This window comes from Phaenicophaeus curvirostris, chromosome 1 (assembly GCF_032191515.1).
Source record: "Phaenicophaeus curvirostris isolate KB17595 chromosome 1, BPBGC_Pcur_1.0, whole genome shotgun sequence".
In the NCBI taxonomy this organism is placed as follows: Eukaryota; Metazoa; Chordata; class Aves; order Cuculiformes; family Cuculidae; genus Phaenicophaeus; species Phaenicophaeus curvirostris.
Window position 1 is genome coordinate 62,702,481 of NC_091392.1, and position 576,716 is coordinate 63,279,196.

At 41.2% G+C, this 576,716-nt stretch overlaps 9 protein-coding genes across 12 annotated transcripts; 4 read left to right on the forward strand and 5 right to left on the reverse strand.

The window, feature by feature from the left end:
- The first annotated feature begins 15,011 nt into the window (after positions 1-15,011).
- PWP1 (PWP1 homolog, endonuclein) lies at positions 15,012-34,040 on the forward strand. The gene is made up of 15 exons (XM_069859931.1): positions 15,012-15,143; positions 15,276-15,334; positions 16,532-16,686; positions 17,128-17,213; positions 19,534-19,630; positions 20,163-20,273; positions 20,989-21,119; positions 23,171-23,244; positions 25,576-25,672; positions 26,575-26,636; positions 27,793-27,904; positions 28,914-29,004; positions 30,095-30,216; positions 30,825-30,930; positions 31,634-34,040. The coding sequence occupies exons 1-15, from the start codon at positions 15,078-15,080 to the stop codon at positions 31,747-31,749; spliced, it is 1,485 nt and encodes a 494-aa protein (XP_069716032.1). The 5' UTR covers positions 15,012-15,077; the 3' UTR covers positions 31,750-34,040.
- A 121-nt stretch (positions 34,041-34,161) lies between these two features.
- PRDM4 (PR/SET domain 4) lies at positions 34,162-53,145 on the reverse strand. 4 transcript variants are annotated; one of them, XM_069859898.1, is made up of 12 exons: positions 53,057-53,143; positions 52,393-52,443; positions 50,688-50,821; positions 49,850-50,035; positions 47,113-47,907; positions 43,553-43,702; positions 42,227-42,366; positions 41,403-41,488; positions 40,204-40,331; positions 39,332-39,646; positions 36,701-36,869; positions 34,162-35,332 (listed from the first exon to the last, which is right to left on the reverse strand). In XM_069859898.1, the coding sequence occupies exons 3-12, from the start codon at positions 50,818-50,820 to the stop codon at positions 35,023-35,025; spliced, it is 2,412 nt and encodes an 803-aa protein (XP_069715999.1). In that variant the 5' UTR covers position 50,821; positions 52,393-52,443; positions 53,057-53,143; the 3' UTR covers positions 34,162-35,022. The 4 variants fall into 4 exon arrangements, 3 of the variants coding, with proteins under 3 accessions (XP_069715999.1, XP_069716011.1, XP_069715990.1); XM_069859910.1 differs by lacking the exon at positions 52,393-52,443 and having other exon boundaries at positions 42,227-42,345; positions 53,057-53,145; XM_069859889.1 differs by lacking the exon at positions 52,393-52,443 and having other exon boundaries at positions 53,057-53,145.
- A 6,379-nt stretch (positions 53,146-59,524) lies between these two features.
- Positions 59,525-61,730, forward strand: ASCL4 (achaete-scute family bHLH transcription factor 4). Its single transcript, XM_069849838.1, has one exon. The coding sequence runs from the start codon at positions 60,081-60,083 to the stop codon at positions 60,645-60,647; it is 567 nt and encodes a 188-aa protein (XP_069705939.1). The 5' UTR covers positions 59,525-60,080; the 3' UTR covers positions 60,648-61,730.
- Positions 61,731-82,767: 21,037 nt separating this feature from the next.
- RTCB (RNA 2',3'-cyclic phosphate and 5'-OH ligase) lies at positions 82,768-94,361 on the reverse strand. The gene is made up of 12 exons (XM_069859946.1): positions 94,233-94,361; positions 93,674-93,752; positions 92,561-92,628; positions 90,685-90,784; positions 89,472-89,628; positions 88,706-88,862; positions 87,463-87,622; positions 86,973-87,148; positions 86,195-86,383; positions 85,609-85,719; positions 84,866-84,985; positions 82,768-83,855 (listed from the first exon to the last, which is right to left on the reverse strand). The coding sequence occupies exons 1-12, from the start codon at positions 94,323-94,325 to the stop codon at positions 83,748-83,750; spliced, it is 1,518 nt and encodes a 505-aa protein (XP_069716047.1). The 5' UTR covers positions 94,326-94,361; the 3' UTR covers positions 82,768-83,747.
- Positions 94,362-97,340: 2,979 nt separating this feature from the next.
- Positions 97,341-113,509, reverse strand: BPIFC (BPI fold containing family C). The gene is made up of 16 exons (XM_069860293.1): positions 113,422-113,509; positions 110,785-110,911; positions 110,307-110,418; positions 110,052-110,180; positions 109,315-109,470; positions 108,465-108,528; positions 107,618-107,678; positions 106,649-106,740; positions 104,587-104,760; positions 103,841-103,894; positions 102,344-102,514; positions 101,747-101,814; positions 100,776-100,818; positions 99,897-99,960; positions 99,045-99,121; positions 97,341-97,525 (listed from the first exon to the last, which is right to left on the reverse strand). Exons 2-16 carry the CDS (start codon positions 110,888-110,890, stop codon positions 97,484-97,486), a joined length of 1,413 nt encoding a protein of 470 aa, XP_069716394.1. The 5' UTR covers positions 110,891-110,911; positions 113,422-113,509; the 3' UTR covers positions 97,341-97,483.
- A 3,794-nt stretch (positions 113,510-117,303) lies between these two features.
- Positions 117,304-138,155, reverse strand: LOC138735355 (bactericidal permeability-increasing protein-like). Its single transcript, XM_069883350.1, has 17 exons — positions 138,137-138,155; positions 135,667-135,792; positions 133,238-133,349; positions 131,015-131,143; positions 129,672-129,674; positions 127,346-127,501; positions 126,567-126,630; positions 126,422-126,482; positions 125,311-125,402; positions 123,606-123,779; positions 122,654-122,707; positions 121,598-121,768; positions 120,894-120,961; positions 119,560-119,602; positions 118,497-118,563; positions 117,920-117,996; positions 117,304-117,381 (listed from the first exon to the last, which is right to left on the reverse strand). The coding sequence occupies exons 1-17, from the start codon at positions 138,153-138,155 to the stop codon at positions 117,304-117,306; spliced, it is 1,494 nt and encodes a 497-aa protein (XP_069739451.1).
- Positions 138,156-141,871: 3,716 nt separating this feature from the next.
- FBXO7 (F-box protein 7) lies at positions 141,872-153,261 on the forward strand. The gene is made up of 9 exons (XM_069859959.1): positions 141,872-142,095; positions 143,683-143,977; positions 145,887-146,114; positions 147,529-147,670; positions 148,840-148,923; positions 150,152-150,244; positions 151,239-151,415; positions 152,100-152,137; positions 152,516-153,261. The coding sequence occupies exons 1-9, from the start codon at positions 141,974-141,976 to the stop codon at positions 152,918-152,920; spliced, it is 1,584 nt and encodes a 527-aa protein (XP_069716060.1). The 5' UTR covers positions 141,872-141,973; the 3' UTR covers positions 152,921-153,261.
- Positions 153,262-158,643: 5,382 nt separating this feature from the next.
- SYN3 (synapsin III) lies at positions 158,644-361,218 on the reverse strand. The gene is made up of 14 exons (XM_069860280.1): positions 361,100-361,218; positions 338,877-339,377; positions 324,666-324,723; positions 310,664-310,755; positions 297,686-297,842; positions 292,525-292,614; positions 190,635-190,697; positions 181,046-181,188; positions 176,162-176,236; positions 172,781-172,883; positions 167,099-167,233; positions 162,214-162,298; positions 160,482-160,779; positions 158,644-159,076 (listed from the first exon to the last, which is right to left on the reverse strand). The coding sequence occupies exons 2-14, from the start codon at positions 339,191-339,193 to the stop codon at positions 158,944-158,946; spliced, it is 1,749 nt and encodes a 582-aa protein (XP_069716381.1). The 5' UTR covers positions 339,194-339,377; positions 361,100-361,218; the 3' UTR covers positions 158,644-158,943.
- On the forward strand, positions 251,378-284,810 carry TIMP3 (TIMP metallopeptidase inhibitor 3). Its single transcript, XM_069859971.1, has 5 exons — positions 251,378-251,707; positions 276,635-276,717; positions 282,896-283,007; positions 283,694-283,815; positions 284,439-284,810. Exons 1-5 carry the CDS (start codon positions 251,584-251,586, stop codon positions 284,634-284,636), a joined length of 639 nt encoding a protein of 212 aa, XP_069716072.1. The 5' UTR covers positions 251,378-251,583; the 3' UTR covers positions 284,637-284,810.
- Positions 361,219-576,716: the final 215,498 nt, after the last annotated feature.

A 576,716-nucleotide genomic window follows, 5' to 3' on the forward strand; every position in this document is an offset into this window, starting at 1 on the left:
GTGTCTGCTTTCCTTTGGAGAGGCATTTTAGATTCTTCTTTGGGCTTGCAGTTCTCTTCTTTCATCCTGCAGAAGTGATGACACTGTGTAAACAAGCATGCTTAGATTAGGCACAGGTTTCTGCCCGTGTTGGACAGCACACTGTTGAAGAGGTATCAGTAAGGGAAGAGCATGAAGTACAAGAACTTGAATGTCTAACCCCAGATCTTTGCCTTGGATTCTAGAGGTAGCATGTTTCCTATTTCCTGCTTCATTTGTTCTCCAGCTTGGAGTTTCCATGAAATCAAAGGCGGGGGCAGAGCAGAAAACAGGGCAGGAGGAGAGGAGGAAGTAGCCCCGTCTCCCATGCTTTGCTCAGCATCCCCAACCAGCCTCACACAGTCCCATTGCTCAGATATGGCCGTGGACCTCTAGCATTTGGTGGCTTTTCTTTGTCCTTATAAATATCTCCACTGCTGCAGCTGCAAGAGCAGATTTGTCTCAACCCCTTTGTGTGTGGTTAACTTTGGTCTTTCCACTTTTCCTCACCTCTGCTGCTGTGTTTTCATTAAATCTTCCATTACTTGGCTTTGCCCAGCACAGTGAGAGGCAATCTTGTTTCTTATTACCTTTCTAAAGCAAACAAAGACAGGGAAAAAAACCTCTCTGAAATATCCAATCAGAAATCATTCATGGTCTAAAATAAGCCACATTAGAAAATGGAGATGCTCAGACACACAAAAAAGAGTCACTTTAGAGAAAGCCATTGTGTTAGGAGGTCATTTTAATTAATTGAGGTCAGAGCCTTAACACCTCATATGTTCTGGCAGGAACGGATTAACATGGTTCAAAACATCTGGACTTGTTCAAGCCACAGGTTCAAGAGAGTCCAGCCTTACCCTTTCCCCTTCCCAGCAGTGGATAAATTGACTATCCTATAACTTACTGCATGAGAGGCTTTCAAATAAGCCTTTCCCAAGTCTGGTTCTTTCTGTTCTATGCAGCTTTGCAATAGCTTATGGCACATCTGCACTGGGACGAAGGAGAAAGGAGCACAGAAAGAGCCCCGAGTCTCATCAAATGTAAAAGCTGCTTCCCCAGCATCAAAGCATGGACTTGATGAAATACTTGGCTTAACCTGGTCAAGCCCAGGTAGACCACTGACAGGTAAATTTGGGACAGTTTGTTCATTAGCTTGGGAACTGATTTTTACCGTGCAGTTATCAAGCCAGTAACTAATTGTGCCATTTGGGGAAACGGTAAAATGTGCAGTCTTCCTTGAGCTGTGAATTTATGTTTATCCATTGAAGAATACAAGGACTAAAGGAAAGTATCAGAGAGCTTTTTGGCTTTTTATTCCTGGCTAAATTCCAATGAATACTAGAAAAAGTCGATGTATTTAAGCCCCATCAGGACAGTATGTTGCTTCCTGTCAGCGTTTCTGTGAGTGTTGAGGCTGCTGTACAGCCGTATGTGCTGTACCAATGGGGAAAACAGAGGTGCCTGAGGATTATGCATACAATAAGTAAGTAAACACCATTCTCTGCAGTGCAGGACATTCCTTCTACTGATCTCTTTGGCGTTATGTGGAAGGTTAGATAATGCATCTCTGCTGTTTACAACCCCAAGATAAGGTCAGCACTCTTTTTTTCCCCACTTTCTCTTCACTCTGCCAACTACCACACAGGAGAGGGATCTGGATCCTGTGGGTTTTTTTGAATCGTAATGTAATGAAGAGCAGCAGAAAAAAAAATACAGGAAAGAGAACATTCTCCCCCACAGTGACAGGTGGGTTGCTACAGTGTCCTTCAGTCCCACTTATCTGAAAGCTGGTTGTGATGCCATTTGTGCATTAGTTATCCTCAGAACAAGCTGTTGATTAGATTGAAGTCTGCAAAGCATCTTAAGTCACTCTGATTTTTTGTTTTCTATTGGATTTTTATTGAGAAGACAAGGTTAAGCATATGAAATGCATTGGATTTTCTCTCCATAGTTATCTTTGTGTGTTTGTATGTTTAAGAGAGAGATGGACAGTAAATAGATCTACAGGATATGTTATGAGGCGTGAAATCATGTTGGTAATGAGATTTCTTGTTAATGGCAGCCAGCCTTCCTTGATGCTAAGCATTAATGCAATATCCATTAGTGCAGCTGAACCTCCCTCCGCTCCACTTTCCCAAATGGGTTTCACTTTGTACCTAGCTTAGTATTTATAAATATTTGATACAAGGTTCAAGAATTTATTTACATGTGAAATGAAGGATAGATGAACATTCTAGGCAAAATACAAGTTAAGATTGTGTTATAACATCATTCACAAACCAAACATAAAAGCATGGTGAAATTTGCCCCATTAAATTGTTGGAAGCCCTTTAATTGATTCTTCTTCTCTGTGGATTAGGTCTGTTTTCCATCTCTCTTTCATTTTACGTCACCTTTGAAGTCTTTGCTCATCTCACTTTCCAAGCTAAATGCGTATCTATAATTAGAAAGCACAATCTTGATCCTTAAACCGGGAAGAGATCCTTTCTCTGTCATCCACTTCTGAAGGGCTGGGCTTGTATCTTTATGGTTACCCTTGAGAACAACAGCTGAATGGGGAAATCCCAGTGCAAGCATCCTGAAAAGACAGAAGAGCTAGCACTCTGTTGGACAACCAATTTCCTTCTTTCCTCTTCACATTTGCTCCCACTTGTCTCTGAGGTGTCTTTGAAATTAAAGCTAGAAGAGAAAAATGAAAACAAGAAAGGATGTGCTAGAAATAAGATGGTTACTAGAATGGTGCAGAGCTACTCTTGATATTTTGCAGCTTTTAGGCAGTTTCCTAATTTGTAATATAAGTGCTGGAATGGTTATGATTAGTTTGCATTTGTTGCAATTGTTATGAGTTTGTTGGGTTTTTTTCTAGCAGAATAGTTTTGTTTGCTGCTGTTCATTGTTGGGGTTTTAGGCGAAGGTTTCACTTCATTTCTTATTGAGAAACAAATGAAAGATCACACAACCCAACAGTAATCGTCAGCAAACACAGAGATATTGTCCTCCATCCCACAGATGTAGCTTAAGTGCTGGTTTGTGGCTTCACAGGCATGTTTGAGGTCATGTACAATTGACAACACAGGTGAAACATTCTTTTGTTTTGTTTATCCATTTATAATTGTTCAGCCTTTAAAATAGCAAAAAATCAGAGTATGACCAATAGGATGGCAGATGTTTTTCAATAAAGAGCATAGCTGAGAAACCAAATGTTTCTAGAGCCAAGTATTTATCCTTAAATAGATAGACATCTGTAGCTCATTTGAAGATGTCAGTCTCTCAGGACTGTCAGGCGCTCTTGAAAATTGCCTGTTTGGAGCTGTTAGTGTTCCAGAGCAAACCGTTCCACTGAAAACACTAACTCAGGGCGCTCTGAAACAAGGCAGAAGGGAATGTATTAAAAATAGAGGCGCTGAGCTATAATTTGAAGCAGCAGGTTTTGTCCATTGTGTCAACAACTAAAACATTATCTTAAAATATATGGGTTTATTTAATTTTTTTAAATTATTGTTTTTAAAATGAATGTAATTTTCCCTTTCATACAATTCAGTATTCAGTCAGGAAGATTAGAAAGCTTTACATGTTCTATCGTGTAATTGGGTCTTTAGCGTAAACATTTGGGAAAACTCTGAAAGCATCTTCTCTTAGTGCACCTTAGGTTATCTTAAACTCTGTTCTGTCTGATGCTGATCCTTTTAAAGTCTCCAGTGAGCTTATGATTCATTTGATGTTGCTGTATGTCATTTTGTTAACACTGTGCAAAAGCAGGGCAGAATGTGGAACCAGCAAGTTGTTTTTTAATTATTGTATTACTCTGAAAAAGAGAAAAACTAACCAGATCATTGTTTCTACTGTGAAATACTCCCCTTAGCCTGAGAGGACATGTGCAAGTCTCTGCTCAAATGCCTCCTTAGAATCAAGTTGCAGAATGGAGGAAAATGGTATTTGAGAAAGATTTTTGAGAAACTTACCTCCAGTGGTGCAGAACATGCACTGTTAAAATCTCCTGTCTCTCTCTCATTAAGTCAGTGGGAATCTTTAATGGGAGTTAACTGCAAGGCCGTATGTTTTTTTTAATGCACTAGCACATGTAATTTCCCATTCAGTCATCGCGCAGTTGTGGTTGCTACACCATAAAGGCTGAAGGCCAAATCCTGCTGTCATTGCACACACCAGCCCAGCTTCAGCAGGGTTCATAAACATGTGCTTATGTTGCACGAGTTAGTTGCACAATTTTGAGGGTTTTTTTGCTGAAGAGAAATAGGAGAGGATGGGCTTTCTTTCTGCTCGTTGATCACAGCTGTTGCATTTCCAATGACTTTATTAGAAGCATCATATATTTACATGCTGTAGAATGAGGCCTATGTGGGGTGGGAAAGGTTTTTATGAATTTAAGTCTGCTTAAGAAAACATCAACTATTCTAATTTTAGAGAAGTTGAATATCATATCCATCTGTTTAGTGGATCAGTCTGATGTTTACTGTTTAGTAAATTACATTTGGTCTTTTCTTTAAGTTTCTTTGAGGGCATTGCCTGCCGTCATCTAGTGTAAAATAGTGCCAAGGACTTCCAGACTTACCCTTAGGGCCAGACTGTGCTAGCTCCATATACGATAGTCCCATCAAAAGCAAGGAAAGCTGGACTGGGCACATGAACTACAAACTTCTTGATGTCCGGTTTCATGTCCTGCCTCAGTTCATGGAGATTGATGACTTCCTGGAAAAAAAAACCAAACACATGGTGCCAAGTCACCGCAGTTAAGAATGTATTGAAGTCAAGGAAATTATGTTAGACATGACTGTGGTCTACAGAATCCAGTCCTGTGCATTGACAGAACTCCAAGGGAAAGTAGCAGGAGTTTCTGTTACGGAGTTTGCAGAACGAAGCCTGCGTAATGAACTATGACAAAATGTTAACTTTATGTAAACTCTCTTGGTAGGTCTGTATGCAGGTTTTTCAGAAATCTTCATTGGAACACACTAGCAAATAGTAAACTTGCACCTTGATAGAATAGCTTTATTTGTATATACGCTATGTATATTTTAAACCAGAGGATACGTGTCATTCTTTGTACATATCTGACTAGAATGGTGGCAGTGCTGTGCACTGTTGAGGAGATCCAGGTTCTCCAGTCTTGCATTTGCAAGTGTAAAGGCTGCTGATGACTGCTTGGGATCTGCCAGAACAGGATGGATAGCTGCTTACCACCCACTGCTTCAAAATGAAGGAGCAGGAACGGATTTTGGCTATGGAGAAGGTCGCTTGCCTCTGCTCCTGGCTAAAGGACAAGTGCCTCCTTTGCCATCATCTCCAACAGAAGTGATTTATGGTCAAAGAACGTGGAGAACATTCAGAACCCTATTTGGATCAGTCTGTCATAGGGGTCTGAGCTTATAAAGAACCCACATTTTGGGTGTAACATGGGAAGGTCCACGAAAAAGCAGTGTGTATATACACCTACCTATCTGTCTGTCTGTTATCTAATATCCCAGTGTTTCTGTATTGAATGGTTTCAATAACCTGTAAACAAGTGATTGCTCCTGTTGTGTTACTGCTTTGAAATTCTTTGCATGCACTCTGGCACATAATTCTTTAAGAAAAGAAATTATACATATTATATATATATATTGTAGCTTGCAAAATATTCATGTTGAAGAGCCATGTTTTGTGCAAATTGTACATTTATGTTGTGAGCAATATTGCGATATGAACTTTTATTAGTTGTTGGCATTAAAACATCTTTTTATTGATAGTAAATTTGTCACATTATTTTCGAGCATATGTATGTATCCCAGCTTTCAAACTCAGGCATTAGATCAACTACTGAAGGAGGCTTTTTCTGTGCAGAAGAAATAGCACAGGCTTTCAGTAAATAGGCAGGTATGCAAGTTCCATTCTGTTTAAAGCAAGTTGCAAGGCTGATTCTTAAGTCAGTTTGCCAGGTCAATACTTCTCTTTTTGTCAGTGCTGGAATTCTTGTTTGGAATGAGGATGCCGTTGCCCTCATCTATAACAGTACTAAGCCCCCAGCCTTGCAAAACAAAGTGCTTAACTCCTACTGCCCTCTGTCTCTGCAGGTGCTTAAGTATAAATGCAATGAGGACTTAAGAAACTTCCAGTTTCCTGCCGGATAGCCAATAGTTATATTTTCAATTGTTCATGCTACATAGTTTTCAATTTAGGGGCTAGATAAAAGTGTAATACCTATGGCTTTAGGAAAGCTACAGTGTTTGGAGCTTGACCTTGAAACTTTTACCCAATTTCTGAACATCATTGGTGGCTTTGTTTGCTCAATGTTTACCTCCGAGAAATGTATGCTATTGATTTAAATGTTTAATATATTGACAGCCTTTTTTTGTATATTTGTTATCATAAAGGTTTGATTTAAATGCTAACAATTGTGGTCTATTTTCAGACTTTAAATAACATACGGTTCTGTATTTGAAAGGCAAAGTTATTAATTAATATAGCAATTTGGTATTTTATTCCTATTTTATACAGCTACTCCTATAGGTTATTATCAGATGGCAATGAATATTGCTGAACAGCAGGTGGAACTCCTTTGAGCGTGTTTATGAGCCATCTCTGTTCAATAAAAATTTAATTGTTTTCTAGTCTAGGAAATGGCTGTTGTGAGTGGTTTTGTTGTTTCTTCTCTTCAGGTGTTTCTCAATGTATTTCAAACAGCAGCAGGATTGGGGTTCACCCAAAAACCATCTTCCAGAAACCACGCGCATTCGGGATATTACACCTGGAAGTCCCGGTGCTGTTTTCCCCCATACACTGCTGTCTGTATGGTTGCAGTGCATGTGAAGAAGTGACTTGGAGGCTGTTCCCTAAAACTTTTCTCTGGCCCCTGGCAAGAAATGGGAATGTGAGACCTGGGAATGGAGTTCTGTGGTGAATTAAGCATCTACAAATGCATCATAGCCAGTTTGGATGCACAAAGACCCCAAAGGCTGGAAGCTTGCTTCATTATACAACTTTGCTGCAAGTGCATACATGTAAGGTGCAAATGGATATCTCGAGGAGGGGTCAGAAGTAAATAGAAGGCACTGATTAACTTTGGCATGAGCATAAAAATCAGGCTTTGGGAAATATTTTTTATTTTAGCATATTTTTTACTTTTAAATTTTTTTAATTAATTTATGATATTTTCTGTCTTGTATGTTTTAGTAGATTTAGAGTCAAGTCCTTTTTTCATAACATACCAGATTATTAAGAAACGGGTTGGTCCAGGAGGCAAAAGGTAGTAATATCCTTTCAAGTATGGCCAAGTGAGTTGTGGGAGTGAGACACTGCTCAGACCAGACTGAGTGACTGGCCAGACCAGGATCGTGGCTCTGTCAGGTGCCGCTGGGCTTTGCAGGCTTGCCTGTCCAGAAACACAGGTTGAAAAGCAGCTCATAGGGAACCCTACAGGTCTCAAAACTTTGTAAGAGACACAGGCCCCCCTTGCTTGCCTCCTGTTATATGGAAAAACACAGAGAAATGTTCACAGGTAGCAAACTGCTATGATCTGTCTCCTTTCCCAACCAGTGATACCAGAACAATTTAAAAACATTACTTCTGGGCATCAGAGTTAACTCTTCACTGAGAAAAACAGGGAAGTTCAGATACAATTGTTAGCACCATTCCTCTGGGCTCTGTGAACCCATTTACACTTTTGCTACACTCAGTTCACATTTTTTGAGGTTTTTCTGGACAACCTTAACATGTAGAGACTGAGGGCCATGGCACACGTTTACTGAGCTAATTAAGCTTTAGGCCAGTCTTGCCCACTGCTGTGTTTTCTCCTCTACAGGACAGAAATGGGCAGCAATGTCTAAACCATCACTGCTACATACTGGGGCTCACCCAGGGGAGCATAAGGTTTTGGCCTCAAGCAAAAGCACTCTCAGAAGTGCTTGATGTAGGTCTACTGATGCCATCAGTAGCAGAGGCATCTGTGTAACATAAAAAAGAACATTGTATGTCTCCTTCTGACCACTTTGAAAGTAGTAGTATCATTTAGACCACTCATAAATGGTATTTTTTAAAAAATCTGCGTAGTGGCTTATACGGGCATATTTCTAGGTCTTTAGCAGTATTGGCTAAATTTTTCCATGTCAGCAGAGCCTTATATTTTAGTAAACATTTCTGCAGCAGCTTTCATTTTGTCTAATGACTGTTTCAAGGAAAATGTTGTTCTGGATAAGGCATGTAGGCTGGCGGTCTCTAATTTTTGCTATGAAGAGGTAAGACTACAAGGTCAATGATGTCTGAGAACCTGCGCACAAATCTTTGCAGGCTGGAAGGCTGTCAGAGCCAGCACAACCCTACTGCCTGGCTGCTTTCATAGAGTGTGTCAGCCCCTCTGCTCTGCAAGCCCAGGGGCTTGTGTAAAAAGTTGGAATTTCCTTCTGGAATAATGAATATTTGACGCAGCAAGTACTTTAGACATGGAGGAAATAAAGATGTGCCAGCATTGAGACATATACTGCCCCTAAATAGGGGCACATATAGTGCCCCTATATGTCTCACGTTGCTCCCGTGGTGCCAGAGGGTCCTCAAGTGTTCTGATGTGTCCATCTGCCCCTAGGTGCATGATTCAGCCCTGCCACACGTGCATGCGCTGCTCCTGCTGGTGCTCACCTGAGTATGTGCTGACACTGTAGACCTCTGGTTGGCAAAGCCTGGAGCTGGAGTCCAGAGTGGTGGCTGAGAAACACACACAGATCCCACTTCCTACCTGCTATGAGAACAAGCGTGATGGGGCAAAACTCACTTAACTTGGCTGAGTCCCAGCACATGGAGCACTGCCAGTTGTTCGGGGTTTTTTTCCCCTATATCCATATGTTTTCTGATTTTCCTCCACTAGTAAATCCTTAGCATGTTGTATTGCTCTATGCTTCTTTCCAACTTCCTTCATTTTGTCTGTGTCACCTGGCCACAAACAGCTTGGTGGCTCTTTGTCTGTGTCCTGCCTTCATGTGCATCTTTATTCTTCTTCTCCCACATGCGTTTTTTTCCTCTCAACTCTCTACTCCTGGATTTCTACTGATGTATTTAAAGTTAGTTTTCTGGATTTGCTGTATGTGGTGAACATGACTATTCTCCATATCCAGCCATCCTTTCTCCATCATGCTGGGAGGGCACTGACAATAGTTCTTTTCCATCCCTTGTGCTGGTTCCAGCAGTCATCACAGTGATGGTGGGATTTTCATTCCCAAGCTCTCAGCACACATTTTGGGGAAGTAGATGTTCAATAAGCATGCCTCTGCCCTGATAGTACGTTCACTGTACCCCAATAAAGATTTAATACCTTTAGTACGCTTCTGGTTCACATTGATATCACAATTATTACTAGACATAGTTAAAAGATAAGTGACAGACCTAGTATATTCCATAAAGTTAAGCAAAGAGCACCAAAAGCAATACATAGGACCTGGGAGAATAAGCCTTAGCGCAAGGGTGTTTTAACTTCTCAAGTGAGGAGGCTGGTGCTCTCCCACGGAACTCCTTAAGGAGGTCATGGATGAAAGAATACCAAAGCAGCCTTGTTTCAACTAAATGAAAACTTAACTTTATGCCTAGCTATCAGTTCGAGTTCTTCCCCTTAGGCTATGCTGCGGTGTGCAAATAGGGTATATAGTCTCCCTCGACAAGATACTGCCCTACTGAGATCTGATCTTCCTTTGGTATCCTTCCACTATTCATGCTCTCTGTTTTACAGAAACACACAGCGAATACAAACAGAGAATCAAAAGGTAACCTTCAGGACTTCTGTGGATGCCCTTCATGGTTCAAAGCCACTCTTAAGTACTCCTTTCTTTCCGAAGTTAGAGGATTTCTTGATGTTGTGACTTCACTTTTAGCTATTTTGCATCTCTGGACTGCAACAGTAATATCTGGCCGCTCATTTGAGAAAATAGAATTATTTTTTTCGAGTGAGGTGCCAAACTGATGCCTTTTCCCCTCTTCTCATCTGGAGAGGTCAGCTGAACAATAGAATAACTTCTCTCAAAACAGATAAAATTCCCTTCATTTTCTTGCTACAGCCTGTATGATTTACAGTATGAACCTTTACATGGCCTTGTAGCACCTTCCAGCTGTCATATTAGAAATGTTTACAATGTCTCTGACAGTTTCAGGATTCAAGGTATACCAAGGTCCCTGCAGAGCCCTGGACCTTGGAAATAGTTATGGGAGAGCCTTCTGGTACCAGCTGCTTCAACGCCACCTCTTCATCAGCCATCTCTCTCCTCACTTCCATCTTTTCTTAGTATCAAGAGGAATTCTGTAGCTCTCCAGGCATCTTGACACATTCTCTAAGAAAGAAGCTGGACTTTCAGTTTCGAGGAGCCATTGACTTTTCCTACTGACCTTGCTTCTGTTGACCTGGTAAATCCACATCAGAACAAAAGTTTGCTCTGCTTAGCTAGGAAACTTAATCCAGCTGAACCTGTTTGAATGTTTATGACCTTGAAGAAAAGACAGGCATACAATTCCTGCTGATGAGAACTATCTGGCACTTGCATCTTCAGGTGAAAAGCAGTAGTTTGGGATAGGTCAAATGTAGATCCAGAAACAGGGGCAGTGTTTTCTGACATTAATTGGTGATTAAACTGAAACAATGAAAATCACTACCATCAAGTCTTACCCAACTTTGTGAAGGTCTGTCAGGATAAAAAGAAACTCAGCTCTGCTCATCAGAGGATAAGAAATAGGTATAAGAGAGATTCCAGGCACAAATCAGCTCTGGGTAAGAAATACTGCTGTGTCTGATAGATCTCTGAGGATGCGACTTGGGGCAGGGAGGGCGGAAGCCTTTAAGTTCTAGAAGCTCTTTTTCAGAAAAGGCTCAAGGCCAGTCCAGAACAGGCTGTGGCATTGAGAATGTTTGATGACAATCTTCTGGTCAGAGACCTTTTATTTCCACAGGATCTGAACATGGTCCTTGAACCCATGCTGGAACAGCCCTTTAAGTTCTTATCTCCTGTCGCACATAGCTTTCATCTTGGCCATTTCTTACACCTATCAGTGATTCATGGAATCATAGAATAGTTTGGGTTGGAAGGGACCTTAAAGATCATATAGTTTCAAACCCCCTGCGATGGGCAGGGAATTCAGAGTTTTCTGTCAGCTCTCTGGCCTTATTCCTGATTAGGATAGGTCTTTGAGTTCATCCAAAAACTCCTCCAATGGTTCTGTCACGATTCCATCCAAACTAAGAAATGAACATCTGCTTTATTTCCCAGCCCTCACACTTCTGTGGCTGACTCATCTTTGGACACTAAATACAAAGAAGACGATTTTTTCACTGATGTGTTACGACCTGTGAGTCGCCCTGGCTGGTTCCTTGGGGTGAGTGGGCAGGACTGCACTAGAACTCAGTTACTGTCAGTTACCCTCAGGTGTCTGCTAGAAGTGTTCTGCCTGGGGCACCACTCTTTCGATCCCATATCTCTGTGATTGCCAAGGCACTGTGGAACAATAATATATTTAATAGAATGGTCTTTATTTTCTCAAGAAGACCTTAAAGCCCAGCTCTACATCCCCGGCAAGTGTAGGATGGAAAGAAGTAGTGGAACCATCCAGCATTTATGGACTAAGTCTCAAAAGAGAAGAAAAAATTATTACAACTAACTTGAGTTCTGTAAGCTGTAATATCCATATGCACAGTTTCTATCGATTTTTCTTCCTTTCTCCTTTTCCAAGTCTGCTATTGAACCTCACCACAGTACAGTGCTATTTTGTGATTATTGGAGGGAAAGTAGAGCATGTGTGCCCCCTTTGGGTACTGCTTTGCTAAAATCAACTCTGGCTCAAGAGTTTGTTGTGCAAACCTCCACACAGTAAATCCATATATCTTCAAAAAACATATCCAGGAACCACAGCCACTGGTAAGTAACCGTGCTTTCCTCCTCTTGGCTACATAATATTTCCCTCTGCTTCTCCTTGGGAATAGCATCTGCTCACACAAAACTTCCCTCAGTGTCTGGAGGAAGACTGACAGCCAAACTGTAGCCAGCTCTTGTGTGAGTAAAAAAGAAGGATTGCTTGAACACTGTAAGAGAAGGTGACCAGAGCTGTTAATAAACAGCTCAGCAAAAAGGCAATTATACCAAAATGCAAGACTGATAATTATCTAGATCCCCAGGTAGGACTAGGATGCCCATGCTACAGGATCCTACAGGGAATAGCTAGAATGATGCAGCTTTTGCCTTGGTATGTTTGTTTCTACAACAAAATACATCAAACTGGTGAAATGAAGCCGGGGGGCGGGGGAGGGGAGAATAAGAGAAATTTATTTCTTTCTTATGCCAGAACCACTGAAGAATCAGGATAAAATAATTAACATACTACAGTGATGCTGTCTAGTGACATGTGGATGAAATAATGTACACATTCCATTTGCCAAACTGTAGTTTGGTTGCCAAGTCCTTGAGCTTTACCATGAGTAATGCTCCTTCCCCTAACCTCAGCTTCCCATCCACGTAATTTGCAGTTATCCCCTGAATTAAGATTTCAGTGATGGAAACAGCAGCAATTGTTGTGTGTCAGTAAGAGACTACCTTCCCATATATTGCAGATGACATTTTATCCATTTTCTCTAATTTAATGAGTCAGTTGGTTTAGAATGCTGACATTTGGGAAGGCAAAAAGTAGTACTTTCTGTGAAGATGCCCTCACCGCTTCCTGCAGCTCCCTCTCACCATTGACTCTGTGCACTGGTTTCTTCCACTTGGGTAAATTTTAGAGATGGATAACAAAAAGGTTTTTCCCAAATCTTTAATTTTGGCAGCTCACTGCTGGGACACTTCAGAGCCAAAGCAGAAGCAAACATTGGCAGGACGGGTCATAGAATCATAGATAGAATAGTTTGGGTTTGAAGGCAACTTTAGAGATCGTCTAGTTCCAAGTCCCTGCAATGGGCAGGGAAATCCCAGTAGATCAGGCTGCCCAAAGCCCCATCCAACCAGGCCTTGAACACCTCCAGGGATGGGGTATTCACAGCTTCCCTGGGCAACCTGTGTCAGTGTCTCACTGCTTTCATGGTGAAGAAATGTCTAGTCTAAATCTGGCCCTCTCCAGTTTATACCCATTGCCCCTCGTCCTATCACTACAAGCCTTTATGAACAGTCCCTCCCCAGCTTTCTTGTAGCCCGTTCAGGTACTAGAAGGTCACTATAAGATCTCCTTGGAGCCCTCTCTTCACCAGATGGAACAACCCCGACTCTCTCAGCCTGTCCTTGTGTGGAAGGTGCTCCAGCCCTCTGATCATCCTTGTAGCCCACCTCTGGACCCGTTCCAACAGCTCCATATCCTTCTTATGTTTAGGATTCCAGAACTGGACACAATACTCCAGATTAGGTCTCATAAGAGAGGAATAGAGGGGCAGAATTGCAAGTCCCCCCACCAGCCAAGGTCCAGTGTGGGAAACAAAGGACTTGAAGACCTCAGAGATGTGGCAGCACTTTGCTTCAGCTGAGTACCCAGAGCAGCAGTTGTACCAGCACTTATTACATGGCAAAGCCTTAATTTCTGTTACTAAACGAACCTTGGGGCTCTAACTGGTCCCAACCCCAGGTAAAGATGGCAGGGGTGCTAAATGGGACAGCCTAGGCTAATTAAGTGAAGAAACTAAGCTCCCTTCTGTAATTAATTTTATGAAAACGGGAGCAACCACTGCTGAAGGTAACTGGGTCTCCCAGCAGGTCCAGTAAAAAGCCAAGCATTTGCCATCCCTTGGCCCAGGAGCAAGGGGGCAGCAAGAAGAGTTATAATAAATGGAGTTAACTCCAGCTGGAGGCCAGTCACAAGTGGGGTTCCCCAGGGCTCAGTGCTGAGTCCAGTCCTGTTCAATGTCTTTATCAATGATCTGGATGAAGGCATTGAGTGCAAGTTTGCAGATGACACTAAGTTGAGAGGAAGCGTTGATCTGCTGGAGGGCAGGGAGTCTCTGCAAAGGGATCTGAACAGGCTGGACCGCTGGGCTGAGTCCAATGGCATGAGGTTTAACAAGGCCAAATGCCGGGTCCTGCACTTGGGGCACAACAACCCTGTGCAGTGCTACAGACTAGGAGAAGTCTGTCTAGAAAGCTGCCTGGAGGAGAGGGACCTGGGGGTGTTGGTTGACAACCGACTGAACATGAGCCAGCAGTGTGCCCAGGTGGCCAAGGTCAATGGTATTTTGGCTTGGACCAGCGTGACCAGCAGGTCCAGGGAGGTTATCCTCCCTCTGTACTCGGCACTGGTGAGACTGCTCCTCGAATCCTGTGTTCAGTTCTGGGCCCCTCACCACAAGAAGAATGTTGAGGCTCTGGAGAGAGTCCAGAGAAGAGCAACAAAGCTGGTGAAGGGGCTGGAGAACAGGCCTTATGAGGAACGGCTGAGAGAGCTGGGGTTGTTTAGCTTTGAGAAGAGGAGGCTGAGGGGAGACCTCATTGCTCTCTACAACTACCTGAAAGGAGGTTGTTGAGAGGAGGGTGCTGGCCTCTTCTCCCAAGTATCAAGCTCCACCAGGGGAGGTTCAGACTGGACATCAGGAAAAAAATTTTCACGGAAAGGGTCATTGGGCACTGGTAGAGGCTGCCCAGGGAGGTGGTTGAGTCACCACCCATTGAGGTGTTTAAGAGATGAGTAGAGGAGGTGCTCAGGGGCATGGATTAGTAACAGACAGGAAGGGTTGGACTTGATGATCCAAGAGGTCTTTTCCAACCAGGCAATTCTACAACTTTATGAAGACAGTGCCTTGAGTAAATACGTTCCCCGCCCCCCCGCCCTTTTATAGCCCCTCAGGCCCCGCCCTCACACAAGCCGCGCCCCTCAAACACAGGCCCTGCCCCCCTCTGTGACGTAGGCAAACACGCCCCTGGCCTCGCCCCATAACCACGCCCCCTCGCCCCGGGCTTCCTCGGCGCTCAGAGATGACGTCACGCCGCCCTGTCTCCTCCCCCTCCCGTTCGTCTCCGCCGTTGCAGTCGGCGTGTCTCCTCCCCTCCCCGCCCTCCCCCTTCCCCGCCGCCGTTACGTCACTCGGAGCGCGCTGCAGCCGCTCGCACGTGCCTCCCCGCGCCGCCATGAGCTGCCCCGTGACGTGCGCCGCCTGGGTGCGCTGCGGCGTCGCCAAGGAAACGCCGGATAAGGTGGGAGTGGAGAGGGGGCGGGATGGGGTTGCGGACACCCCCTCATCCCCCTCCTCCCGGGGGCCGCGGCTGCGGAACCCCCACCCCAACCCCCCGCCCTCCCCTCCACCCCTGTCTGTGTCGGTCCCGCAGGTGCAGCTCAGCGAGGAGGAGCTGAACCGTCTCATCGAGGAGGCCCAGGCGAGGAGGGGGTGAGACGGGACGGGACGGGCGGGTCGGCTGGGTTCTGCTGGAGAAGGGGTTGGAGCCCCCCGGGCCTCCCCGCTGACAGCGCTGGGGAGGGAATTTGCTTTAAAACGTGTCTTTGAGAATTGTCTTGGCTCGTCATTGCCTGGGAATTTTGCGCTCAGAAGGGCAGAAATACAACGTATTCAACAGGGATGAGTCTCTACGGAGCAAACTCCATTGAGACATCTGACATGCCCCCTCTCCTTTGCATCTTGGGGCCTACGAGGAGGCTGGAGCGGGACTGTTCACAGAGGCTCGTTGTGATAGGACTAGGGGCAATGGGTATAAGCTGGAAAGGGGCAGATTTAGACTAGACATAAGGAAGAATTTCTTCACCATGAGGGCGGTGAGGCACTGGCACAGGTTGCCCAGGGAAGCTGTGACTGCCCCATCCCTGGAGGTGTTCAAGGCCAGGTTGGATGGGGCCTTGGGCAGCCTCATCTAGTGGGAGGTGTCCCTGCCCATGGCAGGGGGATTGGAACTGGGTGATCTTTAAGCCCTTCCAACCCGAACTATTCTATGATTCTGCGATTCTATTTCTGTTAGGTTTTCAGCCAGTGTTTAACGTATGATTCCTTCTCCTGAATTCCTTGCATATTGTTGCCATGAAAGTTTTGAGTTTCCTAGATGTAGCATTGTTTGTTTGGCCTGTAAGAAGTAATCTGCAGTAAGTCCCAACCTAATGGATTTCATATTGTTTTTTCTTCTAACGCAAGCGTGGGAAGAAAATAAGGTTTTAAAAATTTTGAAGAAATGCAAGGGTCCTCACACATCAGAGGTGGGGAAAAAAAAGAAAGGAATATATTGGATACCTGCGGACATGCAGAAGTGAAGTTGAGAGTATTGTAGCAACAACAAAATGGGTAAGAGAATGGGATCTAGACACTGAATTTAACCCTGCTAAGTAAAATTTGTGCCACATTTTGTCATGAAAACTTTCCAGGAAGAACTTTCTCTGAAAGTCTGAGAAAACCAGTGCCTTGTATTTTGAGAAAAGATAGGAAAGAAGCAAGGGGATTTCCAGATCATTGGCATAAAGGCTTGAAACCCATGTGAACAGCCAGGATTGTGTGCTGAAATCATGTTAGCAGCCCCCTAAGCAGTTACCTGGAAGCACTGTAAATGTCACAGTTTCTCAGGGTTGTTGTGTCTTCAAACAGGGATGACGCTGATGATAGCGATGAAGGCCCGATGGCAAATGATACAAATGAACCCGTTCCTAGCAGAGGTGAATCTTCTCATAAAAATGAAGACCTGTCTGATGATGAACTGGGTGAATATGATTTGGAAAATTATGATGAAGAAGAATGCACAGGTAAGAAAAATTTAAAGGTCAGATATGCAAGTGAAAGTGAAGAACCTTTTCACTTCTTGTTTAAGGATACTAATTTCATAAGTACTGCTACACCATGCTATGTTTCAAATGCTGGAAATTCACATTTTTAATTATTTTCTTGTCCCAGTTTTCTAAGTTGTTTATTGTGTGAAATAGTTCAGCAACCCCCTCCCTGGCACTAGAACTGAGAGCAGGGCTGGAAAGACTGTCACTCCCCCTGCTGTAGTGCTGGAGCAGAGCAGCAGGGACCCTGAAGCACTAAGCCATTTTGCTTGCTGAGGTTCTTAAGTTTGGAATTTGGAAGTTCATTTAGCCTGCCCTTGATAATTTGTAATACAGGTAGTACAGGGATTGGTACAGGGGTTTCTAACTTCATCTGTCATTGACATGTATAAAAAATGTTCTGAAATTCCCATTTAGGTGACCTAGAGCTTGGAGACTCTTTGGCTACTCTGACAGTACATGGAAGTAATGAGCATGATCCTTACATCACTCTAAAAACCACTGTGAGTACTATAAAAATGTTAAACATCATAAACAGCATAAACTTAAAAACCAGTTAAATTTTCCTCACTGCCTTAGTGTCTGTAAGTGCTTGCAGTCTTTTTCGAAAGTTCTGACAGACTTTTGATCAGGTGGCACTCTTTTCTTTAGAAGTTCCTTTGTGCAGACCCCTCCATGTGTGCTTTTATATTTAAGTCAGATATTAAGGCGAACTGGCTCAGTATTTATTTAGGCCATGTGCTTCTGTATGTGGAGATGGTTTGTCACCTTTCTGGTGGGACCCAGAAAATGCTTGAAGAAATAACAAATCTCAGTATCCCAGGCCACTAATGAGCTTAATTAGAAAGGTTCTCAGATTGCAATACTCTTACATCTTCCACCAGTTTGTGGAAGAAACCAAGGTGACGTGGACTTAAGCTACATGTCAAATTACAGGTATGGCATGAAGAAATATGTCCCTGTTTATTAAGTGTATTTGGACAGCATACTGTGTAGTTGACTGTTTCTGCCTGTATTACTTTCCATGAAGTATCAGATGGGGAACATCTTTGCAGGAGCTGGCTTTGTAGGAGCTCTGCAGGGGGTTAAGAAGTCTCTGGTTGCAGTCTGACACAAGCTAACTGTGTCAGCAGTGCTGTGCTGTTATATACATTGTCTTTTTCTGGTGAACAGGGATGCAGCATGCATGATGTGAAGTAATCTTTCTACTCTACTTAATACTAGTATTGCCTTGGCTAGAACATTGGGTGCCTCTTCAGAAAGATATGGAGAATATCCTACAGTTTAGTTCAGGGAAGATTGAAACTTGTGAGCAGCTTAATTTCTGTGGAGAGATCAGTTACAAGGTGAGGTTGTATGAGAAGAGACAATGTAATCTAGGGAGTAACCAGAAGAGACTGTGATCACCTGGGGCAAGATGATGGAGTCAGTGAATTTTTGAGACCTCATCTAAGCATAAAGATTGTGAGATTTTTCTGGGTGCTGTCCTTTCAATAGTATTTTGGATTCTTCACAAAGCTAGTGAGATTGAGGGAAAAGATAAGCTGTAGACTCCTACCATGTCTAGTTTTTGTGACAGGGAATTTTGTCAAAGGTGTTCTCAGACAAGGAGTTGTTATGGTGACTTCACATATTGTAACAAAGTTCAAGGAGGAAGGCATATGTCTTTAAAAACATTTGCTTGCTGAATGCACTTCGGGGCACTATGTGTTTTCTCTGTGTTTCACCAACTGGTTGATGATTTTTCTCACTCCTGTGTACCAGCAGTGGGAAGAAATGCTTTAGAAGTGATTTTTATGGTCAAAGAGGTAGTCACACAATGAGCTGCGTTTATTCTGTGTCAGAAAAGCTAACTTTCTTCCAGGTAGATACAAAAAGTGAACACCTTTTCCTCAGGCCTTTCTTCCTATAATAAAGTCCTTTCCTCAAATTCTGAAACAAAGTACTGTTTAGTGCTTCAACATGCATTTTATGTTGTCTTTTGGTATTTACTACTAGTACTATTGAAGACTGTGTAACATTAAGTTGATTAATTCAAAGAATTGTTGTGCTTGATGGAGCTGAAATACTGAAAAGATGCTTGAAGTGAATAAAAGGAAATTAAAAGCTTGCAACAAGTCATCCAGAAAGTCATGTCTATGTTGTATATTTGAAGGATGGTACTCTGTTTGTGTAAGACTGTTGACTTTTATGTACAGTTCTTAGTTTTCTACTAACAAAAATTGTTTGAATGCCTTCCATACCGCAGTAACAATGAAAATTAGATAAAAGGTTACATCTGTTCTGGTACAGCTGAATGCCCAATATAGCTGTAGGCAGTACAATATTTTCCAGAAAGTAGACAATGGTTTAATACTCTTGAAATTGCTTCCTGGATGTGAGGAGCAGTTACAATATGCTTATTGTGTAAAAAGTTGTTACACTACATAAATGCCCAAAGGAAGAGAGCACAAGGGAAATAATCTCTGTATGTGGGTTCCTGATGGCGGTTCTCTTTTCAGCAACTAGCCGCATTATAATAGCCTCGAAAGGTGTTTTCATACTTGGTAATTAAACATCTTTCTTAATCCACCAAGGTACACATAAACAGTCCTTCAGTCTATATGATAACTACTTAGTCTCCCATGAATGAGTTTGGTTCCTGTCTTTCTTTGTTTGCCACCATAAGATGGTTTTAATTGAGTGGGCAGTGAGGTTGCTGAGTTTTGAGTATTTTCAGTTATGATTAAAAGTTACTACTGATTCAGCCTTCTGAACCTGTGTGGGTTTGTGCTTTTATGTGCTTTGCATGACATCTGTTGTCCTCTCATTTTTGCTGTTCAGGAACAATATGAACAGGAGGACTTTATGATTAAGCCCACTGACAATCTCGTCCTTTGTGGCAGAGTTGATAAGGACTACTGTAGTTTGGAGGTCCATGGTAAGTAGCATAGGATTTGTTCCTTACTGTTGCTTTACCAAAACTCTTCCTGCATCTCAATTACAGCCTGCTAAAGGTAACTTCATCTGACTTCTTCAACTTCCTCTGATTTGAAAACTTGGTCTTTTATTTCCTGTTTGGTTTCTTCTGGAATAATTGTAAAATGAATATCTAAACCTTCCTTAACAAATCCTGATGTACAAAGTGGTGGTTATGCTTCAAAAGCATCCCTTTTGAAGTTATGTGAAGAAAGTAGCATATTATGCTAGGAATAGAGTATCTAAGCTTTGCTGAACTGTCACTTCTTTATCTAAACAACACGCGAGAATGTTTTGTGTGATTCTGTGCTGCATAACGTTGGTACTTGGAGGCTCTGGCTTCTACACTAAAACTCTGAACACTGCGAATTTACGTTCTAGACCTCCTTGACAATTTAGTGTTTTCCACATCTAACTTTTGTGGAAGTGAACTGTTTATAGTTGCTTGTTTTTCTTCTTCACCGATGTCTTCTATATCTGTGATTCTTTTTCAGTTTATAACCATGAAGAGGACTCATTTTATGTACATCATGATATTATCTTGCCTGCTTACCCTCTAAGTCTTGAGTGGTTGAATTTTGATCCTAATCCTGATGAATCACCAGGTAAATTACAAAGGATACTGTAAATGTTCAGTTAAATAATTTTTACTTGGAAAATGTATAAATGTAATTTTGTCACTAAATAATTTCCTCTAGTGTTGCAAATAGAAACAAACCCACAATATTAATATGGAAAAACTGAATATCAGGTTTTTTGTTTGGTGATACAGTCATCTTAGTGGTACTGCCATAACAAGTGATTTGATAAAAACATTGGTTTTATTACAAATAATTAAGTCAATTAGCAGACCAGAACAAGCTCTTCTCTAGTCTGCTTTATTTTCCATTTGCAAATGAACACAGTGGCCAATGCAGTTGTTGAATGGTAAAACACAGCGAAGTTTATATATATGTATTTAGTAAACTTTTTCTTGTGTTTTATAGATTATTTCTTTCCGTAGCACAAGGAGTGTGTTTTTGTTGTTTTTTTTCCCTTAAAAAAACCCCGCAAATATCTGGAACTTTATACAGCTTCTTTAATCAGTTATTTGTAGTGAAGGGGAAATATCTTAGAGAGCAAGTAAATTTCTTTCTGGCAACATCTGCTGTCAGTTGATATTTTTAAATTGCCTCTTGTCAGTTATAATCATCAAAGATGTTCAAATAGAAGGTTCTGGCACATAAGTTTTACTTAAAGAAATAAGCAACAGCTGGATTGCCAAATGTGCTGTTTTGTAACTCTGAATATATGTGGTTGCATTTGGGTTTCTGCTTGTAGGAAATTATGTTGCAGTGGGTAACATGACCCCAGTTATTGACATTTGGGACCTTGATGTAGTAGAATCCTTAGAACCAGTCTTTTCCCTTGGAGGCAAGAAAGACAAAAAGAAGAAAAATAAAGGAAAGCGAGTAAGTATTGCAAAATGGTTTATCTGGTTGGATGGAGGAAACTTAGGACAATGTCATTATTAACTTTTCCTACAATGGGAAAATAATAGATAATCTGGTTTAAGTCCTTCTGTCATGTTGAAAGATGGTGTTTAGACAGGTTACAGAATGGTTTTGTGTGATAGGTTAAAATTTGTACTTTCCTGTGACTCAAGCTGAAAAGGCATTGAGCAATAAAGGACAAAGCTCACACGATAAAATGCATTTACTTAGGATTCACCTTTGCTAGCTTTATCTAGCTAAAATTTAAGCATATTTTAAGCTAGTCTATGTGAACTGTCTGAAGTGAATGCATAGAATCATAGAATCACCAGGTTGGAAGAGACCCACCAGATTATCGAGTCCAACCATTCCTATCAAACACTAAACCATGCCCCTTAGCAGTTCATCCACCCGTGCCTTAAACACCTCCAGGGAAGGTGACTCAACCACCTCCCTGGGCAGCCTGTGCCAGTGCCCAATGACCTTTTCTGTGAAGAATTTTTTCCTAATGTTCAGCCTAAATCTCCCCTGGCAGAGCTTGAGGCCATTCCCTCTTGTCCTGTCCCCTGTCACTTGGGAGAAGAGGCCAGCACCCTCCTCTCTACAACCTCCTTTCAGGTAGTTGTAGAGAGCAATGAGGTCTCCCCTCAGCCTCCTCTTCTCAAGGCTAAACAACCCCAGCTCTCTCAGCTGTTCCTCATAAGGCCTGTTCTCCAGCCCCTTCACAGCTTTGTCGCTCTTCTCTGGACTCGCTCCAGAGCCTCAACATCCTTCTTGTGGTGAGGGGCCCAGAACTGAACACAGTATTCGAGGAGCGGTCTCACCAGTGCCGAGTACAGAGGGAGGATAACCTCCCTGGACCTGCTGGTCACACCGTTTCTGATACAAGCCAAGATGCCATTGGCCTTCTTGGCCACCTGGGCACACTGCTGGCTCATGTTCAGTCGCTGTCAACCAACACCCCCAGGTCCCTCTCCTCCAGGCAGCTTTCTAGACAGACTTCTCCTAGTCTGTAGCTCTGCACAGGGTTGTTGTGCCCCAAGTGCAGGACCCAGCACTTGGCCTTGTTAAACCTCATGCCATTGGACTCTGCCCAGTGGTCCAGCCTGCTCAGATCCCTTTGCAGAGCCTCCCTACCCTCCAGAGAATGGCTGACTGTCTTTTAGTGGACTGTAGAGAAAACTGTAACTACCAAAGAGGAAGACAGAGGTTTAGACTGGATGATAAGTTACGTCAGATGAATCTGACTCTGTGTGCCTGAACGCGTTGTTATGATTTGTTCAAATTCTTTGGTATGTTAAAAAAAAAAAAAAAGTGTGGAAGATAACATAACTTAAATCTTCTAGATTTTGTTTATAGTAGGTGCTTTGTGAAGGGGTTTTACTTTCTGAGCTCTCAGACCTTCTGCTTTCAAAAACAATAGAAAAAATATCCTTGGAAGTGGAATTTGTTCTTTGAAACTTGCTTCCAAATGTCACTGAGTTATCAGAATTGCTGTTGAAGGTACCATTCATAAAGGTTACCTTAATTTAAGATGCTATTTGTTCTCTGTATGGATAATTAAAGCTTGGAGTTCAGAGCAGGAGAGGAGTGGGGTGGCTTGTAGGTGGTATCCAATTACTATCCCAGTAAACTTTAAAGCTTAACCATTTTAAATTAGAATTTGTAGGAGCTGGCAGATACAAGGACCTAAAGCTCAGTTAATTGGGAAGAAAGAGAGGGATCTGTCAGGAGATTTTAGAAAGAAGCTGAAGAAACTGCAGTGTGGCTGGAGACAGTGAAATTCTACTAGCCTGAAGGGAGTAACTAGTTCTGTAAGCCCACCAGCTGTGAATCTGAGATCTGGGGTAGGAGACAAGGTACAGGTACTGCAGAGGCTGTGCTATTAAAATCCTTGTTGCAGCAAGTGGAAATCATTTAAAACATGACGTTGTTTGTGAAGGCATTAAGGAGGTTGTGCTAATGTGTTGCAATGCTCAATTTCTGTTAAAGATGTTATTTTCAAAAGTATGTTGTATCTTCATATACAGAGTTTATCTTCAGAAGGGACATTGAAAGGACACGCGGATGCTGTGCTTGATCTTTCATGGAATAAACAAAGCAGGTAAAAGAATACTGGAATAACAATGAGTGATTACAAATTTGTATGCTTAATTAGGTGTACTTTTTTTCACACACATCCAAAGTCATATCTAATATAACATTGAACTTGAAAGCAGTGCTGAAAGGAATCAGTTTTCAAAAAGACACACACCTTTTTTTTTCCTTAAACTAGAGGTCTTATTTTATTTAAAAATAAAAAACCCTGTGTATTGCTGCAGATCACTTCTTACTTGCAAGTTTTCCAGGTGAGGGCAAAGCCATATGGTAAATTGGCTGCCTTTAAGTCAGATGCACAAACTGGAGAAGCACAAGGGCTACCATTGTCTGTGCCAGTCTGCCAATGACCTAAAACACCATTTCAACAGAGAGGAGTAGACTTCCAGAAGAAAGTCTTTGCTGTGGTAGTTATTTTCTGGCTTTTGCCACAGAGCTGTGAACAGAAAAGAGAGTGTAGAAGCCCTAGTGACAGTTACAGAAACACCTCTGACCTTTGGATTGTCCTCGGCAGAGGGAATTCCCTGTTGGCTGGGTGAACTGGTAATGAAGTGCTGCTATCGTAGCAGCACAGAGCTGGTCCATCTTGCGGGAGAGGTCAAGGACAGTGTGCTGACTGAAATAAAGATGTTGCTGGGTTTTATTGCTTAGGTGGTTTTTAACAGCTTACCTGTCAGAGGATCCTCAGCACGGGCATTGAAATTGTTCCAGTCAGATACTGATTGTGGTTTTGTATGTGTTTTTTTTTCCTGCTGTCATAAATGCCTCTAAAGCTGCACAATCAACCCCACATACGCCTGATGAGCTGGTGTAAGCCTTCACTTATAATGCTTGGTTATCTAGATACTGAAGAAGGAAACACCCACATAGACATGCAGTAAATGTATACAAATTGCACTCTTAATTTACAATGCATTGTCTGTTCTTAAATTGTACCTGTGCACAGGCTGGTAGTGATCATTCCACCAGTCTTACAAAAGAGTAGTTTTCCTGTACCTAGAAATCGTTGTCTGGTGATAATATAAAGCTGCGTCACAAAAATTAGAGCTACAATAGTTAAGTGTCTGAAATGTGTAATTCTGTAATGTGCCAAGTTAGGAATTCATTGTTACTGGTTATTCTTTCGCTATCAAGTGATAGGACAAGAGGAGATGGCTTCAAGTTGTTCCAGGGGAGGTTTAAACTAGATACTGGGAGATACAACTTCACTGAAAGGGTTATCAAGCACTGAAGCTGGCTGCCCAGGGAAGTGGTTGAGTCAACATCCCTGGGGGTGTTTAGAACGTGTCTAGAGATGGTGCTTAGGGACATGGTTTAGGGGGATGGACTTGGCACTGTTAGGTTTATGGTTGCACTAGATGACCTTAAGGGTCTTTTCCTACCTAAATGATTCTTTGGGAAGCTTATGGGTAAAACAAGTAGCTGCTTGGAGCGGCTTATATTTAAATGCCTATATTTTAGTTTGTTTTAAGGAAGACATGCCGTGACAGCATTCTATAAATAACTTTCTGACTGTAGGTCATTGTTGTTACTGTAAAATGTTCTCATAGCCTTCACTATGTGTTTTCCTAACTTTCCCTTGTAACATTGTTTGGAAGAACATTGCAGGAGAATGTTGGCTCTTTAAGTCAGAAACACTGGCTTGGTATTAAAAAAAAAAAAAGGAAAAATTTGTAGAGTGAACAGTTTTAATCAGAAACAGCATGTTGAAGAAGTAGATCTGTTTTTAAGAGCAATAGTAGGAATTGTACTGTGTATTGGACAGACCTTTGAGAATGTTCTATTTTTTCTGATTAAACTCCTAAATTGTGTTTATTGCTCCTAAAACATTTGGTGAAATTTAAGTTGAAATATGGGGTCTGTAAATTAAAATGTTAGTTCAGAAGTTATATAAACAATCTGATATCTGAGAGCAGAACAGGTTTGTCTGCTCTTAACTTTATTCGCATATGGATACAGCCAGGTTGCATAAATAATGTTTAAAAATGCTGTCTTAATGTCAAAAGAACGGAAGTGCTTAAAAGCCTTTCTGGCTCTATTTTATTCAATAAGTCTTCCAGTAAATTATATTTTAAGTTGTTAGGGGTGGGAAATACAAGCAAAACTGTCAATGTTATTATTAATATAAGTGTTGACATGGTGTGCTATGGTATGATATGGCCTGTTTGTGGTCTTTACTTGTACCTTCGGGGAGTTATCCCCCAGGCTTGAGATATACGGTCTATAGACCACAGTGTGCTTGATCTCAGAGTCAGGCTCTGTATGTATTTTGGATTTTTGACTATTATTTGTATCTTTATAAAGATTTTTAAAATTTATTTTTTGGATGCATTATCAGGAATGTTTTAGCAAGTGCGTCTGCTGACAATGCTGTGATTTTGTGGGATATGGCTGTGGGTAAGCCAGCAGCCAGCCTGATGCAACATACAGACAAGGTATGTAATAATCGCTATGTTTCCTCCACTGGAAAATACAGAGGAAAAAATAACTACAGGTTTTCATTAGCTGCTTGTTAAGTGAACCCATAGAACAATGGTTCTGTGATTTTTCTAATAACTATGCAGAATCGTTTAAATATCTGAATTAGTTGCTTTTGTGAACAACACTTTTTGCTTTTTAACGTGTTATTTAACTTGTGCTTTAGAAAGTTTGCGGAGATTTACAGCAGCCTTTATAATGCCCTTTGTGAGAAAGCCCTTTTGGCTGGGAATCTAATAGTACTGGTATAAGCTACAAAAAATGGATCTCAGAGCATAGGTCAAACTGTAACCCTCTCTTAAGGCAACGGTGAGTGTCGGTTACAGTTTTTTCTAGGTAAGAAAGGTTTTAAATAAATGGTACTAAAATACCATAGTGATGGGTACTTCAGAAATGAATTAGAAATGAATCTCATAGTAATTAAAATGTGAAGGTTAGTTATTAATAGCTATAACCTTTTTTTGGTGTTAATAAAGTCACTGCCCTTGGCAAACTCCTGATGTTCATTTTTGCTAACATCTGCGTTTTTCCTCAGACTGGAAGTAACTATTCTTTTACTTCCAGCTTATTTTTTTTAATATCTAGAGCAGAAAGGAGTCATGTGGTTCTGTTCAGTTAAATTATATTGGCGAATATCTTGTTTCCATTGGATGGGGGTGTTTGAAATAAAAATCATGTGCATCTCTTGCACTGTTTTATGAGAAATCTGAGTATCAACAAACTTAATCAGAGGGTTTGGGGATGGAAATGTGCTGGTTTTGAGGAGGAGGGGGTTGTGCTCTGCTTGTTCAAAGAAAGTTCCTCTGTGTGTTACCATCTCAGTGTTTATTTTTTTAAAATAAAATCTTCTCTTATCTAGGTCCAGACGTTGCAATTTCATCCATTTGAAACTCAGACCCTTGTTTCTGGATCTTATGATAAGTATGTCAGGGTAATTTTTTTCAAATGTTACGTGTAGAGAGGGTTAGTATTGAATTAAGTCAGTTAAGTTACCTCAAAGACTTCATTTTTCATTTGCTTATAACTGTGCCAAATTTGAGTAATGATATTATTTCTTTTCCAGTAAGATAGCCAGATCAGCCTGAGCCCAAAATGTGGCTTTCCTTAGCTCTTTCTAAGGACTAGACAAATTCTTCAACCATCTGGACTGATGTTTTATGTGCCAGGTGTCTGTTCCAAACTGAATTTATTTCTTAATTTGGCTTTGTGGCGTTTTCTGCATTGAGAACGTGTTGCTGCTCGTTCCTGTGAAAATTTGCCCAGGTTTTTCCAAACTGTAAGGCCAGGGTGGGGGCATGAGGGACTTCACAATCCCCGTCCACTCCCTGCAGCCTCTCTTGATAGGCACACTGCAGCTGGACTTTAATGGGCTATCTCCTGTGATTGCGGCTTGGAGATGCTGTGAAGTAGTTTGTATCTGCGTGGCTGGACTAGTTCTGTAACTGCTAGTTTTTATAAGCCCTGCCAGCCAAAAAACTTCCCCTCTGTTCTCCCATCTCCTAGGGATAGCATCTTAACTTTGTTCTATAATCATGGTTTTCTTATATATGTGTATGTATATATATATATTATTGTGCTTTTAAGACTTGTCAGTCTTTAGCCAAGGCTTTATGTTCTCTGGCTTCGATTATGCTCTTGCTACATCTGCTTACTTAGAAGTATTGAAGAAAAACCTTTTATTATTGTTAGGAACCTGCTTCTGTCCATTTTCCTCCTCCTTGACTTCTTTCGGCAAAAAGAAGAATGAAGTCCAAACCGTGAGAGCAGCTTCTCGATCCCTTTTAGCCAGCCCTTTGATATCATTGGCACCCAGAAACCATTCTACTGTCTATAAACTAGTGGACTGCCTTGTGGATTTTTCCCTTAAAGCTTCCCAGAACCATAGGCTGTTCAATGAAATTTGGCAGATACCTTTGTGACCTGAACATCAGACTGTTAAAAATGGCATACGTACTAGAACTGTTGTTGTAAAATGCCTGGCAGCTGTAGATGCCAGTGGTAAAACAAACTTCATAAAATATCCTGCCATGATTTGGGTTGGGTTTTTTTATTAATTTCTTGTTCCCTTTTCCTATAGATCAGCTGTGCTGTACGATTGCAGAAACCCACAAGGTAACCATCGAATATGGCGGTTTAGCGGTCAGGTTGAAAGAGTAACCTGGAATCATTTTTCACCTTGTAATTTCTTAGTGAGTATGACATGCTCTTCTGTTCTTGGTCTCTTGCCATTTCATTTAACCTGTATTTTTGTGTTCAAAATGTATCGGAATCTCATAATGGGCCTGATAGTTGAACTGTTGGCTTTGCTTATTTAAAAAACACTGCGTGTGGGAAGAGGTTTTGGGTGCTTTTTTCCAACAAGTGTATGGAGACCAGCTACTTATTTGGTGTCTACATTGTGACAGTAGAAAAGCGATTGATGCTGATGAGTTTTCAGTTCAATGGTGGCTTCTTTGCTGTGTTGTCATAGCGTTCAGTGACTGGGATATATTTTCCTTTGTATAGTTGCTCTTGTGTTTAATGTAATGAGGCAATTGCAACTGAGAAGAAGCTAATTAGAAGGAAGCTCCTGAATATTAATTCAGTGTTTCAAATCAGCACCAGAGGGCACTGTCTTCCTATCTGCTTTAGAGTAAAACTACTTTGGTTTTGTTGAGATTTTTATAATAAAACTCTTAAACGGAATTTAAAAACAAGGGTTTTTTTTTTAATATCTCAGTGGCTGTCTAGTTCTCTGTGGCTTTGTGTAACCAGCTAACAAAAGCAGTTGCTCTGTTCTGTTGGGTTTATGATGTAGGTCTCTCAGTATGATCATATTTAGCTTTGCACAGGGCTATTGTGAAGCCTTAGTTGAGAGACTAAAGCCTATTCATTAGGTATTTCATTACCTAATATGAAAACAGAGCCTAGTAGTGCAACCATCTTCAAAATACAATTTAAGGAATTTGTATGTGATTAAGACTTTTACAGAAGCCCTGGCAGCGTAGTTTAGATACATAGAATAGCTCGGGCACCAGCTGGACGGTGTCTGGCTTTGGGGATGCAGAATGGTGTTTGTTGAGTAATATGCCCTGCCAAGAAGTAGTGCAAGTCTGTCTCAAATCACTAGGATTTAATAGAGGCTGTGTGCTATTTCATTGGAGCTTTTGTCCAAATGAATGACTGTGGCTGTTTGTTTTTAAAATGTGGTTTCCTTAGGCAAGCACAGAAGATGGCTTTGTGTACTGTCTGGATGCTCGTGCTGATAAGCCACTGTTTACCCTGAAAGCTCATGATGAGGAGGTGTCAGGTAAGTCGTGCACGTGTTGTGTTTGTCCGCAGTGGCAAGGCACATCTGGAAGATGTCTTTAACCAGGATGACTGAGGTGGTAGTGATTCCTTGCTTAACAATCAAGAGTCATGCATACTAATCATGGGTACCTGGCACATGAAACAGATCTTGGCTGAGAAGCCATTGTCAGTGAACTATTTTAACAACTGCAAACTTTTCTCGGTGTATATCATGAATAAGCATGTCAAAAATGGAGAGGGGCAGATTTAGACTAGACACAAGGAAGAAATTCTTCACCATGAGGGTGGTGAGACACTGGCACAGGTTGCCCAGGGAAGCTGTGGATACTCTATCCCTGGAGGTGTTCAAGGCCAGTTTGGATGGGGCCTTGGGTAGCCTGGTCTGGTGGGGGGTGTCCCTGACCATGGTGGGGGGTTCTAATTAGATAATCTTTAAGGTCCCTTCCAACTCAAACCATTGTATGATTCTATAAAAGCAGATCTGTTCACTTGGGAGACACTCCCTGTGGTTTTTGGGTGAGGAAGAACAGAAAATTATGCAATCTGTTCAGGAATATGAACTATAATGTTGATCTCTTCTAGCTGTAATTATTTTATTCTTGCATTCGCTCTGGAAATGATTTAGGTATGGCACATGGGAAGGTTTTTCACATTGCCTCCTTTGGGCTACTTTATTTGCTTCTAAGTAGCAACGGGAAGCACCTGATTAAGTGTCTAAAATGACATCATATAAATATGCCCCATAATCTTGTATAGCAAAAGAGGTGATCTTTGGTGAATGAATGAAGACGATCACCTGGGGAAGTCAGAGTTTTTGAAGCAAGAAGCAGAACAATAGCTTCTTTGCGATGTTGCTGTTGTTGAATTGAGAGACAGAATAGGCTTACCTGAAGTCAGTTTTCTCTTACTACGGGGAGCAGTCGCAGCATGGAACTTCCATTAACTTTTTGCTCCCCTATGCTGGAGTTAATTTCAGCGTAAGGAGAATATTAAGTTTGTTCTCATGATTTTGCTTCAACAATTTTGCTTATCTCTCTGAAATTGTGGTTACCTGGTGCTTTCACACTGCTGCATTCTTAATGTTCTAGGTCTACAACTTAGCAGTCAGATCAAAGGTTGCCTTGTAACATCATCTGCTGACAAATTTGTGAAAATTTGGGATATCCTGGGAGACAAACCAAGTTTAATCCATTCCAGGAACATGAAAATGGTAGAGTAATATTAATTTCTTAATTCCAAGAAGTTTTATATATAAATTATGCCTGCTTATTCTGTTTTGTCTAACTTGAATCTTGTTTTACATAACATCTCTTAGGGAAAAAAATATAACCACATCTGTGTATTTTGGGTAAATCATACTCGTTACATCCCTGGAGGTGTTCAAGGGCAGGTTGGATGGGGCCTTGGGCAGCCTGATCTTGTGGGAGGTGTCCCTGCCCAGGGCAGGGGGTTGGAACTAGACGATTTTTAATGTCCCTTCCAACCCAGACTACTCTGTGATTACAGTGCAGTATTTAGTTCAACATGCGATTGGCAGATTGCTTCAAAGGCTCAGACCCGTATCCCTGATGCAATATTCCAATTAGAACTGTAGGTACTGCAGCTCGTATTTATCTGCTAGGTACAGAGAAGACAAAGATGTGATTTGTTGTTTGTAATTAGCAGCTCTTGACTTTATCTTTGTGTCTTTACAAAAGAAGTTCCAGGAAACTTAGAGAGCTTAAATTTGTTAAAACTTGCTTGGTGGAAGTATTTTCAGATGACTAATTCATTTTAGGATGTTTTAAAAAAGAATCCTCTTTCTTCCCACCCTTGCAGGGGGTTCTCTTCTGCACGGCTTGCTGCCCCGACCTCCCATTTGTTTTTGCATTTGGAGGAGAGCGACAAGGGCTGCGTGTTTGGGATATAAGCAAGATTTCTGCAGGTAACATTCTCATTTCTCTGAATCTTGTGGCTCTCTCCTTGCCTCCAGGGTGTATTTGTATATTCAGTAATTTATTGTGTCTCTGAGAGAAAGTGTAGGTTAATATTTATAAATACCCCAAGACTTGTGTACACTTTTTCAGCTTCAGAAATCTGGGTTTTTTTCTAACTTGGAGAACTGTGTTTGCCACATGATTTATTTTCTTGTAGCCAAAGTCTAATATCTGATTTCTTTTAATACCTATGTTTTTGCATTTTCTTGTAGGAATACTTGTAGGAATGAAAGCGAGGACTGGTTTTGAATAGTTGTCATAGCTATGTGTAACTAAATAGCATGATTTTTTTTGCTTTTAAGAGCATAGTGGGTACCAGAGAGACTAAAACTAGAAATAAATAATTTAAACCTAATGTTTGGCTCTACAAAACTCATCCATTTCACAGTACTTAGGTATAAAGATTATGCACAGGGAAACCTCTAGAGATGTTCTGGGGGAGAAATGACAGGACTTGTAATTGAAGTAGCGTATGCAGGAGATCGTTGTGGCATGTGGGCTTCATCTCCCTGCTCAGGGTAAAGGGGAAGGCTTTACAACTGTACCAGGTGAGGATTTCCAGTCTGTGATGTTCACTGTGCCGTGTCTGCTCTAGTGCTTTTTGTCTCAGCACAGCAGCAGCGTGTCATCAACCCCTTCTCTGTGTTGCAGTGAATGAAGTTTTTGGAAACAGAGAGAGACTTGTTCTGGCTCATGCCGATGCTGCGGCTTGCAGCTCCACAGCTGGCAGTAGCAGCAACGATTCGGAGACAGCAATGGAGTCATGATGGATCAAACATCACAAAATTGAATTGATTAATGGGACTACCACTAATGTGCATTCTTCAAATGCCCTGTTTGGTGAGAGTTCATACAAGTTACTCAAATGTCTTGCGATCTGCAAGCTTCTTCATCTCAGACAAAGAAACATTGTGATGCAGTTAAGCTCTAATTCAGCGGTCCTAAATGCCTGTCTCTATTACCAGCTTTGAAAGATTTGATCAGTTCCTTTTGCCGGAGATTATGATCCGTGAAACAGGGGCTACTGTATGTAAAATCTGTACAATGAAATGGACACTAGAAAAGCCTTCTGCTGCTCCCAGTAGTTTGTTGAATACTACAGAGAGGGTAAATATTTTCTGAGGGCTCAAGGAACAATACTTAAGACGGCAGTTGTGTAATAAATAATGAAATGACAAGTGTAAATAGATAATTTATCCTTAGTTTGAGGCTGGATTTACAGATTTCTTAGTACAGATTTTAAAAGTTCTTCTATGTAATTTTTAAGTCTTAAGAGTATTTCTTGGGCAATAAATTGGGGTTTTCAAGTAGAATCTTAAAATGTATTTTTAATGCCTCTGAGTGCTGTATCAAACCAGAAATATCTCAGCTGTTTCCCATCAAGATCAAGGGTTTCTCTTCCCTGGTTCCACAGCACCTGGAGCTTATTCATGTTGCCTGTGTATTGGGTTTTCCTTCAAGCTCCAAATGTAATTATCTGTGAAGAGGATTTGAACTGAAATACGGAGCTACAACACAGAAGAGGATGAGGCTGTCAGGACACAAAGCGAGGATCTCATGGTCACTGTCACTGGCGAAAACTGTCTATTTTACATATTCATGTTCTTTAACTCCTCCCAGGCATTTCTGCCTGAAACCTTTAAGGCGCAAAGGAACATACTGAGCATCAGAGTAATCCCCGATTTAAAACACTTTGTTTATAGCTTTAGGAAAGTAGTCAAGGAACATGACTCAAACAATTCCCTCACATTTAAAAGGAACAGGCCAGAAGTTAAATGATACTCATGCAATCCTGTGAAATGCTTTCCCCTCTTCTTACTGGGAGGTGTCAAAGTGCTGCCACAGCAAAGATGCAGGTAGTTAACAAGGTCTCAGTCCTGCTTCCCACCCTAGCTCACTGTACCTCCTTCTGGTGAAGTAAAGCAGGTAAACGGTATCAGTACAAACTGCACAGGACTGTAGGTTTCTTTCCTGTGCCTTGAAGTAAGTAGCTGCTTCCAAATCCAATTTGGCATCTGTTTCTAGTCTGGTGATGGGCGTTTACAATGGCACTGCAGGAACCAAGAACAGTTTGGATGTGTTGGGATTCCTGCTTAAATCCTTTCTCTGCCAAACTACAGAATCACTAAGTTGGAAAAGACCCACTGGATCGAGTCCAACCATTCCTATCAATCACTAAACCATGTCCATTAGCACCTCGTCCACCTGTGCCTTAAACACCTCCAGGGAAGGTGAATCAACCACATCCCTAGGCAGCCTGTTCCAGTGCCCAATGACCTTTTCTGTGAAAAACTTTTTCCTAATGTCCAGCCTGAACCTCCCCTGGCGGGTCTTGAGGCCATTCCCTCTTGTCCTGTCCCCTGTCACTTGGGAGAAGAGGCCAGCACCCTCCTACCTTTCAGGTAGTTATAGAGAGCAATGAGGTCTCCCCTCAGCCTCCTCTTCTCCAGGATAAACAACCCCAGCTCTCTCAGCCATAGTAGTAGTAGTAGTAGTCCACTACAGTGAACACTGTGTGTATGGAACAAATAAGCAACTGCTTTTGTCAAGCTTAGGAAGGTGAAAGGACCAGAATCACCTCTTGTTGACTGAAAAGCTGCAAGGTTTTTCAAAACTTTCATATAAAATAAACATGTTAAGCTCTTTTAGAGTATTTTCTGTTATCTCTGTCTCTGGTATCAATTGGCAATGTAGCATTAGAAGTTGGTTTTTTTGTTTAAGGAAGAAATTGTGTTACTGCAAGCAACACATCTCTCCCTTGACAGAACAAAATCCCTCAACCTGTTTTTCTGGAGTTTTTTATTCACCTCCTGGGCATGCAAGTGTTGTGCCTTTTCAGATCTGAAGAACGCAAGGTGCCCTCTAGGAAATACAGCGTACAGGGAGAGGTACAGCTGAACTTAGGACATGAACTTTATCATCTTTCACCAGGCAACCTCCAACTACCTTGTCAGAGCAGAGAGCTCACCTCGGTGTTCTTTCACAGTGCAGCCAGAGGAGTGACACAGCAAATCTGCAAGGTTTAAAGACCGGTTCTTAGCTCTGCTTGTTCACACCTTGTCCTAGGAGAGCTTTGGAGAGGCAGGTGATGAAAAAGCATTCTGTTTCTCAGCGTCATTATCAGAAATAGGAACTTTTTTCTTTTTCAGAATGTAATTATTAAAAAAAAGAACATTAGAAAAGAGCCACATTTTAATTTTTTCAAAAGAAAACAGCCGAGTGATTAATTCCATAAATATTGGCTGCAAATCCTCCTATCACTTTATGTGTTAAAAGGTTTACAGCACAAGAAATACTCTATGCTGTGAACACTGATCATGTGTAAGCCTCTTCCTTACTGAGTCTGACAGTCTTTTCACATGCTTGCACATTCTAGTGAAGAAGAGGCAATAACTGTTCTCCAAAAGCCAACGTTTGATTTTTCTGTAGTGGGGTAATTGCTTTGTCTGCAAATGCTGATTTTTTTAAAACCAATGTGTTTTATTTTGTTTGTTTGTCTTTTTTAAGAAGGAAACGTGAGCATTGACAAGTCCTCGTTTGCACCAAACCACATCCTTCAGTTAAAAAGTATTAAAAAGTAAGATACATCAACTGCCACCACCATGTCTTTTGTTTGTTTTACTTACTGTCACAGCTTTAGCAGTTAAGGACAGTTGGCTTACAGGTCACTGCAGTCACTCATCTACATTTCTGGTTTGTGGCTTTTTACTGAAAGGGCTGTGCAAGGTGTGTTGTGTACTGGCACTGGATGGATTAAGCTAAGTGATCTGGAAAAGAAGTATGCACAGTGTGTGTGGAAAGACGTCTCCTTGCCACACGTTTCCTTCTTAGCAACTCTTCACTTGTACATGCATGATCCGTTCTCAATCAGTGTTTTGGCTACAGAGTTTATTAAGCAGTGGTAGTGCGGAGACCAAAACAGGAGGGGAACTCCTCATCTGACATACGGTGTTTACGTGGGAAACAAGGAAGAGGTTGTTGGTGGTTTTTTTTTCCTTCCCCAGTTTTAACATCCAAGAAAATTTCCCTCTTTCCATTGTTCATTTATGTCCAGAGAGGGCATCACCTGTTGAATAGACTCCATTGTTAATCCTACAGTCTTCAGTCCTCATAGAGTCTATTAATTCCTGCTCTGAATCCTCCTCCTCTTCCTCCTCTGGGGCTGACAGGCTGGATGTGGGACCTTTACATATTTTTAAGTGGCGAGTGAGGTGATATTTGGTTAGGTAAGCCTTAGAGCATTTCTCACAGACATAGTCCCTCTTTCCTTCATGTGAATTGAGATGCTTCTTCAGGTCATTTGTCCTCAAGAACAGCTTGTCACACTTGGGACACTTGATGTGCCGTTCTCTGCAAGACATGAAAAGGTTCCAGTTTGCTCCTGCCACAAGGCTGCTGATAATACATCAAATAAGATAATATATTAAATAGGGGGGTGGTGCGGGAAAGGTGAAAGGGTCAGTCTTGCTCCTAGATCTTAGCTTCCAATATACTTGAAGAAGCAGCAGACCAGAAATAACGGGACTACTGCAGTGTAAACACTGCCCAGTTTTTCTCTCATACAGTATGTACACAAAGCCCCTCTTCTCTGCTTTCCCACCCAACATCACTGGCAAAAGTCAGGCTGGTTTTCTTTCCTGATAATAAATTAAAGAAGAAAGAATTCTATGAGGGCTTTGTTTGTTTGTTTTATTTTCTGAGTAAGACCGTACTCTGGTTAAGCCCCATCTTCTGAAAAAGGCAGAGATGCTGCAATGATGTCAGTCTCCCTCCTTCCCACCCTGCACAAATGGGGAAAAAAAGAACAACAACGAAACAAAGCTGTCGCCTGTACGTAAGTGCTAAGCAGAGGCTACCAGAGTGCAACGGTCAAATTCTGTAGATGACTATGCAAAACGTGCTCCTGGCTCTGGCCGTAAGAACAAGCAGCAAATCAAGTCTGTCTGTCTGCCTCTCTCTCGCTCATGCTAGCTGCACTATCTCCTAGGCAGCATGACTGAAGTGGAAATCAATTCCAAAGGAATACAAGAACCAGATGCTGAAAACAAAATGACCAGAGGGACTAGCTTTGGGCAAGCAGCCTTTAAGGGAGGACCTTGGATTGGGAGTAATTAAACAGGATGGAGAGATTCTCACAGCAATATGAAAGGTCTGGCAGAGAGCTGAGGTGCTGTGAGAGACCTGAAGCTAACCTGAATGAGGATCTACGAGTGGGGATCTACCATGACTGTGGGCAGAGAGAGCAAGTTCACAATGCGACCTGAAGGGGAGGCAACAGCCAGGAATGGCTGCACCTCACCACTGGTGCAAACAGAGAGGGAGACTTCACTAACAAACAAGCTACTCCAAGAGAATAGCATTGAGGAGTTTATCATTTTTCATGGTCATGTCGGGACACAGAAACAGTTCTCAGGAAAGAACTAAATGTAAATCAACTCACCCACCCTCTCTTCAAAACGGTCAACATTCCAGAATGCCATTTCACAAGACAAGGTACACATCTGGAATTTACTGTGCCTTAAAATATTGCAAATACTGGAATAGGACAACTTCAGCCAGCAACAAGAAATTTGTCCAGATTGACTTCTCTGTCATCTTAGAGTATGAACCTATACTCCCTAAGCCAAACTATTTGCCAACTGGAGGCTTGCTCTTTGGCTGTTCAACTTTGTTATTTACTGTACAGGGCTGTCCAATGCATCCTGTGTCATTACTTACTGCGTGTGAGTGAGTACATGGTGCTTGAGGTCCTGCCTCCGCATGAACAGCTTTTCACAGTAATCACACTTCAGATTCTTCTCCCCGGTGTGGATGACCATGTGCGATTCCAGATGAGCCTTCTGGGTGAACGATTTGTCGCAGAGGGTACAGCGATAATTCTTCTGACCTACAATCACATACGTATGTACGCCCACAAATTGACAGTCAGTGTCTCAAGGAATACAGTAAGAAAACAAGCCTGCACACTTCCCAAAAATAAAATTTTACCCCAAGGAAAGATAGATGCTTTGTGAACAGGACCCGATTCCTCCTTCAGCTCCATCGGACTCAGAATAAAGGCCTACCTACTTGCAGTCTAGATTTAGCTAGGCAAAAAAAAAAGGCATCTGACTTCATTTCATCATTTCCAATGCTTTTCAATCCCCACACTATGATCTGACGCCAAAAAAACCCACTTCAGTTTACTGTTTCGAAGCACTGAGTCTTTCATGTGATGCATGGTTCTGGGCTCTGTCTTGAACACCACTGATTCCGCTTCCTCCAGTGCTTGTGGTCAGTTGGCCTTTCCTGCAAGAAGAGTGCTTGCTTTTCGTCTACATCAACTGTGCCTCCCCGTTCCACGCATCAAAACAGTACCAGTAGACTTGTACATTTTCCAGCAGAGATTCAGACACTTAAAACTATGGTTATCCAAGATGAATTCTTGAGTAAAAATAACAAGAGCCTCCTTTTTTAATAGTAACCATGGTAACCATCTTGTTACTGTACATTACTGCATCCCATTCTCTGCTAATTTCCCACAGGAACCATACTTGATCCCTTACTGGAGCCCAACCACATCTGATATACTACATTGCCTTTGTCTAGAAAAACAAGTTCCCTTATCTAACAAACACACAGGTACAAAGCTCACTGGCTCTTTGTTAACTTCTATGTTTTATCCCATTTTCCCCCTTATCTGCAGTTCTTCCATTATTTTTTCCCAGAAATAGTTCAAAACCCCTGCCCATCACTCAATTCAGACTGCTTGAATACACCCTACCCCACTGAGTATTCTGTGGTTGTACATACCACATTTGTACTTAAGCAGTTTATTAAAATGCCTCGCTACTAAGCCCACACGTTTCCATGCTTGACTCAAGCGCACTGTATTCCCAGTTCTACTCCCTCTTCAGCTTTGTGCTTTGCATTCTGTGATTCCCAAGTTATTTCAACCTTACTGAAAAACAAAAGGCAAAACCAGCCAGTCTATTGCTGGCCTGTACTTGACCTTCCCCTCTCCCCCATCCTTACTGTGTCAAATCCATGCTTTTGCATATTTCCTCTCTTACACAGCTGAAAAATCTTCCACTGTTTTGTTTTCCTCTTTTGGCCCTTCATTCACTGATCTGCTGACAATTCTCCCTTTATTCCCAGAGCCTCTAGTGATATCCAAATGCCCACAGCGGTCAACAGCATGTTCAGACTTAAGTTGTGATGAGTGATAGAGCTGAGCCGTATCCACATCACTCTGACCCCACGGTCACCAATTTCAGTCTTATGCCGTTTCCTTAATTTAAGTAGAAATGAGGGGAAAGATCTCATCCCTGCATTTAAGTGGACGACCACATTACAAGCTCTCAAATCCAGTTGGTTTTTCCTCATGAGCAGAAAGGAACCGTTGTTTTATTATAGCTGGCAGTACTGGATCTGCTGCGTGGGAATGAACGTTTCTGTCTCCCAGATGACAACCACTTACTCCCAACTGTAGTCAACTTAAGACTCATCCACGGCACAACCAGCCAGAACACAGCTCCTACATCCTGTTCTGTAAGCACCTACACCACTGAACCCAGTGCAGTCCTACCCCATGCTGACCTGTGCTACCTCAGGCGGTCTCCTCGCATTAACTGGGGTCAGCATGGACTGGATATCATTCCCATAGAGAGTCAGAATGCTGCCATACTTAGAAAGGTAGGTTGAGGGAGGCGATTCTCCCCCTCTACTCTGCTCTTGTACCCCACCCAGAGTAGCACATCCAGTTCTAGGGCCCCTAGCACAGGAAGGACGTGGACATGTTTGAACGGGTCCAGAGGAGGGCTATGAAAATGATAAGAGGGATGGAACACCTTTCCTATGAAGACAGGCTGAGACAGTTGGGGTCTTTCAGCCTGGAGAAGAGAAGGCTCCAGGAAGACCTTATTGTGGCCTTTAAATATATAAAGGAGGCCTACAAGGAAAATCGAGACAGACTTTTTACCAGGGCCTGTAGTGACAGGAAGAGAAGCAATGATTTCAAGCTGAAAGAGGATAGATTTAGGTTGGACGTAAGAAATTTATTACTGTGAGGTTGGTAAGACACTGAACAGGCTGCCAGGAGGAGCTGTGAATGCCCCACATTGCAAGTGTTTATGGTCAGGTTGGAGACAGAGCTTTGAGTGACCTGATCTAGTGGAAGATGTGCCTGCCCAATTCACGGGGGTTGGACTACGTGATTTTTAAAAGGCGCCCCTTCCAACCCAAAACATTCTACAATTCTATCAAGATGTTAGACTTATGGACACAAGCTATGCCCAGCTAACTGGCCAAGGGCTCGGAGAGAACAGGTCCTGCCCCAATGTTTTACTGGCACAGGCAACTCGCCCTTACCTGTGTGTATCTTGAGGTGTGTCCGTAAGTTGCTAGGATCACTGAAAGCTTTGCTACAGAAATCACACTTGTGCGGCTTCATGCCCATGTGCCCCATGAAGTGGACGTGGAGCTTGGAAGGGGAGATGAAAGCCTGGGGGCACATGGAGCACTTCCACTTCCTTTCCTTGCCATGGCCTGCCCCATGGCTGCTGCTGTGCCCCTGACTGGGGAGGTGGCTGTGAATATGGCTGCTCAAACGGGCCTTGAAGTCTGCATAGGAAGTGCATTCCTTTCCGCAGGGGCAGATGTGCACGTCTGGATGGTCAGGAACACCTTTGGACACAAAAGCATCACTTTTAATGAGGCAGAGCAAGGCCTAACACTGTGAGTATGATCCACGTTAACACTTCGTCTGTGGTAGCAAAGCCAACTGCAGAGATTTTCACCCCCATTCCTTTCAGCTCAAGTGCTTGCTTTTCAGCTTTTCTAGGGAGGCCATTTCAAATGACTGGAGAGGGGGCAAACTGGAATGGTTCTGTGCACAGCTCCACCAAACCTAAATTATCACAATCAAAGGTGGGAGAGGATGGGTACATCTTTGGGTACCAAAATTCCTTTAGCACTAGATGTATGAACAGAAGAAAACCAACTCCTTTTCTTTGAAAATGCCACCTTTAACTCTTGATCAGTGGAATTAGATAGTGAAAAGTTCCTTTTAAAGGATGGTAATCCTTTAGCCATGGAATGTAAAAGGAAACTGTGACATGCACTGCCAGGAACTGAAGAAGGAACATAATGCACTCCCAAGTCACAGGGCCCAGAGATAGCACTAAAAGAGAATTCAAGCCGAGTACTCCCTGCAAAGCCAACAAAGATGAGCACTTACTCACCCAGCTGTCGTGCATAGTCCCGACTGTAATAAAAGAGAAGCTCGTGTTCAGGTGGGATGTCCCGAGAGGTGCAAAAGTAAATTTTTCCATCGTGAGGATAAGCTACCAGATTCTGCTCTTCCCGGTTCCTACAGCAATAACAAGAGTTATGAAAAAAAGCCCTCCAGAAATAATGTCTTCTTGAGAGAAAAAAAAGAAACAGGAAAATTTATAGGAAATTCCTATAAATAGGTAATAAGGGAACACATTATAAAATTGTCAGCACATTATAAAAACTTTCCTGTCTGTCACTTCTGTCCTCCTTTATTACAGAGAGCCAATCTGCTCCACCAAATGATATGTTTTTCACACCGCTGTGATATCTTGCTGAGAAAATTATTAATAGACATTGTAGTGGGCTGAAAGAAGAGTTTATGATCTCTTAAGAAACTATAAAAATGTATATATTTTTCATATTAACCCCTTTAAGAAACAGAGAATACACAAGGAAGAAAAAAATATCAGTAAAGACTTAAAGCAATATAAAAAATAACCCTTGAAAAGCATTTGCAAGGTGTGATAGTTCATCTTCTGAAGCTGTATCTTGAACACATTTGTTCCCAGCATCTGAAACTAGCAAAAGCTCTACCCCTTGACTCCTACATGTGGGAGCAATGAAATGAATTGCAGGGGAAACCTAATTTGTGTCACAGAGCAATACTGAAGCAAATCTGGATAGTTTTCATCACTGGCTCCAGAGAAGACTGACAAGGACAGCTTTTGCGTGCTGCAATAGCTTGGAACTTGGCCAAAAGAACCCAGGGACACTTTGCTAGTAAAATTTTAAATCAAAAAGAAAATCAATGTCATCTTCACAGACATATCCAAAAACAGTGGGAGAAGGGAGGCAATAACAAGCTAATACATAGTAAGCAAATATAAAAAGAACCCAGTTTAAAGCTTTAGAACAAGGGAAACAAAGTACATAGGCAGCTCTGGGGCTGTTTTACTACATAGCATGCATACTGGTTCCACCATAACGTTCTCCACTGGGTCACCCTCATCAGTCCAAGACGCCTAGATAGTTCTTGAAGGTCCTTTGATCCCAAGCTCATGACCCATCAGTGCAGCCAGTGCAGCAAGTGCATTCTCCAGCACAGCCTCCTATGAGCCTGCAGCTCAGACTCCAAGCTACTTAGCACAGTAAAGGTGGTTCTCACCTGGCTTTGCGTACAAACATCATCCAGTTACATTCATTTTCATCAGCTGTAATGATGCAGAACTCCAGGACACCATTGTGATAGATCTACCAGGAAAAATTAATGCAATCTTAGGACAAACCACAACAATGAATGCAGCGAAAAAAGCCAGTTTCTTTCTTTAAGAGAGGATGCGTTTACCTAGAACCAGCCAGGAGGTCTCTGCTGCCATTGCCAAGACCACAGCCCTGTTCTTACTCCTTACTTTGCCCTTCACACAGGAATCTTGACCTCTCTGCTACCCATGACGCTAGAAAAACTGTTTATCAGCACTGCTCCCACACACCACTTTTAGCTCCCAGCAGAAATGCATTTGGCTGCTTTCCTAACAAGCCAAGTCTTGTGAATAATATCTGGGCAAAGAGTACATGTTTTATTTATATAGATCAATGAAAGTGAAATGATGTGAAAAAGAAAGCTTTAAAGCAGTTTTACTAAAATAAATCATTCCTCACCCGGCAGAACTTTCAATAAACAATGATACAAAACAAATAAACAGGTGCTACCTAGTAATTCATATACAATCTCTGCTGCAACTCCACACAAATACTGGCAACCACACACAGCCCTTTAAAAGAAAAGGCATTAAGTAAGTTCATTGTACTTCAGTATTGATTACCAGCATATTACATGGAATACAGCTCTTCTATGCTGATATCAAATATTAAACAATCAAGCTGAATTACTTTTGATTTTTGGCAAGGATGACAATGTTAAAGCTGCTGTCTCGCGTGGTGGCTTTCACCAGATGCCTGCAGACTCTGTGAGCCATAACATCCACTGACCTTCCAGATGTGACCAGCCACTTTGTCTGTCCAGTCAGCCACCTCCAGAGAATGGCTCTGCTGCCCAATCAAAGGTCCAAAACAAGTCCTTACAGGAATGGCTTCTCGTGTCCACACACCTATCAGTAGAAGACCAAAATCTGCAGAAATCAATTATTTAAACAACTAATCATGCATAACAAAGAGGTGGGAGGTTTATGAGGTAATGCTCCAGGGGTAATATCTAGGCAAAAGATCATCAAAGCTTCTACTTCACATGTAAAACACATCTAAGGCAGAGACAAGAACCACCACCACCACATGACACTATTGGGAGCCACTTTGTTTTAATTACAAATATTTATTTTGTTTGTCAAAAGGAAGTAACTTACTTCTTAGTAAGCTATAAAACTAAGATCCTAGCCAATTGTACCAATTAAAGTTTTCATGGCACTTTCTGCAGAAGCAGAAAATACTAGTTTCAGTAACTACATTTTGCCTACCTAATCCCCAGGAATTTCCAGAATTGTTGCTGGGCATTGTTAAGCAGCTTCTGAATTTCTCCCCAGAGGCAGCTGTATTTCTGTCATGGGCAGAGGGATTCCTGCATGTATATTATTTGTTATTAAACATATATATATAAAAATCTACATGAATACACTGAATAGCTTTTAGGAATAAACTGGGAACTAGTGCAGCTTGAAAAGAACAGATGTACTCTACTCTCAACAAGCAGCATTGCTAAGCAAGCCAATAATCACATTCTTCTCTAGCCTTCAGATCCTCAGGATATTGTACTGTACTCTTCGACTTCCAGGTGATAATGACGTGAAATACAGAAACAAGATCCATATCCAGTGACAAGGTCACAGTCTACATGCCAAATGTAAACGGGAAGGGAGGGGGAAAAAAGAGGCACTCATGATCAGTTCTCCAGTGACAGCATCCAGAAGACCCACAGGTAGCAAACCAAGCAAACAAGCAGACAGAAGTATCCTCCATCATTTCTAATTGTTATCTTCTCCTGAACTCCAGCTTCTATAAAGTATGAAAGCTCTGCCTGGGCTTTTAGCACACAATAAACACCATAACTTGCTTGTGCTTGACCTTATCAAGTGTTTCAGTAACGCTCTGTGGCAGCACCCCTGGAGTCTAGCTTAAGTCTAAGCAGTAAGCAGAGGACAAGAAGCTCTTGCACAATGCAAGTCAGAGTGATAGCCGAAAAGGGAACCATCTGCCTATTGCAGTGCTTTTTTGCCCACATTAAATTCCCTACACTTTTTTTATTTCAGGCAATGAGTGTATTTTAAACTGCTGTATAGAAATAGATAGCAATCTGATTCTTACCCGCTTCAGCTCCCATGATAGACTGCCGGAGGACAAGCTGTTTAGGGAGAGAAAGCCTGGCTCGACTCTCTATTGGGGTGTCAGGAACAAAGGTGACAGGCCCGTGATCTGGGCAGTCCGATGGATACGCCTTGTCACACAGTGTGCACCCTGCAGAGAGGGGAACGGACAACAGAGATTAAAAACATGCAACAGCCCCAATAGTGCCAGCAGCTCCCTACCAGTATGTTTCACCTCAGCTTCTGGCAAAGGCTGCTTCTATCAGATTTAACTCATCTGCTTTACTAGCTTTTACTTATGAGAATATGAACCATACAGTCAGACTGGCACCAACGTGAGTGTCATTGTGCCCGTCCAATTCAAATCAAATATGAGGATCTCCACCTACCTTTCTAATGGTAAATTAAAAGCTTGGACTCTCAGCTATTCCTACAGGGGCAATCCAGCAATGGGACAGAGCCTGCACTTCTTCAAAACTACTGCAAAACTGACAGTAGACTCCCCAGAGCTGGCAGTAATGCGGATGATGGAAGAGTCATTTTCTGTTCGATCACAAGACCTTTACTGACAGAAAAATCAAAGTGTACTAAACAAAACCAAACACTTTCTAACTGGTTATGGGATTTACTAGGAATACAGGAGTAGTCTTGCATGTAGAACATCAAGGACGTTCATGCAAAGGGACAGCAAGGCCCCTTCTTTCTAAATTTTTTCTAACTTGAACACACAAATCACCTTATTTCCATTTAAATTCAGACAATGTTCAAATCTGCATGGCAGCAAAAACCTGACCTCACTGCTGCTTTTGAAGGACCTACTGCAATAAACTCATACAGTACACCTCTGCGGAATGCCACTTAATAGAAGAAAACCAGAAGTCCAGGAAGGATGAGTAGCATCCCTTTCCCAATCTGTCATCAGTGTAAATACTGCTGAAAAATAAACCACTCCAAGTCCTCAGTCTAATAAATTCAGTAAAAAGTACAGCATAAAATGCTCTCACGTAGAAAAAATATATTATTTTAGTTCTGTGTGAATGGAGCAATCAACACTTACTCAGCAACCACACTCCTCAGATATCATTCTTCTTCTGAAGAAAGATGCTCAGCTAATTAAGCAGAATCTCCACAAGGACCTTCTTCAGCCTCTTGATGGCCAAACTCTGGTATAAAAGACCTATCGCAGAAGCAGTCCTCAGCAGGCATAAACAGCAGCTCCAGTACTGTTTGTTTGAAGAGATTTTTGGGACACTCCTTTCATATGTCAGGGCACCAGAATCTGACCCCGTACAAAATACAGTTCAAGCAACTACACAATTACAGGTAGGAAGGTATTCAGAAAATTATTAGGTAGAGCCTATATAAGAATTGTTTCATGTACAGAGATGACATGTAGGAGCACAGTGATGACAACAACCAGACCAGAGTAATGAGAAACACTATGTAGAACAGTTGGTTTTAACCATTATCTGGGACACACCACTACGGTGAACCCAAGGAGAAGCAAAGAGGAAGAAAGCAAGTTCTAGGCATGTGATGCTGCTGCTTGGAAAGGTGTAGGGATTCGTACTTTTTAAGAAGTTGAAAAGAAAAATTCTGCTTTCTACAGGAAGCAAAATATACCGTTTCCTTTCTATTTCTGTCCTTATCAAATAATGCAAAAAAAAAAAATTAAAAAATCACAGTGATTACTTTCCTGATTTGGGTACCCAGAATTGTAAGAAAAGAGGATCGAAAAAAGCGCTACTTAAAAGTTTCACGGACATCTAGGACTATAGCAAAGGCACACTTTTTTCTTCCCGCTTAGGAACAGTCTAGAAGGTTTTTTGAAGAAGGCCCTTACTCCTGCCTTCTCAATGAGTGAAAGCCACCAGCAGGCTCTAAACTAGTTCCTCTTCCTTGCTGTCACCTATCTGGGCACAAATTCATGTTTTATTCAGGAGAAGTTTTAAAACAACAAAAAGTTAAAATCTAAACCTTCCCAAGTCAAAGATCTCTTCTGCCAATCACATGAAAACACTGGGCATGCAACAGAATCATAGAATTGTTTGGTTGGAAAAGACCTTTGAGTTCATCGAGTCCAACCGTACCTGTCCACTAAACCATAACCCTGAGCATCTCATCTACCTGTCTTTTAAATACCTCCAGGGATGGGGACTCAACCACTTCCCTGGGAAGCCTGTGCCAGTGCCTGATAACTCTTTCAGTGAAGAAATTTTTCCTTATGTCTAATCCAAACCACCCCTGGTGCAATTTGAGGCCATTTCCTCTCGTCCTATCACTTGTTACTTAGGAGAAGAGATCAACACCTACCTCACTATGCGTTATAACATCCTACCAATGGGAAACACCACCTGGGAAACACCTTAGAACTCTTGTTAAGTATAGTGGCAATAAGGTGACATATCAAATCTCACTTAGGTGAACAAGAGAAGCTAATTCATCATGAACATATTTGATATCATACTATTTTGATCGTTACTTGTTCAACACACAACAGACGCTTTTAAGAACTTCTGAGTACATCAGCTGTAAAGCTCTTCCTCTAGGATGTTGCTAATTCATCATGGTTCTACAACCACCTGATTTTAAGTTATATTTTATCCCACAGAATAAAAGTTTCATTCCAAGTGTCTGACTGGACACTCCATTCTGAACTGCACCTCTCCCATCGCTAACCAAGGCACTATTTATTTCCACTTCTTAAAAAATGTTTTGCAGGCAAAGCTTATTATAAGGCTCTGGCAGCTGCACGGCCAGACTGTGTGCAAGAGCGGCACTCAGCAATGCTACTAATAAAACTGAATACAAAAAGCTGGCCTTACGCTTTAGTGGCAAGAAGCCAGACATTCTGTGGGTGGAAGTTCAAATCTCTGTCCCAGCAAAGGAGAACTTCACAGTTCTCAAACACCACTTATTGAACGACATCAGGATTGACAGGATGCAATACCCAGTGCTCCTCTCTTTGTAGGAGATCAACTAACATCTGGAGTAAAGTTCTTTGATGAGAATAATTAGAAATATTGAAAACTACCCTCCCTCTCTGCTCTTTTTTTCCTGCAGATGCTGTTGAGAATAACATTTTCATGACAATTGTTCATGGTTTTAAAAAAATTTTGCAAAATCACATAACATCAGGCTCAACAACTACACCCACACCACAAAATGTACAGCTTGCGGTAGTGGCTTTTTTTTTATGCAGCAGGAAGAGTCATTTGTGATGTGACTTTAAAAAACAAAAGTCTCATTACAAAGGATAATATAAGCATATCCATAAAAGGCAAGAAGTTCACAACAAACTTGGCTGCCAGCCTCAAGGCAACATGGGAGATAGATACAAAGAGAATGATGCTAAAATATCGTATTATGTCCACTTCCAACCAGCACCATTTGGCCAAGGCTAATCTGCTACTGCAGATGTCCCAGATTCCACGGACTTGTTAACAACTAAGTTTCTTTCACCAGAAATCTGTCAGACCAGCAACAAGAGTCCTGTCATCCCACCAGACAAGAGCTACATAACAAACCCCACACCAAGAAAAGCAAGAAATGCCCACTCACATATGGTAAACAAGGTTGCCATGTTCTCCTTGTTTGAGTTGGAGTCTTCCATTTGCAGAGAGGATGGTACAAAGGCAAGATTGTCTGCAGACACATCCACGTGACTCGGCCCCATGCCTACTTCCTGATTTATGGAAGACACTGCCACTGGCTCGAGGCTGAGGCCCACTTCGTGCAAGGCTACCGAGTCCAGGGAAGCTAGGTTGTGTGAGGTAGAGAGCGCCACGCTCACAGAGTTGGTGCTCATGGCCACAGTATGAATGGAGTCATTTAGTGTGCTGTCTGATATTCCTGTCACCCGCCCGGCAATGTGGTCAGGCTCCATGACGACAGGGAGTTCCAAAGTGCTACCATGAATGGGAATGACACCGCCATGTCCCACAGCATCCGGCGTCAAGTTACCCCCCACCGTGTCTACGGCTAAAGGTTCATGGCTCTGGGAGCCATTCGGGATCTGCGAATGATCCCCGGCTACGTCATCCATCGTCAGCTCCTCTGTCATCCCATCTGTGGAGATGGGGCTGGTCACTCTTGAAACGCTCTCCATAGTGATTGTAGTATCCAGTGCTACATCGTGGCTGTCACTAGGGTGCAGGTTTTGAGCACCATGTGTGTTCACTGCGCGGGAGTCCATGGAGACAATCCCTGGTTCCAGACCCACGGTTCCACTGGGCTGGTAGGGATCTAGGGCCGAGGGATTGCTGGAAACTGACAATGCCGGATTGCTATCAACATTTATAGTGTTGGGATGGATGTACTGAGGCGGAGGTCTGTCAGCCAAGTAGGATAAGATACCTGATAGAATGAGAGGAGAGAGTGAGATATCAGTTTTCAAATCTCGAACAAAAATACCCTATCATCGCAGCACAGTGCATTAAGACCTAGATCCCTGAAAACATGCTCTCTACATTATATCCAATTAAAACCCACTAATTCTAAAACACAGCGCTCAAACATATGCCAACCTAACACTCTGGTCAAAGTATCATTTGGCAACAAATAAAGAACTTCCATCCAACAGAGCAAGTTTCCAGTTATTCGTCAAACTCTGAACAGCCAGGTTTCCAGCAGTATCTAATCTAGGCTCCTCAGTATAGAGACTGAATCAGAAAGAGGTTCTTCACATTTTAGGCACAATTGTTCACTCTCAAGAAATAGCTCACAAAGGATGAAGGACTGCTAGTGGAATCTAGCATTTGATAATCCCTTGTTCATCTTTGCTAGGAGAAGCAGAAACAGTTCTCCAGGATACACTGGTTTTGCTTAGGTATTTAACAATGACTACTCGTTTCTCTAAGACTAAGTGACACAACTGTCCATCTCAGAGATCATCAACTACAATTCTGAAGGACCATGATAACATCTCCCAAAGGCATCATGGGTTGTCTGCTCTCCTTAGATGAAAAGTATGTTGTTTCTCCTAAAACAATAGCCTAGCTAAATTTAATCAGAAACCCCAACAGCTTTTCTGGAAAGATCTGCAATGTCAAACACCCTTGAGTGGAGACAGATTTTGTAGATTCTGCAAGATGTGAGTCAGCACGTTTCTTTTTGGCCTTGAACCTTATAAGCCACTTGTTCTGTAAAAGTTTTCCATTCAAACATGCCTGTTATTATACAAGCATGCAAGCATGGATACTCTTTCTGCAGCACAACCCCATTAAAAACAGATAAACCAACAAATGGGTAGTTTAATTCAATCAGCTGCGCCAAATATTTCTGCATGCTATGCTGCCCTGTAGCTTGAACAAGGAAGACCCTTGAAGGCAGCAAGATGACTGACCGAAGCGTCTTATGGGCCATCAGGCTAAACACCAAGCAGACTAGAAAATGAAAAATAAACTTCTGCGTGAATTATTCCAGCTCAGAACAGCAAATACCTTCAGTCCCTAAATGCACTGCCTTCTCATGTACTCTTTGCCCACAAAATGAACAGGCATGTAATGCAGTAGGAAAGGTTACTCCTAAGCAGTTGGCAAGTTTAAACACTAGTCATCAGGAAGCTAATGAGATCTGGGCTGCTTTATTTCTTTTCCTAACCTAGGCTGAACCAACAACACTCATGGGGTAACCCTGAAAAAATTTATGTACCCCCTTCCACCCTGTCAATCTCAGCTACAAAACAAAACAAGGACTACATTTAAAGCTTGAATTTCTGTGTCTTCATATACTAACATGTAATATTCTACATTTATACTTTACAACACTTGTGAGACAGGAATGAAGATAGAAATCAGCACATTAGGCCTCTGGAAACCAACTCTGAACAAAAGTGAAGAAAATCTATGCATGGGCTAAAGGGGTGGGAAAGAGCCCAAACTCTTCAGCTGATGGCTTGGTCTTTCCGAGTTTTGAATTATTATAACCTACCATCACGCACATACCAAGTACTGCTTCAGACTACAGGAAGAAAAATAAACCAGTTTTCAAACTGAAATTATTTGAGATGGAAATCAGGTATGACTTCTTTTTGTTAATCTTAAAAACAAAGTAGGAGGTGGAGTGACTACTGGTTCAGTTTAAGTAGAAAACGCCCTGCAATTCTCTTCACGTACATATGTAGAAACAGGGACCTGAAAATAAATATGTGTAAGTGTGTAAATAACAGATTCCAGATAGACTTCAGGAATTTACAGCTCTGCAGAACAGTCAGTCTTGCCTGCTTCAAGACAGAAACAGGTGGCTCCTTGAAATAATTTCTGCCTCTGTTCCCACCCATCAGCACCAGACCACTTACCAGGTAGAATGTGTCTGAAATAGCTGCTTTCCAGGTGAGGGTATGGTGGCAGAGGTAGGGTGTAGTTTCTCTCTGGTATACCACACATCACTCCTCGATCCCCAACACCCATTGCGAGCATCAGAGACAAAGCAGAGGGCAAGGAACTCAGGGAGGGGCCCAGGTTTGGAATTGCAACAGGCAAGCCTGAAAAAGGAAATACCCATTTAAGTTCAATGGGACTACTTGAGCTTATGAACACACAAACTAACAAAGAGGTTACTAATTCCTCAGGAGCTTCCTATGGAAGTACAGTATGGTACTGCCAAAGTAAAGTGGCAAGCTTCAAAGAATTACAGTTATCACAGCCCTGTGTGGAATGCCTGAATATAGCTAGATCTTCTCTGGGTACACTATGTACGGCCTGCTTCTGCTGTGTAGCTCCCTGGGAGAAAACAAACAAACAAACAAGAAACACTAGGAAAACAGCTTTGCTTTAGAGGTGAAAAATCACCGTTTTCACCTGAATGAAGACAGACATGGACGGAGACAGATTTGCAGCTACAGTTCATATTTCAAAGGATTCTGCTACCACCCACCAATCCACAGTGCAAACCATCCCATTAGAACAAAATGAGACTGCCATTAAGGCATAAGCCTGGTAAGCACACATCCCTCTTACTTTGACTGCATAAGCAATGGTTTATGGTCTACCCTTTCCCAATTCTACATCACCTCATTACCTGCTAAAGACATCACTGGCCATAAGAGCAAGCACTGCTACCCAGTGACAAATATTCCCATAACAGTAAAACATAGTGCATGAGCTGTGATACTCTGAGGGAGCTTTCCCCAATACCTGGCGCCGGTATGGCATTGTGAGTGGGTGATGCTGCCAATCCCAAGTGACTCCCGGAGACAGGCAAGGCATTGCTCACAGAGGATGAGGTCAGCTGGTCCATCCCTACAGGACTCAAGTTCATTTCATTCATCCTGGGGAGCAGGGAACAGAAAAGGAGGAAAAAAAAAAAAGAGAAACGACAGCATTCCTGATTACCGACTGTACTGTGGTGAGGAAGGGCTGAGCAAACAAACTCAAACTCAAAATCAGATACTGACACGTAGAAACTCTGCCTTAGAAAGCTAAGCTTAAAGCACATCAACCACTCACCCTGGGATCACATCATGATCAATATATAGTCATCATGACAGATATCAACAACCCTGTTCAAAAAGACAAATCAGACCGTAGCTTTTTCCTTGCCATCTGGAAAATAAAGTCTCCCTCCTTGTAGTTAAATGCACAGTGATTTAAATATTGTGAACACAGATCAATCTGCAAGCTGGATGTCACAATTACTCAGACGACAGTATCCGATTTACATTTCACGACTTCTGGACATCACATTCACGTTCAGTAACCAAAGTCAGGGGAGAGAAGGAAGGAAGATAACTTAAAATTAGCAACAGACACAAAATGTCTAATTCACCATCAGTCTGAACCAGGCCAACCGTGACAAGAGTCACCTCTGCAGAACTGCCATTTTACCCAGGTTGGATGGGGCTTTGAGCAACCTGGTCTAGTGGAAGGAATCACTGCCCATGGCAAGAAAGCTGGAATAAGATGATCTTTGAGGTCCCTTCCAAACCAAATCATTCTTTGATTCTATAGTGTCAACAGGCTGCCTCAGTCTGGTTCTGCAGACATGGCACATACTCCTATCACATTAAAAACTAGCACTTGGATGACATGTTATTTCAGAGCAAACAACCAGTGCCCTTTGAGTGCCTGCACCTCTCAAGCTACTCAAGTGGGCGCACATCACATGAGTGGCTGTAAAGCTGCAGAAACTCCCAGACTGCCCAACAACTCAAATCCCCTGCCTTGGGAGAAACCAAACCATCTCAGGGCCCATCCATCCTCTGGGGTCTCTAGCTGCCAGAACCAGTCCAGAGCCATAGGGACACCAAGGAGACACGGTTACCTCCCACTTGACAACAGCTTCGCAAGCTCTGCCTGGCCTTAGGTCTGCTCATCCTGGCACTCCTACCCACACACCAGCTCTGTCTATAACTATCTGAAAGGAGGCTGGGTGTTGGTCTCTTCTCCCTAGTTACAGGTGACAGGATGAGAGGGAATGGCCTCAAATTGTGCCATGGAAGATTCAGATTGGACATAAGGAAAAAAATCCTTCACCGAAAGGGTTACCAGGCACTGGCACAGGCTGCCCAGGGAGGTGGTTGAGTCCACATCCCTCACACCTGGAAGTGTTTAAAAGACAGGTAGTGCTTAGGGATATGATTAGTGGACAGGTATAGTTGGGCTTGATGACCTCAAAGTTCTTTTTCAACTGAGTGATTCTATGATTCTAAGCAACGCTTTGTAGGGCCAGAAAGACCAGCTGCCCCCACAGTGGTCACAGTCCTGGCAACAGGACCAAATGGCCTCCATGCTGACCTGAGCCTCTCACACACCCTCTGCAAGCCAAAGGCCCGAGCTCTGCAGTACTGATGGGAGACCTGGAGCTTGGATTGCCATTCCAGCAAGGAAAGGTACCACCAACCTTGAAAAAATTGGCCAAATACACCAAAACAACCCAAGTGAACCCTAAGATCTGAGCAGCAAAAATGGAATAGCTGACTTTCACCTCATTTCTGATCAGTTTTTGCATCCTACACTCTCCTACCCCTGCCAACCACCCTGTATGCCTCCAGGAATGGCTCTGCAGGAGCAGGGTGAGGGCTCTGGCTGTCTAGGGACAGGGATTCCCCCATCTCCCCTGCTCCCAGGACATGGATCCCTCCCTACTCCCCTGCCCCTGGTACAGGGATCTCCCTCTACTCCTGGGACAGGGATCTCCCCACTCCCTTGCCCCTGGGACAGAGATGCTTCCCTGCTCCCCTGCCTCCAGGACTGGGATCACCCCCACTCCCAGGGATCCCACAACTCCCCTGCCCCCGGGACAGGGATCCCTTCCTGCTCCAGGGATCCCCGCGCTCCTCTGCCCCCGGGACTGGGATCCCCCCACTCCCGGGGCAGGGATACCCCCCGCCCAAAGATCCCCCGGCCCCAGCGCCTGCAGAGGCGGGCGATACCCAGCGCACCCCCCCCTCCCCTCCCTTTCGCGGCACCGAAGCGGCGCGGCCGACGGCGGTGTCCGTCGCCGAACCCCTGGGGGCCCCCCTTCCCCTTCCCCGCCGGGGCCCGAGCCGCGGGGCCGCGCTCACCTGGGGTGCATGGGGCCCGGCGGAGCCGCACGGGAGCCCCTCGGCCCGGCCCCGGCCCGGCCGCACCCGCCGCCGCCTCAGGGGCGGGGCCGCGCGCGCGGAGCGGGGACGGGGGGGGCGGGGGGCGATGGCGGCGGCGGCGGCGGCGACTCGGGGCGGGGGGAAGAGGGGGAGGCGCTTCCGCCGCCGCGCGCGCCGCACGTCCAGGAAGCGGTGCCGCCCTCCGCCGCTCCACCCGCCTCCGCCCGGCCCCTTCCCGGCTGCGGGAAGACAGCGGGGGTGGGAATCATGGAGTCATGGAGTGGTGAAGGACCGTCCTGTTCCAACCCCCCTGCCATGGGCAGGGACATCTCCCACCAGACCAGGCTGCCCAAGGCCCCATCCAACCTGGCCCTGAACACCTCCAGGGATGGGTCAGCCACAGCTTCCCTGGGCAACCTGTGCCAGTGCCTCACCGCCCTCACAGGAAGACATTTCTAAGTAATATCTAACCTAGGTCTCCCCTCTTTAAGCTTAAAATCGTTACCCCTCGTCATATCCTCAACATAAGAAGGATATGGAGCTGTTGGAATGGGTCCAGAGGACGGCTACGAGGATGATCAGGGGGCTGGAGCACCTCCCACACGAGGACAGGCCGAGAGAGTTGGGGTTTTTCAGCCTGGAGAGGAATAGGCTCCGAGGAGACCTTATAGCGACCTTCCAGTATCTGTAGGGGCAACAAGAAAGCTGGGGATGGGCTGTTCTTAAAGGCTTGTAGTGATAGGATGAGGGGCAATGGGTATAAACTGGAGAGGGGCAGATTTAGACTAGATGTAAGGAAGAATTTCTTCACAATGAGGGCAGTGAGGCACTGGCACAGGTTGCCCAGGGGAGCTGTGGCTGCCCCATCCCTGGAGGTGTTCAAGGCCAGGTTGGATGGGGCCTTGGGCAGCCTCATCTAGTGGGAGGTGTCCTTGCCCATGGCAGGGGGAGTGGAACTAGGTGATCTTTAAGGTCCCTTCCAACCCAAACTATTCTATGATTCCATGATTCATAGAATCATACAATCACCAGGTTGGAAGAGACCCACCGGATCATTGAGTCCAACCATTCCTATCAAACACTAAACCATGCCCCTCAGCGCCTCATCCACCCGTCCCATAAACACCTCCAGGAAGGCGGCTCAACCACCTCCCTGGGCAGCCTGTTCCAGTGCCCAGTGATCCTTTCTGTGAAAAATCTTTTCCTGATGTCCAGCCTGAACCTCCCCTGGTGGAGCTTGAGGCCATTCTCTCTTGTCCTGTCCCCTGGTCACTTGGGAGAAGAGGCCAGCTCCCTCCTCTCCACAACCTCCACAACCTTCTATGACTGCAATCCCTGATAAAGAGCCCCTCCCCAGCTCTCCTGCACCACTTCCCCCTCCTTCCCCTGCTCCCCCCTGCTTTAAGTATGGAAAGCTGCTGTAAGGTCTCTTGAGACTCTTCTCCAGGTTGAACAAGCCCAGCTTTCTCAGCATGTCCTTCTATGGGCTGTACTCCAACTGTTGGATCATTTTTGTGGCCCTCCTCTGCATATGCTCCAACAGATGCATGTCCTTCTGGTGCTGAGGGCTCCGGAACTGACTGCAGTACTCCAGCTGTGGTCTCACAAGAGCAGAATCACGTGCCTTGACCTGCTGGCCACACTTCTTTTGATAGCCCAGGAAACCATTGCGTTTCTGGGCTGCAAGCGCACCTTATTGGCTCATGTTGAGCTTCTTATCTGCCAGCCTAGGCAGTGTTTCAACCCCTTTCACTGTCACCTCCCCACCTTATTTCCAGATGATTTTCAGATTATTTCTAGCCCGGGGCTGGGGGCCACTGGGGCAGGAGAGCAGACCTGGGAGCTGCCCAGGTATACGACGGCTCTCCCCTTTTGGAGAAGGAGCATCTCCACTGGCACTCTCTAGCTGTAAGGTGTAATCCCTGGCTTGGTTGGCTGAGTGAAAGCCCTTGCCGTTCAGCCTGTGGTTTAACATGGTTCTTGTCTCCGAAGGGCACAACAGTCTCTTCTGTTTTTCCACACAGTAGTCCCAGCTATCTCACGGCTTTCTCACCACATCCTGTCATTAGAGGGTTGCATTTCATGGCCTCCAGTACCACAACCACGTATTTCCCCAGCTACCTTCTGGACATAAGCTGCTGTTCAATTACCTGTGATTTTATGTCTCGTATGTACAATTGCAGCTAAAAGTACACTGCAAAGGAATCTCGGGATGTGCACAAGTAGTTTTGTTGCTCACTTTTGCCTGTGACATGGATATTCATCACATATACATTCAAATCAATCTACACGTTCCTTAAATGCTGGGTTGAACAGCTATTTCCTGAAACACCGTAATGTGCTTCTGTAATTTGATCATGCCTGGCACTTTAATGTTGCTGCATTAAACAAGGCATCCCTTGACAGGGTGTCCTCACAGGAGGAAACTTAAGGTAATTTTCTGCCTGCTACCTTTTGATCTAGGTAGGATCTAGAAGGGTCGTTCCAGTTCAGTACAAAGCCATCAGTTCTTCCAGGGGTGGAAACAAGCTTTCCTTAATTTGGTTTAGCTGTCAGAAAGTTAGACACCTTGTGTGTGCAAGTTCTTCAAGCTTTCTCTGAAGGCTGAAGGAGAGAAATAGGCTGCCACAGGAAGCTTTATCCTGTCCTGAGGTAGGTGTTGGAGATGTGTGAGCAGAATTCCCTTTGGAGCTCCCTCTCCGTGTCTATGGCCTGTAACTGGGACCTGAATAGTTAGTTTCATGTAAATACATAACTTCTAAAGGATTGCATTTAGGCAAAATAAGAGCAGGTTTCTGTCATTGTTGACCAAAAAACTGACCTTATTTAGTTTACGACATATCGTGCAACCTCTCCTATTCTCCACTAATCCTTACTCTAACCATGACTGAGTGTATCTGAATCTGTTCACAAACATTATTTCATTGAGTTAAGAAATAACTCATCAAGTCCTCAGGTTGTGGGGGACTGATAAGCCTGTGATGCGGAGGAGGGGGGTCATCTGTGCTTTATTTGTATGAACGTAGTACCACGTGTTCCCATGGCTGTTTGCATCTTTCCTAGAAACACCAGCAAATGACTACAAGCCCCAAGGTGTCTCGCTTCGCATTGCTTTTCCTAGTACGTAGTAGACAACTGGAGACCTTACAGTCATTTACAGTCATCCTTACAACTTCACAGTTATATTCGATGCATCTCAGTTCTACCCTGAAATGCTATGTTATCCCAAGCCCTTATCTTGTCTTAATGCCAATTGTGATAATGTAATTCTACCACAGAACTGCCCTGGTGCTGAAATTCTTGTTCTATTTCAGCTCTCTGAGCCAGATTGGATATAGCCATACACAGGTAAGAGTGTTTTTTCCTACTGTCAAGCATGAGCTATGTTTCAAGTTGTCTTCAGATCCTGGATATGTACTGAAAAGATAAGGGAGACTTGTGGAACCATGAGGAAGCAGAGTTACATTGAATAAAGATTACATAAAAACTAATTATTGAAACCAGCCATTTTAACATAAAAAAAATTAATTTTCTCTCCACATTTTATTGGCTCATCATATACCACTTCTGTTTTGCTGATAGTCCCAGAATGAAATGGCCACACTTCTTTTGATGCAGCCCAGAATGCAGTTGGCCTTCTGGGCTGTGAGCATGCATTGCTGGCTCATGTCAAGCTTCTTATCAATAAGCACCCCCAAGTCCTTCTTCACAGGGCTTCTCTCAATCAAAGAATCCCCCATCCCATACTGAAACCACGGATTGCTCCACCCCAGGAGTAGGTCGTTGCACTTGGCCTTGTTGAACCTCATGAGGTTCACACAGACCATGTCTTTCCGGCTCTACGGCTAGAAGCGAGAGCTGCACCTAAACTTCTGCCATTGTAGAGCAGTGAATAATGCCTGATTTGTACCACCTGCAAAGTAAAACACGCCATCTGCTTTGTATCAACATGGAGGATTTTGCAGTCTGGAGTCAAAGCATCATCCAGGCAAAGGTGTGAAGAAGAGTTAATTGGAGAAACAGTGTAAGAAAGAAGATCAAAGGCTTGTCTTAGAAGAGTAACATTATCTACATCGTGTTTACCTACTCTTAAAATTAAAAAGAATGCGTATTAGCCTTTCCCTTGGGTGGGCCAGTCCTGCTACTTTCACCGAGTCTGCACATGTAGGCGTGTTGAGAAGGCCCTGCTTTGTGTAGATGTTGGTATGAGGATGATACATGGCTTTGATCCTGCTTGCACTCTCAACAAGGATGTTCTATGGGACGTAAGGTGTGTTGGCCTTGTGCTGGCTCCCTGCCCAGGGGCAAATCCCTTTTGGAGCAAGTAACGTTTGATTGTCAACAAGATACGATGTTCAACAAAAGCCTGTGGCTTATTTTCTTATTTCTTTTGCACACAAACAAAATTAGACTGCAGAGTCTGTTTGGCAGACATTAACAAATAACGTTTACCTGTGATTTTTCTTCACGTATTTCTGTACAGCATGGATTTTTCTGTAGGAAGAGTGGATGTCTGTTTAGCACAGGCGCAATTCTGACACTCTGGGGAGTGTTGGTGACCTGCACTTACAGTAAACATGGAAAAGGAGTCTGGCAGCAGGGAATACTGCATTTGCAAGACAGAACTGAAACATAACCCTTTTGAATGTAGCTAGATTTCTGGCAAGGTCATGGAGAGCTGTGAAACATTCTGGCACTTGAGAAACCCCAAGAGGCATGTGTCCATTTGCTTACAGGAATACCACCAGAGAACAGCACTTTAAATCTAATGATGACACAAATCAAATGTCCATTTCCTACTTCAGATATTTGCATAGAGACCAACATCCTTTTTATTTTAAGGGAACTTTAAGTCCTGGCCTACCTCAGTGCTACAGGGAATGAGCTATTTTCATTTAAGCATTCATTTCTGAAAACATTTCTACTTGGAGACCTTTCTGATAGCAAAGTTTATAGTGCCAGCAGTATTCAAAAGCCCATATTGTTCAACTGTTTCCAAAGACACTTTAAAAGAAAGAATTGTTTGATCAGAAATTAGTTGCATATACTGGCTGTTCCCCTGTAATTCCTGCCTGACACCAATTGCTTCAATCTCAGCTATGGCACATATTTTAGAAAGACATTTAGTTCTGACTGGAAAAGATCTCAGCCCCTCAGGAAATGCATCAGCTAATTCTTAGGTAATGCTACAAAAGTTTCAGCCTCAAACACCAGCTCTTGCTAGGCTATGTTGGTGACAGAGGAGAAAGTAGGTGGATAGTTGCCATGGCTTTTGAGCCATTTTGGTGCTGATGCTGCCGCTGGCATAAACCAGAGTCCAGGGTTGTTTTCGCTTATGTCTATCTGGAACAATCTGCCTGCATCTTCATCATACTTTGAAGATTACCATTGTTTTTTGAATCCACAGAATAGGTCAGCAAAGATACAAAGACTGACTTAAAAGTGCACACTGACATCATTGCTGCTGGTTTCTGACTCAGCAGAGACATGTTCCTCAGAGTGGAGGATGTTGTTTCAGTTACTTATGCTTCTGAGGCAGTTTGGCATGAAAGACTGAACAGGGTGGAAACTTTCACTTTGAGTAAAAGAATAGTTTTAATAGAGCCTACATGCCTGTACTTTTTCATATCCGTTCCTTCCCACAGCTGTCCCAGACCAAACATTCAAATCCCTAAGCTGTTGGTGGCAAAAGAAAAAGAAATTCAGTTAACTGTGAAGATATGTTTTCAAAAAAACATATTTTTTTTCAAAAAAAAAGAAAAAAACTCTGGAGCTTTTGAACAACAATGTGAAAAAAGTCCAAGACCCTCCAGTAGCCACAGAAGAAGATCCCGACAGGCTGTTTTAGAGGACAGGCATGGATGAGGACATTATGCCCTTATACTGCTGAAAAGTTCTTATCTTTTGTCCACCTGTTCTCCTTGGCAAGCTGCTGGCAAACCAGAAAATGAAGAACAGGATCTGGCACAGTCAGGAGGGATTGTCAATTCCCCAAATAAAACAATGTGTAAGGTCCATCAAGTAAGCCAATATTTGTGTAGACATCTAGTAATAGCCACACAGGGACCAACCAGGGCATCATCTTTGTATTTGTTTATCTGAGGCAGGTGCTTTTCATGTTGACCAGAATATTCCTGCAATGAGCAGAAACACGCAACATGATCAAAATAGTTTTGAAAATGCTCGTGTTCAGTTTGGGAAACTCACACTTCTCTTTGGGCGAAGAAAGCAGTTATCTTATGCTTGCACCTATGCGTTCTTGATCTGACAAGACTTGCAACCACAAGAGAGCACTCTTTCCTTTGAAGATTCTCAGCTTCCCCAGAAAGCTAGAGACATGCTATATAAGTTTTGCAAACTGCTTGTGAGCTGTTTCAGTTAGACCAGAACAGCCGAAACAACAAAGCTTGCAGTTGTCTTTTGGATTTCATTGTGAAAAGCCTTTGGGTAGTTTTCAGATGACAGAAGAGCCTTGGTTCCTGAAAGGGAGGAGTTCTGCCAGAACTTTGAAGATCCCTGTAAACTTTGCAAATTACCCATCTTTTGGAGACAATTATATCAAACGATATTGTGGATTGCAATACATGAGAAGTGTTTAGAGCCTGGAAGATTATTTATGTTTGGCATTAACTCTTACGGTCATAATTTCAAGAGGAGAGAAAAGAAGTACACAGGAACCTTCTTATTATCTTTTGAAATATGAAGATCAGAGGAAAAGAAGGGTTTAAATTGTGGAGTGATGGTCTTCAAAACCTGTCTTTAAATTAGCTGGCACTCTACATCTATAAAAACAACAAGACTTAGAGCTGATTTCCAGGCACAGAGTGGACCTCATGAGTTGTCAGCAGTGCTTTCAGATCTGAGCTTTTACATACCGGGGGAGGAAATTGCAGCCTGCAGGGCAGAGTACCTATACAAATGTTTCCTCCTTGCTTGGACTGATACAAGATTTGGAAGCCAAATTGAAGATCAGACATTCCACAGTTGAGAAAAAAAAAGAAGCATGGGCAGCAAGAAAGATGGTGATGGACTGTTGAACAGGATTGCATTTCCAGGAGCTGTGTCCCTGGCTAACGGCCATGTGCATCCCCATGGAGTCCCCCTGAGAGAGCCCTTTGGGGTTCCCTTCCATCTGGACCCGTCTTACTGGGAGCAAGCCTATGGCAGCCACACAGGTCGCATCTCTTACATCCCCTTCCCTGGCTACATGGGTGTCTATGACTATTCCTTTGAGCCTGCCTTCATTCGAAAGAGGAACGAGAGGGAAAGGCAGCGGGTGCGCTGCGTGAACGAAGGCTACACACGCTTGAGAGAGCACCTGCCAAAGGAATTTGCTGACAAGCGCCTCAGCAAAGTGGAGACCCTGAGAGCTGCAATAAGCTACATCAAACACCTGCAGAGCTTGCTGAACTGCCATCCCTTAGGGTCTAACAGTAAGGAAACGGTCTCTGCCAAGGAGCTACCAGAAGCTCCCAGTCCTGGTCCCTCACCGGAGTGCTACAGTGATGGAGAGTCTAAAACCTCTTCAGCTTCATCCCCCTACAGTGAATTTGAGGAGACGGGCAGCTAGGTAACAGCCTCTGAGAAAGATCGAAGTTCAGCTGAAAACCAAATCTAAAGCCCTGGGGATTTTTCTACAGATGAAAATTAATACCAGGAAAAGGAAAAACATCTAAGGAAAAAAAAAGGTATTTTCAATCTGTCAAAGGACTTTAAATGTTGTTTGTACCAAACCAAAAGATCATTTGTAAGAAAACAGATATCTCTCAGGTTGCTTCAGCTGTGTTACTAAACTGCCCTTGGATTATTAAAACTGATGCAACCTTTGCATTCTAGTTTTTATTCAACTTTTATTCTGTTTGTCTATTTTCTTTTGCCTTTCACTCACTGAGACAACAAAACCAGATAAAACTATTTCAGGAAATTACCCTCCCCTTTCTCCTGCTTCCTTCTGTAAATTTTATTGTCTGTTTTTTCCTGGCTGCTAACCTGAGATGCCCTGGGTTGTAAATACTCGGACTGAGAAAGGTAAGATTTAGATAAAATGTCTTTCCCAAAAACCCTCACAGAAATACTTCTATTTCTGAAAAGACAATTTTACAAGTTTAAATAAAGCTATATTTGTGAATTAATTTCTTTTAAGGCATCTTCTGAAGTGAAAGAAGCAACTCATACTTTGGACACCAGCTATTTGGTGATTATTCGCAGGATAATTTTCAGGAAAAGAAAATCTGACACGTCCAGTCTAATCAGTGCTAGGAAGAGGGAAACAGAGTTGTGTAAAACTGCACCTTCAAAAGCAAAGCTCCACTCATGACACTGGCAAATTGTTGCCAGCCTTTTTTCTTCTTTTCTGAACACTGAGTTTGTGGACAAAACAGTCTTGATTGCAACTTTTTGGCAAGTCAGACGTTATATGCTTAGAAATATGTTCCTGTAGTGGTTAGATACTGGTGTGTACGAAAAGGCTAACATTGAGTGTATCAGTTTACATTGGCATGAAAATGTAGGCATTTCTCCTTTTGTTTAGAATATTGCGTTACTTCTTCAAAAAATACACCTTTTAAAATTAGTATCTCAAAACCTATGGAATACCTTTAATTTGGACCATGTGTATTTAGAATGAGAATTTTTCTCCAATTTGCTCTAAAATCTTCCTTTCTCCAAGGCTGGATTTAAATATAATTTAGCTGTGTGCTTAATTCCCATTCTGAATATATAGGGTAAAAGCCTTTGGAATTTCTGGGTTTTTTAGCCTCATGTTGGTGAAATGGTTTTGTATTTTCATGTCTTTCCTTTATGTCATGCTAACTGAACACTTGAAAACTACGTGTGTTTAAATGAGAACAAATACTGGTCAAATACCTCAAAATGTGTCCATAAATTTCATTTAAATAAAGAAATGAATTAGACCTGACTTTTTTTTTTCCTCACTTTCAATTGATGACAAATGCACTACTTGCAGGAGTAATGAGTTTTCAGGAAAGAGTAAAGAAAATAGGTAGGAAGTAAATTCAAGCTGCTACCTATGAAACTAAATTTTTAATCTGGATTTTAAAATCTAGATAAGGAGCAAATTTGTGCTGTGGGCATCTAATCAATATTATCTGGTATCAAAGTACTCTGATGATTTCTAGACTACTCTGAACTTTTTTATGCTTTTAAATATTATGTCCATGGCAGTCACAGGCTTCATTCTTTATTCTTTCCATGGTAGCCAGCTTCCTTTTCTGATGACTACTTTGTTTTTTCTATTGGCTGTTCCTTCTGCAGGGTCTGTTTCCCAGACCCAAAGAGTAGCCGTTCTCATGGGAGGTGTCCCTGCCCATTGCAGAGGGGTTGGAACGGGATGATCTTTAAGGTCCATTCCAACTCAAACTATTCTATGATTCACCTGGACAGTTCAGATACAGAGCCAAAGCACCTATTTCTGGGTGCCTAAGTGTTTGTATTTCTTATCTGAGAAAGGGAAAAAGGGCAAGATAGGGGTCTGAATGCTTGGGATCCATTATTTTTTGGCTTTTTTTCTTTCCTTTGTGGTTTCTGAAGAAAGAAAAAAACCATATACTTCCTCAGAGTACCTAAGATAAATTCTGCGAAACATGTTGTTTGTGAAGCACTCTGAAGATGAAAAGGCAGTTAATATATATAATGACAATAAATAGCCAAATCAAATTGAGCTACTAAAAATGAAAGTTACCAGAATGACCGTTGCTTCCTGGGCGGGATACATCAGATAACACTCCAAACAAATTTTTAGGTCAGATGCAAATCACAAAGGTTTGAGCCCTCCAGGAGACATAATCGTCTAACTTCCAAATGCTAGAGAGATGGTGCAGCATTCCACCTTCTCTGTGATCAGAAGTGGACTAGGTTGTGGCTCTGTCCCCATTCAGTTTCACCTCACTTTGGGACGTTCCTTAAGGGGAATCTAACTGAATGGAAAGCATCACACTGTGGGCCTGTGTTTGGCCGTCACCGCTGTAGGGTAACTCTTTGCATATGAGACACGGGCTGATCTGCTGCACATCTAGATGGGACTGGTTTATTTGTTGTATATCCTTAATACTTTACTGTCAAAACCAAACCTGGATTTTGTGAAATAATATCCTGGAAGAGGCCTGCGGACTTCTAGTCAAGGAGACTGATTGAAAGTCTACTTTTCCATTAAACTGTAGCTTTTTTTTTGATTATGCAACTTTATCAGCTCTGGAGATGTCCTTAAAATATATCCCAATCGAGCCTCTGTGGTGAAGATGCACAAGCTAGAATATCACATGTAGCTTAATTTAATTTTAAAGGAAAATGAGTTTCTGGATGAAAGGGAAATTCTTTCTGTGAGAAAAATCTGTCACAGGTTGAAACACTCTCCTTAGGAAAATTGTACATTTTTATTTCTCACAGCTCCTGTTGTCCTACAAACCTATTGCACACTTTTAACACAAGGAAAGAGGAAACAGGTCAAGATTTCCCAAATATGTGTCAGTGCTTCCTACAGGCATCAACAAAGGCTTAAAGTGAAGACTATGTTTCAAAAGCTTTATTAAGCTGTTTCTGTCTAGACAAAGGTTTTCTTCAAAGCTTCTAAAGTGTATCATTATCAGGCTTTGAAAGCAGACAATGATCCAACTTGTCACCATAAGAATTGAAGTTTTAATAAAAATGTTGACCAGAAGAATTCTCTCCATGTGGCGCAGTAACTGTTTACAAGAAAGGTGAACACTAATATCCCTAGGCAACCATGCTACGGCTTTATCAGACTCCTGCACACTAAATGCAGACACTTTAATCTTTCTATCAAATGTGAAAAAACCCACACATCTGAAGTCTTCCCTCTTCTGACATTAAATTAGAAATCCATTTGCTCCTTGATATTATCAGCATTTTAAAGATGTGTAATCCTGGCTATGGGATTGCTTTTAATCCTCTAATAGCTATTTAGCTGATTTCTTTGTAAAAGCCCATCCACAGTCCTTTCATGTTGTATTACCCGTTGTCAATAACATGGCCAAAGAAAACCAGAAGGCACAGTTCTGTTCAGACAGTAAAACAGTCAAGGCCAAGTTATCTCACTGGAACAAACCAACAGGGAACGTCCACACAAAAATAAAGAATCTTTGAAAACATTTGCCACTGACATACTTGGGAAGGAGGCAAAACAAGATCCAAAACATTTTGAAGAGGTACTCTCAAGTAATGCCAACAGGAGAGCCCTGCTAGAGTTAGCTAAGCTCAATCACTATGGCTGAGCAAGGTCTTAGTGAGTGTCTCCAAAATAGAGTCCAAACAAACATAACTTCAGCTGGTGGTCATCACTAGTAACCCTTAGGCATACAGGCAGTTTACAGAGGAAGAAGTAAATTTGTTCTAGAAAAATTGGGAGCAGCAAAATGGTAAGATTTCAGCTGTACCTAGCTCTTCTGCAAAGCTGTCCAGCTGTAGATCTGGAAGATCTGTAAACATAAGATAAGCAAAATTCTCCATCAAACTGAAGGCGTGCTTGTAGATTAAAATCTGCTATAAATGCTCTCTTGTGTATTTCCCACATGATTTTAATATATTTTACTAGCTCACTGTGAACATGTCCACTGACAGAGCAATGGAAAAGTTCTCCAAGTTGCCTTTGCTGGGAGAACAGACTAGAGGAGTGAAGATATTTCTAAAGGCAGACATCTCTCTTCATACCTCAATGGATCTCCATACAGTCAATGATGGGTCAAATACAGAGAAGAGTCAGGCTAGGATACTGGTGAAATGAGCACACACTGACAAGAATATTTGTTTGGAATTAAAAGCAGTCTGACAAGGTGGCACTGCTCAGAAGATGCCCCAGCACTGGCTGAAATGTTATGACTCAGTTACCCTGAGCCAAGACCCTGGAAACTCAATAGGAAGCAGCATGCTCATTTAGTGTGCTGTGCAAGAGGCTGGTAGTGTTTTTCAGGAGTGAAAGGGCCACCTTTTCTTGTCATCAGAATGTCCTTTCCCCTACCCACTCATATTCATATTGTGAAATTATTCCTTTGACCTTGAGGTCCGATTTGCACACCCCACAGCCAGCTGGTGGGTCAGGGACCAAGGACCCAAATGTGCTTGGGTGGCTGCGGCATTCTGGAGACGCAGATGATGGCAGGGTCGGAAAAGAGCTGTTGCTTCACTCTGAGAAACAGATGGACGGTGAGATGGGAGCTACCATTCTCTGAGAGTGGGGATTCAACAGGTCATGTTTTAGCATCCACACTTCAGTAGCCTTGACCTCTTATATCTCTCAAAAAATTCTCATTTAAAAAGCAGAGCCAAAAAGCAGGCCTAGGAAAAGATGAGGGAGCTTATTTGAAAGGCTTTAAAGGAACAAGTCTGTCACTAAAGTCAAATGAGCTTTTGTCATTGGATAAAGCCCCATATCCTGGTGTCGCAACTGTGCTTGGTTATCACCCTTGTTAGAACTTGTCCTTCCATGGTTTGAGCATGCAGCATGCATGCAGGGTACAACCAGCACTGTGAAAGCCACTTGAGTATATGCAGTGATAGTTGCCCCTACCAGACCTGGGCTGAGGGCGAGAATAAAGGTTCAGAGTCCTAGCCTAGCAGTGAAGTACCACCTCAGAAGAAAAAGCCTTTGCCCAGTAGCAAATTGAATTAAAACATGAAGTGAACAATGACTAAAACCCAACTCAGGAGTAGATAGGATGAGTATGTGCAGAAGATGGGTTTATTTGGTATGCTTCAGAGGAAAAGCACAAGAAAAATTTCATTTAGGTGGTTTCCCTTTATTTGTCAAAGCTTATGCAAGAGCCATTTTTCCCTAAGAAACATGATAGCTACATGCGTACAAGCTGGAAAGGCCAGGGTATCCATGAACTGGCCCTGGAGCAGAGCTCTGCTGCTGTGCTTTTCCTGGGAAGGCAAGGAGCTTCATGCAGTCTTACACCTTGCAAGTCCAAGACAAAGCCCATTAGCATTTTTTTGCCTGCTTTCTAGTGGAAACAAAGCTTAGACTATGCTCTGCGTGTGAGACGTCCTGTCTCCAAAAGCTTCTGAACCTCTGACTGATTTTCAGCCAACACCCATGGGAAGAGAGCCTCAAAATGCAAATAAAATTTCTCAAAGTTTTTATTTTTTTTTTCAAAACAGTAGTTGGATGAGGGTGGGGAGCCCAGTTTAGGGCTTATGGCTCTGGGTGATGAGCTGTGGTGTTTCATGCTGAGTCAGATTCCTGAGCCACTCAACTGCTGGAGGCCACAACCCCCAAGGCAGACACCGAAAACAGGCAGGACACCTGCTTTTTAGCTCCCTCCAGTGATAGCTTGGTGAATTCATGTAAACTGAGGGCATTTGTCAAGGTTAAAACACCCATCTGTGGAGCTGGGTGGCTGAAGAGTCTGACTCATTGCCACCAATGTCTTTAGATATGTCTGGAGAGGCCAATACTCCCAAAACTCTGGGTTACAGGTGTGAGGAGCAGCCAGTAAACCCATCTTTCTCTCTGAGTTCCCTCACTCTTTTTCGAAACCTTTGAAGCCACTTTTGTGGAACTCAGTGCCATCTGGGAATGGCCCTGCATTTGCTGTAGCACCAAGAGGTCCGACACATAGCACTCTATGAGGTCCGACACAAAAAAACTACCCCAGTCTGTGCCTGTAACTGTTTTTATTTAACAAATTAAGAAAATCGACTGTGATCACCTTCAGCACCTTCAGCATAGTTCCCTTCTGAGCTGGCACACAGCTGCATATGGTGCTGCCAACAGTTCTGCAGATCATTTTCTGAAAGGCTGTTGAGGTTCTCTGTTGTTTTTGCTTTCACATCTTCTAGCGACAAAAAAATGGGTTCCCTTGAGCACTGACTTGATCTTTGGGAAGTGGGAGCCAGGTCTGGCAAACAGGATGGGTGCTCAAGCACAGTGATTTTATTGTTAGCTAAAAACTGCTTCACAAACAATACGTTGTGGGCTGGTGCATATTGACATTTTCCAACTGTGGATAAGAAAATGTCTATCTTTGAATAAGTGTCCACTCATACTGAGTGAAGCGATCGAGTTGAGCCTTGTCTAGCTGTGACGTATTTGAACATATTCTATGCCCATTTCTTTGTCTCTCACCTCTCACACTTGATTCCCAAGCTATAGGATGAGTCTCAGATATTAGGAAAAAATTCTTCACAGAAAGGGTCATTGGGAACTGGAACAGGCTGCCCAGGGAGGTGGTTGAGTCACCTTCCCTGGAGGTGTTTAAGGCACGGGTGGATGAGGTGCTAAGGGGCATGGTTTAGTGTTTGATAGGAATGGTTGGACTCGATGATCTGGTGGGTCTCTTCCAACCTGGTGATTCTATGATTCTATGATTCTATGACCTCATATGTTACTGTGAATCTCAGGTTTTATCAATTATGTTTTAGCAGGGGCAGAAAATGAAAAGATATATTGGTATGGCTCATGGGTTTTTAGCCAGGCTAAAAGAAGCCCTAAAAGAGAGTCCACATATTTCTCTAACAGTTTCCGCCTTCACAACCTTGGAGACCTCCCCATCTCACTTCATATATGACTGGAGATAGAGGTCTCAAAGATATGAAATTCCTACGGGGCATGTGAACACCAGAATCATTGGAGTAGAAAAACATGCTTATTTAGAGTCCTTACAGAGGAAAAAATTAACCCTGGACTGTCTTTTCCGTTTGACCTGCTTGATGGTCAGCCAGCTCATGGACACCAGCTAGCCATCAGCAAGCACATGTGCTTTGCACTAGTATAACATGTTGCCTCTTGCCTGTTCTGCTTGGGCCAGGGGATGAAACCAGGAGTATTTTGTGGGTATTTTGGATTTGGGAGGGGGAAGATGAATATATGGACTGTGAAGGTGAAGGGCTGAAAATACGGGCAAGGTAGTGGGCAGTGAAGCCTGGGAGCGTATAACAAAAATCCAAGCCAGGCTGTATTTGCTATGCTATTCACAAAGCACCTTGCTTGTCCCCATGATATTATTTTGATGCACTGTGGTTCTGGGCATATATAGCATATTTTTTGTTCCAAGCTGTCAGCTGTCAGCACTGAATCCTAACCAATCTCTTCCATCTGCACTGAGATCACAAAGAGAACAAGTAGTTAGAAACAAAGGGGATTTTAAAGTCTTTTTATGTATTTGCTTTGCTGCCAGCATTATGCTATATTAGGCTACTCTCTTGATGTAGCTTTTTTAAATTTAAGAAACACTGAAGACGTCCCAGACTCAGCTGCAGAGGGTTTATCCCAAGGGAACACTCATGCGGAGGTGATGTGTGCAACCCCACACCCAGAGGCATTAAAGCTCACTGGTGCTTAATGAATGAAATTGATAACAAACTGTGTAATGTATAAATCAAATAAGCCAGATTTACAAACACTGTGCTGTGTGTTGTGGTGTTTGTGCATGGGAAAAAGAGCAGGGGTGGCAGAGGGAAGGGGAAAAAGAAAGTGGTTTTGAAGTGTGGCATGCTGCTCTACATCAAATCAGCTGCATGGCTGTAACAAGGGAAATAATAGAAATAAATGAGATGCAACACCTTTGAGGAGGATTAATTCCTGGGGAAAAAAAAAGACTTAATATTTGCAGGCAAACCCTGTGGAGATAAAAAAGGCTGTGAGATTTTTTATAGCACAGAATCACAGAATCACAGAATAACCAGGTTGGAAGAGACCTACCGGATCATCGAGTCCAACCGTTCCTATCAAAAGTCCAACCATTCCTATCAACAGGAAAAGCAATGACTCTCATGGACCAGGACTTAGAGGGAGCAATAGGCAGGGCTTCAGGCATGACTCCCTCCCTTGTCCCACCACCAGTCAGTGAGGACGTTTCCACCATTTAAAGTGCTTTCTTCATTTTCCCAGCATACTTCTCCTCCTCCACTTGGATGAAGGTGTGCTCCTGCATTTGCATTTTTAGCTCAGGGGTGCCATGAGTTTAAGGAGGACTCAGCTTTGCTTCTTGAGGCTTTGCTTACTTCAGGCATCCCTTAAAAGCTTGGCCACAATCCCCTCTGCTCTCTCCACGAGGGAGGAATGAGAGGCAGGACAGGCTGGGGCTGAGCTGCAGGGTAGGCTTAATCCTGAAGGAGCAAAATGGAATAGTGGGAAGGGTAAGAGGAGGCCAGCATCATGATGAGAGCTGTGACAAGGAACATGGAACACAGATGGAGGCCCAGTACAGGAGATGGCTCTCTTAAATGAGTAGTAGTACCACTCTTCCTCCTTCCTCTCCTCTCTCCCCATGCTGGGAACAAGAGAACTGCTGGAAACCATGGGTACATCACACAGGGCATCACAAGGGAAAGTGAGAGCACTGACTCTGTCAGTGAGGATGATGGGACAGGAGCAAAGTCTGTAGTGTGAATGTCCAACCCAATGCAGTAACACATCTGTTAGAAAGAGTAATAAGGGAGCTGCAGACTGGGCATGCTCTGCTGGTCATGATGGAAAGCTTCAAGCTCAGGACTGAAGGAAGGGCTGTTCCATGCTGCTAGTGTTTTTCAGAGGGGTGGATATAAGTTTACGTCATAATGATAATGCCTGCTTTCTTTACATTTTGCTATTCTCCATCCATCTCTATGGTTTCCTTCTCCTCCTTTCTGTCTGCCCCTATGCCTCTGGCTGTTGCTATAGGGGCAAGGGGACAGGGGCATGTCCTGGCTGTGCATTTTGTGTCCTTGGCATACAGTGGCCTACTTGTAGCACCCCTTCTTGCTAACACCTTTCTGCTGATCACACTACACGTGGCTCTTGATGAAGATGGACATACCTCGCAGCAGCTAGACAAGAGGTGGGCAAGGAGCTGCTTAATGAGTAAAATTTAAATTAAAAAAGAAAGCCTAACCCCTCTCAGAAGAGAAGAAATAATATGAGTTTACCACTAGCTATTGTGCAAAAATGGCTGAGACCACAGCATTTACATGATGATGGGTCTGTCTGCCTGCACTTCAGGCGTACCACGTTTATCTGCCTCCCATCACTTCTCATTCATCTTTGCTTGTTCATCATTGCAAAATACCTCCAAGCATATTTCTTATCAAAGTGCTGAGCAGTTGTGAGCAGACTGTTCAAGCTGGGGAGTGGAGGGGATGATTACAGAGCTCAGCCCACCTGCTGCCAAGAGCCAAAAAATAAACCCGGATTACTTCAGCCCCAGGTTTTCCCTCTGTCTCAACAGCCCTCCTCTCTCCTCTGTACTGGGAAGACCAAGAGATCCTGCCCCATCTCACTGGAAAATATCATCAGGCTGCACCTTTACCACTTTACCAGGAACTGGTGACAGACATGGTGCTGCCATGACCTTGCTCTTCTGCTGTGTGAATGGAAGCGCCTCAGTCTCCTGTGCCTCCCCTTCCTTCCCCTCTCCTCCCCTCTCCTCTCCCAGTTATAGTGAGGGTGGTTGGGACAAAGAAATCTCTCTGCCAGTCTGTTGTGCCAATGATACTAGTGGCATCCTCCTTGCCATCAGCACCTTCCTGCTAACTAATGCAAACCATTGCTGAAGCCAGGGAAAAAGCTATGAAAAGGCCTGCCAAGTTCCATTATCATCTCCCTCAGCACCCTAGCCCTGGTAATGTGCTCCTCACACAGCTGGGTAATGCTGCACCCCCAGTTTGCAGGGGTGATGTCCCACGCAAGCAGTGGTGACACATCCCAAGGAGGCTGTTAGGACAGACCAAAGTTGAGCACCTGCAGCATGTTAGCATGACAAACTGTACAAATGTAAGGCATTTGCCTCTGTTTATGTGCAGCGTGCTCTGTAGCTTTGCATTTTGCAGCACTATGAAAGCTTCAAAAATTCCATTTAAGTTAACAAGCCCATAAAGCGTAATGTTATTAAATGGTGTTTATAGTACGCTGTCTGAGAAGATCATTCAGTTACCATCTGGTTCGATTTTTACTAAAAGTGAGTTTCACGAAGACACCAAGTTGTAGCTGCATGTATTGGGAGAGCTTGTGTTGAAAGGACAATGGCAATGCCATCACCATGCTGAATGACTCTGTAGCATAAGTGGTCAGTGTTTTCAGAGATGAACAAAATATGTTGGCTTTGTGATTGAAAAAAGTTGCATTTAAATGCTTTTAAATTTATCTTTGGTAAAGCTTTTTAGCATTGGTTATTTTCTGCAAACTTTACCGGAATTTTAGAGGTCATTGTTTTACAGAGCACATTTCACATCTGCATCTTTGGTGAAAAAGTCACAGTTTAGGTCACTTCATATCTTAGTCATCACCACAAAGCCTAAAGTTATTGTGCATATGGAGTGATGGGTATTAGAAGCCGTGTCTGGGTAGATGGCCATGCGGAGTGAGGATCAGGTGACAGCAACACAGCCAGTGTGGCTTTGTGCAGAGCAGGCATCTGCAGAGGAACAGTTGGAAAAAAGAGTTTGGACCGATTTAAAGGAGATGCCTGTTGATGTGTTGTGAATAGGTTTCATCCACGTGGGCCTACTGGGAAGGTGGCACTAAGAGCACATTCAGAGTCTCATTTATTTTTCTCCAAGAAGGAAGTCTAAAGTGGGGTCTCTGGTCAGATTTTCCATGGCTGAAGCACAGGGTAAGAACAACATCTCTAGGAAAGTCACAAGTGAGTTTTCTTCACTGTTCTCTTAATTGGAAGAGACAAAGTAAGAGTTTAATAATCAAGTCTGGCACACAAGTGTGGGCACAGACATGTGTGGGACAAATGCCACAGAGCACCTACTACAGCAGGCACCAAGGTCTGGGGACAAGAGACTTGGAGCGTGGGGCAGGGCAGAAGGACATCTAATATCAATGTCTGTATAAAATGTCACTCCTCAGGTGTGACAAAGGCAGCAGTGACTGGGAATCATCAGGATGATATGAGGTCTGGCAAAAAAATTAAAACTTAGACTGTGCCTGTAGCTGTTTTTATTTAACAGATTAAGAAAATCAGCTATGACCACCTTCAAAATAGTTCCCTTCTGAGTTGACACACAGCTGCATACAGTGCTTGTCAACGTTCAAAGCAACTCCACAGTTCACTTTATGAAAGTCTGTTGAGGATCTATGTTGTTTTTACTTTCACATCTTCTGTCAACAAAAAACAGGTTCCTTTGAGCACCGACTTGATCTTTGGGATCTGTTCACTGTAAAACGCAGTCAGTAACTGAAAGATTTCCATCATGGATTTCCTTCAGTTTCACAAGAAACACGTTAACTCGCAGTTCACTCCTACACATTGACATTTTCCAACCAAGGGTGCACATCTCCATATTTGAGCACTTGTACTGAGCATTTCCACTTGTACTGAGTGAAGCGATTGGGTTAAGTCTATTCTCACTGTGACAGGTTTGAACATGTTCTATAACCATCTCTTTGTCTCTCCCCTCCCACTCTTGGTTCCTGAGCTACAAGGTTAGTCTCAGGTTTTACTGTGTTGGATCTCATATTTTATTTTATAACTGAAATAAGTTTTACAGATAAGAAAATGTTTATTCTGTAAATCATTCTGAAGGCCATTTTCAGTTCAAAAGAATACAGTTGAAAATCCTGTAAAAACGTATTTCTATTGAACCACGCCTGCAAAATGGTGACAGCTTTGAGTTTATTTTTATTTTTTCTGAAAGCATTTCCCTCTTTTTCAGCTAGCCCTAACTTTTAATACTGAGAACAAAGTCCAAAAGTGTATGCTCAGATATTGACAGTGACTTGGTTGCTATGATTAGGAAAGTGACTTGGCACGTCTAAAGGTTTAAGGCACTTACACCATGAATAGTGTGGATGGAAATCCATTTGACTCAGAACTTACTTGGAAAAGTTTAAGGAAAGGCAGTTTGTAGGGTAGAGTAAAAAAGCTAAGAAGCTTTGGAGAGTCAGTGAGATCCCTGGAAGATCAGATACTGATCTTTCCCGAGTTTCCTTGGGACAAAGCTCTTCAGAGAATATCTCTTCATTTCAGCCAGGTTACATATATAAAAATAGTACAACACAGATGCTCTGAAGGGAAAGCGTGTATAAACCAGGCTATTGGACAGCACTAGCAGTGTATTCTAGCTGGCACACTATGGATGTGAGACAACACCTACATAGTTAAATTATATCCCTCCTTTCTTTCTTGTTGGTTTTTTATTTTTTTTTTTATTCCTAGATTCAGTGGGACAAACTCATGAAAGATCTGGCAGCTCTCTCTGAGTCCTGAACCCTATCCAAGTAATAATTATACCTTTTTGAAATCTGGGAGCAGAGAAGTAGCCTCCAGCCATTCAACAAAGGCTCCACCACTGCTCTGAGGAAGCTGTGCCGACTTCCCTTCTCCTTGTCTGCCTGCTGCCAAAACACATTTGCAGAGTTTCCTGAAGCCTCTAAGGCTTTTCCAGAGATCTGGTGAAACCAGACCTGGTATCTCATGAAGTATCATCACATGCAAAGACAAAGAAACACCCCCCTGGGCATAGTTAATGCAGATGAACCTTAATGGATTTTTTTTTTTTTTTTTTTTTCCCCTCCAGTTGCAAATGTATAATTAATCTTGGTTCAAATTTACATGTTTGATCTGCTTCTTTTAGGCTTCAGATGTCTTTGAAGGAAGGGGAAGACCTGTGATTTGATCTGAAGGATACACTTGGTGTTTATGAGGACAGAAATCCTGTGCCCAGTGCTGATCACATGTGGAGGGTTCCTGGCTTGCAGGTGTAGAGCGGGAGGGCATGGGCTGAGGTGCTTCCCAAGCCCCTTCACTCCAAACCACCATTTCTCCAGGGCTCTTGTGGGCAGTGAGGGCACCTATGGTCTGCTTGTGGAAAACTTCTGCAGACAAGAGCCACAGCAGGAGCTAATCCTCCTGCAAACAAACGCACTGAGTCCCCACTCCTGCAGTGTTAAAGAAATGAAAGGTGTACAAATGAAAAATGCATCCACTTCAAACAGGGAAATTTCCATTTGAAGTGTCGTCTTGAGTCAAATCCTCCCCAGCAGCAGCACTTTTTTCCTCTCAGTAGTGTATATCAATTTCTTCTGACAACAGTCTCGTGGCTTCAGGATAAACTAGCCCAACTCCATTGGTATTATATTTTACAACCACAGACAGACCACAGAGATTAAAATTCTTTGGCTGAGTCACCAAGCATGGAGAGGGGGGAGTTGGGTCCACGGGGTATTGTGAAAGGTGGGCTGAACACAAAACAGACTAAATCCTGCCTTTCATCCTCGGTGGTGCCACAGAAGTTGGACCTTCCCCTACAACAGGAGGAAGGTGGACAAAGGTGGTGAAGACTGAGTTAAGGGGACACCGGTGCGAGAGGTCTTGCATGCTGCCTAGATGGTGGAGTGGGCTTCTTGCTCTTGCCCGACAGCTGACTCAAGGCTGGGGAGGCCTCGGGGCTCTACTCACTGCTTACAGCACAATATTTCTCATTTCCCTGGCAAACACGACTAGCTGAAAGAGAAAATAATTTCCGGTTGATCCATGAGAGTTTTGTTTTTGTTTTCCTCTCCTGCTGGAACCAAAGGCCTCCCTTAAATGTTTTCTTCCCCAAAGTGCAGTGTTTTGGCTTGATCTCTGGATTTTTTGAAGTCCTTCATGAAGTAAAGTGAAACGAAACCCCACATGCTGACATGCATTGCTGAAATGTTTCCTGCTTACAATGTCAGTCAAATGCTGTCCCTCCTTTCCCACTTTCCCGACTAAACCCCCTGGTGAGTTTGATGTGAAATCTAGATGAGTCAAATATGTGTTATCAGCAAAAAAAAAAAAAAAATCTGCTGGAGGAAAACCACATTGTGGCACCACAGCTTGCCCTGGGAAAATGACTTCACTGGGAGGGTAGACAGGGGCAGATGCTTTCAGCCACTGGTGGGAACTTCTCTGCTTAAGACTGCCTTGTGCACAGCTTTAATCTCTCTGTGCAGAGGGAGCTGGAGCCAACCACCAGCTCTTACAGTGTATGTTTTTTTATTGCATCATATTATGGTTTGAAACCTCAGCATCCAGCCCAGCCACCACTCCTCCACACTAAAGTTCAGGGAGACAGGCTTGTAGAAGTATAGTGGGAAAATCTCTAGATTTCTCTGCCTCTTCAGATGGCATTAATATTAGAACTGACTCAGTTACAAGCTCCCATTTCTCCTTCACTGATCTGCTTGCCTCATAGATAGCTCTTTTTTTGGGGGCAGCAGCAGAGCCTGGATGCTCAGCAAGATATTTTCTTCAGCGACAGTGACTTTCCCCAGCAGCCTGGTCAGGTCCTGGGCATTGCACGGGGCGTGCTGCAGGTTACAGAGGACAATTCTTGTCTCAGGCTGCCCCCTGCCTCCAGCACTTCTTGTCCACGTTTCACCCCTCTGCTAGCTTCAGCCTGCTCTCATGATGTCACCTCCTCTTGCAAAGAGACATCAAGGCTGCACCGATGCAGAGCCACTCAGTGTTATTTTGTATGCTGGGAATGAGAGGTTGTGTCTTCGTCCTCCTCATGATGGAGACAGAGGGATTAAGACATCCCCATGAGCATCATGATGCTCTCTCAGCTTCTGTCCCTCAGCACATGAACGCATGCAGGTGGCAAAAGCGAGGTGGCACATTTAGCATTTCACATAAGTCTAGGTCTTATGCCTCCAAGCACAGAGAAATTTAAGCACCTCACTGGCACTGAACTCAAGGTGAGGATCTAGCTCAGAGGCTCAGCTTTGTAGCCAGGGAACTATGAAAAACTCTTCTAAGTTTTGCAGTGGCTCATTGAACCTCTGAACACCTTACAAGCTCACAGTTGCAGAAGGAGATGGTCCCTGAATCAGGACTTGATATTTAAATAGGAAAGAGTGATAAAAGATGAGAGGAAAGGAAGTGATTTTTATCCCCATCTGCAGATAGGTCCCCAAGACATGGGAAGATGAAATAACTTGGTATAGGCTGGACCATTCCATCGTGTATCAGAGTGCGGAAAGCTGCTCTCTGCAGAGGTACCCAAATGCCTCAGCCTTATGCTGAAATTTTCACTCCAGGAACTGGTCTGTGACAGAGCATTCACTTTCTGCCAGAGGAGCAGGGAGGAAAGGAGACAGCAATGGTGCTTTTGGCTGCCATTGATAATCATCAAATAGTTTGAATTCCTGCCCGAGAGACAAGAAAACTAATATTTGTCTCACAAACAAGTCTTCATGTTTCTCAATCAAGATAAACCTTCTGCCTCATCCACTGACCATTAATAGAAGAGCTTGTGGGGTCTGGCGAGAAGAGCAGCTAGAAGCCTGCGTGCCTCCTGAACTAACAAGAATTTTGGAGGCCTTGACTGGGTCATCTGCAGCCCTGGGACTGAGGCAAGGAGGGATGGGGGAAACCCGAAGGACAAACCCTCTTCTGAGCAGCATGCAGCTCCTGCCACGCCACATCCCAGTAAGCAAGGATCTCTCTCCCTCCTGGTTCACCCCTCTGTGTGCTGGCTGGCTGCCTTGTGGGTACTGCAGCCCCCGACTCCGAGACCCTTTCCCCTGTGGAGTTTCTGTGCTATGGAAATGCCCACTAGCTTTGCAGGCTTCTGTGGGAGGAGAGCATCCAGTGCTGCTTGGACAGCCCTGCCTGCATGCAAAGGCTCCCTGCTGCCAGCACAGCCCCATGTCTCGGGCTGGGCAAAGAGGTTTCCAGGGGTGGAGAAGTTTCTCCTCCAGCTCAGGGCTCAGTCCTTCCACCACAGAGGGGCTTTGTCCCTGCAGATACTCAAAATACTAAAAAAAAAGAAATCAAAATCGAGAAGGAAGTGTTTATCACTGTCCTTTCTGTATCTGTCTGATGAAAAAACCTCCTAGAAGAGGGATTTTCTCCATCCCTTTAGCAACAGCTACAGTAAAAATACCCTCCTGGGAAAAAATAATTTACAGTGATACTTTTTTCTTCCTTATCCAAGAAGCGGTTAAGGATTTGGCAGGAAAACAGTGGAGGAACCTATTACCTATGACTGTAAAGCTTGATAACTTGTCTGTGAATGCCACAAAATTATAGCCCAACAATAATGTTAGTCAAAACTAAAAATAAAACAACCAGCTTGGTTATTGTTTTTTTTTTTAAGATTAAAAGTGCAAACAGATTACAATTCTTAAAAGCCACAAACTGGGTAACCGGGCGGTTTGTCGGCAAGGCATTCCTCCAGCTAGGAAACACACCTTTTCCTTCTGCCTGTAACAGCAAAAAGGCGTAACAAGAAGTTATGGAATTGTATTAGGCAGTACAGGCTGGAGCCTGCTCCCTGAGGAGTGAAACAGAAATGAAGGAGAGCACTGATACCCCAGGACCTGACTGTAATGCAAAAGTCTCACGGTTACTTGCCATACGGAGATGCTGCTCCCACAGAGCCTGGAGAGGGTTTTTGTGGCTGGTCTATGTCCTTCCCTCTGCCCTGGAGGGCAAAGAGCAACAATTTGAGGCAGAAGCACGTTTGGGTGCTCATGGTGACATAGAAGAGCTAAGGGCAAGCTACATGCAATCTCTCATACAATGCAGGTTAGGGCAGGGTTTGGAGAACCAGATCCTCCTCCATTGTTTCAAATATTGCATTTGCTTGCTTTTCCTCCTTTTCCCCTTAAATTTTGTCATAAAATCCTAATGCCTTGCCCTCAAATGTGTATATTCACAACTGCTGGCAGCCTGCTGTTCTCCCTGGACGGCTCTTCTCTATAAGCATGCTCAGGTTTGGTATCTCCTACCACTTAATTGACTCAGGCAATAAGATGCTGCTTTAAATCATCAGGGCTTGTACCTTATTGCATACACACCCATCACCACATCTTCCCCTGCGGAGCTGCACCCTTCCCTCCCCTTGGGTGTCCACAGAGGCCCCTTCCCCATCTACTTCTTCTTCCTCTCCCCTGACATGTGGCAGGGGAAAAGGTTCCCTGGGTTTGCATTTCACAAGGAAGAGCTACCCGACTTCCTACCCCGTGCCAGCTCGCTGGGGCTGAGAAGAGAGATGGCAAGAACCTGGGCTTCCATCTCACCTCCCTGATGCAAGGCACAGCTTGTGCAGGGGGAAAGAAGGAGGTCAGTGCCTCTGTTTCCTCAAGTACCAAGGGAGAAGAAAAAGGAGGAAAATGCTTCCCCCACTTTCCAGTGGTGTACTTGGCAAAGCCCAGCCTAAGCAGAAGGCAGGGTGCTGGCTGTGGCTCATCTGGGAGGGGGAGGGGGCATATAGGGCAAAGAGCAATCCAGGCTGCCCCTGGCACCTCTTTTTAGGAACAGGCTCCACCAAAAGGCTGACTCAAACACCTCAGTATGTGAGAGCAGCCCAGCCCCTGTGTGTCTTTTTCTAAACTAGTAAATTAGGTGCTGGCAGATGATTCCATTTCCCTTTCCTGGTCTTAATCTCTGCAATTAAGACAAGTGATTATTTTGGTTTCTGAACTTTATATACAATGCGAACAAAAGCAGCCTCCTGGGCTTTGGAATCAAGGGCACGGTAAGATGGGTATGTGCTCAACACCTTGAAAGCTGGCAGCAGCAGCAGCTCAGGCTGGGAATTGCTGGGTCAATGCCTGAGGAGGTGGCGCAGCAGATCTGTCCTGGGAGTTCAGGGGCTTCGCTGTGTCCTCTGCTCCCCGCCTCCCTTGACTAACACACTGCTCAGCGCTCCCTCTGCTGCAGGAATGACCCCCATCCTCCTGTTACGTATTGCAATTAAAAACAAAAACTCCACCAAAAACTGCATAGTAATTGGCGTTTTGCGGGTGCCAGGCAGCTACCATCTTCCTCTCCCTCCCACAGTGCAAGGGACAAAGCACCTGCTCCTGGTATCACCCTGGCTGGGGAGCTGCACTGCTCACACTTTTCCACCGTATGCCTCCCCCTGCTACCCTTCCAGGCCAGAAACCAGAGGCGCTGGCAATCAAATCCCCTCACACTGGGACAGGGCTCAAGAGAGCAAAGCAAGTGCCAGGTACAGGCAGGGTCGGATGCTTAATGGGAACCTTCCTTCTGCGAGCAGGGAAGCGTGTTGGCACATGCTGCAGGAGGGATATTGCTTTGTCTGATCTCTTTGAAGACTAGGGGGGGATGGAGGGAGAAAAGAAGAGGCCAGTTAAGTGTGTTTATGTTTGAGAGGAACAAAGGAGAGCGGAGGAGAGGCTGGGGGTGCCTGCGCCAGAGATGTGTCAGAGATCACTTGTTCCTCCTGGGCCAGAACACCATCCCAGGACCACCAGCGGAGGAGGAAGCGGTGTGTGTGGAGCTGTGTTTAAAGCAGGGAAAAGAAAGTTAAAGCAGAGGGAAAAAAACCCTCCCAAGAGACTTAGGATGGTGATAAACATGACACAGGTTAGATGCTGGGCTCCCAGCCAGCGGGGTGTGAGATACAGAGCAGATAAAGCTCAGCATACAGCACTGCAAGGGCGCGCTGTGTCCCGGTTTCCCTTCAGGGAGGCTGAGTTATGTGAGTTATGGAGACCTGGAGTCCACAAAGTTTAACCAAGTGAAAGAGAAGGCAATCACCAGCTGCACCCCAGCTCTGCTATCCATTATGGCAAGGGATACATGGGTCTCCCCACCATTTGCAATGCTGCCGGGAGGAGCTGCCTTCCCAAGGGCTTTCACACAGCATCCCAGCAGGCGGCACCCTTCAGCCTGGGGAGGGAATGCATTTAGAGGGCTCTGCAAGAGTCACCCACCAATGCTTTTCTTTTTGCTATTTAATGCTGTGCTGACAGTGACAGGAACCGCACCTGCACAAGCCCCTGAGCGCACAGCGAAGAGCCAGTTCCCAGCAAGAGAGGAAGCGCTCACCCATGCTCGCTGTTGGTGCACAACACTGGTCGCTGCAGTGAGCCCAGTGAGCACAGAGAGAAGGAAGATGCCACTGAAACCACCACCTGAGATGATACCTTTGGCTTCCCAGAGGCAGCAGCTCACAATCTGTGAGTTAAACTGTCTTGTTCTCCAGCAGAGAGTAAGATAAGTGTAGTAGGCTATTTGTTCTCGCTGAAAAGAAGCCTGTGTCCAAGGACTGGGTTTATTGCATTGGCTGAAGGCAAACTCAATGCAGACACCCTGTGCAAGACATTAATGGTTGGACTCGATGATCCGATGAGTCTTTTCCAACCTGGTGATTCTATGACCTAGGGCCAGCAAATCTCTGCTGCAGGTCATTATACAGATCATTGAATTGACTGCAATTAGGCAGGGAACAGGTAGGTGCCTAGTGTTGGACAGAGGTGCAACAGCTCCAGGAGTGCGTGTAGACCTGGATCTCCCACCTATGGTTTCCCACCAAAAAGAAACCAAACCACTCTAACAATCATTCGCCAAAGCTTTTTCTGTCTTTATGAAAGGGAGGGAAGCACATCACAGAATCACAGAATCACTAGGTTGGAAAAGACCCACAGGATCATCGAGTCCAACCATTCTTATAAATCACTAAACCATGCCCCTCAGCACCTCATCCACCTGTCTTTTAAACATCATACAATAGCAGACAATTCTGAGTCCTCAGTAACCTTCCATGGAAGCAGCAGTGGTTTAATAACAACATTGGCTCTTTGGTGTTATAAAAATGCTTCTGCAGACCTACCTGTATTTCAGCATATGAATTTTAATACCATGGCTGAGAGAGCTGGGGTTGTTTAGCCTTGAGAAGAGGAGGCTGAGGGGAGACCTCATTGCTCTCTATAACTACCTGAAAGGAGGTTGTAGAGAGGAGGGTGCTGGCCTCTTCTTCCAAGTGACAGGGGACAGAACAAGAGGGAATGGCCTCAAGCTCTACCAGGGGAGGTTCAGGCTGGACATCAGGAAAAGATTTTTCACAGAAAGGGTCACTGGGCACTGGAACAAGCTGCCCAGGGAGGTGGTTGATTCACCTTCCCTGGAGGTGTTTAAGGCACGGGTGGACGAGGTGCTGAGGGGAATGGTTTAGTGTTTGATAGGAATGGTTGGACTCGATGATCCGGTGAGTCTCTTCCAACCTGGTTATTCTATGATTCTATGATTCTGTGCCTTCCCTGCCTACCTGTTTTTTAAGTTTATATTTTAAAATGCAGATTACAAAAAAGCTAGTGGACAGCTCTAGCGGGAGAAAAAAAAAAGCAGACTTGAATTAGAAGAACATCCAGGTTTAAAGAAAGAACTAGGAGACATCTTACGTTTTTACTTTGATGTTTTTAGGTGGTTAGGAAACCAGCGCTATCCCCCATACAGCATAACATATAATCAAATCTAGTACTGGTTTTGCAACAGGAAAACAAAAATTGACGGCACTTCTTACATTTTTGAATGCTAATGCAAAAATGCTGCTGATCTGATCAGAAGAGACTTAAGACATACGTATGAGAGCACCTTTGTGGTACATGGGATTTCTGCTTACTGTAAAATAACTAAATTTGTCTTTTGGGATCAATGGCAGCAAAAGTTGAAAGAACTGTGTTTGAGAAATGCTTAAGGGTTCCTTGGCATTCCACAGCAGAGAATCTGAAATGTTTATAGACAGAAACTTCTGCACGAAACATGCACTTCTGCAGAGGATTTGAGACCAACAATTTGTCTTTCAGTCACTGGAGGCTAATTCACATTTCTAAGACAAATAGTTTTTGTTTGAAATTTAGCAATCACGTCTGAGACTTCAGAGGTGGCAATCTGGAACGATTCCACTGGAGAAAGCAGAGGAAAACAAGAAACTGTCTGTAAAGTCAGATCCATAAGAGCTCACAGCAGTGACTATTACTGTACATGCTGCTTCTGAACCTACATCACATACAGTATTTGAACTTAAGAAACCAATAAGCACAAAGCGATTGTTAAATGCCATGATCATAGAATCATAGAATGGTTTGGGTTGGAAGGGACCTTAAAGATCATCTAGTTATAATCCTTGTGCCATGAGCAGGGACACCTCCCACTTGATGAGGCTGCCCAAGGCCCCATCCAACCTGTCCTTGAACACCTCCAGGGACGGGGCAGCCACAGCTTCCCTGGGCAGCCTGTGCCAGTGCCTTATCAATCTCATTGTGAAGAATTTCTTCCTTATGTCTAGTCTAAATCTGCCCCTCTCTGGTTTATAGCCATCCCCCCTCATCCTATCACTACATGCCTTTCTAAAAAGTCCCTCCCCAGCTTCCCTGTAGCCCCATTTAGGTACTGGAAGGTCGCTATAAGGTCCTCTTTCTCGGTCTGTCCCTTCTAAACAGCCTGTAGCCATCAATAGCTACACTCCAGGCATGGGATTTGTCCCACCAAGTTTCAGTGATGGCAACCAAATCATAGCTTTCTAGTAGCATGGTAGCTTCCAGCTCTTCCTGGTTGTTGCCCAAGCTGCACGTATTTGTATAGAGGCACTTCAGCTGAGCTGACACGAGATCAACGAGTTTCAGCTAAGGTCCTAAACTCAGAGGTATGTTTCATCAAAAGGCGCTCGAGCCCATCAATCAATCACAACCTGCTCCTTTCACAGGAGCCCCTGGCAGGACTCCACTCGTGCTCCGATGTTTTAGTTTCCTCCAGCCGCCCTCTTGTGGCTGCACACAGGCTTACAGGCAAGCTCCATTCCCTATCCAGGGAGGTGGACCCAGCAGGCTGAGAAAGACAAATGCATTTCCCTTCTCTTGTATCCTGCAAGAAGTTCTGCCATCTGCAGATTCCTTTGCAAGATGCATCAGCTGAAGTTACAAAATGGGATGCATTTCAAGCTCGTATTATGTGCCTTAAAGTGGACAACAGACATTCTAGCTACAGAATAAACATGACACACACACACTGCCATGTCCATCTTCCCATTTTATTTGTAAACCCCCAAATGATCCATTGGGGATGGTCAGCTTCCCCTCCAGTCTTGGAATATGAATGTAAAAGACACATTGGAAGTCGCATTACACTGGGCTTGACCCTGCAATCAGACTCAACTTAAATCAGAGCTGCAAGATACACAGCAGTATTATCCAATCCAACTTTTAATTTGCTTAGGACTTTGCAAAATGTTGCATTAACACATCTATAGGTTGTTAAGTCACAGCTTTTACTGGACAAAAGAAACCTCTCTAGGAAACAAACTCAGTCCTACTAGCATTTCCAGAAGATTCTGGAACACCACCTCCGGGTACTGAGCCAAGTACACCAGGTGCTTTGTATGCTGAGTGGAGTGAGAGGGAAGGACTGTGCTTCAAGCTTAGCTAGTCCCTCCCAACCTAAGCTGGATACCTCTCCCAACTCCAGATTTCTTACCCAATTGCCACAAAACATGCACAATACAGACTATGCATAAAGGTATCTGCAAACAGAGCAGCCTCTCCCTGCCCAGAAGGGCCATACCCCAATATTGGAGTACTTCTATATGCAGAAAGAGCTCCAGGCACTCGGGTGTGGAGACAGCAGGTCTGGCTCGTGCCATCTTCATTGATCATGGTTGTCTTGCAGCACAGCAATTGGTGATAACTCAGGAAAGACTGAAGTCCTCCCTGTGGAATCATTAGGTAGTTGGGGGAGGGACTGCACAAAACCCCAAGACTTATTTCTTTGCCCTTTACTCACAAGAGAAGAATACCATATAACAAATGGAGAGTGGCATTAACTATGCCTAGGAGTGATTAAAAATAGAAGTATCCTCAACTGTTGTGTATCCAAAACAGGGATGTGGTATCTGAGCATCTTACAGAGACCAAGATGTGTGGGAAGATGATGATTCTAGTCAGTTTTGTTTAAGGCCTGGAGATGTCAGTGTGTTTCTGCTGCCTTGTCCGTTCCTAGCCTTTTATAACAGCAATAGGTCTCAGTTTAATGGCTTTCTTGCTGATGCCAGCTGCATGGCAGGTGTTAACCACGTCTGTCACATTCTTGTAAGACTCTGGTGCCTGGAGGAGGAAGAGAGAAAAAAGGAAAACGTATAAACAACCCAGTCACAGGAAGTTAGATGTAGACTTTTGATATCCCCTCTTCTCTTCGCAAAAATAGAATCATATGAATTGAGGGTGTAGAAATAGGTGAACACGTTAAGAATTTGGCCACCTTACATATAGAAGAAATCTGAGACACTTAGCTTTCAAAAAAAACCTTTCACCATATTTCAGATAAAATACTAGCTGTTTTGATTCAGTTTCCCCTCAGATAAACCAGTCCACCAGCATGTGAGAATGTCAAGCAACATTATCGTGTAGGAAGTCACTCCAACTTCCTCCTGACAGGCACCCTTTAAGACTTATCTTCGTTGCCCATTAGTGACAGGAATCAGGGCTTAACTCTAGAGCTTCCCCCCTCCAGCATTCTGACAAGGAAGCTGCTCTTTAATAGAGATTTCAATGTGATCAAAATGTTTGTACAACACCAACACCCATAACAGTATAGTTCCAAATGATTAACATGCTTCTGTGAGCAAGGCTGTGAACAGAAAAGACATTCCATTGTGTTGATGCAGAAGAAGTGGAAGCCATTATACTCAAAGTTTTCCAGCCATTCAGAGTTCTCTTCTTCTTGAGCAAATATAGAAATTCATCTCAAAAGAAGCACATCTCTCATACGCTGCTAATCATCTATATTACAGCTGCAGTGTAAAGTAAGTTTAAAGCTGGGAGAACACAACTCTAGAAGAGAATCCATAAAACTACTTCTGTGATGCTCACACAATTACTTCTCAGGGTCAACAGTAACTATCCCAATCGCCAGGCAAGAGGGTAAAAAAAACATGCACTCCAAAACCTGACAGGGAATACTTAGCATTATTTTCAAAAAAATTGGACAGCTCTATTGGAAATTGCATAAGTTGTATATTTAGAGCATTTAGCACTGAAAATCAAATCAGGGAGGGTCATTCAGCCAAGGAGCAAGACTCCCTTCTCCCTCTCAGAAAATGAAGTATTAAACTCACTTCTTCCATGACCAGTTTGGGAGAAGCCACACGGATGGCAATGCCCATGTCAGCCAGCTTGTCCAACACATCCTGGAAGTCCAAGTTACGTCGTGATTTGGCTCGAGACAGTGCACGACCCTAGAGAGAAACATTATTACATTGTAAGTAAATACAGAATGGCCGAGAGCACAAACCATAGTAAGCCACAGAATGGGAAATTAATTTAGACTTTACGTAACGGGCTCTTGCAAAGTCACACATCTGGTATGACAGCTAAGAAATTTCTGTGTGTATAGCATACTAGTCTGCAAGTGGTTTTTTACTCAAACCACTTGTCACCTGACAACACAACCACCACAACACCTGAGCGTTCAGGAAGCTATTTATCTTCCTTAAACATTCTGTCTCACGCGGTAAATAATAGTGGAGGAAATACCTTCTTCTAACTACTGAAGAGTTTTATACAGACAGCCTTCAGCACAGTTAATCCCTCTTGTTACCTTAGAGATATCAGAATTTGTTTAAATGAACTCATTCTCCACATCTCCATCCTAACATTTGCCTTATATAAAGCAGCACCCCCTGAATTTTGTGCAGGAGCAGTTAAAACTACTCAGTAAGAGACAAAGAAGACCTTTAGTCTGCAGTCCTCCTGAGCTGAGCTTAACGTGGCATGGTTTCTCTCTGCTTGTATGATGATGAATCACACACTGGATGACAGTCCCATTCCAACACCTTCAGGAAATAACTTTTCAACTTACAGCTCCATGGCAGGTAGTTCCAAAGGTCTCAGTCATGCCTTGCTCTGTGCCAGTAAGAACATAGCTACAGGTGCCCATAGTCCCGCCGATCAAAACAGGCTGTCCAGTGAGCTGTGGATGCAAGGTATTAATTCACAAGAAAAACCTTAAAAACCTCATTCATAGTAAAAGCCTGAGAGGAATCATATCTCTGGAAAGGGAGGCGAGGTTCTCATTCCCTCAGAGCATCCCTGCTTGCCTCGAGTGCCTGGTATCAAGGATTCTGGAGAACTAACTGCACTGAAATATACAGACCAGCAGATTTGTGTCCAACAGACAGACAAGGGACATCACTGAAGCCTGCCCTAGGTATGCCACACTCCTTTCCTTTCATGATCTTACAGCCACAGTGGGTGTGGAGCAGAAAAGGGATCTCAGTGTCCCAAAGATTAAAAGAGACAAGCAGACTATTGCCATCACACTGGGGTTCCAGTGCTGTTAGCTCAAAAGAGGAACTCACAGCATTTAGATCTCTGTTGGAGACCCTAAAATGGTGCGATTCATGCAGAATTCTCTTCTGATTTCCTTCTCCCACATCTAAACTTACTTGATAGTCAACAGCAATAAGAGGATGGTGAGGAGGAAAGGCCCTGGTTGATCCCTTTCGGTGCACCAGCAGAGTCCGCTCTTTTCCATCCACTACATGTTGCTCCACTTTGGCAATGTTGTGAGATACATCATAGATAACGTGCATATCAAGGTCATCTGGGGTTGTGTTGAAGACTTTGGCAAAGGCCTAAGGAGACAGCAAATCAGGATGTGAAATACAAGAGGATAATTGCTGTGTACACGTGGAAGACTTACAGTCTTTTGTGGAATTAAGAGGAACAAATTTGCTTACTGATGAGTCGGTGACCTAAACACTTGTATGGCTTGTAAGAAACTTCGATCAAATTCAGCCACAATAGAACTGAATACAACAGTGGTGGGTGCAACCAAATTGGACTGTCTAGATTATTTATCTGCCCACTGGGAGCTTTAATGCTGGAATTCTCTCAGATTATTACCTAGACCAATTCTTGCAACTCTGAAAAGATGGCTTCAGCAGTGTCAAAACAATTTTCTTGTATCCTCTTCTTCCACTTCAAGACACTTTCAAAGATGTTGCTTAAGTGGCTTCTGCAAATGCAATCCAGTGATGTTCAGAGGTTTTACATGGATTGCCATGACTAAAGCTTTAAGCAAGTCTCTCCAGAAAACTCAGATTAAGCAGCACAAAAATGGAAATCATATTAAATACTGCAGGTACTCTGTGTTACATATGTCTGGGATAAAGCAGGAGATTTGTACCAAAATAGTTGCAAGAGACACTACTCTGCTCCTACCTGTCTTGTTAGAAAAGTCATAGAAGAGCGGTTGACCCATGCATAGTTTCCAGCAGCCGCCATTCCCTTCAAGTAATCCTGTCCCTCTGCAGAGGCAATCCTGGCACATGCCAGCTGGCGATCATTCACTATGATTTTGTCTCGTTTCATAGCTTTTTCCATAGCCACCAATGCATCTGGGAAATAAAAACAGTAAGTCTGAACTACTTCTTACCTTTGTTTAAAATCTGTAAGATTATTACGGGTGTCTCTAATTTATATTCTAAACCTGAATGCATCCGTCTGATGGTCAAACCTACAGCTTTGTCTCAAATACAAAAGCAAAATCTGTGGCAGAACATTATCAACTGTTTGCACACAGACAAACCCTGTCAAGGTAACCCAGAATTACACTGTAAGAAATGCTCTTTGGTGCTGGAGTTTACTGTTAACGATGAGACCATGCTGAAGAGGTACCTCACTCCAGGGATTTATGCCAGTCAGATCTTACCTGTTGCAACCTGGTGGCCCAGGCCTCTGCTGCCACTGTGGATCATCACGCACACCTGCCCTTTGTGGTCGATGCCCATCTTCCTGGCAGCATACTCGTTGTAAATCTCATCCACAACCTGGATCTCAGCATAGTGATTTCCAGCTCCCAGGGTTCCCAGCTGCCAATCACAACACACTAATCAGACAGTGCTAACAAACTAGGCCCTGGGAGGACAGGGGAGAGCTATGGGAACACAGGCAAGAGGACAAATCGCCATAGCAAGGTTTTTGGGGAAAAAAAAAAATCCCCATATAAACTGAAAGGAAGTAGAATACAGCATCATCTTCGTTGTCTTCTTGGTTAAGATTTGTAACTATTTTTACTCTTGGAAGAAGACTGCAATTAAACAAAAGGACCAGGACCTCCTGACTGTGCTGCCACCTTTTTCCTACTTACTTAGGCCTAGTTGAAAGATGGGGATAGTACAGATTATTGAGAATTCATCTTTAATTTGTATTAGCAAGGCAGACAGAGTCTTATACTTGGTTATAACTCCACAAAGAAGTTAGAACATCTTGTTAATCAGGTTCTTACAACTTTTTGGTAGATTAAACCAAGATATTCCATTTCCAAGCCCAATTTTTTTCACTTCCATAATAGCTGACCACTGATTTTCAAGATGAGTGTGAAATCTGAGGACATAAGATTATTTTGAGGTTAAAATGCCATAATTTTGCAGCACCACAATTCACAACTCAAGAAGTTGTATAAAAGAAACATTTACAAATGGTAGCGTTAGCATAGCCATCTCAAGTGTTCCACCCACAGTAATAATATACTATGTATAGAAAGAAAATCCAACCTTTGAACTGCAATTCAAAGTTATGAGCTGGTTCTACTTATTATGATATCCTTAGTCTGCTATGAATTTGCTGAGCAAATAAGGAGAAAAGTTGCAAAGTAACTTGCCTATCTCTTAAAAACAGAACTATATCTGCATGGGGAAATGCCAACAAATGTGAATTCTAGTACCGAGTGTTAACTGATGAAAACCTCAGGGACCTTGGATATGCCCAGTATCATTTCCCTCCGTTACAGTTCCGTCCAGAATTATTTAGAAACAGTCCCACCATCTCACATTTCCTTTTGCCAGAAATGCTAGGCTGAGTTTCAAGAAAAAACACATAATTAGAGAACTACCTGCTCGCCTTTACATTTGAACCCTGGGAGCACTCCCACCCCTCCTGAAACATAACATTACCTGAGGCAGGCCCCTCTTCTTTGCTCTAGAGGAGACCTTGTTGGGGTCAGCCTGCAGCATTCTTCCATATTCCTCACAGTGCTCCTTGTCCTCAGCCCAGGCATAGCCTTCCCGGAGAGACCAATCCACACCCATCTCTAGTGCCTCTTCCAAATCCCTGCAATTATCAAACACCTACATAAGTGTTATCCTAAGAAACCCTCAAAACGCCACTGGATATGACCCTGAACAACCTCACATAACTTAGCCATTAGACCTTCCTTCAGAGTTAGCTCTACTTTGTGCAGGGAGTTGGACAAGGTGACCTCAAGAAATCCCATCCAACTTGAATTATTTTATGATCAGTCCCCAACTCCCCTAACAAGAAGTCCAACTTCTTAATAGTACAAGAAAATCAAGCTCTACAAATACATATTAGCTTTAGCTAGGTCAATACTTTTTCCTCCTTCTTGTGTAGGGAATATCCTATTTTCTCTCTCATCCCTTTCCAAAAACACCTTTATGTTCATGGAGATTTTCTGTTCGAAGAAATGAGAACCTTTCAAGAACTTTTAATTGTTTCGAGGTTTTAAATGGGGGAAGAAACAACTGACTTTGTGCAATGATGATTATGCCAGCTCTCCTGGCAATGCAGATATGCAGAAGGAATGAAAGAGGTTTAGAATTACTTCTTCTTTCTTAAAAGTCTCCTACTGATGAATCTTTCATCAAAATAAACACCAGATATGCCCCCTATAGTGATGCGTGCACAAAGTCATTCTCTTACTTAGCATTCATGGGGATGACACCTTTGGAGCCAACACCAACAGGAATGTGGTCAAACATAGCCTGGGCGAGCTGCTCCTTCACAGGCTGTACATCACTTTCATCCAAATTTGTACGCAGTAAGCGGACACCACAGTTGATGTCAAATCCGACACCACCTAGAAGTGTAGAAAAAGCAGGGGAGTTAATAAAGAAAATGGATTTTGGCAGAGGAAAACTTGACAACTCTTAAACAAATCAACAGTTTTCTGGTCTCGAGCATATGCTCTACAGACATAGCTGTACAACTGCCTACAGAGCTCTGTGTTTCAAAGTTGGTCCATCAGGCAGAGATAGAAGAGTACATACAACTATAAAATATTGTCTTCAAGAAGCAGAGAAGATGTTCCTGTTCTTCTGCCTAAGAAAAGTGACAGATCATAGCATGGCTTTCAGAGGTAAGACAGTCTCGAAAGCAAGTCCCTGAAGGCAAGTCTTTTCTGAATCTTCACTGGAATAAATAATAGCTAATTATAATAAATGATAAATACTTAAAAGGAATATTTAACTTCAGTGCTTAGTGTTTGCTTAACTCTTAGTGTTTAATCAAAATAAATAGTGCAGGGCAAGGCCTAATGTGAAAGGCTAATCACGCCACCTTTAACAGGAAGGTTCTGGTATTAACTAGCATCAGAGAGAGGGTAGCAGATTAAGAGTTCTTGGCTTTGAGTCAATCGGGAACACTCGAACTGCCTGAAGCAGACCTGAAACATGAATACCATGTTTCATGACAACTACTAAAGCATCTCCAGACCATCAATAATTAAAGACCCAGGTGTTTATTAAAAAGAGAGACATATTTTAAGGTCACATTTTTAATAACATGTAGAAATAGTCTCAAAAGAGGTTTTCAAAGACTACTCAAAGAAAATAGTCAATTCTTTATCAACTTGGTGAAACCCAAGTTCCAAGTGTTGCACTCTCCCTTCAAAACCGAGGGATATTATGAGCCTAAGCCAAAACCACAAGGGCAATTCTCTCTGTACTGTTGGGGTGTTTCCAGAGTAATGACCTGCTCCATAAAGAATAAAGATTCTGAGCACAAGAATTAGGCAACTTTTAACTCTATATAATTCATGTATTTTTTGCTCTGTATGTAAAGACCTGCCATTTCAAGAAGGATTTTTATGCCATCCCAGATATTTCTCAGTGCAGGTTAAGCCAGTCATCCCTACCTGGTGAAACCACTGCTTCGGGATCATTCATATCAAACGCAGCCATATTGCCAATGGCAAACCCGTAGCCAGAATGGACATCGGGAAGCCCTATTGATCTCTGAAAGAGAATGAAGGAAATGTTAAACTTGTATGAAACTCTGTGCTGCACAGAGTCACTGTGGTTATGTTTTGCCTTGGGGCAGTGGTTGCCACATTTGCAAATATATGTACCAAAAGGAGAATGGATGTTCAGATGTAGATGGAGGAAACACATCAGTTTAGGTAAGTACTTAAATTCCTGCAGTTACAGGACAGACAAACAAAGCAGAGAGCAAATCTCACTCTGAAGTAAACTCATGGTCAGCTGAGAAGCCCTCTTGGCTCTAGTGACCAGATCTCAAGAAGACTTAAAAGGAACATAAGCACCTAAATGTGGGAATTGTGATCTCCAGCTGAATTCTAACCTAGTTTTTTACTGGACTCAAAAGTCCTTGCATTCAAAACTTAAGCAGGGAATAGCTTATGAGTAGCTTAAAGCAGAAACGTTACAGTGAAGATGAGTTCATTTTTACCAAGTTCCATTCAGAGATACCTGCAATATTTACACACTGTAAATGTAACAAGGACAGAGTTCAATGCTACAGAATGGAAACCTAAAACAGTCAGCATTTTCTCTTCTTCGCTGTGTCATTGAAAACTGACCAAATTGTAGACAGGAAAAAGTCATCCTTTTAGGATGATACATGATAGACAAGATAAAAGCTGTGTCATTTCAATTTATAAAAGAATGCTTTTTATCGATCCTTTTCATATTATGACTAATTAAAGAAAGTGAGAACTTGCTTCTACCCAGCTCTCCAAGTTCAAAATACATCAAGACTGTAAAGTTTAGACGAGGTCACCACAAACAGCACTCCACCAGCTAACTAAACAAACAGGAAAAAAAAATCCCAGACAACCAGAAAGCTGCCAGAAATTGGAACTTTCCAATGTGTGTTAAACTGTTATCGCATATTAAAAATAAAAGTACTTTTCAGTGTGATGATGTGCTTCTAGGTCCCCTTGCATCACCAAGAAATCTCTTGGTTTGGAAATAAAGATCTGAATAGACAGATGATTGTAACACCTCTCCTACAAACTACTAGCCAAAATCCCCATTTTAACAGGTTGTTACTATTCCACCTTACTCCCTTTTTGGTTGATCACTAGGGCATTTTAACAGAATGATGAGCTGCCTTTTACTACAGCCAGAAATTCACAACTTTTGCCAATTCACCAAGAAAAACAATTTAAAAAAGAAAATTCTGTTATTTGTTACTTATTAACAAATGCAATATTGAAAGCGGAAAAGATCCTTTCCACATTGGACTTAGTGCTTCTTGAAAAGTGCCACAGCCTAGTATTTTCCTCCTGCATCATCATCATATCTAATGCTTTGCTTCCAAAAATGTATGGAGAGAAAAAAGTGTTGACTGCATGGGAAGGCTCACTACCAACATGAAGGCAGCAACTATAATACAGATAACAACATAGCCTCCTGCTCTCTCCTCACTTTTCCATGAATTCCGTATCAGCAGAAGCAGCTCAAAATCAACAGACAATATGAGCAGTGGGGGAAATGTGGCTGAAACTGAAATAGCATAAAGAAATGCTAAAAAAGGTTCACTTCAAAAGGCAGTCAATGAAGTAAGTGGATGCTTCCCTTTCTGACAACTTGGTTTCACAGTCTGTCCTTGCAAACACTCCTTACTCAGAGACAGGTTCATAACACACAGATTGTCCTGAAAAGAGGTTTGGTCCTTACCCCTTCTCAGAACAGACTCCTCACTTGGAAGACAATAATCCCTGGCAATAAGCAAAAGAAAAAGAACTAATTTTCAGAGCAATTACTCACGTGAACAATGCCAGGTAATGCAGCCACATTCCCAATCTGTTTCATAGCAGGCAAAAAGCCACCCGCACCTCAAAAGAAGAAAAAAAAACAAACAGAAAGGTGAGTAAACTGATAATTTACCAGGTTAATCACAATGAAGCACTTTCTAATAAGGTTGCTCAAAACCCTGGCAAACCAGGTATCAGCCACCGACCCGCTATAAAGCACCTAGCATTATACACAGTCTACAGTTTGATTAAATAAGATATTTTGCCAGAGTCCTTCCTCTGCTGTGCTATACCAATGCAGACTGAGCTGTGCTAACAGCAACAGAAGTCTGTCACCAGCAGTGCAACTGTCAGATCTCGATGCATTCTTGTGCTCCAGCCCCACAAGTAACAGACAAGACTGGCCTACAGCCTCTACCAAAGCAAACTTCTGAGAGCAGGCACTCAGGGAAGTGGTGGAGTCTGTCCTTGGAGGCGTTCAAAAAATGTACAGATGTGGCACACTGGCACATTGTTTACTTTAGATTGGATAATACGAAAAAATCCTTTACTGAAAGGGGTATCAGGCACTGGGACAGGCTGCCCAAGGAAGTGGTTGAGTCCCCATCCCAAGGGTTATTTCAAATATGAGTAAATAAGGCATTCAGATATGTGGTTTAGTAGTGGACAAGTACAGCTGGACTCAATTACCTCAACTGTCTTTTCCAACCAACCAATTTTATGATTCTATGATTAGTAGGCATGGCGGTGTTTGACTGACAGTTAGACTAGATGATCCTAAGAGGTCTTTTCCAACCTTAACAATTCAATGATTCTACAGAAGGCACCCAGCAAGTCAGCGCCACGCAGCTGGCCTGGTCAGAGGACACGCTGCAACTGCAGGCGACAGCCCTGTACTGCTCACCAGGCTGCAGCGGCTGGCAAGGAGACAAAACTGACTCCTGTTTTCTCCCTCTCCAGCCCCACCAGATGACGTATGCACCGAGCCTGCATCCACTGCTCCTGCTACACCCTCGTCCCTTCAGTGCCCGTGGTGTGAACCCAGGTGCTCAGCGAGGGTTCTGGGGCCACAGCAAGAAATGTTCAAGCAAGACCTTTCACAGGTCTGAGGCCTACGGGGACCAACCTCCGCCACGGCAGGCGTTGCGCAGCTCCTCGAACATCAGCTTCTCCAGCGGGTCGTTCACGTAGAAAACACCCTCCACCTGCGGAGAGAACTGTCAAGGCGCCAGAGCAGGGTCTGTGGGGGGGGCACATCGGGAGCGGGGCTGGGAGGAACACGACACCGGGAGCTGGGAGATGCCCAGGGTGGAGGAACACCGGGAGTAGGGGATGCCCGGGGGTGGGAAGCGAGGGATACCGGGAGCAGGGGATGCCAGAGCGGGGGGGGGGGGGGGGGGCGAGGGTCACCAGGAGCAGGGGATGCCGGGGGGGCGTGGGGAGCGAGGGACACCGGGAGGAGGGGATGCCCGGGGGGGGGGGGGGGGGGGAGGGGGAGGTGGGACGACGACGACACCGGGAGCCGAGGCTGCGAGGAGCACAGAGACCGGGGGACGCGAGGGGGCACCGGGTCGGGTCAGGCCGGGCCAGGCCAGGCCGGGCCGGGCCGCCCTTCACCCCTCGGAGGCCCCAAGCGCTCCCGGTTGCTCCTAGCCACCCCCCACCGCTTCGGGCTTCCCACGCACGTGCATGTTGGGCACGAAGCCCTTCTTGATCCGCCAGCAGTTCTTGTCGATCTTGTCCAGGTACTGCAGCTCATCGTTGTAGCTGCGGCTCATGGCGGCGGCTCCGCGGTAGCACCGAGCACCGGCGGACGGGGGCCGCCGAGGGACAAACTTCCTCCGGGAGGGGGCGGGGCGCTGGCGGCGGCCGCCGGGGCTTGCAGCGCCCCCTCCTGGCCGGGACGCGCATCGGCGCGGTTTCAGCGCCCCGCGTTAGGGGCGGCCGCTCGCTTCCTTCCCCGCCGCGGCTCGACGCCTCTGGGCAGCCCGGCTCGCTCTGGCCTGTCGCTCCCTCGCTCCTGCCGTAGAACCATAGAATCGTTTGGTCGGAAAAGACCTTTGAGATCGCCGAGTCCAGCCGTACCTGCCCACCGAACTGCACCCCCGAGCAGCTCCTCTGCCCGCCTTTCAAGCGCCCCCCAGGGACCGGGGCTCTGCCAGACCCTGGGCCGGCTCTGCCAAGGCCTGAGAACCCTTGTGGGAAGAAATTTTTCCTAATATCCACTCTAAACCTACTCTGAGATCATTTCCACTCCTCACAGAATCACTATGTTGGAAAAGATCTCCCGGATCATCGAGTCCAACCATTCCTATCAATTACTAAACCATACCTCTGAGCACCTCATCCGTCATCTTTTAAACACCTCCAGGGAAGGTGACTCAACCACCTCCCTGGGCAGCCTCTGCCAGTGCCCAGTGACCCTTTCTGTGAACATTTTTTTTTTGATGTCCAGCCTAAACTTCCCCTAGCGGAGCTTGAGGCCATTCCCTCTTGTCCTGTCCCCTGTCACCTGGGAGAAGAGGCCGGCACCTTCCTCCCTACAACCACGGAAAAGGGTCATTGGGCACTGGAAGAGGCTGGCCAGGGAGGTGGCCAAGTCACCTTCCCTGGAAGTGTTTAAGAGATGGGTGGACGAGGTGCTGAGGGGCATGGTTTAGTGATTTATAGGAATGGTTGGACTTGATGATCCGGTGGGTCTTTTTCAACCTGGTGATTCTATGATTCTATCATCCTCCTATCATTTGCTACTTGGAAGAAGAGACCAGCACCCACCTCTCTGCAAACTCCTTTTGGGCAGCTGTAGACAGTGATAAGGTCTCCCCTCAGCCTCCTCTTCTCCAGACTGAACAACCCCAGTTCCTGAGCCGCCCCCCATAAGACTTGTTCTTCAGCCCCCCTACCAGCTGCATTACCCTCCTCTGCACATGCTCCAGCACCTCAATGTCCTTCTTGTGCTGAGGGACCCAAACCTGCACATGGTATCTGCAGTGCAGCCTCACCAGCACTGAGTGCAGGGGAAGGGTGGCTTCCCTGGTCCTTCTGGCCATGCTGCTTCTTGTACAAGCCAGGATGCTTCAGGCTGGGCAGAACATGGTGCCATAATTCTTGGAGGAGCCCCCCAGCTGGCCCCAGTTAAGCAATCTGCCAGGGCCATCTCCCACAGCAGTGGGGATGCTGGGGCAGCCACCAGCCCTGGGCAAGGATGGGGAGTACAGGTCCAGGCCGTGCCAGGGTGAAGGAACTGGAGTTTAGCGGAGTTGGTGAAGGGTCTGGAGAACAAGTCTCATGAGGAGTGGCTGAGGGAACTTGGGGTCATTTTGCCTGGAGAAGGGGAGGCTGAGGGGAGACCTTATTGCTCTCTACAACTACCCAAAAGGAGGTTCTAGCAAGGTGGGTGTTGGTCTCTTCTCCCAAACAGCAATTGTTAGGGTGAGAGAGAGGAAATAGCTTCAAGCTGAACCAGGGGAGGTTTAGATTGGATATTAGAAAAAATTTCTTTACAAATAAGCTGCCCAGGGAAGTGCTGGAGCCTCCTTCCCTGGAGGCATATAAAAAGCATGTAGACATGGCACTTTGGGACATGATTTGGTTGGCACAGTGGCATTGCAAAGACAGTTGGACTGGATGAACTTAGAGGTTTGTGCATGGCTGCCTCCTCACTTACACCGTGTATGGCTTTCAGGCTGGCTTTGTGGAAGGAATGAGTGGTTTTTCATGTGCTGTTCCCCCAGGGACCAGGCAGTCTTGGCCTGGGTATATTCAAATACCGCTGTACTGCGGGTGGAGGGGAAGAGTTGGGTCAGCTACAGTCGGGCAAAAGCTGCCTGCACCTCATCATCACCTGCATTTCTCAGTGTGAGGGGAACACCCTTTTGCTCTACAGTCTTGGCTTGAAAAGGGCTCCTATTGAGGAGTAAGAGGTGTGGGGATGGTTAGGGTTTTGACATCACGCCAGGAGGGTGGGGCTTTGCATAGGGGTGGTTTGGGGCTCACAAAAGCAGCAAAACAATGGGATGTGGCATCACAGCCTCTGTTTCTCTGCTGTTGGTGCTAGTTTGGGAGTCCCAAGCCTGCTTTCTGGACAGGCTTTGCCAAAATACAAGCCCTCTGCAGAAGTGCATTCAGATTTGCATGCTAATGAAGTAATGAAGAAAGAAGACAAAACAGTGTACCAAAATGAAGTAAAAAGTAAAGTATCTGTAACCAGTTCAATCTAGAGAAATATTGACAAAGATGTTGGAAGATGAGACTCGTAAGACTTAGAAACATTCAAGGAGTCAGATATATCTAACCTGGCTAAGCAATGAAAAACAGAGGGGACATGACCAACAAAAGGATTTGTGAAGAGCCCTAGGGAGAGAGGGGCTGTCAAAGGCAGTGGCAGAGCCCCTTTGTCTACCTTCTTGGGTTGCTCCTGCATCTTTGTTAAGATTTATATTAAGAGTTTAGTTAAGACACTGCTAAGGTTTTAGTTCCCATTGCAATTGGTACAGTTCCCAGTCCAACATGGTTCTGGAGAGTGTTCGTTTCATACTGAGTGCATCGTGTTCAGAAGAAAGTTATTTAAGAACATTACAGTAGAAGCAGATTAGCAGGCATGCCTGCCCTTCCAGCATCTTTACAACATGCTTCTCCTCCTTTTGAGAGACTGCAGCACCCTTCTGAAAGTGTATGGGCAAGAGTGTATTTCAAAAGAAGCATCAATCTTAAAAACATTTTTGCATTGGTTAAACACCAGAATAAATAACGTCAACATGTCCTATGTTCTCCTCCATTGTACATTTTCTTTGCATCCCCCCTTGCCCCCAGTCAGGGTGACATTGCCCTTGTCAGAGCTCAAGTTACACGTTTCAGCAGAACTGAACAGTTTTTAGCCTTCAGAGTCACAGTATTGATTTGAAGTTCATGTTTAGCAAAAGGTCTCTCTTCTCCTTTAGGGTTTGTAGTGGACATCAGTAGAAATCAACATGTATCCCTGCGGGGAGAAAAACAGGCACTGAAGTTCTATGAATTACAGAATGAAGGAGGGTTTTGGTTGGTTGCTCTTATTGTGGTTTGTTTTGTTGTTTTTGGTTTTTTTTTTAATTTAAACTCAATTTTGGTGTTAAAAGTCAGAAAATCTATTGGAAAAAAAAGTTGAGCCTTGGAAGGAATAAGTTTTATTAAACTCTGTCCTTTGAACTTTGCAAAAGAGCCCCATCTTTCTCTGGGTGTTATCTGTTTGCACCATGTTAGCAACCGAAGGGACATCTAAAGATCATCTAGGCAATCATCACCAGGTGGGATTATTTTCTTACCTACTTTGAGCTGCTTAAGAATTAGCCATCTAATATAAACTTTATCCCTAAGGCTTCCTGCATTGTCAGTGCATACAGAGCAAAGAACCTGCTGAGAGCAGCCCATCAGTCTAATATGATTATCTAACAAAAGTGGGAAGAATTGTTTTTCTTCCTATTGACCATAACCAGTAAACTGGGACTGCAAGTGGAGACAATAAAACTAGCTTTTAAACAGGAATTCCATTCATGTTGATAGGCTATAGCAATTCTCCTATGTCCTCTCTCACTTCTATTTACTAATGAGGAGACCAATTAGAAAATGTGAAGGCCTCACAGAACCACTAAAATCCCTCATTATAATTAGCCTATAAGGATGTTGGCAACTAGTGCCACTGAAAGCAACTCCAAGGAATTATATTTTGTAGGGACTGCACAGCTGATTGTAGCTGGCTATGTGGAATGCAAAGCAAGATTAAAAAAACATTGTGGTTTTTTTCCTGAGTTGTCCTTTGTGCTTAACTGTAAACAAGGCTTTTAGACTGTCTGTGCAGAGCTGAAAATCACTGAGAAGTTGGTAAACAAGTGGAGAAATGTAACTGGCTTACACATTTTCTGGGAGTTAATCTGTCAGCAATGCCCTTGTACTGATTGGTTGTCAAGCAACATTCTGAATATTCAAATGAAGTGTGTGAATGTTTTGTTAGAGGCACAGAATATGACATGGTTTGGAGAATAACCAAAAGGCAAAGAATATTTTTGAGAGCTCACTAACTACTTTTGACTAATGGCTGCTGTCGCCAATTATTAACAGAATCCAGTCATACTAGGTGCACAAAATTAAATTCACCTCCCTCTCATAGTTCAACTATTCCTGTTAAATCCAGCAGGACTGCATGGATAGCAATAACCCTAATGTTATTGGCCAAACTCAAATGAAATGTTGAAGGTAAACCTGTTTTTACACTCAATTGCAACTTGAAAGGCTGAGCAAGCTGTGCATTTGATCACTCTGTGGTAATGTATTTAATGCAGTTCTAGTTTTTCTTCTCAAAGAAGGATAAATTTGTTTCTGATAGGATATTACTTCTATTAGAGATCATTTTGAACTCAGAGCTTTTTACTGCTCAGCTACTTCAAATCTAGCATGTTTCTTGTAAAGACAGAAGGTGAATGAATGCCTAGCCAAAAGCACACATGAAAGTGTAAAAATCTCACCTGTACAATTGTAATGTGAGGTCTTGTCAAGGTAACATTGGCCAGATTGGGAAGAGGGAATCCTTTTGACAGTTTAGCTTAAAAAAAAAAAAAGACAAACACAATGATTTAGGTATGCATTGGGAAGATAATAAACACCTGTCCTTCAACAGCCCTGTTTGTCCAGAGATCTCTAGGTCATTTACAACATTTAACCTCTTAGTTTCCACAAACAGCTCTGGGAGGTAGAGAAGCTCAGTTACCAATGGGGAAAAAGAATTACAAATGCTTTACACTTGACAGAGAGTTGCAGCCAAACCAAGGCTTTTCACGTTCAACACATGACATACTCAGTGAATTGTCCCTAGTGACACGGGGGATTGTTAATACAGCTTTAGCATCATTAGAACCTGATCTCATTTGTCTCCATTAATTAAGGAAGGCAAAGTTCATGCTGGTATAGTGGGCTGGCATAAAGCTCTGTCTCCCTCCAGGGCCTTAAATAAGATGTATGGGAGGCAAAAGCCCATAGCTGGTTTATAAAGAGGAATACATTTCACACACAGTGGCCTCAGGCAGCTCTGCAGGCTAGAGTGACATGATTGTCACTAATGCATCAAGGCCACCTTGAGTGGGGCAAAGGCAGAGGAACTGTGAGTTTCCAAGTCTTTTTCCCCCCCGTTTTTGTAGAACAGTGCCAGTGAGAACTGATACTTACACCCCTACAAACCAGTCTCTCCCTTCCACTGCTACCTGACTGATGGCCATTTTCCACTCAGCTTAATAGGAACTAGAAACCTAGCAGAAAGTCAGTAGAAGTTCCTAGAATCACCCACTCTGCTTACAGCTTTTATCTTTGAAACACAGCCTTACCATTAGCTGATGGAATGACTTCAGTCTGTAAAATGTAAGACAGGATGTTTTCCAGAAGAGAGATCTGCCACAGACAAGAAAACTGAGTTAGTCATCAGTTGATGGCAGTGGAACTGTCATGCCCTAATCCTAGATGGAGTTAGTTGTCTTACGTTCAGCTTTCAGCTCTTATTTGGCCCAAAAGAGGCAGAAGATCCAAACTTCAACCGAGCTTAAGTCTTTGGAATGATGCAAAGGAAGTGAGATGCAAAATGCAATTGTTTTCACTACACTTGAACAACATTTTCAGTTAAAACATTCCATTTCCTTTATTTGTGAGATGGTTTATCACCAACAGCAAAACAGGACCAGAATGGTTTTAATCCTTTTTCCTCAGCTACTCAGAACTGATTGATTGTACTCAGAATTAAATGACTCTCTGTGGAGATGGGGTTTTCCCTTGCAAACCACATAATTTCGGGCATCTTGAGATGAGTATTTTGGCTCCTGTTCCCTGCTGTAATTCTGACCACCTGTGATGAGCACCATTGCATCACATGGAGCGCTTCTACCTCAGTCGGGCCTGAGACCGCTTAGACAGCACACTGCTCCATCTGCTGCTACAGTTCAGATTACTGCTGTGCATTTCACCATTATGATTTGAGAGATCTCTCTGCTTACATGCCGAGGTATGATACACCAGTCAGAGAATCTATAGGAGATCCCATTTTCAGAGTGCTAACTTTCCCCAAAGAATATACTTTTTAAGTCCACAGCAGAGAGGTGGCTGCCAGAGGACAGGAAAAGAGCCACCCAGGAATGAAACCAAATGATTTAGAAATACCAATATTTCAATAAGTAGGTGCTTACTCTTCAGCTTTTTTAACACTATCCACTTACCTCGAAAAAGCCAACATTGGAGTGGGCTAGGGAGAACTGGAGCCTGAGGGAAAGAAGTGAAACAAGATGAATCACTAGAAAGGATAAACACATTATTCTAATCATGTGCAGTCACTGCTGTAGAGCCCCAGGCCTTAAGAAACATCTGTAAAGAGACTTTGGAACTGATATATTTTAAACAATGCATACTGCCTTATGGAGAAAGAAGTGGTTTTCTTAAGGCATTGCTGAGCATGCATGCAGAAGAGTATGCCAGAAGGTTTGTAACCAGCAATGTGAGCGCACTTCTCCTGTGCTGCATTTTGGAAATCCTACTAATGATTCATTTTCCTGGGTCTGGCATCAAGGACCTGAAGGCTCTCAGGTATTTTGCAAGGATTTTGGTACATCTACATAATGCTTTCATGTAAGCCTTATTAGGGTGGGAAGAAAAATTCTGTTTGTCATATTGTACTGCTGCTGATGGCTGTGTTGCTAATATTTCTGTTTCAATTCAAATAGTTATTCAGTATGTATTCAAAGTATCCAAATGTGTATTCAAAACGTGATTTCCAAGTTTCCACAGAACTGGCATCTCAGCTCTCAGCACACTCTAGATTTTTCCCTCTGAATGTTGCTGAAAAAAATGATTCATGGTCATCATAACTGCCTTGCACACTTCATTTAGCCAGCTCAGCGAGAGAGCAGATGTCAGGAGCAGACAAATCCAGTGAAACCACTGCCCTGCAGCAATCCACAGCTGGCGGGCAGTCCCTTGGGGGCTGTGGCAGTTGTCACAGAGAAGCTTCCTGACTCCTCTAAACTGTACAAGTACAACCACATAGAGAATTAGAGAAACTACTGCAGATGAACTCACCAGGGAAGCACATTAATTAAATTATGGTTATCTGATCATGTAACTGAACTGCTAATGCTGGCACTGTTAACACTTCCAAATGCTTCCAAATCCTTTCCATCCCAGGTTGAATTACCTGTTCAAACATAGTGAGCCCATCAGTTTCTGGTCAAATATATTCAGAGCAATGCTGGCATTGGCTGCCTGCAGAAGAGAGAAACTGTGGGTTAACAGACTCAAAAAATGAGGAACCTTGCTGTGAATTAGTCACAAAGCACCACCTCCCCAGTTATTTATGGAAGCTGTTTCATGTAGATGCAACCTTCTCCTTAGCCCATGGCTCATGCAGGGCTGCACACAGTAAATGTCTGCTTATCTGAATGGCACTGACACGAGCTGAAATGTGGGTAATGAGATTTCACTCATCAAAGACATTTTCAGTTAAATGAACAAGTTGCCAAGAGGCATGACTCATGCCTGCAGAACTGTCATTACAGAGAACAAAACTTTGGTTAATCAGAGTCGCTATATGTTTGGATTTTTGTCCATCTATAAGAAAATGTTCTTTGCCATAGAAATGCCCTATAGGTCGAGTCACTACTTGTGACTAGGGGGAATTTGCATGTTTAAGTACTAGAAATCTGGTGCTTTGTTTCTTGTACAGAGTTTTAAGAGAAGGAAGGAATAAACTGTTTAAGCCTGAGGTAAATGTCACCTTGTTTGTTGTACTTACAATGTTTGTTGTGAACAATGACTGGCTGGTTGAGTCTGGCAGAACAGCAAACACCTCCATGGAGCCTTGAATCTCTACTGTGAAGGAATCCTGCTCTAAGCTGATGATTGGTATTTCAGTAGCCATTAGCTTCAACATCACTGGGTAGGGTGTAACTGAATACTTGGCTACCTGCAAAGTTCCATGACAAAAAAAAAAAGTCAGAAAAATGGTTTTCTTGTAGAACAGATCAGAATACTGCATGTTTTCATTCTTGAAGCAATCATTTTGAAGTCGTTTCTTAAGATGAGGTTAAGGACAGATGCTAACATAAGATTCTTTCAAATAAGCAGGAAGAAGTTTTTTGTGGTGATAAACTAACAGTTTTGGCCACATCAGGAATGTAGTGGAAAGTTCCTCCCACTCTAGGAATATGATTTCTTCTGTATCACTTTGAAAGAAATTAAATACTTGTTTTTGAACATAGGAAAGGAATGGAACATGAATGTGATGTTTCAGTCACTCAATAAAAAACCTCACGAGTCATTCACTTTAAGATTCACCCATCTCATGAGACTGGTCCCTGCCCAGAGGAGCCTCACTCTGTTCATTGCCTGAAGAGTGAGTAGGCTCACCAAGTTTGTTACTTAGAACAGAGGAGGTGGAATATTAGTGTCAGTCCTCATGGCATTTTAAGGAGAAGACTAGATAATGATTGCCCTTTGATCACTCTTAGATTTCTGAGGGAGGAATTTGATATAATCTGTGAAGAAAATAAGGATGTGAAGTTCTTTGAACCATGAGTTTGACTTCTTCTGACCTTGGCTTTCCTGGTCTAGGGTCTCTTATGTTCATTTTTGGTTTCTCATTTTTTCTGAGAAGGCTGGTGGAAGCCATGCATGCTTATATTCTCTGTCCTGTTACAGCTTATAGTCTCTGCCTGTTATATTAATCTCCTCCACCTAAAACAAATGGAAATCCTGTGCATTTGCCTTGTGTGTTCCACAAGTTGCATGTTTCTTGTCCATCTGTTAGCTTAGTTTCCTGCACATGGCCACTATAGACCCTTCCCAGGTCTTTACTGGATTCCTTTCTGCTAGTAAGTCACAGGCTAGCAGTGCAGCAAAACCAATTATGCAGGTTTGGGCAGGAGAGAGGTATTATTTCAGAGCTAAGGCCCTCTCAGAAGTGTCTCAAAGCGGGACTTATGATAGAAACCTTTTCTTGCCTAGAGCTGGGTTTAGGTGGGAACAGCTGTGACTTGGGCACAGTGCCCAGGTAAAGATTGATGTGCACGATTATGGGCCATGTTTGGTAACTGTGCAGGTTATTCAACTCATTGTGGAGGTAGGAGGTGACAAGGTTCATCTACTCTGCTGTTATGTTCCTGCTGCATTTCCAGAGCAGGAACACTGCTGGCCCCACAAGCCTCTGGGATACATCAGTAGTGAGATGTTTGACACCCACACACCCACACTGAGTGGTTTCTTAAGAGTTTGTGGAAGTAATGATACTCACCTCAGGGATGATACTGCCAAATATCTCTGTGCTTATATTAAAATAACTGCAAGTCTGGAGAAAAAAAAGGACAAAAGCATTTACCAAATTTGACCTTCATGGTTGGCTTTTGTTTAAATGCCTTATCACTGTCATTTCAATGAATTTTTGATTCTGTACCTCTTGTTCTCAGAAATATTCTTAAGGGACTAAGTATAGTTAAAGCTGATTCCCAATAATACATGCCGAAATACTTCCTAGGAAAGCAAGTCCTTAATATCATTATAGTTTGAGCTGCAATCTAGAGGTTTTGGGACTTACTGAACCTCCTGGAAATGCACTAGTCAAGTTTGCCAGCCTCCAAGCCACAGCTACTGTGCATATACTTTGCTTCCAAGGCTCCTGTAGTACTTTCAGTCTGCAGAGACACCTCAGATAACAGCCACTGAGGCTGCCAAACTCCCCAGAGCAGATCCTTTGTATCAGAAAAGTCTTTGCCCTGGGGTTACAAAAACCTTCCTTTTTGTAGTAGAGTTGTCAGTACTTGGTACCTTGCTGAATGGAAGTTGGCACCCCAGACTGTGGCCTGAGACACCTTTATAGAGAATAAATAAAACAATGCCCTAGTATTTATGACTAAATGTTTCAGGACTTTGCAGGCCAGTTATCAGCTTTATATGGTCACATATTGAAACAACTGGTGGGTCAAAACCCCATCTTGGATGACCTGAGCCACTCTGATTCCATTCCCTGTGTGTCCTACTCACCTCCTCTGTAATGGTGATGTTGAAGGCTCCTGCAGTGTAGTAAGCAAATGAATAGGTCTGAAAGAAATACTCGGAGAAAGCAAGGTAGAGCATGGAGTCGCTTTGGTCTGGGATAGTGAAAGGAGCTGCCACGTAGGGAAGGCCAGTATAGTTTCCAGCTGGATAGACTGTCCCCTGAAAGATATTGGAAGAGATAAAAAAACTCAGAGTCCAAATATGGCTTGAACATGACTGCAGACAATTAATGCTACTTTCCTTTCCCTTGCTTAGGCTATTAATTTGGTGCATGAATGAGTACATAGGCTTCACAATACACACTGAAGTCTTGGTGCTTTCAATCATGTGGTAAAGCCAAGTCCAGAGACTCGACACCTTCATAAGCGACATCTGAGATCCATCAACTGGAATGCTGATCATCTGCTGAAGACAGTCTACCACCTCAGAAAACAAAGCCTCTAAATTAAGAGTCTACATATTGCACGAAGAGTATAACTAAGGATCCTATTGAAAAGCCTTAGTTTCTCCTTTCCCCATCTCCAGGAATTTAAATCTGAAAACTGTCGTCTACAGCTATTCAATGGTCTCAATTACAAAATGGATCTCTAAACCCAGAGGTCTTCTAGGGCAAAATCAGCCTGTTATTCTACCCACAAATAGGCTGGTAACACATGCAGACAAAAGAAAGTTTATGAGAGAAAGGAAAGTTATGTCTGACAATCCTCCAAAAACCTATGCTGTCTTTTGTACTATTGATGATATTAGTCAAGGCTTGCAGATCTAGTATTTTCAAATGCATCCAGATCAAAATAAAAAGTGAACCTGATTTTAAGTGAGGAAGGTGCTCATAGGTTAAGATTTTTTCTCTTTTATTAGCTTTCCCTTTATGTTTCACCTCAAATGCACTCTGTGTGTCTTTCTTTTCCCAGTTCTTCCCCATCTACCTCTAAATAGACAAGCGCTGAGTCACTTTGTCAATGATCTTCCCATTCAATCCTCACTTGCTGAATTTAACAGCCACTCCCTTTGTATTTTCCCCCCATGTTGTACCTTATGTGGGAGTCTTGTAAACAGCCATGACATTACCTGTTCAGTCCGCCTTAAGTCTTGTCTTTTAACCTAGTTGCTCCAATACTCACAAGAGCCTGACAGCAGCTGTAGAGCTGGTGTGCCAAGACCAGTGTCTACCATACTGACTGATATGTACTGGCTTCTTGTTCCTTTGTGTTCCTGCCTCTCTTATATCCTTGTTGTCTCTAGTTTATAATTAATTTACAACATCTTTGTGACGGGACTATCTTTGCATTCTCTCTTTGTAGAGCACTTAGCACAAGGCACCTTAAACTTAATTAAGGATCTTAGATGCTGTGATGATGATAACTACCCTCAACCAAATGACCTTAGACAGAATGACAATCAAGTCCTTTTAGAATTAGGAACTAGCCTGTTTTCAGTTTCAGTATGTAAGGAGATATTTTCCTTTATTTGAAAGAAACTTTCAGGCCTTCAAACTCAGCAGCACTCCTTGGGCTCCCATGGTTTTTCAAGGGTCATCTCTCTTCCCTTTAGGGTACCAGAGACTTAATTCTTGCTCCTATAGTCTCGCTTCTTATTTTCCACTGTCATCTGACAGCAGATGCATCCAGTTACTGCATGCAGTGTGTAGAAATCTTTCTCTGACTGACTGAACGAAGAAGTCATAGATACTAATCAACAGCAAAGAGAAGGATGAAGTTGAATACCTACACATTTCTCTCCTTCCCCTTTTTCTCCTTTCCCTTTCTCTTTTTCTCTTCTAACTTGCTTAGTTAACTTTTACTGTTCTCTATTTGCCATAACCAACCAACACAAACCTAAAAAAACCCCGTGGCTTTTAAATAACTCATTTTACCACAGGATCATTAAAAAATGATTGCAATAACAAATGCAATAATGCTTTGAAATGGCTGTCTTCTCAGATACTATGTCCTAATGTTCAGAACGGTGATCATATTCATCTTAGAAAGTGGATCATACAATAATGAAACCCAGAGCAATCTTAACAAATAGCAGTACAGGCAATTACCTTTAAGTCCAGGTCAATAAAGGGTTGGAATACTGCTGGCAAGCTATTTAAGGAGTAGTCTACTTCAGCCAAATCATCAATGGGCATTAGGACTGTAAGGGTAGTAGATAAAGCAAAATACCCAAGGTTACAAAAAGCACAGAAAGAACTTTATGCACACTTATAACTAGGTCAGTTCCTGAAGGAGAATGGCACAAGTTGTTCCAAAGGGTGGGGAAAAACACAATTGGGGACCTTCTAATGCACCTTCTGATCTAAGGCTTGATGTTTATACTGGTACCGTCTTTAAAGCATGTTCTTTAGTTTATCTAATATTTTATTATTGTGGAAATGTAAACTTTGTCTAACCAAAATAAGAAATGGCCATGCCAGTGCTTCAGGGAATAAGGAGATGTTGGGATTTCTTGTCAAGTGGTTCTGAGAGCAACCAGAGTGCCTGTAACTTGTAAATACCTCCCCAGAAAAGGTGGGTTCCTGATCTGCTTAGGTGTTTTGTTTTGCACATGGTATCTGCTCAACATTTTATGTGCCTTAAATTCTTGCAAATCTAACCCAAAATGGTTAAAGTGAGATTTGTTTTACAAAGGTGCTTCTTCATTTTGCCTTTGGCCAGTCTGAAAACTTGGCAAGCAAGACTTCAATTTCCAGGCAGGCGAGAAGAGCAGGCTTCAGCTTGTGAAGTGCTACATGTGCAGGAGGACTTAGCACAGGAGGGAAGGGAAAACTGCTTTCACATCAGTGCTGTGTGGCCTCTGAGCACCATTTCTGGCAGATTCACCAGTTAAGAATTGTGCCCAAGTCCTTGGCTTCTTAGAAATAACCTTTGCTTGTCCAAGTACCCTTTATTGAACTGTGGTCCTGTAAGCAAGGGACCAGACAGAATGTGGATAAGTCTGATGCTTCTCCTGGAGGCTTTGCTGACTGCAGAATTTTACTGAACAGGAGAGAGAAAGCAAAACGAAAACTCACCATTCAGTGATCGAAGGTCTTCATCTATCAACTGGATTCCAGATCTGATGTTGGGACAAGACTGCAGAAAAGCACGCTCAAGTTATGGCTTGATGAGCATGGACCTCTTACCTGTGCACTAGCAAATCTGTCTGCTCATGTGACACACATGGCAACATTTGTTTGTCAAAACATCTAAACTAGACTTCCTCAGCCATCTGATTTCCCAAGGCTGTGCAATATCCCATGTCAGACCTGCCTTTAGGCAACAAAATGAGAAGTTGCCAAAGGCAGCCTGATGGTGGTGACAAACCCACAGGCTTGATAGAACGAGAGGAATATGGAGATTTCACGTCGGTCTCAGAAGAGAGATCCTTGTCCCAGGGCGTAATCACAGACATCTCAATCTCTGTCTCCTTTCAGAGACCCTGGGCAGGTTGTCAGCAGTATTTCTCACCTCTTTGATATGATGAAGTTTGAATATATCATAGTATCTGGTGGTGTACGACCACATCTCTGTGCATCACCCAATAAGTGTTTTGTCTGCTGAGTGTAAAAATTACCCCACACCCAGCATGCCTGTAGGTACATAGGCAGAGGCTTACTCTGCATTGTAATGGGAAAAGAACTACATTTTCCAGCCCTACAGCTGCTATGATTGAACCTAGCTGTATAGTAGCCTATATCTTGACCAAGAACTTGGCACTTTATCTGGAAGCATTTCTGACTGGCCAAGTGGTGACTTTACTGATCAGACCAGAATAAGACTATATTATTTTTATAGTTCTTCCTTTGTCAAGTTCATGGCACTGACTTGTGAAAGTCATATTCCTTAAACCCCTCCCCATGTATGATTTGAAAGTCTTACGTTTGTGACCAAGCTCCTGTGAATGGGTTTCTTCAGATACTTGATAAAGAAGTTATGCAGGAAGCTAGAGGAAACGAAGAAAGCAATTCATGGCTCAAGTACTACAGCCATTAACAGGAAATCAGGTATGTCTGCAGAACATGAATTTAATGGACTCTGAGTGTGGTATCGTAGTACACAAGGGAACTTCCTGAAACATAATAACTGTCAGAGAGATATCACTTAAAAGGAGATAATTTCGCCACTAGGCATCTTGGCAACTAGCCTGGGTAGATTCATATCTATGAATAAGTAATTCCTTATGTTACCATCATCACATCTGTATAAACACAGAATAAATCAGTAGTCTCTGCGCTAGAAACTTCCAATAAAAGTAAAAACAAGCAAAGAAACAAAGAATTGAAAGTGACAAGAGTATTTGGACAGTACAAGAAAACAATGAAATAATATTGCACAGGGTTGTAACCAGAAGTGCAATGGATGGCAGTCTGGTTCTGTTCAGTTTTGATAGCACTGAGACTGTGATTACTTAAAGCACTGCACAAGCGTGTAACATCTACTTAGAGTTGAAGAGTAGAGCAGTATTTGGAAACAAATGGGTGCTCAAGAAGCACAAGGGATCATTTCATCTGATCAGAACTGATGTATCTATCCTCTACCGAAGGGTCAGTATGCACAAATACAAGAACAGTGGTCAAATGTATTCATTTTAACACTGGATTAGGGGCCTGATCCTCACTTGTGGTTTCCATGGATGCCAAAATAGTTCCCATACTTTGTGATTTTGTCCTTGTGCCATTCATTCACAGTTATTTTTCTACTGGAGTACATACAGATCTCTTCCACTTACCCATTATTTCCATTCAACTTGATGTCTATGTCACCAGAAGTTGTTCGGCAGCTGGTAAGTGATATTGATGTGTGACCGGTATTATCCAAGGGTGTTGAAAAGATTGCAGTAACAGACACCTTTGAAATGTAGACTGTGCTTCTCCCACTGCCCTTGCTGTATAAAGTAAAAATAAAGAAATAACTGAAAAACCTGTTTTTAATGAGGATTCAAACCTCAATCAATCAAAGAGGTGGAGGGATTTCTTTTCCCTGTGAAACAGCCTGAGACTAGGAAGGTGTGGATACTGCTCCAAGAATATTGTCATTTGCTTGTCTGTTTTCCACCAGCTTTTGAACAGTGTCTCTTAGAGGCATAGCACAGGGTTTCTGACAGTGTACCTACATTGGGAGGGTTTATTATAGTGGACTGTGATCCACCATACTACAGTTTTTCTAAACATGCCATTTGCTGGCGGGCTGGACAATGATGTCTTTCATCTGGAACATCATCCTTGCTTATTTGCAGAGGTGCTTCACAGCCATGGCCTCTTTATCAGTGCTCATGGCTGTGAGGGCAAGGGCTGTCTTCCACTAGCAGACCTGTTGAGAAAATCAAGTTGGTACTCCTTGGTTACTGCTACGAGCTGTTAAAGAGCACTTTTGCCACAAAGAGGTCACAAAGACAACTAAACTTTTCATTTTTAACTTTCTGTTATCCATCAAGAAACATCCCAGGACATGTGAAGCTCTACGTACAACATCCAGGTCCTTATGTTCCAGTTCATATCGATGGTTAGAGAAGCATTTCCAATCACCAGTTTTATCCCAGTCCCAGGTATGACAGAGATGGAAGCACTGGGGAATTCAACAGCAGTGACGTGTATTCTAGAGAGTGAGAGAAATGAGGGGGAGGAAAGAACAGGAAAAGTTTGTAATTCCCAAGTCAGGGTAAACAAAAAACAAGATTCAAATTTCACTTAAATACAAACTGTCTCCAGAGAGCATATTTACCTCGAGATGTTGTATTTCACATTACCAAGCCCAAATTTCTCATAGCCACTCAAATCAGGGAAACGCTCCTTCTCCATATTCTGCTTCAGGATTTCCAGCCCAACCTCCTTGACTACAGGAAAAACAGTGATAAGTTCAATTTTCTTTGCTGTTGCCTGGGAATTTATGTGCTTTAGTTCTGAGCTTCTGGCTTAGGAGATGGGATGGACATGGAGTCAGAAAGAAGAGGGTATTTTATTCGAAATCCAGCAGTGCTATTTCAGATCTGATTCCTAGTCATGGCAAGAGTCACATGAGCCTTGATATGAGGTACAATGCTGTCAAGCAGCTTACTCTGCTATATTGTGCTCTAAAGCTTTCTTTTTCTTTGTAGCCTGTGATCAGGTAATTTCCTTCCACTGCAGTTGCTTCCCAAGATGTCTGTCATACCAGGATTCAATGCAATACCACCACCAGATCCTCAAAACATTACACATACCGTATTCCATCCCCTTCTGGGTGATCCTCACTTTGAGTCCAGGGTTAGCATTGAGTTGCCCACTGAGCAAACTTAAGAGGAGGAGAGAACAGCAAATCTTCACCATCTTCCTTGTTTTTTACAAGACCTGTTAATAAATATTTATAATGGTAGTAGAAGTTCGTGCTATGTCACGTGGTTGCTGTACTCCCTTTTCCCTTCCTGGAGCAAGCTGTTCTGACACCAGCTTTCCCACTAGAATGGAAGAAGTGGAAAGCCTAGAAATCATGGAAAAGAAGACCTGTTCTGCACAAACTGTTAGAGAAATAGAGTACCCTGGGGCAGAGGAGGAAAGTCAGCCCACTCACTGGCATGGGAAGTAGAGAAAGCCCTTGAGATACATCCTCCTGGACAAGCCGTGTTGAAAGGGAAGTGGCACCGAATATTTAAGCTGTACTTCTTTTTCCTTTATTTACTGAAATAAGAAGCTTATCTGTCCCGAAATGTATGGATCTCTCAGTGCATGGTGATTCAACAGTCGTCACTGTGTCTTAGCACATCGAAAAACCTAATAATTGAGTCATAAACATAGATTTCCTCCGTTTGGGAACTACTAATTAAAATCTTAGCCACAACTTTGAAAAGCTCTTTATGTTCCCTCCTGACAGTCAACAAGAGAAAACAATATCATGCCAGCAGACAATGCTTTCATATCCTCTAGTCTGCGTATTAACAAATGCATTAGGTTTTATCCAAAAACTCTTCTGGCAAACTTCATGGTAAATGGATGTTTATTTTTGCTTTTTTCATTCCCATTAAACCACCTTTTTTTTTTTTGCCCTTGGAGAACCATAGCCTGGTTCTCCATTCACAGACAGGGACTTCAATGTTCAAAGTATTTTATAAGATCAAATTAATAAAGGCAGCCTAAGTGCCTTTACAGATAAAATAGATATAATTGCTAGTCTTTTGGTCCCCTTTACTTGTTTGCGTTTATCAGCAATGGATTCAGCTCCTTTATCATCTCTCTTCAAAATTTTAAGGGGATACTCATAGCCTAGGGGATACTTGTAGCTTAGGGCAGTGTCTTAAGAACAGGACAACCCCCCCCATTTTTCATTCACAGGTTACCCTTCCCCAATACAGTTGGGTGGAACTGTTTCTATTTAGGCTGCTCATCTAAAACAGTCATCTTTATAGTGTAGAGGGATACATCTTGCCTCTCTTAAAACAAACGGCCCTGTGAGGAATGCTCATCTTCCTCCTGTAACTACAGGATTCAGTGTATACCTCTAAGTTGGGTCAAGGAAGTTCCGCTGAACTTACACCACTTATATATATATATAGTGTGTGCCAGTGGTGACCAATCACTATATGGTCGTGGGATGATCCTTCAATTAATGAGAAGCCCCCACACCACCTCATTCTTCACATAAAGAGCCTGCTCCTAAAGACACAGATGCCTTCTAAAGGACACCCAACTTCTGGATAATGCAGGCCAACGAGTAAGCTGTCAAGAACCAGTAAGTTCTGCTTATGGCAGCTTTTCTACGATACTGTAAGCAAGACCTGTCACTCCCTTTGATGGGATGAAAAAAACCCAATAGTCTGCCTGCCCACCCTTACCTCCTCCCTCAAAACCAAGCAGAAACCCACAATAAATAGAAGGTACAGGTGGTACCACTGACCATCTGTGCAGTGGATAATCACTTGGCTCTCCCTACCTTCTCTTGCATGTCACACAACTGTTCTTGGTGGCTCTACAGGATTTACCATAGGAGTACTGAATGAGTGAAGAAAATTCCCATCCCAGGGGCTTCTGCCACTGATTTAAATTGTGGTGTAGCTATGCTGTATGAACGACAGGTTGCATGTAGTGTGAAAGTCAGTAGCTATTGCTGTCAGCAAGGTCTCCCAGGAAGACTGGGAGAAGCAAACTTGATAGACAATTTTAAAACCAAACTGGACAAAGTTGGAGAATGGTTCTGCTTTTTTAACCCCAAAGCTGAAAATTCTGTGGAGTTATCTGTTGTTTCAGGTCACCAGTGCGATTGGCAAAAGGTCACACTATTATGGTTTTCCTTATTCCCAGGTACTACACTGCATTATGGACAGATGAAAATATATCAGAGTGTCTTTTCTAGTAATACGTTTATGTAAAGAATTTTTTTAGTAACAACAGGGCTGTTGGAGAGCTGGAATGAAACCATATGGAAACAGACAAATACCTTTCCCCTAATATCTGAAAAGTGGTTTTGATGTTGCTGCATCTTTCACTAACTGTTTCATTATCAGAGGTAGCAATATACCTCAAACCTCTAAAACATTTTCAGTCGTGATCACAATTTAAGCAAACTGCAAAATTGTGAGATAACATTGATTTAATTTTTGTGTAACAGTTTCAAGTAAACCCACAGAACGCCTTTGTCTTTTAGGAAAACTAATATTTTCTTTTTAACTTAACTGTCAGAAATTGAGAGGCAAAAGAAAAACTTCATGTGTAAAACAAAAAACCAAGTACTGGAAGGAAATGTCTTTGACATAGGTATAGTTCATAAACATAAAATTTCAAAATTTAGGCAGATTTAGCTATATCTATCTCTTCCCAACAAAGCTACTCCACAATAAAAAGTAATCACAATGTATTTGTTACCATACCTGTCCTCTGAAGGCCAAAGAGAAGACCCTTGCTGTAGCAGACCACAGAGCTGAGGATGCTGCAGGGAAACCCCTTTGCAGCCACGACCCTGTCTTTTAAAGGAGAGCTGTGAGCTTGAAGAGAGCCAATCGCTGCCATCTTCAGCAGTATCTCACAGGGAGTGGCCTCGCTGGTAATCATGGCCCAAACTATTTTGGGTGTCCCAGCTTAAATCTACCACTATAATTACATTTAGGGAATAAGCAGAGAGCAATATAAGCTCTCTGGGTGGGGGTGCTCAGGCACTAGGATGTGGAGCTTGGGGCAATGTGCTGCCTTTGTGGCATGCCATCTTGCTACTGATTTTTCAGACGGGCCTGAGAAGAAACCCCAGTGGAGATTCTATTCCAGCAGTTCCACGAGACTGATACTCATAGCCAGGTCTGCATTGTGAAAGAAAGAAATGAATATTCCCTTTCTAGGAAGAACAGATGGAAAACAACTGCCTAGGGCCACCAGTTCTGAAATTGCCCAGGACATAGAAAACCATAAAATATATAGTACTTATAATATATTTATACTATAGTGTATATATATGGTGCAAATAATAGTATCAAGTCCTTGCAGTTGATATTTTCTATTTCTTCTGCATGCTTATCCAATTAACCAGTACTTTAGCTAACCAGCCCTACTTCGCTTGTCAAAGAGGTGACTTAATCAATTAGCTTGTATGTAAACCAACCAAATTCCCTCAGGCATGGAGATGGACAACCTGAGTCACTTCATTGTGCAATCCATGAATAGAAAAGGGTAGAGACTTTTGTCATTCAGTCAACAAATACTCATACTTTACACAGACTTAACGTTCACTGAAGGGAGTCACGTGCATAATAATTTCATTATTTATATCTCTAGCATGAATAAAATTCAAACCCTCAGATATGTAAACTTTTTCTTTAATTTTTTTTTGCACAAGTGCTGCAGTTCTTTCAAAGCAGGGGACAAGCTCCACTGTTTCCATCCATATAGATTTCCAAATTTTACAAACAACTGAATTGTCTGGAAACTGTCTCAGCTTACCCTCATCATATCCTTTTGACATCTCATAGTACTTCTAATGGAGTACCACCCAGTTTAGATAAAACTTGCAGCTACTTTAACAAAGACAGACTAAGGCTTCCACAACAGTTTCATCATTTCTTTCTTACAAATATAGCAGTAAAAGCCAAGTATCTGCTTGTGGTCACATTCAAATAGCACATTCAAATATGTTATATATAGTTTCTACAGCCAAACTTTTCACCTTTCAAGGTGTTACAAAGCTTCTAAAAGGAATGTTTTATTTCAGTTTTCTTCGTTGAGCCACCAAGGATTCATTTCAATCTATATGTTAAAGGGAATACAGATTGTGAATCATTTTTACCCAATACAGAGGAAACACAATGAGTTTACCAGTATGGCAATCAGTGAAGTCTTGTTGCTGCATCTCTGCAGATATTTTGGCTTTGCATGATTCCAGTTGTTGTTTCTGGATTGGTGCTCTAGGGATTTCCTTTCCCTACCTCCTCAATTCTCTCCTTCCTCCATGGACTCTAGTCTGCAGCGCACTGAGACACATGCATCATTTCCCTTGTTCTGTCCATTAGGAATCAATACCAGATCAAAATGACCAGTGAGTAAGTATAGGATGATACAAGGGAACTGTTGGTGTGTATAGCATCCTTTTTAGCCCTAGGAGAAACAAATGCTCTATTTGTGAACAACAGCCAGAGGACTAGATCTTAAGGGTCAGAGTCATGCTAAGCCATGGCTCTAGTTTGAAAATGCCCATTTAGCCATAGCACCCATTGGTCAGTCCTGCAGCACATGTCCCATTGGAAGAGAGAAGAGATGGGCATCAGGGCTTTGGTTAGCTTTTTCCCCATTTCATGAATTCTCCCCCAAATAGGCAGAAGAAAGTGCCTGCAGTGGTATCAATTAGGGATACCAAACTATTTAAACATTTCCATTTCTTTGAAGTTCTTCTTCCATACTTTTTCTAGTCACTACCACAGAATATGATGATTTGGAAGCCTTACTGTGATTTACTGCTGTTTAGTTTCAAGATGATTTTTAAAGTAAAAAACTGTAGCAGCCATCTAGATAAACAACTGATTCAGCTAAAAATTGAACACAAGTCGCATATCCATCGCAAGTTCTAACTGAACTTTCAGTTTTACAGATAAGAGAGGTACAGAATTATTTGGAGATTGATGCCCTTGAAGAGCTGCAGCTACTCACAAACAAGGAGGAACTGATGGATGACATAAAGGCCAAGGCAGCCTTGGCTGCAGTGAGCATAAGACTATGGAGTTTCAGATCCTGGGAGAAGTGAGCAAGACAAAGAACAGAAATATAGCCATAGACTTCAGATGTACAGATTTCAGGGACCTGCTTGGCAGGATCTGTGGGAATTTGCCCTGGAGAGCAGAGGATCAGAAGAGCTGGCTAATTTTCAAGGGCAGCTGCCTCAGAGCATAAGAATGGTCCATTAGAACATTCAGACAGTTGCGTAACTGTGGCAGAAGGCCAGTATGGACGAACATGGAACTCCTGCATGAACTCAAACACAAAAAGAAAGCACACAGAAGATGGAAACTGAGACCAGCTACTTGGAAGGAACACAAAGATACTGCTTGCACAGGAAAGCCAAAGTTCAGTTGGAGCTGAAATTAGTTTGGGAAGTAAAGGGCAACAGGAAATATTTCTGTAAGTACACTGATAGCAAAAGGAAGGCTAAGGAAAATATGGGCTTATTGCTTAGTGGCCTGGGGGACTAGTGACAAGAGACACAGAAAAAGCTGTTTTCACTAGCAAGACTTGTCCTCTGGCCTCCCAGGTTACTGAGCTCCTAACAGAGTCTGTGGCAGTGAGGCAGCACCCGCAGCAGAGGAAGACAGAGGTCAGGATCACTTAGCCCACTTCGATGTACACAAATCCATGGGACCAGACAGGATGCATCCAGAGGTGCTCTGTGTCCAGTTTGGGCTCCCCAATAAAGGAAAGGTATTGGCATCCTAAATCAAGTCCAGCAGATGCCACTGAAGGGGCTGGAGAACATGACCTAGAAGGAGAGTCTGAGAGATCAGGCCTGTTCACCTTGGAGATAAGAGGGCGTGAAAGACCTTTTTGTTGTCTACAACTTTTTGATCAGAGAACACAGAGAAAATGGAGCCAGACTCTTCCTGGAAATGTGTGATAATAGGACAAAAGGCAACAAAACAAGTTGGAACATGGGAAATATTGATGTAACATGAGGAAAAAAATTTACTTTGAAGATAGTTAAATACTCAAACAGGTTGCTTGGAGATTTTGTGGATCCTCCATCCTTGCAGGGGTTCAAGACTTCACTGGGCACAGTCTTCAGGAATTTGATCTAATTAGTCCTGTTTTGAGCCAGGGCCTGGGCTAGATTATACAATTCTATAGTTTTATGATAATTAATTGGATTTTAAATCTGTTCCCACTCTTGGTATCCAGTTACAAGGGGACAAACTGTGAAATTCTTGCAAAGAATAAGGTCTCACGCCATACACAATGTTTTGCTAACAGTGGAGGAGATAAACTCGATGATATAAGAACTGGTTCCTAAAGTGAATAAGATGTGGTGATTACAATTCTAGTGAGGAGAACCAGTCGCTTCTCATCAGGCTGCAACAAATTTTCTAAAGCATCAACAACACTGTCAGCTACTGTCACTGTATTGTAAAAAACAACAGATTCAGTTTGTGAAAAGAAATTTTACTAAAACATTAAAAATAGTGACAAAAAGCCATGTTTCTAACATTATAGAATCTACTCCCTACAAGACAACAGAAGTAAGACTAAATTCTTCTCTTACTATTGCTAAAAGTAAAAGGACATTAGGATTGACTGTGAAGGCCCTCATCTTCCTCTTCCTCATGTTTGTAGTGAACATCAGTGGAAATGACCAGATGACCCTGAGGAAAGAAGAACATGTGAAATTACTTCAAATTTCAAATGGACATATTCAGGGTCAGTAATCTGGGAGCAGATCCCACAGTAACCCCCTCCAGCAGGGGAGGAGATGAGTGACTTTATGCCTCCTGAACTTTATTTAACTTCAGGGTAAGAATGTGCTTTGATTTAAGTTAATATAGCACTCCAAAAGGCTGAGTAGCAACTACCACAGAGACACTCAGGTTGCCTAGAAGCCTACCTAAAGAACAGTCAGAGTAGTGAGGACTCATGCACTCAATGCTCTGAAGCCCTGGGGGGGGTAGCAGAGATGTGGTGTCCACGTGCTGGCATAGCCTAAAGGGCTAGTGGACCCTTTGTAACCTACAGCTTCCAGGGGTGGGGGCTTATTTTTGATCCAAAGCTTGCATTTTATATCTAGTCTGCAGTTAAAGCTTAATATTAGCAACATTTAGATCTATCCAACATGGAAAACACAAAAATGTGCAGGCCTGAAAAAAAAAAAAGCAATATTCTTTAACAAGAAATTTGGCTTCTCACCTGATTAATTTTTATTTTAGGTCCCATCAAGGTAGTGTGGGCCAAGTTAGGAAGAGGGAATTCTTTTCCTAGTTTATCTTCAGAAAGGATAAATAGAAATACATTTGAATACAAAATAAAATACACTTAAGGAGCATCTTTCTCAAGTTGGTTTTCTATTTTGTCCTGCCTGTGGAAACAGATGAAGCACAGAGGGAAATGATAAAGTTAGAGAGCCTGCTCCTAAGCCTCAAGATGCATGCATGCTTCTGTGCTTCCCCAGTCTGGGGCACTCTGTGCTCACAGCTTGACTCCGTCAGGACAAGAATCAAGCATGTCAGCTCTGCTTCCATGCTGCATCCAGTGAAAGTGAAACCCAAGCCCAGTGTTTAGAAGGGAGCCAAGACTTGCTCTGTCCCAGCCCCTGATTCAGGTAACTGAGGGACCAGGACTGAAGTTCAGCACAGAATAGACCTGTCCAGGTGTAGCCAAATGGACAGAAAACCAACCTCCCATAAAACAGTCTTTAAGGCTCTCTTTCATGGTTTCAGTTTTGCTTTCCCACCAAATGTGCTCATTAACTGGCCACAACGCTTACCATTGATTACTGGGACGACTACATTCTGTAAAGTGTAAGACAGAAATTTCTCCACTGGTGATATCTGCTGTGAGGGGGAAAACACATTTGGTGATTATTGCCTGTTGCCTATGAGAGTGAAGCCTGAGGGGGCAGATGGAGGATTAGAACTGGAGTGACGTGTAGAAAGATCAGAACAGAGCTTGGCAGAAAAAAAATCTCAGGTAAAAAAGATCTTTTCTTGCAGCTGAACAAGGTAGAATATATGTGGTGAAGAGGTGCTAGTTTTTCTTGCAATATCTTTTTTTTTTCCTATATGATAAGTATCTGGGTTGAAATTTAACTTTAGGAAAGAAATCTGTTCAAGCCCATTTCAGCTGCCAGCACTCAGTTCTCTGAAGCGAACTGTTCTCTGGTTGGCAAGAACTGCCCTGTCCTAGTGCTCTGTCTTAGGCCACTGTGATTAGTGTCCTACTCCCCTCATCACTTAAAGATGTAGGTTGGACTGAGCTTCTGCAGAGTTGCACTATTTCTCACTCTACAGTGAATGACCTAAGCAGTGACATCATGTTTCTTTTATTCCCTATTTTTAAAATGACTCCCCTTTGTATGATACTTGGTTGAAGTGATCCAAGATAATTCCTGAAATTGAGCTTACGCCTGACTTTGTATTCACTCCAACTGCTACGCCTACTAAATCCAGCTGTGAACTTGGACTAGCTGTCAGAAACAGCTAGGAGAGCTGCTAGGCCAATGCCTACCTTTGTGCTGCTAGATACAGAAGTGGACAAAATCAGCAATAACAGGCAGATATTTTTCTTTGTTTCAATTTATGTTGCATGGTGAAAGCGCCATAAAATTTGAAACCTCTGATGAGAAGGAAAAAAAAAACACTCCAAGAGGTATTTACTCTTACTAGAAAGAAAAATAAAAGCAGAGAATATACTATTTCAAAGCAGAAAGAGCAGTGGCAGATGATATCCCCCAAACAGACCAAGAATTGTCCAGCAACAAGTTGAGATTTATTTCTTTTATCTCTGAAGGGCTCAGCTACCTTTCCTAGGCAGTGAAACCATCAACTTGCCTCAGAGAAGCCAGAAGTGAAGTGCAGCAGGGAGAAATGGAACCTGAGGAAAAGAAGTAAAAGAAGAGGATTCACTAGAAAGGACGAAGGCACAAGTTATGCACACTAATTGAAGATTACTTGGTGGAATTTCATACTGATTTCATGCCGATTCACAAACTTAACTTTGCCAAAGACTCTTTGAATCCCATCAGATGTTAATCAAAACTGGCGCAACTACAAGTGAGTTCTAGGATTGCTGGTATCCTTCTGATACGAATCTCCTCCTAGAGTTACATATAGTCCTGGACTGTGACTGTTAGACTTGGGAAATATTTTTTCTGGAATTGCCTTTTCCTGCAATGGCTGAACTACACATTCCTCAAATGTTCATTATGTTTTAAATAAATTCAAAGCCATTCTTATCCATTATGATTTCCTAATTTTTTTCCACAGATGCCTGTAATGCATCCTCAGATCACTGTAAATATAATCTTGGGGGAAAAACAATATTTTAAAGAACAGAAGAACACGTTTTAGTCAAAAGCTCTAAGTGAGTGGCCCTATTACTTATACTGACAGGGTCTGATCACTCCAAGTCCTCTTTTGTTGTAGAAAAGATTCAGTGACCAAACCTAAGAAAAGGCTGCTCACATTTTTCTTTAATGAAAATGTAATAGGTTAAAAAATACCATGTATATCAGAAAGAAACACTGATGTGAGCTACTTGCTTCTACCCACCTGGTGCATTTAGGGAGAAAGGGGCTGTAAACCCAGGCCAGCTTGGAGTGTGAATAAAATGCATTGTAAGACAGCTGAGAACTCCTGTAACTGCAGGTAATCACAAAACTAGCAATACATAAACAAAATCTAAAAAGCTCAGAGCTTTGCTTCAAACTACAGACACCTTTCTAATCTCATTTGTTTGACAGCATGGCGTGCAGTGTTTGCACTCTGGCAGTTCTGTATCTGATGCTCAGAGATGGCACGGAGTGAACATTCAGAGGATTTTGAATAAACTACTGAACTTCATTCTCCAACATTAGCACAGACCGGAACAGATGCATTTAAGATAACCAATAAATTGTACATTATCATCTGGGAAGGCATTTAACTTACAGAAACAGGTAGTATCATATTGCACAAGAGACATGGTTGTCTCACAATATTATTATATTTCATCTGCAAGATTTAGACCAACCAGTCAAAAGTATCTTAGAGCCCCTGTGGGAAAGCAGGCAAGTGATTTTCTTTTTCTCATGGTGAAACAAGCACTGTCAGGCTGACACAATGAAGTTCTGTTGTGCCCTAATATTGGGATCATTAATGTTGTTTACTGAATTTTCCTTGGTTACCTCTTTAGAAGTACTGAGATAATCAACTTCTGTTTGATTATTGTCAAATTGGCTCTGGTACTCGCTGTCTGCAGGGAAAAAAACAAAACATTCTTCTGCAACTGTATATACACATAGATACTCCCTCAGATACAGACACAAATGCAATTGATTTTGTGATTGGAAACACAATGTCTAAACTTTTGATTTGGTCATCACATGTAGATAGTGAAATAATTTGTGAATTTGCTACTTTCTGCCAGCAATTGAGATTGCATGAGTGAAGTGATAACACCGCCCTGATTGCCTCCTTATCCTCAGGATCATTTAAGTTCTTGCATGGCTGACATAATCAGTTCACTTTCAACTTAATGAAAAGATGTCTGGGGACACACTGAACTATTTTATAACAAAGAAGTTAGGAATACTGAGCATTGGATAATCACATTTTTACACATTACAATTTACTTTTGAATAATCACTTATTCTCCTTCATGGAAAAAAGGGCTTTCATTAAGTAGCACTCTGCACCCACCTTTTAAATTCTACAATATGTGGTGCATGTTTTCTCCCTGTTAAATGCATACTGTTCTGTTGCATATTTGTGGCAGATTAGTATATGCCATTTTATGCTGACCCCTATGACTCTCAAAGGATCTTGAAGATTACTGTGCAATTTGTTCAGCCCCAGCACTGAATGTTACCTTCTAGCTCATGTTACTTACTAGATTCCCTGTAAAGATGCACTGGGTGGTTGAATTTGGCAGAACAGCAAACACTTCTACATAGCTAGTGATCTCTAGGATGCATCTGTCTATATCTAAAATGACCGCAGGTGGTGACGTGGCCGTCAGCTTCAGCAGCACTGGGCACGCTGTTTTGTATCTCAGAGCAATCTGTGGAATTTGAAAGAGAAGAAAAAAACAACCCATCAAGTGCAGAGTTGAGCTTTTATTAAGATACAGTTTCTGTGGGTACATCATAACCAGGTGCTATATTCCAATGCCCTTGTTAATTAACCTATATTAGAAGTACTTCATTTCAACTACACTAACTGAAATGACGAAATCAACAGTGCGTATACTCTGAGTTTCAGGGACCATAAAACAAACGATGAAGGTTTAGACTCATTAATGTTGAACATTTATAGAGAAATAATATAAAGGTTGTTCCTTAAAAAATGTATTTCAAGAGGAGGCGATTAGCACTGCATGTTCAAGAAATGAGGGAAATGAGTGATTCCAATAAAAAGAAAACCCAAACCCTAACAAGAGTTTACAAAAGAGGCAGTTTTCCAAAAGAGCCAGTCATCTTTCGAAAAACAGAGTAACTCCCAGAGGACAAAACTTCATTTTGCAATGCCACAGATGCCAAATTTCATAATTTTATAGTATATGTTGTCATATTAGGGATTTGTAAAACACCTCATGGTATCTTAATTTCTTGCATCACATTTATAAACTACTCATGACTATTACTTCTGATTGTACTTAATCCCTAATAGTCTCAAATCAAGTATCTTTGCACAGAGGACTGTTTCAGAGACTAAGAGCAAATCCAGCACAGAGAAAACCTAAGGTGCGATATAGTTAGGAAGTGTGGTATAGTTAGGAAGACCATAGTGTTATGATGGGTAGATATGTATGTTTGGATCTTGCACTAATCATTAACCAGCTCAGTTTCCTTGTCTCCTCCAATTTTGCAAATGACACAGATAAAATACATAAGAAACATTAGCTCTTTAGATTTCTTTGAAGGAATGTAGAAGTAGTAGTACTCACCTCAGGAATAAAATATTTGAATAAGTTGGTATTTAGGTTAAAAGTAGTAGCAAGCTGTAAACAAATGAAATAAATTCGATCATACTTGAAAATGAGGTTTTCATGGTGAAAAAACATATCCTCCCTACTTTAGCTTTAGATAATACATGTTTTGATTTAGTATTTCCTTGCCCCAGAATAATTCCTAGGGAATCCACAGTGCTGCGTGGAACAGAAAAGAGGCAGATTTCTCATGGACATGCTTCAGAAGCACGTACCAGTGAACAAGCATTATTCTTTGAAAGACCAGATGTGGCAGCCTGCTTACTTCCTACCTTTGGGACTTTCTAAGATGAATCTGGCAAGATTCAAAAATCTCACTTGCCTTTTTGCTGCTAGCAACTGTAATGATATTTGTCAGTGTCATTTGTGTCACCAACTTTTATAAAGATCCTCTTAGCACTGTTCCAGTTAGCAAAACCTTCTATAAACTCTGACTACTAATGCCAGTGTGGAAACAGCATATCTAAGAGAAGTTTTGTATGTTCACCCACAATTGAAAGCTTAGTTTCTTTGTACCTGCTTCTTGCCTTATTTTGCTGCACTGTTAAATCTGAGGGTTTATTCCATCTCTCAGCATAGCCTGTTGCGGGCCTCCATGCAGCACAATGTGGCTTCCATACACTTTTTCCTTTCATGCCCTTTCCTTTCCTATGTGGAATCTATGCAGAGAAAAGCTTTTTTTTCAGTTCTTTCTGCCACTCCTTACAAAACAACTCTGTGATGTTTGTATCTCTCATTCCTTGCCTAGATCTGCCAAGAAGTTCAGACCTAGGTCTACCCTTAGGTGAATCCTTCCTACAAGAGGCAGAAGTGTGACTAAAATCTGTGTGAAATGGCAAAGATAATGTGTTGGTCTCCTTTGCTATCCACGCTGCTATTTGTAATTCTATTACATGTAAATTATACTCACCTCTTCGGAGATGGTAATGTTGAAGGCTCCTGCTCTGTAGTAAGCCAGTGAAGCAGACTTAAGAAAATAACTGGAGATGCCCACATATAGCATGGAATCAACCTCGTTTGGGAGAAAAAATGGAGCTGGTACAAAGGGAGGGTCTGTGTGATTTCCTACTGGATAGACTGTGCCCTGCAAAGAGTCATTATCGAATATTTCTTAATGTAAACATTTGCATCTGTCAAAATGCATTAGCAGTGGTTGAGCAGATAGAAATCTTCCCAATCTGAAGATTGACATTAAAGAAAACCTGAAGCAAGCATATAAGTTTGTGATATGCCCTGAAAATCAGCAAATTCATGCTCTTTTGGAAAAACAGAGGAATCGGAGAAAATCTGGCCCCCATTCTTTCAATGTTTGAATTTGAGCATTCAAGTGAGTACTCTGAACTGCAGCTATGAGACACAAAAATGTTTTCTTTCTCTTGTGGCAAAGACACATTTGTTAATTTAATTCTAAGGGCAACATTTCAAGAAAATCTTCATGCATACCCCAAAAGCACTGGAAGTTGCTTAGGACAAGGACACAAAGGAGTCTTTTATGCCACTTAACTCTTAGCCCTGGTACAGGTGCCAGACCCCCAAGACCTAGTTTGGGTGCCACACAGGTGTGGGAACTTGACTAAGAAAATAATTCTTAAAATATGAGAAGGTATGTGAGCTCAGGCCACGTAAGACAAGAAAAGTAAGAAAAAACAGTAAGTAGTGTAATTACTGCCACTGCAATGGTTAGCAGATGAAAGATTCAGCAGGAAAACTACTGGCAGGGAAAGGTATAAAACCCTAAGAAAAAAGTTGAGAGTTGAAAGATGGCAACCCATAACTACCAAGAATCAGCTGGTTCCAAGGAGTACTGAAGACTAGTAACTTCCTTAACTGATTAGTAACTTACAAAGACTCATCTGGTATCCCAATGGGGTACCAGCATGTTAATGCTTCACCTGTAAGTTCTAGTTAGCAATAGCAGCTGATAAATAATTACTTAGTACTTTCAAGCTATGTATATCCTGCTTGCAGAGTGGTTTTTGTAGGTGGTAAAAGTTCCTTGAACAAAATAACCAAGACAGAGAGTTGCAACCATGGCTCTAGCACATCTTTCTTAACTGAAGACAGTTCTGAGAGCCAGAGGGATGCTCTGAATTACAAAGACTGTTGAAGCTGCTGGAAAAGCTGGGCGTTGCTTAAATATCTCTTGCCAACAAGGGTGAGTAGCAGATAAGAAAGGAACTGCTGTGTGGTGGTCAGGGACTGCCTGTGAGAAGTCTTTTTTTTGGGTGTGACCTGTACATACTCAATCTGCTGAGCCATGACAAAACTAATGCTTTGGATTGCAATCACATTGGTAGTTATCATGGATTATGTATCACTAGTGAAGATAAAATAACAGTGGAAAAGCTGTGTACCTAAAGAACAATTTTATGCTGCTCATAAAGCACCTCTGAAGGGTTTCAACTCTGAAATAATTTAATTCTAAATAATAGCTTTGGTTTATCAACAAATACAGTCACTATATTAAATAAACAATCACATCTGGTTCCTAAGACAGCTCTTGACCAAAATGTCCAAATGTCTTATTGCTTTTCTAAATATTGAAAGAAAATGAAGCAACACAAAAGAGAATCAGAAAAGTCTCAGAAAGCACACTGATATTAAAGACAAATTACCTTCAAATCCAAGTTCATGTGTGAACTGAAGACTGCTGGAGAACTAACTAGGGAATAGTCTATTTGAGTAAAGCCATCAATCTGTCTTACAACTAGAAGAATCACAGACAAAACCAAAACAGCTGTTATTATAAAACCACATCACAAACTGTTTAGTTGTAGAAAAGATGAATCTGAAGAAGAAGAATGGTGGGAGCAGGAAATACTACACCCCTTGTTATAAAAGTAAGAGTGCTCTCTCTGGAAAATCACCAGTTTCTCCTGGTTTAGACCTTATTCCCCTGTCCACAACTTGAATATACTCCCCAGAAATCTATCCTGTGCAGTGAAAGAAGGAGTACCTGGGGCAGCGTCCCCTTTTTTCTTATTATGTGTTTGCATAAGAGAACTAAACTCTCCTATATGATTAGTGAAACACTGGTAAATACTACTAAATACTTTGGAAGATGACATTAGCACCTTTGTACGCATATCAGTGTTGAAGACAAGGGATGTTTGTTCACAACAATAGAGGACACTTTATCAGACAAGATGACTGAAGACTTTTTCTGAAAGGCAATCATAACTACGGTCTGATTGTTACTTTTTATTGGCCTGTGAGGCCTGTCCATACTATATAAAAATCAGATGACTCTAAAGAGAAATGGTGAAATCACACAGAGATTATGAACTCCTCCGTATGACAGCACAACCTGGAGTGCCCTTGAGCCTAATGTGTGCTGCGTAAGAAAATGTTCTTGATGACTGTTATCAGTAATATTTGCTGCTGCTTGGCCATTTTAGGAAAAATTAAAATCTACTTACTCTGCTTCTGAACAGCAGAGCAGATAATAGAAATATTCACAACGCAAAGTGAAGAGTGGGAACAAACTCTCTGACTGAAAGATTACAGGTGACCTGTCATGGACACAGAAGAAATCTAATATACGATGCACACAAGAGATTTCTAGGGTGGACTCTGGAATAGGTTAAGGTACAGAACAATGGCTGGATTTTCCTTCCTTCACTTTTTTTGAACTGTGAACACAGGAATGCTTTGGCATCTAATAAAAAAGGTACAATTTGACCACTATGCAAACTACTTAACAAAAAGTGGTGATCAACAACTCACCATCGTGCCTTCTTAGCTGTGCCTCCATCATTTGGATTTTGTAACTGATTTTTAGGCACAGCTATATGAAAAGAGAGACAAGACAGTAGTGTAAGGGCTGTATTTCAACTCACTTAGCTAGCTAAAACCACCTTCATAAACTTACATTTTTATCCAATTTGCTGTGAATGGGCTTCTCAAGATAACCAGATAGAAAGGTATAGATCCAGCTGGAGGAAAGGAAATGAACACAATGACTTTTTACAGTGGATTGAAATCTTTGAAATATAAAATCTGGCAGTCTGGGAGTTGAAGTGCTTTGTATTAATCAGATACGATGACAGTGATATTGGTAGACTATGCAGTTGACTATTTTTATTCATTTGTGAATCTCAGACAAATGCTAGGAGTTCTCAGTCTCAAAAGAGCTATTTAGAATGCAATCTGCAAGGTAGTGAATGTTTATGTTAATGTGCTGATAAACAATACTCCATTAGCCACATTTTGTCTTTGAGTAAGACAAAAAAACTTCTAGAAAATCAAGCTGACGAGAGCTACAAGCATTGTTTCATAATGTCTTTAAAAAATTTTTATACTGAAATTGTAGGTCAGCTTGTCAAAAGGCATAATCAGGCTAGACCACCTTCATATCTGCAAACCTCCATTTGCAATCTTATTCTCTTTAATATGCTGAAAGGCATGTTTTTCATATACAGTTTGTTTAGCCAGCTCATTTGCAGGCAAAGGCACAAAAAAGTATAGATTGACCACATTTCTCAAACTCAGCAAAGGAGACTGGTTTTGAAACCAGACCTTTAAAAATTTATTTTTAAAGCCCTCAATTATTAGTTGTATCCTCTAACTGGATCCCTAAAGTCAAAATTTGAAAAGTGGCCTTTACGCAATAAACCTTGCTGCTTCCCACTCAGTAATTAGAAAACCTACCTTGATCCTCCATTTAACTTGACTTTCACACTATTAATGTGCAGCTGGCAATCGTGCAGCAACACAGACAAGTGGCCTGTGCTATCCCTTGACACTTTGAAGATAACTTCAATAAACAGTCCTGAGATGTACACAGTCATTCTTCCTTGGTCTTTGCTGTTCAGAGAAAAAAACCAAACTCAGTCAAGGAAACATCTGTTTTAAGAGAACAATTTAAGAAAATATCTGTAAACCAAGTTCAAAATGACCTTTTGCTTTTGTCATCCAAATTGAAGAATGAGTTTTCTAGGGATTAAAACAGATGAGGGACATGCATGGTATTCAAACCCAGATTATACATGAGTTTCCAGGATATGAATTTTTCAGTGTTGTGCAGGTTTTGACAAGTTTACAAAAATGTGACAATTTTACAGCAACACAATACATTCCAGTCCTTCCTGACAGATCATCCTGAAGGCCTCTGGGACTGCAGTAGCAGAAGCCAGTATATAATCCTGTGGTTCTCAACTTCACAATTGTTCCACTTTGCTCTTTTCTGTCAGCATTTTCGGTAACCCTTTAAAATGTATACATTCTTCTGTTCTTTGTCCTACCTCAAATCCATTTATTCTGTCTGCTTTCTGTAAAAATCCCTTCTAAGGCCCCAACAAAAATATCTTTATACTTAAATTCCAGCAAATTTAGGTCCTAGGACTATGGTTAGGAGTTGTAGAAGCTGTAAACCAACCAAGCAGGATCCCGCTGAATGGATTTTAGAACAGCCTTATAAAAAATAATTTACCTTAACAGAACTGGCACTGAAAGCATCTGCCTTCACCCCTTCATCTTGATTACTCAGATTTTATTTCCCCAGACATTAGTACAGTGGCTGCACCACACTACTGAGAAAGAGACCAGCCCAATATTAAGCTCAAACCATGAGTCTCTCAGCTTTCCTCTTTAAGTTTCAGGCTAAGCAAAAATCCTGGGGAAAGAGGTTGTAATCCCAAAAGATTACTCTTAATCCAACCTCAAACCATAGACTTCCAGTCACAGAGTCCCACACCGCTACCATTTTTAATCCCCACTTTTCATTCCATATATGTGTGTTAAGTGCCTACCTGGAGGAAGCACCACTCTTCAGATCCTCATTTTCCAGTCCTTAAGCAAACCCCCATCCCACAAGTTATTAAGAAAAACATTTTCCCAAGGAGGGTTGTGCAGCATTGGCACAAGTTACTTGGAGAGGCTGTGGCATCACCATCCTTGGCTAAACATCGCCTCTAGACAGCTGACCTGGTCTAGTCTGGTGACTGCTCTGCTTTGAGCCGGAAGACGGACAAAATAATTTCCAGAGATCCTTCTAACATAGGTTTATCCATACTTCAGTGATAGGGACAACTGCAAAAGGATCTCATCCCTCCTCCTCCTTTTCAGGGCCACTTGGGAGGTGGGAGAAACCCAGCTGCTTAGGTCCTGTGTTTCTGCATCCTTATATCTGGTTTTCTTTAGGAGGAATCCTGAATCTCTAAGGCAAGTTCTCAGCTCCAGGCCTCTGGGAGCGTAGGGCCTGCCATGAGATTTTACGACTGGCATAGTTCTCTGGAACACAGTGGACAGGAGGGCTACAGTGAGAGCTGGAAATGCAGGGGTAATACTATCACAATTAAAAACATGTGATCGGACCAATCTTACTGACCCTGGAAACAGTCCAGGAGGTGTGGGTTGCCAATGGTCTCCCTTGGAAAGCTCATTTTCAGCTGGTCCCTCTTAGCCTGCTATGCTGAAAGCAACATGTAGAACTAGAGAACCAACGGCATGGAGAATAGGGCTTATTCTGGATTTGTCTAAACCTACAGCCATTCACAGAACATCACATCAAACAAAGCAGCACAGATTTGTTCCTTCTGCCCCTCAAAAAGGCAAGGAAAAAAAAACCTTTACCCCTAAACTCCACCAAAGCTGGCTTTAACCACCTTCCCCACAAGCTGTTCCACTAAACCCTGCATACCTTCTCTCTGCTTCCTTTGCTATCCGTGAATTCTTTGGAGTTTTATACACCTGGGGTCTCTCTAAATTATGCCCAGGTCTTTATCTTTCAGCAAGAGGGAGAGGTGGCTTCATGTTTGGAAACAGTTGATTCACCCTGCTGAACGCAATATTCTTTTCCTCACAATACTGGTATAACAGAAGGAACAACAGACAGGTTGGGGGCACAGTGACAGCAGTTTCCAGCCATGAGTACTGAGGCTGAATGCAGAACTGCATGTCTGTGCGCCTTTGAAATCAGGACATGCTGTGAAACTTGCAGCCTGGCCATTTATCTAGCTTGCAAACAGAGCAACACCTACTGCTGTTACTAGTTACTCTATTAACCCAAACTGCAGAGATTAGCACCTTGCAATCTTTTCTGATATCCCAGAAGTTTTAGCCCTCACCTCCGGCCCCAAGAAAATCTAGACTACTATATCAAAATTCTATAGCAAAAATGCTGAGATAAAAAAGTGGAAAAATCAGTATGCACTCATGTCATTAAAGCTAATCTCATACTGCACACGCTTGTGAAACTACATCAGTTTTCCACAATGACTTGAATTCTGGAGTTTCCTGAGATTCAGAATGTTTGGTGTTGTGGCAGTGCCCTTCCTTTAACAGAAGCACTTTGGAAGACAATATACATGTCTGACACAAAAACCTCTGAGTCTGCCTGTAACTCTTTTTATTTAACAAATTAAGCAATTCAACTGCAATCACCTTCAGAATAGTTCCCTTCTGAGCTGACACACAGCTGCTTACAGTGCTGCCAATATTTAAAGCAATTTTGCTGAACATTTTCTGAAAGGCTGTTGAGGATCTCTGTTGTTTCTGCTTTCACATATTCTACTGACAAAAAAATGAGTTCCTTTGAGCACTGATTGATTTGACTTTGGGAAGAGGTCAAACTTGCAGGGATACAGGTCTAGTGAAAGGGGTGGGTGCTCAAGCACAGCAATGTTGTCATAAACTTAAAAGCTTTCACAGGCAAAGTGCCATGGACTGGCACATTGTCTTGATGTTAACTCACTGTTCACTCTTGCACACTGTCATTTTCCGACTGAAGTTAAGAAAATGACTATATTTGAATGTGTGTCCATTTGTACTGAGTGATGTGGTTGAGTTGAGCCTTGTCTCACTGTGACAGATTAAAACATATTCTACAGTCTTCTCTCTGTCTCTCCCCTCACGCTCTTGCTTTCTGAGCTATAGGGCTAGCCTCTTTTTTTTTTGTGTCAGACCCCATACACTATATCAGCAAACAGATAATTAGCTATAGGGTCAGCATTCCAGTTATGCTGCACAACAAAAGTAACAAATGTGGCCATTGCAAACTCTGTGGTACTGAATATTTATGTAGTATCATGCAATATACAGTCTGGAGAAACTGAGCATGCTAACAGATGTCTGACCTGATACTTTCCAAAGAGACAATCTGTGGGATAGAATATTTAAAAAAAACCAAACCAACAAAACCCTGTGTTAGTTGGCAGGGGATGTTTCCACCTTAAGAATTTTATTCAAACAGATTGTTGTTAAATGATGAAGCATATTTGAACTGAAAAATAATAATTAACAACTAGTTTTCTGAATTTGATCTGCAATCCTTCTCCCAGAACTGTTCCCTGCACCTGCACTGCACTGTACAATACTTACAGCAGCCAAGTGTTCATCCTCCAGTCTGCACTGATTGTAGCAGATGCATGTGCCACTGACAGGCTAATGCCAGTGCCGGGAATAAAGGAAGCAGAGGTTTCTGGGAAATCTACAGCATCAATTCTGATCCTATAAAATACAGAAATGGGGATATTAGACTGTGTGTCAAAAAAGTGAAAAGAAACTCTGAACACTGAAACTCCTTCCACTATAGAAGGCAAAGTCTATGCTTCAGTAAAAATTTCTTAGAAATAACTTATCCTTGCATATTTTAAGAAAGACAGACACGTGTGCCGTTACATTTAGTAACAGCCTTGGAAAAAAAATATTTTGATATCTGCCCAGGTTAAAAAGGAAGTCTGGCCAAAACAAAAACCTCCCCTTAGGAGAGAAGCAAACTCATTAAAGTGCAATGTGCTTGCTAGGGGAAACTAAGTCTGTGTTAAACCCAGATGCTACATCTATAAATAAATCCACGTAGTCTGAATGCTAGCCTTTGCTGAGGAACATCAAAGTTCATCTTTTCCCACTCTCTATTCCCTCCCTTGCCATATTGAAGGGCTCTGGAGAGGATCCATTTTTCTAAACAAAATCTTATTTGAAGATTTCCCTGCGAAAACACATTTCTGATACTCAAGGATATTGTCTTGAAAATGGGTGTGCTGAATTGAGTTGAACATTGTAAAGATATCAGCTCTAATCTTATCAGGTAATGCACATTCCTCATTGTTTCCTGACATCTGGCAGAGATCTCTGAAACAACTGCCTTTAATCTACCTCCCCTGGGGCAGAAGGAACCAGCTACTTTTAGTTAAAATGACCATAATTTTCCAATAACATCTTGGGCAGCAGTAAGGCTGCCTTTAGTAATCCTGTTTGCAGTGACCTAAAATCAGATTACCTACTGGGCAGCTAGCTGATTTCAAGAACTATTGTTGGGAGAATGAATTGGACTTTTGAAGATCATATAATAATTTAGGTTGGAATGGGACCACAGGAGATTTTCTGGTTCAAACCCCCACTCAAAGCTGGGCCAGCTCAGGAGCCCTACCCACTGGAGTCTTGAACACTTCCAAGGATGGGCCCTTGTTCTGGTGCTCCCTAGCCTTTTTCCCTAGCCTCTAATTGGAACTCTTCTTGATGTAACACGTCTGTTGCCATCATTGTTTCACTATTTATCTCCAGGAAGAATCTGGCTCCATATTCTCTATAATCACCATCCAGCAGACAGAAGAAGACATGCAATAAGACACATGCACCTCCACCCCCATAGTCTTTTCTTCCCCAGACTGTCCAAACACAAGTCTCTCAGATGTGCAGGGATTAACTTTGCAAGGATAATATAACACAATGAAGCCTGCCAGAAAGCAGGCTATTAGGAAAGTTTTAGGTATAGATAAAGGTTGCAGAACCTATCCAGCAGAAAGTACATGAATTCTCCCAGACTGATATTTCTTGCTCTCAGTAATTCGTAAAGAAAATGAAGTAAAATGCTACTGAACAGCAGAGCTTGCCTTGATAGTAATTTTAAAAGACCAGACATCTTGTTTTTTCTGTTTACAGCCTATTGGAAGTTGGGATTAAAGGCTGTAGAAAAACATGCTTTTACATTATTCTCTTTATTTGGAGAAATTGTAGGAAACTTTACAAAATTGTTTTTCGACTTCCTGCTCCTCGTACTATAATTTTCCTCAGCAAGAAAGAAGTGTCAAGCCCTACTCAATCAAAATGCTGTTTTAACATTGTAAATCCATCCAAAAAGATTCTGTAAAAGTCATCTTGCTGCCACACAAGCTCAGATATACTGTCCCCCTGCACACATTTTCATCTTATCCCTTTGTTGGCTTTTTTTTTTCATCAAACAGAAACAAATTATTTCCACTTTTACAGGTCCTTCATAGTAGCAAGCTGTTAATAACACCCTCTTTCCCACCCATTTCCCCTGCTGTGTCATAGCCACACTTACACCTGTCTTGTTCCAAACTCTGATACAAACCAAACAGAAATCAGCCAAGGTGCTCCTTCAGAAGCTTACTAAAGCTCATCCATGAGTATGAAAGAAGGAAGCACTTATAAAAATCAAATTAGTGTCTGGAAATTGGGAACAGAGTTAGATGAACCACTAAAATTTTGCACTGAAAAAAAGAAATGGCTGCATAATTATCACTGCGTGGTAATAAGTTCTTTCATCCTGAAACTGTGAAATGTACTTACTTTACTTACCTTGAAATGTCATAGTTGACCTTAGCAATTAAGAATCTCTCCTGCCCACTCCAGCTTGGAAAAGTCTCCTTCAAGACGGCTTCCTTCAGGAGCTCCATGCCAATCTTCCTGCCTATAAAAGAACAGAGAAAAGCACATGCCTAGCAGATTGGATTCAGGCACCCAGAGGTCCAGATAACTGCCAAATAATTTAATCATCACTTTTAATATGGTTCTTGAAACACTCTGATTCTATGATCCTTACCTAGACCTCCTTCCAACTACTAATACACCTATTTACAACTTCTGTTAGGCTCACATACAAATCACTTAACCCAAAATTAAGAACACTTGTTAGGAACATCTTGTCCCTAGGTTGTATTTTGTATTGTAGAACTGCTGTCAGGTTTCTGAAACTGTAATACTTCCTTCACATCACTCACAATATAGACAACCTTGAGAAAGACTTGGTCATCACCTTTACCTGAGCTTGTCTCATACCTGTTGAATGAAAAAGACAGTTAAGAAGTAGCAAGATGACTTCTACCTGTAGTGTTTACTTAAGAAAAAGGTGCAATATATGCACCTGAAGTGCTGGTATACAGAGCTGTCTGGATTGTTGCTTGTGTATAGCAAGATGTTTGAAGTTTAAAGCCAATCCTGTAAAATGTTTTCTTCCCATTTCTCTTCAGAATATGTAAGTTTTGCCACTGCACCTTAAGCCTTACAGCATGCTGCAGATCTCTGATTTATTTGCTTACCTTGCCTCCTTGCTTTAAGGAATCCCTCCTTTCTTCAATGCTTCAGCGTTACTTGTGCGCTGAGAACACACACACAGACCCTATCATTAAATCCCCAATTTTTGTGTCTTCTTTCTTTTTGCTTATCTTTGATGAAAACACTGCTAAATTTTCAATATTGAATGATGTCCTGCTTTCAGATATTTTTAGCATGATTTTGTTTAGCTTTTGGCCTCACAGTTGCTGAATACGAAATGTCTTTTTTTTTTTTTTTCTCCCCCAGACTTCAGTGTATAAAAAAAAGCCAAGAAATGAAATAAATGATAACTCAACTCTGGAATACCTTTTCATAAAATGCATCTGTTATGAAGGAGAAGTAATTTATGATTCCCTGGGAATTCCTGCCTCTAAAGCAAAATACAATCTCTGACTGAAATAACTCTCGTATCTGTCAGTGAAGGCAGCCAGTGATTCCGGGTGGAATTTCTCTTAAGGTTCTTGCAGCAGTCAAGGAGCATGCAGGCAGGATCTATTGCCTTAGCCTTGAAACTGCATATTTAGGGAAAAGCCATGACAGACACCATGCTTTTCAAATACAATAAATACCCTTGGGAGGTGCACTTTTAACGTCTGTTCTAACTACTAAGGCAGAGGTGTGCAAACTCAGTTTGTTCGTTCAACACTTGGAAGTCCATGCTGAATGTCACCAAAACGGCTGGGCTCACACTAAGGAATACCTGACAGAATTCTCATTTCTAAAGGCATGAGAGATCCCTAGGGAGAAATTTCTCCTGTGTTTAATAAAAAGATATGGAGATCAGTTCTGGTTTGAGTGACTGATGTTTGCCCTGCACTTTTCAACTCCTCAAAAGCCTTTAAAACAATGCTTATACAGAGAAATAAGTGGACCTGATCCTTGCTTTCATCTTGAAGGCATTAACCCTGAGCTTCTACTTTTCATCTCACGAGTCCATTGTTTGCCTGTCAGCATGCTCAGTACATAAATGACGATTAATCCTTAGCATGACCCAGCCTTTGTTGAATTTGTGCCTTGTTAACCTTTATTATTAATATTAATTCTGTAAAAAATTGACATTATACTGCATGCCCTCAACACTCATGGAGTAAGACCTAGGTAAGAGACGGTGAAAATTAACATGAATAAAAAGAGTAAGGAAAATATATCGTGGAAATTCTGTTAAGGGGCAGAATTATAGCAGAGAGTTACTAGATTTGTTTGGAAGACTGCTGATGCCGTCTCACACCAAACAGAGGAATGAAAGCAAAGGAGTGCAGCTATGTGCATGTTCTGAAATTGTAAGCTTTTTTCCCAATTATATCTTACTATCTTCAATTAAATATTGCACTTTTGAGCAGGTTTTTGACACTTTAAAAAAAAGGATCAATTACATGAACATCTCATTCTGCTTCTAAGAAAGTTGATCGATATGAAGAATGCAGTAGAAACACTGTTGGATTGCAGGTCAACGCAATCACCTATGAAAGCATAAATTCACCCCTGGGGTGTACAAAAAGGAAGGAAATAAATGAGAGAAGAGACAAAGCGTGTTCCTTGTGTGAAGTGACAAAAGGAATTTATTCTATTTCATTATTTAAGGAGCTTGTCTCTACATTGCACCTTTATTAGGGAGCTATATTCTGTGCACGGAGTATTTATGATCAAATAAATTCTGGCAACATTAGACATACCATAGTCCAGCCCCTTCTGAGTAATCCTCACTTTAAGACCAGGATTAGCCTCAATCCGCAAGGACAGCCAACACAGCAGGAAAGAATACAATGTCATTAGCATCTTCTCACCTTTGTCACAGGGACCTGTTAACGACATTTAGGATGCAAACGGAATCATAAATGATGCATACCATGAGTTGCAAAAATCTGTACCCATCACTTCCCTCACTGAAACTGGGACAAGGGTAGATCATCAAGAGAAGGCTTAGCCAATGATTTTATTGCATGGAGCAGTCAGTGTAGGAGCAGACACAGATTTCTAATTACTTGGACAGCACTTTAAGACGCATTGGCTGTTGGTGAGAATGAGTGCTTTTGCTCCACTCTGTGCTTTCTCCATACCCATGTCTTGCTTGGTTTACCATCTGTCCTACCTCCTGCAGAGTGAACATGACAGAGCAATCCCAGCCAAGGAGGAACAGGTCTGTTCTCCTATAGAAAACCACCCTTTTTGTATACACACCCCTAGGATATACTGGATTTGCGAATCCAAAAGTTTCTCAACTAAATCACCTGGCCTAATAAATAAAAGTAGGTCTCCCTATAAAGCTTGCCTCCCTGTTACACACCAACCTCTGACTTAAACCAAATGCTGATAAATGAGATTGACTGAGTCAGGTCACATAGGAAGTGAATGCAAGGGTAAATTCAAAGCCAATGTGAAAAATACAGGGTGATCACACAAGAATAGAGAACATGTGTCCTGGCATAAGCCTGCAGCATGGTGTCTTTGAGTGCAAAGTGAGACTAGGAGCCACTTTCTGGTGTGACATAAGCACACAATGCAGCTTCACAAAAGCTGTGACAAACTATTTCTTTCTATTACATTTACTAGTACAAAAGTAATGTTTCTTTGTTAAAAAAACCTTGCATTCATCCTAATTTTCAGTACCAATAACAGTCACAGCTCAGTTTCCTAGAAATAATATCTTGAGTCATCTTCAAGTCTTCTCAGGAAGAAGCTGCATTAGGAAATTGTTTATTAGGGATCTCTGCTAACTTCACTCTGGCCTTACTGTTGAGGGGAGTGGCACACCCTTTTCTAACATATCTGACTGTGACCATAGTACATGGTTATGTACAAAATCATGCTAATTGATAAGTAGCAAAAAGGTCTTGCTGCTTTTGTAGGTATTCCACTCTATAAGGTCATTCCTGCATTTCTAATAAGTTCCATATCGTCTTAGACATTTTATTCCATAATCTGCCAGAAAACATGTTAATGCATTTCAAAAAATAAACCAAAGCCAAATCCTCCCCTCCACCAAAACCAACCTCAAACCTACCACTCTTTGGTAGCCTTACTTCTGTGTTGGAATTAATGTTATTAGGTAAGATTCTAAACATTTGCAGATCCAAGATCTACCCACTAGCTTGTAAAATACTGCTTTTCAGTGGATACCTGAACAATAAACCAGACAAAATGCAATATCAACATTGCCCTGATATCAGTTGCCTGAGGAGTCTTTACAGAGTTACCCCCTACATACCATGCAAGAAAAGGTGGTTTCAGGGAAAAAACATGCTGAAAACACATTCCACATTGTGATAAATTTTGAAAATCCCCTTTTTAATTAGTTGTGCTATTTCTAGTTCTTATGCCTTTTCGGTTTTCTCTATATTAAGCCACTCAAAATAAATGATTACTTTAAGGAAGCAACGATATATTATGCAAAACAGCCAGTTAGAGTCTCAATTCCTAAACTTCTTCCAAAAATTGTCCTAGGTGTTCTGGCAAACATGCCACTTTCTATCTTGATTATGAACAGTCATTTAAAAATCAATATAAAATCAGAAAGATACATTTTTTTCTGTCATTAAAGTACACGGATATTTTCTAGATATTTATCTAGCAGGATTGCTAGAAGCATCGATGGAGGTGAGGTACTTTGTTCTCACTGAATTTCATTCCCATTGAGGAACAGACAACAACAATCTGAGTCACTACCATGCTTCGTAGGTAATATTTTCTTATTTGGATCTTAAATGTATGCCAGGTGAGCAGCTGAAGCACAACCAACAACAGAAGTGCCATGGCAGTAAAAGATGGTATCATTTCACATCGCTTTCTCAAATCAACAAGGCTCGTGTTCTGGGTTTCATCAAAGTCCTGTGCTTCTGTCAGATGTTAGGACTGATTGTACAAGGTTAGGCAGATGACTGAGACAGGCAGAGCTAAGGAGACAGAAACTGTCAGTTGCTTGATAATCTAAATCAGAGCTGCCAATTGCATTGTTGATAACAATAGATGGTAGACAAATTGCTGATTTTTATCTTCAGTAACTGAACATGAAATAAGTAATTCTCTTAATTCTTTTGTCTTCTCAGAGATAGTGTATTCAAGAAAGTTAAAGTAGAGGAAAAAGATGAAAAACTCCTTTGTTTCAGTTTGTGTACTTGTCTTACCCTAATAAAGTACTCTACTTACTAGCCTGTAAATACCACATTTGGTCTCTCCTTTGTGAAGAGTCTGCAAAAACTTTCAATAAAATTTGCAGTAAAGATTAGAGGTAAAATCTGCCTGACAACTAAGAAAGTTTCTGATGAAAAAAAAATTTTAAAAAAGTCACTTTAATTGTCTTGTACATGTTTAACATAGCCATAAAAACACACTATCTTAAACTGACCAACCTCTGAAACAGAACAGAACAGCTCTGAAAAAGAATTTTGTCCTTGTCTTGCTTTGGTCCTGCACAAAATTCTCCACTTGCAGCCCACAGAGGAATTTCTTTCACTTGCAAAAATTCAGAAAAGATGCCTCAACAGTTAACAAACACAAGACAAACAATTCTCATAAGAGATAGCAAATACAGTGTCTACCCAACCTGAAGTCCAGAAAGAGCACTTTGGTTTCACAAATACCTCTGCTGTTAACACGGATCTTGGACTGGAGTTTTCAGTTTCTCCCTTGTTCCATTGTTTCTAGTTACTCTGCAGCATGCTCAAGAACAGGTAGGTTTTCTGTCAGCAATGTCTAATCAAAAAGGACTCAATAGCGCCAAGATTTTAACCCCTCCTGCACACCTATATACCATATTGAAAATCACCTTTGAGGGAAAATGAATACAAAATTTATACATTTGATAGCAGAGAGAGATTGGCAGGAATGCTTAAAGAAACCAGGCAATGATACAGACAGGAATTTGCTAAATGACATAGAAGCAGGGGATCATCTCTCTATGACCACCAGAAACACTCATGGAAAAAGAAAAAATCCAGTAAATTCATGGTTTCCTCCATGCAGTGTGGAAAGCCATGCTACCCCCTTCCCATCTCATGAGGAGGCATCTGATCAAGCTCAATGAAATCTTCAGACAGAGTCCATAGGAGGCAATGGCCACCCCTGCCCCCACAGGTTGTATTTGTGAGTAGGTCTGGTGCACACCACTCACCCCCAAACACACTCTTATGGAGGCTTTGTAAAGGAGCTGTGTTAGCACAGCGTTTCCCGAGTGTGAATTGCCTACTGATGCCTTTCATAAAGCCTTTCAAAGCCTTGGAGCAGAGTTGCCAGAGAACTATTAATCTGCGCTAGGCTGGAAAATAAATAACGTAGCTGCAATGCTTACAAAGAATCTGTTAACAACGGATAACTATGTTTGGAGGCAGTTGCCTGATGAGCTGATGGAAAATGAACACTTTCCATTGTTTGGATCCACTGAGTTCATGTTGCTGACCTCTGTAACTGCTCTGTCATAGCACCTCAGCCAGGACTACTAAATTCATTTTTACTAGTGTCCATTTAGCATGATATTCTAGCTCTGCATTGCACATTGCCCTCACAGCTAAGAACTGTAATGGTGATTTAAGTTGGTCCCCAAGAGACAGGGCAAGAATAAGGAATACTGAGACCTTGAAGAGGAATGCAACAGGTACTACTTGTCTGGAGTCTGCCCAGATTCAGACTCAAGCTCATCATTTGATTAGATCTGTTCTAAGCTTTCTTTTCTGCTTTTCTTCCTGTTCTTTGGCTCATTCATTAGTCTCACGTACAACTGTTCAGCTACTTTGCTAACTGGAGTTGACAGCAGGATGAGGTACTCCCTCAACCTATGCAGATACTACTCCAGTTCTGCATAAATTGCAGTCCTGTAAGAAGGACCACAAATTCTTTGAAGGTGGATGCAGTAATTGTCACTAAGAAAAACTTGACACCTTTGGTTCATCACAAGATGTAGGAAATCTTCCTCTAAGAATCTTCTTCCATGCATGAAGCCTCTTTTTACTACTCAGATAAATAAGATTTTGGTCTGCTAAAGCAAAGATATCAAACTCTGCCTTTGATGGGCCACTTCAAAGACTTTTGCTCTGAACACAGCTCTCCGCAATTCAATACAGTGAAGAAATGTAAATCTAAGAAAACATGGTGGTAGCTGAAAAGGTCTGATGCAATCTGGCAAACCCCAGAAAACCCGCAGAAAAGTCCTTTGCTCCATATCACCAAGATTTTAATCAGAAACAGAAAAGTTAAGAGCCACCTGATCCAACTTCAGGCATCGCTAAAGGGCCATCTACGGACAGCCAACTTGAGATGTTAAGCAGAACTCCACTAAATGTATTAGTTATAGAGCACTAGCATACAAGGGCTTTAAAAGACCTTTTGGGAGTAAAGTTGAACACCATTAAGCTGCAACAAGTTAGGAAGTTCTTTCCACTGGCTTTGATTTGAACCTCCTCACCCACCAGGACACTTTAAACAGTACTTTAGACTTTCACAGATCTCCTAACAATACTGCAGCCTTCACAACCTTCTCCTCATTCCGCCATCTCACATGTGTTTCAGTGTGACCCTAGTCATTCAAAATATTGATATCATAAGGGTTAATACACACACGTATTTATTTATCCTTCTCCTCCTCATTCCACTGTATCTCACATCTCTCAGTGTGACCCCAATCATTCAGAATATCAGTATCATAAGGGTTAATACATACACATATGTATTTATTTATATGTATTATAAAATACAGTCTTTCTAATGGCAAATACAGAAAGAAAAAACATGGAAAAGTTCCACTGCCTCATAGCTTTATTACCATGCCCAGCTTTCAGGAAAAAAACCAAAAGTATTCCATGATGTATGTAACTGAACCAGAGAGACCTTTACTTTTTATACTTCTTGTCTGCCATGGGAAGTTGACTGCAGGTCAATGTAGCCATATTAAGTTTCAAATTTCTCGAGAGAAACCAGGAGGGCTATCGATAGGGTTTTATTTCTTCAGTGGAATAGGTTCTATTGCTCATAGAACCCACTGGCCATATGGGGGAGAAAAATCCTCAATAAAGTACTGAGTTGAGAAACCATATTGTATTTAACAATGATCTGAGCTCGTGCTAAAGAGTTCTCCTTTGTTACAATAATGTATATTATTTTAATGAATTCGACTTTTTTAAAAAATCACCATTTCTGATAAGGGTGAACTATGCTGAAAGTCAGAACTCTTCTGTATACAGCCTCTTTTTCAAGCTCATGAGCACACATGGTTCCTGTTCTATTTTAACAAGATGCCCTTCCCAGCCTGAGGTCAACTTCATATGTGGCCATTGGAAGTCTCCTGCCTACAGGCTGAGACAAAATTCCAGTTTTTGCAATAGTAACTGCTTCTTGCATCAAATGTATGAATTTTCCCATAAATCTTATGCATATCATATCACTTTCTAAGGACTAATGTTATTATGAACTACACAACAGTCTAATCTCTTGGCAATTTGGGGCTGGCTCCAGCTCTCTGCTTGACCTTGCGTTTAGGATAGGAGAAAGATTCCAAACAGAGGTGATTGTAGAAGGAGACACATCAGCACAGATCACACTGAACACAAAACCTAACAGAGTCTGGAAAAGCTCCATTTGAAAAGCAAAACTCTATAAGAAAGAGTGCTATCAAAGAGACATTCTGCGTAGCTCTCAAAAGCACAGTTACTTAGATGAACTAAATTCCACTTTAACTTAAATGAGAATATTCCACTTTCTGCAATAGCAACAACTTCCTGTATCTTGCCGAGCGCCCAATCATCGATCGCGGCCGGGGGGGGCCGGAGGGGCGGGCGGCGCCGTCGCGCAGGCCAGGGCGTGGCGGGCCGAGTCATCGATGATCGGGCGCGGACCCGCCCCAGGCGGCGGGGCGGGGCTGAGGCGGTGCCGCGCCAACCAAAACAACGCGGCGCCCCGGCCGCCGTTGCGCTCGCTCCTCCGCGCCGAGGCCCGACCGGAGGAGCGGGGGTGGGGTAGGAAGGAAGGGTTGGAGCGGGGAGCCGGGCGCCGGCCATGAAGCTCCGCGTGCGGGTGGAGAAGCGGACGGCGGCGCTGGAGGTGCCGGGGGCGGAGCCAACGCTGGGGGAGCTGCGCGCGCAGCTGCGCCGGGCCCTGCTGCCCGCCTGGGGGTACAGGTAGCGTGCGGAACGAACCATCGCGGGGATGAGGGGAGAATGGGGGGGGAGGGTTTGTGTGTGGGGTATGTGGCGCCGGCGGGGCGGTACCACGCGGTGCGGGAGGAGGAGGGGGGGGCGGCGGGGCGGTACCACGCGGTGCGCAGGGAGGCGTAAGGCGGAGCGGACCATCTGCTCGCCCCTCCCGTCCCCCCCCCATCCTCGCGTCCGTCCTCCCTGCGGGGCCGTGCGGCTCCTCCTCTAGCACCGAGGCGAAGGGGCGGGGTGAGGCAGCGGCGAGGCCCGCGGTGGGTAGGCGAGAGTCGCTCGTCGCTAGGTAGAGGGCTCCTTCCCACAGATCCTCACAGAATCGCGCACAGAATGACCTGAGACCATATGGGATTGGAAGGGACGCACAAGGATCATCGAGTCCAGCTCCTGTCCCCGCACAGCAGAACCCCAACATTCACACTGTGTGTCTGAGGGTGTTGTCCAAATGCTTCTTGGGTATTGCCAGGGTTAGCACTGTGGCTGCTTCCCTGGGGAGCTGTTCCAGTGTTCCACCACCCGCTGGGTGAAGAACCTTCTCCTAATGCCTGACCTAACCCTCCCCTGGCACATCTGCCGTTCTCTCAGGTCTTATCGTTGGTAACCAGAGAGAAGACATCAGCTCCTCCTTCCCTAGTGAGGAATCGGTGAACTGCTGTGAAGCCTCCCTCAGTCTCCTCTTCTCCAGGCTGAGCAGACCAAGTGACTTCTGCCACTCATATGAGCAGGGAGGCATGGCTGCTCACCAGTTCTGCTTCCCAGCTGTTCACTATAGAGCAAGAAAGTGGAACTTTTGGGAAGTGCTGTGGTACCCAGATTGCAGCTCAGTCAGAGCTAGCTTGGATTTCCATGTGGCCTTTCCAGTTTTGTAGCTTTGTAGGCTTCTTGGCGAACCCCTGGGTTTAAATTCCATGAACGCTTTATCTATGAAGAACTCGTGTCAGCCCTTATAGGAGGGTAAGGCCTGTAGAACAGGCTCATTTTCTGTTGGTGATTAAGAGGTTTGTGTTCACAAACCTCTAATTAGGCGTGAAGTGCTGGTGTTACGCTGGCAGTACTTCTGTTTGATTGCACTGGGCCTGGCTGCCTTACAGTGTGGGCAGTGGAAATCTGAAGTGACTGTACAGCAGCTGCTGACCTTTTGCAATGAAGGTTTTGCTTAGAAAGCAAGATGGCTGAGTCTGCAGTATTATCTTGTTTTTAAATAACCTCAACCAGTTGTTTATTTAAAGCTTGTTTACTAGGTGTGATTGTCTTCTAATTTGGAGGGCACTTGTTTGCTTTCCTTCATAGTGATTTTATGAGCAGTTACTGTAAATGAAGTTATACTTACCAAGGAGCTACATCTACTTAAAATATACTTGGAGATAAACATTGGGGAAATAATTTATTTTTTTTTCCTCGCTCTTCCTGTAAAATGTAGGAAATTATTAATGGATTAAAACACACCGGGTAGTGTTATTGTAGTGTGCATTATGCATTTCTAACTCTACTACTGTGTGCAGTTACCCAAGTGCAGCCAACCATGTTTCCTTTTTTTTTTTTTTTCCTGTTTTGCAGTTCTGATACCAGGTTTTCAATAACATTGAACAGAAAAGATGCTCTCACAGAAGATGAGAAGACGTTAGCTTCATATGGGATTGTTCCTGGTGACTTGATATGCTTGTTACTAGAAGAAGCAGATGGACAACCCAACCTACCTCCTCCTTCTACTCCTCCCCGACTTGAGAACGGTCATGAGCCATCCACCTTGATCCCCAACAAAATGCAGGCTAGCAGTCCAAAAGAAGAAGGGCAGAATGAGCTATCTGACAATGAGAAAGCTCAGGTGGAAGTTCAGAACAGTGATGAAAGGGTAAGTACACGAGAATTGTGCTGTACAACAACAAGGCAGAAAATGGTTGCTGTACTATATTGTAGACAATCTTTTCAGAACATTTGGCTCCTTATACTTGTCTGATATGCAGCCAGTTATTTGAAATTAAATTTGTCCCTGTTCATCGTATACTAGCTGTGACACAGAAGGAATTTCAGAGACCCTGAGGTGTTTCAGGTCTGACGTCTTTACGGGATTGCATGTTTTGCTGCAACACATGCTTTCCATGAAGAAGTTAGGAGTATGTTTCTTACCTGCATCAGAAGCTGATTCTAGGTACTCAACAAATACAACAGACAGTGCCAGTTGGAAACACCTCCACAAGATGAGTGTATGGTTCCTTTCCAATGGTTTATAACAGTTCCCTGTGATTCAGATTGCCTGCCATCAAGTGAGACCCGTCTGTCTTGCACATGGAGGTTGTGTAGCTGAGGTAGCTCCTACTTCATGTTTTGTAAGTGTACGTGTGTATGACCTCATATGATTCGTGCAGCTAATAGGCACATTTTTTCATATTACTCAGGGTTTTTTCCTGTGTGACAGTACATTAAATGGTTAAGTAGCTAACAGCTCCTACTGACTGCTGGGTCCTGTGGTGAATGGTCTCCCTAGAGGAGACTGCAGGTACAGCCTAGTGCCACAGTTATCTCATTATACAATCTGTCTGTTTAAGGCAGGAGCTTGAGAAACTGGGAGGAAATTGTCTTCCAATGTTATTTAAAAGCAAATGTATTTTTTTGTTTCGGAACAAATTTCTAATACAAAATGTCCCTTAATACAGCCTTTATATAAGGTCTTCTAAAAATATTGTTTTAATCTATGAAAAGTAAGATTTAGCATAGAAAGGATTGTAAATAGTGAAAGAAAATGTAGCTGGACTTTTGTCCCGTTGGCTCTTGTCAGGAGCATGGTGGTGTGGGTATGCAAACTGCTTGTGTCTGTTGGTCAAACATACAGTTATGCAGAAGTTATGCAGAATATCTGTTTCGTATTTATTTAATATTTGAAGGCAAGATGAAAGATTCTCGCACCTTCTTTCAAAACTGTGGTGAAAGATGGCAGGAAAGTTTCTAAGCAAGTGTCATTGTAGAAAAGCTCTATAAGTCTGAAAATCTGTGTTTAACTGGAACAGTGAAGTGCTATGTGGATGGATGGCGGTGCCAGAGTCATGCAGACAAAGGTATCTTGTGCCCCTGGGCATGGATTTAGGGGAGAAGTAGTTACAGTTACTTTAGACTCTGGGTTTTTTTTGTTTTTTTTTTTTTTTTTCCTGATCCTTCCCTTAGGTAAATCTGCTTATAGTTTTCATTCAGTGTTTATTTTATTTTAACATGCCTGTGGATAGTTTTTAACAGTTAAACCACACCATGTTATTATGTTTGGTAGAAGAAATGAAGTCACAATAAAACAACAGTGCTCCTCAAGTGTCAACAGATACACTCCATTGGTGACTATTTTTTTTCCCAGTTACTTAAGCCAGTTCTGTTTGTAAGCAGTCCAGGTTAGCACTTTAGTTACTTGTCATGCATATTGGCTGTATTTAAATAAATGATGGTACTACAGTGAGTAAATTATTCATGTGTATGTTGCAAAAATTCCCTTGAAGGTTTAGTATGTTATGACTTTGTCTTCATGTAGTATACGCAATCAAGTGACAGACGCTTTTATGAAAGGCTTGCATTATAAGTATCAAACACAGAATTTGTGTGTATAGTCCCAGTTTCCATCTGGGATGCTGGGAAATGGAGATATAACCAATCTGTAAAACTTGCATGAGAAATCAGCAGAGTAGACTTGGTACCTGTGAAGACTGAACTAAGCAGACAGACAGTATTGATGTACGTGGAGGCTCAACTTTCTGAACAAAGGTTTTTGCTTTCCCTTGAAGGCAGGATCCAGCTTGGAATTTCCTTCTGGATTAGTCCCAGATGATGTTGACCTGGAAGAAGGTACAGGCTCTTATCCCTCTGAACCCATGCTGTGCAGTGAAGCTGGTGATGGTGAAATACCCCATTCCTTAGAGATGCTTTACCTTTCTGCTGAGTGTACTAGTGCCACTGATGCCTTGATCGTCCTAGTTCATCTTCTCATGATGGAGACAGGCTACGTACCTCAGGTGGGTTTGCAACCAATCAGAACACCTCTTGGTCAGTATGAAAAAGCTGTGGAGTATCATGGGAATGTGCGATAAAGATGCATCTGAAGATCCACTCTAGTTTTGTATAGGTCAGTCAGCAGCAGAGGCTGCTGAAGTATCAGCTTCTTTAGTTTGTCTAACCAGTAAGCCTTAAGGATAAAGACTAGAGCAGCTTTTAGGTGTGAGAGAAGAGGCCTGTCCCCACGTTTCTTTCAGTCCTCAGCCTCTCTGGGTCTCAGCCGATAGTAGCTGGATTCTGCAGTATACTGTTGATGTTGTGTGGGTGCTTAGATTGTAGCATTTCTTTGAAGTGCTGCCTTAAGCGTCAGTATCACCTCAATGGTGTCTTAGCCAAATGATGGTTAACAATGCCTAGGTCTGACAAAATGTTGTCTCCTATTCTGTATTAATTTAGCTGAGTTCAGTTAGGCTTTGATTCCACTAACCTATTCAGGTATCTAACTTGTAATCGAGCACTTACAACAATACCTCTGTACAATGCATGAATTCACCTTTTCCCTTTAAATTTTTGGTTTTGCATTTTATGTTTACTAATATGTGGCAAAACATGTAAAATAAAAGATGTGCTGTCATGGAAATTGTTTCACTTCTCATGTGTTTTCTTGCTGGAAGGCTAACTAAGCACATGTAGGGGGTCAGTTTAGGTGTTTGGTTGACCAACACCATTTTAATAAATCTGCTAAGTTAATTGCATACCTATAGCCTGGAATGCTATCTGAAGAACATGTTTGCCACTGGGCGAAAAGTTTCTTTGTCAGTCAGCAGGCTTGGAAGTAGGGAAGATGGTTGCTGTGCAGATGTAAGAGGAAAGAGAGTGAAGTCTGCTTGTAATTGGGATTATGCTGAATCTCCCTCTGGGATTCTATCTGAGCCTTTTTGTACTGAAATTGAAAGGAAAAGCCTGTTAGTCCACTCAGATTTTTTTTTTTTTAATGGATTTCAAACTGATTCTTCAAGCCTTGTCAGACGTCTTGAGTTCACAGAAAAGATGCAATAACATGTTTTTCATGCAGTAAATTAATGTACATGCAGGAGTTGTCAGAATGTTGGAATAAATGGCAAAATGAAGTACATTTCTCAAAGAAACAGGTGTGAGTCTGCTCACTGAACAACCTTTCCTGTCAGAAACTGGCACAGGACAAAAAAAATCACTAAACTTCTCCTTGGATTTGCTGTTAGTCTTAGTGAAAACAGTATATAATCATGCAATTATGGTCTGTGTCATAACGCACACTGGGACTAAACTAAGATTTGAATTGCGACCAACATTCTGGCAATTTCTAACTTGTAGTTCTCCTTTTTTTTTTTTTTTACCCCATAAACTTGGTATATTGCTTGCTGAAGTGTGGTGGTCTTGTCTCTATATTTCTAGGGGACGGAAGCCAAGGCAGTGTCTATGCCAGAGAAGTGGAGAGGGAATGGTGTCTATAAGCTACAGTACACACATCCCCTTTGTGAAGAAGGTTCTGCTGGTTTGACTTGTGTGCCTTTGGGAGATCTTGTTGCTATTAATGGTAAATTAGTCAAGTTTTCATCTGGGATGCACATTGCTGAATATCACCATTATTTAGCAAGAGAAAATGTTAAGTGTGTTTTTGTACACTCTCTTTAGAACTGCAGCTTGATTATCCAGGTTGCTGAGATGCTGCTTCCTGATGCTGAATAGTTTTGGTCTTTCCTGGCTTCATGTTAACAGTTTCATTCCCTCTAATCATGACAGATCAGTCCTTGGGTGTTCCAATTGGCCTTTTCATTGCAATGTTGTAGAACTCTGTTTCTCATCTCGTTTCATAGAAAATTTAGTATACATTGCCAAATATTAAAAGAGGTAGATTTGCTACAAACAGTATTTTGTCTTGTCTCATGTTCTTTGCAAGATTTACAAGCAACTTCTAGACTGTATTATTTAGCTGTAAGGTATAATCTTTCCTGTAGCACACTAGCGATTTAGCTGTGATCTCAGAAATTGTATTTAGTTTAAGCTATTCAGTCCAGAAAATTCAAGGAAGTCTTAATATTTTGAGGCAGCTTCCATATCACTTGGTGGATTTGGGAGTTTTTATTATTTGTCTTCTTCCTTGTTGTTTTTTTTCTCTTTTTTTTCATGCTTTATTTAGCATCTGAGCAGTTGCACGTTTTTACAGAACCAGTACTAAACTGGGACTTGATTCTAATTTCAAGATATCTTTGAGTCAAATTTTTATGTTTATTTGTAAAAATTGTAGGTGATTATGCCAAGTTGTACAAACATATAGGTTTTCTCAGAACATGTACACATTTTGATCAAATGTTTTAACCAAGTTTAGATCTAGGACAATATTAAAACTGCCATGCATATAGTGTTCATATAGTAAGCTTGTTGAGTCTCTCTAATTAACGTTTATTTAATGACTTGGTTTTAATAGTGGCTCGCTGTGTACCTCTTAGCTGTGTTACGCCTCTTTCCATGCAATAGAATTTTTGAAGGCAATGCTTGGTTTCTGCCACTGAGAAATCTGTTTATTCCTTGCTATTTTAAGTTCCATTTTTCTGAATTTTTTAATTTGTCTAGCTTCTTGCTATAGCTGAGTACTTTCCTTGAGGGAATCTGGTAAGGGTAAGGCAGTAATGAAATGATCTTTGTTGTCTCTCAATGTGTTTTAAATTTTGAAATGTCTTTTTTTTTTTTTCCTTATATTTGCAGCAACATTAAAAATCAACAAAGAGATTAAAGGTGTCAAGAGAATACAGCTAATGCCAGCATCGTTTGTTTGCTTTCAGGAGCCAGGTATGACCGAGCAATTATATTCATGGTAGTAAACTTAAAAGTTAATGAAGTCACACAGTGGGTGAGAATGTGCTTCAGTAGAGGACCAAATAGGTAAAGAATAGCAAAAAAGAATAAAAATGTGGCTACCATTTAGGTGATTGATAGCTTTGTGGTAAACGGAATTCGGATTGTAGCCATTTACTCATATTGTGCTGTTGAAACGTTTTGAATTTACTGGATTAACTGTGTAAGGAATGAACCTTTCAAAGCCCAAGTCATCCTTTGGCCCATATGCCTGTTTTTTATGAGGTCCTAAGCATATGTGTGAATCTCTGGGGCAGCAGTGCTGGATTATTCCCCCTTGCTGCCTGGCATTTCAGGACTTGAAAGGCTGATGGTACCTACACTCTTGTTGTGGTGCCATAATTGTCATATTTTTTGTCAGACAATATGTACTGACCACATAGCTCTCTCTGGAGTGCCAGAATTAGAGGGAAAACTAATGTGGGAGGAGAGAAGGACAGATGGATGTGGGTCTTTGTAAGCACAGATCTGACTAGCCTTTTGTTCTCTGAAGTGTGTATGAACTGCTTTGTTGACAGTTGAGGCTGACTTGTTGTCCTGTATTGTGTCCTGGGTAGCCCCAGGTGGTGGTGTACAAGTCAGGTCAAAAGGCTTTAGAAGAATAACTGAGCACTGAAATGTGGCTGATATTAAGGTAGAGTCTTCTTGCTCCTCTTTCTTAAAAGAACATACTTTAAAAACATTCCTGTCAAATGAATATTGCACACACATACAGCATGGGGGTGTGGTACATGTGGAGCTTTGAAATCTGACAAAAGAGGCTCTGGCCACTTGAGAGTCTGTTTACTTCTGAAGAACAAGTTGCCCAGGGAAGTAGTGAATGCCCCATCCCTGGAAGTGTTCAAGGCCAGGTTGGATGGGCCCTTCAGCAGCCTAGTCTGGTGGGTGGTGTCGCTGCCCATGGCAGGGGGATTGATCTTCAAGGTCCCTTCCAACCCAAACCATTCTATGAATCCAGGATTTCTCTTAATGGTGCCTTTTAAGGCATTTCCTAAAGGAAAGTGTAGCCTGACAGTGGAATGGGTCTGTAGTTTGTTGATGAATTCCTTGTTTCATAATTGTTACACTCTAGCTGCAGAGCTGCTAGAAGAAAAATCGTCGGCTTTTATATAATTTTTGCATTATAATCTTCTGATATTGAGCTTTTTATCTCTCTTGATAGAAAAGGTTGCAGGTGTTTACAAAGACCTTCAGAAATTATCCCGTCTCTTTAAAGACCAGCTGGTTTACTCTCTTCTGGCTGCTGCCCGACAAGGTGAGAGAAAATGTTTATGGTTAGAGATAGTACTTTATTTTTGAGGATGGAAGCAAAGGATTCTATCTAAAACCTTGAAGGAAAAGCTTTAGAAACAGCTGTTCAGTGATGGGTATATAAAGAGTAAACATGGAGTAATTTATACATTCTAAAGAAACTGTATTAATCTCTGTATGTCAGAAAATGTTAGTGTAATGATAACTTCCTAATTTTAATTTTTGATTGCTTTGAAGAGTCTGAAGTGAAGTGGCTGTTTTCTACTCTTAGTGAAGAGGGAGTAATATCACAATCACTTTGTGGAAGTATTTCTGTAGTTTTGATCCATTTCTTTGTCAAAGCAGGAAAATTTATGTAGCATCATATTTGGAAGTCTAACCCCAGGAATTATCTTCTCAATAAAAGGTCATTGAGGGCTTGGAAAGGATGGTAGGAAGTAATCCAAGCTGGTGTCTGTGGAGCAGTAGGAAGCCAAACTTTCTTTGCATAGGTATTGCCATAAAAGGTCTCAGTGCTGTATTCTGAAGGCTAATCAATGGAATTCCTTCTAAACTTCAGTGCAGGAAGGTTTTATGTGAAGCATGTACTCTGCATTTAATGTGGTTTTTGTGGGCTTATGAAATTGGGCAGGTCTTTTTTTTTTTTTTTACCTATTCCTTTGTTCTGTAGCCTGTAAACATAGTTAGATGTGTGGAATGTTTCTTAGGCTTACAGTGGCCAGTAGTGGTTGGTAAAACGTGTTGTTTGCTGGTTTTTTTGTGCATGCCATGAATGTACTTGGAGTTGCAGGAGATCCTATTTTATAAGAAATGACAAACAGTACCTTCCGAGAAAAGTGCTGTAATTCAGGCATCAAAGGGAAATGACTTAAGGGAAAAGTTATCATAACCTTCCTTTTCTTTTTCTTTTTCTTTTTCTTTTTTTTTTTTTTTTTTTTATCTCTTGTGATAAACTCTGCACCACTTAGGTAATGCTTCTATTTTTCTTCACTTTGTAGCTCTGAACTTGCCAGATGTGTTTGGGTTAGTGGTCCTTCCTCTTGAGCTCAAGCTTCGGATTTTCAGACTTTTAGATGTCCGTTCGCTCATCTCACTTTCTGCTGTTTGCCGTGATCTTTACACGGCTTCAAATGACCAGCTTCTATGGAGGTTCATGTATCTGCGAGATTTCCCAGGTAATGTTGAGACACGTATTTTTCTAATTACGTTCTCGTGTGAACACGGGGATTAGGTCTAACAGATTTTGATAGAGGCTCTTCAGGCGCAACCACTTCTGATATTTAAACACTGAATAAATGCAATAGTTTGTGATGCTGACCAGTAGAGTTGGTCAGGTGTAATTCAGGTGGATGCATGGTTTTCTGTCAAGAAAACTAATGGCAGTCTGCCGAGCCATTACTGATAGACCACACAATTCTTTTAATTGTGTGGTGCAGATTTCCCTTATTTTCATCTGTTTTCTTGGTTACCTTGGTGTACCAACTGTGGCAGGTACTGGGAAGTGGAGGAAAGAGATATTCCTGCTGTAATTTCTCAAAAGAGATTGAAGAAACAAGGTGATCTAGGGAAGTGCTGTCAGAAGTCAAAGAGACAGTTTCTGGGACTTTTCTATTGACACGGTAACTTGTGGAGATGATACTTTACATAGAACGGGTGGGCAAGTAGATTAACTATTGAATGGTCATGGAGTTTTATATTCTTTAAGATGCATTATCCTTATGAAAAATGTATTGACCAAAAGTGTTCTTTCATCTCTTGATTATTCTGCAAGTCCTGACAAAATTGTGGGCATCTGTGGCATGAATGCTACTTAAAAATAAAATAGATTGCTCTTCCTAATTTTTTGCTTATCTTTGTAGATCCAATTGCAAGGCCTCGTGACACAGACTGGAAAGAAGTAGGTGGCATTTTTAAATATAATTTCTCTGAGATTAGTCTCCATGGGCAAATTTGGAGATAGAACACACTTTGGGAGGCAGTAACTTTGAGTTAAGTTTGAGTTTAAAAGTGTGGCGTTCTGTGTACATGTGTTGAATTTGGTCAGAGTAGGAGAAAATAGCTCTCACAGGTTATACAATGCATGCCCTGATGGTGGGGTGTAGGGATCTTCCAGATACCATTATTTGGTCTTTGGCTGGCAGAGCAGTTGCTGTTCTGGGTTTTGAGACTGGTGAGAAGTGCTTTACTGAGAAGTGCTGCAGAACTGAACGCAATTGCTGAAGCTGGTACACAGAGCACTTACAGAGCTTTACAATGCCTTTGTTTCTGTCTGCAGCTGTACAAGAAGAAGTTGAAACAGAAGAAGGAAGCCCTGAGATGGAGGCACATGATGTTTCTGCCTCCTACACCTCATCCAATCCCTTTTCATCCCAACCCATTCTATCCTAATCCTTTTCCTCCTAACCCATTTCCATCAAACCCAATCTATCCCCCAATGATAATTGGTGGAGAATATGATGAGAGACCAACACTTCCATATGTTGGAGACCCAATTAACTCACTCATTCCTGGCCAAGGAGAAGCACCAGACCAGTTTCCTCCATTCAGACCACATTTTGACCCAATTGGTTCCTTGCCTGGAGCAAACCCTACACTTCCAGGACGAGCTGGTCCCAGTGAGAGGTTTCCACCTAGACCCAGCCGGGGCCGCCCCATGGACATTCGCCGCGCATTCATTTGATTGCTGCTTTTCCCTTCAGTGAGTTTTCTAGTCCCTGAGCTTGCTTTCTAACTGCAGGAGGTTGCACATCCCAGGCACTAACACCTGCCTTCTCTTCAGATTGTGGCAAGAATGTGTGCATGGTAATGTTTCAACCAGAAAGGCTGGTTTATTTCATGCTCTGGTAGTACCGTACCACCTGGCACTAAGATCTGTCTCACAAAGAGCTACAACTTAGAACAGTTTGTTCTGCTTCCTTCCTCCCTCTCACCCTTAATCATCTGTGAAGTGCTATGTTAGAGACCAGAAGGATACCAGCCAAATATTTGCTGCATCAGATAAAGAGCACTTTAAAGTACAAACCCTTAACTTGTTTGTCTTATTGGAAGAGTTTTATTAAATTGCCAGGAAAAATGGTGTTTCAAATCTACCTGGCTAATAATCTTTATTAACAAAAAGATCTACTACGTCACATAGAACAGGATGCTTCTGTTATGGTAGATGTGAGTCTTAGAAACTCTCAAAGATGCCATTTCCTATTTTCTTTAATGTTTTATTAGATAAAAAGCATTTTGGTATTGTTACTTAATACATGAAGAATACAGGGGAGGGATTTTCTTTACAGTGGGGATATTAGAACACAAATAAAACCATTTTACAAACAACTGAGGAAAATCATGCTACAATGCAACTCAGAAATCTGGACAGAAGCAGAGCAATTTTACAAAAAATCAGCAGCAAGACTGTTGTCTTTCTCCTTGACTTCACAAATAAGGAGCTGTAGTACATGGCTGTTTACTGTGTGTGAACTGAAACTGGCATAGAAACAAGTCTCTCCTCCTTCCTAACTTAAGGAATTAAATAGGTTGACCTGGTTGCAGTGGAAATGGGATCACAGCAAAAGCAGAATGAATTCTCACTTTACTGCAGTAAATGCCATTTGATTCCATTAATGAAGTATCAAAATACATCTTGCTGAGAGAAAGTGTGTTGTATCATGCTATGAGCACCTTTAGAGTCTTATTAACGAATAAGCAACTAACAAGACACTACTAAAGTCTCCTGATGAGATCTGCAGGCTGATGCTGGAGCTCAATTAAAGGAAGACTGGAATGACTAAACTTTGCTAGAACTTTTTGTTTCTTACATATTTTTTAAGATGGATTGATTTTAGTGTTTCTATACATGTAAATGGTACTGATGACTGTTGTGACAGCTGATATTTTCTAAAATATTTTGAAATTCTAGCAGAAGAAATAGATTGATGTTTGCTGTTAAATACAAGCTATTTAAACAGTAATGCTTAGGTGCTTTTTCAGGTGATATTTCAATGATTCATCTTCTTGTTTTGTATAAAATCAGCTGACCAGTAAGAACAGGATGTTTTGCCATTAACTCCACTGGAAGTAAAATATAATACTTTATTTTGCTGTCAAAAGTTGTATTGCTTCTTTATTTTCTTTTCTGTTGCACAGCAATGGCATTCCAGTGCAAATCCTGCCATAATTAAACACTTAAGAGCATGAGTCTGGGGACAGTACCAATACCAAGATTAGCTTTAATTTTTAACATTTGCCTGCAGTGGTTGAATTGCTTTGTTCCAGCAGAGTTTTCACGTAAATGTATAGTTGGGCTTCTTCAAGCTTAGTGATTCTTTGTTCCACTGATTTAAAAAAGGGAAGATGGAAATCTACGCTTCTTTGGTCCTTGTGATCAGTGCTTCAGAAATGGGTGTGTAGCTTTCAAATAAGGTTGTACAGCTTTAACTGAGAACATAATGTGTAAATTATTCTTTTAATGTTAGCTTTTCTCAAGATTTTTCTAGGAACAATAATCTCTGTGATAGGTTAATTTTGTGGCACTAATGGTACTCGCATTACCAGTGCCTTTGACAACAGTCATGCTGCTTGCTCTGCCGACATGCACCATGCTGCTCTGGAGTTGAGCCTTCTCTGCCATGAGGACAACCTCATCATAATTCTGCCAAGCTGCTACAGGTTCTGTTTATGCTGGATTTTTTCATTTGAACATCTGTTTTTGAAGAAGTTAGCTCAACCTTTTTACAGATGCACCACTGCGTGATCTGAAGATATTCCTTCCTTTTATTCATTACTCCTTCACATTGTAGTAAAAGTATAGTGAGCCAAAGATAAAGGAACCTGACTTCTCCAACTGCCAGATTCCCTAAAAAGAAGTTCCCTTTACACATAAAACAAGATATGAAATATAAAGTGAGTATCTTGGGGTGAGCAGGTTAAACTTAGAAGACAAAACAGTGGGAATATTTGAAAACTATGAGTTTATTTTGTTTATTCGCCAGCTCCTAAGCTGGGTATGAGTGACATTGTGATTTGCAATCTCTAGAAGAGAAATCACAAAAGATAAAATGCCTGAAGATGGGCATTTCCTACTGTACTGTTCATCTGTATCTGACACTCTTAGGGTTGCTACTACCAGTGAGTTGGAAATAAGGATCTATTGTCCTTGGCGTTTAATTTTTATTGTTTTAACTTATTCCTGAATCTTAAGCCAACCAGATGAAGTAACTGGGTCATGTGCAGGATTTAAGGTCTTATGTACCTGCCTGTGATAAGTGAAAGAGAAGAAAATGCCACTGCAGTTGGAACAGGACTGCTGTTCTCCTGAACCTTATCTTTGTACAAGACTTTTAGTCATATGGGAATATAAGTGGCATTCCTCTTGAAATACCACACCTAGATAACTACAAGAAAGTAAAGATATTTATTAGACTGTATGTAAACTGCATAATGTAAATTAATTTTCCAGGTGGTGGATGTCCCAGCTCCTTCTTGGGCTGGATCCACACAAATCTATTCATGTTTCCTTGCTTCCATATGAAGAAAATTAAAGCATGCAGGACAAAAGGGAAGCTCTGACCAGGTGCTCATTTTTCACAGCTGTATGAGAAAGATCCCAAGTGATGTGGGGCATGTCTGCCCTCTTATTTAACTGTGGCTTCTGTTCACCAAATTTTCTGTTGCCTTCTTACTACCCCGAACTCCGTCTGTTCTATTTAGGTACCTAAATACTTCTTGGCTATACCTTCATTCCCCATTCCTAAAATGGAGAATTTACACTTTGCATTCCCTCAGTTTCTTGCTTTATTAAATTGTAGAGATTTTGGAATAGAAACTGTGCATCAAAAGAGATAGCCTGAATATATGACGATGCATTTCTGAATTTCCTGGTAGTCACAACAGCTAGTGTGTGAGCATCATAGAGGTAGGAGTGTATTGTTTGAGCATTTATAGGACACGGTGTAGAGTTTCATCATTTTAACTTAAGAAATCAGCTCAGTGCTTTCATTAAGGTGCTTCTGTGAATAGAACCGAAGGTGCTTTTCAGGCACCGTGGGAGTAACCAAGTTGAGCTGAGAGTGTGCCTGTTGCTTTTACTTGTTTTTGCAAGTGGAACTAGGAGGAGGGGAGATGCTATTCTGTTTGATTGTCCCTTGAAAGATGGTAGCTGGGAGCTGCAGGCAAATGAAGAGATCTTAGTCACCAATACAGCATCAGCAAATGTTTCAACTGTTGTGTCCTCCGTGATAAACTGGGGTCTATTTATGGGGCCATGTCATAGAGGTCACTAATTAATTGGTTTTTGTATCTGTTGTGTTTGTAAGATAGACATAAAAAGGTTCAGGCGATGGAGCAATTGGGCATTCTGACAGTAAAATTTTATTTTTGTCTTTACCTCTCTGGTGGCCATTTAGTAGGGAAAGGCATAAACCATGCTAAGGGAGGTGTTACAGAAGGAAATCCTCTCCCACTAGGGTTGTGTCATCTCCTCTCCATGTAGTGGAGCCTGTTAAACTGCTATTGTTCTTGCCAATGAGACAGTGCTTGCTCAAGGGCATTTGTCACTCTTTTATTGCTCCTGGAGACTGCAAAACAGCAAGGTCTGTTTTTTCTCCTTGGTCCATGACATGTATTTATGATGCTACATTGTAAACTGCTTAGCAAACTTGGAAGGACAATACAGAACTTGAGGGGTGGGGGTGCGTGTGAAAAAGATAAATCATCAGGGATTAGGGTGATTCTAGAATACTGAACTTGAGATATAAATCATTGATCCAGATGAGTCTCTTGAGAGTCTTCCAACCTGGAAAAGCTATTCTGTTACTTGCCTGAAAGTTCGTGGATCACAAAAGCCATTATATGTGTAAAAGCCTGCACAGGGGTAGGTCGTACAAGGTCCAGATGACTGCATTAGATTTAGATGTTTGTTACAGGTGCTATGCAGGAAGGAATTGGTTGTTTGGCTGTATTCCCCAACAGTGAATCATCAGATGCGAGATAGCAAATGCTGCTGTTGCTTTTGCTGCTTTGGGGATCTCCCTGTTGTAAGTGGCAGCGAAGATCTGTGCCATTGGCTCAAGTGCTTTTAATTTGCTGACCTCCCTGGTTGTTCCTCAGTGTCATCAAGGTGAAATGGCCAAGGGAAGTACAAAGCGAAAGGTCTGGCCTTGAAGCTGTATGCATGGTTTGTGACTGAAGTATTTCACGAAACTTAAGAAAAGTTGAGGAGGTAGGATGAGACGGAAACTGGCACCTGCATTAGGTGTGTCATACACAGAACTAGCAGAATGCTAGGGTAGCTTTTCAGATGATAGAAATAGCCGTAGATCAATTGATTTACCTAAGGTGTTTTTCTCAATCATGAATGTCATTCCTGTTTTTTGCCATGTCCCAGTTTTAGTGTGTGTGCTCACAGCTTCATTATGTGTTGCAGGCTTAGAGGAAAAGCACACCTGGCAAAGATCCTTCTCTGTTTTCTCTAGAAAAATAATTCTTGGGTGGGGTTCAGGAGGACTAATACTGGTCATTAACTGCTTGGAGCAGTCTTGTACGTGCCCTCCCAGAGCTTGGTGTCTCTGGATGTCCCAGCTTATCTTATTTTAAAAGGATAGTTTTCCTGTTCTATTGCAGGTTTGTCACCTTGCATTCATTTTGCACTCATGCCAGTGAAGTCAGTGGGAGTTCAAGGAGGGAGACAGGATTTCACTCCATGTCTCTGTCCATTTCGTATTATGGAACACTCAGCAAACAAGTATGTGCACTTCATCAACTCTGCTATTAATTAAGCATATTCCTGGGGGACATACTTAGCCAGATGTGACCAAGTCACCAAAGTGCTTGGAGTTTAGCTGGCTTTTGTCTGGAATTTGTGTGAACCAAATGTTCACACAATGTGAACTCTGGTGTTTCCAGGGGCAGGGGAAGAAATTGTTTTGTGTGTGGAAGGCCCATTTCTCAGGTTATTTTTGAGCTAAGGCTGCAGGGTTAGAACATGACATTTTTATCTCAGAACTCAGGAATCACGTGCAGGGGACATAAATGCAAAAAATAAAACAGATATTTTATCTGCTTTGAGCAGAGTGCTCTGGAAAAAAACAGCAGTCCATCTGGATGACCTGCTCATGTGATCTCCAGCATTTACTGATGTCTGGTACCATATTTAACTTGAATGTAGTTTTGCTCTGAAAAGTGACTTTTTATATAGTTGGTATCATGAAGTTCCACAGTTCACTGTGTTTCCATGCTCAAGCATGCTCACTTTATCAGTCAATGAATACTTACTGGACTCAGTCTTTGCACATCTGTTTCCGAAATAAGCCTATATATATATGTATTTTAGCCTGACCTCAACAAGAGTTCAGTAATTGGAAACCAGCAATTGTATTGACTATATACAAATCAAAATAAAAACCTAGTTTGCATTGTTAACTGTGTTTGTACCACAGGGGTTGTTGAGAGTAAAACTTGCTTTATAAATCAGTCATTTGAACAGGTGTGGTTCGCATTATGCACAAAACCCAAAGAAATAGTGCACTTCTATACAGTCACTTTTCAGGCCATTATTACATTTTCTTTGAATTAAAACAACAATAGTTTCGCACGTTCCTTTTACCCAGGTGTTAATTGTGAATCGCTGGGTATCATTGAGAGTGTTCCAAGATGACATTAGGTATGCTGATATGAAGAGTGAGGGCTGACAAAAGCACAAATCCAGCTGCAGGGCTGTTAATCGGAGAACAGACTAGCAAATGATTTCCGTAGGTTGCGAATGGTCTCAGCTTTTGCTTCGTCTTCATTGGCATTTCCTCTCTGAGATGATTCAGATAAGCTCAAGGTGTTTGTCAAGGACTGGGATTTGCTGGAATGGAAAACAAGAGTTCAGACTCAGCAGGAGAAAGTGGTAGTTCAAAGCCGATGCTTTGTGTTCCATCACAAATTCAAGGATAAAAGGAGAGGTAAGCAAGGAGAATCTCCATATGCTAAGACATCCTGGAATAAGGGGAGGGGAGTGGAGAGGATGGAGCACAGGTAGGTGGCTCCAGTATCACAGTCAGAGTAGTAAGTGTTTCTGAAAACATGTGGTTAAAACCATGCAATCACCATTTGCAGCAAATGTTGTGAGGCAGTTATTTCACTACTAAAGCAGAAGAATGGATTCATGCTGAGGGTCACCCATCTCTCATCAGCCACAGCATGGCAGTCCTGTTCTTTCAAATATGAGAGCATGAGAGGTTGGGCAAGTTGGCAGTGTTTAAGCTCAAACCAGGACTGTGCTTTGGAAGTAAATCTCCTGGTTTTCCCCTCTTAACATGATTTGTCACCGAGTGGTTTCTCCTGGTCAGTAATAGGTATTTAGCACAAGACAAGACTAGATTGAAGTATGTGAAATATGTATGGTGTGGAGACTGCATCCTTAGCACCAACATTTTGATCCTTAAGTCCCTTGGTTGTGGTTTGCCTCGCTAATGTGGATATTATCACTGAAAGCCTCTTCCAGAACATCACTCCTCTGCTGTCTAGAAACTATCTTCTCATTCCTAGCCTATGTTTTGTTCTAGTCTGTTCATACCAGTGTGCACTTGTGTCAACCTTTTTGTCAACACCCAACATTTTTTTTCCAGTCTTTCCTACCATGGTGCTGGCCAGCTATGGCCCATGAAGGGTGGCAGCAAAAGCTGCAACCAGAGATCCACAATTATTCAGTTCTGTGCTCTGCTCTGAAAGAATGCTTGAACAGTCACTGTCTGCAGTTTTATATAAATGAGTAGTGCCACTTCCACTTCCCACCCCTGCCCCCCTTTTTTTTTGTTACCAATTGCAAAAAATTGCTTGGTAAAGAACCTCAAGCAGCTCCTGCATTCAGGGAATAGTGAAGAAATTACTCTTTGAGTACTCTGTTGAGCTTTCTGGCCAATAACACGTGGAATACAGCCTGTAAGGAATATATATCCTGCTAGAAAGGCAGTAGATGTGTTGATATGGCTGGGGTAGAGCTTACAATTGACTATGAACACATGAGCAAGAGTAAGAATGCAAAATCTTAGAGATATCAAGCACAGCTTGTTCTTCCTGAAAACAGTTCAATAGTGGCCTGCTATGCGTAGGTACATATATCCCTGAAGTCACTCATAGTTGTCCCAGCCTTTGTCCCTGGGGACTACTACCTGACAGCAGGTGATACATTCCTCATGCCAGCTCAGGGTACATTTTTGACAGCTGTATTCTAGTATCTACAGCTATTAGCAGTTTAACAGAGCACCTACTTCAGATGTGGTTGTGGGGTGGCTTGCTGCTTGGATGTTTCAGTGGGGCTGGGCTGGCTGGGAGCCCGGCCCTGAGCAGGAGGTCTAGGCTGCTGTGGAGGGAACATGCCAGCCTTGGAAGCCTGGACTGGAGAGGATCCGGTTGCTGATCGAACTTGCTGTGGAGATCCAGGTGACCTTTGCTGCTGAGGTGAAGTGGACTGGGGACTCTGGGGCTGCTGTCCTTGAGGAGAGAGCCGCTGCTGTGGAGGTGCATTTGTCCGTGGAGGCTGAGGTCCCTGAGGCTGGCGTGGCCCACCTGAAAGGGACGCATAGACATAAACATGGGGAAGAGCATGTGGTGGAGAACAAGCAAGGAATATCTATATGGAAAACTAAGGGGAAAGACTATTCAGTGTAGCTTCCTGCGGAACAACAAGGGAAAACTGATTTTATAGATCTAACACTGATGTTATGCCCACGTTTCTAGAGTTGTAGTCTGTTTAGTTGCCTCCTTCAGCACTAAAGAAGTTCTACCAGTCTCTCTGAAGGGAGTCACTACAACATGCTTACATCTAACTAATTTCTTATCCTTGGCGAGTACTTTTGATGTTGTGAAGGAAGAGTCACTGGAGAACCAACTGTCTGCAGGAAACGAAAGCTGAATCCATTGGTTTGGGTCAGCATTCCCTTCATGGGTCCCGTAGTTTGATATGAGACTGTGCACCCTATTGCTATCCATAGATCTGTTCCAGCGTTATCAGCACATGCCTTCAGCTGCATTGGCAGCAGACTCTCAAAACTGAAAGAGATGTGGAAAATAATTGGGTATGACATGAGAAACTGCTGGACGTGGCAGATAACAGTGAGAAGCTGACAAAAGTTACAGCAGCATCGTGAGAGCTGGCTGGATTTTGCAGGTGGTCAAGGGGGAGTTATGTGAGAAAAAACTTTCACAGATAATTGAGAAGGAGTACTGGAGACTCCAGTATCCCCCAAGGCCAGCAGTTTCTAGGTCAGTAATACCACATAATGCTAAGATTACATAGATGCCTTTGGTATCAGAAATACCAGATTTTGGATACAGCAAAACTGTGACCAATAACGAAAAGGTGATTAGAGGTGTGTGTTAATTTGGTAGGAGATTGGGATGGAGAAATGGAAGGACAAAGTTGGCAAAAAGGATGCTCTAGTTGGTTATGTGAATGGAGTGGTTGGTGTGACCCGAATACCCACAGTGCAGCCCTGTGCTTCATCGCCTCAGTGTAGATCAGGCCAATAAACCAAGTCTGTTGTTCTGACTAACCACGTGAGTCAAACCTGCTTCTGCTGTCAGGAGCAACTGGGAGCGTGCTCTTGCTGACAGAGGAAGAGCTGGACATATGGATTAAGGATCCTAGCATTGTCGTATTGGTGCCTGTTCCAAGACTGATGGCCCCAGCATCTTCTCATCACTTCTTAACACTTGTAGCCACTACAGTTTTGTGCAAAGACAAATAAACTCTGTGCCTAGAATCCTCCTCCAGTGCCAGTTTGAGTGGCCTCACTTCACTGACCCAAGTCTTACCAGCAGTATCAACTGAATCTCTATCAAAGTTTCATCTCACTTTCTGAACTACTGTACAATAGCTTTTTAAACTGATTTTTGATGAAATGTGCTGCCTGCTTGTCAGTGAATTGGAACAATGAGTGGAAAACTTTACCCCAATAACTTTTATTTAGAAGGAAAACTGGTGCATCTGATGAACTGTACCTTGGGGAGGAGGCCGTGGTTGCGAAAGTTGTCCAAGCTGAGGTCCAGTCTGAGACTTCGTTGAGGCAGGCTGGACTTGTGGAGGCTAGAGGGAAAAAAGTGATTCCAGTTAATAGAGAGTCCCCAAAGAGAAGCCCTGAAGTAATATAGAAACTGCAAAGTCATGAAGTGTTCCTTAAAATACACATACACAAAGCAGCTGGCTGATAAAATCTCACGGGATTAAAATGGAGAGCTGAGTAATAAAGAGCACAGAAGTTGTTTGCTCACAGGGAATAGCAATGAAGTTACAATTTAGAATTTTTTGTAGGCAGTTGGGAATTACCAAATGTATCAGGCCTGAGGGGGTCTCTTAGTCCCATCTTCCACTTTGGACAGTTGCCAGCACCAGATGTTCCAAGTGAAGGAGGGGTGAACCACGGAAACATCTATGGAGTAATCATCTCTTTACCCTAAGGGGTCTCCTCTTGATTGCTGATAAACAAGGGCCAGCTTAAACCCTGAAACATGAAGCTTACTATCTGCTCCTCAAAATCTTTGCAACAGTTCCAGAAATTTTGTTTTGATATTTATACTCAGACCCTTTGAGTCTTCCTCAGCTCTCAGCCTCACTGTTTTCTCATTTCTTAACTCCATTGCTTTGTTCTGAGTTTTGAGAATAGTTCTCACAACCTATCCCTGCTAGGCCATTCATTATTTTGGAAATTTTTACTGCCCTCTCTGTCATTCACCTCCTTTCTAAAGCCAAGAGACTGAATCCCTTCTGTCCCTCCATGGGAATGTATCCAGGCCCTTAATTGTTTTCATCACCCACTTGTCTTTCCCAGCTATGTGATTCCTTCTGCAGATGCCAGAGGCAGAGCTGCTTACGTTATTCCAGAGGCACCAGTATTTGTTCTTTGTATACATCCCCAGTTCATTTCTCCTGTATCTTAATTTTCTGCTTCTCCCTTGTGAACGCAATCATAGGCTGAGCTATAGTTTTCATTAGTCTGAATGCAACAATGTCTTTCTCCAGGGACATGGCTAGTGCCATTTGCCAGTTCTATATATTGTTTATGTCCTCCTTCTCTCTACCCCTCACCTAGCTTATCTTTCAGTCTTTCATATGGCGTTTCATTTGCTGTTGTGGTGACTTAACATACATAGCTCTGTCATATTCTTCATTGCCATCCCTGGTCCTGACTAATGCAAATAAGTTGGTGCCATCTGCACTTTCCTCTCTGTCACTGTTTGCTCTTTTTGACAGATATTTTAAGAAACAGATTAAATAACACAGAACTGTTGCACAAAGGGCTGGTCCAAGGTTAACAGAAGTCCAAGTAAGCCTATTGCACAGAATTGTTTATGAAAACAGGGGAAGCTGGAGACAGATAGGCTGGTACGTGCTGGATTATTTACATGGAGAACACAGTGATAAAATGGTTTTCAAAGCTCCTGGAAGGTCAGGAGAATAAGCGAGGTGATTTTGGAAATGGGAAAAAAACATTTCATAGTTGAAAGCATTGAAATCAATTTCAAATGACTAACATGAATATGATGGTGTTGCCAGCCTTTCTTTTACACTTTTTTTCTGGGACTTGCTACATGAACAGGGAGGAAAACCTGGGAATTTTCCATCCTGGCTTCTCATCCTACGTAGCTTGGGACACTAGACGTTCCCTTGGTGTTGGAGGAAATTTACTGTCCTATTTCTGTGAGACATGCTGATCAGACCAGCCAAAGAATGGGAATCAGATCTCATGTTCACCTCTACAGCATTTGCCAACAACCTACCAAAGGCTTCTCAGAGATAAAGACAAAATAGGATTTTGAGACTAATAGATGAAGGGATACCTTTGGAAGGGAAACACTGACTGGAAGGCATGGCAATGAGGCAGAGAGGTGAGAAGAGAACCTCAGGTGTAACCATGAAACCAGGTCTCATGTTGTGGCCGTGAAAATAAGGTCATTAACATCTTATCCTGTCCTTGGCTCAACTAATGCAATTTATCATGACCAAGCTTGGCATTCCTTACCTAGCCCCTCTAACTGTTTGCAAAAATTAAAATCTCTCATATCTATGTCTTTAACCAAGGCCAGCTTCTGCTCCACAGTGAAACTTTCTTTTAGCCCTTCTCTGCTTCCTTTCTTTAACAGTACTTGTCTGTTACCTTGCCTAAGGCCTTTTTACAATCTAGCTACATTATTTTGAGTGATTGCCTGCTATCTACCATTTCATGAAAGAATTCTCAAAGAAACAAGAGGAAAAGAATCAAAAGGAGTTAATGGGGCATTTTTCTTCACAAAAAAAAATTAGATGCTCTTAAGCTGTGGCTCTGTTGGTTTAGTAATCTTCTGTATTAATCTTTAAATAATTCATTCTGAGATAATTCATAAGGTCCATGACTTGTCTACATTTTTCTACAATACTCTTACAACATTTTAAACATATTTTGTATTTGTCGTACACCAAATCTCTGGAGCAATAACTGCTGGTAATGAAATTGCACATTGTTTCTTGGCAGCTTAGTCACTTCCTAAATTCAGTTCATTGAATGTAGCCTTCTGGGTCTGGGTTCTTCATAATTTTTAAAAATATAGTCATCACTGATTTAATCACTGTTTTTGTTCTCTTCCCTGTCTTGCTGATAAGGAAAAGCTAGATCTACGTCAAGAAGTTCCCCACTCTCAGCAATTAAATTTACTGGAGTCACAACACCGTCCCTCTTGTCTTCCTTCTCTCCCTTAACTTTGGATGATCCATAGAGCACACCAATTCTTTGGTAGGGTTCCCTCTTTTGATGAATGCAAAGAATTTGTTTAAGTCTTTCCTCTATCTGCTCTTCAAAATCAATTTCTATCCTATTTATGTTTCCTTATATTACTTGCATGATGATGCATAAATGTTTTCTTAAATGTCAGATTTACAAATCTGGAAGATTTTTTTTGTTTGTCTTGAATGTCCTCTGTCACCTTGCCACTTAGCTCTAGAAGTTTATTTCTTGCACTCCTGGTTCAAAAGCAGATCATAAATGTATACTTGCATTCTGGAAAACAATGGTCTCTTAAGTAACATCTGTACAATTTTCCTTTTAATACTAGGGAGTTGATTAATTTTCTCAACTTATTAAAATAATTTTTTTTCCAACTGTTTGTGTCATACTGTTATTTTTTTTAATATCACATCTGTCCCTTGGATATTAAGCCTAATGGTACATATTCACATTCTGGATTTGCACCTGAGTGTTTCTTAAGACTAGGTCACATTGTCGTTTCCCATTGTGCTAGGATTTTGCAGTTCCAGGAAGCAGACGCCTATAGAGATGGAGAAGTCTCTGAATTGCTGTCCTATGGTGCTATTTGACTTGCTTCTTGATAGCTGTAGTCTCACGTTATTATGACTTGTTGCTTCTTCTGCCTCTGTTAATTCTCTGCACCCAGTTTCATAATGATTTTTTTTCTTTCTTGATTTTTTCTTGATCCAGAGACTACTATAGATGGCTCCAGAAATATATATATATGTGTTCTGTGCATACCCATAGAATATCCAAGGATTCATATTTTTGTTTGTTCAGTACTGCTGTGTTTGTATTCAGAATTGTTATTTTTCTTCATTCTGTGGAAGACTTCACCTGTAGCTCTAGTTCCGCATCTCACCAGCCTCACATGTAACTAGTTCTCTCCGCACGTTAGCAACTATGTGTTATAGCCTTATGTTGGTAATTGTAAATTGTGCAGTTTCTGCATTGTTTGTTATAGGAAGATCTTTCTCTATGGCACTCTAGTTAACATGTTTCTAGTTGACTTGATTTTTGTATATGGTTACTTGTAGGTTGATGATGACCCTTGTCTTCTTTAACTCTTCTATTTGACATCCTGTCTCTCCAAGACCATTTGTTTTATTCTTATTTTGGCCCTATTTTAGGTCTGTTGGAATCCAATCCAAACCTGTACCAGTATATTACAGACTTAAAAAATAGATGCATCTGTCTGTGTTCTCAGTTTCTGTTGGCTGCCCCTTTGCTCTTAGTTTATGCACTATGTCACGGCTATTTCAGATGGCAGTTGTTGATTCCACTATGGCCAGAGTAAATCCTATCTTTTCTGTATTGCTTTCCCCACCTCAAAGCATTTGTAATGTCTATTAAATGCTTACGCCCTCACTCTAGCTAAAACTTGGTTTGGACTTGCTGTGAATACCCTTCATGCTGTGGACCTAGTTTAGCTGGAGTGCCTGTCATATGACCAAAGCTGAGAACCATAAAGTTCTTTTTCCCATTTTTTGTCTCAAGTGGAAATGGAAATTGTTCCAGTGTGTTGCAGTCAGTATTATCCTTCAGCCTGTTTATTTTCCTGTCCTTTAGTTTGTACAGTTTTTTTTTAGAAGCATTAAGGCATCAGTTTAAATGCTAGAATGTCGGGTTCTTATATGAATTCAGCTTTAGTCAAGCCTTCTCCCGATGAAGGGAGTGGATGGCATCTCCAAAGAAGAAGGGCTGCAGTAAGGAATAGAACAACTCTTGCTGGAGATTCCTCCTATCTGTTCTGGGAAGCACAGATTTTCATCAGGGGTGCAAAAACTGTAAAGAAATCTATCTTGAGGGATGGTGTTAGACTGAGATAACACTGGGCTTTATAAAAGCCTCTAAAAATGACTATCTTTGATATGAATCTATGAATTTAGCAAGCCAGAATGTCTGGATGCATGGACCATACTACTGGTGTGATGTCACTGTTTATATAGAAGGAGAGGAAGGAGGGAGATGTCATTCTTGGGGTCTTCAAAGGGTCTATGAGAGACTTCTTTGGAAGAACAGAATTCAGTCTATCTGTAGCGCTCCAATACGAGAGAGACAAAAGTTTAGTAAAAGAATTTTGCCATAAGGTCTCCATTTGCTCATACCCAAGGCCTCAGTGGTGAGGGAGTAGATCCAGCAGTGATGGCAAGCTGGGTCATTTTGGAAATGACCAGATCAGCTATAAGCTGTCTGTCCTCTTCCACGTGCTCCCCAATCAGAGGCATTGAGCTGTCCATCACCTGCCAGAGGAGGGAAAAAACAACAGTTAGTTTCCTGATGGCAGATGCCTTCTTCAACTCATCTCTCGCATTAACCTGTTCTGTGTCTCCACATCCTTTCCAACACCTATAGTCACCACTGCCCTCCATGCTGAAACATGCTTGACTTTCCTAGGTGTTGGACTTCACCTGGGTTTTTTTTTAGAAATGGTATGTACTTCCCCCCACTTTCCATTTTCCTTCCCTTCACAACCTGGAAGCCAAGCCACGACTTCTGGTGGCTGGAGGCTTTCTAAATCTGCGAAACAAAAACGTGCTTCTTCATATGTCCTGAGAAGATGCCACTGATTAATGAGATCTCTGGCATTGTCTCACAGTATTTGGGCATGACATTGCAGCAGAAAGGGCCACAGGAGAGAGGAAAAAATATACCAGATCCTGAGGGGATGAGAGCAACAAGGACTATGGGAAAGCAGGAAACATTTGGGACTAATGAATGCAAAGCATTGCACCCTGAGAAGTAAACACCACAGGTGTATGATGAATAGAATGTCATCAAAACAACAGCAACTAGTGCAGGAAAGTAAACTTATTCTCTGCTTGTCTTCTTGATGTTGTTGCCATGTGATTACTTCCCAAGCAATACTACAACTGTGCTGGGAAAAGCTGAGAAGCAAGACTGTAGGGATCAGGGAAGGAGACCTGTCAAAGGGTCCTTAAGGTAAGAAATGGTCTGACAACAGTAATAATAACGAAAGCACAGCAGACCCTCAACTGTATAGCAGCCCTAAACGTGATTTTCAACAGTTCATCATAAATCACATGCTTTGCAAACATTCGCTAAATCCCACAGGAAGAGCTGCACTATGATGAAGTTTAAGATTCAGCTGGAGTAAATATAACTGTACCAAAATGCCGGGGTTGGAAGAGTTTATTTTACTTTGCGATTATTTTTAAACCAAACATTAAAACCCCTGGAAATGCAGAGTTGAAAGCTGTATTGCTCAAGAAAGGCACTGACTCACGCTCAGATAACAATCGGAAGTGCACTCCACCCTGGCAAGGCTGCACGAGTCCGTTCTTGGAGTGAAATGGAAAGTTTTGCATCCTTCTTTTTTTAGATTTAAAGTAAGGGGAACTGGGGAGGTGAGTTCACTGAGTTTGTATTCTACTCTTTGCTTGCAGAACATTAATTTGGTTTAATTTCTGTTGGTGTCTCTTAAGAACACTGAGCTGCCTAAGAAGTTATAACTGAGGTTTGCATGAAGAGGGAGTGGGTGCTTATGTTCAAGACCCAGGGGGTGAAAGGAGGAGGTTGGAAAATTAGATGGCAGTGCTCAGCTAAACACACAAAGTGGTTTTTCATTCCAGTGTCCACTTTGCTGTTTCTCCGTTGAAAAATGAGGTGGGGAAAGGAGAGGTTTCTTAGCAGTGTCATGAACATCCAGTTCCTTCTGTCTCACTAGCCGTGGGTTCCTGGGGGCCCTCCTGCAGGTTCCTGTGCAGGTTTCCCTTCCCTCCACTACCACCTTAAAAGCATTCTGATTTCATCTGGCTATTTCAGTTGGCAGTTACAGTTCACGTACAAGAAAATTCTTCCCAGCTCCCTGTAGAGCACTGTGCGAGGGACCCACCCGACCACTAGATGATGCCCTTACTCTGGCCAGCCAAGCCCAGCTCCTGCATCCCTAACACTTCCTTCGAGTAACCACGATACAGCTCTGGTCAAAACACCCCAAACCCCTAATTTCCTCATCCTAAGGACTGCTTTCCCCTATTTCTGAGTCTGGAGAGGAAGGGGAAGATGGTGTTTTATAAAATAAAGGCACTGGGGAGAATGAGCCTTGGAGCAGGTCCCATCAGAAACACTGAATGTGCACCAGGGATGAGGGTACCTGCTGTCCTGCTGTGTAGTATTTGGCAGGGGACCACAAGCTACGGGAAATTGCAAATATGGTAATGAAAATCCACATGCATAAGGGAAGGCCCTTGAGAATGGCAAAGGTTTCTGTGGGCAAAGCATCACAGCTGGTTGCCACTGAACTGAAAAGGAGCATAAGATGTCACCTTGTCTTTCCCCTGGGAAAGGGGAATTGCTGTGGAACTGGGCAGATATGAATGCTAATGCTGAAATAAATCAAACAGCTGGAAGGAATAGGTGAATCACAGACAGATTGCACTCCTCGCTTCCCAGGGAGATCACAGAACAGCTGGGCAAGACAAGAAGACAACAGCACATATGGACCCAGTCTTTGCAGCTTCCCAAGGTCAGTGGTTGTTCCCGATGCAGCTGCTGTTGCCTGATAAGGTGTACGAGGGGGAGTGGAAAGTGGCCAGGCAGAGAAGAGACTCACGATAACACCATCCCCGTCCTTCCCCTGCGCCTGTCTAACGCTGAGGCCTGAAGGCTGGATTTGTTATTCCATGCTCTGATGTGCAGGAGTGGAGTGTTAGGTGATTTTTAAGGAAGGAAGGAAGGAAATAGATGATTAGACATGTCAAAAGAAATGATATGGCAGTGCTGAAGGGATGGGGCAGGGGTTCTTGCAAAGCAGCAAGGAGCATATCTAGTAACACCGCCTAACTCTATGGCAGGTAGGGCTTAGCTGATCCAGGAGGAAGAATAAATCATATGGATCATATTATTTGCCCCCTAGTTGGTCACAGAGATATGAAAATGGGTTTGAAATATGGTTGCAGAGATATGGAAAAGGATTAGATTACCCCCCTCCCCCCCCAAAAAAAAAAAAAAAGCCAGGGGAGAGATTATTAAATCATACACACTGCTAAGCTCTTTTGAGAATGTGGCTGCTAACAGTGGTACTGAACTTACACTGTTTGAGTATCTGGTCTTCTGATCAAGTGCTGACTATTCATGCTGAATATTCCCTTAAAGTGAAAAAGTTCTTTAAAGCAGAGGAAAAAGAAGCACAAGCGTTTACCATTAAATTAACAGCTGTTTTAATAGATTGAAACTTTTCAATATGAGCCATGAAAATGGTGCATAAGAGTCCTAGTGCTGTGAAGGGCAGAAATGTACTGGATTCTGGTGTTTTCTTTGGGAAAAGAAAAAATTGTGAAGTTCAAGTAACAGCAAATTCCACGGGTGCAAGATGACTCTTCTGCTGTGTTGATAACTCATCCGTCTTAATCTGATCCTGTTTGCAATAAAACACTGTGATAAATCTCCGTTCACAGAACTGCCAGTCCATCACTGCCTCTGCGAATCTTTCCTAGAGAACTACTTTGCACTGTGAAAATTAATTACTGCCTGCAATTGCATTGTGTACATTCCTTATTTGTTCAGCCCATTTAGGCATGTTTTCTTGTAAAATGTCACAGCACACTGTTCCTTCTCACCAAGAAAAATAAAACAGTCGCACTGTCAAATAACTTTTTCCTCCTGCTATTAACAGAAAAAAAACAAAATAAAGGATTGGTTTCTGACCAAGAAAAGTGCTTCAGGAAGTAGGTTGGAGGCAATTAATTGCTTGTCAGCATCTCCCTTAAATCTGCATAAAGTAGAAAAGGTGCCTCTTTGGCTTTATTCTGCTCTTTGAATTGCACTACTCTAGCCTTTACCAACAATGTCCATTAGCCTGGCATCTGAAAGCCTGCTAGATCTTGGTACATCAGGCCTAGTTAATCAGATTCCCTTCTGAGATAATTCAGCATGATCCATTTGAAGCTGATGTGTTTCTTCTGATTTGTATCATATTAGATCATTTGCTTTTTACCTTGGTCTCAGAGAGAGGAGTATTAGTGTGCATCGCTCCCTCTGTGTGCAAGCTGTTGATGATTGTTAGCGTATGGACGTGCTTTTTATCCAGTCAGTCACACACAGGGGCAGATGTGAAAGCCCAGAGGTATACCCAGACAGAGGTGTATAATCCTTAAGCACAGAATTAGCCATGTGTGCACGTACATAGGCTTATATGTAAGAATAGGTGCAGGAATACAAAATCCTCATTTGACCATGTATGGACACGGTCCAAATGTCCTTACAGTTGTCTCTGCTTTCTTTCCCTTCCTTTCTCAGCTGTATTTGCGTACAGATATAAAAGCACGCAGCAGGGAGACAGTCTGCTCTGGGGGATGCTCCGTAAGGTGCTGATGAATTGCATGCAGGAGCAGACCCATCAGCCATGGCCCCATCACTTTAGGAAAGACAGAGGCTTGCCAGCGGCTGGTTGCTGGCAGCACACTTCTATCACACGGCCTTTGACAGGTCACTGATCCCTGGAGAACAGATACATATTGCAGGAATGCACAGTCGCTGGAGGGCTCATGTGGTTCTCATCAGCATCCTAACCCTCAGCGGGTGGGACTGCTCTCCCACACATAGCTTTCCAGTGTGTCAGCACCCCTGCATGAAGCCGTAGGCTGGCTCTGCTCATCTTCCTCTGCTGGCCTGTGTTGGTGGAGTTTACAGCAGGTCAGATGCTGTGCCTCCTTGAGTCACATAATGACAGAGACACTTGCTTACGTGCCAGATTTTCTCTCCCCCAGTGTCTCTTAAGTTTCCACTTTGATTTTCTGGCCAGCTTTTCCTTCTTTGCCCTGTTAGGATGACCTAAGTGTGCTATTTACCCCACTCCCAAGTGTGCCTCCTGGCCTGGCAAGAAGTACGTTGAACTTTAGCTCTCAGAGCCACAGTCTGTCCAGCTCTGGACACAAAGTCTGTAGTTCATACTGCCCATAGTAACTCCATGGTGCTTCGTCTGTTATAGCAGTGAATGCTGTCTGGGCAAACGATTTTAGAAAATACACCTGTTATTTTTAAAACAATTAAATTGTTCCTGCTATTTATGGAGCAATTTACTACACTCTCACCTGTCATTTCACTCTTTTAAATTAGATTCAACTAGGGTTTTTGTTATTGAGATTCCCTTTAAAGTGATCAGAGAATGACAAGTTCATTTAGAAACAAACTGAGATTTCTAATTGATTGAATCACCTGTTGGACCTCTGTGTGGGTAATGGGAGGAGGTTAACATGACTAATATGACAGCATCATCTGGCACCTGAATTCAGGCCGGGCTGAATATGAGCAAGTTTGTTCATGATGCTGTTGATTGCTACTAGCAGCTATGAGAGATGCACTGGCTCTGCAAGTGCTTAGCCTAGGAATGAAGTACAGGGCATTGGTGCACTGAGACACCATGAACTTTGGATGCTGCCAGCCTGTTACGTGCTCAACAAGAAGGTAGCTTCAAATCTGTCCCATGCTGGTAAATTCTGCACTGTGGGGATTTATCAACTGGACGGCTGGAGTGGCCAAGCAATCTGTGGCTTTCTATTAACTTTCACAGTCTACATTGAGAAATGAAGGCACTTCAATTGTGACACCTTGCTGCATATCTGCCAGTTTAGCTGGAACTCTAAATCAGTTTCTTGCATATCAGTGAGTCACAGCTTGGAGGATACAGGTGGGCACAGAGGAGCGGTGACTGCTGAACCGTGCACGCAGTGCTAAACAAGCACATTGGTGCACGTGAACTCTAAGGGACCATATTTGCAGATACAATTCCCAAAGAAGACTTGCATTCAGGTTTCTCATGCTCTTACCTCAATGATATAGTCTTTTCCATCTTTGCTGTGGACAGCTTTGACAGCGCAGATGTCAAGACCTCCAAACATTTCTGAGCAGGCATCCGCCCAGAGTCTGTACCTGCAGAAACCGCAGAAGCACAGTGTAGGATTAACTGTCACTGGGCAGTCCATCAAATACAGCTACCCATCCCGCTGCTCACAGGAGCGCAAAGAGATTCAGAAGCCCTTTTTCTCACAAGGCACACTTTGTGAGTTTGCTGAGTCATTGTCACCCTCTCTTGCACAGGAGATGGGAAAAAAAAAAAGTTTTGCCCCAAGTTTCTCTTCATTTCAGATTGTTTTAATCCTACCCTCAAAACCACCTTAAAATGTTTCTTTCCCTCCTTGGTATTTACATCAGATCTTCAGTCAGTTGTCATTCAGCCAAGCTACAAATATTTAGTTCATTTAATCTCCCAGTAGTGTTGGCCCCTTAGCATTTGTACTGGCTTTGCTTGAAAGCCCTCCATTATGCAGGGAGCTTTCTCCTGATAAGCTGCTGGGGCTGGAAAAGGATTGGAAAGTCAGTGCAGAATTTAGCAAGGAGTGGCCATCCCTTCCCTGATCTGTAGCCCAGAAGCTCCTGCTTTTTACAATTTACTCTCTCAATTTCTTCCTTTCACATTTTCCTCCCTCCCTTCTATCCCCTTGGTGTTGCTTCTAACCAGGTGGTCCCATCACACAGACCATGCAGTGTTTTATTACAGGCTGCAGCCGTTTTCTCTAGGTGCTCCAAGATGGGAATATGAGCTGATGTTCCCTTAGCAATCCTGGTATCAAAGAAGAAGGGAGAATGACAAGAGTCGTATTATGGGGGGACTGCATCCCGCTGCTGTGGAAATGAGGAGGGAATGAGGCGGCCTGGTTTTATTTCCTGTGCAGCTGCACTGTAGTCACACAATTTCAATAAAAATAATAATCTCAGAACAGCAGGTCTGTAAGCAGGACTATGACAATATGCAGAGAGAGGAGGGGAGGCCACAGTCTCATGAATACTCTGACATTTTGCAGACCCTACAGGGACTGCGAAAAGAGATGTTCTGGCCAAAGAACAAGTTTACATCCTTGGAGCCAGCCAGAGCCCTCATAGATTGATGATATAATGATCAGCTTGCATGAACACCATGTCTGTGGAAAGAAGAAAGAATATGACTTATGTGACTACCGTGGCTCTCTTATTCTTAATGAGGAGACCAAGCATGTTCACTCCAGCCCCCCTGAGGAAGACAGTGCCTGAGGAGGAGTCAATAGCATAAGGAGAAGAGCAACAATGGACTTTGTGAGCGAAAGGTAGGAGTCATGGTGAGAACCCTTCATGCATTGCCCCACAGCCAGGGACACTATCACATAAAACACCTCTCCTCCTGAGGGACATCTCTAGGTGTCTGGGTTCAGCCACCAGACACAGAGGATCACTGCAGGTGCCAGAGGCACTGTATGTTGGTGGCCCTAGGTGAGCACTAGGAAGCATCAGGGTTGCTGGGCTGGGATGGCAGTTCTACAGGACAGGAAAGTGTATTTATGCATAAGCATCAGGGCTAGTATTTGCAGTGGATTTACTGCCATTTTGGGTAGTATTACCTGAATGTGTCACTCCTTTGAGCTACTGTTCAGTACAGCAGGTCCTTTGGGTTGCTCCTTCCCATCAGAGGATTTGAGCACACTCCTTGTTGCGTGCACTGATGACTCACAGATTTCCACGGAATTTGTTGATTTATGGCTGGGTAAGGCTAGCATGGTGAATTGTGGTACTACATCTATAAAATGAACCTTCAAACTGAAGTGTGGCAAGCTGGCAGGAATCTAGGTTTTAGTCTTACGACACTGCAATGAGGGAATGTCTACTCTTCATCTCTCTAACTTCAGCTGTGTTATAAACAACTAGGATACATAATAATGTCCAGTTCCCACAGTCCTATTAGGATCTTGAAGAGTCGCCTTCAGCATCTGATTTGGGGCTTGGCTTGGCTTCCCTGTCTTTCAAAACTAAAGGTGCAGAAGGGACCTTAGATGATCATCTGCACAGTTCTTGTACTCTAAAGAGGAGACATTTCTTTAATCTGGTCTGAAAGAGTGCAGAGATTCCTCATCTCCTCCAGGCAACCCAATTCTGCGCCACACTATCCTTACTGTTAGAAAAATATTCAAACTAACCTTTTCTGCTATTATTTAAGCCCATTACTTAGTATTATGCTACTAATATAAAGAGTGAGCCAACAGCCTTTTACATGGTTGAAGATCTTGTGCCCTTTAAATTTTTTCATCTTTAGGGCAAAGTGATGTTCAGCTATTACTCTTTTAAATGTGGTGCCCACACCTGGAAAGAGTCGGAATTAATCATGATCCCACAAATTGAAAGTTTAATCTGAAAAAAGTATCAGATTCAGTAGGGATGAGTGCCTACACACAATCTATGGATTCTATAAATCTACAAATAATCTGCTTACATAGGATGAAGAACAAGTGAAGTCATGGATGCTCCATCACTGGAGGTGTCCAAGGCCAGGTTGGATGAGGCTTTGGGCAACTTGTTCTAGTGGAAGGTGTCCTTGCCCATGGCAAGAGGATTGGAACTAGATGATCTTTAAGGTCCCTTCCAACCCAAACCATTCTATGATAGTAGTTCTGCAGAACAGGGTTTGGGAGTTACAGCAAATCGTAAATTACCATATTATGAACCATGATATGCAGTTGTAGTATTAGCAAATATTAATAATAATATTATTATTAGCAAATATTTGCAATATTAGCAAATTGAATATATTATTCAATATATATTGAATATATACCATCTAAAATTTTTATCCTGTAAGATGCATGAGGTAATTCCTTTTGCTCTTTTGCTTCAGTGAGAAGACCTTAGCTGAAATAGTGTCCACTTTTGGGGCACTGATGCAAAAAAGTGCCTTCAATACTTCAGCTGACAGATTCTTCCTTCTGTTGAGCAGAAGAAAAAGACTTTTCTGTGTTTGCCTCTCATTAATAAGATACTTAGAATAACTTCTTGTTGCTTCTTGTTTTGTGCTGTGACCTTTCTGATTTTATCCCTACATGTTTGTACTCATGTTCTTGACCTTAGCCTGCTGGTCTTGTTTCCTGTGGCTATATTCACTAAAGATCTAATGATTTAGCAATGTTGGTTTCTAGCTGTACTTCCAGTCTGTTCTCCAAAACAGGACAGTTTGCCTTTGTGCCCTTAGTATTTTTTTAAGGAAGCACTTGGTTGTTTTAAACTCCTTTATCCAGCCTCCCAGGAGACCTTGCTTAACAGTTCTCTCAATTAACCAAAGTCTGAAATACAATTCCTCCTTTCTAACCCAAGAATAGCTAATTCTGTCTTGAAACCCTCTTCCTTACCTCTCTGTCATTGCAATCTGTTCTAGCATCGCAGAACCTGTGTTTGCCTTCCAGTTTCCAGAGATGGACGTCCTCCTAGGAAAACAAACCAAAAACATAACCCGAACATGAAAGTACACCCTGCCCCATCCTGCCTCATACTGTAGTACTCATTCTTGACTCAGTGCTTGTACAGGAGGGATGAGGTGAGATTCTTCCTCACAGAAGCCTTTCCAAATCCTGCCTCAACAACACTCCATACACGATAAGTTATTCAGACAGGAAAAAACTCCAAGGAATCTTAAGCATACACACCAAGCTCTGTGAGAGCTTTATTACTTTATACATCAGACCCAGGAGAGCTGAAATGTCTATAAAAGATCTCTGGGCTAATAAACCTTGTGTTCTTCAATGGGTAGCACCCTCTGTCCATGGGAGAGCAACTCCCCAGGCAAACATCTACCTAAGCAGCTTCACAAATGTCAGCTCTGATATTCTAGGTCTCCCTAACTTTGATTTCAATTGTGCTACTGTCATAGAATATATGATTATACTCTCTTTTCCCTGACTTTTCATTGAGCTGTTTGTGGCTCTCTGTATCTGGACTTGGAGATTTTATAATTGCAAAACTGTTGGAGTCTCGCTAGCTGCGAGATTGATGGTTAATTTCCAAAAAAGTTACTATTGCTGGCATGTCCTCGTTTTCACCATCATCTATCAAGGAGTTAAAGTTTTCCTTTTCTTGACCTTAGGCACAAAGCAGACCTTGAACAGCCTGCTGTGACAACACTGTGCAAATAACTCTGGCACAGTGTACAAGCTAGGACAAGTCAACAAGTGGCGACGATACATCCAGGGAGCATCTTTATGCTGAAGAAGATTTAGGTATTTTAGGAGAGGGGAGTATGGGATGTGATCCAACACTTCAACATGAGGTGGTGGGAACCCTCACTGCCAGTTCTCTCACCTTTTCAACATGATATGAAAAAGAGACTCTGAACTTGCAAAACTATGTGAAGCAATGGTAATACTGATGATCTGCAGACCATAAACCTGGATTATTATATTGACTGTCTAAGGTTCCCTGTTACTGTGGTGAGAGACAGCCTGATGTACCTCTTCTGTGTATCTTCTGAAGTGGTATATATAGTTGCTGTGAAATTTAAATAGCGAGAGGAGGGATGACAAAGGAGCATGATTACTGTGTTGAATAACTGTATTTCCATATAGTTGGTTTTTGTCCTTTGTTCCCATCACCTAACATTGATCTTCCTGCGCTACTTTCTAAGCATAAAAATATTGATTCCTCAAGCTTTGACTGTTATGAGCCCTCTGGTAGCCTGCATGGTCAGTGTTCAGCTCTCAGCCTTTCTTTTTCTTTTGACATGGGATTCTTAGGATTACATTTTTCATTTCTGTAATGGGAAGAACCACTCTTCATTAAGATTTAGGTTCAGAAAATTGCCCTTTGGTAGCAGATGGCATCCAGAATCCCATTAGTACTGATGAGAACTCCTGGAGTCTGATTAGTGACAAGATTATTTGATATCAATGGTTTGAAAATGTACCTGGCATGCCAAATGTAAGCAGCTGTGTTGTCTCTAAGAAAACCAAACCACAGCTATGCAGTTTTACACGGAAATTTGATGTGGGAAAGCTCCCAAAATAGAAACTCTGGTCTAATCGTTGGGCTGATTTGTTTGACATTCTTATGTCTACTAATCGCCAATATTTGCCATAATATGCCAATATTTGGCATAAAATATTTCTCTCAGCTGTATCCCTAACTTTCTTATTAGGAAACTTTCCTGTTTTCAAAGGGAAAAGTTTCATCTGAAGTCCTCTGGACCACTCCCCAAACTCCTACACTATAGCCTCTGTCAAGATCAGTCCCTTCCAAGCATGTCTGAACACTTCAGGTGTCAAATGTTCCATCAAATTATTATTATTACTTTTTCTTTCCCTTTTTGTATTCAATCAAAAGTGGAAAAGGACAAAAATCTCTCCCTAAGGATGCCCTGCCTCAAGACCCATTTCTCTATAGGAGCTGAAAATCAAAGTGCTTCCAATCATACTAAACATTGGGGGGGCACAACACTATACAGTCAGTATCTTGAAGGAAAGGACTCCAGGATTTTAGGAATCAGTTGATCGAGCAGATTTGTGACCAAGACACCTTCAGCATTACTCAAAGTAAGTGAATAGACTAGCAGATCATGGGCTGTTGGTGTCCTATAATCACCATCTCCAAGCTGGGCCACTTCAGTCTAAAATTAGGTCTGGTTTAGACACAATTGATGTTGTATCCCCTGCACAGCACACTGAACCACATTTGAGGTGACAAGATCAGAAGTCACACTCATGAAACTAGAAAGGGAAGTATATTGCGTTCTTACTAAGAGCTGGTGGCGAGGAATAGCCCACCTCTGAAAGTCAGCAGCAGCTGACTTTTTCACAGTGAACAATATTTCACGAGTCTTAACTGGAAATACCCCTAGTAGGGATGAGGGTGTAAGCATAATTTCTGTCCCAATTTCTTCTGGCATATGAGCAATATTTGTGTTTTCTCTTCACCAGTAGAACAATGACAGTCAAATACATTTGGTGGAATTTTAGGCACGTATCACATGCTTATCTGCTGTTTTGAAACTGGCTGAAGGCATGGGCTAAGTAGGTGTTTGTTAGTAGTGTAAATCTGGAGTCACTGCACTAAAATCAATGGGAAACTGAACTCAAGCCTTGGGTCATGGGCTGGAAGGAAGTGCATTGAACATCTGGGGTGGAGAGGAATGCATGAGTCACCCTGCAGCATCCTCCCTCTGGCAGATGCTTGATGCAAAGTAAACACATTTTAGAGAATTTTGGTACACAGTCTTTTCTCAGAAGGAAGGGAGCTTTCAAAGTTTATATGCGTGGGTGAAGGTATAAAAATACGAGGTGGATTCCATGGCTCACAGATCAAAGTAATCCACTTAATATGATGCTACTGCCGATGCTGTCATTGCCTCTAAAGCTGAGATTTGCTAGCATGGCTAATGATTTTGATTCTTCTATTTGAGACACCAATGAGAGCTCTGATATTTTGGGTGCTTTTACCTCTGTTCCTGGATATAGTAGGGACTTATTTATACCACAGAAATAACCTTCTGTTCTGTCTGATGCTGGGAGAGAAGGAACAGCCCATAATTGGACCAAATATACTGCTTTCCCAAGCTCACATCCATAAATGGCTCTCTCAAATAAGTCTCAATAAGTCAAACTTCTGGGTTACCAAGTCACTGGGTGAATTTTGCTGTTTGCTTTCTTTGCTAATGAGCTTCATTTCTCATTAAGGTGTTTCCTGTTCATGGCTCTTTTAATGTGAAATTTTTTTTCGTTTAACAAACAATTGTTTGTGCAGCTATATTCCCAAGTGGGATTAGTTCTTATTGTGACTGCTTTCTTTCCTCAATCATCTGGCGTTATTTCTGGTCCTTGTCTGGATGAGTGCATGGTGAATGCGAATAATAAACAGGGAGAGAATATAGTCAGGCTAACTGGGCCTTTGTTTTACTTAAAGAAAGGCTCTGGATCCAAGGCTGGGTAAGTTGGCAGGAACAGGGAATTTTAATTGATATTTTAAACCTTCCTTCCTTTGGCCAATTTAAGCCAGACTCCCTAAGATGTTAATATAATATTAGGCAACTGTGCTATTGTTGATCTGATCAGATTTAAAATGAGTTTTCTATCATTGAGTTCACACGAAATAGCCCAGTGCCTCACAAGTCCTTCCTATGAAGAATGTGACTCAAGCATTATCTAGTTTACTTAAATACCTTTGTGCTAACCAAGGAATCTAACTGTGAATTTTAGGCAGCTCTAGCTGAAAAATATGTGGTCATATCTTATATAACTTTGTTTCACCAGAACTATGGCCTGAGGGTTTGTAAACATGGACCCAAAACTCATAGTGTTGTGGGTATTAGGTAACATATGAAATTTATCTGGCAACCTGAAAAATGTACTGCTGGAACTGTCTACTTGTTCAGAATTTTGTAGCTGGATAAGGAGCTTGTGGAGAAGCTTTGCTATTTGTCTTTTCTCATCTACTGGTTTGCAGTAAGAAGAAACACGTGTCTTACTGACTCATGTGGTTACATCTTTAATTGAGCTTGAGAACTACTGAAGTTCAGCTGAATGCTTTTTAATATTTTAAAACATACCAGTGTTGAGGGTTGCCTTCATGACATCTCCCTCATTACCTCAAAGGGCAGGGAGGAGCTTTGGGGCACCCAAAGAACTGCTTCTTCCTTTCCCTCCTTTGTTACTGTTCAAGGAGCACACATGCAAAATGCCCACAGAAACGCTGTGTGCTGGCCAGGCTGAGGCCATTTGTACCCAGTGTCGTGTGCTCCTCCTGTCCTCATGTGACTGCTGTGCTGCAGTTTCCAGTTGGGAAGAGGATGGCGTGTTGCTATGGGTTGGACACTGTAGTAGTCCATGAGTTGCAGCTGTCTCAGTCTCTTTCATTGTTGCTCCCACGTGGGAAGAGGGTGGATTCAGTTCCCACTAGAGGGTACTGGGAGCTAGAGAATTTTGCTGGGAAATATGAGTCCTTCAGCAACAGGAGGTAAAGGTGACAGGTGATGGCAGAGCACAGTTATCATAGCAGGAACTAACTGAATCTCAGAAACATGTAGAGAGAGATTTACCTTCCAGGAGCAATGAGCTGACAGTGAGTAATGGAGAAGATGATCAGTGGATGAGGAATCTGGGTCCAGAGGTGGGAGGAGAACAGCAGGGCTATTCTTCAAAGAAATTAAGTCAGCTTCCTACTCCTGCCCAGAGCAGACACCAACTGAATCACATCCACAGCAGTCTCCCCCCGCCCTGCCCCATCTCACTCTGGCATAGCCATGCACTTACATGTATGCCTTGTAGTTGCTTCCGATTTTCTGGATGCGGATGTCGTACTTGGAGTCAATGAATGGCTCAGTGGTGGCATAGGTTTTTGCCATGGCTACAATACTGGCGATGTCCCGGAAGTCATGCTGGTTCTCAACTTTGACCTTGATTGCCAAAAGCCAGTTAAAAAGTAATAAGAGCAAAAAAAAAACAACACAGGGATACTTTGTGAGCATAAGTCATCTCCATGTCTGAATAGCACAACATCAGTTAAAACCCACAGAGATGGAGCCGAGGATGGAGCAGGAATGGCAAGAATTAAAAAAAGAGGTTTCCCACTCCAACCCAACACAGAGCAAATCAACACCTTTCTCCATCCTCGTGCATAAAACCCAGTAAACCTGGCACCAGGGAGGCAGCTAGCCCTTTGCCCAGATGGCTCTTGCTGATGCTCATTGCTTTTATGATGTTTCAGAAAAATATTTGATCTCTTAAGGGGCATTACTTTACACAAAAACTGGAACTGCTGTTTCCCATGTTGGGATGGATGAAACCAGAGTATATTGGGTGGTCAGAAAAGAGAAACCAATGCCAGAAAATCAACAAGACAGCTGATTGTCTGCCACTGCTAGGCTTCAGTTCCCTGGCATTTCACATTACCCCCCTTCAAATTTTCTTTGAGGAGCAATGCAGGTTTCCCAGCTGGAAGCAAGTTCTGAAGGAAAAGGATGTCTCTAGGGGAGCATGTGATTCCTGAGGAGATTTGTGCAAACATGGTGCCATGGGCATGTGTGTAGGACAGCTGGTTGGGTGTTAGACTTGAGTTGCAATTGGAAATAAGAGGGCAGAGTGCTGGGAGCTGAAGCTTTTCTGAGAAGCTGGCTTTTCACAGATTTGTATTCAGTTGTGAGAAACACTCTGTATCTTATCTAAAAAAAAAAAAGGAAAAATGAAGAAACAGTACAGTAGAAGCTGTAATGCTATGATCAGTATAAAAGCCCAGTAATTTGGGCATGGAAAACTGAACAAGCAGATAATGAGAAAATAGTGGACAACTTCACCTCATTTGTACTGCCAACCCCTTTAGTCTATTGGCAAAACCATGTCTGGTGCATCAGGGAAACCCATGCAAATGTTGTTCCACAGAGCTGGACAGATGCAGGAAGGATGGGTTAATTGGTGGGAAAAAGGCCAACACTGCATGAAAAGGGTGAACAAGTGAGTTATTTTCTTTACGTATTACATACACTTTGTAGTTTGGTAACTCTTTGAGACCACAGTTAGGGGTTGCAATGCTGCTTTGCTAAGTATCTACTCTCTCGTGACTACTGGTCGGTCTCTGCCCTAGAAGAGTTTCCCAGTTGCGTCAATGTGTGTATTAAAGGAGGGTGATGCCAGACTATGTGGAGCCGGCTGAAGGAAAAGGCGTGCAATGGTATTTGGTGTTTCTTCGTAAAGAACAAACAAGCGGTTTTACATATCTGCCTTCAACCATGAGAGGGCAGGAGCCATCTTCACTAAAGAATAGAAGACAAGCTTGTTGCTAACCCGTTTTACTCTGTTTAGATGGTTTGGTGTAAGTGTCAGCCATACCCTAAGCCAAAGATACTGCCATATCCTGGTGCAAAAAAGCTCTTGAGAACTAGACATGTTGTGGGGAAGGTGAAAAGTGCAACTAGTTTGACTGTTTCTAGATGCCTGAATAGGAAGAAAAAAGACCTGGTCTTTGCTTCTCCTTTTGCTGAGCATCAAATATCCCTAGTCTTCCTCCCACTTGCTGTGATGAAGGCTGTGCTTTTGCTAGTCAGAGACTGCTGAGAAAAGGAGCAGAGGAAGACAACAGTCGCCTGTGGGGTGGAAGGGTAGGGAAAAAAGGAAAGGAAATAACAAACACAAAAGGGAAACGTAAAGGCAACCACTGCACGTCATCTAGGAGGAGCAGCCTTGTTCTGGGCTGCGTTGTTCCCCTCTGTGTCTGAGCAGGGCTGTGGCAGGGCAGGGTCAAGTGGCAGAAAAGTCCTAGAGATGGCAGGAGGGCAGGAGAGGGGGGCACATGGGGGGAGCCCCCAGCCTTGGCATAGCTCGGAAATAACAAGGGGAACAATGCAGGCAATGTTGGTGCTAAGTATTTTTGTTTTGCAGATAGGAGTGAAGCTGGGCTGAATGACACCAAGGGAGAAAGTCCTACCCAGGTGAGTCGATCGCATGAGGGCATGGGCACACACAAGGGAATGTGCGATGTTAAAACATATTCTCCTGGACCCTTTTCGCAGTGGGAAAAGACAAAAGCCATTATATTATGACCAACTTGGAACAAGGACATTTGTGGAATCTGAAAAATAATGCTGCACTTGTGCAACAGACGTCTTTGGGCCCCAGCTGAAATGTTTGCATTCCCAGCCTGGGAACCTTTTTCTCAGAGACAAGGATACTGCTTCCCTTTCCAGACTGGAATTAAACTGTACTGTTATTACTAGAAAGGAGCTGTATGCTTATCTCATTAAATGGTATTTTTCTTTAAAAATACAACATGCTATGGGAAGGAAAGGTACATTTCTTCCTCCTCTCTACCACCCTCTCCCTATGGGGAGAGAGGGAAAGCACTTCAGAGTGTTTTCTCCAATAAGCCTGAAGATTTCTGGCTGGGTAGATAGTTAAAGAGTGAGGGGACTCACTGAGAATGCAAAATAAGGTATGAAAACCAAAGAAGATAACTGCCACAGTGCTACACCACTGCAAAGTTCTCTGGAAAGAGCTCTGCCATCTTCCCTGGTCCATGCCAGAGCCCTTTTCATGGTCTTTTCAGAGAAAGCACCTCACAGAGGTCCACTTTTAGGAGGCCATGGCCTTATTCCTCACCAGGCATCAAAATAATCACCACACCAATGCTGAAATTTGAGTCAACATTTGTTAATTGCTAGAGCAGGCCAAATTTGACAAAATAACTGCCAAGTCCTGGATTAAGACTGGTTTAGCCCAATGTACAGTTATTACTTCATAAACAGGAAGGAATCGAGTTACAGTCAAATTAAATTTATTTTCCTGTCTTATCTATCAAGTCCTCCATTTTATTGGTCTTCTATTTTTAAATGTTGTATAATTGATTTCCTCCTGCCTTATAACCCTTTTACATGTCAGTGAAATATCCATTCTCCTAACAGAAGAAAAAAACCCTAGAGATAACCCAAGACAAGGTAAATGTAGTATGATGCCAGAGGGCATTATTTAAGAAAGGACTATTAAAAGTCATTCTAGAGGAAACAGTTACCTATTTATAAGGGATAAATCTGTCTTCTAAAATGGCAGGTTGGCCAATGCATAAAACTGAAAAAGAAGTTGGAAGAAGTCAACAGGAAGCCTTATTTTCCTCTCTCTCTCTTTTTTTTTTTTTCACCTTTCTTAGGATAAATGCATTAGCTGCATAGAGGAGTGCAAACAGCGAGTGCAAACACAGCCCCTGCCCTTGTGGACTGTTTGCTTAGCTGTGCTGGCTGTTTGAGCAGTAATAGACTTATTCTGGAGCCATCAACTGCTGTTTGCTGTAGTGTTTTAGTGACCTGTTGTGAAGAGTTTGGGCCAGTGTGTTGACAAATGCCTTTTCTGAGTAAGAAAGCTCCCTGGGAGAGTCCCTGCTTCCTTTCGGGCTCTCTTGTCTAACTTGGGTACCAGCCATGCCCTAGCATGCTCCCTATCATTGCAGTGGAGAGAGGAGTCTGACAGGAGCCCTGGGGACATGCTCACATAGGTGTGACCATCATATGTCCAGTGGCAGCATCTTGGAGGCTGATAGTATGTGGCCTGCAGCTGGTGCCCATTCCCATCCTTGGCCTGCCCAAGAGGCACTGATCTTGCTGCCCTTGGCAGGAGAGTGGTCTGAGGGAGAGATGAGGAACAAGCACTTCCATCCCATTCCTGCTGTGCACCTTCTTTTGAGGCCTTCCTGAAAGACAGGATTTTAGAGAGCGGGTCCTGGCACTGTTAAAAACCCACCATGGATATTTTCTGAGAAGTTTGAGACATCCTGGAGATCAGCAGTAACACGGTTTCCTGCAGTGAAGGACCTGGCAGAAATTTCTGCTACCTCTGCCTTGTAGTTCCTGAATCTACCGCCTCTGGCATATCCCAGGTGTTCCTGGACACCAAGGTCCCCAGGCTACAGCACTCCTCTCTCATCTTTAGCCTAAGCACTGCAAGATGTTTCCTCACAGTCTCCTTTTGCTTCCGTTAGTTATGTGACCATGTGAAAAAATACTCAGTCAGCCAAACTGGCATAATTATAGTAGTCTGCTAGGGCTGCCCTAGGCTTGCCTCTCTGTGTCATTCAGAGTTAAATCTGCCTCACAGGTTAAACCCACACCACTTTGGAGAGGGATTGCAGAAGCAGTTTCTTCTCAGCCTTGGAGCCAGGGCGAGGCTTGGCAATAGGGTGTTTCAGTGAATCTTGGTAGGCTTGTGACAGTGTTTGAGTGTTTTCCTCCAGAGGAACTAGCGTGGCCACATAGAGCTTGTGATTTTTCATCCATCTCAACCTACACTTACCCTTTCTATAGTGGTGTTGCCATTTTGAGACAGCAAGTCTTCACGAATGGGTCTGTACACAGAGTCTCCTAAGTCTTTCCTTACCCCCACCCCAAACTATACTCCTCATCTCAGAAAATACCTCATCCAACTGACACTGATTCAGTTTAGGCCTAACTTTGACTCACATGAAAATAATAAAGACACAACAGAGGCTCCATTTCCTTGTTATCCTCACACTCAAGTACACCAGACATCATTCTGCCCTTAATGCATTAAACCTTATAATCCCTACTAACTTCCTATAGAAGAGCTGCTCTCAGCTTCAAGTCTTGGCAGCTTTGGTCTCTGGTGCCTTGGATCAAACTCTGTTTTCTGCATCCAGCACAAGGTTCCAGACTGATGTGCAAGAAATGAGGATGCTTTTGCTATTTTCAAGATGGGTGGTACTTCCTCGCTCATGAGTCAGTGGGAACACAGTGATTGGGCTGCTCTGTTGTGAATGTGACATGTCAAGTCATTATTCGTCTTCTGTAAAAGAAAGTGTTTGTTCCTTGACAAACTGAGGCAGCCCTTTCCTCTTCCTTTCCTCTTTAGCCCACTGGATTTTCAAAGCTCTCACTTTTGGAACATTCTATTTCCAGTCCTGAGAGAGACAAGGTGACGAGTTGTCCTTCCTGATAAAAAGCTTGCAGTATTTTTACATTACAGAGTGGCTCTGTTTAGTTTGTGCTATATTTACACTGGGAGGAAAAAAAAAAGTAGAGAAGTCTTTCCCATCCAGTAAGAGAGAAAATAACTCTGACCGCACTATTATGAACAACAAGTTTTTCTTCTACAATGTAATAAATTCATCTGAGCCAGGATTTGTACTGGGGAGGTGTTTTATAATTATGGGGCAGGAGGGGACAGGAGGTGACTCTTAAACTGGCCTAATTAGAGAGGTTTAAAAATAAAGTAATAGTAGCAAAATATATAGATATCTATTTATTTATTAAATTAATATTAATATATATAAAGCCACATTAACAGATACTGGTTTTCCTTTCTTCGCAGATCTGGCAGTTGTTTCCTTCTCATGGTCTGATCAGGAAGAGGCAAAGAGTCTCTTTGAGTGAATTTGCAGTGCTGGGCTCTGTTCCTAGGGCACTTTAGGGTCACGTTAGCACACAAATGGCAGATATTAACACACTCACAGCTTTATTCTTTTCCATGAGCTCTGGCACTATGAGGTCTGGAGTCAGGAAAAAGTGTTATTTCTTTCTCACTGTAGTGCTCACCCTATTCAACAGAGACTCACTTCTAGGATAGGTAGCCTGAAACTGCACAATGCTTAAAATTGCCTTGACCTTTAGGAACTGCTGGGTGAACAATAGTTCAACACAGAGAAGGATATGTTCTCTCAGTGTCCATCCATGGTTTCTCTGGAAGAACCCTGGAGTATTGTGGACCCCATAAGCCCAAGCAACTTAAATATGATATGAGAAAGGTCATTCTCTGCTGACCCTTGTTGTAAGCCATTGTCTAAGCAATAATTCTACAGATATTGCATATGTATTGAAACTGTATTGGATAAGCAGCACACAGAGCACTTGTTATTGTCTTCCAGTGCCAGCAAAATATGAAGTAACTCCCAGTTTTGAAAGGGGGATAATGATGGTCATAGGAGGCGCTAGGGGGCATATGTCTTGGTTTTAGATTAGAAGATTGCCTAGGACATCTTTGTCTCTCTAGGTGAAGGCTATTCCTTTTGTCTCTGTTCAAGTCAACAGAGAAGCTGTTTCTGAATTTCTCAATGGAAATTTCAAAAGAGGTCTTTTTATTGCAAATGTATTTTCTTCATCTCCACCTGCACTTCACATGCACACATCACCTGTCAAGAACGTTTCTGTCACTAATGGCATACTGCCACTCCTTTTGGTTCTGACTGTGAATACTAACTGTTCCTCTTCAAAGCTAAAGGCAGTCACTAAAGCCTGTTTCTTACAAGTCTTTCTTACATGGTTATTTTTCATTTTAGCTTTGAGGATCCTCTATTCAACCCCCTGGTTAAAATATGGGGGGAGTGAATTTTATGAATGTTGTGAAAACAAAGGATATGTGAAAATCAAAGTCTGACTATTATAATTATGCCTCTTCTAGCCATTAATGCAAAATAACAAACACTCAACACTTTTCATAGTGCCAAGAGCCTCATGAACATCCATTAGCTATAAGTATCAGGTAATCATTACAATCCCTCTGGTCTGTAACACACAGAAACTGAAGAACAACTGTGAAATGACACAAATCTTCCTGCAAGCCAATGGTGGAGCTCTTTGGTGAAGAGGCTTTTTCTCTGTCCAGACTTTTTCTGGCTCCTGTCCACCCCTCAGTATGAATAAAGAATAACAGTGTCTGGACTTCCCATCTTCGCTCATTCTTCTAAATCTTGGTGCCTACTGTTAGATATGATTTTATCTTTAGAAAAATAAAAAAAGTGTAAGGACTTTGTAAGCAATTTCTGCTGGTAATGAGATTGTAATCTGAATGATCACATCCTTTGAAGCACCTGTTACAGGTACAAACACATGGGTTGCGATCTTGGCATCATTTGTTGCAGTAAGTACTATTTTTAATACTCACGTGTACTTTAGCTTGATTATTCTTCAGTCACTGTCTTTATATAAAACATGACCTGATGCAGGTTCTTTAATAACTTTTACTTTCTTACACTAATCTAAACCAAAAGCAAACATCTCTCTTTTCATATTATGTCTATTTTACAACTAAAACCCTGCTATTTCCTGTTATCATCTCTACTTCTGAAGACCAATGCAAAGAAATCCTTTATCTCTCTGTAATCTCCTTATCGTCACTGAATTACTTTTACATTACGATGATTAAAACCACTACTATGTCTACTTGAAACTTTCCTCTTCTGAACTACTCAATTGGAGGTTTCATTTTTTATACTGATGGGTGTTACTTTTCTAGTACAATCATAGTCCCGCTTGTCTATAATTCTCTTTACATTTTCTGTGACTTCCTTCTGTCAGTCCCACTTGGGCTTGTACCCTATTGTCTTAAAGCCAGCATGAAACAAATTCCTGTTACTCGTCTTCTAAGCAAAGAAACTTATTCTTTATTTAACTTTGACTTTCTCTTTTCTGTTTTAGCTCTATGCAATGAAATGCACTGGGACTTCAAGAAAACTAATTTAATCAGTCTCAACTTTCCTTCAGGCTGCTTGTGGCTGGAGAAGGGCCCAAACAAAAACCATAAGGTAAACAATGCTTCTGCCCTGTACCTTCCCTATCTACTGAAAAGAGCAGTGTTGAAACTCTGTGCCCAAATCCACATTCAGACATTGCTAGTAGTCCTTGCTTTCATAATGGACTAAAGTAAACTTGGCCTCATACCAATTCTTTCTTCTAAGATGCTGGCTGTCAGCCTATCTTCATCTGGAATGACTTCCTACGAACCTGCCTTGTACCACTGCATACAATTGTGCCTGGAGTTTGAACAGAAACTCTCTTCACCTATAACTTGCGACAGCAAAAATCAACATAATTAAAGAACAAAATTGGAGAGAAGGTGAGAGGTTGAAGAAGATCTGATATTTGGTGCGGAAGACAACAGCTAAATATTCTGCTGAGAATTTTATCTGGAAATAGTAGCTTTATCTGATTCTGACTCATTTCTGTAGCTTCTGAGGATCCTTTGTGCACAACAGAAACACATGAAGCCCTCCTTACATTACAGGTGAAATTGCAGAGTAATCAGAGAGATCCAGGACTGCAGGGTCTCAAGGTTCTTGAAACCTTTCCTCAGGGAGAGGTTTCTATCTCCTGTTTCATCTTGGTTGGATTTTGCTAATGAAATCCTTCCTAGAGACATGTACAGTGCCTTGCTCTACACGCAGCTCTAGGCTGTCCGCATGTACACTAATTCAACGACACCTCTGCCTGTTTAGTGTACATAGCACCAAGATTTTAACAAACATTTCCTGCTTATTTAAATGCCTGTTCTTTGATGCTGAAAGCCAATTCTACCACTGGCCTAGGGATCTGAGCCCACTTCCTTTCTGCCAGCTACCATCCAGACAGGGGAACCTTGCAACCAACGCAAGAAAGATTATGAGAGGTTCCATGTGCAATCCAGGAAGTCAGAAAGGACTTCTGTTTCCAGAATGCAAGCAAACATGCTGTACCAAGTTTATGTTTGTTGTACCTATATATAATTCTCAGGTAAAGTGTGAGGCTGGGAGAAGGTTTGTCTGTTCTAGGGAAGCACTGTGACAGCGGTATTAGTTACTAAGTTCATGTACCACCCATTTGGATTCAGAGTTGACACATCAGAATTTCCTACTTACGAACAAATAAAGTTTTAGACAGATAGGGGATGTATTTTTAAAAGTATACACAAGAAAGAGGAGGCTAAAGTGCAGCAGAAATGTGCTGGTGATGCCTCACTGAAAGGGGATCCCAGTCACCCCAAGAAACAGGGGCTGCAAATTCACAAGGGGAATAAAGATCCCAGAGAGCCTGGGAAAAACAAACAAGTCCTTCTGGGGAGTGAACTGTTTTTCAGGATTCCTTGGCAGGCAACCAGCCACTCTGCTTTGTAAGGTCTTGTTCTTCCTTGCAAGGAGGAAAAAAATAACTGAAGGGCTCCCATTTTATTGAACAAGGCCATCGTAATGCGCTCAAAAAGCCCAGTGCCACTGCTCCTCATTGTAAGAGCTGTGGGGTGTAGCTGCACATTACAGGTGCTTGAATAAACAACATTACCACTTTGAGGAGAGGAGAAAATATATAAAAGACGAGCCTAATGACTTCAGCCCAGCCAGCATTCCCCCCACTCTTCACAAGCCCCCTTCCTGCGTCCAAAGTAGCCTCCAAACCAATACCATTGACTGCCTCTGAGTTTGTGACAGTGGAAAAAGGCCTTTTCTCCCACAGGAACAGCCAGTGCAACCCAGACAGGCTGTGGGGAGGTTTAATCCCTTCGCTGGCTGGCCACACGCCAAGTACGATCACAGGAATGCGATGCCACACACACACACACACACACATATATATATGTTTCCTGAGCTTTTTCTTTTACTTACCTTCCCCATTCCAGCATGAGCATGTCCCAGCTTGACCACTACAGGGAAATTCGGAGTTGTGATCTGAAAGACAAAAGAAGGAGCTCCTCATCAGTTACTTATTTCCAGCCATTGTCTTTGAAACAGTTTACTTTTATCTGCTAGTTTTTATCCCCTTCCTGGATGCTAGTGGTTGGATAAAAAGGTCGAATAAAGATTGTCCAGGTGGTAGGACAGCAAGCAAAAAGCTCTTCACTGGGACCTATACGATCAGAAATGGAGGCCAGGCAGAATTCCTCAGATCTGACCCACTTTTGCTGCCCGATAGCAATAACCTCTAAAACCTTATTCTTCCCTGTTGCTTTTCTCACCCTGTATGTATGGATGTGTGTGTACTCATAGGCATGTAAAAATGCTGCACTTGCAAGCTTGAGTAAGTGAACACTTTCAGATGCAGGAAACATCTGAATTGTAAGAAAAACAAGAGTAGTGTGATTTTTTTCCACATGTACCGCTTTGGCCTTTAAAGTGAGAGTGAGCAGCTCTTCACCAGCTCCCATTCCCCTCCCATCAGCAGTGGTGGGTTCAAGGAGAGAGGCAACAGGGTCCTACCCTTGAGTACAACTCACATAGTCCAACTACTCATAAAGCCTATTCCTATCTTCTCTGACTTCAGAGGTGGGTATAGGGAATAAAATAAAACAAGGAAGAGTTGGAATCAGCAATAAAAAAATAGGAAAAAAATTATGTCATGTGTTTTCCCTGGCTTGTGTGGTGTTTACATCGGCCACCTGAGCCATGCAAGTGCATCTTAGGGCACATGTAGGATTTTACTTGGAGAACTGCAAGTATCCTCTCTGCCTTTGATTACCTGGTTTCAGGCTCTTGCAAGGATTCACTTTGAGTGATCAGTTGAGTGCTGGGTGGCTGGACTGGTAGGAAGTACGCGTGCTAGGATATATACACCATACCTCCCTTGTGTGCCACTTGGTCCATTTCTACACCTCTGCTTGACTTGCCTGTGATCTTCATCTTGTCCTATGCTCCTGATTCTTGTGGTCTAAATACTATCCCCTAGTCCATAATCTGTTATTTTGTATTGCATATTTAATTTTCTTTAACGGGTATTCTTTTAAAAGACACTTTTGTCTTTACTTAAATACCTGAATCTATGAGCCCTATTCATTAAGCAGTTAACCTGGAGATCTGGCAACTAGAAGGAGTCAAATTTTGACAGATAAATGGCTCTCTTATTTATTTAAGCTTGAGAATAGATTAAAAAAATTGTTGTTGTGCTAATTACCAGTTGTCTGTATGGACAAGCAGGCACTACGCCCTAAAGATAGAATGGTGCTGCAGTCTCCATCTGCGGCAGCTTGCTATAAATAACAAAATTAGTAATGAACACTGATATGTTTTGCTATTCAGCTGCTTATGTAAAGAAATGCCACAGGAGAGGGGGGCAGTGAGTGCATCATGTTCTCAAACAACTTGTGCATCTTGTGAGGACCTTCTCCAGACAGAAAGCTGAAGGATCCTCTTTGGACCGCAGAAGGGCACACAGCTGCAATAAATCACAGTCCTGGCACAGGCAGGGACCAGCACCCACTGTTTCAGAAGAAGAGGCAAGAGACTATGCTAGGTGGCCGAGCTGAAATCCCCTAATTAAACATACATCCAGGCATAGGAGTTTGTGCTCTATTTTGTCTTTGCCTATCTAATTCATTGTAAGAGCCCGAAACTTAATTTGGTGCTGGTATAAATGAATCAAATGGAGGACTGCACCTGAGGCTTACTGAAGATAGGGCTATGTGTGGACCATGCCAGATCTTAATGCTGGAAGATGAAAGATAACATAGTAGTTAAGAGCATCCACCTGCTCAGGTTCTGGGAGACCTGGCTCACCTCCCAGTTCTGTCATCCATGCCCTGTTCACAGGATTAGAGCCAAAGCACTTGCAAGCCCCGGCCTCTGTTCCCTGTTTGTGAGCAGAGGCAGCAGCTGTTCCTACCACACAGGAAAAGCGAGCTGCATGCTGTGAGCCGGCCTGATGCCCTGGCAAGGAGGCCAAAGAAGTGTGCAGGATAGATAACGTTATATCACCAGCTCAAAGCAGCCAGCGGCAGGAAGCAATGTCTCTACTGCCCGATTTGCATACCCTACCTGTGGTTTTTGCTGAGGGACCCTGGCTCAAGCATAGGGTCCGGGAGTGGGAAGCATCTGTTTTCCTGTGTACATGCAAAGAAAGTTTGGGATCCAGTAAACAATCCAAGTTAACTGCTAGCCTGGAAGAAACTACCGTCAATGACAAAGATCTGCTCAAACCTCTCCCTTTCTCTTTGCTTCTTGGAAATAAGAGCTCAGCTTTCTTGGTAAGTCTTGGCCTCATCCCACGTAGAGGTGTCCAGCTGGTACCAGAGCACGCTGCAGTCACAAGCCATTTGTGCTGGCCATAGTGTGTGGGACTTGGGGTGAAACACAAATCCAGATTCTGACTTTGTGGCAGGGAAAGCTGCAGCTCTGGGGAAATGCTGGCACAGTGTTTGCCAGGAGTCTGCTTCTACCATTGAAACTCCATCAAATTTCTGCCTACATGAACTTGTTTTATGGAAGAACCAATGAGAGAAAGCAGCAGGTACACTTCGCTACATTTTATAATGGGTTTATCTAGTGGCAATGGAATATCCTTAGTCTGAGCTGAAGTTAAGTGGAATCAAAAGCTCTCAATAGTATACTGGACTAAAGCAACCAGAGTTCACAACCTCCACAACTGCTCAATAATGGAGCTAGGAAGCCCATGATGATGTGGTGGGAGCAGGCTGAACAATGGGGAAACTTAACATTTCCACCAGCATACAGCTGGGACTTGAATCCCATTTCTGTTGCTAATAAGGTGGCCAGTCAGCGTAATAGGCAAACACTCAGACAGATATGGAAGACAACGGAAGGGAGAATGTATTATACACATGACTATGAGGTAATTCACACACATACATGGTGAGAATTTCTGGAGGTGGCCACAGCGACCACAAGGCCAGACCCCTGAGATCAGTATTTACACATGCTTAGTCATAGATTTCCTGGGAAATAACATGCTTATAATCAAAGGATAGCATCAGCATTTAATAAGAAAAGCATGTTTTTACTGAAATCATGCAAAGAAATACGCCTGTGTCTTTTGTGTTTATGTGATGTAGAGGCTCTGTTTTCTTGGAAAAAATGTGGAAAAACACTTTGATGCTTTTAGAATGTACACGAACTGTTGACAGGGCTCATATAGATGTTGCCTGTGGATTTAGGGATGGGACAGTTAGCTCAGTGATCAGACACAGGATGTTAGTTCATATGCGTAATTCAGCCCTTTGAATTAAAATCCCGTAAAAGTGTTCCCAGATGCTGTCACAAAAAAGCCTTGAGATGGCGAGGTTTACATATGTGTCTAGAACTTGATGTATGAAGATGCCTGTTTACAGTCAAGTAGGATTCTGAATCCTGACTTAGGAACTCAGCAAAGCCATCTTTGGTAGGTGTGAAAGGGGAGTCATCAAGTCATTTTCAGCTTACAACACTGGTGGCCCAAAGTATATAATTTTAGCCCCTGATTTTAAAGGCCTGCTCTGTATGTACTGTCACTGCAAAGATCAGTTTGCAGTTAAGCAGTATTTTGGCACTAGGGTGTAAAAGTCAGTGCTGGTATGCATACATTAACATCTATTTGAAAACACATAGCTGTAAACTATGACACTTTTCCCGTTATCCACTGCCCCTCCTTTTCAACAAATAATGAGGTTTTCAATACTTCACGTAAGTATATGAATATTTTCTGTATTTATTGCTGGTGGAGCAGTGGAACAAAGTTGGATATAAACTGATCTGAAGAGAAGAATCTTAGATAAAACCTATCTATCCCATAAATACAATGCTTTTCATTGTCTTGTTTCACCAGGGCTCTTGGGAGATGCTAATCTTAGGTCTGTGATTTTGTGTACTGTCCATAAACAATGCAGAATGTCTCTTATGATTTCTTTCTGTCATATTTGGTTCTGTGCATTAGTTCACATTATCCTGCTTGTTGTGTATGATGCACTTCCAGTGTTGAGAAGTTTTTCTTCTTCTGCAATACCTTTCCAGTCAATACTAAAATGAATAGCTCTGGGTGCAGTGACATCATGGATGATATTAGGAAGGATCTGGGGAGATGGGAGATAGAGACATCAAAACTTTGGTCTCCAGTATTGTATTATCATAGTGTCTATGGGTCTGATGCTCCATAGTGCAAGGCATTGTATTACTTTTTTTTAGCCTTTCCCTAGAAGTAATACATTGAATTTTTCAAGCTTGTATGCTCTGAAACTGATTTTTCTGTTTATTTAACTTCCTTGGAAGATGACAAAATCTGTTCTGGGAGTGTACCTAATGGGTTATGGGAATGTTGTTCATGCCCTTGAGAGCTGGATGTTGTAAGTAATGTGTGTGGCACTTCCCTGGTGTCAGTTAAGCTGGAGGAGCAGTGAATAGACGACTTCCTATAAAAGCAAGCAAGCTGATTCAAACCTACAGGAAAGTACTGATGTCATAACACGATGCCATTGTGTTTATGGAACTATCTTATTGAAAATCTGAGCTGAAGATCAGCACTGGTTGCATGCCAGCCCTGCCAGGCATGGCAAAGTCAGGGCTGTACAGTGAAATAAGGAGGAGAAGCAGTACTGCTCCCCATTACATACTTACTAACAAGTCTATGTAATCACTAACTGCATGCGGCATGGCTTGTTCAGTGGATTAACAGCATGGCCCCATGGAGGTTTGTGCTCAGCAACGGCTATGACAGACAAGTCCTTCCCCTCTGCTATTTACCAGATCAGAAATCGTGTAAGAAAAACCAAGCAATGATGGGAGAACATGTTGAACAATAAGAGTTGCCAGCATCAACATCAACATCTGTGCTCTGTTGAAGACACGTGGTGCAGATTCCTTTAAAATAAATACAAGTGTGTATTCATGACTATATTATAATTATAGCACAATGAAGAAAAAAGTAATTAGCTGGGGAAAGAGGGCTTATGCTTCCAAGCCAGCTGAAGTAAATCCTGAGGAGGAGTAGGCATCCTCAAGGGTTTCCAGAGGAAGGAAGATGTTGGGGTTATGATAAGAAAAGTGATGAGATACTTGTGACAGGAGGAGTTCAACAAAAGCTGGATCAAGACAGCATTGTACAAGGCAGGACCTGAAGCAGCGTGGTCATTAATAGGTGGAATGGCAGCTGGAGTACAGCAGTGCTCCTTCTAGCAAAAGAGGAGACAGCATATATCTTTAAGATGGTTAAAGTTTTACAGCGTATCACTGTGCTGGGGTGATGAAATCAGAGCTGTGGATGAGGTGGATGATTTAGTCCACAGTAGTTTGAGCAGTCTGTAAGGAAGGCTTGTAAAATCAAATGGGAATAAACTAACACACTTGATTCAAAGCCGTGTGAGGGCAGAGGCCAAAGTTTTAGAAGGCAAGCAAGCTTTGGAGGTGGCTTAAATAAGAGGCAAGAATGAGGCTACTGTTTACAAAGTTTCAGTGGAGAAGAAACATTCACTAATTTGAAGGGGTCCTAAGGGCTGCAGGCCTGGATCACTGTGAAAGCAATGGGAGGATCATGAATGAATGCAAAGCAAAGGGTTAGATTTACCATGCTTTAGATGGATAGACTTTTCATTTCATTTCATTAAGCACTGGAGCTGAGACCTCCAGCCTCAGATAGGAATGAATGTAGTAGGTAACTGAATGGAGATAAAGCATAAATTAATTTCTGCTACTAACTGAAGTCAGTAGTCCCTTAGGACATCAAGATCCTTTAGGGTGGTGAAAAAACCTTCTGATTCTGTCAGTGCTTTTAAAAAGCATAAAACAAAAAAAAAACCAACCAAAAAACCCCACTTCAAAACCCCCAACAGAAACATAACGTAGTCCTCACATCCTAGAGTAAATAAACCACAAAACAGTGTTTCAGGACTACTAATACTTGCTGCAGTTAGAACAGGTCATAGAAGTGAGTGGAAAGGGTTAAGCACAAAATGGAACTTATTGTCATTAATCTCACCTATAACATTACTTAACTTTTACTTTATTCGAAGTGAGATGCTTTTGGGTTCCCACTGGTTCCCTTCAGCATGTGGAGAATAAGAGTGTGAGTATCTGATAATATTCTCATTCCCTTGGAGCTTCAAGCGTGAGAATTATATGACCCTATCCAGACAAGCAGATGCTCAGCAAGAAAATAATATAGGATGTGTGTCTATGCATGTGTGTGCTTGTATTCACACGTATATCTAGCAGATCTGGTCAATAAATCCCCATTACCACATCTTAAAATACAGGCAAGCTTTTTAAAGGTTGTTATGAGTACATAGAAAAGTTTAACTTCTTAATGTGCGGTGTCTGCTTACCACTATTTTGCAGTCTTGCCTTCAGGGAAGACTCTTGTCTTTCTCTGCTTGCTCAGAGAGTGAATACATTTACCCCAACTCCTGGTGTTGAAAAACTGTTTAATTTTTTTGCAGGATGCAGTGGAAGGGAAGAAGAAATTCTTGATTTTCCTCTCCTCCCTGGCCTGAATTGAACAATTCTTGCTGTTTTTCTTTAAACAGAAAATTCAGTTCCCCATCTGAACACATTGCAGAGGGAGAGATGGTGGATGGGAGTTGCTGACAGGGTGGAGAATAGTCTAGGAATTTTCTTTTGATGGGTTACCTTTGTGAAAGCTGTAGTGCCTAATCTGTGATAGAACACACAGGAAGGTGATAGAGGGTAAAAAAAAATATTTATGAAGTAATACTGGAGTCTTCAAAGCCACTTCTCTTCCAAGAACTCCTAAGGTTCACATGATGCTAGATGACAGAGCTCTCTCTTCACTTGGAAGGCCTGACTGTCCCTTTTTTGGGGCAAACTCTGAATTATCACTGATTTCAAAATGAGCAGCATGGGGTTTCTTTGATGAGAACAAAACTTTCCTGAACTTCACAGTGGAAAACAACCTTCAGCAATAGGCACTGCAGGACTAATTAGCTCTCATTGAAGCTGATAATTTGCCTGTTACTGATGGTCTCTAACCTCACCATGCAGTCTGCTGCAGGTGCTTTCCTGTCTCCAAAGGGCAAATTGAGCACAATTCTCACCCCAGCTTTTACACAAGATGAAGCTGTGTGCCTTGAGTAGAAAGCTCAGGAGAATTATTCATAACTCCAAAGGCTGGATTGTGATTTCACAACCTTCTGTAGTGCATTTGAGAGTGGTGCAGTTATGTCAGTGTAAAAAAAGAAGTAAACCCTGGATTTAGTACATTAATCAACAAATGCTCTGCCTGGCACAGAAGTGGCTCTGATGTTTTATTTTAAATCTCATGCTGTTACAACTGTATTAATGACTCTGTGCAGCTTTGGCTGACATTGCCATGTTAGATGTTGGCAGGAAGAAAGACACAAGCAATAAGCCACAGATGCTGCCTAGTACAGGGAACAGGATACCACGGTCCACCAGAACATTCAAAAGACCTTCTGGGCTTCTGAAATCTCTTGGGTAATGGATCACTGCCTCCTTCAGTCTAGCTGTTCCTCAGCACTCAGAGCTATAGAAATAGTAGCACAGAGAACCAGACAGTAATAGTTGGGGCTTTTTTTGGAAGATCCTTGGTTTATTTTTACACTTTTTTTTAAAGCTAGTAGTCTTGATTAATGCTCCAGAGTATAAGGGACTTTGAACATAAAGAAGAATGAGGAACATGGGATGTGTCACTGTAATTGGCATCTTAGCCTATGACTATAGTAATAAACAGAGCAATGACACAGCAAGGACAATTGCCCCAAGTTCCCTATACTGCTAAATCATTAGATTGATTTCTGGCATATTCTGGCTTAAGTCAAATATCTTTCTCCCAAACAAGTCCCAAGCACAACATGGAAACCAGCATAAGGATACTCTGGAGCCTAAGAGTTTGATAGCACGACAGGGGCTGGACCATGCCAGAGCTGCCAGAGAATGGGCAGCTGTATGTTTTCCTACTGTTTATGTAGCTTCAGTCTGTCTCCAGGGTTTATGATAATTTCTACTCCAGGGTTTATGATAATTTCCCTTATGATAATTTCTACTGACTACCATTTTCAGACTGAATTCATAGTAGGTGTATTTTTCAGCTCAGATATTTACACCACATTTCTTTTGTCCACTAAGCTGGAAAGTCAGGTATTATCTCACGTGAAAAATGTTTATGGTATGGGCCCAGCTTGTTCCATTTTATAGCCAGATCTTATTTTCGACATTTTGAGCCCTTAGGCTCATGCAGGAATTCAAATACTTCACTCATGTGACCTGGCAGTGAGATACACACTCCCTATTTTTTGTGCTCTGGGACACATACGTAAGGAGTAAGGGTCTCCAAAGCCATATTCCATGGATCTACCTCCACAAACTGCACATAGAATTGAACACTGGTGGCAGCTCTTCTGAACCCTGAGTTGTTGTAACATCTTTTGCAGGCATCTAGAGCAGGTGGAGACCAAGTATGAGCCTTGTTCTTCCTACATCCTCGTTCTTGTGTTTCACAGTTTCTTCTAGTTTCTTTCTCCAGATAAAAATGCTCTCTGTTTATCCAGAATAATTTTTGACTCATGTCAGAGACCCTGAGGACATGAAAGGCAGCCATTGTATCCTATGATTGAATTAGCTCTGTGTCTCTTGAGATTTCTTAAGAACTTTCAAATTACATGTTTTTGGTAGGAGGCAAAAACTGTAGGAAGGGCTCTATTTCACCATCTCTCCAAACACAGCAGTTCCTTGGGGAAGAAAATGTCTCAGAGTGCAGACTTCATATTTACAAAGTTGAAAGTGTCATGTTGCAATGACTCTGTGAATGAACCCAAATTAACTTTTTTTTTTTTAATACAAAGGGGAAATGAAATGCTTTTAAACTGTGAAAGGGAAGTTTTTCGTGATGTGCTGTGTATTTCTCCATGTTTCATTCTAGAGGCTTCTTGAGATTTTGACTTTGGGTTAAGGAAATAATCTGAAACCTTGAAACCTCTCAAGAACTGAGAAAACCTTTCCCTACCTAGGCTTTAAGGGCATGAGCCCACAACGGACCCACATGGGTATTTGTCTCCCTCTTGTGGCTTATTCCATGAGATGAGATAAGATCATGCTCCACCTGTTTGCTAAAGACCTGTTTCCTTCCAATGAAGTGGAAGAAAAGCATTCAGTGGGTGCAATCTTTATCTGTGACTGTCCTATATCAAACTTTGTCTGTCACCTCAGTGCTGAGGAACAAACTAGTTTGCCATTAGAAGTCAAAACCAGTAGAGTCGTTGAGCAGGCTCCACACACAACACAGGCAGAGTTATTTTCATCTGGGACTGGCTTCTGTTTACATCTTTTCCAGCTGTAATGAGAAAGAGGCTCCTGAAGTGAACACATTCAGAGGAAGACAGAAGAAACCACTGTGTGGACCAGCCTTTTTCATCTTGCAACCACCACCTTGGTCAGTAGCATTTTTCCCCTGCTGAGCACACACATTGATGTACCACAGGCTGTAGCGGCCAGGAATGGCACGCAGCAGGAAACAGAGAAATTCCTTTTGGAGTAACACATAGACCCTATTCTTTAGCTTGGGCAAGCCTGGAGCGGCAAAGGATGCTGTGGTCTCCATAAGCCCACTCCTTCTGTTTTGTCTAGAGAGAAAGGGTTCACCCTTTACTGGAAAAAGAGGTGGGGACCTGAGCTGATTTCATCTGTGAGGCAGTATCTCCGCTTCTCTGGGATAAATGAGACAAATGTCAGTGAGCTGCTCCACACCCTGTACAGGAAGTTATTTGTTTCTTTCCCAGGCACATTACTGAGGCTGGCATGGGATCCAGGTAGGATTTTGGAATGTGGACAGAAACCTGTGGAGGCAAAAAGGCATATGCCCTAAAGAGGGGTATTGGGCTCACTAGGGGAGCTCATGCCTGTCACTCTGGCTGGAGGCAGTGCCAGGCACAGGGAGTGAAGCAAGAGGAGCAGAGGCACCACTCACCTACACTACCTATCACTGGATGCACTGTCCTTCCATTGCTGCACAAGCTTGTGCTCACTTGCAGGCAAAGTCTGAAACTAGTCTGGAAAGATGGGTGCTTGTTTCCTTATTACAGTTCTACCTCTTTTCTTCCCATCAGACTTCATGCCACTAAGTGATTTTCCAAAACTAGTCGCTGAAGTGTTTTTCCTGAGTTGTCCTTGAGTGTTCCTGGCTTTATTTCTCATGGAGGTACTACCAGCAGCTCAGACATGCCGCAGCTGAGCTTCTCTGCTGAAGTTCTGTGCTGCACAGACTGTTGCTTCTGAAATATACAGACCAGACTTCAGTGGGAAGCTTTGTTTTAACAACAACAATAAAAATCTTTGCACAGACAAAGAAAAACAGTTTGTTCTCCCAAAGATGCTAAATCATCCCTCAATCTGTTTAGGACTACTCAAAACCTGTAAGATAAAACTTAATCTTAATGGGAGAAGCCAGCTGGGCTTTTCACTTTTTCATGGTTTTGTTCCTTAAATTCTGAAATCAAAGAAAGTTTTCTATATGCTTATCCTTTCAGGCTTCTCAACTTATGGGTTTTCATATCAGTTTTGGGTGGGACAATGAAGAAAATGTTCAAGACTTCCTATGCAGAGGTGGCTCAGCTAATTCCATGCTCAGAGAGTAGCAGGTGTACTGGCTGTGTTTCTGTGCACTTTTGGACTTCAGTAGCAAGAAACTCTGATACTGGACCTTGCGGACAGATAACTATTTCATAGGAATTTTGTAGACAGCCCTAATTAGCTAAATGAGTTTGTCTGCATCATAAATGTAAAGCAGCGCACACTGGATTTGTCTCTAATTGTGGCATTGCTGTGGTGAAGTTTTGCAGGCTTTTTTTTTTTTTTTTACTTTCTCATTAGTACTTAGCTTTAGGCATTTGTGAGAAACCACAGCCTCCAAGAGCTCCCACTCCTGTCCTCTTAATTTTGACTCACAAGGTTTTAATGGATGAACAGAAAGCAAAGAAAGCCTTTGGTTCTCATACCATTCAGCAAACCTCCGGCTGGCACTGCCATTGTTTGGAAACCCTTGTGGGGATGAAAGCAAACTCTGTACAGATGTGGCCTCTTCTGAGACCCCTCTTGGAGTCCTGTTGATTCTCAGAACAAAAAGCACGTGAGGAGGGTGACCGGCAGGGGATTTCCATGGAATGTTCTAAGGGAAGTTATTTTAAACTGATCCTGCATCACACAGGGTTAGTGATAGACCTTGGTGGCAGGGGTTCCTGAAAAGCATGGAAGCTGCTGTGACCCTTTGTACGCAGTGAATTTTTCCATAACCTCCGTGGGACTGGAGCTGGCATATATGCTTCACAGTGGAACTTTGTGTGGAGATCCTCTGGGCTGACAGGCTCATGAAGCCCATCATGGAGCAGGCTTACCAGTTTGGATTTGGGAAACATAGAGTTGGATGAATGTGGCAAAACCACCATATGTAGATGGCTTTTGCAGGGACAGCTTAGGTGCTTCTGTTCCCAGACCTTTCTAGGAAGGCAGAGGGGGGTTAGCATACATGGATTGAGCCATTGTTTATTTTTTGACCTTGGCCTCCACCTGTGAGAAGTTAATGGGGTGAAGCCATCTGGTTGGGTATCTCTGTGCCTGCTGTGAAGACACGCTTGCAGAGCACTTATGACAAATCCTGTCCTTTCTTCCTAAACCCTCACACAGGGAGTTTATGAGGCATGATATATGAACTCTGCCCCATGAAAGGATTAACCAGCTCTCAGAAACTGGGAGGGGTAAATGGAGTCCCTCCTGAAACAAATCCCAATATGAGTACAAATGCTGATTAAATTGAGGCTTTGGCTGGTAAAACTGTAACTGGGGCAGGAAATTTGATTACATCCATCAATCCGGCTGTCTGACTTCATGTGGCTAATGCTATCCTGAACTCATCACTATGGTAGCATGGCATCTCACACATACAGGCTGAAGCCCTGGCTGCACAGAAGGCAATGAGAGTTAGCTCATTCATTCTGATGAGGCCATGGTTTCTTTTGCAATGTCTGGTAAAGAATGTTTATCTCAAATTCCTCTCCCACCCTGAGGTATTTTCACTGTTTTATTGCTCGATGATGCAATTTTTAAGCAATCCTGTGAAGATGGACTTTCGTGCCCAATGCTGAGGCCGAGAGAGTAGGAGGGCAGCCGAGAGGCTGTGGTCAATCACCCAGCTTATGATGCAAGGTCTCAGGGCAACATAGACTAAAGCTACCTCAAGGCATCCCCATGGCAGGGAGAAGCAAGTGCTTTCGGGAACTTAGAGCAGTGCTGGGAAAGCTTGGAGAGACGGGAAGTGACTGACACTATCTTCCCTCTCATCTCTTCCCACACATCTCCAAGGTCTCAGAGGAGACCGTTGAGGAAAGGCTGTACTAAGGAATACCACCTATAGGGTGGCATATCTCCATACCACACCAGCACAGGCCTGGGACCACAGACCTCCTTTGCCCCAAAGTTTCTTGGTTGCTGAGGTAACGCTAGGAGACACTTATCATTCCTATATGTGATTTCATTCTTTTATGCCATAAACTAATTGCTTCCTTGTACCACAATATGTTCCAGCTGTTGGTCTTTATCTGTTTCTGGGTTTCTTCTGTCACTCTGGTGCATGGGTAATTTAGAAATTGTTCCCACATTTCGTCTTTTACTTCAAAAGGAATAAGAAAATAAAAACACTCACAGGCAAAATCTGCTTGCCCCTAACTGTATTCCTCCATGCGAGAGGCTCCAAGATCAAGTTCCCTAGAACATTACCTATCAAAAGGATTACTATGCTTTTGTGAGGCAGAGTAGCGTTTCTTCCTTGCACATGTAGAAGCCCAGGCAGAACCAGGGCAGGCTAAACTGTCCAGTATATGGCAAACCCAGCCTTAATCTTTAATGTGGTGAGACTACTTGTCGAGGTTTACAAAGACTGCTGTGGCTTGAGAGTGAGGGAAAAAGAGGACACTTTGTTTGTAAGATTTGGTGTGATCCTTCTGTATCCCCACCAGTAGATGACAACAATTATGTAGAATTAGCTTCCTCAGAATCACCGGGCTCTATCAACAGGTGATTGGGTGGTATACAGGACTAGATATGCAGCCAGAGATCAGATTTTCAGAGCTGTAAACAATCCATATGAAAGGTGAATTAAAAAGGTCCTTCTTCTCCAAGCACAGCCTCAAAACATTTCCCAACACTCAAGAGCAAGATTATAATTAACGTGCTTTCAAGATATAAAGTAGAATATCAGTTTTAATTATTTTCAACTGCAAAAATGTTATGAAGGGAAGAGAAGATGTATAAGGAGTTGCCCGGAGAGGTGGGTGAACTTGGCAATGAGATTCAAAGCTGACATTTTCAAGAGCTGTATTAATCACTGGCTAAGCTAACATCTGACTTGTAACTTCAACAGAAGACAGACTGCTGAGTTTATGGAAAGGGTGAGGGAGACTTTTTCAGTGAATTGGGAGGAAAAAAATGAAAATGGAAATTGCTGTATAGGATAGGTGTGAATTGCAAGTGAGCTGGCTAAATGAGGTAAAGCAGAGGCTATTTGCTTTAATTCAGTGTGAGTGCTAGGGAAGGTAGATGCCCATGGACACCCTGATCCTTGGTTCCTGTCACTCTCCTTCGCTTACAGTTTATTGATGGGAACCAGAAACATGAAGAATTAAATACCCAGGTGCAAAATGAACCATCTCTGAACTTCAGTGACCTCTATTTCAGGCTCATTAGTCTGATCTGTCTTGGGGGTGTCAGCTGGTGGTCAGAACTTTTCTCCCAAGGGACAGCCAGCAAGAGAAGTCTTTTGGATGACCACATTGTTCATGAACAGGGTTGCATCATGCAGCTTAAAATGCTGTTGGGCAAATATGTCCAGCAATGAACAAGGCAGATTTAAACCGTGCATGAAATCTTTACAATGAGTGGGGTTTATACTGACTCCAGATGACATTAAGAAAGCTTAGTGTTACTCTTTGCCACTTCCCCTCTGTGAAAAGGAGCCCAGTGTGGAACGGGTACTTCGGTCCTTTGCTGGGGCATAGGCATGGCTGCCAGGCTGGCTATGGGCAGCATGCCATTTAGTGGAAGTCCATTTGTAGTATGAGGACCAAAACTGGCATGTGCGTTGCTAGCAGTGCAAGACTGGGACTCTTCCTTTGCCATGACAGCCCAACCCAGCTAGTCAGATAGGGAGAGGATTAGTGTCCTAAGCTCACATAGTGAAGCTCACAATGGATGTGTCTCAGTTACATTTGCAAAGGATGGTACATTGTATACCAAATGAAAAAAAGAAATTTTAGACTGATAAAAGGGTGCCTACAATGGGTAGAAGAACCATAGGGCTGACCTGGCCCTTAAACTACTCTGAGGCAGACACAGGCAGCAGGAAGGGAGGAAGCCCCACAGATACCATCATCTTTTATAATGAGAGGCTTATACTGACCATAGATGACATTGAAAAGCGTTCTAAGTGCTGTCAAGTAATAAAGTAACAGTGTAATCCCATCATACTTTAGCTCCTGCTCATTTTCTTTACTGCAAATGTATCCTGAGTTCCCAGATTTAGAGAAATAAAGGCTTAGATCTAGTGTTCAAGAGAGCTGATTGGTTTGAGAAAATCATTCAGCTAAAGCCAGGACTGACTGAAAACAGAGGGCACCTCCTCTGGTAACTGCTACTCCAGTGCTGCCAGCTTAGGGCTGAGGTCTTCAATGTACTAGGAATTATACAAAAACATAAGGCAAACATCCAGGCAAAACACAACTGGTGAATAAACAGGAAAGCAGACGTGCCTGGGTGTAGTGGGAGGATGGTCAGCACAATGAGCATACATCAAGTTTTGACAGAAAATCATCACTGCTTCTAAGTAGATACCACACTAATAAGGGGTAGATCCTGCTAGCCCAGCAGAGACTATTCTGAGACTGATTATTTGACAGATGGAGATGTGAGAAACTCACAGTGAAGAAGGTCCTTCAGCCATTCACACGACACTGAGTTTTCCCAGGTGTGTTGGCCAAGTGTGCTCAAGGCAGAGTTTCTGTCTTACCTAACCCACAGGCCTGAACCTGATCCATAGTAAAACTCCCGATGAGATTTCACACAATCCTTAGCTTAGATGAAGTTTAAGGATGCAATGAAAGAACCAAGCTCTTCTTGAAAATGAGTTCTTGACTTCCAGAATAAAAGCCCAGAGTTTGGAAACTGACAACAGCATAATTCCACTGATGAAAACACAGTTTTGAGCGTGAGCCGATAGAGCTCTGACTTATTGTCTCTCTGGGTGTGGTGGGAAGTGTATTTGTTTGCAAATCTGTGCATTGGGAAGGACTTGCAGAGGTGTTTTGTTCTTGGAGATGAGATGACTTGCTTATCAATATACAAAAGTATAAATTAATCTTAAAAATATACTATGCTGAATGCTGTGCAACAGAAACCCGGCTTCAAGCATTTACAATCAAAACAGACAAGATGAAGAAGAATTATCTTCATTTTTGGAATGAAGAACTGAAACACTGGGAGATTAAGTGACTTGCCATAACTCAAATGAGCAGTCTGTGGCAAAGCCAAGAATAGCATCCAGATCCTACTGAAGCAACCTAACCAGGAACATCCTTCCCATTGAACAGCTTAATTAACATAAATTAAGCAGCAAGTTGCCTCAACATGGTTTTAATTTTACATATGTACTTCAGAGAACACAATAATTGCGTTTTATAATCTAAAAATAAACAAATACATATGTCTGTCAGAAAAACAACAGGAACACAGGAAAAACAGTTCATCCCTTTATTATAGTTGGTGTGAAGTCCTTTGTTATGAATAAAATTGTGAAGTGAAGGAAGAAGGCAAAGGATTCTCTCCTTCTGCACTAGTTTATTAGCATTAAAAATAACCCTTCTTTTATGCCTGTGCTGTCTGAGTGCCAGGGCTCTGTGTAAACAGGAGAGCCAAATGATGGATTCTTTAAGCACAGATACTGGCAAATCCACCAAATTCTCAATCAGCTCAGTGATGTTCAGTGGGCAAGAGGCAGAGCTGAGAACTTGCTAGCACCTAATATGTGCATTTTGAAAGGATCTAGGGTTGGAATGAGCCTGGAAAGCACCTGAGCCCTCCCATGTGCTGAAAGGGAAGATGAGAGCAGAAGAGATACAACAGCAAATCCCAGTCAAGAGGAAGATGTCTTTTAAGCTCAACAACAAATCTGTCTGGTCTTTGAAGTTGGCTACACCAGGCTTCATTCCCAGACAGCAGGGTGAGCATTCCTCTCTAAAATTAAGCCCCTGGCAATTACTCCCCCCAGAAGTAGGCATATACGGAGTCTAGGAAGGCTACAGATGAGTGACAATAGGATTTAAAGAGCAAGAGGGACAGAGGAACTGATGTAGACCTCATGGGAACATTCACAGAGCCTTTTCTACATACAAAACACTTGCATTGAATTATACCAAATCAATATAAGCCAGCTGGAAACTGATCAATAGGGATGCTATTCACAGGCAGACAAGATGTTATTTTACAACTGCATAACAGCTGAGGGCCATGTAGCCCTGGTCAGCACAGATTCACAGGGAAGGTCGAAAGGCAATAGCTCTTGTGGTAACCACTCGTACAATGCATGGTGCAAGCACAGATGCATGTCTGCACGCTACCTCCCACCCAGAGCACAGTATTATCACCACCTCTGGCAACAGAGCACTGAGCCTGAGGCAACTACCCCTGCTGATGAGAATACATCAGCTGGAGCTTGCTGCTGTGCTAGAAGGCTTATGTATCTCCCCGTCTAGAGCACGTGCTGAACAACTGCAAGTCTGTCTGGTACATGTTTTGTATGTAGATCAGCCGTTACTATCTTGGGGTCTCTCCTGCAACTCTTCTCCCACAGTTAAAGTGAAACTAGAAAATTTTGCAGACCCTGGCTTTTGTCTATAGAGCTGAAAAGGCACAACCCTGTCTCCCTGTGATGCTGCTACCAGTATGACAAAACCCTTGCTTTGATTTTCACTCAGGCAATTTAATAAACTTTTTTGTGAGTCAGGAAAATATCAGTAATATTTGATGCATGCATTGTTATGCCTAAGGTTGCACTTTGAGAGAAAATCTCAGCAAACTGGAACCTGGTGACTCCATCCTTCCAGCCTGCATCCTTTCCAGGAGAAACTACTGTTGTACTCTGCTTTTCTTCTGTGATCAGAGCTTGAAGACCTTTAAAAGCCTAGACATATGCCACTCCTGTGTCAATGTTTACATTACTTGCTGCTGGAGACCTGGGAATGAGATACTGAATTAAACAGGCCTCTATCACACTCCTTCAATGGGATATTTCACACCTAACATTAGACACCTATGAATCTTATTTTCACCTTACAGGAGTTGATGCTCTCTGGGAGTATGGAGGGTAATTGGAGAAAGTTTTAAAAGGGTTTTGTTGTCTACCGGCAGATACTTGAGGCCAAGGAAAAGGAGGATCCTGGTTTCCCCTAAGGTGCAGTGGTCTGCAGTGATTGCTCATAGATGTGTGGAGACCCTGTGTCCTTCTAGCCTTCACTGCCAGTCTGTGGCCCTCAGTAACTGTGGGAAATGATGGTAAGTGATTCTTCAGCTGAAGGCTTCTATGACAGTCAGATGAGGCTTTACTTTGACAATAGCTGGTGCTGAAGTACTAAATGCTTCTAATAGTTTTGAATTAAGCCTGACATCTGAGGCTCACCAGTATGCTGTATCACAGGAATTTGAAGAATACTAACTTCTACATAAAAATGAAGCATGTGAACCATATGTCATTAAACAGTATGATAAACAGGCAAAAAATGCAGCAGAGTTTGTGGTCACCAGGGTGTTGAAGAGCTAACATCCTTGATTTTAAGGAGCTGAGTCTCTAGGAAAAGAGCAAACATGGCTGGAACCTGAGAAAAGCAGTCATAATCTACTGGAGAAGCCACAGTTATTTTTTTGAAATGCCATTAAATTTTGCCAGCCAAAGGAAGCTACCTAATTCAGACTCAAACCTAGAGAAAAAAGACAATGCTATCACGCTACAGAGGGTGTAGGTTGTTACAAGACAGGAGGTTGGCAACAGAATGGTACATTGAGCATGGAGCTGTGGGTCTGAAAATGCTGCACACAGATCTACAAACAGCACAAGTCAGGGCAATGGCTGGTATTTGGTAAAAGCGCCACAGTTATTTCTGTCACTTTCCAAGAGCTTCCCCAGCATGGAAAAAGAGGAGAGTAGTACTACATCCTCAGATGACTCCTTGTGGGACCAGTGAGCAGTGCTGCAGAGGACTAAAGCCCTATCGTCTTGAAAGCAGATTAAATACTTGTGCCTGGAACATGGATGTTAGTGCAAGCTGAAGTATTGCCAGGAATGGACATGTTAGCATGGAAAGCAAAACCATAGGCAGTTGAACATAAAGAGGTGAAGCTCAGGACTTACTTAGCAGCGAGCTAATTCCTACTAGAAGAGTTGTGAAAAATCTCACGGGCAATGAGCAAACTGGAGGAAGCACAGTTTATAATCATATCAAGGGAAAAAAAATATCCATGAATAAAAACATGCCACTCCCTTCTTCTCATCAAAGAGGTAGCTCACCAAAGAGACAGAAGATCAAAACAATTGAATAAGAGTTTGAGGATATCTTCCAAGGGAAAAGGAACCTGTTAAGGCTTGTCACATACACTGAAAGCACAGGCCAGTCAAGTGAAAACTCTGCAGCACGGGAACAGTTGGTCAGATGATGTAGTCTGGCCTAAATTCCTTTATGTTGGAGAAATGAGATTTTTATTGCAGAGGCAGCCTTAGTAGGCAGTCGTAAAGGTGGTCATACCCATTTTTACTAGATCTAGGCACCTGGCATAGCAAATGGCTAACACGGCATGGTGATTTAGTGGATCTGAGTTTAAGCAGTCTGTGATGAACACAGTATGAGACATTTTATTACAAGTCCAAGTTTATATTCAGTACAACAGTTTGGTAGAAAGCAATATCAAAATAAGAAAGCACCCACTGGAGAAGAGTAAGGAGGTTAACTGTGACCTGCATTTAGCATTGTTAAATTGCAGGATTATACAGAAGGTGTGTGGTTTGTCAGCTACAAAGATTACCTTCAGCAAAATCTGAAGAAATAAGAATGCCTACAGCATTAGAAACAGTAAGCCTGGCACATCTACAAAGAAACAGATACGGTAAAATGAATTTTTAAGAACTGAGGTCTTGGAACCATCCACTACTACATGAAAGGAAATCAGATGATCAACGAAAAAAAACAAACTCCAAAACCAAACAACAAATAGTTGCAAGCAGTAGTGAAATCTGAAACGGTAGCCTTGAATTTATGAGGTTATCATAAGAAGTGAACATTTGGTCTCTAAAATCAGAAGTGACTTCTCCAAGCTCTGGAAGTGACAGAGAGATGAAGATTACAAGGTAAATTATTTTGCTCAAGAAGATCTGAAGCAAGGGATGATCACAGCTAGCTGAGGCAGCTGCATCCTAGATGATGGCCCAGTAAGAACAAACTCAGAGGTGCTCATTAGCAACTCTGCTGGAGGTTTTGCGCTGAAGGGGATTTTGGGAAGCTACATGCAACTCTACAGAGTCCCTCAGAAACAGACAATATTAGTTACTACGCCGCATACAAATTTCTGGCATTCTATATTATGGGTTTTTTTAGCAAAGATGCATATGGGGAAGTGTTATTTTAAGAGGCTTTCCAGAAGCAAGTAGTAGCAGCAACTGCCTTGATCACAGCCCCGTGTTATGCAGCAACAGACTGAAGACCAGGCCCCAGTGAAACATGGCCCCTTTGGATGTGATCGCTCTAAATGATTTCTGAACAACAGGCACAGCTCATACAGGAATACTGTTTACTGTCATTTAATGAGAAAGTACTACATCAGCTGGCATTCAGGATAAGCATCTCTCAAAGTCAAAATAATTTTGCAACTATTCAGAAACTGATTGTACTTTCATCACAATACTGATTTGCCAAAAGATCACATATCAGTCCAGTATAACTTGGGAAAAACAAACAAAAAAGTGCTTGAAATGCAAGGTTCATGATGGCTTATCTTTATGTGAAAAAATGTCACCGAGACAGCATTTTCTAGTGAAAATGTCAAATGAAAGCAGGAGCATTTTAAATAGTAGAAGATTTCATTTTCCTTAAATGCAGATTTTTTTTCTCCTCCCTGAAAATGCATTAGAACGGTTTCTTGACAATACTTTTTGGGCAAAACAGTACTAGTGGGACATCCCAAATCACCTAAGACTTTTAATTTTGCAATGGTTTACCTATTATGTTCTGCTAGGATCTTGCGTTATCAGAGTATCAACAAAACAATAGCACAGATCTAAAAGAAGCACCTATAAATGTTCCAGGTATCTCAATGCAGCTAGTTACAAGCATTAATAATTGTAAAGGTAATAAGGCCTCAGAGGTACTTAGGTATCTAATGACCATTTCTGTGGTCTGTGCCCTAATATTTTGGGACAGAGAGACAAGGCATTGTAATAGTATTGAAAATAGCTGAAACATCCTTTATTTTATCACAGCATAGCTTCTCACTTCCAGACTCCCAGCGAACCAAAAATGCCAGCAGTGAAAAATAAATCCAAGTGAAACAAAAGGAATCTCTAAAATAAAACATAAAATTATATTTCCTTCTGGATTCCCCATAGGGTTCTCCCATTCCAACAAGGGAATAGTGACATCGGTGCAAGGTGTCATCCCCTCTCTGAGTCATTCAGCTACACTTAAAGGAAGGGAAAGGGAAAGTATTTAGAATGGTTCTCCTGGGCTTTAGCCCACTGAATTCCTCCCCAGCATACAATCTCTGGAAGAGGTGGAGGAACCCCTGAGCAGGAAGTGATTCAGAAACATACGATGGTCTGTTTGCAGTGACTCAGAACACATCAATAGCAGAATTGTCCAGAGACCTATAGAATGTCAGGACTCTTTTTATATCATTATGCAACCACAAGTACCAAGAAACATGTGTTTCCTATCACTCAGCCCAGCTTTATGCTAGGCCTATACGTATTAGCCTGCCTAAATGCATGCTTGAAAACAGTCCTGGGCTTGCATATAAGTAGAATATTTCATGCTTAGGCATATTACTCTTAGTCTTGTTATTATATTCTTTAGCTCACAAGAGTTTCAGTTGGAGATTGTATGGATGCAATTACAATTTGTTCTTTGTTTCCAGTATACTGCACTACATAAATATATATACTTTGAATGGTACATATGTTTATCAATATCTTCTATGAGCAGGTTTGATGCAGACATGCCATCAGGTCTATGTGGCTGATCAAGGTGATCTGTAACACTGCAGCATTATTGGAGGAGTGGTGATTGACATTCAGGCTGCCTGTTCTAAGATACTGGTTTACCTTTTATAAAAATTACCTTCTGGTGACCATTCAGGATGGAATACCGCACCCTAAATGCTTCTCTTGAGATGAATACATGGAGAATTCCTGGTAAATCAGGAGGCTAATTGCACCACCCATGCACACTTACACACTCAAGCAAAGAAATAGTAGTTGGTTTGCCCAGAGTGAAGAACCCCATGACTGATCTGGGTAACAGACAACTCCAGCAATGAAAAAAAAAGCCAATGAAATGTAGCAGCCCTTGGATTTCTCCATACTTATGAAAATTTGGCCAAATTTGGTCAAGTTTCAAACTTCTGGTACCTGCAGTAAGCACCTGGTAAGTGCAGTCTTGCCAAAGGTCTATCAAAGCATCTGTCTGCACTAGAGCTGTTGCTGAAGTGCAGAGGCTCACTGAGATCTACCCCTGCTATTGCAAATTTCAGGTGTGATAGGTACTGAACTGAAACAAGGGAGCCAATGGGTGTGGAAACCCGAACAAATAAATATGGGGAAGAAAATTACTTTGTGTGAACTGATATATGGCAATTATTCCTGTTCATTCTTACTCTGCATAAATCGGGGTGGGGTGGTAATTTACAGCAATCTAACCTTCAATAAAAGGCATATAAACTACCTTACATTTATAGCATAAGAGTTGTCACACAGACAAATACCTGCTGATAGTCATTAAAAGCTGATGTGATCTGCCACTGCCTGGTGATGTTTTTGCGTTATCTCACAGACTCACAGAATGGTTTTGGTTGGAAAAGACCTTTAAGATCATCGAGTCCAACTATCTGTCCCTTTCTGTGCGCATTCTACACTCTGTGCTGGTCCAGCACGGCATGTGGAAGCCACGGTTCGAACATAGGAAAAAGAAGAACCAGCCCTGGAAAGAAGGACTGGATTTGGACAGGGAGCAAAGGAAAGTCAAGTGATGATGCTGGGACTGAAGACTGCTATGAAGGAGAGAAACTAGAAGTAGAGGTTTGGCCGGGTTTGAATATGGGTGGAAGCTAAAAGCAGAACATATGGGGACCAGTGGGAGAAAAAGGTTGTGTGGAGCGGTAGCAAAGATGTGATGTGATGTGATGTGATGTGATGTGATGTGATGTGATGTGATGTGATGTGATGTGATGTGATGTGATGTGCAGCAATGAGGAAGGCATAGAGTAGCTTGGCAAGGAATTATTGATCAAGGTAGAGGTGTGGACAAGTATATTATGGAAAGCAGCGATCAAGGTGCAGAGAACTGGGATGGGCTGGAGAGAAAGTCTGAAATAAAGAAGTACACTGTGGATGAACCAAGTATCTAGGGAGTCTGAATGAGGATATTACCAGGAGGGCAGAGCATTTGTAGGGAGGGGAGAGAGCATAGACAGAGAAGAAGGGATTAAAGGCACTGGATGGGTCAGCCAAGGCCAGCAGCACTGATGGCAGGCACTGGGGATCAGTGGGCCACATGTTTAGGACAGAAAAAAACAGCATAGATATTAAAACCAGACTTGCCTAAGGAGCCAGAATAGGATGGGCCCGGCATGAAGATATACATGAACTGGACGAAACAGGGAAAGAAAGCCTATCTCCAGTGTGACCTCTTCTCTTCAGAGGCCAGAGCAGATTTTTAAATATCCTGAGTGTTACCATTGCTCTCCTAATAGAAAATATTTGTAAAGATTGTCTGTATGGCCACAGGTGATGAATGTGAACACATGCCAGCTCTTCATGAAGTGCAGGTCAAAGTGCCAACCTCAGTGAGTCATGCATGTGCCAATATATGGCTGTCAGAGGGATTTTTTTTTTCCCAGTTTGCTCTGTGGTAAGCCTAGGAATCACCATGCCCATATGTCATGTGAAAAGAACCTTATTAAGGTCAAAAAGTTAAGCATTCAAACTTTAGGAAATACAACCTTCATTTTCCTTCCTTGTACATAAGCATAATGAATCAGTGTTTAATTACATGACTGTGAGTTATTTTTAGCACAGGTGCCCTTTAGAAGGGTCGCTAGGTAGATTTGCTCTGAGGCTAAATCTGGACTTAAGGAGGAGGTTGTTTGTAGGACCCTTGATTAATTTCTTCCAAAAGTTGGAAAATGTATAAATTATGAGTCAGGGAGAAGCAGAAAAAGAAAAGGCACTTTGATGATTAAAGCAGCTGAAATGCACCTTAGTGAATTGGATTCTGTCCCTAACTGTGCCAAGAAGTACAGATGAAATTCTGAGAAAATCCTTTAAATCACACTTCTCTGTAGGAATTAATGTGGTATCCTTCATTTTTTTTGCCTTCTCAGTCTGAAACACTAGAAACTGACTTGAATTTTTTTCAATCCTGCTGCACTTAACTCCTGAGAATGACATCTAGGATGGTTGTTCAAATATGAAAAAAGAAGGAAGGCTTAAAAATTGGTGTGGAAAAGAGCAACTAAAATTATTTAAAAGCTGGAGAATATGTCTATCAGTGAGTTGCCTACCAAACTTTTTGACATGTGACACATTACACATTAAAAATATGTTCCTGAGGAGTAAGTACCAGCTATAAAGAAAATCCTTAACCCATTGGAGAAAAGCAAAATAAGAACTTACATCTGTGAGTTGAAGCTAGGCAGAACCAGATGAGGAATTTGGCATAAAGTTTTAACAGTGAGAGTAATTAATCACCTCTCAAAAATCAACCCAAGCAAATCATCAGCTCTTTATCAGTTGAGGTCTTCAAATCAAGACTAGCTGCCTTCCTAGTCTACTTACTTTATACTTTGGATAATCCTGAATTATTGGACTAATTACAGGGATAACTGAGTGAAATGTATATATAGGTCCGTAAAACACAGGAAGTCAGAATCAGTGACTTAACAGCCCTTATCTTTACTAATCCAAGTGCCAGGCAGTCATGGTTGCAGCTGAAGTCAGTGGAAACTTGTCTATCATTATATGAAAGGCTAAATAGTGCTGCACAGACAGAAAAAAATCCCAAGTTCTAAGGTATCTCACTTACAGCACTCAAATATAGTTCATACTTTGGAATGTAATCTCTTACTAGCTCAATTTTACACCTATAAAATGAGTCTGATAATCTTCCATTAGCTGGAAGAGATGTTTTGAATGTGCACAGATTATTGTTCGTGAAACTTCAGCTATGAGAACCACTGAAATGCCCACGGGTAAAAGAATAATTCTCACCTCAGGATGGCATTTGAATAGTGTGAGAATAGAGGTCAAAAAATATGAGGAGGTAACAGCTCATTTGCTCAGAATTGGATAATAAATGATGCAGAAAGCTTATGAAAAAAAAAGCCAGTATGTGATCCAGTAATCAAGGATGCCTAAGTATAAGGGAAGCAAATAAAGTTGCACAATCAACCCAGAAACCTAGAGTTTTCAGCCTGATGGTATTCCTCAGTTTATTAGCTGATACATCCTCCACAGGACCCACAAAAGAAAATGTAATATAATAAAATATATGACTGCAGCATGACATAAATTCAGGTGTATCTCCTTTGAGCCTACACTAGGGAGAAACCGGTCTCATTTACACAAACCAGCAACTTATTCCCAAGCATTTGGAAGTCTAATGTGAGTCACAAAGAAAGACTGGAAAATGTTAGAAGGCAAAGCCAATGGGATCTCTACAACTAGATTTGGAAAGAAAAAAATATCCCAGGGAGGGAGGTATGATTAGAAGTATTGAAGGAGAGATGTCAATTACTACACGGGTAAGGAGTCGATACCTGGAAGGCAGCAGTAAATACAAAATTATCCCAGACTACATGGAGCCTCTGGTTTTGCCAGCTCATTAATGGCCCAGTGAGCCTCACCTGGGTCCCACACCCATGGGCCCAGGAGCTCTATTTAAGCTCAGCAGTGGGCATTCATGCCTTGCTAGAGCTGTGCTGGATGTGTGTTAGTCTCCTGTGCAGCCACAGCCACGCACCTGCCTGGCTATGGTACCCTTTGAGCTGGACTTCGGCCAATGGATTAGCTTCCTGGCTTGATTTTTGTCACTGTGGACCTACCTGATGATCTGTGGGACTAATCCTGTTCCTGACCTACTGATTAACTTCCTGGCTTGACCTCGGACCTGTCTCATCACTATTAGACTGTGTACTATTATACTTCTGTTTGGACCTAGCTGTCACCGCTGGATCTGTTTTGCTCACCTCTCTACCTCTGTGGGACTGAAACCTGGCTAGCAAGGCTCCCCTTTGGCTCCTGGCTCACCTCCCTTTAAGAAGCAGCCCTGTTCTTGCTGCTCCCTGACAGATTTATCCTGGTGCTTGGATGTCAGGTGCTCCAGAGGGAGTGGCTGCCTTGCTAGCTGGAGCCAGAAAGCAAGTCTGAGAGGGATGAAGAGCTCTCCAGCCAAAAATAACTAATTTAGTTTTTTAGCCATAAGAAAAGTTTGGTGACTGGTAGCTGTGTGTATGTGTGACTAAGCTTGTGCACCCAGAGCTCTAGTCGGGCTGCAAGATGACATCAGCTCAAGGAGCATGCCAGCAGCCTCTCAGTCATCTTTCCCTTGCCAAGAACAGTTCATGCTTCCCAAAATATGTGGTCAGAGCAATCTTATGCATGTTTACATTCAAGGCAGGATGAGGGCCTACCCCTGACCAGACTGCCGCAGTGCACTTCAGAGCCTGAGTCAAAATAATGCTGCTTTGACAGATGGCTGGTCGTTAGCTGGGTGTGGTTGTTCCTCACCTTGGCCCTCTACTGTATCTGTTTATCTTCTATCACATTCTGATATCTGAGAAATCTGACTTAAAATAAAGCGAGGAACAAAAATAGTCAGCCTAGGAATGACAGGAGTAAAGTCTCATGCTTGAAGTCAGCCTTGGTGAGTGGTTTCCAAAAGCCGGTACAAGCACAGCAGCTGTGTGTAAGCTTTGTGAAAAGCAGCGTCATGTAACTTTACTGTCAATATCTTCCATGATGAAGATTAATATGAAGGAGTTCATTCTGTTTTACAGACATCGTAAATAATACCAAGGACTTCCAACCTTTACCTTCTGAAGCAGGCTTTCATTTGTGAGCTGAATAGCTGAAGTTCAAGAGGGATAGCGACCCTGTCTCAGCATCTCCCAAGGAGAGGGGGCACCTGGCAGGGGCAGTGTCCCCTCTCACCATCTCAGGAAGTGACTGAAAGGGACTTACTGGTCTGCTTGAGTCAGTTCAGCTGGTGCATTTGGTTTTATCATGGGAGTAGTTAAGTTAAGGAAAAAAAGGTTCTAATATAAAGGGGGGGGAATATTATAGCTTTTAATTATGTGTGATAAACTATACAAACCAGTGATACATAAACGTACACAAGAAGAGCTGGAACATCCTCATCTTAGGCAATAGCCCAGAAGGCCAACCGTATCCTGGGCTGCATCAAAAGAAGTGTGGCCAGCAAGTTGGGGGAGGTGATTCTGCCCCTCTATTCCTCTCTTGTGAGACCTCATCTGGAGTATTGTATCCAGTTCTGGAATCCTCAGAATAAGAAGGATGTGGAACTGTTGGAATGGGTCCAGAGGAGGGCTACGAAGATGATCAGAGGGCTGGAGCACCTCCCATAGGAGGACAGGCTGAGAGAGTTGGGGTTGTTTAGCCTGGAGAAGAGAAGGCTCCAATGAGATCTTATAGCAACCTTCCAGTACCTGAAGGGTGCTACAAGAAAGCTGGGGAGGGACTGTTCACAAAGGCCTGTATTGATAGGACAAGGAGCAATGGGTATAAACTAGAGAGAGGCAGATTTAGACTAGACATAAGGAGGAATTTCTTCACTATGAGAGTGATGAGACACTGGCACAGGTTGCTCAGAGAAGCTGTGGCTGCCCCATCCCTGGAGATGTTCAAGGCCAGGCTGGATGGGCCCTTGGGCAGCCTGGTCTGGCGGGAAGTGTCCCTGCCCATGGCAGGGGGATTGGGACTGGATGATCTTTAAGGTCCCTTCCAACCCAAACTATTCTATGATACTATGATTCTATGATTCTATGATTCTATGATAATAGGTGGTACACTTGGGCGGCAAAAATCCAATCTAAATGTAGGATTAGAATATGTTGTCTAAAAAACTTTATTTGGACAGAATAGTGTATATATGTGTCTCTGAGCTGTGCATATTCTTGTTAAAACAGGTGTTACTGAAGAACAGCATTGTCTGTCAAAGTCAGTCCAGGTGACCAGCTCCAGCTACTTGTATGGATGGTTAATGGGCTAAGAGTGACTAGTAGATGTGGCTTGGACATGCTATGTTGTCTGCTGAAGCTGGAAACTGGCCTTGATACTCAGCTGTAGCTGTGTCAGGCCCAGGCCCTCAGAAACTGCAAGGAGGTGTCTCTAAAGCAGCACTGGCAGCTACTTCTCCAAAGTCTTAGAGGGCTTGAAATGGTTATGTTATAGGAAAGGGCTAGATGGTTAATCTAGCCATTAGACTACCTTGTTCTTACAATACCTTGTTTTGTTTATTTTTACTGTCTTTCCTTTCTTCAACAATGTGCTGTTTTGGTAAATCATTAGATTCACCATATAGCAGCAGAGAGTCTGAGCTCCAAGATGAGCACGTCAGTTCTTGTTTTCCAATGTTTTGAGGTGGGAGATTCAGCTGGTGTTTGTTAGAGCCTTAGAACCAAGATGTACCATTTTCCTGTCAGCCTGGAATCATGCAGGAGAGTTATACAAGCTTATCTTTAATTCTTCTTTTTTTTTTTTTAATTCTAAGAATCTTCTTCATTTTTTAATATAATTAAACAAGGGGGGAATTGGTACTTTCAAGCAATATTTACCTTCTTAACAGCTTCCAGAGACTTCAGGGGAAAAAATCCTCATCAGCTCATAAGATGTAGAAGGCTGGCCAACTGATAAGTCCTTACAGGTTTTGGTAAATTTTGGAAAATTGCAGAGGCTCTGTTATCCCTAAACTTTTTCAGAGTTCAGCATGCTCCATTAAAGGCTCTGTAAGTCTTCCTCACACCCTTTCAGCAGCTCTTAAGGAACTCATTGAGTCCATCACCTCCTGCCACTAATTCTGCAAAACATCTCTAGGATCTTGCTCCTTTGTGGGATAAAACTACAACAGGCAGACCTACTTGAAAAGGAGACTCCTGAATTTGATAGCAATATTGCATTCAGAGTTGAATATAATGAAGAGCTGCAATTTGCTGGTGCAATGACCAGTGTTATGACAAATCTACAACACAGTAGTGCAATGTGTGGCTGGCAAAGCTGACACACATGCACCTATTTTCCACTTGGTGGGCAAAGCTCCATCAGATTCTCCTGTTCTGCTGTCCTTTTGTACCATTCTTGCTCTTTCCAGCTCATGCTATTTCCCAGAACAGGCACTGTCTCACTAACTCCAACTCACAGCTTTGCCCAGTTAAGAATGAAAGATGCCTGGCTGGCACAAAGATTGTTTTCAATGAGGGAAAAAGTGAGTTCACCTGACTGCATTACTGGACTTAGCAAACACTTGTCTTCTCTCACCTACTGTAAAAACTTGTATCATTTCCCTTGGATTTTCCCCTGATTATTGAATTTCTCATAGGAATCCAGAAGCCATTTTTTGTCAGTCTTTTCCTCTCAGGGTATTTGTACTTACTCCTGGAGACATCCAGATTTTCTCTTTGATTCCAGGCACATTCATGAGTCCGGCATTATATATGGATTAAATTCCCTTTCTGTATTTATATTTGAGTTTGTTTTTTTTTTTTTTTTGACAGCTTTTAACATGTCTGTAAGGATGTAGGACTCTTCTGGTAGAAGAAAAAACCCTGGTTTTGTTGTAATGCCCTGGGATCCATCTATTTCCAGTCAGGGTCCAAAGAGACAAGTGAATAAAATGTTACCTGCTTATTCTTGATTTTATTTCTTTCAATCTAGACCTATTCATGCCAAGAGAGTTCTTCTGAAATTAGGCAGCAAGACAGAGATAATTATGTCCACATCTGTTTTTGTCTTCTTGACATTTCAATCAACCTCTGAAAATTTCAGGCTACAAAGCAATCTAATCAGCAGTAGGCTCAATTTTGAAACTATGTTCTATGTTGAAAGTTGAAGGTATTGGCCCTGTGAGACATCATTGATAAGCATTTGAATGTTGCAATTTGTAAAGAATATTTTGAAATGTCAGATATAAAATGCCCATTTCACATTTGGTGGTCAGAAAAACTGAAATACTTGTTTTTATTCCTACAGTGTGGGCGTTATATATACTAATATATATACTAATTGTACCATCACTTAAAATGTTTCGTATGAAATGGTAGTAAAGATGTCAGTGGTGGTACTGGTTTTAGTGGTAACAGCAGCAACAGGCATTTAACAGAGGTCATTATAGACAATTACTTTTGAATGTAATCTCTGTGTTTGCTAACCATTCACTTGTCCAGGCTGATTTCTTCAAATACATGTTTATTAGCTTGCTGAAGGGAACCCATCCAGCCTGTGGGCTGTTATAGAGGTATTTGCAGCTCAAAGCACAATTTGTGACACTGTACATGCTATTATGTACTTTCCTGGATGTCAGAAACTACAGAAATACTTCAGAACTAAAATAGATCAGACAGCCAAAAAGTCAAAGAAAGGAAAAAATTTATAGGCAAGAAACTGAGGATGAGAGATTAAGCAGCCTGCCAATGCTTACAAAGGAAAATCTATGCTAGACTAGGAATTGGACCCAGACATCCTGAATGTCAGTCCAGCTTAACCACAAGATTGTGCCTCTTCTGATTCACAAATATTATTACACATTAACTAGTGCTTCTCTGAGTCCTTATGATTCAGTAGTCATAAACAGTGGAGTATTGCATTCTTTGTGCAAATGCAACACTTTGGGCTTGGGTTTTTCTTTGGTATCACTCATCCTTTTCAGCTGAAGAATCGCTGACGGAAATGTGGGCTGTGATCTGGCTGTTACTAGACTTGGAGACAGTTGGCTTTTTGTCATCGTTCTGTGTACATAGCCAGGATTCCCAAGGGATGCTTCTCCATAATAAAGAGACTAGTCTGGTAGAAAGAGGACACAGCACTAGCATTTTAGCTGTCAGACCAAAGGAATGATTCTTGTATTCCTGTCACCTGAATAAGTGTGTTTTGTCTCATAGGTATGACAGGTACACCTGGCATGTAGGCATGGGCTTCCAGAGATATTTTAGATGACAAAATATTATTTGAAGCCATTTGGCCTTTTGCTTCAGGATTTTTGGGGCAACATCTCTTCATTGTGGCTGGATACCCCTGAAAATATTTTCATAGCTTCTCAGTACCAAGGAGAAAATCCAAAAGATATCTTGGACCATCAAGAATAGGTCTGAGCTTGCTTTCAAGACCTAGCTTAAGTGTAAGCTTTTAAAATCCCATATTACTGCCTGGTGAGGTTCTCTCTGTCTAAGGACCAGTTAGAGACAAGAGGTTGGTTGTGCAGCTGATCCCAATATCACTCCCAATGAGCATACATCTCAACCTCAGGTTCTATCCAAGCATGATAACAGCCAACCTATATCCAGCAAAATAAATGAGAATCATGGTGTTTGGCATGAGGAAATCTAATTATGACGCTACTCACCCTATTTTAGAGGAAAAATGGCTGTCAGACATGCAGCAATGCAAGTCTGCTAGGACACAAATCATATCTGGCAGTGAACTTCGGGAAATCCCCTTGTCAAATCCACTGACTAGTGACTGTAAAGAATCACAGAACAATAGATGATGTGATTGAAACAGCTGTAGAAGTCATCTAGTCCACCCACTTATTTACAGAAGTACTATTGCCAGCACAACATTAGGTCAGTCCTAACTTTGAATAGCTGAATCTTGAGAACTGCCTAAATTGGATATTCTGTGACCTCTGCGGGCCATGCGTTCCAATGCTTCTCTACCCTTATAGGGAATACTTTTTTTATGTCCAGCTCAATGTCCCAGGCCACAATTTGTGGCTGTTGTTCTGTGTGGTATCATCTGATGTTACTGAGGAGAACGTAGATCTGTGATGTTTGTAATTACCCTCCAGGTAATTGCAGGCTATTAGATTAGCCTTCCCTTCACCTGCCTAAACAAGCCAAGATGCCTAAACATATCCTTGCTGATCATGCACTCCAGGCCCCCGACCATTGTGGTAGCTTTCTGGTGGACACACTCCAGTTTCTTCACATCCCTCTGCAAATGAGAGGCTGCAGACTGGACAGTGTGTCATAAGCAGCCTCACCAGCGTTAGGCAGCAGAGAAAATAACTTTCCTAGATCTGCCAGCAATGGTCCTCCTAACATAGTGCAGAATACAGCTGCCTTACAATGATAATATACTCTCAGCTCATTCAGTCTGACATCCACTGTCATTTCCTGATACTTTTCAGCAGTGCTGCTGCTCAGCTAGTTTGCTCGCAGCATGCAGGGATGCAGGGAGCACTGCAGGTGCAGAACTTTGCATTTCTTTCTACTGGACTTCATGAGGTTTCTGTTGGCATAACCTTAGGTATTTGAAGATGTCATTTGTCTGCCAGTCAGCTGTCAAAATTTTGCATCTTTCACAAATAGGTTGAGGGTGCACTTCTCTGTTATCCAGTTTGTTGTTGAAGATTGAAGTCCATGGACCACAGGATCAACATCTGAAGCACATCAGTTGTTACTGGCTGTGAGCAGATGCTAAGCCTTTGATCATTGTTACCCTTTCAGTCTTGGGGCTGAGCTGATTTTCAACCCACCTAGAAGTCCTTTGTTCCACCCTTGGCATTGAAGAAGGTAGAAGAGGTTTAACATTACTAGACATTTCTAAAGCAGCACTGGGGGAATTGTTACCTAAGTGCGTTCATATTGATTCATCAAGAAGACTGTATGAGACAGTATGGGGTTGACAAAGGAAAAACCATGTTCAAACAGGAATTGGGCATTCATGGAAGACAGGGTGGCTCTGTTGCACTGGCAGCTCTAAAACTCTTGCTTTACCCTCCTCTTCCTGACTTTGCTTCTTTCCTTACCCATAGAAACTGAAATTTAGGTTGATTGTTCAGTTTAAGGAGAAGGGATGATGCCTGGTGTAGAGAAACAGTGAAGCTGTAGCTCAGAGCTAGTGCCTACAGACCCAGACAACCCATAGTGGGAAAAGGCCACTTTCACCTTGTGTTGCCCAAATCTGTTAACTCAAAACATCCTCTTCTAGGAAAAAAATTACTTGGCCTGATGTCGTAATATTTAATTACAACAGCTGTCTCACCCCACCCCAGATAGATTGGAAGAGTTTCAGAAGGTGAACAAATTAAATCGATAAGTCTTTAATTTTGCTTTGGCTGCAAGTCCTTTTTCCATCTTCCTGGTGTGAAAAGATGGGTCCAAACCTAAAACTTTCTGTGTCCAAATGTGCATAGCTCTGGATTCAGATACTTGATATCCAAACTCTATGTATGTAGTACATGTCTGTTAGGAGGAGGTCAGAGATGAAAAGCACCTCACATCCAGGTCAGAGCTTTTATAAGGCGGCCTTTTATTCATTCACTCATCTCTTCCTCACCACTCCTCTTTGGGGTTCAATTTCTTTTTGGTTCCTGTTAGATTAAGAGGAATTGCACATCCATAAGGTAAGGAGAGAATGGATTCCTTCTTCCTCTGTCAACAGTAAGAAAAGCTAGAGGAAGCATCAATTTGCAATATAAGATGACCAAGGAAATCCTTAGCAATTATTACATCACAACTGTGTAATTATAAGGATACAATTTCCTCTCTACACCTGAGAAACTGCGGGGTTGAGCTACATCCCATATGTGTGCACTATGACTGAATTGTGCCAGAAGTAAGTTCTAATGGAAAAGTTCCTCTGGTTGCTAAGCCGGCTGGGTGACCCACTTGTACTGTCACTGGATACTGAACACCCTTGTTTGAGTACAAAGTTGGTATTATTGCTGACACTCAGGTTTATTAGTTATTTCTCTCTGCCATCTGTGATAGGATTTAATCTCCAGTAATCTGAGGTGGAAATGAAACATGATGCAAAGCAACTTGAAGGGCTTTTCACTTCAGACAGTCTTATTTAGTTTCCCCTGTATGGCATAGCTTACAGAATAACAAATCAGAAACCTACTGGTAAAGCAATAGCTCTTAGAGAGGGAAGAGAAGTCTCTCTCACAACATGCCAGTGGTGTGGTGTGTTAATTCTGCAGGTGTTACTGATCGTGGGAATGCATTTCCTAGAGCCGAGCATAAAAGGGAAGAACTATGCGAGACTGTTCTTTTATGCAGACACTGTACTTAATGCTACCTTCTGTTAATTAACTGTGGACTAGACGTATTTTTTATCATATCAAACCCCAGATCTGAAAAAACCCAATGTGCTCTTATAGTCCTAAATCCAGTCCTGCTGAACCTGTGGATTTCATTTCAACATTAAGTACTTCAATGAGCAGACCCCTGAGGAAACACGCGGGCATTGCTGCCCTGTTGAAGGTCATCTTGCATGGCTTATGCAAACCCTCACAGGGGATTAATATGTGAGTCACGGCACTCATGCTCACTAGTCCACCCTGGTGAAATACCAGCATATTAATCCACTGTGCCACATACATCCAGCATCTCTCTAGAATAATTATCATGAGTCCGAGGGCCTTTTCCCTTCATATTCCATCACTCGCCTTCACAACTTTGCTCCTCTGCACAGGGCATATGACTGTTTTCCCGGGATGAGCTAGGAAGTGCTGTCACCGTCAGGCTGGTGATAGCCAAGGCTGGTTCCTCAATTAGACCCTGTCTCTGTTTATCCAGTTGTCTTGTACTCGATATATACTCGATGATCCAGTGGGTCCTTTCCAACCTAGAGATTCTGTGATTCTATATCCCTTCGTATACCCTTATGATGACTTGCTGTAGTGAAGGATGCTGCACTGCCCTAGCTGCCTTCCCATCTCTCAAGACCTTGCTTTTATTCCTCTCTGACAGCCATTTCAGAGGCACAAAGTAAATCCCCAATAAAGAGGGCAAGGAGCTGGACCTCAGAGTCAGTTTCCAGCAGTCCAGTATCATCTCTGTCCTTGAGTATAAGCCCCTCCAGGGAGATGGGTGTGAGCACAGCTTTCTCGCTGGGTTCCACCACCCATCTCCCATGGCAGGGACTTCTGGATTTAGGGGCGAAGGGCAAGAAATTTCCCTTCAGCTCAGTAAACTGCTGCAATGAAGTGACTTCCAGTCCTCCATCTCTTGGTTACTTATTCTCTTGGCATTTTAGTGAGAGCCAAAAAATCTGTTTTCCATTTGCTGTACTTTTGCCGGAGACTGTAATTGCTCTTTGAACCTACAGGAGCAGGAAACCTATTAAAGGCCCAAGAGGAGAGGGACACAGTGCCAGACAGCACATTCCTCAGCTCCTTTCATCCTGCAAGAGGAGAGTGCCTCTGGCTTCTCCAGAAGGGGTAATACTACATTTTATTCAAATTTAAGACTGATTTCAAGAGTAATTTTATCACTTACCTTATAGTTATCATTATTCCTGTTGTTTGCATTATTATCTTTATGGCTATTATTATCTGGCCATATGTAATATGATAGAAATATCATACAGAAACATCTATGGAGACATCATTCCAGAAAACTGAAGTATCAAGCTTGCCTGTCAGCATATTGCAGACTGTCAGGAATGATATAACAACAAGGAAATCTAGGCTATGGGCATGTCATATCTAACATTGTGGAAAACTGTTGGTCACTGTTTTTAAGGAGTACCTGGAAAGAGAATGTAGAAGCTGCATATTGTATGGGAATTAAGAGCTACCTGTTTCAGGTAGAAATCTCCCATGTATGTATCTTTGCAGCTGCCACCCAATAGGACTTTTTTTTACAAGAACAGTATGATTGGTATATTGCTGGATTAACCTGGATGCGCGTGCTCTCTGCTAACTGCAGACAACCTTCCAGAAAATGAGTTGTTTTTACTTTGCCTCAATACAGTGTGCCCCATAATGACTCCCCACTGCATGGGACCCTTAGAATAGCTAGCTGGCCATGGCTGAGTCTGTCCCATGGATTCTGGAGTGGGAGAGGGGGGAACAGCCCAGCACAAGGAGAAAAGTGTAAGCCTCAGAAGGTACGTCTAAGAAAACAAAGGTAGACTGGGGTAGTACAGGGAGCAGGAAGGCACAGATATTCTGAGCCTAAAAACTGAGAATGAGGAGTCTGGATGGCAGTATGCTAGGAGGAAGTGTCAATCTGCTTGAAGGTAGGGAGGCTTTACAAAGAGATCCGAACAGGCTGGATCGATGGGCTGAGACCAGTGGGATGAGGTTTAACAAGGCCAAGTGCAGAGTCCTGCACTTGGGACACAAAAACCCCTTGCAGCACTACAGGTTTGGGGAAGAATGTCTAGAAAGATGCCTGATGGAGAATGACCTGCAGGTGTCATTTGACAGCCGATTGAACATGAGCCAGTAGTGTGCCCAGATGGCCAAGAAGGTAAATAATATCTTGGCTTGTATCAGAAACAGCGTGGCCAGCAGGACCAGGCAGGTGCTTCTACTCCTGTACTCAGCACTGGCGAGGCTGCACCTCATATAATGTGTTCAGTTTTGGGCCCCTCATTACAAGAAAGACATTGAGGTCCTGTAGAGCGTCCAGAGAACAGCAAGAAAGCTGGTGAAAGAGCTGGAAAACAAGTCTTACAAGGGGTGGCTGAGGGAGCTGAGCTTAATTAGCTTAGAGAAAAGGAGGCTGTGGGGAGACCTTATCACTGTCTACAACTACCTGAAAGGAGGTTGTAGCAAGATGGGTGTTGTTCTCTTCTCCCAAGTGACAGGTGATAGGACAAGAGGGCTTCAAGTGACACCGGGGAGGTTCAGATTGGACATTGGGAAAAATTTCTTCACTGAAAGGGTCATTGGGCACTGGTATGGGCTGCCCAGAGAGGTGTTTGAGTCCCCATTCCTGGAAGTATTTAAAAGATGGGTAGATGAAGTGCTTAGGGATATGATATAGTTGTGGACACATACTGTTCGACTTGATGATCTCAAAGATCTTTTCCAACCAAATGATTCTGTGATTCTATGGTGCAATGAAAAAGAAGCCAAAAAAGATGATTTTAAGGATGACCCATCTGGAGTTTGAGTCTTTTATTTTAGTGAATTTCATAACAGCTGTTCTTTCTGTGCCAGGTTTTGCCCTCTCTGATATTTGGCTCTGTGCCACTCTAGGTACATGGATCTTCACTGAAACTGATATAATGAGCTGGTGAAGAGTTATCTTGGTGCACAGGAATGTAAGCAAAGAGGATGACGCTGCTGTCCCATCCTCTGATGAAATGCTCTCAGGTAAGGAAAGAGGAAACACAAGGATATCCCATTTATCATGCAGCTGTCCGGAAGGCTTTGAGACTTCTCTAGCTTATGTCTGGGACTCAATCCTACTAGAGGGAGCTAGATAGACCTGTGTAGAGGTCAGTAATGGCATTTCCCAGCCCATTCTAGTGATGGCAATACTAGAAGAGGAACTGTCACCTCTTTTATGTATTTCTCCTTCTATGAGAGAAAAAAAATGGATTTTGCTAGACCGTGATATGAACAAAGCCTGTTACGCATGCTCTGTGTGTCTGACAGTCACCGATTTCCATGTTTGCAGTGTTCGCGTCTTAGGAAGGAGCCTATGCCAAACAATTGCAGCAACTACTTCACTCCCAGTAGAAAACAACCTTTGCATGAGGAAGCTTTTCTGTGAGTAACCAACAGCTACTTCAGCTCCACAGTTTGCAACAACAATCAGCTTCTGAGAGTGAGGAGCCTTTGCTGGCAATCATTCCAAATTCCTTTATCTCCAAATAATTTAGCATAAAGAGCAAGCAGAAAGTACTTGCTCCAATCTGTGGCATTGCCCAGATAGCTATCTCCTCCCTTACTCATTCTTCTTGTATTCTAGATTGCTTTCAATGAGGACACATTTCACACATAAAGAACCTGCATAAAAACTTTGTCATGGTTATGAAATCAAGTGTTTAAAAAGTTCAGAAACCTGGGATAGAAGTTACCAGGGCAACATTTGTGCAGACGGGTTATGATGCTGTCTTCATTTCAGAGCACACAAGCTATTGTTTCTCTGGACACTCCTATGTTCCACGTGCAGGAGGGAAGTGCTCTGAGGGGCACTCATGGCCTTGCAACAGTTTTCTACAGTACCCCATGCATCATGTGTTGTGGAAAGTAGATGGTGGAGTCACAAGAAAGGGCAGGGGCTGCAGAAGCAGCAAGAGTCATCATGAGATTGAGGCAATGGACTGCTGCCCTCCAGAGATGGCTGGCGTCCCTGGCAATGCCATGCAGGTCCAGTGTGATGCTGGGCAAGTTACTTCATGCCAGATGTCCCATGGTGATCATGACAAGGCTATCCCTTGCTTTCTCGATGCCTGACATATACCCTCCAGTTTCAGACTGCTCTCTGAGGCCCAGAAGTGTTATTTTTAATGTGAATTGGTTCCCTGATCCTATTTGCAGAACAGGCCCACAAACAGCTCTGGGCTGGGGGTGAGGGTGGGGTGTTGTTGTTTTGCTGTAGGGCAAGGGTGGGAAGACATGGGCTCTGGTGACAGGAGTGCAAGCTATTGAAGCTGGCCTTGCAGCCAGAGCCCCTGAATGGTTGAACCACAGCCAATTTGCAAAAAGGACTGAACACTTGCAACTGCATTTGTGCTTTGTGCTTTGAATATAAAGTGCACCAGGATGCTAGAAACTGCCTTTCTATATCAGGTACAGAAAATCTTTTGACTCTGCCCTTTCAGCAGAAAGCCTCTCCTCTACAACATACGTAACAGCCACTGTGGTGCTGTGAAAACAAATTTGTTGATGTTTCTGAAGCAGTTAGATACGATATCTTGCTGAACACCGAGAACTCAAAGGGGTTTTAGTTACTCTGCTCTCAGAGCATGGTTAAATCCTGTGTACAAGAGATCTAGGTCCATCCACTGAGCAGGAGGATAAAGCTAAGCATGGAATATTAATTTTTTTAATTACAGAAATTCTGCAGTAGGAATCCTGTGAAAGAAATTGTCTGCTTTGCAGGGCTCAGAGAGAGGAAATTAAAACTTCAGTGGCAATCCTTACACGGGCACTTCCTATAGGCATTTCCTGGTTTTGCAACCACAATAGTACTTCCGTGTAGTTATTGTGCTCAAACTATACATTTACCGTCATCTTCTTTAGTAGCCTACCAGTCACTGCTGCTCTAGAACTTTCTCAACAGATAACCCTTTGTTGTTTTAATAATCAGCTACAACCTCAAGTAAACCAAAGCAAATATTGTATATAGAAAGCTTATTTTGGAATAAATGGTTTATTTTATTTGGCCTACTTTGATTTGTTTGTACAAGAAAAGAAGATGAAATATGTGAACATATCTCATCAACTTTATGTTCAACAGACCCCTCTGGATGGGCCTGCTCACACATCCCTGAAGAGACAGCAGGTATGTGTGGGAGCTGAAGTATGTTTGAGGTAGTGTCTGATGAACCGCTGTCAGAGCTTTTTCAGAAGCAAAGTTCAGTAACCATTCTGATGCAGCAGCCTTTCAGCACAGGGAATTTAAAAATACTTCTTGATTAAATGTAAAAAGAATGCAATAATAATAATAATAATAAATTAAAGTATTTTTGTTTTCTGTGCCTTCTCTTAGGCTTTGCTTCTTGTTTACAACTTGAAAGAAAAGGAAGCAGATTCTTTCACCCCGTGAAAGGTTTAACACAGGTTAAAGCAGCAGCTTAGGATTTTTCTTTAGTAATAACCAGCAAACAAAGCTAAATCCTTTTGCAAAATAACAAATTTAATCGGACAGGCAGCTTTGCACCAGCTTCCGCCAATCTACTGCCCAGTACAGAAGCACAGGAACTATGGGGCCACAGCTGGTCTCCAGGGAGACTGGCAGCACTCCAGCCTGAGCCTGCCCAGCAGATAAAGGTTCCAGCCTGTTGGGAACACGCAGTAAAGTGTATGACTGTCCCATTGGTACTCAATGTTGGGAAACTATTACAGGAATGCATAGTTCAACAAGCCTCTACACACAAGCCTCTGTTTTTTTCCCTTGAGATAAGATTTTGTGTTATGAATTCTCAGGGCTTCCCCTGTTTTGCTGGGCAGAGGAATCCTGGCTTAACCCAGCAAACGATGAAAGAGACTCAAAATATGGCACATAAGCAGGCCTTGTCACCTGAGGTATCTATAGGCCACCTGGCAGTACATTAGAGAAGAGTTTTATAAAGCAGGGAACTGTCACCCTTGGCACAGCTATTCACGCAGAAAGCAGACAGTAGCTTATGTAGCCCTAGCCATGCTAAGCTCGCGCTACCTGAGCTGGGTGCTAACACCAGCTTAGCTGTAGCAACTCAGAGCTTAGTGTGGGCTGCAAAACCTGCCCAGTTCCCTGGGGGAGTGTGCTTGCTAATAGCATTACCATGAATTCCATGGCTATGGCTATCAGTGCACACGCACGAGACGATAGTTCAGAGCTAGTATGAGCTTGTCTGTGTGACCTACAGACTGGCCTCTGATTACAATGTTGCTGTACGCTTACCTTTGCTCCCTGCTGCACTGGCTCCTTTGAGGGACCACTAAACACACATCACATTTTTGATAGGAAGGAACAACCTCCCCTTCCACTCAGAGTCTAATGGAGAAAAGTCTTGTTCAAATACAAGTGCACAAAAGGCTTCAAAGTAATTTTCTTGAAGATGGCAGGGAATAATTTCTTTTTTTTTTGCCTCAGAGCTTTTTCTTACTCTTTTTTTTTAATGTAAATACTTGCAACAGTGGTTAATTGTCGGAAAAATGTAAGCTATTTCTTAGTGGGATTCTTGTCTGCCCATTTCTACATTCCAAGCTTTTGTCTTTGTATCTGAGTTCTTAACTAAACTATATAGCTCATCGTAGAGCTAGGTACTACCTCTACAGAACTAGCCTGTAGGGTGGGACCGAGAAATATTCCTGTTAAAAGCCTGACATAATATAAACTGTTCCAAATGTCTTATTCATTTCTCTGGCAACTAATTGTGTATATATGCCCTAAGTTACATTAATGTGGAAGTAATAGATCACAGAGAGCTTGTGGTATTGTGTATGTTATTACATATTAAGCCTCCAGCCATGACATCACTGCCCTTGTTCTGGGCTCCAGCAATGGCAAAGCTTAGAGCCAAATATTGTTCCTCTAACCTTCTAGGGCCATATTGACTTTGTGAGTCACACTCAGCATGCAGGGATGATACATCCAGTCATTAGTGCTACTAATGCCTTGGTTTAAGAAAACAATATTGCCTACTCTTAAGAAAACAGGGATGAGGTGAAAAAGCATTGGAACTGGTCACAAACTCATTAGCACCTCTTAGCCTTTCTGAGTTCATCTGTCTGTGGCATAGATATAACAGTAGGATCTTAAATTGTTATAAACAGAAGATTGTCTTGAGGCTTGTATAGGACAGCTATTACTTTTTTCATGAACCCTGGTGAGATGCTCAGGCTGACAGCAGGACACAAAGCACTAACTTAGACACAGTCTTTTCCTTTATGTTTTGTTGGCCTGCCAGCAAGGAGGCCCAAAGAGATGGAGAGTCAGAAGAGCAGGACTGGCCTCAGTTGGAGGGAAAAGGACCTGAAAAAGCCTAGAGGCCAGCCTAATAACTATACATTCTGACTTTTATATGCTACTGCATGTGGGAGGATTTGTGTAATAAATAGCTAATAATCTCTTCATAAAAGTAACAATAATATGAATTTCCATTAATGTGAAAAGCTGGGACTAGCTGTGCCCATAGTAGGTAAGCATCCTTAGCTTCATATAATCATTTACAGTCTTGTGAGGGCTAGGGAGGTTTAAGAAGTTGTCTTTGAGTGACAAAAAGTCAGGACTTGCTGAGGATTAGGAGTGACTAGCAAGGACTGCAGGCGACGGGGAATACTTAGCTGAGTTCACTAAGGGGAGTCACTAACAGAGTTAGTCCTACAAGAAGCAGCAGGACAGACAGTCTGGTCAGGGGTTCCCACCCTGGCTAAGCTTCAATTCTGAAGAAGTCTTTGCTATGCAGCAGGAAAGTGGTGGTACCCCAAAACTGCCAACTGTGAACGGAGTGTTTCTAGAGCAGGGGGAAGCAATGATCCGCTGTAGCAGTTGCGTCAGCAAGCAATGAGAGAGGATTTTGGCAAGTATTGCTGGGGGAGCTGGTGGACGCCTGTTAGTTTGTTTATCTTCTTTTGACCTTTTCTTCTTTATCTCAAAAACAATGGTGTTCTGCTAAGCCATTTATGATTTGTGAGCAAGGAAGTAGAGCTCTCTGAACACTCAGTTAATTTAATTTTCTCAGGTTGGGCGATGGGACCAGAAAATTCTATTTATTAGTGACCCCTAGAAGCTGAACTCTTCCCTTGCAGCTGTCAATCAGTCTGGCAGAAAAAGTACATTTATTGCTTCCTTAATTTTTTTTATCTTTACCCCTTTTCATATACTTGAGGCAGAAGTAAGGAAAGCTGCTTATTGCTTGTGTCTGAGTTGCTTGCAACTTTGATGTGTCTCTAGGGAAAGACTGCATAAGGAACTATTTAGAGACTGGTACCATCAAACTGGGCTTTCAGTTTATATATAGGGAAAAGATAGATAAAGTGCTTGGACATCTGACAGCCTAGCAGTTTTTTACACTTCTGCTACGCAGAGCCTGAATTCCTGACTGCATCTGAGACCAGCTTACCATGTGTGGTTGTAGTATGCAAAGGTGTGTAGGAACCAGATATAAAATAACCTGTTTGAGTGGTAGCACAAGTCCAGATGCAGTAGCCTGGACTTCAAGACAGGCCAAACATGCCCAAGCGAGATACTTGGTAAATATCCAACAAGTGAAGCATATGCCAGCACCAATACACCTGTGCTAGCTAGGGGGATGGTAGGTAGGTGTGCCCCCTACGCTGTTATGTCTCTGTAGGATGGTGTCAAGGTGTTTTGAGTTTCACGTGGAGGACTAGGAGAGGAAAGAAGTGGCTTTGGTTATATCCCCACTGTAAGCAGCACCAGAGGTACCCTGTGATCATGCCAAAAGCAGTGCCAAGAGCCATCAGGACGGCTTTTTACAGCCAGTCTGTGGTCACCTGTGAAACAGCTTCTGTTCTGATGGCCAGTCTGGAGACTCGGCTTTCAGAATAGTATAAACGGTATGAAAATGTTTGTTACGTTTACAGCCCTTGGAGTCTAAGACTGCTTTTAACTGTTATGAGGGTGAGTACAGCCTGGAATGATCTCTGACATATCAGACTGTCCTTGAGCCTGAGAGGCTCTTTCAGTAGTAGTCAGGACTGGAAGAAACCAGCTGAATTGGGGAGAAGAGAATGCAGGTACAGACTGGCCTGAGGCTGCCCATACAACCCTGCAGGAGTCAGTTGCAGGGAAAGGATTATTTGGGGAGATAGTTCCAGATCTTACAATACTCATTCACTAACACAGGACTGAGAAGAGGCTGTTGCCAGTCTAAGAACAGCAGCACCCTTCCAGCTAAGTCCCCTTGAAAGGCTCCTTTGTCTATTCTGCCATCATCCCACATGGTATTTGTACATGGACCCTAATGCTGTCTGCTCCCATGGAAGCTGACTGCTGTGTGCTCCTTGAGGAGCTCCATTCTGTTTACAAAGAATTCCCTTGCCAGGGCAAGAATACCCCTTGGTATAAAAATTGCCAGAGCTGCCCTATTTGCATAGTAAACGATGTGTTGGCACCAGGGAAGGGACAGGCCAGATAGACTACAAGAGTTTCAGATTCCTTATAGAGACTGGGGCAACGACACAAGTAAGAGAAAGCTGCAGGGCATTTTGAGCTGCAGTGGTACTGGTGCTCCAACCAAGGCTGACCAGGTTCCAGCATAAGCAGACGGTGTTCCTTTCCCTGATGCTGCCCTGCTCTGCCTAACCCTGGCCCAGGGCTAGATGCAGCGCTGTGTCCAGCCCACTCTTTCACTCCCATTTTATTCACATGGACTTGAATCTGTTCCTGTGCTGCTTTATTCCTGCTGGAGGAAAGTGTTTCCTAAAGTCAAGCCCAAACCAGCTTCACCATTACATGCCCTTTCACTTTACTGATCCGCTTGGATCCCCTTAAATAAGATTATAGAATCATAGAATGGTTTGGGTTGGAAGGGACCTTAAAGATCATCTAGTTCCAATCCCCCTGCCATGGACAGGGGCACGTCCCATAGATTAGGCTGCCCAAGGCCCCATCCAACCTGGCCTTGAACACCTCCAGGGAAGGGGCAGCCACAGCTTCCCTGGGCAACCTGTGCCAGTGTCTTACCAACCCTCGTCATGAAGAATTTCTTCCTAATTTATAGTCTAAATCTTCCCCCCTCCAATTTATATGCATTCCCTCTTGTCCTATTACTCCATGCCCTTGTAAAAAGTCCCTCCCCAGCTTTCTTGTAGGACCCCTTCAGGTACTGAAAAGCAGCTACAAGGTCTCCTCGGACCCTTCCCTTCTCCAGGCTGAACAACCCCCAGAGATGATAAGGTTTATAAACCAGTGTATCTTTGACTATCTGAGTTTCCTCTTCAGAATGGTGTGTTTTGCTTATTTCCCACAAAGGGGATGGCTCCATGCATAATATGCTGCAGAGAGCCTTTGCCCCCACCCAAAGTCTTGTTTTTCAGAGTGACGCACACCCTGCTCTCTTATTACTTAATAAAAAGTGAAGTCACTGCTTTCCTGCCCTTCAAACTGCTCCACCCTCAATCAGGAGGCCTGCTTCTCCACCCTTTGGCAAAACAGCTGTTTGGGGGTGGAGGTGAGTTTGGGGCTGGTGTTGACCAGCCTGTCATCTGGGGAAAAAAATAAGTCCAGTCCTGTCAAAGGGCTGCTTTAGAGCTAGGAACAGCCCTGACAGCCCTCCCCCCTTCAGTGCTTGTGTGTATTTCCTGTGACCACAAGTGAGTAAGACCACTCAGTCCGTGGGTCTAGTTTAGGATGCAAGGAAGGAGGACCCAGGGAACTACAGGCCTGTCAGTCTGACCTCAGTGCCAGGGAAAGTCATGGAGCAGGTGATCTTGAGTGCTGTCATGAAGCACATGCAAGAGAACCGGGTGATCAGGCCCAGTCAACACGGGTTCACAAAAGGCAGGTCTTGCCACACTAACCCGATCGCCTTCTATGACAAAGTGACTCGGCTGCTGGATGAGGGAAAGGCTGTGGATGTATCTTCCTGGAATTCAGTAAAGCCTTTGACACAGTTTCTCACAGCATTCTGCTTTGGAAACTGTCAGCCTCTGGCCTGGACAGGCGCACACTCTCCTGGGTGGAAAACTGGTTGGATGGCCGGGCCCAGAGAGTGGTGGGAAATGGTGTGAAATCCAGCTGGAGGCCAGTGACAAGTGGGGTTCCCCAGGGCTCAGTGCTGGGTCCAGCCCTGTTCAATGTCTTTATCAATAACCTGGATGAAGGCATCGAGTGCACCCTTAGCAAGTTTGCCGACGACACTAAGCTGGGTGGAAGTGTGGATCTTCTGGAGGGTAGGGAGGCTCTGCAAAGGGATCTGAACAGGCTGGACCGCTGGGCTGAGACCAATGGCATGAGGTTTAACAAGGCCAAATGCCGGGTCCTGCACTTGGGGCACAACAACCCCGTGCAGTGCTACAGACTAGGAGAAGTCTGTCTAGAAAGCTGCCTGGAGGAGAGGGACCTGGGGGTGTTGGTTGACAGCTGACTGAACATGAGCCAGCAGTGTGCCCAGGTGGCCAAGAAAGCCAATGGCATCTTGGCTTGTATCAGAAACAGCGTGACCAGCAGGTCCAGGGAGGTTATTCTCCCTCTGTACTCGGCACTGGTGAGACCGCTCCTCGAATCCTGTGTTCAGTTCTGGGCCCCTCACCACGAGAAGGATGTTGAGGCTCTGGAGTGAGTCCAGAGAAGAGCAACGAAGCTGGTGAAGGGGCTGGAGAACAGGCCTTATGAGGAACGGCTGAGAGAGCTGGGGTTGTTTAGCCTGGAGAAGAGGAGGCTGAGGGGAGACCTAATCGCTCTCTATAACTACCTGAAAGGAGGTTGTAGAGAGGAGGGTGCTGGCCTCTTCTCCCAAGTGACAGGGAACAGGACAAGAGGGAATGGCCTCAAGCTCCACCAGGGGAGATTTAGGCTGGACATTAGGAAAACATTCTTCACAGAAAGGGTCACTGGGTGCTGGAACAGGCTACCCAGGGAGGTGGTTGATTCACCTTCCCTGGAGGTGTTTAAGGCACGGGTGGATGAGGTGCTAAGGGGCATGGTTTAGTGTTTGATAGGAATGGTTGGACTCGATGATCCGATGGGTCTCTTCCAACCTGGTTATTCTATGATTCTATGATTCTATGAAGAGCATGAGCATAGCGTGCAACTTGTGTGTTCTTTATCTGCCTTTTTCCTCACAATGCAGGGAAAATTTGACTGAAACACCCAGCCTCCTGCTTTGCCAGGTAGGAAGGGGCAGAGAAGATGGTGTGTATAAATGGTGTGACGTGGGGCTAAGTTCTCTGCTCTGCACAGACTTTTCTGACAAGTGCTGGGAAGGAAAACAGCCCCTAGGATCTGGCTGCAGCTGCATCATTTTACCTTGCCTCTGTCAGCATGAATGCAAGTAGCCCAGAAGCTGCCCTAAACATAAAAGAAGCAGCACCCAATAGTCTCTTCGGGACCATCTGCCATCTAAGCATGCCAGGAACGTGTTAGTGCCTCTAGAACGTCTGCATTTAAAAGGTGAAGTTTGCAAATGTTCAGAAAAGAAATTGTATCGTGCAAGAAAGCACAAAAAATGTGCAGGGAACTTGTCACAGTAGGGGAGCCAAACTTTTCAGCTGTTTCATGCAGAGGGTGACAACTTGTAGGCACCACTCCCATAAAAAGGACAAGCAGATGTTGAGGGACAGAATGCAAAAACATGAGGTCTGGCAAGTGAGGAGGCAGCTGGTAGGTCCTGTGGTCAGGGTGGCCAGCTGTCCTTGGTTTCAAGTACTGTATCTTCACTTGCTTTAGAGCAAATGTAGTTTTCTTCCAGCTTTACTGGGACTAGCTGAGGAGCTCTCTGCATATGTAGCTACGTTTCTGCTGGTTTCCCCCTCTCCTCAGTCATTTCCTGGCTGCAGCAGCCATTAGCGTTGTTGTGCCAGCTCAGAAACTTTATGATAATTCACTCCCAAAATAGAAAACTCAAAAGAAAGCAGTAAACAGAGAAACTAGAATCCCACTAATTTTTTTATTTGTTTATATAGAGGTAGGACCCCACACAAGTGACAGCACCCCCATTGTGCCAGGTGCTACACAATGGAATGAAAACACAGTCTGTCTCCCAGAGGAACAATTATTTTCATATTAGATGAGACAGATGGAGCACAAAGAAGTAATAAGCTAGTATTAGCCAATGCAAATGGTCTAGGGCTTTGTCTTTGCCATTGTTACACAGCTTACATTCCTGGATCAGAGAAACCAAGTTTTTGGGAATGTTCAGTGGAAATGGTTTTGGTACTGTACCAAGACCCTCCCAAGATTCCAGTTTTCTTAGTCTCCACCTCAAAGGAATTTACAGCTGGCTTAAGCAGAGCTGGAAGTCCCCACAGGAAGGACTTGGTTGACAGCTGGGTTTTGGAGGACAGTGAGCTTCTCTGTAAAGGGCAACACGTATATCTGGCCATATCCACGATGCCACACCCGCTACTCCTACAAAGTGGGTAGAGCTTTAAGGACTCACATGACTCTGTCCATCTGCCCAGTGACTATTAGGAAAACCTGTAGGTTGTGCGTGTGCACAAGGTTCCTCCCATCTGTTCCTTCAGTTTGGATGGGACTTATCTCTGTCTAAAAGCAAAACAAGCTGCCAACACACCTCTTAAAAATGAAGGGGATCTTCAGCAATCAGCAGAGCTCTCAAGAATCTCTTGGGAAGCCACAGACAACATGAGGTGACCCCTGTGCCCCCCCATGTCTCTTCTCCCTGCTGGGCTTCTCCCTACTGCAAGCAGCCTGTCTGTGCCTCTGCTAACAGTGATGCTGACTACAGTGTCCTGACTGGGTCTATACAGAGTGCAAGATAGCTCCTTATGCAGCATAGCCTCACCTAGGAAATACCTGCAGGGCATGAAGAAGAGCCATGGGCAGCTCATTAGGTGAGTTTTATGTGCAGACTGACTGCTTCCTGCCAGCCAGAGCAGAGTGCTACAGGCAGTCTTGTCCTAGATATCCTAGTCAGTCTTTTATTTCTGTTCCAACACAAAACCAGGACTGGCTGCCCAATTAATAACACAAATCTGGCCTCTGCCAGCTCAAGAAATAGTGCTGTCCTATCCTTGAGGGACATAATAACTACCTTTTTCTCCTCTTGAACAACTTCCTAGAATTTCTTACCTGATTCAAAGCATTCTTAACTCTGCCAACTGAAAATAAGGTTCCTGATCTGATTCTCAGGCCTTGGCCTCTTAAAGAGCAGAGACAGAACTTCTTCCCGATCCCTTTAGGATCCATATGCCCTTTTTCTGTCCCCAGTCCCACACATACATCACTCTGACCATATACTTCAGGACTGCAGAGTATCCTCTACAGATTTGTATGTGGCGAGGAGGGGAGATCAGGAGAAGGAATCCACAAGAAATTTAGGGGAAGGAAAAGTGCCTGTTGCTCAGGTTTCTGGGAAAGTCTGGTTGAAATAGGAGGAATCATCCTAAACCTTTTACCTTCCTTTTGTACCTTGCAGTGCCTCTGGACGTCAGATTCATCACAGACTGCATTACAAATTAGTATGTCTTGTGGAAGATAAATCATTGACATCAATTCATCAGAGGAGTGGAAAGCGGGTAAGACTCAGACTTTCATGAACATAGCATCTGCAGTATAAATGCCACATGCTGCAAGCTCCTTCAATCCTGGCATCACAGCTTTGTTGTCACTGTGTTCATTTTGAACCTGTGTTCAGTTCTGGGCCCCTCACCACAAGAAGGATGTTGAGGCTCTGGAGCGAGTCCAGAGAAGAGCAACAAAGCTGGTGAAGGGTCTGGAGAACAGGCCTTATGAGGAATGGCTGAGAGAGCTGGGGTTGTTTAGCCTTGAGGAGGCTGAGGGAAGACCTCATTGCTCTCTATAACTACCTGAAAGGAGGTTGTAGAGAGGAGGGTGCTGGCCTCTTCTCCCAAGTGACAGGGGACAGGACAAGAGGGAATGGCCTCAAGCTCCGCCAGGGGAGATTTAGGCTGGACATTAGGAAAAAATTCTTCACAGAAAGGGTCATTGGGCACTGGAACAGGCTGCCCAGGGAGGTGGTTGATTCACCTTCCCTGGAGGTGTTTAAGGCACGGGTGGACGAGGTGCTGAGGGGCATGGTTTAGTGTTTGATAGGAATGGTTGGACTCGATGATCCGGTGGGTCTCTTCCAACCTGGTTATTCTATGATTCTATGTACTCTATGCCCTTTGGCAAGGAGTCGCTCTGTCTGTTATATCTCACTACAGTGTTTGGGACAACATGGTTTTGGTTTTCCTACAGAGGAGCAGTGCCAATAAATAATGAAAGCAAGTCAGTCACAGTCTGCATAGGAAAGGCAGTGTCTGTGGGATGATAACATCTTTGGTGGCTACCATAAAATTTTCAAGAATAAGTCATTCCCTTCATATACTTAAAAAAACCCCAACAAACCACAAACTTGGTATGCTAAGAACTTCTAATATGAATATAGCTCCCTTATTTGGAAAAAAGCAAATTGAGCTTCCAGTTTCCGCATCCCACTTCATTTTTGATACTTGACCTGCACATTAGTGGTTTTCATGTCATCTGTCAGCCCACAGAGAGTATCCCAAGGTTCAGTGTGTGTGAGAGATAGGACAGGGACATTAGGAACAGGCCAGCCACAAACTGCTAAAATTAGCTCTGAGAACTGGAGTGCTGAGGTCTCTGAGGAGCACTAGTCAAAGAAAGAAAATGATTGTTTGCTAAACTCCCACTTATTCTACTGCCTCTGAGGACTCCTGGCTCACGTCCCTGCCCAGACATCCTATATGGCTATTAAAGAGGATTTCCCCCTCCCCTTCCCCCTCCGCTGGCCATCATTTTCCTCTTTCGCAACTGCAGTACAAAGTGCTATGGGATGCCTGCTCCAGCAGCAAGTTGCTGACTGGAAACAGGGGGCTATGGAGAGCACAGCCTGTGTGATAACACGGATTCACATCCACATGCAGGCAGAGATCCTTCTTGCATATGGCAACAATCAGCAGCTCCCCCTTTTTCTCCCCTTCCATCTTCTCCAGAAAGGCTTAAAAGCCCTAGAGGGACCATCTATTGAGTTAGAAGCAGTTTTTAGAAAGCATGGCTGTGTGAGGCCTCAGTTATCATGGAACATGATTTCTTGCATAATTCTTTTAGATTCTCCAATGCCAGTAAATCTGAGACTGTAAATCTTCACATGACCAGAGTATATGACCTTAGAATAAGACATGGAGTGAATTACAGAGAGACAGCCTGTCTTCGGCAGAATCTGATTAAGGGAATCCTTTGAGAACTATCCCCTACATGCAACCATAGACGTAGCTTTAAAAGCTGCCTTTCCTCCTCCTTCCCAGAAATGCCTGATGGAACAAGGGGTGTTTTTGCAGAACCAGTTTCTCCTCTCTTTTTCTTCCTATTTTCCTTCCCTCGAAATAAAACTGAATGGCTGTCTGCCTTTTCTTCAGGTTATAGGTTTGGGGTTTTTTTTTTTGGGGGGAAGGGAGGGGGTTGTTGTTTAAAGTACTCGCACTGATACTTGTGGAAACACCTTAGGGGAGTTGGACACTTTGCCTAAGCTAAGAAGCTAGGTTCTGTCCCCACAAAGAGGAGAAAATGCTATCACATTCACTGGGAATAAATTTTTGCTTCCTCTAGCCAGCTCTCTACAGTGCTATCTATGTACAGTCATGCACAGCTAATGCTACACTAGCACATCTAAGCTGAGTTGTCATTATATATGATGTTCAGAGGTGAAGATTTATTCCAGATAGGGAAAGAAATTTCATATAAAGTAAAATATTCCCTTCCTAGCCTGCTCCTCCTTTCATGGGGCAGGTTGTGCTCTTTTCGATGATCCTGCTTCTTTGGCACAATAAATTCCTTGAAAGAAAAGTGACTGTGTAAGTTTCAGTGGAAGAAGGTTTTCTCCAGAAATAGATCGTTTAATCTGAACAGTGCAGGAGAGAATTGCACTACATTCAGAAGGTATTCCTATAGCTATACTGTGAGATGAGGGGGGCTGGGTCAGTGCCTTCTATTTTAGCTGCACTAAGGAATTGCCTGCATTGAGCAGACCTCTATCCCTCCCTTCCTCCCTCCTTCCACTTTCCACTGACCGTGTGTGTATGTGTGTGTGTGTATGTAGTGATGCTGGTTCTTCTGAACTTGAACTGAGAGGAAACAAGACTTTGGTTAAGAAATGCTTAGTCGTAATCTACATACATGAAGAGACAGCTTAATGAAAAAAAACCAACCCCAACTTGTCTATCTAATTTTCATATTGTCAGGTGCTGGGGAAGGTCTGCTGGGGACTCACTTCTTTGTTGTTAGAAACTGCTGTTGCTTAGACTCTTTGTTGGTTGTTTTCCATGAATTGTCCCATGAATAAAACAGTAGATCCCTCCCATGCATTGCAGAACCTTTACAGTGAGAGCACTTTCCTTCCTGATGTCACCTAGATGTCTAGGGAGAGCTCTCCTTCCTTCCTGGATGATGTAGTAAGAGCTCAATCTCTTCTTACAGTGAGCTTTAAGCTTTGCTAAAGTCACTGGTGCAAATTCTGGGAGATGGCAAGAATGAGAGTTATGCTGTGGAGCAGCCTCCCAGCCAAGTGTTGGCTACAGGTGCAACAGTCACAAGTGGAGAGGAGAAGAGAGAAGAAGAATGTGCTGTACTAAGCTCACATTGGCCATCTGCTACAACTGAAAATGTTCAGTACCACTCCAACCTCTCAGGACTTGTGATGAACTGCTGCACTAGAGCAGTCCAGGCTCCCACAGCCCAGCACTAATGCCAAATCCCTTGACAACACTCTAGGCAAGATTTGGTGGCACTGTTACTAAGAGCAGAGCTACAGGGAGGTGTTTTCTTGCTCAAGATTTGATAACTTCATAGCTAAACTCCTGGTATGTAATCTTTACATACATCCAACGCTTTCCTGGTTCTTGCCAGCTCTGGGTAGTTCTCACTGCTGCCTTGGCTATCCATGTGAAGTCCTCTCTGGGTAGTACCAACTGTGCAAGTACATTTACTCAAACTGTGTGCCTGCCCTTCAGAGAACTCTCCCTGTGAACTATCATGTTGCTCTTGCTACAAACCAAGTTAAAATACAAAAAAGTTAAACTCTGTCAGTACAGGACACTTCTTTTTTAAAAAAAACTTGTGCTAATAAAGCATACGATCATAATCTTAGCCCTACAGTCCCTGGTAAAGATACTTTCATTCATTGCAAAGAAAATACAGAGGAAGTTTGCTCTGTTCCTCTTTCTTAGCTTCACCTCCATCTGGTTATAGATTAACTGTTGCTGCACAATACCTGTTACCACTCACGAGGAAATGGAATCCAGGGCTACTTCGCTAAATGAACAGAAAGATTCTGTGATTACATTGTGATTGTGAGACAGAGTATCTTTCCATATTTCTATGTCCCCCGCTGAAACACCCCTCAGGAGCAAACAGAAAGGCACAACTAAGCAATACGGGCCCTCAGATTATAGGAAATCAGGACCGTTATGTTAAAGGAAAGGGGAAGAAGGGCTGTAGATTGTTACTTCTGTCTTTAGTGCAGCAAGAATACTATCTTCACACATCTGTGCTAAATCAAACACTGATCTTTTCACTCTTGACATAAATGCATTAGGTGTGGAACTCACACTGCCGACCTGAAAAGGTCCTTTGAGGAACATATTGCTCTTCACTCAGGAAGAGCAAGACAATAAACAAATGAGAGGATCCTCACTCTAGGCTGCACATCTACCATCTCCTCATCTTTTGTCTCAAACTGTATGCCAAGATTTATGGAGAAAAATTCCAAAAGGGTGAGGAAACAGAAGTGATGCCTTTTGCTCCAGAGAAGAAAGAGATTCATCCTTGAGATCTCACATCAGAAATCTTCCAGCTTCCACTGGCTGGGACTGTGAGTCTGTGTGGGAAGGCTCTGCCATAAGTGAGGAGTCAGCTGCTGTTTAGAATACAGCACTGATTTGGGAACACAGGAACAAAAGCACTGAAAAAGCCAATTTGGATTTTAAAAAAATCCTGTGCCAAGGCAACAATCTCTATTGGCATCTCTACACAGAGGAGCTGTTTCTCACTTTTGACATCCCTGTGCTGACATTCATGACAGGAATCACTGAATTTGTTTCCTGCTGGGACACTATCCTCATCATTAGAGACTGTTCTTGTAACTAATACCTTTATTTGGAGTTTCAGGTGAAAAGCTAGTAACAAGTGTGCTATGGGGATGAAGTGACTGGCTTGTTCTTGCAGCATGTTTTTGCAGGTTGTGCAGGGAGAGGCGAGTGACAGTACATTTAGCTGCAGCTGCACCTGTTTTGTCCTTCAGACCTGTTAGCCGCTGTCTCCAGGATCATTAATGTAACAAGAAGAGGAATGCCAGGTCCCTGCTGCTGCTCTTTCTGCTTTCCACAAGTGATTTCAGAAGATTCCAATATGCTTTAAACCTGATGGCACATCCTAGGGACTGGCTGGCCTACTGCATATGGAGGTTCTGCAGCTCTGCTAACCTGAATGGTCTAAGAGATAGAGGATTATTGTATCTTGCCTGGAATCTTTCTCTACCTCCCTACCCTCACACAGGGTTGTGAAGATCACAGTATCCTGACTGTGCCCTCTGATGTGTAGAAGGGGAAAAAGATTATGCTGTGAGATGAGGGAGCGGTCCTCATCCTCAGAAGGCTGGTGAGAGGCAGAAAGGTGAGGGGAGAAGGATCTGGTTGCTAAATGTGCCAAAAGGTCATATCCTCAGGCCAGTCAGCTCTGCAAGAGTCTGTATTCAGCTCTCCTGCTCCTGTGTGGCCATTCATCACTGTGAGAAGCCAGGCCTTCTTTTGAGAGAAGACCAGCAATGCAGTAGCCAGCCACCTTGAAAAATGAAAAAAACCCAGAAAATAGGAAAATGAAATTCTGGACTGTACCAGGAGGACTGAAAAGCAGCAAGATACTCCTTCACCATTGCCAAGCAGAGTAAAACTCATCACAGGGAGAGCGACCCACTATGAGCAGTCTCCTAAATATGAGGGAGCTGTTTGGACACCCACAAAGACACCCAGCAACTGCAGTGGCCAGTACTCAAATGTAACCCTCTCTCACAGAAAGAGACGTTCCCTGTACAGTACCTAGGAGGAGGCACTATGAGTAACTGATATTACAGTGAGAGATAAAGAACATGTAAATGCTTTCCCACACTTGAATTTGTGCAGGACATTAAAGCTACAGTGAAAGAAATCAATGAGGTTTTTGATGACTACACCAACCTTCAGGCTCTCATCTCCTTGAAAGGTAGGCTTGCCCCATATCTGCTCAAGAAACTTATGCAAGGAGCAGGTGTTAATGCTTTTCTCTGTCTACCCCTTCTTCCTCAAACTCCCCTCCAAGGCCTCTGCAGAGATATTGGCTTCTTCAAGTTATGCTGATAGAAACGTTGAACCTGAATTGCAGCCATGAATCTGCTTGTGAACTCTGCTGGCCACAATGCCACAGAGCTGCCTTAAAGCTCTCTTAAAAATGTGAGGCATTCCAGTCATTTTAATTAGTGTGCATTGCATAAGCCAGAAACCAGTTCATACAAAGGAACAACAGAAAAGTGATTTTCAATCACTCTAACTCTCTTCTCTGCTTAGTTCAAGCCTACAAAGCTCTGGGAACACCAGCTCTTATTACCATTTGAAGCACTCCATCTATTTGAAATCTCTTTGTTCAGTCAATTAAAGCTATCAATTCAGTTAAGAGGAGTTTAAAAAAGAAAAACAAAATTTCAGTTTGGAAATGGCTACAGCAGCATGAAAGCAAAGAAAGAGAAATGGAAAAACTTACTATAAATAAATATTGGAGAAAATTAATTGTTTGGAATGAGGCACAGGCAGGTAATGCCAAGCAAATCACGTTGTGTCCTCCCCCCAACTCTGTCAGACCATCTAATCACACAGCCTCCTGGCTTGAACCCTGCGTGGTACTGAGGCCTTTGGCCCTGATCCAGAAATGCACTTAAGCTTATATTTAACTTTGCGCATGTAAACGGTCCTGTTGACTTCAGTAGAGCATCTTGTGTGCTTAAAGTGGAACATGTGCCTTGGTGTTTTGCTGGCTTGGGGCCAAAGAGCACAGTCATGTGCAGGAAATATTTTCAGCTTGATAAGGCTGTTAAAAGATATTTCCTGGTTGCCCTTCTGCAGCTGATGCCATATCACAGCTTGACTGGAGGATCCCTGCACTATCAAAAGGGCGATTTCATATTCTACAATCCTTTATAATGTAATATTTCTGGCTACACATGGTGCTTATGGTCTCCTCCCAAGCTGGGTGCTCTCTGAAATCACAATCTGTAAAGGATTCTTGAAGACTGAATGCAGTACAGAACCGTTAGAGCTGATGAAGGTTTAATGGAATACCTCTAATTAAAAGCTTGGGAATGGGATAGTGTTACCTATGTCTGGCTTGCAGACAGGAAGGTGACATCATTCCTTTGCAACCTCAGAGATGAAATGATTTTTTTTATGTGTATTTATAGAATCAAAGACATTTTTGAAGAAAGAATACTCTTATTTCAGGTAGCATAAGAAGTTCACTGATACAATGGAGAAATTAATAGAGGAGGAGTTTTTTTCAACTTTTTTTGCACTCATGAATCATAACAAAACCAAACATTTTAAACAAAATAGTATTCTTACAGGGCAGTGTCAGGGAAAAAAAAACTTTTTGAAAAAAACGGATAGTCAGGAACTATGAGAATCTTTTGCTAATGTAGTGCATGACCACTCTGTATGGCCCTATGAGATGGTATGACTATGATGTTAAAAAGGACATTAGATGGCTCTGAAAAGCACTCTTCATTTCTCACCTGCTGCATAAAAGCAGAAAAACAATGGTATCTCCTAGAGGGAGTGATGCTGAGCTGGTGTAAAAGATAAGAGGTTCCTCAACTTCAAGGAAAGTTTTTAGGACAAGAGGGGGCTTTTGAGCAACTTGGCAGCAGGACAATTCAGACTATTAAAGGCTCATGAATCAAAGTCAAGTTACTGTGGAAAAGTTAAAATGGAAAAAATGCCCATAGTTTACAAGTTTTTAAAATTAATATATTGTTCGTGGAGGTGGCAGGGCTGTTTGGACTGCAGGTTAAAGTCTCTTGACTTCATTTTTGCCTTGCTCAGTTTAAGCCAGCTGAGGTCTGCTGATGAGCTGCAGTGTTTTCAGCCACTACATATGTCGGGGTTTTTTTCTCTGGTGGTGATGGTAGTGGGGAATATTTCTTTCTCTCTTTACCCCTCCCTCCAGTTCTTCCTTTTTTCCTGTCTTTCTCCCCCCTACTTCTCTCTCCGTTTTTTGGCCAATTCCTGTAGTTTGATGAAGCCCTCCCGTACTACTGACATTCAGGTGCTTTTGTCCATTCAGAAGCAGCTTTCTGCCAGCACCTGGCATCCCTGACAAGGAAATGTGATCAGAAACAAAGTGAATACGCCTTTAGTTCATTTACAGCAACACTTTATGCCTCTTGAAGGAATATCTGAAAGTGCTTTTATCTCAGTCTCTGTAGCTAGCTCCAGGATAGTCCTTTCCAGCCACAAGCAGTACTTGTGGAAGGAAAATGATACTGTTAATACAATACTGATGTAAACTACAGCGAGTATGGGAGCATAATGTCGTTATCCATCCTGAAATTTAACCAGGACACTCAGCTTAACATCTTTCTTTTCCGAAGAGTGAGTTCTTTATGTATTCCAAATAAAGTTAGCTTCATCGGCAAAAAATGTGAACATCTCTTGCAGCGCAGTGCCCCCTAGCACTGCATCTACACATTCATGCAGGATGGAGGGATGAAGGCCACTTTGCTCAGCCAACACCACCTGTGGGATATGGCTTTCCCTGGGAATTTTCACACCAACTATTGACCCAGCCCAGTCATGCTTAGCTTGTGGGATCCGACAAGATCACAGCATGAAGTGGTGAGGCTGCCCAGTAAAGCAGAGAAATCCTTAATTGTGTTCAACAGTGTGTTCTTGGTGGAGGACTGAAATAACATAGATGTCTTTATTTGGTGACATTGACCAAATGTGAACTCTAATTTTCTCATATGAAGATCAAGGTCTTTATTTTCTCCTTCTCTCTCTGTTACATTTTTTATGGCCGTATAAGGCTTAAACTTCTACCTAGGCAATGGAGCTGAATGCTAATTTTGGGGTTTTGGCGGGGGGGGTGGGTTTGGTTTTTTTTTTTCCTTTGCAGTTTCTCCCACACAGACAGGGCATAGAGCAGGAATTCAGAGAGACTTCTTTCAGTTCCTTCATTGACTTTCTTGATTACTTTGATCATATTATCAAAATTTTCACATTTAAATAAACACCCAAAACTCCTGCCTGGCTCTTCCAGAGTGTACTTTACTGGTAGCTCTCAAAGGAAAGAGGCTGATATTATATACCTAATAGATATTATCACTGGATACTATACAATAGCTTTATTTACAGTTGATAAAATGAATGAACAAGCAGGTTAAATGATTTAACCAAGGCCTCCCAGTAGGTCACTGGCTAGACTGAGCTTTCCTGACTATTATTTACCTGTAATTTACAAAAATAAAGCACTCTAGTTTCTTTGTATGAAATGTATCCTTTAGTTGGCAAATAAATACTGTTATTATTGTACAGTATCCAGTCATGGTTGAAAAACTGCATCCTTCCTACTATAGAGAAGTTCATCTCATTGTTCATCTCTAGGTGTCAAAACTGTAGGTGATTTGGCTAGGTCCTAACTGATCAAACACAGGTACTACTACTCTAGGCAGTGCTAATACATGCATTAAAAAAATATGGATCACTTCTGAAACAGAGATATGGAAGACAGTGGGAAACCTTCCCACACAGACAGCCTGCACATCATCCCTTTCAGTGCCTTGCCACTGGATCAAGCTGTGGCACTCCTTTTCATCCTGAAAAATAATCGTAGATTACATCTCCGGGTTATGTCTGAAAAGTGAACTAGATCCTGTAATCAGCACAAACTTGCTGTTACTTTAACAAGCTTTGTCGGTTTCACTGTAAACAAGTTACATCCATGCCTTGAAGGGCCCTGAGTAACTTCAGTAGCTCCTAGCCCTCTTCTCCCTCTCTTTTCAGAGACTGAGATGGCTGAAAGTTTGTTTTTCAGTCTCCTCTGAAAGTGTCCTGCATCTGTGTATTAGAGTCAACCAACATACACACAGCACCCAACATATTTACAGCTTATTACAATGTATTCATCTTGTTAGTACTCAGAACATGCAGGAAAGGTATTATTATTGAAATGAAGAAACAACCTTAGAGGAGTTACGTGGCCAGAGAGGGAAGGGAGGTGCTGCTGCAACTGTGATTATAATCTAGTTGTGTGGGGGCCAAACTCTCCCTTATTTACACCAGTGTCAGGTTATGGAATAACTCCACCTCTCTCAGCTATTGATCTGAGATGTTGATAGACCAGATGTATCATGATGCTGGTGATACAAAACTTTCTACAACAACAAAGAAAATAATGAAAGTGCCAGACACACCTCGTTTTTCTTCCGTGTTACTCTGCTGAGGTCAGTGGAACTGTTCCTTGTTGACACCCAGTGAGACTGAAATGACAGTCCAACCTGACAGATTCAACTTCAGCTGCAGTACCTTGAGCAAACAGTCCAACTACCTAATGAGTTTTTTTGCACAGAGCTTCTCACGTTTCAATTTGGTGCCAAACAATTCAGAAACGAATGTGTGTAAATCTAATGTCCTGTTTTAATAGCTACCTCATATGTATTTACACGACCTGTTAGCACCTCAACATCATCCATTTTTTTCAATGTGTTCAGTAGTACACATTTCTGAGAAGATCCCATCACTATTATCCCTATTACACAAGCTGAGATTTGAAGCACGCTGAGGCAAAGCTGTCACACAGGTTGTATCATAGCAAGGGTAGGAACCTGCATTTCCCACTGTTAGCCTTGTAATCTTGATCTCTACTAGTAATACTCATCTTGAAGCTTTTGCGTACTGATGCTCCAAATAAAAGCCTGTGTTTCCATAAGACTGGAGGTTTTAATTTCATATGGATGGTATGATTAAAGAAAAGGTGTAGGCAGGCTGTGCTTCACCCAGATGGAGGAGAATTGTAAATCTAAAGACTTAGCTGACTATTTAGAAATTTAGGACAGCTGGTCCCTGGCCCTTAATACCAGCATAATTTATAACTTGACATGCTTAAGTCTTGTAAACCCCATGGAAAGTACTCTGACATTACATACACTGGTTTGATACTGTGATTAATCACCCCTCGGTCCCCTTTGCAGGATAATAAGGCTGTCTGTATCTTGCAGCTGGCAATCTCCTTCCTTACAGTCCCAGCTCTTCTGTAACATTTACATTTCTACAGCTGATAGAAATTTACGATTCCAAAAGGGGATAAGGGAAAACAAAACAATCCAGGACTTTTCTATAAATTCCACTAAAGCCGCTCTGCGAAAATATACTTTGAGATTAAATGTTGGGAGTGCCCGGAGTAGATACAACATGGCTTTTTCCAGCTCAGTTTTAGCAGTTTATGACCCCTTACTGACCGAAAGCCCCAAGGAGAGCAGTGATGGTGATGGTGGCATGGTGACAGGAGAAGAAGGAACATTTGGGCAGGACTGAAAACTGCAGGATGAAATCCTGATTTACAGTTCAACAAAATCTTGCCTTTTTTTCTTCCACCGTCTTTTCACTGCCTATTGAAAGAAATCAGCAATACACTGCACCCCCACTTTGCATTTCCTGATTACTTTCTGAAAGCACTTCACTATATTAATGCATCTCCTCCAGTTTAATACCAGCTTGCAGACAGCCGAGCTGTTTTTCAGGGAGACAGACAAACTTTTCAAGGGGACAACAAACCCCATGTGTGTTTTCCAGGTGCCTCTTTGCACCCTGAGATGCGGAGCGGTTGTGGGGAGGCAGGTTCTGAATGGGGTGGCAGGGAGCCATCCCGGGCACTGTCAGATGTGGGGACAGATAACTTGCCAGTACCTCGGGGGTACAAGTGGCTTTTAAAAGAGTTTCGAGCATCCCTTGGTGGCACTGGTGGTGGGAAGGGACAGAAGGTGGAGAGGGACAGAGGTTGGGAAGAGGGGATGGAAGGCTGAGAGAAGGGTTGGAAGGCTGAGAGAAGGGTTGGAAGGCTGAGAGGGACAGAGGCTAGAGAGAGGGGAACGGAAGGTGGAAAGGGGGGGACGGAAGGTGGAGAGGGACAGAGGTTGGGAAGAGGGGATGGAAGGTGGAGAGGGACAGAGGTTGGGAAGAGGGGATGGAAGGTTGAGGGAGGGGATGGAAGGTTGAGAGGGACAGAGGCTAGAGAGAGGGGAATGGAAGGTGGAAAGGGGGGACGGAAGGTGGAAAGGGGGGACGGAAGGTGGAAAGGGGGGACGGAAGGTGGAAAGGGACAGAGGTTGGGAAGAGGGGATGCAAGGTTGAGGGAGGGGATGCAAGGTTGAGAGGGACAGAGGCTAGAGAGAGGGGACCAGAAGGTGGAAAGGGGGGACGGAAGGTGGAAAGGGACAGAGGCTGGAGAGAGGGGACGGAAGGTGGAGAGGGACAGAGGTTGGGAAGAGGGGATGGAAGGTTGATGGAGGGGATGCAAGGTTGAGAGGGACAGAGGCTAGAGAGAGGGGAACGGAAGGTGGAAAGAGGGGACGGAAGGTGGAAAGGGACAGAGGCTGGAGAGAGGGGAACAGAAGGTGGAAAGAGGGGACGGAAGGTGGAAAGGGACAGAGGCTGGAGAGAGGGGACAGAAGGGGGAAAGAAGGGATGGAGGGTGGAAAGAGGGGACGGAGGGTGGAAAGAGGGGACAGAGGGTGACGAAGTAGGGGGGGGACGGGAGGGACTTGTCCCCCGAGCGCCCGGCTACCTGCGCCAGGGCCCGCGGGGCGCCCAGCTCCGCCCGGCGCGGCGCTCCCCGCGCTTCACTCCGTATAAGGCGCTGCGGCCGCCGCCCCGCCCCGCGCCGCCGGCCTCTCCCGCCGATGAGGTCATGCGGGGCTCCCATTGGCCCGCGGCGGCGGCGCCCCCGGAGCCCGAGAGGGCGCGATCCAGGCTATAACTCCGCGCGCCCCGGCTCCGCATCCCAGCGCGTCGCACCCGCCGGGAGCCTCGGGTCTCGCAGCGTCCTGCCGAGCGAAGGACAGCGAGGGGAGCGGTGCGAGCGGGCTGTTAGGAAGCGAGAATCCCCAACCACCCACCCCCCCCCAAAAAAACCCCACAAACTCCAAAAAAAGTCAGGCGAAAAAAAAGCAAAAGCGGCTTCCCGCTCCGCAGAAGTGAGGAGGCACCTCGGAGGCAACATGACGGCGTGGCTGAGCTTCCTCGCCGTGTTCCTGTGCGGCTGGAGCCTGCGGGATTTGGTGGTGGAGGCTTGCACTTGCGTCCCCATCCACCCGCAGGACGCCTTCTGCAACTCGGACATCGGTGAGTGGCGGCCCCGGCCCCGGGAGGGGGACAGCCGCGGGGACGAGGGCTCTGCCCCAGGTGCCGAGCATCCGATGCTGCATCCCACGGGCGACTCGGTGGGGCGGGTTAAACCTCACCTCCCGGGATCGGGGTGGGTTAGCGAGAGGAGAGGCGTGGGATGGACCCGCCGCCCAGCCCTCCGGGGGGATTCCTGGAAGCGAGGTGCCCCGCGGACCCTGCCCCGCAGCCGCTCCGAGAAATACTTCCAAGGAAGTCGAAGAGGAGCTTGTTTCCTACAGCGGGACAAAAAAAAACCCCCACAATTGGAGATGTGGGCAGACAAAATTTCTTCCACAACCTGGTGACAAATAATAGGAGGCAGGATTAGGATGAGTGCGCTGAAGCCAGGAGGGTTGGTGTGGGAAGGTGCGGGTCACTTAGGCTTGTGGTGCTGCCCCGGGGACTTCAGGAAGGACTGGAGAAGCAGGTAACAAGTGTCTCCGGGCTTTCTGTGTGCTACACTGTGATCTTTGCAGCTGCAAACACCCATCCTTTTCTAGATAGTTGAAACGCTTTTATTGGATCCTTACTGATGTTCTCTGCTATGGAATTTAGCATCCCTAGGAGTCTTCACTACATTAACTTCAGATAGGGAACACCCAAAATCTCTGAGGATGAGGTAATGGAGACTCTGGTCTCACATTCTTTGGTTTGTTTGTAGCCGAGGGTGGTTAACCAAATACGGTTGCTGCTTGGTAAGTGTCCTATGACAAAGTACATGAAATCAATTAGTGGTGTCCTTTGAGTTCATACTGGACACCTGACCACATAACTGTAAATACAGGCTGTAACTTAGGAAGTCATGAGTGGATTGCTGGAGTGAAGTCTTCTTGCACCTCTATGGACTATCTTAGTACGCTGTGAAAGGGGTTGGGGCACTTTGCACTGCTGGTACCTACGCGGTACTGACTCCAAGTGGAGTCTGCAAAGAAATCCTTCTGGCAGCTGCTGTGGAAATGAAATAGAAAATAATTCTCACTGTAGCAGAACACCTATTGCTATGAACCCTGCCAGTGGCTCTTTCAAGTTAGCCAAGCTTACTGGCAAAAAAAAAATCTCTCTTGCCTCTAACTCTTCTACAGAAAATGTAGTTATGTCTGATTATTCATGTCTAGTTTACATAGTGTATCTGCTCTTGAATGTCAAAAAAGCTATTACATATTAAAGTGCTGGGAAGGTTACAGTCTGCTTCGGTGATGATAGCCTGGAAAACATTTATATAATAGTTTTATACTGAGGAACTTTTCCAGGAAACTGCAGTATTCAAAATTCTGTTGACATTTTCATGGTTTGGATCAATAAGCATGCAACCTAAGTGACAACTGCCAGGGAGATTGTCCTTTCTGTGAAAGTGAGACTGGGAAACTGTTTTTCAACAGCTAAAGCTGATGACAGCATGTGGCCTTTATTAGTTGTGGTTTTGGGACGTCTACTTTCTTGCTCTGATTACATCATGTTATACTAGAATAACAGTGTTTTTCGGTTTATTTCAACTACTTAAAACGGTGTTAAAGAATTTTTTTATGATGAATGCAGACTGACAGTATATTTTTGCTAGGTGCCTAAGTGACTAGGAGCGTGGAAAACTATGAAGTTTCGTATAATAGTTCTCCTAAACTTTATGGCACAGAGTTTTTCTGATTGCTGGTTGAATTCAAAGTCATCTTCTTTATCTTTCCCTTCTCTCTTCTGGACTCTTGTATCTTATGCCTTGGCTTTGCTCTGAGACGTAGTAGATCAAACAGTTGATGCCAGTGGGATGTCATACTTTCAGACATCGTGGCAATGCAAAGGAGGAGAAGCACAAGGGGAAAAGCAACTCATTCTAGTAGATGACTTAAATGCAAGTTTGGTTAAGACTCCTGCTCTGTGTTTACTGGGTTGAGGCAAATGTAAATGCTTACATTTGCTAGAGCTGTCTGGAAAATGTGATGTTTCTGCAGGCTGATTTTAGTAAAGTACAGTAAAGTACAGTAAAGCTTTCTGGCTCTGGAGGAGTTAATCATCTCCATGGGAACTGATGGCAGTGTACTAGTGCAGTGTTTAGACAGACTAAACTACACTCTGGGTTATAAAACACATTGTGGGGAAGAAAGGGACTTGGCAGCAAGTTTTTGTCGCTCTCGAAACTCCTGACAAAATACCAGCTCAAAAGGGAGGAGTCAACACAGTAAGGACTGGAGCAGAAGAGCTTTTAAAATAGCTCCTAAAACAATACAAGGAATTAACTAGCTAGGTGGCAGCCTAGGAGAGGCTTTTCATCTTCAGAAGCACTGAGTGTTGGAGAAGAAAACTTTCAGTTTAGGAGTATAATGCAAACTTTTACTAATAGTCTTTCATGTCTATCCAGTGAAATTCTACTCTCAACTTCATTCTCTCCTTTAACCTGACATCACTAGACATATAATTTTTGATCTTTCTGTGGATCAGTTCAGATACAGCCTCCCAACTCTGCAGTCATTAGAAAGTTTTAATCTTTACAGAAACATGTAAACAGATGCTCAAATAAAGTCATTGGAAAGGGCAGGATTTCAGTATGTGCATCCTTTGAAAGTGAAGGTTGTGGTCTTCTAAAGGAGGGGGGAAAAAAAGGAACTACTGCCAGACTAGTCACAAGGGGTCTTTTCACTCAGCCTGAGTGTTCTAGCATGATGAATAGAGCAAAAATGAAGACATGTGTCTCATCTGGCCTTCTGAGGTCAATCAATAATAAAATTGCTGTTTTAACTCTTGGCTTGCTTTCTTTGACTGGATCGATAAGTGCCAGAATGGCATTACAATAATTAGACAAACAGCAAGACAAGCAACAACTGCTATGACTTGCCATCTGAACTTTGTTTCCTCCATTCCTGCCCCCTGCATTTGACCCCATCCAGATGTGAATATTTTTCTTTTGTTTGAATTAAGAGACCTTTTGAAAGAACAGACACCAGGCATACTTTGTTCCATTGTGACAAAGCTGTGACATTTCCAGCTGGACATAGCTGACATGAAAAAGGCTTATTTGTCCTTTTTTTTTTTTTCTCTTTTTTTTTTTTTTTGTGGGAGCAGCAGTAACTTTTGAGTTTGGCTGCTGAATACTGTGTTCACAGGTTTGGAAAAAACACCTCCTGCCTGGCCCTCTCTGCCCCACCTCCCCTTCCAAAAAAAAAAAAAAAGAAAGAAAAAAGAAAAAAACCTCCTGAAATTGCAGGCTAGATTTTGACAAACCAGTCTGCAATTGATAAAGAAGGTACTTTGTCCACTCCACACTTATCTTGCTTTCATCTTGTGCATATACTTCAGAAAAGAGCTATGGCACTACTGGCTCTTTTACCTAAGTTCAAAGGAGCTCAAAATAACATTCCTTTCTGTAGTTTGTGTTGGGGGAAGACATATCTGATTCAGCTAGGATGGCCAGTGGGGAGTGCTGCTCTCTGTTCTAAATAACCTCACTCTTGGTGAGTTGGAGTGGGCAAACTCTGGGGAGATGAAGGTAAGCTCTTAGCATCCCTTGGTGTTAAGGAAGATCTTCATTTCTCCAGCCTGCTGTACCCATAGCACTGAGTTCATAACTCCTATAGTGGCAAGCCTCCTTTGAACCAAGAATGTGATATGGGAATAACAAGAGACATCTGAAAAGGAGGAAGCTCATGATCTTTTTTAAGCACCTAATTGAAAACTTGTCCTCTTTCTTTCATTGGTTTTCTTGAATTGATCATTCCACCTTTTCATCAATAAGCTAAAGAGATATGCAGAACAACTTGATCGTACAGGAGATTTTGAACATCCCTTCTTTGTCTTGGCATAGACTCTAGTGAGGTCATGTGTTGACTTACCTTTTAAGGCCCTTTCAGAGTCTCTTAGATATAGCAAGTGGATTGGCTGATGAAATGGATCTTTGTGCTCATGCATAATCCTACTGACAGTCATGATGGGTGGGACCAAGAATCTTTAGGAGGAGCACCCAGTGAGTCACCTTGGCCTTAACTGGATGCTAAAGCTATTGGGATGAAAACTTAGGTTTTTGATGTAACAGTGTTGTCTGAGGTCATGTTTCATTTTTCTCACAGCTCTAAAACCATATGGTGCTCTTATGTAGTCCAACTGAACATGCATCACTGAAAAAAAAAGGAGCCTGTTTGGTCTGGGCAGGAGGTCTTGTCATAAGATGAAACTTCCACCAGATGCTCTCTGGAAGTTCATAAGAGGTAGTAAACCTGAGAGGACAGCTTGGTTTGAGTTAGCAGGCAAGGCCAGGCATGCTGTACTTGCCAACTATAAACCAGACTAAGCTGAGGGACTAATTTCAGTCCCAATATTGTTTGCAGTGCATGTGGTTGGGTTTTCTTTTAATTATAAGATTTATGGGTGGTTGGTTTTTTTTTTTCAGTTCAGGATGAAGAGGATTTTCCTCTGATGTGCTGCTTATTGCTCTAGACTTTCAGGGTATGAGTCTGTCTTTCACATGATGTTATAAATTGGAAGCAACTTAAATGATACTGGTGAAATGATACTAGTATAAAGATAAGAGAGGAAAACAGGGCCTTCAGGCACCAATTAGTTAAGCAAACGTAGAGTTCATTAAACTTAAAGGCCTACTGTAACACATCTAAACGTCTGAAAAACCTACACATGTGGACACTGGAAATTTTACTGGTGTAACTTTAATGGACTGTTACTGCTCTTTAAGCTAGTAATACCTTACATAGACTTCTCTGAGAGAAGGTTGATCAGAGCAGCTGACTACATTTGGAACTGTTGCAAGACTATCTTAACTTTTCCTCAGCTTTGTGGCACTGGGCACTTGTTGCAAATAACAGAGCTGAAGGTCAACCTCTGTGGTAACCCTCTGTGCCTAAGTACTCAGGGTACAGAGGAGGGAGGTGTTATTAAAACACTGAGCTCTTGCTCTAGAGCAGGTACCTGAAAGACCATGCCAAGATTATTGGTGCTCTGCCCTCCACTGACTCTGCTACCAACATTTGCCTGTACTGGGCTAGGTCCTTATTTAAAACTAGGGTTAAACTGGATTTGCTTTGGAATAACTTGAGAAAGGAATCTTAACCTGTGAATTTCAAATTTCTGTTATTTGAAAGTATTAGGCTGCTGCTGGGCCTGAGGTAAATGAGACCAAGGTGTTTAAATGGATTTGCACTCTCTTAGAGTAAATCTAAAATCTGGCCCAGTTATCTATATTTCCAGGAAATATTGGACCAACCTCATGACTAGTGTAAAGCAGGTGCAATGCCATTGGTCTCAGCAGTGTTTCACCTTCTCGTATCAAAGTTGGATTTGATGTGATGGTTTCAGGTTTCTAAAAGAAATATTACAAACACTAGAGGGCTTAAAACTGTTGTTAAAAGAAAGCTAACCTTCTACTGTAATGTGAAGTAATTCCTTTGAGTGACCAGAGTGAAGATTCAGTGCATTAACTGACAGTGTCTAATTACATAAAAATGCAAGTAATTTTACACAAACCTGATTATTTTATTTATTCAACATTGCTGACAGCTAGAAAAGGTTCTGGGAAACCAGATAGAAGTCTCTTAAGTTGTGTGCTGGTAAAATAAATGTTGACTATGAATAACCCAAATTCCTGCTAGTGTTTATGTAAGTCCCTTCCGAAGGGCCATTTCAGCCCTTAGAAACACTATATAGACAGTAAAACTCAAGTGAAATAGCAGAGAGATGCATATGCATAAAATAATATCAAACCTCATTACATATCAGCTATGGTTTGCCCAAGGTGTAGAATATAATTTCTGTTTTGGGAAGAAAGGATGTGATTTGGGGTGTCCCTCCTGGGACTGAAACACACCGGGAAATAGCAGAGAGAAGTGCTGAGGGAGAATGTTGAGGAGACTGTTGTCAGCATTGGGATAAGGTCTTGAGCTGTGCTAGTGGGGAACTTGTGCTCTGTGTTAGTGGGCTCAGCTCTGAAAACCTCTGTCTTTGTTACAGGTGGGGTAGAGGAGGATTACAGCCATAGGCTCCATGGGAAACTTGTAATGGGAGAAGGTATTTAGAAGCTGTAGGAGTGGCAAAGGCTCTTCAAAGGCTAGTCTCAGAGTATAAGAAGGTGAGAAAGATAACTGAAGAAGGAGAGATGCTGTATGGAAGCATTGATGAAGAACTAGATATAGGCTATCAAGCTAAGAAGAATCATTAGCTGTGACAGATGATATGCCACCCCTTCTGAAACTATGTGAGGCATGCCCAAGGTGGATCTAATCCATCCGCAAGACTGAATTGGTGTTGTGTCTTCAGGGAACACATAAGTAAGAGAACCCACATAAAACAATCTGATGCACTGCTGATTGGTCTCTTAACAGCCTGAAGTATGTTCATTTCTGACTGGCACCCAGGCTTAGGCTTTGAAAAAAACTGGTTGGGTAGACTAACCATGGACAGAGTGCACACACTTTACTCTATCTGGACTGCAGCCAAGCTGTTGCCTTTCTCCATTCAGACAGACCTTTGAGAAGTGCAAGTTGCATGAATGTGTGTGCAGGGCTTGGGCTCCTTTTATTTTTGCCAGGTGAGTTATAAGGCAAATACATCTTAGCTGGAAAATGATGCAGACTGCACAGCAGGATAAGCCCATGAAATTAAGCCAGATGTAACATGTTGTCTAAAAGTACTTTTGATATACATGATGTAGTAACCTGGCCCACTGCAGTCAGGAGATAAAAGGAGAGCATGTAAATGGCACAGCCATTATTGTTCAACACATTTGTTATTGATTCTGGACAAAAAAACGCACTCTAATGAAAAATCCAGAGTCTTCCTTAGTTACCCATCTGTTATTAAAGTATCAGAGCATTGAAATCCTGCTAGTTTTTAAGAGCTTACAACTAGTATATTGGAGAAGTAAAGAAAGGTACATGAAAGGGCCCAAAGATGAAAAAGAGTCTCTGTAGTTTTTTCCTTCTTAATTCCTTTACTTTGATATTAAAAGACCCAGGTTCATGCAACAGCATCAAGGTAACGCACTATTACTTCTTGCTCTCTGGTGGTTCATTAAAAAAAATACTGCACATAGGGAACAGGAGTACTTCTATTCCACAGGGCCATGTTCAAAATGACCCACGCTCCTGCTGGCCTAGGCTGAAGAATATGAATTTTACCTCCCTCATGCTGTATTTTGATTACAATATGGGGACTTCAACATCTGTTTCCTTTTCTCCATGTTTCCCTCAGCATTGGGTGTTACTGCAGTGCAGCCTGCAGGGAGGCCTGCTGGCATTATGTTAGTCTGTTAATTTTCTATAGAAGAGCACTGGAGCGTTTGTTCAGACAACCAGTTCAATCTCTCATGCTTAGTGAATACATGAACAAGCAGACATCTTGCTCCTCTGACGTTTATCAGCTGTGAATAGGAAGCCCTTCCCCCTAGTGAGCAGGCTCTGGTAATAGTCTCTAAATAGTTAAAATAAAAGGGAAAAGATATACTTGCTTGTACCAAGACAGGAAAACCACAGAATGGAAAACTTCCACTTGACTTTGAAAGACAGGAAATGGCTGGTGTTGGAAAGGCAACAGGTAGAGGAAGAGGGAGCCAGAGGATATCTATAGAACACCAGCTATTCCCCAGACACTTCTCCTTCAGCTCCACATTCTTTTTGGGGAAGGAGTTTCAGGCTGGCTCCAGTGTTCCAAGCCCTTTATACACTTTCCAAACACCCACCCCAGTTTGCTACTTCCTGCCTCTTCTGACACTGCTATAAATATCCTGCCTGCCTTTCATAGGTTTAGAGAAATGTACATTACAGATAAAAAGAGACTGAGGTGACAGTATGAAACAGCCTTTAGACCCGCCCTTATAAAGTGCACAATTTCCCTGGGGAAACGGAGTCCTTTAATAATAAAAGTCTCCCTGTTTATTGCTGGACTAGGATATAGGTCTGTTTCTGAGTAAACAGTTTCCTCCAATATACTACATATGTCACTGGGCTAAAAGCTGAAAAATTTCTGGTATTTGGGAGAAGAGTGGGTGAGCAAAAGAGATTTAAGAAGGAACAGGAGATACTAGTCAAGGGACCACGCTACATGGAAAAATAAAGCAATTGCAATAATGAGTACCTTAAATGCAATGGTGAAGAGGATCAGTCCAAGAGGAAGTCTTAAGTAGCCATCATGTACAGTACTTCAATAGGCACAAAATGCAGAGCCCTCACTTAGCATCCTGCAGGGCAAAAATCACAAACCCAGAGAAGCGTGGGAAGACAAGAGCAGCCATTCCTGTGTGAGAGGCTCAGCATTGCTAAGGATTGTGCTGGGGGTAAGGGAGGATGAGTTCTTAAGGCCTTTAGTTTATTTCTCTAAATATGAAGAACAGCACCTGTCCCTTTTTTCTTTTCTTTTTTTTTTTTTCTTTTTCCCCAAGGCGGTGAGGGATTAAGGATTTAGTCAGTTATTTCCTTAGAGGATCAAGATAAAAAGGAGACTTCAGTAAGTCTGCTTCTATTTTCTCTACAGACAGTATATTTGCAATAGAATTAAGCAGCTGTCCTGCTTCCCCCTGCCTGCCCCTCCCGCTGTGTAAGTTTGCAGCTTTACAGAGAAGCACAGAAATAGAGGATTCCACAACAGCACACAGAACTTATAGGTGACACACTAAGAGACCCTAAATTATCACAGGAAGGTTTTAATGCAGTATTATCTGCTCAGAGAGAAGCTCGACTAGACCTGGTGGCAAACAGCCAACCAAACCCTTATCGATATGTTGCCATGTTTACTTTGGAACACCTTTACTTTGGAACAAGCACTCTTGCAGATGAACCAGTGATAGTTAGTCATATGCATTATCCAGCTAGGCTGGAGTTCTGATGCTGGTAAAATATGCCTCCTAGAAGCTTGATGTGGGATAGTCTGACTTTCCCATAACCCCCTTTTGTGGCTGTCATCCTAATTCCTTGTAGTTAAAGATTGATTCAAACCCTACAGTTTTAAGTTCCTTCCAAAACTCTTTAAAAGCATTTGTTATTTTAATGCTGGAGGGAGTCTATTTTTGTTATCAATATGAATGTCTAATCCACCTCCCACATGCATTCTAAATTGAAGCTATCTCTTGAGTTTCTCAGTGTATTCTGGTTTGCTCCTTTTATGTTTGACTGAGAGACCAGTAGGATGGGAATCATATATTTACTTAGGATTCTCCTGACAACAAATAATTATGGGAATATAAAGCTAGGACTAGTAAATCCATGTGTTACAGATGTGTGATTGAGCAGGAGCCTGCTGGAGTAGCACTGCCAGCTTGATCTCAAGGTGGCTTATCCTTTCCAACAGACTGACTCTTGAAAAAACAGCAAAGTCAGAAGCAGGTCTTCACTGCCCTTTATTCTTTGGGAAGGGGGTCTTTACTTTCCTTTATTCCTATGCCATGTTTAAATTTGTTGAAGAAATAGAGTGGATAGAAAAAAGCGGACAGCACCTGTGTATTTGGCTGGATGGGAAACAAAGCTTTCACTAGTACCGGAAAGTTTTCAAGCCAATAGGTTCCTTCCTGTCAGTGCAAGATCTCATGTTTCTGAATGCCCTTCTCGTACTGATTTCCTCCAGAACTAATGGCTGTTGGAAGAGGTAGGGTAAAGGAAAGCAGTGGGTCTTTCTTTCCCGCCTGTCTCAGAAACCATTTTCCTGTTTGTCTTTTGTGCAGTATGGCAGCTTGGCCATTGACGTAAACTTTGTCCTTTGTGCTGTTCAAAGCTTCCCTCTCCTGAATTTGACAACATTGCGTACACACATCCTGACTAGGCAGCCTTTGTGACAAGGAGAGGAGAGCGAACTATCTAGGGTGATAGTTGCCTTGGCACACGTAGGGGTCCACATTTTTGTGCAGGCTGTTTGCTCCTCAAGCCATCGTAGGTTCAGCACGTGGCAGAGTTCCTTCCATCATATATTCCTCAATATATATCTGGAGCAACAATGAAGGATCAACCAAAGTTGTTATTGAAAGATTACTGTGATGGTACTTCAAGGCAGCACCAACAGGCTGCACCATAGAAAAATATGGAAAAGGCAGGTTTTGTTCCAAAAAATACTTAAGGTCCTAAGGGAGGGAAGGAATTCAAAGGAGTTTTCCAAAAGGAACTGCTTAGCCCACATGGACTTCAGAGCTCTCAACAGTCATCTTAACTTGGGCAATTTGAACTGGGATACTGATGCATTTTGTTTTCCTGGTGAATTTTTGACTATATCTTTTTATTCTATTTTTTTTTACCCTCATGAGAACAATTCCACTAGAGTTGCTGCAACAGCTGTATTGTCATAAATGTACTGAAATTCAGTTATGTGCACAGCCAGTGTACGCTAGAATCAACAGAGCTATGATGGTTAAAATAAATAAAAAAGTCTTGTTTCTGTATTCCCAGAGTAATTTGGCAAAGACCAAGCCCTGAATGGAATTATACACTCATGAGATAGCTACACATTTGCCTGCCAGTTCAGAACTAAGAGCAAACAGGATCTGTGTTTCTCTCACCTAGAAAAGGAAAAATACATTTTGGTGAGATTGCACTGAAGTGATAGTGGTGTTAGAATGTATTGGCCGCAAAAGCTACAGCTGGCAGGACCAGGCTATGCCAGGCTGCTTTCTGTAGTAGCAGTAATGCTTCACCTATCCAAGGCTGGATTTCTTCCCTGCCCTGTTTGGAAGGTGGCAGGGGTATCCTTACTTCTCTTGGTGCGTTTTCACTAAAATCCCATACCAGAAAAATTTACAGTAAACTGTGGCAATGAGAATGTAATCTGGGTCAGTTTGGCATAGTTGGACAACTTACTGGTTTTAAGATAATTTTTCTACTCTCTGAGACTAGCACGGCTCCAAACCTTATTTACATCAGTCTTTGCCATTTTAGAGGCTTTATCTTTTCATTATTATTCATACATGCTCATTACTGGATTTGCTAATACGCATTTGCACCTCTTCAGCTTCTTTGCTTGTGGAAGGAAGCAGTGGAAGGTAACAGTGTGCACCAATGGCCTGATTTTGTTAACTGGGGTTCTGCTTATCCCACAGAACATCAGGAGGGGACATGAAATTGTACATTGGTAAGCCACACCTCTGATTTTTCTCAGGGAAAAAACGCTGTGTAACTATTCTTAGTTGGTATATTAAGTGTGAAATTAAGCAGTTCCAAGGGGATGAACATCTGCTATTCAGAGGGAGTGCCTTTGTGCTTCTGTCTTCTCCTCAGAGCTACAACAGTTCAGTGTTCTTGACTCAGTGTTCCCCTTGGGGTAGTGGAAAATGAGAGCCGAACAAGGCTGCTAAAAATCCAGGCTTAGACGTGTGCCTCGTGTGCATGTGTGTACATCTCGCTGTTCAGTGATGACCCTGATGACTTCTTGAACTTTTAATGACAATGCAGCTGTCTGTTCATGGTGCTAATTAACCCAAAAGCTGATTCCTCCCTCCTCCTCCTTATCCATTCTGTGAATGAGATGTGAAAACAACACGACGACTTTTCCCGTGCCCTTAGGGTTGTCTGAGCCTGGCAGCAGTGACCCTGCTTGAGTACAACTGAAAGACCTGCTGCGCAATGGCCCATGCTCCTTTTTAATGGGTTATTAAAATTCCACCTTCTCCCCCTTCCTCCAGTCCTGTTACAGTTTGGAGCGAAGGAACTTAGGGGAAAACAGCTGCGGGAATATCTTTCCCTCTTTTCTTTTGGAAAGGCAGAGACAGCTGTTCAGTTTGTAAGACTAGGGATTCCTCCACTAATTATTTAGGGCCTGATCCTGCTCCAGTTAAAATCAGTGGAAAGATTCCCAGTGGGTTCAACAGGCAGTTGAAGGAAGCAGCTTCAGGAAGCAGCCTGCAATCAAACAATACTGCTTCAAAATGTTGGAAACAGCTAGAAAGGAAAAAGAGAGTAGGAAGGCATTTGTCACAGGGTTGACTTGCCGGCTTGCCTGAAGTCTCAAAGTACAAGCGCTCAGCAGGCCAATGTTTTACTTCAGGAACAGATTAAATTTGTGTTTGTGGTATCCTAAGTCGCTTTTTAAAGATAGCTCTAGGAAGTCTGCAGTGTTGAAGCACTTTTATTGGCACAGTGAATTAAAGGACTGATCTCTGATGCTGAATGCTTATTTTAGTTTAGATACTCTTTGAGATCATAGGGGATAATGGCTTACTGTTTGGAAAGGTGCCAGTTCTCAGCACCTGCATCTCTTCTTGATAGGAATCTACTTGTTGCTTCTGAAAAATGAGGGAGAAAATGAAATTTACTCTTGCTTCTGTCATTAGAGCAGCTTGTTGTCACCTCTAATTTCTACAGCGAAAGTCTAGAAACTTGTTCTGTTCCATAGAGAATTTTGAAATGGTGGAAATTTAGGCAATCTAAAATGTCAGAGAAAATGAAAACATCAGTGTCTTCAGCATGGAATTTTCCAGCAAAGGTGATTCTGAAGCATCTGAATCTAGTGTTTTGAAAGGTAAATTAAAAATGTCCATTTTGAACAAAGGTGTTATTCCATATCAACATCTATTTAGACTTCAAGTGCAGTAGAAAAGAAATGCTGATTCAGGATGAAAATAGGTCTCAGTTTTTCTGAGAAGAAAAATAGAAAACAATTTTATGCAAGTTAATGCTTTCCTTTGAAATTTATGAGTTAAGTAAAACCAGATTTTTCCTACAGGAAAAAGCATTTCCAGATAGATTTCTACCAATCCTATCCCTGATGGTTTAACAGTAACAGCCTCCCCTTCTGGAAGTGCTGATTTTGATCATGTTACATACTACCTCTCAAGCTGGGAAAGATTTCAGTTCATTAGTCCTCTGGGGTTTGTAGTTAGATTTTTCTGAATGCTGAGAATTCCCTTTAAAACACAAATCTACGTAGCCTTCACTTGCTCCAGTCCTTGGCAATGGGCAGTTCTCCTTGGGTTTGCTGCATTAATGAACAAACAAGTTCCTGGCTGTGCTGCTGCCAGTGGGCTGAGACGAGGCATTTCCCCTTGTATTTCTCTTCGTTCCCTCCCTGTCAATATTTAAACATGCTTACACCTGTGTTTCCAGGTGCAAGCTTAACTGGAGCTTGGAAAAGCTGGCTCTTGGGATGATGGTTCATTACTTTGCCAAAATTGTCCCGTTACAGCAATGTCTTAGGAGACTTAGACAGGCAGGAAGCCGTCAAGCTTGTTCTATACCCTGGAAATGATTACCCTTGTCTGTAAACATTCAGCAGGACGGTGTAAAGGGAACTCCTGCCTCCCAAAACAGTTAATGGGCCTTAGAGCATTCAGAAATAGCAATCACTGTGCCAGGGTGGCCTTGAACTGACTATCCAACCATATCTTTTGACCTTTAGCTTTTTCTCTTCTAAGAAGTTACAAGGACACCTAAGAAGCTTTACCTTCCCCAAACTGGAATTTTATGAAGTTTTTTGGTAAGAATAGTTCATGAAACTCAAACTCCAGTAGCACAGATGAGTTAACTGACTCTTAGGCTCTCTTTGAGTATATATCTCCATCAGATTTTGTATGGTCAGACTTGACAAATTCCATCTAAAAAACACTTATTAGCAGTACTGACTGGGATTAAAACAGTATGGGTTAGTCTTGGATTTGTATAATTATCTGTTGTGAAAAAAAAAAAAAGGTCAGCAATCAGCTGTAGGCAGGCATTGTTAACCATTCAGTGTGTTCTCTGTGCTTACAGAAGTATAACTAAGAGTTATATCTCATTAATATTTCATTGGGAGCACCAGAACGCGTACAAGTGTTCAAGTAAAGACACAGAACTTCTGGAAATCGGTTATGATCGTGGCCTATTGAGCTGTTCATGAACATGAAATTTTGATGAAAAGTTTGTGTGAAGGAAGTCTAGGTAATAAAAGAATGAGATGGGAGTACTATTTCTTTCTCCACTGCAGTTTCTATGGAACAACTTTGGCCAGTCTGTCAGTAGGGCAGCTAGGGAGCTTCTGAGAAAACTCTTTGAAGAAAAAAGGTAACTGGCCGGTGTCTGCCTGTCCTTTCTGCTGTCATTGTATAGGGAAAATCCCATGTCTCCAGAGCCAGAGAATGTAGTGTGTGCAGTAATTACGTTACTCGTGTAAACAGTTGTTGCTCATAGATGTTCTTAGACTTCCAGGTCTTGTTACTATCTCTTTCATGAGATGTCTCATGTAATTCACTTTTTTTTTTTAACCTTACTCCCACAACATATCAACACTGAGTTCTTCTGGTCTTCGATAACCCTTTGAAGGTCCAAAATGAAGGATGATGTTTCGTAACACAGGACAGGGCACTACATGGGATCCTGGAAAGTTCTGGATAGGTGGTCAGAGTGGTCAGTGTGGGGTTTACCCTGATATTGTCATGAACTTGTCCTGTAGTCTGACTGGGAATTGTGATACATGAGATTGTTTCAGGGCTCAGAGAGGTTTTTCACTTACTTTAATGAACTCTGAATCAGGATCCAAGTGCTATGCTTAAGTCTTTAGGTAGTGCTCAGACTCCAGGGTAACATTCTTCATGTAGCTGAGCTCAGCTACGGAGTGTTAATGACTGTCATTACAGGATAGACATTAATAAACTCGGCAATTATAAAATTCCTGAAGCATTAAGATAAACCAGAACTGTGTCATAGACATGACCAGTATATGTGAACAACCTGCAGAGGCTGTTAGCTCCTAAACACCTTATAGAGGCTCAAGAATGGTGGACAAAGGCACAGGATTCTCACAGGAGAAATTGCTTGAATACAGGTTTAATTCCAGGGTCTGGTAGGCCTGATACTAGGTCCTATCAGGTCTAGTGTAAATAGGAACAGCAGAGCAGCACATACAGGCCTGACCTGGGTAAATATGTGTACCTCTTCGGCGTGGACAGCTGTCAGCTTAATGCAAGTTTTCTAATGCAGGAAGGAATTTGCAGGCCCACCCAGTACCCTTGAAATCTATCCATGTTCCCAAACAGTTCCTTCTCTCTATAGCTCCTACGTGCAAAATTGACTGTAAATCATGTGATCAGTGGAGTGCAGCCTCCTCATAGAATGCTGGCACCCTTCCCAGCTGAGTGAGGTGCTGAGGCAAGGAGAGTCCTCTGAAGTAAGTTGCTGAAGCAGGGAGTGTCCAGGCTTTTGATACTCCCTGTTTTGAAAGGTTTACATGGGCTGTCAGAGCTGCCCTATTTCTAATCTACAGAAGAAAACTACTTCTAGATGTTCTTAGCCGGACATCTTCCTCTTCCTCTCCTCCTGCTGGACCAGTTGGATGTGAGGTCCTAGTGCATGTATGGATTGCATGGTGTATTAAGGAAGACTAATAAATAGGCAGATTTGACTCAAGAATTTTCTGTTGCCTCTGGAAAAATAGAGTGATGAATTTATTATGGTTGTCCCATAGAGGAAATGTAGCACGTGGTAGCAAAGTCGTGCCAGTTCTATGTATCCGGCTTTTCAGATGTCTCACTATTACATGAAATAGCACCTACCAGGTTCAGCCCTGGACTTTAACTGTATACGTGGTTGAGTGCTGGATCAGAGCATCCTTCTCCCCTTTCTCTTGTAACGTATGCAAACTGTCTCCTGGCTGCTTTCTAAAGATAGTGCTTTTTTTTCTGAGAACCAGATATCAAGCTGCAACACAACAGCTTGCAGAAGGAATGACCATATCCTAGTAGAGCAACTTACTTACAGCTCTGCAGGCTAAGGACTTTTCTTTCTTGGCAATGGAAACTTCCTGGGAACTTCGTAGTCAAAAAGAAAAACAGAATGGAAAGTTATATCTACAGTGCCTCTTTAGCCTCAGATTTCCTCCAGGTGTTCCCATTTCTATGTACATTTAAAAGCAACGTCATTTGATTACTTGCAGCCACAGACATCACATTTGAAGACTATGTTATCCTTGCTAAGGATCAACAGTACTTTTTCTTTAAGCGATGTCCATGACCTCAAGGGAGTAAAAGCCTGCCCAATGTGAACCAGAATGGGATTTCTGTGGTTGAGGTAGGTTCTTTAAAATACCACTTGATCCATTTTGATCACTCTAGCACTCATTCTTGTAGATTATTATCATGATCTGTGGGAAGGGAAGATCAGCCTCACTTGCAGCAAAGGACATATTTTCTCCTTGCATAGGCTGCTCCCCTAACTTTCTTTTAGGCAATTCATCTCTCATCATATGCTCCAATTTGCTTTCCATGTTACTGCTCACTTGATGGGTTGGGAAATGATCAATGCCAGATGCACATTCCTTTCAGGCAGTAAATGCTCCTGCAGCAGTAAGCCATGTGTACCAGCTCCTTGTTTCATTAAAATCGCATATGGTTTACATTTGCCCCTAATTGGTCTCACTTCAGCTCTGCCTTATTCTCCGAGTGGAACGCTTAGGCCTGTGGCTTCTTTGAACAATTGCACAGAGCTATGAGAAACCAGAGCCTTGTCTGTCTCAGCCTGGCTTCCTCTCATCCTGTATATACAGTGTCTAGAAGTACTGGATCTGGAAACGAGGACTTGAGCTAAATCTTATTGCACAAGTCTTAAGTAGACCAAAAGAAGACAGAAAGGTGTTTTGAGCTGAGCATTGTCTGACCAGCTTTTAGTCATGTGCTTGTTATTTTTATCCACTGTTTTAAGTTGGCTTTGGAAGTGCCTTTGTATGTTGGTTTTGACAACCATCTTTCCAATGCTGCTAACTTCAGCTGAAAGCAGTTCTTACTTTAGCAGTTGTCAGTGACACAAACAAGGCAAAATGCACTCTGCTGTAAACATCCCTTTGGAGAGAGGTGTAAGGTGCCTCTCTGCTGCACTCTGTTCATGAGACATTCGCTTCCCCTCCATCCACTTGCATCACTTTGCCTTCCTTGCCTGCATTTTGCCTCTAACCTGAATTCAGCTTTCAGTAACCAGTTAAAAAATATTTATGTGGAAAGTTGAAACCCTGTCAAAAATGAGACAAAGAAATGGCTAGGGTACAGGAATGACATTGGTTTCTCTTTTTATTTCACCAGAAATTTCTCAAAGCTGTAGGCACGCTCATTATGTAGTCAGTAGTGTCTCTGCTTACATCTTTAGCAAACGTAGAATGTTTTGTTGGTGCAAGCTTTGAGACTAACTTAGCAATGTATGTAACTCTTGTGACTCAACTAGCAACACTGTGTGCCTGTTCTAGCTAATCACTTGGCCTACCTGGCGTCCCTGAGTTTAGTAGATGTAATAACCAGTGACAACAGATATTGTTTATTTTTTTTCTTCTTTTAGCTTCTCTGTGTTTATCACAAGGTACTTCTGGAAGCTAGTTTCCCTTGGCATGAAACATGCCATCTACACATGGATCTAAAAGATTCTACTTATAAATGAATATAAATGCATTTCAGATCCCTCCTTTGTTCCTCCTTCTTTCAGTCTTTTCTCCATCCTCCAAACACATTATCTGTGTATGGGGGAAAGCAGGAGAGCTAACATCAGGAGTTAGATGCAGGGGCAGTGCTGGGCAGCTGAAGAATCTTAAACCAAATTACTTATTGGAACCCGAATGAAATATCTAGAAGAGAATTTGCAGTTTCTTACTTAACAGACCTCTCCTTTCTCTCTGATTCTAAGATATTTCAAAGGGAGCTTGGGCTTCCACAGGGTGAGATGCAACATGAAGAAGGAGAAAAATGTTTGCTACAGCTGCAATCAGAAAACTTGTATCCAGTTAATAAGCCACAGGTGAAATGCCAAGCACAATCCAAGTTCTGCTTCTTTTAGGCAATCTTGTGTCTTTAATTTGTGGTCTTGTTGGAAGGATTAATTTTCTCCCTGGCAAAGGCCTTCTAGAGCAGTTTATACTTTTTGAAGTTATGAGAGGTTTGATGCAATCATAGTCTTGTATGAAAGAGCTATATCACTGCTTTTTTTTTGCAGTCTTGGAAATTAAGAAGTTTTGCTTGTTGTACAAACAGACTGTCAGTGGCAAGGAAATCTGAAGGAATGGGGAACCAGATGAATATTTAGCAACTGCAGTTGTGATCTGTTGGTTTAAACAGAACTTGGAGCTGGGTAAAGCTATTTAATTGCCTTCCACTTCTTTGTGTGGCCTTCAAACAGCCTTGCTATGACACAGGGAAAGTTTTTTAGATCCATAAAACAAAGGCCAAAAATAAATGTCATAGTTCTGATTAGAAAATGAGAAGGAAAGTTATCTGGGTGTCTTGCCTTCCTGTTTTTATTTAGGCTTCTATTGTTAGTCAAAATGTTCCAACATGCTTGCTGAAGTAAGCACAAGTCCTTTCCAGCATGGTATTTGTGTGACAATTTATCTATCTGAGTGGTAGAGATGATTGGTGTCAAGAATGTGCTCTTTCTCAACTAGTGTTCCTCAGAGCGCTTTGAAAAGGTCAAGATTTGGGCTGCCAGTAATGAGAGCTAGTTTGTTGGTAAGGGGTATGAACCTTTTACTTCACAACCTTTCTTTGTGTTCATGATGAGGTTCTCTGGTGATGCTGTGCAGCAGTACAGCTGGATTTGGCTTCTTCCAAGACAAAGGAAAAGGGGTTTGCTTTGCTCCGGTGTCTTTGGCTGGAGGTCATGATGGAATGAGGCAAGAGAAAGCTCTTCTATTTTATTTTTTTCAGCTTTCTTACACTTTGCAAGAAGCCTTCAAATTCAATACTCTAATTTGTAGAAGAATTCTATTTTGGTTATATAATAAGAGGTGACTTCTAGTACATACAGATCGTCAAACAGAGTGGTGGCTTACATCTGTTTTTTTCACTCTTTGTGAATCCCCTGCAGTCATCAGCATTTCCCCCTCTGTTCTGCTTTGCTGTAGAAGTGGAGGAATGGGTGAGAGGCTGCTTTCTTGTCTCCTTTCCAAAGCAAGCCCCACCCACTTGCTTCTTATACAAGCCTACAGCCGCCAGGCTATTTAATAGAGCTTCCCAAGAGGCTGCACATAGCTGGGCCAGCTTTCCAGTCCAAGGGACACAACCCACTTGTAGTTATAGCCCTGTTATTAGGGAGGCCAAGAGTGTTGGAAATAATTGCTAACAGATCAGACAGAGGGGTGGGAAAAGGAATTCAGCTCATGAGAGAGAGTGAGCAAGACAGACCCAGTAATTCTGTCTTTTTAGCAGCACTGTCAGGACTTGTGGACGAAGATGTGTGTGTAAAAGCATCCTGTCTTGACCAAGTTCAGAGACACTCCAATGAATGCCAAAACAAACTAATACCTCAGTATTGTGCTAAGTACGATCAAGAGTCTTATATGTACCAGCTGCCTTAGTCCTGTGTGATGTAAGCCCTACTGCATGTATGAACACAGTAAAGAGTTTTTGTGAGACAGGCTGAATGAGAGAGCTGCTAGTAAACTTTGTAAAAAGTTCTCAGTACATTACTGTTGGAATTGAGCCCTTGTATAGTCTTTGGATAAATAAAATGGCAACCATCCTCCTTGGCATGTCCCGTATTTAGTGTTAAGGCAGGATTTCCAAGTGCACCATTCTTCTGGGGGTTGTTTTTGCTGTCCAGGTCCTGATGTAGTCAGTGGCCTTAAGACAGAAAGAGCCATTCTTCAGCCTCCTGGTCACGTTGTTGCTCCCCATATATTTTATTTTACCATCTTTGGATGTGAGGGAATGGACTGGCAGAATAACTTGTCCCCTGTGTCTCTATTAGTAAACAATATGAATCCTCCACATCCTTCCCTTACTTAAATACAGTGAGCATGCATCTCAGCCAACCCTCTCATTTAAAACTACTCATATTGCACACCAATAAAATAAATCCTTGAAACAATAATGATAAGTATAGCATGTTACTCTCCTGAGCTGTTCATGATAATTGGTCTCAAGGGAAATGGGTTTGGAGCAAATCCTTGTCTCTAAAGGGTGTGTGCTTCTACTTAAAATACTGTTTATGGATGACAACCAGCCCATTTGCATGAAAGCATCTGGTTCTTGTGGTGCGGTTGGGTGTACGACTGGGATTGGTGGTGTTAGCCTGTGCGTGTGCCACTGCCCTCTCCTTGACTCAAGGTGAGATTTGTGATAGTGTCACCATCTAGTGGCTGGCCCCTCTAAAGGACACAGGCTGGACTGAACTAAGACGAATGATGCTTTTGCTTTTCGGCTGGGAAAAAGAGCTGCTACACATGTAGTAGCTAGTGTGTGCCTGGATGAAATGACTTGGTAATTACCAGTCTCTTTCACTATGATGTTTCCTCAGCTTGGCAAATGCTTGTCTGAATCTCCCATGTCCACTTCCCTCGCATCAGTCATTGCCTTTTTCTTCTACTCAGCTCACAAAAAGAATGCCTTCTGCTATCTCAGCTGTAAAGCCAGTGCCCTCTTCTGCGCTGTATCTTACCTTTAGGTCTATTCTTCCTATAAATCCTTGAGAAAATGGCCACAGAATAAGGGATAAAGTTAAGGAATGCTTGAGTTAGATCTTTGTGCTTTTTAGGGAAATATAAAGGCCTTTTTCTCTCAGGCCCATTCTGATTTGTTTGCCATTACAAGATCTGACCCAGTGACATTTGGAAAAGATGCAAGTGATTTTTGTGTGTATTTGTGTGTGAATACATGTACATGCAATGGTTTGTGCCATGCTAGAAATGCCAGTGAAATACAAACCATTAGCTGCTTACACTGTACTAGTCCAGTGGCAAATCTGAGCCATCTCTGTTTTCCTTTACACTAAGCCAGTTTACTTTTATTTTTAAGGGAAGGAAAAAAGGCACTGGAAAAGAGATGAATACGTTCAAAATTTCTGATACATTGTTAGGTCTGTTTCTTGAATCCTCAAACACAGCAGGTTGTTATTTTCTTAATAATTTCTTTTGAGAATATCAGCTAAATATCTGGTTTTCCTTCCCTCTGTTCTCCTTAATTTTTTCCATCATGTCAAATGTTGAGCAGTAGCATATATGTTTTCTCCTCTTTGAGTCATGGTATGGCTGCCATGCTTATCAAGATTTATATCCTCATCTAATTTAACTTTTCATAAATAATTACAAATCACTCATGAGACCTTGCCAACTGCTCCAGTCCCACAAAGTGACCCTATCTGAAACCCCAAAGTACTGAGAAACATTCATCTCAGAGTATTTTCATAGGCAGTACTTCAAAGGAATTGTGGTTTAAAAATATGCAACTATTTTGGTGACCACTTGTGTGGGATAAAGTTTCCCATCAGCAACAGCAGTGCTGTAATAGGGCTTCAGGGAGAAGGAAGGAGTTCAGGGGAGCAGTCACAGCACCTTTTGCCTCATTCTGTTCAAGCAGTAGAAGTCCCCAGAAGTAAACAGTTGACTTTGTTGATGTAGCATGGACTGAATTTGCAGTAGAAGTACTGTGAATTCCTGATGCTTTACAGAGAGTGAAAAATTCCTGTGGCAAGTATGCATGGCCCCTGCTCAGTTAGGACCAATCTTCTGACCCAGTGTAAAGAGTAGTTCAGCAGTATAACTGGTGAGCGGTGGTTTGAAGGAGCAAAGACAGGAACTGGGAAACATGTGGCTGCAAATCTGCAGCTTGGAGCTCTGTTCTTAGCAGTTTTACAAGTGGTTCTGATATGTGGAGGCTTAGAGCGATGAAGCTGGGCATGCAAGAGCAACCTCTGAGCATTCCTGTCCATCCAGCATTTCTCTTCAGTTACCCAGGGAATCCTCAGGGGGTGGGTATTTACCTCACAAAATACAAGGGGTAGATTTAAGTTGGAGTATCCTCTGCTCCTTGGCTAACAGCTTGAGTTTTCCTTTCATATGGGAAAAATGAGGCAGGATGGGTTCTCTGTTCATTCCTAGCTTTTTGGTAAAGGAAGGAGTTTACCTAGGAAAACTACCATTTGGGTAATAAAGGCAACTCCTCTGAAATACAGAGGGCTTGACCCGTTTACGAAAGGCTTGAAGTGATGGCCCACGCTAAGGTTTTTCATGTTTTTTATAGATGAATTTGCTAGGACGATTGTTCTTCTTTAATTTAACTGGGGAACAATAATCTGAAAATACAGGGATTTCTTAGTCCAGTCACAAATCCTTCCATCTGCTAACTGAGAGTAGCATTAGTTGAAACTGGAATGCTGTTATGTGCTAGCGAGATGCATATTTTGAATCTTTGGTCGTGTGGTGAAGCTGTTGATTAGCCCATAAATCAAAGTTTGTTTCTTTCTGAAGTGGCTGTGCTACTCTAACTAGATGTTAAAGGGCTGCCAAGATAACAGTGAAGTACATGAAGAAGATGGGGTTTAAAATATTTTGTCAGCAATTGGGAATGTGCATGTCATAGTCTATGGCAACTGTGTTCTGGTTTGGAAACTCTAGTGTTTTGCAATATTGCCTTTTAGTGTATTTCTTGTCATTGTCAATAAGACAAAAGATTTCATCGTTGATTTCAGATATGTTGGACAAACACTAGTTTTTTTAATTTCAGGGTATCAAATATGCATTAGATAAAGATAAGACTTTTGACAACCTTTGCTCCAGACTCCAGCATTAGTCAAGTGCCCTGGAATTCACAAAGCCTTAAAGAAATTTTGTTCTTTCTCATGGACCCTTAGGCAGTGTGGGTTTTGTAGCATCACTGGTGGTTGTGGTGGCTGGGGGGAACAAATGCTCTTTAAAGACATTTGCAGTCTTCAAGGACATGTTTCAACGTAGCTAATAAATTTTGAAGAAGGCAGTAAATCACAGCCTGAACAACTTGTTCAATAGCGGAATCAGTAAAATTGTACTGGCTTTTACTGCCACTGGATAATAGAAGTTTGAAAAAATTAAGAATGAAGTTTGACACTCAGTGAATGAAGGTTTTGTTGCTACTTTGAATCAAAGCCAGCAGGACTGTCTTACCTGGTTTAAAATTTATTTGACAAGTCTGGCTGAAGCACTGAATATATAAATCAGACCAGAGTGAGTTTGTCTTCTTTTCACACCATCCTCACAGAACAAGTTCCAGAGCTGCTCTGTATTGCCAGACCTGTCTGTTGTATATAACCTTTAAACCTGTATTTCAGATTATTCAGAAAGCTGAGACAAGCTTTTTGCCTCATTAATTTGGTCTAGGTGGTGAGCAAAAACTTAGCCTCCTCTTTTTCCCATTTCTTCCAGTGGGCTTCTACAGATGTCTGAAATCCAAATGAACTGAGAAGCAAGAAGGTGCTTTTGTAGCAAAACAGAGGCCAAAACTTTGTTGCTTCTCTTAGGTAGTGCTGTACTGCATATAATAACTCGTCGTGTTTTCTTGCTTCCAAAGGAGTACCTCTACCTCTTTGTCTCCCTTCCATACCTTCCTGCATTTTAATGAATAGTTTTCTGTGATGGATTAATATGATACATTGAGCAAAACACAGATGAAGTGCTGCAAAAGATTGCTGTGAAAGCACTACCTATGTCCTGTGCAGGGACAATCAGGACTCTCACAGGCTCAGAAGAAATGATGCATGTCGTCTGTTTTAGCTACTGGATTTCAGTAGTGTGGAAACATTGGGCCATATATTCAGCAGATTCTATTCCACAGAGGTGCATTGTTTGCAGTGGTGTAGCAGTATAAGCTTTATGCAAAAGTATCTGATATCTCCTCTTCCACAAAAAAGGGGGTTGTTGGGAATTTATATATAACTATTACAATATCAATCGTGCCATGAATATGTTGCATTTCCTGGATTATTTTACTGAAATAAATTTCATAGCCCTTGCAATGAGAAGCTTTAGCTTCGTGAATAAGATTTTAGGCAAGATTTGCAAAATTATGTTGTAGCTTTGATGTTTCTCTTGGTTGATGGAATTTTGAGTTCCTTGGGTGTGTGGGTTTTTTGGGTTTTTTTGTCCTGTTGTTTGTATGAGTGGCATTTGGGGTTCAGGCTTTTCTAACAGTGGTCCTAATGCTTCCAAGGACTGGTCTTCTTCAATCTAATTTTCTGCAGCCCTGGCAAAAATTAAGCCACTTCTGGTGCTTATACAACGTGACACAATTATTCTAGAGGAGTGGACTTAAGTTAAATAACGCCTGCCCTGTCACTAAACTTTGCTCCTGTAGTGAGATGAGCAGGTAATAGCAGAACTTTCTCAAAGAGGATTAATGGAACAGTAGTTTTCTTTGTGGAATGCCCCAAAAATACATGAGCAGGGATACTCTTCATTAAGCACTGACTGTAAATGGTCCATTAGATCTGTATGACGGATCTCAAAATCCTTATCTATGATTGCTTGGCCTCCATTGGCATTGCTGTGGTGTGTCTGGTATAGTGGAGGTATCTGTGTTGGGCTGGATGCTGAATGCACACACACTGCCCCATAGTATCCACGAGGAAATGAAGAGCAGTGTACATAAAGACTGATGGGTCAGCTTCAGTTTGCCTTCCAGGTGGCTTCTGGCACTGTGGACTTTGACGATTGCTGAACAATCTGTTTAAGTACAGTAGCCTTTTGTTCAAGGGAGCTATTTGTTGGGAGTTTTGGTATCAGAAAGGTGGCAGCTGTAGTGAAGTCCATAAATACGGGATATTCCCATGTGCTGTACTGTAATGTTGTGGTTATTGGGAAACAGAAGCTGCATTGGGCATCTGAAGAAAAATTTTAAAGTAGTATGTTGTTGAACATCATTCCTTATGTTGAGAGTTAAGATGTTAGTTATGAACTTCATCCTGGTCACCTGATGTAAAGATTTTAACCTGTCTTGGTCCTAGCTATAGTCTGCTTTGCAGAGGTCAGTGAGATTTCAACATAAATATGCTTGTTCTTATTCTTCACACAGATCTGGATTTCCTCTAAATAAACACTTGCTTTGACATCCCATTCAATATGCCTTTGCTGTGTGTCAGATTTAGAATAAGTTTAGAGGAAGGTTGGCCTGCATTTTTGTTTTGTTTTACAGAATAATTTATTTAACTGGCTTTTTTGAAGTGGATGGTCTAGCCTAGATGTTGTGTAAAGTTGCTTATAATTTGTTGTATTTTTCCTCTCTTATGACAGTGATCCGAGCTAAAGTTGTGGGGAAGAAGCTCATGAAAGATGGACCATTTGGAACGATGCGATACACAGTCAAGCAGATGAAGGTATGTTTGGAGAAATTTTTCATAGGTTTGTTGATATGTTAATGATTCTTATTAACACGTAATTATGATCAGAGTTTGCATGCTTTAAATAACAGCACCCCAATTTTTCCTATTGGTCAGCCAGAACAGAAGGTAACTAGCAATTGGTAAAAGTTTGCCTGGACAGGAGAAAGGAGCAGAAAGATGTCATTCCTGACATCCAGTGCTGAATACCTGAATTCTTCATTTTATTTTTAAAATTTCTAGTAGTAAGAGATGCCACATAGATTTTTCCAGATATTGGAGTCCTGTTTGTGTTCAACATAAACAGTGTTAGACTGTGGTAGTACAAGTTTTTCCATGCAGTGATTCGATTACATTCAAGATGCGGTGGTGGTAGGGAGTCTGCCAGCCTTGAGAGAGTGGTCTTTGATCTCTTCCTTCCTTGTGTTGTTTGTGACCACCAGTTAGAATGATGCCATTTTTTTTTCCACATACAGAACAAATGAAACTTGTATAGCGAAGTCTTTTATATAAAACTAAACCAAACGCTGTAGCTTTCAAATATCATCAGCTCAGAAGAGCTGTATTGACTCCAAGGTGAAAAGAGGTAGATCTCATAGTCCAGTTACTTGGTTTCTGTAGTTCCTCTTTTCAGAGCTCTAATTCTTTGCTTTACAAACTCCGGTCAACCTACTGCTTTGGACTTAGGGTTTTTTTTCTTAAACTGATCTCTTATTATGTAATGCTAAAAATCAGCCCGAGATGTTTTTCTTGGCTATGCCATTTTAGTCATAAGACTGGTTTATGTCTTTAAAAGAAAAAAAAAATAAAAAGAAAGGGAATGGAAAAGCTTGGCAGAGACTGCAGAAATCTGAAACATATTAGACGAAGTAAAGGTTCAGAAAAAAAGAGTCACTTGCCTGCCTCCTAACAGTAACTCTCTTTATAAGGCAGTTTATAGCTAAAGCATGAAAGCTGGGAGGAGGAGACGCAAAGCCTGTTTCATAAGCTGTCGCAAAACCGCACACGTAGCCAAATCTGGTCCTGGCACGACTCTTCCACTGGAGTGGAATGCTTGTACTTTGAATAAGGGGGCCTGAGGTGTTGGGCTTACTAATTTCCTTAGTCTTAAAAATTGCTTTTTAAGATTCAAATGAAAATACGTATTTGTTGATTAACTCGTATTCTTAACAAAGGCAACTGGTTATGTTGGCAACAGTCAGACAATTCTGCCACTCCTTTGTTTTTGATGGCTGTCCCTGACCTCATCAGGCTTGCCGTACTCTGTTCTGTTCTTGTCCACTTTTGTCACTCTCCAGCTCAGTTTCCTTCCTGTTCGGTTCTGTTTGGTGCTTCTTGTCCAACATATGACCATTACCAAGATCCAGTGGTCATCCCTGGAATTAATTACTACCCTTTACCAACCATAACGCTAGCCTCTCTCCTAGCGCATGATGCAGCCTGCCTCATTGTCTGCCAGTGAGCTGCAGTGTCAGAGATTTCTGGAACAGTATTAAGCATTTCTCCTCTGACCTAAAAGCCTACAGCAGTCTCTCTGCTATGAGTAGAAGAGGCTTCTGTGTGTCTTTTGGCCTGGGGAGGAGCATAAAACCAGGCAAGGTGAGCATGTTGAATGGAGCAGCGGCCACTCCATTGTCAGCAGGCACCATTGTGTCAATCTTTAGACATGATTGAGGCTGTCCTGGTTGTTTTCATTGGGTTATTCTGCAGCACAGTACCAGGGTGTTTACAGCAGGTATTGCAATAATCTGCGAAGTCGTTGTGCCAAGACCATAGAACAATTGCATTTTTGCAGGAGCATTTCCACAGTGTTTTGTTAGGAAGCTACACGTCTAACAAAAGCAAGAGCAATTATAAAGTGGAGATCGTGTGTTGGTCAAAATGCAGCTATACCTGCTACGTAGATGGTGGGCTGGTGAGATGTTGCATTGCACATTTAACTGTGACTTTTGGCAGGAAGGAACCTGAAGCAATCAAAGTGCTCAGTAGAACTGGAATGTCCGGAGGACATTGTTCTTGATAAACAAACAAAGTGTCTTCTTTGAAACCCTGCTGTCTTTCTGCTGAGCTTAAAGACTTCAGTATAAAGAGAGATTCAGCTCCATTCAGTGGGGGAGCTCAGAATGATGCAGCAAATCTCTCCCTTGCTCGCCCTAATGAAAGCTGACTGTCCTCCTGCTGAAAAGAAAACTAAGGAGGCCTATGGCTCTGCACAGCTGCATGGGAATAACTCTGAAGATAAAACTAACATATCAGTGTTTTTTGACCACCTATAAACCCATCTGCACTGGCAGATGAAAAATAAACAGGCCATTTAGTCTGTCAGTGTGTACTGAATTGCCCGTAAAAAGCATTGAGAGCCTTAAAAGGCAACAAATAATCTTTATATTTCTTTCATGCGTTCTTTGGAGTTTGCTGTGGCAGTTCCTTGCTCTCACTAACACTCCTGAACTCTTTGCTGAATTTCACAACTAAACTTGTTTGGAGCCTGGACTGGAGCACAAGGTCACCCACAGACACAGAGACCTTGAGGCTTTCTAGCATTGAGGTTTGTTGTCTGAAAAGGCCTTGTGCTTTTTCAACCAACCTCTGCCTTCCTCCACTGCTTTCTCAAATAATTTAAGAATATTTCAAGGTCACGACTCAGGACTGATCTAACCTCTGCATGTTCTGTGATGCTGCAGTGCGTTCTGAGAATGGCCCAGACCTATTTCAGGAAACTGCAAAGGAAATAAGCTATTTCTACTTCATGTACACAAACAGTTCTGGTTGACCATGGCAGCATTCTGCATAGGCTGCCAGAACCAAGGAGGCTTTCCTTGGTTTGTTGCTAATCTGTAAAATGAGTCTAAGAGGTGAAACCTGATAGCCCTAAGAGGAAAGAAGTGGGGTGGGATTAATCTAATTTTAGACAGACTAAAATGAGGTGTTGAGTCTTTTCTGCTCCCTTGATTATCAATGGAGAGAGACAGGAACCACCAAGTGTAATTCAGCCCACCAGTTGCAGGCAGCTATTTTAGGGTGGACTGAATTGTTCTGAAGGTGCCCATCCTTGGTGTTTGACTAGAGAGGATGCCCAATTCATATGAAGCACCTAAATTTTAGGTAGTTTGAACATTAGGCAAGATGACCACAAGCTCTGATATCTAGAGTGACCTCACATGGGATGGATAGAGGGAGGAACGTTGTGTCCCTGGGTGGAGTTAATCATGCAGCAGGAACCACCACAGGATTTGCATGTGCATTTCTGAGGCAGAATAGGGGCTGCTAAAGGGAATGCTGACACAGCTGGAAATAGAGCAGCACTAGCAGACACCACCATGTGATGCTTGCTAATACTTTTTTCCCTGTCATTATGCTTCTGAAAATACACGTTTGTGGCGACAGGAGGACTGCTGGGGTAGCAGTTAGGAGAAAGGCTAGCTTTATGGTTGGTTTTCTTCTGACTGGTCTAATAGCACTTCCAGGATATGTTGTATATCCAAAAATAACGATTAAGGTATTGTTTTATTTGTTTGAGAGAGGGCATCTGTAGAAGATTTCCCCTTTGCCAAATTTTTGTTTTCCTCCCCCGAGAACCAAGGTCATGGTGAATTTTCTTTAGTCATCAGAGGATGAGGCAGGCCCTATCTTCCTCCAGTGCTGGATCAATTAGTGTGACAGTTGATAGCATTGATGATGGTCACTGAGGGGTGACTTTTTGAGAGGCTGAGCAAGCTTCCTTCAGCGACCCTGACAGTGCTCTTCCAGATGGTGATGTGAACAGGAAATTAGGTCCAGGAGTCAAAAACCAAACTGCGGTTCAGCATCACTAGTTACTTTATAGGCTATCATGATGAGCTTATGGGTGCAGAAGATGTGAGGAGTGATGACTATAAGGGTATTGTAGGAAAGGCCTGAGCACCTTATCGGACGAATGATTAATCTGCCTTGTAGCTCCTTCTGCGAGGGGGAGGATGGGCTCAAAGTGTGCCTGTGCACATGTAGACTTTTTACTTAACTAGCCCAGCACTACTTGGAGCTTAGCACTCCGAGTGACAGATCACTTGTCCTGCACATGCATAGCATACAGCTCTCTGCAGCACAGATAATGCACTGCCTGGAGAGACTGGGCAGCATCAGCTGTTATCTTAACTAGTCTTATCTGCTTAGATACTGTTATCATAGTTTCTTGCTGTGATGCCCATTAGAATGTGGTCTGAAGCAATGCAGGACTCTTCTACAGATGAGGAACAAAAGTGTACTGAAGGCTAAATAACTCATCCAAAGACAGACAGGATGTCTGTGCCAGAACCTGGATCTCCAGCTATCTTGAGCATAATTGGAAAATCTGAGTAGAACATCCCATACCAAGAAAACAGCAGAGATAATGTAGAGATTAGACAAGGTTTGGTTCTTCCATATTCAGTGTAAGAATATGCCCTCTGCACACTTATGGACACAATGGTATACTCCAAACATGATCTGTGAGCTTTTGTTGATACAGTATGAGTAATTTTAAAAAATTCTTTCCTTGCATATATTATGGGTGTAGAGGGAAGTTTGGAAAATGCAAATCCTTTAGCATGTCCTTTACTATATAAAGTGTTGGGATAGTGTTATACAATTATGCTGATTTAGGTAGTGTAACTAAGGAGTCAAAAAAGAACTGGCAGGCATTCCATGGATGCAGAGAAGATAGTTTGAACTCTCAGCATAGAAGAATTAGTAGATTTTTTTTTTTTTTACATGAAATCAGTTAAATCACCAGATATCCTTTCACTGACTTCATAGAGGTGTGAATCAGGCCCCTGACACCAAAAGGAATGAAAAAGACTTGTTGATTTTAAAGGAGAGGGGGAATAGAGAAAGATGAACAAGTGGAGATAAATACTTGGGGACAATAGGAGACCTCAAGAAATAGAATACAGTGCGGGAGAGAATGCCACTGCTTAGGTAACACAGTAGTGAGTATCTATATCTCTGGGATTGTTTGGGATTTTTTTTTCCTCTTTTGCCTCACTTTTATATTCACCGTTAAACTGAATATGAATGTGCTTTCCATCTATAAAGCTGGCAGAGAAAAGGATAGGCTGGGAAATGCTATGAACCTGTGATTATCTCTGACTCCTATTGTTTTCATTTAACTTTTAAACATCAGCCATTCATACAGTTAGTGAGGAAGAAAGAGAAGCTAAATACTTTGAGATGATAACCAAATTTTAAAGATGAAATTTGGATTAAAAAATCCTCAATATTTCAAAATTAGGATACTTTTTATTGGGTGCAGTGTACACATGCAGTGGTTGTTTTGTTGCTGTGAAGACTTCATTATTCTACTAACTGTCATGCATGAGTTTCTCTAAATTGTAATAGTAAATTCAGGTCAGATAGGGACACAGGCTAATTTCTCTGAATCCAACTGCCAGTATATCTGTGGGTTCATATTTCAATTAAAATGAACTGTATCTTGACCTCCTCTTAAGAATGATTGTGAAAAAGGAGAAGGAGCATAGAGGAATTATGTATACATGATATTTTGTTTATGGTGCCCATAAGTACCAGGCTAATTTTAGAAGATAGAGTAGAATTCTATTTCTGCATTTAGTCAAAGAAACATTAAACAGAAACATTCTGCATTTAGTTAGAGAAACATTAAAACTTCGCTGAGCTCAGCAGAAGTTGTGTATGCTAGGTGTTTGAGAAGGAGGTGTCTGGCTTGATAACTTAGATCAAGTGCCAAAAGTTTGAAACTCTTTACAGCAGCAACATTGGAAAATAGGGTAATTTTTTAAAAAAATCCTTTAATTCTGAAGAAATGGTTTAAATTGCCTGAAGGAGAAAGATTCTGAACTTGAAATATTTAATTTTTCCCTAATTTTGAGCTGTAAAAAGAAAAAAAAATTGTTCAGGGTCTTGACAGAGGTTTTAATGTTGGCACCTTGCTCACTCAGTGCTGCTGCAACTACTGCAAGGGGGGAGCAGTGGGCCCTGTGCTGAATTGCAATGATTTGTTAACAGATGGATATTCTCCACCAGCAGATCTGGTGAGGAGACTTGTGCCACTACTCCCTCACCAGTGTAAACACTAAAAGTTCACTGCTTATCACCACCATCTAGGAACGAAGATTTTAAAGAATCTAAGTAAAAAGTCATCACCTTATGATGACTTAAGCATTTTTATTTGTTTCTCCAGATGTATAGGGGCTTCCAGATAATGCCACACGTTCAGTACATCTACACAGAAGCCTCTGAGAGTCTTTGTGGAGTCAAGCTGGAGGTCAACAAGTACCAATATCTGATTACAGGTAAAGGACAGTATAATTCTTTGTAATCAAAACCTCTTCTGTTCTATACATACACCTGCTAAAGACCTGGGCAGCTATGCGGACAGCTCTATATGCAGCTTCCCAAGTGTTAAGATGACCGATGGTATTTTGGTGCTCAGCATTCTTTAATGCTGAGAGTAATTTCACTTTCTAAATTTCCCTTTCTTTCCTGAAGCATCTCTTGCACCCAGCCATGTAGTGACAAACATACTGTATGACAGTCCACCACTGTCAATTCATACCTGAGCTGGCATGTCTGTAACAGGGAACTGGTTGGTACTCAACTGTGCCAGAAAAGGAAGATCCCTTTAGGAATGAGCTGGAGAGATGCAGGCTGCTGAGATGGGGGGATGCAAGAACATAGAGGTGTGGTAGCTGCCAAATCTTTTTTCTAGTAAAGGTGTCAATTCACTTAGTTTTGCTGTGTTGTTGAGAGGAGCTTGACATCTTTACTTGCCTGCATGCTGTTGCTGGTGCTTACCCTCCTAATTTACAGAAGTGCTGTAATCTCACTGGCCAGAGATTCCTGAACCAGTTAATAAAAAGAAAGCAGTTGTTGAACAGTGACTGAAGCCAAACATATTGAGAGCATTAGCAATCTCGGGAAACTAGAAAAGTGCTTGAGCTGAGAAGTGCTAACTTGTGACTGTGTCTCTGTTTTCAAGGCCGTGTGTATGAAGGGAAGGTTTACACTGGCCTGTGCAATTGGTATGAGAAATGGGACCGTCTGACTCTATCTCAGCGCAAAGGACTGAATCATCGTTATCATCTGGGTTGTGGATGCAAGGTATGTGCATCTCTAATTAGGTGGCGTAGAGACATTCAAACTTTAGAATTCTGTTTCCTCTGGCTGGTAATGCCAGTGATGCTAGTGAACAGCCAGGGAGAGAAATGGAGGGCAGCAATTTTTACAGGGAAACAGTAAAGCCCAGCTTTTGTGTTGAGACTAGAGAAGAGGCAATCAAATAAAATGCAGTCTGTGCCTTTTTAATGCCTTGTTAGAGTTAATTGGAGTTGGGGAAGGATTTCAAAATCCACACAGAATCCTTTGCAGGTGAATGAAATCAGGTACCAGAGGCTTGGCAAGATAGATTCAGCTTTTTTTTTGTATAAACGTTTTGAGTACTTAAAATCTCACAGTCAGGCACTGGCAATAAGATTTTTACTCATGGCCCAAGGCCTGCAAAAACATAGACACAAGCTCAGCTTTTCTGCACCTGAAAAGCCCTTTTGACTCTGGAGTTACCTGTCTACATGAAGCTAAGCACATGCTTACTGAGACTGAATTTTTGGTTAGTAAGCAAGGTTGAGGGAAGTGCAATTTTGAATCCTTTGGTTCTGATAAAAAGATGTTTTATATGATGTTGGTTTTCCATGTAGCCTTAATCCAGTTGCTCTTTACAATTGCAGATTAGGCCCTGCTACTATTTGCCCTGCTTCGCCACCTCCAAGAATGAGTGCATTTGGACAGACATGCTCTCCAACTTCGGCCACTCAGGATACCAAGCGAAGCACTATGCCTGCATCCAGAGGGTGGAAGGTTACTGCAGCTGGTATAGAGGATGGGCGCCTCCAGATAAAACGATCATCAATGCCACAGATCCCTGAGCACACTATCCCTTCCTTATCTCCCCTCTCCCTTACTTGTGGCTGATCTTCCTTTGGACACTAACTCTTACCAGATCATGATGATGACAATGAAATTAGTGCCTGTTTTCATGCAAATTTTAGCACTTCGAACACTTAAAAAAAAAAGAAAAGAAAAAAAAAAGAAAGAAAAAGTCTGTGCTACCTTACTGAATTTGTAATCACCTTTTCCATTTTTTGATACCACTCATTTTGATCAGACGACACTTGGGAGCTTACTTTTGCACACCAGAGGGAAAAGTGGGAGTAAAAAAAAAGAAAAAAAATGGAGCTCTTGCTCTCTTACACGTATCATTAGCTGTAGCAATATAATCTCTATTTTTTTAGGAAAACAAAAATCTAAAAACTATGCCAATTAGGCACTGTATTCTTCTATGCGCTGGCTTCCTGTCACCCCTCCTCATGCACTAAGTGCTGAAAATACGTAGACAAATCTAATTGAAGGAAAACAGGTTTCATTAATCAGATTGGCAAATGAAACAAACTGAAAAGAAACTCAGCCTAAAGTCTGGATAAAATGATGTCCAAAAGAAATTCACCTCTATGGGAGAGATTGGCAATGTGATTGACTGCAACAGTGGGAGAATTCACCTGGTGTGTCTGACCACATCATCTGGTAAAAGCATTGTTGACTGATTGTGCTAGCTAATTCAGTCACAGTCTGAATGCAACAGCATGTTTAAAGTTCTGGGTTTCTCCAGAACAAAAGGGAGAGTATTTAGTATTTTTGTTGTGGTTTAATAAAACAAACAAAAGTGCCATCCCCTGTGTTCAGGGAGGTAAATCCACCTACAGCAGAGCAGATGAAATGCTGTGCTACCCTGTTTTGAGCAGCATTGGCCCTTGAAATTTTTGCAGCTTAGCTTCCACAGCAAAACCAGCTTGTGAACACCTTAAACCAAACAGATACAGAAGTACCAACTGTAAATCAATCACACAGAAGAGGGAAAGGGGAGACTTGCTAGAGCTCTTACTATAAAAAAAAAATATTGCCAAAATAGTGTTTTGCTGAACTAAGATGTATATACACATAATGACATAAGCTATTTTTGACAGGATGTGTTAATTTTTTGGTGTTACAAACAAAAGAATGGTTTGATTGTGTTTTAAAGACAGAAATATTGACATTCCGAGTCAGTGAGGAGTTTTTATGATATGGAAGCTCCAGTGTATCTGCAGTAGTCGCTACAGTCATTGTTTCCTCTGTACCTTCTTGCACCATGGTTCCATCCCTGCAGCTACTCTAGCTGCATTTGTTTATATAGTGAAAGGAAGTGGGGGGGGGGTTGGGGCTAAGCAAGGAAAAGTGGTTTCTTATTAAGTGCTGGCTGGGATCATAAAATTTCAGCTGCCCAGAGGATTCCTTCTGTGTCAAGTGCTGTGTTTCCTTGTAAGCACTGTTAAGCATAGCTCTGTGCGTCTGCTTGTACCATGCCCTGCAGTGATGTGGAGGAGGAGCCTTACTGTCTTGTGCTTTGACTGGAGAATTTTTTTTGTTCTTTTTTGTTTTTTATTAAGAAAACTATAATATAATTTTTCTTATCAAATAAAAGTATTTTAAGTTTTAATGATGGTGAAGAAGGGGTGCTGACAAAATGGGTGACTGAGTTTTGGATGGGGAGGGCTTGGGCAGGGAGAAGATTATGCTTAACTTCATTTTTGTATTATTATGATTATTTATCTTACGTTTCCATATATCTTCAGTTCATTCCACTTAGAAAGCAGAGCTGCCACCAGCAGGAAAAAGTGCAGTGATTCCAGCCCTGGGCAACAGAGCATTTTACAGTCAGTGACCTTAATTACTGGAGGGTTGTTTGGGGCCTTTCTGCCAAATGGAAAGGAAAAGGTGTCTGAGATGGACCCTGATGTGGTTTTTTTTGTTCCATGTGTGCTACCAGAGCTCTGCCAGACATACATCCCATGAAAAGCCCCATTTACTAGGTGAATTGTTGCAGCCAAAAGCCTGTAGCTTCATTTTTAACATGAGCTTTAAAGGGCATTTTCAAAGATTTGATGTAAGAGGTGCCTAGGTCTGCTGTTTATTTTTTTTCAGCTGCTCTGAGTGGCCACAGAGCACAAAAAAACCCCTGAAAGTCACAGATTTTTCTGTGATTCAGTCTTGGAATACTTTTTAAAAGTCCTGTTCTCTGTGACTGTAACTAAATTATGGGTTGGAGATGAGAGGGAGAGAAGGGTGTTTTACAGTGCCCATCATAGGATCAAGTGGTGGGTTGCCCCTTTTGGCAGAGGGCTTGGGCTTTGGCTTTGGACACAGTGGAGCAATCTCTTTTCGAGCTGTGCACCACTCACAAAATCTGTGAGGGTCACTGAGGGGAGGGAGGAGCCGGCCTCACCACCCTTTCTGTTTGCACTGCGTGGAGTCAGCGTCGCAGGAGATGGCCCTCCTTACGCTCAAAGGTGATTTTGCAAAGCTGATGTCTCTTTGAGCTGCAGCCACTTTTCGTGGCTTTGGATGGCTAAATGAAAATGCCTCTTGATGCAGTGAAGTGTTGATTTGAATTTTCATTAAACCACAGCTCTGCGTATTTTACCTGTCACTGATTCATTTAGCTAGCTGAGACATCACAGTATTGCACTCAAATTATTGTGAAAATATTTGCATTCTAATACTATGAGGACTTGTGTCCCTAAGTAGAATATAATGTAGCTATGTGCTTTGTAAACAACAAAACAGCAGTCGCATTACCAGAAAATGAGGTGTATTCCCATTTTATATTGCAGACGGTAAAATATTTCTGAGATGCAGACAGCTAGACCAGCAGGGATGGGGGGTTGGTAACAAACCTTTCCCCTTGCTGTCTAAAGGAGCAGTTGTTATGGCTTTTAGAAACGTGGAGCCGAAAGGAGGGGCAAGAATCCAGTAAAAATACATTTCTTTTGGGAGGCTTCTTAAATTTTGTTTCTGTGCAATGCTATCAGGGACATGCATTTCTTGGGCTAAGCTTTAACTTGTGCTTGCATTAAGAACCTGCCGGAAGGCTCCCTTGAAGCGGGAGGGAGCCATTAAATAGACTGAACGGGCTCTAAATCAGGCTCAAAGACTTCTCCTTTCTGTCTGCCCTCCTTTCTTCTGATCTGCTAATTCACTTCTGCCTGCCAATAGACAAAACTGTGTTCCTCTTTACAGCAGACATGCAATATGTGGCAACACCAGGCATGGAGATGTAAGGAGGCAGGTGTGAAGTTCTCCCTGAAATGTTAGGCTATGGAGCATACAACGGCTTGCAGCAGCACAAATATCTTCCTGTTACCTCTGACATGCTCCTTGCTTTACCCCATAACCTAAAGTTAAAGAGGAACTGTCAGAAGCATAGCTCATGTGAGCACAGCTTTCAGCCGTGCTCAGGATGAGAGCTTTCCCCCTCACCCAATGCTTTAGATATAACAACATTATTAAAAGTACTTTTAAAAATGCATAGCTCATTTCAAGACTGTTGCTGTTTGCTTTTTTATTCTAGTTATTTTTCCTTATTCGCTTGAGGGTGTTTTTCTCTTTAGAGTTACAAAAAATAGGAAAAACACTTTGAAGGTTTGGGAAGAATGGGATTTGATTTTCCTTTTCCAAAGTAGAGCAGGGAGAGCAGTAGATCTGTGCAATGGAGTACCTTGAATAAAGTCCTTTTTGGGGAGGCTTTCTCCTCTTGTTTGGAACGAACCTGCCATTTTAGGTCTAAATTTCCCATGCTTTGACGACTTACATGGTCCTTTAGATAGGACTATTCTAAAACCTAAATATATCACCATATCCCATTCATACTTGGCCAGAGTGAAATGTTGCCTCATGGTGATGGGATACATGCTGTTGTGTTTTTTTACAGTAAGGACTGTTTGAAATAAAGGCCTCCATGAGAGTAGCAAGTTTCCATTCTTTCAGATATCTCTGAAAGTATATCTCACTTACAGTGTATTTTGTAGCATAAAAGGCAGAACAAAATCTAGGGAACTGCAAAAAAGATTTTTTCTTTTTTAGAATAAGTGTATTTCGGGGACACCAGTCTTGAGAAAAATCTTTAAAGTCCACTAAACGTTTGCTGCTGCTTGCCTGTACTGCCTTTTCCTTTTCTCTGACTCTGTCTTTTCTTCATAGATCCACTCCGCTGTTCCTGATAGTCATGGAAACTTGGGGAGGGAACCAAACCCGTGTGAAATATCTTGTCCAGAAGGAATGTATTTGTTGCTAAATTTTCTAGCACTGTTTACAGTTTTCCTCCATGTTATTTATAAATTTTATATTCAGTGAATGTATATTGTCTTTTAAGGTAATGTTGCATAATGTTCACTTTTTATAGTGTCCTTTTATTCTAAACAGTAAAGTGGTTTTATTTCTATCACAAACATTCTGTCTCTGCTTCACTTATATTAGTTTCTATCCACTTCAAATGTACGCAAATGGATTTGTAAGTGAATTTATTCGTTTCCTTCCCTCTCTTGATACTGTTTTATTGGGCCAAAAGCAGATATCCCACCTCTAGTGGTTCTTGCTCTTTGTCAAAGATCTGTCCAGCAGTTCCTCCCTCTTTTTAAGAGGTTGATCTCTCTAAGAATTGTTATTGGGGTCTTAAGCCCAGGAGAAGCACAAAAATCCCTTTTGAAGTTGACCTATCCTACTTGTTAACTGGCCATAGGGGGTCACTACAGAGCAATGCAGTCATTGTGGCTGGTGTGTAGCACCAGTAGGGCCTCAGAACAGTTGCCAGATCACTCTTATTTCCAGTAAAGTGATCACTGGGGGGAGGGTTGAAAGGTATGTGCCTATGGCAAAGGGAAGAGAGATTCATGCTTTGGATCTTTTCCACTGTGAAATGTCAGTGCCCTGTATCCTATCTTCAGGTTTACCGTTTAAAGCCGGTTAAAAATCCCCCATTGTCGTGAGAAGGAACTGTCAGAGAGTTCTCAACTAATTTAAAATGCTCACAAAAATGGGCCTACTCTTAGAAATTTCCTTTATCTCACTTTTACTTTAGGAACATCTCTACTCACAGATGAAAGAATGAAACAGATTTTGACATCTGTTCTCTGTTTAATCCAAAGGCTTAGAAAGCAACCTTTGGAAAGTTTTGGACATGGAAGGGTGATGTTCTTTTATGTGAGAACTTCATTGCTTAAAATATATCACATTGCAAAGAGGTAAAACCTTAACACTAGTTATAGATACTTCCAGGGGGGCAGCCATCAAAGGACCACAGAACATTTTACAAGTCCCAACTGGTATGCCAGGAAAGGGAAGAAAAGAGTGGTTCAGAAGGGAGGTTATATTCCTGTCCAACACATGGAGAAACTGGTACACAGTGGGCAAGCAACTTTCACAGCTATTTGGTGGAGTGATGACTGCAGCGGAGCTTGCTTGGCCTAAGTACTTGCCCTCTCAGCTTCTCACAGCCTGGGATACTGTGAAGATTTATCTATAAAAGATCCTAGAATCAGAATAGTTTGAATTGTAAGGGACCTTAGAGATCATCCAGTTCCAACACCCCTGCCATGGGCAGGGGCACCTCCCACCAGATAAGGCTGCCCAAGGCCCCATCCAACCTGGCCTTGAACACTTCCAGGGAAGGGGCAGCCACAGCTGGCAACCTGTGCCAGTGCCTCACCACTCTGATCGTGAAGACATTCTTCCTTATGTCTAGTCAAAATCTGCCCCTCTCCAGTTTATACCTGTTCCCCCTCGTCCTATCACCACAAGCCTTTATGAACAGACCCTCCCCAGCTTTCTAGTAGCCCCCTTCAGGAGCTGGAAGGTTGCTCTAAGATCTCCTTGGAGCCTTCTCCAGGCTGAACGAGCCCAACTCTCCCAGCCTGTCCTCATATGGGAGGTGCTCCAGCCCTCTGATCATTTACGTAGCCCTCTTCTGGACCTGTTCCAACAGTTCCATATCCTTCTGATTTTGAGGATTCCACAACTGGACAGAGTACTCCAGATAAGGTCCTGAGAAGTTATGTAGATTAATTCTGTGAAGCAGACCTGCCACCTGGAAAGGGCTGGCCTGAATTTGCCCAAGTGGATTTTTGCTTGTGCAAATATTTGCAAAGTTACTGATTTAAACCAGATTACACAAGCTTGCATATCAACAACAGTGTTGGTGTTCACATGATTTTACCTTCAATTTAAAATGGTTCCTGTATTCTTTTGGAAGTAAGCTTACTTGCATATGCTATTGCTATAGCATCTCCAAGTAGGTGTTCAGTTATAAAGATGACAAAGATATGAAATTAATGTCAGTGCCTTACTAAACCACACTGCTTCACTGGTAACAAATGCATTTACAGGCTGAGGATTCAAGAATCTGATTTCCAGACGAGAAAATAATGCTAAAAGTACTAGCCAACATTTTTGCAATGAAAACCTTAATCAATATTTCCAAAAATAGCATTCCTAAAGTGATGGTCACACAGTCACAGTTGTCCTGAAGCATTACATATGTCACAAACCCCTCTTTATAAATCAGTCAGCAGGAGTTAAACACAACAAGGTCTACCAAGTAATTTGTTTTAAAAGTCTGCAACAAGCTGTCACACAGTGTTTAAGGACCATCCATTTCTTTGTGTCTTAAATGATAATACAGCTCTTACTACTGCATCACTCCAGTGCTTTACAGCTCTTATAACTGTACTTACCTCCATGATATACCTGTGAAGTATGGAAATGCTGTTGTCCACACAACACAGAAAGAGAACAGAATATTGGAACAGAGAGATGAAGGACCAGCATTTCAGGATATTCAAGTACCTGGCAAGCACTGGTGGGATTTTTTCACAAGAATCTAAATAAGACTTTCAATTGAAAGCTTTCAATTAATCCATATCTTCACTATGAGGTGCCTGCACCCTGTTATACATTGTGGCTGGCCCACAGTGTTGCAACAAGTGTGTGAGAAAAGAGGGGTTTGAATATTTTTGAGCCCTGGTTTAATGTCTCCACAACTCTAACCTTCAGCCTGCTAATGTTGCTTCAGTTAACAATCAAGCATGGGACATAAGCTCAGCCAACCAGTGGCTCACGTGGTGGGTTGTGGTTCATCCAGGGTCTCATCAAAGCTACAGCCAGGTAAAAGGAGACACTAATTCATGGATGTAAGTTGACAGTAAAAATTCATAACGAACCAATCACCCTTTTAACCCAGAGAAAACAAGTGATCTGGAGAGTTATAAACAAAGCCACTCAATTTGCCATGTTTTGCAGGGCTTCAAGTACCTACACAGATCTCCTTGGAAGGTGCCCTAAGAGTTTGGTGCGATGCCCAGGAGCCACACAAGGCACTGAGTGTTTAGTTGTTGACAGGAAGACTAGACCCCAGAGCCACTGTGCAAAAGAAACATTATAAGCTGAAACAAACTCTTTTTCAAGAACTCTGATTTACTTTGAGTACCTAGTCAGGCTGATAAATGTTTCACGGATGGCAACCATGTGACAGACAAGGCCAACTGAAATTTTGAAATAAACATCTCTTATGGCTCATGTTCCAAATTGTCAACATATCTTAAAGAATTCTGGGAGGGGAAAAAAATCCACTTTATCTGAATAAAGCGATTCCTTGCTCTAGGGGATAAGCTTCTGTTGACCAGATTTTGCAATGGATTTTTGCTTTGGTTTTGAGTCTGTTCTCATTGTTCACTTTTTCAGGGTCCATATGTGTCCTGTGGTAGGGTGGGCAAGAAAGGAAAGAGGTTCCTGAGCAATGCTTTTTGCATATTGCTTTTTAGCTAGTGATTCTCTGTAAATAAAGTGGAGACTCTTCCCAGAATTCCCACCGCCATCTCTCATGCCTAGCTCACATTTGGTGATTCTCCCCTACCCATGCTGGCATCAGAAGAAAGCAAAGGTACTCACCATCTGCTTATGGCTTGGGAAGAATGTTTGCTCTACGAGGGGGAACTTCTCAGGACCCAGTGAGCTGAAGATTTTGATGAGCTGGGAGAACTTGGGGTAAGGGAGGGGAAACAAAAAAGAGACATAGTGGATGTCAGTGGCTTATTGTGTAACAGGTGTTTGCAAAATGTTCTGACACTGGTGAAGGAGATGAGAGAAATATGTTATTATGCCTTACCCACCTTACTTTCTTGACCTTAGGGCAGTATGTATTTACCCAGAGCCAAGCCAGCATATGTACAAAAACCTTGGACTAAGAGAGACGAGGAGGGGTTCAAGAGTCAGAGGTGAATCAGTTTGTGTTTAGTTACAGATCTGCTATGAACAAACTTTGCTTTCCAAATGTGGCTAGAGGGCCCTTCTTGGTATAGGAAAGAGCTCAGAGGAGAGAACAGGCAGAAAATCTGTGCCACCACTCCTGAGTAGAGATGAAGAAAATCAAAGCTCTCCCTTGGATCTCTGCCCCACAACCAAATCAAATCAAGGCACATTTATCCATTGTGCTGAAGGGAAGGACAGTTGCTAACGGACAAAGATGTCTAGTGGGAATTGCCAATGCTACCTCATTTGAGTGTTAGACTGCTGTCAATCATAATTGACATTTATTATGAACCAAGGGGTCTCCTGATACCTCTCATGCATGGCAGGGGAAAGGGGAGATCATTTGCTACTCCTGTCCCATCTCCCAGTAAGGTCTGAGGGAGGCACCAGTTTGTGAGGATGGTATCTAAAGAAAGCACTATCAACAGTGAACACAACAGTGCTACTATTTCATGTACAGGGGTGAACATTTGCCATTGCCTCCACCTGTCAGCATGAACTTCACCATTATCACCACTATCATCACTACTATAAACTGCTTATCATTCAGGGTTGCATCCAGCCAGACACAAAGCTCGCCATGGTGGGACTGTATTCTGATTTCTCTTCAGGTTTCAAAACCCCAGCAGAAGCACAGCACAGCAAATTCCTGCTCTGCTTTGGCCATCTGTGAAGCAAGCAGACTATTCTGTATGTTGTCTGCAGCCTCCCTGTTCCATCTACCATTGAGCAGCTGCAGAAGAAAATGAAACTGGTAGAGAGAAACTTAATAACCATGACGAAATGTTGCTGAAGCAGAGATGATATACCCAAGAGAATAAGAGGTATGAGATAACCCAGAAACTTTATGAATTTCAGGAACAACTTAGATTCTTTACAATCACACATCTAGCTATCCTGCTTTCTATCTGAAGCGGTACAGCCCCATCACCATGGGCAATGCTGGGCTGGCAATGCTGCTGGTGAAGTGGTTAGATTGGCAGCCTTGCAGAAGGGGGAGTACAGCTGAATAACGTAGCTTGTTTACTTTCATGGATGTTAAGAGAATAACACGGTTGGTGATCACTCCACAGGTTCCTGCTGAGCTGGTAGATGTGACTAAATTCCCCACTGATGTCGTATTTATGAAGAAATTCAGAAACTGGGTTGAGTTTCCAAGACCTTTAGAATCTGATAAAATCAAGTTAAATTAATAAAGGCCTCCAGTCTGGGCCAAGTCTCCCTGTAAGTCCTTCATACAAGTTCCTTCAGGTTTCCTGCAAATCTAGGGATGCATTTACCTTGAAAGAGATCTTTGTGTCACCTGGGGGAGGTAACACACAGACTAAGGAAACGAGACAAATATTTAGGGCACAAGGGACAAGAAAGAAAGCCTTCTTTCTTCCCAGTAGCATCAGCTGCCTAATCTTACATATTCTGAGTAAATTTACCAAATCTCGGTCTCAAGGCTACACTGCAGATAAAAAGAGAGCTACTGGGAATGTTTTCTGCTGAGCAGCTATGTTAGGGCTCCTGTCCTGGTTACTGGGCTAGTCTAAGCAAAAGCATTTCTGTATTAGAAGTTGAAACTTCACTTAGTGACAAAGAAAAGCCCCTTTGGGAGTTAAAGGGTGGTATAAGTGTAAAAAAAAAGTGCAGCTAATGTGCAAAAATATTAGGCTGCAAGAGTGTGCCAGACCCAGGCCACATGCTGATGGGGCAGCTGCCAGCACGTCTGCAGACAAATGCAAAGAATCTTTTTCCTGATCTCATAGGTCAAAATGTGGTGCTTAAGAAAACCCAGAAAACATCAAAATGTGGCATATCGCATCACTAACACCATCCCACCCCTCACATGTATCAGCAGATAAGAGAAAAACACCCCGTGTAGAATAATTATTGTTGGCAAGGAGAGTATTGATGTTGGGGAAGGAGGACAGTTTGCTTCTGTTAAGTACTTGTGCTAGCCCTGCACATCCTTGAGAAGAAAAATAAAGCCCTGTTTTGACTAGCAAAGTGAGAAAACAGGGCTTAAAAGTTAAACAAAATGGGGCAGAGACAAGGAGAGGAGGAAAAACACCCTGGCTGAAAGCAGAACATGCCCCTTGCTGCATGTGCACGCAGCCTTGGGCTACCATGGACGTTGTGATGTTGAGGCAACATACGCTTATCCCAGGAAAACAGTCGAACAAAATAACTTTAACAACTGTGTAGCTGACAGACAGAGTCCTGACTTATTCCTTGGGCTGCCTTTTGAAGCACACAGCTCTTGGTTGTTGCTGAAATAGCAAGTGTTTCCGATGGGCAGATGAGAGATTCAGCCATATGGGAGCCTCCTCAATGGGCCAAGCTGGCAGAAAGATCTCACTTTAGTATTGACCTTCATGGGTCACTCCATCCTTTTCTATTCTTTTTTTTGCAGTTTTGGGGGTTTTTTTAGGGGGTTTTTTTGCCATTTTTTAGAGCAAAATATTGGCAAAGAGACACCCATGTGGTGCAGCAGCCTCTTAGATACCTGATAGCAGGAGTATCAGAAGTAGCACTTCCCAGGGCATTTTAGATGGGTAGAAATGTTAATGTCAGGAGCTCATCGACCCCTTCCACATTTTGATATCAGTTCTTATTTTCTGTGGTTCCACTGGTTTTGGTGAGATTGCATCCAGATCACAGAGCAAGACACAAGGCAACACAATGTGAGACAGCCTGGTTTTACACACCTGGAACAGGTATGCAAGTGAAATCCCTTGCCTGGCTGTGTGGACATCAGAGTTACTTGCTGAAAGTCTTTATAGAGAGATAAAAACGTCCATTCGGAGAATCTCGATGCCTCTTGTATATTTTGAAAGTGCCTAGATCATCAGGGGGCCTATATACCTTGACAGTCAGTAACAGTTTTACTGGAAATCTCTTGGACTCTGTAGGTGATTGTTTTCAAGACTTCATTTTTCCTGCAATCCTACAGATGCAAAAGTTGCCTTGCAATTACAGACATTAAATGCATGTAATACAAGTACTACTCTGAACATTTTTGACTGTATTTTGTACTGTAGCTTTTCTAAAAAAAGAATTTTTATTAGTGGTTGAAGCATTACGTTCACTGTGCTTGTAGCACTATTTCTCAATAATTCTGGAATCGTCTTAAAATGTGTATGTTTCTGTATGTGTGAGATTCCCTGAATATTCCATTTTTCTTTCAGAAACACCAGTTTTAAAGTGTGCTTATGTTTAATGTGAATTCTAACCATTGAAGAAATTTGTATATTGCAGTACTGGAAAACTGGCAGATGTCATTAAAAAATGGGGCTGCATGTTTGAGTAAATTCAAACCCAAACTCAGCTGATTGTAATTAGACCTTCTGAAAAAAAACCCCAACATTGTTGCAAATTGCCAAGGACAAACAGTTTCACTTCTATCCCACTCCACAATATCATAAACATTTCCATGAAATGGAACCATTTTTGGAATACATATAAAAGGGAGAGTTAAAAAGCACATTTCCCATGGGTATTTCATTTCATTTCATTTCATTTCATTTCATTTCATTTCATTTCATTTCATTTCATTTCATTTCATTTCATTTCATTTCATTTCTTCATGTATCTCAACTGTTTTTGAGGTCCAAAAAGTTTCCAGTAATCTTTGTTAAGCAGATCCCTAATTTCAAGATGCCTGTTCTGCAATCACGCACCAAAGTGGTCTGTCCCTATCTCTCATTTCCCAGCTATTACAAGATCAAAATTTGCTGATTCTGCTGCAAGTGAAGCTTTTTACCCTCAAATGCCCCACTGCAATCTCTACCTGAGCTCCAACCTGGTAAAATTTTGGTAGTGTCAAATACCAGTTCAGATCCCATCTGAGCTCTTAGATCACAAAGTGTGTTACAATCATTGTTTTGTGGGGTTGACGTGTGTGCAGGGGCAGTAGGGAAAGAAGCAATTCTGCAAATTTATTTTAAGTGTTTACAAGTGGTTTCCTTGACTCCTCTGGGAGGTTGTCTGAGCCAACTGTATTCCCTGTGAGGAAAGCATGACACAATTGTACCCAGAACAGCTAGAGCCTAGTAAATGGCAGACCCGATTTCTCCCACACTGCCTTGCAAGTCCTGCCTTTTTCTTTTTCTTTTTCTTTTTCTTTTTCTTTTTCTTTTTCTTTTTCTTTTTCTTTTTCTTTTTCTTTTTCTTTTTCTTTTTCTTTTTCTTTTTCTTTTTCTTTTTCTTTTTCTTTTTCTTTTTCTTTTTCTTTTTCTTTTTCTTTTTCTCTTCCTTTTCTCTTCCTTTTCCTTTTCCTTTTCCTTTTCCTTTTCCTTTTCCTTTTCCTTTTCCTTTTCCTTTTTCTTTTCCTTTTCCTTTTTCTTTTTTCTTTTTCTTAGGAAGAAAGACAAGACCAAGTTGTGCTTCTGCAAGGAGTGGATAATCTTAGTCTTAGCCTGGGGCTCCTGCCTACCACAAGTGTACATCTAATAAAAGATGCTAGAAATAGTGTAGTTCAGATACCCTCTAAAATAGTGAATGCTAATGTTTCTTATAAGCTAGTTTTACTGCGTTTTTATCAGGACAGAGATGTGTTACTGTTGATCTGCTGTTATTAGCCTATTGCTATTAATTTACCCTACCTTATAAGAAATCTATGTGGTTTGGGTTTGGGTTTTTTCCCTAGGAATTCCCAGCTGGACTCATAAGTCTGTTTTAATGGTGTTTTTAACATAAAGAGAAAAATTCCTATGAAATAGACTGGAAGGTGAGTTTGGTGCTTTATCAGTACCACATATCCACATATCTAGTTTGCAGTGTTGACATGCAGTAGAGCTGGATTGTCACTTACCACCCAGGGCTTGCTGCAGAAGTTGTAGATGGAGTAGAGAGAGTTGACTGTGTGGATGCCACCATACTGGAGGCCAATGATGAGGCTGCGGAAGTCCTCTCCCAGTGCCATGCTGTAGGCATGCTGACGGATCAGGACGAAGTCCGGCTTGAAGGACCTGGAAGAGATAAGGGGAGTAATGTTTTACTTTCAAACATGCAGCAACACTTTTATCCTGCTCCTGTTTCTTCTCCATCCTTCCCCTTTTTATTACCACATTTTGCTCTTCTTTGTGCCTCTTGTCATGAGTTACTTGAATTAGAAGGTAACAAACAAAAAAAATCACTCTAGTCATTAAAAAAAAGGAAAAATCCAACATAGCTGCAAGTGTGAGAGTGCAGAAACAGGCCAAAGAGATTTGCTGCAGTTTCCATGTCACTCAGGCATGCACAGGAACAAGCCACAAGTGGAGCCAAGGGTCATAAATTCACTGGTTGGGGGGGGGATTCTCTTTTCTTTCTAAAAGCTTGGCCATTTTGGCAAGCTCATTGCAATGTGCGATGCAGATGAGGGAGCAAGTTTGTTTCCTGATGATTGAACTTGATGTTGAAGCAATGCCCAGTGGGTGGGAAGATCATGAGGGATTTCAAAAAGCTATCGTACACATTCATGCATTAACATATGTTCCCCCTTTAATCAGTTTACTACATATGCAGCACATCCCAGGCTCCTATGGCTATGAGTCAACAAGTAAAGGGCAGGCATGGTAATGTGATTAATCAAATGAGCAGAGCCCCTCATCCAGTGCTGTGACTCATAGCATGGACTTTCAGAATATTTTTTAGCAAGACTGGAGCCGGGTCTCCTATGGTTCAACAGCAGTAGCTCTCAGCAAATGTGCAGAAAAGTGAGGCCCTTTCTAGGTAAGCCAACAGGCAACCTTTCAAACAGCCAGATCTGACTCCTTGCTGATGCTGTGTCTTTGGAGTCATTCAGAAATCTCTGGAAACAGCAGCTGGAAAGAAACTGCTCCCAAAATGGAGCTCAGCGGTTCATTCTTGAAGGCATGGAAGGGGCTTTTCCACTGAAACAGGGATTATTTTATACTTTAACAGAGGTTGCATCAAGGACATTTGAGAAATTTCCATTCTGTATTAAAGTTTTCAGAGAAATGAGCTCTGTAACCAGGTCCCATTACCTCACAATCCTCGAACATTTTCCTTGCTAAGAGACTATAATTTCTATCCTTTGAATGTATGAGCTGGAAATACCTTGGGTTTATAGGCCTTATTTATATTTCCATCATTCTGGCAGGGAAATCCGAGATGGTGACTTTGTGCCAGATTGTGGGAACAAACTCTGTGTACAAAACCCAATGCGGCTTTCTTGTTTTAAAGCAGTTCATTTTGTTTGTTGGCCTTGGGCTTTTGTTATCGCTCAAGACATGGAAAGGAGCACGCTCTGCTTTTGTGATGCAAGAGGCCAAGCTTTGGAAATGTGACTCCCTCCCATGGAGTATTTTTAAACCCGAGAATGTTCCTTAATGTACTTGGCACCAAAGGTGGTGCTTTCCTCCAGCAGTGAGATGCATAATGAGCATCTAGAGGATTGCGCTATCACTGTGCAGCTGATTTATGGACCTCCCTGGTGTCAATGGGGGTGAGGCAAGTGGTGACCCCCTGCTGAGAGACAGCAAGTGAATACAAATCTGCTCCATTCTGCTGGACTTGCCATGTAGAAAATACTGCAGAGGCAGGCACAAGACCTCAGGAAGAATTAATCAGCTTCCTAGGACCAGGACTCGATGTCTGTGTTGAGTTACTGTACAGTTGTGATGCCTGGAGGTGCAGGAGCTTCAGGCATTTCCCTCTTTCATTCACTTTTCAGAGCACATGAAGAAGAAAATCGACCCTGTCACAGCTAAGGTCTTTCCCCAGGCTTGATTTAGAGAGCAGCACTAACTGGAGCTGCACAGTAATGGTTCAGACCATTGCTCTGGTCTACCCAGATGAAGCAGCAAATTTGCCCTTGGAACATCTGCCTTGACACCCAGAGGTGGGGATGTGCTGCTCTGGTGGGGATGAAGTGTTGAAACAAGTGTGGCCAGCAAGGTGGGGAGGATGCACAGCAATTAAGAAGCTGCCTTAGGTGTCTTTACTTCTGCCAGCCAAAAATTTAGGAAAAAAAGCTCTCGTCTTTTCAGATCCTGGCAAAGGAAGAGTTTCTCATCTTAGAAGATGGGCACAATAATGCAGAATTAATGTAGAAAAGACTATTTTCAAACTCTATATTATGTAGGAAGGCAGAACACTCTTTCATGCAGCAGATGAGGAGTGAGTCTCTAAAACAAAGGTGGACACTAATTCCCTGTTTTGAGTTGGGGGACAATGAAGATGTTCCCATGGATACTGAGAAGAAGGCAGAAGAGTGCAAGGCCTGGGAGTATCTGCGAATATACATTGGCTGGAGAATCTCAGAGTCTGCAAGATGTCTGTAACTGCGAAACAGAGATGTATGGCAAAATATAAATTGAAGAGCTAGGAAGGGTAGCAGACAGTAAAAGGAAACTGAATTGTCATGATAGGAATAGTGGCATGAAAGCTGAATAATTAGGGATACCACTGCAAAGGGAAGAAAAGAGTTTAATTGCTTCACATGAGAATTCTTGGTTTATTTGGTAGAAGGTTACCTCTGCAACCTAGTGCTCATTCTCAGAATGAAAAGCTTAATCTAACATAGCAAACCTGTTTTCTTTGCTAGTTCAACTCAACCCAAAAGCATTTCTTGTGACAGAAAGTTTAAATACTTGGCAGACAGACAGGTTAGGCAGAAGTCCCATATTCGAAACACCATTGCCAAAACTTTTGAGTGAGTCAAACTCAGTAGCACCTACTGGGCTGAGGTCCTAAGCACCCAAATCAAAGCAGGACTAGGAAAGCAATAGCAGGAGCATGTACCTTTCTTCTCCACTAGATCTGTCCAGCCAGCATTTAGATGTCTACAAACAGACTTGAATAAAACTGTATCTAGACCCCTGCAGGCACAGGTCATAGGAATGGTTTTGATCACAGAAAGAGTACAGAAGAGCCCATTCAAACATCTAATGGACAAGGACATGGGATAGATAAATGGAACTAAAGATATACCACGGATTTAGAACATGTCACTACTAAGCTGTGCTCTGCACGTTGGTGTGGTGCCTTTCCTGGGCTGTGTGACAGATACCTGCCTGAAGTCTTCTTTAGTGTTATAGATAGGTGGATGAAGCTTACAGGAGAAATCTGGAGCCCACCTTTGGCCACAACTCTTTCACAGAAGTCCTTTCTCAGACCCTGTAAGCTCAATTCTGATTCAGAGTTTGTCTCCTAGCACTGCCTGGCAAATAAAGGCCACTACAATGCATGTAACACATTTCTAGAGGGGCACAGAGATACAAGAATCCTTGTTTGAAAAAAAATAAAACCCAGGAGACTGAAAGGGTCATTTTCAGACTGAATTAGCTGGTGAGATTTCATTTTCTTCCAGGATGTAAAGGTGCTTTCCTTTCAGTTCATATTGCCACAGGCAATGGTCACTGCCACACGCAGAACAAGCCTTTCAGTACTCCAACAAGTGCACAACTGAACCAGCCACTCCCAGAGCAAAGCAACCCCACAGGTCTCGGTGAGTCTTTCTCACTTTGCAGTAGTTCCCTCCTTGTCCCAGATGCTAGTCAAGGCACGTGGCAGCCCTTCAGCCTACTTCTCCTCCTTGCAGCTGAGATCTGCCAGCGATTACCAGAGTCAATCACCCCTAAGTGATGACAAAAGTCTGGCTAGGACACTGCTAGTACTGTCAGTCCTGAGGCTGGGCTCTGATATTGCAGTGCAGGATTTATTTATTTGCATTTAACTGAATCTTTTTTTTTTTTCAACATGTTCCAATGCATTTTAATGATCTTTTTATTTCTTAGTGGTAAAACTATACTTTAGAAAAAACCCTAAGTATAAAGCGTGGATTCAAAACACCAAACAGGAAGAGGTCTGACCACAGAACATGGTCTCTGAGGTTGGACCCATCTATGCTTAAATCTGTGACAGCGTTAGCTGTCTTAGATATAGTTTTGTCTGAAATGAGTGAACATGAAACAATTTAAGAGATTCGTGATGTTAAATACGGAAGTTAAATATGTCAGGAGCAGCAGTAGCTATTCTGATCACCATGTGTCTAATTTCTGTAATTATAAGAAGAGACTCAGCTCTGAGAAGATCATTGGTAAAATTTCTTTGGAGAAAGTAGATTCCCAGCCTGCTTTGCGGTAGAGAAGATGAAGACAGTAAATCTTGCTGGGAGGTGTCATGTCTTAAAGTGATTTCCTATTTCTTATTTCTGCAATATAGCCATAACAGTGGCTTGCTTCCTAGTTTTTCAGCTTTTCTCACTGAAGCAAAAAGAGCTTCTCATGAGCACGAAGAAGGAGCACTCAAGAATAGATTATGTTATCAAAATTCCTTTTAAAGAGCCCTTTTAGCTCTCACTGTGGAAAATCACCTCAGCCAATGGGTAGACTTGCTTTGTACTTTAGCACCATCATCAGTATAGAGTCTTATGCCTGTGCTGTGGGAGAAGGATGAGGTCCCTTGCTCACTTACTTAAAGACTTCCAGTCTTACAAGACACTTGGCCCTTCATATCAATAGAAAAATATCTTCCTTGTACACTGCAGAAACACATACTTTAGGTTGTGTCTACCCTCCATTATTCAAAGAGGCTTTACTCAGTTTTCTGACACTTCCCAGTAATCAGCACATTTTGGCTAAGTTCTCTTCCAAAGCCTTTCCTATCTTCTTGGCATGACACAGAGAGGAAGAAAAACACATAATTAAGCAATATGATACAACAAGCTTTGCATTACTAGCAATTAATGGAGCCTTCAGGCAAGCTTCTGAGGTACAAGTCCAAGCCATATGTTGCTGCAACTACCTGAGAAATGCAATAATTCCTCCAAGTATGCAGTGACTTATGTGTCTGAGAGAAAATAGAAAATGGCATTTACAAATAGGAACAATTTCTTTTTGTGCTTTACTTGGTTGTTAATAGTATTGTTACTACATTACTGAAAAGTAATAAGAAATCTATGATATTTTCACCTATCATAATATTAGATTTAATTTATGTTGGATGTCATAACCAAATGGGAAATCTGCTAAGAAAAAAAAATCTCATTTCAGTCAAAACTTCATGTCATATTTTCAAAAGAAAGAAGTAAATCCTGTTGAAGTTACTAAAAGAAAGAATGTATGTGCTTATGTGAATAAGGTAACGCAGGGCTGGTTTCAGAGAAACAAGAAAGCAACATAGAATAAAGAATGACCTCTCTTTACTAGGCTGGAGGAGAGGAGCAGGGGTTCTTTTGGGACACTATGATAGAGAATGCTTGGGTGAAAAAAAAATCAGGTGTCAGGGTGATGAGTGTAACAAAAATAGGGGGAACCTGGAATTATGGTTGCAGCAGGACCATTACCACTTTATGCAGGTGAGAACACTCTGGAAGATGTTTTCATGTTCTTCTCAGCAACAGACTAATGGTCAACAAGCCATAAATTGCATGTCATACATTCTCCAAACTGTCTCCGAGCCTGCCGTATATTTTACTTGTAAACTGATCAACCTTGACGAGGAAAAACATGTGGACCCAAATGATTTCTTAAAGCAGTAACAACCACACCTGCCAACAGCAGCTTGCCTTCAAAATGCTTGTGACCCAAAGCTTTTACAGAAGCTGATCCGAATACTTTCCAACACTGCAGAATAAAGTCATAGAGTAATTTAAGTCAGAGAGTATCCCTGAGATCATCCAACTCAACACACTGCTTGTTGCAGAGCTAACTTTAAAGTGGCATTAGGTTGATCAGGGCCTTGTCTAGGCAAATTTTGCATATTCCCAGGGATGAAGATCTCTGCCTCGCTAGACACTTGTTTGAATATTTGACCGCCCTCACTGTGGAATTTTTTAAAAATTTTGTATCTAATTGGAATTTCACCTGCTGCAACTTGTGACTGTTGTTTCTTTTCCTGTAACTGCACACCTGGATTAATTTTCTCCACACCCTCCTCTTAGTTGCCTGATGGCTGTAGGTGGATCCCTCTCAGACTCCTCTTACAGACTGAACAAAGTCATCTCTCAGTCTCTCCTAGGTTGTCTTTGGTCCAGTTCAGTGAGCTTGGTGGCATTTCACTCAACTCATTCCAGTTTGCCAATGCCTTTTTTTCACTGGGGACCACAGAGCTGGACACTGTACTCCAGATGTGAACAGTGTGTTATTCGCTATACGATTGCTAATACTCAGTGAGCCACTAGGCTTTTTCCCTGCAAGGACATATAGGACTTCTAGGTCCTTTTGTGCAGAGCTCTTTTCTCTTCAGTTGCCCTCAAGCAATACTGGGGTTAATCCTCCCTCACTGAAAGTCTTTTTGATTGTCCTTGTTGGACTCCATGAAATTCCTGTTGGCCCATTTCCTCAGTTGCTGAGATCCATGTGGATGGCAGCTCTGCCCTCTGGTATATTTATAGCTCCCCATCCTCCATCTTATTGCTACCTATGAACTTGTTGAGGATGCACTCTGTCCCAGTATCCAGTTGTTAATGAAGATCCACCTTGACCACTATAGTGCAGGTGCAACCAGGCTTGCCCCTTCACTTCTCTGTTTGTCATTCACCAGATGAAGCTTTAGTATAGACCCATGTAGAAAGGCTATGAATTAAGGCAACACTGGACAAAAAAGGAGGCAATCAAGACTGAAACAATCTAGAACAGTCTTTAATCATTCTTGCATTCAGTCTAGGATTAACTAATTAATTAGTGCTCTAGGCCCTGGCAGCACATTTCTTCCTGGAAAGATTTACTGTAAATGTGAAAAGGGCCAGGGAGTAGTTTAGTCTCTGAGATGCTCCCCACCCTGGTCTGCTCAGAGTGACTTTTGCTTTCTGGCAGCTGCCTGCGTGCCAAATGTTTTCCCAATAACTGTCAGCATCCTGCCTGCATGTCGGCTGGACGCCAGCTGCTGGGGAGGTGAAGTGGGACATTATTCATCTGGGAGATCAGTAAACGAAGAAGAGAGAAGAGGGCCTCCAGGCAGCTGTTTAGCAGCAGGAGATGAGTTGGAAGCAACTGAGGATAAATACATAAATAATACATAAATACATAAATTTCTTTTCTTTTTTAGCTCCTGCTGAAAAAAAAAGAGAAGAAAGACAGGTAAGGCAGGGGGAGATAGTAGTGAAAGATGATGGTAAATCATCCCCCACTTGGGAATCACTTCTCACTTTATAAATGCTTACTGGAGGTGTTATATTGCTTTGTGTGTAGCTGCTGCTTGCCAATGTCTATCCTATTTTACACCTTGTCCAAGCCCATTATCTCTGCAGGGTATTTAGGTAAGAGAAGGGGTCATTTGGCACGTTGGTGTTTTGCCCAAAGAGCACTTTCAAAAGCTCACATGCTGTTACAAACACTTCTCCATTACATTTACACATTGCCATGCCATCGGTGGAGAAATGTTGTCCAAATGTTGCACAGTGTTAAATATATAGCACATATTGTACTATATAGCATGGCACATCCTGTGAATCTTGGGAGAACTATGTGCTCAACATATTTTTCCATCTGTCTTCTAGGAACTGAAACTCTCCTAATCAGTATCTCTGGATTTTTTTATCCCATCTGCATTTTCACAGATTTGTTCAGAATTTTGATTTGGAAGCAAAAAAATATAGAAAAAGGCATTCTAAAAAACACTCCAGTTAGATCAAGAGTTACATTTAAAAGGGCGGGGACTGGACAGAGCCTAGGGTTCCTCTTTGAGACAAGATTCCTGGAAGATAAGAATCTGGAAAGTGACCTACTGCTTACCAATATGTCTTATAACAATGTACAGGGAGGGTGGCCTCCTACGACCTCCCTGGATGTTCTCCCTGTAGAACTGCAAGAAACCACCAACTCCTGTGAATGAGTAGTCCTCAAGAGAACAGAAAATACCCATCTCACAGCAATGTGCTCCTGGGGTCTGCAAGCTCTAAAGAGCAGGAAAAAAACTGCTGCTGGGCTGGCCTGTTTCTTCCTCCCTCTCCCCATATGAAAGGATTTGCTTCCTCATGCTGTGATTGGACTGCAGCTTGCAGTCCAAAAACACATTTTGTGAAAAAAAAACACTTTCGGGTCTTGGTCTGCTTGGGATGCTGATTCAACAGGCCACCAGCCTGCTGTCAGTGTGCAGAGCATAGCAGAAGCACTGAATCATCTGGAATCAATGCGAAGGTCAGTGTTAACTAAAGGAATGAATGGGGTTGTATGGAGGAATTGGAGCATTCACTGACCCCACCACAGCTATGAGTGCCAAAGATGTATCATCCAGGGCAAGCAGAGTGAGACATGCACCTTCTTACACAGACTGGCAAGGCCTGTAGAATTAAAAGATGCTCTATGGTAGAGACCCTTCCCCACAGCACAGCTTTGTCCTTGGCACTTTGTTCCCCTTTGCTCTGTTGTCAGTTTTGTCACCTCTCCACATTTGCCAGGGCCATCGCTCCATGCAGGGTCCTCTCCACTTCAGATCCTGACCATTCCCTGGTACATCAGCTGTTGTCAGTACTGTGGTGTTAGAGTGAGTCTGCATACCACATTGTAAGTGGTACGGCCACCACTGTGGTAGGTCCCATGCAGACACAAAAAAAATGTGCTTTCTCCCTTAGATGATCAGCCCCAATGGCAAAAAAGCCAGCTCCACAGGGAGACAGGAGATGAGAGCAGTCTGGTGCATGATTAATTTATATGCTTAAAAGTCTGAAATGCTCCCAAAGACATTAGTATTCCCCATGTGAGAAAGCTGTCCAAATTTTCAACATATCCCTGTCTTATTCCCACATCTACTGAAATTAATAACTGAAGGCTTGTAAAGGCCAAAAGGCAAACACAGGACTGCATTTAATCTAGTGCAGAGGCTGAGATCATAGTTTGGGAGTCTAAGTGTTGTCAGAAGCAGAGACAGCCCAAATTCTCATTTATACTAAGACACTTTTATAGTATCCTGAAAGCATAAACGCACCTCAGAGTGGGTGCAGTGCCAGCACTGATGGCCTTCTTGCACTGTAGAAACATTGCTATGAAGGACACTTCAGAGAAATAAAGACAAATGAAAATCCCATTAGAGGTGACACAGCCCAAGAGCTCTCTAAGGTAAATTAAACTCCAGACAGTTCACTGTGTCTGTATGTGTGTGTAGACCTATGCAAAAGGAAGTTGTGCATGCACTGAAAAGATGATAAAGAATCCATGTAAATGTTTTAAAAGCAGGCATCAGCCCACGTCTGTTTTCTCCCACTGCTCTGTAGTCCAGCCATTGCACCCAGAAATGATACCATTTCTCTGTTGAAGGAGTTGCTATGTCTAAGGTGGTGAGGGATTCTTCAGGATGAGTAAGTACCACCTCCTGCTTCCCATATTTAACTTTTCACTGGGGAAGCTCTGATCCCAATTTTACCCAAAGAAGTGCTGGCAATGAAAATCAACATGTGGGAGATTCCTCCCCACCAGCCCTGTCTGAGCCCAACACTTCTGCTGGTGCCCAGCTCATCACCTCATACAGGGCATGGGTTACAGGGCACTGGAATAGGAAAGCGCTAGAGACTGCATGAGATATGCCATGGCCAGCTGTTTTTTCTCCCAACTCTAAAGAAAACATGCTGAATATGTTGATGGAGCCATCACATAACATGATGGAACTGGCACAGAAAAAACACATGCAGGTTTTTTTAGATTTGTTAAAGGATAGTCTCTCCCTCCAGTAGCACATTTCATGGAGAGTATCAAATCCCTCATCACATGCTACTGATGTGCAAAACTTAGTAGCTGTAAAGAAGAAGTGGAGATTCAGAATTTTGTTACTGTAAAATTAAATTCTGGGAGCCACAGTGAGGAAAGTAACGCCTGGCTTCAGTTACCTTGCTTTCTAACTTACTTGCAGCTACTTGTTTCAAGACACACAGGCTAGCAGTCATGGAGCTCTGTACACTTCCAGTTCCTTGCTCCCTTTAATTGACAATAATGCTTCTAAAGCTCCTTCTTTTTAAAAAGAATTGCCTGAGGCTATTCCTAAGTGTAGGGTTTCAAGGACTCTTACACCTTCTTATCTGGGGATTTGTCTTTCAGGTTAAAGAACCACAATTCCTTCCCGGTGCAGTTCCAGTCAGCTGAAACAGGGTCTAAAAGAACGCCTTAACTCCAAGGTGTTAGAAAGGATCAAGGGATCAGTAAAGAAAGGGCTTTGATTTAAATGTGAAATAGGATGTCCCCACTTTAAAGAAAGAGCTAGGAAACCTGTTGCAATATTATTTAATAGTCTGTAGATTTTTTCATCGGTTAACGTGACTTCAAATAGGAGAGAATAGGCCAGTGGTTGCTTTACTAGTATTATTGATGTCCTTGTTACAATTTTTTATCACTTCATTGATTTAAAATCCACTGGTTTGTACTATTTGCACTGTCTTTTGACTAAACTGGTACGCTTGGTTGCCTTTGCTTTGAAGAGGAGTATGAAGAAGGCAGGACACCTGCAGGAGGAAAATCCCAAATGTGCCTATTATGAAGATACTGTTGTATTTCCTTCCTGTAACTTGTTAGTGGGATCTCAAAGGACCTTGTGTGTTCTAAAATATGATGAGCATTACATCTCACTATCTAGAAACATTCTGACTTGTGACTGAATATTTTGCTTAGTAATTAACAGAGACCTAATAAGTGATGGAAAAAAGATGTCAGCAGCAGCAAGCTTGGTGCACAGATGTGAATCGAAGGTGTCCCACGTGGCATCTCCCTTGTGGCTAAGCCCTCCAAGAGGTATCTGTACCCAGGCAGAGCACAGTTGCAGGTGGAATGGGGGCCTTGGAGAGAGTGGGAAGCAAACAGCACCTATGTGGACAGGCTGATGGACCTCCAACAGTTTAGTAGCAGTATGCTCCATAATTCACCTTCTGAAATGAAGAAGAGTTCTTCTAACACTTCTAAAGTATTGGTTAGAGTAGCTGTGGAAGTTGGCTGGCCTGAGCTCTTAAACTTGCTGAGCTAGGCAGGACAGGGCCACATCAGCACAAGCTGTAAACAAATGGCTAATCCTTGTAAGGACTATAACAAACCATGGAAAACATATGCCGCATAAACTGGGAACTGGGTATCCAGACCAGTATGTATTTGCCAAATTCAATTCTCACTCCCGGAACACGTGTCCTTAAACATGAATAGATGAAAACAAAAAAATGAACTAATGCCATTCATACAACCCCATGCATTTTCATATATAAATTTCATATATAAATATGCAAAAAGTCTAGCTGTTATACTTGTGGTTTTACTGCATCCAGAAACATGAACACCATGCCCCAACTGCTCTTGTGAAATATATTTTGTCTTCAGTTTCAGTTTAATATCTCAAGATCTTTCTGCCAGATGTATGAATGGCTTTGGGAGGAAAGGCACAGGATGGAAAATGAAGATGTGATCAACCTAGGAAATGGTTCTGGCGAAACCTTCCAGTGTGGTGAGCAAGTGAACACAAGAGCACATTAGCACAGTGCACTATCTGATGAATGCTCCAGCAGCTGATTCATGGGACATACACTTCGTTTCACTGTGAAACATATTTGTGGGCTGAGGGAAAGCAAATGGATATAACAGACTCAACCTTAAAAGCTTTTAACAGAGGCTTATGAAATTGTACCAAAGAACAAATGGAGACTTGTGGACCTACTAAGAGCTGTCAAGACCTGAAATGAATTGACGGACCACAGTCATAGCTAATTGACAGTGACAAGTGTTGCTTTGCACTGTTTGGACTGGAAATGACATCTTGAGAAATTAAACTGAGCCCAGCACACTCAATCACTGTTTTTCAGCTGTTCTAAAAATCCCATTCAAAAATACTCCTGCATGCTATATTATGTATTTCCATTTCTATTTCTAAACTAGAAGCAAATGGACAAAAGCCTTGATTAAGTGTGTGAATGATATTTAACTCAGAGAATCGCACAAGAAGAAGGAGGGACACCAGAAAAAAATGGGTTGGTAATAGCAGTGAAATTTCAATGCAAACACAGAAAAGCTGTTGTATAAAAGATTAAATGTAGAGTTAGAAGTTGTAATGACAGAAACTCATAAACATGTAGGCTTGGGAATAAAAGGGTGAAAAGTAATACAGGGCTAAGTAAACAGAGGCATTTTACTGTCATACACAGATTTGACAACTTACACTGCTCTTTATATTGCACCAGTAAGAATGTATCTAACATTAACTCCAAATTGTAGGCACTCTAGTGACAGAGAGAAGGGGAACAATGCTTTTGGAAAGTGTGCACAATTGTGGAAGCATTGCTCAGGAAAAGAGTTGACTTGCAATTACTGCAATTATGAAATAATTCTACCAGGGATAGAAATCTCCATCAAACAGAGATATGGTATTAGCTCTAAGATATAACACAGGGCAGGGCCAGAGTATTGAAAATCTGGCAAAAAAAGATGGTATTTCAGGAGCAAATCAGGCTATGAGGATGATGATCATGCGTAGGCTTTGTCCACTGGGATCGGGACCTAATACAGGTAGGCTAGTAAATGCTAACCACTGTTTACAATGAATGTTAGTTGACACAGAAGTAGAGAAAAATCAAGGGAAAGGGAGATCCATTGTATCTTTTATTGGGAGGCTTAAGGCTGAAAAAGAACCTGAAAAGTATGCACTTGTGCTTGCATGAAGGGTCTGGACTGGAAACAATGACTGTGTGGCATGATGCACACCCAAGACTGGATATAAACCCACCAGAGTCAGGGCAGTCTTTCCACCACTTCCAGCAAACCTTGAGGTTGTCAAGACAGCATTGCCCTAGTTCAGATACTGGGCAGATCCTGAGGTCATCCTTCTTGCACCAGCATTGCTCCAGATAGCCTGATTTTCAAGAAAAGCTGGTGCTCCTCACCTTACCACCTTGGTGCCGTTCCTCATGACCTGCATGTCCACCATGCAGCCGCCCGCAACATAAGCAGCCAGGTTCAGCTCGGAGAACTCAGCCTGGAGTGGAGCAAAAGGACAAAGCATTACTCAAGGATAGCAGAGATACAAACATGCAGACACCGATGAGGACACCTACGCAGAGTTGTCTTGGACTGGAATGTGACTTTCCTTCTTTTTCTTTTCTTTTTTTTCTGGTGGTTTGGGTTTTTTTTTTCCCCCGTGAAGCAACAGGAGATCCAATTACAGCTGATTTACCCTGGAGAGACTGCAGAAGTATTTACAGCTCCCACACTTGGGGTGTACTAATATACAGGATTAGGCTTATTGCAGTAATAAGCACGGAAGGAATAAAGAATGAGCAAGCTGAGAAATGCATACAGGAAAGAATAATAATAATAAAAAGAGGTAAGGTCATTTGAATTCAATTTCCAACTTTCCATTTAGAAACATCCATTAAGGACTATGTCTGAGTTGGCTGTCGTGCCACTGGCGAGCTATAAACCCAATACAAAAGATTTAAAAATCCCTAAATAGATAAAATGCCTCATTATGCTGCAGGAAGGTGATAAGCAGAGAAACCCACCTGATGAAGTTTACTTACTAAGATTTTAAATATTAAAGGATTAGCAAAGCTGGATAAGTAGTTAACAGTGCTGCTAAATTATTAAAACATTTTATCTTTTAAAAAAGGTGTGACTTGCAAGGCTGGAAAGGTTGGCAAGGAATATTTAAGCTCTGGAGAGCAAAAGGCAATATGCATGGGGTGATTACGACTGCAGTGGGTGTCAGTGGAGGTTAAGACACAAATCAGAGAGATTAACTGGGTGAGAGGTGTGATAATCCTCCTGTGTGGCCGCTGGCTCTGCAGCCCTTGGACAGGAGTGCCAGCAATACCTGATGGTTTCATGCCACTCACTCAGTAGGAGGAGGATGGCATGACTAGCTGGTCAGTGCATGCCTTGGGGTCCAAATCCTAACCCTGTCCTTTACGAGCAAACAAGCAGAGCCCTGATTGGAATAGCCTATTGTGCCAAGCAAGTCCTTCCTTTCCAGTACAACACAAATTTACCTGTACGGATTTACAGTCCTGTCTAAAATTAGTGCCTGTGTATATAAATATTCAGATTTCAGTTTCTGAGCCAGAAAATTTAATCATTATCCTTTCAACATTTCCTCTCCTGCTTCCTATTTATGTTTTTCTTCTTATGATGGAGACTGAGCAGCACCAAAATCATCCTCTAACCCACCTAGTACCAGAGCACTCAGATGGTGTTGCTTATGCTTGGTAGGAGTACAGTATATTCTTGTAGTATTTAATGTTCTTTTGATACATCTAGTATGTGGAACCAAAAGATAGTGCCAGGAATAACTTTTATATGAAAATAAAAATCCAAAATGAAAGAAAGCATGTTTTGTCCTCATGAATGCATGGAAAAAACTTGCCAATGGAGAACTAGTGCACCTGTAAAGGCTCAGAGGCCAGACAATAAATGAAGAAAATCACTTCCAACTTTGGTTTTTTTTTACATCCACATAATTTTAAAGCACTGACCGTCGACTGGTGACCCGGTGATGTAATAAGATTTCATGTCTGCGGCCGTGTGTAAACTTTTTAAAGCAACACGTTTATATGATCTTACATCATTGTAACTCTGAATTACAATGAAAGAAAGGGGAAAATTCCTGTTGCTGAGAAATAAATCCTACTTCAAACACATGCACACACACATAGAGGGAACGGCAGTAATTCAGGTGACTGATTGGGCTTTTCTTACAAGATTGCACAGTGCTGCTTTGCCCACAGCCATGCTATCTTCAGTGATCGTATTGGATCAGAGATAAGAAATATGTACCTCTAACAGGCACCTGCATTTTATACATTTAAAAAAAATCTTATTAGATGTAGGAAGAGGAGAGTCCACCTTGAGCAAATCCAGCAAGAGCAGATGCTCTAGGTACCATGAGTGAACTCTCCAGTGGACTGAGGCAAGCTTGCCATCTTACATGTGGGTATGAGAGGCTCTATGAACTAGGGAAGTGAAAGGATGGTTTTCCCACCTCTCTGTCTTGGTATGCCTTAGAGATGTTCACTCTGAAAGCAGAGTGTTACTGAGCTGGACCTTCAGCCTCTGCAGCTGAGGGTTTCACCATCTGATGTGAACACCAGAGCAAGAGGAAAGTTTTAGTCTGTTATTTCTTTTTTTTTTTTTTTATGTTTTCCTCCAATAATTTTTTCCATAATGTTTTTGAATTAAAGAGTGCAACACTTTGCTTTGCTGGAGGTGAAAATGGGCAATCTTAATTTGATGGCTGGCGCTTACAATCTAAGTCAGTTTGACAGGCGTTGCCTGAAGCAGTCAGACCAAACAAAGCTGTGTTCAGACACCTGACATCCAAACAGGCCTGGGAATCCCCAGAGCTGGTAAGTATTTCATACCAAACTGCCAGGACCAATTTCAGGCCTGCTAGAGAGCCAAAAGAAAGGGAGAAATCCCCTTTGGCAACCATTGTCCAAGGCACCCTGGCAAGGAGGGAGGAGTGGAGAGATGGTCTGTGGGACTCAGCTACCTTGCCCCCAAAACATCCAGATACAAAGTCACAGCTGAGAGACAATCATAATCTTTTCCTGGCAGTCGTTCCTACTTTAGGGGACTAAGTTAAGGATTGCTGCTTCTTTCATGTAGCTGCTTTGTCCCATCCGACAGGCCACTGCTAGCTGGCGTTTGGAAGGAGGCTGAAAACTTCAGTCAGCAGAAATTGTTTCCTGTTGATTTTCCAGTGCTCCCTGTATTTTTAACTTTGTGGGTTTGTAGCCTGATGACTTCCTCTGGCTGGGATTTCAAGTCTGAAATCATCTCCAGCCTGAGTTTACCTTGCAGACAAAGAGGTCTTTGAAAGCAGCCCTTGCAGATAGAGTGACAGGTAAGTGTGCATTAAACAGGGGAGCCCAGCTCCCAGTGGCCTCATAGAGTCATTTGTATTCGGAGTCATCAAATATAAGAAGGCACTGCATTAGCTGGATGGCGTTTTATACTTGCTTTGCAATGGTGCCAGTGGCTGCAAAAACATTTAGGGCAAGAGTGAACCATATGTGACAAACGTGACACAATGTGTCTTGAAGAATAACATAACACAGACTGTGGGAGTAGAAATATTTTGTACCTCTGTGAGGCCCAGATTTGGGAGGACGCCTACAGATATTTTGAGGATAGCTGCTAAAACTGCCTGCTTCAGGTATTCAGATTCAGTAATCTCTCCGGATCATCTGGACTAAATTTTAAGCTTCTTTCAATTTCACTCGTTATTTTTCTCTAGGTGCTAGAAAAACGTTTGGTGAGCTATTTTAGAACTTCTGTTTCTGTTTACTGATATTAAAACAAAGGGGATTTTGTCATTTTTAAACCAGGCAATAGTAGAAATGCCTGGCTTGATAGCCACACCTTTTAATGCTTCATGAAAGGCCCATGTTTAAGGTGGATTTTAAGCATTTTTCACAGAGTAACAGAAAGCTGGGTTGGAAGGACTTCAAGACATTGCATAGGCTATCTTTTTCCTAAAGGAGGATCAGCTCTACCTCTGTCATTGTGTGCAGATACTACATAACCTTGTGTTTTCAACAGATAAGGAACCTCCTCAGGCAATCTGTGCCTTAACAACCTCAGAAAGATTTTGCATTGTGCAATCTAAATCTCTCACTGTACTTTTTAAGACTGTAAATTTTTTGTCCATTACTTACTCCTGCAGAATCTGAAGACTTACTCCTAAAGACTTATCCTTCCTTCTTCCTTTTTTTTCCTAGACAAAACCAACGCCATTCTTGTAAGGTTTTCTTGAAGGTGATGTTTCTCAGCACAGTGATCAATGTTGTTGCCGCCACTGGGAACCACTCTGACAGGTCTGTAACTTTCTTGAGTTGTAATGGCCCAAACTTACCACGATCCTTCAGTAGAGACCTGACCATTGTTGACTAAGATGTAAGGTCACTTGCCTTACATGTAATACTGCTGTCCATATGTTCCAGTATGCATTTGTCATGTGTGTAGCAGTGTGTCTATTTTTTAACTCATATTCTGGCTGAGATCCTCTGTAATCCTAGCATTGCTTGTCCAGGCTACTGTCTTGTCTTCAATTGCCCATCTTGTGCATCTGAGGGAGTGGGAGATCAATGGGGAAGATTCGTCAATGTCTATGAAAATCTGCTGGGAGGTGTGAAGAAGATTGAGCCATATTCTTCTCAGTGGTGCCCAGGGAAAGTGCAAGGGGCAATAGACACAAAATGAAATACACTAAATTCCTTAAACCCTTTTTTTTTTTTTATTGTAATGATGGTCAAACACTGGAACAGATTGCCCTGAAAGGTTGTGGAGTCTCCATCCCCAGAGATATTGAACGTGGCAAGGGAATTAAAGACTAACATGGAGGGCTTCAACGTCAATCAAAAGAGGAAGGTTAAAGAGAACGTACCACACTAATGGTTGAAAATGGTGACCTCGTATTAACAGATGAAGAGAAGCCTGAGGTACTTTACAACATTTTTGCCTCAGTCTTCATTGATAACCACTCTCCTCACCTCTCCTGGGTCATGGGACAATAAGATGGTGACCAGGGGGGTAAACCCCCTGCCACTGTAAAGGAGGATCAGGTTCGTGACCACCAGAGGAACCTGAACATATATAAATCTATGGGACCTAACGAGATGCATCCCAGAGTCCTGAGGGAATTGGCCAATGTGGTTGCCAAGCCACTCTCCATGTTATTTGAAAAGCCATAGCGATCAAGAGAAGTCCCTGGTGACTGGAAGAAGGGTAACTCTGCCCATTTTTAAAAAAGGTAGGAAATACTACCCTGGGAACTACCAGCCTGTCAGCCTCAGCTCTGTGCCTGGGAAGATCATGGAACAGATCCTCCTAGGAGCTATGCTGAAGTACATGGAGTATGGGGAGATGATTAATGCCAGCCAGCATGGCTTCACCAAGGGCAAGTCCTGTATGACCAACCTAGTGGCTTTCTGTGATGGGGTAACCACAGCAGTGGACACAGGAAAATCAACAGATGTTATCTCTCCGGAATTCTGTAAAGCCTTTGACATGGTCACCCACAACATCCTTCTCTCTAAATTGGAGAGATATAGATTTGATGGGTGGACTGTTCGGTTGATAAGACACTGGTTGGATGGTTGTATTCAGAGAGTAGTGGTCAATGTCTCAAGATGGAGAACTGTGACAACTGTTGTTCCTCAGGGGTCAGTACTGGGACCAGTGCTGTTTAATATCTTCATCAATGACATTGGCAGTGAGATTGACTGCCCCCTCAGCAAGTTTGCAAATGACATCAAGCTGAGTGGTGCAGTTGCCATACCGGAGGGATGGGATGTAATCAAGAGGGGTATGGACAAGTTGGAGAAGTGGGCCTATGCGAACACCATGAGGTTCAAAAAGGCCAAGTGCAAGGTCCTACACCTGGGTTGGGGCAATCCCCAATCTCAGTACAGGATGGGGGATGATGAGATTGAGAGTGGCTCTGCAGAGAAGGACTTGGGGGTGCTGGTCAATGAGAAGCTCAATATGAGCCAGTAATGTGCACTCGCAGCCCAGAAGGCCAACCATATCCTGGGCTGCATCAAAAGAAGCATGGCCAGCTGGTCAGAGGAGGTGATTCCTCTCTTCTGAAACTTCATCTGGAGTGTTGTGTCCAGTTCTGGAATCCTCAGAAGGATATGGAACTGTTGGAATGGGTCCAGAGGAGTGCTACAAAGATGATCAGAGGGCTGGAACACCTCTCATACGAGGACAGGCTGAGAGAGTTGGGCTTGTTCAGCCTGGAGAAGAGAAGGCTTCTGGAGAAGAGAAGGCTTCTGGAGAAGAGAAGGCTCCGAGAAGACCTTATATCAACCTTCCAATACCTGAAAGAAGCCTACAAGAAAGCTGGAGAGGGACTGTTTACAAATGTTTGTAGTGATAGGACTAGGGGCAATGGGTATAAACTTGAGAGGGGCAGGTTTTGACTAGACATAAGGAAGAATTTCTTCACTATGAAAGTGGTGAGGCCCTGGCCTAGGTTGCCTGGGTAAGCTGTGGCTGCCCCATCCCTGGAGGTGTACAAGGCCAGGTTGGATGCGGCCTTGGGCAGCCTGATCTAGCAGGAGGTGTCCTTGCCCATGGCAGGGGGGTTGGATCTAGATGATCTTTGAAGTCCCTTCCAACCCAAAGTATTCTATGATTCTGTATTAAAACCTTTATTGGCCATGGCCTTGGGCAGCTTACTCTAGATGACCTTGCTCAGAACAGACATTGGACTACAAGATATCCACATGTGCCTTTGATTCTCAACCATTTTGCTATGTTTGGTATTTGGCAGATATTATTATTATTATTAAATTTCTCCTGTACTCAAAGGGGAACACCAGGAAAGGTTCCTAGTTTGCTTCTTGAGTGGAAGCTGAAGGTCAGTTAATCTTCACTGTGGCACAGGAATACAGGAATAAGGATGCATTTTGGGGGTTGTGTTTTGGGGGCATTGTGGCTGATTTATTTTTAAGGCAAGCTGGCTGAGTGTATCCGTGCAGTGCAAAGAACACTGAGATTTTTTTAGCTACTGAACTTTCTAAGCCCTCATCTGTACATAATCTAACTAAAAGCTGCTTGAGCTGGTTATTGTTTAAAAGGAATACACAAAGATTTATTAGACTTTCATGTGAATGTTTGTGTATATACACCCATCTGCATATATAACACACAGATGCATAAATAGTAGAGGGGCTTTTAGCACTGCTAGGGAACCTTAGCAGTTCCCTCAGTTCAACTCACCGTGCACTGTAACATATACTCTGGCATTTTGCGGGGGTTTACGCTATCACGTAAATCACAGTACTGAGCTACCACTACAGTATGCAACCTTCCATACAGCAATGCAAAATACTCACATCAGGATCCTAAGCTTGAGTTTGGTAGTTACTCTGACCAGCCCAGATGGGCATGGGGGAAGATGGGTTGATTTGTGGCACTGGAGCCACAGGTGGCTTGCAGGACACTGGGTCTCTTGTGTGTCTGGAGCTTTCCTCTTTCTATGCCTCCTTTGGCCCTCCCATACCCACTGGCTGTGCTCTCCTGAAATTTCTCACTATCTCTAAACAGGTTTTCTCCCCCGTCCCATGACACAAAATGCAGTCAGAAAAACAGGCTGGTCCATGTCACGGCTTAGGCACCTGAGATAAGGAATTACTACTGTCTAATCAATTCCTCAGTGCATTTTATGCTTTAGTTTTTGGTGGATCTTCCAACATGTACAAGGAAAGAAAAAATTTGGCAAACACCAGACTGCATTCCTATGACAGCTTATTTCTCTACAACCATTACAAGCGTTTCAGGGGGGAAGTAAGCGATGCCCAAATCCTGCATGAGCAGAAGGGTGAACAGATTGTATGGATGTGAACAGAGGGAGGCCTGGGGCTGAGCTTGCTTGCTGTGCTCATGCATGCAGAAGAGATTACACACCCTGATTCCCTATGTCTCTTTCCTGAGGTGTTTTCCCTTGGGGAGGCACCCTGCTCCTCACCTTCCCCCAGTAATGGGATTGCTCTCTGGGAGGAAAGGATGGAGAGGGTCCAGCTGGGAGACGGATGCTGCTGTGCAGCTTCAAGGGGAGCTTCCACAACTGCTCTTTACGAGTCCTGCAGATAGGATGCATGCTCCTAGCCTACACACAGCACTGATGCTGAACGTCCACACACCTTGACCTGTGTGAATGCCTTTTGGTGTGTCAGGTCCGATGGCACTTGGAATTGTCTATTAAATTTTCACTTCAGAAGTTGTGTGACTGACCAAAAATTTGAGCTCTAGCAGAAAAGCATTTCTAAACCTTATGATCCCAGGAAATAGCTCAAAAATATGAACTCTGTAAGACTCCAGAATCCAATGGAAAACAAACAAACAAAACTCGAAGATACTATTAATTTAATAAAATAATGACTTTCGAATCTTGCTATTTCTCCAGTTCCTATTATTCATGTTTCTGAATGCTTGTATGTGGCAAAGCAATGAGAATTGCTGTTGCTGTTTCTGAACTGCTTTCTGGCTTTCAGTTGGAAAAAACCCCCACCATAGCATATAATGAATAAAAATTATATAGTTATTTGATGCAAGGCTAATTTTCCTTTCATCACAAACAGGCCTATCAGATTCTACCTTTTGAAAGGACCACATGAAAATATCTCTTTAGGATGGGAAGTACAATGGAGCTGGAATTCATGATTTGTATTACAGTTATTTTCTGCGAGCGCCAAGTACAACATTTTTCCTGACACTGCTGCCAATGGAGTCATAATCTATACCACAAGACTTTTCCAGAAGCAAGTACATAGGAGTTCACTGAATAATCATTCCCTGAAAATAAACCAGGCAACAGGAACAAGTGAATGAGCTGTGCAAGAAGAATGCATGTCAGATGGACAGACGGACCCACCTCATCACAGCAGGAAATAGTGGGAAAGAGACGGGTGGACAAACAACAGGAATAAAAATTTAGATGAACTTTTTGGCCTCGACAATCTTCCTGCATCCTTTTCACCCCCTTTCACCATCAATTATCCAATGCCAGGAAACATGTCTCTGGATATATCAAAATGCTTTTAGGAAATACCTGAAGGAAGGTTACCCTGGAGGTGGCAGGCTCTCTCTATGAAGTGCTGCTTGCTCTTGCCTGCTAGGTTTGTGCTCTCCTCTCTCCCTCCTATGCTTTTGTTGATCCCATTGGAAAATCCTACCAGAGCCATAGAGTCTAACACCTTGCTACTGCAGGCACCACATCCGAAACCCTTTTCTTAAACGAGTGTATTTATTAAAAGCAGCTGTGTCTCTTTAGCCTCTGTTTTGGCAGGATAAACAAACTCAACTCTTTTACCCCCTCTCAGAAGTCAGGTCTCCACAGTCATGTCAATGACCCTCTACACATCTCCTGTGTTGTGTCAAGCATACCGCTCATCTGCCCATTGCCCAGTGTCATGGTCTGTCTGATAGATCTGTGGTCATCCGTGTCTCAGCACCAGCTCTTCTGCCCTCTTCTGCTTCTACTTGACTGTTCCGATGATGTACAGGCATGCAGCATTCCCCTTGTGGATGAGGCAAATCTAACGCCCAAGGAGACTCCTTTCTGGGTTATGGCAGGGAGAACAGGGAACGAGGTGCTGACTTACTGCCAGTTGCCTCTAGTCTTGGAAAATGCTTGACAGCACATAAGGCCTATGGTGGAATTCCTTCTCTTCTTGAACATACTGTTTCCTAATGTCTCCTGTCCTCTGGCCATTGAGGGAGGACTAAGAAGATAAAAGCAAAATTAATTTCAGGAGACAATAAGAGCAATGTTGTGAACCCCAATGGTACTTTAGGATTCTTCTTTAAGCTTGGCTTTGCCTTAGAGCCATTTTGTTTAACCAAACTTCTGAAAGAATTTCTCTAGCTTTTGTGTTTCTAGAGAAAAGAACTGGAGATATATATACTGTAGTTCTCAAAGCTGGAAATCACAAGGTAGGTAAAAGCAAAAACATGGGTCAAAATCTAAAAGAATCTTAAGTAATAAACTAGGTAAACGTTAAGCCATCAGGGTTTCAATGGGAATAAGTCAAAGGGATTTTAACTTTTTGATCAGTGTTTCATTCAGTCTTACGAATACTTATCATTGTTACAGAAGGACTTGTAGTGGGAAAATATCCAAATAATCAAAATGTAATCCAAACTGCCCTCAAAGAAAAAGGAGCCCTTGTGGTGGATTCAGAAGAACACTTGCACTTGCTTCCCACCACCCTATCCCTCTCTCAGCCCTATGCTTTTCATTCTGCAGCCCGCAGGGAAGAGACAATGATGTTATATTTCGGAGTTTCGGTCAAGAGTGGAAAATAATAGATCCTAGCATCTAAAGCACATTAATAAATATGTTTCGGATGTTATGCTGAAGATTGGAAGAAATAAAGGTGGAAACGAAGTCAGGACTCACAGTCGTTTTAATGAATGACAGGAGACGGCACAGGCTGGAGAGGGTGTACCCACCACAGTGTCCTTGACAACTTTCTCTCCTATTCACTGTCACCAGGGAGTGCGCAGAGTGTCTCTGTCTCTTGTTAGTTGTAATGGACCTAGCTGAAGACGCATGGCTTAGGGGTGGAATTGAGGTCATGCAATTCATTTCTGAGCTAAAGAACCAGAAACCTTCTTTGAGACTCCATAACACATATTTTCATACAAGCTGAGGCTGACAGAAGCAGCTCCCTGAGAGGCAGGATGGCATTTAACAGTTTCTTCCCTGAAGATTATCCAGTGTCTAATAGGAACTCAATTCAATTCTTGTAGAAACTTAGTATCTTGGAACATCTTTCTCCGATTCAGCTGAAATCAGCCAATGCCTTTCACAGTGCTGGGTGTGGGGGATAGACAGAGCGAGACAGCATGATCACATATGTCTTGCATTCTTCGGATGACAGCCAGCGGGGAGAGGCAGCTCAGAGAGCTAATAGGGGTGTATAACCAGATTAGATAACTGACTTCCCGCTGCTGAGGGAAAGACAGCACTGCTTTCAGCACTCCTGTTCCATTACAAATAAGTGGTGTCATGATTTTAAAAAAGTATCACCTACTACCCTGCTCTCCTTTCCCCAAAGACTGTTGAGATGACTTGCTAAGAAAGAGATAAGATGCAAAAGAGATGGAAATGAAAGAAGAAAAGAAAAAGCAACAAGGCAAATTCTTCCTTCAGTTTAAACCAAACACAGAGCACTCTGGAAGAATGGCAAAAAAAATATCAAAGACAAAAAAATATGGCAGTTGCTTTTTCCCCATGTGGTTTTTCAAGAGTATTTAACATTTGGATATTTCCTTTCACTGCTTTCTGTCCTTCAAACTATTTTTATTATTTAGCTTTTCAGATCAAAAGTGTTTTTTTCCTATAAAATATAAAAAAAATTCCTAAGACAAACTGTATTTCTGGCTGGGTCAGTAATGTGTGGTTATCTGAAGCAGGATCAAATGGAAAACTGAAAAACTAAATTAACTTACTGAGCAGACCAAGTGGTTCAAGAGGTTCAAAACCTGATCTGATGCAGAGTTTATTCAGAACTCTGGCGCCCTCAGTACAGGAAAGACATAGACCAGAGGAGAACCACAAAACTGGTCAGAGGGATGGAACACCTCTCCTGCGAAGAAAGGCTGAGAGAGTTGGGGGTTGTTTAGCCTGGAGAAGAAAGGCTCCACAGAGACTTTATCGCAGCTTTTCAGTACTGACAGGGGGCTTATAGGAAAGATGGGGACAAACTTTTTAGCAGGGCCTGTTAGGATAGCACAAGGAGTAATAGTTTTAAACTAAAAGAGGGCAGATTCACACTAGATATAAAGAAGATTTTTTTTTTACAATGAGGGTGGTGAAGAACCATCCCTGGAAATCCTGAAGGTCAGAGTGAATGGGGGTCTGACCAACTTGATCTTGTTGAAGATGTCTCTGGTCATTGCAAGGGGGGTTGGACTAGATGGCCTTTAAAGATCCATTCCAACCCAAACTATTCTATGATTCTAACTGAACAGTCAAGGTAGGGCTTGTGCACTATGGCACAGTCTCTGTGCCATTCACAGGATAGTTACAGTAGTGAAGACTGGTGAGCTGGGAACTCAAAGAGAAAGTTGTGGACCAGGCTGGTAAACACAGTTATTCCCTGCTTTTTCTATGGAAGAACATTTATTTTTTGAGATTGTCCACATTCAGCCTTAGGGTATGTGCATTCCACAACATTTTAGGGTACTGGATTGTGCTTGAGGAGAAGGATGAAGAAGCCAAGAAGGCTACAGATAATCAAGGTAGGATCAATGAATGAAAATTAAATATCAAAAAATACTGAGCAAGGATGGATGGACAAAAAGAGGACAAAAAAAGGACTCCTCCTTTCTTGGCCTCAACAATATGCAGAGAGGCCTAAGGTCATATCTGAGGACTGCCCATGACAATGCAGCTTCTGTGCTTCCATTGATGTGCAGTGGATCCATCTGGGGAAGTGATCATCCCTTCTGCTTTCAAGGTAGGGGCGAGTTGTGAGCAATTCCTTGTTCACTACGAGACAGACCAGTTGCCTGATTCAAGAGTTAGGGAAAGGTCAAGGGGAAGCAACCAGGGCCCTTATTCATTGTTCCTCAACTCTCTTACCCACTGTGCATTTTGTTCCTTTGGGCAATGCTTCAGTCACTATGCTGAGTATTTAAAGAAAGTTGCGAGGGGTCTGGCAGTAGTCCTCACCAGCACAGTCACAGCAGCCTTACAGTCTTTGCTTGGAGCACTTTGGTGCCTCTTCTCAAAGATGGACATTCAGACTATGTGAAGGATTTCAAGAGACAGACTGGGAAAGACTCCCTGGAAGAGTCCTTGGGGAAATGCGATAAGCTACCTAGTGACGATGATGACTGTCATTACTAGATTTAACCCATCAGGGTTCAAAAGTCCATTTCTGCCCCTTTTCACTCACCAACCATTTGAAGATAAGGACCTCAAGTGCAATGACCTTTGAGGAGAAGTACTATGAGAGGAAAGGCAGAGGCTGGAGGTTTAGGAAAGAATTAACAGGTCATTTTCAAAAGTACCAGGTCTAGCTTTGAAGATGACTCTGTTTTGAGTAGCAGAGTGGAATGGATTAGGGGTCTGAAAGGCAAATCTGAATTATTATTTGATTCCATGCTTCTATGAGAAGTGTGATTTTTTTCCCCCGTTTTCTTCTGTTCTCTTTTAGGATATTTACCGAGGCAGTCATCAAAACAAACACTTTGAAAAGGAAATGGAAATGAGAATTGTTCTTGTTAATATCAGCCAATCCTAATGAGTATGATACTGATTAAAGAGGAAAGCAAAATATTCATAGTATGACAGCAGCAAAAGAATGACATACTAACTTTTCTGTGCCAGACACAACCTTTGATCAGACCATGTGTTCTCATGCATAGTCCTAGATAACTGGACAGCACCCCTTTGTCAAGAGCAATGGGTCCTGAAAAGTTTTCAAAACCACTGCATTAGTACTTTTGTACACACACATGCACGTGCACACACACAGAGTGCAGGATCACCAGCTTTATAAAAACAGAAAATATCAGGTCATTGAAACAACTTTCACCAGCTTTCCTCATCCAACAAAGCAATTTTTTTGCACTAGTGAGTATAAAACTAGGAAATAATTTCTTCAGGCTCACCAGCTCATCTCTACATCTCCCTTTTCTTGTGCCGGCTTTCAAGTTAGGTGCCTGCAGATGATTATTTAATAATTGTTTCTACTTTGGTCACAGCATCCAAAGTCTCAGTCAATACTGGGACTTCATTTTGACAGACACTGCATGAACATAGAGAAGAGGGGACAGACCCCAGCATGAAGAGTTTTCAACGGAAATGAATACCTGGTGCCAAAGGGGAAAAAAAACCAGAGAATCTCTTCAATGCTCTGCAGAGCACATTAGAAAACAGGCCATGAACCTTCTCACTGTTCCTATGGACTTTCAACAGATGAAAAGATTTTGCCATATGTAGTTATTTTGCATACTTAAACTAAAGGTTGGAGGCCTCTATCAGCGTAGGTCAAATGACTTGTATAGTTTGCATGTGGAACAGAACATCACCAACAAATTCAGGGGCAAACCGGGTTTGCACATTTTCAGGCATATAGACAGAGCTTTGAGGTAGTCTTCCGATGGAAGACATTATAGAACATCACAGAACAGAAAATTTCATTTTAAGGTGAAATAGCAAATGATTCTGTAAGTGTAGGGAGCTCAAAGGGATGGCCCAATAAGATATGTCCCTTTATAGCTTCCACAATTCTATAAAATGGACATGTCTTAAAACTTCTCATTAGTTCCTTTCTTCATGAGAAGAAATATCCACAAATTAGCTGTTATTAAGACCTTAGCCCTGTTCACATACATTTCTTAGAGCCAAGTTCACTTTTCACTGACCTGTTCCACTCGGATATCAAACTCTCCATTCACCTTCTTCCCTTGGAAATATTTGGCCCTGCAGAAGAAATGAAAGAGACAAACAGGGTTGAAGAAGATTTTTGGCTTTCATTACATGCTGTTTTGCTTCTGCATTTCCGTTTTTGCTGAAGAATTTCTATCCGAGTCCCAGCATGTTTTCCTAATTCCTATCTTCTTTCAGCTTTCTGTTCTCTAAAAGAAAGCTGCCAAGCCAGATGAAAACCACATTGGAAAGTTCCTTCAAGGCTTGTGACTTTTTTATTTTTACTTTAAAACTGAAAACCAAATTATCTCCTAAACTTTTTGAGAGCAACAATTCTAGTCAATGATTCCTTGCTATACCTCATTTAATACTCAATCTTTAGTTTGTAAAAGAAGAGGAGCAACATATGATATAGAATAGGAAACTTCTGATGTTGAGCAGCGATCTTTATTATCACAGTTGAAGTACTTGTGAAGCCTATTCCCTTGTTCTTCCACTACAGAGCTGCTTTTCAATTCTGTTCATCTTTCTGCTACTGATTTAAAGAAACAGTATCTGCATCATTAGTGTCACTAATGAAGGATCACTTCTATTGAATTGAGAAACTGTGTTTGCTTTGTAGTTTAACAGTGTTATGAGAAGGGCATATACCTTCCACCATCTCTGCTCCTAGCTGCCTATGCTCTGCAGACAACAAAACACTTCCAGAAGGATCAGTTGTTCCTGAGAATGGCAGGTTGAATGTAGTGTTGAAGAAGAAAACATAGCAAAAGGGCAGGCAGGTTTAGCTTTTTTATTCATATTTGTGAATAATGCCCTTAATATTGATTAGCCAGAAGAGAAATTACTAATGTCATTTGCCCTGTGAATATTTCTTCTTAATTATTCCCCTTGCCAAACAGGTGTGACAGAAGGAAACATGAATTTATTTTCTCAGATCTCCCCTCTAAAACTTCAGGGAGACTACTTAGGTTTCAAAAAGCTCTTCTATTTGGAAGGCACTGAAAACACAGTTAAGGCCTGCAAGAACAGTTTCCAGAGAAAAACTAACTATCTCTGCTCTGTTTCCAGTTGGCAAGGACAGGACAGAATCAAGTAAAGGAAAAGGAAAATGAGGGGAATCAGCTTTTCTCCCTCGTTTATAGTATAGGAAAAAAAAAAAAAGAAGCTGGCTCACCTTTTTAGTATGTGTCTATTTGTTCCAACAAAAAAGAAAAGACAGTAGGAAGGCAATTTCCCCTATGGCGGAAAGCACCAGTTTTCAGCTGATTGCTCCCCTCCTCCAACAATGTGAAATCTAAATAAAAAAGATGTTTTGTTTTGTCATCCTGGCTCAAAACCAAGTCAAAAGTTTTCATTTTATTAGAAAAAGATGTAAAAACTGTCAAAAGTTTTCCACTTTATTGTAACAAGGGTATCTGAAGACCGTATTACACTTCCCTTCCCAGTCAGCCTATCCATCAGCACGGTGCTAATAAGACCTCTGCACAGATGTCAGTGAGGGACAGTGTAGCAGCCACATGTGACCAAGACCAAGTAGCTCAAACAAATACTGACCAGTATAAAAAGCAGAGCTCTGGACATTCTTCCTCCCCTTTCTTGAATTTGAGTGTTGCATGAAAAAAGGCAACTCAATGGTCAAGCTGAGACATTATGCCTCAAACAATAAACAGGAATGCTAAATGCACTTAATAATTCATTCATAGTTCTAGAGGCATGGCTCTAGAGGGTTTGGCAACATTCCTCACTCCTAAACATTGGAGACGTTGCTGGAACCAGCGATTTCTCAAAAACTGGAATGAAGTTTAAGTGGGCCCACAGGAACTGGTCTGAAATTTGAGGCGCCCTATTCACTGGTACAAGCTTGTTTTTATTCCCAGAATGCTGATAATATATACCCCTTACCCACATTTATGAAACACACTTCCTCCCTCTATGGCCTCTCTGCTTTGCTGACCATCTGGTTGCAAACTCCTTGGTGCTTCTTTGCTTGACTTTGTAATTAAGTGTGATTAAACACAGTCTCCAGCACAGCTTCCACTGCCTAGTCCAGGAAGTTAGCCTTCATGTAGTTAAAAAGTTCTGTCTCCCATCACTACAGTACTGAATCTTCTCATGGATAGTCACACAGAGGGCACATCCAATGTGATAAGTCATTGGAATTGAGCAAGGAACCTCAACTTAGACACCGCATGGCCTCTTGTTCCTATCCCTCTTTGCAAACAGGTTATCCCATGTCTCAGATAGCTTTCTTTTAACAGCATAATATATCACTTTCTTTCAAGGACAGCCTCCTAGGAAGGTTATCTTGCTCTGAGTGCCTCTGAAGACTGCAAGTGCTAAGCAATTTGCAGCCAAATATTTTGGCTAGCTCATCATTTTGTCACAGCCCAGGGTACGAATGAAACACTTATTACTGAATCACTGAGATGGATGGAGTGATGTTTTCAATATGCACCTGGGGTTTTGGAGCCCCTAGGCAGTAGAGACTATCATGTTGAAATGAAAAATGGCTTTGGCCTCACCCTTGAACTCCTGAAATTTCAAGCAATCTGGAATTATTACCAATGCTGCAGAAACATGCTAATGCCTCATGTGCAAGAGGGAAAGTCTTTGGGTCAGTATTGTTCAATGCATGAAATGGCTTCTGGTCCCTACCATTGGTGGAGGATGGAGGAAAGGAAGACAACGCTGCTCAGGTGGGGATGCAGGAGAAACAGAGATGTATATTTCTGGCAGGTGAGACTGTTCAAGATGTTTGCAGATGTTCATTGCTCCAAAACCACCTGAGCAATGCTATTCCAGGTTTCTGCCTAGGAAGTGACATGCTGCAGGATTATTGAGATAGGCTGTAGTGCAGCAGGGGAGTGGCACCCAGAAGGCCAGTCAAAAGCTTTTCTGGGGAGGCTTAGTCCCCATTCACCTCCAGCACAGCTCACTGCCAGTGATCAGAGGGGAGTGTCTTATTGCCCCAGGAGGGGTGCTGCCTGGCAACCCACAGCTTGGGTCACCAGGCAAGCCACTGGCCACGCAAACCTACCAGCTCTTCTAGGCAGCCTGGAGCACCACTGCAGATGGCCACCACTTGGCTAGCCATCCTTTTATTTTAAAACATATCAGATGTTCAGTCTGCCAGAACACAGCATTATAATTTGGTTGGGCAGAGTGCAGATGGGGTGGTGCGGTTGCTGTGATCTCAGTAATTTAGCATGTGAACAGGTTTTGACTGAAGAAAACTGCAGGGCTATGCTCAAGAGCAATTTCTGGGTGGGATTTACAGTGCTAGGCAATGCATTTAAATGTGGCCACACTGGCTGGGAGGGAGGAAGCACCATAATAAAAGCCAAAAGTCTGTCCTGGCTTCAAGGGAGAAAGGTTGTCCGGAACCCCTCTCTCTTTGCAATGAAGAAGCCGCATGCTCTGGAAAAGGACATATTTTCTGCGTGCAAGGACATCACACAAACAGAAGTTCTGCTTTCTGCCTCAGCCCTGACATGATTACAGGGCCACAAGAAACCTGATGCCTCTTCCTATGAAGTAATTTGGAAAGAATAAAAGCTTATTTTCCAGAGCTGCCATGTAACAGTCCCAGTCTGCCTCAGTGAACATGGATGGAGAAAGTATATACATAATTTTCTGTCAGATATGGAGTGTATTCTTAATAGAAGCAGGGAAAAATAAATTATCAGTTCACCTCCAATTACCTAAATAAGAGCTAGTTCACAGAAAGTCCGTGTATAACATTAGTGCCCTTAGGTGTTTGCAAAGCATCTGTCTGAGCAAGGGATGCCAGCACTGATCCAAGACTGAAAGCACTACTGTAAGACACTCAGATACCAGAGTTTATCCCTCTGGTGTCACTGACAGCTGGGACAGCTTGTACTGCATCTATGCAAGGGCTGCTTGAATTGGCATGCTCCCTTGCATCTTTGTACTAATGCCCATAGTCTGTAAAGGCAAGGATTCAGTCCTCATGGGGTGCCAAGTCCCTGGTCAAAGCCTTGCATGTCACCAGGCCCAGGGGAGGTAGAGTTGGGTCAGTGGTCTACAGGCATGGGAGTCAGAGCCATGGGAAAATACAGCACAAGAGAAGCAACTCGTACATGTTGGGGTCTTGCAATTTCTCTCTATATGATAAATAATAAATAACCAGTTACATCTGCCTTGTTCTTTATCTGCTTTTAAACAGAAGTAGGTGCAATGAGTGCTGAACACATCAGTCACTATACAGGCTCAGCACAGGAATCCAGGAGACTCTACTTGTGCAGAGCTTGTACTATCTCTCCCAGATTCTTTTCTTCCCTCTGCTTTTTTTACTCTTGGTGCAAAGAAGCATATCAGAGGACTGCTTCAGTGTTTTCCTCTGCATCTGTGGCGAACAGAGACATCAGGGATGCAGCAGGGAACTGCACAACTTCTGCCAGGCTGAAAAATGCTCTACGCAGGTAAGGAAAAGGAAAGGATGCCCAGGTATCAGGCATCAGATAGAGAAAGTGCCCAGGGAGCTCTTCCCCAGGTACAGTAAAACTAAACAGCAGTCCATGTCAGAAAAGGTGCCAAATATTAGCCTCAGCATTGGGAAGAGAACAGCCAGGATGGAGAAAAGATTGGAAGTGATCACGATGTCTTGTAGGAGTGCAGTGATTCAAAGCTTAAAGCTGTTCCTGCAGGTCCATTAGCTGGGTGAAGCAGGGGTTATGACATGTTATGTGGCTTTGAAGACAGGCTGGTATTTTGTATTAAATTCATGAGACTTCTTCAGGGTATCCAGTCAAATGTATGTATGAAACAATCTTCTAGGATAGGAAGAAATTGAAGAAATATAGCTCAAACCTTCCCATGAGAGACCTCAGTGGAGCTGGTGCAGCAAATGTCATTCCAGTTGCTGGTAGCATGTCTTGCAGTAACTCAGAAGACACCCTTCAGATGAGCAAATAAGCCTGAGCCCAAATCTGCTGTGATGTGAATGAACTCAAGTGCTATTTGGAGCATCACTGTTCAACAGAAGCCTCGAGATACAAACTTAGGAGCAGGCTTGTACTTTTACCCTAGAAATGGGCTCAGTATCACTGACAGTATGTTGAAGAGGGGTACTGGGATATTGTAACGGCAAATTCCTCCAAATCCTCTGCCTGGGCTTGTGCCTCTGGGGCAAGACACAATAATCAAAGAGAGCCAAGCCATGCTTCGGATGGAGAACACTGCTTACCCAGAGTAGGAAGCAGCCTTTCCCACTCTGTAAAAGGGCCAGAGCAAAACATGCTGAGAAGAGGGGGAATGTGCAGCAGTCTTGGGGAGAGGTGGGCAAGGGAGTAGGTGGAAGAAAGAGAGAGAGAAGTGGTGAAGAAGAGTGCTGGGTAAATAAACCAAAAGGAATCCATGGCTAAATTCTGGAATTATCCCAATTATTTCCTTGGAATCACATTACGCATGTTTCTCTCAATCCCCTTGGGAAAATAAGGCATGTAATTTCTTTCTGGATTAGACTGGGAAAGGTGAAGCTGTAGTCCCCTGAACTGGGTGTGGGGAGAACTTCAGGGAGGGGGATAAGGGAGTTAGCCACTGTACGAAATCCCCATGTCAAAGGGCCTGGGGGGCCCAAGTGATGCACAAGGCACTCACTGTATGTCCACATTGTCTCCTTCATAAAAGGGGCTGGGACTGGGAAAAAGGAGGCAGTTTCCAGGATACTGGCTAGCAGCCGCTGGAATGCCCCGACCCTCCCCAGTCCCTACATGCTATAAAGGCAGTGGGGAGGGGGGAGGAGAGATGCATTTGTGCCCTTTTATTCTTCAGGGGTGAAAACAAGTAAGGTTTTCCTTTCAGAGCCTAGCCCTCAACCCCTTCACTGCTTCTCTCCAGTTTAGCAATTCCCAGCAGCAAATATAAGGAGAGACAAATCAAGTCCTAACTGCCCAGGGCATAGGGAAGAGAAAAATCATTCCACATCTTTGTGGAATTTGTCCACATCTGCTTTGGCCCGGAGACCTCTATATGCACTGTTCAATTGTGTGATGGACTAGTTGGCAGTGAATACTTGTTCTGTAAGAGTACCTTGGGCCAGGGGTTGGGAGTTACAGGATGCTAAAGGTGGCAGAGAAGTCTGTGCTTCAACACCTCAGAAAACAAGGTGTGAACAACAGGTTAAATGTACCAGGGCAAGTGCAGAAAGAAGGAAAGGGTACCCACACCATACAGACAGGGTGGGAGCGATCAAGTGGTAAATCTAAGTCTTGGGTAGGGTTGAAAGGTAACTTTAAATACTCCAATGCTTTGCCAGGAGCTCTGCAAAAGTTCTAGCTCTAGCCTTGGGGTGCAGTATTGCTGCACTCAGCCCTGCGCCTCTTGGGGTGAGATCATCTTGCTGTCAGCACTGTCACCACTTGGCTTGCTGGAGCCACCAAGCTGGGAGTCAATTCAGCTGTGCTGCAGGTAGTTCCTCAGTTTCTGAGGTTGGGTTGTGGGAACAGACTGTCTTGGTTGCCCTTTGGGAAGAATCACAAGATGCAGCCTGCTCTAATTACTGTAAAACAACCCCCAAGGCATTATTAGTTATGCGATCACACCGAGGAAAGAAACACTGCTGACCTTTGTATGGGGCTGTGGTGGTGCTATGGGTTTGGATTTTTTTGGAGGGGGATAAAGGAAGTCCTCATGTTAAGGACTTCTATGAGGTCCAAGGTCCCACCCGACAGGACTGGAAGGATTTTCTTGGCTCGAACGCACACAGAAAAGGAAGCTTTAGGGCAGGAAGGGAAACGATTTTTTTTTTTAAATCTTCTTTTGTGAGTCCTCCTCTTCTCTCAGGGAACTGAAGGCCTGTTTTCAGGGAAGACCTGGTTTGGCAAGCCACCAGCACTTCAACAATTGCAGACACAACTATTCAGGCCACTCTTTCTATTCAAGGAACTACAGAGTCCCATACAATACTGGCCTCCCAGTATCTTCCTGTGCCACCTCCTGCTCTTGAAATGGGGGCAATCAAAGCCATCCCCTATCAAAAGACGAAGTACTAGTTAGTGCAGCACTATTGCTTTTGGGCACGGCATTTTGAGCATCTCTGAGCTGTCAGAATAGGAAGGACACTTCGCTGTAGGTCTGATCCCCACGGTCACATTCCTCCTGACCACAAAATGATGGGAGGAGGGTGGTAGGGGGAGTTGCTCTGAGTACAACATGAGACAGCAATTTTATTTTGTGTAATAGCAAAATAGTACATTGCTGGAACATGTTCATGTTGGTAAATCTAGATGGCATGGCCTGGAGCTGTTTGCAAGGGGTATCATTTTGTTGAGGATTTTGCAATACTGTGTTCCAGGCCACTTCTGTCCTCCCTGAACCTGAAGAGCAGGGGAACCAGGCTAACTCAGACCAACACTGAGGTAAGGCTGCTGGCTGTCAAGCAGAAGAAATCTGGCTCACAAACCTTGAGAAATACATCTGAGGGATTTTTTATATTTTTTTAATATGTATGGGACTAAGCAGGACATTCTGAGGTTAAATTCTATGCATTTATAGGAACTCTGGCAAAGCAATTAAGGTCCCAGATTTGACTTGCATTAGCATATTTATAACCTGGTGGTGAATGTTTTCCATATTCCTTATGTCTATTTTTGTAATGATACTAATCCTTTACATTTCAGTATCACCTTTCATTTAGGACGACTAGATCCTAAGTTGCTTTACATATGCAGGACAAAAGTACAGGCAGACATGATGGTGATATGCCTAAAGTGGCCTGGAAAGTGATGCGATAAATGCAATTTATTGAATATCTTTTACATCCTTACTTCCTTTTCACCCTTAGGCCTCTGTGCTAAGGAATATAGAAACTCTTCACGCAGCTTCCAAGCGTGCATGCGTGCAACACATATACATTTAAAAGAAACTTCCTTCCTCTTCCCTAAAGTGAAATTTTTGCCCTCTAGTCACACTTGACATGAAATATAGGAATAGAAGTATTCAGTCCTGGGTAAACAAGGCTAAATGACGAAAATGTAAACTTTTTACCCAGGTTTCTTAGAACATAAATTCTACTTGTAAGTTTTTTCAAATTATATTCACATAGTTGCACAGAACTTGTGAAACCTTAAAAGGTCATCCCTGTGTAATAAAATCTAATTCGTAAAAATTTGTTGTCATTTGCCACCATGTTAGATGATTTTGGGCTTCTTATCAGGAACTATAGACAAAACTTTGTAATTTCACTTGCAAATTCCTGAGGTCGAGCTTGATGCATCTATTCTATATAATAATAATAGTAAAGACAAATGACAATGAAGTCCAAAGCCAAAAGCTAGTCTAAAACATCCTATTAGATTTCATTGAGTTAGGTACAGTAATATTCCTCTGATGGGAGCCTTAGTATATCATCTTCAGCCTACTGAAAGCAGAAAATAACTTATGACACCCCTTGAATATTTTTGAAAGGAATAGCATGGAAAAAAAAATAGCATGTAGGAAGACCCATTTTACTGAAATTCAGATTAAGACTTATTATTTGTCAATTATATTTTTTTTGACAAACAACATATTTACGGCCTAATACTATGATGTACTATCAGAAGTAAAAATAGCTTTATTTTAATAAAAAAGGGTGGTAAATTTCCTTTGAACAGTATAAAACAGTAATCCTGTAAGACTAGTCCCTAATTAGACATAAAATATTCTCTGTGGTTTTTTTTTCTGTGAAACATGGCACAATCCTCACTGCTGCACATAGCATTTGCAGATTTTGAAATGGCCTGGAATTTGGACAAAACAGGCCAATGGCTTTGAAAAGTGACATGAGGTATTTCACAAATGCAATCAAGATATCTAACAAATCAACAAGAATAACTTTGTTATGCTGCAAAAAGCAATGTTTTCAGCATATGTTGTTAATAGTAGCCTTTGCTGTGCTTGATCTCTTCCCAAATAAGCTGTTTAAACATGAAGCATTAGGCTAGAAAGCTGAGCACTTTCACAGGGGTTGGGGGTTAACAACATACAATACTAAATCCTGTTTGATCTGCTGAGAAATTCAGTCCACCAAGAGCATGATTTTACTTAATAGTGCAGCGGATGAGGAAGTTGCCAGGGGTGGGATTTTTCCTCCCAGCTGAGGTTGGGCTGCCGGAGCTGACCCATCTGCCATTACATTGAGCCCTGCCACCCCCCCTTCCTCATGGTCCTGCTTCCTCTTGCTGTGTGTTTACACATGTGCACATATTATGTCTGAACTCCTTTTTTCTGGCAGCTGCTACAGGTGAGTTGTGAATGTATTTTTGGAAGTCTCCCAAAGCAGAGATACTCCCAGACCACAAGAAGATGCCTCATTCTCCAGGTGGAGGCTGCCCAGCTGAGAAATGTACCATTAATGACTAAAGAGAAGCAGAGTTTTTCCCTAGCGTGCTGCTATGGGTGACTCTGAGGGCTGCCTATCAAAGCCAAGAGCACAAGGGAGCCATACAAATAGTGTTTTCCTTCTGTGCACATCCCACATGCAGAATATTCACTTTGTGCTTCCCTGCAACATGTTAGAGCAGGCTCTTGGAGGATGGAACATTTGTCAAAATGTTACCACTTCAACAGAAAGGTGGGTGAGTTCACTTGCTTTTAATAGAATGTACTTTCTTTTACTGCTGTTGATGCAGCTGATCACATTCTGTGGGGCTCACATTATTTTTATACTACTTTGTCCTTGGAATAAACCAGAGCATATTGCATGTCAAGATTGGTAAGGGTTTTATGGAACAAGACAGTTTGTGGATTCCCATGAATGCTCTTTGCTTCCTCCAGACCTCAGAGAGAAGCTGAGTGCTATACTGTACCACCAGAGACGTAGTAGCTCCTTAAAAATAAGAGACCACCATTTGTCACTTCAAAGTATATTCAACATGCACTCGCCTATTTGGGTTATTAGAGCATTTCGTCATGCACTTGTGCAACGCCTCATCCTAATCCACAACTGCATCTCTTTCCTTGTGCTGTAATACAAACAATGATGATAAATTAATGTCTGGCTTGGCAATATTGCAACAGTCTCCAATTATGAGAAGTGTTTTCATTTACAGAAGAGAAATCAAATGGCAGATTCCACTGTCTCTTACTCTTCCTGTCTGTGAACAAGCTGGTCCTTGTTGTAAATCCCATATAACCTGCTCTGTGGGAGGAGGCATTGTGGAAGCGCCCCCCTCCCTTAAAATAAAGGTAGGTCTTCAGTAGCTATTTCTAGGGTATTTCTTTTTAGTACAGTTACCTATTCAAAAGGAGAAAGAAAGGGTTTATTGAAAGCCAAATACAAATGTTTCACAAGTAGCAAAAAAACAGAGCAGGCAGAGGAGAAATGCATTTCAAACAGGATGCTTCTTCCAAACCCAACATCACCAGAACAGAAGTAACAACAGGTTGTTGTTCATCTTCCAAAGTCTGAGACTGTTTCCATACATGATGCAGAGTGGCCAGCCCGAATTCCCAGATAACCACTTTCTTCAGCTGTGCTCTTACAAGGCAAACACTGCTGCCTTGGGTTGGTCATCTTGAGCTTACGTAATACACTGTCTGAAACCAAGATGATGACTGACATTGCTCAGAAGAACTTACCAAGAATAAATGTCCACAGAATCACGGAGTCACTGCTGTAAAGTACTGCTCTCAAGGGCTCACTGAGTTTTCTGGACACAAAAATCAACTGCCAAGTAGCACTCCTGGCCTACTGGTGTGGTAATACTGGCACGCTCTCTCGGGAAGGATTCCATATTACCTTCAGGCTGGGGAAGTTTCTAGGCATGTGTTCTGTTCTGCTACAAAGACCCATAGAAATATGTGACAGAGAAGGGTTACTAATATTGTGTCCATGGTTTTCATGTCATACCTAAGTCAGGATATGGTTATGAATGAATACATTAATTTTCATAGAATCATAGAATGGTTTGGGTTGGAATGGACTTTAAAGATTATCCAGTTCCAGCACCCTGCCATAGGCAGGGACACCTCCTGCTAGGCCAGGCTGCTCAAGGCCCCATCCAAACTGGCCTTGAAAACTTCTGGGGAGGGAGCATCCACAACTTCCCTGAGCAACCTCTTCCAGCACCTCACACTCTGATCAAAAAGAATTTCTTCCTAATGTCTAATCTAAATCTCCCCCCTTCCAATTTAAAGCCATTCACCCTTGTCCTACCACTATGTGCCCTTGTAAAAAGTCCCTCCCAGTTTTCTTGCAGGCCCCCTTCAGGTACTAGAAGGCCACTATAAAGTCTCCTGGAGTCTTCTCCACGCTGAACAACCTCAACTCTCTCAGCCTGTGCTCACAGCAGAGGTGCTTCAGCCCTCTGATTATCTTTGTGACACTTTGCTGGACCCATTCCAACAGTTCCATATCTTTCCTATGTTGGGGATCCCAGAATTGGACACAATACTCTACGTGGGGTCTCAAGAGAGAGGAGTAGAGGAGGAGAATCACCTAAGTCCTTCTCTGCAGGGCTGCTCTCAATCATGTTACCTCCCATCCAGTATTGAAACTGCAGATTGCCCTGACCTATGTGTAGGACCTTGTATCTGGGCTTGTTGAACCTCATCAGGTTCACACAGGCCCAGTTCTCCAGCCTTTCCAGGTCCCTCTGGATGACATCCTGTCTTCCGGGTGTGACAACTTCACCACTCAACTAGGTGTCATCTGCAAACTTGCTGAGGGTGCAGTCAATCTCACTGTCTATATCATTGATGAAGATATTAAACAGGACTGGTCAAGTACAGACCCCACTTGTCACGGATCTCCATCTGGACATCAAGCGGTTGATTACTACCCTCTGAATGCAACCATCCAATCAATTCCTTATCCACTGAACAGTATACCCATCAAATCTATATCTCTCCAATTCAGGGAGAAGGATGTTGTGGGGGACCATGTCAAAGGCTTTAACAGAAGTCCAGATAGATTACATCCATTGCTTTTCCCTTGTCCACTGATGTGGTTATCCCATCATAGAAAGCCACTAGGTTAGATAGGCAGGACTTGCCTCTGGAGAAGCCATGCTGGCTGTCTTGAATCACTGCCTTGTCCTTCGTGTGCTTTAGCATAGCTTCTAGGAGGATCTGTTGCATGATCTTCCCAGGCACAGAGATAGGCTGACAAGTCAGTATTTCCCAGGGTCATAATTTCTACCCTTTTTAAATGTGGGCACAATGTTGCCCTTCTCCCAGTCACCAGTTTTGTTTAGTCCCCTCACAGTCTTTGGGAGCGTGAAGGCAGGGAGCCTTTGCAAGCAGTATTGTTTGATATCCACAGCCTGTGGGCAGAGGCAGAGAGCTGGGAGGAATCAAAAGGGTGCCCCATCATGTGTAGAAACCGCTGAGTTACACACAAGAGAAGGGCAGCCAAGACAGCAGGATTCATGGAGTCCTTACACATGAGTGGAAGAGTGAAGACAGCAAGGGTAGTCATACCTCTTCTTTATATCTCCCAGCTGCTGCTCCTTGGGCAAGCTCAGCTCACAGATCACGAAGTCTGTGTGACAGAACAGCAGCTGGGAGATATAAAAGCAAGGATTTGAATGCAGTGAGTGTTTTAAAACATGAAAACACTGCAACAGAGTCCAGTCCCTCCTCGTCCTTTCCCCTGCCGAGACTACCTTCAGCACCATTAATCTCAAGGAAAAACTAGATTGGCCTTTGAGCTAGGGATTTCCTCTTTGATTACACTGTTTGGACTAAGCAGTGCTGGCTAAGCACCAGATGCTGGAGCTGTGCATTGGAGGCACTCCTATCCCCAGCTGGAGGATGCTATGTTAAGGGACTGCCACCTGGCAGCATCTTCAAGGAACTGCAAAAAACACTAGCAGAGAAGGAGGTTGGTGAGTATCCACCTGCTGGGAGACTTGCGCATGCACCCAGGAAGAAGAGATCAGCGTTGAACCAAACTTGTGTTGCTGGCTGAAATACCTGGTATTAAGAGGCTACTACGGTGATAAAAAAACCACTAGGCCAGTGAAAAATTTTACACAATGACCACCTTATCAGGGACTTTCCCACTCTATGAAAAAGCTGGTTTTCCTTTGAGAAAAATCCCACTGTTCTCCCTCTTTACTTCAAACTGGCTGAAGAAGGCTGACATAGTTGTACTCAGCCTTTGCTCCTTCTTAGCCAAGAATTAAGATGTTGGTTTGTGAAGGTGAACCCAAGGAGGCAGGACCAACTTTGTCCCCACTCTCCTGGGAAAGAAGACAAAGGTTGATTACTTTTCAGTAAAGTGGTGTGGGATGAAAAGAACAATAATAAAATAACAATAACAATCTTCCTTGGCCAAGGCCAGGTAACACAACTTCTTTCGTTTTTATGTTTTCAGTATGGTCCCCTTGCCTGTGCTACCCTTTTCTTTTTTCTGTGTTGTGACAAGCTGGCAGACAAAACAAGCCCATCTCCTCAACACATGCTCTGGCTTTTTCCCAAAATAAGTCTCTTGGCCAGCCTGCCTGAAGCTTTCTAAACCAGCTAACTTTGAAAATGAGTACACAGCAAGCAAGAAGTCAACTTCTGTAACACTTCAGAAGATTCCAGTTGTCCTGCCCTTTGGCAAGTGCTACCCAATATCACAGGAAACAAACTTCCAAACTTTTGTTTGTAAACAGAGATTGGCATGAACAAGACAAATTTGAGCCTGAGACTTTTGCCAATAGCTGCTATACTTAGTAGGTGAAGGGCCCTTCACCTGTGAATGAACTCCAATCATTACTATTGGTAGTTTTAAGCCTGGGTTATCTTTTAATAATTTATGTACAAATTTGCGTAGAGAGAAAAGCTCAAAAGAGACTGAGAGCTGGATAGATTGAGTCCCTTTTCACTTTTAGAGCCAACATAAACAGTAGGCTAAGGTCCTGAACCACATCACTAACACACCTTCTGGTGTGACCTCTTAGGACCCTTGCTAGATGTGACAGCTCAGCTAAGCCTGCTGAGCCAAGAATGCCCTGCATGTGCTCATATACTGAGGCTCTGAAGAAGTTTGGCAATGAGTACCAAATGAATGTTTTTGTTCAAAAAGTTTATGAGAAAAGCCTACTCTGCTGTTCACACAAGACACAGGTCTGACACCAACCTGGGGCCAGAGTTGACGACCTAGATGTGGGAGTATCTGTGTACCACCTGCAGATAGCCCGTGCTTCCCAGATCCCTCCATCCCCCCAAACTCTGTGGAGCCGAATTCAGCAGAGAAGACTATGATGACTTACCAGTCTGTATGTGCATCGTCAATCACCAGGAGGATCTTGGGTTTCTGGGCCACAGCTGGTGTGGGGCTGGTTGAGTGATCAATTAGTCCTGCAGCTGCTTGTGTGGTTTGCTTCATGGCACTGGAGATGGAGCTGAAGATGCTTGTGCCAGTAGAGGAAGACTGTGATGGCTGTGGTGGCTGTGGATGCTTTCTCTCCATGGCAGGAGAAACTGGGGAGCTTGTGGAGCTCTCAGGGCGCTGCAAGTCCATCATGTAGCCATTGGGCAAATTTGCCACAAAACTACTGTCCGAGAGACGCCTCCGGAGGAAATTCATTGTTGCAGCGTTGAGTGGAACCCTTCTCAGAAACAGAGAGGCTGAACAACAGTGTCACTAGTTCCAGGGAATGCTTCTGTGTGCGTGTAGGGTACCTCCTTGCAGTCCGGGCAAGCAGGCTTTACCCCTTGAAATCCTACTGGAGAAATACGTCTTGGTTTTTCTGCAGTATTTTCTTTCTCTCCTGTGGGAAAAGAATCAAAGAAATTTATGTGAGATATGTACTGTGACACTGATAAGAAAAACTCTTTTGGCCTTTTAAATGGGTACCTTAATCAACAATGAGAGGGAAAAGGATTACTAGTTTCTAAGCACTATGCTACACTGATTCAGACAAACAGATAAGACAAAGTATGTTTCATGGCTCACTCTCATCCCAAAAAACTTTCTGTTCAGGACAGACCATCTTGCATTAGCTTAGGGGCTAATAATTCTGTAACTGTTCATTGTTCATTCTGATCATAAATGTTATTTTCAAAAGAGAGGCAGCTTATTTCTGTTATTTTGTTGCTGGAAATAACATGTGCTTCTTACAGAATAACCACCAAATGATCAAATGGGATAAAAAGTTGTATGAACTTTGCTAGGCTTGTAAGCAAGGCTCTGATTTTAAGGAACAAGCATTCTAAATTCAAATAGTATGTAGAAATTAAATAGTCAAAAAATGCCCATACGCATCTTGATCAAGTTGAGTGGCAGCTCCAAACTACTTGTTTCTGTCCCTACAGTTCTTTGCACTCAAAATTAGACTTCGAGCCAGGTACATGCTGGTGGTTGCTACCTGATTTTACAAGTTCACTTGTAGGATTTTTGCAAGTACTGAAAACTAGAAGTTTGGCTCCCTAATCTTTGCATACATTCCTCCCCCCCCCCCCTTTTTTTTTCCCTAGTGTGCTGTTGTCACTGTTGTTTTGCTTTGTTTTAAGAAGAAAAGTCTCTTACTCTGCTCATTTTTTTCCAGTGAGAAAATGAACACTGTGAAATATAACTATCTAGCTTTTCTCTCTTGCCCGTAGTATGAACACTTTGGCTTTATCCAGAACACTAAGTTTTTCAGCAGTTAAATAATCTCACAGAGTTAGTAATTACTTTAAAATTTTTTTTTCAGCTAATGGCATAGCCCAGAAATGAGATTTCTACAATTCCCCAAGACCTTTTATTTGCTGAGACAGCCTTTGAGTCTTGACCAGAGGCGGGTTGATGAGATTAAGGGGGATAAAAAAAAAAGAAAAAGATATAGCTGATAAAACATAAATGTTTTTCAAGATAGACATGTCTGCAGGAACCAAAGTCAGAGTTATCCCATACATCAAGAAAGATGAAACACATGAATTCCTGGTATCATCAACCCCCTTCAAGTCTTTTTGAATGGGCCCTCAACAAACTCGTTGCCTTCACCTGCCTGGTATGGCCTCCCTCACTACTTATGCTCTTGTCCCAGTCTCTGATTGTTTCCTGATGGCAGGAAGCTGTCTTTTCCCACTTGGTCAAAAAGAACTTGACATCTGTGGATCTCCCTCCTGGAGCTGTAGCTGAGAGCTCATGGAGCAACCAAACAGAATTCTTAAAATAAGCTGCCATTTATTTTCACCTATAGGAATTTACAGAGCTTTAGAGACAAAGGATTCAGACCTGTGTGTGTTGATACCTCTGTTAGTAACGAGAGATGTAGGGAGGCTCGGATGGGTCTGCCTGAAGTAAGTGAGCTACAAAGAACCCCTTGGCACATGTCCCCTAAATCTTGTCATCCATCACCACCCTGACCCTGTGGGCACAGAATCCATCTGTGGCAGAGGGCTCCCTGCTGAAGCTGCTGCTATTTGCTTATTAGACCTTTTTGTTCTTATAATTTCACAGTCCTGCATGTACCAGTCCCTTGAGGATGCTGGAGCCTGGAGTTAGTCCTTTCCCAGGGAATGGCTCAGGAAATCTTTAATGACTTCCTGCCACATTTACGGTTGATAACTTGTCTTGAGGCATTGTGCTGACTTCCCACCCAGTCGCGGCGTAGCCAGTGGCTGCACAACATAAGCAAACACATGTACTGGTGAGCACTTCAGTAGCATTGACTGATTATGCAGCAATTGTTCCAAAAAGCAGGTATAGTATCCATGAATTATGAGCTAGCTGTGCACCTCGTATATACATCCAGACCGCACTTGGCCTACTCATATCCTACCACAGTATCTGTGAATGTCAGCACAGAGCCACTCACTGTTACTTGTCCAGGATGACCAGAGTCATAGAGCCTACAAAGACTTTGGAGGATTTACAGACTTAGAGGCTGCCCTCTGCTCAGGAACCTGTGTTTTGTACCTTGTATCACACAAATAAGAAAAATACCTTCTCAGTCCACTCAAGTATAGGTCCAGTCCTCGGTAAGAGGAGCATCCCAGAGATCTGTCTGCCGTCAGAAGGGCTCCAGATGAGCATCGCGTTATAGCATACAGCAACTAGCTTTCTTGAAGGACCTTGGTGTTAACTGGCAAGAAATGGGATGTAATTTTGATACCAGTGTCAGGAGAAGTGGTTTTAGCATGAGGTGCCTGCCCCTTGCATGCTTTGCCCAGCATCAGAGTTGTGGGTTCCTGCTGTGGCAGCTCTCAGCCACGGGAGGGAACCTGGCTCCAGCCATTCAGGCTGGACAAGGCTCTTCTCACAAGCCAGTATCCTTGGGACAGGGTCCAGCAGGACTTTCATGCTCATGAAATTGTTTCTGCCACACTGCTAGGTGCTTGCATGGCTGCTTCCTTCTCTGTGAGATTTTAGTCTCCAACAGAACCTTGGATGCTTGCAAAGCATCAGCAAGTAAAGCAACGCACAAATGTCTCTGCTCTTCCCTGTACTGTGGAAGATGGGTAAGGAGGTACACAGCATAGGGTGTCCAGGGCTGGGAAGGGCTGGAGTACCCCATGATTTGCCTGGAAGGAACACAGGTTTCCTCCACAACAGGGCTTCTGAAATAGTGTCCTTCAGTCTAGTGTTTACAATAAACAATTTGTTGGCCTTCTTTCAAGACCATGAGCACTGACATCTTGTACCCTTTTAAACAGCAATATTTACAGTGACCTATCATTTTTTCCACCAGGGATTTCTCTGTGGAAGATGTTGCCCAGGAGACACTGGGAGCTGTCAAAACTCTCTTGCTGCTCTGAGGTTAGCCTTTCCCTCTGCTGGCTGGCACTGCCTCTGCTTGCTGTGAAGACTGGGCTGTGTGCCGTTGGCTCAGTATGGAAGCAGAGAAAACCTAAGCAACTGACGTCACAGGGAAATCTCCCTCTAGCAAAGCACGTGGAGGCTAAATTCAAACAGGATGACGCTGCTGACAGCAGGAAGAAATGCCTGGCTCTACTCTGGAACAGGGGATGGCAAAACCACCAGGAACTTCGACTTTGGGTCTGACAAGTGACAGCAAGGACTTTCCTCCTCTCATTCCATACATTTTTCTAATGAGATTTATAATGTAATTAAAATAGACTTTGTCTTTTTTAAATAATGAAGTTATTAGTGACTTTGCTGTATCAATTTGTCGATTACCAGTAGTGCTGCCACAGAGGAGATGATCTCTGCAATGGAAGCAGTGTAAACCCTATCAGATTCCTTTGCTTAATGGAAAACATCATGTGTTGCTTCTGTCATGCACGTTTGCTGTTATAATAATTAACCTTCAGTAGTAGGCTTTTTCATACAGGCACAGGCTGAGTAGGATAGGACCTCATTTTCCATCTCCTTGAAACTCCCTGTCGACATCCTGGGGGCTCAGCACTTCAGGCCGAACCTGGCTCTGTGCTGCTCACACAGCATGCAGCTCTCATGCAGCACAGTGTCCACAGATGTATATACAGATCCCACCCTAGCAGGCAATTGGGGCTGTAACTTCAAGAAAGCGAGAGGCCAACACCTCCTTCAGAAGCAAGACAAATCTGCTAAGTGGTATTTTGGCACTCAAGAGCCACGGGTAGGAGAGCTGCTGACTCTTCACCATCAAGTTGTACCTTGCCTCTGTGTACACTATTTTTTTCCTGTGGTTGACATGGAGACAAGCCATCTTAATGCTGTGCCAGGCAAGAACCTGCCCATAGGAAGGCCTTTAGGCCCCTGCACAGTTGAAATACAGCCCCCAGGCTGCTTCCAGGCAAGGCAGCAGCTCCTGTTGAGTTCCTCAGGCTGCAATACGGCAGCTGCCTCCCACCACGCAGGAGTAATCTGCTGCTGTGTGAAACAGCTGCTCCTAAAAGCTAACTGGGAAAACAGTGGGCATCTGGGCCATGGAGCTGCAGGTCGGGGAACTGGGCTATATTTCAGGATGCGGAGATAGTAAATGAAGCATAGGAGAATGGGTGAATCCTGAGGAAAGAGCGAAAGAAGTAGAGAGGGGGAGAGAAGGAGGAGCAGAAGGCACAAGCAGAAAAGGAGGAAGTGAGCAGGAATCAGCTTAACCAAAAGACAACACAGGAACACGTGGAAATCCCAACAATGAGAGCACAGTATCAAAAGGAAACGATGTGAGCAACTAAATGAAACAAGAGGAAAGTCAATTAGAGCTGATCTTAAAAAACAACAGCAAAGAGGCTGGTATCTTCAACGCCTTAGTAACTTGCAGTTAAAATTCCTGGCTGGTATTTTCAGAAGTGCAATGGAGGGTAAGCCATCTGCTCCCTTAGCATGTTGACAGCAACCAGGCAACTACCTGACTTTTCTCAATGATATACTCCACAGAGATGCAAGTTATCTCAGAAAACCTGTTGACATGTGCTAGAAAACAAGAACAAAACATTCACTTAAACCTCTTGTCATGTTACTTTGTAATATGCGGTACAATCCAGAGGGAACAAAACTCAATCGGGTTATGTCTGCTAACCATGCTTAGATTTCCCTTGAGGTTGTTAACTACGCTGTCATGTAATGAGCTGACACAACCATGCCAGCCTGCATCCAATTCCTGCTCTTGATAGCCTCAACAGAGCAATTCTTGTGCTGGCAAGATAGAAAACCTCCCACCTTGCAACAAGGGACTGCACACTTACTTCTGGACCATGGTGGATGGAAAGCTGAGGGCATGTTCATCATCTGGCAACAGCCACTTACTGATAACCCTCGCACTGATTTTGTGGGTAGCCTTCAGCATATATTCAAGTTTTACGATATTTCCATGGATCCTTTTCTGCCTTCAGATATATTGACACAATGTGTGAGTGGACTTCTGTGGACGGACAGCCATGTTTGGAACACCAAATCCAGCTGGATGGCTTTCCACATATATTTTCAAAAAGAGAAAAGCAAGAGATTATTTATTATTGTTAACCTTTCGGTGTTTCACCCTGAATGGCTTGAACAATCCCAGGTTTGGCAAAGCTTGATATGGCCTGACATTTCTTGGGAAGAAATGAAAGTAGAATAAAACAATTGGTTCTGAAACAAATTAGAACTTTTGTTGGGTTTTTATTTCATTTGCCACAGTTTTGGATTCATGAGGCTCATGTGTTCAAACATGTCTTGGTATTTTTCAGTGCAGGCTGAACTTCCATAAATCAGGAAATTAAAACAATAGGATTTAGAAAAAGGAAAGAAAAAAGATATCCCACCAAACACCCCACATTTTGTAAACTTGAAGCATATACAAAAAGCATAAAGGCTGGAAAGACTGTAGGCCATTCCAAAGAAAAGAGGAGAGCAGAGGAATTCCATGCTGGTGTTCAGTTTGCAGAGAGTTTTCCTAAGTATCACCAACGCAATACAGCTCTAATTTAGACATTGGCAGAAATTTTCCAAAGCATGTAAAACTACAGCAAAAATTTTGCTTGAAATCTAGGGATTTTGTGCATCCCAGTGCCAGAGGCACTTCTGGATATTGTGTATCTGTTATAACTGACAGCAGCAGAACCCTGCTGTCTCTTTGAGGTGTTTGCAAGAAGTCAGGACCCTGCAGCTAGAGGGGGTGGCAGGGCAGGGGAGTCGAGACAGCATCCTGTCAGGACAGTGATGCTAACCAGAGTCTGAGTTCCCTGTTCTGTGTTAGACAGCCGCTCACTTGCTTCTCAAATTCTCTATTACCCTTCACAGCAGCAGTGATTTAGTTTTAGAAATGTGCTCTTTAAGGATTTTCACAAGGAGCCAGTGCATCCAATTTCTCTGTTTAGAGAGGTCTTCAGAGATTTCTGGAGGCTTCTTTGTCAGAAATGACTCACTTACAGTGTTCAACATGTTTCATTGAGCCACCGATACATAAAAAGGTGCAACAACTCTCTTGTCTTGTCTCTGCATTCTTGTAAACCTTAAAAAAAATCCTCTCTACTTTCTTGAGTGGCTGTTTAACTGGAAAAGTCTAGGCTTCACAAATCTTACTTATTTTTTTCAGTTTGCAAAGCTCTCAGTTCTTCCTACATAACAGTTTCACTATTGAAGGGCTTGCCTTACCTGCTCCTGAATATAATAGCTGCATGCGTACCAAATTGAGTGGAAAAAGGACCGTTTCTCAAGAGCTACACCCAGCACAGAATACAAGTTAGTCTATTTTCCCATTTTGTCTGTAATTTCGTAATGGCAGGTGAGGAAAAGAAGAAGGAAAAAAAAGAAGATTTTAAAGTGACAAAATGTCAATGGACTTTCAAGTAGATTGCAGATGAAGTTAACTAAATACATGAAAAATAGTGAAAAATTTTCTAGTGAAAAATAAGTCTGAATGTTACGATAATACTCTGTGGCTTCAATACCCCCAAGAACAAATTACGATGAGCTACTTCTTGGAAAAAGTACATTATTTCCTCATTTAATTCTCACTGTGGAAATCCTATTGGCATCTAACAGCCATAGTGCTGTCTCAGTGGTAATATCCCCTTGTCAGTGATCTTAGAGAGGCCTTTCGTGGCCTGTCTCTGTTCAACACGAATATTTGCTTATCAGCAAAGCCAGACCCAGATCAACTGGAGCTGGCAATACAGAGGCAAAGAAATCCTGTGCTAATCCTTGAATACTAGAGAGCCATCTCCATCTGAAAGGCAGCTGAGCTGGCAAACTGTCTCCATTTCTTATTTCCCTGGAGTATTGTGGTCGTTCCCACCTCCAGCAATAGCGTCACTAATGCTTCCAGGAAGACTAATACTTGCACACGTGCCAAAGTGGCTTCTCACATTTATATTAAAGAAAATCAGGAGACAGCAGTACAAACTGGAGAATTTGTAGAGATAAATGCTCTGCATATTAAGCAGATGAAATTCTAGGAAGGAAGCAAGCAGGGCTCTGAAGCCCTTGCCGTTTTCCTTCCCAATTTTAGATCTAATGCAGTTCATGTTGTGTGCTTGTGAGACATGCTCTGTTTCCTGCAGCAACCATACAAGTCCTGATTTCATGGTGACAAGAGTGAAAGGGGCACCAGGCACATCATTAATACAGCAGGGATTTCCTTCAGCTGAGAGACATGTTGTTTTGAAGAGTGCTGGTCTGAATAAAATCAAGTAGCTGGATGTATTTAATATGTAGGGCCTGTCAATATGCATTAGAGCTCATCCAGATAAAAGATGCCTAAGGGACTGACAGCTCACAAGTTCTCAGAGGAAAATGTTGCAGCCTGCCTAGTATTAATGGGGCTCCTGATTTGATTATGATCACATACTCTTCCTCATTCCTATGTAATTTTTTTTTCTAATGTATTTTAGTTCTGTCACAACAGACTGGTTATTTAAAATCCAGGTAAGCAGAATATTTTGTTACTATTGAGCTAGCTAGATATCTTGGAGGGAAAAAGTGTGCTATTGATCAGGAAAGGGAAGAAACAATTACCTAAGAAGTCATAATATACACCGAATAGATAATTAATAAGTAATAATTAACATTATTAATTATTAATTATCAAAGATTATTAATTATTGATTATTAATTAACAATAAGAAGCTTTTTCTGTTTGGAGCAAAAATTATATTACTTTTAATATGTTTATTAGAAAAGGAAAAGGTTTCATATATCCAAATAACTTCTCTTCAAACAACTCTGCAGTTCTTGCATCAATGCATCTAAGTAATGTTAAGATACCATAAAAATTCAATTTCTTTCCCAAATGTTTTGTGATTTTGGGATTTAAGAAGTCACCCTTCAAACATCTTAGGTCTTCTAAAGCATCTCTTTTATGAGCATATTTCACCTAATTTTTGCTTTCATTTGCATCCACCGCTTTTCTTCCCCTTGCACCTTTTCAGATACCACCATATCCCAGTTTCCCAGATTTCTCCCACATGGCAGAAAACCCCTTATAATACTTGAGATGTACCTGACCTGATGATAACAACAGATACCTGGATAAATAAAACTTGCAATTTGCCTTTGTATGGCAAGTTCCTTATTTGCTTTCTAGCCATGTATGACCATGTCATTTAGCAGCATTTAATATAGAGAGAAGAATAAGCTGGGAATTTGAGCACATTTACTGATTTATTTCGATGATGGAAGAGAAATGTTTTACTCTGTTCTGGGGAACATTTCTGACACAACTGTAAGACAGATTGATACCAAATTCTTTCATGTTAGGGAAATGGTTGGACTCGATGATCTTAAAGGTCTTTCCCAACCTAAATAATTCTATGATTCTATGATCCTCATCTGGAGGACTGTAGAGGCCCAGCTAGCTATGTCTATCTCAAGTCCTGTGATGACCAATTCAAATTGCGCTGAGCATTTCAAGGAAATATTTTTCTTCACTTTTTTGCATGATTACTTTTGATCACATGGGGACACATGAACAGTTGTGTGGGTTTGTGTAATACATCCCTTTTTCTCACACCGTGTACCCACACACTTCTCACCTCAGCAAGGACGACAATCCGCTCCCCCAGAGCTGGACTGAGCACCTAGTCTTTGCACCATCACCAGTGCCTGTTTATCAGCTGCAGCCTCACAAACGTCCATGAGATTCTGCTCTAGCATGGTTGCAGGTTGGACCTGCAAGCCAAATATATTTGTGGCGCCATCAGGAGCTTGTGCAGGACAGTCTGTGGGCAAGTGTTTTGTTTTCTTAGTAAAGCATCTTAAATGCCATTTAAGAAGTCATGTAGGTGCCACATGAATATTGTGTTGACAAAAACATGTATCACCAGAGGTACACTGCCATAATCAGAAAATGTATTTTAGAAATCTAATGATAAATTCTTTCACTAACTTATTTCACTAACCATCCTTTATCAAGCTCTCTTCTCTCCTGGTTCCTGTCTGTGTGTCTATCTAGCTTTAGCATTCATGCTGGACTGTGTAGGAACCCTCCATAGTTGGCTCCAAATGCCAGAAGGTATGTTTAGGTAAAATGCATCAGACAACATAATATGAGGAGGAATTTGAGCCACATGCATTGCCATGAGCTCTTGTTGGGTACATGCACAAATGCAGCATGACTAACTTGTTACAGAGAGCATGAGCACTGCAGCAAGGAGAACAGAAATAGGGACATTCTACAGATCTTGGACAGGTTATCTGAGAACCTCACTGGGGCATATGTGTCCTGACTAGCAGGACAGGTAGGCAGTCACTATATAATTAAATGAAGATATGGCTAACAATAGAAGCAGTATCACTAAGTATTCCTGTTCCTCCTTAGGACAATCTGTATTTAATCAGAACGAAGTGGTGCAGTCCCATGTGACTGAAGCTTACTGACTTTATTCACCCAAGGGTATTGAAGGAGCTGGCGGATGTGCTGGCCAAACCCCTTTCCATCATCTTCCAACAGTCCTGGAAGACTGGGGAAGTTCTACTGGACTGGAGGCTGGCTGATGTTGTGCCCATCTACAAGAAGGGTCGCAGGGAGGATCCAGGGAACTACAGGCCTGTCAGTCTGACCTCAGTGCCAGGGAAAGTCATGGAACAGGTGATCTTGAGTGCTGTCATGAAGCACATGCAAGAGAACCAGGTGATCAGGCCCAGTCAACACGGGTTCACAAAAGGCAGGTCTTGCCAAACTAACCTGATCACCTTCTATGACAAAGTGACTCGGCTGCTGGATGAGGGAAAGGCTGTGGATGTATCTTCCTGGACTTCAGTAAAGCCTTTGACACAGTTTCTCACAGCATTCTGCCTGGCCTGGACAGGCGCACACTCTCTCAGTGCTGGGTCCAGCCCTGTCCAATGTCTTTATCAAAGACCTGGATGAAGGCATTGAGTGCACCCTTAGCAAGTCTGCGGATGACACTAAGCTGGGTGGAAGTGTCGATCTGCTGGAGGGTAGGGAGGCTCTGCAAAGGGATCTGAACAGGCTGGACCGCTGGGCAGAGTCCAATGGCATGAGGTTTAACAAGGCCAAATGCTGGGTCCTGCACTTGGGGCACAACAACCCTATGCAGTGATACAGACTAGGAGAAGTCTGTCTAGAAAGCTGCCTGGAGGAGAGGGACCTGGGGGTGTTGGTTGACAGCCGACTGAATATGAGCCAGCAGTGTGCCCAGGTGGCCAAGAAGGCCAATGGCATCTTGGCTTGTATCAGAAACGGCGTGACCAGCAGGTCCAGGGAGGTTATTCTCCCTCTGTACTCGGCACTGGTGAGACCGCTCCTTGAATACTGTGTTCAGTTCTGGGCCCCTCACCACAAGAAAGATGTTGAGGCTCTGGAGAGAGTCCAGAGAAGAGCAACAAAGCTGGTGAGGGGAGAACAGGCCTTTTGGGGAGCAGCTGAGAGAGCTGGGGTTGTTTAGCCTGTAGAAGAGGAGGCTGAGGGGAGACCTCACTGCTCTCTACAACTACCTGAAAGGAGGTTGTAGAGAGGAGGGTGCTGGCCTCTTCTCCCAAGTGACAGGGGACAGGACAAGAGGGAATGGCCTCAAGCTCTGCCAGGGGCGATTTAGGCTGGACATTAGGAAAAAAATTTTCACAGAAAGGGTCATTGGGAACTGGAACAGGCTGCCCAGGGAGGTGGTTGAGTCACCTTCCCTGGAGGTGTTTAAGGCACGGGTGGATGAGGTGCTGAGGGGCATGGTTTAGTATTTGATAGGAATGGTTGGAATCTATGATCTGGTGGGTATCTTCCAACCTGGTGATTCTATGATTCTATGATTCTATGATTCTATGATTCTATGATTCTATGATTCTATGACCAAAGCCACTTTTACTGTGGATGTGTATTTACAGAAAAAATGTGTCCAAAAGTAGACTGTGAAATCAGCTGATCAGTTAAAACCAAACTCAACAGAGCTCTGAGTATGGCTAGACAGCTGCCTGGCCCTGCTGGCTTTATTTTTGTGTGTCGCCCAGACCCAGTGCCTGAACCCTCAAGTTCATAAAGCCCAGCAAGTATAAAAGTTTGTGTATTTAAATCAGTCACCCCGTAACTGCGTGGCTTTGTCATCCCTGCCCAGTCACAGAACTGAGTGAAACAAAACCAACCCCAAACAAACCCTAGGGCACGTCTCCGTAGCTCTAGATTTCAAAGGCTGGCATGGATGGCAGGGTGTTAACTACAGCAGGCTGAGGAAGTGAGGAAGTATGTTGATTCCCTGCAGCTTTGCACAGACTTGCAGACTCAGGGATCTTGGCTTCCCTCTGTTAAGAAAACCAGCCAAATACAGCCAGCGTTTACACTTGCATATTCAGTGTTTTCCATAGGCTTAAGCTGAAGTGCAGAGCCGATCTTCCTACATGTTGTAGTATGGTAGGCAGTGCATTAAAAAACACAAAAAGTTATTCTCTATTTCAAGAGTGCACACAAAAGGAAACAAATCTTATGGTTTCTGTGGATAGAAAGAGCAGTTTTTTTCTCTGTGTATATTTTTTTAATGGAGTTTTTTACTTTGAGCAAGTCATTTAGTCGTTTTGTACCTTAGCATGCCTGATTGTGTAATGATATTTAAGTTAAATAAAGTATGGAAAGGCTAAATTGGGTCAAGTTTGAGAGAGACTGAGATGCATGGTGATATAAATACAGATTGCAGAGGTCTTCTATAATGTTCGAAGTAAGTATAGCAGCTATTTAAAATTACATTTGCCTGAAAACTGTATTACTTTTTAACATGGAAGAATATGTAGAGTTTTCAGCCCAAATCAGATCTGCCAAGGCCACTGGAGTCCAGTTTTAGAGCTGATCACCACAAAAACTATTGTGGCTACCCAGATAATGTTAATTGTGTAATTAAGTAGTGCATGGATGACCTTTTTTAAATAAGTCAGGTTAAATACAAGGATCTCTGTCCCCTTTCCTACTTAGTCCAACGTAAATATGGTATCTAAACATCACCCAGTGAGTGATGGGGTTATGAAAATCTGATATCATCACTCAACTCCACAGAAATAGTGGATTATCTTCATATTTTGGTGACAGATCCTGCACGTCCACCTGTATTTTCCTAAGAGCTGCAGGAAGAACTTTGGTTAAATCACTTCATATTGAAATCTATACATAAAACCAGGGTAAGACAAGGTCATATTGTGAGAACTAGTAATAATGTACCCTGCACAAATACATTGAAGTCTTTCACTATTATCTGTTTAATCATTTTCTCTCTTCTTGCTTCACTTCCCCATTATTAGTATCTCATTCCTGAAAGAGGAAAATTGCTTTGGATCTCTTCAATTACTACTAAAACATGGCAAAGCACTTCTAAAAAATCAGAGATTTGAACACGACAATCATTAAGCTTGGCCTCCCACATAGTGCCGCTTGTGTATTTTCTCCCAGCAACTCCTGCTGTAAATTTATAATTTCTGATTGAAAATCTAACTCCAGGTCTCATTTGTAAATACTGATCGGTGAGGTCTAAACCAAACCTGTATCTAAGCCTTTGCCGCTGCAGCAAAAGCAAGGCAGCTGCTCCCTGAATGCCTGAGCAAAGAAAAGAGCATTTTGTCTGGCTGTGATGATCTCCCAAGTTCAGCAGGGGCTGTGTGACCATATGATACTTCAATGCAAAGACACATGCTTAAGCACCCCAGAAGACCTCAGATGTTCATGCTGTAAAGCATCAATTGTCTCCTGGGCAGCTACGTCTTGAGCAGCAGCTGCTGCCAGCGCATCATCTGCAAGGCTAGTCAGTGCCTGGCAGCAAACCCTACCTGAACCCTTTTTTCAGTTTGTGCTACCCTGAAGGTTGAACAAGAAACATTGCCAAGCAATGTAGGAACGGCAGCTGGTTTGTCAGCTTTGGCCCTGCCCTCCCTCTCTCTGTTTGTCACCGAGTCTCATGGCAGAACCCATCCCCTGAGGTTGCTGCCAGCCACAGTCCACCAAGATTTCTTTGCTAGCAAGCAGCAGTAAGGCTGCAGACTTCGATCAGACTGCTAGGTCTTTGCTAGCACATCTGTGCAGTCACAGCACCTACCCGGTGCTCCTTGATACTAATGAAACCTTCTGGCTAGTGAAACTGTGGTGGAAAACCTATTTAGTAACTAAGTATTACCACCTAGTAAGTATAGCAACTGCTCTGTGTTAGCAAAGAAAGGTGAGTTTTGCCAAGAGGAAGCACAGAACATGCTGTTAGCTAAAATGGACACCTTGGCTGTATTTTGGGCTTCAGAAGTGCTCTTTGGAGGCTCACAAAGGTTTATTGCTGATGATTATTCCACCTCCCTGTGCTGTTTTTTCTTAGCTTTCTTCCCAGTACATGGTATAGCGCTGTGTTTTGGATTTAGACTGAACCTGGTGTTGAAAACATTGATGTTTTAGTTGTCGCTAAGGAGTCAAGGACTTCTCAGCCTCCCATGTTGGCATGCCAGCAAGAAAGGAAGGGGGGTGCACAAGAAGCTGGGAGGGAACACAATCAGGACAGCTGACCCCCAACTGACCAAAGGGATATTCCATACCATATGACATCATGCTCAGCATATAAAGTTGAGGAAAGAAGAAGGAAGGGAAGGATGTTTAGAGTTACAGTGTTTGTCTTCCTCAAGTAACCATTATGCATGATGGAGCCCTGCTTTCCGGGAGGGCATTAAACACTACCTACCAATGGGAAGTAGTAAATGAATTCCATGTTTTGCTTTGCCTGTGTGCATGGCTTTTGCTTTATCTATTTAAAATGCTTTTATCTCAATCTATGACTTTTCTCACATTCACCCTTCTGATTCTCTCTTTAATCTCACTGGGGAGGGGAGTGAGCGAGCAGCTGTTTGGTGCTTAGTTGCCAGCTGGGGTTAAACCCTACCAGCTGCTGGCTCTGACCATTCACGAGACAGGCATATGCTGTGCTTTCTTTAAAAAATCAGAATTTTTCTTACCTGCCCATAGCCATTGACGCTCTACGCTAAGTGTAAAAACACGTGCTTAGGAGGTTAGACAAATAAATATTATATTCATTCTTCACCACCTACTTTGCTCTGGGAAAATACACAGGTCTTACAGCGTCATGTGGAAGCAGCTAGCTGTTGCTTCTATTAGTCCAAGTTGTGGGAGGCTCTGGTGAAAGTTGCAGTTGTAAATGCCTCACTGAGAACTAAACCTTGTTGGTGTCCTCTCTGGTTTCAAGACAGATGACAGCTACATCAGAACTACCTCAGGGTCCTCAGCACATCACAATCATCTAATTACCAGATGGAAAGAAAGGCAGACTGATGGGGCAGAGCTGAAGATGTAGGTTCTTCTGAACAGCAGCACTCATGTCTTTTCAGGTTTCACTGTATGGGAGGAACTACAGGGCAGGGAGTTAATACAGACCTGGGCTAAGAATGATCTGGTTGAAAATTTTTATATTTGTAAGAGTAGGTTGAAAACCAGACTGCTCACTTCAAAGAAATTTCACCATTTCAAAGTATTTTTTGCTCCAAAATAGCACAACAAAAATTCTAAAATTTCTTGCAACATGTAAAACTTGTATCAAATACCCCATTCCTTCGTAGGCTTTTTTACCAAACAAATCTTTTAAAAAAGGCATTTCCAGAGCCAATCTCACAGCTGATGAGCTCTTGGCTTTTAGTGGAGAAATGCTGCATTAAATGTTTCTGGCTGACTACTTCTAACAGCAGGGTTGAAGGAGCATTATGAGGTTTGGATATCACAAGTTAATGGTATGTTACTGTTATTATTTATTCCAGGCAACCAAAGCTGGCCATAAATCTTTTCTGTCCAAAAGATGAAATGCCACAGCAATGCAGAAGTTCATGTTTTATATTTTCCTCTGATTATTGCATTACTTTTACTGGAAGATTTACCAAAGTCCAATATTGGGTGCAAGTTAGCAGAACAGAGTGTACACAAAAGATTACAATGCTAATTGTTTAAGTGGTAAATATCTCAGAAAGCAGAGACTCAGTTCTATCCCTTCCACTTCAAACAAAATTCTCATCAACTTCAATGGGATTATCACTGACATTAAAAAAAGTTTGGGGTCTGGATCTGATCCCTCTGTCTGCAGTAGAAGGCAGATGATCTTGCATGGCTGGCTTGACTTTTGTGATAGATGCCAGTTAGAGCCTTCAGAATATCTGTGACTGCCCCAGGTAACAAAGGGCACTGCCCTGCTCTTTCTGTAGATTGCTCCTAGGGAGGGCACAATAGTTACACTGTCTGACTGTAGGGCTCATCAAAAGAGGTGGCCTTTCAAGACAGAGGCACGACATGTAAGCCAGAGGCCCATGAACTGTGACCAGGAGTTGGAGACATCAAAGAACCTCCCTGGGAAAAGCCTCCCTGCACGTTAATACAGACTGTCAGCTCTACCTCTTGACAAGCGCCATCCTCTCCTGTGCCGCGCATTTCTTTGGAGCTGACCCATTAAATGGCCTCAAGAAACTCTCTTACATGTAACTACCCCTGTGGGGAGCACAGGGGGAAGCCCTGACTGAAAGGCTCTGTTGAATTATTAAGGCTGCCCAAAGCAAACCAAGGTAACCTTCATGTTAATTCCTGACAGCCTCTTTCAGTTTTATTATAAAACAGCACCCCCCTGCTTCGCCTACTCCTCTCTCCTGTTAACAGAAACTTCACAAGGCTGCTGAAGTAAGAAAGCCTGCCTGCAAGACTAACTAAATACACACAGGTCTATTTTAGATAGACACATCAAGCTAAATACAGCAGCCTTCAGCTGCTGGCAGGACTGTAGCACTTCATCCAACTTCTCTCTCTCCAAAGCGCGTTAATGCACTAGCAAGCAGAAAGGAAATACAGGCACTAAGTCTCATCTCTAAGCAGCAACCCAAAAACTTCAGGGCCAAAAAAAGAAAAAAGTACTCCCTAACTTGTCACATTATTCACTTTCCCCACCCACATGTTGTACCCACAGTTTCAGGCAGCTGAAACTGTGCACAGTGTATCAAAGGTGTGTGCAGTGACTCAGGAACAGGAACACTCAGTCCATCATCTCTGAGACCATGTAATCATTCTTCATCTTTTTTTTTTTTTTTGCTATAAACAACTGAGCTGTGCTGCATGAGAAAACTCCCGATTTTCTTGACTTTCTTCTCTGAAGGAGGATCTATATTTTCTAGCAACTTCCTCTGGAGTTTATCAGCTTATTCTGCAGAGTTAGGCAAAAGAGTTTCAGCAGCCAAGAATTCAATGTATTACAGGGCTGTTCAGCCTTAATCTAAACCCAGCAAGTTACAGATTTAAGTGGGGGAGGAAGATGACAGCATAACGGATATGTTCATTGTATTATACAAAAGAAGAAAACCATAAAGGGCCAAGATACCCTATATTAAAAATAAAACATTTTATCTAAAAAAGAGTGTTACTATATTTTAAATAACATATTTTAAAGGACTGAATCATCTTGGAGCTGAATGTTCTGCTGCTATTGGTTTTGCTTTTTTAATGGTTTATGTAAACATGCCTGTGTTTGTTTATGAAGGTAATTTAGTGCCGGTGAAAATTTACCAGTCCTTCTAGATTAAAAGTATTTTGCATTTGACTATATAAGAGGTATGGTGTAAACACTTCTGGCTGGTTTTTTTCCACCAGGCTTGGAAGTACTGAGTCCCAGTGGAGTGAGATTTTCTCCATTCACTTGGAATGGAATGATGCATCAGTTAACCTCTTATTCTGCTCCAAATAATGTGAATGGTTTTAGCTATCACTTTTACCAAAAAATGGCTTATTAGTATCTTTTCTTAAACAGACCTGTGCTTTTAAAGGGCTAGAACCTTCAAGTTAAAAAGTATTTCCTTCTGTGTTTGTGCAATTGCCAACTAAATGTAAAATCAAATAGTAAATTAAAATGTAGGGCTTGATTTAACACACAGTCTACACTCGAGGGAGCTGAACAAACAGCCGTTTGGTTTGACCGTGAAGACCTGGCTGAAGACACTGATTGTCACCTTTTAAAATGAGTTGATACGTGTGTGTTTACTCCTGTGTATGAGAAGAAATAAGGAAGCCAATGCTTTTCCATACTTCTAAGTTGAAGTATACAGGGAATAAGTGCTGGATTTAGTATGTGATAAGAGCAGGAAACAAATTGGTCAAACCCCACAATGTCTGGCAAAAATGAAATTTTCTTCTTTGAAAAAAAGGCACACCCCTCCCCAACTTTGCATGGCTCTTCACCTGTCCCTCCAGTACTTCTGTTTTCCTTCCTTTAACAGGAACTTATTTTTCCAACCCATAGGGAGATAAGCTTCTTCAGGCTGGAAGAACAGCATGGTGACTGTCTGTCTTGTTCATATCCCAGTCTGATAGTTTACAGCAAAATTTGATGTGCTTTTAAAAACAACAGCAGTTATTCTCTCAGAAGTGATTTGAAGACAATACTCCCAGTTTTAGGAAGCCTGGAAAAAGTGTCTTTTCTACCCCATCCAATCTACGTTTTTACACCCCCATCTCTAGCCTCTCCCAAGACAAGCCACCACAGGCTATGCTGGGAAGTTGATCTTTTCTTGCCCCTTCATGTCACTCTGGTGGCAATGAAGAATTCAGCCCTTTGCAATGGAACACTGTCACTAGGACAAAAGATCGTTTCCACATTACAGCTTTCTGAAGGCCACATTACAGCTTTCTCCTCTTTTTTCAAGGCCATCTCATTATTTTTTTTCCCTTTATGAGCAGGGTCGAAATTACAACCATGTGCCTTGGGTCCCCTTTCCTATGGCCAGTATAATCTGCTTATTGCAACAAAGTCATACTGCACTCTTGCTTTACTGTTTGATCTGTCCAGACAGAGTAGCTTTATTTTCCATTAAACAGACAATTGATGAGTGCCTGTAACCTGACAGCCAGGCATCATTAGTTCTGCATAATCACTTAATTTTCCTAGATAACCATATTATAAATATATATATGAGTCTACAACACTGAACCAGTAACAGATACACTACAATTGCTAATCGAACGTCTGCTGTTTGTCAGCATTCAAGAAAAAATCCTTGACATTTTCTAATCTCTAGCTGAGACAGAAGAATACCGTGACAAACTGGGAAGGATAGGAAGAAGTGCAAAATTATCCAGTGTGGAGAGGGAGCATGGCTTCCCAATGCTTAAACAGAAAGGAAACAATTTTATCCCACAAATAACAAGCATATCTAGAAACTGGAATGTTTCCATCTGGTCTTACTGAGTCTGTTTGAAAAAATATGATCCAGGGCTTTATAGACCTGGGGGGGTTCCAAGCCAGCTGAAAACACAGAGAAGAGAAATACTGGAGTGAGCAAAGGAGAGGGAAACGGGAGGCAGTGGCATGGTTTGAAAGAAAATGCTCTTACAACAGCTCTGAAAATGCCCTGGGTGTTTTGTTTGACATTTTGAGATAGCAGTTTCACCTACCAATGGATTATCAGATCAAGTTGCTGCACATTTATCCTCTATTAATTGTATCTGGGCCAGGGCACTCTCTGTTATCTGGGAATTCTGTGCTTATTTGCTTATTATTAAAGCACCAGGAAAAGGGATTTTTAGACTAAAAACTTAAAAAAGGATAAAACATCCTAGAGTGTTTACTGCAAAACATGACATTCTGGAGAATTTCCAGACTGATTAAAAAGTGATTCTACACCCCAACAGACAGAGTGGCATCCTCTGAGGGGCGAATGCCACAAGAAAATACACCAGTCACTGCGCAGTAAGAACCAGACTCATTCTTCTCACTTTTTCTTTTTTTTTTTAAGGAAGGATGATTGGATTTCTTTTTTTTTTTTTTTTTCTGGAAAGTGCAGTGTAAATGACAAACACAGGGAATTTTTGGAAGGTGCACTGAGATTTACAAGGTAGAAACCAGCCTGAATTAACTGCTAAGAATAAAGCAACAACTTTTATTACGGAGGACCTGCGGAAGTAAAAGGCATTTTGTTTCACTCCTTCAGGGTAGAATTTGCAATAGTACAAATTCCGTAAGTGCAATTGCTCACAGATTACATGCCCCTGCCCTCCCCACCCCCAAACAAACAAACAAACAAAAGATAGAGTACCCTTTCTGGGGGAGGATAGATGATGTGGAGGAAAGATAACTGTAGTTAGTTTGTTGTAATTAGTGTTAACACCAGTAAGTAGCACAACTTTTGCATCCCCTCATGCCCCACACTACTACATGACCTCCTAACATCCACCCAGGACAATGATATCATTGCATGAACTAATCATCTGGGCAATTAATGGCAAAAGCGACCTCAGGTTTCCAGCACAGTCTCTGGCACCAGTGAATTGGTGATGATGTAAGCTTCCCTGGGAATATGCTGGCATTTTGCCCATTTCAGAGCCTCCCTGTTGACTCTGAGGGCAGAAGCAAACAATGTAGTCACCCAGCCGGCAATAAATGCTGCGAGCAAACGCCAGGCTATCACTGCCACAGCATCAGAGGGACACTCCTCCTGCCAAACCCCCCATGTGTCTCTCTCAAGGAAGATGCACATCCTAAGACAAGCAAGTGCAGAAAGGCTTCCTCTGATGTGCAAAGAGATGGACTCTCCATGTGTGTCCAGTATCTACCTCTTTTTTAGTAAGGAGAGCCTCCTGCTCTGCACCTGGAAGCTCTGCATCCTTTTGGAGCATGTGAATGAGCAAGTTATTTAATAATTGCTTTTTTGTTGGGGCAGAGGTAAGGGAAGAAAAGCCAACTTTACTGAGGAGTTTATTTTCATGCAGACAGGCTTTATTTGTTTTGGTTTACTTTATTTGTCAGCTCACTCAGTTGCTGTGAGTACTTTGAAAGTTGGAGTCAAGCTCAACTATGACCATGCTTTTTCTAACTTAGAGGTGCTGAAGGATGGCAAAGGCATGGGAAATCAAGAGACAAAAAACTGCTAGTCAATGTTGAATGCCCCTTACTTAGACCTATTTTTCAGTCAGCTATTCAAGGTGAGAAGAGGAGAGCATGTCTTTGCCCTGTGGGAATCTGCAGCACATTCCCTTTGGGCTTTCCATCATCAAATACAACTATCTTCTGTAAGGGGGAGCCTTTTTGTAACTGCGCCAAGTCATTGCCAAGTGCACAAGCTGTGAGACAGAGGGGTTCAGACTCAGCTCACTGCCCCCAGCAGCACATCGCAGAGATTTCAGGAGTGCAGAGTGTAGATGTCAATAGGGAGACACCCTGTAACGTGAATATCAGTCATGTTTGTATTTTCCCATCTTCAGGCCATGTAAGAAAAGCACAGAAAAGAAAGGAGTTTGGGTAGGGGAAAGTTAACCCCTTATGTAAGCAAATTGCTGTCAGGGAGTAGGCAGAGCTTTGGGCAAACAGCTTTGCTTCATCAAGACAAACCATTTTGTTGCATCTCCCTGGGGGCTTTCTATCTTACTTCTTTTTTTCAGAGGGAGCAAGCACAAAAAGCATAACTCCCTCAGCACTCATCATAAGAGTTTGTTTCCATCTGAGATGAGATATCCACAGGTGAGCAATATCTTTGTCTCAACAACGCCTTCCTCCGGATCCTGGCTTGAAACGAATGAGGTAATGAAAACATATGAGAAGCAGCTAAACCTGTTAATGCCTTACAGCAAGCTACTCTGGTTAGTGACTGGGCTAAGATTCCCCAGCTTGGGACAGCCTTGTCTTAAAGGTTTACAAAGATCTATGTAAGCTGCAGAAGTGCAATTATAGCATCATCACTGCAAACAGATTCCATGCCTACATGGCATAATGCCACTCATCACATTTGTAATTCAGCTTCCCCCACCTGCCCTGTCTGTTTAGCAGTCGTTTGTTATCAGAGCAAAGGCAGTGAAACAAAGGGAAGAGCAGAGGCTAATTTGCTTGACGTCCTCCTGCTCTTCCAGATAACATCAGTTGTGTGGATTCTAACCTGGTCCTCAGAGATACTCTCCCTTTCCTCCTGTGATTAAAAGGGAGATAGAAAACCTGCAGAAACAACTTAATAGGTTGCCACTTTAGCAGCAGGCAAACAGGAGGGTTTGATGATCAGTTCTTCTAACCAGTCAGATAACCTAATTACAGTCTTTGCTTTCCAGGTGTAGCTGCCTCAGCAAATAGGATTAATCCACTTTCCTATTCACTTTCACTCTCCAGGTTAGAGCATCTGATTACACAGACTGCTTGCAATTCACCTCCATTTGCCATGCCTAATGCTCCTATCTTACCTCCTCTTTCTCATTTTCACGTCTCACTGCAGATCCGATACATACACAGACAGATGCACATGCACTTGTTCTTTTTTATTTGCAAACAGCTCACTAAGAGCTCCGACATTTCCATTTTCAATCAAACCAGAAAGCACTACTGTTTTTACCATGTTGTCCATGAGGTTATTTCTCCCTTTTGACTATTCCCATCACATTCATAATGCCCAGGTTTCATATGTTGGGGCTCTATCCACATAAAACACAAGCACCTCGTATAGACATGCACAATGAAAACGCAGTGTTATAAAACCCTGCAGCACATATAAAGACAAAGGCACACACCACATGCATTGATCAAGTGCCACCACACACATTCCTATTCCCTCTAAACCCTGCAGGAAAACGTTGCCTGCAAACTGCTTTCCTATAAACAAAACCACCACTTCAGCACAAGGTCAATATGTGATTCTGGCAAATATCATTCCGATTCGCTTTCTTACCTTTCTTTAGTCTGCTAATCCTGGGGGGCCTGGACTGATTCGCTTTCCCTCCTGCACACCAACTGCCAGTCCCTCCTGCTTCACATTCACAGCACACTAGCAGGATTCACCGTCATCCCATTCTACTGGATCCTTATCGCCCTATTGGCCAAAGCCAGACAGTAAATTCAATTAGGCTCCTCCTTATAACTATGTTATCAGAGGAACAGGATGAATAATTTAGGAAAACAACAAGGGTTTGCAGGCTCTGGTGTCACAGACGTCACCCCCACTGGCAGACTTTTATCAAAGAGAGGCAGGTAAAGAAACCAGATCTCTCACTCTCCTGAAAAGGAGACCTTAAATTGCCCACTTGTATTTCTCATTCAATCCTTCTTCTCCTCCTCCTCCCAATGGTATTCCCTTTTCATTGTTGTACATCTATCTGCAGCCCACAACACATTATTTCCTTGGTGAATGGTCATTACCATTTCAGTGGATGCAAAGATTTCTGTCCAGGCAAAGCGATACTGCAACACATCAAATATTTTGCCTCTTTCCTGAGTGAGGAAAGAATAAAACTGTTCTGCAGAAGGGAGTGACAAGACAAGCAGATCACAAGGAAATGGGAGTCTGCCTTGTATTGTGATATCTTCTGTTCAGCAAGTACACTGTTATTCCATCAGTTCAGACACCCAAGGGATGCAAGTACATGGTTCCTGAAAGAGAATGACTCATACACACACCACTAGGGGACTGTAATTTCATGTCTGCTGTGGGAGCTTGAATCCCCACATCAAAACCCACACCAAAGTGGCAGTTTGCCCCCAGACCAAATAACTAAGCTGTACTGTTTTACTTTTCTTTTCTGACCAGAACTTGTAGTGACAACTAATTGCACCTGTATATCCCAAGAAGTAGTATCCCCAAACCAAACATAGCTATTTTTCCTCAGATGATGCTTTGTAGGAAGAGCTATGGAGCACTGCAGCTTCCCTGAACAGGGTGACCACTAAGTCAAGCCTTAGACCACCTCATTTGCCCGAACACTTTTTTTGTTACGGGACCAATGCTAGAAGTGGAGGATCTCAGTAGGACAAACCCTCCCAAGCAGCCAGCAAGGCTTTTTTAATGACCATTCACAACAAGACTGAAAGCTATTGCTAATCCATGTTCACATGTGCGGTATTTACAAACAACTATAGCATTCCACTCTAACTGAAAAATAAATAGGCAGGATGAAGAAGCCATTCTTCTTCCCTAATAGGAGCCTGCATCCCTTAGAGTTCAAGAACATCTCTTTCACTCTGCTTCCTCTGTGCTAATATTTACTTAGCAGAGTCTATATACTTACTATCATAATAACGCTGAGGTTCAAATTTGCACTAAAGCCCAAACTCCTTCAAGCAACTCCTACACCGCCTTTCAGTTTGGCTTATCTCCCAGGACTGGCTGGCTCGCTAGCCCTTGGCTCTGCCTCTAGAGGCAGTAGGGGTATGATGTTGAAGTGAAGCTCAAGTACCGGCAGAGAGATAAAGACAGACCACCAGTGAGAGACCAGCAGTTTTCCTAAAGGCAATGTCTTTCTTTTGGCACCCTTCATGGCAGGAAGCTGAGATAACCCACAGCTATTGCCACCTTCTAAACTGCTGGGCTGTCTACCTCTGCCAGAGCCCTGGGGCAGGATGGAGAGCCATGCTGCCTTCCCCAGGAGAATTAGGCACAGGAATGGCATATGCTTTTGCCTTTCCCACCAAGTTCAAGGTGAGCTAAAGAGAGAAAAAGGAAGAGTCTCAGCTAAGTTTTTGTCTTTTTCTGTTATGGGTTTCTCTGCCACAAAAAGGGAAAAAACCGTGCTTTCGAAGAATGGCAGCTGCTCTTTTCCTCTTTCTCTTTCCCTTGCTTTTAAGAGGTTTTGTGTTAAAAGAAACCTTGAATTATGCACTTAGTGATAGCTTCAAAGCAATTAAATTAAGCCATGTGGCAAGTTGCCCAATGTCACTACTAAAACTCAGAATGTTTTAGCATCATTTATTAAAGAGTTTTTACATGATGCTTACTTAAATCACAAAAAGAGAGCAAATTAGGCTGTTGCCATGACAACTAGAGAACCTGCTCAAAATTCAGGAGATGCTGGTGGGGGGGAGCTCTTCAATGTTGAGCTCTGCATCATGAATATGGCCCTTGGTTATCAAATCCCTTTCAAGTTAATTCCTAGCATCAAAGCCTCCCTGACAAAGGGTTTAATGTCTGAGAGCAAAGCTGTGGATAAAGAAGGCACAAACCAGTTCTCCCAGCGCAGTTGTGAATTTACTTCTGGTGAGAGGTGCTCAGCTGAGAGGTCCACAGAGGAATCACAGAAGTGGCAGCAGTACATAAACACATGAGGCAAGGTGGGAGAAGTGGCAGGAGGCTTCATGGCAGAGCGCTGAATCAAAAGGCAGATCGTGTAGATGTGGAGGGGGAGAAGGAAGCAGGGTCCAATGTGAAATCCCTGTGGCAGCTGGGAAAAGCTAAGCAAACTCTTCCCCCAACCACAAGAAAAAGACAAAAAGCAGGATCAATGATGTCAGAAGAAGATGACAGGCTGAGCAAATGGAAGACAGCCTTCTAGAGTTCTTTTGTAGGAAGTAAATCCTTGGTAGGACTGCTAAATATTTTCCATTAAAGCTGATTATCTGTGTAATTTTTTCCCCAATTGAACATTTTTTCAATTGCAAACCTTCTAAAAAACCCCACTATTTTAGTAGAAAATGTTCAGTGAAGTCTTTTTTGTTCTCAATTGCAATAGCTGAGGTATTTTTTGATGAAAACAAATAATATTTCTTTTGAAATTTTTCAGAAAGCTTTGTACCATACATGGAAGATCTCTCCTTCCTCATAATTATTTTTTATCAGACAATTTATTTCTGTTGGAATCTTTGGTGTTCTCCTTTGAAATGATGCCTCACTATGCATAAGCCCCTTCCGGAGAGTAGGAGCAATAAGTGGGAGCACAATCAAAATTAGAGAAAATTAAACACACAGGGAAATGGAATAAAATCCCTCTCCCTCTTCCCTCTTCATTCCCAGATGAGAAGAACTGTGATTAGACATGAAAACAAGAAGCAACTGAGAAATTTAGGGGGACATATACGATTGTAGTGTTGTGAGTGTTATATTCCAAATAGGATACTTGCCAAGGCAAAAACATACATATTACACAGATCTAAAAGTTCAAGAAATTATGAAAAAAACACTGATAACAAGTATATATTTTCAAGATATAAATACGCCCTTATCTGATGTTCTGTTCACCCTTTGAGTTCCAAGACTGATTGTTAGTCTGCCTTATCTGCGACGTCATGGCAATATTTCAGTACCTTGAGTTGAGGGGGTTGATCTTCTGATGTGGTCCTCTTCCTTGTGCCTGGGTGCTGCTTTTATAGGTTGCTAATAATTTCCAGCCTCTGATTGGTTGAAAATTAGTACAAAACATGCCTTTAATTGGTTATCTACTTGCAAATGAGACTGGATATTTCTTTTCATGTGTTCTCCCTGACCCTCCTGGGTATCCTGCCAAAGCTTTTCAAAATTCATTTATTAGCTAAGGACATTGTAGCAGCAGGAGTAGATCAGGCTACACACAAGCCATGTAGGTTTGTTTTGAACCCAAAATACATAGCAGAAATGAGAGGTCGAACTGAGCATTTTTTCATGCTGAATATATTGTGACACCCTCTTTAACAGCTGTCAGTTTGCAAACATGCTCTTGGAATGGTGTAACAGCAGCAAAGGCATTCTAGTGGCAGGTTCCACAGGAAAAAAGTCTGAAGAATAGAAGACAGGGTTAGAGAAAGGAGGAAAGGGCAATGCACAGCAGAATAGGAATGGGCTCTTGTTAAGTGTCTGGAATATTATTTTCTGAAGTGCCTTTAGGATGAGCTGCATTTTACCTAGTGAGACTGAGGCATTATCCTGGCGATTTCACTGCTACTGCATATATATGGTGGTTTCTATAAGAAGCATATTACCATCTCACTGAAAACATCTTTCAGTGCCCCATACCTACGCCTACTTAAAATAATTTTTCATTCTTCAACAGTTATTGTGATTTTAATAAACTGTTTAAGACCTTCTAGGTATCGTGTCTTAATCTAGGGAAAAAGAAGCCCCAAATAATTTTTCTACTGTCATTCTTTTAGCAGTTAACTGTAATAAATTTACTGGTTGCAGTGACTTCTTGTGACCTCAAACACTATAACAGAATGAGATCTTACAAAGCCATGCTCTATCCCACTATGGTATTCTAATACAAGAAAACACAAATATTGTATTTTTCTATGAGGTTCCTTGAGTGAGAATCTATTTAACAGCAATCAACTTTTGAAATACAGGTATGCCACTTCTTCACCAGATCACCTGCCATAGTTTCCAAAAAAAGAGTTCCTAGGCTACAGAAGTTTCCAAAGCAAAAAGAACATTCTTGTTTACAGATGGAAAGGTTTTCCCCTCCCAAAGGTTAGAGAAGTCAAAGACATGCCAGCATAGTGAGTATCCCAAAGGGCAGAAAGTAACTGCAACGTACGTTTATCAGCTTTTCAGAAGGGAGTGTCATTACATCTTCTACATAAATCCCATAGTACTGGGCCAAAGACAGAATGCATGCGCAATGGCTGAGGCGCTAATCAGAAATTGTGATTCATGTCGGTAGATTGTAACTCAGAGCACTGCTTTGACTTCTTTCTAACATCTCTGTAGCCTCTGAGATTATTTTCATCCAAAATACAAATCCTACACTAGACATATTTAACTGGAGATGGAACCTTCTGCTTTTTTGTTTGTTTGCTCTCTTGAATTGGAAAAACCTACTTTATCTTCCAGAGTTTTTAGCCCTTTTGACAACTGGGGAGAAATCTGGTACAAAGTCTGAGGCTAAACATCATGTTCAGAAGGGACAACTGAGCTGAATTCTTCTTTGGTTTCCTTTAAGTCAGGGGGGGTGCACTGACCAAATCTTGTTTCTTACCTCACTTATTCTTACCCAAGAAGAATAGTTCTTGTAATACCAAAGGATTCTTATTAGGGTGAAACTCATGTAAAATTAAAGCAGGATTCTCATCCTCACCTTCAATAGACAATCATCTAAAAAAAGGCCAGTGCAGATGATCTATTGCAATCAAGTAGCTCAAGAGACCTAAGAGCTGATTTGGTCAATCGGTTTAATACAGAAAATCTGCTTCTTCAGGTGTCTCCATGCTCTCACATCCTCCTCGTCGTCCTCCTCCCTTCCCTGGTTGCCAGGCAACTGCAAAAAGGACCTAAAGGCTTGCTGGAGGAAACCACCTCATAGGGCACCATGTGAGATCAGGTTTTCTTTCCTAGAAAACACTCCAGAGCAAAGTGGCCTTGGCTTCAGAGGCAATATCTTGCTTTGAAGCATTGCTTTGCATGAACACTGGTTGTAGGGCAATTGATGTATATTCATGATACTGAAAATAAATGCCTTCACAGACTCCAAGGTTGCTTCTGAGCTTTTTCTAAGGCTCAGCTGTTCTCCATCAATTCCACAGATCAATAATTTAAGGAGCTCAAGCATAGAAATCACCAGCCTGTACAGTGGGAGATTTCACAACAGCAGACGCCCCACATAATTGTTGTGATGTCTCTGAGGATGACTGCTGTAGCTGGCCATAGCCATATGTTTACAGCACTGACTTAATAGTGTATCCCATGGGGCAAATGTAAAAGTAACAACATATTTTACCGGAAATCTGTTTATAAAAGCTCGGGCACTTTTGAAGGAAGAGTAAGTAAAATCAAAGTGAAATGTAAAGCCTCATGCTGGACTCCATGAAGTCCCTTGGTCAACTTAGTGTGGGAGAGGCTGTCTCATTCTCCCAGGTCTACCAGCTTCCTTCCCTCATGGTTTATATTGAGGGAAAAGCCTCAAGTATATGAATAAAAGAAGCTAGGATCTGATGCTTGGAGCTGCAAGGAAAGAATATATGCACCCTGAAATGATATCATTAATCTCTCACAATACAATTTAGTTTAGAAAATGGTGGCATCAACTAAATATAGGTACAAAGTCAGATAAAAAATACCTGGAAGATTAGACATACACCTACAACTTTACTTTCAAAACAAGCTTATTTTGCAAAGTTTTATCCTGTGTAGGATTGAACCTGACAAGAAAGAGAAGAAAATTTCTATTTAAGAAACTTTCTAGTTCAGCAACTTTAATATTACTTATTGATTTGTGTAATCACACTGAATTCTTGATGTTTTTCAATATTTCAGGCATATTTTTGAGACCTATTACTGCACAACAAAATCTGATTTTTACCCATGCCTCTATATATCATGCCAGAAAGTACAACTTTTCTGAGCAAAGTTTTCCATTTTTCTTACCTAGTTTTCTGCTTAAAATGATAAAGGCTGTACCTTGAGGCCATTCAACCTAATAGCATTCACTACAGACTCTGAAGTCATAGTTTAGGATCATGTCCTCTTAACCATTTTCCCCAAATATGTTGGGAATTTGGGGTTAATTTTCACTGTTTCCCTGAGAACTTTCTTCCCCTCTCTGACCTTCTGAGTACCCACTTGCTATTTCTGTATAGTCCACAGACAATTAATTACTACTAATCTAATCATAACCAGACCCACATGTTGCACTGAGTTGAAAGGAAAAATGCTTTTGGTTCCTCTCATACATCTCAACCAAAGCTGAGCCTTACTAATGTTGAGATAATTTCATGACTGCGAAGGTCCTACTCTAGGTCCCGTTATTCTTGTCTGAGGCTTTCTTAAAAAAACTTCATCCAACCCTCAATTTTACAGCTTACATCAGCCATAAGAAGCAAATTTATCCTTGGCTTCTCTTGCAGTGCAATATAGGTAGTTAATTTCTGTGCCTGTTTGTTTTTTTTTTTTTTCTTTCCTGGCACATCTGAAGTTTTCTTATCCCCTAAGGTTACAATTTGGCTTGCTGCCTTTTTGTTGAGGTCTGAAATCCAAAGCAGTACTCTATTACAAAATGTCAATAGTACCTTTACAGTTCTTGGAGAAGAAAACTGAAGTTCAGAATGATTAAGAAAAGGAAACTAAGATTTAGGGATTTTTTTTTTTTTTGCTGCATTGTCCCTTTCCTCCTTTTAATTGCCACCTAAACTTAGCACCTAAGGGTAGAAAGCAGAACGGATGTTCTGCTTATTTCAGCTTTTTTTTATGTCAAGGTGTCCCCTCCTATCATGGGAAGGGTATGGATGGGATTATGAATTCCTGCAATTAAATCTAAGTATTTTAAAAAATTATCTACCCCTCTATTAGCTCTAGAGGGAAAAGTCTTTAGAATAAGGAAATAAGGAATAAAAGGATTTTCTTGAAAGAAATGGATGGACAAGACACATTTTTTGGAGTCATGCAAAGACCTCAACTATGTACTCTTGTGCAGCAGCATCAGCCACAGCAGCCCAGCTGGGCTCTGGACGGAGACATATTTGACATTATCACAAAACCCAGGACAGTGCAATGGGCAGGCTGAGGCAGGAGGAATGAGGAGGGGGCAGAAGCAGGTGGAAGGGAACTTGGATGGAGAGCGGAGCAGTAAGCATCAGGGTGGAGTGTAGGTGATGTGGAAGGACTCTGGTGTAGCCATGTGGGATCTTTTCATCTGGAGTAATTGAAGCCTTGCTTTGTGTGGAAGAAAGATGAGGGTATAAATTCTTTCACAAGTGCACACATCCTAGGGGAACATTTCAAATAGCAGTCTGCAGCGGGCAAGAAACCACTGTATTTAAATACATCTTACTTCCCAGGGGTACAGGAATCAAATGAGAATCTATTCATAAGGCTGTAAAATGAAACCACATGAAATGTTAACAGAAAAATCATGTTTTAATTTAGAATCACTGACTGACTGATAAGAGAGCCAAAATATGAAAATGTTCTATAATGTTGATGGCTAAATGCCTTTCTCAAAGCACATTAAAGGAGAAGGAGACAGCAGCAGTAGGTTGGAATGAATTCGAGAGAAAGCTGAGCATATGTCACAACATCAGAGAGAATTGGAAGGACACAGCAGGTCAGCATAACTATTGACCACCACTGCCACTGAGTACCTCTTGTATCTCCTCTGGGACATCATAAATAATGTCACTATAGGATAATTTTGGAAATAGAACTGCTCTTCCTTGGGGATAATTTTCTGGGATTGAAGAAGTCTGTCACCCTCAACATTTCTTAGGGTATGTTTATGCAGCACTCATATGGTGTAGGCACTACACCATATGAGTGTGCCTACAGTCGATCAGAAGGAAAGACAACATTGAGAGCCTCAGATGTTGTAACAATAGCACCTGCCCTTTCCTTGTGAGAACTGCTGGGCATTCTCTGTTCATTCCACTATTCAAAAATGGACTTAGAGTGGGAGTTCAAAACCATCCTACAATATACCTCTAGTACCACTATGTGCTAAGCAATACCATTAAAACATTCAGAGAGGTTTATCTTTTCTGAAATTAGCTGCGGCAATTTATTTGTGCTGGGACAGCTTCTCCATACATATTTCTGGGGTCTATTTACTCAAATAAAGCAATGTGTGAAATTCAGCAGACACAGAACCTCAAAGAGAAGTCTTCTGTCTGCTTTAATTAAAAGAGAAGGAAAACACCCAAGGATTCTTTACTGTAGTGAAAGTTAAAAAGATCAACAGGAATTACTGTGAGTGGGTGAAGCTTCTACATTTTAATGACTCTCACATGTGTTTAAGTCCTCCAGGTTTTAAAACCATCACAATACAAGAAAGTTCACTGTAGTCAACATGCGAACAGATGCTGTCCCAGATTCCAGTTGTTTGTTAAGAAGGAGAAAACCAAACCAAAACACTTTCTGCTTCAAGGAATGAGAGAAAAACACCACACATTATTATTATTACTAGTATTAGTAGTAGTGTTATTGTTATTGTTGTTGTTGTTATTTTATAAAAGTGCACAATACCCACTATGCAGAGGATGAGGGCAGAGCAGCCTTTACCCTGAGCTGAAGCACTCTGATTCCAATACGTACGTCACAAGTAAGAAATAAAGAAAATGCAAAATCTTGGACTGCCAGTTATGGATAAAACAAAAGCTACCCGTACAAGAGAGAGATTCATACACAAATAGAACTGCCATGCTTTCCCATATTCCCTTCCATTTTGTTTGGATTGAGGGCTGGTTTGTTCATAGTATTTAAAGCTCTTTTTTAATGAGTTGTGTGAAATCTGGCAGACACATAACCTCTTTGAACAACAAAGATTTTCCTACATTAATGAAGGATGAAAGCAAGCCAAGAATTAATTTATTACAACACATTAATTACTGCATGAAATAAAAGTCTAAATAATCAGCAGGAACCACAAGGATGAGGTAAAGGTGAGAGGAGATAAAATGTGTACGTTCTGCTTTGGTGATGGGCAAACAATGGCCCCATTACTACTGAGCCAAAATATAAGAAATTCAGCTGGAGTTTGTTACTGCAGAAGAAAGGAATTATATTGAGGGATCCTCTGGAAGTATTTTCTTTTGATACACAACTGCTCCAACCTTACGCAGAAGGAGCAAAAATAAAATAAAGACAAATCAACCATGGTTAACAAGAGTGAGTGGGTAGGTATACAGAATTCCATAGGTTGTGCTGAGACAGATATGTCACACATTGAAAAGGCAGCTGGAGCCACATAAGAAAGTCTTGCCCCAAGGAGGGATTAAAAAAATACACCAAAAAAGCCCCTATGAAATTTTTCCCCTGAAAGAGGGCTTTCAAATTGTATGTTGTAAAAGTGTATGTGCATGTATTAGCTGGGCATGTGTGTATTTAAATACTTACAGAAGTTACATGACCGAGGGAAGTGGTAAAAATGTCAGTACTACAGGATGAGATGTGAATACAGCCATTTATATGCCTGTGCATGCACCAATGGTCCTGAGGTTCTTTTGCAGTGCATATTGGAATACCTCCTAGAGACAAAGCAGCAGGGAACTGCATCCTGCACATCTAAGCGTCCTGGTGTTCATCACTCCATTTTCTCCAATCAAATCAAAAGTCTTCCTTCAAAGAAGGGCTAACAAAAATCTTACCCAGACCCTAGCATTTTCAGTCTTCCATTTACTGCCTGCTGCCGCGGCTCTGAGATCAGAACACAGTATTGCATGGTATTTACTAGGCATATGATGTACTACGTACAGCGGCACTGACAAGTCTCGGTAGTCTTCTGTGTGAACAGTCTATAATAGAGAGGGAGACGGGGAGAGAGAGAGAGAGTCATGTTGTGGGGGACGTCTTTGCTACTTGTTTCTGGGTGGTACAAATCTCTTCCTCTAGGAAATAAAGGATGCCATGAGACTATGAACTGCAAAAGGAAACGGATCAACTGAATGCAAGACTGAGATATTCACATGATATAAACAAGGCAGTTTGAGAGGAGGTTTGCTCTGAAGGGGACCACACCTTTAGTTTGGTTAGTCCTGCTGTTTAGCCGATGTGGAACACCTCAAAGATCACACCCAAGTCATGAGCTGCAGTGGCAGCCTGAAGAACTCCAGTGTACTTGGCAGTGCTCACCCGAGGACAGTATTTCCTGGAACTGGAGTGCTACTCCCTTCCCTCCCAGCTCTTCCACTCCAAGCACTGCTGTTTTTTTTTGTGAACAGCCTCATTCACTGTGTGCTGCACTTGCCCCCAGCTGGAAATCCATCTCCCCGCTTCTCACTCCTTCCTGCCTGCCACAAGTTTTGATAGGATATTTTCTTCCCACATTAGCCTGCTTTCTGCTTCTCACTCTTATTGAACTGGGCCTGTTTCCTGCTCTTAACTATTCATGCAGGAGAGCAGATGGCAGGGGGAGTGGATTTCTAACTCACTGGGAGTGTGCTAGCTTATATAGACACTAGGTTTCACCACACAAAGGGAGAATAATGCCAACTGAGAAGAAAGCAAGATATTCTAGAGCCTGGTTCCTAGCATCTTCTACTCCCTGTTCTTTGTTCAAGCAGGATATATTTTGGGAAACACCGTTCAATTCTCAGTATGTATTTATGCCAGTTAGTAGCATTGTGCTTTTTCCTTTTCTTATTTTAATTCTTTAAATAGGCCGAGAAAACAATTCATGGCATACCATTTATCAAAATGAATGCGTCTTTTTAATCTTAAGAACTAGCTGCAGTTCAATACAGTCACAAACATTTGCAGGCACTATTTTCAAGTCTGCAGTGGAGGCATCAGTAGTCCTCAGCAAATCTTCCACATTCAGACAGTGCAGGTCAGTTGTGATGAGGTAGGTGGGACACAGGCAGGATATTTCTACCTTGGGTGAGGGACATTTGTATGTACACCTTGCTTATGAGCTGCACTAGCACACTCACCAGCCATCCCTGGTTCAGTGTTGAGGGCACTGCTGGGAGTGTTCCCGATAAGGAGCTTGCACAAGCCATGCTGTTTCGTAGCCCAGCGATATTTACTGTCACAGAGACAGGCCACTCTATTCCACCTGGCTTCAGTACCCAGGGACACTCCTGAACATGTATAGTTTATTAGACTGGAGGAAACTGTACTAGAAATACTCACACAGGCATCTCAGTTTTGCTGGCCCAAGTGACCTTTCAGTTATTGCGCCAAAATGATACTACCAGAGTGCAGCTGCAATTGTCGTTGATAAAGCTTCTGCCACAGTTATCACCATCACCAAAATAAAATGCAGATGAGAATATACATACACTTATCCCACCCTTGTAGTCTGACCAGCTCTAGCTGACAAATCACTGCTAGGGACATTATCACCGAGTCGACTGTTGTAGCATCATTAATAAAGAACTGCAATGCTTCACATGAAGTCTTTCAGTCAAAATTTTACTAACAGATTCTGTAGCAATAATAAAGTGCAGTCACTTTTTGCTTTATAGTGACAAATAATGGGTAGCCCAAGAACAGCACAGAGGCAGAAGTCATTGGTAAAGGCCACCAGGTGAGCTGTAAATCAAGTGAGCTGTAAATCAACAGAGTTGCAGTGCAGGGAAGTTGATGAGAGAGGAAAAAATCAGACCTGTCTGGTGTTTAGCACAAATGGAGCGAAAATTTTATTTCAATTTGACGTCAGGAGAATGAGCTGCAGGAGCCAATGGGCTCCCAAGCAGCAATTTAGCAGTTTGTCAAGGCAAGTCTTGCAGAGAAAAGGTCAGCAATGAGGAATGAGGGGAAAAAAAACCAACGACAAATTAATTTAAGGTACTGTCTTCAGACATCAGAACCCATTTAACTGAATATCTTACTAATGAAAATGCCACTTTGCTTCCATTTGTCACCAGTGATGCTAGACTGGCAAGGTAACACAGACAAAGGAAACTTAAGAAATGTGTTTTCATTACCTGTGAAAGTAAGAATTACAACATTCCCTTATTCCATCATATGTATCAGGCAGTGCACATGCCTCCCTTCTATGATGGTTTCTTCATTGCCATAAAACTTAGATTCTTGTGGCTATCGTGCACCAACTAAACAATTTCTCTTTAACTGTGTCCCAGCCGTGTGTGATTTATATGTGGCTTCTGCCTTGAAACCACTCAATAACTGTTCTTTTCACATGGCAGCAGAAGAAAGGCATTCAAAGAAGGTAGGTCTAAGAAAGGTAAAGTGAATAATCCCTCAACAGGGAAACATGAACTCAGCTCAGCTATGTTTTGGTCTATCTATACTATGATCGGTAAATCAATGAGAAGTTCAGCCTCCTGAGCCCAAAGTTTCATTATGCAATTTTTAACTGCTTTGGACTCATACCCTTCCAGCCCACTTGAACTTGAGACTTGGCCAAACTCTTCAGTTTGTTGAATACAGAATTTAGCCATGGTACCATGAAAAGAAGTTTTTTTAGTGCAGTACTGTCATCACGAAACCTGGAAACATGTATGGCTATTTACTGCAATAAAAGCATGCTAAAATATCACCAACCAGGAGGCTCCTCTGAGCAGTTTAAGTTCTGTTGACAGAGCACGGCCTCAGGAAAGCATTCTGAGACACTTGCCATAGATTATTCTAAGCACTGAAGCCCAGTCACATTAATACCTGAAGCAATGCTCTCCAGTCCTATTAGCATTTGCTATTCATAATACCAGTGTGCAGAAACAGCCTTCTAGGCAGCCCCATGACACCCCTTACTATACTTTATAGTTTGGATATCCTCCTCCCTGACTCCCAGTTGTTCCTGAGTCACTGGCAGTTTTTTTTCCTTCTTCTAGTTTGAGTTAACTGCTTTATGCTGAGGCTCTATTGATCTACTGAAGATGCATGAAAAGGGGAATCTCTTGATAACTCTGAGGCCAGAGGTCTGTGCCTGCTGGCAAAGGAGCATGGACAAGTCAGATAAGCAAAGGTTCTGGGTCAAATCTCAGTTCCTTTTTACTGAACACTGTCTTTCCCATGCCAGGGACATCACTGCTTTTTCCATACCCTAGCAGAAGCATTTAAATGTCCACAAGAAACTGGGGTAGTTCCAGCCTCTCCCAGGCCCTAACAGAGAAAAATAAAAAATCAAAGCAAAACCTAATAGAGGAACAGGCAGACTAAGCGTGTTATCTATAGTGACACAGATATCTGACACTGTGATTTAACTGAACCTGGTCCTTGAAGCCCTGACTGCTGGTTAGTCCATGTAGTTTTCAAAATACTATAGTTCTCTTCCTTGGTAACTGAACTACTATTCCACCCACGATGCATAATGAACAAAGCATTTTCTGTTTATTTGGTGTTGTGCATCCCCTCTTCAGGCAGCAGAGCCTACCAGGTGCCACACAGCCTTGAGCACAGCCACATCACCTCATACCCACCGTGTGCTCAAATGTTAAGAGTTTCAAGGTTATCAGATGTTTATCCTGGGTCACAGCAATGACCAGAGATGCTTTAGAAATCTCATTACTGGTAAATTTAACAGGTATTCTGTTTGTCATGAACCAGCTCGCAGTATTCATATAACCAGCTTCCTGCCGGATTTCAAATGCTGTAGTTTCCCTAGCCAGACTTCCGTGTATGAAGACGACAGACTTCAAGCTCACGATTCCTCAAATCTTTGGACTGGCTTTGTTGCATGGATCTGATTAAACTTGGGCCAAGTAGAATGCACAAAGTACTCACTTCTCTTTGTGTTGTACAAAGATCTTTCATTAAAAGTTCCTGCAATACAATGTTGGTTTGCCATTCAGCACAAGAATTGTTTGTGAAAATGGATTAGTCCTTTTATTTGGAGTGCTCCCAGCATACGAGGAAAAGGATTTGATAAAAATGAAGGTTTTCTGTGGTTCTGAGAGCAATGTTGATGTGCACCTAAGCTTTTGCAAAACATTCATTCTGTGGCCATATCAGCTTCATTGCAGCTAATATTAGAAAAAAAGGGGGAAAGAAATGAGTGGGTGTAATAGGGCAGTTGTAAATAGGGCGTGCCAACATAGAAGATGCTCTTATGTTTTTCAGATTTTTGTAAGGAGAAATAATAAGGCCCAACTGAGTTGATATGAGACATCCTACATCCGTTTCACTAGATCACAGAGATGGTTCCATTAGAGAGCAATGTTGACACTGATCAGTATACATCATATGGTTTGGTTCTTTTACCACCCCTACCCCCCCCCACCCCCCAGATTTGTTCTGTCACTCAATAAAATTGATTTTTCTTATTTTGACTTAGAAGCTGAAGACTCTGCACTGCTCTGGCAGCACAGGGTCTCAGGAATTGTTTGGGTTTGTGCCAGCTTGAGCTTATTTTAAGTTGTTCTACCAACAAGGAAACAGGGGCTGAAATTGGTTTTATTTTCACCTTAGTTTAGAGTGGTAACAAATAGTTATTCTGTACGGACTGTTGTGTGGTTTGTACCTTTTCTCACCTCTGTGCTATCAGTAATCTGCTTTCCTAATCCTGCAGACAAAGTTTGTCACTTACATAGGAGACACTGCATCATATTATTTACCACCCTCCCTGCCAGCAGGCATTAGATGTGAAACAGGGAAAACAAACAGGCATGTTGATATATCACATGTCCTTAGCAGAAGCCTATAGAGCCCCAGAGGTTCCATCTTTGCTCTGTACAGGAGCGTGGGTCTGCATTCCTTGCGCTCCTGGCAGCAATGTCGCAGTTGCACTTTGCTGCCTGCAACACGTAATACTTAGTAGCTGGATGGGCTGTTCTACTCATGTGTAGGGTGAGCACTCAGTTCCTTTGGCTGCCTCATTTGCCTTGTTGAAAAAAGCCTCAACACTCAGTTTCTTTAATTTGGGCCCCCTCTGAATACCTCTGGGCCTGCAAACCAATTTCAGCTAGCAACACAGCTGAAATACAGTACTGTTAGAAACTGAGCTGTCATTTTGCTCTGATGTTTAAAGCCTTTTGTAACTTGAACCCCAATTGTTTTGGTATCAAGACTGCAAGGCAAGTAATACACCTCTACTTGAACAAGCAAGACACTTGCCAAACAGCTATGCACACTGATACACGACTGCCTGTGACTGACACCTTTTTCTGCTAAAACCAGAACACACCTCCCTTGCAAAAAGCCACTTGCAGTGCAGAATGTACCTCAGCTTTTGCTACACCGAGTTTCCAGAGACCAGTGGCTCAGTCTGACTGGATTGTGCAGCAGCCTGTTGTCATCTCATCCCCACATCCTTGAGAAAGTGGCTGTCTGTAGCAGCTGCCCGAAGGAGAAAGGAATGACTTGATGTCGAGCTCTCCAGGCTGCATGTGTCCTGTGCAGAGTCGATGACCTGCACACAGGGCAAAGCTAACAACCTGAGGAGTCATCTCAGTTTCTGCAGTTTCTGCAACAACCATACTTTCCAGCCTAGATAGACCAAATAAGATGCAAGAAAAAGGGACCTGCTGGGTCCCTTGAGAGGTAGAATTGCTATAGATTATGCCATGGCTGTTTAGCTCTTCATCTTTAGTAGATTTAGATTTTTGTTTGCTTTGCTGCGGTGTTTGCTTTCCTTTCTGCATGGCAAGAAGGGATAAACTAGGACTGAATGCTGTTATGGGACCAGGTAAGTGGCAGCACTGAAAAATAAGTCTCCCCTGACCCAGTACGGCTGCTGGACTCCCTCTGTTAGAGTCTTGAGTAACATGTGGCTAGAAGGCTGCTGGGATCATACCAGGGTTCTGCAGAAGAAGGTTAGGCTGGACAAGGCATTCAAGAGGTAGCATAGTGCATGGTGAGAAATTGGATCAAACTGGAAAGGCTGGTTAAAAAACAGGTTATTCTTTCTATATAGCATCTGTTCTGCATTGTTGTGGTTTGTTCTTTTTGTTGTTCCCCCCCCCCCATAAAAAGGAAATATTCGCTTGCACTTGATTCCTGTGCACTCTTCAGGTTCTGCTGCAAAGCATGGAAGGCAGCTGGGGCAGTGATGTGTCAAGAAAGTCTGCTGCATCGAGAAAAGACCCTTGTGCTTTCACCAGGTGGTTCCAGCACTGACACTGGCACACTGGGGGAAACCAGGGCAAGACATCCAGAAACAAAAAGAGCTGCATTTGTTGGGACGTATTGTGTTCCCTTGTGATATCCGCTACCAACTAGAGGCGAGATAGCGGGTCAGACTTGTTGAAATGCTTGAGTTGGAGGTGAGAAGGTACATAATAGTTAGCAACTACTTGATGCCAGATAGGAGAACGAAGGGCAGAATCAGTCTGGTCCTGTCTAGTACGGTGTGGGAAGGGGGCCGTGCCTGCAGCCCAGCGCCTGGGTAGCTGCCTGCACCCACTGCGGCTCTGTCTGGGTGGCAGCATCCATTCTGCTTGCTGCAGCACTTGGAGTGGCTTTAATCTTCTGCCAGGTGGCCACCATGGTCTTCAGTGTCTTTCGGCTGGTCTCTAGCACCTCTCTGCAGCCTGCCTGCTCCAACTGCCATGCTCCAACTGCCACGCTCCTCTTCGCCGTGCTCCAAGGGACCGTTTAACTCTCCCGTGGTACTGCCGGGACACCCTCTCCCATCAGGCCCTGTGTGGGACTAGAGTTTGCCAGCTGTCAGGAGTCCAGCGCCGCCTGCCCCACTCCCGCCTGGGTTTTTCTGGGATTTTCCCGGCTCAGGGAAGGCCCCACTGCCTCAAAATGTCCACCCCACCGCCTCAAAATGTCCACCCCACCTCCTCAAAATGTCCACCCCACCGCAGAACTCGCTGTCCTGCTGCCGGGTGCCGCCGAAGAAGCAGTAGCTCTGCACTAGTCCTCAATCTGAGCCCATTCACGTCTCAGGTATCCCCAGAGGAAAAGGGCACAGACACATTCTCTCTCTCAGGGGCATCTGCAGGACAGCAAGGACAGAGAAAGTTGTGCTAACTGCCTGCATAGGAAGAGAGCCTGAGTGAGACTTACAAAATAGGATTCTCTTCATAAGAGCTGTTAGGTCCCAAACACTCCAATTCTGCAGCCAGACTCAGGCACATACAAGATAAAACAGTTTATTAAATACCAATCCACAACACAACACTTGGAACCAAATCAAGAGCAGTGGCTGCAAAAAGGTGGAAGGCAAAAGGTTCCAGGCTTCATTCATCTCCCTGAAATCACTCCTTGTTTGTTTTCTGGCACTGGTACTTCCACGACTTCACCACATTTTCTTCACATCATTCCAACAGCATACACTGCTACAAAAGCAACAAGGGCATCAAGAGAAGTCAATCAGTCGCAGTAGATCATTAACAATGTGGAAAAAAATCATAAAGGGTCCATCAGTAAAAATACATCCATTCAAATAAACTAAACAAACCTTTCTTCTTAGGTGAAGGGCCCCAATACATACTGAGATGGGACTCACTCCTCTCTGAAAATGCCATTGGCTTTGTTTCACATTCCTCCAGAATTCTTTTCAACCTGCACAGCAAATGATGAGGAAAGCGTGAAGCAAAGCAACAGTAGGCCTCTATCACGTACTCTTATCAAAACAGCACAGCCACAGCTTCCATATTTTGTAATGTTTTTGAAAGGCCAGGAATGACTGAGAACAGCCAGCACTCCAGTGCCACACATCACTTGCAGTGCCCAAAGTCTACCCAAACGAAGGAAGAAAAGGCTTCCTTTCTTCCCAGGAAAACTGCAGGCAGCTTGTATTTGCAAGGCCTTTTACAGCTTTTTAACACCATACGCTTATGCACAGAAACACCTTGCAAGGTTGACTGTGAAGCTTGATTTGCTCACAAAACATTATGTCCATGCTTTTCCAGTAGAGTTGTGTAAAGCTGGGCTTCTCCTCCACAAGATCTTTCTTGAAAGCACTAAAAAGCCTTGCCTGTTATGTGCTTCCTCCAGGACGATGTTTCCACCCCACTTGTCCTCCAGAATTGATTTAGATTGGCATTTCACCTTGGCCATCTTCTTCACTGCCTGGCATTCACTCCAAAGCTTTCAAAATGGAAAAGATTAATCACACACAGAGCACAGGAACTGGATCCACATGCTGCATGTACAGACAGTGTTCTTGACACAGAAGATAGCACGGATCTCCCAAGTCCCATCTCCTCTTGCAGCTCTCAACCATGGATCTCTCCCCTGTCCAGAGCACACAGCCTACACATCAAAGGAATCATGCCGATGGATGCAGGTGTCCACACATTGTCCGCAAAACAGACTAAAAATGCACAAGCACAAGGAGAAGGAGGAAACGCATAGAGTTTTCCTCTGAGAGTGCCCTGCTGAAAATACATGGGGTTTCCCAATATCTTCAGACATTACCTGTCCACAAGGAATTCAAAGATTAAACCCAGCCATTCTCAGAAGCCATTCACATACCTGAGGGTGGCGTTGTCCCTTTGCAGTCGGAGTTGTTTTAAAGGCAGGTTTGATGTCATCAAGGCCATTACGAGTCTACGGCGGCATTCAAAGAAGGAAAAAGAAGTCATGCTAGGATATTCCTGACTCAAGGTCACACCTCAAGGCATTTTCTTCTTCTCTTGCCAGCATATGTACCACACAGTATTTGCCTGCACCGTAACATCATTGGCATTTCACCTTGGCCATCTTCTTCATGGCCTGGCGTTCGCTCCAATGCTTTCAAAGCAGAAAAGAGTCACCACACACAGAGCAATCCTGAACTAGAAATGAAGCTTGAAGACCAGCAGCTAGGAGACTTGGGTCCTCATTATGACCTCACTTTGTTACAGTCATAATTGAACAGCTTGCCTGCAGAACCGGCATGGCAAGGTCCCAGTTATGAGCCTGTGGCGGAAGCAACAGCAGAGGGAAAGGTGTCTGAAAACAAGTGAGCCCTGAGGGGACTCACTGCCTCCTTTGGAGAAAGGGATGAATGGTTGGAAAGCTGCTCTGTGGAAAAGGACCTGGGGGTGTTGGTTGACAGGTGGTGAACGTGAGTTGGCAGTGTGTCCAGTTAGTCAAGAAAACCAAAAGCATCCTGGCATGTATTAGAAGTAGTGTGGCCAGCAGCACTAGGGAAGTAACTGTACTCGGCACAGTTAAGACTGCTCCTCGAATCCTGTGTTCAGTTTTGCCTCCCTGCACCCCAATCAGAAAGACCTTGAGGAACTGGAGCATGTTCAAAGAAAAGCCACAAAGCTGGTGAAGGGTCTAGAGAACAAATCCTGTGAGGAGCTTCTTAGGGAACTGGGGTTGTTTAGTCTAAAGAGAAGGAGGCCAAGGTCAGAGCATTCCACACACTACAGCAACCTGAAAGGATCTTGTAGAGAGGTGAGTGTTGGTCTCTTTTCCTAAGTAGCAAGTGATAATACAAGAGGAAAGGGTCTCAGGTTGTCCCAGGGGAGATTTACATTGGAGTTTAAGAAAAATGGCTTCACTGAAAGAGTTATTGAACACTGGAACAGGCTGCCCAGGGAAGTGTCTGAGTCACCATCCCTGGAGGTATTTAGAACTAAGCCCAGGGATGGGGGTCTGCAGAAGCAGAGCTGGAGATAGCAGCAGGTGGGGCCTCGGGCGAACTTTCACCTAGCTCTCACAATGCCAGCTCGTTAAAGAAAAGTGCAAACCCTGGGTTCTGAGACAGGGCCCATTCCTTTAGAGCTTGGCATCTCCTCGCGGAGACTCGGCAGAAGTAAAACACAAGCCTGTCCTCTTCCCAAGCCACGAGTCCCGTACCACCTCCTCTGCTCAGCTCCCCCGATGCCGTGAAAAGCCAAACTCAATAAACAAATGCAAGATATCAAAAAGAAAAGAAATGTTTTTATGGGCTTTGGAAGAAGGGACAGGTGTCTTGGGTGGACTACAGAAGGGAAGCGAGATCGTGCAGGGAAAAAATCAGGAGGGCTAAGGCTCAGCTAGAAATCAGATTGGCAAAGTTTGTGAAAGATAACAAAAAAAGTTTTTATAAATATATTAACAATAAAAGGAGGACTAGGGTGAATATACAGTCTCTATTGGATGCAGAAGGAACAACAGTGACAGGACATGAGGAAAAGGCTGTGATACTTAATGCGTTCTTTGCCTCGGTCTTTAATTGTAAAGAAAGTTGTTCCCTCTATGTACAAACCCAGGAGTTAGAGGAGCAGAATGAGGCTCCCATGATCCAAGAGGAGGTGGTCAGAGCCTTGCTTGCCCAGCTAGACACCCACAAGTCTATGGGGCCGGATGGGATTCATCCAAAGGTATTGAAGTAGCTGGCAGATGTGCTGGCCAAACCCCTTTCCATCATCTTCCAACAGTCCTGGAAGACTGGGGAAGTCCACTGGACTGGAGGCTGGCTGATGTTGTGCCCATCTACAAGAAGGGTCGCAGGGAGGATCCAGGGAACTACAGGCCTGTCAGTCTGACCTCAGTGCCAGGGAAAGTCATGGAACAGGTGATCTTGAGTGCTATCATGAAGCACATGCAAGAGAACCGGGTGATCAGGCCCAGTCAACATGGGTTCACAAAAGGCAGGTCTTGCCAAACTAACCTGATCGCCTTCTATGACAAAGTGACTCGGCTGCTGGATGAGGGAAAGGCTGTGGATGTGGTCTCCTTGGACTTCAGTAAAGCCTTTGACACAGTTTCTCACAGCATTCTGCTTAGGAAACTATCAGCCTCTGGCCTGGACCGGCGCACACTCTCCTGGGTGGAAAACTGGTTGGCTGGCCGGGCCCAGAGAGTGGTGGGAAATGGTGTGAAATCCAGCTGGAGGCCAGCGACAAGTGGGGTTCCCCAGGGCTCAGTGCTGGGTCCAGCCCTGTTCAATGTCTTTATCAATGACCTGGATGAAGGCATTCAGTGCATCCTTAGCAAGTTTGTGGACGACACTAAGCTGGGTGGAAGTGTCGATCTGCTGGAGGGTAGGGAGGCTCTGCAAAGGGATCTGAACAGGCTGGACCGCTGGGCAGAGTCCAATGGCATGAGGTTTAACAAGGCCGAATGCCGGGTCCTGCACTTGGGGCACAACAACCCTGTGCAGTGCTACAGACTAGGAGAAGTCTGTCTAGAAAGCTGCCTGGAGGAGAGGGACCTGGGGGTGTTGGTTGACAGCCGACTGAATATGAGCCAGCAGTGTGCCCAGGTGGCCAAGAAGGCCAGTGGCATCTTGGCTTGTAATCAGAAACGGCGTGACCAGCAGGTCCAGGGAGGTTATTCTCCCCCTGTACTCGGCACTGGTGAGAGTGCTCCTTGAATCCTGTGTTCAGTTCTGGGCATCTCACCACAAGGGGCCTTTGGTTGAGGCTCTGGAGCGAGTCCAGAGAAGAGCAACAAAGCTGGTGAGGGGAGAACAGGCCTTATGGGGAGCAGCTGAGAGAGCTGGGGTTGTTTAGCCTGGAGAAGAGGAGGCTGAGGGGAGACCTCATTGCTCTCTCCAACTACCTGAAAGGGGGTTGTAGAGAGGAGGTTGCTGGCCTCTTCTCCCAAGTGACAGGGGACAGGACAACAGGCCTCAAGGCCTCAAGCCTCAAGCTCTGCCAGGGGAGGTTTAGCCAGGACATTAGGAAAGAATTTTTGACAGAAAGTGTCATTGGGCACTGGAACAGGCTACCCAGGGAGGTGGTTGAGTCAGCTTCCCTGGGGGTGTTTAAGGCACGGGTGGATGAGGCGCTGAGGGGCATGGTGTAGTATTTGATAGGAATGGTGGGACTCTATGATCCGGTGGGTGTCTTCCAACCTGGTGATTCTGTGATTCTGTGTGATTCTGTGTGATTATTAAGCATATATTCTTTATTATGTGGCACTGGGCACACAGGGGATTGATCCACCAAATGTGTGTGCAATTATTGAGGCTGGTTATGTGACTTTTATACTGGTTAAATATACATATTCATATAGATTCCAGGAAAGATGTTATATATTCATTATTTTTCTTGGAAAAGGTGTGTCTGTTATAATCAGTTATTGGAATTTATTTAGATAAGATTTTTCCCTTGGTACATGCGCTCTGCCCTCTGGGGGCCTTCTTTGAGGGTCTCTGGTTGAAAGTCATAGGTGTCCCTCACAGATGAACTTTTCAACTCTTCTTCTTGTGTGTGTTCTTAGACTCCTTGTGTTCCTCTTCAAGGTTGCATTTGGTCCTAGTCCCTTTTATCTGGATTAATTAGATACAGTCACATTCTTTTCCCATTCTTTCCAACTGCAGCCTTGCTAAAAGTCCTTACTTAAGCATGATTATCCAAGCACAGGCTAGCTAAAAGTCATTATTCAAGCTAATTCTACATTTTAGTTCTAAAATCACAAAATCTATACATAATATTCAAATATATAATAGGTTAGCAATTTATAACAAATAATTTCTTCCTTCAACCTGTGCTAATGAGCAGATTTCAGTCCAAGGTCGCTTACACTGAGTTTTCAACGGGGCTTACTTAGGCCAAGCTTTAAGGAAACACATACTGGATTCTCATTTAACTAATGACTAAGCAAGCACACAGTTAATTCCAGCATTCTAGAAGTAAACTGATTTTAATCCCTACCACCTCCCCTCCTTTTTTATTCTGCATACCTGCTAATATTTCAGACAAGGTTCCCGGAACGTCTCAAAGCGCCTGTTCGCTTTCAGAATTTTCACAGATAATATTATTGGAAGTGATAGGCAGAACAGAATCAAACCCAAGAAGGCAGTTACGGGATGGAGCATGATATTAAACACTGCTGTTGGGGATTTCCCACTGAAAATAACACACCAGTGGTGTTCCACATCTTTCTTTGCTCTCTCCAACACATGATGTATTTCTTTCACACATTGCTCTGTGGAAATCAGGGCTTTTGGTCTGCTGTTTTGGATTTTCTTTAGGAGCTGATACAGGTCATCACGTTGCAGCATCTTCCTTACTAGTGTGAGATTCACTCCAATAAAATAAATCCTTGATCAGTGTATAACTAGACTGTAGCTACAGGTCATAAGGAGTAGGAGGTGAGTAATTAAAATCTCAGACTAAAACATTTCATGTTAGCTCCCATACAACTAGATTTGGAGCCTTCGGCTATTTTTAAGAGTATATGCATGGATCCTTTGAGACTGCATCCTTTGGCTAATGTCTCTTTGATTGTCCCATTCAATTTCTACTTTCCCTGGTGATTTGGGATGGTAAGGGGCATGCAATTGTTGCAAGACTCTTGATGCCTTGAGGACTTGAATGCATACAGCTGCTTCAAAATGGGACTTGCTATCTGATTCTATCAATCACCTCTCCTACTCCATATCTAGGAATGATTTCCTTAAGTATACTTCCTGAATCTGCTTTTTGGGTAGGAAAAGCCTCCGTGCACCCTGATAATTGGCCCACTATCACCAACAAATGCTCATCTCTTCGTGATGATGGCATATCTGCATAATTGAGCTGTAACTTCTGAGCAGAAAAGCATGCCATTTGTCTTTATGCTCAGGGCTGTGGTTGTAGGACACTGCTGGCCAGTCTTACAACTCCCTACAATCCTCTTCGCAGCAGCATCATTGCCCAATGCTGCTTATATTCATTGTAGCTGCTCCACAACTGGTTTTGCTTTACCATGAGAGTTGTTGTAGGATCTTCTGGCAACAACCAAGAAATATATTTTTCACCAGAGCAGGCTTTCCCTGCACTGTGCATGTAGCTCTCTGAGCATCTGCCTTAAACTGTTCTCTTAACAATATCTAAAAATCCTGCTCCCCTATTTGTTTTATACCCAGCACATGTATTTGAAGAAATTGCAGCAGTGGGATTTGGTATTGTCACAAGAGATATTGGGTAAATCCCTGCAGTTTTTGACGGGGCGGTGGGGTGGGGTGAAGAAGGAGCAACATCAGATGGCACTGATGAGACCGCATCTCGAATACTGTGTTCAGTTCTGGGCCCCTCCCTACCAGAAGGTTGTTGAGGCTCTGGAGCGTGTCCAGAGAAGAGCAACAAAGCCAGTGAAGGGGCTGGAGACCAAGTCTTATGAGGAGCCTGAGGGAACTGGGGTTGGTTAGCCTCAAAAAAAAGGAGGCTGAGGGGAAACATTATAACTATCTACAAGGGAGATTGTAGAGAGTTAGGTGTCGGTATCTTCGTTCAAGTGACAGGTGATAGGACAAGAGGGAATGGCCTCAAGCTGTGCCAGGGGAGGTTCAGATTGGACGTCAGGAAAAAAATTCTTCACTGAAAGGCTTGTCAAGCACTGGAACAGGCTGCTCAGGGAGGTAGTTGAGTCACCATCCCTGGAGGTATTTAAAAGATGGGTTGATGAAGTGCTTAGGGATATGATTTATTAGTGGACAGGTACGGTTGGACTTGATGATCTCAAAGGTCTTTTCTGACATAGTAATTCTATGGTTCTATGATCAAATGATGATGCTGACAGTGACTAATGGAAGTAGTAGCAGAGACCCCACACAAAGTCTATTTTTTTTAATCTAGGAGTTACCTGATTAAATAGACTTAAGTATCTGGTGTGCCTTCTCGGTAACTGCTCTGCACTCTGCATCTGAGAAGTTACAGAGCTTTGGTTTTTCTTCATTTAGTTACTCTGTGTGGAAAGCCCTGATGTTCACCTGCACACACTGGGGAGAGGGATGTGAGAGATGGAATAATTTATTCCCACATCCATTTTTGTCCATTTATATTAGAAAAACTTGTTGTAGAAAAGGCATTCCTTGTCTGTGCCACTTGTCTCTTAATCTGGAGGCGAGTCTCGGTTGCTTTTTCCATGTCTCTGCTCAACCCAAAGCCCAGCTTTGATAGAACAGTTTCCTCATAAGAGAGGATAGACACAGTGGAGGTGATTGTATTCTCCTTCCCCCTGGTGCTGCTGTGCTAGCAGAGGAAGGTGTAGCGGAGTGAGGTCAGAAAATTATGTTCTGGGAAGCAGCCTCTGCTCTTGGCATTTTGGGCTGATGAGGGCGGTGTATGTAATCATAGAAATGGTCATAAATGTTCTTATTTTCTATGAGTCTGGTTTTTTATATACTGTGGGCCTGTTCTATAAAATTGCAGGATGTAACTTGCTGATTATGCAAAGGCATTCAGTGGAACACTCGATAGAGAATGCCTCTTGAAGTTGGTCTGCTTTATACCTGGAGTGGCTAGAGAGCTGCCTGGAGGAAAAGGACATGGAGGTGTTGATTAGGACCTGGGGTGTTGATTGACAGCCGACTGAACATGAGCCAGCAGTGTGCCCAGGTGGCCAAGAAGGCCAATGGCATCTTGGCTTGTATCAGAAACAGCGTGACCAGCAGGTCCAGGGAGGTTATTCTGCCCCTGTACTTGACACTGGGGAGACCGCACCTCGAATACTGTGTTCAGTTCTGGGCCCCTCGCTACCAGAAGGATGTTGAGGCTGTGGAGTTAGTCCAGAGAAGAGCAACGAAGCTGGTGAAGGGGCTGGAGACCAAGTCTTATGAGGAGCGGCTGAGGGAACTGGGGTTGTTTAGCTTGTAGAAGAGGAGGCTGAGGGGAGACCTCACTGCTCTCTACAACTACCTGAAAGTACGTTGTGGAGAGGAGGGTGCTGGCCTCTTCTCCTGAGTGACAGCTGACAGGACAAGGGGGAATGGTCTCAAGCTGCGCCAGGGGAGGTTCAGACTGGACATCAGGAAAACATTTTTGACAGAAAGTGTCATTGGGCACTGGAACAGGCTGCCCAGGGAGGTAGGTGGTTGAGTCACAATCCCTGGAAGTATTTAAAAGACAGGTAGATGAGGTCCTCAGGGACATGGTTTAGTGGCAGATAGGAATGGTTGGACTCGATGAACTAAGAGCATTTTTCCAACCTAGTGATTCTGTGATTCTATGCCTTGAACTGGGAATTGTGGCTGAATAGGTTCTTTGGAAATCTGGATTCTCCAGCTTTTCTCTTAGGATATTTCTAAACAAAGCAGATGGACTGGAAGAAGTTTGAGGTGCCTTACAGGGAATTCTGGAACAGCATAGATTTCTGTCTCTCTAGGAAGTGAGCTTTAGTTACAGCAATTATTATGATCTGCTCCAGGCACTAACAGGATGTTTTAAAACAGTCTTTTAGTGCGTAGTGGTCCATCAGCTTGGAAAGGAACATCTGCCCTCCAGTGGTTCAGACAGCTGGCACTTTGCTTGTTGACTGTCTTTGATCAGGTTGTCTGGCTACACTCTTATATTCTGTTTGGTGTTTTTCGTTTGTGTGTTTGGTTTTTTTTTTTAATTCGGGATATGACCTGCAGCCAGAAGAATACTGGAGTGCTGGGGAGGCTTTCTGTCCTCTTTTCTCTCCCAAAGTAAAAAGGGCCCTACTAGAACAGCCTGTCCAAGTGAGGCTTCTCCAATGCTCCAAGTGAGGCTTCTCCAATGCAGACTGGCAGTACGCTGCTGGGAAAGAAAGAACCAACAAATCATCAGGTAATTCTCAGCTATGTTCATTGAAACATACTCAGTATCCAAAGAGTTCACTTGCAGCACAGCACTGCTCTGAAGTTTTCCTTCCAGTGGAAAAAATGAAATGCTCTTTTCTTTGCAAGTTTATGCTGGGCCTGAATGCAGCACAAGGACAGCTGATGTTTTCTGGGGCCTCCTGGAGCCCTTGCAGGTTCTTGGTTTCTTTTCCTCCTCTTTTACTCTTTGTTCTGCAGCCTAGCACAAATGTAACATTGTCAAATCATTCCTCTGCGTTCCAGCGTGCCAAAGGAAAAGAAGGAAAAGTGAGCTGTAAGGATGGGAAGAACCACTTCAGAGGGTTAGTAGCAGGCGAGTCAAGCTCCCTGCAGCAGCAGCAGAAGTGCTTGTAAGAGCATGGGAAGGAAAGGAAGGAACTGCTGTTGGAAGAGACCTTCCAGGTACTGGGCAGCACTGCAAGGCTGAAAAGAGGAGGGGCTGGCATTTCTGTATTTGGTATTTGTTGTGCTAGGTGGTAAAACAAGTGCAAGTGTTCCTGTTAAGCTAACTGTATCAAAAGTTAATCTCTGTAGTTAATCAACTACTTCCACACTCTGCTTATTTCTGTGTCCCTGGAAGGAAATCAGTATTGACATTTGCAGCAGAAGAAGAGTTGTCTTTTGTCATGATCTTTTCAACAGCCTGGTCCTGGGTGGGACATGTTTCATCCATCTTAGTAGTTATGTTCAAGTACCTTGCTATAATCCCCAGCACGTAGTGGTGGTGGGCTTGGCTCACCTGTACTGTCAAATGAGTTCTGTCCTGTGGGTTCTTATCTTGGTTTGGGCAGGCTCTGTGTTTGTATGATAACAACTGATAGAAAGCTTTTCTGGGTAAAGGTGGAAATATCCTCTTGGCAATGTTTGGTTTTTTTGAGTTTTCTGCACTGTATGTTGCAGTTTTGCCTGAGGGCTTACCCTGCTTTCTAATCTAATGAAGTAATAAAACTGTATCCTGGATTTTAACCTCTGAAGGTCAGCAGACTACTTCTATTTGCACTACTTCTGTTTTGGCGGCCCTGTGGTCAAAGGATACAGAGCACGGGAGGAATTACGACAGCATCTCAGCCGTGTTTATTTTTGCTGTATGAGACACTGCCTTGGGGGAGAGACACTGCTGAGGGAATGTTGCCTATTGGCCTGTATGCATGGCTATTCTGCAAAGAGGAACACAGCTTTAGAGAGGATAGACTACTCCACTGGTAAGTATTGAAGGCTGTGAGAGAACTTTTGTCTTCATTGCTCATCTGAAATATTTTAGTCAAATGTTGGTCAGAAAACTGCAAAGCCCTGTTTCCTGATAAGAGTCCTTCAGGTTTCTTTTTTTCTATGATTTTTCAGGTCAAAGCAGTATTTTCTCTGCTTTGGAAACGTTCCTTCTGGAGCTGTACAATTTTAGTTTTCTGTTGTTCTCAATGCATGCAAGGAAGAAGGAAACTGAAAGGTGGCACTGTTCTTCCATGAGTGTCACTCACTGGTTGTTATCTCTCCACGTTAGCTAACACAGAGAGGCGCTGTTGGGTTTATTTCCCAATCTCTTCAGCTTTGTGATTTCAGATTATTTGATTACACAGTGTTTGACCCATTGATCAAGATGTGAAAGCTATTATAAGTTAGGCAAGGATGTCTTAGGGAGCAGGGATTCAAAACCAACAATACGGATACCATTTGGGGCATTTCATCTTCAGAGGATAATTTAGCAAAGCAGTGCTTGCAGGTGTTACACTGATTTACATGCTGTATCTGCTTCTTGTTCTGCTACTAGTGACAAGGGAAGACTAAGCTGTTTTCAAGCACTTCTGAGTGCTGTAGTGCAGATCTTATTCAGATACCTTCACCTTCTAAAACTCCATTTGTTCTGTCTGCCCCATCAAATTGTGTTTTAGACTCTTGGAGTCCTATTGACTCTACAGTTGTCCTCAGTCAGTTGGCTGCACTGGTTGAGCAGGCTAAATCTCTGGCAGATGAGGATAAGCAGTCCAGTGGGGTTCACCACCCCACATGAGGTTTTGTGCAGGTTTACTGAACTGCATGTTATATGAACTTAACTTCTATTGTTGAATGTAAGAAATCCTTGAAATACGTTGATGTGCTTGTGAATCTGTGCTCTAATGGTCCTGGTCCTTAGCTGACGTTTGCCAAGCAGGTGGTGTGGTTCCTTTAATTCCTGCAGGAAAATGCATGGCTGGATGCATGAAGGGTGTTTTAAAGGACTGCAATGAAGGAGGCTGTATTAAATGGTGAAGTTGCATAACATGCTATCTTTATGCTCAGAAAGTTCTCTGGCAGAAGGGGTGTTTAGCTGACAATGCTTCTGTTTCAGTGCAGCTTCTTGTTTGCTTGGTTGGTTGGTTGGTTTTTTTTATTCCCAGCAGGCTGGAGTGGCTGAGGAGCTGGATCTGGAACTGCTGCTTCCTTGTATTTCACACAGGATTTCTTCCTTGGGACCAAAATGCTGAGAAGATAATGCAGATTAGCACAGCTGGGACAGAACTATGCTCAGAGATTAATATTGAGCAAGCAGAGACTTCAGCCAAAATGCTGGCAGTGCAAAAGCTGTGGGGGCCTGGCAGGAGAAGCCTTTCATCATCTTGAGCAAGGAGTAGTATGGGGAGCACTATTCATCCAACATGTACTGCTGCTAATGGACTGACAGAAGGAGGCTTTCTCACAGAAGCTTCTGTAGAGGACCAGCTGTGCCTGACCTCTTTCTCCTGGCCTCTGTTCTGTCCAGCACATTGTGCAAGCACCCTCTGTTCTAGGGCAGTTGAGTTGGGGTGACTGAAAATAGCTTGTAACTTGTGCAGTGAGAATGGGCAGAGATCTTTGTGATGGGGAGGTGCCAGTCAGGAAGACACTACTTGGGAAAGCAGGGTGGTTTTGCTCCAGGGCATTATGCTTTGCATGTGGAGTTTGATACATTTCATTGTGCCCATTATTGTGGACTGAACTGGAAGTGGTGCAAGGAAATTCCAGTTCCTGCAGAACGAATTGGTGCGTGGCCAGGAGAGGAAGGATTACTGAAGTATCTACTCGCAACTAAGAACTTTAGGGAGAACAATATCCAGTTGCTTCCCTTCTGCAAATAGGGTTGATCATTCTGGACTGAGGTTGGCCGGCTTGGGTGTGGATGGGGTCATCAAAATATGATCTTTTAACCCCATAATGCAAAGTAAAGCGTCATTCATCTTCAAATCTCTGTTGCTGTCTCTGGAATGGGCCACCAAGCGTGATTGGCTGGTGAGCAGTCCATGTCTGGAGTCTCGAGAGTCCCAGTAGCTGATTTGAGGCTGTGTTGCTACATGTTGGACATTAACTTCTAGACAGCTGCATTGTGGATAAGATCAGGGCAAAAGTTAGTTTCCACTTTAGTGGGACATGGGGAACTGAAGCCTGTAGGGCCTAAGGAAAACTACAGTGGGGAATGTGCTCTGTGTAATGAGCAATGAATTCACCACTGGTTGCTCTGAGACAGAAGTTCCTAAGCTGCAGTGCAGGTACAGCTGCAGGGTAGAAGTAGCTCCTTTAAGAGAAGCACCTGTCTCCAGGCAGAGCAGGCAGCCACTTGTGAAGACAGGCAGAGGCAGCCTGGAACAAGAGCTCGTGGGAAGCCCACATGAGGGAGCTGTGGATCTTTAATCACATCCTGAGCCAGAAGCAGAGGAAGGATTGCAGGGCTGAAGATCAGGGGCATGATGTTGGTGTTTTGCTTATGCAGGTGTTAAAAGGGCTCCATGGCCAGCTTTATACTGGTGCCTTATGAGTTGAGGGTTGGTCTGTGCTTAAGGGGCTTGTGGCTAGTTTAAACATCGTGGCAGTTTAGAATTTCCCAATTGTATATTTTCTCTAGTTCTGATACTGGAGAGGAACTTTAAATTATGCGTATTCTTCTGAGTCCTAGAACTGTTGCTAGCATTTCATGCCCTCCTTTGGCAAAGCAACAGGGCTGTGTGAGAAGGCAGGTCTGCAGGTGAGGAAATGTTCACATTCCGTCTCTGATGATGTGCTGCTGCTAACTCCAAAAATGCCACCTGTGAAGAGCTTGCACTACAGCTTGTTTGTTTCTTTTCTTTTGCTCTTAGAAAGGAGGTTGTCCATGCAGTTATTCTGATGTTTCTTTTGTTTGGTGGAGTCGATTTCCTGCTTGCTGACAGAAAAATTCTTCTTTCTGAAGTACATGAGGATTCTGCAGCAAATCAGGCTTTGAAGAGTGAAGGGTCTGGCATAGACGAGGATGTCAAGGTAGGCTCTGGGTGACCATCTACTGGCCAGCTGGCAGTGAGATCCCTTCTGGAATCTTCCCCATATGGTGGGGATAGCATATAAATACCCTCAGAATCTGTAGGATCTTTGGGCTGCTAACTGTCATCTTAAGTGTGCAGTTCCACCTTGCTGCATGCAGTCTCTTCAGAGAAAGTGGCTGGGAAGCCTATTAACAACTGAAGCTGTCTTGGACCTTGTCTGCAAATCTTGTTGTTCCTGTTCTTCTTAGGGGCATCTCCATGTGAAGATGAGCTTTCTGTGCCCCTGAGATCACTGTATTTTGAAAAGTGGGATTTGCCAGGGAGCAGACCCTTGACCATTTTGTATAAATTTCCTTGTCAGCAGCTTGCCGTTGCTTATAATAAAGGTGTCAATTTCTGCAGTTCCACTGTCTCCAGTAGTAGAGATGTGTCTCAGAGAGGGAGACTGTGGGAATGTGTGGGTCCTTGGCTGATGAGAGTTAAGTGATCCCACCAGGGATCTTGCATGCTCTGTGGAAGGACACATACGCAGCAGTGCTTGTGGAAGGTAGAGCCTATGTTTGCCCAGAGAGCAGGCACTCTCACAGCCTTTGTAGCCTGTGTTTTATAAATACAGACACTTAGATATAGATGTCAAAATGCCATCTTCTGTTTGTGAGGAATAGCAGCTTTGCTTAAAAATGATGAATGCCTCCTCTACATTAATTCCAATCATTTTAACTATGGGCTTTTGTAATCTCTTTTTGTCATTCTAGTTTATTCAGTGGCATATTCACAAAAGTGGCTTGAGGCTGTCAAAGTATCATCTTCCTAGTGAAGCTACAGGTCCTTATGTTTTGTCTGGGTACAGTGGCTACAAGCGAGTTCAATTACCACTAGGCTTTTTGCTTTTGATTCTGAGGGCAACTGTATGTTGATGTGTTCTTCTACTGGGGGAGTCATTTTTTAAGGTAGGTCTAAAGTGATGGAAAGTACTTTTATGCATCCATACACACTCTTGTTGTTACAAGGCTGCACCAGCAGCCACTGGAGATTCTCAAGTAGCACCTACCCACCTCTGCTCTGTAAAAGCTGCTGCTCAGTTTCATCAGTGTGTATTTTTGCAGTGTGTGGTGTTTATCAAGTGTTTTAATGCTCTCTAAGTGTTTGACCCTCTGTATGTAGCTAGAATATGCGTGCTTCTTGTTCTTAAAGCTTAGCTGCAGCGTGTTGCTTTGATGTACTGGTGCACACCAGTTCAATGCGAAATCTCTGATTGTTAACTGATGTCTGTCTTTAATCTGCCTTGTGTGCTTGCTGAAGTTATGTTAGCCTCAGCTTGATGCTGTCTTACTGTGTACTGAAAAGAGATGAAGGGTAAGGCTGAATGGTTTTAACTACCCAAATTTCTGTGCTGGAGTAACAAGTGGTTACTGATTGCAAGCCCTTTGCCTACATTTTCTTGAGTCAATCCCCATCAGTGTAAGACATCACAAGGCAGATTAAATGGAATTTTTATTTTGCATCTGGTGCATCAGAGCAGCCACACTAACGTGAGCTATAGTTTAGGTACATGCGCTCTTAGCCTGCCTTGTTCTGATATTGGGGCTCAGCTGATGTCATAAATTGAGCTGCTTGAGAACACGTGCTTCTGTCATGAGACTGGAAATTTGTTTCCTCATGTGTGCTATGTACTTCTCAACATCTCTGTGATTTTCTGCTTAATTATGTATGCTGATAGGCATATGGAGTCTGTAGCATGCTTTGACTTTGCATGTTGGTGCGCTGTTCCCCCTATAGAAACTTGCCCCCTTAAAATCTAACACTTCCCTTCTTCTAGTTAAATGGTGAGTAGAAGGTTCTGGAGAACTGTCTTTCCCTGGGAAGATATTGAGCTTGTATTGTCACAGTAGGTTGGACTATGACCATGGATTGCAAGACCTGCTTTACTGGCTCTATAGATGGGAATATTAAATTAGAAACTGTACTAGCTTAAAAATCTTAACCTGGACAGTGGTGAAGGGAAAGAACAACAGACTTCACAAAAAACAGTGTTAACTCCACAGGAACAGGGAGAGAAGGCAAATCACAGTCCCTCTTCTCATTGTAGATTTTGCCTCTTCTTTCAGTTCTTCAGGGCAATGAAACCTTTCTCTGCTCTCTGTGTGAGTGCTGTGACCTGATAAGCCTTCTAAATTGTAACACAATCCTGATGAAAAGAAAAGATAAGTGCGGTGAAAAGCAGCATGATAAGTTAGAGGTAAAAACACTGCCTCTGACACAGGCTTTTCTTTTGAAATCATGCTTATGGCTATTATTGTAACTAACTCATTCGAGTGATAAATAGCTGTAAATGATTTTCAGTCCATTAACGTGAATTTTTTTTATCAGCAGATTTCAATACACTTCACGATAAAGTCAGTATGAATGGCATCATTTTGCAAATGGGGAAACTGAGGCATAGAGAAGTAAGGAGTTTGATTCAAGGTCACTCATCTCTCTGGCAGTACCAAAATGAGTACAATCCAGGAATCTGGGACCAAAGCCATCATTTCCTACGTTATCTTGTTTAAAGTGTGTGTTTATACATATAGATGCACAAATACACACACACACACACATACTAGAAGATAATTCTAGAAATATTTGGAAGTATAGTTCCATACTATTCCATACTACTAATCACCTTGTCAGGAAGGCATTGATCAAAACCTAGCAAAGAAAATTCAGAATAGTCTTGTCTCTAATCACTTTCACCTTTGTAATCCATTAGAAAAATGCAACATCTTTGTTGTGCCTTTCATCTCATTTTTTTTCAAGAGACCTTACTGATCTGACATCTATTGATCTGAGCTTCTTTTCCAAGTTGCTAATTTGTTTATATGCTCCTAAATGGCTCTAACTGTGTTTCTGCCAGGATTCTTTTAGAATCTGAAATAGGCTTTTTTTTGAGAAATGAACATGCAACTTGTATAGTTTTTTGTAATAATATTTGATTACTGCTCATCATGTTTTTACAAAATGCTTTAATGTTAGTAAATGAGAGCACTGTCCTGTGGGTACAATGGCTACCTTTGTAAATGCTGTAACTTATCTTTCCAGTGAACCCATTTAAGTAAGCTGAAGTTAGCCTGCCTAGAATTGCCCCAAGGGAACAATGTGATTTATTTTTTTTATTTTTTTAAAAGGTACATTTCCATTATCACAGGATGTGAAGATTATTTGCTATTATAAAGAAATAATAACTTTGTAAGTATTGAGTGCAAGCCACTGAGTTACTCTTTTTTTCCCTTCAAGGCAATTGCATCTGTTCCAGTCATATAGGGATACTTCTAGGTATGAAATGGCAGGTGGGAAAGTAGGGAAGATGATACAATGGGAACAAGTGTTTTGTGCCATCATTGTAAACTTGCTTCTTATTTTGGAGAGTAACAAATCAGATTTGTTTTCTTTTTCCTGTTATACTTGTAGATACTTAATTTATTGTGATGGTCTTCCAATCCTGTCTTATTTCAAGAAGCAGAACTGATTAGAAATTTGCTAGCATTACTCCACTTGAAATCACCTTTTTGTCCACTTCCTTTGGATAGTTGTTCATGTTTTCATTAAAAATGGCAGTATACTGGTTCCATACTACTGTGGGAGTCGGTCACAACATAACTTTTCAGGAACTTCTTTCTTCCTGGAGAGATCACTGTTAGTCTTCAAGGGACTTTTCTGGGTGACATGTTACAAAAAGATACACTGAAATTAAATGCTTGGAAGATAGATTTAATCCTAACATTTTGTGGGGATATTGTAAAGTCAGATCATCAGAAATTCTCATCTCTAAAGCCACCATTGGGCTATCAGAGGCAGATCGAGAACTTTCAGCCAAGGAAAGTCTGTAGGCTCCTGGCAGTGGAGGTGTCAGAGGTGATACTCTTCCTTCTGTAGCAAATGACTAAACAAGTGTGTGGTAGGATATGGATGGAGTCCTGGCAGTAAGAGGCTGAGCCCACTTGAAGCCACTCAGTTTGCCCTCCTTGGTATCCTGTTTTCCTTAGAGATCTACTGCATGCTAACTCAATTCATTGCGGTTTGCCTATCTGTACTCTCAAGACAAAACCAACTTCTTCATCTCCATACTGAAGCTATAACTGTTGCATACTCACTGTTTTTCTGCAGTCTGTATTAATGGCCTTATTACCATTTAGTGGACAACATGAAAGAGTTTGAATCTATGTATGAAAACTGAGGAGAAAAAAAATCTAGCTTCAGAGAGAGATGTGAGTGTATTGCCAGCAACTTAAATAAATTAGTTTCAGCTCTTAGCCGTGCCATCTTTGGATCTGATTGATCATTTCTCCATTTTATCTCTTTGTAACTCACTGTAATGCTACTCTCTGGCAAACTTGTTAACCGTATAAGTGAAATTCTCCTCTTACTAGGAGAGCAACAACCTAGTCAAGAAAGCACTTCAGCAGCTAGAAGAGCAAGGAACAGAAGTGTTGCCCTTCATGTACAGAGTAAGAGCTGCACTTCTGGGAACTGGAGAAGAAAAAAGTCTCTGTGCAGAACCTGGGCACAGTGGGAAAGATTCACATTTCTATATCCTACAACACTGGCTTTGTGAAATTAAATCATATAGTGTAAGTTGATATATGAGAGATATGCGTGGCATTTATGAAATTATATTTATAAAATTATTTAAATACTTTCTCCCCCACTGTAGTGTTGTAATTACTGATTATGAACTAGAAAATTAATTCTGTAACTCTCTCGGCATGAAGACAAATGTGAAAATGGGGGTACATCCATGAAACTTCTTTTCTTTTGCTGGTAACTCAGAATGCGAAGGATATCCTGAGCTCAGGAAAAACAGAGAGGATAAAGGGATAACTTCCTGTGGACACAGTAATATATGTGTTTATCAAGCCATTGGATGTGGCAGACAGGTTTTACCAGATTCTGCTACAGTCAAAATTTATCTAGGCAATGCTTCATTTGTTCCTATGAATAATCCCAGTATTTACTTAGGCTCCTGCATGTCCAATTGGCTGCACATGTGCTTTGTCTCCTGCTAATAATGGTTCATCTATACAGCATGCACTGCTAGCAAGTGGATAAAAATACCAGAGTCAAGAGCCTTGACCACAGAAGAGTTCTCTTCATTACAGCAAACTGGCTGAAGCCCTCAACACTTTCATTCATTACAAGTCTTGCCAGTGCGGACAGACCTTAATTTTATTCTATCAACCTTTGTTGATCCACTCAGAACAGGAGCTGCGGAGTAGTGGGTATCTTGCACTTTTCATTTAGAGTTATTTTTCTTTCATGTTTTTCCTCTAGTCTTTCTCTTAAGACAATGTTAAAAGGCACATTTCAGTCAATGGGATTGATGTCAAGCTTATGCACTGAATTCCCAAGGGGAGGGTGAAAACCAACAAAACTGGAAACCAAAGCTCTCTGCTCCAATTATGTTAATCAGGAATGTATCTGGAAGATGGGAGTAAAGGGCTGAGTAGAATTAATGGAGAAGAAAAAAACAATTTAATTATTAATATTTGAGTCAAGTTTTCTGACATCTTACACTCCAGGGGCCTCACTGTCATTAGAAACATACCACCACATACTGTTAAACTGTACAGCAAAATTTCCTCTGTCATAGGTGGCAGAAAATGTATTAAAATATGCTTCAGAATTATACAGTCATAGAAAATAGGGCTGAAAGGGAACTCAGTTAATCATCAGGATCATGGTGGCACCTCATGACTAAAATATTCTTGGTAGACATTTGGAAACCCTAAAACAGTGGACATCCCACAGCTTCTTTGGACTATCTATTCACTGTCCCTTGTGAGAAAGCACACAATTTTACCTGAATTTTGTCATGGTCTACAAAATAACAGCATTTTACAGTGCAGCTGGAAGCTAGTCTAGGCCACTGGAATTACTCCTGTCAGTGCCTCGCTTTCCTTTTTATGCAGTATTAGCCTAGTCCTACACACCTCTTGACAGCTGTTACTGACCAAGTTCGAAAGAATAAGATACTTTCTCAGATTTTTTTCTCAGCTAGGTCTAGATTATGCTACTTCACAAGTGTGGATGCAAAAAAGGAGGAACAGAAAATGAAGTTGAGAGAAGAGTAAATATAATGCATCACCTGTGAGATTTTAGTGTGGCCTTGTATTCGCTTCATAAGTTCTGCCAATTTCCTCTGAGTTCCATGGCAGGACTAGTGAGAAGTGATAGCAAGTGGCATGAGGGAAAATATAGTTGATCAAATGTGATAGGCCATGAAGCTTTCATGCACTATTAGTCATAAATTTAGCTAAATGCCTGTTTTCCCCTCCTTCTCAGCAGTTGCCACCATATGCACTTACCACCAAGAGGACAGGATTCTCCTAGGTGTACACAGCTCAGGTTGTGCTCTGAACGATTTGTTTTCAAACACAATCAGAAATACATGCAATCATGGCGCTTAGGTACGTTTGAGCTTGGTTGGTTGTTTGATTTTTTTTTTTTAATTCTGTTTTCCATTATTTATGATGTACCCTGTCAAGTAACAAAACATACTTCGTACCACACTGTTTCCTCCATTTAATCTGGTACCTGGAGGTTTGTAGCTGTGTGCTACACAAATTCAGACAATATCCTTTTGATTCTTAGCTTCACATCATCTTGAAAATAATCTTTATTGAAATTGAATGTCTAACAGCATCTTCTATTCAAGTATGATGTTCACGAACAATAGAATAACTTCTGTAATTGTGTTTCTGGCTTTTGAAAATCTATGTATTTCATATTTTTAGCATAAATTTACTTTCACCCAAGAAGAGTTTAAAATATTTTACTGCTGAATTATGATAGTGATATGGTAGATTTTTAGCAAAAAATAAAAAAGAAGCTTTTTCTGATTTAATATTGTAGGCTTTTCAGAGATCTGAACTCTTTTCATAATGTTGGGAAAGCCTACCACTTTATGTAACTGAAAATTCAGCCACAACTGGTAAAACAATTAAGAATTCCATTTCTGCATGGTGTGCAGCAAGAAACAAGAGTCTCCAACCAGTTTGTTTGCTTGACTGAGTAGGCAGTTTTAAAAAATGACATTGGCGTCTGTGAGCACAGAATCACATCCAGATCCAGTGCCCTTCCAAATGCAATCTCTGCTCAGCAAACATGCCCTGCGCTGAAGACCCATCTCATATCAAAATCACCAAGCAAGTCAGAGTACATCCCTAGCATCATGATAAGGACTCTGTTTTGTTCTCTTTGTTTACACAAAATTTCCATAAGAGCAGAAGTGGTTTGGTTGAGAGTGTTTTCAGCTTTGCACAGTAGGTATGTTTGCTGAGGGATGGGGTTAAACCTGCTGTGTGTGCTGCTCTGTGCAGGGTGAAAGCAATGGTTTTGGCTCTGCCCTCATGCACCACGCTCCTCGCTTCCCCTCTCACTCCTTACAGGCCAGCTGCAGCCAGCTTTATTAGCCAGTGAGGTTTATTACCCAGGGTGGTGATGCTGACACCGGGTAAATAAGGCAATAATAGGTAGGATTAGCAGGCTAAGGGGTGGAGAATGCCTCTCCTCCCTTTAAAGAGCATTCACAGCTCTCACCTCATCCTCAATCAGCAGGAAAACATCTCCCCTCCTGTTTCAATCTACATTTAAACACACTGCCTCTGTCAGGGGGAGTTTGTCCTCTTTAAGGGGCAGAGAACAAACAGATAACTGCCCGTTCCCAAATCAATCTTTCTCTGTCAGAAGGTGCAGGGTGAAATCTGAAGCAAACTAGGAGGATGATTTTAGACAGCAGGTTCACTGGGATAATATATTTATTTATCTATTTATCTATCATATTAGTCTTTGTTTATAAAGAAATATGCTGGCTATATCTGTGAATATTTTAAATAATTCAGTTGATGGTAGGCATGGGAAGGGGATCCAAACAGCAATTCTGGGTGTTTTCCTAGCTGTTTCTTCTGAGGTGTCAGTTCAGAGCAGTTGGTAAGATAGTGACAGGCTGCAGCACTTCATTATCATCACAATCTGCTACCTTTCTAATATAGTATCTGACATTTCAGTTAGACAGAGAGATTTGTCCTTAAGCTGGCAGGAACTTTATGCCTTGCACTTGAGAATATTGCCTTGCTATGTATGTAGACCAGGCAGGGAACATACTGTCTGTGTTTATCTAGATATGCGAAAGCATGGCACTCAGATGAAAGGCAAATATATAAAGACAAATGGAAAATTGCAAACAAGAACCAAGCAATCCTTTGTGGTCTGGCAAAAACATTTCCTTGTAGCCCAGTTTCCAGCGAGGGATCATGCAGGTATCTTATAAGTGAGGAGAAAATCCAGAGCTCACCTATCCTTTAGTAGCATAGCTGAGGTACCCACTTAGGGAGTTATCAAAAAGGGGAAGTGTAATAGTATCTACTATTTACTTGAATCACTGCACTTCAGGAGCTCCTTAAGTATTACCAAAATTTTAATAAAACCAGACCTGGAATGTAGCTGTTATTAATTTTCTGGATGGGTAAACTAAGGCACAAGCACTTCCTGGCCCCAGGCAGGCTTTCCTACCTTGACTGGGTAGCAATGTGTCTTCCAGGAAGTCCGTGAGATTTGTGTATTATGTGGACGAGGTACTGTTCCACATGCAGAAAAGTGACAGAATTTGACTTTAAATAAGTAACCTAATTTCTAGATCTGATTTTGTTGGCTTTTACTTTCTCACTTTAACACCACTGTCAAGTCTGATGTTTCCTGTTACCGTCAGTTCAGGTTTTGGTCTGGGGTACCAGGATGTCTGAGAAGTTAAGCCTTTCTTATATGAGATACTGATTAGCAGAAGGGCTGCCATGCTTACTCCAGAAGCAGCCACACATGAATAATGTGTGAAATTCTTATTGTTTGTGATGCCCTCTGTGTTATCCAGCTTAAAAGGCTAGGTAGCCTGTCATTAATATTACAGCAAAAATTGTATCTTAAAAGAAACTCTCTCATTTATCTTGGCTGGAATATTTTTCCTGAATAATTCATGTACTACAACATCCATAATCTTTCTTTTATTGAGGCTACATTATTTGCTTTAATGCTAGATTTAAAATGCTGTATAGGGTAACCCTAGGGGTTCTGTGGAATGACTTGTTCACAACATTTTTCTCCTTTATAATTCACTTAAGTCACTGGTTGATTTTGAGAATAAAAGCCTGTAGTTTTTAAGTTACACTGACACATAATGTTTATAGCAGCAAAAAGAGAATGGTAAAATCTTTTTCTTATCAAGGAGAAGCAAGCATTTAAAACATGCGTGGAGTATTTTAGTGCAGTGATTTAGGGGAAACTTTTCAAAAGTTGCTTGGTAATTTAGGAACATTTGTCTTAATTTTTAAAAACTCCAAGACCTGTGAGAGCATAATTTTCATTGCATGTCAGCGGGACTTGGACTCCTAAGTCATTAAGGCCTTTGGTAAAGTGATTATTAAATTCTCTGGAGCCTGTTTTTCCTTCTAATACTCTCAGTTAAAATTCAGGGATTTTTAAACAGCGTTTTAAACTGCCTTAGTATCAGTAGAAATTTTGCTCAGTCTTTTTAATTTCTGAGTGGGTATATGTGGGAAATAAGTATGATTCTCTGTTACACCAAAATACTTTGAATTTATTGGAGCTTTGATCACCTTTAAAATTAAGACAATTAAGTTATTTGCTGTTTAAAAAAGTCTATCACATTCAGCAAAGCTAACCTCTTTGCACGTATCTCCTCTACTGTGCATGACTGTTGTCTGTCTTCAAATGAACTAATACATGTAAGCAGCTTGTAGACTGAATGCCATAAAGCAATGCTGAGTAGTTAGTCCTACAGGAATTAGAGGAAGTCTAGCCAAATCTTGGTACGATGCAGAGTTAGTCTCTATGTTTGCCAGCACCATTGAGAACTCACATAAATGCTTCAAAAAAGCCCAGAAGAGTGAGGCAGAGAGTCAATCCCCTCCTTCATCCAGTTTCATTTCTGGGACAGAGGACATAAAAAGTTGGGTTACAGAGGAAGGATGCCTAGCTAAGGAATCCAACATCTTTTCAAAGTCTAAACAAAGGGCTTTATGATGAGATGATATATCACCAAACAAAACTGTGTTGTAGGCCTACAACGTATCCAGTTTTAGCTTTAAAGAAACACAATTTAAGCAATGGCTGTGGTAATGAGTTCACCTTGTTCACTGTCCTTTGGAAATACCTAATGTTGCAGTTATGTAGATGTTTGTATTGCCAACATTCTGATTGATCATCAGAGTACATTAAAGCTTATGATATAGGCCAAGGCTAAGCACAACTGAGAAGGTTAAGACTTGCTTTTAACCATAGCACAACAGTTTTACTGGCTTAAGAAACATAAAGTTTTATCATATCTCTGACCTCGTGTTGATCTGGTTACTAGACTGGGTCATCATGTATCACATGGTAAACACCTGACTTGTGCTGGGTTTTACTATTTGACTGTAAATGAAGCAGTAACAACATACTCAGAGAGCCAGCTGACAATGTAATTGTTCCAACATACCTCTTGCTTAGTGGAGGACTAGCAAGCACCAATAGGCAGCACTTGTAGTCAAGAAGGGTATCACACAATGGGAATGTATTTGCGAATCTTCCTCACACTGTTTACATCTGTGCTGAACATGCTTCTTATAGCTACTGGAAGTAACCCATGTGTTGCTGGGCTGATGGAGCTAGCAGACACGAGCTCCAGAAAACATGCAGCAGATATTAGATGACAGGCAAGTGAAGAGCCATTGAATTACAGTTCACAGTCACGGAAGCTGCAAAACAGCTTGAATCTGCTGTGCAAATTTGGTTCTTAGCATTTTGTACATTGTGTAGTAGAAGTTGGTTGACAACTATCATCAAAGGATATGAAACAAACAGTATTGAGGAAGCTGAGTAGCTTCAGTGCTAAGTCAGTTTTCTATAATTTGCATTTTGTTGTGAAGTGAAATTCTTCATTGTTATAGCACTGAACTGTGCAATACATTGCTAAGACTACTCTAGACTTTGCAATTCATTTTGTAGCAACTATTTCCCTGGCAAGAAGTGCTTGCTGAGGCAGTCTGGATCTAAAAATAGTACTGATCCTAATGGAGGAAAAGAATGGGATCTGAATGAAGAATTTGTTTTAATGCATTAAGTTGATGTCTCAAATAAAGAGAGGTTTCTGACAGTACTTCTTCCCCTGCCATTCTGTAAAAGAGTACTTCCATTTTCTTAACAATGGCTGAAAGTAAGAAACAATCACCTACATTTTTTCTGAGACGGCAGTTTCTCCTTCTGAAGTCCTTGTAATGAATCGCTGTTCTCTCTGCCTCTCCCAAACCAATTTGTTCATAATTGTTACCTATGAAAAAGAACACATTTGAAGATTTCAATTTTCAACGTCCAGGCTGCATCTTAAAGCAGGGAGGTAAAACAATGAGCACAAGCTCAAAATTTCTCATCAGTGTTTTTTTTCTAAAGTAAGACCTAAAAAATCAGAATAGGCCAACGCTTCATGGAGCTCTAAGACTTTGCAAAAAGAACCAGAAGTTTCCCATCAGGAAACTGCCTAATTGTGAAACGCTATAAGGCTTCATAAGAAAAGAACATATGCCTAACTCCAAGTACCAATAATTTGTATTCTATAGGGAAAAAAAAAAGAGACTTGTGCATCTCATAATTTGTTCTCTGAGAAAATACAACATATCAGTTAAAGGAAAGGAAACTGATATAGTTCATTTCAGGTACATCGATGAATCTATCATTTGTCCACAGCACAGCACTGAGCATGGAACTTGCTAGTTTGTATAACTGTTTAAAAGATGTAATGAAATCTACTCACAAGGGTTTTTAAGCCTTGTTTGTTATAAGATACCAGGACAGAACCAGTGACTAGAAGGTTTTCACAGTGTAATTAGTATCCTAGGAGTACTAGAGGTTTTAATGCTTAGGTGATACTTCAGCAATTAACTCTGTAGGGTGCTCCAGAATGCCCAAATCCCCACATTTCAATCTATCAGACACTGAGCAGTCACAATCTATGGTAGCACATAAAATAGATAAAGAAAGATAAAGACATAAAGATAAGGTAAAGACAAAACCTGCAATCTCCCTTCTTTAGTTCTTCAAGCTATGTAGCGAGCAGTTAGCGAATGCCCTACCACCCAAACTAGAAACGATTGATCTATTTTTCTTCTCGACTGTACAGCTGAGATATTCCTTAATTTGTTCCAGGAGGTTGATATCAGGAGTACTGGATGTAAGACAGGCATTTTGATAGTGTATCTGAATTAACTTCCTGTAGAAAAAGATTACATTTTATAAGTTTTCTATTATGCATAACTGAAATTTCATTATACTGCAGCATATTCATCATTGCTTCTAATTACTGACCTAAGTAAAGGCAATGGATAAACTGAATACTATCCTTCTGGGTAAATTGAAGGAATAATTAAACATTTGTATAGCCAGAGATAGGTGGAACCTCACTCAAACGGGAGGCACTGAGCAGTTCTACCACACGACTCAAAACAGCATGTGCCAAAGCAGCTGTCACTAATGGGTCCAGGGAGCTCAAACTCATCCAGCTCCATGTAAATTTGCATTTGGTGGTTCAGCTGGTGCAGTGGAGGCCACTGCCAGAAGTGCTGGGAAGCGTAAGGCTCAGCAGAAGGTGAACAATAGAGATGAGTGGGTTCTTGGGGGGCTGGCTGCCAGGACCGACACTGGGGTACAAATGGATTATGGAAGGCTGTGTGCAAATTACTGTGTGGCAAAAATGAGAGCAGCAAGTGTTAGCAACACTTTGAGAAAAAGCCAAGATCCCTTTTTCATTTTGAAAAAATGATTTTTCTTTCTAAACAAGGGCATTTTTTTTCCTGCTTGTTTTCTGGAAAATTTTACTTAAGGTGTGTTATAGAAGGCAAGCAAGAAGCTTCTGTTTAACCAGTTTCTCCTTCTATCAGTACTTGTATCTCAAAGTTTTAAAGTTTTGCCACTGTATCTTGATATAAGACTTCCTTGTCCTTCCTGGGAAGTTTTATTTAAAACCCCCATTAATTAGATAGAGATTATGCCAATGTTTAAATGAGTAATAGAGAAATTGAATATTTATAGTTGTTTTTCCTTTGCAGTTTAAGAACTTAGTGACAAATTAAGTCTTCTAGATAAAATGAAGCATGTTCCAATATGTTCACAACCATGAAGAATAAACACAGAACTGTAATGAAAATGTTTGCTTTTCTAAAGTACAAAATTTATACTCACTTCAAATTCAGATTGTCTTTAAAATTCAGCCCATCTCTTAAAATGTTACTACAAAGAGTCTAAGACTTGTTTTCAAATGAAATTAATATATGGAGTGAGTATGGTATTTGAATCACTATTGAAACTTGTACTGTTTGCTCTGACAGCTCTCGCTAAGGGCAGAGGATTTCTACTGGTCTTCATTGGGAAAAAAAAACAGTTATACACTGTAAATAAATAAATAAATATGCCTTAACCTATTTTAGGAAGTTATCTCATGCGTGTGGTTTCGTCTAATGCTCTAAATTCTAGAAGGTGAATGAAAGCAAAAAGCCAGTCCCTGTTACTGAATGTCGTAGGCTTCCTTTGTATGCATGTAGCCTCTTTTATTTCCTCCTTCTTATGTGTACATATTGTTTTCTTGCAATGTCAGTTAGTATTTTATGCTAAAGTTCATATTCTGCAAAATAAACCCATTTCAATGTTTGTCTGATTCTATTCTATTAGAACAATAATTTATGTACCATATTATTTAGCAGTCATCTAGTCTTACAACATCTCTTGTGCTTATTCCCCTCAGAGATCTAACAGTTCTCCTTCAGAAAGATGCAAATCTAGTTTTTCTTGCAATTTTATTAAGAATTTTACAGTCCCCATATCATCTGGATCACCTTTAGTGCTTCTTATGCATAAGGCTGCTGAAAGTATCTTTCTTTGATTAAGTTATCTTTTTTTCCCCATTTTTTTTAGTTTTTTTTCTTCTCCTTCGGGGTCAACAGTGAATAATTTGTATATAATGTCATTGTACTACTAGTACCAAAGTAGCAGTTTTACGTCTTCAGAACTAGTGGGGTTCTGATAAACTAATGGTGCATGGGTGATTCATGGTAGCAAATGTTTTGTGGGGTGGTTAAAGCAACGGAAATAGAACAACTGGCAGTGTAAAGGAGAACCTTTGTGGCAAGATATTGCAGCCGAGACAGAGAAATTAGTCATAGAATCATAGAATCATGGAATAACCAGGTTGGAAGAGACCCACCGGATCATCGAGTCCAACCGTTCCTATCAAACACTAAACCATGCCCCTTAGCACCTCGTCCACCCGTCCCTTAAACACCTCCAGGGAAGGTGAATCAACCACCTCGCTGGGCAGCCTGTTCCAGTGCCCAATGACCCTTCCATTTTTTCCTAATGTCCAGCCTAAACCTCCCCTCATGTTAATGCATGACCACACACCTGAGTGAAGACACTGAGGAACATTGAAACAATTAGCAAGTGGATAAGGCTGCTAAAGTGTTCCAAAGAGATTTGGACTTGCAGCATAAAGATGAATTGTATTTAGCTCAATGGGCTTATGACACTTCAGTCATCAGGGAAGGGATGCAACATGCAAATGGGCGTGTGACCAAGGAGCAGCTTTAACAATGGACACTGTTGCATGGATTATCTACAATTGTGAAACATACACCACAATAAAGGATGCTAAAAGGTTAAAGCCTTTGTGGCATGGGGCGTGATGGCTGAAATATAAATATGGGGAGGCCTGGCAAATTGACTAGATCACACTTCCTAGAACCTGCTAGGATAAGCGGTATGTACTGACAATGGTGGAAACAACCACTGGATGGCTGGAAACATACCCAATATCCCACGCTACTGCCCGTAACACTATCCTAGGCCTTGAAAAGCAAGTTTTATGGAGGCATGGTACTCCAGAAAGAACTGAGCCAGACAATGGTATTAATTTCAAAACCAATCTTATAGATATCTGGGCAAAGAACATGGTACTGAAGAGATGTATCATATTGCCTACCACGCACCAGCCTCAGGAAAAAAATGAGCAATATAATGGACTGTTAAAAACTACCCTGAAAGCAGTGAGGGGTGGTACATTTCAAAACTAGGATAAGCATTTGGCAAAAGCCACCTGGTTAGTTAATACCAGTAGATCTACCAATTGAGCCAGTCCTTCTCAGTCAGGCTTTCTACATACAGAAGAAGGGGATAAAGTTCCTGTGGTGCATGAGAGGGATTTGCTAGGAAAAATGATTTGAGTTTCTCCAGCCTCAGGCAAAGGCAAATCCGTTTGTGGAGTTGCTTTTGCTCAAGGAACTGGACTTACTCAGTGGGTAATGTTAAAGGATGGTGAAGTTCCTTGTGTACCTCAAGGAAATATGATCCTGTGTGAGAGTGCTCAGTTTTAGACTTTATTACTAACAGTGTTTGCTAAGTGGTTTTTTTTCAGGATAATGAGCTAGCTTCATTATATAGCATCCATTAACCTTCTTAAGGTTGACATCTCTAACACGCAACCTGTGGGCTCAAACCACGATGAATCTTCACACTATTCTTACCCCGAGAGACTGCTATAATGGGTTGGACAGCCACAATTAAGAACTCAATGAACTTTTGTGTGGATAAGTCATGTATTGACAATATATACATGTATATTTAAAGATATAAGTGATAATTACCTGAGCATGACTAAATGGTATGGAATAAGGGGTGGAATGTTGTGGTTTAAACTAAAATAGAGTCAGTTTTGTGACTAACACAGTTGCTGTAAGTAACTTCATTCTCTGAAAACTAACTGCATACTTTTGAGACAAGGTTCTTCTAAAGTGATAACACAAGGCATTGGTATGCAAAAAGGCCAATGCTTATACTTAACCAAGGCCATCCTCAAGCTGGCAGAAAAGGGGCTGCATCTTTGAGGAGGGGTGAATAGGGCAAGTGACCCTAAACTGACCAACGGAGTATTCCATCCCATATACGTTGTCATACTTGGTATAAATTTGAGAGATCACAAGGGTCTCAGTCTCTTCTGTGATGGCTGAAATCCAGTGAGGACCTCATCTGTCTGGTTGTTCCTGATCCTAGATCCATGTGTTCCTGAATACAGTTCCTAAGTCCAGGTCCCTCCTAGCTGTGGACCCATGCCCTCGCATCTGCCCTGCAGTGTTTGTGGTAAAGTACAGTCATTGAAGGGTGGGGGCATGATCTCATTATTTATTTATCTATTTATCTATTTATCTATTTTTTATTATTATTATTACTATTACTATTATTATTATTATTATTTCATTAAAGCTTTAGTTTTAGTTTCCATCCCAGAAGTCTTTTTCCTCTCATTTCCCTCTACCCTTTCCCGGAGAGGAAGGGGGGGTGGGGATTTTGGAAGCTCAACTGCATGGTTTTAACTGCTGAAATTTAGCCAGGTGGGCTAAACTGTGACAGTTTGTTTTGGGTTTAGGGCAGTCAAGAACTGTGAGTATGGACAAAGATGCAAGATCTCAATATTAGACAAAATAAATAAACGTAGAAAAGAGACAAAACCAAAGTGCTTTAAACTAGTCACAGACCTTGCAACTGCATCAGGTAAAGTACCACTGGGTACAGTACCCTTGCTGAAATTAAATTATTGCCTTTGTGTAGAAAAAAATTGTACTTCATACTATACAGTGGCAACTATAAGATCAGTTTCTTTGACTGCAAACTGAAAATACTCCAATGGGAACCTGGTTCCAACAGGTTTCCTTCAAAAAGTCTGAATCCGTAAGCAGGTCCAGTCACCTGCAGCTCAGTTTGCAAAATGTTCTCAAATAGTCTTTTAAATACGAGATTTATTATTTGAAAATGGATTTGTCAGATGTTGTAGAAAGAGTCAGAGACCGGTAGTGTTATCGGAGGAAAGGCTGGTGATCTTTCTGAACTACCCGTCATCCTAACTGCAACTTCTTGATCACTTAACATCACGCTCATGCCCAATGATATGGAATAAGGAGTGGAGGTTGCACTGGGTTTTGCTCGGACAGAGTTCATTTTCTTTATAGCATCTTATGTGATGCTGTGTTTTGGAATTGCAACCAAAACAGTGTTGCTAACACAGGGATATTTAGCCAGTGCTAAGCAGTGCTTACTCAGCATCAAGTCCTTCTCTGTTTCTCACACTGTCCTGCCAGGATTTGTGAGGGCTGGGGTTGGACAGGAAACTTGGAGGGGACACAGCCAGGACCAATGACACAAACTGACTAATGACATATGACATTGTGCTCAGCAATAAGGATGTAAGAAATAAAGAAGGGACATTTAGGTTACTGCGTTTGTCTTCCCAAGTAATGACCATGCTTGTCAAGGCCCTGCTTTTCTGGAAATTGCCCAACATCTGCTTGCCAATGAGAAGTAGTGAATAAATTATTTATTTTACCTTGGTTGCCTGTGCCACTTCACTTATTAAATTTTTTTTATAGAATCATAGAATAGTTTGGGTTGGGAGGGACCTTAAAGATCATCTAGTTCCAACTCCCTACCATGGGCAGGGATACCTCCTACTAGATCAGGCTGCCCAAGGCCCCATCCAGCCTGGCCTTGAACACCTCCAGGGTCTTCCATCCACAGCTTCCCTGGGCAAACTGTGCCAGGGCCTCACCACTCTCATGGTGAAGAAATTCTTCCTTATGTCTAGTCTATAACTGCCTCTCTCCAGTTTATGCCCATTGCCCCTAGTCATGTCATTACAAGCCTTTGTGAAGAGTCACACCTCAAAGCACAGATTTTCTCACTTTTGCTCTTCCTATTCTCTCCTTCATCTCAGTGGCAGGAAGATAATGAGTGATTGGCTGTGTGGTGCTACCTGGGTTAAGCCACCACAGGCTTCCTTTACTGTTGTAATCAGTTTCTAAGCCAAAGCAGCAGTTTTATATATGATACCCTTCCCTGGTCATATCCCATGAGGTACCCTGGGTAACAGTTCTTCATCAGCTAGTAGAATATTTGATCATATTAACAGTGTGACCTGTCTTTTGCAGTGATAACCAAGCAGCCATCAGTCTCTCCAGGTGGCATTTCCAGTCTCCGTTGCAGATGGCTGTATCACCTAAGCAGGCAGCTTTGTATTGAATGTTAGTCTCAGGAGGTGATCCATCAGACTTGGAAAGATGGCTGTGACCTCATATACTGTGATTTGCATCAAGCTAAGAGAATGAGTATACAAGAAAGGCTGTTTGCATGCATCTTGTCTGCAAGTCCTGTTGAAAGAAGAATATGTCCTTGTGATTTTTTGAGAACACACATTTGAAAATATTTGTATAACTGGAAGGAAAAGATGCATGTATATTTTCCAGATTTGAAATGGGGAAAAACCCAGTGCGGTAAAATATTTGTCAATAAGTGACCTAAAATGTCAAGTGCTTTCATTTCTATCAATTAAGACTGCTTACAAATGCAGGGAGAGTTAACTCCAAAAATGTGTCTCTGAAATGTGATTAGTACAGTAGTTTCAAGAGCCTTACAGTGACATCTTAGTTCAATTGCATAGCCGTGGTGGCCAAAAACAAAGCAGAAATGGCACTGTGCATAACTGTACACGTCAAAACCTATTCTTCCTAACGGATTTTCAGACTCTATGGCTATTGCTATGAATGCTGTATCAGCAATGGGTGTAAGGTACAAAAGCCTACTTTGTGAAGCAAAGTCAAGTCATTATCATGAGCTACTATACAGCTTCCTGAGGTAAACCCAGAGCCCATATTGTTGAGCAAACACCCTCTGTTCCCTTGGTCTGTACAACTACTGGCATCTGCCAAGAAAGCTTATGGGTTGCTGGGGATTCTTTTAAGAAACTTTTCCTTTTGGGGATGATCAAGATGGAATGTATCATTGAAATGAAGGAGAGGGAGATCTACTGGAGGACAGAATTCTTATAACACCAAGCAATTCACTGGAAACATGACAGATCTGGTTTTAAATTCCACAGCAATCTTGTGTATTTATTCCTTGCTTGCTTGCATGTTTCTCAGGGAAGACTAATAAGGGTCTTGGATTTACCCTGATGCATTGTAGGCCGTACTGCTGTGATCACTCAAAATTTCTTTGGTTAGGATAACCATTTTTCACATACAAATAAATATAAATATATTCTACAAGTTGATTTAGGTGCTTATAATTTCATAGGAATATGATGCACTACACTGGCATTTTATTGGATATGGATTACACAGTGGTGAAAGCTAAAAAAAGAGTGTAACTTCATCCAGCCTTGGAGATGGAAGACAAAATTTGTTTCTTACTTGACCTTGGTGCCTGGTCTTGGTACTTGTGGATGAGCATGAATAAGAAAGGTAAGAGAAATTAAGCTGAAAAGGGGAAGATTCAGCAATGAAAAATAAACTGAAAGGACCATGAGTCATGTAGTGTCCAATGTGATAAGTCTGAGGAGTGAAGCAGAATCTTTTTTTGCCCCGTAAGGTCTGTTTCTTATGATGCATGCTCTTCCCAGCTGAAGTAATTTAGGTGATTACTACCACTTGAACAAATCATACTTTCTTCAAAAATGTAATCCAAAAAGCATACCTTTCATGAAAAAAGCTAGAAAAATAGTAATGAATATGACTGTCAGTTTAATGGAGAGTTTTCCATGCTCTCTTCAAACATTCAGTTCTAATCCAGGAGTTTTAGAAGATGGCATTTTAGGCAAATGTCACACAGCCACTCATATTTCATGCAGTATTTAATATCTCTACTCAAAGGTTAAACCTACTGTTCAAAACAAACTATATTTCCCAACGTGTTGCAGTGCTTGGAACTGTGTGGAGTTCAAGGGTAACAGCTGCCTTCAGAGAGGGTATTTATCTTCAAAGAAACTCTGTCTTCCCTACTTTTTCCTATGAAGAGATTTCTTCCAAGATGCCAGAATACTCCTTTCACCATACTGCCAGACAATGGTTGATGGCTCTGAGGAAATATAAGTACTTGTGTTTCCTCTATTGTCTGAATGAGGAATGCACCAAACAACAGAAAGAATCATGTGACACACAGAATGGCAATGATGCAGGTCCACAGTGTCCCTGATAAGAAACTTGTTAAAAGCAGAAAAACTTGTAATACAATTTTTTCAAAATGTGTCAAAGCAGGGTTCCAACCAGAGAATTAAAAAAGATAGACAATTTCCATGTGTAAAAAGGGGGAGGGGGGGTAGTTAAAAAAAAATTGTTGTTACACCCAAGTTTTCACTGTGGAGAGGTTTAAATAAAAGTCTGTTTGAGGTGCAAGACTGAGAACCTTTTACAAAATGAAAGATCATCAAAGAGTTATTTGAATGAGCTTATTCGATTAATAATAATTGCTAAAATAATTTAATAAAGCCTAAATCTAACTTTTAAAGTAAGACTATATCAGAAGACAGAGAATGTTAAGTTAATTTTAGGAGAGATATCAGAAAAAAATAACTTAGTAAATCTGATTTCTGCAGTCGAAAAACTGGTAGATGTTATAATAAAACATCAATAGTTTCCTGTATATAAGAAAAAAATTATTGGGAAAATTGATATGTTTATCATGCATCACATCTTTCTAAAATCCTTTGGAGTAGTCAAAAAACAAGATATAAAAGGGCCCTGGCAAATACAACATTACTAGATTTCAATTCCATTATTGAATTTCTGAAAAGCTGTTGCAAAGGTAAATAAATGGTTTGCCATTGATATTTTCACTCAAGAATATTTTCTAGAGCTTGTGCTATTCCATGTATTCATAAATGATCTGAAAGGAAGAGAAGTTAGTGAGGTGATAAAATATGCTGCTGACACAAAATTGGTCATCATAGTAAAAAGTCTGCCTTAAGTTTTGCTGGGCAACCTATGAAACTAAGTTAGAGAGCCATGAAATAAGAAATGAAATTCAACACTAACAAATGGTAGGTAACATACATGCACAGAGAAAAAAAATACATAAATACCCATATAAGGACAAACTCAGGCAAAAAAAACATGATCAAAAAGAATGCTTGAAAAATATCATAGTGCCATGGTGTAAAATGTTAGCATTTCATTTATTGAATACTTAGTGTGATACTCAAGAAGAATATTGCAGACATAAAAATGTGCAGAGAAGGACAACATGTACAATGAGACGTGAAAAGAAGCTAAATAGATTAGGAATATTCAGCTTGGAAAGAAAGAGCTGAAGGGAGATGCAACTCAAAGCAGAAGAGGAAAACTTAGTAGAGGAAGTTCTTATTCAAATGGTGCATTGGAAATTTTTGAACTTATTTCTCTAGAAAATCATGAGGAAAAGAAAGAATTACCACATTCCAAAGCTAGAGAAATTCATCTAAATCCTGTAACTTCTGATCTCCCCAAACAAGGCAAGTATCCAGGAAGAACTACTCTCTCCTTGCTTTGATGCCATGTTCTTCCTTGTACATCTCCCAGCCATGGTCAGAGACAGAAAGCTCATAGAAAAGAGCTGGATCTGGCTCTCATTTCTATCCCCACCCGTTCCTGAACCTTTCTTGTCAGAAGTGGTTTCTGAGGAGACTATAGAAATTTTGGGGTGGGGACTGTAATTCATGGCAGCTTCCCTGTGTCCCACATGAGAAGTATGGGGTAAATCTCAGACCAGTCCGGCTGGTGCATGATAATGCAAACAATACCTTAATGAAAATCTGGTAAGATCTTGCTGAAAGCTGCAGATTCCGTGTTCACCACAGAAAGAGACTGTGGGTATACGCCCTAACCCCCTCCCCAAAACCAATGCCCACCAAAGTTCTTTCCCATATTATAACACTAAGAAGAATTTGTTTTTCAATGTCGTATTAGAGACCAAGCACAAGGAATAGTGGAGGAATACAATTTTATTACTCAGGTAAACTACTCATTATTTATGAAAACTGTTCCCTCATTAAGAAACCAGAACACCTCTTCCAAATATATTCTACCAAGAAAACCCTTGTTTCAAAGCCTTTGTAGACTAACAAGGATACTGAAGGCCTCCAATAATACACCCCAAATCTCATTTCTCTTTGCCACCTTTTTGCCCTTAATCCTATCACACACCAGCTACTCATAATTAAACCTGTCAGTCAGGCAAATACCCTGACATGTTCTCAGTGAGAGAAAATGTAGTAGACATCGTGCTGAGGTGTTGCTAATGTGGGAACCATGGGTGACAAGTTCAAGCAGTGAATTTGTGACAAGAAGAGGAAAAAAAGATGCCAGACTTTTAAGGGGACTGGCTAGTTAATTCAACTGACTCAAGCTACAAACTGTCTTTTATTTGAATTGGTGTCAATATAACATTACCATTGTTGGTGCTAGTTAAAACTGTTGCTAAGCATCTCAAGGACTGCATTGGGAATAAAATTGACTTTAAATGTATGGGGGTGATGAGGATGGGACAGGCAAAAAAAGGTTTTAAAAATCTCACCTTGCTACTTTCTGTGTCATTTTTTTCTGCACAGAAAGAGATGACAGCCTTCCAATGTTCATTCTGTCATCTTTTCATTAGTGTTAAATTTGCTATCTAAAATAAGGCAGTAGCACCAGGAATGTTGTCACTGATTAGAGCAATTTTAAGGCTGAGCTCATTCTTAAGTACTATGCTGAATCAGTGCCAAAGCTCTCAACTCTTATCCTTGGCCTCTCAAAAATATGTAGAATTTCACAGTTAGTTTAATAAAACAAACAGATCTCCCAGGGAAGTGTGTATTTCAGGACTTGAGCTTTCTCTTTTTCTCTTCAAAAAACCCAGACCAAACAACTGCATACTGCAAATCTATATAGATTACCTTTTTATTTCTCCTTCTAAACAGTTGAATAGATATTAAGCCACAAGCTTTATCTGTTCTGACTTACCACTTCATCTGACTCACTGGATTTCATCCAGTGATTTCTGTTTTGAACCTAATAGCCTGTAAATTAACCAGAACTTTTCTCCTGGGTAGATGTGCAATCAAGGAAAACTGATTTTAAATTTATAGCGTATTGTTTTCAAAAAGTGGTTTTTTTTCTCTGTACAACTCTTAAAAAATTGGACAACGAAGCATCTTAAAACAGTCTCAGGATAACACATTGTCTGAAGAGAGAACTTTATATGAAATATATATCTGACAATAAGGAGTGATGTAGAATATTATATTAGTGAAAAAATGCATTCAGTTCCTGCTCCAAATTCCCTAGAATAATTTCTAAGGGAATCAAAATTATTATCTTATTCCAGATCTACTTTAAATCTCAAAATCACATAACAATGTTTTATTTGCAAATGACATTAGAATGCTGTGAAGGAAAGCTTTACAAGTTATTCACTAGAGTTATTTTTGTGGTGGAATAGAAAGATACAAACATGGGAACAGAACTCAGATAGAGTTCTCTAGTCATTTCTGAAACACTCCTACTTCAGAAATGTTTCTACTAAAGTGCATAAGCCATACCGTGCTGTAGTCATGCAAAGTCTTTGTAGGACCAAATTGTTCTTTAACATTAAAAAGCACATTTCACCAGTTGGGAACTACACAAAGATTGTGTAAAGCTCTTCCATTACTGGGATGCTGTCTGTGAGGTTAGGTTACCCTAACTACTAACAGATGTAATGTACTGAACATACTTCTGGGCATTAACCGAGTATAAAGAGAGTCCTTTGAACCTAGTCACCCCCTCTACAAAGGCAGGTGAGGTAGTGAAAAATGGGGGAAGCTATATTTTCTCCATACTGACTTCTTCTGAATGAGGTGATTCTCCCACGCGATCTCCGACTGTTTCTGGAACTATATTTTATCCATTATGTGTTCAAAGTGATCATGTCAGACCTATATCCACCCTTTAGCATGGCTTTTGCTGTGACTTCAGTGAAATCACAGTAGAGTTAAACTGCTAGGTATCTTTTTATCACAGAGTTCACAAAGATGCATTTGCTCTTCTGGACAGATCAAACGAATACAAGGGTTTCATGATAGTTTGAAGACAGAATTTGAAAAGGTCCAAGGCATGGAGGGGACATGAAAGAGGAAGCAAAAGGTGCTGAGGTGAGGTGTGAAATCTGTTATCAGAGGTTGCGATTTTTCAACCATGCCTGGAGTGTCAGAGGTGTTAAAATCAAAGTTGGAAGTATGTTGTTTGCAGTGTGGAAGCCTAAACATAGGAGAGCACAGGGTATTTCAAAAATGTTTAAAGAACGCTTGTACGATGTCAGCTGTTTCTTTGTCTAGGCTCTAGAGGAATCTTAGCAAAGGTCTCTGTTTCATGCCAGAAATGCTAAGAATGTCTTATGCTTGTCCTGATGGCTCAGCTCAACAGGAGAGCAATCTTTGTTAGTGTAGCTCCCAGTATTGTGCAGCTGCTCCCTGCTAGTCAGCCTAGAAATGTCAGACCACGTAATGATCTAGGAACAGTGTAGCAGAAGACAGGTTTTCTCTCATCTGGCTTTTCAATAGAGGCATTACTACATTTTAATATTTCCATTCATATTACCTACACTCAAAACAGATAGTATACAATTTTATCACAAAGCAAAACCTCTTCACCATATATTCTACTACAGTAATGAGACACACACAATATGTTTTACATTTTATATCTGAAGCAGAATTTTCTACTGTCTTTCACAACTCAGCCTAAGAACTTTCAAAGTTTCATCCAAACAAGATGACTTCTTTCTGTCTCCCACCTCTGTTTCACTCTTCCATCCTTCTCCCTTTTGACAAATACAAACAAACAAACAAACAAATGCACGCTTTTCTAGTAAAAAGAATCCAGATGTAAGTAAGTTACTCAGAGTTTAGCTGCTATCTTTCTGATGGGCTTCTGATGGTTAAAGAATATTTGGCTTGATTGCTTTTATAGTGCTCTTAAGTACATAAAGATAGAAATTATGCTGCAAATAACTTTATTTTAAATTTTGTGGGCTTTTCAAAGGTAATCAGGAAGGCTGGTTAACTTGCATATTTCCCTCACTGGCTAGATGACCATGTTTGTAGGTATCACTTCATTTCACAAAGATCACGTAAAGCTCTTTTGTTACTGACACGATGTCTGTAAGGTTAGGTTACCCTAGCTGCTAAAAAACCCTGTTCTTGTATTCTCTCATATCTATTTCTCCATAGAGTAGACACTTCATTTTTTTTTTAATCTTTGTTCCTATCGATAAACTCTAGATCAAGTTTGAGAGTTTTAGACCCAGATAAGGACAATGAAGAACAAATCAGAAATATAGAAGAATGCAAATAAGGTGCAGGAAGAGCTGACAAATTTCTTTTTGTCATACTGTAGGAAATAATACAAAAAAAAGACTATAATGAAGTATTTCAGTTGACAGCATTGATGGTTTGTTTCTCTTGTTCATTTCTATTCCTATCTAATCCGTCAGAAAACAGAAGCCAATAGTGATTTTCCAAATTGTTTACATAAATGGCTAAAGCCTACTCTGTTGAAGAGAAAACAAATTGCAAGTTACAAAGTTATTTTCAATATAATTGTTTTAATTTTCCCTTCATTGTTTTGTACAGCTTTTACTGTGTCCTCAAGAGCTTCACACATCACTTAAGAGACCAAAGAAGTGATTCATTAGGTAATACACACAAAAAATTTTGCTTACCAGTAAGCACAGTCTAATAAGAAGCCCTATGAGTGTTTGCAGCCTATGCAGTGCTCAAATAGGGAGCAAAGGTCCAGCCTCCACTACTCTGTGGAAGAAGTCAGCCCTCAATATTGCTATTTTGCTGTCTTGGGACTCCTTGTTTTTTCTTTTAGGGTTTCATGCGTCAAGTATCCATGTTGGTGTTTTTACACTTAGACCCTCAAGCTGCCATAAATTTGCAGTTTTCCCTTCTTTATCTTGCATGCCTCTATTCACTTCTTCACATCTCCTTCTCATAATAAAACAATTTCCTCTGCTATTCATCCCCAGGTTTTGCAGCCAGCCTGCGTTTGAGCCAGGCTTTGGGCCACAGAGAACTGCGTCCCTTGGCAGAGAAAGACAGGAAGGCGGTTACATTTGACAATATCTTTGTATTGTCTATGTTTACGTAGATTTAAACAGAGATGAATAAAGCGATTGATCCCATTCTGAGCTGTTGTTTCAACGCACCTGTAGGTGCAAGAAGGTATTACATTGGTTTATATGTGATTCAAACTACCAAACAGCTTGAGTTGTGCTTCCTCGTCTGGTTCAATTTTGTCTGTATATTTGGAGCACAAATTTTCCATTGAAACAGTGGGAGTAAAAGTGATAACTGTATGCACATCCTCATTTTCCTTTCAGTGGTTCAAGGGCTTAGCTTCCTGCCCTACAGGGGATTTTGGATAACTCATTGTCAAGACAACTCTCAGCAGGATTGCGGCCTTGCGTGAAAACCTGTGTTTGCCACAATGAATGCTTCAAAACAAACCACAAACCCACCAGACAGTAGGTGGTAGTTCAAGATTGTATCTGGTGATGGAGCATTTCCACAGAAAAAAAACCCTGAACAACAATTATTTGTTCTGTAGAAATCATGAGGTTTTTTTTTTTCGCTTCACACCAGTTGGCTTTCTTCATCTATGTTTAATCATATTGAAATTCTTTATGTGAATTAAAAGAGAAGCAAAATTAGAAAAATTAGGAGGGAGGGATACTATACAGAAGAAAACATGTCAGTGTCTTCTAAACAGCTAAACAGGTCTGAAGATTCTGAATAGAGCAAAGAGGCACCCCATGTCATTAATTACGTTGGCCTGTGATTTGGAACAGAAAGCATGCTTAATTCTGTGAGACTGTAATACTTTTCTTGATAAAGAAGTGCCACACAGACAGAAATTAATATCACCATTCATAATATGAATAACAATATATGTGAGACAATGTTCATTACTAGATGATACCTCTCCAACCTGAAAATTAAAATTTTAGAACAATAGCAGCTCAGTAGTTCTCTTGACAAGAGAGCTACACAGCTGTTAAAGTTTCTGCAAGGACATATAAGATCTTAAAAAATTACACATATCTCATGTTCACAAATGCACTGGTCTGTAGAATTCACTGTTTATTATTTGTGATTGTGAGAAACTATTTTTTCTCATTCAAATTGCTGCTGCTTTTATTATACGTGGTTTCATTAGAAATCCACTTTGCTTCAAAAATCCCGGGCCTTTTAAGCAATATACTGTCAGAGGCCTGACAAACACTCTTAGATAGATGCTGAACTAATATTGAATTTACCTGTTAAAGACAAGAGCATCTAAGAAGCTACTGTCTTTGGTCACTTCAGACTCTCTTGAGAGTGCCTTGTGGGAGCTTTGTGAAGCTGTGCCAACTCTTTCACACGCTAAGCCCATAAGCCATATTCTATTGGCTGAAGCTTTTCCAATTTGAGAACATATTTGGCCATATTATGAAGAGTTTGAGAAGAGATTGTGGAGATTTAGATATCCTTGTTCAAAACCCTGTAGCTGCTCGTTATTATTCTGTGCTGTTGTTTTTTCTAATGTCAATTACAATTATTTTCCTTTCTGAAAAATCATCTCAGTAACACACTGGGAGTAGGAATAACAATACATGGAGCTATTTGGAGGCTACTGGCTCAATAAATATAATTTCTGTCCAGCACACCTATCCTAAAAATTTCTAACAACTATTAGTGACCAATAAGTTAACTGAGATCACTCTTTAGTTCATAACCCTCTTCTTTTCACTATCATAAGTGAATGCCATTATTTGCTCATCTCCAAAGACTGATTTATTTGGGGTAAAACTGCAAAATTAATAGAAATATTGAATCTTTGAGGGTTTTTTCTTTGTCATGAAATAATTTTATATGAATTCTGAATATAAACCAGCAACTTCTACACATGTAAGATTGAAAATGTAGAATCACAATTTTTTTTCTCCAGAGATTCTGTTTCACCAATCATGATGACCTCATATGCTATTTTAAAATAATTGTTATGAAAAAGAAGTTATTCAAATAAAAAACTAATTTTCAGGCACTGTATTTTATCCCAAATTTTTCTGATTAAATTTATGCATGGAAATCATCAGCCTTGTGACTTTCAATTCTTTTTCTATAGTACCTGCAAAACATTGATTCAGTCCACCAAGGCCCTAAAGCTCTGCACAGCTTTTCCTGAGCAGAATCTTTCCTTAAATGTCTAAAATTACATAAGGCTAGACCAGGCCTTTATTGGTCACATAGACCATCTTGTTGGGTAAGGAGAGGTAAGCTCAGCTTCACGAAGTCTTTTGTATCCAGTGCAGCACAGGCATAGCAGAAAAAGTTGGCAGAGTAGCATTTTTTTGCCTAGGAGTGAAGGTAAACATTACTGCATAAAAATCAAAGTCTACCTCAGCCAACACCCTGTGTAGAACTAGGAGACCAGTCGGGGAGTAAAAAGCCAGGCAAAGAGAGCTGCAAAATTTGCATGGGATGAGAACTGTTTCCTGTGAAATGTCAGGATAATGTTTCTTAGTAACAGGAGCCTACCAAGATCTACATTAGAAGTGTGAAGTCACTGAAAGTATCAGCTGCAGTAACTGTATGTCTTTACAGCATTTGTTTCTCTAAAAGTAAGAGGTGTATCTACGTGATCTGCCAATTTTTTTCTCCTATAAATGGGCTTTGGGAATCCAGAGGTTTTCTCTTATATCTTGACAAGTAGAAAGAAGTGGTTTATACCGAAAATTATCCTTATTTTTTCCTTCCAGAATTCATATGAAACAGAAAGGCTGTATCTTCACCTTGAGTCCAAAACTTTATTTCACAAATACCTTTAAGCTCCTCTATACATGTGCTGTCCCCTACCCTGAAAAAGAAACAGGAGAATAAAACCAAGATTTTAACCTAGCTCATGTTTTCAGTTTGGGTTAAAGTCAAGCCTTGAGCTGGCCTATGGGAGAGGAAAGGAAAAGGCCATATGGATTCCTTTTTCTTGTGCCATTTATAGCATTCAGAAATGCTATGGATTCATGTTTAGCCTTCAGCTATGCACTGCTATAAGTTACTGAATCTTAAAAGTGGATGGAGATGAAAAAAAATGCTGTCCTTAGCACAGGACAGAATTGCTATTACAGGTAATCTCCACTAAAATTTGTTATGGACAGGGGTCAGCTATTGTGTATAGAAATGCTTTGTTTCTACTCTCCCCTTTCTCTTGATGCTGAATAGCATTAAGCGTATTAACATACACTGGGGAACCTCTGTTGGTATTTATTAGATACAGAAAGCATTTATCAAGATCAGTGTATGTGACTGCTACACCAAACCACTCGCTGATGTTTCTAGAAGGTCCTCTTGCCTAAAACTAATCCTTTTTCTGGACTAATTCAGTTGCTTTGTGCTTTAGCAAGCCATGGCTGTGATCTGCTCTATACAGTGTTCAGAGGTAAATTAATGAATTTAATCAACTTCTTTCAATGAAAGAAAGGAGTATAAAAGGTAATAGCAGGATCACAGAGAAAGAATCCAATGTTGTCCTAGAGTATATTTCTGAAAATCATTGATCAGTGAGCCGATATACTGAGAAGGCACTATCAGAAAAGTTGGTATGCACTGCAGCAGGGACGCTAACCATGATAAGAGTACTGATGAGCCTTGCCATTAACTTGACCAAATGTCAGATGCAACCCAGAGATCCAGGAGCTAATAATGTCATAGGTGATGGATCAATTGCATTCCTTGATGAGATACCTACTTTGGAAAGAACCATTTCTTATACCATCAAAAGGCATGAAATTTGTAGCTAAGGTTTATTTTTACAGCTTTGATGTCTCTTTTCATATCCATGCTGAGAGGTTCTTTTGTCAGAGGAGGTTTCTGTTTCCTTCCCAAGCAAACCCAACCAAAATAGAAAACGCACCCAAGTTTGCAGTTCCTTGAATTTCTGTGTGAATGCACAAGCCTTATGACCTTCTAAGGATCTATGACAAAATACTTTTTTACTGTGTTTGTTACAATCTCATCTAACTAGGCTTCTTCCTGTAAAACATAAATTCCTGCTAAAATAAATGGAGAAGAGTGTTCAAACTAGAGGCAGTTTTTCTATTGAGTAATCAGGTTGGAAAAACACTTTTGTCATTTATCTGGCAACATTTTTATTGCTACTTCTGCAGCTTTTAACTGGCATAATATGCTGAATAATATGTATGCTAAACAAAAAAAGAAGTCAATACTCTTTCCATCTTCCTGTTTGCTATGGTCTTGTTAACAAAAACTATTTGCAACTTCCTCTACCACAAGACAGCACACTGATTATTACTGTCCAGCTGCTTGTCCACCAGGACTCACAAACCCTTTTCTTGATAGATTCTATTTATCTAGACAGTACCCAGTCTATTTTGTTGTCTGGGGTTTTTACAAACCCGGTGCAGGACTTTTATTTGTCCCCGCTGCAATCCATGTGGTTCCTGTTCACCCATGTCTCCAGCCTCTGAAGGCCCCTCAGAATGTCAGCCCTACTCTACTGTATCAGCCCTCCCCTGATTTGTTCTTGTTCGCCAGCCTGTTGGCAACATTGCTAGCAATTATCGAAGAATTTAAACAGAGTAAATAACCAAGTAGTACCCACCTGCCACGTGAACTTTGAACCTCTGACCATTAGCCCTTCAGACCAGCAATATTTCATTCACCTTATACTTCATCCATACCAAACATCTCTTCAATCTAGCAACATGGAATACCATGCTGAGAATCTTTCTGAAGTCAAGGTAAACAACATGTTACTCTGTTTCTTTGTCCATAGATAAAGTAATCTCCTCATGGAAAACAAATCAAATCGGTCATTTGTGCTTTCCATTGCTAAATCCATCCTGTTCCTACTCACCTTCTTGTCCTTCACGTGCCTGGAAATGTTTTCTACAAGGATTTACTCTAATGTCTTCTCCAAAACTAAGATTAGATTCACCAGCCTGTAGTTTCATAAAATCTTACTTTTGCTCTTGCATGTTGTTCTCCCTCAGAGTGAGGACAGATGTCTCGAACCCTATTACGCACCTTCTCTTTTCCTTTTCACCCCCCTTAAGCTGAATCAGATTCATTCTTCATTCAACGAATCTATAACTCATGGTGAGAAAAAATGTTCATTCGTATGGCCAGTTTTCACAGCAGTGGATCTGTGACATCCTGATGACAGAGAAGGTTAAGGTGATAAATGGTAGAGGGCTGGTTTGGTATTTGGCCTCTACTTGTGTGCAGTAATTCTAATGAACCCTGCTGCAGGTAGAATTTTAGGGTTTCAGCTGGCTTCCTTAGCTCTGGGATATTTTCCTATTGCCACATACATTATTTTGCTGGTTATGAGAAAACTTCAGTTCAGATACACTAAGTTCCCCTCTTTCTCAAATGCTTGTAAGAAGACTGCCCTAAATTTACATAGGTGCCTATATGTAAAATTAATTTCATGGTACCCTCCAAGCTTCAAAGTATTAGACATTGCAGTAGGCATAATTGATCCTGTTAAACAAGTTTGCACACACAGGGGGATAATTTCATTCTGTGAAATACCTTGTTACACAAAAGATCAATTAAGTAGACTGTGTCTGCTGAAAACTTAATTAGGACTAATCAGTTTTATCCTACTAATCTCAGAAAGGAGTTTACTTATACTGTCAATGGTAGGAGATGGACATGCCATTATTTAAATCTCCTACCTTATTAAGGAGAAGTTTAATCTTCCTGTTTCCTTAGGTGTACCTTAAGTATTTTGTTCTGTCACATTCCCTCTGGCAGTTTGCATGATAAACAGTCATTCAGTTAGGGATGCAAAGATTATTTCCGTTTCCTGTAAAATCACCTACTTCCTTGGAAAGGAAAAATCAACCATGCAAGTTATCTTCAGATGTGTCTAAAGATGTTACCTCAATCATCTCTCAGAAGTTTCAAAAGCAAGCTTTTGATAGCTACCTTTCCATGTCATATCTGACAGTCATCACCCAACTAATTCAGCTTGTTCTTTTAAAAGCACAGTCTCTCTTGTAATTAGGTTGAAGAACATTTGATGCTCAAAGAGGAGCTTTAGCAATTTTTGGTTCTGAGGCTGTTTCTCTGTTTCTGTGAAAATTGCTGCTGACCTAGCCGCAGCTAGTGGTTCTGCCTTAATACTTGCTGAACCTGCCAGAGTAGCCACTACTGCATCTTTCTCATCCATATGCAGAGGTTATTCCATCACATGATGGCCACTAGGTCTGTCCTTTCTGCTCTGGGCAGCCTGGTCTCCAATTGTGGCATTACTATGTGGTCTGAGTCCTCCCAAAAACCTCCATTAGGCAGAACTTCTTCTCCCCTTTCAGTCTTTGTTCACTGAACAAATTCCTTCCATCTCTCTGGGCATGGGGTAAACAGATGCCGAGAATCCTAAGCTGTATCATGAAGGTTTCCTAATGCAGTGCCCCCTCTATTTCTCTTTAAAAAGGTCTTCATCCTCTGTAGGTCACTGTGGTGTGATGGGCGAGAAGGTCTGCTGTGTTTGTATTCCAGCCCACTTGTGCAGATTGGTTCCTGAAAATAGTCTCTCAGATGCCATAAAAACAGGATATGACTTTCATTACAGTAAACATTTATACAGCTTCCAGCTGATTAGCATTCTTGAAAATGTAACAAATGAACACAGGACCAAAGATGAAGCCAAAAGAAAACAAACAAAACGTCTTTAGAAGTTACAGAACAGCAGCACAATTTGTAATAACCACTATCTAGGAGAGCTGGCAAAGCACATGAAAAAGCCCCACACCGTTACTATAAAGAAATAAAATATTCCTCTGTGAAGGCAAATGACAGTAGTTTTCTATCTAATGTTGGTGCAGGTTATTGAAAATACATTGAAACTTCATTTACATTGTGAAACCATGAAGTGTCAGGATGCTTTTTCTCTATTTGATTCACTTCTGCAAAGAAGGAAAGAGAGAAGTGCTACATCTGGCATTTTTACAGCTCAAATTATACTTTTCTGCAGCGAAAAATCCAAACTACAAATTATATTTGACCAAATTGATTCCAGTGACTTAGTGAGGCCAGGAAGCAAAAAAGGAGGACCTCTCACAAATGAGGTCTGTATGTAATAATTCCTAGTCAAATCAATAGTCTGTCATTTCTATTGCAAGAGGCACTTTGGTGAAAAAATTAGACACAATTATGTGCCTTCATATTGACAAATAAATGGCATCTCCTCCCACCTACTTTACCTGAACTACATTGGATCTCGTAATTTGTCTGGTGTACAACCAGACAAATAAGGTGAAAGAAAATTGACCCTTTTAATGTAATGTGTGATGATATGAGGAAAGTAAGTGTTGTTTCTTTTGAAAACACTGGGACGGCAATGTTTTTTTCAAAACAACATAGCAGTCCATTCATGAAGGCTTTCAGCAGCTGGAAATACCTCCTCTGTGTTTTAATAACATGAACTTTACTTGTTTTGAGGGCTTGATATTTTGGGGTCTTTTTCCAGCTGTTACAGATTACCCATAAAAATTTGCTTTGTTTATAAACAAAGATGAAAGAGTCTGTTTGGCATCTCAAGTCCTGAATTCTAAAATGAAATTTAACTTGTTATATTACAACCAATTTTAAGTCATATATCATAAACTTTACAGTTCATGGTATGAAGACAATTTTGTTCCATTATGGAAGGCCATCAAATAATGAAAGATGACAATGGAAAACATCTTTAACAAAATTTCAGGACTTTAAGCCTGGATTCACTACTTATAAGTCACTCGATTGAAGTGCCAAAATTTAGAGCTTAAGGTCTCTGTGTGCTCCGTAAGTCAGTGTAATGGTAGAGACGTTTCCAGAGAGTGCATCAGATCTGGACTAATATTTAAAACTGAGCTTATTACTGATGAGAGAACTTAGCATTATGAAGTTCAAAACATAAGTTTCTCAGGTAAATACAATTGAGGAAGAGGAACTTGCCCTTGTTAGAATTATAAGAGTAAAACTTTAAGGAATTGATAGGCTTTGCCTCTCACATAAATATGTTCATATAACGGAAGGAATTTGTGGGAATCTGTGTACAACATAGTACATTGGTCATCTCTGGAATAAAATACAATATGCTATATCAGCAGCTAGGAAGACAAACTTTAATGTGAAGCTCTATGTAAGTCTCTAGTCTGGAAGGGACTGTATAGTATCAGAGTTCCTGGCACACAATCAGAAGACAGAACTTTAGTATTGAGTAACCATGGAAAACAGTCATTCACAGTTGAAATGAAGGGAGAACAGTTTCTTGAAAAGATGAAAACATAAGTCATCTTTTCAAGGCCCTTGTAGCCTATAGATCAACTGTTATAAATACAAAGAATCAGTAATGCTTGAGACATGATCCATATACTATGTATGTATTCTTGTTGTCTTCTCCTTTGCAACTGCTAAATTGCTTTGGAAAACATGGAAGAGAAAAAAACCCAAAATCTAATTTGCTCTCCGAGTAATAATTGCTCACCGTTGATATATCCATAGTCATGTTAAATGATTCTGAATGAAATACAATCCTTGCTTTTAAAAATACTAGGAAGATGACAAAGGAGCAGTCTATAGCATGGAATGAGGTATACTATGGGAAAGTATGACAAATTCCATGTCTTCAGTGTCACTGTTAGTATCACTCACATATGTAAATATGGCATATTTGGCTTGAATTTCTTTTGAATTAAAATGTGAAGAAGTGTTAATAGTAGCTGATTTGCAGAAGCCTGGATGTCTTATATTTCAAGCTCAACGTAGCTGAAAAATGCACCAAAATGCCATTGATTTTATTCTAAGGGACTTATTTCTGAAGTTCCTTCTAATTAAACTAATAGTCTTATTTGCTTTCTCTTCCTGTTCTAGAAAACCTGAAAACTAGTCCAAACTGTTGTTTCCTGTGCAAACTTGCATATCTTATTAAGTCATGGTTTAACTAAAAGAACTCCAGTAATGTTTATGAGACTCTCTGTGTGGCTCTAATTGTAACAGCCTGCCAGAGAGTCAGGATTCACACAAATGTCTGAATTCAGAGAGTAGCCTAAATAAGTATACATCAGCCCTGAAAATTCTATTATGTATAGAGAACAAATTATACCTTCAGCAGGAAATATGATTGTATTTAATACAGCCCAAATTTGAAACAGCTCCATTTAGTGATTGATGTAAGAGCACAGATTTGCCCTAGTTGTACAGTAGTAGCATGCAGTCAGCTTAGTGAAGGGTCAGTGCTCTGTTCTACAAAGGCAAGGGAAAGAAAGGCCTTTGCTACAAAGAACTTACGATATGTTTGTGTGATGTAATATGTGGATGCCATAGCAGCTAAGAAGAGAGAAAAGGGACAATAATGGCTGTTTATGTAGTCTGCATATTAGCTTTATATGATAGACTGGTCGTCTCTGTTGGCTGGCTATGACACAGATGTAAGCTTTCAGGTAGAAGGAGATCTGCATTTAAGCACAGAAATTACATTAAGCCTTTCATTCATCCATGCAAGATAAGAAGGGAAATAGCTTGTGTTTCTGCAGCAGTCTGTAGGGCTTGCTGAGGCTGCTATGGAGGCATGACAGCAGAATGTGGTTACTGGGATAGTGATGAGGCCCTTAGCTTTGACTGTTAGACAGCCAGGACTTCATTACTGATTCTAGTCCTTCACTTTAGGGATGGACTCATGTAAAGGGCATGAAATAAAATAACAGCAGAAAACTCTGCAGGGAGAAGCGTATTCCTAAAACTGAGGCTTTATCCTCAAATAACAACAGAAATAATACCACATAAACAATATTATTAATACATATCTCCAGCCTGTTCCTCACAGAGCTTCTACTCACCATTCATAGTATCACAGAGTCACGAGGTTGGAAGAGACCCACTGGATCGTTGAGTCCAAGCATTCCTATCCGCCGCTAAACCATGTCCCTGAGCACCTTGTCTATCCATCTTTTAAATACCTCCAGGGATGGTGACTTAATCATCTCCCTGGGCAGCCTCTGCCAGTGCCTGATGATCCTTTCTGTGGAAAACTTTTTCTCCAGTCTGAACCTCCCCTGGCACAGCTTGAGGCCATTAGCCCTTGTCCTATCACCTGTCACTTGGGAGAAGATGTCAGCACCCTCCTCTCTACAACCTCCTTTCAGATAGTTGTAGAGAGCAATAAGGTCCCCCATCAGCCTCATGGTTTTGAGGCTAAACAACCGCAGTTCCCTCAGCTGCTCCTCATAAGACTTGTTCTCCAGCCCCTTCATCCTCTTTGTTGCTGTCCTCTGGACATGCTCCAGAGCCTCAACATCCTTCTTGTGGTGAGGGGCCCAGAACTGAACACAGGATTCGAGGAGCGGTCTCACCAGTGCCGAGTACAGAGGGAGAATAACCTCCCTGGACCTGCTGGTCACACCGCTTCTGATACAAGCCAAGATGCCATTGGCCTTCTTGGCCACCTGGGCACACTGCTGGCTCATGTTCAGTCGCTGTCAACCAACACCCCCAGGTCCCTCTCCTCCAGGCAGCTTTCTAGACACTCTTCCCCAAGTCTGTAGCTCTGCACAGGGTTGTTGTGCCCCAAGTGCAGGACCCGGCATTTGGCCTTGTTAAACCTCATGCCATTGGACTCTGCCCAGTGGTCCAGCCTGTTCAGATCTCTTTGCAGAGCCTCCCGACCCTCCAGCAGATCAACATGTCCACCCAGCTTAGTGTCATCTGCAGACTTGCTAAGGGTGCACTCGATGCCTTCATCCAGGTCATTGATAAAGACATTGAACAGGGCTGGACCCAGCACTGAGCCCTGGGGAACCCCACTTGTCACTGGCCTCCAGCTGGATTTCACACCATTTCCCACCACTCTCTGGGCCCGGCCAGCCAACCAGTTTTCCACCCAGGAGAGTGTGCGCCTGTCCAGGCCAGAGGCTGACAGTTTCTCAGGCAGAATGCTGTGAGAAACTGTGTCAAAGGCTTTACTGAAGTCCAGGAAGACCACATCCACAGCCTTTCCGTTATCTAGTAAGCGGGTCACCTTGCCATACAAGGCAATCAGGTTAGTATGGCAGGACCTGCCTTTCATGAACCCGTGTTGACTGGATCTGATCACCTGGTTATCTTGCATGTGCTGTATGACAGCACTCAAGATCACCTGTTCCATGACCTTCCCCAGCACTGAGGTCAGACTGACAGGCCTGTAGTTCCCTGGATTCTCCCTGCGACCCTTCTTGTAGATGGGCACTCATCAGCCAGCCTCCAGTCCAGTGGAACTTCCCCAGTCAGCCGGAACTGCTGGTAGACAAAAGAAAGGGGTTTGGCAAGCACATCTGCCAGCTTCCTCAATACTCTTGGGTGGATCCTATCCTGCCCCACGGACTTGTGAGTGTCTCATTGGCCAAGCAAGTCTCTAACCACCTCCTCTTGGATTATGGGAGTTTTGTTCTGCTCCTCTATCTCATGGGGATGTAGACACAGGGAACAACTTTCCTTACTATTAAAGACTGAAGTAAAGAATGCATTAAATACCTCAGCCTTGTCTTCATCCTTCATCACAGTTGTTCCCTTTGCATCCAATAGGGACTGAATATTCTCCCTGGTCCTCCTTTTACTACTGATGTATTTGTAGGAAGACCTTTTTGTTATCTTTCACAGAATTGACCAGTCTGAGTTCTAGTTGGGCCTTAGCCCTCCTGATTTTTCCTCTGCATGATCTCACTTCATCCCTGTAGTCTTTCCAAGATGCCAGCCCCTTCCTCCAAAGCTCATAGACATTCCTCTTCTTTTTGATGTCCACCCAGATCTCTCTGCTCAACCAAGCTGGGATTTTTTTTTCCCCTGCTGGCTCATTTTCCAGCACATGGGGACAGCTTGCTCTTGCACTGCCAGGATTTCCTTCTTGAAGAGCATCCAGCCCTCTTGGGTTCCGTTGCCCTTAAGGACTACCTCCCATGGGCTTGGACTGTTCCACAAGGGAAACATGAGCAAAAGTGACAAGCAAACAGATCAGTGATCTGGATGAAGAACAAAGCCAAGGACATCTCCCAGTGTAGTTTCTGCAACCATCTATCTCCAGTTTTAATTAATTGATCATGAATGTGTTCTTAACGATCATGAACAGAATAAGTTCTCTTACTTCCAGTTGCTTCTCTTATAGCACCGCAGGATCACTGCCTTGGAGTCTGTAGGGCATTATCCTAACTACAGTCAATGACTAAAGCAGCTTTAGGTTCCTCAAAAGTAGAATTCAGGTCTAAGTCAGGTCCCAGCACAGCTTAGGAAAGAGGAATGTCCCCAATGGACTAAGAATTTTAGTGAAACCAGGCAAAGGAGCCCCCAAAGCACAGTGCAAGTTTGTGAGCTAGGCAGTTATGGGGAGCGATTACAGAGAAAACATTGTATTGTTCTTGTTTCTGCTGCCTTTTTCAGTTCTGCTGGCCTGTAAGATCAAGGCAACATGTTTTTGCCGTGCTATGGTATTCACCATCATCCACTCTGGATTTAGCATCTTCCTTACTTTAATCCAGTTGCTTATCTGTAGTACCAGGGAAAGGATTGTGGGCTTTACCTTTTAGATGAGTTATAAAAATATTTCTATCATGCAATTATTTATTCTTTGAAATGTTAGCATTCAGTTTTACCAATAGAGGGCTGTATTGTTTGTCAATTTTTCATGTAATAACATAACCGTGACACATCCAAGTGTCTTGCCTTTCACCAAATAAGGGGTACATACCTAGTTTGCTATCAATATCAGGACTATTGCAGAAAGAAGTAAAGCAGTAAGTTTCCCGTAATATTCCTTAGTTAATCTTAGGGGTTATTGCTGCTACTGCTGGTGACTTAAGAGATGATTAGCCTGTTTCTCAAGGGGAAACAACTAGAGTAGACTTACACAATGAAATCTGAAGGGGAGGTTTCAGTGAGAAATCTGTCCTCGCCGAAGTCAAGCAGGAAATACAACCCTGAATTGTATGGGTTCAGGATGTCTCTTGCTTCTATGCTAATGCAGTAAAACCAAAGAAAACTCCTGCCACTAACTGAGAAAATTAAGATGAAACATTACACATAACTACAACTATCTGTAACTTCCCAATTTAGCATTTATTACCACTTCCTCTGATACATTCGGGGTACTAACAACTAGTGTCAGATACACGCACAGTTTGAATGAGGAGAAGAAAGAAGCAGGGAGATTGCAATAATTCATACCTTTGGTCAAGACCAAACCATACTTTCTGCTTAGGAACTCCTAGGTCCAAAGAGGCTTGCAAAGGATTACTGCAAGAGAAAAACAGCTGTTATTTATAAATTAATTCTTTTTCGTGCAAACCAGATGTGCTCTGGCTAATTCCATCAGGCTATCTTTATGGCAGTGGCTGTGCTGCATTTTCTGATCATTAGGAAGTACAAATGCTTAAACATTTTGATTGAGTTATCACTGTCTGATAGGAGGAAACTTTTTGCACAGTGGACTTGGAGATGTTCATTAGTTAGAAACTTCATATATACATATACAAATTAAGGTGAAGCAGATATCACTTTCCAAAGTTATCCGAGTAATGCTGTACCAAATCCAACTCTGTACCATACCTGGTTATATTAAAAGACAAAATTATTTGATATTTGCCATTACAGTGAGCTCACTGGGCTTTGTTAACTGACTTATCTCATGCATCCAGATTAGAAAATGTCACATCACTGACTGACTGTTCTTCCAAGCTGCTAGTATCAAGACAGCCCTCCACTGTGTTGCTGGGATTCAGGGGACATTTTCAAAGACACAAATGACACGCAGACACTGATTTCATCATCTGGACTAGAAATTGTTTCAGAGGTTAGGAACATTAAGGGCTCTGATGCTATATGTCAGGAGAAAATGATATCAAAATACCTTGCTAGCCTGGATATGAACATAAAAGATTATCATAACTCTTTTCTAATAAAGCTACATTCTCGATTCAGCAAATCATTTAAAGACATGATTATGTCTCTTGATGTTCAGTTAGGCATTTTACACACAGTAGCCATTTAAAGAGGTACAAATGTTGGAGAAATTAGAAACTCAAACCTTGATATTCCACATCAAAATGAAATGAAATGAAATGAAATTAAATTATTTTTAAACCCAGTTGCTTAAAACACCAGTATGTTTAATACAGCCAGTAGGAAAGTTTGATCCTTAAAAGTGGTTCTTTGCTGTTTTACATTCTAGTCAGGGTCCTAACATATCTCTGCCCTGGCATCTGAATAGGCAAAGCAACCATATAGAGATGGCATAGCAGGCACATGGATCTCCACTGAAGGCTTTGAGAAGATGGTGGAAGACAGGACACTAAGCTCCCTATTGTCCTCTCTGCTTCCCAAAATTAGACTACTCAACAGAAAAAGAGTTTTCAGATAAACAGACGTAAAAGAAAACTAATTTACCTTTCTGATGTGTATACCACAATGTGTCTGCCATTAGACATAGTATTTATTTTTATGCACACTAGCCACACAAAGTCATGAGGGAGGACAACTGCCAAACAAAACTATATATCTAGGAACGTCCCTTTTATTTCCTGCCCAAAGACAAATCTATTTTTTAGTTTGCTTTTGACTGACAGCATATCAAATATGCATTAACTCCCTCTTGTCATTATTGGCAGGAATGCTAATGTGTCCTTTTAGCACTCTGGTGTTACCACATTACAGACTGTTTTAGAGAAAATGTTCATGAATAGTTGATGGAAAAATTCTGCCAGAATTCATGCACACAAATAATGTTGATTAGTTTGTTGTGACAAAAACCTCAACATTAACACTTCTAAACTACTAGGAAAAAAGACAAGATTTTTTTAAAGAAATAATGACCACTTTTGTTGTCAGGGAAAGAACAAACAAACAGTAAAATACTGTTAAAATTCTAATAATTACATCAACTTTTCTTTTATTTGTTTGTAGTATCCTGTGGTCTTTGGATCTGAATTTTAGCCACAGTTCACAACTCCAGTGTGTCAAGAGCTGTAGGTAGAGGTGCTATGGACACATAAACCTGTTTTCTGCCCAGACAGACTAGAATTAAACTATTTGACAAAACAGGCAGACAGAGACAGATGGGAGGAGTAAAGTAAAGCAATGACACAACATTTGTGGGTGTTCTTGGCTTCTGATCTCTGTACACCAAATCCCAGCAATCCCCACTTCTTGTGAGCACCACATCAGAGAGGAAGGGTGCTTTAAGTAGTGGTTGACAAGCGAATAACACAGTGTTCTGTGGAAGATTCTAGGAAATAAAAGATGGATACAGCTGTCACTCAATGCCCGAGTGTATGCAGTTTAGAATTTAACATGGGTGTTATGAAAGGTGGCCTCAAAGACCACCTGGAGGAGAGAAATTACAACCTGATCTGCAATAAGACCCGAAGAGCTTGGAAAGATAAAAAAGTACTTTGATTCAACACAGAAAGGGAGACCAATTGCTGAGTGTAAAAGTCAAAGTGATGGACTTGGAAAATGACCTTAGCAGTAGCCTTCTACATGCACACAGGCAGAGCAAAACTGCCTTTGACAGGAACAGACAATATGATGCCACAGCAACTGAATTGTAAGATGGCAAAGCCTTAAGAATTTAAATGGACAATACAACTGTATCTTTGCAGTGCTCTGCAAGCTCCCAAAACCTCTGTAAAAGAATATGCCACATTTAAAAAGAGTTTTTATATGTGAATATTAAGAAGCACTCTAAATTAAAGATTAAACCTAGATAACAAACATAAAAGACAGATCACTTGTATCTGCAATAGTGAAGAAAAGGGATATCTCAGAGATAGAAGACAAAGAAGCATTTGTGAGGAAAAGCTTCACATAATGCACTTCTCTGCAGTGAAAGCATTAAAAATGGAAGATAAAAATAGCATGAGGAAAACAAGCTACACAGTGAGGTCATTGGAACAAGTAAAGGAGTTAGGAAAAAGGCAGTCAAGAAACATCTGTTCTTAATAGGTAAATTTAATAGTTTAAGAAGATGAAAACAAAAGCAATGCAAAGGCACTTTGGTTAGGTTCCTCTTGGGAAGCTGAGAGGACTATTTGTGGAACAAATAAAATGGTGACTGCAGTGGGAGGAGTTTTGAAAACAGTGTTAATGTGATTGATGGCTGGGGTGAGAAAATTCACTAAATTGCAGGAAATCTGTGAACTGGAGAACAAAGACAGAAAAGATGTTGTAAATGTTTTGCAGCATTTTTTCTACAAATGCTCTGAGTGCACAAAGCAGACCCTGGGGAAAAGGCAATGGGGGTGAGCCAGGATTCGATTCTAGCACAGACTAGAATGGAGCAGAAAAGATTTAAGTACAAAAGAAAGCAAAATCCTGACAGCTGTAATAAGGGAGGAAGGAGAAGGGATTGGAAAACAGGAAGAAGACCAAACCTATACATGGCAAAACTGTAAATATTGGGAGGAAAGATGGATGATGGCAGGAGATCAGTGGGTATTTACATGACCTTAGATAACCTTCTTGGTGAAGATTTTTAGCAAAAAGTATCTAAAAAAGAAATATACCTGGTGATTGCCAGTAGCAAATGTTAAGGGGTCACTGAACGAAGACAGACACCTTCTAAACTAAAGTCCATATGAACAAGACTCTTTCTGACAAGACAGTAGGAGAATATTACATAGCATATTTTTGCCTGCAGGATAAGAGAGGAATTCAGTATGGTATGAAAGCCACAAGTCCAGTACTGCTCCAAAGGTCAAAAGTTAAGTTTAGAAAAACAATGACAGACTTATCAGGAAGACAGTATTAAGAGAAACATACGTGGAGGAATGGAATAAAAATTACTTTAGAAAAAACTGTAATTCTGTTTGTTCTATTGCAGTCCACATATAAAACACAAGAAAGGAGTATTTTAAGATTAAATATCCAATACTATCTAGGCTGCACTAGCAAGTGTTTGTCATCTTAGTATTTTTGGATCTCACATTCATTGCACAGCAGTCTATATTTGGAATGAAATGTGACTCAGAATGAATAAATGGCATCTGAGGTGGGTGTAAAAGTGTCTCAAAGAAGAGAAGACAGAGGAGGAAAACAGTGGTGTACAAATTCCTTGAGGTGAGAATGTCTCCCTGTGTGTAATGACAGACTCTTATCTGTTGCATGTGGGAGGAGGTGATGATTGATATTTCAGAAGCGAGCCCTACATCTACTCAGACTCCCCTATTTTGGCCACTGTCCTTCACTGCCTGGGTGTTTTCAAAACCAATAGATGTCCAGGATTATTTCAAATTCTTCTAAGATGTTTTCTATTGGTGCTTGCCGGCAGTCAGGGTCACCTGTCATTGTTGTCTCCCATCACTTCCTCTCTTCTAGTCCTGCATAGCAAATTTCACATCATTTTCTTGAAATATCATATGGGATTTGTGCAGAGCTCATAAATACTGGAAGTGAAGAAAATAGATGAGGAACTAGGGTTAAAAGATCTCAGCCTGACTGTTTTCACAATATGTCACAAATAGATATTTTCTTGCAAGCTTCTTTAGACAACAGTCATAATGCCTAAAACACTATTTTCTGAGAATTTTCGTAGAATAATCAAATGGTTTAGGTTGGAAGGGACCTTAAAGATCATCCAGTTCCAATCCCTGTGCCATTGGGCAGGGAAACATTCCACTAGACCCAGCTGCTCACATCCCCATCCAACCTGGCCTTGAACACTTCTAGGAAGAGGGCATCCACAACTTGCCTCGGCAACCTGTTCCAGTGCCTCATCACCCTCATCATGAAGAATTTCTTCCTAATGTCTGATCCAAATCTTTCCCCTTTCAATTTAAATCCATTCCCTCTCATCGTATCACTACATGCCCTTACGAAAAGTCCCTCCCCAGTTTTCTTCTAGGCTCCCTCCAGGTACTGGAAGGCTGTTGTAACATCCATATGAGGTTCACACAGGCCCAGTTCTCCAGCTTATCAGGTCCCTATAGGTGACATCCTATCCTTCTGGTGTGACAACTACACCACTCAGCTTGGTGTCATCTGCAAATTTGCTGAGGGTGCACTCGATCTCACTGTCTATATCATTGATGAAGATATTGAACACCACTGCTCCCAGTACGGTCCCCTGAAGGACAACACTTGTCACAGATCTCCATCTGGATATCAAGCCATTGACCAGTACTCTCTGAATGCAACCATCTAACCAATTCCTTATTCATCAAACAGTCTACCCATCAAATCCATATCTCTCCAAATCCGTATCTCTCCAGTTTAGAAGGAAGGATTTTGTGGGTTACCATGTCAAAGGCTTTACAGAAGTCCAGAGAGATTACAACCACTGCTTTCCCCATGCCATTTTTGTTGTTACCTCTTCATAGAAAGCCACTAGGCTGCTCAGCAGGATGTACTCTTGGTGGAGCCATGCTGGCTGTCTCAAATCAATTCCCTATCCTCCATGTGCTTTAGCATAGCTTCTACGAGGATCTGTTTTATGATCTTCCCAGGCACAGAGGTGAGGCAGACAGATTGGTAGGGATGATTTCTTTAACCTTTCTTTTCTGGTTGACACACCTGTAGTAGCCCTTCTTGTTATTTTTTGCTTCCCTTGCCAAGTTCAGCTCCAGCTCTGCATTGGCCTTCCTGACCTCATCCCTACACAACCAGGCAGTGTCCCTTATATTCTTCCAAGGTTTCCTGTCCCTGCTTCCACTGCCTCTGCTGTTCCCTCTTGCTCTTCACTTTGACCAGCAGCTCTCAACTCAGCCACACTCGTCTCTTCCTTTCCCTGCCGGGTTTCCTGTTTCTGGGGACTGAGCACTCTTGCACTTTATGGAAAACATCCTTAAATATGTCAGCTGTGTTCTGTTCCCTTGTCCCTGAGGATCATACCCGAGGGCCTCCCACTGACTAATTCCTTGAAGAGATGTCATTTTGCTTTCCTAAAATCTGGGGTCCTGTATATACTCCTCACATGTCTCATATGCCTCAGGACCTTGGACTCCATCAATGTGTGATCCCTGCAGCCCAAGCTGCCTCTGATCTTGATGCCACTCATGAGCTCATTTCCACTGGTGACCATCAGGTCCTGTAATGTATCCTCTCGGGTAGGAGTGTCTACTACCTGGGTTAAGAAATTATCTTCAAAGCTGTCTAGGAGTATCCTGGGTTGCCTAAATCTTGTTGTGCTGCTTTTCCAGCATATGTCAGGGTGATTGTAGTTCCGCAGCAGAATGAAAACTTGTAAGCATGAAGCATCCTGTAGCTGGAGGAAGAAGATTTCATTGGTAGGCTCCCCTTGATCAGGTGGCCTGTAGTATACAACAACCACAAGGTTCCTTTTGTTGCCATTGTCTTTTATTTTCACAAAATTTTCACAAAAGAACTTTGGTTTGGCCTTCCTGTCAGTTCTAGGAAGTAATTTGGTGTCTCATTTCTTATCATGAAAACATATGGAATAATAATTCTCACCCCTGAAGGTTGCTGCACAAAGAAATTAATGACTATTTACGAGTGACTTGTATTCTAAAATCATAAGGACTACACAACAGTAAACACATTTTCTTGTAGGCAACAGAATATTTTCAGTGCAACCAGCTGTGCAAAAAATGGGAAAACTAGACAAAGGAGAAATTTGTATTTCTTTCAGTTCAAAGCTCCAAGACCCAGAAAAGTTAATACTAATTAATAAATAATTAGTCTATAATAAAAACTAGTTTACAATAAAAAGATGTGTTCCCCCAGGCTTGTGAATATTAACTGAAGTTTTGCTTTATATACAAAAAGTATGTAAATAACTCCCGAATAACTAGTAGTGAGCGATAACAAGTGAATCAAGGCTCAGATTTGTATCTGAAGGGATATTTAAAGCAGCATTAGAAGCATTATACAACCATTCCGTACTTCTGTCTTCAGTAGCTTTCCCCCTTCTAATGAAACAAACAAGAAGGACTCCAATCAACAGAAGGAGAAAGAAATATCAAAGTATACTGACCTAGCAATCACAAGACAGAAACCATAGAATATGAACACAGTGTATGATCCTAAAACACCTGACATTCTGCAAGTTTTACACTGCAGGCCTAAAGTTCAAAAACTGAAAATGCAAAGTTAGGTTTTTGAAGACTGAAATCAGAAGCATTCTTGATTTTCCAAAGCACTCGGAACCTGGCATCTGCTTTTGGGATGCATCCCAACAGAAGCAACACTTGTTGCATGGACAACCCCTGTTCCAGTGCTAAGTCCTCAGCTATGCTTAGAGTGACTGTGAAGTCCACAGTAGTTGTGGACATTCAGAAATTTCATAAATCATATCAATGCTTAAATATAGTCTTCAAAGCCAAAAGTAAAAATGCAAGTTCCAATGTATGTTGTGCAGCAACACAGACAGGAAAAAATGCTCAGTGCTAAAAGAATATTGATAGCTTGTAGTGACTTAAACTACAGAGCCTCTATGCCAAAGTGTACAGTCCCCATCCCACAAATCCTGGGGAGGAAGGAAAGTGGAGATATGATTAGGAGATAACTATGAAAAGAGGGTAAGATGAAGGAAGTTTTGGAAAAGCAAACCTTAAAGTGTGAAAAGAAGATATTAATACAACTTAAATATGTAATTAGATGTAATTAGATTCTTGTCAAGCACATAAATAACTGTAGGTCAGGAAGAAAGAGTGTCAGAGGGAATTTATTGACAGAAGAAGACGTTGCTGAAATGTCAAATGTCTAGACTCACATTTCCAAGGACAAGATGAGCAATAAAAAAAATATACATATAAAAAATAGAAAAAAAATTATTCTTTTAGGAAAAAGATGCAAATCAAATGAACCCAAATATCTTGGAACACAGAACTAATAGAAAGTAGCAGAGAAGATGAGAAAATATTAGGTATATTGTAAAACTCTTCTCAAATTTGAAACCACAGAACATAAATACATGACATTAACTAGGGAATAACCAGCTGGGAGAGAATGAAGAAAACACAGTAGGATATCGAAACTCTGTATTATATATGCAAAATGGATGTTTAGCATATAGGAGAATCAATCTGAGGAACAATAAAGTGGTTTAGATCTAACAGATAATTGACCTTCATTGAGTTTGAGGTTCAAATTGTACTTCGAAAACAGCAAATTTTATAGCCAGTAAGGAAATTCTTACTTACATCAGGCGGCAATAACTCTGTAAATTAAATTCTAAAATTTCTTTTGTAGTCTCTGCAAGAAGTTCTGTAGATGACCTTTTAAATTCTTTTAATTAAGAACTCAACAGCAAACCATTTTTTTAACATGGAAATTATTTTAAAATGCAACCAATTCTTCTAATTTCAGAAGTGATATAGTCTTGTGTGTATTACATGAAACTTAAACCAAAGGTTGAATTCTATACTTCTGGATTGACCAAGGTATTTGGCTGGTAGACTGGACTCTTAATTAAGAAAGATGTGCTATCTTTGCTTTTCTACCCTCTACGAAGTGATAGGTGATTAAGTATTAACTGGAAAATTCTTTTTTATCTACAGAAGAGACAGAGGGCAGCCACTTACCATCTTTTGGGGATCTGTTTGTTTATTTCAATGCCTTAGAATACTGAGACTATGCAAAGAACGCAAAAGGTCAATTCCATATTGATTATGTTGTATGATGGGGACAATCTGAATGTAATGCTTTCTGATGTGCTATGCTGAAAGCACTGTTTCTGTGAAGATAAATGCCCACTGTATTCATTTCATGTTGCTCTCCTACTTTCTACTTCAAGCAGTTTCTTGCTGCAGAAGTGTCATAGATCTCTATCCATTACTAACTTGAAAATCTGATCTAAACCTCTGTGAACCTGGAGGCAGCACTCACTAAATTGGTATTAAAGCCCATATGAGGAATTACATAATCCTTTAAAGAACATTTCATTTGCCAGTGACCTTTTCAGCATTGGAAGTAGTTGATTTGGCAATGATTTTTGCTAGAATGATCTTCAATACTTGAATGCATCCTTTATCTAAGAAGAACTCTGATTTTCTCTCCACAGCCATACTACACATACTACGCTATGATATACCAGGTAGAAGGCTTTCAGGCAACCAGGATCACTAAGACATATTGGATGAATAGTTAGTCAGCTATAAAAAGTTGTCTATAGAAGCAACTGATGAGATATTAACCGCAGTGTGCAGTTACAGTAAAATTATTTACTTTATGAAGCAGTTCCAGAAGCAATTTATTGGGCAGCAGCTGTAACCCTCAAAATTATATAGAGATTGGCTGAAACAAGCAGAGTAGATGCAACATGCCTCACACACACACGGGTGAGTGTGTGAAACACTGTCTTGTGCCAGGATGTTTTCAATTCTTTACATGTGATTCTGCAGGTTTTTTTCTATTAGCCGTGTCAAGTAAGCAGTCAGAGGAAATGAAGCCTGCAGTAGATACTGAGCTTTGTGACATCTCAATCTCACTCTTCGCTGTCCCTCACTTTTGTCATCGAAAGAGTAAAAAACTTATTAAAAGAATCACTTCCCCTTTTTAACTTGAGAAGCTACAACAACAGCAAGGAATACTTTATTCCTTCTGACATTGTCTGAAGGTCCCAGGCTGTGGGATTGTTCTTGCCAGAAGTGTCAGAATGAAGCAAAGCCCCAGCTACACTCAGAGTTTGAATCAAGGCCTTTCTTCTTATTGGAATGTTTTAGCGATAACAAAAGATAAAGCAGAAAGGGGATAAATGGATTCCAGCTATAAACTTGTTCTTAACCTTGGGATCTTTATAACTGAAATTATCAACACACTGTGTCAATATTTACATGGTGAAAACAACCCAGTAACATGCTTTTTCTGCGGCTGTCGTGAAGGACAGCACTATTATGTTGCAGTTATACTATCAAAGTTAGTATCTCCAAACAGAAAATAATTGCTATACATGTTTCTAGCAGTATAAAAAAGAGAACTAGTCTAATAATTCCCTCAGACATGAGACCCTTTAGAAAACAGACACTTCCATTATCAACCCCTGTGAATAAGCCTGTAAAACCATACTCCAAGAATGGAAGTCCAATTAATCTTGTTAAAATCTTCTAGGTAATTTTATCAAGATATTATCCTCAGCACAGAGTTAACGGATGAAATATTTTTTTTTGTGGTTGTTGCTTTAATATGGACTTTTTGAGCTGAAGGTTGAAATGGAAGATACTTGACCTTGGAGTCAAAAGAATACTTAATACAATGCTTTCAGCCTTTAAAAGGCTTTGCTGACATTATCTTATTAATTCTTACACCACTTTTTCTTGGAAAGCCAATAAAGAAAAATCTCTTCACATGGGAAGATAACGTGTGCTGTGAAACAGGACAAGAAGTGATCCAGGAGAAGACACTTTAGAAATTCTGTTTGAGAGTGGCTCCCAGACTACTTTTCTTCATCAGTCTTTCATTTAGATGAAAATCAAATAAATTAATACCACATAGTCCATAGGTAGCGTGCACAGCTTTAAATCCTTTGATTTCACCAGGACTGTAATGTTACATACATGTTGCAATCAAGTCTGTATTGCTCAAGTATTTATCAAGTGCCTCATCATAGACTTGAGCTCAGTTATAATAAAAAATAATGTACTGTGAAGATGAGCTTAAAAATTGCTATTGTTATTAGACTGGAAAAGCACCTTATAATGTTATCAGAATTTCATTTCAATTTTCTACATTCATTTAGTAGTATTAAATTTGTTTTATCATTGTTGGGTTTTCCCCCTATTTCTCAGCCCATGCTTTGTTCTCACTTGAGAACTAGGTTGGGATTCACTTCAGAAAAATCCCTTTTTTCCTTGTCAATGGATAGATCTGTATTAATATCTCATTTCCATGTCAAAAACTGTGATGAACAGGAATTACAGATTGAATTCCAATGCTTTAAAATAATCTCCAAAGTGTAATAGGTTTCTGAAAAAATAGTTAAATACACAGGATGGAAGTATACCGGTCAGGTGAAATAATGTCTTGACACATGGCAGTCACTACTAGTGGGTGCTGTGACATCATTTGCACGAGCCCCATACTTGGAAGCTCTTTCTGTGGATAAAACACGATGATGCTTATTACCTCTGTCAATAAGATATTTTTTTATTGAAAGAGGTCAGGGAAAGGATTAGATACCTTGACATCTTCCCTATTTTAACAGAACAAGTCAAACTTAAGCCCCTTCTGATACTTCCCTCAATGTCTTAAACCCTGCCAGCAATTTCTGATTGTCTTAATTTTCCATGGAGGTAATAGGTGGTCTGCATTTGTATAAAGAAGTCAAGTGATTTGATACACTTCAATAGCAGGAAGAGACAGAAAGGTAGTTTATGAAGCATGGCAACTACGGGGTGAACTGTATTGAGGGTGCCCTGCCTCCTCCTATTGTCCACTTCCTCTCACAGCAGAGAAGTTCTTCCAACTCCACTAGGCTCCTTTTTTGCAGATATTAAAACCTGAAAAGAACCACTAACTGGGGCAAAAATTCTCACCATTCCCCCAACCCCATCCAGCTTCAAGAAAGAGCTGTCTCCCCAGTATCTAGATGAACACAGCAGGAAAGACTGTGGTGAGAGAGAATTGCCAGGGGCTGGGGAATACTGGGAGAAGGAACCTGTTGGAACAGGAGACCACAGCATTATTGCAGCCCCAAAATCTTTGAAAGCAAGCTGTTAAAAGATTGCTAATTATTATTAGGCAGTTCAGTGTGACAGAGGTATCTTGTTCTTTTTACTAAGCAATAGCAAGAATCTATGTCACAGAAATGACACTGCAAAAAAGAAATTGAAGGTTCAGAATAATGGGAAGAATAAATTTGGCCATTTTTTTTTTTTTTGCATGAAATAACCAAAGAAGTGAAGGCTGGGAAGAAAGAGGAACCAAACAAGCTACCAACACTAATTTAGTAATGTGGTAACTGAATTGGAAAAATACATGAAGCAGGAAAGCTCATTTTCATAACAGAAGAACAAAAAGCAGGCAAAAATAAAAGGAAGTGAATCTCTTCTGATACAAAACAATGCCATTTGGCTATATCTGATCTATATTTCAATGCAGCAACAGAATTGCTCCTGTAACAATAAACTGAATAAAAAAGAACATTGGAGACAAGTAAGTCACTTAGAAAATTAGTCCTCATCCATTCTAAAGTGTTTTGCATTTTGTTTGGAATTCATTATGTGCAATGTCACATATTATTGCATACTTCTTCACAAGATAAAAAACATCTATTTTCATGTTTATGAAATGTTGTTTTAATTTATTCTATTTCTCTCTTACCAGCATTTTTATTTTCTTATGCCTGGAAAGTTTCATTTTCTCAGTGTTCTTTTTCTGCTACCTATTTCAATCAGTATTCCTTTCTTCCAGTTAAATAGGGCAATAAGATTTACCAGGAAACAGATGTCAAGTAGTCTTGGGGTTATAATTCCATTTATCTCTAACTGGAACTACAGGGGACAAGACAAAATATTTTCTGTCAATATCTGTTGGTTTTCTCACTTGGCTTCATTCAGTTCTGACTTCAGGAGTTGATCTTGAAATAAGGTAGCTCAACACATCTGGAAATCAGGTTGTTTTAATATCTGCTGTATCTAATCTACCAGCATAGTACACAGAGATGGAAAAATAGACTATTTGTACCACTTACTTATCTTGAACTTAAACACTGTGTTCTACCTGTAAACTTGATATTTGTTTTCTCCCTTTTTATGGTTCAACAGCTTCACAGCTCTTTCCCCCATCCATTTTTACTTTAGTCATTCAATCATTCATTTTCATCAATATCTTCTTCTGGCAATTTCCAGTGCAAGTCTATGATTCTCCAAGTGCAAATTTGTCTTAACATTTAACTGAAGATTTGATGAAAAATACATGAAAAGAAAGGGTGACGGAAATACCTCACCGGATTAAACAATCTGATATTCTGTGAATCATATGAGTCTTCATGCTTAATAATTATTTACAATTCTCAAATAACACACAATCAAAACTGTACCGGACTCATCTCGAAGAGTCTATGTTGGTTCTATTTGTAGACAGCTTGTGCAAAAAAACCTCCTTTACTTATTTTTTTTTTTTTACATAAAAACCTTGTGACAAATTAACCTCTGTTTAAAGAACAGCATTTCTAACAGCCAGTCTGCAAACCTGGTCTGGATGGGAAAGGCAGGTGAGTTCTTACCAAGACAGGCTTGGTTACCCTCAGCAGGGAAGACTGTAATACAAACACATTTCATGTGGCTGTTTATGTTGGATTTCTGGTTGAGTGCAGCTCACTCCTCTGAGTGTGTGTTGATTCAGCAGAATTAAGCAGAAGTAAATAATTCCTTTAGGCTTTTAGGAATGAAAAGTATATTCACTATATTCTGTCTGAAATGTCTGTCTTTCTCATTGCTTCCCTAAGGTGTGCTCACTTCAGAGAACCATTTGTCCAACATCCTGTGCGTGCATGACTTCTGTGCGTATTTAGCATCTGTGCTGAAACATGGGCTCTGGCTGACAACACTAAGCTGTTCATGCCACCTCTTCAGTACAGCTTCTAGAAGACAAAAAAATCTGCATAAGCCTCTCCATAATCACAAATATTCCTGCTAGGGCAGCCCTATTTACTTCTTGAGCTTGAAACTCGCCACCAATACATATTTTGAATCAAGCTGCTATAATGTTTTGTGAGCTTTACTGGTGGTGCTATATGAGATTCCCAAGGTCTATGCCACTAAACTTTCAAGGCCAGATTTCCATTACTGAGTAAAGTGAGACCATAATCACAGTTCTTACACATGTGCCACTTCATCAGACCACTGGACAGCCTGGATGTGGCATCTTTTACGTTCTATATCAATCATCCATTTCTAAATCTCAGGTGACTGATGAGCCAAGGGCTATTGATCTGGGGAAAGAAGTCAGAAAGAAACAATCACAGAATCATAGAGTGGTTTGGTTTGAAGGGATGTTAAAGATCATCTAGTTCCAACTCCAATGTTGTGGGCAGGGACACCTTCCACAAGATCAGTATGCTCAAAGCCACATCCAAACTGGCCTTGAACGTTTCCAGGGATGGGGTATCCATGACTTCTCTGGGCAACCCATCTCAATATCTCACCATCCTTACTATAAAGAATTTCTCCCTAATATCTAAACTAAATCTACTCTCTTTCAGTTTAAAATTGTTACCTCTTGTCCTATCACTATACTACCACACCAAGAGTCCATCTCCATCTTTGCTGTAGGCCTCCTTTCAGAAATGGAAGGCTGCTATAAGGTCTCCCCAGAACCTTCTTTTCTCTAGGCTAAACAAACCCAGTCATCTCAGCCTGTCCTCAATATAAAGAAAAAGAAAGCACAAAAGCATTTAAACTGTAGAGAGACACTTTAACTGTAGATACAGGATCGTATGTGAGCCATTTATATTCATTAATATTCAGATCAGTGGTATTCATTAGTATTTGCTAGCCACAAAGGGGTTAATATACAACTACTCAGTTCATCAGGCACAACAGACTTAATTAAATAGCTACAGCTGAACTAAAGACTTCAGTATAAATAGGGTCAATTGGGGGTATGGAGCCTTTTTCGTTTAAATGCTCCTAGTGAATGGAATATTAAGAAGCTACTTTAGGTCCAGGGCTGGAAATCCTGAAGAGAATAAATAAAAAGTGTGTAGCCTGTATGCATCAGAGAGACTGGGCAGTGGGGAAGAGAGGTGAGCCCAGGCACCTGGAGAAAGGAAATAAAAGCATAGAGTAGTGAACAGTGCACAGAAAGTTCAGGAGGAAGAAAAGGAAGCATGCTTGGTCCTTGACATGTGAGATTTTGGGAACATAAAATGAGAAAAGTGAAAGGGACCTGGACCACGTTAAGGCTGAGAGAGCAGTCTGTGAAGGGAGGGAGTGGGACGTGAAGGGACTGTAAGAGTCTGGCTATCCAGTAAATTAAACCAGAAGATATTCCATGACCTAATCTAAACTGGAACTGTGGTGAAATTCAGAGTATCTCTGGGAATAAACAACTTCAGATGGGAAAGTAACTAGACTATCTAGGCTGCCCTTAAATCTGAAAAAGAGAATGAAATCATCTTTGAGGAGGCCTGAGGTATTTCATACTGCCAGGTAGATACTTTTTAAAATTCCAGGATATAACTCTGGGAGAGGTATTTTCCTGTTGAGAGCATATTCACTGAGAACTGTAAGTAATGGTGAATGCGAAAGATCCTTCAGAGATCCTTACTTGTTAGATTCCTGTCCTACTAGATACCATTCTGATAGAATCAAAGAATCACTAGGTTGGAAAAGACCCACTGGATCATTGAGTCCAACCATTCCTATCAATCACTAAACCATATCCCTCAGCAACTCATCCACCCATCCTTTAAACACCTCCAGGGAAGGTGAATTCAACCACCTCCCTGGGCAGCCTGTTCCAGCGCCCAATGACCCTTTCCGTGAAAAACTTTTTCCTAATGTCCAGCCTGAAGCTCCCCTGGTGGAGCTTGAGGCCATTCCCTCTTGTCCTGTCCCCTGTCACTTGGGAGAAGAGGCCAGCACCCTCCTCTTCACAACCTCCTTTCAGGTAGTTGTAGAGAGTAGTGAGGTCTTCCCTCAGCCTCCTTTTCCAGGCTAAACAACTCCAGCTCTTTCAGCCATTCCTCGTAAGGCCTGTTCTCCACCCCCTCACCAGCTTCGTTGCTCTTCTCTGGACTCGCTCCAGAGCCTCAACATCCTTCTTGTGGTGAGGGGCCCAGAACTGAACACAGGATTCAGTTAAGTTATCATTCCAGCTGACAGCCAAAACACATGAGGCTGCAAAATGGCCAATCCTAGTAAAGCGATAGCCCAAGATGAATGAAAGGTTTTAAAATTATGTTAACATTTGTTGTTCATGAAGTCTTTCTTACAGGACACAGTAAAACAAACAAAAAAAAATTTCACAGAGCACTGGAAAATTGTTGTGTCATGTTCTGAAGGATAACTCCTTATTAAAGATAGGGTTTCTGGAAAATATATTCTGTATGCTAATACTAAGCTAGGACCATCTGCTTTGTAAGAGGGTAGACATTTGTGAAACAGGACACGTAGATGTAGCTAATTTGTTTCATCCATGTCAAAGTTAAATGGTAATGCCACCTCAGGAATAGGTGAATGGTGTTTAAATTAACTGTGAGGTGGTCTTTCAAGGGGAGGTAAAGACAACCATAAACAATTCTTTCTTTTTTTTTTTTTTGGCATGTGGTCTCTCTCCTGATGTCACTATTAATGCTTACTGACTGAAATTCAGTAATTTCATAGGAACTTCAAGAATTTCTACTGAAAATTATGGGGTATGATAATGTTTGTAAAGGTGCTTAATTCATTAACTATTAATAGATTTTTGGTAGAAAACAGCATTTTAAAAAGATCAACCAACCAAAAAGTGAACAGGACTAAATCTGCATTAAACATAGCTTAAGAACTCTGGAAACATGGCTAGATTTTCTTATTTTTAAAGTTAGAATAATTTTTATTCATATACTGGCTAACACTGAATTTTTAATATTATAGCTTGAGAGAAAAAACATCAAACCATTCAAAATTATTGTCCTGATAGTAGAAACGAAATGTCAGGGGCTGGCTGTGATCAAAGAAAATAAATTGCTATTGTATACCTGTCCTTCTTTCTTTGCTAAGTGAATTTACTGCTTATAAAAGGTAACAGATTGACTGCCCTGTGAACATAGGTCCTCTATTGATCTTCTGAACAAATGTGGTAGTATGAGATGTCAGATATTGTCTCACTAATGTACCACTTTTCTGACCATGGGAAGAACCATGAAGGATTGAACAGAAGTTCAGCTGCAGTCCCAACCTTATCTGCCCAGGCACTTGATAATCCCAGAGCTACTGTGGGTGCCAATGGAACATGAATGAAACAGTGTTTTAATTTCATCACAGATTGCTGATCTGCCCCAGGACCTGAACTACTCAAAAAAATAGAAAGTATACGTACGTATTTGTATGTGTAAATGTATCTGCTGATTATTTCATGTGTAGGTATTAATTTTCCCTTAGTCCTACTGTTAAAAATGAGGAACAATTCAACTATAAAGAATCTGCCTTTACAAAATGAAAGTGTGAAGACTTAAATTTAATATAAAATTAACATGTGGATGAAAATTCTAACATGAACTTTTGGAGAGTGAACATGATTGAACTCAAAACAGATTTCTCTGATTTGTTTCAGGTTTGTTGCAAAAATATTTTTCCTCAAGAGTGTTGTAGAGTTTGTGTTTTACATGTGTAATATAAAGCAGCATCAACATCAGCTTTTATTTGGTTTTAAATGGAAGATGAGTTCTTAGCCATTCTCCTTGAAGCTTGTTAGGGCGCTTCACGAGTCAAACTGGTAAAAATTTAAGACAGTCTTTAAGATTATGATTTTCTGGATTTATCCCACTGAGAGATACCTGGGAAAAAAACAAGGTCATTTGTCAAAGCAAGATTTAATTTCACTTCTTTCCATGTTGGCTGCAAAGAGGTATATCATTTAGACTGAGAAATGCACAGAAAAAGAGAAATGTTTCACTAGGGAATTGGTAGAGTTCCTACATTTTGGAAGAAAATAAATAAATCTGTTTACCAGTGCACTGACCAAACCATCCTTGTGAGATGTGCAAGGAGAACCAGAATTTATATTATAATGAAACTTAGTTACATTTTCTAAATTAATTTTCTTGCTCATCAGTCTTGTATCTTATGTAGGGTGCTATAAGGACACTCACAAATTAGCAAACTGCTGCTCCTTGAAAACCTTTTCCTGATATTACCAAGCACCTCTGTTTCTATTTTGTCCTTCTCAAACAATCCTCCAATTACAGAATAAAATTGCAGCTAAAGCAATATTGAAATTACTTGCTATACACAAGGTTCATTCAATTAAATCATTGTAAAACATTTCTCCCCTCCTTTAGTGGAAAAAGTTATTTTAAAGGAGAAAAGTGACTTTCACCAAACCACAATATGTGCAGAACAGCTTCATGTTGAACATCCATACAGCATATGAGTAATAAACAAAAATATGAGACTCCTGTACTGTTACAAAAGAAAAGAATCTGGACTTTTTCCTTGTTTTTTTTTGTTTGTTTTGTTTTGTTTTTTTCTTTCCTTGATTTAGCATTTACTAGCCAAGCTACTGTTACACCAAAGTAAAAACCCATAGGACCTGGTTAGTTGTGATGAATTAACAGTAGACACTCATAGTTTCTGCCTGTCTGGATGGTTTCAAAAGCATCAATCCCTGAGCTTATCAGAAATGCTGTCTGCAAGGTTCTGGCCTTCCCAGTATTTCCATGATGCTAATTGCTATCATTAACAAGTTGCCTCCTCACTTGAGACTTGTAAAGGACAAGGTTGTAGGATTGAGTTTGGGGTGATAAGTGTGCCATCTGCTTTCCTTTTACAGCCCCTAGTCAGGTAGATTCATCAGTGCCACTTTAAAAGTGCCAGAGAGAGGAAAAAAAAAAAGAAAGGTTTTTTACCAGATGCTACCCAATATTTTACGATACATGAAAAGCCAGATAAATTGATGGTGATTAGAAAATTGTTGCATTCTCACTACTCTTCGGGTTACGTTTCAAAAGAATGTCTTCAATAATACCTACAGGCATCAAAAAGCAGACTGTCAGGCTAATTCTGTCAGCCTTATATTACAAGAATGACAGATGTGTGCATTTTTTAGCCATTTCAGCTTGTGGGGTTTTGGAGTCTGCTTACGTGTGTGGTGTCACTGTGCTGGGAAGGGCTCAGCAGTGTCCAAACACATCAGAGAAATAGCAGTGACTCTCCTGTGTTGCTTCTTTCAGTCCCATTTCCTTTACACTGTTGCAACTTCTTTAATCAGCACTCCCCCCACCCACTCTGAGCCACAGGGGCAGTGGTTTCAGAGACTTTCTCACTTCTCCTCATGTCCCTCCTCAGGTGGCTGCAGAGAAAAGTGACAAAGTCTTGTCTCCTTGGTTGTGGTCTGACTGTGGATGAGGAGGGAGAGTGCTTGCTTCTAAGCACTCACATGCAGCCCAGAGTGTCATTCGAGTTTGTGCTAGACAAAAAAAACCTCAAATCTCAACAGACAAAACTTAAGTCTGAAGTTCTGCACAGGACACAGGATTTTCTGAAAGTACATATCAGGCCACTGTGAAATCTCTGACTCTCTGAAGGTTCCAAAGTCCCATTGTGAAGACCAAGTTTCACTCCTGAAAGCAAGTAATGTTAACCACCTTTCACACAAAATCTTCAGGAAGTTAAAGGAAGGGCAGTGCAAACCACTTTTCGGTTTTGTGGTGAGGTTCTCTGTTTATCACGAGAGACTGTCCATGGCAGTTCAGGTAAGCCTTTTAAAGAGAGGTATTGACACTCCAGAACACCAAGGGAAAAGGTCAGGGTTATAAGATTATTAACTGAATATTAGCCACTGTAATGAAGTAATCAGGAGCAAAATTTCATCAGTGAGGTTTCCTAACCCGTAACTCCCAACCCACGCTGAGCAGTGAGGCAAGTAGAGAATATTATCTATAGAAACTGTATTCCTGGTGGCTAAATTAGAGAGCAAATCTGGATTCAGACTCAAGTTTCATAGCTGTTGAATTGTCATTTAATTGAGTATACGTAGAGAGAAATTTCGCATATTATGAAGTCCACATATGAAGCGTGCAGCTTAGACCTGAATTCAAATGTTTCCAACTTTGAAAGCTGCTTCAAATGCCTAGTTTAGTCATGGTCCTGAGGACTTTCCCCACCTTTCCCATGGCTGAGAGCCCTAGTTCAGCTCCCAGGGCTGTCAGCCTCTGTCCCAGTTATCCCACAGCAAGTCTTGCCCAAGACATTCCTCTCCCTACAGCCCTACCAAGCCATCCTATGGCCATGTCTGACCGAGAGTGCCTCCAGTACGCCGTGCAATGTAACACATTCCCATTCAAAGTAGTAAAGCTCATCATTTCTTACTCAGGATGGTGGAAATACTGTTTTCCTGCATGCAGGTTTCTGCTAGAGCAGCACACTGTAAGGAGATAAAGACTCTCAGTTTGGGAGATCTGAATTGGTGCAATCCTGTGGAAACTGTATAAAATTAACTTTTCCAAGCACAAAGATATTGTGGAGGCTGTACATGGGACACAAGTCACTTAAATATATGTGGATTATGGCAAGAGGAGTAATTGTGCTTCCTTGTTTAAAAATGAAAACAAAAAAGGAAAATGAAAAAAAGGTTTTCTTTCTAATGTGTTTTAATAGTAGCATGACTCCTTCCAACAGTAACTTCACACCTGTTGGATGTGTTGTGTGTAATCTTTAACACTCCATTAAAGGTGAATTAGTTTTAAGGGAACTAATTATTATTAAATGGTTGCCCTAGCAACCTCAAAGAGGGTTACCATAGTAGCCTCTTCTATGCAAATTGAAATATAGCCAATCTAACTGGGGACTTGGAAATCAAAGAAGAAAACATAAACTTCTTCCTTCACCTAAAGAGGCATTGCCTAATCTTGTGATAATGCCACTGTTTATCAAATCACATTATAAAATAATTCTTCAGCATTTAATGTTCTCCATAAAGCCACAGTATCCTAACTCAAAGGACTGTCCAAGGATAAGAGTTTATTTGAAAAGCTGAAATGTGTTTCTGGTCCACCAGATTGTGGAGAAAAGATTAAAAAAACCCTTCTAAACACTAGCAAGTGCAACATCTCAAATTGTCCTGACACAACTCTTCGGCCCTTGAAAATATTATTATAAATTAATCCCAAAAGCAATTAAAATAGCACCAATAAGACCCAGAAGACTTCATGTTCTCCTAAAGGCAGAGTCGTGCTTCCAGAATGCATGCATAATTTTGTAAGAGTCTGCTGAAATTCTTATTATCACTTCAATATCAGAAAGTTAGCATCACTATAACAACTTCAAAATAAATCTCCATTGTCGTATAAAATTTTACATAAAAGTCACTTCTGAACAACAGCTTTTTTTATTAGCTTGTCTCCAGCAAAATAGCAAAATTAGCCATAGATTAGCAAGCTTTATGTTTCTTGTCACTGAGGTTTCACTACATATTATGGTTTTCAGAGCACACACTCGTGTGCCCATTCTCTCTCTCTTTAACTGTCCTGCACAGCTGCTATGAGGGGTTTCTTCTTCCTCAATGTCTTACCAGAGGACTTAATGCCTACTGGAGAGTTGAGCTGCTGCTGTGACATGAACGAACCCATCAGTTCCCAGGAGCAACTCTCCATGGTCAGACAATATTCAAACCTCCAAGTGCCTGTTGAATTCTTCCTGGGTGTCACTTGCCTTGGTCAAAACTGAAGGCCTCTGATGATGGATTTCCAAGAGAAATGGGCTTCTAATGGCATAGTTGTGAAAGGAATGATTTATTATTTACATAGTGATGCTATGCTAGGAAAGGTAAAATGACAATAAATATATAAGTATAATATTTATGCAGGAAGTATTATCCATTAAAATCTGCTGAAATTAGAAACTAAGGAAGAAGTACCAAAGCATAATTAATTAACAGAAAAGTTTGCTTTTAGTATTTTATATGGCATTTTAAGCTGACAGAACAATTCAGAATGAGGCAATTATATCTCATGTACTTTTGGTTTCCTGAAAAGAGCAGGAGCTTCCTTTAAACCATGTGTTTTCTAAGAAAGACTCAGATATTTCCATGCAATGATCTTAAAGGTCTTTTCCAACCTCAACATTTCTGTGGTTCTGAGATTCTGTAATTGGTTCATGGAAGATATGCAGAAGTGGTATAAACTACTTTTGCACAGGAAGTGTTAGAGAAGTAATGAATCCAGATTGCATTATAAGGAATTATTATGAGTTAGGACAGAAGGAAATCATTAAGCATTTATGCCACTGATGTGTTAAAAGAGAATTTGATTTACTGAATGTGATGTAAAGTGAACTGATTCCTTGAGGCACCTGTAAAAACTAGAATATGGATATATGATAGAAAGATGAAATTACAAACACAGTGCTGCCATCTTTTTCAGTTTGTTTGTGAGTATTTTTTCAAATATAATAGATAATTTTTTTAATAGTAGCATGGTTTTTTTGAATATGTCACAAGTCAGAAAAACTATCACTGGAGAAAAAAACAATGCCAGGCTGCTCTGCTGCTGTTCTGGACTTGTATTCTCTTCAACAGATGTATATATATAGAGCAATGTTCATGCACTCGAGGGGGAAAAAAATCCATTCCTAAGAAGAAGGAGTGTGATTCTGAGACGTACCTTTTAAAGGCCCCAGCACTGAGGAACAGTGGTGAAGATGATTTCCATCACTTCTGTGCATTGCCACTTCTGGGTTGCTCTGGTAGCTATAGATTCCATCTCATTTTCCCCTCTTTACTGAGACATTCAGGCCTGCCTGACTTCAACTGGTATAACCATGAGCACACCACAACATCATTTAGATGGAGACAGTATCCTAAGCTAAGACTTTGCCCCACTCCATGCCTCCTCCTCTGGCACGACACCTGAGCTTGTAAGGCATTCCTGTGGGCTTATGTCCCACACTGTCTGTGCTGTGGAGGTGACAGTCCTGAATAAACAATGTTGTTTGGAAGCCTCTGCATGCTGCTTAAGCATTTTTATTCATGCAAATAAGGTCGGGATGCAGCTGAGGGCCTTACCCAATGAATCATTCTGGACCATTGACGCAGTTTCTAACTACTGTGGCACACACTTGAAATTGTCCATACACTCAGACACTAAGCACTCAGACATGCTGATATACGTCTGAAACTAAACCAAATTGTCCATAATCCCTTTTTCTGTCTACAAGTCTGACCTAGAAATTCACATGAAAAGTGAAAGTGCTGTCAGAAAGGTGGTTAGGCATTATATTTTAAATAAAAATTGAGACGAGTTCTACTCAGCAGAAATCTTTTCTCTGAATTTTTGGAGGAATATGAGAATTGTCCTTGCAGAGTGCCAGGGTACATCTACTGCTGCTGATTACTGCTTTCTACTTTGCTGCAACTCAGGGTCAACTGCAAATGCCTGAACTATGAGTCAAATATCCAGATTTACAAGGAATGATTTCTAGATCTAAGGCTGAAAAGACAATATAGTCTATGTCTTTTCTCTTTTTATTCTGCTTGTGGACATTTTATAATTAGTGTATTCAAGCTTTTCTCTGTAGCTGGGAAAGTTTTAAACCAACAAATTCTAGCTGGTCTGTGTAAAACTTCATATTCATTTTTAATCCAAATAAGGGTAAATTTTAAGAAAATAAAAAGATATTTACTCTAATAGTGAAGGTGAAAATTAAAGAGCTTTTTAACCATTGAAATTACCAACCAAACTTTCAAAGGAACTGGAAATAATTATAAAACTCCTCTGAATTTGTAACTCATTTCAGGTGATAATAAAAGGAAGAGTTATTTTCATTTGTTTAAGAACTATTAAAGTATTTGCTTGAAACATCATTTCAAATACTCATTTTCTGTGTTTTAAAAATTGATAGAAATGCTTAGCTACCAGAAAAATGATATAATAAAGGAGGATTTCTTTCTAGTCCTCAAAGAAATATATTTTTGGAGTTGGTTGACATGGTAAAGCTACCACAGTTGGTTGTCCTTGCAGTGCTGATAAACATATGTAAATATATAGTGCTAGAAGGTATTACCTTAAAATACTGAATTGCTGCTGTTGAAGATCAGGCTGTGATTTCAATTACACACTGAGTTATTCAATGTGCTATTCACCATTATGTAACAGATAAAAATCTGGACAAAAACATTCATTAAATTATCACTTTGAATTTTCTGATTTATTGCAAAAGAACTCCAATTCTTTCATAAAACTTGTTCCTCCAAGGGCCTTACAGAAATAAATAAGTTAATCAGATTCAAGTATTAAAACTGAAAAGGAATAATGTGTGCATGAATTGATTATGAGATTTTGTGAGGAATTATACCTTAAGTAGCTAAGGAATTAATCGTCTTTAAGTACAGGAGAGATTAGTAAATTAATGACCTTGGTGAACTCTTAAAAGAGCACAAACATATGCCTAAATCTAAAACCCTTTAAAATGGAAAATAATACAGATTGTTTTTTCAAATTTTAATACTCCATTTTCTCAGAACTACTTGTGACATTATTTTTTGCCCCATGTTTGCCATAATCTTGTAATAATTGGTAGCAATTATGCTAAATTTTATATCTTTAAAATGCATCTAAAATCCAACAATGTAAAACTCAAAACAACTGCTAGGGAGGTAGGATGAAAATGTCATTAAATTCCATCTTGAATTAAGATCTACCAATGCCTAATTTGTTTGGTTTCTGTCAATCCAGAAGGATCTCCCTGAGGCAGGGGAAGTAAAAACAGTTTAATTTTTTGGCAACAGGCAAGGGGGAAAAATAATTTGGGGAAAGGAAAAATGTTTTGTTCTGGATCTCAGTGTTCTTAAAGATATTAAATATTTTAGAATAAAGCTGAAGGAAAGAAAACTGGAAGTCATAGTAATTTCTATGTAGAGAATATATATATTTTTTAATTCATTTGGGGTTAATTTTTTTTTTCCAAAACAAAAGATTTTGATTCACTAACCTGTCTTCACTCCAGTAAATTAATGACTATCTTTTTTAATGTCTCCAGGCAACCTTTACCATTTCAGAATGTGTAAATATAAATAGACACATATGAAGACTTTTTTCTCTAAAAACGTTTAATGTGACAATGTTAGCTGGTCTGTTAAGGATGAAACTTATTTTAACAAAAGGATCTAAAGAAATTCTACTAAATATTATACACTTAAAAATGCATAAAGATCCAATCTGTAAAAACCCATTAAACCCCTCATTTTTCACAGCAATTTGACTACTGTTTTTTGCCTTTCTAAACCTGGTTTTGGAAGGCATTTTTAGAACATAGCTTTCATCTCTGGTCTTTCAGAGGATGACTCACAGCTCCCCCTCCCTCCTGAAGATATTTCCTTTTATTGAAAAGAAAATGCCAACCTGTCCTGCTAGGATGTTCATACCCAACTATTAAGCATCTAGACAGATGCCTGGTACACCACCCTGAGGACTAGGTGAAGTCACAATTATTGTGTGTTTCTGCCACCACCTTAGGTGGACTGTGCACCTTTCACCCTTCCCAGTGGTCTCATTCTGGTTTCTTTGTGGGTTTCCTAAGGTATTTTTGTAATACCTCTGGGAAGCAGTATCTTTATCCCTGCCCCTGAAGTTCATAACCCACAATGGGTTTTTTTAATCTGTCAGGACATAGGTCACATCTGGTTTGTTAGGCACAACCAAATATCCTACTCCAGGCTAGCAAGCATGCAAAACAGCAAACCCCGAGGACAAATGTTATCCTGCATGCAGCATTAACATGAGTAAAACAATCACAGCTTCATGACTTCGTCATCATTTCCATCTGTCCCTCAGAGCAGCCAGTGCCCTTGGATGACAGCAACCACCTTGCTACAACACAGGATAGTAAAGCTCGTATCGTCTGGAAGCTGTAGTAGCTTTTACTTCCATAGGCAGGACATACAGCATATTAATGTTTGCACTCTATACTATATCAAGGAGTGGTCATGCCATGGGAGGCAGACGCAAGACAACCACCCAGTCCAGATTTGCAGACAGTAGGTCATTGATCCTCCAGGTTTACCCTGTCCTATACTCATCAGTTCCCTTTTGTCCCCTGGTAAAGGCTCCTGTCCACTCTGCATTTCTCACTGTCCTGCTGCCTCGCATCCCACTGTCCGTGCTGCACCTTTCTCACCACCACATACTTTGATGTCCTTCAGCATCACAGGTTTTTGCATGGTCTCTTTATACAACTGATTTTTTTATCAACAGTGGCATGACTTTCAGAGAAGTCAGATCAATGTGATTAGGTACTGTCTTAAAATAAAATAAGGCAGTTTCAGAGAAGTCAGATCAACGTGATTAAGTACAGTCTTAAAATAAAATAATGCAGTTTCCCCAGAAGTTGCTTTTGATGCCAGAGCCCCTTACAACCCTATTCCACATTTAAGCAGATTTTTTTTGTAAGGATGTCAGGCAAGTTTCTGTAGTTCATTTTACTATCCCCTTTATTCTCTACAAGACAATTTAGTGTAGGGCACAAATCCTGTGGAGAAGCTTTCACAGCTGCCTATCAGATCCCTGAGGGTACCAAAAGGCCATAACTACAGGCTCACCTGCCCCACTTCCTAAAACCCTTGACCTCAGGGGATACCTCAGCCCCTCTCTGAGTGCTGCCATGGGGTGGTGGTCTCCATCCCCATCTCCTGGGTGGTCTCTGGTCCTGGCTCCTACCCTTGCTCTGTGTGTGGCTGTTGATGGACCCCTTGTGAGAGTAGCTTGTGTAGGGGGGTCACCCATGATCACCCTCTCCATGCCCATACACTGCTCCCTGGCATCTCCCCATTCCTTGGTTTTTTTAGAGGCAAAGTAAAAGACTTGACAAGGACATAACTTTGATCAGTTTTATCTAGCTTTCCATTTAATTGCTCACCCAGATGTTTGAACACAGACAAACCAGACCTCCTGAGGATTGCCCAGAAAGCCTGTTATTATTTCTCTGCTGTTTATCAATTGTACTCTCTTGACATAGGTGACAGCTGAAATTAGTTAGGCAGAAATAATAGAAACATAATCTTGGAGACAACACAAATAGTCGATTAAAGATAATAGCTGAGTGTTAGTCCAGAAAGAAAAGTCAGCTGTAGACACACTTGAAGAAGTAAAGGACAGTTTTGATGGTAATTTTAAAGGGATTACTATCTAGAGTCTTATTACTTAGAATCCTTATGATATCAGGGGAGGCAGTTCACAGAACGTTGAGATCTTATCTGAAGAACACTGAGGGTTGTAAAAAAATTCAGATGTTTTGGCATCTTTTGAATAATTTCCTCTATGTAATGTGCTCTCCAGAGATGACAGTGCAGATCAGACAGTTCTATTTATCATATATTGTTGATTCTTTTTTTCTTACTCATTTTTCCTGAGCAAAGGACTAGATAAAAAAGAAGTAGGAAGGAAGAAAGACAGAAAAGAAATAATATTTAATCTCTACTTTACTTTTCTTTGCACATTTTATATTTAATTATGCATTTTATTATAATAATTTCTCTGAATTTTACGTTTTATATCTCTCTTCTAAGAGATCTCACCCAAAGTCATTGCAATCATGACTTCAGCACAGTCCAGAAAAAAAAAAAAACAACAACTGGCAATTCAAAGATCAAAACTCATTAGACTGGGTCAAACAATAATACTTTCTGGTGTAGAAAACCTTTATGATACATCTTTCCACTAAACAACAAAACTTTCCCCAAAATAGGATATGAAATTAGAAATGTCCTTTCTATTTGGCCTTCTCTTTAATAAAACATGTTTGTTTCACATCTCTTGGAGCTACACAGTGCAGGAACTCCTATCTTTCTTTTGCAGAAGTAATTGTGTGACTAATCCAACAAAATACTTCTGGTTTCTTCTGAATGTCTCTATATAGTCTGACCAACCCAGGTACAGAGTGGATGAGTAAATGTACCTCTGACAGCTAAACAAAACTCAAATGCAGTTTGTGAGACCCTAAAAATTACTTAATCATTGTAATGGGTGACTGATCCTTTAAATTCTTTCAAAATAAGAAAATGAACATAATACAGATTCTAGATTAACAAGGCAGAATTATCTGAAGAGGCTGGGATGCTCAGATAATGTGAAGAAATACTCATTAGTGTTTCAGCATTGAACCTTACCATGCAGATTCCCAGTTGTAACTCCAGAAAGCAAGCACTACGGTTTCTGCTCTTTCGGAAGAAACAGCACCATAACAGATGCTGGAAGGTATTTGTGTCTTCAAATTCTGAAAATCAAAGCAGCTTTACACAATGGGATGTTCATCCTTATGGGCACCAACATGTAGTTGTGGACACCTAATCATCTCTAAAACTAATCAAAGTCTGTCAGGGCGCTAAACTAGAGGAAAACTATGAATGTTACATAGCACAAATATCTGTAGTGACACACTCAAGCAACACAGCCCATGATAGGTCATGGTAAGCCAAATAAATAGCAAGTTTTGCTCATTCCAAATCTATGAACTAAATAATTACCTGTGAGGTATGTGAATGCCAAAAGCAGATATCTGACAAACAGCTTCTGACTTGCTCTGTATGGGATGTATGGCACTGTGTGAGTGTGGAGAAGGGGCTAAAGGCAGCCCCTCCTTCTTTCAAAAATCTGCCCTCCGGTAGTCTGGTGTTGTTGTCATATCTGGACATAGTAACTTGCAGTGTGTTATTACCATATTTCAAGAAACAGGAGCATTTAAGACCAGACAGCACCAGTGTACCAGAGAATACCAGTATACCAGACTTGCCACTTCTGTTCCTCATCTTAGTGATACAATAAAGTGAGATTCTACGTGTAATCAAATGGGTAAGGAGTCAATCTTAAAACAGAGTAAAAAATGTATACTTCATAATCTTATCTAGTAGCATATAAGGACTAAAAGCCTACAAGTACTAAAAAAGTCATTTTCTCATTACCTAAGTTACTGCTACAAGAAGTAGAATTTTATTGATTGAACAAATTCTCCAGAATATTACTCTGTCACTCAGTGAATCAATTTTGTTTGATTGCAAGTTTGTATTGTTTAAAAGTTTTTTATCTCTCCTCAGGCAAAACCCATTTTCTCTCTGGGAATTTGGAAAGGAATACAAGCAGATCTAATAAGCTGAAGTAGATAGCATCTGTTTTGAAACATAGGTACCGATGTAATGTTTAATTGTAGTTGTAGTACTGTGTTGTTTCTCTCTCTTTTCTGGTTTGAGCTAAAGTCAAGCCAATCTTCTAACTTTTCAGCTCAGCCTCTTCTAAGTAACATCATTTTCTGAAAGTTAACTATGTTTTCAGACAGTGTCTATCTCTAGAACTGATAACACTTAAAATATACAGTTATCTCTAAAGTAACAGGGCACTGGTATGCAAAAAAGCCCTTACTTGTACTTTTCCCTGTGGAGACCAATGCCATATTCAAGTTGGTGGAATGCTGTAAGTCAAAAGGGCAAAAAAGGTTGGTCACACCTACAGGAAGGAGCAGATGGGACAGATGATCCAAAACCAGACAGTTAAGTGTTCTGTGCTTTACACATCATACTTAGTTTAAAACTTGGGGATCATGAGAGACAAGCTCTCCTCTTCAATGGCTGATATCCAGTAAGGATCTCACCTGTAGAGTCAGCCCTGAATCCAGTCTGTATGTTCCTGAATCCGGCTGCCATCTGCTTCTGAGAATAGCCCAGTACCTTCCCATGCCTGCCTTGCAGTGTCGCTGGTGATGTACAGTCATCTGGGAGTTCAATTTTGTGTATTTATATGTATATGTATTTATTATTTAAAAAATGTAATTATTTAAAAAATGTAATTATTTTCATTATTATTATTATTATGGTTTCATTAATGCTGTTTTAGTTTTCAACCCACAAGTCTCTCTCCCTTATTTCCCTTTGCTCTCTACCTGGGCGGGGAGAGAACTGGGAGTACAGGTGCTCCCTGTATAGCTGCTGACCAAGCTGAGGGCTGGGGCTACACCGAGACATTTTTGAATGAACCATTTTATGCCCAGATGCAGTACCAAATGGCCATCCTGGACCTCTCCCTCCCAGTGCAAATGCTGAAATATTTGGTGCCTAAAACACACATGGTACCCCAACTGAAAAGAATTTATGTAGTTAGAAGACTGTCTTCAAACTTCTTTTATCTATGAGCTGCTCTATGAAGTGATTATTAACAAGAAGAAAGTTGTAGTGATGATAATTGTAGTTAAAAGAGCGGCTGTATAACACAGAGCAGGCTCCAACTGAAGTTCAAACCATATTACATATGCACGTGGCTTCTACTGGAAGTTGCTCTCCAGCTAGGAAGGCGAAGGTCTGACTGAGGAGTTGGAGAAATTGAGGGGAATCAGAAGAGGAATTCATATATTTTCTCCCCGCTTTCAGCATCATGTTACTAAACAGGTAAGAAAATATTCAAAGAAAAAAGTTGGACTGAAATTTCTAATCATAAACCTGAAATTTTTAAATTGCCCATGTCTCTCTAATGAACTCCCATTAAATATCAGACCATAAGGCTGGTCATGAAATAGGCTAGTACTCAGGCTAGATGGCACCCAGCTTTCAGGAGGATCAATAAAGATAGGACTCATTAAAGAAAGACAAATTCAGAAAATGATCAGCTGCACTATTCTACTTTGAAGTAGATGGAGAGGGAAAGAAGAGAAGGAAATGGAACCCATTTGTTTATGAGTAAGTAGGTGGCTATTAAAAGGTTGTTTAGATTGTTTGATCTAAATTGCTTGAATGTTTTGGCATATATCTGGTCCAAGGCAGACAGGAAATTTCAGACTTGAAATCATCACTGCACATTTCTGTCATTTATACAATGGCTAATAGGACAGCTCAAAAGAGCATTTACATTAGGTGAGCAAACAAAGGTTTATTAGACTGATCTTATTAGGCTAAAAAATGATAGTGAAAAACTATTGGAGTAAAAGAAACAGAAAAAGAAGACCCCAAAGGAGTATACGAAGATTCCTCAATGTGAATTGTCACAGTGCTAAAGATCTGCTTCCAGTTAACACTAGCTTTGGCCTATAATAGAAAATTCAGAAGTGTGCACATGCTAATCTTGTACTCTTTTAGTCAAGCTATTTTGCAAGTGGTGTAAATTTGCTGATCTTCATGAAAGTTTGGACTTTCTTGTTATTGCTTAATGTGTCCTTTTGTTATAAAATGGGTGCTAAAGCAGCATTGAGATTGACTACAGTTAAACTATGGCTCACTTTTATCACAGTTTTTCTATTACATTTATGATAGCAACAATGCTGAATCTTAAGGTAAAAAAAGCACTTAACACATTAACTGTAATGGGCTGAAGCCAATTCTGTGGTGCAGAGAATTAAATAAACACAAGGTGACAGTGAGTGATAGAAGATTATACATTAGCAGGGAGATGTCTGGAAATCTTTTGACTGTTTCATTTGATAATTTATAGTTAATGTAATATTAAAAGTTTTAGACTTCCAGGACAACGCTGTTTTATGATTGGACCCCCTTGAATCACTTCTTTTTGCCTACTTTTTTCACTGCTTTTTAGTTAAATAAATTTCTAGATTCCTTACTGAACTGGCAATTTTCTCTCTCTCTTTTAAAATCATATGCCAGGCACTTAACTAGGTCTGCTGGATGCAGCTCTTATAGAGCCCTGTCTCCTCCAGAAGGCTCCATATCCCAGCATTTCATTAAGCAGCAGTTGTAGCAGCAGCTGCAGCTGCCCTTGTGAGTGCAACGAGGGCAAAGGACTGTGTAGCCCTTGCTACATTCAGTCTAAGGAAAGCAAGAGCTACAGGGCTACAGGCTGCTCCATGTCTACTTATCAGGAGGTCAAAAGAAGGGCCAATTCACTTTGCTTAATTTAGACACCTAATGCCAGTTTCTCTCTGGAATGCCTCAACTTCAGACTCTTGATTTTGAGATACACTCATGCACCTTCCTTCAAGGCAGCCTGAGGAGACTAGACTTTTTATTCAGGTACCTAACTTAGATGGCAGAAATTAAGCTACAGAAATATTGTGCCCTTAACTACTAGAAGGACTAACCTCGTAACTCTTAAGAGGCAGCAGCAAGCTGTTAGTTACAATCAAAACATTTTCACAGAATTTAATCTTTTTTTCACTAGAAGCTGCTGTAATTCCTTCAATTAATTTCTTTGTAAGCTGAATGTGTGTTTCTAGGTCTAAGCATTTAAGATGGTAAATTTTTATCTGCCCAGAAAGTTCAGTCATTCAAATGAAGTGGATTAGGACCACTGTACATTTTGTTTTCACATAGAAGAAACTCCACAATTAGGAAGTCTTTTCAAAAAAAAAAAAAAACAAATACAAAATCTAGTTACTTCAACCTGTTTATAATATAAACAGTTAAAAGGATTACTACAAATCTTCATTAGATTATAACCTTTGGGAGGCACAAAACAGATCGTCCATTGCTAACACCTCATTTCCAGTGCACACCACTTATTATAATGAAGAAAGACAAACAAAGCCTTTCTTGGGAATTACATACCTGTGAGGCAAGCAACAGGGGTAGATTTCATTTTGAACAGGTGAGCGGAGAGAAGACGACTGGATTTCAAGATCAGTGACTGCAGTGAACCACACAAATGCATACGGTGGGTTGGTTGCAATCTGAGTATTAACATTTTTCATGTCAAAATTAAAAAAAAATGTCTAGAACATTATTATTCTGTGGCCAGATTTTCAGTAAGGTAGAAATACTTCTCATGTCTTGAGTGGAAACCCATTTTCCATACTGGTTTTGCAGTACCACAACTCTAAATCTGCTAGAAATCCTGCCACAGGAGAGTGATTCTTTGCCCTTGTTTTTACCTCAACTTATCTTTCTTGTATCTTCCTGATGATTTCTTTGCCTGCCTGAAATGAGAAAGATTTCTAAGCAGTCTGGCAATGAAAAATAACACATCATGTTACGCTGACCGTATTTTTATAGGACTGACCTGTTCTCTTTCTCCTTAACCTGCTTTCATAAGTGTGAAATCTCAGGTTGATTTAATCAGTTATTTGATCAATAATCAGTTATTCTTTCAGTGATCATTTGTCATTGAAAGAAGTAAAATATATCACTGAGCTGACAAGAGAGAAAGAACCGATAAATACCTCCACATCACAATTCAACATGTTGTTCTTTGTGACAAGAAGCTATTTTATCTATTAGATTATAAAAACTTGCTGATTTTATTTCTAAAAGCATATTTTATGTATAGTCTTTAGCGACACTAACAGAGTAAGAGAATTAGTGTTTGAGAAAAGGTGATGAGGTCCAGCAAGACAAAGAAGTTTGGAGTGAATTTTTATTGCTTGAACAGCTACCGCTCAATTATAAAACAGAGCAGTGGCTCATCCTGTCACCACCTCCTTATTGAAACATCACATCCTTACTAACTTTGATTCACTTGCACTGGTATCCTGAAGCAGGAAGGGAAAAACTCTTCTTTCCATAGCCTGAGGGAAGAACATCAAGTCAACAGATGGTACATCCACAGAAAGGCTGCTTATAGGCTATAGGAAAGAAGAGTCTCTAAACTTAGATTAAGCAGTTTGTTGCATCTCTAAATGGAGTCTGTGTCTTAACACGTTAAGGTAAGAAGTTTCTCATAACAAGGAGAGTAACCACCCCATAAGCTTTTAACTAAAGTGCTCTGAATGACAACGCTATGAGAGTAGAAGTTAGATTATGAGTGCAAGGGAAGGCTTTGGAGTGAAACTGTTGAGTGCTCCAGAGGTGAACAGAAGATGCTTCAGCTTTGGAACACTCTGTTATAACAGCAAATACATAAACCATTTAAAGCAGGCTTTTTCTTTAGCCTCTTACTGTACTGAGCAGATATATTTGGCTACATTTTCCTTACATTAAAGAAAAGTATTCTTAGGTTATCGCATGGGTGAATGTTTTCCCCTGTGTCTCAGTAGATCATTTAGCTTTCACAGCTCCACCAGAAGTCCTTGTGTTTTCTGTTTGTCACTTTGATTTGTCTTCAGCTGGGTGGGGGCAGAAGAAACTAGGGATAGCTCTGGGCTCAAGTCTTTGGGGATTAAAGCACATGAGAAAGCATTTCTGTAGCTGTCATTTTCACAAGGTATTTGTCAGATTTGTAGCTTAAAATCATGTAATAAATTCTCCTTTGAAATGGCCCTCATGGCCACTAAATAAGGAAAAATAGTGATATGGACAGCAATATTTACTATTCAGGATGTGGTTAATTGATGAAATCATCCTGATTTTCTTAAAGATGGACAGACATCCATATCCTTTTGCAGCACAATCCTTTATTCCTCCTTTACAGAGAAGGATTCTAAATTAATTTGCTTTCTAATTTTCCTCTGATTTCTCATTGACTGTAGAAGTCTCTGACCATACTCAATTTGTATACACTGGCTAGTTTCCAAACTAGACTGTATTATCATCTCTGCCTGTATTTAACATCTGTATCCCTGGAATTACACAGAGGAGAAAAAGTATGGCTGTAGATGAAAACAAAATTCTGATTTTAATCTACACAAGACTGCGGAGAAAACCCTAACATTACTGCATGATTTTATTCCATAGACCTTCTGTTTCAGTGACAGTAAACTAATGAAACACATTCAGTACTGCTAATGCTTAACTAATACATCTGTGGTTGATCCTGAGTGTTTGTAATTTATACCCAGTGCTCTTACCATATCCTGCAGCAGACTACTCCTACTTTTTTTAATGGGTTCTCTGCTTCACTCAACGCACTGGTTTTACGAACAAAACCTCATTAATTCTATTACAGTGGAAGGATTTTTGCTGTTGTGAAACTAGTTTGCATGAAAACAGAATAAGCCATGCTGTTTCTACCTGAAGGCTTTATTCTTAAAGATAATATCGTAGAGAACCTCAGATTGCATTTTGTGCATTGTTATGACTGCTCAGCATAGTTTTTATATGCAAAATGTTCTCCCTGTTCGGTCCCATATAGGTATCTCTAGACTGTCACACCTTAAATGAACCCATTACTAAGGCTTCTGTCTGCTCCAAAATCTTTCTTTCTTTCCTCTCTGTCCACTTGTCTGTCCATTCTTAATTCAGCTGTAAATTATTTAGAATGGAGACCATCCTTCTGAAATGGTTTAGAATGTGCTAAAGCCCACTCCCTGGTGGGCAGACATAATTAGGAATGTTTGGCCAGGCACACCATTTTTTTTTTTGCATGCTTCTCAAGCACTTTAATCATTAATCACTTCAGAAGTTCTTTTCAAATGGAAATTGTTAAAAAAAATTAAGCTTTTTAAAATTTGCAGTTAATTATTTATTTCCCAACAGTCTTAAACTGACATGTGATGTTCTTCATCAAGAAGTTTGCTTTTCTACTCCAAGAATCTCCTGTATCTAATGAAGCTTCTGACATGCTTTAAATCCCAGACTGTCCCTTATCCTGTCCTACTCTTGAAGATGCCTGAACTGGGAACATCTTTTCCATATATGAACATGGACCAAAAATTTTGGCAAAGCATTTTACTGAAATCTCAAATTTACTCAAATCTCAAAATTGAAGTCAGGCATATGCATCTTTACCTTGAATTGTCATCAAAAGAAAGAATTATCTGCAAACTTCTTGGTGAGAGAAAAGGGAGTTATATATGAAAGTTAATAAGAATGTTATATATGCATAGCGAAGATCAGGTCATTCCTAGAACTCATCTCGCATTGATGCTTTTCAACCAGCTGCCTGGAAAACCCCAGAAGGCCATCTACTAAGCACCAGAACAACAATCTGTACTCCTTTCCCTGTCACTACCCTTTTGGTGGAAAATACTCTGTAAAATTAGTTGGGGGGTATCTTACTGAGAAGGTAAGATGGCCTTTCAGTTGAGAAAGGTTGAGGAATGGTGTTCTAAGATGGTTTTGAGCAATCTACTGGATTCTATAGCTTCTGAATGACACTCTGGGCAGATGAATCATTTATCTGGCCTGAATTCTTCATAAATATGCCCTCTACGCATGTGTATGATCATTTCGCAGTACAGTGTCAACAGTGGAAGATGCCTTCTGTCAAACTTGCACATGGAAATGTGGATCATTTATTTCCTCTGGCCTCTACGCTGACAGCCCTAGTAATAAAAACATCTAACAGGTGTTTGGCCCATGTGACAGAACACCAATTCCACCAGCATCCTACACCTACAAAATCTTTTTCACCAAAGTACAAGAAAGCCCAGGTAGATGTTAACACATATTCTTTTTCAGAGCCCACTCTCTGATTTTACTTTAATTATTATCTTCTATAAATTGTTTTAAGGTATTGTAAAAAGTCAGGCCTAAGGTCTAACAAACGATGCATTTTAGGCATTCAAAATAACGGTGGAGATAAGCTTTCAGAAATCATGCCATAATTCTGCAGTTACGAAGACTGAGACATCCAGATACCATTTTGGTGCTTACAAAAGTCTGTTCTGGTAGATGCTTAAAAGAAGTCTTCTGGGTGTTTCCATAATTTAGCAAAATTAAGCCTACCAATATTGCTCTTTATTTCTTTTTTTCCATTTTATGTATCTGAGTAGTAGTAGCAGCACAGTTCCAGAAGTGCCCCAAGGCTACCTGTTTAAAACCACTTATTTAACACATACACATGAACACGAACTCTCACAAATATTTATTATACTTTGGACTAACACAAGAATTCAAAAAATAATAATAATAGTAGTAATAGTAATCCTCAGTTTCTTTTTTCTTTTGAAAACAGGAATTTAACCTTGACCCTAACATTCAGAATCACAGAAGTTTAAAGTAAATGAAAACAGAGAATAAGAACACCCATGGGCCAAGCAGAGCACTCTACTGAGGTCAACTCAGTGGAGAAAAGAGCATTGAAGCAGAATATAAATGTTAATAACAGGAAAACCTTTTGTCTTAAATGAAGACGATATTGTTATACTTAAGAGGGGTTTGAATACATTCAGTGCCTTAATGGAAGAGTACTTGTAGGTTAGATGAAATTTATCCCATCCTTTTCTTTCTCTTTTTTCTCTTTTGAAGGCAAAATGTGGTGGTTCAAATGAAGTTATTTCTTAAGAGTTTGTGCTGTGCAATATATGTCAGCAAGCCCTAGGCAAAAGAACAAATTATACCTTTTTTCTCACAGATAATAGGTGTGCTGTTCACAAAACATACTTCATACTATGATAAGGCCATGACTTCTTGAGATCTCTTCTGAATAATGGTAGAATGCTTTGTGAATGACCAGGATAATTACTTTTAACATTTAAGAGAAGGCATACAAAAGAGTTGTTATATAATTTCCTACAGATATCAATGGGGCTGCTCGTTAATGAAGACTGGTTGAATTGGAAAAATAATGAAAAACAAATCATACAATATTTCCTTACACCAAAAATCAGAACTTCCCATTTCATACTGCTCTGTTCTTTTGCATAAGAAGCTGGCACTGAAATACTTAATAGAAAGGCAGTATACTTAAATTCTGCTAGATTTCTCCTGTGGCCCTTTCTCCTTTCTTTTCACAAAACAAGAACAACAATGCTTAACACAAAACTTTTGATGGACAGACTACTATTTAGTGTTTGATTAAATTTTCTTTTTCTTCAGCTTTTTGATGTCTAGCCCTCAGTACCTTAAAAAGGTTTAAAATGAAGCACCTAGCATATGCTAATATGTTCAGGATCATTATGTAGTCAGAAGTCTCTACATTAAGGCCCTGAATCACATACAATATAAACTTACTCCAAAAACTTCAATAGATTTCTGGCTCTGGGGAAGAATGAAATGAGAATTCACTGTCATGCAATATGTATTGGAAGAGTTCTTCTTATCCCACTCATGAACTAAGGATCCAGTGTAAAATTCGCTCTTTCAAAAAATTTTTTGTGTGTGTATCATGCCAGAGAGTAAAGACTTCTGATATTGAAATGAAGCTACATTAAGCTCTGAGAAGTGAGAAAAAGTTATGCAGGGATTTTATTTTTTTATAAATCAGTTACGGAATTCAGGTAGTGAACTGCTTTAACTGATGATATTGTGTTTGACTGGCATGCATTGAATCATACTTTTATTTCTACCTTTACTAGACAACCAGTTACTATGGTGTCGGTGATTATTGACCCAAACTTCATTAAGTGAACGAAGTTTTAGACTTGGCTTTAAAAGTTATGCAAAAATGATGTCACATTTTATTTACTAAAACTCTGTTTATAAAACCAATATTAATTTGCACTGATCAAGCTAATTCTAGTTTAGAGGTATGGTTCTTCCCAGTGTTATAATATTACCGGCCAAATATTAACCTGCACCTAATATCTGTAATCTTAAATATAAGGCAATACAGCAAATTGTTCATTACACAATGGCTTAAATGACTGTTTCATTATATGATATCACTAGAACATACCACACAATTCATCAAAAATAATCCTACAAGAACCAGCCCCCCAACTTATATGTATTAACTGTGTGGTTAAACCCATAAGCGTCTGAGGTACCTTCTTCCTGCACAAGACTACAACAACAAATAAAAACATCTTTCACAGCATCAAATACATGTCCTTTTACTCCCAGTCATAAATGTACTTTCTGCCTACAGAACATTCACACTGAGAATTTATCGAATTCTGATGTAATTGCTTTTACTTTGGGACTGCTGATTTTTTTCTAGGTCTTCTACACATATTTAATAAACAGTGTTTAAAGTCAAAATTATTTGGCTAAAAGCTGTTTTCAGTTGCTGAACCCAATAAAATAATGTGGATTTTGGATGATGGATCTCTTAAAATTAATGTTTATAACAATGGTTCTTCAATTTATATTTCCAGGCCTTCTGGTTTTGGCCTGAAGAAAGCAAAAGTTTTCTCAGCTCAGCTGTCTACTTACCATGATTCTGTAGGCTTTATCACCATATACTCATTCATATATTTCTCCATCCATTTGTACAGGAGGAATTTGTATTGCCAAGAGCTGAGATGGAGAAGAAGCATATTTTACATTTGTTCAGACATTTATGAAGTCTGTGGCTCTTTACATTTCTGTAAGTACAAAAGGTTAGACCAGTTTTTTTCTGGTAAATTCAATTGCAGAATAGAGAAGTAGCTGCTATGAAAGGACATACTCCAACAGTGTGATCTGTTTGCTGTTTGCTGATTGCTTTGGTGCAAAACTCTGGAGAAATTTAATATTTCATATATTAATAATATTTTAATGATATTTAATAATAATGTAGTATAAAAAAAAGAACAATTTTATACATTTTTTTCACTTGTATTTTGTGGTAAAAGAGGGTTTTTTTCCATATTTGCATTCTAGAATTTTTTTTCCAGCCACAGCAAGCGAAGAGAGCTCATGGAATGGTGCACCAGCACTTTTCTTCTTCAGGAATTAATTTTTTGACAGTGCAAGAGGAACGTCTGGGCTCTGAAGTAATTCCAGTTGCACTGAGCCAGCACCACCAAGTCAACATGCTCACCCTCACAATGCAATACTATGGACATGGGCAGAAGCTCACTGCTCAGAGTAGTGTGGCTGCACTCACACAGAGTTTGTACTGTGTTTGTACTCCTGACTGGTTCCAGAACAGGCTCCATAAGTAGGTGCTGTCAATCCCTACACTTATTTTGCCCCATGAGACAAATCTGCTCTGCATTAGCTTATCCATACATTGGTAATTAGCCAACTCAAATATGTGTGACGTACTATTTATGTCCTAAAAACTAATGAGAGACCTGTCAAGCCACTGTCTAATTCTCCTGATCTCTCAAATTATCAAAAACTTCATCAGACTAGGGAAAAATACAGTCAATCCCTCCATTCATATGATGTCCTGTGTCAGATCCTTTTTTTTTGAACGCTGAGGTATTTGTCTTGTTCAAAAGAACTATTTTTATGGATTGTTTGTGTTAACATCTTGTATGAGCAATAAATTTGAATACTTTATTCTTCCATTTCATCCTTTAGAAAGCTTCAATTTATTCTGGTTTTGTAACTGAGTGAAAATTACGTGGCTGCTTTTTACATTCAACAGGATTATTTAATAGGTATGTGCATTCACAGTGAATCAGAGAACTGTTATCCTTTCTTGTTCTTCCTCATCATGACCAATAAATCATGATCTTTTTAAAAAACTGTCATTTATTATAAAAACCTAGCGATTTTATGTGTATAGTAAGTGGGTTGAATTTTATGACATGTAATCATCAATAAGTCTTATGTGCTACAGAATACTTCAGAGTGTGCATTTACATTGACTTTTATTTGCTGGCAGGTACCTCCAAAAGCAATAGACAGGGATATTCAATCTCTTCCATGCAGTCAAGATGAAAAGGAATGCATGTTAAATAAGATGAGATGTTTATCCTTGCAATGCAAACATAATTATCATTGATTTCACAAGATAGAACTTGAAGTTAGAATTTCATTTTCTGTTCAAACATATAAACAAACCTTTCTGTAAGCAGATTCATCCTTTGGTTCTTTGCATTGCATTCAGTATCACAAATCCATGTTATTTTTAAGGCACTTCACCTGTCCTCCTGTCTGTGGAATATATTCTCCATGGGTGCTGTCTGAAAACTGTTTCAAAGTAGACATAATACCCTACCAAATAAAAAAGATTAAGCACATGATTAAGTAAGAACTAAAGCAGTGAGAAATGAAAAGCAGTAACTGAGAGAAGTGGAAGTGTTTGTTTAACATGGAATATTTGAGAATAATTTGGTTCTTTCACAGAGTTTTTGAAATATTTCTCATTGTATTGTAAAAAAATGATCATTGGGGGTTTTGTTACTGTACAGCCACAAGATACTTGAATTTGAGTAGGAAGGACAAGACGTATAGAACCAGGGTGCAGGAAACTGGAGTTAACAGGTAGACACAGCTATATGCACAAGAATAGGGAAAAATACAGCATGATAATGATTTCGTTATAGTGATTGATATGGGCAATAAGATTAAAGTGAACATAGCACCAGGACATATGTAAAGTCTGAGAGGTGATAGAGACACTTCTAGCAATCTTGACCAGCTCTCTGACTATGATAATGTCTTGAAATGTATTTTCTGAAGTTCTGCCTCTTCTTATTTTGCATACAAAAGTCAAGAGTTGGCAATTTTGGCATGTACCAGACCCTAATGGAAGTAATTATAATAAAACATACTTAATCTGAGAGATGACTCAAATGTAGAATTTACATACTGCTTAAGTATCTTCTTAAATCAAAGATTTAATCTGTTCCAATAAATTAGTAAGTCTGAAACCCCAACAATTTTTACTGTGCCTTTTTCAGCAATCTCTATTCTGGTAATATCCATACTAATGAGAAGGTGATATTCTGTGCCCAGTGCCACCACAACATGTTGGAGATCTATTACTCCCTTACTTGGAGGCCTCTGGTCATGCAACTGAGAGTTAGGCTCTTCCTGTTAACTACTGTGAAACAGAGCAGAGTATTAGCTAACAAGGAGTCAGAGTTTTGTAACATGTGGAGAACCAGGCCATCTTCTTTCTTTCAGTTCTGATGTGTATGGTAGGCTTACAACAACGTGCTTGTCTTGAATGGTGGTATTATTGTTATTATTGTTATTATTGTTATTATTACTATTGCTATTGCTATTGCTATTGCTATTGCTATTGCTATTGCGTTGTTACCTTTGTACAGAAGGAGATTGCAGAGCACCCCCCCCCCCCCGAAATCCCTTTTTCCAGGACTTAACTATGCTGAAAGGCAAATATATTTTCTACTTTTTGATTTAAAATGTTCCTGAAAATTAAGCCAGTTTGTTCTTACCTTTACTCCGTAGCCATATTGCAAGATGTGTTACACACAGACACTGTTTTTTAGCTTTAAAACTTAGATCCTTCAAACCTCATTTTTAATCCACTCGTGCTTTTTTTTCACTTTTGATTTTTTTCAAATGATTCCTAAAACTGTTTCCAAATTGGACATTATTCTATGCAAAGCAACATCTGAGTTTAATAAAAAGTTATCTTCTCTGCCCTGGATATTGTGCTTTCTGTAAGATATCCAAGAACGAGAATTGGGAGGTTTTGTAACTGTTTCATGATGGTTATTCAAATTTGATTTGCAATTCATTGTAATCAACCATGCTTTTTCTGCAATGTTGTCAAAGAACCCTGAGTTCCTTATTTTGTAATTTTGTTTGTCCTTCTTAGACGCTTTATCTTTATCAAATTTTCCTTCCTTGATTTTAGATTATTTCTCCAACTCATTGAGATTATTTTGGAATCTGATCCTTCCTTCTGAAAAGCTTTTAGTCTGGAATTCTTTGGAGTCATTTGTATGTTTTATAACCGTGTTATCCTTTTCATCATCTGAATCATTAATGGAAATAATAGCACAAATTTGGGCATAGAATAGATTACTACAGATTTTATTTGCCTGCCTTTTTGAAGGAAACCCATTACAGTTAGAACCAAGCAAACATTTTCAATGAAGTATATGCCCATTTTTTGGCAATTTTTTCCAAAATATCTTTCCTTACCCAAACTGTATTTCCTAATTCATAGAATAAATCATGCAATCATAGAATGGTTTGGGTTGGAAGGGACCTTAAAGATCATCTAGTTCTAATCTGCCTACCATGGGCAGGGACACCTTCCACCAGACCAGGTTGCTCAGGGCCCCATCCAACCTGGCCCTGCACACCTCCAGGGATGGGGCAGCCACAATTTCCCTGGGCAACCTGTGCCAGTGTTTCACCACCCTCATCATGAAGAATTTCTTCGTAATGTTTAATCCAAATCTTCCCCTCTCCAATTTCTAGCCATTGATCATAGAAGTTAATATAACACTGCATCTATGTCTATGTTTGTATTAGTAGCAATGCTAAAATGAACATTTGATTCACTTGGAGAAGTTGGTTTCAAACAAGATGTTTGTGCTTTGTATTACTCCTCTCTTTCTCCTACAGGCTCCTATGTTATTGTTCTTTAAACATTGAAGTCTATCTATTGTTGATGAAGTTAATCTGAATCATTTTAATTCTCGGAATTTATCCCACTCAATATTGATTTCCTTTAAATTAAAAAAAACTTCATCCATTCTCCTGGGCCTTCTTTGTCTTCTAACAACAACAACAAATTACTAAGTTAAACCTTTGTTTAACTAGCCCTCTTAATTATTTTCATCAGGCCCTGAACACTAAAATACCCTCTACCATAAATTCTATAATACACTGAAATTATCTGTTCTTTTCCCCTACTCTGATCTGCACACCTGCACACTGTTAATGTAATTACATTAAGCATCTGGTTGCATCTGAATGCCTTGTATAAAATTCAGTCCGGGAATTCACTGAAAACATAAGCTTGTATCACTCATTACTTAGTTTCCTGTTCTATTAAGTAATGAATCTGTTTTTATTTTTTCTTCCTTTTTGTTTGGAAATATCTGCAGCCTTTTATAGACCTTACTGCTTATGAGTCTTTTATTATTATCAAAGCTATAATTGTTTTCTGGATCCTAAAACAAGTTTCAGTGATTTCCTGGGTCCTCTACTTAATTGTTAATATCCCCTGCTTTATTGTTAATATCCCCTGCTTTCTCCTCTCCTCATCAGTAAGGCTAGCTTCGACATAGGGAAATGTTTTGTTTCAGGCACAGACGTATGTGAAATTTCATGTAAAATGTACAAACTGCACAAGCAGAATAAATATCTTCCCAATACCATTTTTGGGAATGGAAGAAAACCAAGGCATATAGTAATGTGCATTCAGTTTTCTACTCTTTGCAAGATGATCAGTCTCAGTAATAAAGCAACACACATGATAAGTTGATTCTAAAGAATTTTAAAAGTATAGTCTTATTCAAGGTAATGTTGCTTTCTATTTTTTTTATTGTTTTACCATGCTTAGAAGAATAATGTCACCAAATCATGAAGGTCCAATATTGATTGCAGCATGTATTATCTTCATATGGCTTGTTTAACATGTATCCAATTTTTGAGCTTTGTCTTTCCTTCTTTTGTTTGAGCTTCACAATCTGAGCTTACCAATTATAAATAATTTTGATACTTTTTCAGGGGAAAAACTGTCTATGTCTCAGCTTTTATCTTCACTTTTCATGTACTTTTCATGACATGGGATGTGATCAATAGGGTATTATTTAACCTAACTAAATGCTATGAGTTTGGCAGGCTTGGTGCAGGAGCATTTATGAGTTCAGGCAACTGAGACCTGTGGCATCAAAAGTTTTAATTCCTTGTTAGTGTACCTAAGTGAAATAAGGCAAAGGATAAACCCTAGCCGCAGAAGCTGCCTCCTTTCTTGAATGTTAAATTAGTCCCAGTGCATGTCACAAACTGTGCTCATATAAAATCATGGCCTAGAAACATAAGAAAAGTATTTATCCTAACAAGCAACATGTTACCTAAAGGAGTCATCACTGTATCTGTGACTTAATTAAGCTAAAATAACATGGAAACCCTTTTATTTTCAAGAAAACTAGAATGATAGAAACTTACATTAGGTTTCCTTCTCATAACAACATTGTTGTCTTTCCTTTCAAACACTCCATAAGTACTTACATTTCAGGACAGTGAGTTTTCCTTTGTATTTGTATGGTTTTCAGCATTTTTCAGTATTAATAAATGCAATAAATATTTTTCATCTTTTCTTGGAAATATTTGAGACAGATTATCCCAATTCTTAATTTTGACCTGGACATCTTATAAAGTTCTCTCTCCTATTTGTATGTGCATGCATGTTTTCTCTCTCAGCTCTCCAGACTAGAAATGGCAGTTGTCATGACAACATAACACATTTACTGCTTTTGTATTCCCTGAACTTTTCTTCTTTTTTGATGGCAGCAGCTGACAGTCCTTTTTTAGAAGTAGGGGCATATAAAGTTATCCTTGTATATTTTTTTGCATGTAGATGATTGGAAAAAATATATGATTAAGAAAGCTATAATTCAATTGCTTCTAAAACACATGAAGGGAGACTTTTTCCCACAGACACCTAAAAAGAACATTTTTGTATAATACATCAAAATAACTGAGGCAATTGCATGTAGAAGATGAAAGTTTATAATTATAGTATAGATTGTTCAATGCAGATGTAGATACTTGAATTTGCAATTTCTCAGAGCTAACAGTTACCCTGCAAATCTAGTTTGCACATGGAGATGCACATTTTGCACATATAGTTGGACAATTCGGTGAAAGATGTCCTGTATGTAATATTCTTGGAAAGCTCCTCTACAAGAATTATTTCAGCTGAATTGCCAAAATTTCCATTAATTTTTAAAATTGGTTAGATTAATTTTTTTCCTACATAATTTTTTATTCTTCATCTCCTTTTGTAGTCATGTTTTACTAATATTTCTAGAGAAAATGAGTCTATATACTTCATCCTTACATTTTTTCTTCACTGATGTAATTGTTTTTCTGCTAAAAGTTCTATTCTTAATTATATCTGCATTACAATATTCCTAGGACTAGTAATATCTAAGGTTTTTTCCCTGATGGCTGCAAAATATTGGTAGCGATAAGTAAAACATAGGCAAAACTGAAAGAATGTGACCTGGTCAATTATCTAGTTCTTTTCAAATGTAATAAATATTGCTTGGGCTAGAAAAACAAAAAATAAAGAAAATGCAGAAGAAAATAATAACTAAAAAAAATCAAATGTAAATCAAACCATCAAAATGAACAAAAAAGGGCTGTAGGGAAGAAATAGAAGACTAGATGCATAATTCGCAGATAGTCTCTAATATGGCATTTCTAAACTTTTAAAGCCCAGTAACTTGATCTTTATTTTAAAAGACTGTTCTATATGCAGCAAAGACTATGCTCAGAATATTTTAGTGAAGGTATGTCTTCTGGGTATTTTTTCCTGAATATTTTAACAAATGTGTTTCATTGCAAAATATATTTAATAATGTAGTTGTATCTAAATATTGGAGAATATTTGTAGAATGTAAAGACTAAAATTGTAATGAGCATCAATAGACCATCGGTATTTTAGGAATGCAAAATTACCTGAGTAATTGAAACACAGAATAACAGATAGTCACAATCAACTGATAGTGAATCAGGTACAGAAAAGGAATTATAATGATACAATGCTGAGATTAGTACTCTTACTTAACTAACGCACTAGAGAAAAAATTCAATTTATTTAGGGATGAATCACAAAGAAGAAAAAGTGGCAGAAAGTCTCATGTGAGTTATTCATTATAAAGTATTGGCTGAGAATCTCAGGGAGGAGATATTCCCTTTCACTGCAAACTTTGCCTGACTTATATTCCGTTAATGTCTTGATTACTGCAATCACGCTCATTTGGTTCAATTGCTATGCTGAAGAAATGAAGTAGCTATCTCCCAGCACAGCTTGGAGAGTCAGCATGCACAGCGTCTCTGTAATTTTTTACACCATTGCACAGAAGTACCAAAAATACAAAGCTGTCATCATGCCACATTTCCCAAAGGTTGCTCTTCCCCTTTGGAGGCAGGTATACTAAAAAAGTACAGCATTGAGCTGCACAAGAAAGAGTGATAGATCGTGACAGGGTGACTTTTTTCTTTTCTTGTAATGAATGCTCATTTTATCTCTTCCCATTCCCAGACTGAGGGTCTCAGGGCAATTCTGAGCTGAGGTGCAGGATGATTTACATGTTAATGTGGTACAAACAGGCAGTAGTCACAACCGGTTATTTATCCTGCTGCAACTGAAATGGCATAAATATGCCTGTCTTTCACTTCTGAAGTTCACTGGCTGCTATTCAGGGAATAAAGAAACAACAAAAACACCGAGACCAAACAGAACAGGAAGCCTTCTTGCTGGCAAGTGTATCCATGGCTCTGTCAGCCCCATGGAATATTCAATAGAAGACAGCAGCAATATTTATTTATTTATTTGTTTATTTTCACAATATGAAGAAGCAGCACTTAATAAAAACGCCAGGTGTCACGGCTACCAAGTAAAAATATCGCATACAAAAATTAGGTCACTGATTATTTATCATTTTTCCAAAACAAAGAAAATAACACAGCCTGGCCTAACCATCATGCACTTTCTTTGGCCACACATGCATCCTCATCCTTTATTATTCAGCAGGGTGAACTTCATAAAAAAGTCTTCCCTGCCTACATGTGTGTGAGCACAGCTCAGTTGCCTATGCTCAAAGCACAGCACAAGAAGAAGCAATGTGTGAAAGACAGGATGGGTGCACAGTGACTGAGAAAGAAAAACAGCTCAAGTGATTGCCTACCAGGCAGGTAATCTTCTACAGAGGGGCGGAGTGGGGTTGTGCTCAGCTTTGTGCCTCCTACCCAGGGACACCAGGGTCTGCAGGAAAAATCAAGGGGTTGATGTGGCTTTTGGTATGGAGCAGGGCATACTGTGAGCCCCGTGGCAGTATGTGAAACTGCATAAGACCATAAGAGTCAGTGCAAAAATAAGAACATGCCATAGGACCTGGACCCTTGCGCTGACCAAAGCTGAGGAGAATGAGTGGGAGTCTCATGATGAGGAAGGTCTATCTGGGAGTTTGTGACCACCTGCCAGACATGCAATTACTGAAGGAATGTGGGAGCTGGTAGCGGGAGAAGAGGGACTAGCTTTGGTGGAGGAGTCATCTGGGATGCCAATCTAATCTGCTGGTAGAAGTGCACAGAGGTGCCTATCCACCTGTGAGACCTGCTGTTGCCCAAGATTTGCTGCTTGCCTGGGATCTGGGTCCAGGATATTGTGGAGAAGTTGCCGCAGGCTTGTGCAGCCCATGAACTCTCCTTGTCAATGATGATTGTTGAAGGAAAATTTCAACACGCCATGAAAGACTATGGAGTTCTGTATGGTAGAAGAAAAAGCAAAAGGACCAAGATTGTTCTCCTTGAGAGTTTTGGAGTGTTTTAAGGACAATTTATGATGCAGATAATGATTAAGGAAGACTTTGATCTCGAATAAGAAAGAACTGATCTAATTTGTTAAGGCTAGTGGCAGTCTTGGCTACGTTGACCCTAATAGAGGGGAGAGATCAACTGACCAAATATCTGCTTTAACATGAGTTGAATTGCACTTTACACTCTACTGACAGTATTCACTGTCTCCTCATTGTCTCTGAGAAAAGAGTAGACATCTAATTTGTTGGCAGACACCCTAATTCGAGAAGTTTGAGTCTGGAGCATAACACCATACTTTAATAATTACAGGACAGCACACCAATTTTGAAAGCAATTGAGGATTTTAGAATACTTTCTGAAAAGAATGTTCACATCTGTAAGAAATGGTCTTCTGCATCATGAAATGTAATTAATTTTCCACTTTTGTCACACAGATCAGTTACAAATTCACTTACAGTTTGATTCAGCTGCTTACATATTGATGTCAAGTTCCAGTTCAGCTGTACAAGGATGTCTATGTGATCCTGGTTTGATACAGCATATATCTATGGGAGGTGTACACCCACATAAAGTAGTAATGGAAGCCCAGGTAACATCTCAAATGGCACTAAATGGTCACATTTGAGCAGCAGACCTGAGCCTTTATCCCCATAGATCACACTCTTTCTGTGAAATGCATATGATAATTTCTGAGTTTCTCAGTCATGTGATGTGAGAATAAACTAATATTTGCCAGATGATAGTCTGAATAGGTAGCTCAATTGCTGAAACGATACAAAACATAACATTTTCCTTTTAAAACTCATTTTTGTACATTTCAAATAGGCATGACTTGTTTCTGTAACAAACTGATGCACTGTCGTAACTTAAAATATTTGTCAGAATACAAAAGTGATCTTTGTTCTTAGACAGGTTTCAGCTTTGATTACCTAAACACCTGAAAAATTAGTGAAGTAAAAGTGTGGGGAAAATATGTCAGAGCCTATCCTGGCAGTCTGCTTCTGAGCAAGGGGTGAACACAAGACCCCAAGCCCCATTAAGATGACTTTGGGCTTCAAAATTTGGCAAACATGGAACTTGTGTGATGTGCCTTGCACTTGGTCACACAAAAAAGAGTTTTACTGTCACCCACCATCACCCTCTGTGGGTTTCAGTTACTTGAGAACAAGCAAGGCAACTTGCCACTTGATTGTTGTCTTGCAATTCTTAGAAGCTAGATGTCAAGGAACTGTACTTGAGCAGTTCTATTACAGCTCACTTGAAATGTCAAATTCTAATTATGGGTCACATTTTAGCATCCTTCAGAGGTTATTACAGCTGCAGAGCATAATAAGAATAAAAGCCAATGAGTTATTAAAAGAATTTATAGTATTTCATGAAAACTTTTGCATGCAGGTTAGAAAAGATGTTACCTTTGAGCCAATTTTTCTGCTGGTAAATTTAAGAAACACTATTGACCTCAGTGGAGATGGTACACCAAGTCCCATTTGCTGTTAGTCTGCCTTTTTATTTGTCTGTTGGTGTATTCAGAAACAAACAAACAAACAAAAGTAGCTGAGCATGTCTGTGATATTCATTTTGTTAACCAAGGCACAAAAGCAGTGGTAGCTAGAGGCTTTGTTTGTTAGCTTTAAATTTGTTACCCAGAGGTAAAGGATTGCCATGGAAGATTTTAATTTCTGTGCTTTCTGGCCTAGTTTCCTTTGTTTCTGTAAATAAGAATGCTTTCTTCATGGTAGAGGTGTCAGCACACAAGTAAACCAACTTGCATTCTTTTCGTTTTGTTTTGTTTCTTAGCTGTTAACAGGGAAAAAAGTTTTCTCAATAGGCTCTTGTTATAAGCTTGAGACAACCTGGAAATGGAAATAGCAGTGAATTTTATATGGCATGTTTAAATATTTTTGCCTCTGAAGGATTTTTCTTTTCTAAAATATTCAGGATTTCCGTGAGATTGCTTAATTTCTCATGCCCTCTCTTTTTCTATTTAAAGCAATTATTTCTCAGAAATCATTGATAGAAAGTTCTAGTTAAATAGTCCTGAGACTTATTCACTTCTTCTTTTTCTCTTTTTAAAATTTTATTTTCAAAATGAAACCCATATGTTTTCCAGTGTTTCCAACTGTAAAAGACAATGTTTTTGCTCTGCAATCAGCCCTGTGGAAAAGAGCTGCTAATTGGAAAATGTAGGATGGAAAACCTCTTCTGGATTTGCCATAGTGTCAGTTTTGCTTTACATTTTTTGAGGTACTCAGGTTCTAACTGTTTTGGAAAATAAGCAGGTCCCATTCTTTTGAAGGTGACATTCACTTAGAAGGTCTGTAGTGCCTCAGCACTACAGTACACCGGGGATACGCACACTTAGGCATCATTTAATCTAAATTCAGCTATGAAAATGTAGGTGATTAATGCAATCTAATCATCCAAGACCAGCTATAGTCAGGAAATACAGAAGAGTATTTACAGAGCATAATACACCCCCTCTCGAGACATATGTCTGAATGAGATGAAATTAATCCCTCTTTGGAAATACACGTCTCCTGTTATTGCCTAAGTTGCATTGACTCCTGCTACTAAGACCTAATTTTAAAATGGTGAAAATTAGCTGATGTGACTTTAGTGATAATCTCGAGTCTGAAAATTCATGTGACTACTTGCTATGCCTCTTGATAACTCTGTACCCAGCAATCCTTAATGTCCACAGTAATATCAGGTTCTTCTAAGAAAAAAATTGCTTCTCTAAATTACACAGCTTTGATATAATAACAGTGTTCTATCTGAGGGCAACCTATGTGTCATAACGGCTAACAGCATGCATTACACATGCTAACATGCACACATTGGGATTGGGTCTGATCTCCAAAGAAGTCACTACAAATTTATTTACCACTCTTGACTGCAGTAGCCTCTGGCACAAAACAGGAATGGTGATGTAAAGGATCATATCTTAAGTGTCTAAATGTAATGTAATGGTAAATATCATGGAAAATTAATAATCTACTTCAAATCTTCTGCACAGTAAACCATATTTTTTAAAAAACATTCACAATTCCATTTTTAGTTGCAAATTCTGATTTCAATTCTCTGCAGAGTTGAATTGTCGAATTAGCAAACCCAGTAATTTCTTAGTCCAGGATATGACTGTCGATACTCCAGGCACATGAGGGTACTCATAGCTCTGCATGTAATATATTTTATATAATATATTTCTTAGTTCAGTAGATAGACCAAAGAAATGCACCCTAGCTTTAGAGGTTTGGCCAAAAAAATCCCCTAGGAAAAGTGAAATTTTTAGGTGGACACTTATAAAGATGCAGAGGAGACTCAGAGCCACAGATTGGCCAGAGGCGGTTGCTCCTACCCCATGACCAGGGAAAAGGAGAAAATCCCTCTTCCCATTCACAGAAATCAACTTTTCCTGGCGTCCCATGCTGTATTTGTTGTGTCTTCTCTATTGCAGCCAGCAAGGTAGAGGCCCTGTTGCCAAGAATGTCTTCCATTCCTTCTCAAAAAGCCGTTTGTCCACCACGGTTCCAGTTGGAAAAACACCGTTCAAGCATGTAATTAAAGACTTTGTCATTATGAATATGCACGGGCCAGCTGTATTAATTTGCATGAGCTGCTTTCCATAGGCCCTGAGAAAACAGTGATACTAACGATTACAGAGGGAAAAACGCTTATTTCAGCCTGTATCCTGCTGTCAGGTTAATTAGCCTTCCAATCAAGGTATTGAGAGGTTGCTTTTAAAAAAATAAAACAACAAAGAACACGGACATCTATCTGCAGCAGGTAGACTTATTTTTCGCTTTTATGCACACCTTCAATCTTCTGGGTTTGGTCCTGTTTCTATAACAATGCCGACATGCTATTTTCAGATTCATGTTCTTAGTACTTGTTCAGTTTCCAGGTGCTAGGGAGAAATAAAATCCTGTCTTGTTTTGTTTGGGTGGTTTTTTTGGGTGGGTTTCATTTTGGCTCGGTTTTAGGTAGGGCTGGCACCAAATGGTTTTTGAGTTAAAGGAATGAAAGACACGGTTAGCAAATCTGGTTTTGTGTGTTCTCTCTAAGTTTTGTATTGAAAAGAGAAAGCAACTGTTCTACAGAATTGAAGGCTGGTTACCCTGAGGTTTATTGAATGTTGATCGGCATCTTCACACATGATTTAAATACTTTTTTTGTGTCATCAATGTTACCGTCAAGAGATCACAAATGGGACTGGAGCAGAACTACAGCAGCATAATTTTTTTGTTGCTTATCGGCAAAAGAAGAGTGTGTTTATTCTCTTCTAAACAAAAACAATAGTTTTCAAAAGAAAGTTTTCTCCATCTCTCCTCTCCTCTCTTCTCCAATTAAAATTTCAAAATCTAAGTTTAAATGTAAAATAGCTGTACCTAGCAAAACTGTTGAAATATTTAGAAAATAACAGGGGAAAAAAATCCACTTCCAAAAAAAAACTATCGTTCTTTCTCACAGATTAACCAATGGTGTTTTTTTTTTTTATTTGAAACCCCAGTATTCATTCAATAGACTAGTATGTGAGAAATAAAAAAAAAACCCAAAACCCAAACAAACAACACAACAATTTAATTCAATTCTAAAACAGGGTCACTAATTAAAAGCCCTGGTCTAAATTCCTCCTCTGGAGTGTATATGTATTTGGAAAGCCAAGTAAAACAGGCACCTCAAAAGTCACTGATTTATTCCTTTCAGCCAGAATCATCATATACATGCCAATAAGCTTATTTGTGTTTCTTATGTGAGAAACCATTCCAGCTGTAAAGCTCACTGGTAATTCACTCTGACAACCTTCACTCAACCAACTAAAGGACTGAGACACTTAGAATCGCTAATGCTCAGTACAGCTAACACTGGAAGTAAAATTTACTAAAATTACCATCATTGGGATATAAAATCTTTATTTTTTTTCAAAAAATATTTTCATGTAACATTTTCTGATATTTAATTAGCCATATTAATGATATCTATATCCAGGGGTATTTCTTCCTTTGCCAGTTAATTACAGCACTGTAATTTTTGCTTCTGAGAGACATGGCTTTTGCTCTGTATGTGGGGTCTGTCTTCACAGACTTGAAACCTGAGAGGTTAACAGAAGTTTCTAATGACAACCTCCAGGGTAGCCTCCTTTGAAGGCTCAGACCAAGAGCTTTGATTCCAGGTCACTCCCTATGTGGCTTCCTTTAAAGTTCATCTGAATTAACATTCAACGATATTTTTGGCAGCTTTCACTGCCAGGAAAAAAATCATTACAGTGGAATAATAATGCAAATAAACTTTGCATAGTCCCATTAAATCATTAAATGCCACATTGTTCTGTAATGGGAGTGACATTTCATTATTTCTAAAGCATCAAATGTGTCTTTGCTCATTGCCAGTTTCATGGTAATAATACTGGTGACAGAATACAATAACACTGGAACAAGAAAGGAAGGGGTCCTAGGGCTTATATGATGCCTGCAGATACCTGAAATGACAAAAATACAGAGACAAAAGCACCACAGAAGCACTGTGCTGGGCTTTTCAAAGTGTATTCGAACATTTGGTCCAGATAGGCCATGATATTTAATTCTTCTTTTGTCCTCTTACTGACAGAAGCAAAAAGAAAAGATTAGTTGGCTGTCATTGGAGAATCCTTTGATTTTTTTTGTTCTGTGTTTTGTTTTTTTCCCTCCATAGTTTTCTCCTTGTAACCTTTACAAAGGTTAAAGAAACCCTTCATTAAGTTACTACACCTTGCGCTTGGGTGTATAAGGTATAAAATCAAAACAAACAAAACAAACTCCAATTTTGCTTTTAAACAGAGCTCTCTGAAGACCGAAGGCTTCTTCTGGGAAAGATCTTAAGAGACAGAGGGCATTGCTGTATTCTTTTAAATAGCTGTTAAACTATTGATTTACATGGAAAAAAAGGAGGGGAGGAGAGTATGGTAAACAATTAGAGCAAAAAAAAACCAAAACAGTTTAGAAAAATCTGGGAGAAAATCTCACCATATATTAAAAAATGACATGTCCTAGGGGAGTAAGCAGATATAATTCTAAATTATATGCATTCCTTCTCTGGCTACTATGGCATTGCTTCCTTGAAGGAGCGTACTTGTGTATGACTTTCAAGAACAGCCACAGTTTAGATGGCTCTAACATTCATGCAGTGCAATGAGACAGATAAAAAGAAAAAAGGCCCTAGTTTCATCAGGACGTCTACTACAGTGTAAGCACAGATCTGCAGGTCAGAAGGGGCCTTTCTGATGACAGTTCAGAGGACCACTCAGTGATTTCAGCTGGTGTTTCCAGCTGTGGAGGAAAACATTCCCTATACTGTCAGTGAACATACCATTTCCCTTACAAAAGAAAGCCAGACTCTGCTTAGGTGGGAAGGCAGTGAGTTATGTAGCCAGTTCCCTGCTGAGCATGTCTTTAGAAAACTTCAGCCTGAAGGTCTTCGCATAACCATTAGCAAATCCAGTCCTTTGACTGAGATGCCTTGTTCCAGGCATTCAATTCCCTCACCACTAGTTTGTCTGCTCTCCACTTTGATTTATGTTTATCTTTCCAGAGTCAGATCATGTCCCACACTATGGATTTTCTTGGGATATGATATTTTTTGCCCATTTTTTATTGCCAAGGCAAAGTTTCAGCACAGTTTCATGTCACAGCTCCCACAACCTCTTGTCAGAATCCTTTAGTTCTAATGCTGTAAAGCCAGCTTACAGTCCTATATGGCAAGTCCACATTGAGAAAGAGGTGCTCTGTAAATCCATTGAGTTGGCTGCATGTTTTAATCTGTTTACCTACTTTTGAATGACAGCAAATGGTAAACATCATTTATACCCCTTGCAATTAGAAAAGGAAAAGCAATCACCTGATGTTAAACATTATCCAGTATTCTAAGTGAAGATACATATCCTGAAGAGTCACAGGAAAGAACAACAAGATGATTACCTTACCTCTCCACTCATACAAAGTTTCAGGATCTGTGAGCTGTGGAGAAGATAATTTTCTGTTATTCTAGCTTATTCTGGCGTTGAAGTTGAAAGTTTGGAATCAAGAGCTCTTGGAAATTCTAGTGTCCAGGGTAGGGAATTATAACCACTTTTTGGCAGAAAAGGACAAAGAAAAGAAAAAAACACTGAGTATTTTTAGGGCAGAAATCGACCTCTCAAAGTTTGAGAACACCAGATTTGTATTAGCCTGATAATAACAGTCCTCCTGTTCATGGCAATTGACACAAATTAGAATGAAAATAAGTGTTAAAAGCTGTTTACGTGGCCTGCAATTCACTGACATTTTGTGGACAATTTATCAGTCATCAAAATTGCAAAAGCCTTAATTTTACTACGACTTCTGAAGGCTTGAAAGAAAAGTCAATAGGTGTCTAACCCACTTGAGTTTGTGGGATGATGCTGAGTAGGTTTTGGTAACAGGTCATGAAATCCAGCTTTAAGCCACAGGTATTTGTTTCTGTGGTCACTTGACCTACATTTGTGCACTGAGAAACAGGCACACCTTTCCAAAATGTTTGCTAACAGAAAAGCACAGACTTCAGTGAACCTTAGATTATTTGACTATGGTCCTCAGCATGCTTGACTGCAACAGTGCTGGCTCTTTCTGGCAAATGACCAAACAGGTTGCAAACATAGCCAGAAATTACACATCTGTTTCCACAATACCCTTTTCCAAAATAAAATATGTAAGAGTGTCAATAAAGAATGACAACCAAAGCATTTTTCCTCTTCAGAACTCACAGGGTTTTTAAAGCAAGCAAGTAAGCCCAGATCTTCTCGTCCCGTTGATCTCTTTTACTTCTTAGGGTAATTTCATATCAGGTGTCCAGGTACTTCTTTAGCTTATTCCCATCATGTCTAGGTCCTGAGACATAAAGTTAGTGCGACAATGGAACTGTTTCTGAGCAGTTATTAAGACCACTCCTACCAATATATTTTAAATGTTTGAAAAGACCTTCCTGATAAGAATTTCCTACTCATTTAAAGCTAGTGTTCTGTGAGCATTAGAAGATCCATCCAGCCACAATCCACAAAGTACCACACACTTTGGACTCAGGACTTGGGTACTTCACCCTTTTATTTTCATGGTTGCTGTGCTCCTATTACTCCTCCTTCACACTCTCTGATGTAAGATGCCTACTTCAGTAGTGCAGTCACTGACCATCCCACATCCTCATAGCAAGGAAACTTTCATATTTCTCATTGCTATAGCAGAAATTCAGCACGAAGTAAAGCTCTGCTTTTATGTTCCATTCAAGTGTCAATCACAAATAAGGTCCCTAAATCCCACTGAATTTGTCTAATTCCAGAAACTCAGTGATTTCAGTACACAACGTGAGTGTGATATCAAACTTACACCTTATGTTTCTGGTGTACCGCTACACTCTTAAATTAGGCAGAAGTTTTTCTCAGAAATGGAATCAGTAAAAGCCTGTGCTCAGTGCTATGGTATTTCCAGTGCAGCATTGCAAAGAAACATGTACGGAAAATTACCTCAGTAATTAAAACTCAGCCAGTTGGAAGCCTTTGGGCCTGCAATATTATTCAAACTGACAGAATAAAAATGTTTGACCTGATCTGTCACATTACAGCACTCAGTGTCTATTTATGACAGTGTGACTTCATTGCATCAGACAGCTTATCATGCTTGAAGGGCTGTTGGTTAGGAAGACCAGCAATGTCTCTGTTGGTATTTATCCTGTGGTGCTGGAAGAGTGGTTCATCTGAGAGAAAATTAGAAAAATAATAGTAATAAGAGATTTACAGACCCAGGAACATGGAAGCACCTGAAATGCTTATGTCACTTATGAAGACAAAGCTTATTTATGAGTACAATTGAGACCCAGAAGTCCAATCCTTATTGCTCTTCTCTAGAAAATGGAACTTCATGTTTTCAAAATGCTGACTACAGGAAAATAAAGTTCCAAATCCTGCATGGTTGGGCCACCCTAACTGCCACTATCTAGAGTTGAGAGGCAATATTCACTTAGATCTGGACAACGGTGTGAGGGAACCTTTTCTTTTCCATCTTCAGGTGACTACCTTGCCAAAAGTGTGCACTTACATCCGCAGAGACCCAAGGATAGCAGTGTCAGTCCGGTCCAGCATGTTTTTCATGGAACAAATAATTTTTTAACTACATTACACCTTTGGAAATTACAAAACCAAAACTTCCATTCCCCCCTGCACCCTTGTTACCTATCTGTCTCTTTTATTCCAAACTGATTTGTCTACTCTGTTGTGCCTTAACGCATGAAGAATCTGGGCTAGACTTCATCAGGTTCAAAATGTGCAAGAATGCTGTACTAGTGTGTCTTCTTCTTTAAACTGCTTAGCCTTCTCAAACGGAGTTAATGTTGAATAATTTGAAGTAGAAATCCTCCTGCTACTCTAGATGGACAGGAAAAAATTACTGCTTTCATAGTCTTTGAAAGCTTAGCAAGGTCTTTGGCGCTTGTCACAATAATGCAAATTGCACCAATATCAAAGTACAAAACTAGTAATTAGTTCAGTATTTCAATAGTATTTGGTGATACGTGTCTGACATTGCAACCAGACATGTTTGTGTAAAAACCACAGCAAGGCACCTCCGATGAATGAAAGCTCAGAAATGACCTATCTACAGATCATTGATTCGCTGTTAGTGGTCTATACTAGTCATCACTAAATTGTATAACTGGCTGGGGAGGCTGTTTAACAGCAGCTGTGAATGTGGTCGCTACAGCCTCATCTTTCCTCATTGGTAGGCAGAGGAGAGGTCTGCTTGTCTCACAGCCCCTCATCTTCATCCACTCTGGGAGACCTCTCCCAGATGTATGCAGCTGAGCCCAGGGACCACCTGTTGGTTTTATCTTATCACCACCATGTACAAAACCGAAATACATAAGTTTTAAGTGATTTTCTTTTTTTACCTTTTTTTCATATCTGTCTCATGCTTGAGGAAAAAAAAAGAAAAAAGGAATGTTCACCTATAAGCATCAATCCTTCATGATTGACACTTTTACTGCTGTCATGTTAGGACCAGAATTCACAGGCACAATAGCACAGGATATGGCTTACAGGTCAAATTACAATGAAAGACGTCAATTATTTAATAAAAAAAAACCTAAATATGAACCACCAAAAATAGTATGTATGATCTCATGGTGCAATTGGAAGAATATCCACACTCTAGGGAGAAAAAAATCCACACTCTAGGGAGAAAAAAAGTGAATTCTCTCTTTAAAATTTTATTTCAGACATAATCATGGCAGCTGTTAATTATCCATCAAAGACAGTAAAAAACATCATTTCAGTATGGTTCAGAAACTGTTGTTGACAGCCTTCTCAGTTTCCAAATAGTTAAATGGACTGTTCTTTTAGCTGTCAAAGGATAAATGCAGCCGTGCACCCCTGCTAATAAGGTGTTATTCCTAATCTAGAAGTGGCCAGATGAGGAACTGATGCTCAGCACATTTGAAATGTTCCTTATTTGAGAAAGAAGGAAGAAGAAAGAAGAAAGAAGAAAGAAGAAAGAAGAAAGAAGAAAGAAGAAAGAAGAAAGAGGAAAGAGGAAGGGAAAGAAAAAGAAAAAAGGAAAAGAAAAAAGGAAAAAAGAAAAAAGAAAAAGAAAAAGAAAAAGAAAAAGAAAAAGAAAAAGAAAAAGAAAAAGAAAAAGAAAAAGAAAAAGAAAAAGAAAAAGAAAAAGAAAAAGAAAAAGAAAAAAGAAAAAGGAAAAAGAAAAGGAAAAAGGGGAAGGGAAAGGGAAAGGAAAAGGAAAAGGAAAAAGAGAAAAGAGTAAAGAGAAAAGCTTTGAACAAACTATATAACTGAATGGAAAGAGGGATCTAGCAGCCCTGGCTGGTTCATCTCATTGCTCCAAATCAACCAGTAATACACTTATGAGCGATTTTTCAAAGCCTGCTTCTTACGAAAGGGATATTGTTTCCTCTTAACTTTTAGTCCCAGAGGAAAGAGCTGAAAAATAACTATTCAGTGTATTCAAGACCCGATAAATAAATAAATAAATAAATAAATAAATAAATAAATAGAAATCTCTACACATTTTATGCTGATCTTTCTCTGTAAGAACAAAATAATCATGTTCAAATGGTGTCAAGATATTAAATGACTGGGGAAGGTCATAGGGTTTATATTAAGGAGAAGTGGACAGCCTAATTGACTACAGGGACTAAAACGTGTAATCTTGAACAAATGGATTGCAGAAATCATATTCCGGACAATATTTGCTTGGGGTTTCATAAGTGCCAGTATAGCATATTTTCCCTTCTCCCTGAAGGAGACTTAAGCAAAAATGAATAGAGAATGAGCCTCCACCTAGCCATACAGAAATAAACTAACACCTGAAACAAAGGTGAAAAATAAAATTATTGTCTAAGGAATACATGTCTTCTTTCTCCTTCTTAAACACAAACTCCTGTAAGTCATAATGTCTGGATACATGCTCAAATACCTATAAAAACCTGGGAGGGAGGAGGATGACTAAGAAGGACTGATTGTTGAGTGTCATCAACTTGTTTCAATCAGCCATAGAGTTTGGATTAGTTCCAACACAATGCTATTTTAAAATTATCCTACTTTATTTCTTTTGTATTAGTCATTATCTATGCCACAACTGTATGGGTGCATTGCATTTTACAGCTTCCCAGAAGACAGATCCCTACTCAGAGGACAGTACAATGCACTGGAATTTGTCTAAATTTAACTGCACACACAAGCAAGGGTAGAGAGCATACATACATAGCCTCTGAGGAACAATTCACAAATAAGTTAAGCTAAAAAGAGTTCTTAAAAAAAGAAGGCACATGAGGAGAGTAATTTAAGAGTAAATGAAGGCAGTAAAGAAGTGAGGGTGAGATTAAACTGAAGCAGAGCTGCAGGTGACACTGTGGAATTCTGCTGAGCCTGGATAGCAAGAATGAAGAGCTTACATGTAATGCAGTAAGTCACCAGACTCAATGCACCACTTTAAAGCAGACTTTTTGCAATCCAGACAAAGATAATGATGTCCCTTCTGCTATCAACTTCAAAGACTGGACTTCCTCAGAAGCATTCCCATAGAGATGCTTTTCTGGTTACACTAAAATGGAAATAAACATTCTGGCAGTCTGATTGTCAGTTCTGCTGTTTCAGGTCACCTGATTTTACTTTTCCTTTTTTAAAGTAAACTTCTTTTTTAGCAAACATTCTTGGTTTCATAATGTGGCATATCCAAACAAGATATTCACAGCTGTAGCTCCCAATGAAGTGGTTTACTGCATTTCATACCATATTTGAGCCAAAAGTAAAAATAGCGTGTTAAGCACCATGCCTGTTTTGTGTAATTGTGACACATTTGTTGAGAAATCTCCTGCCTTCTAAATCTAGTTATAACTTGCAGTATGAGAGATTTAGATTCAAGTTCCATCTTTGCCTGACTTTCAGAATCTGAAATGAGTGTCTCTGCTTTACAGCTGAGGAGCCCGCAAAGTCAAAATCAAGCAGCTCTTTTTCATGTGGTGTCACCAACAGACTGTCTACCATATATTTACAGTTCTAAACCAATTGAAGCTGCTGCCACATGCTTTTCTTGCTAAAATGCTCTTTATAATATATTATTTAACCATCTCTAAAAGCCAAACACATAATTAAACTCTTCATATATTGGTACAATATGTCTGTTCAGTCCATAAGTCTTATTTAACGGTGTGATATACATCCTAGCAGCTACATGAAAGATTCAAATTCTATGGTCCATTTGCAGCACATTCTGATTATTATTTAATCTGCTATCACTAAGACAACTGTCTTCCTGGAAATAAGGAAAATACATAATCATTAAATCACTGTTTTATAGGCATTTTACTAAATAATTGAACAGCCTGGCTGTCACAAAGGAATAATCATGTATAAATATGAAAGTCCGTGCAACATTTTGTATCCAAATATTGAAGGAAGAAGTGAAGAGGAATAATTTTACTTGTTTTCATTACTAGAATTTCTGAGAGCTCAACATATGGTAGGACTGAAGAGCAGCAATTAACAATGCTTAAAATGACAAAAGAAATTGTTCTTAAAAACATAAACAAATGCAACCCTAAATCTGCAATGATGAGAATGCACATTTGCATACACTTTACCTGCAGCTGATTATAACCACAGTTTACTGCATGATTTATAAAATGCTATCCAACAACATAATATGATGGTAGTACGTTTTGATACAACTTATTTAAAATCTATGCAAAGACTAACTTGATAGTCGTTAATGCGTTTTAAGTAGGGCTGTTCAGGTACAAAATCAGGAAGATGTGGGAATATTTTGGAAAAATGCAGACTAACAATTCTATAACCAAGTCCCTGCACAACATGAATGTCCTGTGCTTCCCCAACTGAGTAGCAGATTACTTTTCAAGTAGATTTGCTGCAGTCACTGTAGCAAATCTCACTTTGACATTACCGCCGTTAGAAATAAGCAACACACACATACACACACACAAAAAGCTGGTAGAGGTTTATTATTTTACCCTTGTATGAAATCAGCAGAATGAAAAGAAAAAAACAGCCCTACTGAGCATCTTGGGAGAAAAGACCTGACCAAAATAGAGTAAGAAAGGGTGGAGGGAGTTTCCAAAGGCTTTTCCTTTGTCCCTGCTAGGACTGGCTGCTGTGATACATACACATTGGAATTCACACTGTGAATTGGCTGTGCCAAATAGAGCCCTAGCCAGAGTTACAGCTACCCACTGTAAGCCCAAACTGACTCTCAACAGGAAAACTGTGGTTTTTGACTAATCTTTAAAACACAAAGTGCATTTTACATGCTAAACAAGTGATAATGATTGATAATGAAGGCAATGAATAAGCACAAATGTGTGTTACAAGCCATGACAGTATAGCTACGCTTTTTGTTTTAAATGTCTGCAGAGTACCTCAATCTAAACAAAAATTGGAATAGAAAGATTCCAAAACTAAATTCTTCTATCCTTCCTAAAACCACTAAAACGCTAACTGGAGCAGTGCTGTTCTTTTAAATGATCACTACACTGAGATCAAAGCAACCAAACTTTCCTCAGATATATTGCTCGTGCATACACAAATCTGTATCTGCCACTAGTAGGACAAATAAGTTTTTCAAGAGGTTGCTTCAGCTTGTAGGTGGTACCAATACCTATTTTCACTTCATTAATTCTTTATATTTTGCATAACCACTGTTGTCTTCCCATGAATTTCTGCTTGTCATTTTGCTTTGCTTTCCTTCTCAGCTTTGCCTTTCAGTTTACTTAAATATACCATACAGAAACAAAATGTGAAGGTTTCAGTTTGGGAAAAAAGGTTGCTTGGATTGGACAGAATTTTAAGCTTAGCTGTCCTTTCATCTTTTCTCATTGTAAAAGAGATCCATCCACATGCAGAAGAGATGGAAAAACCCTGAGTGTCATTCTCACCCTGTCCTGAAAACAGGGCCCAGCTGAGGTCAAATGAATTGAACTAATGAAAAAGAGGAAAGTGAAGCCTACAGATGAGAGAATGGATTTAAATCAAATACATTTCAAATAAATAATCCAGCTTTACACTTTTTCTGTTATGTAGACAATATTTAATTGATCTTTAAATGCAACAATAAACTTAGACACACTAGAAATTAAATTTTGGTTATGCTCATAGGGTTTTACCAGGCTTTTTCTCATAACACCATGGACTTTAGAGCTCATCTCTTCCCTGAGTATACTCTGATCACTGCTGTTGAAGTGATTGAACAAGGATGAGAATAATTATCCTAAAATGTATGGGTCTAGAACCATTACTTATATCTTAAATCCAGCATCGTAGAGTTTATCTTGGGAGGAAGCAAGCATTCTTTGCTGAGCAGCTGAGGTAGATAAGCCAATGCTACAGATTTATACAGGGAGTAGTAACATCCTACTTAGAGAGACTATACTGATCTGGATAGAACAAGAAACTTGCTTCGTTTGGTGTTTCTTACACATTCTTGTGTGTTGAATAATAAAATGTCATCTGAGGCCAGAGCCTGAAATAAATTCAAAGAGGTTTTGGATCTTCTGTGGGCTAGTAACACAGTGCCGCAGTTTGCAGTCTTAAAGTAAAAAAAAAAAATTAAAATAAATGAAATAAAATTGGAGAATCGTGTAGTGGAGAATTTTATTGTTTTATAAAAGCAAAATATTTTAAAAGTGGATGTGATAATAGTGGAGAGTGCAAAGAGGTAAAAATTAGAGGTCTGAAAAGGGACACTTTTTGAAAGATCTTGGAAGAGCAAAGGATTGAGTCTGACTGGTGGTAACAGCATGGCGAAGGAATAGGCAGAAAAAAATACTTTGTTTTCTGTGTCCTAAGTCAAGCAGCTCCCACCTCATTTGCACACCAATTGTATTATGACTTTCCTACGAAGTTTTTGACAGCTTTATGACACTTTGACAGATTAGAAAGGTAATGTCACTGCTTCATCAATTATACAGCAGATATATCTTCTTCTGCAGGAGCTGGTCCTGCTAGCAGTCATATTTTCTGTTTTAAAATGGGGTTGAACTATGTTGAAGTCAAAGAAGGCATTGTCTCCCTGTAACAAGTGTTTTCTGTGTCATCTTGATTTATCTTATCTACCGCATGCAAAATTAATTTCAACCCCAATTAAAGATTTGTTTTCCTAGCTTTTAATTTTTTAATTGATTTGAACATCCTTCATCTTAGCTACTTTTTTCAGGAGCTGGGGCTTTGTCTACAATTCTTTGAGATAACACTTCTGTTTATAAAACAGTACATTTGATTCTTTTTTACCTATGGGTCAAAGGTTAGGGGGAAGGAGGTATCTCCTCTCACCAGTTTAGAAGTGCATTGTGTCAGTAGCTTAGGGGGTTCATTTGCCTTTGGGCACTCGTTCTCATCACCAACTGTAAAGTTGCATTGCTCATAGGCATGTTTATTTTTAGAAGAATATGGATAGCTTGAAAGCACTTCAGGGGAAAATATATATCCAGAAAGCAGCATTAAGTATGATTACATCCTTTCTCAAACTTTGCAAGTTTGCTCTGCTTTTGGCACTTACACAGCTTGCTCAGGTATGCAGACAGCTATGACTCTGTCAGTCTTTGGAAAATGAGGTGGAAAATTTATTAATAATAATATGAGTATCTAGTTTCTGTGGAAATTCTTTCCCACCTGCCTCCACACCATGAGTAATTTCACATTGGCCAGTGACTGCCATAGCTAAACATCTGAGCTATGCTTTCTGGGTTATAGAGTAACTTAAAAAGAAACAACTCAAAAACCCCCCAAACCCCCCTGCATCAAAACCAGGGCTTGCAAAAAGAAGATACACATTTTTTGATCTGATGGCACAGAACATGACCTTCAGAAACTTTTCCCTCCACCAGGCTCTTTTCATCTTTAAACTGTAAAATTCTATTTTACGGAAAAACAGGTACTTGGTGTTTCAGAAGAAAAATAATTAAAAAATTAGATTTTTTTTTTTAAACAGTGACAAGAAACAAGAATTTTAAAAAGGATTTAATTTCTGGTATTCATTTTAACTTAGTCATAGAGTTGGTCGAAAAGAAAATAATGTAATTGCCTAATATTTTCTGCAAGTTCTCAACTTATTTTGAGGGAAAAAAAGTTGCTGGTCTTTTCGTAAACTGAATTTATGATATGGCATTTTGAAGAATATATCGAATATGTTTCTGTGAATTGACTGGGTTCTAGTCACTCATATCTGTGTTAAATTACAGCAGCAGGATCACTGCCAAAAGTTTATTTTCCTCCTTACTGCAGTACTTTCTCAGATTAGCCAGTCATTTTCAGCTGGCCAAATTAAAACCAAACCCACTAAAGTGTTTCTGAAATCTCTGAAGCACATTAAGACTGTTCTCACTTCTCATTTCTATTTCTGATCAGATTATTTATGTCTGTATAGGGCTCTGTAAGGTAATGCGATACTACTGACACCGGATGCATTGTCCACCTCTACCTTCATAATCTTAGTCAGTGAAGTAACGGAGGTGCCTGCAAAACCAAATAAAATGTAGCAGTAGGTCTTCTTATGTATAAATTCATAGATAGATGATGACAGCAAAAGAAAACCTGTTTATAAAGTTTATAAAGTTGTTTGCCCAAAACATCCTTTTCCTTCCAATCTCTCAGCTGATCTGTGTTCCTTTATTCACAAGCAGGACAAGTTGCACAAGCTGCAGCCAGAGCTGGAAGTATTGCAGACCTGGTTATGTGCACTGCTTATTTGTGGGAGCACTCCTTTTGGTGGGAGCAACACTTCAGTCTCTTACCCTAGACTGCAAGAAAGTCTCTTATCCTTCTGTCTCTTATCCTAGACTGTTCACATACAGAGGCATGAGTCAAATCATGTGCCTTTCTTTCCCATTCAGTATTTGCCTCCTGTATCATATATTCTGGCTTTATAGCAAGTGTGGTCCTATTAGGTGCTCTTCAATGCTATGTACATACTTTTAGAAACCAGAAGAAAAAAATTACAGGTCTGTGAAGAGGATTGAAGAGAATTTAAAGAAAAAAAAACAACAAAAAACCAAAAAAAGTTGAGTCTTTGATATTTAAATATCAGTTTTAAAAATTCATAGGATCTGACTCATTAAAGAAATACCTACAGCCAGACATGTCAATCAGCCCAGAAGTCAGAAAGTAATGTAGACCATTGCATGAAACTTAGAATGTTCTACTGAAATTTAACATTATATAGGAAATGACCACATACTCAACACTTTACTGTATTTTGCTACTACTGTTTGACATACCAAACAACGATGTGTTAAAAAAAAGTTTACTGAAAATTTTGGTGGTTTTTTTCTGAAAGTGATGGAAATTGAAATTTTCTCACAAAACATCAATTTTTAGACCATCTTTATATGATGTTTTAAATGTGTGGTTTCCCAGTGCGAATAGCACTTAGACAACTTATGTCAGCTGAATATACTGAGCACTTTGAATATAACGACCACTTTGTGATCTAGACTGTACACTTGTGATTGGAAGAATCTTTTAAAAGACTTGAGGGTTTTGTTAATGATTTTCGATGAGCATTTTGTAACTATTTCTCATAAGTATAGGGGCAGGCAAGACCTTTTCTCACCCTTTCATATCCTATTTCCACTTGCTTCTGCTCTTTCTTCTAAATGGAATTATCTATCTGGGAAATTAACATGTCTTTTCATATTCAGTGTCTTCTACAATATGTGATGGAAATTAAGTTCAGGACAGCTGCCTTCAAATTGAGAGCTTTTTTGCTGTGGTATGATTTCTCCCATAGAGTAATGGCTCTTCAGATAAATGTTAGACAGAGACAGAATACATCATACCACTAGAATTACTGTGGATGAGAAGAAACAGACTACTGTATTAACAATAGGCATCTACTTTTATGCGATGATGAACTATAACTAGTTTGTCACTAATCTTATCATGTGAAAAGCCAGGTTTTAGGAATCAGAGGGAGTATAAGCTCCCTCATGCAGAACATATTCCAATAAAACTGTTGAACTTTAATATCCCTACTGCTTAATCACTACACCATAATACTATTGACAGATAAAGCTTTGAATGATCATATTGGCTGTAAACAGCAGAACTACCACAGATAGCAACAGGTATTTTTATTTCCTTGGTGCTTTGAGAACTTCTAACTCAATGGCTGCATTATGGATTTTATTTTAAGCATCTCTTCTATTGTTTTTTACTTGAAAGAAACTAAAATTATTAATGTGATGAGAAAGGAGGGTCATTAGGGGAGATGAAATTATTAAGAAGCATATTTCTTCTGAGTGGTACTTTTAATTATAAAATAACTAGTTCAAAAAGCCCACTGACTTCTCTCTTTCATTTAACCCTATTAGGATATTTTTATATTCCTAGGAATACAGTGCTCTAAGATAATCTGCACAAGTCAGTTAACTCCTTTGAACAGATCGGATGACAATAAAATTTGTATATTCAATATGTACCTGAATAGTCTGTCTAGATTTTCTCTTCCTCCTTCTTTTCAGTCACATACTACAATATTTTAGAGCATACAGATATGCTTGAACTCCCTATGAATAACACAGGCCAGTTTTCTAAATATGCTTAACTATCACATAGTTTCATCTATGTCAAGCGAAAAAACTGAAAGACTTCCTTTCACTGTCCTTCAGGTAAGAGCCAAACAGAAGCAGACATATCAACTAGGCATTTAAAATCAAATAGATCTCTAATGGAAGGTGTTATCTGTATGTAACACTTAAACCCTGATTTTTCAGAAGTTCTGATCAGATTGAGCCATTAGAGAAGCCCCAACAACTTTGAAAGTTCGGATCTCCCTGAGAAGCACAGGATCATTGCCTTAAAGTGAGCCACCAAAGAGTTACATGCCTCAAATCAGTGAGCTTTTCAGAATGTTACTTTCTAAACCTAGATTATCAATTATGGATGATAAAAATTAGAATCAAGCAAGAAATTTTCTGTGTAAGAAGCAGAAGCCAGGGACATGATGGTGGTTTTCATAAATGATTTTAGATAACCATTCATGCAAATACTGTGTCTGCAAAGAATTTCAGTGTATTGAGAATTCCTTTCTTTGTTCTGAAAAAGGATCAGGTATATTTGGGCCACAGCTGACAAATTTTTCTCAACATATTCTATTAACTCTTAAAGAAAGAGATTTAGCAACATTTCCATGTCACCTCTTTCAGAGCTTCATTCTTTTTATTTTATTTTATTTTATTTTATTTTATTTTATTTTATTTTATTTTATTTTATTTTATTTTATTTTATTTTATTTTATTTTATTTTATTTTATTTTATTTTATTTTCCGAGTCCCTAACCTGATTCCTATTTATTGCAAGTTTAGCCTGAGTTCTTCCAGTCAAATGCCCAGCAAAAAACTGATGTCTGTCATCTTTCTAATAGCCTCTTAAGTACTGTAGGATGAACAGTGGGTAAAATATTTGATGTATTAGGAAATGTATTTTATCTAAACTTTCTGAAAATATTTCATTATCTTGTGCCTGGACAGAGGACTAATCTAGATATTACCATTACTTGACAATACAGTCCTGCTGCTTAGACAAAGAGGTCACTACCATAGAATGCTTATAAGAACGGCTAGTAAATCTATGCATATGTATATATATATATATACACACATGCATGTATTCTATACGTACACATGCTTTTAAAACAGAAAATGCAAAATCAGAGCAATGCAAAAGGAACACTCAGTAGAAGTAACATGATCTAGCAGATAAGCTATCAGCAGTGAATACTTTGTGAAATCTAAAAACTGAACATATTGTGAAATTCATATGTAATTGTGATTCTGTTCAAAACAAACAAACACACAAAACAGCTGGGAAAGTTCATATTCACATGTGATTTGAAGAACAGTAGAGTGCACAGCATAGTCAACAGAATCTCATTTGGTGTTTTACAAGTGCATTAAAAAATTCATGCTGTATGCTGCTGGGCCTGTTCTGGGAATATATTTTTAAGCTTCAGAAACTCAACAGAGGAAAATAATTTCTTCTTGTAGACAAATTATGAACTCTTTTGAATGGGTTTCCTGGCATTAAATTGCAGAGGGGGTGCAATTTAAAGCAAGATAAGTTATTTGACTTAAATTGAATGCAAGTCTACCCAGGGATTTCCATACAATAGAAGAAAAAATTCAGAAATCTGCCAGCTATCTAATCTAAGCATCTGCTTCTACCTCTTTCTTAGAGGAGTTGTTTTAAACACAATATTATTGGCTTATTATTATTGTATCAACTGAAGTGATAATAGGGGAAGCTATATGAAGAAGCTGGCCATAAGCTAATGAATAATTAAGTTCCTCGCACGTATTATTTCCCTGTTGATGTTCACACAGGAAAATACTGATAAGAACAATGTAGTTTTGTGTCTCAGGAAATAAGCTGATTGTTCCCAAGAGAAGCAAATGTTCCTAGAGAAAGGAAAAAAGCAGCTGTTATCTGAAAAGGGATAGCAAGTGTAGTGAAAGACATCAGAGCTAACCCTGATGTAGACCATAGTCCGCATAAGCAGCAAGCCTATCCATCAAAGGACTAGCTGGAAATAAAAAGTTAGATCATCTACCTTTGGTATTTGAGATGAACAGAATTGAAAATAGAGCATATTTTGGGTTATCTAAATAGGAACTAGATGGATTAGGTGTATTTACTTTTCCTTTGTTGTATGCAATTTCCTCTACTGGCACTGACTGAAAAAAATTCCCTGATGATAATCTTCTGCAAATGCAACAAGGACAACCCAAGTCACTAAACTACTTTTCAAAAGGGAGCTAGGGAGATTCTTTTTAACTTTTAGAAAGGTAATTTTACCTAATGAAACAATTTCAGATTATTCATATATTTAGCAGCAAAATAAATCTTTCTTCATGACAACTTTGTACTTTATTAAAAGAAGAAACAAAATGTTTTAAGCCTAGTTTTTCCTAAGAAGGAGGAAAGAAATGAAACCCTGGAAAAAACTCAGTAGTGTGTTGATGTTACAGAAATTTTGCACACTTTTTCTCAAGATACAGACTGAATTTTATCTGACCATCTATGTGGGTTGACTGATAGTTTCGAGGATTATGAAGTCTGAAGGAATCTGTGAATTCAAAAAATGATTGTTTCTAGGCACATCATTTCACCACAACCCAAACAACTATAACTAATAACCAGTTATATTTGAATTTATTAAGATATTATCTGCCCAGTCATTTATGATTAGTTTGTATTACATGTGATGATACGCATATTGTGAGAATTCCATTTAGGATATGTTTGAAAAGACTAGCCACTCTTGACAAAACTAGATAATATTGTTCCCCCTCATGTGAAACAATAAGGCTAAGAGATTTGGGGTTTTTTAACCTAGAGAAGAGAAGGCTCTGGGGCAACCTTATAGCAGCCTTCCTGGGTGCCTATAGGAAAGATGGGAAGGGGTTCTTTATCAGGGAACATACTGATAGGAGGAGGGGTAAGAATTTTAAGCTGAAAGAGAGTAGTTTTATATTAAATATTAGGAAACAAATTTTGACTGTGGGGGTGATGAGGCACTGGCACAGGTTACCCAGGGAAGTCATGGATATCCTATCCTGGGAGGTGTTCAAGACTGGGTTGGATGAGACTGAGCAACCTGATCTAGTGGAGGGTATCCCTGCTAATGGTGGGGAGAGGTGTGTGGAACTAGGCGATCTGTATAGTCCCTTCTAACCCAAATCATTCTATGAATCTATAATTCTATGAAAAATCTCCTTGCTCTGTCGTTTTGATGGTAGAAGTATGGCTCCAAATGTTATCATAACTAACAAGTTAACCATAAGATATTGCCACAGATTTGATTTCACTTTCTTTTTCTGTATATATCGGGCATTCCTATTGCCTTTTCTGAGATCACAGGCTGTAGCTGCCCAAGAACTCGGCCTATGAGGTATAAACATGGAGTGAATATAAATGGGTCTGGCAGATTCTTTTTTTTCTTTTTACAAAACATATTGCTGTCCTCTACAGGCCCAAATCACTCACTTTTGTTAAACAGATCAGAACCAGCTGTTCTTTTGACTGTTGTAGCTACTTACAGCAGGACTTAAAAAACCTAAAGTGGGTGGGTGTAAAATACTGATTTTCAGAGCCATTCATTTTTATGCCTACTTTGCACTCACTTTGTGCATTTGTGTGGCTGTATGCAAATGAAAATAGGACATGTCTAATTATGTCCCAGCTATGCAAACATATGGGATTTCCTGCAGCTTCAACACTGTAATGAGGTTATCTGAAGTCAAATATATGTGTCACTATCTGCTGGCTTGGTGCCTTAGATAGGTAAGAGTAGTTGAAATGGTCTAACAGCTACAATTTTCACCAGTGGTAAATGTCCTTATGATTAGGTAAGTACTTTGCTACAAATGGATTTATTTCAAACACCTTTCAGGAATTTATTTGGTCATCTTTTTCAATTGCTTTCACACTTCCATTGCAAACATTACTTTCGACATTAGATGAAAAATGATTAGAAGATGCTTATTCAAAGATATCAGTAAATAGACTTAGGAATGTGTCACGGTTCAGCCAGTGCCCTGCCCATGTCAGCAGCTAAACTTGATCCCAATTTACCCCCTTCAGGGAAAGGGAGAGAGTCTTCTGCATTGGAAAATAAAACTAAACCAGCTTTAATGAACAAATAATCATAAAAAAGGAAAATACTGTTAATAAGAAAATAGTAAAATATGTACAGGTACGTGAAATTGAAGCCCTAACAACGGCTATATAACACCATGCAGAGCAGGCAGAAGGAAAGGTTCTGGGCTGGACTTGGTGGCAGATGGGATTTGAACTTAGGAACTGGATTCAGGGATCAGGGACAAAAGGATGGACAAGATTTTTATTAAATGCTGGTCACTGAAAATTAGAGCTTGACCCTCATGATCCCTCAGTTTTATACAGAGTATGATGTGTATGGAATGGAATACCGTGTTGATCAGTTTTGTGGCAACTATGCTGTCTGACCCTCCCTGCAGGTGTGACCCTTTTTAACTTCTTTGACTTACAGCATTCCATCAACGCAACTATAGCCTTTTTATCCATGGAAATAAGTATAAACAACGGATTTCTGCACACTAATACTGTGTTAGTTTGGTGATAATCATAAATTTTAAATGTTCTCACTTCTAGGGATAGACACTGTCTGAAAATCATGAAGTTAATACCCAGAAAATGAAGTTACTTAAATGAAATTTATAAAGCTTATACTTTTAAATTTTACCAAGTTTTTAAAGAACACTTTAACTCAGTCAACAGCCTGGTCAATGCCATTTTCTATATAATGCTAATTTGTTACAGTTAAATGGTTTATAAACACCTGATTCCAGCTCTAGAAACTAATTAGTGAGCTAGAGATTTTACATGAAATGGGCAATTTTTTGATACCTGAAACTGTGGTGAGTCTAAATGCCAACAATTTTTCTAATTATGAAAAACACAAAGGGATGTCATAAGGTTAGAAAACATATTGCGTTTTAAACTGAGATAAAATGACAGGCAGTACATCATCCAGCCACATATTTGCTTATTTGATAACACCAGAAAAAGTAATGATTAGTTTTATATACCAGAACTGAGGTGCTTAAGGATAAGAAGGGAAAAAGTTCTCACTTGGCTTTAACGAGAATGGTCTTGTAAAGATAATTCTGGACAAACGCCATCACTTTCCCTTGAGTTTGGAGTATGGGAGGGTAATTGAAACCAGGATCCTCCTTTTCATCAATCTGCTGGTATCCTGCAGGGCAGGATTTGACAATGGGGATCCACCATGGCACTCATCCAAACCCATGTCTAGTGCTCATGTAAACCAATACACCAGTTTCCTGTGGTCACCCTGCAAAGATGCTGCTCCTCTTCCAGCTTACTGGCAAGTACCAGCAAAACCCTTCACTAGAGTCACTGGTCGTGCTTCTGCTATGCAGTGGTTGGACCTGCTTCACCTTCACAAGGACCATTTTTCAATCTCTCCTTAGGACTTCTTTTTGACACACTGGTATGTCACCCATGCTTATGGTTTTGTCATCAAATTGAGCAATTGGCCAGCATAACTTTCCTCCACCTCAGAGTTAACTTCTTTCACGATCTCTTGACAGAATGATTTATAAGCAGTACTTGTTAAAAAAAAGAAGTGTGTGGGAAGGAGTCTTGAAGATTGTTTTTCTGTTAGGCCTGATAAGAAAACATCCAGAAGACAAACTGGGATGCTCTTTTATAAACCCCAGCCTTTGCTCCATACAACAACTACAGCTTTTCTGTGCTGAACAAATTCTGATACAGCACCTACTGATTCACTGAAGTCTCAATTTCAACCCATCAATGGTTTCACAGAAATATATTTCATTTGATGTTGGATCACCTGGTGTTACTGACTCATTTTGTGGTGTAATTGAGAAAACTGCCTGTTAGTACAGGAGAGAAGTAATTTTTATATAGTACTTCAGCCTTGTTCCACTAAGGACTTGTTTCAGAGCCCATTAACTCCTGTGGAACCTTTATTATCAATTTTGAAAACTACGATGACTCAAAGACATTAACCCCAACTTTGACAGCTTTTGAGGTTTCAGGAAAAATAGTCTCTTGATGAGGCAAAACCAAAGTTCTCAGACAAAATAAAACTACATCAAAAAGCCTTCTTTCAGTTTTGAAAGGTTAGCTTTAAGCTTTCCTATTCTTTCTTTCTATCAGCAGAAATGACAAGAGATTCTGGAGATTCATTCACAGACCTTCTTAAACTTCATCAGAACTGACGAATCTTCACAGGTTACTTCAATTTTTATGAACAACATAATACTGTGTAATTACTAAAATATTCTGATTAACTCAGCTTAATACTTTCTGCAGTACAGCACTTCAGTGTGTACATCGTTCTCATGGAATTATCATCAGCTCAATGTCCCTATCAGTTTCTCTAGGAAAGACATAATAAAGCTATGAATGAGGAAGCAGAAAAACATACGGAGACATGAAATGAAAGTCTCTCCCTGTGCGAAGACTCTCACACTACTAAAATGCAAGTTTAAGGAAGAGAGGAAAACTTCATGTCTTTTCCATCAGATCTCATTTAACATAAATAAATGCAAATAATGTAAATATTCTCAGGAACTTTTAGCCTATAGCCTCTACCACCTCTCCTGTGACTTAGAAAGGACTTCTTTTTCAGTTGGGATCAAAAAAATAGAATGCCCTGGAAAGTAATTTTTGCATCTTCATCACGGTCTAGTTAGATCAAAAAGCAGAAGAGTCGGGGATACAAATATTCAGTAGCTGAAAGGTAGGTGTTGTTTATCACAGCTCGTGGCCATTGCCCAGTGAGGAATAAAAAAAGCTTCAGAATCAGCTCTCAGAACCAAGAAACTTGAGGTTTTCCTGGTGATTCTTTGAGAGAAAGGGAAGCTTAATGATTTTGTACAATTAATTTCTAACATGGAGCAAATGAGAAAGAAGATGCAAAAACGTAGCAGAAACCAGTTGCTAGATGAGGGGAAAACCATCCTGAGTTATGATTTAAACTGTGGGGGTTCTGTAAGTCTGATGCTAGATCTATTTAGAAACATACCGGATATATTACCTCATCAGACCTTGCTGAGAGAAACCAAGCCTTGATTCTTCCTCCAGACACCAAGGCATTTAGATCAAGAGAGAAAAAAATTGGATTGCTTTTATAAAATATTTTTTACAATTTCAATAAATATAATAACACCCAACACAGCACCAGGTAGCACTTGTCTCTAGGACAGACTTATCAATAAGAGGAGGAGATGACATTGGAGAATTGACAGGAACACAGTGATCTATATATGCGCATGAAGGGGAATAAAGCCACTGTTTTCTTTCCTGTCAGCTTTATAGATGTGCGTCTCAACAAACAGCATTGGATGATAGAAAGTTTTGTCAGGGAACTGACAAGAGTTCTGCAGAAACCCTTTCAATGTGTTGATAAGGGCATTGCTGTGAACTGTTCCTTCGTGCTATAGTAATGTTCATTGCAACAGTTGGCACAATATTCCCAAGGTAAAATTGCGCATTTCGAACAACAACAGCTAATAAGAATCTTCACTGTTTACATTCACCTATCATTCCACAAGGATCACACATTTGCTTCTGAGCTCTATATAAGCTTAATTCACTACTTCTTGTTTTAGGATGGGATAAGTGGCTGTTAAGTTCAAAGCACAACAGTGGCTTGAAGAAATTACCTGAAGAATTATATAATCAGCTGAAATCATCACTTCTGTTTCAGAATTTATTCTGCTACTAGATAGGGTATGAAAGAGAGTGCCAGTTACTCGGTGTTGGAATTTTAAATATGAAAGTATTATTTCCATTTTTAGTCTGAAGCTTTAGCTCTCAGTGACAAATTTCTGTCAGGTACATGTGCTCATAAATCATCTGATGGTGCAGCAAACCTGAATGTACACCTTTTACTGCAATCAGTTGAAATAAGCATGATCACATCATTCCATTGTCCATACACAGCAATCCATCCATCCTATGCAGCCTTGAGGGCAAGCCAGGCTATGGGCCATGATGTAACTGCCTCTGCATAAAAAATAGGAGAGAACCTGTATGTTGGTGAAATCACTTTATTAACATTTTAACAACACTAACATAGCAGTAATATGAAGTGAAATAAGCCAGAACAACTATTTATCATCTTATGTATGTAATCATACATGGAGAAAATTAAATTAGGCCTATAGGCTCTCTTTTCTTGCACATAATTTTCTCCACAAGTGTGTCTACACCAATGCATACAGCTTGGGTAACAAGCAGGAAGAGTTGGAAGTTAGTGTGCTGCTGTGACCTGATTGCTGTTAATGAAATTTGATGGGACAAATGCCATGACTGCAGTCCAGAAATGGATAGAGTTTGAAGAGCTGTCTTTGAAAAGTCACCATGAACAGATTGAAAGCTTGTGAGTCAGAACAGAAGATCAAGGCAGTAAAAGGAAGCTCGTGGCTGGTGTACACTACAGGCCACCTGATCAAGGGGAGCCTACCAATGAAACTTTCTTCCTCCAGCTACAGAAGGCTTCATGCTCTCAACCTTTCATTCTACTGTGTGGCTACAGCCATCCTGAAATATGCTGAAAAAGTAGCACAGCAGAATTAGGCAACCCAGGAGACTCCTAGAGTGCATTGAAGGTAATTACTTAACCTAGGTAGTAGACTCTCCTACCCAAGAAGGTGCAATAGAAGACCTGAGAGCCACCAGTGCAAGTGAACTCATCAATGGTGTCAAGATCAGAGGCAGCCTGGGCTGCAATGATCACGTATTGGTGGAATCCAAGGTCCTGAGGCATATGGGACATGTGAGGAGTATATACAGGACCCCAGATTTTAGGCAAGCAAAATTCCACCTCTTCAAGGAGTTAGTCAGCAGGACGCCCTCGGGTATGATCCTCAGGGACAAGGGAGCAGAACAGAGCTGGCAAGTATTTAAGGATGCTTTCCATAAAGTGCAAGAGCGCTCAGTCCCCAGATGCAGGAAACCCGGCAGGGAAGGGAAGAGACGGGTGTGGCTGAGTTGAGAGCTGCTGGTCAAAGTGAAGAGTAAGAGGGAACAGCAGAGGCAGTGCGGGCAGGGACAGGGAACCTGGGAAGAATATAGGAACACTGCCTGGTTGTGTAGGGATGGGGTCAGGAAGGCCAATGCACAGCTGTAGCTGAACATGGCAAGGGAAGCAAAAAATAACAAGAAGGGTTTTTACAGGTATGTTAACCAGAAAAGGAAGGTTAAAGAAAGCATCTCCCCACCGATGAACAAAAAATGATGACATCGTATCAAAAGACAAGGAGAAGATTGAGTTACTCAACAATTTTTTTGCCTCAGTCTTCACTGAAAACTGCCCTCCTCACCCCTTCTGTGACAATGGACAACAAGAAGGGGACCAGGGCAGTATAGTCCCTCCTGCTGTAGGGGAGGATCAGGTTTGTGACCACCTGAGAAACCTGGACATATATAAGTCTATGGAACCTGATGAGATGCATTCCACAGTCCTGAGGGAATTGGCTGATGTGTTTGCCAAGACATTTTCCATGATATCTGAAAAATCATGGCAGTCAGTAGATGTCCCTGGTGACTGGAAGAAGGGTAACATTGTGTCCATTTTTAAAAAGGGTAGAAAAGATGACTGGGAACGACCAGCCTGTCTGCCTCACCTCTGTGCCTGGGAAGAACTCTTGGAAAACACGCTAAAGGACATGGAGGATAGTGATGTGATTAGTGGCAGCCAACATGACTTCACCAAGGGCATATCCTGTATGACCAACCTAGTGGCTTTCTATGACGGGGTAACCACAGCAGTGGATACAGCAAAACCAACAGATGTGATCTATCTAGACTTCTGTAAAGCCTTTGACATGGTCCCCCACAACATCCTTGTCTCTAAATTGGAGAGATATGGATTTGATGGGTGGACTGTTTGGTGGATAAGGAATTGGTTGGATGGTTGTATTCAGAGAGTAGTGGTCAACGGCTCAATGTCCACGTGGAGATCCGTGACAAGTGGTGTCCCTCAGGGGCCTGTGCTGGGACCAGTGCTGTTTAACATCTTCATCAATGATACAGACAGTGAAATTAAGTGCACCCTCATCAAGTTTGCAGATGACACCAAGCAGAGTACTTCAGTTGTCACACCAGAAATATGGGATATTAACTAGAGGCACCTGGACAAGCTGGAGAAGTGGGCCTGTGTGAACCTCATGAGGTTCAACAAGGCCAAGTTCAAGGTCCTACACCTAGGTTGGGGCAACCTGCAGTTTCAATGCAAGATGGGTGATGATGTAATTGAGACCAGCCCTGAGGAGAAGGACCTGGGGATCCTCATTGATGAGAAGCTTGACATGAGCTGGCAATGGGTGCTCACAGCCTTGAAGGCCGACTGTATCCTCTGCTGCATCAAAAGGAGTGTGGACAGCAGGTCAAGGTTGTTGAATCTCCCCCTCTACTCTGCTCTCTTGAGCCTCCACATGGATTATTGTGTCCAGATCTGGAATCCCCAGCATAAAAAGGATATGGAACTGTCAGAATGGGTACAGAGGACTACAAAGATGATCAGAAGAATAGAGCACATCTGCTATGAGGACAGGCTGAGAGATTGTTCAGCCTGGAGAAGAGAAGGCTACAGGCAGACCTTTCAGCAGCCTTCCAGTACCTGAAGGAGGCGTGCAAGAAAACTGTGAGGGACTTTTTACATGGACATGTAGTGACAGGGCGAGGGGGAATGGCTTTAAATTGGAGAGGGGGAAGATTTAGATTAGACTTTAGGAAGGAATTCTTCACGATGAAGGTGGTGAAACACTGGAATGGGTTGCCCAGGGAAGTTGTGGATGTCCCAACCCTGGAAGTGTTCAAGGCCAAGTTGGATGGTGCCTTGAGCAGCAAGGTCTAGTGGGAGGAGTCCCTGCCCATGGCAGGGGGGTTGGAACTAGGTGATCCTTAAGGGCCCTTCCAACCCAAACCATTTTATGACTGTAGGATTTTCTTTGCACTGGCAGTGGCCACATCTTTGCAAGGTGTGACCACTTAAGAGTGGAGCAAACAAGGAGTTTCTTCATCACCTTCTCAGTGGAAATTAACATGTAATTTTGACCTCAGAGCCAGCCGCCACAGAGCGCTCAACATTGATCCATGCAGTTTTGTGCTTGCTCTCTAGGGGAGGTCTGCAGACATAATGAATGTGTTTTGCCTGTGGACCAAGTGTGCCTCTGTTCAGCATAACTCCTGTCTCTACCATCTCCGCTAAAGAATTACCAAGAGAATGAATCTAGAGAAATGTGGTATCCTGCCAGTGGTATATTTCTTCACCACAAAACTGGGGTGTCCATTTCCATATTGTCCTAAGACCATGCCTTTGGGAAAACCAGCTCCTGAGGATCAATGCAGAATAACATGTCTGCAAGTCTGATCTTGGCTTCATTATATAAATCTCCTTATAGCTAGATGATATTTAAAAAAATAGTTTTCTATATGTCTTGTATCAAAAAGACCTTATCTCCCCAGAGCTCTGCTCATCTTCCCTGAATTGTGCTCAACCCTGACAAAGTACACTGAGGATAGAAAAACTTCACCTTGCTCCTGTGATTCACTATGAAACAGTTTTGGATTGACAATATTATAGGTCCTGGCAGAAAGGAGTAGATCCTTGTACAGGAACACACAAATTCATTTACAGTTTACAGTTTGCTGCAGATTAGCGAAGAGCTGAACTATTGGTATTTTCTGCTGAACTACCAAAGTTTATTACAAGGTACATAAAGCTGAGCTGACCTTACAGCTTACTTGAATTCAGTTAACTTAATTTACTGCTAAATTAATATCAAGGCTTTTGATAATCTAAATTTCAATACCCAAACATCTCCTTTTAAATGTCTGCCTTTTTCTTATGATGTTCTATATTGCCTCTCTTACTTTCGAGCCTTATTTTTCTGGCGTGTTTGAATACATACCAACTTCAAGTTGTGACCTTTCTTAGCTTTGCTCCTGCCTAAATAGTTGGGTTTTTTCTCTCCATTTGACAACAACATATTGGATTTTCTTGGTAGTAACAATGGGCACAGTATTCTGTGTGACTTCATAATGATTAGACTATTAATAAGAAAAAGTATCAGTCAGGGGTTTAGACAAACTTTTTACATGAGTGCTATATGGCTTTCTCCCACTGAACTTTTGAAGTCAACTCTGTAGCCATCACCATAACAAATGCAAAAAAACCCCCAAAATAAAGCCAAAAACATACTTAATCTTAAAGATTTAATAGCATCTTAGCTGTTGTGTTGTGTGATCTTTGTTCCACCCAGAGATATAAAGTGCAGCCTGTATAAAAAAAGCTGACACCAGTGCCTGAGATGTATGAGCTTTGCAATGACACTCAGTAAGTAGTTCTCCTTTTGTACTCAGGTGTTTGGTCTATGTATGAGCTATTAGATGAATGTATGTTACTGTCTCATAGGTTGTACTGCAAGGATATAACAGACACTCATTGTCTCATTTTGACCTCATTGCTCTCTACAACTACCTGAAAGGACGTTGTAGAGAGGAGGGTGCTGGCCTCTTCTCCCAAGTGACAGGGGACAGGACAAGAGGGAATGGCCTCAAGCTCCGCCAGGGGAGGTTTAGGCTAGACGTTAGGAAAAAATTCTTTACAGAAAGGGTCATTGGGCACTGGAACAGGCTGCCCAGGGAGGTGGTTGATTCACCTTCCCTGGAGGTGTTTAAGGCACGGGTGGATGAGGTGCTGAGGGATATGGTTTAGTGTTTGATGGGAATGGTTGGACTCGATGATCCGGTGGGTCTCTTCCAACCTGGTTATTCTGTGATTCTGTGATTCTGTGATTCTGTGACACTGCGCTGTAGCCTACCAGCACTGTATTGTTCCTGGGGTAGGCTCCATGGCTTTTACAGATAGTAGCACTAAACATACCTCAATAACTTTGCCTGCCGTCAGGATTTTTTCCTATTGGCAAAGAGCAACAGCTAGCTTGCAACTTGGATGGCTAGCCTGTTAGCCCATCTCATTTTGGAATTTCCAAATGTCCAAGTGCCCCTTCATAAACCGAAGACACGTATACCTAAATTCAAGGTGCAAACTATTTATTAGTAGTACTTACCTTTTCCTGTAAATAGCCTAAAATTATGCCACAAGAACTTCCCCTCTCCTTTAGATTCCCTGAAGTACTAGGAATAAAGAGTGGTCTCAACAAGTGTTTATGGTTTCCTTTAACTTTTTAATATGCAGCCCACATCTGATGTTTAAATGGACTATTCTTATTCCCAGGCAGCAGCTGTTTAACCTCATGCAGTCAGCAGGAAGTCCCTGTTAACATCACAATCCTTCATTTACGTAAATTAGATGCATTAGAGGAAGCCCAGGAAGGCTGCATCATTCATGTGTATTGAAGTGTCATGTATGAGCATTAAGAATGTTTTACTACATCAAGATTACAACCTACAAAACCAAAATTATCCCTGTTAATACTTAGAGAGAGGGCCCAAGCCCCAAAGGGAAAGGTTGGCTGGCAACAGTGTCAAACTGTTTAGTATTACCCTCAGCTGAATCCTAAGCATTTCTGGGTCTCCTAGCTTCTTCCCATGATTTCAGTTAATAGCTACAGGCCTGATTTGCAACTTTTTCAAATTCCCAAGATCACTTTTTGTCTAAGAAGAATTTGACAGCCCAGTCATAAATCTTACTATTCCACTTCTTGGTGTATTCACTTTGGTATCCCCCAAACCAAAAAGCAATAATCATCCATTCTCTATTCTGGCCTTTGATCTAGAACCACACCTGCTAAAAGTTCTTGCACAGCCATTGCAACACCTCCGAATTTCTCAGCAGGTGTAATAACAGTGCATTACACTTTGTTTCTCAGTGTAGAACTAGCATTTTTATACATACTTACTACAGTAGTTACAATCCCAGTTGAGAACTTGAAACAAAGTTTTCTGCTTTGATGTGTTGATTATTTTTTTCTTTATCTGTGGTGGGTCATTACAATCATAAACATTTGAATGACCTTTTCACCACACAATCTACAGCTCTTCTTTGAAGAATAATTTCTAAGAATGTTCTTTTAAGAGGAGTCACCCAGGTGATATTAAATTTCTGAAGAAGTCTCCTGTCCTTTCTAAGCACTGATTGATGACAATCCAATGTGACCTTCTTCCCCTCCTTTGAGACATCAGGGGTACCTGAAAAGGCAGTTGGGAAAATGCATATGCAGAACACGGTGAAAAAAAGTAGGGGGGAGGTGATTCCATCTCTTACTAGACCATGTAGAGACATTTTAGGCAACAAAGTGAAGAAGTTTTCTGGAACAGCTGTAACACATTCCCTGGAGCTGGAAACCTGCTATCATTACAATCAATCTCATGATATACAATACTGGGAATAACATAAGACAGCGAGCACATGAATAAGTGGCATGCAGCGATATTGGGAGCCTTGTATGCAGTCTTGCCAATGAGATACATATCCTGTAAATAATAAATTAATTTTGTTTCATAGAAGGCCACTGGAAAAAATCAAGCAGGAAAGAAACAGGTGGATCCAGATAAATTGCTTCCAAATGAACACAGTGGGAAGGAAAGGGGGGGGAGGGCGAGGGGCGGTGTTTGAATCCATGGCAACAGCTTCTTTCTATGCTGCATCTCCCAAAACTACAAAACAGTTTTGCCAGTGCTGGGAACAAGTGAACTAAAAGCTATGAAAAAATATTTATAAAGCATCTTCATCTCTGAAATGGATAACATAAACCCCTTCTTTTCTGTAAAAACTACATGTCTCTATCCCCAAGATGAGGTAGTTGAGCACATTACTGCTCCTGGATCTTAAGGAGGGTCTGTTGGAAACTAAGACCTATCAAGATCACCATGTTTACACAACTACTGAGCTAAACATGTGAGTAGACATCTTATTGCATAAAGATTGATTTTCTCTGAAAAGACTTGGTTCTAAATAAATAATACTTGGCTTTAAGAAGGCTGTATGGTTAGTTTATTAGCAACATGTTGCTGACTCCGGAGAGAACAGAAGTGCAAAACAGCACTTAGACCTGCTGAGAAAATCTCATTTAGTGCTGGGCCACTGCAGCCCAGGGCTGTGTATCAAAGTGGGAAAGGTACAGTATTCCTCTCTGAGGAAAAATGGCAGACCATGCAGTAAGACCTTAGAAAGGAGATCAACAAGTACCAGAGGTGCAGCTAGATTATCAACAATAATAGCAATATCTTGTGTCCCAATGTTTTGCTTAAAAAAAAGATGGTGGCTTTTGTCTATTTTGATACTATAATAACCTCTTTATAGGTACTAAATGAGCCAATATTAACAAAGGAAAATCAAAGTAACAATAAATTGTTTAGAGGAGTAATAAGGGTAGAATGAAGGAAAGGCCCACTCCATTATTCAGTCGGATGGAAAAACAGTAACTGTGATGCTGTGAAGGTTTGAAGTATTTTGTGCCATTTAATGGAGTCTTCACACAAAGAGTTAGCAGCCTGGCATCAGCAAGAACAGTTCAAAAGTTTTAGATAGAAGCAGAAAAGTTCAGGATATGAACTATTCCGAGAAATCAGATGCTTATATATAAGATAATCTGACGAAATTCATTTCAGGGTACATAGGGAGCTGGCTGAAGCAGATACCTGTGAGACCCTGAAGAAAAGGTGAATTTCAGGAAAAAATGAGAAAGATGTAGTAGTCCTCAAAGTGGAAGAAAAATAACATGGGAAATGTCAGGTAAGTCCCTACTCATGATAATGCTGGAACAAATGACCCAGTTATCTAATTGAAAGCAGCTAAGAGATAAGCAGTAGCCAATACACAGATGTTAAGGGTAAATCCTTTCTACCTACTCTGGTATGTAGAGGGAAAGGCTGTAAATTTGACAGGAACGGTTGGACTCGATGATCTGGTGTGTCTCTTCCAACCTGGTTATTCTGTGATTCTGTGATTCTGTGATTCTGTGATTCTGTGATTCTGTGATTCTGTGAAGTGATGGTTATCTTCACAAAATACTTCATAAGCACATTAGAGAAACATGGTCCAAATGAAATTTTTAAATGACACTCAGCTGGTCTGCAACCTGAGAGACAAGTCACCATTGATTGACAGAATGATGAATATATCAAACAACTTTCACTAGGGTTCTCTCCTGTGTTAGTTAATGAAGAGAGAATGTCTCTATTAAAATCTGCAATCATGACAGGGGAAGAGAGGGGAAGTCGAGATCCACTTTCAGAAGAAACAATTAAAAGGAAAATATATTTCCTGACAACAAGAAGACAACAATAGAAAACTCTTCAATGGGGATGAAGGCGAAGAGCTTCAGTTTAGAGGGAATAATCAATCACCTCAACTGAGGACTAGAAATCACTGGCTGATAGAAGAAGGTGGCTTCTTGACTCTCGTAGGTCACGAGATCAGCATGACTTAGACAAGGTGCTGAGAAATTATGGAAGTTTGTATGGAGAAGTAGAAACATAAATGTTAATACACAAAAGCAATCACACTGTTCTTTCTATCTATGCTCTGCTAAAGAAATATGCCCAGTCCAGGGCACTGCACATTGAGAGGATGTTGATTGGGCCCAGTGGGAACAGGCTACAAAAGAGCAAAGAGAACAATGATGAATCACTTGAAGGCATCTGAAAGAAGTTTGATTCTTTATTTGAAACACGGGATAGTTCTGAGGCAATATGTTTACGGATGCCAGGCTGATGAAGGTATTGAATATCCACTATATACAGGACAAGTAGGGAAAAGTTTGGAACATTAGGCTGTGTTTTAAGCCTCATTTTCTAATGATAAACCTCTAAACTGTCTCAGGCAGTGATGGAGTCTGCCGCAGTTAAGATATTTAAGGATTTGTCGGGGGAAAAACAGCTTGTTGAAATCATAGAACCATGGAGTTGTTTGGTTGGAAAAGGCCTTTGAGATCATCAAGTCCAACCATACCTGTTCACTACTAAACCATATACCTAAGCACCTCATCTACCTATCTTCTAAATACCTCCATGGGTGATGACTCAATCAGTTCCCTGGGCAGCCTTTTCCAATGTCTGATAACCCTTTCAGTGAAGAAATTTCCCCTGATGTCTAATTTGAAACTCACCTGGTGCTACTTGAGGCCATTTCCTCTTGTCCTATTGCTAGTTACTTGGGAAAAGAGACCAACACCCACCTTTCTACAACCTCCTTTCAGGTAGTTGTAGACAGTGATAAGGTCTCCCCTCAGACTCCTCATTTCCAGGCTGAACAACCCCACTTCCCTCAGCTGCCTCTCATAAGGCTTTTTCTCCAGCCCGTTCACCAGCTTAATTGGCCTTTGGATGTGCCCCAGTACTTCAATGTCTTTCTTGTAGTGAGGGGCCCAAAACTGAACACAATATACAAGGTATGGCCTCACCAGTGCTGAGTACAGGAGCACAATCACTTCCCTGGTCCTGTTGATCACTCTATTTTTTATACAGGCCAGGATGCTATTGGCCTTCTTGGTCACTTGGGCACACTGCTGGCTCATATTTGATCCACTGTCAACTAACTCCCTCAGATCCTTCTCTGCCTGGCAGCTTTCCAGCCATTTGTCCCCCTGCCTGTAGCACTACATGGGGTTGTTTTGTCCCAAGTGCAGGACTCGGCACTTAGCCTTGTTGAACCTCATTCTGTTGGTCATAGCCCATCTACCCAGCCTGTTCAGATCCCTCTGTAGAGCCTCCCTATCCTCAAGCAGATGGACACATCCTCCCAGCTAAATATCATCTGCAAACATACTAAGGGTGCATTCAATCCCTGCATCCAGGTCATTGATAAAGATATTGAACAGAACTTTACCCGACACTGAGCCCTGGGGAACACCACCTGTGACTGGCCTTCAGCTGGATATAACACCATTTCCCACCACTCTTCGGACTCTGCCATTCAGCCATTTATTTACCCAGCAGATGGTATGCCTCTCCAGGCCAATAGCAGCTAGTTTCTCAAGAAGAATGCTGTGAGAAATAGTGTCAAAGGCTTTACTAAAGTCAAGGTACATTACATCCACAGCTTTTCCCTCATCCACTACATGGATAACCTTGTCATAGAAAGAGATCAGGTTAGTTTGGTAGGACCTGCTTTTCATAAACCCATGTTGACTGGGCCTCACCTGGTTGTCGTGTGTATGCTGCATGATAGCACTCAAGATGATCTGCTCCATGACCTTTGTTGGCATCATGGTCAGACTCACAGGCCTGTAGTTCCTTGGATCCTCAATGAGTATCCGCAGAGAGTTAGATACTTAATCCTGCCCTGGGAAAAGGTGAAGTAACCCAAATTTAAACTCTAGTTCTATCTTCTGTGAGCCCAGGGTTTGAAAACCCATTTTGTTTTGAGAAAACCACCCCTTTCTTCCCAATTCAGAGGCACGTGAATGATGGATTTCCTGCACACAGAAGTGTTGGCAGAGGAATCATTGAAAAACAGTGTACTAGAACATGGAGCTCATACAACTGGACATAGATTTTTGGAGAAACACAATTGGAATAAGGAGAAAGGATTCAAGACCAGTGTTGCACAAACCCAGAAGACTAAGAGCTTAGATCCTAAATGTTCCGCATCGGTACACACTGATCACGCATCCATTCCTATCTTTGCTTTTCTCTTCAACTCAAGAGAAGCACAAAAGAAATATGTCATGCTGTACCAGACATCTTCTGATATAGACACATTGAAGATACTTTGACAATAAGACAGTAAGTCAACCAGCCCAGGCAATAGCTATTGTTGGGACCAAAGGAAGCTCTCAAGGAAAGGGAGCTGAAAGCATGATGCATCCTACAGCAAGACGAGTCCTGGCAATGCGGAGGAACAGGCCAATAGCCCAGAGTGCTTGAGAGCTGGAAAGTTGTGACATAGACTCCTATGCCTATGTATTTGAAAGTGCCATGCTTTGAATCCAGACCTCTTTCAAAGGTAATATGACCAGTGATTGTAGTTCCTTTCTGAGTAGCAAAAAACAAAATTAGAGGTTTTGACTTGTTGCTTTAAATAAGCAATAGAAGTATAAGGAAGCAGTTAATGATACTGCTGTGAGAAAATCTAACGAATTGCTATAGACAAGTGGTTCTGATAAAAAAAAAAGGAGAATGGACAAAAATGTAAGAAATACTTTAAAAGTGAATTTTAGCATGCAAATATTCTGGAGCATTTTTATTTTTTTAAAATGTAAGACTGCACATCTGAGTTAAACAGGAAAGGAACAGTTTTGTTGGGTTTATTTTGTTTTCATTTTGGAGTGGGCTTTGCTCTTTTCTTCCTAGAAATTTTTGAGATAGATGGTGTAGTTCCTACTTCAGCATCTTGTTACTCAATTAACAGAGCTAGATCAGGAATGCAGTGAAGAATCAAGTTCAGTGTGTATCAATTTCCTCTTCAAGTACTTTATGAACTTTATAAATAGTACCAAGCTAGATTCTTTTTCTCACGAAGACAGAAATATTTTGCAAAAGTAATTTGCTAAGCTGAAAACCAGAAAATTTCATGCAGGGAAGGAAAAGTTACCTTCCTTTTAAATCCATCATGTTCTGCAGCTTTTGCTCAGGCTGTTAGGTCCACCTTTTCAAAATATCGCAAGACCCAACATGCTGAGGTTTTGAGAAACTGATCTCTGACATATCAATACTTCTGATGTGAGTCTGAGTGCTGAAATATTAATACCAGAGCTCTTGGAGATGGTACCAAGTAAGTGTGATTGATTGCTGATATTTTTTAACTCTGCAAAAAGCAGAAATCTTGAGGTCCAATAATTGTAACTTTACTGTATATTTGGCTGCATGTTATTTTATATTCTTTTACATCTCCATGCAAATAATTATAACTTTTGCACACAAATCATCCCTTCACAGAACAAACCCAGAAGGAAACACAGGATAAATAGAGGTGCAGAGTTTGCGCAGTTCCAGTACTCCACCCAGCTCCTGCAACCCCACTCACACACACTACTTTCCATCCCATCTTCCCATCTCGTACTCTGTGTAAACATGTCTTGTTACTATGGCAACAACTGCATCAAGTGTTCCTTTCATTAAATGGTATTTTTGAGCCATGGAACACATTCTGAGATGGGAATAAACATGCTGCATTAGCAGCATGCTTTATAATTTGAGAAAGGATTGTTCTCAAGAAAAATGAAATCATGGGATCTTGGATGATGGATTTTTATTTTAAATCTCTTAGAATTAAAGCTGCCCATAAAATTTCTACTGAAACAGTTTACCAAGGAAATGTCAAAACACTGACCCCAAGATATCTTCATTCAAGGTAAGGAAGGCTTTAGGAAATCATATGTGGGTTGCTCATTGAATAGAACTTGTAGAGGTAGCATCCTGAAAGTCTTGGCAGTCCAGGGAGCTTTAAGAATCTCAGTTGAAACCACAATTCTTGATGTTCCTAGTCTCTTTCTCTGCAGAACTTAGACTGCAGGACTGTGCATATGTTCTTAAGAGTCTATAACTCTCAAGATGGTATGGGTCAGGTCTTGCATGGGAAATGCTAATTCAAGGGAAAACTGAAAAATGACATTTTTCACTGAACAGGAATTGTTTGGGTTTTGTTTCTAATTCACAACTAAAGGTTAATTTAAATTGAGTTCTTGAGGGTGGTTTGGTTTAGTTTTTTTGGGTCCTATTTAAGAGTAAATTTTAGAAATAAACAAAAATAATTGTCTATTAATGCAAATGCAATATTTACCATATCATTTATCATGTATCTCTCCTGCTTTTGTATTTACCAGAATAACTTTCGTGCTGATTCTTAGACTTGTAAATGTCACAGGGAATAGTCCACTCAAATCTTCAACATATTTTTGGCTACTGTACTTCATCTGCCTTTTGTATGTTGAGATCATACAAAATGAACCATGCCTTCCACAGAAACACCACATCTCAGCCTCAAAAAGCACAAATTGAGTCACCCAGTTTTTTCCTGGATAGTCTATTTTCTCAATTAATCTCTTTTCTGTTTACAAACACATGCTTAGTTTATAACTTGAACTTGTCTGAATTCAGGTTCTAGCAACTTGTCCTGATTATGCTTTTCTACAGAAGCCCTTTAATTCCCAATGTTTCTTTTTTTCCACACAGGAAAATGCATATACACTAGAAGTAACCTTGCAGCATTTATTTAATAAACTTAATAGGCAGTGTTTTTTAATCTCCACTGCAATGTTCTAGGCAAAGTATCACTTTTATGGTTTGTTTCTCAACCCTGCAATATTAAAACTATGGACAAGAGAAGCAATATGTTGCGAGAAGCTCCTGGAGGATTGTTTTGTGCAAGAGTAAATAGTGAAAAGAGAGAGTAAAGATTGTTTCTGTGTCCATCCTACCTGGAAAGGGGTACATGGAGTGCTCTGGTTTCACAGCTTTGATACTTCTGTCTGAATGGAGACAATGCCTCTGCTCAGCATCACTAAGTGAATATATATGACCCAAGGTCACTTGGGAAACAGGAAGCAAAGAAGGCTCCAGTACAGATATGTATTTTTTTGTGTTCAAGTCTGCTGTAATCACTCTTTCACCCTGTCCACTGCATCTGCCCACCAAGGATTTCAAAAGCCTTATGAGCAAGAGTGTAGAGTGCACCTGCCTGTTCCCACCTAAAGCACGCTCCTCCAAGGAACTCTTCATGTCATCCACACACTGTAGCAGCTTTGATGTCGTATTTATTTCCCAGACATCAATATAAACTATGCTAATGCAGCATTAAGTTTACTGGCATTAATTGCATCGCTATGATTTCATTCCTTAAATATTCAGACTTATATCAGATTAGTCCTGATTTAACCTGTGACAGATGTTAAACTCACAGCTTATTTATCAAATAAGGCCAAAAAAGCGGTATTATTAACCAGTGCCATGATGTTTTTCCAGTCCTCTGAGGAGTATCTCTAGGTCTAAGATTTTCTGTGTGAAATACAATAAATCAGAGCTCTCTCAGATCATATGTATTTTTTATGGTTGATAAAATATAGCTAAATTAAGGAAGAGTGATAGAATATTTCTTATTGCTTATGTGGTAAAAGTAGAGCTGGAGAAAAATTTGTAGCTAAGAAATGTTACCTTGGACATGCTAATTTTTTTAAACATAAATGATACCATGCTGAGAGTGTTTACTTGAAACATCAGACACTTCAGCTGAGTTTTTCACTTCCACTAATTTCCTCCTTATCTGTTTCACTCCTTATTTTCCACTACTCTGGAAAAATCGTTAATTTGAAGGAAGTGTCTATACTGGAGAGAACTCTTTTGTTCTCTTCCTCTCTGAGTCTATCAAGTAAGGGCCTCCCTTAGCCTACCCACTCCGATTGCCATGTCCAGCACCCTTTCCTTCCACTTCCTCCTTCATCTTCCTTAGGGAAAATGAGTGAAACCAATGTGCTGCACTCTTCAACCTATTTGTCTGTTGGATTTTTGCATGTACTTGTTGTCTTTGTTTCAGATGTAAGCTCATAGGGAAAGGAAATAATTACCATTTAATTTTGACAAAATGCCTAGCAGAGTGGTAGATTACTTCTTATCTGGGACATATCCTATTCCTTTTCATTTGCTCTGAATATGAAAATATACCAAAATTTTCTTGCTTTGGTAGGTTTTTAAGCAACAAACAGAACAGTTGAAAACATAATAATGATGATGTTTTAAACAATAAAAATTACTATAACAATATCACACTTTAAATGGAGATTTTTCATGTCCAACTCAAATGAATCTTCCAGTTAATTTTAGTAATACAAATTTTACTGCATCCCTAAGAGAATTCATAATCCTCTAAACATAACTTGGACTTCTCTCATTGATTTTTAATTTTTTTCATTCATTGTCACATCATTCCAGTTCTGAGTTCAGCTGCTCCCATCTGCCTCCTTATCTGCATAATGACAATCCTGTCTGCAACAGCTAGTTGTTAGTTTCCACCTGACAAAATTATTTTTATTTCTGCAGTTTCTTCCAGATCTCTTCCCTGCTTCTCCTTAAAACTAGTATCTGCAACTTCACATATCTTCTGTAGGTCATCTCCACCGTTTTCTGCCTCTTTCTATTTTTCATTTTGGACTCATCTTTCCCTCAGCTCCTTTACAAAATCCTTGAAGTTTTGAATATGTATTGTGCTCTAAATATTGCTATAGGCCCCAGTGTACATCAGCACATATGGAAGGTTTTCAAATAGCTTCACATTTTTGTGAAGTCTTCCATTTTATCTAGCATGCATTTTCAGGCCAGGGAAACAAAATCTCTCTTGTACAATTTTCTTCTTTTTCCCATTGCGTGTTCCCTGACAAAATTTTGCTCTGGTCCTGAGAAAAAGATTTGTCTGCAATTGATTAACTAAGTCTTTTTTAAAAATATTTTTATGCTTATAACAAAGGAGAACACATCTTGGGTTTCTTTTTTATTTTGAGTGTCAGTTTCCACAGTACTCTGTCTCACTGCTTTATTGTCTTTTCTTTACCTTTCTGTTTCTGCAGCTTATACCTCAAGATGAGGTGTCCGAGACATTTCATTTTCCCAGGTATCACAAGACACACACACATTTACAAAGTTGAACACCTCTCTTCTCCAGTAGCGTCAGCAAATTTAAGTCTTCAAATGCCAGACAATTTTTATACTGTTTGGAAGAAGACAATTTCATATTGCCTATCAATCACAGCAGTAGTGTTCTCTTTTATTCTGTGTTTATATTTATACTCTTGGCTGAGGATTGTCTACAGCTGACTCCTCTATTCACTGCAAGACATACAAATACTTGGATGTTGTGACATCTAGCATCATCCTATCTTACAGCTATGTGACTAGATAACAAAGCAGCATCTATGGAGTTCTGAAGAGGTTTTGCACTTGCTTAACAGAAGCATATTTCCATGAAAGGAATCTTTTAGGTGGAAACTGATAGAAGAGCACCTTTGGGATTAGGCTTCTGTAGGTTACCTGTGGACACTAAGGAACCAGAGAGACTCCGTTGTAGCTTTCGGAATCTCACCAGCATTGCAGGTGATTATTTCTGTGCACAAATATGTTCAGAAAATAGGTATTAAGGACTTGATTCAACAGTTGATTGAGTCAGTAGGAGTCTGTTCACTGAACTGGGAGTGACTCAGGACCTGATTTACATATTTGTGAACACACAACACTAATAATTTGTATATTCACTGTTATTTATGATTAACAAGTTTGAAATATACTTATTGCAGAGGGTTTTGAATAAATAAGATAGCTGATCAGAGAAAAAAAACCCTAATGCCTTACCATCATGTTTTTAAAATCAATTGCTTGTATAGGTTAAGGACTAAAACATGAGGAAAAATATTTTTCACTTGCTTTCAAAATGGATTACTGAAAGGAAGATTTCTGTTTAGAACAGGTACAGTTTGTTCTCCACCATTAATCACTTTAATGTCCTAGAACATTCTGAACACATGCTGTCTTCTCTCTAATTGGCAGTGAGGCAACCTAGTTACAGGATGGTACACCGAAACCTATGGCACTTAAGGTGAATGTATCGTGAAGTAATTTCAGAGGCACTTGAATGAAATGGGCTGAAGATGCAGGCCCACAGACTGACTAGATTGCTGGGAGGAATATGTAGCATTTGGAAGACATCTTTACAGAGAATAGGGACAGAAGAAACCACCTCAGTGAGTAGGGTATACAGAACTAAAAATATACCATTTCAGACAGGATAGGCAGGGAATCCTCTGGTCTAAACACACAAAAAAACCCCATGCTTAAATTTTCAAGATGCTTAAGTAGTTTATCACAATCTGAGAGAACCTAGGAACAGAGTGGTTCTAAGACTAAGAAGAAAAACTAACTTAGTTCACATTTATTTTTAGAGACATAAACTATGCCCTATCTCAGAGTTCCTCTAATAACCCCATATCTTTGGATATTTTCGCCTCCTAGCAGGCTCACCTCTTTATTGTTTAAGGAATTCCCATGTACGCCAAGCACTTGCTGCCTTAATTGTACAGCACTTTGCAAATATTGCTTTCAGCCTTCAGTGCTGTTCACTGTCAGTGTTCATTGGTGAGTGGACAAGCTGCAAGACATGTTGAATAGCTTGAGTTGAACATTTTTTTTTTTCAGATGACGACACACTAGATATTGATACTGGATGGTACACCTAGTCAAGAAAGATGCATCATATTATATTAAATGGCAAAAATACAAGATCAGACACATATTTATAGCCAAATAAGCAATCACTCGCATCAGCAATAAGTGGGTCACCATTCCCATTTGGCTTCTATTTTAATAGAAGAAAATATTAGTAGGTTAGAATATTAATAACTTATGAAACACAATCAACAAGAAATGGCATTACAGAGGTGGTATTTGTGAGGACACTAAATGCTTTGATGGTAAATTCTCATGTGATAAATGCAAAGTGAGCTTTCAGTCAGGTCACACTGATGGTCAGACGTTGATTTATATATCATCAGTCAGCAAAGAGGTTGAAACTTGGTTTGATAATAATGGTGCTGGAAATAAGTTAGGTTTTGAATTACGTGTCATATATATGTCATAGTTCCACAGATTCTCATATATGTACCTTCCAAAAACATCTTACTCTAAGGTGTGTAGCAGAAGCACCTCACAGTTACTCTAGCTGAATGGCTTAACTTAATGCTTTGCTTAATCTATTGACATGAAATAAATTGACTCAGTCCACCTATTGTAGCCAAAAGCAGAATTGCCCTTCAAATGTAACAGGTTAATGCTAAAAAAGGGGAACTGGCACCTGGCTGAATTTCAATGTTTCCTCTGAATGTCCTGAGTGACAATTTAAACACGGACCTACTGCATGTTTGTTGATGAGTACACAGGGAGCAGGGGAAGAATTCAGCTGGATGTTTTGTAGGTAGAACTAAATGTAGCTTTGCCATCTGTTCATGTGTAAACAGATTAGGAGTGTCATGCTTTTTATCTGGATTAGCTCATTTCTCTCCCATTAAGTCATTGATATGCTATGTAAATTGAGCTATCCTTTGACTGATTTGAATTTAGAACAATATCTTATCTCACAGGGCCACCCAGGCAAAAGCGATAACATAAAGGAGAGTGTTTTTCCAGTCCTGTAATTAACATTTCATAGCCTATACCTGCAAGAAATTATCAGTTCAGAATCTCTTCTGTTCCTGTATTCCAGCCTTCTCAGGCACTTGGTGTACTAGTAGACATTGTACTAGTAGACTAGTAGACAGACTGTTTGAGACACTGCGGTATCATATCTGGACTTTATTAATAGATCTGTAGGAGCAATCATCCAAAAACCAAGAGATGGAATCTTTCTGCAGCTTTATATTTTCACAGAATTCATCCAATTTTAACATGGTGACTGGAACAAACAAACAGTGTTTTTTCTTAGTGTTTCGAGAACAGCCAACTCTGTCTTGCTTATTGGTGCAATTTGTTTTATTAGTTCCTAAATCACTGTGACAATTTGACTTTGCATACGTGAAGACCTATTTTAAGCAGCCTCCAGTGGCTTTCTTCCAAACAAAGATTCCCCCTCCCCCTTTTCTGTGACTGACTAGCACAGCAACAGGCAAAATATCCCATGTAGGGAAAACACCATCAGATTTGCTAGACAATAGATTACGTCCTTTGTTAAGGCATATGCTGCATTTCTAAGTGCTGCTTTAAAAATTAATCAGCAGCTATTAAACAGGGCTCGCAATTCTGCAATGCAGTCACGGGAATCTTAAGAATACTCATTCCTTCTAAGTGGTTTGATGTTCCAGCATACAGAAGACATACCACAGAGAGGTATTAACAATGTAGGAATTTCATAACTAAAGGGATGGACATTCTAAAATCACCTTTCCCAACTGGTCTTGGTGAGCTAATTGAGATCAGCTGGGTTGTTGGTTTTTCCCCACATACTGTGCCCTGCACACTACTGTCAATCCACAGAAATGGGTTTCCCTTATGAAAATTCCATTTTGGGGTGAATTATTATGTTATTTTGAACTTCATTATGAAGTCACATCAACATATTCCCTTTCAAGTCAATATAGTAACAACTAGTAAATTTCTAAATTTCTTCTTAGCTTTGTAACAATAGAGTGATGTCTCTTCGATGTCCAGCCTGAAAGCAATAGAAAGGGGTAGTACATATTGCTTTGATATTATATCCTTCTCTCAGAAACGTGCTTTGTAGCTCTTCAACCACCATCAAAATTCTCTTTGCTGAAATGTTGGGGGATTTTCCTTATTCTAAGACTCTTATGATGATAGACAGTGAGTCCAAACACAATTAGATTAATAATAATGTTCTTTATAACTGTTAACATAAAATCCAGCATTTTGCAATGGTAAGTGAGTCCAGAGAGGAGCTGTGATTTCCCATTGAAACAGGGGATCATTTTAGTTCTGATTTCTATGGAGGGATTGTTTTGCTTCAACAAATGGCAGCAAGTAAAATTTCTTTTCAAGAAATGCTGTTAACCACTCACTTTTCACAGAACTCAATGCAATCCAGACCTTTAACAGAATGAAACTATCACCTTTCCCCATCAGGGAAGTTGCCCATGGAGATCAAGTAACTTATTAAAGACAGTTGACCTTTGGTAACTGTGAACACTCAATGAGATGATGCCATTTTGCAGCAAACATCTTGAAGGTGTACTGAAGGACATAGACATGTATACACACCTACAGAGGAGAGGATAATCTTTTTTCTAGATGGTATTCTGTATTCTATGAACACCACGAAATATGCAGCATAACTGTGTCTCTCATAGGAGTGGTCTCAGTGGAAGGATCTGTATGTTCCTTATGAAGGAACTGCATCGTAAATAAGAATTCATATTCTCTCTTACTGGAGATTTTTGATATATTAGGGGAAAAAAAACAAAAGGGAAAAATAAAGAAAGGTAGAGAAAGCTACACACATAGCTTTTTGTAGAAATGAGCTGAGTGTATTAAAAAAACAAGAGAAAAGATTTTGGTAGCTGCAGCTTGATGTTGTGAAAAAGGCCAAACTCAATAACCAATGCCAATTTGATTATTAAGCAGGTATTGCCTTAATAAATAATGATGCCAGGCACACAGGGAATAATTTCACCTAGTGCGTGCCCCTTTGAGGCTGGTTACAGGACCCTTGTACTGGTTAAACATACTTATTCATATAGATTCAGAGAAACACTGGTTACATATTCTGGAAATATTGGTTAAACATACATAGAACTCATTATCATATCTTATCATCCACTCTCTAATGTACATCACAGTTCCTTTGTATCTTCAGAATCCTCTGAAAGGAATGCATGCAGGTTGAAGCCTGGTTAAAGAAGGATGTAATATAAAAAGTTGTATCAGACATATTGATGGCAGAATATCTTCAACAATAATGAGCTTAGCCATAAGAAATGGCAAGAGATCTCTTATCAGCTGAATCAGGATGAGGTAAACCATAAAGGATTGATTAACTTTGAATAAATTTATCAGCTTACCAGTAGACAAGGGCAACCTACTTCCAGGCCCTTCCCAAACAGTGCTGCTTGCTTTACTGCAGTTGCCACTCCTGGTCATTCAATGGGATGCTGGATATCCTATTCGCTCTGGTTTAGGCTAAACAGAACATATTCTCTGACTTTGCAGCTAAACCTCTCTCAAAACTTAACTGCTGAGGCTTGCCAACACAGTTTTCCAGACAGCAGCTTCCTCTAGAAGTGATAAGCCTGATAGTTGTCACCAAGTTAATGGTTCATTGGGACTAAAAGCTTAGATACTGACTGGCTGAGGTGTTGCTAAACCAGGACATCATTTCATTTCAGTGTGACTGCAGACCCACTTCCCAGCATCAGTTCAGTTATATATTCATCTGTCTATCCTACTGAGAGAAATAACTGAATTGAAAGGGAAGTTATAGAATGTGTAGTGCATACAGGGATCATTTACAAAGAAAATTAATTCCTGGACCAAAACTGAACCTTGTGGTTCTACCGCTTTCATCTATATAGCGAATCAGTGATACTAAATCCTCTAAATACACACTGTGGTGACCACACAACATCTGGTACCTCTGTGGATGTAAATAGGTTGGTTTGGGAAATATCATTGACAATCTCTATGGAAAGCTAAGCTTTAGTATTGAATCTGCTGTAATTCTCCAGTCCCTTAAAAGACAGAATTACTACAGTTTTGACAAGTGAAGAACACAAGAAAAATAGGTGATATTCCCCTCAATACTGTCCTGATGGACTTCTAAAGTGCAGCCAATTCTGCTTCTTTGTACACTTCGGCAGGCTGTTGAACAGCAGTACGACAAGAAAATTATGAATTTTGCTATTTGATCAATCAATGAGAGATTAGATAGGCCCACATTTAGCCTAGTGATACAACTGCTCCTGGCTTTTAGTGACAGTTATTAGATAACTTATTGATGAAGAGGACTCGAGCAATGTTTGAAGGTAACAAATAGTACTAGCTTTCCTTGTAATAAACATCTGCTCACCTCCAAGTTTGCACTGAATTTGTATCTCTACTGCATAATCTGCTTTGCTCTCTGGATAAAAAATTATATATATTCTTTTACTGTTATTTTAAGGAAATACAGCTATGCAATTGATAAAAAATGAACATACTTTTACTCTGCAGTGAAAGAAATGGATGGTGAATAAATGCAGTATAATGGGTAGATTGTACCTCATGACAGCTCTAGCAGTATCTGAAAGGATTCAGTATTGTTTGGTAGCTGGCAAGAGAGGAGTAATATCACCTCTGAACTGACTAATAGGCCTCAATGTGTTGTTGAGAAAGTTCTGTAAGATCCTTTTGGGTATCTGGAGATCACTTGCAGCCTAGGGTCTCCAAGGGTTAGCTCAATGCTACTAATGTTACTTGGTTTACTCAAGAGATGGGCCAAAAGCTCAGTCTATATCTCTCTTCTGCCTGTTTGTGATCAAAGATGCCATTGCAACACACATCCATGCAAGAAAGCTCACACTTCAGTGAAGCCAGAACAGTAATACACTGTGTGAAACTGGACTTAGTTAAGCAAAGAGTATAAATAGATTTCACTATATAATGCAATAGTATTTTGAACTAGGAGAAAAATATGTGGTTCTTCTATCAAAACACTCATCCTGTAGTCAGTTTGATGTACTCAAATAAATTCCTAAATTTAAGGGCATGTTTATTTGGATGTGGTGTTTTGGAAATAACAACACATTAAACTGCTTCTAGTGTCATGATTCACTCTCTTACCCTATCATGCCATTAGAGAACATTTTTTTCACACTGTTTTTCTTTTCCTCCTTAGAATAAAGAGCAATGAAGAAGTGAAGAGCCCACGTCTACTTTCATACCAACTGTTCTGAATTACTTATTCGGATTTAAGCAAAATTCTTACACTCTTTAGGTCAGTTATTCGAACACAACTTAATCTGAAGCCAAATTTCCTTGTTCAATGAGAAGTATTTTGAGAAATTCACAGAAAGGATATGCTAAATGCAATATTAGCAGGTTGATTCATGATTATGTCAGTAGGTTTAACAATTCCCTAATTTATGACACTAAGACAATAAGTCAGCAATTCATATTAATTATCATTATCATTTTTTTGTTATCAGCATTATTATTTTTAATAATAATCCTTTACTACTAAGATAATTTTTCTTATTTCAATCATGTTCAAAATGTTCTTCAGGTTCTATGAAATACTCCTGCACAGAGCATTCACAAAGAAAAGACCAGGATTACTCAAGGGGAATGACTTCTTTAGGCAAGTGGGGCCAGACATTTCACTTACAGATACGCAGTGTGATACCTAATACACTTACTTATGCTTTAGTTCTAACTGAATCAATTACCTTCATCTTCTGCAGAAGTTTGATGTGTGCATCATCCTCCAACTATACCTCATTTGTTTCCTTCTTTGATTGGCAAGATTTTCTTGCAGATTGGGTTATTATTAGTACTCTCTGATTCTAGCTAACCTTAAATGTCTTTGTCTAACATGGTAATTTTAAAGTTATATCACAGAAAATAATTTTTTCTCTCTTACTTTTTCCTGTAATCCTGATGAGTTATCTGGCCAGTCAAAGCTGCCACAACTGCAATACTGCTGTTTATGTCTGCACCTCTTCCCAACAGCAAAGCAAGTGCTGGGAGCTTGGGAGAGGAGAGGGAGAGATGGGAGAAAACAAGGCAGATCCTTAGGGCAGTGTATAGGGAAGAGGGTCTTTCCCCTCCTCAGGATTTCCCTTCCCTCCTGTTGACATGCTTTCATCACTGGAGGAATATACTTTGTGAGCCACCCCTGCCTTCCCTCTGCTCTCTTACTGTGAAAGAAGAGGAGAAAGAAGGGACCTGTAGAGGATCATGCTTGTGTTGTAGAAGGAAAAGAATAGATGCAGGCTGGGTTGCAATGCCGGAGGATGCTGCCAAAGAGAAGGGCTTTCTGCTCCTGCTGTTGCAGATGAGAAAGACAAGGGCAGCTTTAGGTTTTGGCAAGAGCTCCCTCTTCCAAGACTCCCCTGCATCCCCTGCCATCTCTATTTATAGCAAGCATATCAAGAAGAGACTGCACAGAGAGATGGTGAGGATAGGTCTGGGGCTACAAAAGCCCATCTTCTGTGACCCTTATCCAGCTTTACACGGACTGAACCCACTTTTCATATAGTGTACCCTTGAGCATTAGTAGGCATGGCACCACATTAGGTGACGTAAGACTATTATTCTGACAGCTTATTTCTCAAGGGCTTCTTTCTTCCTCAGGAGGAAGGGTGCCATTGACATTACCGGAGTGACAACAGTCTTCAAGAGGGGCCAAAGTTGGGGACAACAAAGGGGACAACAAAGAGGACAACCAAGTCCCCTTTGCTAAGTCCCCTTCACTACTGAGCAGTGAAGAACTCTTCTCTAAATATATCCATAGAGTACAGGAAATATTTTCTACGCTCTTGCAGCCAGCTTTATTTCTGACACAAGACAAAGGCTTTGTACAGGGGCTACATTGTCTGGAAAAAAAAAAAAGACACTCTGAAAGTGGATCTTTTGTGGGACCTGTGCTGAGAGAGTCTTGAAAATCAATCAGGAGGTGAAATGACAAGTAATTAAGGAGTAAAGTATGAAAGCCACAATGGCTGCCAAAAAGCAACAAACAAACAAAGAACTGGAGCATAGTTAATCAATGTTTGGATTACAGCACAAGATAGAGGGGAATTCATTCAAGGAAAAAGAATGTGACTTTCTCTTGATAAAACCGCTATTGTTGTAGGATGGGTTTTTTCTTTTTCCTATTTTTCCTGATTAATTCTCGACAAAACATGAGAAAGTCACAAAAGCTGAGTTAGAATAATGTCCCCTTGTGTAATGTTTTCTCCTGGAGAAGTCAAGTAGTTTGTGCATTACGTATTTTATTTCAAAATCTCTCCATGTGAGGTTATGTAGAATTAGCAGTAATCAATCTAAATTGAGGCACCTCATTATCATCTTCAGGAGGTTGCTGTTAAATAGTAACTATCCAAGTCAACAATTCCAAACACTACATTAGACCTCCGTAAAAAATGTGTGCCAGTTTTGTCTCCCTCATTTTGCCAGAAATCATATGCTATTTGGAAGGCTGTATATAATTTTCTTACTGGAAGCTGACATTTTGTTACAAGAAAGGTGGTAAGTCAAGTTCCTGTTCTTACTGGCCTGCGAACAACTGGTCATTCACGTACAGAATCACAGAACCACTTAGATTGGAAAAGACCTTTAAGATCATGAGTTAAACAGTAAACCTAACACTGCCAAGCCATCACTAAAGCCTGTCCCTAAATGCCACATCTATACCTCTTTTAAATACCTCCAGGGATGGTGAGTCCACCACTTGTCTGGGGAACCTGTTCTAATTCTTGACGACCCTTTCAGAGAAGAGATTATTCCTAAAATCCAGTCTACCCTCCCCTGGAACATCCTGAGGCCATTTCATTTGGTCCTATCACTTGTTACTCAGGAGAAGAGACCAACACTCAACTCAATATAACCTCCTTTCAGATCATTGTAGAGAGCAATAAGGTCTCCCCTCAGACATGTACAGTTCAGGTTTACATTAGAAACTACAGTAAGAGAGCCTTGTAAGAAAACCTCCTGAGTACTGAGACAAAGTAGAAACAAAACTAACAATTCTTTGTGCTGCATTTTTCCCTCATTAGGAACCCCATAAGAATTAACTGCAAACAAATAGGTAGTTATTAGCAGCCTCTGACAATTTCACCTTACAGGCAGTAATTTACACCAGTCTCAGGGAGGACATAAAGAATTCTATATAAATAGCATAAAAAAGAATAAAACAAATGTGCCACTAGGTTGGCCCACAGGGCACCACCACATTCATCACTGTGGAGTAACAGATATAGCCACTACTCTGCACTGGTATGATGATTTGGAAAATGAACCTACACGGTAGGTGTGAAAAGTTATGAATGCTTTGGCCTAGATTCAGAGAGACATTTAGCACTATATAGCTCACTGAAATGAATGATATTTCATGTAATCCTATGCCTTTATAGTTCTAATCTCTCCAATATACCTTTTTCAAGGTTCAGCTTTGTCTATCATTGTAACAACTATACCTATGTTATTAAATAATGCAGCCCAATTGGAACAGATTCATAGAGCCAAAAGTTTGTTACTGACAATAAACTCTAGGTGAGTTTCTTTTAAGGTGCTGGTACTGATTAGGTCTAAAGAGAAGCACATGGGACTGCATTCCCATTAGCAGCTGTGATGTACTAAGTTTTCTTCTGGACCCATTGTTCAGTTTAATTTCATCCAAAAGGAATCCAGTTTTGTGCTTTGAGATTGCTCCATGATGTGAACAAGAACATAGTTAAAGGAGACCACTGTGAGATTAAGTTCCAAAATGAATGTATGATTTTCATTGAACTGTAGTGCAAATGTTCCTAAGAATGCCAACAGGGACCAAAACCAGAGTGGTGTTAGACTGAGGTGGCTCCATCATCAGTCCATACACACTGGATGATAAACAAAGTCTTAAGGGGCAAGATGGCTTGTGGAAGATCACTTGGCTGTGGTATGTCACCTAGCAGGAGCCTGTGACCATCCTCTGAGGCTTACCAGGAGTTACCTGACAGAGGATCTGCGAGACAAATACAAGCCCCCCATTTTTCTGCTTCAGCCATTTTGATTAGGAGATACTGAGTGGTAGCTGCCCTTAGCCCTTCATGTAATAGGGAAACCCATGCAAATTACTCCCATGGCTTCCCACCAGCAGAGATTGCTGGAAAGAAGACAAGTGACAGTTTGGAGAATTTGGAGAGGGGTCTGAGTGATCAGAAAGTGTGCTTCATTTATGATGATACGCATGAACTTCTAAGTAACCTTTAAGTATCAAGTGACATTCATTCTCATTCCTCCCGCATGGTAACACTAGACCTCTGAGGAGTTATGAGTTTGCTAATGAGAAAGGATATGCTCAAGCTGAATCGAGTGGAATCACAGAAATATACTCAGGAGGCTATGGGGCAACAAGGTTCCTCCAGTTCCCTGACAAGGTCATAAGAAGCTGGTATGTGCCATAAGTGGTGTCCAAGAGCAGAAAGGACACATTGAATGTCAGAAGATGGAAACGTAAAGCACATGAGGGATGGAATGGATGAATTCCTAGACAGTGGCCTGACTAGTGGCCACATTGAAAACCCTCAATAGATTTGGTCACAGGCAGTTAACATACAAGCAGCATGGAAAATATTGCCAAAAGTAAGAACATTTATAATGTTGTTTGACTGAGAAGGATTGATGCTGATATTTTTGATAACTGTCTTTTACAACATATTTACAGGTATAACCATATCAATTTGCTGAAAAAACCTTCTTCCTATACCTATGTCTGTGTGCATAAGGCTCACCTTCTATGACTTAGTGAACAGGCAGCTCCATTTTCCTCTCAGCCGTGAGCCCCAAGGTTACACGTCCTTAGCTCTCATAATAGGTGCTTCAGAGGTGGGAGTTCAGTTAACCACATTCCAGAAGCAGCTCCTTGACAGAGAAAATGGTTGAATAGAACTGTCTTTGAAGAGTCTGCCTTTGTAAGTTTATCACAAGATCCTGATACTGTATTTGTCTGTATAAAATTCACCTCAGCTTATTAAACTGATTTTAAAATTCTTTCTCTCCATTTTAACCCTAAGTGACACTTTTGGTTTACAATGTTGAAGTGCTATATTTCAGGAGGCATTACTTGTCATAAGCTTTTCCAGTAACATAAAAATGTTAAAAAGTGTTTACCTTAGGTAGAAAATATACTGTCTATATAGCTAAACTGAGGCCAAGCCTCATGATTGCTACGATCCTGTCTTAACTCCCACCTCTCAGCAAGGGCTTTCAGTTCAGGTCTTCTCACTGTCACCCAGCTTGCACTGTTTGCTAGAGCAGCTTGAAAGTAAAGTATGAATAAGCCAAGTCTTATACAGGACAGAAACAAAGTGGAGCTCAAAATTTGGTTATTGCAAGAAAGAGAAGTCTTACAATTTATTTTTAACTTATACATTATAATTTCTTTTTTACACTGGAGCATATAAAAGAATGTATTTTAACCATAGCTGTGGATAACGTTATCAAATCTAGTATTTTTTGCTGTGACTCAATCTGCAAAATGTTGGTTTTGTCAAAGGAATTATATCTGTTAATTTTGGAAATGTGTACTATTAATATTGTAAATTAATAGATCTTTTTCTGATACATATGTCCACATTGATATGCATATTTTAACACGCAACATTCCCTTACACACAACAGCTGAATGAAATAAACACTAAAGCACCTGCAAAAGATTTTCCCCCAGGTAACATGAAAAGTAAATACGGTTCCATGAAGTGAAGTCATATAATTCTGTTGGTGCCTCTCACTTCTGTTTCTTTAATTTATACAAATAAATGCATTAAAAGGTTGGAGCAAGACCAGTATCAGACATTCTGAGGTTACTTTGCCTGAGGTCACCTTGCCTTTCCACTGAGTGGTTGCTTTGCATGGAAGGCAAGACTGAAAGTTAGAATGCTGTTCTCAGAGGAGCTGTTACATTTTTTTTCTACAGAGAATCATTATAAGCTAACACATTTTCAGAATCAAACACAAGTCTCAACTTTAAACCAAAAGGTATTATAAACCACTCAAAATATTCCTCTCACTTTAACTTTGTCCTGCCCAGCAGTCTCTCCTTCCCATGCCCATGCACATGTGGTCTGCTAACTATGCCAGACTAAGGGAAGAAAAGGTGACAGCAAAGAGTTAATCGATTTTTTACTTTCTCTTGGAAAGCATTATGTTTTCTTAAGCTGGTGTTCTGTGTGCTACATCAGTTTGGGCAGATAGAAACCCTTTCCTACCATAGATTTGATTTGGAGATATGTCAAAATTTGTGAGGGGCTCTCTACTTCAGTCTGTTGCTAATCGATTCTCTGCCTGCATTACTGGCTATGCCCATGCTACGCTGAAGAAAAGGCTCCCAGCCCAGCCAGACATGTGGCATGACGTGCCTCCTACTTGCCAACCCTCCATAGTCAGGGCTCCCTCATGGGTGACTTGTGCAAGGGTGCCCCATGGGAGGTGATGTTCTCATACAACCTCTGACTATTCTTGCTGTACAGCACAAGGAGGTGAACCGTATTCAGAGGTTAGTTGTGGATGCTCAGCTGAGAGATAAGGCTCAGCAGTGTGAGGACACCCAAGAACTAATATGACTGAACAACCTTCACATGCAATCTGGCTTGCATCTCACCAATTCAGAGCAGAGACTGAGCTAACATATGACTGTCTGCACCTAACTATTTAGACCAGGAAAGCTTTACCTCTAGGAGTGTTATCCGTCTTGTGAGCCAGGTAAAATCTAAATTAGATTTTGCTAAAAGGAAAAAGTGCTTTGTCCTATGAATACAGACCGTACATTATGGCTTGCTAGAAGGGGTAATTTGTAACAAAGCACCCTAATCCAAAGGATAAAGAGCGCTCTGGAAAGAAACCTGCTTTTCTAGCAGATGAAAATGTAATGTAGACTGTCATTGATTTGTCATAACAGAAAAAAAAATCGATAGGGGGAAAAAAGTTTCAAACAGGGAATTTAATTTAGATGGTGAAACAATAACAACACTGAAAATATTTGAATCCAGCTGGAAATCGAAAGTGGCTTGCAATTGAACCAATGTAATGAAATGTAATTTAGATGGATAACATCCAATATGTACAGCTTAACTCTACATTGTGTTTCAGATCCCATCCCCATGTTATTCTGAATGTCCTGAAGATTTCCCTTCCCATCTGCTGGCTCTGACTCAAACCATTTCTCTCCTATATACCTACTGCCTTTTTCACAGCAGGAAAAAATGTATGAGGACAGCTTCCAAAGTGGAGCTAATGTACTGGTAGCGGAGGGACTATTAAGCAGTTTTCTGTCCATAGGTTGAAAATGTTGACTGACTGTTGTCTGTTAACCCTAGCTGTCAGTTCAGCCCTACAGAACCGCTCTCTCACTCCCCTGGTGAGATGCGGGGAGAGACTCAGAAGAGTAAAAGTGCAAAAACTTGTTGGTTGATATAAAGATGGTTTAATAGATTAAAAAAAAAAAAAAAGCTGCATGTGCAGTCAAAGCAAAATGAGGCATTAATGTACTACTTCACACTGACAGGCTGGTGTTTAGCCACTTCCAGGAAAGCAGAGCTCCATCACACATAACGATTACTTGGGAAGACCAGCGATATAACTCTGGTCATCTCCTTCTTCTTTCCCCAGCTTTTATTCCTGAGCATGACATCTTATGGTATGGAATATTCCTTTGGCCAGTTGAGGACAACTGTCTCAGCTGTGTCCCCTCTCAACTTCTTGTGCACCCCCAGCCTACTGGCTGGCAGGCTAACATAAGAAACAGAGAAGGTCTTTGATGCTGTGTAAGGACTGTTCAGCAACAGATAAAATGAGTATGATTTTGGTCACAAATCCAAAACATAGAAGCATATCGGCTATTTTCTCCACCATATGGAGAAAATTAACTCTATCTGAACCAAAACCAGTACACTCCCTTAAGATCTGCATACCTGTCTTCAAGGGAGAACCCTGTGAACATGCCAGTTCATTATATAGGGACTTATTATTCAAAGTCAGTGAATTTGAGATCTGTGCTGGCTTCATAAGTTGTAGTTGGTCCTTTGTGCTTTGACCTCTTCAAGGTGAGCTTCTTTGCAGACATGTTGTTTCTATGTGTAAAGATTGACTTTACCGTTTTGTCTGTCTCAAACACTATTGTCTAAGGGCTGGCTGCCTGTATGATGGCCTTGTTCATTGTGGCAGAATGAATACCGGGGGGGAGGAGGTGCAGTGGTGGGCATTCCCTCCTTACCACCCTTCACCTGGCAGAGAAAAACTCAGAGTCCTGAGCTAGCTGCCACAGTGGGGGAGGAGGTGCTGGGGAGGGCGCTGCCCCTCCTCTCCACATACGCACACACACCTGACTGCCCTGGCTGACCCTCCTGAAGGAGCTTCTGCATATGTGTGGCAAGAAAACCCCTCATGTGACAGGGTATGGACTGGCCTTATAAAATAACTTGCAAGGAGCCATGCAGTGCGTGCATCCATCACTCCAATTGGACCCAGCTTGAATCATGGGGCCAGGAAGAAGCTGCTGCTGGAGTTGCTGCTGGAGAGACCACATGTTCCCGAGGACTTGCTGCTGCCCACTGGAGTGGTGACCTCTTCATTTTCCCTTCTCTCTCTCTTTTCCACCCTGTTCTCTCTCTCTGTCATTTATCAGTGTGTGTTGAACGAAACCTGGGTGACCTTGGCTGTGACCAGGGATCAGATTGTAATCTGATGAGATTGAAATCTGTTTTAGTAACTTTAAGAAGTTGCCCCACCTCCCATCCCCCTCCACAACTCAGCTGTACACCCAAGCTTTTTGGTCTGTTTATTTTGATCGAAAACAGAATAAATTTTACTTTTAGATTTCTCCCTGGGAGTGACTTTGTCAGCCTAGGGATTGTCACACAGATAATTGAACCACCTTCTTCAACTGTGCAGGCCAAAAGAAGTCCTGGACACAACTGTGGAGCTCATGGATCACAGCATAACCCCATGGGATATTCAAATATGTTCCTTACATCCTGCATGACTACCCTGCATTCAAAGCCAGCCACTAAGACATGGGGTGACAACTCATCAGCAATCTTGGGAGTATTTCTGCTTTCCCCACATATATGGTTCATTCTGTTCCAGCACACCTAGAAAGAAAAGCAAACAAGCATTTATCTGTTTGCCTTTCGATCATGTCTAGTATTTTGTGAATATAGATACATACAAGGAGTTTATAATAAATAGCTCACAAACATTCTAATGCATAGCTAATCAATGGCCATACAGGTTGAAGTGGTTAAAGGAAAGTATAATCTACTACATTGCCTACTGCAGTGCTTGCAGTTGCCTCCAAGACATTCAGAAAATGTTCACAGTAGCTATCCAGCATGTTTTATAAACTGCTTATACTTACACAAAGGATAAAAGAGTGTAATTAATGAAGTTTAAAAGTGCCTTTATTTAATAATAGGAAATCTGTTAGCAATTAATTCTTAGTCATTGGTAAACATGCAACGAATAGTCATATAGTCAGTAGTTGTCAGATTTTCACACAAGAATCGCATTGTCTGCTATATTTGGATTTTAATAACTCTTGCAAATAACCTAACTGTCTCAGTTTCTCTATCAAATAAGCTCTTATTTTAAAAAAAATACACATAACAGTATGGCATCTTGGACTTCTTTAGGTTTTTGCATGGAATGAAAATATAGAGTAACACATGCTCTACATCATACTCTGTTTTCTAGTATACAAAGGTAGAGTCTCTTTTCATGACATAGACGAATTTTCCTCCAGTTTTTATGCAAAATATATTCTCCAAGGCAGCTACTGTTCACAGATCCAAAGTGTATTCACAGTTTCAGAAGTAAGGAGACACTGCTGGCAGATGTGCTAGAAGTAGGGTTTATTTTATGTCCTCACAACTGGTCACACAATTAACATCAAAGATTTATTCCCAGCTTGATTATTATTACTGCTGCAGTTATTAATGTTGTGGATGGTGATCCAGAGAAAGAATCAAAATGTATAATAGATTACAAGTAGCCTGTGTAAATACAATACTTAAAACCTTTTGAGTGATTTAGCCATCTCATTTATGCTTGCAGATATCCAGCGCATATGAAACCCAATTAAACAGATGATTACTGCAACCCAATAAACTTTGCAAAGCTATTGTGCTTGTTTACTGCAGTTGTCTTTGAAGCAAATGCAATTTGCCATCTGTTTTTCATAGGTCAAATTTTCAGGCCTGTGCACAGCAGAATTTCAGCTGTATGCATCTGAATTTACAGAGTGTTATACCAGTCATTTTATTCAGATGGCAGAAGAGCATTTGCTTTTGTACAAATAACCACACATACTGCCTAGTAGTTCAGAAGACAGAGAAGTAATTATTTGATTAACTGATTTTTGACTGAATGAAAGGAAAACAGAAAAGGTATAGATAGGCTTGGCCCCAAATCTAACTCTCTAGGATTTGTTGATTTAAAAGTAACAACTCACTGTTGTTCAAGCTTCATTATCCAAAACTATGGTCAATATTTTCTGCTACTCTTTTTGTATTCAAGAAGAGAGGAGCAAGTGCTCACAGGCTGCAAGACTCTGCATGCAGAAGTTGCAATTGAACAAATGGTAGTTAATTAGGACCTAGCATCCTAATATTTTGTCACCTTCTGTGTACAAATAGCCTTAAATGGGGCTATGAACTTAAATAATTATGGAAAAGAAGGGCTAATAAATTAGTGTATGTTAACAGATAACAAAAAATATGTAACTAAAGCAAACTTCATTAGGAAATGTAAATGAGGAAAGAGATTGTACTTTGAAAAATACTTGTGAATGAAGACTTCTTTTCCATCATGGTCAATGCTGTCTTATTCTTTTCTATAGACAGATAATTCATTTTCTCTATAAAAACAGTCTTAGACAATCAAGAATTCTGCCTTAGAGTACCTGCTGCTTAAGCTGCTTAGATCCAAGTGGATATACAAGCACCTGATACCTACTGATTTGAGTAACTTGAACAGACCAGAGTAAACATAATCAGGCAGTGCATCTTCACTGTGTTCCGTAAGATGTTAAAGCATGGTGGGTAATATTACAAATATGTCTGCATTGCAGAGGATAATGCCATGCTAGTGCTCTAACTCTGCAAATGGAGATAGCATAGCAACTTGTAGAATCTTTTGATTAACCTTCCAGGTTAATTTTGGTAACTGATTCAAATGGTATTCTGCACTAATTATATTGCTTCCAGACTATTATTCCACATACAGTACCTATGAAAAGCTGTAATGTGGTGTCCATATCACCAAAGAGGCTAAACATAAGGTCTGTCAGTCTCACAAAATTAGGTTCAACACAAAACTGTTACACGTGGCAATCTTATCTGGTCAATATTTAGTGAAGGTAAGTATCTTTCACCCCTAATTTTTCCTCATGGTATCTGCTTTATTCCAAATGTAGGGGTTTAAAAAGGTGAAAAAGCCTTGGCTTCTTGCTTAACAACAGATTCATTTGGGGGTTTAGTTGTTTGGGTTTTTTTTTTTCCAGTGGATATTTCCAGGCTCCTTCTGTGTCCTCTCATAGCCAGTAGTTCACATGAGTGTTCTGAATGAAATATTTAGGCAAGTAATAAACTGGTTTCCACAGAGAGGCATACAATATTTAGAAGCAGATACCTGTGCTGCAAGATAGCATTTAGATCACAAGTTAATCCTAATGATGTGGCTGCAAAGCTTCACAGCTGGAACAGTTTTTAAGAACATATTTGGCTGGTAGTTTAACTACTATTTAGATTACATCTTCTGGAAAGAGCAACATATATATGTACGAAGGAAAGGTCAAAATTACCTCAAAATTATCTCTTCTTCTGGGATTTTAGCATTCTATTTTTCTACTCAAATTATGAATCGTAATACACAGGTCATCAATGTCAATAAAAGCTTGGAAAAATTGTAATTGTGTGTGTAATATCTATTGACTAGATAAAATTTCATCTTTAAAAGAAGAGGTTTTTTATGTGCAAAATTTTTGTCTATGTAAAGGTCAATCATGAAGGATTTACCATCACATTTAGTTCATTGATTAAGATGTTGACTCATGTTACTATGTTCAGTTTATTAAAAGATACAGAGTTGCAAAAGTCCTAGTTTCAAAGAATACCTTTTTTTCATTTTTTTTAAATTTTTTTTCCAAAAAAATGAATTGTAAAGGCTGTAGTTGTTACAAGGAATCATAGGAAGATATTTTCCAGTATGCAGGAAAACAGGCAAAAATAAGATAGACAGATAGGACTTTTTCCCCATTCTTTTTCTCTCAATTTTATCAACATACAAATACCCATTCAACACTGTATTTTCTTTCCAAGGAGGCCATCTAGTTTACTGCTCTACTCCAGGTCTTCCTTTCCTATCTTGCATCTTCGCCTGCAGTCTGTCTCTGGATGTTCACAAAACTTTGGATCCATTTTCAAAATAGAATAAATGAAAGGGTAAAGGAGAAGCTTAAGAAAGCAACATGCCCCCCTCTCCAGGGATTAAACTATGTTTTCTACTGTCACTGTTTCTCCTTTATCTCATGGTCCCACATAGCAGATATGGATAGCCAGAAAGAAACTGTGATTCCTTTTTGCTGTTCACTTTGTCCACCATTTCACGGTTTTGTTCGGATAGCTCCTGAGATAATTGCACTGACCACTTTAGTTTCCTTTATTGTTATTCATCATTATATCATGCTGACTATAGCCTTTTCAGGAACTTGCGAGTTTCCTTAGCTTTGATCCTGTCTTCATTACAAGTTGAAACCTGTTGATTCTTGATGAAGCTGAATTCCTCTTAATTTCAAATATATCTTTCCCTCTTCTGACTGAAACAGCCTCACTATCTTTTGCTTTTAGCACAATATCCATCTTTATGTCCATTCATAAGCCTGTCTCAGTTGTCTAGCTAAAAAGTTGGTTAGAATCTTAAGTTTCTGTATATGTATAACTCCTTCCTTTCTATTCACTATTTGTTGGATATCTTCCTTTCCAGCTCAAAAGTTAATGAGGAATTAATTACATATATCATCTGCAGACTGAAAAGACAAAATGTCTGGTTTTTTCATTGTCTTTAAGAGTGAATAAGAAATTATGATATCCCTGAAGGAAATCCTATACTCTGAAGAGAAGCCCGGTTTCTTTCCATCCTGTAGCCTGAGAAATACTAACAGACTTAAACAACAGTCTTTTTAAGGATATTATAAGACTGCTCTTAACCGGAGTGCTGTTTAGAAAACTGTGTTGTGCTGAAAGTCTCAAAAATGGACAAAGACGGCAGAACACAGAAGACAAAAATCAGTGTAATCACTGAAATTTATTCAATAGAGAAATCTAGCAGATATTATTTTGGTAGAAGTAGGTCCATGCTTTCTCATTAAACACTTGTATCATGCATCATGGTAAGGAATGATTAAGAATTCCATAAATATTTAAAACATGTAAACTTGATAATCCATGAATAAAATATGTTATCTAAGATGGCGAGTTGCACTACAAAGTGTTTTTAAACCAGAGGACTGAAGGGTGTTTACTAACCTTTCAGTGGAACAGCTTGTAATATATGACCACTTAAGTTATTGTGTATTTCTCAGAAACTACTTAGATGACTCCTTTTAATAAAGTAGACATTATGCAACATGAAACACTCTAGGTAGCCCTGTAAAAGGTACTGAAATGTAAGCAGTGCCCTCCACACAGTGGTGTTCAGAAAAGAATTACAGCAGGCACAATACAGTGCCTGATAGAACAAGTTGAATGAATAGCTTTTCTTATTTTTTTTACTGATATTGCTATTGTACTCTAGAGAAAAATGAAAATTTTAAATTACTCTTCACTAGCACCTCTCAAAATGCCTTTTCTACCCTGAATTCCCCTCAATTTAAAAACCACTCTTGGGATGCCTCTTTAGAATAGGTTTGTATTCATCTCAGCCCTCTTGCATCAGTATTATCAACATTGCTAAGTCCTTTTAGCAAGTGTAACAAGGAACACTACAATAATTTCAATTAAAAGTTCAATACTTTTCAGCAGTTTATCATACTGTTATAGCAATTAAGTTTCCCTGATCAGTTATGACACCACAGCTGCTTAGAAAGAGTATTAAGTGTAAAGGACAGACAAAATAGCACTTTTTAGTGTATGTTGTCATTGGTGGCCTATCCATAAAATATTATCACACAGAAAAAGCAATGTAGGGGGCACAAAACCATAGCAGATATACCCAGTAACAAAAAGGTGAAAAAGAAATAAGGTTCAAAGGCAGCGTACATTTGAAAAATTGGAGTTTAATGTGTTTAAAAGTATTTACTGTTTAGTGAAAGCGTATAAAAAGAGAGCCTGAATAACACAACATTTACTAACACATGGCTTCTCACCTTTTTAAGCATGACAATTCTCTTTTCTATAGTTCAGTGCTTTGGTCTCACCTAAGCATGCTTGTGCTGGAATCACCTAGGTAGGCTTGTGCTTCTTTCTGCTTGGTGACACAGAAGAGGCAACATTACAATACAGAGAGCTGACACCTGCTTACAAACTGCATTATAATCCTGCCTTCCATGTGAGCTGGAGCTCTGTTTTCACCCTTGTAACTGTCCAACAACATACATTTTGTAGCCGTTTCTCTTCCTTTGCAGTGATTTCTATGCAGGCTGGACTCAAGAAAATTCAGTGACTGGTGTCAAACTAAGGACATACTGCAGACCTTAAAATGATGGACATTCATTTTATTCAGAAACAAATGCAGTATCTCATCAACTAAAACTCCTGCCAACATATTTCTTCTGCAGATTTAAATGCTTCTCTCCTATTAAAAAATAAAAAAATTACTAACTTTGTTATATTACACAGGAATTCTACTGCGCCTGTTCAGATCAAACTTCCAGTGATAATGGTTGGCTTTATTATATGGGTAGAAGAATGCTCCCAAAGCTGGTTGTCGACAGGCTTAAAAAATACTTTGGATCAACTTTGTTGTTATGCAAGCTTCTACCTGAAAAAGTAGAAGTTATTTTAGGGTGCCTGGATAACTTAGTTTCAAAAGTCTAGCTCTTTAATTGTAAAAAAATATTTACAATTTAAGCATTAGTGATTTCCTGATCTAGGCCTACTGTATGAGAAGAAGCTATCTATCTCATGCAAACATAAATAAAAAACTTAAATAAAAAAATTAAGGTTTTAATTTACTCAGGGAAGGACATGATTTGCTAAGGACCATAAAAGGCTTGTGAAATTGTGGGAAGTTAGAATGACAGTAAAATGAATCAGGACTTTTTGGATTGCTGTACTTCCTAAATTATTAGGGGATTGTAGGAGAGACTTTCAAAATCACTTAATCTATTCAGTGTACGTTTTAAGCCCTAGAAAGGCTTTTATAAGCAAATCAGGACTGTAATAGAGGAATGAATTAGTGACTTTTTTCATTAAATGATAAATGCTGAATACTTTCTAGAAATAGGGATATGTGTAATACCTTTTCAATACATCTGTCTTTCATCTCTCTCATTTCTTGGTATAGGGGTTTATATAGAGGGGGAGCCAAGGTTTTATCCTTCTGACAGTCCATGATGCACCTGAGCCCTCTTTTGCCTCCTACAGATCCTTTGACTTTATTAGGAGTGAAGAATGCATTCAGCAAAATACAGAGGGGAGATCTTGAGTTGACTACTCTCTCCTGCAGTAAACTAAATAATATAAAAGTTCTGTAATTCACAGAACAATATTGTTATGGTAAATCCTACCCATTTAAATTATTTTCTGTTATACCTGAGCAAAGGTCAAGGCAAAACTTAAATTCATACACTTATTTGATGCATGTTTTATGATTTTGATACACTTCCTTTAATACTCAGAAACACCTTTCACTTTCCAAAAAGATATTGAATGGTATGGAATGCATTTTTTGCATTAAATGTAATTTCATAAAAGTGATGCTATGAAATGGTTCATATCTATTTGCTGACAAAATTCCTTAGAAGCAACAGAATTAAGATAAAGGCACAATATTTATGTAGGAATACGGTTTTCCTTTTAATCTTTTAAGTGCTGTTTTTAGAGCTCATTTCTACTTCTTGTCGTACTGGACTGTGTCATTGACAGAGCTGAGTACATCTTTTTCCATTTCATGTATTTCAGTTGGGAAACCTGATGTTTTTTTCCAGGTCTGTTTAATTGTTAAGTTCAGATTGTAACATTAAACACATACTGTTGAATTAGTAGCACATTTTTACATATTTGCCTCAACCTAAATTTCTACTGGTTTTGCCAGTTATACCAGAAGAATTTCCACCTGCTGTTCTAAGCTTTTGATCATTTTCAAGAAAAAGAGTGGTGAAGGAAAGAAGTGTACCTTCTCTAGGGAAGATTTTTTATAACTACTGTATGCCTATTCTATGATTTTTTGCACTGATTAATGTGTTTATATGTTATGGAGGTACATGCCACAGACTGGTGAAACCAAGGAATGGACACCAATAGACATCACACTGTTACATACAGACAGGTATATATTACTTGTTATGCTGCTTTTTAGCTGGGCAAATTGCTTTAGACCTTTATTCAAGAGAACAGAAAAGACCTGCTTCCCAAAGCACAGGCTATTATATACTCTAGAGAAACCCCCAAAATTACAAAGAAGAGGTTACAAAGCCTTGAAAATTCTATTACCATTAATTTATGCCTTTGATTCTCTTCAGGGTCACATTACTCTGTCAGCTTCTTGAAGCATGTGGGCAAACACACTACATTATATTGCTGTATATATACATACATATATATATGTATATTGAGTCAGCTCCGTTCATGATTTGATAGAAAATGAAATATATTATTGTCTTTGAGTACGGGGCATTGATAGCATGAAAAGCTGAGAAATATCAATCTAGATGTTCCGTGTGGTTTCCTCATTTTTAAACACGAGAATCTTTTGTTAAGAATGTAAATCTTCTGATTAATTTCTGGCTTAAGTTTAGCTGTTTGCTGTGAGGTTTCATAATACTGCATAGCCTCATAATAGTTAAAAAAATCTACAGTTTTAATTCAGGTACAATTAAAGTAGAAGGTTGGAAGATTTAAAATATCTTGGAAAAAAATCATGTAGAATCATATAATCACTAGGTTGGAAAAGACCTTCGAGAACATCAACTCCAACCGCACCTGCCCACTACTAAATTATATCCTCAAGCACTTCATCTACCCATCTTTTAAACACGTCCAGGAATGGGGATTCAACTACCTCCCTGGGTAACCTGTTCCAGTACTCAATAACCCTTTCAGTGAAGAAATTTTTTCTAATGTCCAGTTTCAACCTCCCCTGGTGCAACTTGAGGCCATTCCCCCTTGACCTATCAACTGTCACTTGGGAGAACAGACCAACAACCACCTCACTACAACTTCCTTTCAGGCAGTTGTAGACAGTGATAAGGTTTCCCCTCAGACTCCTCTTCACTAGGCTAAATAACCCCAGTTCCCTCAGCCACTCCTCATAAGACTTGCTCTCCAGCCCCTTCAACAGCTTTGTTGATTTTCTCTGGACACATGCCAGGACCTCAATGTCTTTCTTGTAGCGAGGGGCCCAAAAGTGAACACATTATTCAACGTGAGGCCTCACCAGTGCTGAGTAAAGGGGCAGAATCCCTTCCCTGGTCCTGCTGGCCACATCATTTCTGATACAAGCCAAGATCCCATTGGCCTTCTTGGCCCCCTGGGCACACTGCTGGCTCATGTTCAGCTGGCTATCAATCAATATACCCAGGTCCTTCTCCTCCAGGAAGCTTTCTAGCCAGTCTTCTCTAAGCCTGTAATGCTGCACGGGATTCTTGTGTCCCAAATGCAGGACCTCATCCCATTGGCCACAATCCATCTATCCAGCCTGTTCAGGTCCCTTTCTAAAGCCTCCCTGTCCTTCATCAGATCAACACTTCCTTGCAGCTTAGTGTCAAATATAAGAAACTAGAAGCTATTAATCATATTTAAAAATTCTATATCATACTGTTTTCTCTTTGGAGTCATAAAAGAGAAGTTGAATTTTTATCTTCTCTGTCTGCTTTCAAATACCTAGTAAGCCAAGCAGGTATTTGAAAGTATACAAAGGTAAAAATGCAATGAAGTCCACATGTATATCAACCTGCGAAATGTTTGTTTCATTAAATTTCATAAGCGTACTCACTTTACGGTAACATGACATTTTTAGGAAGTACGCACAAATCCTACACCAACACCACTATGGTTTATACCTATACCTTCAACAGCAATTTCTATCAAGTGGCAAAGAGCAGTACATAGTTTTCTAAAGTATGCACATGACTTTCTGAGTGAGAAGTTTCCTAGCTTTTAATGACATATTTGGTCCTAAACCTTTTGGACATTTTAGAAGCTGCTAGTAGGTATTCTTAATATGGCTAAAGACAGTACCCTTAAGCTAATTATCCTTAAGCCACATAGCCAGATAGCAAGGTTTTATATTTTTTAAGCATAGTTATCAGATAATCGATTCACCGTATATGCTCCAGTCACCTTGCACTGTCCCAGCTGACAGGAAATCATGCAGGAGAGAGATAAAATTTCAACGCCCTATGTGTGATATGTATATTAATGTAAATCTTGTTAAGTACCAGTACAACAAAGTTCTCAAATAGCTGCCATTTAGATCCTAGCCCTAGAACACAAAGCTGCATTTTGAAATTTTGTTCTTTGTCTTGAGAACAGCTTGTCTTAAGACATTGTATGATATCCATCACTGACATTCCTATGAATAGACTGGATAAATATCTGTCAGAAATACTTTAGCTGCATTTGATCTTGCCTTGCAGCAAGCAATTGGATTAGACAGCTTTACCAGGCCCCTTCCAGCCATGTATTTATGGCTCTCTGCATCTATATTTCAAGCTTGTTGAATACTAATCAGCAAATTTCTTTCATGTAGGGTTTCAGCAGAATGAACAAAACTATTACAGGCCTTATTCTAACAAGCAGTTCGCCAATACTGAGTCCTAAAGCCCTTTGTAGCCTATGGGTGTAAGGATGGTATAAAGAAGAGGTCTGCAGGAGACAGCTTGCTTTCTTTTAAGCACTACTGCCCACGCTTTCTGTCACATCATCCTTACTAGACCAGGATGTACAAAACAAACATTTCGTAATTACCCCTAAGAAAGCATGAGGTAGTTCATCTTAGTGAGTAAGGTTCTTCTCTAAATAACAATGACACTATGTCTGTCTAAATCTACCTAGGGGAATCAATGTATCATCTTTTAAAAAAATGTCACCCAATGTTTCCATACTTTCTGTTCACTTTCTAGAAATCTCATTTTTTCCTAGATTTCTCTGCTGAATGTTGGCCCTAAGAATTAATATGAAAAATTTTCCTTCATGAGTGCTGTCCTTATATGTTTGATCTAAACCCACTGAAATCATACTTCATGCATCTGTCTGCTTTCTAAATAAATATATCCTTAGATTCATGCAAAGGCAACAAGTACTGTATGACATCCTCAAACAGCGTAGACCATCTTTTACTGAACTTAACCTTGTGTGACATCATGGTTTCACTAGCAAGCACCTCAACACTTCAAACGGATTCTGGTTGGCTGGATATGATAAGGAAATTTGTGACAGATACTCTCCAGGATGGCAGCAAGCTGAATAGCAAGCAGGTGAACAGATTGCTTGGTGTGACTTGGAGACTGATGCAAATACAACAAAACAAAGGTAAGACAGGAGTAGTTTCTGAAAAACAAAGTGATGCACTGACAAAACGCGAGTTATTCTAGTGTTTTCAGGTCACTTCGTCTTGCATCCTCAGTTGTTCTGTCATAAAGTATTTTGTCTATAGAGGCAAATTGAATTGGATGGTCATATCTCTGTGTAGCTTTAAAAACTGCTTGATTTTTAAGAATGCTGTTAGATTCATACTGTTGATATGCAGAGTATTAATATATTTGTATATCTGTTTTCTGTTTTCACTTCTTAAGATATTCTTATAAGTGGGATTCTTTGTTAAAAAAACACTTAGTAGTATGTAGAGGTTCCTGGTACTTTAATACTCTAACCCTTCTTCAAAATGATTAACGTAGCTAGTAGGCTTCCTCGAGTACTGTCACATGACCATTCTAGATTTCTGATAATGTGAAACGCCAAGATGGTTTTGGTGGAATCTGCTGTAGAATATTTTCCAAGGTGTTTGGTTTGAGTTCTTTTCCAAGAGAAAATGTATTTCTAGTTGTGACTTGTAGCACTGGTAGGGTATTTTGGTTTGGCTTTTCTTTTGGCTTTTCAAGTACTACGTGGTTGTGTTCCAGGTGAGACCGTGGTTGATGTGTCTGTTAAGTAATCGATGTAAGACTTGTGTAGAAAAGAATTTTTTGGTAAATGGAAAGGTAGCAGGGCTCTGCTGTGTCTCACCAGTCTGGTAAAAGTGAATTCCACAGCTGTGCAGGCACGTAGACCTTAAAGAAAATGCTTTGCCCTTAGCAGCAGATTACAGTATTAGTGTTGTAAGATGAAAAGATGTCAAATGTCCCTCATATATATTTTGGCAGCTAGTTGTGTCTCCTTCCAAACCCATTTTAATTGGGAATCTCTCTGTCCCTATGTCCCTGATCACAAAGATAATAACTACTCATTCCTATCTGCGCTTTAGATTTAGCCTTCTAATGAAGGCAAATAGTAGTCCAAAGTCAGAGTCTCGCCAACTGAGCTAAAGCAGAAGAGTTGCTACTCGGGAAGGTAGTTTCCAAATTATTGTTGAACAATTAAATCAGATATTTCGCACTTTTCGTTGTAATGAAAAATTGTTTTCTCATTTATCTACCAAACTGTTACCAGCCTAGTGGATAACGGCTGTAATTTCTCTAACCAAAGGGGCTATTTTAGTGCAATGATTTTCCTCAGGAATGCAGAAAATAGATAAGCTTAAAACGAAGTTTAAGTGAAGTTCCAACAGATTAATACGTATGGATCCTCTCTGCTGATCTTGTAAAAGTTCTGTGGTTTCGCTGCAAATAGGAAATAGTTTACCTCATGAATCTGTATCTTTTTGTGTGGACAATTTCTCTCATCCCTTCAGGATAAATCCTTTTGTGCAGTACTAAAAGCCTGCCTAGAGGTCAGATGATGATCGATTTACTAGCTGTAGAGGAAACAAAGCCTCGATGTGCTGCAGAAACGGGTTGACGGTTCAACAAGAAGGGTGAAGTCCTGCACCTGCGGAGGGACAAGTGCATGAAACTCTCCATGATGGAGGCTGACCAGCTGGAAAGCAGCTTGGCAGATGAGGACCAGGGGATCTTGGTGGACGTTACGATGAGCAAGAGCCTGAAACGGGACCTTGTGCCACAGGGTGTCCTGGGCTGCATTATGAGGAATGTTGAGAGCAGGGTGAGGGAGGTGATCCATCCCTTCTGTTCTGCGCTGGTGAGGCCATGCTTGAGCGCTGTGTCCTGTTTTGGGATCCCCAATACAAGAGATCTCTGGCCGTACTGGAGAGAGTACAGTGAACGGCCCTTTAGCATATCTCCTGTAAGAAATGGCTGAGATGGCATCATCTTCCAACAGTCCTGGAAGACTGGGGAAGTCCCACTGGACTGGAGGCTGGCTGATGTTGTGCCCATCTACAAAAAGGGCCGCAGGGAGGACCCAGGAAACTACAGGCCTGTCAGTCTGACCTCAGTGCCAGGGAAAGTCATGGAACAGGTGATCTTGAGTGCTATCATGAAGCACATGCAAGAGAACCGGGTGATCAGGCCCAGTCAACATGGGTTCACAAAAGGCAGGTCTTGCCAGACTAACCTGATCGCCTTCTATGACAAAGTGACCCGGCTACTGGATGAGGGAAAGGCTGTGGATGTGGTCTTCCTGGACTTCAGCAAAGCCTTTGACACAGTTTCTCACAGCGTTCTGCTTGAGAAACTGTCAGCCTCTGGCCTGGACAGGCGCACACTCTCCTGGGTGGAAAACTGGTTGGATGGCCGGGCCCAGAGAGTGGTGGTAAATGGTGTGAAATCCAGCTGGAGGCCAGTGACAAGTGGGGTTCCCCAGGGCTCAGTGCTGGGTCCAGCCCTGTTCAATGTCTTCATCAATGATCTGGATGAAGGCATCGAGTGCACCCTGAGCAAGTTTGCGGACGACACTAAGCTGGGTGGAAGTGTCGATCTGCTGGAGGGTCGGGAGGCTCTGCAAAGGGATCTGAACAGGCTGGACCGCTGGGCAGAGTCCAATGGCATGAGGTTTAACAAGGCCAAATGCCGGGTCCTGCACTTGGGGCACAACAACCCTATCCAGTGCTACAGACTGGGAGAAGTCTGTCTAGAAAGCTGCCTGGAGGAGAGGGACCTGGGGGTGTTGGTTGACAGCCGACTGAATATGAGCCAGCAGTGTGCCCAGGTGGCCAAGAAGGCCAATGGCATCTTGGCTTGTATCAGAAACGGCGTGACCAGCAGGTCCAGGGAGGTTATCCTCCCTCTGTACTCGGCACTGGTGAGACCGCTCCTCGAATCCTGTGTTCAGTTCTGGGCCCCTCACCACAAGAAGGATGTTGAGGCTCTGGAGAGAGTCCAGAGAAGAGCAACAAAGCTGGTGAAAGGGCTGGAGAACAGGCCTTATGAGGAGCGGCTGAGAGAGCTGGGGTTGTTTAGCCTGGAGAAGAGGAGGCTGAGGGGTGACCTCATTGCTCTCTACAACTACTTGAAAGGACGTTGTAGAGAGGAGGGTGCTGGCCTCTTCTTCCAAGTGACAGGGGACAGGACAAGAGGGAATGGCTTCAAGCTCCGCCAGGGGAGGTTTAGGCTAGACGTTAGGAAAAAATTCTTTACAGAAAGGGTCATTGGGCACTGGAACAGGCTGCCCAGGGAGGTGGTTGAGTCACCTTCCCTGGAGGTGTTTAAGGCACGGGTGGACGAGGTGCTGAGGGATATGGTTTAGTGTTTGGTAGGAACGGTTGGACTCGGTGATCCGGTGGGTCTCTTCCAACCTGGTTATTCTGTGATTCTGTGATTCTGTGAGAGCTGGGAGTGTTCAGCCAGGAGAAGAGGAGGCTCAGGAGACATCTCCTCAACATATGTAAATGCCTGAAGGAAGGGTGCAAAGAAGATGAAGCTAGGCTCTTTTCAGTGGTGCTCAGTGACCCCTCCTCCTTCTCCCACCTTTGGTACCTTTCAGGCCACAGGCCCCGTGGCACAATCTATGACATCACAATGGCCTGGTGTCACCAGGCACCTGATTGGTCGTCGCCCCGGCTCACCGTCACTGTCGTTATGACATCACAGTGACGTGGTGTCACCAGCCACCTGCTCGGGACCTATAAAAGGAGGCGCGGGCCCTGCAGCTGGCCCAGAGCTCACTGAGCTTCAAGGTCTTCCAGACGTGTCTGGAAGGAGGAGCTGCTAGAGGAGCCATGCAACTGTCTGCTTATCCATGAAGCGGACAAGATTTGGAACGAGAGCAGAAGGGAACAACATGGTTCCCATGCGTAGTTCCCTACCAGGGAACAGCCAGAGCAGCCAGGTGGGTGGCTGCTCACCTTTGAAGCGAAAAACATCGGCTTTAGATCAAGAAAAGAAGAGCGTGGAGTCCAGCGCTGTGTCCATGCCAGGGAGCAGCCAGGAGAGTGGTTGCTCACCTTTGAAACAGAGAGTGTTAGATAGAAGCACAGAAGGGAACAACATGGATCCCAAGCATAGTTCCCTGCTAAGGAACCAACAGAGCAACCAGGAGAGTGGCCGCTCACCTGCAATGAGGAAAGCATCGGCTTTAGGTCGGAAAGGGAAGAGTGTGGAGTCCAAGCGTGTCTCCATGCGAAGGAAGAGAAGACGCCGGAGAAGACGAGCAAGACGTGGTGTCCGTGCTCTTGCCTCTCTGTTGAGGCATGGTGTGAAGCCCAGGCATGACTGTGCACCAAAGGACACTGTGGAGCCAATGGAGGTGGATCCACCTGAAGACAGTGAGGAGCCTATGGAAGTGAGTCCACCTCAATAAGAATCATCCACAGCAGTGGGTCCACTGCCCCAGCCATCCCCCGGCAGTGCTCCAGCCATGCAGACTCCTCTGCGTGCAATGAGAGCACGCTTGGTTACTTCAGAAGGAGGCTTGCCATGTGACAATTAAAACTAAAATACACTGGAAATCATGAGGACTTTGGCTGCATTTTGGAAGTCTGTATAATGTTGACCTTTTAAGCCCTCTTTTTTAAGAATAGATTTTAGAATTGCTTTGGATTTTAAACTTGTCTTGTTTATATGAAGGAATTCAAACAATGGGAATTGCTTTACTAAAGGTGCCACAGAGAGTTATTGGAATGTCGCTGAACATTTTGCAGTTAAAAGATTTATTTCTTACTATATTAGTTTAGTTAGCAGTTCATTAATTATCTAACGAGTTCATAAAGATGTAATTAGTCCAATGGCATGAGGTTTAACAAGGCCAAATGCCGGGTCCTGCACTTGGGGCACAACAACCCTATCCAGTGCTACAGACTGGGAGAAGTCTGTCTAGAAAGCTGCCTGGAGGAGAGGGACCTGGGGGTGTTGGTTGACAGCCGACTGAATATGAGCCAGCAGTGTGCCCAGGTGGCCAAGAAGGCCAATGGCATCTTGGCTTGTATCAGAAACGGCGTGACCAGCAGGTCCAGGGAGGTTATTCTCCCTCTGTACTCGGCACTGGTGAGACCACTCCTCGAATCCTGTGTTCAGTTCTGGGCCCCTCAGCACAAGAAGGATCTTGAGGCTCTGGAGCGAGTCCAGAGAAGAGCAACAAAGCTGGTGAAAGGGCTGGAGAACAGGCCTTATGAGGAGCGGCTGAGAGAGCTGGGGGTGTTTAGCCTGGAGAAGAGGAGGCTGAGGGGTGACCTCATTGCTCTCTACAACTACCTGAAAGGAGGTTGTAGAGAGGAGGGTGCTGGCCTCTTCTCCCATGTGACAGGGGACAGGACAAGAGGGAATGGCCTCAAGCTCCGCCAGGGAAGGTTTAGGCTAGACGTTAGGAAAAAATTCTTTACAGAAAGGGTCATTGGGCACTGGAACAGGCTGCCCAGGGAGGGGGTTGAGTCACCTTCCCTGGAGGTGTTTAAGGCACGGGTGGACGAGGTGCTGAGGGACATGGTTTAGTGTTTGGTAGGAACGGTTGGACTCGGTGATCCGGTGGGTCTCTTCCAACCTGGTTATTCTGTGATTCTGTGATGGTAGAACTCCTACTGGCATAAACAAAACCAAGATTTTGTTTCTTGTTGCTGTGGAGGATGTGGTCTGTATTCCAGGATATTTAACATAACCTACTGTATTAGTTGTTTGGATCTGAAACAGGAATACAAATTTCGCGTATTAGAGCTCAAAGCCTTAACTGTTGGGCCTGAGGGAGATCAAATCAGTACACTCTTTCTTCCCCTCCTTTGGTCCACTGAATATTTCATAGTTTCAAGCAAAGGAGAACAGTTTTGATTTGAAGAGATAAAAAGGCCCTGCCTCAAAACACTGCATAACTTGGTCATTAGCAAACTAAGATGGGAATATTCAGGTGTGCATTAGACCTGTTTTCTTTCCCACAGCCTACTAGTCTCTGAATTACTGGAAAAAAAAATGAGGACCCAAAAGCATATGTACCTTTTGTGTTGTGGACAGAGATTGACTCTCTAGCATAATCTGAACAACTTGAAAGGGATAAAGCCCTTGGGTTGAGGCAATCAGAAGAGCAGCTCTCCTTTATTTCCAGCAAGGCTTAATTGTGTTCAGCCCTGGGATGCTTCTGGTCAGACTGTAAGCAGAACTTCAGCATCAACAATTTTGATAGTCTAGAGTGAGGTAGAAGATAAACAGGATTTGAAGAATCTAATCTTTAAAAGAAGACAACCTAAAGCATGACTACCTCCCTTGCTTGATCTTAAATCCCCTCAGTTCACTTATCTGTGAAATGAGGATTATTTTTTTCCTTTGAAAAAAGCTGTAAATATTTTAATGTGTTTATTTACCTATTTACTTTTAGCCTAGGGAAAAACTGAAAGAATTTTACTGTGAATTCTTGTCCTTGCCTTTTCATGCTTTCTCCTACTTCCATTTTTGCTTCTTTCAAGATAAATTGGTGTCATTTCACTTGTTCCTCTCCTGCCAAAGACAAATTGCATCATTTTCTTTTTATTTCTTTACCTCTTTCAGCCCAGAGAGGTTCCCCAGCTTCTTAGGCAAGTCGTATTATTTGACTTTTTCTTTTTCCTGTATGCAGTATCTGGGTAAAGGTACTCTCCAAAAGAGAATAAGCTGTTACGTTTTCTTTCAAAAATCAAGCTTTAATTCAGAGCTGTCTTAAAGTCACTATAAAGTTTCTGAATACTTTTAATATAGATTGTCTTAGGACTTAAGGGACTAACCTAACGTCATGATAATTTACAACAGAATAACAGCAGTGTTAACACTGTTGATATATGCCAAACCACTTCCACTTTTATCAGAAGACTTGTACCTTTTTTTATGTTATCGTTTTCTCTACTACTTAATTTAATTTTTCTTTTCTAGAATATAATTTTTTCTACATAAATTGTATTATGCTTTGGATTTTCATTTGTATACTACATTGATTTTTTGTTTCTTAATCTCTTTGCAAGTCTAAAACGTGCTTTCACAGTCTGTTGAATACAAGAAATAATTTATTGGTAGTTGTGTTACAACTAGGTTTGAGATCATCCCCTGCCTCCTCCCCTAAATGCACTGAGAATATGTTTATTCTATATGTTGTGGAGGCTGTGAAGTGCTATTTCAAAGCACATTAAGAAGATGCTTAAGTTTCACGCAAAGGGGTTACTATTGTGAGGAGTTTCAGTTTGGTTTGGCTGCTATTTTTCACATTGGCTTGAAAATATGTTTGTGCTGCTACACCACAAAAGGGCAATTCCAGCCAGAAAGAGAAAACAACTAATATAACTGAATTAGATGATACATATTTGTATAATCAAGTGTTTTTCACTGCTATTAAAAGACATAAAAGAGGCTGACTATCAGTTCTTAAAGGCAATGTGTTGGCTGATCCATTTGTTAAAGAGTGATATATCTGTGCCATGCTGCTTTTCAAGCCAGGACTCACTGACTCCTTTCAAACAAAAGTCTCATGATTCAGGGAACTAGGGTGCTAAATACTGCCCTGACTACAGTGGGTAAGAAAAGCAAACAGACAGCTTTGACTTGGAGGAAATTTAGGCAGCATTTTGAGTTGATTAGCTTAATTATGGATTTATTAAAAACTAATTGTACCTGACACATACTTAAAGTACTCATGTAATTGATTCTGTGAAAGATAAAGCCATGAATACATTGCACCTGGATATTTTCAAGGATTCTTGTATTTCATGATACAAAATTATATGCTTCAGTTCCCTTTCTGTTGATTGTGGTTTCTTTTTAAAAATAAAATTATCTGAAGCTTGGGTAGGAATCACAGGAAGTTATTCAGATTTCTTCTGCAATGAATTGGATGAATAGTAATCAGCACGTTTTTGGTAGACATTAGCTTAGAATTTTAGAGAAAGAAGAACTTAGCTTGCTTGGGTGCCAGAGGGGGTAGGTGAGCTCTTCTCTAATTTGAAACAAGTGAAATCTCTCACACATAATAAATAATTGACACTATAATAAGTATATATTAATTTCCAGAGTTATTTTTAATAAATTTTGAAAATAAAAGGGCATATATTAATGTAATAGATAATTGATATAATAATGATAATGTGAGATTTTATTAATTGATATCATGCCAATAACTTAGAGTTATTTAATCCAGATGACAATCTGGTCTTGGGTGTTATCAGGAGTTAGAGGTCATGAGCTCTTACTCTTTGCATTTTCAGAAGCATTAAGGAGATTTAAAATAGATTACACAATCATTATAAAAGAACAATGTGTTCCACTCCTTTGCTGAAACAGTTAATTCATAGTCCCCTGCAAATAAAAATACTTCTCCATGAGATTTCTGAAGGCATGCCTGTCTTTCCTGTCTTCCTTTACAAAGATGGATACCATATTTTCCTGGCAGCTGTGTAAGTGATGATGAACTCTTAAGTTAAAGCCTTTAAGTCTTCTATATAAAGGAGGTTCCATAGGTTTTCTGTACATCAGGACACAGGTACGCCTTGTGAAATAGGCTCATCTCGGTGTTTCTGGTACCTTTTGAATCCATGTATAGACCGAGAAGATCTTGAAGACATAATGAGATATGCTCACAACAGAATACTTCTCTTAAGAAATGTCTCAGCTTCAAATTCAAGACAAATACTGAATATCATTCCACACAATGCAAGTTTGTCAGAGGTGTTGAAGTGAGAAAAACATAATCTCTATTTCAGAGGAAGAGACAACCTTCTTACTGAGCCATTCTAGAAGCTTTGATTATTCAGAAGGAAAGTAGGGAAAGTATGAGACCTCCAGCACTGGTGACTAAAACAAAGCCTGAAGTAATCATGTCTCACATGATTGTGGGATCATTTGTTGGCTCCACATTAGTTTTCCCTCTGCTGCAGCTCTTCCTCCCTTACTGGAAAGAAACTAGGACACAGAAGAAGAACAAGATTCAGCTTGCAAATTAGGCCGGTCAGAAGTATACATTCATTTGAGGATAAACTGAATAGCTCTCCAGATTCCACAGATATGACCTCACTCTCCATTGATTGTAATGGGAGCTCATTTACCAAGCTCCAGTGTGTACCTAAATGTTAACATTTTAATTTATGCATTTTAATACATGAGCTGGATCCTACCTGGAGTGTGTAAATAGGAGGCAGAAGGAGGATCTGGGGAACTTTATGTCTGCCAGTCTGTCCTCAGTGTCAGGAAGGGTATGGAACGAGTCATCCTGATTGCCATTACAGGGCACATACGGAACAAAGAGGTGATCAGGCCCAGTCAGGACAGGTTTATGGAAGGCAGGTCCTGCTTGGCTAAACTAATCTCTTTCTATCAACAAGTGACCTGCTTAGTAGATGAAGGAAAGCCTGTGGTTGTTGTCTACCTGGAACTTAGTAAGACCTCTGACATAATTTCCTACAGTGTTCTCCTAGACAAACTGTGTTCTCATGGCTTGTATGGAGATGCCTTCTCCTAGGTGTAAAACTAGATGGTAGGGCCCAAAGGGTTGAGGGGAATGGAGCTAAAGCCAGTTGATGCCTGGTCACAGGTGGTGTTCCCCAGGGCTCAGTGTTGAGGCTAGTTCTGTTTAGTATTTTTATCAATGATGTGTATGAGGAAACTGAGTATATCCTCAGTAAATTCACAGACAACATCAAGTTGAGTGGAAATGTTGATCTGCTGGAGGGTAGAGAGGATCTACAGAGGGATCTAGACTGGCTGAATCGATGTTCCAAGATTCAACAAAGCCAAGTGCCAGGTCCTGCACCTGGGTCACAACAATACCACATTATGCTACAGGCTTAGGGGAAGTGACTGGAAAACTTCCCAACAGAAAAGGCCCTGTGGGTGTTGGTCGCAGCGAGTTGAACATGAGCCAGCACTGTGGCCAGGTAGCCAAGAAGGCCAATAGCATTCTGGCTTGTATCAGAAACACTGTAGACAGCAGGACAAGGGAAGTGAACGTCGCCTGTACTCAGCACTGCTGAGGCCACACCTTGAATACTGTGCTCTGTTTTGGGCCCTTCATTACAAGAAACTCATCTTGGTCCTGAAGTGTGTCCGAGAAAGGCAATGAAGCTGGTGACAATTGTAGAGAACAAGTCTTTTGAGGAGCAGCCCAAGGAAATGAGATTGTTTTGTTTGGAGAAAAGGAAGCTGAGGAGAGACCTTATGACTGCCTACAACTACCTGAAACGAGTTTGTAGTGAGATGAGCGTTGGTCTCTTCTCTCAAGTAACTAGTGGTAGGACAAGAGGAAATGACCTCAAGTTGCACCAGGGAGATTTAAATTTGATATTAGTAAAAATCTCTTCTTTGAAAGGGTTATCAAACATTGAAACAGGCTGCCCAGAGACGTAGTGGAGTCAGCACACCTGGAGGTATTTAAAAGAGATGTAGATGTGGCACTTAGGGATATGGTTTAGTGGTGGACTTGGCAGTGTTAGATTTATGGTTGGACTCGATTTTAAAGATTTTCTCCAACCTAAATGATTCTATTAAACAAAAATGTTATCTTTCATTTCTCCCCTCCCCCACTATGTTTCCTGACAGCCTCACAAGTGATTTATCACAGTATTATACTGTATGAACAGTATAAAGATGATCTTTCAGATACAGAAAAAAACCTATCCAAAACTACGTAGTGGAATGGACAGGGAATCAAGAAACATCTTCAGTGTGGCTGCCAGAGCTACTTACAAACTCAAACCCCCCTTTATTTACACAATAAATTGATGGTATCATCAAAGCTCCAGAGATTTCAGTTTAAGCATGTGCACCTACTGCTAATTTTGCACATGCTAAATTTTTTTTTAATTGAGACTGTGGTATCAGTATGGGATTTTGATAGTTCTTTGTTTTCAAATGTATGCAAATAAAATACATCTGCATTTTCTGACTGTTTTGTTATATTGTTGTCTAGCAATGGTTTATAAAGACAGAACCTATAACAGCAAGACCTCAGCAGAATGCTTGATTATCTTTATTGAATAGAAATGATGAGAAATAACAACTGATACAAAATTCATCATTTATGGTGATTATATTGTCTCTAGAAAATGCTAGCTTTCTAAATAATAACTGATTGAAAGTGTTTTTTCTGTCTTTCTGTGATTTTTAATGCTTGGAATGTAGACCTCTTTAACCGTTTACACTAATAAGCAAAGCAATTTGGGTGCTTCTCACATGATACAATTTGCCTCAGTAACAAGGAAAAAAAGAAGCACAGATATAGGAAAATATTTAAAAGAGATAAAACACCAGAATTTTTGAATGTTTTTCAACTGCGTTGCAGAACTATCTCTAACAGTGTATTTTCCTTTCTACAAACTCCTAAGGAGTATGTGATAGGACTAGAGGAGGCTCAAAGGCTGGTTTATGTAAAAGTTGCAATGTTTCATAACGCTGCTAAGTCTGTGGGGTGGAGTGCCAGAGAATGCATGAAAACCCTGACAGAACAGTGCTCTACAGAATCATAGAATCACTAGGCTGGAAAAGACCTTTGAGAATATCAACTCCAACCTTACCTGCCCACTACTAAATCATATCCTCAAGCACTTCATCTACCCATCTTTTAAATACCTCCAGGGATGGTGACTCAACTACCTCCCTGGGCAGCCTGTTCCAGTACTCAATAACCCTTTCAGTGAAGAAATTTTTCCTAATGTCCAGTCTCAACCTCCCCTGGTGCAACTTGAGGCCATTCCCCCTTGACCTATCAACTGTCACTTGGGAGAACAGACCAACAACCACCTCACTATAACCTCCTTTCAGGTAGTTATAGACATTGATAAGGCTCCTCTTCACTAGGCTAAATAACCCCAGTTCCCTCAGCCACTCCTCGTAAGACTTGCTCTCCAGCCCGTTCACCAGCTTTGTTACTTTTCTCTGGACACACGCCAGGACCTCAATGACTTTCTTGTACTGAGGGGCCCAAAAGCGAACACAGTATTTGAGGTGCGGCCTCACCAGTGCTGAGTAAAGGGGCAGAATCACTTCCCTGGTCCTGCTGGCCACACTATTTCTGATAAAGGCCAACATGCTTTTGGCCTTCTTGGCCCCCTGGGCACACTGCTGACTGATGTTCAGTTGTCTGTCAACCAACACCCTCAGGTCCTTCTCCTCCAGGCAGCTTTCCAGCCACTCCTCTCCAAGCCTGCAGCACTGTATGGGGTTGTCATGTTCTAAGTGCAGGACTCTGCACTTGGCCTACATTCCTCTTATACACAAGCCTTTAACTAGAGTTCACCTGTTACTTCGCCTGCATGGTGAAAGTAGAAGTAAAATGTCATTCTCACGTTACACCATTCTGGAATGCAGCTGCTTGGATCCTTGAGCCAGGAACACATTTCAAAGGCAAGTTGTGGTGTTACCAACTCAATGGCTGGACATGGTGTTGAGGACTGCCCATAAAAATGAGACTTTGACCTTCTTGATAATGACTCACCATGGCTGCTTTCGTAAGAACCATTTAAAGCCATGACCCATATCTCACAAGCAAAACAGACTCAGGATTTTATGTGCTGGAGATATCTTATCCATTCAGATAATTAATTTACACCATGTCATTTACATACGCTTAGTTATGTCCAAATATCCAGGCATCAATGTTCATATGAAGAACAGCTCCTCATATCTCCTTTGCCCAGGGTACTTCTGAGATGGGGGCAGCTTTCTCAACTGGCCAGAGTTTGAATTAATCTGTTGACACTGAGGAGGGTGGACTCTGGACCCTGTTTTGCTATAGACCTCATGCTAAGGATTACCTCCAGCTTCCAGCTGTTCTATGCTATTGATGTTAATTTTAGAGAAACAAGACTACTTCACATTTGATTTCAGTGCAAGTCTGTAGTGAGCATTGATTTCAAACGAGTTACCCTAGAAAAAAAAAGGGTTTACTAGAACTCATTTCTTTCTACTACTCTTTTTCCAATCAGCCAGCCCCGAACTTTCTGGTGTCTTAAAAATATGTTCCAGCTATGATTAAAGGTTTCTTTGTTTTGCCTTTCAATTATGTCTCTGCAAGACTGTAAATGCTTTTATATGAGAATTGTAAAGAATTGAGCATGCATCTGTTTTTAAGCTTGGCAACTATTACAGTCATTAGCTGCTTCTATAATTTGCCCTTTTTGTACTAATACTTTCTCAGCTTGAAGGGCATATTGCTTATATATTGTTTCTTTGTGTTTCCATGTCTCATTTACTCAGAGTGGCACAGCGGGTTCACTGAATTAAGGATTAAACACACAATGACCAGGATACTTCCTCCATCTCTATTTTCTGTAAATTTTCACAGTTACAAATGAAATCTTTACATTCACAGAATATGTAAAACACACAAAATTTTAAAAATTAGATAAAAGTTGAAGCTGTATATCTGTATACAACGTATGTATAATTTCTTTTTCTTTTATTCTTTTCTTTTCTGTTTTTTAGTAGTTCAAGCCTGATTTATCGCAAAGTCAACTCCCACAAGCAGTGATTGGCATCAGCCTATGAGCAGACTATAAAGTTCCAAGTACAACTTTTTATGTATGTGTAAAACCTGTTCTGAACCAAAGGTGGCCAGAACAGCAGTGTCTGTCCTGACAAAACTGCCCCTCCTTAGCAGTACTCAGACTACCAAATCTGTTCAGTAACCAGAACAGACTTTACGCAGAGAAAAGCTGATATTTTTTCTCTCTTCTTCTAACACATTCTTCTAGTGAGGATATTGTTGAACAAAGAGAGATCTTCTCCAAAAGAAAAAATAATATATTGCTGTACAACGGAGGAAAAGATTTTCATTAGACCACATGTAACAGTATCAGGTCGTCAGTTCTGCATTGACATCCACCCTACCAATTCATTCAGGCATATATCACAACAACAAGTTCCTCCCACTACACGCATGGGGGCTACCGATTTGCTTGTAGGTTACAGAAAGCAGCAAGAAAAAGCTTTGAAAGAAACAAGGACTACCATTGAATAAGAGACTGAATTATTCTCCTCAATAAATATTATTTAGATTTTTGCTGTATTCAGAACCATTAAAAATATTTATTTAAATAAAAGTACTATGATTCCCTTATTTCCTTTATTTTTTTACATTCTAATGGTCATATAAAAATGTTATTTCTTATCAGGTTAAAAATTATCACTGAATACTTCTCTGTTAAATACGGGAAAATAAGATTTCTTTAAAGTGATTTCATGCTGGAATATTCCTGATTATGACTTTATGGTCATACTGAATTTAGTTATGGGAGACCCTAGATCCTCAAATGAGTCCAGATTATTCTTTACCATCATAATGTTTTCTTAAGAATATCAGATACGAATAAACTTCCAGGCTATTAAACAGTTTGAACTTCCTACATGGTATTTTAGTTGTTATGCAGTTTCTCATTAAGCATTTTTTTCCCCTTCTTAGAATTTTGTATCCTCAAGCAAGTATCTTGCCTGCCTGATTCTTGCATAGCTTAGTTTTCCATTGAACATCCTGACTTTCTCATAACAGTGATTTGTCAAACAGAACTCAAGAGGAAGTCATCTGCTACTCTCAGCTATAAATGCTGAATAGAGAACCTGGATCAGGGCCTTCATCTGATGTCAGCTGACATCTCTATTATAAGTAATAAAGTTATGATTAGCAAGGAGGCAGACCTTGATGAATATGTAGCAGGACAGTCAATGAAAGGATGACAACTCACAAAAAGAGTATGCAGAATTTAGTTATAAGCAAAAGAAGGGGTTTCTTTTCCATTACTAAACAAATTTCATTCTATCTGTCCTATCAATGATAAATGTGTCTTGTTCTTTCTTTTAAACCTTTTTCCAGTCATGGATAAAAAATATATTATGGAAGGGGAATAATGGAGAATGACAAAGTGGAAAGGCACACCACAAAGCTCAGCAGAGCCCAATAAAATAGAGATAGGGAGTACGAAGCTCTCCCTTCAACAGATTAGAATTTATAGGTAAAATTATTGTATAGAAGGAAGTGAACTATGGCATTCATTTGTAGTTCTGGTGTAATTCTGAGTCAGGAAAGTAGAGAGTTTACAGTCCTGCCATGTTGCTAGAGCACTGGGAAGCAACACCAGAAGCTTGGGAGAGTTTTGAGAAGAAAACTTGTTGATCATAAAAGTTTGGGGTTTTTTTTCTCAGCAGATACCAAAGTGCCTATGATGTACTACTAGGCAATAGAAACCCATGAATATTTTAGTGTTGTGGAAAATTGTTAAAAAAAAAAAAGTATATAATAATATGAATGGAGAGTGGATATGAACACGTGGGTGCAAAATGCCAGCAGGACATAAAAAATGGCTTGTACTGCTGAAACCTGCAGTAACAGAACATGAAGATACTAGCACTTCATCTACCTGTGATTTCTCAGAACAACCAGATCTGAAACACAGACAGTGACTAAATCCTAATGACTCTCTGACTCACGGAAGTGGCACAGGATAGAGAGATTAGTCATGCCAGAAGGGTATAATGGGATGCATCAAAAACCACTGGCACACTCCTTAGTGTAGTCTTAATCCTAAGAATACAGGTGGTACGAGGACTGGCTCAAATTTTGATGTTCCTCAACCTCCATGTCACTGTGAGCAACTTTGGACAGGCTGCCTGGTTACAGGTGTCCCAGTGCCTTTCTGCTTGGCAGGCTGCTTGAAGGCATCCTGCTGCTGGGGGTATAAAGCACGAGTATAAGAGACCAAAATAACTTGTGTTTTAGCAAAATTCAGCCTTTCTTTCTTTGAGGTGTTTCATTGAGCTACATTATGTTTGATAGGAACGGTTGGACTCAATGATCCAGTGGGTCTCTTCCAACCTCGTGATTCTGTGTGATTCTGTGATTCTGTGATTGTCAATACCATGTTGCAACATCATTTACTACAGGACAATTGGGAAGTCTTCTTCTCAGGAGTTTCTAAAATATAAAGCCAGCAGCTCTAGGCCTGGGTTCATCCCATTCTGACACAGAGGTCTCAAGTAGTTAACATGGATCAAAGCCTCTTCAGCACTGGAAGAGGACCAGATCTGGGAAGACATAGCAAATGGGGCATACTATTGGCCAGATTGGGATAAACCCACTAGTGCTGCAGGAGCAATCTGGTGTCATTGTGAGAGCACTTTAAATCTAGTGAGCACTTTGAATGCTAGTGGTAAGTGGGAGAAGTGCCTGATAGCTGGAGGAAAGCAAATACCACTCATCTTCAAAAAGAGCAAGTAAGACCCATGGAAAAACGCACCTGTCAGCCATACCTTGGTTCCTGGAAATTTCCAGGCACATTAAGGATAAGAAAGATATCAGAGGTAGTCAGCACAAATTCACCAAGAGGGAGTCATGTCTGACCAACTTGATAAGCTTTTACAAGGAAATTGCTAGTTTCGTAGTTGAAGGGAGAGTAACGGATGTTGTCTACAAGGCTTTCAACACCACAAGGCTTTCTATCTTCCATTAGATATCCATAGAGATGATAAATTGTGGGCTGTAAAGCATACAGTGGACTGCAAACTGGCTGAACAGCCAGGCCCTGAATGTAGTTGATCAGTGTCACAGTCTAGTTGAAGGCTGGCAGGTAGAAATGTGCCACAGGGGTCAGTTCTAGACCAGATTCTGTTTAACATCTTCATTAATGATCTGGATTATGGTGCAGAATATACCCTCAGCAAGTTTGTAAACTGCGAGGAATGGCTGACACATCAGAGGGTCGTGCTACCATCCAGAGGACCTCAACATGCTGGAGAAAAGGGCAGACACATACTTCATGAAGCTCAGTAAAGGGAAGGGCAAAGCTTTGCACCTGGGGAGGAATAATCACATTCATCAGTATATGCTGGGGGCTGACGAACTGGAAAGCAGCTTGATAGAAAAGGATGTGGGGGTTCTGGTGGACAGAAGCCAACAAGGCATTCTTGTAGAAAAGAAGGCTGTCATTATTTTGGGTTGCCTTAGGAGGAATGATGCTAGCAGACTGAGGGAGGTGATCATTCTCTTCTACTAAGCACTAGTGAGGGCACATCCGAAATACTGGGTCCAGTTCTGGGATCCTCAGTATAAGACAGATGTGGAGCTACTGAAGAGAGTCCAACGAAGTGTGAGTAAGGTGAATAAGGGTTAGAAGCACCTTTGAGGAAAGGTTGATGGAGCTGAGACAGTTTAACCTGGAGAAAAGAAGGCTTATGTGAAATTTTATCCATTAAATGGATGTAGGTCCCTGAAATAAGGATGCAAAATGGGATAAAAGAAAAAATCAAATGGTGAAGAAAATAGACTCACAGAGGAATGATCGTGTGAGAGGTCACAAGAGGAATTCACAGTATATTGCTCATTATGCTGAATAGCCAGGTGGGAAGGAAGCAATTTGGAGAAAGGACAGGTATTACATAGGCAGCAAGTCCTTTTTGTTAGGCATCATTTCTGAGCTATTTTATGTGTCCTCAGTGGCATGCAGAGAGGGTAAAAAAATGCTTCAGTCCTGGCTGGGACTCGGGTGGCATCATCGTAATGAGACTTAATAACATTAATAATAGTCATTACAGTTGTTTTTCCATCAAACAGTAAGATTTCTGGGCTTTGGGAGAACCTGAAAATTCATAATGAAAATGCAGACTCTCTGTGCTTTAGTTCAACTTTATTTGATTGAAAACTGACATCCTCAACAGGCCGTCAGCATCCCTAAATTATTATGGCAGAAATAAGAGGAAAAAGGCTAACCTCTCTGCATGAACAAGAATGAAAGTTTTAAATGACTCAGGTGGTTTTGCAAGTATTCACTGTGCTACTGGTGCAGCATGTGTCCCTGCAAAATGATCAATGCTCACTTACCTGCAGCTGAGTTTTAACAGCCATTTTCTTTGTCCGAAAAGAAATCAGTACACTATTCACACAGCTCAGCATGCTGCAAATTCAGACTGTTTAAGTGTGTCTCACCATGAATAAACAGTGATTTGTACTTGGAAAAAAGGAATTTAGTAATTGCAATCGGCATGCCTGAGTGTCCTCTGACCAATAAACGAATGATGCATATGACACAAACTGTCAGTGATGGTTGCCACAAGAAATACCACTTATTTTCTCTTTCTTACATACTAAATATTAAAACAAATCCTAGTGCCTTTAAAATACTGAAGTTCATCAAAACCAGACCGAGTCCCATGCAATAAAGTAGTACTACTTAGAAATAATCTGGAGTAAAACAGTATTCTTTCCAAACATTCATGTCAATGAAAGGTTCTGGTCACTAAAAGGCTATGAAAAAAACTTCAAAATCTTCACATCACAGATGGTAGGCATGAGACATGTACTTTATAGCTTGCACAAAAGGAAGGAGGTCAAGACTTTTCCAGACACAGTAATCTTAAAACTGTCTTTCTTAGACCATGTTAAAAGGCTGAGGCTTGTAGCTTCAGCAATGACAGTACTTTTTTTTCCCTCAAGGATGCCAGCTAACTTTCTACTCCTCCCACTGACTGGCTCTGCAACTTGAGAGAATCTACTGAACTTTTTGGTGCCACAATCAGCCTCACTGCAAAATAAAGACACTTATAACGTTGCCTTACTTAGAGTTGTGAGACTTAATTTGTTAAGGTCTATAAGTAAGTCTCAGCTTGACAGAGAGAAGATTCATTCCTAAACTGTGGACTGATTGTTGACTAGCAATTCATGCATTTTGTTGGGAACAATTTCAGTTCTCTAATATGAATGTTGAAAGGGTAGAGAAAATATGATGGGATTCCAAGAAACTCACTTTTAGGTCCAAGAGTACTTGACTGGGGCTAGGAGAGTGAGACATAGCTGCCCAGCCTCATGTTACAATAAGGCTTCTGTGAAAAGAAAGCAGCCTTACACTTCTCTGGAGAGTTAAAGCAAATGTGGAGAGTCATAAAGAACTCCACAAGTAGAAGGGTGACAGTAAAGCAGGATGCCATGCAGAGATCTGTTGGAAAGAGAGATATCCAGATACTTCCCAGAAGTAAAAAAGTATTAAAAATCTTCAATAACTGTAAATATAATTTTAGCAACTACAGACCTATTGTGCTCATAGGCTATACATCTTGTTTTCCACCTGAATTACTTTTTCCACCCTAATATCATCTGTACCATTCAAAATTGTTTTGTTGTGTACCGTGTACATGTGAGTATAAATATTCTACACGTCAAAATAGATCCAGCACATACCTACTTTTCACAGGTGAATAGAAGTGACAGTTAGGTGCAAGCCAGAAGAGAATAGATCTCTCTCAGAGAATATCTCTATATGAAAAGGACAAAAGATTACATAGTCAGTAAGAGAAATATAAAATTGCTCTTTCTATTATAAATATGTGGATTGCTAACATATCGTGCACCGCTGGAGTTGTAGTTGCATAGTCATCAGCAATCCACAAGTGCGCTTGTCTCTAATGGCTAGTATTTTTCTCAAATCTGGGACCACAACAGTGGGAATTATTAAGAAACATCTGCTATACTGTCAGCCCATTCAGTGATGCCTTCTGAAACGTTCACTCCAATCTTTGTCAATCCTCCTACTCTACAACTTGAGCATTACCTAGACCTGCTGAGAAATGATTCAGGGAATTGTTATGCTATGTGTTGTAGGAATAAAATAAAATAATAAAGGCAACTACCTGGGAAAAAAAAATAGGACGATGGAAATAAGTGGTACATAATATATCAGCTTTTAAATCCTAATTTCTAGTAGTCACTAGTGCCATTAGTTGTAGCAGGTGTTAGAATTGCAGAGTGCTTCTGCACATAGAAATTGCCTCCAACCTTTTTGATGTTGCATATATTTTCTTTTATTTCTGTCTTTCTCCACTATTCCTTTATTCTTTTGCCTTTAGAATATGTGTGCCTATATCTCATTAAATTTGAGGTCTTCACAATGCTCGAAACCAATTTATACCTTATACTTGCAAACAAGGAAGAACCAGAGGAGGACGTGGAGATCAGAGGTAGCCTTGGCTGCAGTGACCATGAGATGTATGAGTTCAGGATCCTGAGAGAAGGGAACAAGGCAAACAGTAGGATCGCAGCCCTAAATGCCGGACAGTTCATGGATCTGCTTGGAGGAATTCCATGGTTGTACCCATGGGTCTGATACTGAGGCCAATACTGTTTAAGATCTTGATTAATGACATGGATGATAAGGTAGCACACCCTCAGCAAAGTTGCAGATGACCCAAAATTGACATGAGTGGTTGATCGATACATCAGATAGTTGTGCTGCCTTTCAGAGGAATCTCAAGAGACTGAAGAAATGTGCCATTAGGAATCTCAAGTTCACTAAAGGGAAATGCAGTCTTGCACCTGAGAAGGAATAACCCTATGCACCAATAAAGGCTGCAGATGACCAGATGAAGAACAGCTTTGCAAAAGAGGACTTTTCATTGTGGATAATGGATTTACTACAAGGAGGCAATGTGCCTTTGCAGAAAGGGTGGCCAACAGGTCTGTCAGCAGTTGTGGGAGGTGATCCTTCACTCTGAAGTGCTGAGTGGAGTGCTGGGCTCCCCAGCACAAGAGGAACATGGGCATGCTGGAATGAGTCCTGCCAAGGGCCACAAATGTGATTGAGAGATTGGAACTTCTCTCACACAAAGAGAAGATGGAAGTGCTGGGATATTCAGCCTAGAGAACAGAAACCTCCAAAGGATTTTATCCATGTGTATAAATACCTCACCGAATGGAGTGAAGAAGACAGACTTTTCCATTAGTATCATGACAAGTTGGAATGGGCCAAAACAAAAATATGGGAAAATCTTTCAAACATTAAACCTGCTCTTTTTTACTGTGAGTGTGGTTGAACAATGGGATAGGTCACCCAGAGACTTTGTGAAGTCACCATTATTGGAGATTTTCAAAACTCAACTGGACAGTAGGGAAGATGGACTAGAGAAGCCTGGACTAAATGTGCTATCACCATGCATGAATTCTGTGGTTCTGTAATCAAGAAAAATACTTGTTTAGATCTTATAGAGACAAAATAACTAGGCTGGTAGGTAAAGAAAACAGATGCTGCAGAAAATCAGCAATTAAAAAAAATCATATTCTTTCTGTACTTTATTTGCATTTAGTTGAACTAAGACATTAAAAAATTGTCAAAAGAAAATATCCACTAGTAGTTCACTACAGGAAAACATCAAGAACAAGCTAACACATACCCAACAACCTGTTCATTAACCATCAAAACAGCATTTAATGAGCTTGGCTTTAATCTAGATCTCTGGATTTCACCTTGAGAGAAAAGGATTGTTCTGCTTGGTGTATTTGTTGACTGTTGGGAATATGAAGACAGAAGAAATTTTTCAAGACATCTTGGTCAAGAGATTTGAGCCCCTATTCAGCATCTATGAGAGTCTCAGTTTTAAATTTTAGGCTATACCACAAAAGAATACTTCACTGAATCAAAACAAGATTTGTGGCGTCTGTTATGTGTTTCATACCAAATAATATCTTTGCCTTAAAATTTTACTAGGCATGGTACACTCCAGTTCCTGCCTAGCATTCCTATGATTTCAGTGGGACTGTGAGACAATGTAAGTACTAGGACTGAATCAGTAGTTATCCAGGTATCAGTAGTCATCAAAGAGTCCTCTGACTCAAAACACTTAGGGGGGGACGCAGCATCCATAGAGATCACAGCCATGAGACTGGGTAACCAGTTGGCAACCTGGCTATAAATAATGAGTGTGCACTTGTGACTTGTTCAGTGCTGCAGTGGACATGCTTGTCAGAGGAGATCAAAATGTCAGCAGAAGGGTAATGAATAGGAGAACTTGATCAACAAGATGAAGAGCAAGGAAAGCAGAGCCAGGGCTAAATGAAGTATGTTTCCCCTTCCTTTTTGGTTCTGTTTTGTTTTGCATTTTTGGAGCTGCATTAATCTCATTAGTTCTTGCTAAGACAGCGTTAATGAATACAGTATTGGCAGACAGCCTGTAACTCGGAATAGAGACTTGACACTGGGAAACAGATTGGGTTAGAGGGCCTTAATTCTGTTTGTGCTATTCTAACTGACAAATCTTCCCTCTAGAAAGTTTCCACCTCTTTCTCTGCATGCTTTAATGAATAAACAAGGAATGGAGAGTAGGTAAAGTTCTCTGTGGGCAGTCAGAGTAATTTTAGAGGGCTCTAGAAAGAATTTAAGTACTTGGTGGCTTCCATGTGTCTATACATATTACAAAATTGGCATTGGGCAACTATCTCAAGTATGAAATGCATGATCAGCAACACTGCATTATTTTGAGGGCATTCTCAAATTCTCTTTTGGTGTCATTCAATTAGTCTTCTCTGAAATGAAATTTGGAAATCATCTGAGAAACAACCTGTTGTGAGCACTGCTAATAATCAGTTGTATGGATGAGGTCACATAAAGCTTGATTTACTCAGCATTCTAGGAGTACTAGAGCTTTCACAGGCATCTTGTTGTCCTCACACCAGGCCTCAGAGTAAGTACGTTTTACATTCCTGATGTATTATGCCATTAAAATCTTGGTTTCAGTGTTTGCAGAGAAGTCTCTTCACTATCTGGGGCAAATTAATTTGGTGATAATATCTCAAAACAGGAATAATCCAAAAATGGGTGCAATGAATAAGAATTTAGAAAATTTTGTTTTGTCAGGAATTTAGAATTTATTAAGGTAAAATTACAAAATTCCTATTAACACTTAATTATCAGTTGATTGCAAAAGCAATTGAAATTATTCAATGTATTTGTTATAATCAAATTGCTTAACAACTGAATCAGTTTTGAAAATAATGAGTTTTGCTCCTATTCACTACACAGTGTAATAAGTATATGTGCAATCACAGAGATATAGAGATATGTATGCATACAAAGACTTATCTATACTTAAGCATATGGGTCATCACAGTGAGCAAGAGAGTGTGTGTGTGTGTGAGAGAGAGAGAGAGATTAATCTAAAAATCTCCCTCTTGAGATTTGGTGAGAATACTCATACATAATGCACTAGCATTCCTGACAGGCAATGGTCAGATCTCAAGGGGAGATAACTTCACTTGAGGCTTTTTCATTTGCTTTGTTAGCAAATGAGGATGAGCATTACAACTGAGAGGTATCCCAGCTCAGGGGGAGATTACTGGTCTTTGCCTGCTACGATCAAGAAGAGCTCGAAGGGCCTTCTACGTAATCATGTACTTACAGGGTTTTGAGATAACCGACTTTCATCAGATATCTGACTATTCATTTTCGTGTTTTAATATTCACTTTGGCTGCTCTTGTAAGATATCACGCTAATGGAACTTTCCACTAGTTGCATCAGACTACTGCACTTGGGCCATGATCCTGCTGTCAGGTGTCCAGAGGGCCATGACTGATGATCACTCTTTCTCACATAGTTATGGAGCCTCTTCCCAGACACACAGAACCCCAAGAACACTGGAGAAGTACCCATGTGCTCTGGATCACTGTGTTAAAGCAATGGGTATTCTTTCTCTGGAGTCCCTGATCAAGATGATCAGTTATCAGTCCCCTTCTTCAGATGACTAGAGACTTTCCTTCCCAATTACAGCAATTTCAGGTATGCCAAGAGGCTGCCTTGACACCCTGGGTGACTGCCTCTGTACAATGGGAATTTTCCCTACGAAGGCTGTGTTCCACTGGATCAGATAATAACCCAAATAAGGGAGAGAAGGTATTTTTCCAAGTTCATCAAAAAGGTTGTGCAAAGCAGCACAGAGTGGTCTGTATAGCTAGCAAGGTGGGAGGAAATACCACCCTCACATGAGGATGATGGGGGCAGCTCTAATATCTATTTTAAGTCTTTGTCTACATTCCAGGGGTTCTAGTAGCAGTTTTCCCTGCTCTGTTGCAAAGCTTCTGGCAAGTGGTATCTCACCTGCCCCCATCCTTAAGAGATTGATTCATGGGCTAGATAAGGTATTAAGGCATGAATATGACCAAGCAGCACAATTGTGGCAAGACTGTCATTGCACGCAGCTATGGAAATTAAAAATATAATGTTAACAGCTAAAATCCTGCATGCATAGGATGCTTTGTCCCTTTTGTAGAGACTGTGTGTGCAGTCTCTACATGCATACATGCATACAGTAAGTAAAATAGAAGGATGTCACACATAATATGCTAGAGAGGTCCCCCATCAAGTAGGCCTGGACATACTGGACATAGACCAGTAGGATGGACAGGATGGGCCCAGGGATCACTCCAAATAATGTACAGTATGGACACATCCACTCTGAACTAGGGAAAGGGAGGGGAACTTAGCAATGTGCTGATGAAGTGCTCTCTGCTACCTGGTTGTAATGCTAAGGAATATCCCCATATTGTTATTAATATTAATTAGTGCTGGTGAAGTCATTGAGGAAGACAGCCTCCTGGGTTCTGTTATTCTTACAAAGGCTTTAAAGGGTTCCTTTCTTTTCAGTATTTTATTTGGCTGTGAGGAAAATGAGAGGGGGTTTGATACCTTTGACATAAGTGGCTTGTTGCTGGCTCTGCTAGGGGGTATTGGCTTGTACTTTTCCTGCATCTACAAACTCTCTTAGAAGAAATTTAGTCCTCAGAATGGTAAACCCCAAATTGTATTCCATAAATATGATGGAAATTATAGGGTAAAAGTAGTAGCTTTTTGGCCCAAGGACACGTGAGCTCTTTCTCAAGGAACAGTGTCAGCTCGTTGCATTGAGATGTGACCTTACGCATCTTAAACTTAGCAGCCTTCTGGCAAGCTAAATATGGGTTTATGTCCCTCTGACTTCTGTTTGCATTTGACTGACATTTAAACTAAGAAGATTTTCAGGATGATATTTGTCTTTGCATCTTCAGTTTATAATGTGCTTGCTTTAATGATATGTTAATCGTAAATGAAACATCAGGCCCATGATATGTAGATGTTACAAAATAACTAATTACTATGATGAAATATTATAGTTATTTAATTGAGTTAAACTAAACACTTCATGCTTGTTATAGTAAACTTAGTGCAATTTGTGGGATTTCTGAAATCTCATTAAGTAAATTGATTATTCAAATAACAAAGCAGCAGGGAATTACACAATGTAATAACCTTCTTCCACTTAATGAGTAATGTTATTTGTTAAAAAAGTAGTGTTGATTTCAGTTATCCTGTGGCTCTGCTCTTTGGCTTTTCATATCAAATAGGAAATGTTCAATATGTTGAAAAGTATGGACATTTTGAAACAAACAGACAAGGTCAATGAATAAAAAGACATAATTTAAAAACAAGTACAGGCTTTAATTACTAAGCTCAGATGCATGCATAAATTCAAGCACAAACAAGGGCACACAACATACTAACCTGAACTTTCGTTCAGTTGGCACTTTTGCAGTCCCTTTTTTTTAAGAATGTTTTGTATGTAAGCTTTCTATGTCCAAGTACTCGAGACCTTCGGTACATAACCCAGTGCCTTCAACTCTTGCACCCACCTAGGTTTGACAGATGAGGTCAAATTAATAATTATGGCATGCCTTCTGCATTAACCTGCACTAAGGAAAATCTCAAATAGTCAGATATATGACTTCTTTTTTTTTTTTTTGTATCACGAAGTAGCATCTGGGATTTAGAATCATAGAATCATCTAGGTTGGACATTTTAGATCATTGAGATCAACCATGAACTTGCCATGTCTACTACTAAACCATGTCCCGACATGCCACATCTACACACCTTTAAAATACCTCCAGGGATGCTGGCTATATCCCTGGGCAATATGTTCCAGTTGACAACTCTTTCAGAGAAGATATTTTTCCTAATATCCAATCTGAACCTCCCTGCTGTAATTTGAGGTCATTTCCTCTAGTCCTATTGTTTGTTACTTGGGAGAAGAGACCAATACTCAACTCACCACAACCTCCTTTCAGGTAGTTGTGGAGACCAAAAAGATTTCCTCTGAGCCTCTTCTCCAAGATAAACAACCTCACTTTCCTTGGCCACTCCTTATGAGACTTGCTCTCTAGATACGACACCTGCTTTGTTGCCCCTCTTTCAACATGTTCCAGTACCTCAATGTCTTTCTTACAGTGAGGGGCCCAAAACTGAACACAGTATATGAGGTGTGGCAGTAAAAAGGAGCATCTCTTCTCTTGAATAAAGAAAAAAACGTATTAGGTAAAAAAATCCAGCTTAATTTACTGTACCTTAAACTCCCATTTCTGACTGTGCAACACTTAGGAAATCTTGACTAGAGGCTTAAAGGAAGTGTACTCAATGTTCTCCCTGTTTACATAGTGTTGGGTCACCATGTTTTCATTGTCTCAGTCATACTAATGGTTTCAAAGAGGAAAGGCTCTCAAAGTTAGTTACAGAGGTGAAACAGATGAGACTTCGGGAATGATCAAAAAAGGTTAAAAAAAGCACTGTGGCTGGATAAAAAAGTTGCAGTTTTTGTTAGAAAGGGGTTGACAGAAATTTATTTGTGGTGTCAGAAGACAAGAAACCAGATTGGAGGGTAGAAAGAAGTTGGAAAAAAATGCAAATCCTCAAGGACAGGTATGAGCCAAGAGGATGGAAGATGAGATGTTTTACAAAGACAGCATATAAGACCATCTAAAGTGATGTTCATGTTCTTGAAATGGATTTTTTCCCCCAGTTTTATCAAACTAAGTAATTGTAATAAGGGGTGACTAATTGCATGTTACTGTAACTAACCTGCTTTAATTCACTATAGTTCTGTCCATTGTAACATCTGCAAGGCTACTGAAAGTTTGGGAACACTTGCTGCTTAAAATTCTACTCTGGCTGCTTAATTAATGAAGAGAAAATGTTTTATAAATTCTTGCAGCTACTAGAGAAATTTAATTATTGAATTTCTTTGCATAAATGGAGAGAATGTGCTTATGAGCACTGGGGCACCAGGGGAATTGAATCATTTTGTTGAGTGTACTTTACTGCTTCAGAATTACCTCAGTGAAATCAGTGAAATGACTGATTTTTCAATGAACAAAGGAATTAAGGAGATCTATTGGGTCCTCTAGTGAAGTCTCTTACTGGTAAAGATAACAACATCAAGCAATATTTTCAGATATATTCCAAGTCCTCACTTAATATCAGTTGGATTTCCACTGTAGAAAGGATATTTCAGAACATGTGTCCTCGGAGTCTTAGAAGCTACAGATTAACTGTCAATATAACTATATTTGTAGTTATCTTCTGTTTCCGTCAGACCACTATTAATTAACATAAATTAGTCTTTTCCCTCTCCCACGTTTAGTCCATGCAGTTTTAGAAATATGCTCACTCAGCTAATTAAAACTTCATTTACATTGTTGAACTCATTTTTTTGAACTCCATGCCATGAATTAATCTTTTTTATTTTTTTTCTTTTTTTAATTTGGAGAATTAGAACTCCAAAATCCAGTTTCCCAGTGCCTCCTATGAATTTCAAGACTTATATCTTGCCTGGATATCTATTGCCAAATTGAGACAGAAACACCTTCTTTTCCCCATCCCACATCACTGCAAGAGTTACAGAGGGATGGTAAATTCAGTCACCTTCTTATCTATGCTCTGACCCATCAATGCCTCCAAATCTTTAGTACCTTTGTATTTTCTAACTGGTAACTCCATAGTTTTCATTATTAATTCCTCAATGGAAATGTTTCCATATAACAGTATGAAATTTCATCCTATTTCCCTAATGACTGTCTCTAAGTAATTTTGTTTTTCCTGCCTGTGTTGTATCTTGACCAAATGCCGTTAGTATATTTTTATTCTTTAGTAGTTACTCTAATGAAAATATTAAAAAAATCTTCAGAATTGTATGTACTATAATTCCCTTCCAGCACAGTAGTTCCCATTTCAATGCAGTATAAACATGTTCCCTTTAGCCTGTTTCTTGCTTGCTTTGCTTCTCAGGTAATAATCTTCATAGTAATAAATGATAAATTAAAATAATCCTTTTAATCTTTTGCAAACTTTGAATTTAGCCCACTAATCTTGTACATTAGAAAATAGATCTGTACCAACTCTCAGTTTTGAAAACACTGATACTGAAGATATTTCAATCCCACACTGAATCTATATCTATCTGTAGAATTTCTGAATAACTTATTTCATACTGCAATGAGCTAGAACCTGTAATATAAACAGCAACGCATCTATGGATGATAAAAAAATTGATGCTATTTTTTTGCTTGATGTCCAAATGTATGATACATAGTCATTAAAAATTCCAGACTTATGCATGCTAGGCTAATATACATACATAAATTGAGTTTTTAACTATTATACTTAACTGTTCTTCATTCTTCATCACGTGAGAAGAATTAATGAAAGCTCTATAAACTACAAAGGCAGTTTAAAGTATTCCATCATGTTGCTGCATGGGATTTTTTGAAGAAATCAGGCAAACAAGGTACAATGAATCACAGTGAGATTTTAGATACCTAGTCTAACCCACTTTCTTTGAAAAATCCCTTCTTTAACGAGATCATTGAAGTTAAGAATTCTTCATGACGGACTATGTCAATAGGAAGAGCTATACCACATATTCTTGGGACACACTGCTCCAAAGAAAGTTTGTGACTTTATTATTTTCCTGTCCTAAGGGCACAATCAGCCTCCTTGTACTAAAGATGATTGCCATTTTCTTCAAAATTTTTGGTGCACTGATTCTCGGCTTTTAATGACCAGGAATAAAAGGATCCAGTTTAATTTGGAAAGATAAAAAATTTACTCTGATTTCATTCTACCATTGAAGGATGTACCAATTAACACTAATGTACAATCCTACTCTGAAATTCTTCAATAATCTTTAGACAGTATTTTTCAGTAACTCTCCTCTCTTACTTGCATCTTTAAAGAACCTGTTGTCTGTAAGTCTGTAATGATAACTTAATAAAAAAGGCAATAAGCTGTCTTGTTTATGATGTGATTATAAGGTAGGATATATTTCGTATAAACAGCATTTCTGGGAATATATCGGTACTAATGGAAGGTGTCCCATAATGTAATTTTAACTTCATAATTTAATTCCTCCCCACTACAATCTTTACAACTGTCATAGATAACTTTGTATGTTACTCAATATTTTTAAATTGAAAAAATATCAAAAAAACATATCACATCTTTTTTTAAACTGTTTGGAGGGAATATAGAATTTCTGAAAATTTAACTTTCTAACTGACTGGTTTTCTTCTTTTCATTATCAGGGTTTTATCAAGTTGTTCATCCCTAAGATATTTTAGTATACGCAGGATAATTATAGATTAACTTATTCAGTAATTTTTGAAAGTTGAACATTGTTAACAAAAATGTGCCAAATTGTACAACAGAAAGTTCAATCACATATTTGAGAAAAATATTTTGAAAAATGACATAAGACAATGTAGAAAATATATACATATCATATCAATATATATAATAGACAATTTATATCTGTATCTGTCAGTGTAGGTTTTATGATGAAATTATAAATTAAGAAAAGCCAAACGTTCATTTTCAGAAA

What these genes read in the sequence shown, in the direction of transcription:
- TIMP3 (XM_069859971.1), top strand. Translation starts at nt 251,584, where the DNA reads ATGACGGCGTGGCTGAGCTTCCTCGCCGTGTTCCTGTGCGGCTGGAGC. An exon ending in ACACAGTCAAGCAGATGAAG is followed by an intron (nt 276,718 to 282,895) that starts GTATGTTTGGAG and finishes TTGTTTCTCCAG; the next exon opens with ATGTATAGGGGCTTCCAGAT. An exon ending in ATCTGGGTTGTGGATGCAAG is followed by an intron (nt 283,816 to 284,438) that starts GTATGTGCATCT and finishes TTACAATTGCAG; the next exon opens with ATTAGGCCCTGCTACTATTT.
- PWP1 (XM_069859931.1), top strand. Translation starts at nt 15,078, where the DNA reads ATGAGCTGCCCCGTGACGTGCGCCGCCTGGGTGCGCTGCGGCGTCGCC. An exon ending in GAGGCCCAGGCGAGGAGGGG is followed by an intron (nt 15,335 to 16,531) that starts GTGAGACGGGAC and finishes GTCTTCAAACAG; the next exon opens with GGATGACGCTGATGATAGCG. An exon ending in TGATGCAACATACAGACAAG is followed by an intron (nt 25,673 to 26,574) that starts GTATGTAATAAT and finishes TCTCTTATCTAG; the next exon opens with GTCCAGACGTTGCAATTTCA.
- SYN3 (XM_069860280.1), bottom strand. Translation starts at nt 339,193, where the DNA reads ATGAATTTCCTCCGGAGGCGTCTCTCGGACAGTAGTTTTGTGGCAAAT. An exon ending in CAGATTGCAATGACAGAGAG is followed by an intron (nt 172,884 to 176,161) that starts GTAAGGAAGAGG and finishes CGGTTTCTGCAG; the next exon opens with GTACAGACTCTGGGCGGATG. An exon ending in GAAAAGACTATATCATTGAG is followed by an intron (nt 167,234 to 172,780) that starts GTAAGAGCATGA and finishes CTCCTCTGGCAG; the next exon opens with GTGATGGACAGCTCAATGCC.
- RTCB (XM_069859946.1), bottom strand. Translation starts at nt 94,325, where the DNA reads ATGAGCCGCAGCTACAACGATGAGCTGCAGTACCTGGACAAGATCGAC. An exon ending in CAACGCCTGCCGTGGCGGAG is followed by an intron (nt 92,629 to 93,673) that starts GTTGGTCCCCGT and finishes TCTTCTTTTGAG; the next exon opens with GTGCGGGTGGCTTTTTGCCT. An exon ending in AGAAGAGGGGCCTGCCTCAG is followed by an intron (nt 87,623 to 88,705) that starts GTAATGTTATGT and finishes TGTGATTGGCAG; the next exon opens with CTGGGAACCCTGGGAGCTGG.
- PRDM4 (XM_069859889.1), bottom strand. An exon ending in CAATGCCATACCGGCGCCAG is followed by an intron (nt 50,036 to 50,687) that starts GTATTGGGGAAA and finishes TTCCTTTTTCAG; the next exon opens with GCTTGCCTGTTGCAATTCCA. An exon ending in GGCAACCTTGTTTACCATAT is followed by an intron (nt 43,703 to 47,112) that starts GTGAGTGGGCAT and finishes CCCTCTCTGCAG; the next exon opens with GGTGCACACTGTGTGACAAG.
- FBXO7 (XM_069859959.1), top strand. Translation starts at nt 141,974, where the DNA reads ATGAAGCTCCGCGTGCGGGTGGAGAAGCGGACGGCGGCGCTGGAGGTG. An exon ending in CTGCCCGCCTGGGGGTACAG is followed by an intron (nt 142,096 to 143,682) that starts GTAGCGTGCGGA and finishes CCTGTTTTGCAG; the next exon opens with TTCTGATACCAGGTTTTCAA. An exon ending in AGATCTTGTTGCTATTAATG is followed by an intron (nt 147,671 to 148,839) that starts GTAAATTAGTCA and finishes TTATATTTGCAG; the next exon opens with CAACATTAAAAATCAACAAA.
- ASCL4 (XM_069849838.1), top strand. Translation starts at nt 60,081, where the DNA reads ATGGGCAGCAAGAAAGATGGTGATGGACTGTTGAACAGGATTGCATTT.
- LOC138735355 (XM_069883350.1), bottom strand. An exon ending in TCAGAAGGGGCTGGACTATG is followed by an intron (nt 133,350 to 135,666) that starts GTATGTCTAATG and finishes GTTCTTTTATAG; the next exon opens with GCAGGAAGATTGGCATGGAG. An exon ending in TCACTTCTGGCTTCTCTGAG is followed by an intron (nt 118,564 to 119,559) that starts GCAAGTTGATGG and finishes TCCCCCTCACAG; the next exon opens with CAGATATCACCAGTGGAGAA.
- BPIFC (XM_069860293.1), bottom strand. Translation starts at nt 110,890, where the DNA reads ATGGTGAAGATTTGCTGTTCTCTCCTCCTCTTAAGTTTGCTCAGTGGG. An exon ending in AAGTTGAATGGAAATAATGG is followed by an intron (nt 108,529 to 109,314) that starts GTAAGTGGAAGA and finishes CGTTTCCTCTAG; the next exon opens with CTTCCTGCATAACTTCTTTA. An exon ending in CCAATGTTGGCTTTTTCGAG is followed by an intron (nt 99,961 to 100,775) that starts GTAAGTGGATAG and finishes TGTCTGTGGCAG; the next exon opens with ATCTCTCTTCTGGAAAACAT.